The sequence below is a fragment of the Sciurus vulgaris genome (genome assembly GCF_902686455.1).
Source record: "Sciurus vulgaris genome assembly, chromosome: 18".
Taxonomy (NCBI): Eukaryota; Metazoa; Chordata; class Mammalia; order Rodentia; family Sciuridae; genus Sciurus; species Sciurus vulgaris.
The window spans coordinates 1764502-2285783 of record NC_136479.1 but is presented as its reverse complement, the minus strand read 5'-3'; the positions used below and the strand labels follow the sequence as shown (position 1 = coordinate 2285783).

At 48.5% G+C, this 521282-nt stretch overlaps 21 protein-coding genes, 2 long non-coding RNA genes and 1 pseudogene across 60 annotated transcripts in view; 11 read left to right on the top strand and 13 right to left on the bottom strand.

Moving 5' to 3' along the window:
* LOC306649746 (serine protease 41-like) overlaps positions 1–824 on the top strand; it is a 12283-nt gene extending 11459 nt beyond the window's left edge. The window contains exon 7 of one of the 2 annotated variants that reach the window (XM_079120993.1): positions 166–824. In XM_079120993.1, coding sequence (XP_078977119.1) covers positions 166–420 — 255 coding nt within the window. In that variant the 3' untranslated portion in view covers positions 421–824. The remainder of the gene's footprint in view (positions 1–165) is intronic. The other variant, XM_079120992.1, reaches the window with a different exon arrangement.
* Positions 825–5870: 5046 nt separating this feature from the next.
* On the top strand, positions 5871–7764 carry ZG16B (zymogen granule protein 16B). The gene is made up of 3 exons (XM_079120020.1): positions 5871–6050; positions 6260–6365; positions 7374–7764. The coding sequence occupies exons 1-3, from the start codon at positions 5987–5989 to the stop codon at positions 7708–7710; spliced, it is 507 nt and encodes a 168-aa protein (XP_078976146.1). The 5' UTR covers positions 5871–5986; the 3' UTR covers positions 7711–7764.
* Positions 7765–27649: 19885 nt separating this feature from the next.
* LOC306649420 lies at positions 27650–43271 on the top strand. Its single transcript, XR_013760640.1, has 3 exons — positions 27650–28404; positions 42335–42478; positions 43166–43271. It is a non-coding gene; the product is annotated as an uncharacterized lncRNA (long non-coding RNA).
* On the bottom strand, positions 31199–36445 carry PRSS22 (serine protease 22). 5 transcript variants are annotated; one of them, XM_079120353.1, is made up of 8 exons: positions 35681–36445; positions 34875–34907; positions 34663–34689; positions 34098–34269; positions 33804–33882; positions 33605–33707; positions 32348–32505; positions 31199–31636 (listed from the first exon to the last, which is right to left on the bottom strand). In XM_079120353.1, the coding sequence occupies exons 1-8, from the start codon at positions 35760–35762 to the stop codon at positions 31364–31366; spliced, it is 927 nt and encodes a 308-aa protein (XP_078976479.1). In that variant the 5' UTR covers positions 35763–36445; the 3' UTR covers positions 31199–31363. The 5 variants fall into 5 exon arrangements, with proteins under 5 accessions (XP_078976479.1, XP_078976475.1, XP_078976477.1 ...); XM_079120349.1 differs by having other exon boundaries at positions 33605–33882; positions 35681–36438; XM_079120351.1 differs by lacking the exon at positions 35681–36445 and adding an exon at positions 35440–35497 and having other exon boundaries at positions 33605–33882.
* Positions 43272–57166: 13895 nt separating the features above from the next.
* Positions 57167–64223, top strand: PRSS27 (serine protease 27). The gene is made up of 6 exons (XM_079121933.1): positions 57167–57583; positions 60407–60433; positions 61236–61398; positions 62196–62467; positions 62777–62946; positions 63233–64223. The coding sequence occupies exons 1-6, from the start codon at positions 57529–57531 to the stop codon at positions 63524–63526; spliced, it is 981 nt and encodes a 326-aa protein (XP_078978059.1). The 5' UTR covers positions 57167–57528; the 3' UTR covers positions 63527–64223.
* Positions 64224–68199: 3976 nt separating this feature from the next.
* Positions 68200–92402, bottom strand: KCTD5 (potassium channel tetramerization domain containing 5). 5 transcript variants are annotated; one of them, XR_013760636.1, is made up of 7 exons: positions 92093–92401; positions 79846–79954; positions 78072–78163; positions 76212–76307; positions 74156–74281; positions 71709–71860; positions 68200–68340 (listed from the first exon to the last, which is right to left on the bottom strand). XR_013760636.1 is itself a non-coding variant. In XM_079120378.1 (7 exons), the coding sequence occupies exons 1-6, from the start codon at positions 92342–92344 to the stop codon at positions 71722–71724; spliced, it is 720 nt and encodes a 239-aa protein (XP_078976504.1). In that variant the 5' UTR covers positions 92345–92401; the 3' UTR covers positions 68200–68340; positions 71709–71721. The 5 variants fall into 5 exon arrangements, 4 of the variants coding, with proteins under 4 accessions (XP_078976504.1, XP_078976505.1, XP_078976503.1 ...); XM_079120378.1 differs by having other exon boundaries at positions 71709–71766; XM_079120379.1 differs by lacking the exon at positions 71709–71860.
* Positions 92403–92564: 162 nt separating this feature from the next.
* On the bottom strand, positions 92565–163416 carry PDPK1 (3-phosphoinositide dependent protein kinase 1). 5 transcript variants are annotated; one of them, XM_079120333.1, is made up of 15 exons: positions 163266–163399; positions 136327–136400; positions 134028–134291; positions 130174–130216; positions 129777–129914; positions 123908–124052; positions 123126–123223; positions 117877–117952; positions 113033–113101; positions 112695–112791; positions 111507–111680; positions 107611–107828; positions 99319–99376; positions 98402–98554; positions 92565–98044 (listed from the first exon to the last, which is right to left on the bottom strand). In XM_079120333.1, exons 3-15 carry the CDS (start codon positions 134232–134234, stop codon positions 97928–97930), a joined length of 1593 nt encoding a protein of 530 aa, XP_078976459.1. In that variant the 5' UTR covers positions 134235–134291; positions 136327–136400; positions 163266–163399; the 3' UTR covers positions 92565–97927. The 5 variants fall into 5 exon arrangements, with proteins under 5 accessions (XP_078976459.1, XP_078976457.1, XP_078976458.1 ...); XM_079120331.1 differs by lacking the exon at positions 136327–136400 and adding an exon at positions 145032–145145 and having other exon boundaries at positions 163266–163367; XM_079120332.1 differs by lacking the exon at positions 136327–136400 and having other exon boundaries at positions 163266–163416.
* Positions 163417–163513: 97 nt separating this feature from the next.
* Positions 163514–167274, top strand: LOC306649364. Its single transcript, XR_013760632.1, has 3 exons — positions 163514–163719; positions 165560–165631; positions 165747–167274. It is a non-coding gene; the product is annotated as an uncharacterized lncRNA (long non-coding RNA).
* Positions 167275–173474: 6200 nt separating this feature from the next.
* AMDHD2 (amidohydrolase domain containing 2) lies at positions 173475–181908 on the bottom strand. Of its 4 annotated transcripts, none has more exons than XM_079120336.1 (11): positions 181753–181908; positions 181535–181671; positions 181316–181455; positions 176592–176646; positions 176225–176437; positions 176068–176156; positions 175842–175986; positions 175652–175759; positions 175452–175559; positions 174403–174554; positions 173475–174098 (listed from the first exon to the last, which is right to left on the bottom strand). In XM_079120336.1, exons 1-11 carry the CDS (start codon positions 181833–181835, stop codon positions 173784–173786), a joined length of 1545 nt encoding a protein of 514 aa, XP_078976462.1. In that variant the 5' UTR covers positions 181836–181908; the 3' UTR covers positions 173475–173783. The 4 variants fall into 4 exon arrangements, with proteins under 4 accessions (XP_078976462.1, XP_078976463.1, XP_078976464.1 ...); XM_079120337.1 differs by having other exon boundaries at positions 175452–175520; XM_079120338.1 differs by having other exon boundaries at positions 173838–174098; positions 174453–174554.
* Positions 181909–182008: 100 nt separating this feature from the next.
* ATP6V0C (ATPase H+ transporting V0 subunit c) lies at positions 182009–187772 on the bottom strand. The gene is made up of 3 exons (XM_079120394.1): positions 187550–187772; positions 182818–183001; positions 182009–182732 (listed from the first exon to the last, which is right to left on the bottom strand). Exons 1-3 carry the CDS (start codon positions 187626–187628, stop codon positions 182528–182530), a joined length of 468 nt encoding a protein of 155 aa, XP_078976520.1. The 5' UTR covers positions 187629–187772; the 3' UTR covers positions 182009–182527.
* Positions 187773–199737: 11965 nt separating this feature from the next.
* Positions 199738–224250, bottom strand: TBC1D24 (TBC1 domain family member 24). 9 transcript variants are annotated; one of them, XM_079120324.1, is made up of 10 exons: positions 223415–224250; positions 207916–208025; positions 205693–206772; positions 205057–205074; positions 204426–204584; positions 203558–203621; positions 203102–203197; positions 202133–202334; positions 201497–201667; positions 200596–200735 (listed from the first exon to the last, which is right to left on the bottom strand). In XM_079120324.1, exons 3-9 carry the CDS (start codon positions 206655–206657, stop codon positions 201513–201515), a joined length of 1659 nt encoding a protein of 552 aa, XP_078976450.1. In that variant the 5' UTR covers positions 206658–206772; positions 207916–208025; positions 223415–224250; the 3' UTR covers positions 200596–200735; positions 201497–201512. The 9 variants fall into 9 exon arrangements, with proteins under 9 accessions (XP_078976443.1, XP_078976446.1, XP_078976447.1 ...); XM_079120317.1 differs by lacking the exon at positions 201497–201667 and having other exon boundaries at positions 199738–200735; XM_079120320.1 differs by lacking the exons at positions 201497–201667; positions 223415–224250 and adding an exon at positions 223143–223331 and having other exon boundaries at positions 199738–200735.
* Positions 224251–224411: 161 nt separating this feature from the next.
* On the bottom strand, positions 224412–227315 carry NTN3 (netrin 3). Its single transcript, XM_079120330.1, has 6 exons — positions 225963–227315; positions 225704–225892; positions 225465–225614; positions 225278–225328; positions 225088–225162; positions 224412–224881 (listed from the first exon to the last, which is right to left on the bottom strand). Exons 1-6 carry the CDS (start codon positions 226888–226890, stop codon positions 224541–224543), a joined length of 1734 nt encoding a protein of 577 aa, XP_078976456.1. The 5' UTR covers positions 226891–227315; the 3' UTR covers positions 224412–224540.
* A 5469-nt stretch (positions 227316–232784) lies between these two features.
* Positions 232785–237136, bottom strand: TEDC2 (tubulin epsilon and delta complex 2). Its single transcript, XM_079120345.1, has 10 exons — positions 237043–237136; positions 236858–236956; positions 236624–236694; positions 236095–236503; positions 235555–235608; positions 234825–234918; positions 234549–234660; positions 234352–234453; positions 233547–233737; positions 232785–233225 (listed from the first exon to the last, which is right to left on the bottom strand). The coding sequence occupies exons 1-10, from the start codon at positions 237066–237068 to the stop codon at positions 233088–233090; spliced, it is 1296 nt and encodes a 431-aa protein (XP_078976471.1). The 5' UTR covers positions 237069–237136; the 3' UTR covers positions 232785–233087.
* A 3524-nt stretch (positions 237137–240660) lies between these two features.
* On the bottom strand, positions 240661–267089 carry CCNF (cyclin F). The gene is made up of 17 exons (XM_079120300.1): positions 267030–267089; positions 265393–265547; positions 264107–264213; positions 262823–262890; positions 261226–261419; positions 260779–260832; positions 259807–259911; positions 259407–259484; positions 256050–256201; positions 253229–253393; positions 250549–250672; positions 250241–250421; positions 249756–249843; positions 246966–247065; positions 246748–246875; positions 245153–245322; positions 240661–244489 (listed from the first exon to the last, which is right to left on the bottom strand). Exons 1-17 carry the CDS (start codon positions 267043–267045, stop codon positions 244032–244034), a joined length of 2343 nt encoding a protein of 780 aa, XP_078976426.1. The 5' UTR covers positions 267046–267089; the 3' UTR covers positions 240661–244031.
* A 4779-nt stretch (positions 267090–271868) lies between these two features.
* Positions 271869–410721, bottom strand: LOC306649378 (ATP-binding cassette sub-family A member 17-like). Of its 2 annotated transcripts, XM_079120289.1 has the most exons (31): positions 404232–410721; positions 386346–386427; positions 385505–385766; positions 381140–381267; positions 379784–379946; positions 376470–376729; positions 374601–374717; positions 373173–373290; positions 361877–362050; positions 347608–347780; positions 346389–346532; positions 345327–345456; positions 334763–334917; positions 331306–331461; positions 330901–331111; positions 327908–328058; positions 305753–305851; positions 303324–303486; positions 302131–302437; positions 299162–299435; positions 298632–298836; positions 297881–298100; positions 289487–289645; positions 287645–287823; positions 286891–287016; positions 285468–285662; positions 274689–274876; positions 273094–273264; positions 272655–272845; positions 272376–272449; positions 271869–272225 (listed from the first exon to the last, which is right to left on the bottom strand). In XM_079120289.1, exons 2-31 carry the CDS (start codon positions 386397–386399, stop codon positions 271890–271892), a joined length of 5283 nt encoding a protein of 1760 aa, XP_078976415.1. In that variant the 5' UTR covers positions 386400–386427; positions 404232–410721; the 3' UTR covers positions 271869–271889. The 2 variants fall into 2 exon arrangements, with proteins under 2 accessions (XP_078976415.1, XP_078976416.1); XM_079120290.1 differs by lacking the exons at positions 385505–385766; positions 404232–410721 and adding an exon at positions 403330–403509.
* On the top strand, positions 282285–283162 carry LOC306649489 (E3 ubiquitin-protein ligase ARIH2-like; annotated as a pseudogene). Its single transcript has one exon. The product of its transcript is annotated as an E3 ubiquitin-protein ligase ARIH2-like (transcript).
* ABCA3 (ATP binding cassette subfamily A member 3) lies at positions 403671–451551 on the top strand. Of its 2 annotated transcripts, none has more exons than XM_079120291.1 (32): positions 403671–403820; positions 410749–410950; positions 413012–413090; positions 413204–413468; positions 414394–414521; positions 415360–415525; positions 418300–418559; positions 421589–421705; positions 421974–422094; positions 425945–426118; positions 428346–428527; positions 430330–430473; positions 430891–431020; positions 431687–431841; positions 432250–432405; positions 432600–432810; positions 433748–433898; positions 435939–436037; positions 439523–439709; positions 440588–440891; positions 441556–441829; positions 443413–443617; positions 444045–444264; positions 444466–444624; positions 446093–446265; positions 446827–446955; positions 447072–447266; positions 448506–448693; positions 449171–449341; positions 449590–449780; positions 449986–450059; positions 450664–451551. In XM_079120291.1, the coding sequence occupies exons 3-32, from the start codon at positions 413037–413039 to the stop codon at positions 450793–450795; spliced, it is 5115 nt and encodes a 1704-aa protein (XP_078976417.1). In that variant the 5' UTR covers positions 403671–403820; positions 410749–410950; positions 413012–413036; the 3' UTR covers positions 450796–451551. The 2 variants fall into 2 exon arrangements, with proteins under 2 accessions (XP_078976417.1, XP_078976418.1); XM_079120292.1 differs by having other exon boundaries at positions 412986–413090.
* Positions 451552–456837: 5286 nt separating this feature from the next.
* On the top strand, positions 456838–465563 carry RNPS1 (RNA binding protein with serine rich domain 1). 6 transcript variants are annotated; one of them, XM_079120361.1, is made up of 8 exons: positions 456841–456961; positions 459797–459982; positions 460195–460350; positions 461345–461536; positions 461867–461969; positions 462230–462383; positions 464260–464401; positions 464934–465563. In XM_079120361.1, the coding sequence occupies exons 2-8, from the start codon at positions 459912–459914 to the stop codon at positions 465031–465033; spliced, it is 918 nt and encodes a 305-aa protein (XP_078976487.1). In that variant the 5' UTR covers positions 456841–456961; positions 459797–459911; the 3' UTR covers positions 465034–465563. The 6 variants fall into 6 exon arrangements, with proteins under 6 accessions (XP_078976491.1, XP_078976487.1, XP_078976488.1 ...); XM_079120362.1 differs by having other exon boundaries at positions 456956–457094; XM_079120363.1 differs by lacking the exon at positions 456841–456961 and adding an exon at positions 457157–457342.
* A 588-nt stretch (positions 465564–466151) lies between these two features.
* On the top strand, positions 466152–478929 carry ECI1 (enoyl-CoA delta isomerase 1). Its single transcript, XM_079120374.1, has 7 exons — positions 466152–466269; positions 466392–466490; positions 472701–472828; positions 475735–475881; positions 476719–476840; positions 476932–477110; positions 478469–478929. The coding sequence occupies exons 1-7, from the start codon at positions 466218–466220 to the stop codon at positions 478633–478635; spliced, it is 894 nt and encodes a 297-aa protein (XP_078976500.1). The 5' UTR covers positions 466152–466217; the 3' UTR covers positions 478636–478929.
* Positions 478930–479875: 946 nt separating this feature from the next.
* DNASE1L2 (deoxyribonuclease 1 like 2) lies at positions 479876–482697 on the bottom strand. 2 transcript variants are annotated; one of them, XR_013760635.1, is made up of 7 exons: positions 481555–481836; positions 481376–481464; positions 481208–481291; positions 481027–481127; positions 480825–480937; positions 480483–480703; positions 479876–480123 (listed from the first exon to the last, which is right to left on the bottom strand). XR_013760635.1 is itself a non-coding variant. In XM_079120357.1 (7 exons), exons 1-7 carry the CDS (start codon positions 481696–481698, stop codon positions 480070–480072), a joined length of 837 nt encoding a protein of 278 aa, XP_078976483.1. In that variant the 5' UTR covers positions 481699–482697; the 3' UTR covers positions 479877–480069. The 2 variants fall into 2 exon arrangements, 1 of the variants encoding a protein (XP_078976483.1); XM_079120357.1 differs by having other exon boundaries at positions 479877–480123; positions 480483–480734; positions 481555–482697.
* A 138-nt stretch (positions 482698–482835) lies between these two features.
* On the bottom strand, positions 482836–501608 carry E4F1 (E4F transcription factor 1). 2 transcript variants are annotated; one of them, XM_079120299.1, is made up of 14 exons: positions 501420–501608; positions 498938–499089; positions 489119–489195; positions 486149–486344; positions 485941–486061; positions 485681–485833; positions 485396–485565; positions 484810–485019; positions 484469–484577; positions 484162–484379; positions 483789–483987; positions 483571–483713; positions 483438–483500; positions 482836–483363 (listed from the first exon to the last, which is right to left on the bottom strand). In XM_079120299.1, the coding sequence occupies exons 1-14, from the start codon at positions 501568–501570 to the stop codon at positions 483007–483009; spliced, it is 2319 nt and encodes a 772-aa protein (XP_078976425.1). In that variant the 5' UTR covers positions 501571–501608; the 3' UTR covers positions 482836–483006. The 2 variants fall into 2 exon arrangements, with proteins under 2 accessions (XP_078976425.1, XP_078976424.1); XM_079120298.1 differs by having other exon boundaries at positions 486149–486342; positions 489090–489195; positions 501420–501607.
* A 5334-nt stretch (positions 501609–506942) lies between these two features.
* On the top strand, positions 506943–509860 carry PGP (phosphoglycolate phosphatase). 2 transcript variants are annotated; one of them, XM_079120344.1, is made up of 3 exons: positions 506943–507677; positions 507770–508090; positions 508740–509860. In XM_079120344.1, the coding sequence occupies exons 1-3, from the start codon at positions 507038–507040 to the stop codon at positions 508847–508849; spliced, it is 1071 nt and encodes a 356-aa protein (XP_078976470.1). In that variant the 5' UTR covers positions 506943–507037; the 3' UTR covers positions 508850–509860. The 2 variants fall into 2 exon arrangements, with proteins under 2 accessions (XP_078976470.1, XP_078976469.1); XM_079120343.1 differs by having other exon boundaries at positions 506988–507677; positions 507770–509860.
* Positions 509861–510000: 140 nt separating this feature from the next.
* BRICD5 (BRICHOS domain containing 5) lies at positions 510001–512206 on the top strand. Its single transcript, XM_079120400.1, has 6 exons — positions 510001–510798; positions 510951–511073; positions 511275–511427; positions 511498–511599; positions 511823–511976; positions 512069–512206. The coding sequence occupies exons 1-6, from the start codon at positions 510748–510750 to the stop codon at positions 512161–512163; spliced, it is 678 nt and encodes a 225-aa protein (XP_078976526.1). The 5' UTR covers positions 510001–510747; the 3' UTR covers positions 512164–512206.
* On the bottom strand, positions 512128–516083 carry MLST8 (MTOR associated protein, LST8 homolog). Of its 3 annotated transcripts, none has more exons than XM_079120358.1 (9): positions 515949–516083; positions 515297–515499; positions 515082–515133; positions 514833–514995; positions 514385–514460; positions 514149–514301; positions 513210–513334; positions 512910–513073; positions 512128–512803 (listed from the first exon to the last, which is right to left on the bottom strand). In XM_079120358.1, exons 2-9 carry the CDS (start codon positions 515423–515425, stop codon positions 512685–512687), a joined length of 981 nt encoding a protein of 326 aa, XP_078976484.1. In that variant the 5' UTR covers positions 515426–515499; positions 515949–516083; the 3' UTR covers positions 512128–512684. The 3 variants fall into 3 exon arrangements, with proteins under 3 accessions (XP_078976484.1, XP_078976485.1, XP_078976486.1); XM_079120359.1 differs by having other exon boundaries at positions 515082–515130; XM_079120360.1 differs by lacking the exon at positions 514149–514301.
* Between the last annotated feature and the right edge of the window lie 5199 nt (positions 516084–521282).

Below are 521282 nucleotides of genomic sequence, written 5' to 3'. Positions count from 1 at the left end.
AGAGACTGCACTTTGCAGATGCAGAAACTGGGGCTCTGTCCCTGCGGGGAGCAGGGAATAGGACTCAAGCCCCCCTGCCAGCTCCACAGCCACCCCTGCTCCCCCAGCTCCTCTGCAGGCCCCACACACCCCGCCCTGGCTGGGCTCACCCAGGCTTCTCCCCAGGGTGACTCAGGAGGACCCTTAGTCTGCGACCTGGAAGGGCTGTGGTATCAGATTGGAATTGTGAGCTGGGGAGTGGGCTGTGGTCGGCCCAACCGGCCCGGAGTCTACACCAACGTCAGTCAGCACTTCGGATGGCTCTGGACACTGATGTCCCACAGTGCACACAGGCTAGACGCCTCGCTGCTGCTGCTGTTCCTCTCTACACTCTGGGCTCTGCAATTCCTGGAGCTGGCTGAGTCCAGTTGGCCCGTGTGAGCACCACAGTGCTGATACACTCAGGGTCCTGTGGGGACGGCCTGCCAGACCAGGCTTCAGTCCCCTCCTGACTCATTTGCTAATAAACACAGTGCATGTCTGAATTTGTGCTCTACAGAGCTTTCTTGGGATCCAGTGGCTTCCTGGACAACTGTCTGTGTTCACCCATGACCAGTCCAGCCCAGGACTTGTCCCAAACTCCTAAACCTTGTCCAACTAGCCAAACCCTCTCCAGCAGGTTCAGTCATAAAGGTGACTTATGGGAAGTCCCAGGATGTCTGGGGCAGGGAAGACTGGGGTAGGGTGCCAGAGAGCAAACATCCCGACTGAGGACCCCCATATAGTGTGCCCCATCACCCAAGTGCCAGATGATTTTGATCCTACCATGGTCCCCCAAAAGCCAACCTAAGACCAGGACTAGGTGCAGGTAGTTTACTTGGGATGTGAAGAAGTGGGGAAACCAGGGCAGGGAGGACAGAGATTGTACAAAAAGGAGGTTATCATTGGGGGTAACCTCACACCCATTGAGGACAAGGACAGCAGGGCTGGCATTCCTCCTGATCCCCAAGGCACAGCAAGGTCCGGAGGCATGGGATTCTCCAGAGCAGGAGCTGACCCCTGCTGAGGCTGTCAGTCAGAGCTTCACCAGCTGAAGCAGCAGCAGCAGGTGAGGCAGGTGCAGTGGGAAGGCATCTGCCTCGTCTGCGCCCCGCAGGCCCTCCTCAGTGGCCAGGGCACCTGTCCACCAGGGCAGCCTTGGGGGGTTTCTGGCCTATTCAAGCAGAGCGGGTTTTGCAAGATGCCCAAATGCTCTGAGCCCAGAAGATGGAGATGCTCTGGCCAGATTCCTCCCTCCTGGTGCCACCTCCCCAAGTCCCGCTTCATGGAAAATGCCCCCCTGAAGTGCATGTTCCTTTCACCTCTGTGTCTGGGAGGAAGGCTGGAGAGGGCTTCTGATTCCTCATCCTGGGCAGGGGTCCACTACCTTGCTGTCCTTCTGCCCTGTGGGTCTGCATCATCAGTGGGCAGTTGAGCTGATGTGGGTGGACTGGCCAGTTTTCTGCAGGGAGGCTGCATTGTCCCTCTGACTCCTGGGGTGCCATCCATGGGCAGTGGAGGAGAGTCCCTGTCTGGAGAAGAGGAAGATGGAGCAGGTAGGAGAGCTGGGTGTGGATTGGAAGGCAGGTTCTCAGGGGTGTCTGGAGCCACATGCCAATTCCAGAGAGAAGAGGTGATCCAGGGCCCTGTCGGGTCTGGGGACTTCTAGATGGCACTGAACAGTGGACTAGAGTGGAAGTTGGCCAGAGGAAACGTGTCAGAAATAAGAAGTGGGTCACAGACCCAATGCCACGTGCTGCTGGGACGTCGGAAGGGTGGGGCCTGGAGAAGAATCCAGGTGCTTTTCCTGAGTCTGAGCCTGGCCACAGCTCAATGGACTGATTGGCCAGCAGGGTGCAGGTGGACGGTGGCCTGGGGGAACCTGTCAGAGAGAAAAGGCAGATGCAGAGCTTGGCGCTCCCAGCTGCAGGGGTCGCCTCTTCTTCAGCCCCTGCTCCCTCAACCTGGCTGGGACTCCTCAACTCCCAGTACAGAGGTAGCCCCGAGCTGAATGCCTACGTCCCCTCAATTTGTGTCTTCCAATGTGACTATGAGGGGGTGGAGCCTTGGAGGTGATGGGGTGCTGGTGAGGTCATGAGGGCGGGGCTCCAGGATGGGGTTAGGACCCTCATGCTAAGAGGCCAGGGAGGACACGGGAGAAGGCAGCTGCCTACCAGCCAGGAAGCAGCCATCACCAAGAACCCAATCCATAGGAACCTTGACCCTAGACTTCCAGCCTCCAAGCATAACCGGCTGTTGTTGAGCCATGGCAGTCCTCGGGGCGGCTTGAGCTCGTTAAGACACCAAGTAGGAGCCGCCAGCCCTGCCTCCCCATTTGAATATAGTTTAATTTTTTTAAAAAAAATTTAATACCTGTACTAATGGGATTTTAATAACATTAAAGATTAGGTAAAATGCATGCCCGGATGTCCTGGCTGTCCAGTAGGTATTGAGTTTTCCTGGAGAAGTTAGATAAAATGCCCAGCAGGTGCCCAACGTGAACACGAGTAGATGTAGCAGCAGGGTCCCAGGGACTTAGAGTGGACTCGCCTCCTGCTCCCCAACGCCTCGAAGCCTTCTGGGGAGGGGGCCTCGTTCCCCCGCGATAGCCACTCAAGGGAAGTCCATGCATGAAGGCCAGCCTCTGCCCTCACCCCTGAGAGTTCCCATCCCCTTCCCAGCAGCCTCTTCTGGTGTCTGAGGCCTCAGCGATGGGCTGAGGCTGCATGGTGAAGCCAGTTCCCCGCTTCGCCCCAGAAAGTTCACTCTGTCCCAAGGCCAGAGGTGGGGACTGAGGCTCCCACCTCCAAGTGAGGCTGGGATGTCCTGCAGAGGAGGAGCCTGTCCCTCAGGCTGCAGTTCTGAATGAGCCACTGATGGATTGTCTCTGGCCTGCTGTGCTGAGAGGGGTCTTCCCAAACCCCACGCCAGGAGGGCAGGGAGGCCAGGCCTGTGTGACCTAATCCAACTTCTGACCCACAAGGCCACCCAGCCAGGGCCCACCTCTCTGGGAGGAGAAGGCCTCATTGTTCAGCTTCCTGGCAGAGTGCAGACTGGGGCGTGCCCAGGACATGGAATAAATGCTCAGTAAATCCCCCTCCTGGGAGCCCTGATCCCAGGGGACAAAGGGCCTGTGTTGAGCATCTGTGAGAGCAGGCTCAGGGCCAGCACTCGGCCTAGGTGGCTGGAGGGTGCAGCGTGGGGTTGATCCGGGATCCGGACCTTCCTGCTGTGCACACACAGGGCCAACACGTGTGTGCCTACTCCTGCGTATAAGAGCCAGGGTCAGGTGTGTGGCCTGCACTGCCGAGCACAGGCAGGCATGTGGGTCTGAGGCCACACTGGTGCACTCTGCGGAAACGTGCCTCGTGTGTGCTGTTGGCATGTCCCGTCCACCTCTGGCCAAGCTGCCAACTGCCTCTTCCTCCAATTTCCCACTACCCTGGGGGATGCTTCCTGGAGTCCTGGCCCAGACAGACCCTTCTCCTGGGTGCCAAATCCTTCCAGAAGGCATTGGAACAGGCAGCAAACCTGCAAAGGTGCCTCAGGCTGGGACAGAACACAGCCCCCTTTGTGTGGCCTCCAGGCCCCTGCCTCCAAGAGCTCTGCTGCTGAGGGCTCGGCTCCTCCACCTCCACCTCCACCTCCCGAAAGCTGCCCACAGCCTCGGCAGGGGGCCCTGCTACCCTGTCCCTGACCCAGCCTCCACTGCATCTGCAGGCCAGAGGGTCACTGGGAGGACAGGTAGGACTGGGGCTCGGAAGGCACCTGAATCCACCAATCCTCCCCAGGCAGACACCGCCCGGGCTGGAACCAGTGGCTCTAAAGGCTGTTTGGCGTAGTCACCTGACTCCACCCGTCTAGCCAAAACCAAGAGGGCTCTGCGTTGCTCCAGGGAGGGGAGCGGGTGCCCTCCTGGGTGGGCAGACAGTGTGCGAGGGGCCGGGTAGCACAGTCGTGGGCTTCGTGGGCAGAGGGTCCCTGTGCCGCCTGTGTGCGGAAGCAGCCCTGGGCAGGTGGCATGACTGGGTGCAGCTTCCTGCCTGATGCGTCCTCTGTGGATGGCAGCATGTTCCCACGTCACAAAACATGCTCTTTTAAATTCGTCTGATGGTTTAATGTGTGAAGAGCATTCTTAGCTCAGCAATGGGTGGTGGGCTGTTTTGGTCTGAGGGCCATGGTTTGCCCACCCCTGGCATAGGTAGCGCCTGGCCCGGGGAGTCCTGGAGGCCCTGGGGAAGCCCGGCCTGTCCTGCAGCCCCTCCCCTCCTGCCATCCCATGAGACCAGGGTCCCCATTCCCAAGAGTCTATGCGACTTCCAGGCCACTCCCGCCCCACCCTTTCTCTTAGAAGCTCACAGGGACATCCAGACATGCTCACCCACACAGGGTTCCCTTGGGGGAAAGGCCCGCGTGGCAAGGACATGGGCCCTCCTCCCCACACTCTGCAGTGTTGGGGTGTGGTGGACGCCACTGTGTCTGCGCCCTGTCATTGCTAGGAGAGGCTGTCCTTGGTAACCTGCTGCTTTTCCCAGAGAATCAGCCGGTCGCCTGCCCGCAGCACCTGCGAGCAGTCTTAGGTATTCCAGCCTTTAGATGGAGACTCTGGATCCTAACAGCCACCCCAAGAGTAGGTTCTACGCAGACAATAATCCACACGTAACAGATGACACCGTCTCAGCCCTGGTGAGCAGGGAGTGGGATCTGCCCCCAAGCCAGGCTCCAGTACCCAGTGCTGGCCATCACCACACGGTGTCTGTCCCAAAGGTGGGAGCCCTGGGGACAGCTTGCCTTCAGCCGTCATAGGGCACCAAGCCCCCAACCGCACACATGGAGCTCCCTGGAGTTGCTCTCGCCCCTGGTTGGGCACTGACAGCCTCCATCTCCACTCCGCCACCCTGGCCCTGCAGTTTCTCCTCTTCCCCAACCCTGGTTCCTCTCCAGTGGGGTGGCTCTAGGCCTTCAGAATCTTGGAGGCAGAAAGTCTCCCGCTTCAGGCTGGAGTCAGAACAGTGTGACTCACACAGGGCACTCTGTGCACCCTGCTGGCCTCCCTCCCGGAGGGCGCCGGGTAGGGAGAGATGGGAAAGGGGCGTGGCCTGTTGCACCAAGAAGCTGCCCAGAGCCCACCCCCAGAGAGGCACCAGCATCACCCAGTACGGCAGGGCCCGGGTGCTCACAGGAGAGTCCCCTCCCCTGGCCCCTGGCCTCCCGCCACAGCAACAGCCCCCCCTTTGGTGTCCTTCTGTCCCATGACCTCTGAGGCCCTCAACTTCAAGCCACCATCCAACTATACCCAGACCCTGACAGAGGAGAAGCCACTGTTTCCTTCCCAGAGACAAGAAAGGGACAGTGTTGAGCAAGACTGTCCACTCTGGCTCAGGAGGAGCTCGGCTTGGGCTCTGAAAACCTGCCAGACCTGGGGCCCTGCCCAGGCTGAACGAGGTCCTCAACCCGGCTCTAGACAGGCAGGTGTCTGGGCCCCAGAGAGCTTCTGAGGACACCTATCCTGCTGCCCCCAGGTCCTCAAGCCCCCAGGGTCAAAACCTGCCTGGCCAGGTCAGGGAAGGGCTCTCCAACCCCTGAAGTCCAGGTCGATCCCAGTGCTGATGGAAGAGAACCCAAGAGTAAGAGCACAGTGCCTGTCACTGTCCCCAGTGCCCGTCACTGTCCCCAGTTCTGTTTGTGCAGATTACTGGGCCAAAACAGCCAACACAGCACATCCGGGAGCCTCCCGCCTGGCCCTGGGGATTCCCCTGGGAAGAGCCCCCACTGCCCAGCTCCTTCCTTCCTGGCCCCCTGGTGGCCCCTGGCTCCTTCCTTCTGGACGGGGGCCACAGGCACCAGGAGCATATAAGGGGCGAGGAAGGGCACCTAGGCTCCAGGAGGCTCTCCCGGCCAGTAAGGCGCACCGGGAATCAGGCGTCTCCACTCTCCTCCCCAGAACCCTGGGTGCTGACTGGAAGCCATGCTGCTGTTGCTGACCCTCGCCCTGCTGGGGAGCCCAGCCTGCTGGGCAGACCAAATGTCTGGTGGGTCTGCCCCGCTCCAGCCCACGTCCCTGGTGGCCACCTCACCTCCCTCTGCCCAAGAGGCCCAGAGACCCTCCCAGCCCTTGTCCCAGACTACCTGCTCCCAGGGCCATGCTCTCTGCCTGTGGGGTGGGGTCCACTATTTGGGGCACAGGTGGCCTCCAGCTGATGGTGTGGGTTTTCTCCCATCTTGGTCCTCATTCATGCAGAGATGTATGGGTCCAACAAGGGCACGTTTTTCTGTACCTCTGAGCACAAGGGAGAAGCCGTCAAGGGGATCCGGGTGTCTACGAATATCCTTGGCATAATTTTAAAGTGAGTGGGGTCCGGGTGGTGGGGCCCTGCCTCGGTGTCCCAACCCTCCCGGGTGTCAAGAACCTGGTAGAAGGTCCACGCAGGGCCTCTTCTCCCCGAATCCTTGCCTGGCTCCCAACGGCTCTTCAAGCCCGTGGATTCCTGAGTCACAGAGCCACCTACCCACCATCCCTTTTCCTAGCACCTCCTGTCCTGCTTGCTGCCTCCCTTCTTGACTCCACTTGTAGGTCACACTCTTGCCTTCTGAGTTGCTCAGACAGGGCTGGCAGTGCTTCTCCCTACCCTTTCCTTTCAACCCAAACAACTCAACCAAAAATGGCCCCTCAGTTCCAAGGCCTGATGGGACAACCAAGGGAAGGTGTATCGTGCTAGGGTTGAAGAGAAAAGGAGGTGAGGGTCAGAGTAGGCTGCTGACTGAACATGAGTGGCCCAAGTGTTAGAGGCAGGAGACCCTAATACTGGATGCCCCTGCTGGAGGCCTGGGGCGGATCTTTGCCTTGCACTTAGGGGTTACTGGGGATGTGGGAGACAGAATGGCATAGAGCCACCAATGGCAAAGCAGACAGTGGGTGGGGCAAGCTAGGGAAGCCCTAAGACAGCACCAGAGTGAGCCGAAGGACTCGGATAAGCCCAGCCAGGTGGGCAGGTGAACACCTGATGCACCTGGAAGGAACTGCGCCTCAGGCCTGTGACCTGCTCCTAGGAGTGACTTGGACCGAGGAAGTCCAGGCCTGGTACATGACAGCAGCCAGCTCCTCCTGAGGGTCATGGGTCACGATGACTGGACCCTGCCTGAGCTCTTCCGATGCCCTCAGTGACCCTTCCCAGCAGTTCTGCCCACTTTACACAGGAGGAAACTGAGCGGGGGAGGCTGGGTAAGGAACTCAAGACCACAGGCCCCGAGACTGCTGAAGCCCAGGGTCTCACTCAGGAAGCACAGCGCAGGAGGGAGCAGGGCCAGAGGAGCCGGGCAGTGCGGGGCTGCTCAGAGCTTGGTCTGTCTCCCAGTTTCCAGGTGAAGCTTGGAGACTCCTGGGATGATACCCAGGGCGTTCCAGGTGGACAGTCTCAGGAATTAGAGCTGGGGCCGGACGAGTACATCACAGAGATCCACGGCTCCTTCTTACTCAACCTCAAGCACTTGATCCTGTGCACCAACCGGGCCCGCTGTGCCTCGTTTGGGAAGAGGGCTGGCCGGGAGTTCTCTGCCTTCCCCAAAGAAGAAGACCATGTGCTCACGGGCATCTGTGGCGTGCGTGGTCTCATTGGCATCAAGGGCATTGCCCTCAAGTGGGGTTCTGTACCACTGAACTCAACTGCAGAAAAAAACGGCTACCCTGAGTGAGGCTGTCGGGCTGCGCTGGCTCAAGTCTGGATTTCGAATCTACCAATCAATAAAGCTTCTGCAATAGCCGTGTGTCCAGGCTCGGTCCTTGGGTTTGAGGAACCAAAGTCCCCAGGGCTGGAGCCCAGTGAGTGGAGATGAGGGATGGGCCTATCCAGCTGACCTCCACTGACCAGGCCCAGCTGCAGGCTTCTCTGAGTGTGTAGGGACAGGGATGCCATTCATTCCTTCGTTTGTTCACAAAGCAAGCTTTTGCAAAGGTCTTGTTCACACCTGCTTCCCCTGAACATTGGGGAATTGAAAAAGGGCCAGTGACATGTCCAGCTAAGGAACTGGCTGCCCCAGTGGGACAGAGGCAGAGGCAGACGGTGGCAGCGTGTTGTGGCATCTGTACCGATAGGGACACCAGCAGGTAGTTGTGCATAGATAGGCACTTGTGGGTGGTGGCATGGGACCACTTCCTGGAGGAGGCAGCATCTGGGAAGTCTTAAAGGAGAGGGAGGAGGGCGCCCCAGGCGCAGGAGTCAATGCAGCCAAAGGCAAGGAGAGCCAGGGAAAGCTGAGGATAGGGCTCTGCCTGCACACCCTACTCACAGCAGTCCACAGACAGACTCTCCATGGTCTCTGTGTGCAAAACGAGGAAACTGAGGCATGGGGCACAGAGGAAGTTGACCTGGCTCACACAGCACGAAGTGGCAGTGGTAGGGCCCAGCTGCAGTCTGGAACCTGGATTCTGGATGAAGGCAAAGATTTCACAAACTCCTCAACGCTCTGCATAAGATCCATGCTGATATTGTTCTCTCCTTTCATTTTTTTTTCTTTTTCTTTCTGAAATTGTAAATGCTTGTGGAGAGCCCAGGAACCTCAGGGAACCAGGAACCAGGGTTGGGTGTCTTTACTGGCCTTGCCCTCCATTGGCTGTTTTGTGATCCCCTCTGTATGAACGTGACCTGACATGCCGCACAATGACATCTGTGAATTTAACACACCAGTTGTGGTCATCACAGGCACCTAAAAATTGACTCTCATCGGGGTCATGGGGTTCGTCCCTTAGGGCAGGCATTTACGTTTAAGACAACATTCTTTGGGCTGGGGTTGTGGCCCAGTGGTAGAGTGCTTGCCTAGCATGTGTGAGGCACTGGGTTTGATTCTCAGCACCACATAAATAAACAAAGGCATTGAGTCCATCTGCAACTAAAAAAAAATTTTTTTTTAAAAGAACATTCTGGCAAGTGTAGATGCAGTGATTTTGCAGGGGATCCTCCCCCCCACACACTTTTTTCCTGTGTGGGGGAGGAGAAGCCACTGGGGTTGGCTGGGGACCTCCCACCTCGCCTTCCAGCTGTTCCACCATGCTGGGCAGTCAGTTCTGTCGCTTAATTTATTTCCTGCAACCGGCTTCTAAAAGGGAAATTGGTTTGCAGTACTACCCAGACTCTCTGTCCTTTCTTGGGCCGCAGCTGCGGGGGACGGAGGTGGCACCTGTCTTCCAATGCCTTGGTATGGCAACAGGGATGGTCAGGAATGGAGCAGTGGACTTGAGTGACAGCTCTGCTCCCCCAAGGCATCCTCTGCTTTGTGAGGGAAGATGGAGAGGCGGAGAGGACGAGGTGTCTGGGAACTCAAGGAGGGAGCCCGCAGCCGAAGGCGATGACGCCCTCTCAAGGAGCGGTTGCCGAGCGCAAAGCGGCACGGGCAACCCCGTTGGAGACTTCCGGGGAATCCCGTCATGGTGCCCACAGCCAACACTCAGGGCACTCTGCGTGCCAAGCCCTGCATCGACACCGGCTCTGGCTGGGGTGCTGCGCTTGCTCTCGGGGACCTCGGGTCCGACTGCGTAGACTTGGAGGCCGTCCCGGTGCAAACGGCTTAGTGCGCAGGTGTAGGGCCAAAACGAGCCCACTCCCCTTAGTGACCAGGGCCGCCCGGGCTCTCGCAGGTGCGAAACTACGCAACCGGGGATTCGGGGCCGCTCTGGCCTTGCTGCCTCCAGCCCGGGGTCATCAGATCTCCCAGCCCCACGGAGCGAGCGCACAGGGGCACCAGGAGGCGGCGCCGGGTAGAGGCGTAGAACCCGCTCCGGAGCCCTTGTCCACGCGGGCGCTCGGCCCCTCGGAGACCGCGGTGGGCCCTGGGTGGACGGCTTCGCTGGGGTAAAGCCCCATTTGGAGCCGATTCCCAAGCGGCAGAGGAGCCAGTGCCGGCCTTTAGCGGACAGGAGCTGCTGGCCGGGAGCCGGAGGGTGGGCGCGGAACTTCCGGCCCGCCGGGCGCGCGAAGGTGACCTGGCGCCTCCTGCTGGTGATCCAGCGCAGGTGTCGGACCCGGGCCGTGCGCGGCGGTCTACGGCGGTCACGCGCTCGCCCGCCGGCAGCAGGAGCTCCAGCGCGCGGCCGCCGGCTCTGCGCGGCGCCGGCTCCCGAGCGCGCCGAGCGGCCGCAGGATGCTGGGGAGAGGCCGAGTCAGCCCCGCAGCCCCCAGGGACAGCCAGTTTCTTCCCTTGCTGGCTGGGCCCTCCCCGCGTTGAAAACGCACGCTTCGGGCTCCGGGCAGGTGCCGGCCGCGCTCCGCTTGGCAAGGGTCAGTCTGTCCTCCCCTGGCTGCTGGTTCCGGCCTCCGCCTCTTGAGATACACCCCTCCCCCCGGTCCCCCGAGATCCTGGCCCCAAGTGGGTGTGCTTCTCCTGCGGTCCTGGAGCCCTCGCGCCTGGGCCTATTCCTGCACGTCCTGTGGGCCGGGATCGACCAGCTGCGACCTTGCGGGTCAGCTCTCCTACTGCCGGCCCCATCCTGAGCCTGAGGCTGCATCTTTTGCAGGGTCTGCACAGCTCACAATTTCTCCTCCTGGGAGCCTCCTCCCCAAACCACCCAGAGTCAGGCCGCAGCTGCCACCTTGAGATCCCTCCCTTAGACCGAGTAGACCGGAGGAGGACCTTGACCCAAGCTGGGCCGGTTATTCTCAGGGTCAGAGACAGCAAATCGGACCAGGCTTTGCATGGTCTCGTTGCATATGAATAGGGGAGTGCTAAGACATCCCAAGCAGATAAAATGCAGGTCTTTCGGTTCAATTTGAATTTCAGATAAACAATGAACTTTTTTTTAGTGTAAGCCTATCCCGAACGTTGCATTTTAAAAGTATAACCATATCGAAAATAGTGAATTTTTTTGATGTGTGTGTGTTAACTGGGGATGGAACCCAGGAGCGCTCTCCCACTGAGCTACGTCTGTAGCCCTTAGTTTTGAGACAGTCTCTAAATTGCCCAGGTGGGCCTCGAACTTGCCATCTCCCTCCCTCGGCAACCCGAGTTGCTGGGATCATAAGTGTGCACCACTGAGCCCTGTGCAGTCATTGGATTTTTATGGGGACAAGTATATCCCCCATGCTGTACTCTAGAAAATAATTTTCAGAAGGCCTAGTGGCACATGCCCACAATCCTCGCGATTTGGGAGGCTGAGGCAAGAGGGTCACAAGTTCAGGTCAGCCTGGGCAATTTAGTGAGATCTTGTTTTAAAATAAAAATAAAAGATCTGGGAATGTAGTTCAGTTGGTAAAGCACTTGCCTGTCATGCTCAAGGCGCTAGGTTCGACCCCAGAACAAACAAATAAATATAAATAGGCCGAGGATGTAGCTCAGCAGTAGAGCACCACTAGATTCAATCCCTGTACCTAACAATAGTGACAATTTATCTTTTATCCGAAATTCAGCTGAGCTGGGTACACCTCACTTTCATTTACTAAACTTGGCGACCGTGACCCAAGATACCCAGGGCCCTTGGGGAGGCTCAGACTGGTGGGAACAGTCCAGTTCCAGCCTGTCGGGAGACACTGCCTTTCTTGGATATCAAGAAAGACCAGTGGAGGGTATCGGGGAGAACTGCGGTTCCACGGGCGAAGACAAAGGGGTCTTTGCAGTCTGTGCTCACGACCAAGCGGCCCTAAGGCCGCCAGACCTCCGGGAGCAAGGGCCCTCGGAGCCCATAATTCGAAACCCGAAGCGCTTTCCTCCGCCTCCCTGAGGGTGCGCCCGGTCCACCCGCGCCTGGGCATTTCTGCCCTTCTCCTCGCAGGGGCGCGCGGTCAGGCCCCGGAAGCCCGCAGCGTCCCCGTCTGGTGCGTGAGGACAGCGCGCCCTCTAGTGGCTCCAGCGAGAGCAGGGTGTGGGCGCAAGCGCGAGTGTGGCGCGGAGGCCCAGGAGCCAGAGCCTTACCCCTTGATGAGGCCCAGGGTTCCCACGAAGCCCCGCACGCCCTGGTTCTCTCGCTGCTCTTCGCCCTGAGGGAGAAGTAGGAGCCGCCGCCCTGCATCTCTGGAGAAAGGTTGCAGCAAGGTGGCACAGAAGAGCCCTGGAGGCCAGCCCTGCGTCTCAGACCTGCTGCAGCTCCCCTGTGCCTGAGGTCAAACCGTGGGAGGCCAGGGCTGCACCCCGAGCCGGCGGGACAGCGCCCACCCTGGGCGCTGCCGGCGGGACCAGAGAGGAGAGCCAGGCTCGGGAACAGCATCATGGCTCCAGCAGCGCTGGGCACAGGCCTTTCGGCCTGGAACCCCGGGAAGGGCAACACTTCAACGAAGCTCTGGGGGGAGTTGCCGGAAGCCTCCAGCGCTGGTGTCTTGCGGGAGGTGACTGCACAGTGGCTCAGTAGGGCCCTGTGTTCAAAGTTCGAGTGTTGCTGTGCCAAAATTCCTAAGGTTTCATCAAAGGGCCCCCCTTTCACACTAGGCTCCCCAAAGTCTGCAGCCAGTCCTGGAAAAGTCCCATATTGTAAGACCCCTCCCATCCCTGCTTCCTGATTCAGTCTCCAGGTGGCTCAACTCATGCCCCCTCTTCCTCTCTGGCCTCTCCTACCAGGGCCACCTGGGGCCCATCCCCTCTTATGTACACTGCACCGTCTGAGCCCCTCAGCCTGTTTATACCCGGGTGTCCCTCATCCATCCTCTCATGTGGAACCTTGAGGGCTCCACCCTTGGCAGGGATTCTTGCAGGAACCCAGGAACTTTCTTTCCAAGGAATCCTGGGGCCCTGGGAGGTTGCCTAGTGGTGGGGATCCCTGTCCTCCTACCCAAAGCCTGGGCGAACCTCCTGAGGGAGGCTTCAATGCTCAGGAGGGGATCTGGGGAAGGACAGGAGGGACAGGAGGCTGCCAGCCTGCTAAGCCCCTAGGCCCTCAGCACACTGCAGCAGTGCAGGGGGAGGCGGAGAGGGCCCTGTGGGCACAGGGATGGCCGGTCACTGGGAAGAGCAGGCCAAGGCCTCTGATCCAGGCTTCCTCAAGCCTGAGGCAGGAAACCTTGCCTGCAGGTGTTTTGTTTCTGTTTCCCAGTACGGGAGCTGAACCCAGGGCCTTCCTTGTGTTAAGCAAGTGCCGTACCACGGGCAGCTTGCCCCGGGGATCCCCAGTCTCTCTTCTTTCTTTCTTATTTTGAGACAGGGTCTCCTTGAATTGTCCAGGATGGCTGCGAACTTGTGACCCTCCTGCCTCTGTTGTGGGGTCCAGTTATCAACACATAGTGAGACCACCAGAAACTAAAGTAGGACAAAAGTTTACTTTGGGGAAGGGGGAAAAAAAAGAAAAGAAAACAAACTGACTCGTCAGGACTGCCGGGGTCCAGCCCCAGCCGCCGTCGGGGTCCTGGGTGGATGGGAGGTCAGCTCGGGGAGAAACGGCAGACAGACACCAACTGTTCTGAGGCCGAATCTCAATCTTTATTATTCACAGTATCTTTCTGTATATTTTTTCTTTGGTATTGATTACATCATTTCATGGTTAATACAAAGAAATGTTATGTAAAAATCTTTAAGCGTATAATTAATCATCTTTTTTAAGAAACATGTTCTTACTGCATGATAGTTAAAACAACCCAGTTCCCAGCAAGATAGAGGGCACCTTGCTCTGTTTGGTTTTAATTTCCCAGAAAGAATATGTCATTAAGTTTCTATAGAAATCACCCTTTCCGTGAGCTCTAATGTTAGTTATTAACAGTGGAAAGTTTCTGTTATTACTAACAGAGAATAGAGGAATCAGCCTCTAGTTAATATTTATTCTATGTCATGTACTCAATGGTGGACTAAAACTCTATTTTGATCTTTAAAGAACTAGACATAGGAAGAATACAAATTGTACTTGTGATTAACCTATTTCTTTTTTATTAAGTGGGAAAAATATCCTTAATCATAAACACTAAGAAAGCAATGAAGACCAAACACCACAAAGCTCAGAGGAATACACTCTCATATACCTATATATAACTTTCAGAGAATTTGTATACTAAAGAAATCACAGGCTCCTTACAAATTTGAGCAAATCATAATTGTTTATTTATGATTTCATCTAAGTATTAATATTAAACTTTATTGTACATTATTTTGTGTCCCAACACCATGAAATCTCCCCAGTATTCTCTATAATCTGAATCTAAGGATATATTGATTAAAAGCAACTGCATATGGGTAGATGCCATGCCTATGACCCCCAAGAGGGAGGATGGTTGTTCAACAGCTCCGTGTCAAAGGTCGAGTCCTCAATTCCAACAGAACCCTGTCAAGTGTCAGAGTGGTGGGAAATAGACAGGCCAGGACCCCCACTCCAAGCAGGGCAGTAGTAGTGACCTCAGCAAGCTGGTTTTTAAAGTGAAAAATCATACACAAAAAAATCTTGGCAGGCTCACAATAGGGGTCTTTCTTTTCTCTTTTTCCCAAGGAATACAAACAGCAAGCTTTAGTTTATCTATCTTGGGCTGCACCTGGCGTGATCGTGGGGCCAGCCAGGCGGAAGCAGGGCACGGGAGTCAAACAACCCATATCTGAAACTGGCGGTTTCTGGGGCCTCCGGAGGGATGGGTTGCATTGCAGAAATAGTCCCAATGTCCTTAACTGATGGCCATATTATTTCATCTTGGGTATTTGTGTCCTTGTATTCACCACCGTCAGCACAACTCAAAAGATTTTATTTACACCCATTTTGTATCTGTTTTTAATCACAGTCTCTACCGTTTTCTTTCCGGAAAGGGGGGGGGGGTGTCTCTACTCTTTTACACCTCCAGCTCCCAAGTAGATGGGATGGAAGACACGGGGCATGGGTATTTTATCCGAGCTTCTTCCCTTCCAGATCCTCGTCCCCAGTCTCTCTGGCATTTCCCATATCAATTCCTAGTTGTGAAAGGTTAGCAAATACTTGGTTTTTATTGTGGTAAAGTATACACAAGGGGGCTAGGATGTAGCTCAGTCGGTAGAGTGCTTGCCTCCCATGCACAAGGCCCAGGGTTCAACCCCCAGCACCACAAAAGGTAAAAAGAAAAAAACATGCATAATATAAAATTTGCAGTTTGCACCAGTTTTTAAGTGTGAGCTGATGGCATGGAGTACTGTGGCTGCACACAGGCCTGCCACCTGCCAGCACACCATCGCCCAAGTCCTGCACTCAGCATGCAGCGCCCTGTACTGTCGCATTTTATGTAGATTTTACCATGATAAGAACACATTTGCTGCTGGGTACGGAGGCACACAGTGATGCACGCCTGTAATCCCAGCGGCTCTGGAGGCTGAGGCAGGAGGATCCTGAGTTCAAAGCCAGCCTCAGCAACTTAGCGAGACCCTAAGCAACTCAGTGAAACTCTATCTCTAAATAAAACACAAAACAGGGCTGGGGATGTGGCTCAGTGGTTAAGTGCCCTGGTACCAAAAAACAAAAACAAAACAAAGAGTCACATTTGCTAACCTCTCACATTATATGAATTGACATGGATAACCCAGAGAGACAGGATCAGAGCAGTATAATTTCCACGTAAAGAAGTGCATCTGTGCTGACAGCGCAGTTGAATGGATTTTGACAAAGGTGCACACCAGGGTAACTGGTGCCATTAATATGGAAAGTCAGCCAGGCCTGGTGGCTGCACATCTGCTTCCTGAGACTCAGGAGGTCGAGGCAGGAGAATCGCAAGTTCAGGGCCAGCCACACATATATACAAAGTCGCATCACCCCCCAAAGTTTCTCCTGACATTCATTCTCCCCCACCCTCAGACCCTCATTCTAGACCACATCTGCTTCTGATCCTCACCGTCTGGCTTTCTCTAAAGTCTTAAACAAGTGAAAAGATCTGGACTGCACCTGTGTCTGGCTTCTCTCATTCTGCGTGGTTTTTGACATTCCTCTGTTATTTGCAGTGCAGTAGTTTATTCTTTTTACGTACAGCTCGGTTGATTTATTTGTTTGCCAGGTTTGCGCTGTTGAAGGTTTTCATCATAAAGCTTTTTTAAAAAATATTCCTTCAGTTGTCGATGGACCTCTATTTTATTTATTTTTATGTGCCTCTCACGCTCGCTGAGTGCTCTGCTCTGAGCCCACGTTGAAGCTTTGACGAACATCAGTGTGTCTTTGGGTTGACACACGGTTCCTTCCTTCTGATGAACATCCTGGAGGGGGTGCTGAGAGTGCATTTGTAACAGACTGTCAAACGACTGTCCCAGGAGGCTGTGCAGGTGGCGCCCCCTCCAGCAGCAGAGGCTGTTCCAGTTGCTCTGCTCTGGTTGACAGTTGGTATCAGGAATCTCCCTGGTAACCAGCGATGTGGGCTTCTTGCCCTGTGTGGTGTCTACCATGTCTTCCTCTGTGAAGTACATACCCCAGTTTTTGTCCAGCTCGATTTTGCTGAGGCTGGCTTTGAACTTGGGATCCTACTGCCTCAGCCTCCCAAGCCGCTGGGATTGCTGGGATTACAGGCATGAGTGACTGCTCCCAGCTGCTTCATGTTTTCATTGCAAGCTCCTCCTTCCTCTAGCCACCATCTTGGCGTGTCAGGTGAAGTGGGGTCTAATGGCCACATGTAAATGTTGACGGGAGGGACCCCTCTCATTTCCAGCCCTGCCTAGCTCTACCAGGGCTCAGGAAAGGTAAGAGGGTGTGGCCAGAGGCAGTTGTGTTGCAGAAGATGGGTTTTCTCTGAAAGATCTTCATTTTTTGACAAATTTGGAACTAACCCTACCACCTTTAACTCAATTGCATAAGTCTCCTTCAATAACGGGCTAAAAACATTTCAAAAGTTGGCAAAATAAGAAATTTTGACAGAAAACAGGATAAGCAATCAAAATTGAAATAGAAGTTTCTTTGAAATGTCATTTTGAAATATCTTTTTTTTTTAATCACAAAAGTCATAAATGGCTCACACCTGTAATCCCAGACTCGGGAGGCTGAGGCAGGAGAAATGAAAGTTCAAGACCTGCCTCAGCAATTCAGTGAGGCCCTAAGCAACTGACCAGGACTGTCTCAAAATAAAAAAAAAAATTAAAATAAAAAGGACTTGGAATGTAGTTTTGTGGTAGAGCATCCTTGGGTTCAATCCCCAATATGCGTATATATAAAAACAAGTCCCATCACCCAGAGATACTCACTGTCGACATCTTGACCTGTCTCCACCCAGTGTTTAAAGTCATTGGAGACCTGTGAGAGGATCTCAGGTGGATAACTAGTGCCTCCAGCCATTGAGAGTGGCTTAGGGAGAGAGCTGCTCTGGGGGCAAGAGGAGAAGTCCACAAGGAAAACTTGTCTAGGGCAACCTGAAAGATTCAAGAGCGGACAAAAGAAACCAGGCCCTGGCATCTCCAGAAGGTCAAGTGTGAGGCTAAGGGCTGAGAAGGCGGGATGTCGAGGGAGGTTTAGAAGACAGTGAGGAACTCTGTGATGGGAGGTGGTTACAATCTGTCCCAAGCACTGCCCCTGCCCCCAGAAGTCAGTTTCTGCTGACGTGTTTTGAGTGTTGGTGCTGGGGAGTCTCCTGTGGTTTGAATCTTTTTCCTGGAATAAAGAAATAAATGGATGGGGTGGATGAGTGGATGGATAGAGGGATGGATGGATGGAGGGATGGATGGATGGATGGATGAACACATGGATGGATGGATGGATGGATGGATAGAGGGAAGGATGGGTGGTGGATGGATGGATGGATGGAATAACACCCTACCATTCATCATGTACCAATTTTGGACCACACGTGATGGAAGGCGTTTGCACAATTGTTTGCAATTTGATCATCATAAACACTCTATTAATTTCCAATTTTTTCTTTTTTTTTTTTCTTTTTTCTTTTTTCTTTTTTTTTTTTTTTTTTTTTTTTTTGCAGTGCTGGGGATTGAACCCAGGGCCTTGTGCTTGCAGGGCGAGCACTCTACCAACTGAGCTATCTCCCCAGCCCTTAATTTCCAATTTTTACAGATGTGGAAGCCAAGGCTCAGAGAGTTGAAGTAACTTACCTGGTGAGTCATAGGACTTAAACCCAAATTCTACGGACCTTCTAGACACACTTGCTCAGACGCCAGCCCTGCCCCCTCCTGGGGGACATCCTCTCCTGAGTGTCCCTGCATTGCAAGGGCCCACCCATGTCAGCGCCCAGAGCGTGGGCTTTTCTCATTCTGGAAACTCAGGCCCAGCCTCACACAGCATCGTTGCAGAGCCCCTTGTCCCTATGAATTCCTTCTCACCGACTCACTGCACGTTCCGCGACGAGGCTGAACCAGCCTGAACCCTGTGGTCCTGGCTGAGGACGGAACTGTTTATCCCACACCTGGCTCCTGCCTCTGCTCCTGCTTCTCCTCTTGGCAAAACATCCCCCAGTGCTGGGTGAGGGGGCGGAGAGACGACTCCTGCCTTTAGACAGAAGCCATCCTGTAAGCCTTCCACAACATCTGAATAAATTGTAACCACTTCCTTATCCGTGTTCTGGCTCAACCCTGGAGGAACATCTGGGTGTCAGCCATGACTTGTCTCCTGTTGCACAACAATGAACCAGGCAGCTCTGTCCCGACCTGTCCCCAAACATATCAGTCACCCTGGGGCCTGCAGGAGGCCATCCAGGGTGCACGGACAGTGCAACCAGCAGGTGTGTTCTTCAGGGGTACCCAGTGCCCACTCCAGTGCCAACAGAGGAGCTGGGGCTGGAGCCGTGGGAAGCAGTGCTGACCCAGGTACCCAACTGTTACACCCTCGACGCCCCCGCACTGCACCCGGAGAACCTCCTGGTCTGTTGCAGTAGGTGGGGGCTGGGAGGAGCTTCGTGGTCCCAGCTGCCAGTCTTTAAGTCCTCCACAAACACCACCGGTGGAGGAAGAGGCAAGTCAGACAAAGGCGACCCTGTTTGTACTGCAGTCAAGGTCAGACGGAGAAAATCCTTCCGTGGTACTTGTTGCTCTCGGGATCCTTCCTGGAACCCACTGTTGGCAGACAGGGAAGGCGTGGGGGCAGCCCCTGAGGCAGGTGGGGCTGTGTTTGTCTGCCTGCTGCTGGGAAGTGTGGGTGGGGTCTGAGGAACCCACACACTCAGAGACACACAGACACCCAGAGGCGTGCGCAGCCTGCACAGGCACCCAGAGACTGGGGGTGGTGTCTTGGAGACCTCCTGGGCGGCCGCAGCTTTGAAGGGGAGGTTGCCAGCGGACATAACATGTTCAGCAGAAATTCAGAAGAACAGCTGGGGTTTCCCCCTAAGCCACCACCTTCTCCACTGGCTTCTGGAAGGAGATTATTCCTGATACGGAAAGCTTCGTCCTGTCCCCCATGCGGATCCAACAATGAGGACAAGGTTTTGAAAAAAGAGGAAAAAAGAAATTTTAGGGTTGGGGGCTTATCTCAGTGGTACAGCACTTACCTAAGATGTGTGAGGCCCTGGGTTTAACCCCCAGCACTGAAGAAAAAAGGGTAGCAAAGGAGAAACACTCCTGTCCCAGAGGCCGTGGCTCCCACAGCTGGGGGAACAGAGGGTCACAGAGGGATACTGAGCCTCTGCTCCAGCTGTGCCCTCTGCCGGAAGTCAAAATTCATTTGCAGCCTTGAGAGACCTTTCCTGAATCCGCTGGTGCCAGTCCTGGAGTCTCCTTCCTCCTGTGGCCCAGTGAGCTGAAGTTCAGGTTACTGAAACTGGGATAGGAAGAAAGTTAATCATGTTTCTCTCATGGTTAGTTGTGCAAGAGTGAGGAGAGGAGGGGAAAAAAGTGTCCTTTATTTTTTGGTACCAGGGGGATTGAAACCACGGGTGCTTTACCACTGAGCCATAGGGTCTTATTTAGTTGTTTAGGGCCTCACTATGTTGCTGGGGCTGGCCTTGAACTTGCGATCCTCCTGCCTCAGCCTCTTGAGCTACTGGGATTACAGGTGTACCCCAACACACAAGGCAACATATTGGTTTTAAAATGAGCCTCAGAGGGGCTGGGCTGTGGCTCAGTGGCACAGCGCTTGTCTAAGGTACTGGGTTCGATCCTCAGCACCTTATAAAAATAAACAAATAAAATAAAGGCATTCTGTCCATCCACAACTACAAAAAGTAAAATGAGCTTCAGTGGCAAAGCAGCGGGGCTTGTGTTTAAAGGCTAAAGTGGACCCTGTTTCATTACAAGAGAGCCTAGCAAAACAGCGCCAGGAAGTTATTAGACAAGACAGAGAATCTGAAAGGCCAGAAACCTACCTGCGGGACTCAGGTCGGGAAAGGCTGGTGAGGCCCCCTCTGGATGCAGCCCTTCCTGAGATGCAGGCAGAGGCACAAGGGCAGGGCTGGGTCCCTGGGAAGACAGGGCAGGAGAGCACAGAGCAGGCTCCTCAGAAGGGCACGCACGGGAAGGAGCAAGCGATTCTTCAGCACCCCACCTTTCCACAGTAAGGGATGGGGATTTCCCCCAGGCATAACTCGGCGGCTGTCCAGGGTGCCTGCCCCTTGGAAGGACAGAGTTTCCAGCAGTGCCAGGTCCACTGCTCCCCCTCGTCCCCGCCCTCTGCCCCAGGAAGACAAACCCCAATCTGGGGTGGCAGGAGGCGTTGTGGGTGGGCAGTGGTGCAGGAGGTAGAGACTCAACCCCGCGGGTAGAGATGGCCCCCCAAGAAGGCAGTCCACCGCATGGTCCTCATGGCCTGGCCGCCTCGTCCCACAAAGGCAGTGGGAGCTGGTCATGTTGTGACAAGAGGATGCAAGCCCCCAAACGTGTCCCTCCCTGCATGAGCTGGCCAGGCTCTGCAAAGGGCTATCTTGTCCATGCCCCCAGGACACAGGTGGAGGGCCTGGTCCTGCAGTCTCCAGCAGGGGAGGGGAGCTGGCAGAGCAGGCCCCGTTTCTGGTGGCCACGGCAAGGATGCTGAAACTGAAAGTCCTGTGGGCTTCAAGGGGGTGGTAGGCTGGCTGTGTCACCATGACCATGTCACCATCCCACTCTGGTGTCACTCTTGAGAGGGAATGGGAAAGCTACTGGTGAGCGCACAGGACAGGACTGTCCCGAGCGAGCCAGGACACAGCCTCCCCAGCTCTGGAGACACAGAAGGAACACAGGCATGCGAGGTGATGCTCCATCTGGGAGTCCAGCCTGGCCCGGCAGCACCTCCTGCAGAGGGACCAGAGCCCTTGTCCAGTCCCTGTTCCTCAGCAGAGGATGCTCCCCCTCAGCTCAGGCCCATGGGGTACTCCCTCCCTCTGCTGCAGGGTGACTCCAGGTGGGGGTGTGGATATGCAATGGTGAGGCGGCCATGGAAAGGAGTGGGGCAGCTAGATATCACCTGCCTGTGTCCCAGCCACTCCACATCAACACCCGTGCCCAAGAGCACAGGAAACACGCACGGAGGTCCTTACACAGCGTGATTTATAATAGCTCCAAACTGGAATAACCCAGTGCCCACCAAGGAGAGTGGGTGTGTGAACTGGGGCACTCCCACACCACAGAGTATCACTGAGCAATAGCACCTAACATACCCAACAGCCTGGCTGCATCTCACAGGCAATGGTGGGGTGAAAGAAGCCAGGCACCAAGGACTACATACTGCATGGTTCCACTCCTATGAAACTGTAGAAAAGACAGCAGATAAATGTTTTCCTGGGAACTGGGCAGTGGGCTAGCAAACTGACCAGAAGGGGCACTGGGGAGATTTGGAGATAACTAAAATGCTCTGTACCTTTATGCAGTGAGGACACAGGGATATAGAAATGGGCCAAGATGCATCAAGATGTACAATCAAAACAGGTGCCATATATTGTATGCAAATTGTACTTCAAGAAAGCCAATTTTTGTAGTTGGCACGGTGGTGCACGCCTGTAATCCAAGCAGATCAGGAGGCTGAGGCAGGAAGATCATGAGTTCAAAGCCAGGCTCAGCAACTTAGTGAGACCCTAAGCAATTTAGTGAGACTCTGTCTCTAAATAAAATACAAAATAGGAGTGGGGATGTGACTCAGTAGTCGAGTGCCCCTGAGTTCAATCCCCAGTACCAAAAAAAAAAAAAAAAAAAAAAAAAAAAGCTGATTTTTGTGGGAAAAAAAGAGATCATTTTAAAATTACTCGTTAAATTATTCTAAACATGGATTCCGCATCTTGTCCTTAGCTCTTCAATGAGCAGTAACAGCTGGCTGCTGGCCCAACTCTATCCACACTTTTTTAAAATATTTTTTCAGTTGTCAATGGACCTTTATTTTATTAGTTAATTAACTAATTAATTAATTTGTATGTGGTGCTGAGAATGGAACCCAGGGCCTCCCCCATGCCAGGCAAGCGCTCTGTCACTGAGCCACACCCCACCCCACCCCACTTTTTGTTTGTCGTTTGTGTTTTTTCGACCGTCACACTGAGAAGTGCTACTGTGACCTAAACTGAACGGAGACTAAGGTGGCACCAGGGGAGACTGGCCCACCTCTCTTTTCCACTCTTTTCAGTGCGGAACCCCAGGCCTCCCACGCGTTAGGCAAGTGCGCTGCCACTGAGGCACACCTCAGGGTGGGTGCTGCAGGTCATGGTCCTCCTTTGGCCAACCTTATTTAAGGAGCAGGAGCCCATGGATTCTTGTTGGTCACTAAGGGAACAAACACATCCAGGACTGGGCCTCCATACCAGGACGTCGTGTCAACTCTGAAACAGCCAATGTTTTGCAGGTATTCTTTACTCGCTGCTGTGGCTGCTCCAAACCTTTCACCCCCATTCCAGGGACAGATGCAGAGACGGCCCAGGGAGTGTGGGCTCTGGGCCAGTCCCCAAGGCTGCTGCACCGCCATGCACCATGCACTGGTGCTTTTCAGGGCCTCAAGCCTTGACTGAGAGGCCAGGCCGCCTCAATGACCCAGTCGTTGCTTTTCAGCTCTAAACCCGCCCCTAGACGGCCGACAGATGCTCACAAGCCCACCTGCTAACCTCAGGCCAGCGCTGCGGGCCGGCTCTACCAACAGGGGGCGCTAGGGCGCATTTGGGACTGCGCGGGAAGAAGAGAATAGTTCTTCCTGTGCGTTTCTGAAGATGTTCCGACAAACTCCCTGTACTTTTCTAGCGAGCGTTCTACGAACTTCCTGTGAGCTTCCAGCGGGCTTCCGGTGGGCTTACCGTGCTCCCGCAGCGAGGTTCCGATCACCCTGATGTTCCAGGAGCATCATCTCAGTCGCGTGCTCTCACCCTGACAGCCTCGTTTCCCTACCGGAGCCGTGGGTTTCCCCAACACTTCCAGAGGAAGTTTGACCCTGCCTCATCTCAGACCGCAGGACGGGAGCACAGCCTCCCAGGCCCAAGCTCACCAGCACCAGCCGAGCCTTGCCTTCTCAAGCCTGAGCGTCTGCTCCACGCAGGGCCCTTCTGTGCCTCTAGATTTGAACAAGTCCAAGCTCTTCCCCTGCCGTAGCCTTTGGGTGAAGCTTCTTCTTGCAGTTACTAACAACCTAGACGTTTTAAACCTCCTTGCCCTTTCAGGTACCCTGGTGCCCTTAGACTTAGCTTATACTTCTTGGTATAAAATTCTAGTTGTTCCAATAACAGGTGGCTACTGTGATGACTGAACCCTGTTGGACACACCTGGCTTTGAAGCCCGACCTTGTGTCCTACCAGCTGATCCCTTTGTTGGTAATCCCTGAACTCTGAGCCTTAGGTCCTCATCTGTGAAATGAATGGTCCCTCTCAGGAGCCAACTGGGAGAGGCCCCCACTGAACAGAGAGGACACTTTGGGCATCAGTAGGAGCATTAATTTCAAGTGATTGAAGTACATCAAACAAATTTAAACTCATGAGCTCACAATGGAACGACAGAAAGACTTTGTCATTTATTGATCATGGTAAGGAAATAACTCATTATTTTAATTATAATGAGCCTGCAAGGAAATTATAATTAGACTGCAAGGAAAATTTTCTCTTTGTGGAAGAATTCCAGCTAACAAATGAAAAAGGAATATTGTCGTGTTGCAGTCCAGTAAATTTCTTGCCCTAGGCAGTGCTCTTAATAACTGCTTTTATTAATGTAAGATAGTCTAGCAAGGAGAGAGAGAAAGAGGGAGAGGAGACACAGTATGGAGAGTGAACCTATAAATAAGAAGTTAGTGGGACTGGGGGTGTAGCTCAGTGGTAGAATACTTGCCTGGCATCCCTGAACACTTGCCAGCATCAATTAACTTCAATAAACTTTATTTTGTAAGGGAAACTTGTGAGACTTTAAGTGGACCAAAGAGTATTGGGAATCTTCATCAGGGTTATCCAGCTCATCCTTCTATGTTTTCTGATTCTACGGGAATCCTATCTTTGAGCAATTTCATACTCTGTAAATTGTACATACCTGATAGAAATGCAAACTATTCTGATCCACAGACATGCAAATGAATTATATTTTTAGAAGTTTAGTATATTTCCCTTCCTCAGTGTGAAGAAGCTTCTTTTGCATTTATTAAGCCAATTAATTTCAATTTTCCTGATGGTCTCTATATGTATGTAATCCGAATTCTCTGAGCCAGTTGTAACGTTTCACTGGTTCCCTCACTGAATTAAGTAAAAACATCGACAGGCAAATCTGAGTGATGTCTTGAGCAAATATACACAGGGCCAGGGAGCAACTCTAGAGGAATCTGTCATCAAGTCTTTAGAGTTCCCCATGACGTGGCCACAACTTCCTGGTGTGTGCATTAAGCTCCTGTCTCTAGACTAACTTTTCCTGATGCGCAGACTCCATGACAGCACAAGGAAACAGCAGCAGCATTTCCTGGACCCCATATGACTAGGCAGTCTGAATGATAAAACTCACACATGCAAAACTCACAGAAACTCCAAGAATTACAAGCAGATCCACAAACAGGAGAAAACAAGAAATGGGAGTAAACACAAAAAGTAAATAGAACTTAAATAGAGGTAGGAGGTCAGTCATCAGAGTGGAGTTTGGTGAGGTTTGGTGTTGCCAGAGTTGCTCTTCTGATTAGAACGGCCCAGCCCAGTGGGATGCATGAACCCAACGCAAACCCAAAGACCGAGGCCACACAGGTGCCGTGCTCTGGGAAACGGTGAGAGGGCCTGAGGGGAAGAACTGAAGACCTGAAAACACAAGGGGGTCGTGGTGAAAGCGACATTGAAAGAGCAGCTCAAAGCGGGGTCAGAGCCTCCACTGAGGCCTGGGTGTCAGCCTGGTCCCCCTCCACCCCTGGGCTGCAGGCGTCTGGAGCCCGAACTGGACAACTTCACTGTGCACATGAGACAGACACCCATAGGCAGCCAGGAGAAGGTCTCGGAGAAGGTCTCGGAGAAGGCCGAGAGGAAGAGCGGATAGGGAAATCGAGCTTCAGACCCAGTTGGCCCCAGCCACAGGACAGCTCCTTAACAGCCCTAGACTGGACCAACCGCGAAGGGCAGCTTCTCTTGTCCCAACAGACTCTCCACACCCCCCTTGTGGTAATAAAGGCTTATAAATCACTTTCCTCTGGATTCGCTGAAGAAGACAATAAAGATTTGATTGACCCCCTTTATGATTCCTATATTTACATGTCATTCCATCAGTCACCTGCAGGGACAGATCAAGCCCTTAAAAAACCCTCCCTTTTCAGGAGCTCTGCTCTCTATTACTTTAATAAATCTTGTCACTTTGCTCTCACCTGCGTCTGTGGAGTCTCTTCTTTGAACTCATGAGATAAAGAACCCACCTGACATCCACAGTCCTGTTACATCTACGCAGCAGGGACCTGAAGGCTGCTTTTAGTAAAAAAAGCTTCCCTCGGGCCTGCAAATGGCCAATGGGTAACTAAGCAGGGTGACAGCTTGGCTCCTCTGCCTTCATGTTCCACCTGGCTCCTTTGACCAGTTTCCTGCTCAACTCTGCACATAGACATGTTCATCATTTAGAGTGTCTCTAAAAACTGGTAATCAGGCTGATTAGCCCTGAATCTACCAACCTTCTGTCCTTCTGCTTCAAAGCTGAAGACACCAAGATGACAGTAAGGGAGAGATTTTCAAGATTCCGGAAAAAAAAAAAAAAAAAAAAAAAAGATTCCGGGATAGCAAGTCTTGCAGGCAGAACACCCTGTGATTGGAACCGCTACTGCCCCCAAGTGGAAGCAATCATCTCCGATCTTGGGCAGGACCTCCTGGATCCAGGCCTGAGATCATCACCAGCCAGACCACAGCGGACCAAGACTGCTCGAGGATGACACTCCTCTCTCCAGCCTCTGTCCTTCCCCTCTGTAGACCTGAGGCTCTCCTCCTGGTGGGGCTTGGAATGCACACTGAATGAATTCCTTTCTTGCTTCACCACCGCTCATGTCTCAAGGTGGCCCATGAGCAAATCTGGTCTTTTGGGACCCCCAGATTCAGGCTCTGGTAACACACAGAGGCACCAGGTGCATGTTAGGAGGCTCCTGGACCCTGCTTTGCAGGCGTGCCGGTCTCTTCCTACATCCTTTCCTTTATCTTCCGTGGGCCTCTTTGCCGCTGCTTCTCCTCAGTGTTCGCTAGCCCTCGTGAACTCCCCCTTCCCGCCTTCCTTGGAAACATGGTTCAGTGCCCTCTGCATCCGTGCCCCCCGAATGGCAATCCCTGAGACCCCAATAAAATCCCTTTTGCTTTAACAGTTTCTGTGTTTAGAAGGCTCGATAAACCTCAGATTCCACATGAAAGATAACAAGGCAGGACTGGCCATAAGCTCTATGAACAAGGGCATCACCAGGTCACTGGGGATGTCCATCAGAGCATGGGGACCAGTGATCATCAGCTTGATACTGACCAAAACAGAACTAACTGAAGGAATGATGGGAGTTTCTAGTTCCCTAGAACTGATGAACCCCCAGGATACGTGGACGATTCATGGGTGGAGCAGGAAGGTCTTAGGAGAGAATGAATTTCTGATTCATCCAAGCTGGGCCTGGATTAATCCAGTGATCAGTTAGAAAAACCACAGACATGCATATGCATTGCCCACCAGAGCGATGAGCCAGATCGTACTTATTACCATTAACTAGTGAAATGTCTAGTAACATTTGCTACCCTTCTGGGTTCTTCTCCCAGATACAGGCAGTACAAGGTGAACAAGATAAAGGCCTAACTCTGATAAATTCAGAATATTTTTTGCATAGCACGCTTCAGAATGCGGGCTACGTCCCCTTGTGCTGGCAGGGCTACCATTCACCACTGGTGAATGGTATGTGAAGCAACTGAATTTTGATTCAGTAGATCAAAATTCTGCTGGACATGTGTCAGTTCCTCACTATTGTAAATCAAACCATTAAAAACCACAGGCCATCTACAGCGGGGCCAAAGCAGAAGTAAGGATCCCAGTCTGGAGACTATCACAGAAACCCAGGTGCTATGGCTTAGATGTGAGGTATCCCCCCAAAAGTTCATGCGCAAGACAAAGCAAGAAGGTTTGGGGGTGAAATGATTGGGTTACGAGAGTTGAAACCCAATCAGTGAATTAATCCCCTGACATGAATTATAGGTTTCGTTCATCATGAACAGGCTGCTATAAATATTTGCATACAGGTTTTTTCATGAATCTGCTTTCTGTTCTCTTGAAAGACTTGTAGGCTTAGGATTGCTGCCCGTATGTTAAACTTTAGAGGAAAGACCAGCCTCTGTCCGGGACTTTGCCTCTCCACCAGCAATTCCTGACAGCCCATGGCTCCCTCCCATCGGCAAGAGGGGCTCTTGCTCTGAGGTTTCCAAGTTGAGCTGTGGGAAGGGAGGCAGGCTGAGAGGGGCTGTTTGGATTCCTCTGGGTCACGTTAAGAGTGAGCTTTGTGGGCCGGGGTTGTGGCTCAGTGTTAGAGTGCTTGCCCAACATGCGTGAGGCACTGGGTTCGACCCCCAGTACCACATTTAAAAAAAAAACAAACAACAAACAACTAAGAATGAGCTGTATCATCCGCATGGGGAGCCTGAGACTGGGAAAATGCTCCCTCTGCAACCACCTGCAGCTACAACCCAAGGAATGACTGTAAGTGACGCAGGAGGGAAACCACCGTGTGCTGACTAGGACCTCCATCGCTCCAGGTCGGGAAGAAGAGAAACAAAGCAAAGTGTCTTTGTCCAAGAAAATGATTACTGCACCTCTGTATGGTCTGAGACAACCCTGCCCCGCTGTCCGCATGGTGGCTAGCAGCTGCTTGCAGGAAGTCAGACCCTCTCTCCATGAGACACTTATGACACTGAAGTTCCGCCACGTGGGCACAGGGGTCAACTGTGTGGCTCAGAGCCAGGAAATGCCATTCCCTTCCCCACCACAGGAAACCTGTGCAGTCCAGCCAGGATGGAGTGGCAGTCCAGGGAACCTGGGGACACGGCCCCCTCAGCAAGGACGCTGGTGGGCCCCTGAGGAGACCGTCACCAGGGCAACGGTGAGACTCCTTCAGGTGCCATTCTAGGCAGCTACACCGAGCGGGAGGCCTGTAGCAGGGCAGGGAGAGAAGACACCTGGGACACGTGGAGCTGACCGTAGGAGCCCAGAGCCTTCGTCATTCAGGTAATTTATTATTTGATTGAGCCAATGAAATCAAATATACTGCATCTATGAAAACAAGAAGAGCATTCTGGGGGAAAAAAGCAAGAAAAAAAGATTTCTGCAAATCTAAAGTGCTTCTAAAATAGAGGGTTTGAGGCAGGTATGTCAGTTGGAATGCATTTAGCTACGAGTAAAAGAAAACCGACCAGCAATGGCTTAAAGCAAACGAGAAGCCCGATGGAAGCAGGCTGTGGCTTCTGAATCTTCGTCCACTGCCATTAGCCTGTTGACTTGAAGTTTAGGCATTGAAACTGCATCAGAGACTAAAGGAAGGAGGAAGATGGGGGACCGTGGCATTAGCTGAGTATGTCCCTTTTATCAGGACCACCCGCAGCCCTGTGGCTGCACAGGAAGCTGTAGCAATGAGCATTTAGCCACCCAGTCTCTAAGGTGGAGGAAAGCAGATGGGTTGGGAAAGGTGTTGTCCGGCCTGCCACTGGGGTGGTCGTGTGGTTACACGTGTGTTTTAAACCTTTGTTCTGGACGCAGGGTGGAGAGTCAGGAGGTCCCAGGGAAGGAAAGGCTCTGGGAAGGAGGGGGTGAAGGCAGAGTAGCCAGACTCCACAGCCTGCAGTCAAGGCAGCTCCTGCTGTAATGACATTGGTCACCAAGGCCAGAGGGCCCCGCCTGCCCACAGGGAGGCAAGGAGAGCCCTGCAGGGTTGTGGGTGAAGACAAGTCCCACTTCTGCCCAGGAGCCCAGGGTGACTGTGTTGGCCCACCAGGGGCCCAAGGACAACTGGACATGGGGAATTTCCTTCTGAGACAGAGTGTCCGGCCCAAGGGTCTCTGTCTGAGACCCCCAGAGCAGGTGGTGTTGGTGGGCCCAGAGCGGGCCACGTTTGGGCCGTGTTCCTCCTGGGCCGGACTCCAGCCAGGGAACTCGGGCAAGTGTGCAATGGTGAGTCCAGTACGTCCAGCAAGACTTGGGACATGGCCTGACCCTCTGAGCAGCTGCACACACTGTGCACTGGCAGAGTCCCCCACAGAAGGTCCCTCAGCAGCAGGAGCTGCAGGAACTGGGGAGACCCTGCAGGGCCTGGGGCCACTCCTGGGTGACCCATGTAGAGAAGTCGCTGGAAGTCCTAGTGCCCTTGGGAGCCAAGTGCTGCTCCAGCTGCACACCCCAGCCTGCTCCCTGGGCTCCTGAGAGCCAGCAAGGAGAGCACACGAGGTCCCCTCGGGCTGAGGGGCCACCTGGAAGCTGACATCCCAACCCAGAGAAATCTCCATCTTGTCAAAGCATCCTGCCTGGTGGCAGGCAGCTCTGGTGTGGCCTCCTCAGGTGCTTCTGTAAGGGCCCCACTGGGGGAGTAGGTTGAGGGATGGAGGAAACTGAGGCTCAAAGGGAGGGGGAGAAGCCAGAGGCACAGGAGGACGCAGGAGCTGGGCGAGAGTGGAGGAGAGCCCTGGAGGCAGGGCTGGGTACTGCAGGCCGAGGGGGCCAGAGAAGGCGGGTGAAGGAGGGTGTGCAGGGACTGGAGGAGGGGAAGCAACTGGGTGGGGACCGCACAGGGAGGCTGGGAAGGGAGGCTGGAGGCAGGAGGGGAGGGGAGGGGCAGTGACGATGAAAAGGGCTCTAGGTCACCGGGCAGGGGGGTGCTGTGCCAGGACCAGCTCTGTGACCTGGAGCTCATCACTCCCAGGCTGCTTCTCCGACAAGGAGGCGGATTTTGTTTGTTTCTTTGTCTAATGAAAACAAGCCCACAGCATTTATTGTTTTTGATAATAACGTAAAGGTAATCAAAACAGTACGAACAAATATTTTAGATCTGTACTCCCAACAAAGGCCACACGCACACACACCCAACACACCCAACACACCTGCACTGCCTCTTCCAAGACCTGCCACTCCTGGTCATCCTGGACAGGAATGTTCTGCACCCTCTTCACAACACGTTGGACCTGCTTGTTTTCTGGGTTTGGTTTTGGGTGAATCTCTGGCACACAACTACTAGGGGCTTTTGTGCTCCCCAGCACCTACCTGCAGCCCCTGGGGCATAGGCACCTCACTGCATGGTCACTGTTATAGGGCCTGGGTCATGGCTGGGCCAGGGAGGCAGCAGCCCCTCTGTAGCCCTGAGGGAGAAGCCAGCTGGAAGCCAGACGGGGCCCCTGGCAGCCAGGCTCACCCTCACCCTGAGCCGCTGCAGGAACAGGTGCGGTGACTCAGTCACGGTGCCCACGGAGCCTAGAAGGCAGCTGCCTCCTTGTTTTGCTCCCTGCTTGGCAGGAAGGGTCTGTACGATCAGCAGCGAGTCACCGCGGAGTGGCTCCTGGCAGGAAGGAGCTGGGGCGGCCCGTCCCTGCTCGTCCTGGAGACCGGCCCTGGTGCTGGCCGACCTGGACACCTGCTCTAAGCCCAGCCCTGGCAGCCAGCGGCTCCTGAACCCTGAGGTGACGAGACTGAGGGAGGAAGTTGACCTGGAGCGGGAGGGGACACGTCTTCTGGCAGGGGGGTTTGTCACGGGCGGACGCCCAGTTCTGGAAACCCAGCAGGTGCAGAGCAGAGACCACCCTGACCTCCCCCAGCAGAGCTAGGTCTCCCAGCGCCACCTCCCACCCGCGCCTTCTTCCTTGGCTCCCGGTGAGAGGGCGATGGTCGAAAGTCAGGGATCCGGAAGTTGAGCCCTAGCTAGAAACCAGGGGTCGGCTTGAGCCCCGGGTGGCCAGGCCAAGCTCGGACTGCCAGCGGCCTCCCCGCTTTTTAACCGCACCCGGACCCTTGTTTCCCAGTGTTCCCATGCAAGGGGAGAAACGGGAGAATAAATAATTTATTGAAACTGGAAGAATAAATATGTGGGCAGGGTTACAAACGACTGTAAAAATCCTAAACTCGAACGCAGAGGACGCCGGCGGCCCGGGGCGGGACGGGGCGCTGTGGGCGGGGCAGGCCGCGAGCGCCCCCCAGAGGTAGACGGCTATTTACAACCAGGAAGCTGCCGGCGGCCGCGGTGCCCGCGCCCTAGGAGCGCCCGGCGCCCGGGAAGCCACTCCCCGCGGGCCCCAGTGCCTGGCGAGCGCCCGCGGAGCTGCACCCCTTGCACGACCCTCTCCACCCAGGAGCGGTGGGCAGGGAGGCTGGTGTAGACGCCGGGTCGGTTGCGCTCCGCGCAGCCCTCGCCCCAGCTGATGATGCCTGCCAGCAGCCAGGCCCCATCGACCTGGCACATCAGGGGGCCTCCGGAGTCGCCCTGCGGAGAGAAGAAAGGTTAGGGGCCCACACAGGGCAGGCGATGGGCAGGCCCAGGAAGGACACGCCTCCCAGACCCACTTGTAGGGGAAGGACTTAGTGCAGCGTTTTCCCCGCAACAGATACACCAGGGAGCGGGGAGAAAATTGAGGATCAGAAGGAAGAAATGAGGCCAGGTGCGGTGGCGCATGCCTGTGATCCCAGCGGCTCTGGAGGCTGAGGCAGGAGGATCTCGAGTTCAAAGCCAGGCTCAGCAACTTAGCAAGGCCCTAAGCAACTCAGTGACACCCTGTCTCTAATAAAATATAAAACGAGCTGGGGGTGTTGCTCAGTGGTCGAGTGTCCTTGGGTTCAATCCCCAGGAAGAAAGAAAAGAAAGAAGGAATGGAGGGAGGGAAGGAGGAAGGAAGGAAGGAGTCGCCCCTGGGCAACAAGGGCGGCAGCCAGGCCTCAAGCAGGCCAAGCTCGGGTCTGGTCGTCACACACCCTGCCCTCCTCCATGCCACGTGGAGCAGGAGCTGGCCACAGGGCCCCCTCAGAAAGCAAGCTCCCGAGAGGGGGGTGCAACTGTGTGCACAAGTGCAGCCTAGCCCAGCCTGGCAAGGGCTTCCCAGGGACTAGGAGGGGCGGGGAGAGGCGTGGGGCTGCAAGCACAGGACGCTGGCTTATGCCCTGGGGCCTCCTAGCCAGGGCCGCAGGGGTGGGCACTCACCAGACAGGCATCCCGCTGCCCTTCCAGGTAGCCTGCGCACAGCATGTCCTCAGTGATGGTCTCCTGCCCCGAGCCCCGCCAGTACAGTCGGCTGCAGATATCCGAGTGGATGATGGGCACCTTCAGTTTCTGCAGGATCTGAGGGTGTGGCAGGGGCGCTGGGGACAGAGGAGAGAGTCGGCAGGCTGCCCTCCCACTTGTCTCCTGAGGGGCAGGTTCCCAGCATTCCCTTCGGAAGGACCAACAGCTCAGCTCTGCCGGATTCTACCCAGAAGCTTTCAGAAAGCCTGGATTCCAGGTCTCTGCCTCTGGACTCTGTCTCAGTCCAAACAGGGATGGGCAGCCTGAGGTTCTTTTCTTCTCCTTCTTCCCCTGCCCCCAACTGCCTTTTCTTTTGTGGTGATGGGGATTGACCCCAGGGCTTCACACATGCTAAAAAGCTCTCCATCACTGAGCAATCCACCCCAGCCCCAGATTCTGCATCTTTAGTAAATCCTCTGAGGCCCATCTCTGGCACTACTTTGTGCGGTGTGTCTGCTGCAGTGGATGCTCAGGGGGTGCCCCATCCATGCTTGCTGTCATCTGCACTCAGGGAGCCCCACCCTTGGCCTGGGGTAGACCCGTTGGGAGCCTGCGACCTGAGTCGGTGGGTCCTCAGAGCTGCCTAGGCTGGGTCCCACGGTCCTTCCACTCTGTCTTCCCAGCGGTCTCTTGGGTCTTCTAACCCTGCCCACGTCTCTCACCTCTCATTTCTGCCTGTGTTTTCTTTGTCTTGGCCTGGGCTGTCTGCCTACCACCTGTCTTTCTCTTGCTTTCCTCTGCGTCTTGCTCCAGTTCATCTGCTCTGTGATCCTAGACGGCATGTTCTAGCCCTGCAGACCCGATGGAGGCCGCATTTCCTCCTGGAATGCTGCCTGCGCTTCTGGCACGCAGCCACCAGGGAGCCTGTTCTGGCTCTGGAATTCTAGGGCCTGGCCCCCCACACCTCCTTTCAGCCACTCCTTCACAGCGAATAGCTTTGCTGATCTGGCTGTTGTCTTGAAACATAGCCAAGGATCCCTTTTAAAACCAGAAATGTGCGCACACTGGCCCCTAGGGTTCCTGTGACGTCACACCTAACTTGCAGACTGTGCTTTCTTGTCTCTGTTGTGCGGAGCCCCTGGCCTGCCCTCCTACTCCTCCTGGTAATGTGCCTTTGAGTGCCTGCCGCCCACTGTCCCCGACACCCTGGGCCCCAGGGTGGGGAGGGAGCCGCACCTCCTTCGCGGATGCTCCCCCAGCCTGCAATCCAGCAGTCAGTGTTTGGAGGGAAATGAACAGAAGAATCAGGTAGGCAGATGGGCAGGATTCGCTCAGAGAACTGGATGGAGTGTTCGAGACGCACCAGGGCGATATCTGCACGGTTCCCCTCCTTCCAGGAGTACCCAGGGTGGGGCAGCACCCAGGCGATACCCACCTCCTGGGACCGAGGGCCAGGGTTCTCCAACTGCCAAGCCCCCAGCAGCACCGAGAACAGGGATGGCTTGTTCAGATTGCTGGAAAGAAAGGGAGGAGGGGGATCAGCCAGGAAGGGCCTGGGAGGGGACGCCTGGGGTGAGGGCAGGGGTAGAAGTCCCTGGGAGGCACCAGAGGCATCTGGGCTGGAGGGTTTCTACTGAAGGGCAGCCATCCAGACAGAAGCCCGGGGGCAGGGGCAGGATGGGGAGCCAGGGCAGCCAGCTGGGTCCTGCTCAAGCCTGGCCATGCGTACCCCTTGAAACAGTGGGCTGCAGTGACCACCCAGCGGTTGGTGAGCAGCGAGCCCGCGCAGTGGTGGGTGCCGTTCTTCTGGATGCTCACAACCCAGGGCCACTCGGCATCCGTGCTGTCCTGGCCGCCCACGATCCGGTTCAGCTGCTGTGGCTTCCCGCAATCTGGGGACACTGGTGAAGGAGGGTCCAGTTTTCCACCATCTCTGCTGGCATCTTCCCTGCCCACAGCCTGCCCTGCATCGTAGGCCTGCGTCCAGCCGGTCGTGCCCTCCCCTGCCCTCAGAGGCTGCTTCTGCTGCTTCCCTCCGCCCACCCACCCTCCTGACTGGCCTTCCTTCCGCCTCTCCTCAACTGTGCCCTGTGCCCCTCTGTCCCCTTGGACACTGGCCCCTTTCCCACTTGGGCTCTTTCTCCTCCACCTCTGCCTCTCCTCTCTGCCTCCCTTCTCCTCTAGCTCCGTCCCCCTCTTAGCCAGGCTGCCTCTGACCTGCCCCTCACAGGTGGACACACAGACACTGTCCGCCTTCGCTTCCACTCCCCACCAGCATATCGGCTCACACTCACCAGGAATCTTGGTGGCACTGAGGGTGGCTGAGGGCAAGAAAAGGAGGGATCAGGCCAGTGGTGAGGGAGCCCCGTGCCCAGTGCTGGGAAGCCCCCAGCCTCTCCAGCAGGCTCATTCCCAGGGGCCCTCCAGCCTCCAAGGGGCACTCCTGGGGCCCCGACTGGGCAGACAGAACTGAGGCCCACTGTACAGAGGTGGCCTCATCCTCCACCTGCTTCTGTCCTGCCTGTGCCTGCTCCATCCACTGCCAGGGAAGGAAGGGTAAGAGAGGAAAGGGAGGCTCAGGACTCAGAACCCAGAGCCCTGGCTTCCTCCCCAGGCCCCATGGAGCCTGGGCGGGGCTCCTCAGCGCCTTCCCCTCTGACCTCCTACCCTAGGTACATATGGCGCTGACCCAGAATGTAAACAATGGAGGAACAAGGGGGAGATGAGAGGAGAGAGACAAGAGGAAGGAAATGAAGTGGGTGAAGGCAAGCAACCACGGTGGAGAACAGGAAGATAATCACCCACGAGAGGGCCACTGCCTGTACTTTTTCACTAATCCTCACAGCTGCTGAGGAAAATGAGGCTCAGAGCAGTTAAATAACATGCCAGAGCCGGGTGTGGAGGCACATGCCACCTGGGAGGCTGAGGCAGGAGGATCACAAATTTGAGGTCAACCTCAGCAACTTAGCAAGGCCCTAAGCAACTTAGGGAGACCCTGTCTCAAAATAAAAATTAAAAAGGGCTGGGATGTGGCTCGGCAGTGAAGCACCCCTGGGTTTAATCCCTGGTACCAAAAGTGATGATGGTGATGATCATGGTGATGATGGTGATCATGGTGATGATGGTGATGATAATGATGACAATGACATGCCAGGAGAGGGCAGAGAGGGGAAGGGTAGAAAGAGAAAGAAAAGAGGAAAAAGTAGGGGCCAGATTCCAGGCAAGACTGCAGGGAAGATGCTGAGCCACACGGAGGCAGGAGGGACCCTGGAGTGGAGAAGAGGGAGAGGAGCAGCAGGTGCTGGGACTCACCTGTGGAAACCAGGAGCAGCAGAGCAGTCAGGACCCGGCGGCAGCCCCCACCCAGGGCTGGGGGAGGTCTGGGAACCTCCATGGCTGGTGGGGGTCGAGGCCCAGCCAAATGGTGTGTCAGGGGATGAGAGGGCAGGACGGGTGGCTGCAGTGTGTGGGGCTCCCTGCAGGCTGCCCGGGTTTTATCCTGGGAGTGGAATGCTGCTGGACCAGTCCCCCAGGTGCCTTAGTCTGAGCCATCCAGGCCGTAGGTCACAGAGGAGGTGGGGCTGTGGGCAGGAAATAGCCGTTACCAGGCCTGGGGCTCTACCTGAGGCCTGGATGGCTGGGCTGGGGCCCAGACTCCAGACTATTGGTGATGTGAAGTCTGGAGGTCCAGGGTGTGGTCTTGACATTGACCGAGGAAGTGTCCCCACTGCATTGAATAGGGGTCCAGCATGGGGAAGGGCTGGGTCTAGAGTGGCTCAGTCTGGGCATAGGGTATCGGGGAACCCCAGGGCCATGGTGGCCCTGGCCTGGCAAGAGGAGGACCCAGCTCAGTAACGGCTCCCGCCTCCACGGGCCCGAGCTGCTGTGAGTCAGCCCACAGACCCAGTCCAACCCTGGGCTCTGGAATCCCGTTAGCCCACTTCCCGGAAAGCTGTGACTCAGGTCAGAGTGGTGGAACACAGTGGCCTCTTGGCTGCTGTCCAAGATGTCCCTGAGGCTGCCTTCCTGTTGTCCCTGCTGGAGGGGCTCAGCCCTGTCACTGAGTTGCCAGGAAGGACTCACTTCTCACCTGGACTCCCAGGAAGGGGAGGAGCCATTGGTCACCTGGGTCAGGCTGACCCAAGTGCCCAAGTGGGAAGGACTGGGGCTACTGGAGTCTGCCACCCCCATGTCCTGGGACCCCTGCAGGGTTCAAAGGGCAATGGGACGTGTCTGTGGGAAGTGCCAGTTGGGGTGGACTTCCACTACTTCTACCTGGTGATGGCCCCCTGGGACCAGAGTGGGCAGTGCCCATCCTCCCTATCAGCACTCAAGCAGGGCAGAGGTCCCCCCAACCCCAGACAGATGGAGTGTCTCTATCCTCACCTTCCCCTTCGCCATGGTGGAAGAGGGGTGCCGCAGATGCTGCCCTGTCTCGCGCACCGTGCATGGCCTCACCCCACCTCGCGCCCCTTCACCATCCCCTGAGGCAGGTTGGGGAGAGGGTGACCTGCCCCAGGTCCCACCTGCTGGGTAAGTGGTGGAGACAGGCTGTTGGGACTGGACTCGGGGGGCTCGGTCCAAGGGCAGAGTGTTACCATTGCACAGGGTCCTATGGCTGGGTTGGGTATTGGGAGCCCAGAGGAGGTGCCTGGCTCGAATGTGGTCAGCAAAGTCTGCCCAGAAGAGAAGGCCACTGACATGGGAGCCTGAAGAACAGACAGTGCTGGTCCCACAGAGCTTCGGGACAGGAGCAGCAACATTACTCCAGAAGAAGGGGAGATGGGACAGAGGTTCTGGAAAGCGGTGGCTGGTGAGCCAAGATAACTTGGGTCAGAGACCCTGGAGCAGGCCAGGCTGCCTGCCCTGGAGAGCCCCTGTGCTACCCGCCTTCTTGGTCTCTCAGGGTTCAGGGTGACAGCAGACCCAGCTGGCACTGTGGGTCCAGGTGGGACCTTCCCTGCATGCCTTGGGTAGCAAGAGGATGGTCACCCTGTTCACACCATGCTCACGGTGCTGCAGTGAGGCAGCTCAGGGCTGAACTGGAGGCAGACGCGGCCGAGAGCCTTGTCCTGGCCCACCAAAGGCACTCCTGGCACTGGGGCCACAGGAGCCCTGGGTGCGTGGTTCTCTGTCCAGGACTCTGAGGTCACTATAGAACGCCCGTGTGGAGTGGTCAAGGGGAGGCTGGTTTCTCTGGGCAGCCCCCAGCAGCCAGGCAAAAATGCCAGGGGACCCTCGCCTTCTCCCTGCTCCGCCCTGGGCCTCCCGCGCCCCACTCCTCCAGCTGCTCCCCCTGAGCAAGCTGGTGGCGCTCCAGCTCACCCTGCGAATGTCTGGGCACCTGCAGTCTGCCAGGCCCCGAGCTGGGCACCAGGACACGGGGAGGAAGACACAGGTGCTGCAACAGGAAGCTACATCTTCCCAGATGGGAGAGGTCTCAGGGGGGCACGGCCATGGGATGGAGGGGGCCCAGGAGTGACCACAGGAGGTGTCTCAGGCGGGCACGGCCATGGGACGGAGGGCCCGGGAGTAACACTCTATATTGTGCTGCGGCTCCTGGCCAGAGGGTGCTGTGGAGAAGGTCCCTGCACACTCCGGGTTAGCTGAGTGAATAAATGAACGTGAAAGGTGTGACTGGGGGCACTGGGCCTGACGGCTCTAGCCTCCCACCTCTCCTCCTCTTTTCCCCTTGGCCCTCCCCCATGTCATCCCCATTCCAGCTTTTCCTGCCTTTCCAAAGATCTAGCCCACTGTCCTGGAGACCCAATGGCAGACAAGCCCACAACGTCCTACCCTTGGGATGGTCAGGAGGAGGCACAAGGAGGAGGCCCTGTAGGAGCCAGAGGATGTCCTGGGAAAGAGCCCCAGAGACTGGTTCCCCGGTTCCCAAGGTGTGGAGGGCAGAGTCCCTGAAGGTCTGGGGGTGGAGACCCTGGCATGATTCAACCTCCATTCAACAAAATATTTACTGAGTGCCACCATGTGCCAGACCCATGCCAGGCATCCTGGCTGGGCATCGATTTGCCTGTGCAAGAGATGGATGAGCTGCCCACTCAGGCCACCCACGCCCCCTGTCCCTAACCAGTCTGGTCTCAGGGCCGTTGATCAGCTTGCACTGAGGCGTTGATGACTGACAGCTGCAGGGCCATTTTTATGCTAACACAGCTGGCGCTGGTGATGCACAGACCAGAGGTGACTCACTGCGGAGGCGGTTCAGATGTGTGCCTAGGAACAGGGGCATCCATTCATCATCCAACCAAAGGCGACCAGGCACCGCCTACTCCTGCCAGAGATCATGCTAGGCCCAGGAAAATGAGAAAACGACACTGCCCGCCTTCACTGAGCCCATCAACAAGCATCGCGGAGGACCTAATGCATGCTGCACGAACAAACCCTCCTGGGAGGATTCTGGATGAAACTGAGAATTTAAAAAGTATGTAAATAATTTGGTCTAATACACAATAAGACCTATGGGGGAAACCAAAGCAGAGAAGCAGGTGTGGCAGGGCGGGAGCCCCCAGGGGCCTGGGTACCAGTGGCAGGTGAGGTGTAGAGTAGCAAGGAGCTGAAGCAGGACACCTTTGACTTCCTGAAAGACCTGGGGCTTCCTCAGCTCTGAGCAGAGAAGGATAAGATCCTGGCAGTCAGCAGGGTCACCCTGGAATTGTCAGGCCCAGCAGAGATGGTGGATGAGGGCGGGGAGGCAAGCAGCGGGGGTCAGGACAGGGTCAACTCTGGATCCTCTGTAGGGCCCTGCCCATCTTTTGGTGGGCATGAGGGCAGCAGTGCTTTTCCAGGGGCTTTGACTTGAGCACTGGCCTGAGGTGCTGCCCGAGCAGGGGCCACTGCCAGCCAGCCAGGGTGTGAGAGGGATTCAAGATACTCCAGATCTCTTGGCCTGGGGGTGGAGGCCACGGGCAGGGAAGTGCCAGGGAGAGGTCGGCTGGAGGGAACCCTGGAGTGCGGAGCATGGGGGCAGCAGTGCCTGGACGCTGCTGAGGTGGGCAGAAGGATGCTATTTGTGATTGGAGGCCATGTGGCTCTGATCCCCAAAGAAGCCCATGCTCCTCGCCTGCCCATCCAGGCTTCAAGGACTCACATCCAACCAGACCGGACTGGAACTGTGCGACAGACAGGCCCAGGTGACCCAGGTGACTGACTGTAGACAACGTTCAGAGCAGAGACAGCCTCCTAGGCAGGGAGCCCCAAAGGAGCTGGGCACAGGGATGGGGGCTCAGCTGAAGCCAGCAGCCCATGAGATGCTCCTGGTGGAGAAGGGACTGAGGCTCAGAGCAGATGGGCACTATGACACTCACCTTGAGAACATTATCCAAACAAAAGAAGCCAACACAACAGGAGAAGCACCACTGGCACCACCGGGTGCAGCGATGCCAACCTGTAACCCCAGCTCCTTAGGAGGCTGAGGCAGGAGGTTGACAGTTTGTGACCAGCCTCAGCAAATTAGAGAAGCCATATGTCAAAATAAAAAATAAAAAGGGCTGGGGATGGGACTTGGATTGTGACTCAGAGCATTTGCCTCACAGGTGTGAGGCACTGGGTTCGATCCTCAGCACCACATAAAAATAAATTAATTAAATAAAGGTATTGTGTCCATCAACAATTAAAAATATTTTTAAAAAGGACTGGGGATGCAGCTTGGTGGTAGAGCATTCCTGGGTTCAATCCCCAGTGCCAGAAACAAATAACTAAGCCATACATACCCTGTGTGAGGCACTAGAGTCAGACCCACAGAAAGAAGCAGGGTAGATGCCATGGCCCTGGGGAGACGGGATGGGGACAGGTAGCTTCAGTCTGGGATGACGAGAATGTCTGGAGTGGATATGGTGATGGCTGCTCACTGCTGCTGAGCTGTGCACCTTAAAAGTTTCAAATGGTGAACTTGACATTATGTGCATTGTACCACTACTAAAAGAGTGAAAGAATCTGGATTCCGTTTTCCCTAATAAGGTGGCAGCTCTGGACCCCCCTGGGCTGTGTTGCCCTTGACTGTGGCTGGGTCCCCCCCTCTACCTGCTCTGTGACTTCAGGCCACAGCCCTGGGTCCACACCTGGGCCCCAGGGGCACTGAGTTTTCCACCCTGCTTTTGGAGGCAGGGCCTCAGCCAAGTGGACACTCGCCACTTCTCAGGTCATTCTAGTGTTGCTCCTTCCTCCAACCTGGGCTTCAGTTTATCTGTCTGTGGAAAGGACTGGTCAGCACAACCACTCCATCATGCTTGGGCAAGGGGCTGAATGCCTTGCAGGCTGAATGCAGGCCCAGCAGGGTGCTGGCTGGCTTGTCCTGTCTGCAGGCAGGGTGTCCTGGGGCATGCATTGGCGGGGCTGTTCCGCCATGCTGCTTGACAAGGTCGGAGCATGGGGAGGGGCTTGGCAAGGCCACCATTCCAGGAAACGGCCATCTCTCCTAGGAATTGGGTGTTTTCCTGTAATCATCATACTTATAACTGTGCAACTGCAAATCATATTCCCTGGATCGCTGTGGTAAGAATTTAACCTCAACGAGTCTGCGGAGCTTGGGGGAGGATGAGGAATGCTTTAAAAACTGTACCAATATCACACAGAAGTTTAAAAGTGCAGAGTTTGAGGAGTTCTTCAGAAAACCACAATTACAGGAATTGCTTGCTCCTTTGCTGACCACACCTGCCCTAGTTAATGCTTTACCAGTAAATAGCCTAACAAGAAGAACAGGAGACTTATTGTCCCCACAGTACCAGGACCGCCCTACTTAGCTTACAAGATTGGGGGACGTTTGTGGTATCCATCTAGAGGAAATCAAGTGAATAAGTATAAGGGCCCACCCTCCACAGATCCACCTCTTCCCTACACAGGAGTGTACAATGAAAATGGTAAATTAATAATTAATATTAATGGTAAATGGACCAATGTCCAATATTTGTCCTTCTTTCAAAGGTTTCGACGTCAAGGGCCACCCTGGAAATGTAGGACTAAATAACAAAGAAACAGCATGCACAAACAGCTAGAAAAATATCTTAAGATCAAATGCCCTCATTGCATGTTAACTGGTTATGAGTAGTTTATGCTGGCTTAGGCCTCACATGTGTATTACACTAGGGAGAGGATAAATCAATGACATAAAAAATAATAGGATAAAATTAGGTACTCACACTGATTGCTTGGCAATAAAATAACCTAACTTAGTCTTAACTGAGCTTGTTTAGGTAATAGAGTAGACCTTTAAGGTTAAATAAAAAATATAATAATATGAGCTAAAATTAGTGCATGTTTTGCTTAGCAGTTCGGTAAAATTAGCTTAAAACAAAACAGAGTCACTATGCTGACAATAGGTCTGACACCAGAGGGTAAACAAAGGCCAGCAGGCTGAAAAGAGGAAAACACCTTTCACTATAATTTGCTCATGTGAGTAACTTTAAGTGAATATATAAAGTTGGCCTTAATGTACCCGCTGTGTTAGATGCCTGCTGGGGAGTGTGGTTAAGACAGATCTCGTTGTGATTTCTCTATAACTGGTATACTGTTTAATCCTGCTTTACTTAATACTATAATAAATCTGAGCAGCACTTGCTTCAAGTTGCTCCAGGGGTTCATGCTGTTCCTCTGCTGACTCCACCCTCCTTTGGGGACCCTGCAAGCTGCTGGGGCTGGCTCCTGGCAATGCATGGTTTTCAGGAGCCTGGCCTGGTTGGCTCCAGAGACACTGGATCACCCACAGAGGTGACACCACTCACCAGCTGCCACCCTCCCCTGGGATGTCACTTCACAGTATCTTAGGAAGCTGGTCACCCGGCTTCCCTGCCTCTTAGAGACTTGAATCCAGCTGAGCTCCAGCCCAGCCCTGGGTTGGGGGCCCACTTGGAGCCTGAGGCTCTCATGCCTCGGATCTCACACTCTCCTCCACCTCCCCCAGGCCCCTCACGGCCTTTTCAATTCTGCTCTAAAGCTCTTATCCTCCTCCCTTTCCAGGAGAACCTGGGCCATGTCCTGGAATCCACATTGCGGGGTGGCTCTCCAGAAGTCCCCAGGGAGGCAGGGGAGGCCTCATGCCACACACCTACTGCAGCCTTTCCTTCATCCTGCAGACCTCCCACGCTGGACTGTGTGCTCTAGGTACTTCCCTCCCCACCCCAAGGTTCCCTTACAGGAAGTAGCCCCTCACGCAGTCTGCCTTCCCCACTCCCCACCACCACAAAAATTCTGGGGAGTACAGTTTTCCCTATTTTATAATGGCCTTGCTTTCTCAGCATTCCCTTCAAATGGAGGTTGAGCATCTCCCTCCCTACCCAGCCTTCCTTTCTCTCAGCTCAGGGACCCCTCCTGTGGGCCCCTCCCTCAACACCAACAGCTCCTAGCCCACACTTTCTAAATGCAGAGCTCCGCTGAAAGTTGGACTTCCAGGAGCCAGGTGATAATTCCTGACTCCATGGGTCCTTCCCCTGGCTTAATGGGCTGCTGTGATAAAGAAACACCATTAGTCTGTGTGATTCTTGGGCATTTTCTTACCTCCACTATCCCATGCAGGGATAGTGTAGAACTGGGGATTGAATGTAGGTGTCTATCAGTGAGCTCCATCCCCAGCCCTTTTAATCTTTTATTTTGAAACAGGGTCTCTCTCTAAGTTGCTGAAGCTAGCCTCCAACGTGCAGTTCTCCTGCATCAGCCTCCTGAGAGGCTGGAGTCACAGGCATGTGCCCTTGTGCCCAGCTTGCTCCATCTCTTTTCTATGGCAGCTTCCCCCAGAGTTTCCCTTCCTTTCCTAGAATGACCTAGGTTATTTAAAACATTTTTCTCCTTCAGAAAAGTTGGCTGTACACTGAATTTCTAAAAAGTTAATCACATTTCCACCTCAACTTTTGTTGTTCTCATGGGAAAACACCCATTGGCCTGGGCTGGCAATCTGAAGAGGAAGGTGGCCAGTCCTCCCACAGAAACACCCCTGCACAATCCAATCAGCACCAGAACCCTTGCCTGCACTCAGATTCCCAACATACACCTTTCCAGGGTTGTTGGAACCATTTCTTGCTAGGAATTTCCTCCAAGTGGCTGGCTAATTTGATTGTTCTGGTGAGCCTGGAGACCCTTTGCTTACCTGCTTCTCTTTAGAATGACATGTTTGTTAAACGGTGTGTTAAAACTGGCTTTACTGACTAGCAAGAGCTGAGTTAGATTTTTAAATACTTTGCAGATTGTGAGTTGTCAACGCCACCTTAGTACCTTGACTTCAGTCATGTGGGACAGAAATCAGCAAACACTACACAAAAGGCCACCCCTACCACCCCCTCCCCAAGCCCACTGTTAACCACACACCAGCTCAGCCCTGAGTCCTACCCAGCCACCTGCAGCATGTGCTGGTGCTGGTCCATCAGCCAAGCACTCTTCTCTCCCTTCAACCTAAGACCTAAGAACCTCCCCTCCACAGAAAACGAGAGCTTCACCCGCAAGGACTGAGCTTCCTCTAGGTTGGGAATGACAGGGGCAGAGCCAGGGTGGCCTGAAGGGAGCCTGGAGGAAGCTGGGGAAGCAGCCCAGAGGGAATGGGCTTGCAGGAGGTGCTGCCTCACGCGTGCACTTGACCAGGCTACTCATTCTGACTCAGAGGAAAGGGGGCAGGGCCTTCCAGTTCTGAGATCAGAGGTCATGTCCCAGGGCTATCTCCCCACTTCAGAGTGGTTGAGATGCCTGAGTGAGGAAGTGGCTGACCTGCTGACCAGTTCAATTCCAGGAGTGAACTGTGTACAAAGCTGAGATCTGCGGGTCCCTGTCTTTGGGGATGCCGTGACCTAGCCCTTGGTGACCTGGGTTGCCATGTCATGCCTGTTGGAGCGGAAGCTTGGAGAAACCAGCTCAGGCCACCCCCACAGGGTGGGGATTCACTTCCCACCACGTTCCTCCTCCCCCTCTTCCCTTCAGGGAAATGGGTGACTCTGTTAATTGCTGCTAATGAGCAGCTCTGGGCCAGAGTGTGGTTTGTTCCTCCAGCCAGGAGGAGGAGGGTTCTGGGGTGGAGAGGTACAGGTGTGTTGGGAAGCTGTTCTGCAATTGGGTCACCCCTGTGTGGCAGGAGGGAGCACAGCCCCCCACTTCCACTCCCATAGCTGTTCCTCAAGCCATGATATGGGCACAGAGGACATGAACTTTCACAAGGTCTCTAAAACAGTGATCTAGAGAGTCCCTCAAATGCACTCATTCTCTTGGCCTTTCCCCATGCAGTCCTCCTAATCGCTCAAGTCTTATCGGGGAGCATACAGGATTCACCCTCTCCTTCCCATTCACATTCATCCAACCACAACATGGTGTTTTAGGTCCCAAGTCAGCCAGAGGATCAGGCACTCTCCATATGCACAGACCCAAAATTCCACACTCTGCAGCCAGGTGGGCACGGTGGTGCACACCTGTAATCCCAGCAGCTCTGGAGGCTGAGGCAAGAGGAGCTCATATTCGAAGCCAGCCACAGCAATTTAGCAGCTCAACACCCAGTACCAAAAAAAAAAGAAAAAATTCCCCACACTGCAACAGGCTCCTGTCCCCCTGTCCCCTTCCTCATGGAACTCAGAGATGCTTCACATAAATGAGATACAGCACTTCCTAACTGAAAACTCAGAGCACTGGCTGCTCTTAGATGGAGACCCAACTCAGCTCCATCTCCGGTAGCGAGGCAGGCTCTGAGCCCTCTGCCTGCTGGCTCCTCCTCTGCAGCTACCCGGCCCTCTGTTCTCTCTGGCCCTCTCCACCCAAGGTCTTTGCCGGCACTGTGCCATCAATCTGGAAGGCTCATATTCACAGCTGGAAACTTCTGAGGATTTTTAAATGATGCCCTTTCTTTCATTCTTTTACTAGTCCCTGTAGGAAAACTACTGGAATTACTGTGTGGAATTACTGGAAATCCTCTCAGCAGGGTGCTGGTCCTCCAGGGAAGCTGTGGGGGTATCTCTGATTAGAGGTGTTAGACACAAACAAGGCACAGAGACAGAACTGCACTTGCAGAAAACAGTACAGCAAATAACTCTTGTTCACAAAGAGCTGACCTGACCTGAAACTTGTGATCCTCCTGCTTCAGCCTCCCAAATAACTGGGATTACAGGTGTGCACCACTGTGCCCAGCTTAAGCCCTCTTCTGAACATATTGCAATATCTTAACCGGTTTCCTCATTAATTGATAAAGTCATAATTTTGCCTTTCTGGAAAAAACTGTCCTTTAACTATAACCTGTTCATTTATTTTTATAATATATTTATTTGTCCTTGGACTAGCTTAGCAAACCATAGTCTTCATTAGGGTCTTGCCTCCTAGGAAATATTGCGAATGATTTTGAAATGGGCAAAGGATGTGCTAGGTGTCCTTTCAAAGGAATGCCAAGCATCATCTAGCAGATCCTTTGGCATTATCTAATACGTGGGGTCTTTTGTGCCTTTGTCTTTGACTAGGCTATTTTTTTTTCAAATCGGTTTTCCCCCTTCATCTTGTAGTAAAGGTGATTCCAAACATTACATTTTGTTGCTCGTACTGCTAACCAATTTTGCATCCATTCATAAATTGATTTCAGCTTTCCCAGTTTCCCTTATGGATATCATTTCTAAGGATTCTCTTTCAAACCAGTCTCAACATCTTACTGGTTTCCTCACTCATTAATGAGTCAATTTTTTTTTTTTTTTTTTTTGTGGTATTGAGGATTGAACCCAGAGGTGCTTTACCACTGCATCACATCCCTAGCCCTTTCTTTTCTATTCTTTTTCATTTTGAGACAGGGTCTCACAGAATTGCTTAGGGCCCTATTAAAGAGCTGCAGCTGGCCTTGCACTTGTGTGAGAATTACAGTCTGGTGGTCCATTTTCAGAATACAGCATTCAGCCTTAATTGGATCCAATTACAGCTATTTTCATTATAGCCTTCCCCAATTTTAAAATTAGCCAATCCTGTAGATTGTAGCCAAGTCCTCCAATCAGGGTGAAGGGCAGCACTGAATCAGGTATATAAACAGGTGGACTGCTTGCCCAGGCAGCTTGACAGCCAGGTTCTCTAGCATGCCTTTTGGCAAAAGTAAAAGTTTGCTTGCCCACCCACTTTCGAAGAGTGTTTGATTTCTTGCACACCTCGGTACTTATAACACTTGCAATCCTCCTGTCTCAGCCTCCTGAACTGCAGGAACTACAGGCAGAAATCTTTGGCATGTGTTTATCTTATTCCTACTTGAAAGTAATACTTTATCTTTTTGAAAACTACATTTTTTAAAAATTTTGATTCATTGTACACAAACGGGGTACAACTATCGTTTCTCTGGTTGTACAGGAGGCATAGTCAACCCATTTGTGTAATCATACATGTACATAGGGTAATGATGTTTGTCTCATTCTATTATCTTTCCTTCCCACACCCCCTCCCCACCCCTCATTTCCCTCTACACAATCCATCCTTCTTCCATTCTTCCCTTACCTCGCACCCTTCCCTGGCACCCCGTTATGTATCATCATCCACTTATCAGAGAAATCATTCAGCCTTTGGTTTTTTGGGATTGGCTTATTTCACTTAGCATGATATTCTCCAAACCCATCCATTTACCTGCTAATGCCATAATTTTATTCTTCTTGAAAACTACACTTTTAACAGCTTATTTTTATATCCTCACTGACTGGCACATAATTGTTCCCTGTGTTCAATCAATTAATTCAATGAAAGTTTACAAATTTTTACTTAATTAATAAAACAAGCTACAGATTATATATTTTCTTTTTGTGTTGTTAAGATCACCTTGTGGGGCTAGGGGTGTGGCTCAGTAGTAGAGTGCTTACAAAGTATGTGTGAGGCCCTGGGTTCAATTCTTAGCACAGTATATAAATAAATACAATAAAGGGCCATCGACTAAAAATATATTTTAAAAAAAGATCACATTGTGTCAGGCACCATGGCACACACCTGTAATCCCAGTGATTCAGGAGGCTGAAGCATGAGGATTCCAAGGGTAAGGCCAATCTCAGAAATTTAGCAAGGCCCTAAGCCATTTAGCAAGACCCTATCTCAAAATAAAAAAATATAAAGGTGGGGCTGGGGAGATAGCTCAATTGGTAGAGTGCTTGCCTTGTAAGCACAAGGCCCTGGGTTCAATCCCCAGCATCCAAAAATAAATAGATAATAAAAAAAATAAAAAGGTCTGGAGGTGTAGCTCAGTGGTAAAACACCCCTGCATTCAACCTCCCCAGTACCAAAAGATAAAAAATCATATTGCTACTTTTCTAAAATTTGCTTTTGAAATTTAATATATTTTGGCATCTTCCCTTGTAAATAAACTATTCATTTATTATTATTAATGTTTATATATTCCATTGCAAAATGTATCATAATCATAATTTACTCAAACCAGTACACTCTGAAACTGCTGTATATAAAGCAACAAAATCACCTTGTTCCAAAATCTTTGAAAGCATCTCTAATTATTTCTTCAAGTTAGATTCCTAGAAGGCAAACAGGTCACAGGTTATGAACTTATTTGCAGCCTTTGATGATATACATGTGTGTGTATGTGTGTGTATGTGTGTGTGTGTGTGTGTGTATATATATATATATATATATATATAATTGAATTATGCTCAGGAAAGGATTGTGGTAATTTTTCTTTCTTTACCACAGAAAAATAGCATAAAAATATTTCCCCTTATGGGATTTGAAGATTCAGACTTTCTTGCCCTTGAGGCAAGATGAAGTAATTTTTCAGTTGCTAATTAGTGGTCTCAACATCTGGCGGGAAAAAGGAGAGCACTGGTTCAAGGACAGGAGAAAACAGGAAGTACCTCAGTTAGAAACAGGATGGGGAAGGATTTCCCCAAGTCCAAAAGATGGCAGGTCCTGAAACCTTAGCAAAGTTCCACAAGAGGGCACTGTTCAAACTTCCCACTGGAGACACCAGACTTGAGCTGTAGATGCCAGCCTTCAGGTACCAAGCCTGGGAGCAGACTGGGTCCCTCACCCATGCCCGATCTACATGGAGCCGTCAGTCAACTTGCATTTGCCCCACTTCTGGTAGCCCCATGCTCCCATAAGCACAGCAGATTTCCAGTTATTGCTCTAATAGGGCCAAAGAGTATTTCAACCATGAGTCGGTCAAGAGTTACTTCCCTAACCTCCCAGGTGCCTCTTACTGCCCAGCTATTTCAGTCCCTCCACTAGACTTCCCCCAAATCAGCAATTATTGTAATGCCAGTTGAGACAGAGAGCCTCCAGGGTCTCCAACAAGACTGTTGTCATTGCTTTATGCCTATAAAGAACTGGTTGTTAAACATTCAGTTCAATGCAGGACTGACCTCAATGAGTTCCAGACTCCCTGGGTTGGGATAGTGGCTGATGTCATCCTTATTTCTCTTGCTTTCTCAGATCTGATTAACCCTCTAAGTCCTTCCAAAATCACCTCCTATGGATATACAATCTCTCACAGGGTTTGTTGTGTCAGGTCCAGTTCAGGGCTGAAGCTGTACCCAGAATCATTTGGGACTCTGTTCAAACAAATACTGACTGCTGTGTTCAACACACCACCTCACTTCATCGTCATCTTGGCTGTACAAATGAAGACATGAGTTCAGAGAGGGAGGAGTTGGCTCCAGTTCACATGGTTGGTGAACAGGAAGGTCCGGATTCAAACATCACATTGCCATATTAAGATCTTGAAAAGCCTGGAGTGTTTTTAGTTTTACCAACATACAGTCCTCTATGGAGGAAACACAGGAACTTGTGACTGTATGTTTTATGTTGCAGTTGACTAGTGGACATAGTTGTTTGGAAGACTCTTTTTTTTTTTTTTTAATTTTGTTTCACTTGTAGGTGGACACAATGCCTTTATTTTATTTTTATGTGGTGCTGAGGATAGAACCCAGGGCCTCAGGCATGCTAGGCAAGCACTCTACCACTGAACCACAACCCCAGCCCTGGAAGACTCTTAATAAACATTAATAGTCATTACCATTTGGCAGTTCCTTTTCCTATTTCAGAGTATCTTTTCAGGTCTCAGAACTTTGTTAGCCCTACTTTGCTATAATACCAAAGGCTACAACGTGCTTCTTATTGCATGTCCAGCTCTTCCCATTTCCCCACAATAGGATCCCCATTTTACACAAGGGGAAACCATAGCAGGATGCCTCTAGATGCAAATAACAGAGTACTCCGACTCACACTGGCTGAGGCAAAATAATATGACTATCATTCTGACTTCGCCATTTCAGGAAACACCTGTCCAGGAAGACAAAAGTTGCAAATAAGCTTACTGAGTTTAGGAAAATCCACCTGAACCATATGATTTTCCAACAGGTAGCAGCAAACAAAGCTCCAAGGCTTTTCAAGTCCCTTCCTCAAGATAACCACCAATACTAAACAACTAGTGACCAACAACTGTAAACTACTGGAAATTAATACGAAACTAACACCATCCTCATGCTTGCAACCAAGGACCACCTTAATCCAGACCCCCAAGCCTCAATACCCCAACTTTGTCCTTCCCACCTCCATTTGGAGACTTTTCCAATAGAGTGCTGGCTCTTAATTCGGGAGGCAAAAAAAAAAAAAAAAAAAAAAAAAAAAAAAAAAAAATTAGCTTTCTGATTGCTGGTTGTTTTGATGGCGTTTTCAGGGACCAGCATTTGACAAAGAAGGGCCGGACACAGCTTACCAACGAGAAAGGGGAAAGTGCGGCCAGGGAGGAAGCCGTCTCCGAGGTCACAAGGCCCAGCCGTCAACCTCTCCGCCGAAGGCCACGCAGTGTTGGAGGGAGATCCGGGAGGAGAACCCAGGCTTTTCTCCCGCAGGCCAACCCCACCGGCAGCCCGGGGCTCTCCCCTGCTTCCCGGCGTTGCCGCCTCGGGGCGACTCAGGTGGCGCGTCCTGCCTCACTAACCAGCTGGGCTCGGGCGGGAGAAGACGGAACCTCACAGCTCCGGCCAGCCGAGGTCCGCCCTAGCTCTGGCTCTCCAGCCAGCGGAAGTGTGGCCCCTGCGCGAGGGATGCCGGGAAAGCCGGCGACTTCCGGTCGCAGGGGCTGCTGGGTGGGGACCGCGATGCGGCCGGGGTGCCCCTGCTCGCAGCCGAGGGAGGCCCGGGTGTTCGGGACGCGGGTCGAAGTAGTGCGGACGGGTGCCGCACGACGCCCGAGGCCCCGCTCGGCGCAAGAACGCGCCTAAAAACCCCGGGAGAGGCGTTACATTGCCATCCCGGGTGCGGGAGAGGCCGGCGGCTGGGTCCCGCGGTCTCGCCTTGGCCGAGGACACCGAGCCGGCGCGTCGGCCGCTCCCCGGCGGCCCCATCCTCGTCTTCCGGCTGCTCCCCATCTGGACAGGGAGGTGCGCGCCATCGGGAAACCGCTCCAGTGGCAGCGGTGTGCTGGATCCGGCGCACGGAGGCCTTGGAGTTGATGGTGCATTTCTCGGGCATCTTGCAAGATGCATGCTACAGACATTATTTGCAGGGACTGGGCATGTGGTGGAGCGCGTGCCTAGCACGCACGAGGCCCTGGGTTCATCCCCAGTGCTACAAAAAGTTAAAAAAACAAACAAAAACACTCATAGGTTGTCATTAAAAACTGAATTAGATAAATCTACAAGTTAATAAGTTGCATTAAAAATATTCAAAAGTTTGTCACTAATTGTTTTGCTACGTTTTATTACTAAGTTCTTGGAATTATTCATGTCTCTTGTATCTGTAGGATGGGGATATCTTATAATGGTGCGCTATGCCACATTTTCAACTCCAATGACGTATTGGTGGTTTGAAATCAGCCATGATGAGAAATTCACATCGTGGAAGTTGGCAAACTCCAGAAATCAGGGCTTTCTTCTTCCTTCCTTCCTCCCTTCCCTCCCTTCCCTTCCCTTCCCTTCCCTTCCCTTCCCTTTCCATTCCCTCTTCCTTCTTTCTTCCTTCTTTCTTTCCTTTCTTCTTTTCCAGGAAGTCAGCTGCTAAATATTCAGCCGCACACCACTGGAATCATAGAATAGTTCCTGGGGGAGAGAAGACAGGAGAACAAGGCCAGGGCCTGTGGCCAGAGGAAGAATCTAGACAATTTTCTTTTTGTGAAGGCCCAGTACAGGTCTGACACATGGTGCTCATGTTTAGGGGAGGGAGGAAATTACCTGCTAAACTGGGCTCCACCAGTTTCCTTAAGAGCAGCTTGCTTAACTTTGATGCTGACTATGACACCTGAAGTTTTCTAATTGTCCTAATAGCCCTCATTGCACCCATACAAGGCCTCAAGGGCTACTAACTGAAGTTGCAAAGGTGAAAGTTCGTCAGCTAGGGAAGCACTTTGAGTGGGGTGATGTAATCCAAACTTGCTTTGGGATGTGAACCAGGCATCTGTCTGTAGGGTTTTTTGTGGAGACCCAGATTTGCACCAGTGCAAATGTGTGTGGGACCTACATAGGTGGGAAAGGGGCTGCAGAGGTGAGTGTGAACCACAACGCATGGTCTGGGGCACAAGATGGCAAATAGATAGTTAGTATGAGTGTGATAAATGCATTGGTTAAAAGAGGGAGGTCAAAGGGCCGGAGTGGCTCATTCTGCTTGGAGGAGGCAAGGAAGGTGCCATTTGGCCCTATCATCGGAGGAAAGCAGACAAAAGAAGAACGACCAGGCTGGGGAAGCAGCAGTGGTAGAGCACCTGCTTAGCACGTGCAAGGTCCTAGGTTCCATCCCTAGCACAGGGGTTGGCAAGCACAGGTGTGGTGGCACATGCCTGCAGTCCTACCAGCTCCGGAGGCTGAGACAAGAGGTTCAAGGCCAGCTTGGGCAATTTAGTGAGGCCTGTCTCAAAATAAAACTTTCAAAAAGGGCTGGGGGTGTAGCTATGTGGTACAGTGCCCCGGAGTCAATCCCTAGTGCAGGAAAAAACAAAGACAACATGACAGATGAAGACCCCAGGCTAAGATTTCCAGGCCTAGGTTTGTGGAGTCCCTGGAACAGAAAAGTCATCCAGAGGCAGATGGGAGACAGCTGGAAAGGGCTGGCATTTCTCATGAGGCTAAGCAGGAATGGCCAGCTGTAGAGCAGAGTCCCTGACAAGGGAGGGACCTGATATTCTCCAGGCTTGACCTCCCTGACTCCAGGACACCCAGGCTTTAGTTGTATCTCCCACCTTCCTCCCTATCTGACCAGGAAGGAATACTGAGTCGAAGGCACCTGGCTCTACACCTGGCCCATGACGGTCTGTTCAAACACCGTTCTGTCTCTTTGTGGCTTTCCTGCCCACACCCACACACATGAACACATGCAACACCTTCCAGGGAAATTTTGCCCGACTTCAGCATGTAGCCGGATTCATGTCTGATTCAACTCTCTGAGGTTTTTGTTTTTAACTATATGCCAGGCATGGTGGTGCACCTATAGTTCCAGTTTCTTGTTAGAAATACCAAGGTGCCCAAGAAATTCCTGACAGGCAGAAGGGCGCGCCACAGAACCTGCTAGCAAGCAAGCCTGGGCACCAGTCCCCTGGCTTATGTACCTAACAGCACTGCAGACGCAGGGGTACAATCTCCTTGATTGGCTAAACTTAAAATTAGGGCCAGCAAAGTTAAGGGCTATAATTAAAATGGCTACAATTGGATCCAATCAAGACTGAATTCTATATTCTGAAAATGGACCACCAGAGTTTCTATTTCTCACACCAGCTACTCAGGAGGCTAAAGCAGGGGGATCTCTTCAGCCAAGGAGTTCAAGGCCAGACTAAGCAATACAGTGAGAATTTGCCTTCAAAAACAAAAAAAACAAAAACGATAAGCTAGGCCCAACCAAAAAACAAAACTGCCTCTGAAAAGTTTTTAATTTTGGACACATTTAAATGTTTCAATCTATGTTTGTAGTTTCTATTCCAGAATTATAAACATGTCTTTTCAATATTCCTATAGTTTGGGATTTTAAAATTTTTGAATGATATGAAGATAAACTATTTTCCAATTTTATTTGCTAATTTTTTCAGTGATGTTTATTGAATCAGCAGTCTTTTGATTTTCCACTATTTGAACTGACGTAAAATACATTCATATATTTCTGTTAGTTTCAGTGGGGAAGCAGAACTCCCAGGAGCAATGTGGAGTCAGGTGTTAGTGTAGGTCGCCTGCCTTGGTGCCACATGTGACCTGCAGGAGGAGCTGGTGCCCTTGCCTCCAGCCTGCAGGGGCCTGGCCAGCTTCTGCCGCAGTGAAGAAGACCTGGTGGGAGCTGGAGAGGAGACCCCATCTGGAAAACAGTAAAGAAAGAAAAGAAAGGGTGGAAAAAGCTATTCCAGGCCAATAGTTGTGGGAGCAGGTGGGCCAGTGACATTACGCTGTGAACACACAGAACTTGAGGTGACTGAGGGCCTCAGTTGCCATTGCATTTTCCTGTGCTCTGTCCCCTTGCCTTCCTCCTGATGTGGATGCCCTGTCTTGGCACTCACATCTTCCTCTGCTTGGTTCTTGTTCTGGTGCAGCACATCCTGCAGTGGCCTCATTAGGTTAAAGACGGTGCCCTGGGTGAGTGTGCTGACGGCACACTGCTGGAGTCTTGGAGGTCGCACTGTCCTCACGCTGTGGCGAGGGTTCCTTCACCACTCCTCTCTGTCCACTCTCTTTCCTGCTGCCTACATCTTTTGCTTCCTTGGCTTACTCCTCTGGAAGAACATGTTTCCTCCAGCAGCTTCCCAAGAGCAGTGTGTGGGGGTAAAACCCTGGAGAGCATTCATGATGCATGAAAGTGTCTTTCTTCTTACATGAGCTTGCCTGGGAGCAAGGTAGCACTGCAGCTGACGGAACGAGCTTTTCCCTCCCTTCCACTACCAGACCCTTCCTGTGGCCATATGGGTCAACCATGGAGCCAGAAGTCAGGCACCCGTTAACATTCTGCCCTGGGATTGTCTGCACTGAGTGGGGCAGAAAGAAGCTTTGGTTTCTTAGTTGGAATTTCTTGGGGAGGTGACTCCAGCCAGCAGTGCATCTTGGCTCAGGGAGTCTTCTCAGAGCGGAGCAGGTAGGCCAGGGAAAGAGCTTCAGCATCAATTAATCCTGCAGCTTTCCTTCAACTGGAACACCTGGGGGGGTTGTCCAGGAACCCCCAACTGTGGGCACCTGTTCAGTTCTACCAGGCTGGGTTGGTTTCCTGTCACCAGCTCTTGAAAGAAATTTCAATGACTACATGGTGGTATCTTGGGCAAACCTTTTCTTTAGGATGTTGCTGTTATTACGTTTAAAAATTTTTCATAGTTATTACACTTCCTACAACTCTTTGTACCCCCCTTTTTCTAATTCCCCACAGAGCACAAACATTATTCATATTTACCTGAAAATGTCATTTTATAAATTCAATTCAGAAGGTGTATTTGCTATTGCCCTAACAGTTTTTGTTTTAGTTGTTTTTCCAAATATAAATAAACTAGCCATGAATATCTTTGGTCAAAGTGTCTTTCCTGTACCTAGGACTGGATGGACTTCCAGGGAAGAAGAAGTCGCACATCAAAGAGAATAACACCTTCAACAGCGGCACTGATTGACAGAGGGCCAGTTCCATGCCCACCTACTGACCCACTTCCCCCTGGCCATGACTAATAGCATTCCTCCAACCTCCAACTCTGTGCTAACACCTTGGGGACAACTGGCAGCTCCTTCTGTGACTTTGATTTGCATTTATTTAATTACTGAGGCTGGACATTTCTCAGCAAGTCTATTAGCCAAATTAGTTTCCTCTTGGTGACTCCCCTGTGTCCTTCCCCCATTTCACCTTTTGCATCCACTGTTTTTCTTTTCTTCTTCTCCTTCCCCCTGACCACCCCGTGCTGGGGGTGGAACCTAGGGCTTATACACGGCAAGCAAGAGCTCTAAACCCTGAGCTACATCCCCAGCCCTTGTGTTCAGTGTTTCTCTGACCAATTTCTTGAGCACTTTAAACAGTAATGGTGCCAGCACTTGACCATATTTCCTGTGAATATTCCTATTGTTTGCCTTTTACTTTAATCAATGTTGCCTGTGTTTTTTTAACTTACAACAGCACCTTTCTTTGTGATGTTTACTTGTGACTTCTTTTTTTAATAAATAGATTCTTTTTAAATTTTTTTAGTTGTTGATGCACATTTATCTTTATTTATTTACATGTGGTGCTGAGAATTGAACCCAGCGTCTCACCCATGCTAGGGGAGTGCTCTACCTGAGCTACAGCCCCAGCCCTACTTGTGATTTCTTCTTCTTCTTTTTTTTTTTTTTTTTTTTTTTTTTTTTTTTTTTTTTTGTGGTACTGGGGATCAAACTCAGGGCCTTGTGCTTACCAGGCAAGCACTCTACCAGCTGAGCTATCTCCCCAGACCTACTTGTGACTTCTAATGTTAGAAAGTTCTCCCCCTTACAGACAGTTGATCCAAATCTAGTTCCAACTTTTAGAAATTTGAAATCCTTCTGGATCCTTCATTGTTTGTGGATGGTGTGCAGAAGACACGTAGCTTCTTGCTCACTGCATCCCCACCCAACTGCCTGATCTCAGTCTAAGGTCTGCAGGCCTCAGGCCCAGGGGTGAGGCAGCTGGCCTGTGTGTGGTGGGGGAGTGTGCTGGTTGTCTGATTGCAGATTCCCGCCTTTTTCCTCAGGAGTTCAACCTTTCCTGGCGTCCTCACTTTCTGATCGCATCCTGACTTCTGTTGCAAGATTTCAGAGGAACTGGCTTTGGGAAACAGGCTTAAGTCTATGGCCAAATCATCCTGAACCACCAGACCTGGTTTAAAATGGGAGCGGGTGGAGGAAGGCATCTGGGAGAAAGCAGTTAGCCTGCAGGAGTCTGAAACTGCCTGAGATAGGCCACCTGACCCTTGGGTGCCTGGAGCAGTGTGGTCACCTGGAGGTTTTGAAACACTTTCCACTTGATAATTAGACCCTTTCCTCCAGTAAATGCCGCCTGCCTTCTCCCGCCCGCCGCAGGGCGAGTCGTTTGTTCACCTCGGTTCCCCACGCCTCGAAGCGTTGGGCACTGATGTGCTCCCAAGTTACTTGAATGAATGAACGAACGAACGACTCTGGTCTTCCCTCTTCCCACCTCCAACCACCAGAGGCAGCCCCGCGTCTGCACACACACCGGACTCCAGGGACAGGGGATGGGAGGGCCGGAGGGCAGGCGGCCAGCTCCTGGGGACGACCTGGGTGGCAGGGGACCGGGAAGCAATGGGCAGCCGGGCGGTGGGCGGGAGCGGCGCGGGGCGGGAGAGCGCCGCGCCCGGCGGCCACCAGGGGGCGCCCGGCCCACCGGCACCGCGGCACGCCCACCGAGCGCGGGGAAACGCGGGCAGGGCGGCCTGCAGGGCCGGGTCTGTGCCCAGGCCCCACGGCCGCCGAGGGCGTGCCCGCCCGGCCCCGGCTCCAGCTCTGACGTCAGCCCGGTGCCCCAGATAACTTCCTCCCCGACGCTTCCGCTGCGGCCGAGCGTCCCGGAGTCGGCGGGCGCGCCCGGCGCAGGCCGAGCCGCCACCCGGCCCGCCACCGCGCCGCCTTTCCAGAACGACTTCCGCCCCGCCCGCCCGGTGCCGCCGCGGTCGGGGTGGGCGCGCCCGGCCCCACCGGGGATGCGCGCCGGCGGGCGGCGGCCGGGTGCGGTCTTCTGGGAGGAGGTCGGGGGCGCGCTCAGCGGCCGGTGGCCCCCACCCCTCCCGCTGCGCTTCTTTGCTCCTCAAGGACCCCTGACCTCGACCCTTCAGTACCATCCTCCTAGGAGAGCGTTAAGGCGACTCTGAAGCTGGGCACATAGGTGCCTGGTGAATATTAAACGAACGAATGAGTGGGCTGCGCCAGCACGGGTAGGGCCTGTGATCAGTGGGGCGGGGGCGTCAGGGCCTGCTGCGGGGGTGGCCATCAGTTTACGTGGGGGACTGCAGGCCACAAGCTCCCAGCTCACACAGAGAGACAGACACACCCTGGCACCCAGCACCCTGGGGTGTGTGGGGTGAGGGGTCTAACTTGCCGGGTTCAGGGGGTTCAGGACCAGGTCACCGAGGAGCTGGGGCTCAGGGGCGCCTCCTTCCTGATGGAGAGCAGCTGGATTGGCAGGACTGACAGGTTGGGTGGCATAACAGGAACAACACTCACCTACAGCATAAAACCCCACTTCATGGAGCCCTGCACCTTGCTAGTGCGAGGAGCTCCTGCCATCTCTGACCCCTGCTCACCTGGACCAGGCCTGAGAACATGAGGTGGCCCCTGACCCCTGCACTGCTGCTGCTGCTGCTGCTACTGCGGCTTGGTGAGTCCTGGGCCAGAGGACAGTGGACCTGTCTGCGGCCCCCCTGGAAGAGTGCTCTGCCCTGACTGGAGCTCCAACTGAGTCCCTCACTCCCAAGGCCTCCCTGGAGCTGCAGGATGGGCCTCCCTTTCCTGCCCCAGTAGTGGCGTCCCCAGGGCAGGTAGGAAGGTTCCAGATGTTCCACCTGGGAGGACTGAAGTGGGAAGGCAAGATGGGGGCCGTGGGTGCAGGTCTAAGAGGACCCAAAGCTGCAGTCTGACAAGGGCACCTCTCCGTCTTCCTGAGGCACTCCCAGTGTGCCATGCACTGGGCCTGGGGCTGCCCTGCTCCTCTCACAGCTGACTTCCCACTTCCCCAGAGAAAGACCTCATGTATGCAGGACTTTAAGTCAGGTCAGCTGGGATCCAAATCCCTGGCCCACTGTCAAGCAGCCTGGGGACAGGGACTGAGCTGGGGTTGCCACCTGAGCCTGGAGCCCACAGACACTGGTCGAGAGCTCAGCGGAGCTGGGGGATGAGACATAGAAGCTGCAGAGGGTCCCACCCTCCTGCCCACAGAGGAGCAGGCAGTACATTGCCAATCCTAGGCCGGGGTCAGCAGGTTCCAGCCAGGGGGCTGGCCCCACCTGCCAGGCCTCTCCCTGCAGGGCGGGTCATTCTCTGCAAGGGAAACTCTCCCACATTCCTGGGCCAGCTGGGCCAGCCCAGCAGCCATCATACTTCCCTATCCTCAGATCACCTCCCAGGGCTGGGCCAGGTCACCCAGACCATAGCCCAGCCAGGGCTTCAGGATTCCTGTCCTCAGGGGTAGGAGGGCACCAAGGGGCACCTCTGCTGGGATGTGCTAATCTCCCCCAGCCTCACTGGCGACTCCCACTCCTGGCCTCAGGTGGCAGCAGGATAACAGCATTCTTTGAGAGAGTCCATTTCCACAGAGGTGTGATGCTGTGGTTGCTCCAGACTGTTGGGCAATCGAGGTCACTGCCAAAGTGGACACAGCGGCCTGCAGTTTGGGGGCTGGGCCTGGAGGGTCCCTCCTAGTAGCTTAGGCCTCATCTGGTCCCACCAGTTACAGGAGCATCAGGAGCCCTGGGCCTGACCTCTGGCCATACTGCTGGCCCCTGAGAGGACTCCTGCCCTGAAGAGCCCAGCTCTCTGGGTCAGCATCCCCCACCCCCATTTTCTCCCTCCACACATTCATTCCCTGAGCTCAGGCCCCCAGCCATGGCTCTGCCTTCGAGCTCCTGTGTTTATGTGTGAGATGAGATGAGGTGGGACCAGCAAGGTTTCCAAGACTGACAGTGCAAGGAAGGAGGGCTTCCCAGAGGAGGCAGTGCTGGGGCCTCCGTCCGAACTGGGACCTAAATGAGCAGCAGAGCTGCAGCAGAGAGGGTGGGTCTGAGTAAGGAGGGCCTGTTGTGGGGAGACACAGGCAGGGAGAACTGGGAGGCGGAAGGCTCCTGCAAGTCCCTGGAGGGAGAGAAAAGGTCTTCAGTGTGTTGGTGCCTGTGTAGACAGAGGGTGGTCAGCTGGAGCAGCATCTGCAAAATGAATCCTCAGGCCTCGGGAGGGGCAAGGGTCAGGTGCTGGAAACCTAGCCAAGTGACAGTACACACACGACTCTCCCGGGCTAGTCACGTTTTTCTTGTGAACACAAGTTACAGAGAGGGTAGTCCAGGGAACCCTTCCTGGGTCCTGCCACCTACCTGGGCTGAAGCCACACTTGTCCCCCACTTCTGCTTGGCACCCCCACTTTGAGAAGTGGACAGTCCGGCCCTGAGCTTTTCTGCCACCCTGTCCACAACTGCCTCTCCCTTCACCATCTGACCTTGCCCTGCTGCGGCACTGAGGACTGTGGACTGGGACCTGACAGGAAAAACAAGTGTCCTCTAGCATCCTCAGGGTCCTTGGTTCAGGCAAAGCCACTTGCTCCCGTGGCCCCCGCCCTGGGTTGATTAAGGTTGACAAAAGCAGCCCAGACCTGCGGATTCCTGAAGTAGTTGGGGGTCTAGTGGACTTGTGGCGGCCATGGGGAGAGCTGGCTGTCCCGGATCCCCTCCAGCTCTGACAGGCCTGCCCCAAGGGACAGACAGCTGGGAGGGTGGGGCTGAGATGCCTCTCTCCAGGGGGCCAGGACCAGGACTGGGGTGAAGGCGCAACGAGTGTGGGGATGAAGGGCCTTGGGAAATGGGCCCCCAGAAGGGTGCTATCTTCACTTTTCCACCAGTCCCCCTTAGCAGGGGTTCTTGGCCTGGGAGCAGGCTCAGCCCTTGGGAACCCGGAGTTCCAGGAGGGTGCCCCATATGGCTGTGGGGCTGGTGCTCTACTCCAAGAACAGAGAGTGGGAAGCAGACCTGGGCAAGACTTGGAGATCAGACTTGAGAGAGCCCCAGGCTGCCCATGTGCAGAGGTGGCTCCCAGGCCCATCCCCGCTCTGTGCAGCTCTGAGGGAAAGGCAGACCCCACAGCACCAAGGCTGGAGGCCCACCCCAACCCAATGCTTCCAGATCAGGACAGGGGTGGGTGATGGAGGGAGAGAGCCCTGAAGTGACAAGAAAGGAGTCATCCTACCCCAAGCAGGGGAAGTGGAGCCACGAGGTCACCACACTGACCTCTCCTGGTTGGCTTGCCATGTGGGCAGTGGTTTGCTGCCCTTGCAGATGAGCTCTTCCCTCAGGCCAGAGCTGGGTTGGTTGCAGGTGCCTGCTCTCTCCTGCCAGGTCTCTGTGGTGGTCCCCAGGGGAAGCGGGTGCAGAGGGGTGAAGGGAGGAACAGACCTTGGCACAGGCAAAGCTGGCTGACAATTCCTTGTGTTCACTTTCAGGGACTCCAGGGGCCAAGGCTCCAAGAGGTAAGTAGGTGTGACTGAGCACCCCCTCAACCCCCCACCCCATCCCATGACAGGAGACCCAGAAGGAAGCCGGGTGAGGCAGTGCACACCTGCAATCTCAGTAACTCAGGAGGCTGAGGCAGGAGGATCCCAGGTCCAAAGCCAACCTCGGCAACTTAGTGAGATCCTATCTCAAAATAAATGAAAAAGTAAAAGGGCTGGAGATGTAACTCTGCGGTAGAGTGTCCCTGGGTTCAATCCTCCATAATGCATCAATCAACCAATCAATACTCAGAAGGAATGAATGCACAGGGCACCTGAGTACCCCAAAGCCAGGAAAGGCTGTGGCTTATCAGAACTGGAACCCACAAAGGACTGAAGGAAGAAATGTCCACTACACACCCAGCAAGGCAGGGCACAGGAGTAGCAGGTGTGAAGCACTACATGGGGTCAGCAACAGGGCCAGCACAGACCTGAGGCTTGTCCTGCTGAGCTGAGCCTGTCCCTCAGGGCCAGTTACCTGTGGCCTGGCAGCCATCCTTCTGGGAGCCCCATCAGGCCCTGGACAGTCAACCCCCATGACACTAGGGCAGATCTTACGTCACCCTGTTACAGTGAGGGCCTGAGACTCACAGAGGGTAGGGCTGGGGGCATCTGCCTGTATCAAAGTTCAATCAAGGCCAGGGCTTCTGCCTTCCCAAGGTCCCCGAGCATGTCAGGGGCCAGGAAGGCCAGGAATTGAGCAGAATAGAAGCTGATGTGTGGTATTGTGGCTGAAGTCAGAGTGGAACCAGCCCCCAGGGAGCACCCTCTGTTCCCCCAGCCTGTGGGCGTTCAAGGATGCTGAATCGGATGGTGGGCGGGCAGGACGCCATGGAGGGCGAGTGGCCCTGGCAGGTCAGTATCCAACGCAACGGGAGCCACTTCTGTGGAGGCAGCCTCATCACGGAACAGTGGGTCCTCACCGCAGCACACTGCTTTTCCAAGTGAGTGGGCCCCTGCCTGCCCTGCACCCCCAAACTAGAGCAAGCTGGTTCAGCACCAGGGACAGTGCCCGACCCTGCAGGCCGGCGCCTTGCTGCCTGTCTAACCCCCTCCCAGCCAGGAGTTTCCTTTAGGTCCAACCAGACCTAACTCCCAGCCGCAACTGCGGACCCCAGCCCTTGCTTCCATCAGCTGGCTTGCCACCAAGGCCCTGCGCACCTGCAGTCCTGTCCCATCTCAATCCACCTCTCTGGTATTAGACAAGCCAGAGGACTCTTCCTCACCCATCCATGGCCACCTACGCAGTCCCGGGCAGGAGGCCAGATCCTCATCTCCATCCAGTCCCAGACCCGGGGACCTCCTAAGCCTCACCGCCCACCTCACTGCAGCCCTGTGGTTCTTTTAAAAAGCCCACATCTCACACTCAGAAACTCATCTTGAGACTGCAGGCAGCCTGCCCAAGTCTCACCAGCAGGGCTGGCCTTGCTGCATCCCGGGGATGGCCCTTTCCTCAACTCTCACAGCAGGCCTTCCAGTCCCCACCTTACAGATGAGGAAGCTGTTAGAGAAACAGCTAGGTCACTAGTACTAGAGACAGAGCTGGGAACTGAAGGTGGGAGGTCTCACTTCAGCTTCTGCACCCCTAACCTTGCTGGGTGTCCCTCTAGAGATGATGCTTTTGGAGACAATGTGCAGAAATGTCAGGCACTGAGGTGAGCCAGAGGCACACTCCCCCACACACAAGTTCCCTGCGGCCTGGCAGGGAGGCCCACACCAGCTCTCTGCTCTTTCCCACCAGCACCTCAGAAACATCCCTATACCGAGTCCTGCTGGGCGCACGGCAGCTGCTGCAGCCAGGGCTACATGCTGTGTACGCCCATGTGAGGCGGGTGGAGAGCAACCCCCTGTACCAGGGCATGGCCTCCAGTGCTGACGTGGCCCTGGTAGAGCTCGAAGCACCAGTGGCCTTCACCAACTACATACTCCCTGTGTGCGTGCCCGACCCCTCAGTCATCTTTGAGAAGAACATGAACTGCTGGGTCACTGGCTGGGGCAGTCCCAATGAGCAAGGTAAGGGGATAAAGGGGGACATGCCTGGAGAAGGCCCAGAGCCAACAATATTTTTGTTGACATTAGTACCTATAATGTGTGCTAAAACAAGTGGGGTGGGGCCGGGAATGGAGCAGCTACTCCAGGAGCCATGGAGACGGAGCCCAGTCTGGTTCTGGGAAGGGGAGAGGAATGCCATCCTGTGACGGGAGAGAAGGTCTAACACAGGGGACCTGGGGAGGGATAGACAGCTCTGGTGCCCAAGGGCCCAGGACCATGGGGTTCTGGCTGGACTGCCCAAGGAGCACAGACTGCCCTGACCCTCCCCAGACCACCTGCCCAACCCAAGGATCCTGCAGAAGCTTGCAGTGCCCATTATTGACACACCCAAGTGCAACCTGCTCTACAGCAAAGATGCCGAGTCTGGCTTCCAGCCCAGAACCATCCAGGACGACATGCTGTGTGCAGGCTTTGCAGAGGGCAAGAAGGACGCCTGCAAGGTAGGGGTAGCATGGTGAGCCAATGACTCAGCCCTGACCTGTACACAGGCTAAGGTGGACTGTGAACCCATCAGGAAGGGTCCTAGGTTCTGGGTGGGCCCAGGAACTGCATTTGCAACACCCCAACCCAGGGTGAAAAGGCAGTCAACTGGTACATCCTATTCAATCAAGGTGGGACCAGCAGATGGAGGCTAGGCAGGAGGTCCCAGGGAGGCACCAGCAGTGAGTGCACACATGCACCCTCCGAGGCTGGCCCTGGGCTAATGGGCTTATGCTTCCCTTGTAGGGTGACTCAGGGGGCCCCCTGGTGTGCCTCATGGACCAGTCATGGGTGCAGGCTGGGGTCATCAGCTGGGGCGAGGGCTGTGCCCGCCGGAACCGCCCAGGTGTCTACATCCGGGTCACTTCCCACCACAACTGGATCCACCGGATCATCCCTGAACTGCAGTTCCAGTCAGGGAGGGTGGGTGGCCAGCAGCAAGACCCCCGAGGCCGGCAGCGCCTTAGTCAGAACTCAGCACCCTGCCTGGCCACCCACATGGTGCTGCTGCCTCTCCTGGTGCTGTCTACCCTCCTCTGAGCTCTCCCAGGCTTAAGCCAGGTGCAGCACTACCCAGGGTGTACATTTGTAAATAGCCCTCCATCCATCCTCCCCTCCCTCAAAAGTCCATCACTTTTATTTATATTCACCTCCAATAAAAATAGTGCCACCCAGGTTAGGACCTTCGGAGGTGCTGGGGCTGGGGAGCCGAATTTGGGGATAATTTGGAGGGTTTGATTCCTGGTGGGTGGGACCACGGGAGGCACGCTGGGCTAGAATGTTCTGTCCTGTGATGCTCTCTCAGACCTCCTCATAGGGGGCTACTCTGCTGTCACCCTGTGCCTGTTTCCCCACCTGAGCATCTGCCAAGAGCTGCCCTGTGCTGGGAACATGGACAGCGACTGACACAAGTAGACAGTTGGTCACAAGCCAGCAGGAACCCTGCCCAGGGTGGGATGGGGACTGAGGAGGAGGCAGGGGCACAATAGGGAACTGCAGCCTCCTTCCCCAGACACACTTCTCCGCTCCACCCAGGCTTCTCCAAAGCAGTGTTAGCTGTTGCCCTGGGGAGTGTCCAGGCCTTGTGCATTCCAGCCCCACCCCCATCTTCAGCTGCTCCTGGTGGCCCCAGTTTCCTCAAGGACATGCACCCTGTGTCCTCCCTTTTTTACACTTGGGAGCCTGAAGCAACCTATTGAGGGAAAAGAGAGGGGCTGGACACACTCGTGTGTGTACTGATGGCCACACAGTGGCCTGCCCCACACAGAGCCGAGCTGCAGGCACTGCTGTCAGCGGAAGCAGCCACTTGATGCAGGTGCTGTCGACCACAGCAAAGCGGGACCACCACCACCCTGGGCCCGCCTCCCACAAGGTGGCCTCTGTGGATAGGCATCTGCTGAGTTCCTCTTCCAGACCAGGGTGGGCATCTGGTTCAGGGGGGCTGCTCTTCTGTCTTACGAGGGGAGTAGCTGCACTGGTGACCATGTCGGGGAGCAGTTCCTGGGATAGTCCAGGGGCAAGCTCTGGGCATCCTGGCTGACAGGTGCTAGCTTGGGGCCCATCTCCAGGTGAACCCACAACCATTGTGGGTTATAAGGAGCCTGCTCTGGGGTGGGGCTAGGGGAGGCTAGAGGAGGTGAGGTGGCATGTCCCACCTCTGCACATGGGGCCTGTCCCAGCTTCCCCAGGACAGGTGGCCAGGCTGGGCCAAGCCCAGGGAAGACACTGGAAGTCCACAGGCAGACATTATGGGACATATGAGACCCCGAAGCCCAGGGGTTGAAAAGGGAAACAGGTTTATTTCATGCAAGTCATAGCTCACACTAAGCTCAGTGTGTAAGAAGGACGGAGGAGAAATACCACAGGTTGCTGCAGGCTCCTCGGCATACTGGGTGTGTGGGGGGCTCAGATAGAATTTTTCATATGGTCACCAGGCAGTCTCCAGTGATCTGCCAGGTGGGCGGCACCTGAGTAACAGCTGCAGGGAGCTGCTGGCATAGCCAGGCAGAGCGCCAGGGAGGAAGCCTTCACCCCCACTGCTCAGGGCAGGTGACGTTAGGGCATCTACTTCCATGAATGTAGCACCACCCACAAAGGCACACACACAGCACATGCTTGCAGGAACCACGAGCGGCCCATGGAAGCCCAGGAGAAAAAGGGCTGGGCTGGCGCCCTTCTGGCCCCATCAAGCCCTGGGCCCAAGAACATGTGTGGGGACTGAAGATATGAGGGCAAAGTGACCCTGCCCAATGCCACCATCCAACACTCAGGCACTTGAAGGTAGGACAGGTGGGGGTGTGGCAGACAGAAGCCCCTAATGCCAGGGACGCCCCGGCTCCCAGCATCAACACTGTTTTCCTCAGGAAGCTCAGTCTATCTGCAGGGCCTTCACCCACTGAGTGACAGCACTGGGGGTCAGCCCTCCATCTCCTGGGCTGGCTCAGGCACCAGCCAACCAGAGGTGTGGCTCCTGCCCCTATGCAGTGCCCCAGCCAGTTCAGGCATGGCCTCTCCAGAAGGCCCAGCAGCTGAAGACCCACTTAGGGGACCTGCATGCCACAAGTCTCTGCCTCCTCCTCCTGTCTCCTACCTGCCCCCTGGGCTGGTGACCATCACAATGCTCCCTGAGTGGGGCTCCATGGTGGGTAGGCTGTGCCTAATGCTATAATTTGGACCTGGAATGCTCCCCAAAGGTTCATGTGCTGAAGGCTTGGTCCCCAGTGTTCAGAGGTGGGGATTTGGGGAAGTGACTGGATCATGAGGGTGCCCATCAGTGGATTAATCCATTGATGGATTTGTAACTGAAAGGACTGCTGGGAGGTGGGGGAAACTGCAGGAGGTACGCTCCTTCCTAGCCACCATGAGGTCAGCAGTGCTGCTCCACCACACCCTCCCTGCCACATTCCACCTCACCACAGACCCAAGCTCCATGGAACCAAGGGACCACCGACCGGAACCTCTGAAACCGAGCCAAAATAAACCCCTGCAGCTTTAAGTTGTTTTGTCAGGTATTTTGTCACAGTGCCAAGAAAGTCGACACACGAGGAGGGGTGGGGCTCCCTCCCTCCCTGTTCAGCTGACCCAGTGAACTGGAAAGCTGTCTCCTCTCTGCCTTCTGTTCAGAAGGAACACCTGCTATGCTGAAGCCCCGCCCAAGTCCCCTTGGCCATGCCCAGCTGAGGTGCCACAGGCACATCCAGGTCCTGGTTACCATCAGAAAGACCTTGAGCTACACCCAGACACTTCTCCACGTGCCCCAGGCTGTACCCAGACATCCGAAAGCCCAAACTCTTGGCCCCATATGGGTAGCCCCACCCTACATCCTAACTTGGGTGGACACAACAGTCCCCAACAAAACCTTGGGTTGGGTTGGGCCACCAGCTGGAAGGGGCAGCTGCACACCTGCAAACAGGACAGGTGGCAGAGAGTCAGATCAACAGCAGGGAGTCACACACTCTAGGGGACCCTAGGGATGCAGACTTCACTCTCGTGGGAGCTCTGTGGGTGCAGAGGGTGGGGCCCTGGAGTGAGCAGTATAGCACTCCTGGCGGTGGCTTCGCATGCGTCTGAAGACACTTAACAGTTGCTGGGCTCATTCATAAATACACAATTTTATTTGCTATTTTCAGGGGAAACTTAGGCATTAAATGGTAAGCTGATAAAATACGGATACCTAAAAAAGTACAAAAGTATAAATATCCCCTTAGAATAAATTTTAGTGAATTAAGTCTTAATATCTTTAAATTAAAAAAAAAACCAAACAAACAAACAAAAAAAAAAAGAACAAAAACAACCCACAAGCCTATCTATTATGTCAATGTCAAAATCAAAAAATGCTAAGTGCCCAGCTGCTCCCCAGGGCCAACGCAGGGACACCTTCCTTTGGAGCTCTGCTGGGGAGGACCAGGTCAGCCAGTGGCTAAATCTGCCCTATAGAAAGGTTTTTATAAATCGTTTAAGCTGAACTTTTAACAACATACAAGAGGCCTTATGAAAGGAGGAGGTAAATCCTAGATGCTGGAGAACTTGGTTAATCAGGTTATTGGCAAAGAAGAAAAAAAGAGGACCTAGGCAAGAAATTTCTGGAGGCATTGACATGAGACACTGTCAGAGCCTCTGACCTCACATAGGCAACTCCAGTGGTCAGTCTGCACAGCTCCCCTGGGAAGCAGAGATCAAGAGGCAGACCTTGCTCAGTGGGGCCAGGCCCCTGTCCCAGCTGAGGAGTCTGAGCCCACAGTGGGCAGTCTCTACAGGAATCCCAGCAGCCCCAATGGTACACTGGCTGGGCAAAGCCCACACAGGTTCTGCCAATTCTCAAATGCTCCAGAAATATCAGAAAGAAGAACTGCATAGTTATACAGAGAAAACAGAGCCAGAAAGAGACATATGATGCACTGTAAACATCCCGAATCTTCAATGTGACCCGGAGTGTCAGTTCCAGAAGCCAGGGGACAGGCCTTCACCCAGCCTCCATCCCAGGTGCGACAAAGGCACTGGTGGGCACCAGCTCCCGATGAGCCCACAGGTGGGACTAATGAGGCAAAACTTGTAGCTCCCATTAAACGATTTAACAGATCCATCTAAAACATAGCAACACCAAAGAGTATAAACACTGGGTAATCTATCCACACTTAAAAAAAGGGATACAAAGTTCTCTTGCCTGGAAAATACAAATCGAGAAGCCTTAGACTGTCCTGGCTGTGGAGGCTGGGAGAGCCTGGCTCTGAAGGAGGCCAGTCCTCAGGGCAGGCGCCCAGGAAGTAGTGATGATGCGGAGGCCACCATTGTCAGGAGTCTTCGCCAAGGTTGAGAGACTGTTGACTGATCACGCCGGAGGCAAAGCAACCTCCCTGATCCAAGGACGACATCCAGGTGCTCAAGCAGGCACCTGGCATACGGACCTGAGCCACGGTGTGCTGGACAATCCACACAGCTGCTGTCCCTTCCTCCTGGCGAGGCCTGAGCTGCTATCGCAGACTGTGAATGTAGCACCAAGGGCCCTGCCCTTCAAATGATCTTCAGGACTGCACGGGCTAGTTGGGAGCACCCTGCCTCAGTCCCATGCAGCACTTGGAAAGAACAGAGCAGGCCCCCAGAGATAGCCCACCTGGCCTTTGTGCCTCTTCCTTGTGGGCATGCCCAGCTTCAGACAGCTGGGCCATCTTTCACCACCCACCTCCGAAGCAAAAAAGGATCCACACCCAGATCTCTAGAGAAATGATCAAAAGCAGGTTTCTTCTCACAGACATACTTCCTGGACACGGCGGTTCACTGTATCTTGGGAAAAGGTAAATCATTTCTTCGGCTGTCAGTACTGCATCTCACATCCTTGAGCCCCGTTCTTGCAAAATCTGAAAAACACCATATGCAGAGTGAGGACTCAAGCCTGACCAGTTCTGCTTTGCAGAACAGAGCCACAGACCTATAGTCTGCCACAGGCAGATGGCTCACAGCTTGAGAAGCCTGCACCACAAGCCAGGGTCCCAGCTGGCAGGCACAGGGACCTTCAGTGTGGGGAGCCAGCATCTCACACTCTCCATCCCCCCATGTCAAAGAGATCAATCCCCAGACCCTCCCCCACCATGAAGCAACAGACCTGTTATCACCCGTGCAGCCCCTGGGTCTCCTCTGAGACACCTGCCCAACCACAAAAAACCTTCAAGTATGGGTCATGCTGGGCAGATGCCCTCAGCGTCTGGACCCTGCCTGCCCAGCACAGTCCTGTGCTCCCTGATGGCTATGCTCATACCCCTGGCTCCTACTCAGCCTGACCTCAGAGGACTCTCCCCAGATGGTTTTCCTCACTAGCACTATGCAGCCAGCTGTGCACCCCACCAAATAGGGCTAGGAGCTCCTGGAGGCCTGAGGACAGGCTGGGGCCCTGGCAAATGCTACCGAGCCAAGCCCTGGGCAGGGAAGAAGTCCTCACCTCTAGGCAGGGTGTGCTGGAGCTGGCCAGCCCCACCAGGAGCCTCTCAGCTGCTCCTAGCCATGGATGCAAGCACAGAGGTGCTGCCAGAGCTCCAGCAGCAGAGAGCTGGCCCCCAAGAGTCTGTCAAGGGCTCAAGAGAAGGTCAAGTCCTCTCGAGCTACTCTGGACTTTCCACCAACACCCCAAAAACCCTTGCCTTTCCCCACAAAGAGTCCTGGGGGTCGCTTTCTGCCCATAGTACCATGGGTGCCTCCTGCAAGGCTGGGGAGCAGTGACCCTCCTCAGGCCTGACAAAAACAAGCCCCATGAGGTTAGTGATTCCTGAGCCTGCCAAGACTCAGGAAGTGACTCAGAGATAGTGCCACCCTCCTGCTAAGGGGCCAAGCCCCAGTCACCACTAGCCCCAATGCAGAGTTGGAGCCCAAAAGAGCAAAGAAAGGGTCTGTGTTGGCAGAACTACTGGCGGGTGTGACTGTCCTGATACAGTGCGACTCCTTTGAGGAGCCAGACCCGACAATCCCCAGGACTTGTGACAGCATGCTGCCAGCATGAGCCCTCTCAAGATGAGCTAATACTGTCTGCCTTGGACAATGTAGTGTTAAGACTTCCAGGCACACTCCTGGCAGGGCTGCCTTCCAAGGGGCGGCCCAGGTCCCATCAGAGACCCAGTGGCATGCTTGAGGCTGTGCCCCGGGCAATGCCACACTGACACTTTCAGGCCACTTACAATAGCCTTGCTCTGGGATGTCCTGGGGGCAAAAGCCAGCTCTCCTGACTACTCTTGCCACTTCCCACAGCCTAGATCTGCTGGAGGTGGGGGCCGCTGAAGCACATTCCCTGACAGCAGAGACTATGGGGTGGGGTGGGGACACTGAAAGAAGCCCCTTTCCTCCAGGTTGTCAGCCCAGCCTCCTAGTCTCAGGCACCTTCAAGTGATCCTCTCCTTTGACCAACCTGGTGGTAGATGTGGCTTCCCTGTGCTCCCGTGGACCCCACAATGCCCTGAGTCAGGAACCTGTCATAGCTCAGCCCCATCCCCATGGCAGGGACAGCTGAGGTCCTTCTACCCACATGGCTGTTGAGCCCTGCAGTGGATGATGCTGACAGAGGCTGTAACAACCCCATGCCTCACTTCAGAGACTCAGGGCCAGAAAGGGAAAGAGGAACATATTAGTACTTTTTATGTTAAATGACAATACATTTAAAAAAATATATTTTTTAGTTGTAGGTGGTCATATTTTATTTTTACGTGGTGCAGAGGACTGAACCCAGTGCCCATGCATGCTAGGCAAGTACCATACCACTGAGCCACAACTCCAGTCCCATCTGGCAATACTTTTAACCCAGCATGGGAGCACACCCCTGCATTTCCAGCTCCTTGGGAGTCTGAGGCAGGAGGATCACTTGAGCCCAGGAATTCAGGGCCAGCCTCAAGAGCAAAGTAAGACTCCATCTTAGTGAGTCTAAAAAAATATATTTATATATATCCTTTTTTTTTTTTTTAAATTTGATACTGGTATTGAACCCATCCAGGGCCTTGTACACGCCAGGCAAGCACTCTATCAGACATTCCAAACCCCCTTATTTTATTTTATTTTGCCACAGTCTCACTAAGTTGCCTGGGCTGGCCTGGAACTTGGTTCTCCTGCCTCAGCCTCCTGAGTGGCTGCGATCACAGGTATGTGCTACCAGGCCCAGCTTATTTTATGTATTTAACAAGGTTACTAGAAGATTTTAAGAGACATACGGAGCTCATTACAAATTCTCTTAAAGGGCCAGATGACAAATACTTTAAGCTCTAACGTCAAGAGGCACTTAAAAGCACGCCATTCAAACAAAGAAAGTGAGCTCAAGGACTCTACTCAGACAGACCACTGGCCCTGTTTGCAATACCTGTGCTAGATCTTTTCGGTCAGTTGTTTATCTTGAGAAGCTCAGCTGGCCAGGTGTATCTCCCCATGTTCCCTCATATGCTGAGTTGCTCATGGGGCAGCGGTGACCTACCTAGCCTTGCAGGATGGAAGCCTCCCAGATGACCAGGGAGTTGTGGGGCGGGGTGGGGGGGTGGGGCTGGCCTTGCTGCCTACTACCACCCAAGCTCCTGCCTGTGTGCTCAAGGAGACACCAGGCAACCCAGCTGAGTGACACTACAGCTGGGTTCTAACAAAGGTCCAGCTTCAAAGATATGGAAGGTGAGAATGGGCTGAGGCAGAGACTGGAGAAGAAGCCCGGTGTGGCCGGCACTGCCCAGCCTCAGGGCAGATGGTGGAAGGAATGTCCAAACACAATCACTGCTCTGTGGCGACGTGATAGGAGCACCCCCAGTCTGGAAGGCTTGAGTATGAGAGAGTGTCTGGGCTTTGGTCTCTGAGATCAGAGCCACTGACTCCTACTCATCCAAGATCCTGGTCCATGACCAGTCTGAAGGCCACCCCTCAGGGGCTGGCAGGTTGGAGTGAGCATTCCCTGCCTGGCCCCAGAGTGCTCCTGGGTCTATACCCACTGATGCCCACAAAGCCCTGATACAAAGGGCTTGGTAAGTACCCGGATCCTTCTGCCCGTGGCGACCACAGAGGGGTACTATGGCAGAGCAGTGCCCAGCATCTGGGTGCAGACCCTGGGCCCACCTGCAGCTCTACTGTGCATCTACAGGTGCATCTATTGGAGGTTCTGCCAACTACAGGCACAAGACAGGTGTGTGGGAGGGGCTGGGGGCAAGGGTCCACTGGGGTAACAAGGGTTAAGGACACTAGGTGCTGGGTCAATCTGAAGGGCCACAGAGCTCACCATGACATTACACTTAATCTGAGTCACTGCCTTGGTACCCCGTCTCCTCGTCGTCACTCTGGTGAAGCAGGCAATGTGCAGCAAGGGAGAAGAAGACACAGCTGTCATCAAGCACAAGCCAGGCAGGCAAGAGAGCTGTCCAGTAGATCACCCTCAAGGAAGGCCCAGGCTCAGAAGGTGCTGCAATTACTTCCTGCAGGTGGACCCACCTGCAGCAGGTGCCCGCCCTCTCTGGCTCCTGGGCAGGTGTGCCCTGTGACCTCAGCTCCCTGGAGTGACCTTGAGGCCTGCAGAACCTCCTGCTGGACAGGATGGCTTTTGTCTGCCAGAGGCCAGGAACCACACTCTTGCCTGATGGAGGGTGGCATCCTGGATCTGAGGCTGAACCACATGGGCAGTTAACTAACTGATCAATCACACAGGAAGGGTTCTCCTGGCCTCTGCCACGTGTCACCTCCTGCAGCTACATTCCTCTGTAACAAGTGGTGACTCCTGAGACTAACCACATTTGGTAGGTTCTGAGTCCTGGAAAGTTCTCAAGCCTGAGTGGTTTGGGACCCTCCTACACTTGTAGTTGGCACTGGAAGCAAGGGTGCTCACATGGGGTCAGTGCCTCCCACAGTGGACCCAATTTCTCACACTGGCCATACCCTTGGGGCCCTAACATCTCTTTCTCTCACCATTCCCATCATGAAACAGGGAAAATTCTGCCCACCAGTGTCGCAAGACCACCAAATACTCAGGAGCACTAGTAGACAAGGTTCAGTGTGAAGAGGGCAGCTGCTGAACACAGCAGAAATAAGCCATAAAGGGACTCACTGCCCTCAGAAATGTGGCCCTGCTCCATCCAGACCATGTGCAAGTGTCCCCAAACTGTCCTCCAGATCTGGCCCCCATGATTTTCCACTGCTCCCAGGGGCCGAGTCCTGCCCTGCCTCTTGAGGAGCTGCTGCAGCTGCCCCACTTCAGAGCCAGGTATTTCTGGAGAGAGAAATAAGGTCCTGCTTTCAACAGCACTGGGACTTGGGTCATGCCTGGAGCTTCCTCACAACACAGAATGTATCCTTCCTGCAAATGAAAAGCCACCAGAGGGAAATGAACCCTGGTGAGCTTCGTTATGAAAACTGCAAGTTCAGAAAAGAAAAGCTTCTAAAAATAAAACCATCTACGAAAGAGTCCTGCTGTTGCTCAGAGACAGAGAGGGTTGTCCTGTTGCCCAGGACAAGGCTGGGATCTGGAGAGGTGGTCATCTTCTAGACCTTAGACCTGATGGAAGCTCATCGCAAGCCTGGCACCAGGACCCTGGCTTTACCTCATCTGCTGAAGGGCACTGTGGGCTTGCCTGGCTTACAAGGTCCTGTGCCTTGAGGTGGGGGAGGTGGCAGGGCCTGGCCTCCTGCAGGTGCAGGAGGTGCAGAGGAGGCCAGCGGCAGATGCACACAGCACTTTGCAAGGGTGAGAATACTGCCAGGATCCTGGCCAGAATGGCTTCCTGGAGACCCCTGGGCTGACTGTGCCCATCAGTTCCCAAGACCTTGCCCCAAAGAAGACCAGGGAAGACTCCAAGGGATAGCCCTGGATAGGCAGATGCGGCTGGCAGTCAGCCAGAGGGCATTTCCAAGAGTCCGGTTGTCACAGAACCTGTGGTTCAATATCCTCACTTAATAGCTTCCCAGACTGGCCTCTTCCTGTACTCATATACAGAGCCCTCTGGTACTACCTTAGGTGCCTTACCAGGGTCACCTGGGGGCCTCTGGAGCTGCTGCAGAGTTCTCCATTCATTGGCTCTCAGGCCTGGCTGTGCTGGGTGCTGTAGGGGCAAGTGCACCTGCTACCCTCGGGTCCAGCCCTGAGAACATGCCTGGAGAATATGTCACTATGACTGGTCACTTGTGGGCAGGTCATAGGACTAATCCAAAACTAATAAGGCAGATCAATCCCTATATTTTCGTACCAGCTGCCGCTACCTTCTAGAGGAGACAGAAGAGCCTGGCCCACTGCAGGGGAGACTGCCTCCTTTATACACTAAACCCAACTCAGAGACCAGTGGCCATGGGTAAGGCAGCTGCTAATGCTGGGAACCACCCCCCAGCTTAAGGGCCTAGATCCTCCTCCCACACTGAAGGCTATCCCTGGGAATGGAGGATACCCAGGTCCCTCAAGAAAGCAGCCAATTGTGGTGATCCTGAAACACAAGAGGCCATGCCAACAGGTCCAGTGGATGCTTCCAGAAGTAGCTCTGCACACAGACTGAGAAAACAAGGACCAGTACTCATTCTAGGAGGCTCTGCTGATAAGCCAGGCAGACGCGACCTTTTATCCAAATAAATGAAAAAGCATAGAGAAAGAAAAAAAAAAAAAAAAAAGACTCAACCTTCAGAGTCTCCCACCAGGAGGGCTGGAGAGTCCATAGCTGCTAAGGCACTGGGAAGTCCCTGCACACTTACCTTGGCTTTTTCGCTGGGCTCACTGGTTGTGCCATATGAGGTGTTGTGCAGCTCCTTAGAAACCACACAGAGGAACTCGGCCTGGTCTTCGTTCCCATAGTTGTAAGAGGAGCCGATGCTGACCAGCTGGAAGAGAGACACAAGCTGTGTGAAGCAGCAGTGGCTCAGGTATACCGCAACTGGAGGAAAATATGTCAGAGGCTGCAACGGCTTGGGGCCATGAAGGGCAGGCCTCGGTCAAGAGGTTCCGGTGAAATGAAGGAAAAGTAATCCCAAAACCCTTGCAGGAGCAGGCACCTGCACCATGATACTGTGCAACATGCTGGGACAGGTTGCTGAGTTTCTCTTCGTGTTTCTGGGCCCACAGGAGATGCTGACTGCCTGTCCTGAGGGTGTATGGAGTGAGGATAGTGGGAGACGAGGCCAGAGCTCATGCAGGTACTGCATGTCCTGTTTGTCCTTGCTGGCCACCAGCAGGCCCTCTGCAGGCCCTCAGCTGAGGTTGGGTGGGGAAGAAAGGCAGAGGCTAGACAGCTGAGAGCCTGGAGAGCTGAGCCTGACTCTGAAAGTCGGACTCTGGAGAAACTGTGGTTTGCCGCATCTTAGTTTGTGTGGGTCTGACTGTGCCTCACCTGCTGGGCATACCCTTGGCCATTCTAACTTGCCTAGAGTACCTCCAGGACACTCCACACCACATGGGGCTGGGACCGAGGACCAAACTGACAGTTGCACTGACTGACTGCATTGGGGACCAAGTTACCTCACCGCCAACAAATGTTGTGTACTTTAAAAAACAAAACGAATCAAAATGAAGATAGCAACAGTATAGTATAGCTGTTAACACGACATCTACTGAGCCAAAGATCAGTTGAAAGGCTGCCAGTAGTGGCACAGTCCACATGCCAAGTGGTGACCAATGCAGCAACAGGGACAAGATGGTGGGCAGTGGTAGGCCCTGCCAGGTGAGGCAGACTGTAGGGATGCCGGCCTTGAGCCAAAAAGTTGACAGCCCCACTGATAAGAGCACAGAAACCCATGTTTTCCAGAGAAGACATGCGCCCATAAGGTCCTAAGCAACTTAGTTCCATCTTAAAATAGAAAATAAAAACAGAGTTGGGGATTTTGCTCAGTGGTTAAGCACCACTTATCAAAAAAAAAAAAAAAAAAAAAAAAAGAGTCATATAAGGACCCCAGATTCTGCCCGACTCCTCCAACAGCTTGCCAACCCACAGTAGTCCTCACCCTGCTTTGGGGCAGTAGAGTGTCCTTATCAGTGCACAGGAGTCCTAGGTACTCAATTCAAATGAGGATGACCAGTCCATAGACCCAGAGCTGGTAACAGCAGCTTTCCAGCACCTAGCTCTTCAGGGCCAACACACAGGGCAGGGCTCTCCTGTCACTCGGAGACTTGCGTTCCTGCTTGAGTCTCTGGCATGATTCTTTTTTTATTTCTTTAGAGTACTGGGAACTGAACCAGGGTCTTATGCATGCTAGGCAAATGCTCTACCACTGAGCTACACCCCAGCCCTTGTTTCTAAATTTTATTTTGAGACAGGATCTCAATAAGTTGCCAAGGCTGGCCTTGAACTTGTGATCCTCCTGCCTCAGACTGAGTAGCTGGGATTACAGGCATGTGCTGCTGTGTTCCATTCTGGCATGATTCCGATGGGATCTGGGTGGGAAAGACTGGCAAACTTGGCCCACACAACCCTGCTGGAACCCCCAGGAGAGCAGGGACAGCCTCTTCCTGTGTGTGCTGCAAAGACAGCCAAGTGCCTACTGCACAGCCAGGACATGCTAGGGAGGCCAGCCCAGCACATGAAGGTGTGAGGGAGATGGCAAAGAGTTCATGGCAGCTGCGCCTTCCTCAATCTCCCACATTCACTGTGTCAGGCAGGGTGGGGGACAGCTGAGGGCTCCAAGACTAGAGGATGTCAGGGAATTCTGTCTCCAGAGACTTCTGAGGCAGAGGCCTCCTCACTGGTCCCTGGGGCTGTACTTGTAATCAGATTTTAGCTGCAGTGTAGGCTGCTGCAGCAAACCAACAGCCTCTCACCTGCTCAAACTTCCAGCCATCAGACATAGTAGACACCATCTGTGTGAGCTCCTCCTCCTGACACTGCAATACACGGTACACGTGCTTCACAGGCACCTGCAAGGACAAGGGCCATCATGAGACCAGGTCACGCCCACACCATGGAAATCCTGCCCACGTGTCCCTGCAGGAGAGAACTCTACAGGGATCCACAGGTCCTGGGGCCCAGAGCAACCCTGAATACATCCACACAGCCGCCCACGGCCTGAACAGCCGCGTGTGCCACTTCCTCACTTGCCTCCAAAAATATTTCTACTTCTAAATTCCAAAATAAAATGAGTCATGCTCCTCAAATCTTGAGAGCACCTGTGGCTAGATGTGAACACACCAGAATGTCCGCTTTGGCCACATACAGTCTCTGGATTGACCAGCTGGGAAAAGGGCCTAACCAGAAAAGCATGAGAGACAGGGCCAGATATACACCTTGCTCCTACTTCCAGGAAAAGTTTTTCAACACGTGCAGGCCCTCTCCCAGTATTAGCTGGCTTCCCACACCCACATCTACTTCCCAACCCCACCCATCCCAAAGGGATCCCTGTGCTGGACTCTAGGCAGGTCCTATCCTGGAGACTTGGACTCCACGCAGGCTCTATCCTGGAGACTGGGGCAGGACAAGCAGAGACTGGGCTCTGCCCTCCCAGAGCAGCTCCAGCAGGGGCAGTAACAAAGGGCAGATGAGGGCCCAGGTGGCTGGCACTCAGGCAGTATCTCGCGCCAGTGACATGTGGCTGACAAAGACACACAATGAATTTGCTGCTGCCCAAGTGCTCCTGTGTAGGACAGCATAGGATACTGGCTACCACTGCTACTGGAGGGCCAGGCTGCAGGAGGTGGTCTTTCTCACCTCTGCCTCAGAAGTGACTGCATGACTGTGAGTGGGGCTGGGATGGAGGAGAAGAGGCAAACTGTACAAATGAAGGAACCAGGGAGCATCTGGGATGCTTCTTCTGCTCTCTGGGAGAGGAGCCTCTCCCTAGACTCCCAACCTGGCGCCAAGTGGGCTCCAGCAGGAGGTGGAGGGCCCGGAGCAGGTTGCATCCATGTCCCTCTCCTGGCCTGGCTGTTGTTGTCCTGGGTCCACTGGTTGTGCAGGAAGAAAGCAAGCAAGAACAACACAGCAGGAACACCCACATGGGATGGGGACAGTGACGGGGTTTAAGCAGACTGGCCAGAGTGCTGACATTCACCCCTCGACATCCCTCCAGAGCAGAGCCGGCAGGCTGAGGGCTCACTCAGCTGCTCTCTAGCACAGTGCTGCCATGGTGGCAAGACCAGCACCCGAGACTCACGGGCACCTCCTTCACAGCAGGTGTTGGGCACAGCCCTCCTCCAGCAGCACTAGCCTAATGGGCGGCAGATGGTTGCTCACTGTGGCCATACACGGTCCCTGGGAGGATCCACAGCAGGTCTGAACACCATTCAGAACCTGATCTCCCCTCATTCCCAGGAAAGCCCAGCCCTCCCTGTGCCTGTGCAGACCCCTGGCCCTTACCCTGTGCCCCTCCCAGCTTGTCATTGCTCTTCCATCACGCTGGCCATTGGAGGTCTCCCTGCTCCCCCAGAACCCCTGTTCCTTTCACTGGATCTTCCTCTCCTCCATTGTGTTCACCATGCCCAACCTCTGTCTATTTTCCAACTGAAGGGGGCTCCTTGAGGTGGGGCCAGGAAGAGTTGGACAGATCCTGTGCAGGGCACTGCAGAGGCTGAGCTGGAGGGTGAGGCCCCTAGGCTCTGTTCCAAAGGCCTCATGTGGGAGGGCAGGCGAGTCATGCCTACAGGCCAGGTCTCCAAAGCTTCCAGTGCATTAGTCACTTGTCTCACCTGTGAGGTTTTGCTGTCTCGTTCTCTAATTTTGTCCTTTACAAGTTTTATTAGTGAGGTGATGTTGTAAAATTCTGCTTCTTCCAATACTCCTGGAATAGAGGAAAATGTTAACAGATTTTCACCAGACTGGACCAAACAAAAATAGTATTTCGCACCTGCCTTCTCCCCAGGCCCAGCCTGTCTTAAGTAGTCACAGACCACCTGCTGCTCACAGCACTCAGCAGGAGTGAGGGTTGAAAATGAGGGATGGGCCGCATGTGGTAGCACATACATGTAATCCCAATGACCCAGTGACTCGAGAGGCTAACGTAGGAGGACTAGAAGATTAAGACCAGCTTGACAACTTAGCAAGACTATGCCTCCAAAATAAAAAATGAAGAGGGCTAGGGATGGGGCTCAGAGGCAAAGAATCCCTGGGCCCAATCCCCAATATTAAAAAATGAAATAAAAGAGAGAGGGGGATGTTTATTAAACATGCCTTGATGCCTCCCTCCAGAGACATATAGGAATAGAATGGCTGCTCTGGGCCTGCAGATACCAAGAGAATGACTGGTATGTTCGCTCTGTACCCTCGCCGCCTGTTCTGAGCCCTAGTTCTTCCTGCTGGGAGCCTGCAGGTGCCACAGGTGCAGGCCAAGGGATGGCAAGCTGCAGCTTCCTGTGTATCAGCCACTCACACCTACCAACTATGTTGAATAGATTCCCCTAGTCCACAGAGACCAGACAGCTGAGGCTGCTCCTGGTTCCAGTGCTCTTCCCAAATCCTGCCATCTGCAGTGCCCCATATTCAGAGACTTAAAACCTCGCAGACACTTAGCAGCAGATTCCCAGGGTCCCATTTCAGGGACTTCTGATGGGTATGGGCCACTGAGTCATTTCTTCAGCCCCCCAACTGCATGACAACTCAGAACAACACACAGCAATGTGGGAAGGACATGGAACAGGCAGCAAAGCTCAGGGCAGCCTGGAGCCAGAGCAACACACACACAGGGGAGGCTGTTCCAAATAGTATGTGCATGTGAAGAAGCCTCGGCTGACACTGACACTGCACGTGGGCACAAGTGTCCTCTGGCCTTAGAGCACAGCAACCTGAGGCTTCTTGAGCTCAGGAGGAGGGAGGACACCAGAGTCCAGAGAGAAGAAATGGAGATGCAGCATGGGCTGGGGGGGAGAAACCAGGCAGTCCAGTCTAGAGAAGACTGCTACAGAATCTCCCAGGCCCTTCTTGAAACAATCCCCTGGCTTTTCTGAGCCAACACCAGGGTACAGAGTCTACACTAAGGCCTGGTGCTGGGCAGACTGCACGTGGGCTTGCATCCCACACTCTGAACAGGCAGGATGCAGTGGCCAGTGAAGGCAGGCAGAACTCAGATGACAGTGTGCAATGTCACCACCTTGAGCTGCCCTGGAGAGCAGGCAGAGAACCCTAAGACACCCCACAGGCATTCTGGGGTGTCTGTGACATGTGGCCTCGGATGGTGGCAGGTAAAACATCTGCCCACCCACATCTACCCACCAGACCCTTGAAAGATGGAGCCTGCAGAGCAGCCCTGGCCACTTGGCTCTTCTTCCACAGTGGTCCTGACAGGCCACTGCACAGCCTCTCACCACCAAAAGGCCTGGGAATGGCAATGCAGCAGCCCCCAGGGCCACATCTGCAGAGGAAGCATGGGGCTGCAGCTTGGGGTCTGGATCTTCAATGGAGTGACCAGCACCTTCACCAGGAACCTGCCCCTGAAAATAAGGTCTTTGTGCAGAAAGGATAGCCTACCTTCCTCAGCGAGGTCTTTGTTAATGACCAGCTTCCCATGTCTCAAGTAGTTCAACACAGGTCCAAAGTAGGTGGGGTCTCTGTCAATTAAATAGGCACCCGTTTCATCCTATGAAACAGAAATGTCATCAGTCCTGGATGAGAAACTGGTGGCTCTGGCAGCTAGAGCAAGGCCTGGGCCCATCCAGGTCACACACACTGGCCCACCCTGCACCAGGCCTGTGCTCTCCCAGACCTCCTCCAACCTGATCTGCCTGGCTCCCAGGTGGAAGACAAGCTTCAGCTGTCTCCTTCCTGAATTTGCTCCAGGGAGAGGTAATGAGACATGAGGTCCTTTCCTCACAGCTCCAGAGATTTCTGAGAAACCACGCGGTATTACCCATCACAAAGGCTCCTCCACTGTCATGGGCAGGGCCTTTCTACAGAAGTCCAGGACTGGACTGGTCTGGGGGGCAGTGGGACCTCCTGACTGTCAATATGGAAGAAGACAGCCAGCCTCTGGTTGCTGAGCTCTGATCCCACTGTCAGGAGTCTTATTAGGATGAGTGACTCCTGGGGGAGCAGCACATTAACTGCCCACACAGAAGCCATTTTCTGTTGAATGGTGGCCACCAGGCTTTCCAACAGACTGTGACCACCAAGGGGGCCCTCCCTCATCTTATAGTAGTGGTCTGCAGCCCATGGACCACAAGACAGCCCATTCACTCACTTCTCCTGACCTGGTTCCTCCAGGGAACAGGGGACTTTTCTGAGGCTGTGGTTGGCCAGTCAAGGACCCCTTGAGAGCTGATGCCTGCCCCCTGCAGTTGTCTCCCCAGAGGAGGACATACCCTCCCAAGGCATGGGGCAGGCACAGCTCCTGCATGACTTGTTACATACCACATAGCCCTAGGGTCCTCAGAAGTAGGTGATACACAGATCCCTCAAAGACATATCTGGAGGGGTGGGTAGTGAATTCCTGCCACTCCCACTCCAGACCCAGGCCCATAAATTAGCTACAAGTAATTTGGGGGCTGCTGAGTCTGGCGCTACAGGGACACAAAAATCCTGGTGCTGATGAGGGTGGGTCTCTCCTAGGCACAGCCTGGCATCTGCTCTGACAGACACCGAGGGAGAACAGGAAAGTTAAGACCCCACTGGGGTGAGGCCATAGTCTTGGCTTTCTGGTCAGCAAGGCCCACAGCCAAATGCTGGGAAGGATAAGGACTCCACAAATCAAGAGGATGAACTCAATTTCTCTCACTAGAAAGCAGCTGTGAGGCTCCTGTAGGGTCTCTGCAGGTACAGGGCATGGAGAATGCTGTATGTGACCCCCATTGGGCACCAACGGCCAGCTCTAGTCCAAGGGGACAGCATCAGTATCTCTGCAGAAGGAGACTGCTGAACCTCTTGGACGCAGCATGCCCACTGGCACCAGAGCCCAGAGAGGAGGTGTCTCGGCTACAAAACAATGTGCCTTTAGGACCCTTTTTTCTTCATGGACATCAATTCCTGTAGTTGGGCAGTAAAACCTGGTGATTTCAAGGGTTCTGTCTCCAAACTCACAGTCACAAAACTATAAAAACCTTTTTTTTTTTTTTTTTTTAGAACAAAGGGATACAGCCGAGCTCTGTGGCTGAGAGAAAATCAGTGAACCCCTGGGATGTGGAGGTGCTGGACCCAGAGGCCACTTGCCCCAGTCACCTCTGCACCCTTCTCCTTATAAGCCCTCCATTTCACACTCCCAGCAGCATCCTAATCCCATACAGACCTCCTGACTCCCGCCTAAGGATGTAACAGCTGGACTGACCAGGCCTCCCTATCCTGCAGTCCGAGCCCTATGGGCCTGGAAGTCATCGTGCCTCCCAGCCTGGTCCTCCAGCTGTGCTCCCAAGGACCAGGGAGATCAGACTCTAGAAGCAGTCCTGGCCTCCTGCTTTGGACAGTCACCATTTCCCACAGTGCCAACCATGTGGCATCTGCACATCACCAAGCTCAGGAATTAGGAAGCTCTGGACAGACAACTGTAAGAAGATCAAGAAGGAAAGGTCAAGGGCTGGGGTTGTGGCTCAGTGGTAGAGCGCCTGCCTATCAGGTGTGAGGCACTGGGTTCAAGTCTCAGCACCACATATAAATAAATGAATAAAAATAAAAGTCCATTAACATCTACAAAATAGATTTAAAAAAAAAAGTGAAGGTTAGAGGGGGAGTGGGCTCATCTCTGCCTGGATACCACAGGGGACCTCCCTTATAATACCAGCCATGTAGTCAGTGGGCCGGACTGTGGGCTCAATGCCACCACACTCCAAACCTCAGTTTCTTCATAAGTAGAACAGGAACAAGAGCAGTTCACTGGCCTAATGGGCAGCTCTGAGCACTAGGGGGCTGGGTACAGTCCTGGTCCATGTGCCACACCTGCCAACAGATGTCACACCTGCAGCAGGGTCTGGATGTTAAGGCTTCTTGGCAAGGACAAGTTGGGCAACCCTTTGGGCACTGGGACTGGCAGAGGAGGAAAAGGAAATTTTCTGAGCACAAGACACACCTATAGTCCAGGCCTCCCAAACCTGGAAGGACAAGGGCATGAGGAGAGATTGTGGGTAAGCAACAAGGGAGGAAAACATGGATGTTGTGGTGGGCCAGAGGGAACTGGTCCAACTGGCACTGATGCTTGGCCCTAAAACCCTAGAGAAAGGGAGATGAGCCTCAGCTGTGTTTGGGCCCTGACAGGCCTGCCAGCTTCAGTCTTACTGGGGCTGGCTTCTCACCACATATGCCTTTTAGGAGACAGCTTTTTCCTTGTGGCTCTGTGGAGCACTCACCACTGAGCTACACCTTCAGCACTTTATTTTTTGCTAAGTTGTCCTGGAGGGCCTTGAACTTGAAGCCCTCCTGTCTCTGCCTCCTGAGTGGCTAGGATCACAGGTATGGTCACCATACCAGCCAGGAGACAGCTTTCTGGTGGATACTTTCTGGCCTCTCAGCCTGGAGCACTCCTGGCTCAGGGCAGTGACAGGACCCATCTAAGCACAGGACATGGGGCTTTCAAGGCGAGTTTGCTGGCTGGGCTGACAGCACCAGGTGCTCATCCACTCGTGGGGCTGCAGACTTCAGGAGTGGCAGGGTAGGGAAAGGGAGACCCAACGAGCCTTCCCAGAGCTTCAGCCACAACCTCTGCTTCCAGTCACCACCTTGTGCTCTGACACCGAAGGCTCGTGTGCCTCCCCAGCAAGTAAGAAGGGCAAGCTGAGTTCTTTGTACGGATCCCACTTGCTTCCAGCCAAGAGACAACTTTAAGGCAGCAGCCTCCTGGGGACTTCAGGAAAATAATATCAAAGAAGCCTAAGACATTTGCTTGAACTTCCCTGGAACCAAGACTGGAAAGCAGAAAGAGTAAGAGGACCCTGAACACACTGACCAACACAGGCCTATGTGAGGCCAGCGGGTCCCAGGCCACTTGGCCTAGGGAGCTGCCAGCAGCACACCTGGCTGACAGCAGGACAGAGTTGCCTAGAACATAGGGAGAAGCCAGGCTCAACAAGGGCCTCCATGCAAACAGCCAAGACACCATCAGCACAGGGTCACAAGCTGGGCAGAGAGTGTGGCAGTGGGCAACATGAGGCTGGGCAGCAGAGCTGGCAGAGGGTGAAGCACCCCAAGGCCAGGCTCATGTCTGGACTCCCTCACTGGGTCTCAGCTGCCCCACTGGTCAAATGAGACACCTATCCAAGATAACCCTTGAGCTTTTTCTGGCTTCAGCTGTCTGTGCTCTAGTCTGACTCCCTTTCCTCAAAGAGATGAAGGTGGGCACTTGGCTCTGTCTTGGAGGTGGAGGGTGTGACAAGTTCTATGAGAAAGGAAGCCACATATCTGGCCATGGGGATGAATGAGTGGGAAACAAAGCCCAGAAATGGGGTTCACCTGGCAAGCTGGTCCTTCTGAGGCCCTGCCTGTACATATCTTTACACAGGAAGGTGTTAGTTAAAGCTGGGGCCCAGTATGAGGGAATGAGTCTACCTCAGGTGAACCTCCACCAGCTTATGACTTATCTTAAAAATTCATGTGAATTTTACACTTAAATCCCTATTCTTTTTTTTTTTAATATAAGAATGTTTCCTACAACTTTGGAGAAAGTCATCAGAGGGCAGTTGGCCAAACCCGACAACTGAAATCAGCCCAGAGGACCTGTGGAGATAGTGCCTCTGGGGCATAAACCCTGGCTGCCCAGTGCCAGTGCCTCTTGTCCTTTGGAGCATAGCCCAGCTTGATGGAGCACTTCTGAACCTGCTCACCACTCCTGACACCCCTGCTGCCCAGGCTGGCCTATGCGAAAGAGGGATTCAGATAGGGACCCTCATCCTGCCATGTTCTTCTCGTGTGGCACAAGTCTGAACCCAAAGACCCCCAGGTCTGCACAGAGCGCCTCCAGGCCCCTCAGAACAATTGGCTACAGCCATCTCAAATGGCACTCTTTTGGAGTGAGGGCTGAGCCCACCCAGGCCTGCCGAAGTCACCTGGACTGAGGATCCAAACAAAGGCCCACAGAAGCTGAAGAAAGAGAAAATGTCCCTGTACAGGCTGCACCTCCTCACAGAAACCTGGACTGTCCTATACCATCCCTCAGGGCACTCTGGTACTTTTCTTTTGGTGGGCACCCTTCAATCAGGCAGACCTCCTTAATAAAACAGGCACCACTTGGTCGGAGGGCAAGGTCAGAGCCAGCAGGGCCAGAAGAGGGAGGGAGTAGGGTGCATCGCGGCTCTTACAGTGGGATTCCTGGGGGCTGTCAGTGGGAGATCTCAACTTCCATAGGAAGGGCTGGGTCCTAAACCAAGACCCAACAACCCCACTGGAATGCACATGGATAGGACTGTTCAGAGCCCCACTGAGAAGTCAGGCTGCTCTTAAGTTAACAAGATCAAGGTGAGCAGCCCAGCTCAGATGGGGACCAACAAGAGAGGCCTCAGCACAATGTGAGCTTGGGGCCTCCGTGGTCACGTGGAGATAAAGTAAACAAAAAACAGGAAACACAAAGCACCCAATTTCAGATTGAGTCTTTGGCTCACTCATGCAAAAGCAGTGAGAGGGTCATCCTGGGATGTCTGGAACAGTGATAGGTGCTGACAGAGGCAGAGCAATCAGCATCACCTGCTCCCAGAACCTGTGACATGTGGAAGAAAGCCCTCATGGTGCACACTCGGGTGGCTATACTTCTAAAACCAAACAGAATGAGAAGCAACAGCCAGGACTGGGCCAGGATGTAGCAGTGGGATGGCTGGTCAGGCACCTTGGATCTTTTTTCTTCCTTCTTCTTTTCGGTCCTTTCTATAATTTATGTAACAAGCATGTGCTACATCTGTATGGTGGAAAGGTTTGTTGTTTTTCTAAGAGTCAGAATTAAGTCTGCTTTCTCGGCAAATCATTCTTCTCTACTGACATTCCTTCCCCACTTCTCACTGAACTAGTGTCTGACCTACTTGAAGGAGTGCTGACTTGAAAAATACACATCTCCTCCCTTTAAAGGCATAAGAAAGGGATCACTGGACTTAAGCTTTAAATATTTAATGAGGGTCAGTCCCTCCCACACATACATATCATGGGTCCACATGCTGGCAGGGCAGACTGGTGATGCCTAAGTTAGCACTGAGTGGGTCCAATATGGAGGCTTAGCCCCTCAGTCTCCAAGGGAAGCAACCCTGAGCCTGAGCCCCTGGCCATGCCATCTTCCCAAGAGGAACAAATGGTTACAAAGACCAGATCAGGTCCATGTCACATATCTCCCAGGAGACCCCTGCCCAGCAGCCCCCAAACAGGGGTGGGAAGACATGACTTCACAGACAAACTTGAATGGGCAGCATGAGGTAAGCCTCCTAACCCTGTGTTTTGGGTTAGAAAGGGTCCTCAGAGAGGCCCAGTGGGAGGTGGGCCACTCTGTTCACTCACAGTCAGACCTCCATCTACCTCGCTGCTGCCATCCACCCAGGGCTCACCCCTTCATTTAATGGGGCAACCCTGGAAAGGGCAGGAAGGGGGGTTGAAAGCACCAGATTCTCAGGCAGTTGTGGAGGCTCCTGTGAACAGGCTGAGAACTCTACAGAACGTTTGCACCCAGCCCCTCTCTCTTACCCTACATGGTTCAGAAAGACAGTACCCACCTCAATTATGAGGGACAAGGCATGGCCACTAGAGAGAATCCAGAGGGTAGAGAGTTATAAACCAAGCCTGGGAGATTTCCCAGCTGAAATCTAAATACATAAAATTTTCTGAGCATCAACATTTGTCAACATTAGAAATATTGTGTTCACTTTGAAATTATCCATTTCAAGTGACTATGCATGTGCTACCACACCCGGCTTTGTTGTTTTTATGCAGACTTGTCATATCCTTGACCCAGAAGAGACCTTAGACATCACCAATTATAAGTGTGGAAACTGAGGCCCAGAGACCAAGGAGAATTGTAAGAGGCCGCTGGGCCTGGGGTTGTAGCACAGTGGTAGAGCTCTTGCCTCACATGCGTGGGGCACTGGTTCGATCCTCAGCACCACATAAAGACATGTGTATTCATCTATGAGGTTAAAAAAAAAAAAAGGACAAAAACGGAGTCTTAAAAAAAAAAAAAAAAAAAAAAAAAAAGCCACCTCTGGATTCACAGAACAGGGACAGGACCCCAGGATCCTGGTTCCCAGGTCCGCCGCCTCTAAACCAGCACCCCTTCCAATGCACCTCAGTCTTACGTGGCAAGGGTGTCAGAGTCCAAGAGAGCTGGCATGCACATTGCACTTTTCCTCCATGAGATCCTGTGCTGGAGACTGGAAACACCCCACAGATAAGGAACGCAGGTGCAGCAAGAGCTCCAGGTGAGACAGGGAGTGGAGATGGTAGGTATGTCAGGGCTACACGACATGGAGACTCTCTATGTGACCCCAGCCATCTGCCCTGGGAGAGTGTCCCGCAAGACCCCAGGGCCTGACCCTCAGGATGCCTCTTCACTGACACAGCTGGGGACTAAAATTTAGGATGTCAGCATTTATACAGACTCAAATGAAGCCTGGCAAAAGCAGATGTGAGTGGACTTGTGAGGGGAACCCACATGTGAGGCTCCTAGAGCTTTTTGTGGAACAAATGTGCTTTGCATCAACAAACATGGGTCCCCAAGCTGTGTGAAGAAGCCTGAGGTTTGCTTCAGTGTCCTGATAGTTCAGCATGACAGGAACCCATCTAAGAGCCCAGCTGCCGCACACGTAAAGGCAGCTAGGTGCTGTGTCAATCTGTAGCTGGGGGTGTGGGGGGAGAGTTGTGGACAGGTACAGTGTGCCTCCTCTCCAGGACACCTGTATGGCTCCAGTTGCTGTGAATACTTAGCCAGCAGCAAGGGGTCATCCATCTGCTAGGTTTCTTGGGTGGTTTCTTTCCCAGGGACCCTTGAATAACAGAAAACTCTCAAAAAAATCCCCAGCACGTATCACCTCCTCACTGCTGGTTTACAGTGTAACAAACAACTGCCAGCACTGACCAGGAGGAAGGCAGGTGGAAATGTGATCATGCGGTCCACCCTCCCACCCCCACCCTGTGGCCCAGGACGCGACACCTCCTCCAGCCCCACAGTCCCTAAGCCATATTACAGTCCCCTCCATGCTGACAGTCCAGTCAGCATCCAAGGATACTGCAGCCAGGACAGCCCAGCCCAAGGCTCCCCCAACCCCTGTGGTGCCCAGGCCTGCCCTGTTGGTGTCCCTGTGATCAACACCCTGTCACCTTCAAGGCAGCCCCTGGTCTTTCCACACATGGCCACCTTGGCAGACTGAGGACAGAGTTCTCCTTTCTTCCTCACTGGGGCCAAAGGGCAGGCCCTCAGCTCTTCCTCCTCCTCCTCCTCCTCACTGGGGACTTCTGGCACCCAGAGGCTCCTGCCTCTCCTTACTTGTTTTAGAAAACCTATCTCAGCCTGACAGTGAGAAGCAGGCCACCAACTCTGACTTTCAAAAACCAGGCCAAAGAGTATGGAAAGCCCAACTGCTGAGGCAATGAGGACACCTCGGAACCAAGAGGACAGCTGGAAGATGCTGGGAAACACCCTGCACATGGAAGCCTACTGTACCGAAGCCCTGGAGCTGTATGTCTCAGGCTAGAAGGCATCAGGTGTCTTGCTCAGGCAGCCCGTCAGCCCTCCAGAGCACAGGCTCTGCTATCCAGAGCTGGGGACCCACCCTCCAGGGTCCTGTTCCCCTACAAGCAGCCAGGAGCTTTTGGCAGTGTGAAAGGGCAGCAGGGGAAGCAAGGGAGACAAGCTGGATATGCCACTCCCAGCCACACCCAAGCCTTGGAGGTGCTGTCCCAACTAAAGGGGAGCTGCCCAGACGGGCACAGAGAGGGTTACAGTGATGAGTGTGAGAATAACAGGAACAAGAATAAATTCTGAGGGGAGAAAAGAGCATTCTTGGTGTATCCTTTCTAAAAACAAAGTGCAAAAAAATAACGATCACTAAGAGCAACTTCTGCTGACTGCACTGGCTGGTGCCAGGTGGGGCAGCTCTCTCCTCTTCCTGAATCTTCACAGCTACTCCCTGCAGAGTCATTGCCTCCACTTCACAGAGGGCAAACCTAGGGCTCAGAGAGTTGCATTCATGCACCCTGAGTCACACAGCAGGGCTCTCAGAGACTAGATTCTCTTTATATCAGGGAAAATGACTTGGATAAAGGTCATGCCTACACCATGACCTACACCAGCCTGGAATTTTCTATGAATGAAGGGAGAAGCTGCTCAAGCAAGGTCTGATCAGAGTCAGTGTGCACCTGAGGACCATGTCAGGCATCTGAGACATGCTCTCCTTGGAAAGGTCCAACTTATGAAATGGCAAGACCTCCTGGGCACTGACAGTCACCTACTCAGGGTCAAGGGGTTTCTCACATGAGGCACCCTGCATACAGGTGACCACAAACTCAGAGAGCATAATCACCCACTGAAGAAGGATAGAGCAGTTCCAGCACCCGATTCACGGCCAAGGACCAAGAACACCCTCGGAGCCACACTGTCAACTTGAGTGCAATTGAGACATGTGCTCCTCAGACACCTACTCGTGGCCTCTACAGACAACGCAATTCTGTCCAGCGCACGAGACACTTGTGGAGATTCTGCCAGTTAGTTTCTCACTTCTGATTTAGTTACATGGAACATAATTTGCCATTTCTACTCTAAGTAATCCCCACTTCTCTTGCCAAGCTGCTGATTCAAAGATGGTCCTCCCGCCCACATCCCATTCCCTGGTCGTCTGTAAAATTCCTTTCATATCTTTCCAACCCTAAAACTTGCCAGCACCAAGTGTGCCCAGGGTGGGCATAGGAAGTGCTATGACTTTCCCCAAGACCCATCTGATGCCACCATATCTACAAGCCCAAAGCAGAAAAAGTGGCTCTGTTGTAAGAGGAGATGCTCACGTGCAACCAGTAGTTTTCTCCAGGCTTGGCTCAGCTGCAGAGATAGAACCCTCCTTGATCCTCCTCCATCCAGGTGGCTTCCAACCAAAAAGTATTTGCTATTCTCTTTACTTCCTAAAGTATATCTACAATAAAGCAGGGTCTGGTTCAGACACAAATAACAAACTCTGTGTTTCCAACAATGCCTCAGGAACACAATACTACAGATCACGGAAATGTGGCCAAAAAAAAAATCAAATACTAAGCCTTTACACAGCACTTCAGATGGGCAGCTCAGAAAGAAGCACCAAGATTGGCCTGCCCTAAGGACAACATGGGAGAAAGTGACACAGGAGAGCTGATGAGCAGATGCTGAAATGCACAACACAGTCACAGTCCCACTGGAGGAAGTCCCAGGAGGAAGTGGAAATTCATCAGGCTACTAGAAACAAAACCTCACAGCAGCAGTGGGCCCCGCACTAGCCCCTGAGGCAAGAGGGCAAGGGCCTGGGGCACAGGACATGAAGAGCAGTGGGTCCTGGAAGACTGGGACGGGGTGAGGCCGGTGGGGGTGGGGAGCAGATATAGCCTAGAGGCGTAGATGTTGGACCAGAAAACAGTCAAGCCAGCCCCTGGATGTACCTTTTTGCCACCCTCCCCAACAACCTGCCCATGTCTTTAGAAAGCAGCCTCCAGAGGACCTGCAGTAACCATTCCCATAGCACCTCACTTACAGCCGCCACCATACAATCTGTGTTTAGTATTCTCCCATGAACTTGAAATTCAGCAGGTTCCCAAAAGGTTTCTTGGGAGCCTCTTTCCCTTAAATCTTCTCATGCAACTCTCATCCCAGTGCAAGCCTAGAGCTCAATAAACACTAGGAAAGTGCCAGGCAGGGATCTTGCACCGGATCCCTACTGAAGTTCAACTCTAGAGGTGTCTGTCCTTAATCTTGATTAACTATGAAGTCAGGGCTTGGAGATACCTACACGTGAATCAACATCCTGTTTATCTTCCATCATGTAATTAGTGGCCTCCCACTGCAAGCACCCCTTCCCCTCCACCCACTCCTTAGATTCCTCACTCAGGATTTAATTATCAAGGTGGAATCTCCTGGGACATTCTTTCATCAGAAAATGGGGGACAGGGGAATAAGAAGATAGAGCATTTTATACATTTTCTCATTTGAAGCAGAACACTAGTAATATGACTAATGTGAATTAACATTCTAGCAACTTATCTGTGACTAAAACTAAACCTTATTTACTATCAAGTATATTGTGAGACAGAGACTATGTCTGCCATATTACAGTCCTGTTTAATTGTTGGCTTTATAATTTAGAAATCAAGTGTAATTAAGTAAGTAATGATTTTTTTTTAAATTACCATAGATTCTGATAGATTATCCCCTACCAAGAATCCTTATTACAGTAAGGCATAATTTTTAAAGCAGTCTTAAGAGACAATAAAATAAAGGGCTGAATCAATTTAACTGTGCTAAAGTCATTTGGTTCTGAATCTACTGTTCCAGTGCTGAATAGGCAGTCACTGCCTGGAAAGAACCCAATGGATTAAAAACATTTAAAATCAGATTTAGGATACACAACAGGGATCCTGGGTAAAAAAGCAAGTGACTGGTCACTATGACCCACTGTTTAAGTAGGAAAACCAACAGAAAAGCATACACCCACACTATAAAGGGAAAATGACAGCTGCCAAAGGCCTATTTCCATCCTGGAGATGACAGTCATTTTCTGGGAGGTCAATTCTCTAAGAGTAGAGAGCTTGGTCAAATGAGTGGCAGGAATGGCTGGGGGTGGGGAGGGCACACTGGCATGGCAATCCCTGATTTCTGCCCTGATTTTGCTGAAAACTCAAGTATTTTCATTTCCTGGTCATAAGATCAGGCCATGAGTAGACTGGTCTCTGTCAGGGTTCTTTAAGTAAAGGACCTTCCTAGACTCTGGGGAATAGAGAATCTTTTCAGAAAACCTCCAGCAAGGCAATATCAGGTTGGTAAAGCACTGAGCCAAGTGCAATCATGTCATCTGGAAGACCCAGCAGTTACCGTAAGGCTTACGAGCTGCCTAGAAAAAAAATAAAACAACTCTTCTACCACTCTTCTTCAGTTGGATTTTTTTTTATTTCTCTCCTGTCCCAAGACACACTTCCTCACATAATTATTGTAAAGGTAATAATCCAAATAGTTACTACTATCACCTGAACAGTATGAGCATTTAATTTGATCAAACACAAGCTGTAAAACTAACCTGGAAACTCCTATCCTTTTGCAAGAGCGGTGGGAAAATTAAGTTAAATAGAAAAGCAAATCAGAAAAGAGATTTCCTACCTGACCTGTCCTTGAAGCCCTAAGTCACCCCCTAATTTGAGCAACTTTCCCTACGAAAAGTCTTACTGAGAGGCACCTTGTAAGAGCTGCGGAGTCGGTGCGTGTCGTGAATTAAAAGGATGGAGCGTCAACTCTGTAAATGCAAGTCACCGGGAAAGGAAGGCTACCGTGTCAACCTCCATGCCTACGTTAATTCAAACGTCTGGACTGTGAAAACAAGAAATGAACTCAAGAGTTCTCCGTTTTCAGAGCCAGCAAGTACGCTGGGGCGGAGAAGTGTTCACACGCCCTGGGCAAAAGAGTCTAGGCAGAAAAAGTAGGTCTGCAGCCAAGTCCAGGGTCCGGGGAACCTCCTCCTCCGCCACCGAGGCGTGGAGCGCGAGGGCGAGGGGCGCCCGCGGCGCAGCGACGGGGGTCCCTGAGGCAGCAGGCGCCAGGGCACCGTGCTCTCCTTTAACCCGGGCGCCGGGCCCGGGGCCCCCGGCTGGCCTGCGCGGCCCTCACCTTGTCCGAGTCCAGGTCGGGGTCGGCCTGGCACAAGCGGTACAGGAAGGACTTCGGGTCCCGGCACAGCGTCTGCCGGGTGGTGAGGAAGTAGGTGCCGCCGACGTTGAGCCGGACCCACTTGGACACGCCGCCGGGGCGCTGGGCCAGTGCGCCGAGCCCCGCGCTGCAGCGGCGGCACAGGCCGCCCCCTAGTCCCGCCCCGAGGCCGCCTGGGGCAGGCGGCATCAGGTCGAAGACATTCTCCGCCATGATCTCAGCAAGCCCCGCCACAGCGCCCCTCCGCCGGAAGTGTCCGGTCTTTAATAGTGTTCTCCGCGCTGTCCCGCCCACAAGTCCTCCCTAGTAAAGCGCCCGCCCCGAAGTCATGCGGGAGACGGAAGTTCCGGTCCGGAAAGGCGGCCGGCCGGGCTCCCTTCCGGCCTGAGCGAGCCCCGCCCCCATCAAAGGAAGAGCCAGGCTCGCGAACGTGTGCACTCTACATGCTTTTATTTCAAGACTACGGCGCATACGAGGGAAATTCATCATCCGGAACTACATCTAAAGCACAGATATTTGAAAAAAGAATAAACAGATTCATTAAATTATGATATGATTAAACCATGACCAAATAGAAAATTTATATAATAAAGCCAGAAAAAAAGTTGTAAAATATAGTTTACAATAATTATTCACATTCAAGGCTGTACATCAATACATACAACAACGTGGCCCCGAACATGAATTCAATCCAAATAATTCATATATTAGAATTTAAATAACACAGACTGAACTAGAGGCCAACAATAGCCAGCAAATAACCTTATATAAGAATAAAAATACAAAAGTGTATCCTAGTATCATTGCATTATTTGTTTCCATAAGTTTCTCTTTTCAATTTTTGCTTTGCCTTGTACATCACAGTTACAGCTACAGACCAGGTAGAGAACATTACACACGGTCCAACTGACTGCCACCAACCTGAAGGGCAGCAACGTACTATCCATTCAAACTATGGTATGTGGTTGGAACAGCTGCAGCAGCTCCAAACACTGCAGCAGTTAAATTTGTCAACATCCAATTCAACTATGGTCAAAATAGAGGCTTTCAGCCAGACATTAGACTACAGTGGGCTACAAGGGTTTTAAAAAAAAGTTTGTCTTTTGTAAAAAGTTCTCTGTACAGTTTGGTGTTTCTTCACATTGAAGAAAAGAATTATAGGGAAAATTCAGGTATTCATACTGGCTCATTCATTTGCCTGCCATGGCCATCTCAGCAGCAAATAAAAATGCTCTTTACTGGAAAACAGTTTCCTTCCCAGAACAGTTCTCCACGGGCAGCCTGATTTACAACCGTGCAGTTTGGGGCTAGAAGCCAATGCCTCTCAGAGGCTCTGGAAGTGGCTACAGCCCTGATTCAGGGGTTCGGGCTATACACTCTGCCCAAGAGTGAGCCACGCCCACTTGAGTCCCCATCAGTTCATACTGGGTTTCCAATGAAACAAAATGGAAAAAGCAAAGAATGTCTCCCAGAACACAGTACCTTCACCGTACTCACAGCAGTGATGGCCTCTTAAGGCTCAGCTGTGAGCACCCTGGGTCTGTAGTCCAGACGGAGGAGGAACTGTGGCGCATCAGAGGTGGGCAGGAGGCCCAATTCTACACAATTCAGCCCTGAGCTCTGGCAGAGTCAAGTGGCACTGAGCATGATGCTCAGAAAAACCTCTTATACATGTTTCCCCTCAGAATCAATGGAACTCAGTCAACGTGGACAAATAAGACTGCAAACAAATTTGGATGGTCTGGACTTGAAGACCACTGGGCAACCTGCAGCACTGTGGGCAGGGAGCAGGGAGAACACCTCACATTCATGCCACCTAGATCCACATTCTACATGAAGAGGCCTAGACACTGCTGTCCTGAACTGCTAAGAACTTCTAATGGGGGATGGGGGGACACACAAATGCACTCTTGTAAAACCCAATCATCTACAAGGTTTTGTTTTCAAATACAACTTTGCTCTGTTAGCGATCCCAAATGGCCCAGTGTACTTACGGAGACTATAAACTTTAAGTACGAATCACCCACTAAGCACGTGGCAAGGTCAGTTCAACACTTTATCTCTGCTGACTGTGCAGAAGCAGATTCAGTACCATTGTAGACACAAAGTAAAAGATTCTTAAAACATCACCAAGCACTTGGAAACCATAGCAGCAGGAATGGAAGAGAACTAACATGCAAGCATGACCAGATTCTTGCAATGAAAATAAGGAAATTGGCTCTTGGAAAAATCTGTCACAAATGGATCTGCAGGAATGACATCATTTTAGCATTAAAAAAAGAAAAAAGAGCAGTCATATTCAACATTATTTGGAACACACAGCTTAGCAAAAACTGATTTCTCAGAATCTGTACCAGGAAGAGGCTGTTACTGAATCTCAGAGCATCAGAGCATCAGACCAAGTGGGAGGAATTACATGTGAAATGAACAAACTCTTTGACCCTAAAATAACACTTGCAGGCATCTAAGGGGAAAAGATCAGGGCCAAAAATAACAAGATTTATAAGGACATTCACCACAGCATTATTTAAACAGTTAAAACCCATAAACCACCCAAGTCTTTTACAGTAGGGAAGTAGATGAATTTTCATAAAATGTATGACCATCAGACTCTACAATCATTAAAACATGCTTTTGAAGAACTGCTCATGACATGGGAAAGTGCTTCAGATAAAATATCAAATAAAAAAGATGGATGCAAAATGATGCACGCCGTATGTTCCAGCTTAGTTTAAAAAGCAAATAAATGGAAGAGGGGCCAGAATCTAGATGAAAATGCTCACAGTGGCCTCTGGTGGAGAGCCTAGTTGACTTTTTTCAGAATGTAAATACTACTTTTTAAGAAAGCACAGAATCACCTGGAGCGCTTGGGCTGGTGTGTGTGGACCTATGCCACGGGGCTGAGTTCTACCAGCATGGACTACAAATACCAGAGTAGACCGGAAGCACTGGAGCAGGTGCAGTTCCTGCTAGCTTTGGACTGACAACATGAGCCATCTTTCTCAAAGCAAATTTCTAACAAGCCTCTAGGAAGCTAAGATTGAGAATGGTAGACACACCACAGTGCCACTCCCTAGGATAAAGAGGCTTAAGAGCTCCACACAGGGATGCCCACTGCCCTGGCTGGCACCAGAGAAAAAAGGGTGCAAACAACCTATCCAAACCTGGCTTCCTCTGCATCCCCAGAGAAGGCAGGGCACAGTGAGCTGTCTGAGATATAGTCACCACAGTCTGCTGCCCCTCTGGGCTGAGAGAGGCCACAGAAAGATGGTCTTGGCATTTACATTTGTCCTTACTGGTCTGTAGTGGGACACATGGCTCCTGGATCTATTCAGCAGCAGGGCACTATTTTCTCACCTGGGCTGGCCCCACTGGGTCTCCACATACGCATGTCCACATGCATGCTGAAACTGACATAAGTCAGGGCTAAAGAACAGTGTGCATAGGGCTTAAACAAAAGAGCAAGGGAAAAAGGGGACAGCAAGCAAGGAGCAAGGGAAACAGGGAAAGGTGTGGCACTGTCTTGGCCTTCAGCCATGTGGTAGAGGAGGTTGGGATGGTGCTTGTTGGTGAAGCCCAGAGGTAGTGGTGCTCTCCAGAGGGCGGAGGCAAAAGATGATTTCTTGTCTGCCCACAATTGGCCAGGCTCTCTTATTCAGCCAAGTCTCAGCCCTACTTGTTCCCCTGTACCAAATGCCCCGAGGGACATCTTCTCTGCATGTGTGTGCACAGGCAGGAGAGTCAGGGAGTCAAGCCTGTGATGCAGGACATTCTGAAGAGGGAAAAACCATAACAAGGGGAGTGAGTCTGTACAGGACTCCAAGAAAGAAACAGCCAAGTGAGACTCACCTAACATAAGCAAGCCTTTAAGAGAGGAGGCCTGGCCTGTGCCCAGCTCCCTGGGGCTCCCAAAAGACAGGTGAGACTTTGACACACTCTCACTTACACATAAGCTCTCACAGAAACGACTGTCAAATCCTGGGGAATACCTCTGTTTCACTCTGGCACTAGTGCAGCCCCACATGTGCACTTTCCCTCAGTTTAAAAAGAACCACTCTTATCATTAAAACAGTTTGGGAGAGAGCTAGAGTTGTAGCTCAGTGGTAGAGTGCTTCCCTGGCATGTGTGAGGCACTGAGTGCAAACCTCAGCACCGCATAAGAATAAACAAATAAAATAAAGGTATTGTGTCCATCTACATCTAAAAAAAATATATTAAAACAAGTTTGGAAAAGATATTTTTCCTCTCAGTTTGGACTGGCCTGGCACACCAGGTGATGGATGGTCATGGGGGGTGGGGGGGGGACTTTTTCTGTGGGCCTTTTGCTGGTGCCTTTGTGAAGGTCTACAGAAATGGCAAAGTTGTTCCTGCCTTGGGGACCCGGGAGTCAAATGGTGTCTGTGAGCAGACTGCAAAGGCAGGTGCCTGCTCTTCTTCCCCAGAGACTGACAGTCACCCTTAAGGGACAATCAAGGCAAGGAGACGCACAGTTGAGACCCTCAGGAGCACTCTGCCTGGGAGCAACAAAGCAAAGCAAGGGACTGATACATTCTGGTCTCTTAACACAAAGCAAAGCACTGCCACCAAAGCATCAAAGGGAAGTAGCCCTAAAACTGGCAGAGGATACCAGACCAGACAGACTCAGGCTTACGTGGGCTGTTCTAATGTCCCAGGCAACACTGGATAACACTTTTTTTCTACGCAGAGTTCCACCCTTATTGGCCAAGTCACCAGGCAACGTGAGGCTTTTAGATTTCCAACAGAGATGTAAAAACTGAGCTAGCTCTTAGAAGCCACAACATGAACAGGGAAGTATGAGGCTGGGCAGGGGACTGAAGTACCCTGGGGCTGCTGACACCAGGATTCTCTCAAGCCTGATCTCATTGGGTGGGCAGGCAGCCTGCACATTTAAAACTTTCCAGAGAATCTCAGGATGCCCTGAGGCTTCTGTGGTACTTCCTGGCCTTACAGGACTGTGTTATGTGTATCTAGCAACAATGCAGCTGGGTGCTAACCTTGTTTCCACCAGACAGTGCCCCTCCCAAGCATGTGCTTGGCTCAGCATCCAGCCCCACTGAAGGACACTGCTTGGAGGTGGGACATGAAGCTGAGCCCTGGGAGGGCTCCCTGTAACTGCAGCAGCCTGCTCTGCATGTCATCTCCACAGCTGTGCCTACTCTTCACCTCACAGTCTGCCTGCCAGATAGTAAGGACCACAGAAATCCTGTCACCCAAGCCACAGTAGGAGATACAAGGGGCCAGGCTACACCTCCAGGGCCATGCAGAGGAACGTAAGAAAGGGAGCACGCTCACAAACTAAGAGCTCTGTCCCCAGCACAGCGCACAGAGACTCCCTGGTGAAGCATTCTGTGACTGTGGGGGTGGGCAGAAAGAGCCAGTCCCTGGACCACAGCAGGAGTGGTGCATGGCAGGCACATGGTTCTGATGGATACTAGAAGGGGCTGGTGACACCAAGTCTAGCCACTGGTCTGGGCAGGAGCTGGGCTGCCGTGCAAGGGGCTGGGTCTCCACAGCCTCAAGAGCATATGGAAGCCTCCACAAAGCACAGAGAGCAAGCAAAGCGACCCTGAATTCCTGTTTGTTATTGGTTTTGTTCTTTGTGTGATTGGGTAATTTTTTTCTTCTTTTCTTTTAAATAAAAAAAGCTGCAAGGTTTCCGCTGTCTGTGTTCTCCTTGAGATGGCTGGCAGGTGGTCTGGAAGTGTCCCGGGTGGCGGCCGAGCCGCGCTGGGGCAGGTGTCCTGGCAGCGAAGGGCAGCTCGGCCGCAGGCTATGTCACTGCACAGCGGCATCTGGGTGGCTCTGGTATCGCTGCCTCCAAACCTCCTGGATCTTTCTGCACCACTTGTGAGCATTCCCACTTGGATCCATCAGGTAATATGTCCTGTTAGGCTGCAAAGACAGAGCACCTGATGTTCTCCAGGGAGTCCCACCCAGCCTCCATCCCAGCCCATCCTGTGTCCTGCTGCCAGCACAGCAAGTACCTTGGGGAAGTCTGTGAACACAGGCGGCTTCTTCTTTCTGCACATGCAGAAATTAAATATGCAGGCGAGTGACCCACCACAAGTTGAAAAACAAGCCCTGGGTGTCTCCCAGCTCAATTTAGGGCTGAACAGTTAATGCAGAGCTTCTGGGAGGTGGGAAAATACCAAGATCCCAGCTGCTCAGTCGGCCAAAGCAAGGGATGCTGTTGGCGGAAATACAGGGGCCTATGACAATACCACCAAGAGTCTCCAGGGACAGACTCACCGTGTGAACAAAGAAAGTTTTAAAATTCTTGGCTTCTGGTCGGAGTTCTTGTGACCATGGTATTTCACCTTTCAGAACTTTGTTGACAGGATCGACATAATATAAATGTGGCCCTTCTGTGAGCAGCAGCTGTCGTCGTCGTGCAAATAAACCCTGATACAAACAAACAAACAAACAACATTATCATTAAGGCTCAGAGGTGAGAGTGGATAGCACGCACTGCTGCCTCCAAGGAACTCACCTGTAGAGTAGCTCAGTGCACAGGGCTCACGCCAGCCACCTCCACTGAGCCAGGACACCTCCTACCTCACCTAGACCCTGCTGCTGAGCTCACACAGATGGGTCTTTGATCACCATCCCACTGTCCCCTGGCCTAAGTCACAGAAGCCCACTCTGGGCAGGCCAGATCACACACAGCCCACCTGCATGGAGAGTTTCACTTGGTGGAGGCTGTACAGGTAGGAAGAGCAGTTGAGTCATACTTAGAATGGGCCCCTGTTAACACACAGAGTTGATATTTTCTGACACAATCTGCTTAATCCATAAAACACAAACCACAACCCTTAAGTGTTTAAAAATACTACTAATGAAATATTAGACTGCCTGCTAGGATACCAGACGTGGCCTCCACATGACAGAAACCTTGAAATGAATGGGAAGCCAGGTTCCAGAGTCAGAGCTAAGGCTGGCCTTCCACCTGCCCCTTGCTGACTCCCTGTGGGGTTCCAACTGTTTCCCTGGATGCTTAAAATATTCCTGGGCTGTAAAATCTGGACATGGATCTTTATAGAATGTGCCAGGATGAAGAATGCTACGTCTAACATGTCATGGCAGGAGTCCAAGAAAGGAGAGCTAGCCAAACTAGCAGCAGAAGGAAGTCATCTATTAGGACTAAAAGCAGCAGGGGTCTGACTTACCTTTCGCTTATCCACTGGACCCATTTTTAGTATTAGATTATTTTCTACAAATTGGTGCCTATAAAGAAAAAAAAAGAAAAGAAAAAAAAAAAAAAAAACAAGAATAAGACACTCACAGAAATTCCCCCGACTCCTTACTTCAGACAAACTCCATGGGGCCTCTGGGACTCTGCATTAACCAAGACTGCCACTTGCAGATCCAACCAGGCTTCAGAACCAGGAGACAACTCCCAATGCGACATATGGGGTTTTTCATCTGTATCTGGACCAAAGTCCCATGGTCACTTCTTAGCTGGGGTATCTATGCAGCCGGGAACAGGTAAAGGGCACGGTACCACAAACCCAGAGGCAACCCACAGCAAATGCAGGAGGCCCTGGGTTTAATTCCTAGTGCACATGCGCGCTCTCTCTCTCTCTCTCACACACACACACACACACACACACACACACACACACACACACACACACACACCTACCTATGGGTGAGTAAAAAGGCAAAGAATCCCCTAAAAGGTGGACACCACTTAGCATCAACTTCAGGAAGAGATTGTGGTACTGAAGCTACTTCCCATGCCAGGACTCCCCAATTCAGGGTGCAGAATCCGGAATGCTTTAAGATCACAAATTCTTGAAAGACCCAAGTTGGACCTGGTTTAAGAATGTCTTTTCTGGGATAGGCAGTGGTAGAGTGTGAACTCTGCAGGCACTGGCCTTGGGTCCAACCCCAGCACCTGGAGGGGGGACATCTTTTCTGGCATTCCTATCATACTAATATAATACTTCCATTTAAATGTGGCAGGAATCTGGAAGACGAAGTTTCAAATACAGGCTTTGTTATAATACCCATTAGCAGCCAGTATACCACTTCACTTTGCTTCAGGTCATCTTAATGTCTACAGGTTACCTCACTTGGTTAAAGCTAGAAGCTACTGGTTTATATACTCTCCCCTGCCACCCAAACCCTGTGCTCAGTGTTGGGGATGGAACCCAGGGCCTTGTGCATGCCAGGCAAGGGTTCACCCACTGAACTATAGCCCCAGCCCTATGTTCCATCCGCTTCCACTGAAATCCTGATCTGAGGTTCTACTGTAGAACACTATGCTATACATTTGAAAAAGGTCTAAGACAACCATGTCTGGGCACCTTACCAAGGGGCCAGAGCACCTATAAGAAGGAGGGCTACACTGCACGTCTCAGTCAAAGGCATTCTGCAGGCTTTGAGAATAATAGATTGTGAACAAGAACAGGGCTGTGGCCCTGCCAGGAAGAGTGTGATATGACCCCTCTCAGAGGTGTCTTACACCCACCCAAACAAATATAACCCGCCAAAAGCTAGAGATTTCAGAAAAGAAGATACAGTAAGGAGGATCTACTGCAGCACAGAAAGTCCAAGGCACAAAGACACAGCCAACACCACAAAGCCTCTCCAGCAAGCATCAGGGAAAGCACCACGTGAGTGAAGGAAAAACTTCATGAATCAAACTGCCGAGGGGATAACATGGGAGACAAAGGTCAGGAGTCAGTCTGCTCACTGTAGCCCTGAAGGGCACCAGTTTCTGGGGAGTCAGGGAGGCCTGATGTATAATCAAGGAGAAGGGAGGCCCCATGGTGCCATCCTGTTCTTGGCTCACAACATGTGAGAGAGAGTCCAAAAATCAAGCCAGACAAGGCAGGCACCAGAAAGAAGATGCAGGGATTCCTCCAGCTACATGGGAGGAGTCACCAAACAGAACCACAGATTGGACTACATGAGGACAGAAACAACTCTAACCACAAAATAACCAAGCTCAGAAGGCTAACAGGCTGTGGAGGAGACAAGACCTGAGCCAAGGGGCCAACACCAAGTACCACAAGACACCACCAGTTTCAGTAGAAAAGTGAACAAAGCGGCCAAATTGGAAGTCCCCAAGAGGAACAAAAGTGACACAAAAACGCTTTCAGTGTCCTGAATAAAGAAACGGGGTTGAGTGTCCTTCGGCCATTCTTCGGGGCACAGTGGGGCTGTAGGGGGATACAGTTGTCTTCACGCAGCACCAAAGACCTGAAATGAGGCCATGCTGGAAAAGCAATTTGGAAATGTCTATCAGGAAGCAATCCCACTTTTAAAAATCTATACTGAGAAGGAAAAAAAAAAAGGTAGGGGGAACAGAGAAGTCCACAGCATTATTACTCAGAGAGGAAGTGAAGCCTGTGATAACTTAGCAGCAGAACATGCACTTACACACTCCTGTGCAAATGTGGAACTTCTACCTGCTGAGCTCTTCCCACAGAAGAGAACCATCACCTGTCTATAGCCCAGGTAGTCAGAGATACAGGGGACAGAGAGAGGCCAACAAAGCTTTATTATTAGCAGTTATATCACAGTCTACTTGCTTAGTTAGCCAATTAGCCTACAAGTAGCTTATTTATCTACTTTGAAAAATTTAGGTACTTTAGCCAGGTGTGGTGGTGCATGCCTGTAATCCCAGCAATTTAAGAAAGCTGAGGCAGAGGATCAAAAGTTTGAAGCCAGCCTCAGCAACTTAGCAAGACTCTGTCTTTAAAAAAAAAAAACAACTGGGGATGTAGCAAAGTACCCCTAGATTCAATCCCCAGTACAAAAAAAAAAAAAAAGGAAAGAAAAACAAACAAACAAAAAATACTTCCAAGGAATGTATCATTTTGACGTTTTACTTCAGAGTCAACTTCCACCCCTGAAGAAAGTGCTTGCTCCTCTAAGTGTCCTCCTTCTCCCTGGCAGGTTGCAGAAGCCACTTGAAGACTCAGAGTCCAAACCAAACTTCAATCAGAGACACAGCTAGCTATTCAGCATGTGGACCACCTGACTTTCACACACAGTCATGTGTGTGAAACAGGTGACATGTGAGACAGGTGACATGTCTCACCATCACCATGCAATAGCTGAGGGTCTCATGATATCCACTGTCAACTCACAAGGGATGACAACGTAGAATGCTGCTCTTCCCCAACTCCAAAGCCAGGGTTCTCTCCTCTTCCTCCCCTACACCCCACACAGACCCCAAAGGGATCATCTTGAAGGATCTGAGTATGAAGGACCCAGAAAAACTCCACCACTGATCGACAGCCCTTGGAGAGCACAGTGAGGCTGGGGGCTGGGAGTGGCTGCTTTGAATTCCAGGAAGGCTCTCTAGACCTGGCTTCACTTGGGTGAGGGACCAGTGGCAATGGCCAGTGGGTCACTGTATGCTCTGAAAGGTCCACCCTTTGGTCTTTAGACCTCAGGCTGGAACTTGATGGGGACTTCAAAGATCTTTCCCATCTCTGGATTCTATCCACCAACATGGACTGGTCGTCAGGGGTTTGGGGCTGTAGCTGTGGTAGAGCACTCGCCTAGCATGTGTGAAGCACTGAGTTCAATCCTCAGTACCACATAAAATAAAAAAATAAATTAAATGATGGTACTGTGTCCATCTACAACTAGAAAAATATTTTAAAAAATGAACTGGAAAACAAACTGAGACATTTTCAAACATTTATTTAATTCATTTAAGCAATAATGTGTTGCATAAAGAAGATTTTATTAACCCCTCCCCCCAGCATGGTGGTACATTCCTATGATCCCATCTGCTAGGGAGGCTGAGAGGAGGACTGAAGTCTGAGGGCAGTGTGGGCAACTCAGTGAGACACTTTGCCAAAATAAAAATAATAAAGTGCTGGAGATAGCCCCTGGGTTCCATATCTAGTAGTGTAGTAAAAATAATTACTGGAATGAGAAGCATGGTTATGCATTCTACAAATCTAATTTAGAAGAATGAAGCTGAACTCTCACATTTGTCCTTCAGGCTCCAGTATGTGAAAACACAGCCTCACTCTGATGAACTGCTAGAAAAAGGAGGATTTTAATAGCCTTTTTAGATAACTGCAGATAACTCTTCTTTGATATTATACTAAAACTCAAAAAGTGGCGATTTCTTAAAAATAAACAGCATGTGCAATATGGATCCATAACAAGGAGCTTTCCATGCTCTGTGACATTAACACCACCATCAATCTACCTCACACTTCATATGGACCTTCTGCCCTTACGTGATTCTACAGCAGCACATGGTGGGGTCATCTTGGAAATACTGGAGAGCTTCCAAATGGCAACAAGTGTCACTCTACAATATCAATAAATTAATTCATTAGCATCACTACTAATCTCCTCGAAAGTCTTCAAGTACCGAGAAGATGTCAAGCTACAATGACAACTTTCCAAAATCCCAATTTTCACCTGAAGATTTTTCTCTGAAAACAATTATCAAGAAAAATGTCACTTGGAATGGAACCACCATTTGACCCAGCTATCCCATTCCTTGGCCTATACCCAAAGGACTTAAAATCAGTATACTACAGAGATACAGCCACATCAATGTTCATAGCTGCTCAATTCACAATAGCCAGATTGTGGAACCAACCTAGATGCCCTTCAATTGATGAATGGATAAAGAAACTGTGGTATATATATATATATACAAAGGAATATTACTCAGCCATAAAGAATGATAAAATTATGGTATTTGCAGGCAAATGGATGAAATTAGAGAATATCATGCTAAGTGAGATAAGCCAATCTCAAAAAAACCAAAGGACGAATGATCTCGCTGATATGTGGATGATGACACATAATGGGGGGTGGGAGGGGTTAGTGTTAGGGTTAGAGTTAGGGTTAGGGAGGGAGGCAAGAATGGAGGAAGGAAGGACTGTATAGAGGGAAAAGAGGGGTGGGGGTGGGGGGAAGGGAAAAAATAACAGAATGAATCAAACAACATTACCCTATGTAAATTTATGATTACACAAATGGTACTCCTTTACACCATGTACAAACAGAGAAACAACATGTATCCCATTTGTTTACAATAATTAAAAAAAAAAATGTCATCCAAGTGATCACACCTGCACAACTGCAGTTGGCCACCATTCAGACTGCAGTGGTGATGGCGTTCCCTGGAAGAGTGCCAGTGTGCACAGAAGTACTCTCCTTAAAACAGCTGTCACACCTAGGTTCAAAGCAAAAGTGCCAATGCATACTTCCCATGTCTTCACACAGAACATCAATCAAACTCATTATTTCTAGCAATACTTGAAAGTGAGACCAGTTTCTTTTCTTTCTTCCTATGAGCATGTGGCTGTGAAGAACTAATATGGCCCTGCTCTGCTTGGTGCCTAGGCCTCAACTGTGCTCAGATGCCAGGAGTTCTATCCACCACAGCTTCTGCACTTCAGCACAAAGGAGCACGTGCTGTTGGAACAGGGACTCCACACTTTGACTATGTCAGCAATGTCTGTGCTTACTGCCAAGCACTTCGAGATAACAGAACATCTTTTGTGAGAAGCTGGGTGACCCCAGATAAATACAAGCCAAGTGACAAGTCCTGACCTGTCAGCAGATTCATCCACAACTTTTGCCTTACAGGAGAAAGCAGGGATATGAACCCCCTTTTCTATGGTGCATTTCCACTGTTTTGTGGACAGCAGCAGAGCTGGTTTCCATGCAGGAGCATGGCTGCAGTCAGGGGCCTCTGTCTCACAGGGACTGTACGCCTCTGCATCCTCAGCACAACTTTTCTGTGTGCTTCAAAGGCTTTTTAATTTCTTGTCTGGGACACTGTAATGTTTGGCTTTTAAAGAGCTCAGCACATACACATTTAAAATGTTCCTTTTATGATTTAGGCATCTGCAATGGTGATGACAACTTGGCTCCTGGCTCAAAGTTGATGGAAGGAACTTGCTTAACATTCTAGGAAGGGCTAGAAAGTCAGTGTGTTGCTGTGAGTCCTTTTCTGGAAACTGCCCTGTGTCTGAGAACCTTCACTGCAAGGCACTTTCTTGCAGTGATCCCCAGGGTCTCGGTAGGTATTTGAATGGCTCCTTTCACTTTGATAACCTTTTCCTTTGACCTCTCATGTCAGCACACACCTTCTCCAGGGACCTCCTGCTACAGCTGGTGAGAATAATCCTCCAGCTGCCTCTGGTTCTATGAGGTCCTTCCAGTATCTTTAAAAGCCATGGTTGCCAGGCATGGTGGCGCATGCCTATAGCAGGAGGCTGAGACAGGAGGAGTGAAAGTTTGAGGACAGCTGGGGCAACTTAATGAGAACATGTCTCAAAACAAAATTAAGCTAGGCTTCTTTCAGCACTTTAGAACTTGAGCAGTGCTGCAGTAGTTGAGAAAGGAGGTTTCCCTTCTGTTAAGCCAATGACCTGTACTCACATATGAAAAAATAGATATTTTATTTCTGAAGAACATAAATAACTGAAGTACGTTTTAGTACAATTTACAAAAGTTCTGAAAAATTTTTTACTACTAGTATAAAACAAGTCAATGAAGTATACTTACTTCTTCTTGGGCTTCCATGTAGGCTCAAAGAAAACATCAGGATTTCAAAGTGATGTATTGGATGATATAAAATTACAAAGCTTTATAGCCAAGTATAACTGAAGATTGCCAGTAAGAGTTTGGTAGAAATATTGAGAACCTATTAATCTCCCAAAATGCACATATTTAAACCATAAACCTACTACTTCAGAACATTCTAGAAATAACAAGAACAATACACATTTACTCTCAAAAGAATGTCCACCCTACACCATGTGGCCACTGAAAAACTCTATTGTATATTACCAGAGAGTAAGAAAGAATAATTTTAGTAGTAGCACACACAGAAGTCCCTGCCTTGACCTTAGGGACTCCATAGTCCTATCTCAAGAACACTGTTCTCAAGAACAAGGTGCTTGAAGAATTGACCACTGGCCAAATGAGAGCTCCTCCAAGCTCTCTGTAGTCATCACCTTTGACGATAGGCCTGAAATCTGGAGGAAAGGAAAGAGAATCCTGAACCCAAAGGATGCAGGCAGGAGGACGCAGCGTGCCACTGAGTCACCTGGGGTGACCCCAGCTCCCAGAAGAGACACAAACCTTTGAGGGGTCATCAGAGGAGCCAAGATGCACACCTGGAGAGGAGCCAGTGAAGAGGAGGTTGGTGGAGGTTCAGCACGCAGGAGCCCAGAAAGCCCCCCACAGCCCAGCACACACACTTGCACAGAGTTGTGCCCAGCACTGCTCAAGCTGTTTTCACCAAACATCCTTTGCTCCTATCTCCAGCAATACCACTTAAGGAAAAAGTGAGTTAAAGGACAAACTTAGACTCCCTAGAATTATAGGTTATTTCTGGGGAGCCAACATTTATACTGTTTTTCCAGAGATAAATTCTGATGGTACAACATCTCATTCTTAGCCATGTGCAGCTTTTCCCTCTGCATCTCACTGGGGTAGCTTCTGAGGGCTCACCTCCTCTCTCCCCACACGTTCCCAGGCCCATGCATCCTCTTTCTTACTTTGCCAAAGCTTCAATTCTCCTCTTCCTACCTTCTCTTTTCACCACACCCTAATATGCCTGGGGCTTGTCTCTGCCTACACAAAAGGTAAAGGCATAAGAACACACTTGAAGAAATTTCAAGTAAAATACTGAGGCCCTTTTTTCAGGAGACTAAGATGGAAAACAATAAAAACATGGACAGGATGAACTTTGTAAGACTTTGCAATTTCCATATAAAACTGCATCAGTAGGCTGAAGAGAAACTGAAGAAAAATGTTGGCAAGTATATAACAGAGAATATCTTTCATTATGATTTTTAAAAATCAATTTTTAAAAGATGTAAAATATGCAAGAAAAAGTAGACAAAGGATACAAAAGCACCTGAAAAAATAAAAACAAATGGCCAACAAACACAGAAAATGTTTGCTTCAACACAAATAAAAAGCAGGACCTCAGAAACACCCCAATGTCTCTGTATAGGCAGCAGTTACTTCAGTCACAGGGACTCCACAGCTACACCTGGGTCATCCAAATGCCTGGCAGAGCAAGGGAGCTGTCTGCAGCCTTGCCCTCCAGAGCCAGGGTATCTGAGGGTCCCAACCCACTCACCACATGGCCCTAGAGCATGCTTTAGGCACTGGGGAGGTGGTACCAGGCTAAGACGCCCCTGCAGCCCTGCCAGCCTACCCACTCTCTGAGTCCTTTGCATTTCTAGACAGTGTATCTTATACCTGTAATTCCCTTTTTTTTTTCTTTGGGGCGGGGGGTTGGTTAATGGGGATTTAGTGGGTGCTTTCCCACTGAGCTACGCCCCCAGCCCTTTTTATGTTCTATTTTGGGACAGGGTCTCACTAAGTTGCTTAGGACCTTGATAAGTTGCTGAGGCTGGCCTTGAACTTGGAATCCTCCTGCCTCCACCCCCCAAGTCTCTGAGATTATAGGTGTGCACCACTGCACTACCTATAATTCTTACCAAGGATTTCCACCGGCTTGTTTCTCCAGTAATAACCTCTTCTCATCTTCAGAAAACTGTAAGTCCAGTTCAAAAGAGTTAGTGTCCAAATCGTGGATGTACTGCTCTATGTTGCTGCCTGACCTGTGGGGTAGGCCTGCATCCACCACAGACAGGGAGTGGGAGGAGGAAGAGGAGGACACCTGCATGCAGCCAAACTGGCTCAGGAGATTGTCATACTGCAGGGAAGAAGAACAAAGGAGAAAGGTGCCTTAATTTTCCTGTAGGGTCAAAGGTGCGCACGCGCACACAGACACCACACACACAGAGCTACCTCCATGACCCTCTCACACCTGGTGAGCTCATACACACCACCAAGGCAGGTAGTCCATTGAGCCCTTCTGGAAAGTGTGTATAGATGTGATTCTCCTTCACTGGCCATTTGGCCACCTAGTCAAGGCAGAAATGGAACCTTCCTGGATTCCTCTTCCAATAGGAGTAAGGGACAGAGAAAGGCTATGCCTCAGTCTTTATTTCCAGGGAGAAGAGATCTGGGACCCTCAACCAACCTAGCATCAACATGGCCTACTGGTCCTAGGGCCTACTGGTCCCACAAGAGAAAGAAACAGAGGCTGTACCCTCCTGGCATAGAACTTAACATACAGGCACACTCCTCTTTTGATCCAGTGTTCTTGAGTCTGCAGGAGGCACCACATTTTGATTTGACTCACCACGTTTTCAATTTTTTAAAAATATTTATTCTTTTAATCTCAGTGAAGTGTAATTAACTTGGTAAACAAGGTTGTCCATTATTCTACAGAAACGTAAACCAATGTTGACACAGAAAACAGCTATTCACAAATGTGTCACATGGTCAGAGCTGTGCATCAGCTTACTCCTGAGCACTGACAGGGCCAAAGAACCCCCCAGCACAGATCTGAGAAGGCATGGCCACCTTGGGCAGCCAGTCACCCCACCTTCAGGCCCCACACCTGAGCCCTGCCTTCCACCCCACAGAGGATAGTCCCTGACCTCTGCAGGTCCTACACCCAGCCTCCTCACATGCTGCCCAGCTGACCTCTCAAAAAACAACTGCTCACACAACCCTGCAGCAGCCACAGCCCCGCTGCTGTCTCCAGAATCGATGCAGTCTGCTGCAGTCTGTTTCCTCTCTGAAAACTCCCCAATTCGAGGATGCCCATGCATGAAGTTTACAGAGATAACCACAGATCCCCCAGCTAGGGGTCACAAGAGCCTTCATAGCCAGCAAAGTGGCTACTACCATCGTCCCCATTTCTGACAGGGAAACCAAGGCTCAGAAACTGGCCCTAGGTTGTTACTGGCCAAAACTGAATTTAGTACCAATGTAGCACTGACTCTCCTGTGTTTCAGAGATGCCATGACCACAGCATACTGGGTCATTCTTGCTTTAGAGCTCCCACACAATACTCCATGGCCAGCTCCAGAGGCAGTATGCTAGTCCCCATGCCTCCCCTCAGCAGCTCAGCATAGGGCCAGGGGTAGGGTGAGGCCCAGGCAGGATGCATGGGAAAGGGGATTCTTCGCTGGGAGCAAGGTGCTGCCAATGGGCACCATGGAACACCCAACTCTGCTGACTCCATGTGGACCCTTCCTCCAAAGAGTCCAGCCTTGGCTAGGCTCATTCCAGTATCACAGAGGCCAGCAACAAATGTTACCATCAACAGGCTGCAGGGAATCAGTATGCCTGCCCTCCTTGCACCCTGACTCCAGAGTGGACACCCTCTCTCAGGTGAATCCCCTTTCTGATGAGGACACTGAACTCTTAGGTGAAGGCATTCTGTCCACAAGGAGGGAGCATCTCCAGAGTGGATTTCCCCTGTGCCCGCACTCCCCCTGCTATGTCTTTTCCTAGGCTCACTAGCTGTCCAAAGGTGAGGTTTGGCATGGGGAGCTCTCTGCCCAGGTACTTCCCAAGGCCGTAATGGGATAGCTAAGCAGTGGTCACCTAACAAAAGCAGGCTTATGATGCCCAGAACTAGATTTTATAGGTGGCAGCCAAAGCTTGTGATCAAAAACCTCACAGACACAGGCCTGCAGAGATGCTCAGGGGGTGTGTGGTGTGTACTCATGCATGACACTCACCATACCCTATATGAAGAGAAGCTCCTAGGTATTAAGACTAGAGACTCAAGAGCCTATATGGTTCCTTCAGAGTGTGGCTGGCCCCTGGGAATAACAGAAAAAGAGAACAGAGCCCATGGGCTGAAAGGTTGCCTATAATCCCAAGTGAGACCTTAAAGGAATGACAGGCTCAGCTGGGAGGGCTCCTGCTGAACCTGATCCTACAGGGCAGCATCTGTCCAGCATGCAGGGAAGAAGGTAAGAGACTCTGAGCTCCTGGGGCTGAGCTCTCTGGAGCTTGTAGAGCAGAGGCTACGGATGGCTGTGGGAAGCAGGTTAAGTCTATATAGATGCATTTGAGTCTTGCTCATGTCTGGGTACAAAGGGTATTTTAGGACAAAAGAGCGGACGTGCCTTATAGGAAGGAGACATAGAGAACCCTTGCTGCATTGCCAGGCACAGTGGCAAACAACTTGTGATTCCAGTGACTTGGAAGGCAGAAGCAGGAGGTTCACAAGTTCGAGGTCAGTATCAGCAATTTAGCGGGATCCTTTGCAAGTGAGGGAGATCCCATCTCAAAAAAATTAAAGGAACTGGGGATGTTAGCTCCGTGGTAGAGAGCCCCTGGATTCAATCCCCAGTGCTGGCAACACTTGACCTCTAAGAGATGAAACTAGTAGTGACTGTAATTAAGCTTTGGAAGACTTTTAGTTATGAGCTAGAACTCCATAGTGAACGAAATGGAACTCCATGCACTCATTCTAACTGGTTAGAATAAGCTACAATGACAGAAATCAAACCAGAAAAATGAACTATCAATAATAATGAACTTTTATAATCATAATAATCATTATTATTATTTTTCTGTGTGTGTGTGGTGATACTGGGGATGGAACCCAAGGGTGTTCTACCACTGAGCTACATCACTCAGCCCTTTTTATTTTTTATTCCGAGACCAAGTCTCGCTAAATTGCTCAGACTAGCCTTGAACTTGTGATTGTCCTGCCTCAGCCTCCTGAGTAGCTGGGATTATAGGCATGCGTCATCACACCTAGGAGACAGTAAATTTTTAAATCACATTTAAATATTGGCCAGGGAGGGGTCACCATGGAAGATGATAAGAGGAACTTGGATAAAAAAGACTGAAGGCTGGAGGTGGGCCTGCTATTAGCTCCTTATATTTTTCTGCCCCTTTTGTGCATATTTCCCATTTTCCAGGATAAAAAGTTTTAAGAACAAGTATACTTAAGATTGTGTATGTGTTGTCAAGCCTCAGGAGACAAAGAGCCTCAAAACCAGTGATAAGAGCAGTAGCCAAGAGCCAAGGGCTGTGCCTTCACTGCATCAAGCTGCAGTGACCAGGGTCCACCCTCCAAGTACATCTCTGCAAGTTCAAAGAGCAGCACTCTAAGCTTTCAAAGATAAGCAATACTTCTGAGCATCTTCGACACAATTACAATGGCACCAAGCCACAACAATGAGCCACCAGAAGACCTAGTGCCAGGAGCTCAGGGATGCCTTCAGGGCATTGATTCCCAATTCAGCTCCAGTTCCAGCCCAGAGGGAAAACTCCCCAGACCATTCATAGCTGAGGAAATGAGAAAAAGGAATTAGGCCCCCCAGGCCTCATGGCAGTGAAGCATTTTACCACCAACAGGTTTACGACACTGGCTCACACTTTAGCCACTAATCACACAAATAAGGGTCCCATGGCATGTGGGCATGAACCCTGTGTGCACAGAGGAGCCACATTCACAGAGCATGACAAGCACAACTCTTCTCTGCCCAGGCTACCCCCTCAGGGGTCAGCTTACATTGCCATAGCAGTCCTCGTCGTCCTCTGACATGGCTGGCAAGTAAGCTGTGAGCTTCGGAGGCGTCTGCTGGTGCAGATTCTCCCATGTGATGGACTCAAAGAATGGATGAGCTTTGAGAGGTTCATACCCTTCCATCTCTTCACAGCCTAACCGCTTTGTGGCATCTAAAACCTTAAATGACAGTCAAGACAAATCACTGCCAGAGTTAAAATGTAATTCTGACAAAAAATCTTTTAAGCAATTCTTTCTGATTCTGTCACTCCTAGAAAGAGCAGAGGCAACATGGCCCACCCCAGGTCTGCCCACTCCCACTGTGGGGCTGTGGGATGGTTAAGGCCTCTCTGGGTTCCTGCTTCACCTGAGGCTCTGCCCCAAGACTCTCACAGGTGAAAATGAATCTTTATTTCAAAATACAGTGGGCAGCAGCGAAGTATGCTTTTAAACTTTGCAGTTAAAAGTCTTAAAATAAGAAAAAAATGACCTGACTGGCTCCAATAACAGATAGGGCAATCAGCCCAGACAAGTGCCTACAGACATGACCAGTGTCCTGTGCCTCTCAATGGACCGCAGCATGATCTCCTCCTAGGGAAGGGCTGTGCCCCCAGGACCTCAAGGGGATCAAGCCCACCCTCCACTTAGGGGAGCTAGGAAAGGAGAGAGGGCAGACAGCTGCGAAGAGCTGACCCTGCTCCCCAAGAATCAAGAAAGGGAGGAAGCCCAGAGTCCAAAGCAACCAGGGCCAGGTCACTTTCAGTTTCTGGAATATAAATTGATTCACCTTTCCCAAGTACATCTGTATCTCTCTGTTTCATCACCTGAGTCAATCTTTAAAATCTTCATGTAGCTTCCTCTAAAGCTGACATCAGCAGATGTCACTGAGTAGGATTTACAACCATCAGCCACCATAATAAACCTAGTTGCTCTAAGAGCAGTAACTTAAAACGCTATGTAATGTTGAGCAAATGCAAAATGGTAACAGTAATTTCCTGCCTTATTAAAAAGTCAGGAATCATAAATTTGCAAAGTGAAGGTTATAATGACATGAGGTAAAGACACAACTCTATCTATCATCTGTCAACCCTGAACCCTGAATGCACCTTTCTGATAAGACAGGAAGCACAGGGTCAGAAGATGCAGTGAGTGGTGATGGGATCCCCTCTCCAAGAGAACATTTAGAATACTTACCAAGAGTTTTTCCACAAGGTCTCTTGCCTTAGGGAAGAATTTTTCTGGGAAGTCATATTCCAACTTAATGATCTTCTGAAATATAAGATATTCATTTCTGTGAATTAAAAAAAAAAAAGCAGTCATTTGGGCAGGAGTCTTCACACGTCTGGTGCTCAATAACCTTTCCTGTAATGATCCAGGGTGACCCTTATCTCAAAAAACCACCCACAAGCCACCAAGCCCTGTGCACTTATTAGTCATGGTGGAGGTTCACTCACAGCTGGACATGGCCCCGGCACCCCCTCCACTCGTCAGGCTGTACTGTGATGGGCTCAGAAGCCTAGGAGTCTCCTTACCCGGCTCGAAATGGTGGGAGTCCTGCCACAAGCTGGTATATTATGCATCCAAGAGCCCAAAGGTCTGAACTTTAAGGGAGGGAGAAGACAAAGAAAAATGGCATTGGTACAATTTAAATGACAAGCACAGTCCACTTTTCATTTTTCAATGCCACACCAGTTTCAGCCTCCAATGTAGTCCTGTCTCTTGGGACTAGATATGTGTGAGATACAAACTGCCCAAAGGGTGGCAAGTGTCACCAGCTGGGTTCAGCTGCCCTGGAAGCTTTGCACCTCCACCAGGGGTTAACAACTTTTGCACCCACCCTAAGAGACAGCAGAGTTCACTGTCAATGTCACACCAAACCAGGATACTGCAATCAGACAGCAGTGGGAGGGTGAAGAATGGTAGTCACACGGCTTCCTGGGATGATATCAGAAACAGTTTGATAAAAACAAACTCCTCTCAGTGCTGAGGAGCAGGCTGGGAGAGCTGGCCTCACCACTGCAGGTGGTACAGTTGAGGCTAACCCATTTTAGCTCACATCAGAACAGGTGGGAATGCTGCATGCCACAGGGTCAAGAGGCTCATCCACAGGACACTCATAGAGAAGGCGCTGCCCTTCCCGTTTTGTATTCCGCTGTGAAAAGCCCTGCCCCTCCTTTATAAACATTTGGATTACCTATTTTCAAGGGAAAACAGCACAGCTCTAAATGTCTCTAAATTCTTTCCAGAATGTCCCCAGTTGTTAGGGATCCTGAGACTGCTGCTCTGTCTTCCCTCACAGCACTCCATGAGAGTCTGGCTCTCCCACCTGCTCTCAATGCACTGCAATGACTTTACAGGATTTCTTCCAAGTCCTGCCTCCCATTCCCAACTCCCCAGAGGACTGGGTATGTGCAGGGCTCACAGGCTGCTGCTGATGGCCTGGCATTCTGGAAGATGATATTGTAGGGCATGGGTGAAAACCACTGCTCTAGACAATAGGCCAGCCAGTGTGCCAAGGCCAGGTGAAAACCACTGCTCTAGACAATAGGCCAGCCAGTGTGCCAAGGTCTGGGGGAAGGCCCTGTCCTCACCTCAGCAGCACCAGCACCTGCAAGCCAGGGAACAAGTGAGGCACTCAGGGTGGATTTAAAAATTAGAAATCTGAATCACAACAGGGTAAAGAGCACTTAAAATATTAATTTACATTAAACTCAGTAACTAGTTTACACTTGGTTTTTAGTGTTTAGTCTAGATAAAAAGAGAGTGACATAAGAAAAACCATGCCCTTCAGTGTGCAAGTTGCAGGGGGCAAGGCAGTCAAACCTGCAGCCTCTCAGGGTCCTCTCTGGAGTGTGGGAATTCAAACAGGAACGGCTTTGGGACAGCTTCCACCTCTGTGAATGATCTGAATTTTTTAAAATTTCGTTTTCTTTTACTTTTCATTGTTTTCTCTTTCTTCACCTATCTCAATGTTTTATCATGAGCTTGTATTTTAGAATTTTAAATGTCTTCTTAATACAATAATAGAGGGGAACCAGAAGTGGCGCATGCCTGTAATCCCAGCTGCACAGGAGGCTGAAGCAGAAGGATGGCAAGTTCAAGGCCAGCCTGGGCAACTATCAAGACCCTTTTTCAAAATAAAAATAAAAAAAAAAATTAAAATAGGTGTGGATATAGCTCAGTGACAGAGTGTCCCAGAGTTCAATCCCCAGTAACCCTACATACGAAATAATAAAACTGGGGAGCCAGTACAATGGTTCTGGAAAGCATAATGTACCAAGGATTCTTTAAATTCTTAGTGTGGCACTATCTTTCCCACCAGATAGATTACAGGGCACCCCTGAAGCAGAGCACTGGTGCCCTCCTCCTACCCAGAGGGGCCCAGCAGCACACAGCAGACACACCCATACAACCTCAAGTGTCTGACAGCAAAGGGACAGTTTGATGAACTAAGATAAACTCATGCAACAGAAAATTACAAAGCTGGTAAAGAGGCCGGCAGACAATCTTAATGGCATGGGAACTGTTCATCACAGAATCAAGAGGACGAGGATTCATACTGGCTATGCAGTGACTCCATTTGTATGAAAATTCCATAAACACATATAAGGTAGACAGGAAAGACATACCAAGTTATTATCTGCAAGTGGGTCTAGAGACTTCTTTTTTCTTTTCTTATTTTTGCAATACTGGGCTTGAACCCAGGGCCTCCCACATGCAAGGCAAGTGCTCTAACTCTGAGCTACATCTTCAAACCTTTTTACTCTGAGAAAGGGTCTCACTGACTTGTCTTGGTTGGTCTCGAACTTGCAATCCCCCTACCTCATCCTTTTGAATAGCTGGGATGATAGGAATGTGCCACCACTGGAGCTGGAGAATCATTTTCTAAGAATTCTTGACAATGAGTAGGCACCCCCTCCCTTTTTTTGGTATTGGTGATTGCACCCAGGGTGCTCAACCACTAAGCTACATCCCCAGTGCTTTATATTTTTTATTCTGAGATAGGGTCTCACTAAATTGCTGAGGTTGGACACAGACTTGCAATCTTCCTGCCTCAGCCTCCTGAGTTGCTGGGATTATAGGCATGTGCCCTCACACATAGCTAGGCTTCTCTTCTAAAATATAAAAAGAATTCTCAATTATTTTTAACCCACAGCCCCAGATGTGTAATACCTATAAAAACAAATACGGGCCAGGCATGATGGTGCATGCCTGTAGTTCCAGTGACTTGGGAGGCTGAGACAGGAGGATCAGAAGTTCAAGGCCAGCTTCAGCAATATAGCAAGAGGCTCAGCACCTTAACAAAACCCTGTCTCAAAATAAAAGAATAAAGGGCTTGGGTTATAGCTCAGTGGTAGAGCACTTGCCTAGCTTATGTGAGGCACTGGGTTCGATTCTCAACACCACATATAAATAAATAAATAAACAAAGGTCTGTCAACAACTGAAAAAATATAATAAACAAATAAACAAATAAATTAATTAAAAGGGCTGGGGAATTAGCTTATTGGTAAAGTGCCCCTGGGTTCAATTCCCAATACCAAAAATAACCCCCAAAACTTATAGTATGTAATATAAAATCATATAACACATAATATAATAATTATATAACTGATAGTAATATTAGTGAACATTAGCTAATATTAATATAATATATAAGCTCTAGATTATAATTTCCAACCTATTTTAATACACCTGTCAATTTCATTAAAATACTCACAGAATTGAGATTTAATGGGTTGAGGAATATCCCAAGATTTAGAAAGTTAAAAGCAAAGGAGATACACAGTGATGTCTCCCTTGAAGCCCTGCCCTATGCCCTGTCATTTCTTGCATATCCTTATACAGAGAACATGAGATGCACACACAAACACACATGCATGTCCTTGCTTCACGTAGAGTGGTCTAGGTGGTGGAACCCCTGTCAGTGCTGACAAGCTGGACACCCTGAGCAGAACTGATAGCAAGGAACACTGGCTCTCAGACACAATGATATGATACGTGTGGAGGCCAGGAGGTCATGCCTACCACTCACACGGTGCACCCTGGCTGAAGCACCTCTACACTGTAAGAGGCTGAGCAGCATCCCTGGTCTTCACTACTACAGGTCAATAGCACCCCACACCACTGATGTGACAACCCAAACTGTCTTCAGACATAGTCAAATGCCCCCAGGGGCAGAACCACTCCCACTGGAAGCTCTGTCTGGCCCTTGTTAAGAATTCAAAAATCTCATGACTGAATAAGAAAAATAAAAACAGAGAAGCCTGTCACAACTGAGATGCCCAAGTTTAATTTTCCAGAGCATCCTTCCATCCAGCTATTATGTTTGTGCCCATGGCATACCCTTGAGTTGTCAAAGCTTTCAAACTTAAAAACAGAGTGGCCTAACCAGAATCACTCATTCATTCTCACAGGGGTAGTCCCTTGTAACCTGTCAGAGCAGGACACTGACTGTCCGCAGGAGACAGTGTGTGAAAATGGACCAAGAGGTTGGGCCAAATCAGACACGAAGCAGAGCTTGACAGGTCCAGGGAGTGGGAAGCCCAGCCACACCTTCATTTCATAGACCTGTTCCCTAGAACTGCTTCCCAAACCTTGAGCACAGATTCTAGTGCCACCTCTCTCAATCTTCCAAGACAGCACCTTCAACTCTTCCCTATTCCAGGCCATCAGCTGCTGCTCAACTGCCCTGCAGACTGACCCTCCTGCACTCTTCCAAACAAAACCTACTTCTGGACTGGTGCCAGCTCTTCTAATACTCATGACTGAGACCACTACCAAGGACCAGCTGCATCATGCAAAAACCCTCACTGCTGTGACACTACTGGGCCTACACCAGGACTGGTTGCACCCAGCTGCAAACCTCCTCTCCCCATTCTTCCTGGGCCGCTGCCCACCTCTGCAGAGGTGCAGAGTCTGCGACACTAAACAGCACACAGCTCCCACAGCAATAGCACTTCCCCTCTGAGCAGTTTCCTAAAGGAACAAGAGCAAACCTCTAACTTAAAAGCAACAACCGGTTGGGGTTGTGGCTCAGTGGTAGAGCGCTTGCCTAGCACATGTGAGGCACTGGATTCGATCCTCAGCACCACATATAAATAAATAAAATAAAGATATTGTGTCCATCTACAACTAAAAAAAATTTTTTTTAAAAGCAACAACCAACCCTGAAGTACAAAATATAATGATAAAGGAACACACGTGTATCAAAGGAAAACTATAGGTTAAAAAGCAAAATGTTAAATTTTTTTTTTCAAAGTATGCTTGACTATATAAAGACCACCAAGGTTCCTCTTTCAAATGCTAATTCTCATGAAGAAACCTAGTAAGTACCACAGAGAGAAGAGAAACATGATTGGATAAAAGCAGGTTACCTCTTACAGGCCGACTTCTCTGTGAGCAGCTCTGGAGAAACATACTGCGCTGTTCCTACAAATGAGTTAGCCCTGGCTGAAAAGAGGAGAGAGAGAAAAGGTCATACCTGGAGCTGTAATCCCCTGCCCACCAACCACAACCATACAACTGGTACATTCCCCAAGGTATCACAGTCCAAACACACACAGCAGAGAAGAGCTTACTGTCAGCTCGGTGCTAGTAACCTGGACCAAACTGAGCTCTCTCAGGAGCTAGGCTCTTCAAGCCCCACCCCAAAATGCCTGGACCCCAGAACACTGTGCACTCCTCCCTGGCACCTCCCATCTGATGTGATGTGTGACTGTAAAAAGCATTCATGACACACGCCCGTCATCCTGTCAGCAGGGCAATAGAAAAGGGCTCCTGTCTGTTCACTGCCAGACCTGCAGCACCTAAACATACACTGATGCACAGCAGCCACAACAAACAGCTGCAGGCCAAAGACCAGCCTCTTCTCAGTCATCACCAGCTCAGGCACACAGGGACTCCAAGGCCAGTAAGACTGAGTCCTCCATCCCAGAAACCCTCCACATTCTGCTACCTCCAGTTCTGGCCTGTGTGATGCTCACTAGCAGGTCACCGGGGTGGTGTTCAGGCCCTCTGGACCCACTCATCAACAGAGACACCAGGTCTTAAGAACTATGAGGTCTCATCAGTCACAGTACAGGCAGACAAAGCAAAACCACGGCTGACCCTGTGGCCTCTACTTAAGCAGTTGGCAGGGTTGGTCCCCTCGATGCAGCTGCTACCACCTGTTCCACTTGCAAGTCAGTTCTGAGCCATCCCTCCCACCTGGCCTCTCTGGCCTGGCTGAGGTAGGCCCATAACTCCTCTGAGGGAACCCAGTTTAGCTGGTCCTTCAGTCCTGTAAATGGTTTTCTGTTAAGAATTCTTGGTTGCATTTGTATCCTGCCAGAACCCTGAAAGACACTACCAAGGATACCAAGGAGACCTGAGAGGAAAGAAAACCAAACCATCAGCCCAAAACAAACGAGTCCACTCAACCATGTAATGAACCCAAGAAATGTGAATTAAAATGCAATAGTCTAGGGGCTGGGGTTGTGGCTCAGTGGTAGAGCACTTGTCTAGCATGTGTGAGGCACTGGGTTCAATCCTCAGTACCACATATAAAAAAATAAATAAATAAAGGTTCATCAACAACTAAAAAAATATTTTTTAAAGAAACACAATATTCTAGAGCATAGTAGAGGAAGGAGAATGGGAGAGGAGAGAAGAAAAGAGGGAAAAGGCAGGGGGATTACGAACTAAAATTGAATTCCGTGTGTGCATGAGTTTGTCAGGATAAACCCAATAACTATAAAGCACTAATAAGAATAAAAAACATTGTCTTCCAACCATTTTTATTTCCTGTGTCATAAATCCCTTATTTGTTCTTCATTTTTTATTTTACTTTTTAGTATAATTTTTGCTGATTTTTAAAGGTTTGCTATGTATTTCAGATCTTAGTTATTTCCCACCTGTTGTATGAATTTCCCTCATTTTATCACTTATCTTTATACCTCATGTAAAATTATGATGTAATCAAATTTGTCAAGTCCTTGAAAACACACACACACAAGCTGGGCACTGTGGTGCACACCTGTAATCCCAGCTGCTTGGGAGGCTGAGGCAGGAGGATTGTGAGTTCAAAGCCAGCCTCAACAACTGTGAGGTTCTAAGCAACTCAGTGAGATGCCATCTCTAAATAAAATACAAAATAGGGCTGGGGATGTGTCAATGGTGCAACTTCCAGGGGGCCATTTTCCAATAAGCATTAATCCATAAAGAACAGGCCCACACTGAAAGACCAAAGTAGAACCTATCAAGACAGAAAGAGCTATGCTGGGTGGGAAGATGGGCCCACTTCAGTAATGCAGTGAAATCCACTTAAAGGCAACCATTTCTGTCTCTAGGCAGGCAGTCCTGCCCACGCTGGAATAATAGCAAGACCTAGGTAGCCATGAGAGGATCTCTCGAGTCCATAACACAGCATAAAGGCAAATGGCAGCTGTCAGGGGATCTGTATGATCACCAACTGCAAGTGGGGATGTGGGGCCACTGCAGTGACTAAAACCTCCCTGCCCACACTTGCTGACCCCCTCTCCTTCCTGTTTGCTGAATGTGGCCTTTGCACCTGGTTGAATACCAGAAAGACCTGAAAGAATACCAGAAAGAACTCAAGTTTCCAGAAACAAACCCCCAAGTCTGAATTTCCAGGACACCCTGAGTTCTTCCAAGGCTTCTGCAAAGGCCAGGGACAGATGAGGTGCTTACTTACTCCAAGTGATTAAGATGCCTTTACTAGGATGTACCTAAGGGACCCTAAGGTGAGGGCAAAACCAGAAGCCCTCATCAATCCCACAGGCCCTTGCCAACTGCCCTGCTCCACTGCCCACCACCTGCCCTATAGCCTCTGTCCAGGAGTGCAACATGTACACAGCTAAGTAACCTGGGTGACCTTGCTCCCACTAACACCTTATTCTAGAAGCTTTCAAGATGTTTTAGAGGAACTAACTCTGCACAAAAGTAAAAAGAAGCCAGAACAGGAATAAATTCTAAGATTCTGAACTACTCCAAACAGAAGTTACTAAAATGAATCACAGGTGCTTGTCCCTTTTCCTCTAAGAAGGAAACAACCCTGCCACCTCCTCTGCATATACAAGCAACTGTTCCAGGTTTACAAGACCGTAAGGACTTCTAGCATTCTGCTTTCAAGAAGAAAAGGTTTATTTCACCAATCCACAGATGCACTTTATATATATATTTTTTTTTTCTTTTTTTTTTTCTTTTTTTAAGTGGCTACAGGGCATGAGCCCTGGCTGCAACTATCAGAGTCTGAAGAAAATCAACACAAGGGAAGATACACAGAGCACAGCCCAGGTATGTGGCTCCCATGGCTGATGGGGGACCAAAGATGTCCCAGCCCTGCTGCCCAGGGGAAGTCATGGGCCTGGATCAAGCAGGAAGAGTCAGCACAGGGAGGACAAGGAGCTGACAGATCCCTGCACAAAAACTTGGTAAACAGAAGTTCCCATTTGGTTCAACTTTGTAGTGAACAATGCTTTCTTTTTTTTTTTTTGGTGGGGGGGACGGGGTGCATACTGAACCCAGGGGCACTAAACCACTGAGCCATATCCCCAGCCTGTTTTTTATATTTTAGAGAAAGTCTCACTGAGTTGCTTAGGGCCTTGCTAAGTTGCTAAGGCTGGCTTTGAACTTCCAATTCTCCTGAGTTGCTGGGATTACAGGTGTGGGCCACTGCATCCAGCTGGACAATGCCTGTTGCTATAAGGTTAAACCAAGTACATAAAAATAGAATTACTAGCCAGTAACATGATTACTATCTACAAGGAACAAGTCCAACAGATCCAGGTTTGTGAGAGCTCTCAGAAGCACCAGGGGAATAGGACTATCATCTAAGACACCAGAGCCAACAAGAACCTCTTCCTCAACTGGAAGGTTTGCCTTTATCCCCCAAGAGCAGTGCGTGGGACTGACAGAGACAGTCCCAGTCCAGGAGGAGGCCAAACACTTCAAGGACTAGAGAGGTTAAAGGGCAGACAGAACCTGGACAAGAACCCTCCATGCAAACAGCAACTAGGAAAAAACAAAGACTCCAGGATGGGAAGCCTGCGCTGCCTGGGGGAACAGGCTTCCCCTCCTAGCAGCACCCTGTGCATAGAACTGGTCATGAAGCTGGGATCTTCTCCTCTGCCCTGGTTGTAATCCCCTCTGGCTCCCATGAACCAGCTGGCTGCTGGTGGAGAGGTCAGAACCACCATGATCCTCTTTTCCACAGAAAGCAGTCACAACATTGAGATGCTTATATTGGAATCTTTCTTTCACCGACACATGGGTGTGACAAGCCCGTGCTCAGCACATTTATTCCACCAGCACTTTCCTCCAATGTCTTTCTCACAGACAGCCTAAGCACAGGAGAAGCCAGGCAGCTCTACAAACACCACCATCCCTGAGGTTCCCTCTCAAGATCACTAATCAACTCACAGATAGTTTCCCTTCCCCCAGGCTGCATTACAAAGGCAATATCATCTATCTGCCAAATGCTTTAGAAGAGTCTTCAGGAGCACTGGGCATGGTGGTACAGGTCTATAATCCCAGTGATTTGGGAGGCTAAAGAATTGCAAGTTTACAGCCAAAGCCAGCCTCAGCAACTTTGGGAGACCCTGTCTCAAAATAAAAAATAAAAAGTGCTGGGGATGTGGCTCAGTGGTCAAGAGCTTTAAAAAAAAAAAAAGTTTTCAGGAGTTCAATCACCCTTCTTTATACTACAGTGAGCACAGAATCCCCAGCTGCTAAGACAGCTCAGGTCACCTCCCAGACCAAGTAAACCCTTCATTTATTTTATTTAATTTTTTTAAAACTTTTTTGATTTTATTTGTTCTAATTAGTTGTACGTGACAGTAGACTGCATTTATACATTTTGATAGATCATGCACAAATGGAGTATAATCTCTCATTTTTCTGATCATACATATTGCAGGATCACATCAGTTATGCAGTCATACATGTACATGAGGTAACGTCTGTTTCACTCTACTATCATTTATTTTTAATGTGGTACTGATGATCAAACCCAGTGCTAGGCAAGCTACTCTACCACTGATCCATAACCCCAGGCCCCAAGTGAATTCTTGGTAGCACCTCTTCTGGTAGTAGAGGTGTGGTAATGTGATGCAAGGCCGGACACTCTCCAACTGACAGGACTTAGAAGATCAATGATTATAAACAGGTACTTGACCAACAGCTAATCAGGTCTGTGATTTTCTAGAACCTCCCCTAAAATCAGATGCCTAGGCCACTACAACCAGATGCATACACCAGATGGGGAAATGGTCAGCCAGCTGACCAGCCAAAGGGGCTGATGGAGGGCACTAGAGCCCAGGGATGTGCTCCCCTAGACATGACCTATAGCATCCACAGGAGGAGCCATGGGGTGCAAGCGCCAGGCTCAACATGGCCCCCACAGTGTGGAGGAGGATGGGCCACAGGACACTCAGGAGAACTGAGCCTCCCTCCCTCCACCCTCTAGTCTGCACATGCTGCCTGGGGCCCTACAGTGGGACCCCAAGAAAGGCACCACAAACCTCTGCAGTAATGCTGAAGACCACACAATGCAACACATTTCTCAGAAGTTGCACCTCAGTCTTAAGCATGGAGCTGAGCTCTGCTGGAAACCAAACTCACACACCTTGTTTGCTCTCTGGAGACAAAACTTTTGCTGTTCCAAAATCTGTGATCTGGATGTGCATGTCTTCATTTAACAAAATGTTTTCTGGTTTAAGGTCCCTGTGAAAGTAGATTATTATGTTTGAGATGAAATACAGCAGCAGCATTATTACATACTCTTCCTTTTGATGACAACAATGAAGTGATGATGTGATGAATACTTACCATCTTTACAGACTAAAGCAGAATACAAGTCCAAAGTTCACACCAAATAAATATCAACTGCATACAATAAGTTCATTGTAATGACATCACTTCATAACAGTATCTATCATTTTAATAAATAGATAGATACTGCTACCAAGATAAATGATAGATACATTTATTGCAGTATAATCTATCATTTTTAACTCAAAGAGCTTATGAATACTTCCAATTTGACTTTATCAGAAAGTTATGGGAAAATTAGACCAGAAATAAGTATACACAAAAGCTATAACTGATAAAAGCACTAGTCAAGATGGTACAAGTTACTGCCTGGGCAGAAAGACACCTGGCCACTGTGACCTGGTAACTGAAGTGAGACACTTGACATGCAGGTACCTCTGACTTCAACCTCTTCTTAGCTTTCACAGTGAGCCACCACCTGGCACCTACATCCCACCCTCCACAACATAAACCCATGCTGACCCTAGAGGCCTGGGGTGGTCTGGGGTCAGCCATAGCTTACAGGCCAAATGGCTGCTAGCCCAATCATTACACTGACCATCCCATGCACACCACCCTGGGTGGCCCTTAGGTTACCTGTGAATGATGCCCTTGCCATGCAAGTACTCTAGAGCAGACACGATCTCAGCTGTGTAAAATCGGGTACAAGTCTCATCAAATGAACCGATTTTGCGGATATACTTAAGCAGTTCTCCATTTTTGGCATAACTAAGGCCAAAATCTGAATATTGTACAGTTAAGGAAGAATGGTGGAAAATTGTCATCTTAAAACTAACATTGGGCTGGGGATGTAGCTCAGTTGGTAAAGTGCTTGCCTCAAATGCACAAGGCCCTGGGTTCAATCCCCAGCACCGCAAAACAAACAAACAAACAAACAAAAAACACTAACCTTTAACAGCCCAGTAAAAGCTTTTTTATTAAATGCAATCTGAAGCAACCTATGACCCAAGACAGTTGCCCTCTGAGTCAGATCCAGGCCTTAGCTCCAAAACCAGGCACCAGCTGTGGGGCTTCTAAGCACACAATGACACAGTTCCTGGGAAAACATGGACAACACCTCTCAACATAGACTGCCCTTCTGAACATGGTCCCCAGAGGTGTCTGGTGCCTATGAGAGGAAACCACTACAGATGGCTGTTGTGCCTACAGACCCTGGCCAAGGCACCAATGTATACGCGGCTTCAGGTAAAAACAGAACAACTCTGGAAGACAGGTCCTGAGAACCCTGCCTGAACTCACAGAGCTCTGAGTGCCATGCTAATGGTCCTACATGAGGTTCTCCTTCCGGGTACAAGCGACATGCCTTGTAAAAGAAGAGCCACTGTATTAATTTCTCAATTCATCTGATCAATTTGTGAGGCACCCACTGGGGAGACACAAGGGATAGTCAGCCTCTTCTCAGCACCCCGCAGTGAGACGTGTTCCATTTGAACTCTCCTTCTGAGGGTAATGAACAGCTCCCATATAACTGTTTCCCTGGGAACCACTGGACATCTGTGCCTAATACTGGAAATCTCTAGAAGCTTCATTCCCTGGCAGTTCCGAACACAGGGACCCAAGTGTTCACCACCCTAAGTAGTGGCTCCTAGAGGCTGTGAAAGGTGGCTTGTGCTCATGGTGCCAGGCTGGTCTTCGTGTTCTGGCTTCTGTCTGCCAAGGCACTGCCACCTCCCACCAAGGAAGGAGGGGAAAAAACCACAGTCGATGCTGCCCGTCAGGCCGATCTCTGATCACCCATACCTCCCCACTGGGACAAGTTCTCACAAAAACCTGGAATGAAAAGCAAGGACCTCATTACTCTGAAGAATGGAAAGGATCTCCACCAGGCCCTCCTTACCTCACCCTGCCTGCTTCCTAAAAGGGAGGTTATGCCATGGAGTTGCTAGTTCTGACTCCACCTGGGCTGCCCGCCTATAAGACCTCACAAGTTAGGAGCCCAGGCGTGAGGCTCAATCTCAGTCATAGCCAGGGGGAGTGGCTTCTAGCCTCTTCCAGCTTCAAGGCTTTGACATTTATCCAACCCCTCACTGGTTCCTGTTTCTGCATGAAGGACACCTCTGGTTCTCTGCTAAACGAGCATGGGGCAGGGAGGAGGGGGTGATTAGCAGGTCTTAAACACAGCAGGTGCCCAGGATTACTGCTCAGTCTGCTAGTTCTCCACAGTCACACGTCTTCCTCATCCCAAGGTGCTCTTTCAGACCTCATCAGTATCCTAAGAACTCTTGGCCAGGGCAGCCAGGCAGAGGCAGAGGTGGCTGATCTCTCTGACAGACCCAGAGAGCCCAACACCTGCAATCTGCAGAGGAGGAACCTGGATGAGAGATCAAGCAACTGACTCATGATCACAAAGCAAAGGAGGGGAACCAAAGTCCAACCCTGAGGCCAGGAGCAGTGTTCCTGACTCCACACTGCAGGCGGACCATCACCAGGACTAGCAGGTTGTTAACCAGCCTTCATGGGCTTCATCTATGTACAAGGAGCGAGGCCCCTCACTGTTCGGACTTGAGTCAAGGCAGCACTGCCCTGGGGGTTGGGGGCTTTCCACTTTGGCCCAGCCACTGTGCTTGCTCTCCTGGTGGCCTACCCTGCATCTAATGAAGAAGCACAGTGGGCCCTGCGTGTACCTACCTGCCTGTTTTCAGGCAGTGGCAAGATGCCCCCAGGCTCTGCCTGCCCTCATCTGTCCTTAAGGTGGGTGGGCTCACTCTGAAGTCACTACAGGTAGTGACCAGAGAATGTACTTGATCAACCACTCCCCTCTCCCACTGGAGATTACAGCTAAAGGGAGAATGGTGTCACATCTGGGCACTTATTCATGCAGAGTTTCATTTTCTTTTCAACACAATGTACACCAAGGACGCTGAATGAAGCAGAAATCCCTGAGTCTCATTCTTGCAAGAGGTGAGTGAGCCCTCATGACCTTCTGGGGTTTTGGAATTTGTCTTTATTTTATTTTTGTGGTGCTGGGGATTGAAAGGAATTTATCTTAATCATCAAGAACAATGTGTACATAAGCTCATGCCTGTAATCCCAGCAGCTCAGGAGACTGAGGCAAGAGAATTACAAGTTTGAGGTCAGCCTCAGCAACTCAGCAAGGCCCTAAGCAGCTTAGTGAGACCCTGTCTCAAAATAAAAAATAAAAAGGGCTGGGGATATAGTTCAATGGTAAAGTGAGCTGGAGTCCTCTCCACCTGCACTGCTCTGGCCAGACCCATCTGGAAACCAGACAGCAAAAGCAGTCTCTTTTGGGCTCAGCCCTGACCCATCACCACCCATGACACTAGGAGGAGATGAAGTCGAGTGATTATCATTCTGTCCAAGCATGGTTTGGATATGATTTTGAGGTCCCTCAAGGGTGCATATGATTGAGACTTGGTTCCAAGAGTGGCAGTACTGGGAGGTAGTAGAAACTTTAAGAGTTGGAGCTCTTAAGGACTTAGGTCACTGGATATGAAGCACCTCCTCGGGTGTTCTCAAGAGAGGATGGTCATAGAATAGCAAACCCTGCTATGTCCACTGTCTCCACTTTCTGGCTTGAGATGTTATCCTTTCTCTGTACACACTCCACCATTTACCATCCACCACACAGCTATAGCTTGCACCAGGACTTTCAGTCTCCAAACTGTAAACTAAACAAGCTAAACAAACTGCTTCCCTTCATAAAGCTCGCTGCCTCAGCTATTTTGTGGTGGTAACACAAAAGTCGACAGTCTGAAGCATCCCAGCCAATAGGACACATCATCCAGAAAGCTTGCAGGAAGTCGAGATTTTGGACCTCTGGTTATCTGGTAGCTAGAAATTCTCAAAGAGGGATGCATTCACACTGGGTCCCAGGGGGCATAAGGGAGGGACCAAGGCAGCATCAGAGGTGAGAAAGACAGGGCCTAGAGTTGTACCTCAGCTGCAGAATGCTTGCCTACCATGTGTGAAGCACTGAGTTTGATTTTCAGTACTGCATATAAATAAATAGATAAAATAAAGGTCTATTGACATCTTAAATTTAAAAAAGAGAGGTGAGAAAGACAGACATGGAACAGCAAGATGAGGCAGCTAATGGCTGCCACATAAGCAGCAGAGGTGGGACCACAAGCAATACTGGGAGACAACAGGCTCCACCTAGGTGCCACTATTCAATCAAATCTAAAACCACCACTGAAAAGGCCTCCCCAGACCACACATCTACCACCTACCAGATCACACAACTGCTAAGGGAAACCACCAGGAAGAGCCCACTTGGTATTTCATTTCCATCTGCCTCAGCTCTCAGTCTTGCCCTAAGAAACGCCCACCCAACAGCCAATGACTTGTATAGGTACAAATCCTAGTCAGGCCCAAGTCCATGTATTTGGCTGCTGGGCAGCAGCTGGCTGAGCAACTATCACTTCATTGGAACAAATCTGATCCTGTGGCCATCAGATCTCCACGCTCCTTATTCACCGTCAACAACTTATCACAGTCTCCTCTTTCTTCGGGTGGCCAGCTAGCCCATTCTGGATCTGCACATCATCCTGAGCCTCCAGATCTCTGACAGCAACCACCCCATGGCCCACTCAGCCCTTGCACAGCAAGCACCCATGTATGTGTCTTATGCCCCCAGCCCAGTCTCTCCCAGCTAAGTAACAGCACTATATACGAGGCTTTGAAGGCAAATACCAGGAGTCACCTGACTCTGCTTTCTTCTGCCTACCCCCCTCCCCCACTGCCTCTAGCTCCCATTCCCTACTATGGACCATGAGGGCAGGGCAAACCCCGTGTTCCCCAACACAAATAGGAGAATATTTACAATTGGTGCCAGGTCATCATGGTTCACAGAACGTCACACCCACAGACTGCCCATTCTTCAGGTTCACATTCTCCTGTTCTCACAAGTCCACTGAATTCAGAGAGCCCCACATTCCAGATACCTGCACATTGTGGTCTTTCTACTTTCTGTAGCTCACCCTGCTACCTGGACAACTATGACAGCTTGATACTGTGCATCTCTCTAACTCCTTCCCTGATAGGGAGACCACCAGGGCAGAGCCTTCTCCTTGTTTACCAGCACATCCCAATCTCCCTGAGCACAAGAAGCACTTATAAATGAACAAAAGAACAAGCAAATCCAGGCAGCAGTTGAAGCAGCCAAAAGATGGTATTTAAAGTAGGAACAGAGACAAAGCATGGTGGCACACACCTATAATCCCAGGAAGCCTCCTCAGGGAGGCTGAGGAAGGAGGATCACAAGTTCAAGTCCAACCTGAACAACTTAACGAGACCCTGCCTCAACATAAAATTCCAAAAGGACTGAGGATGTAGCTCAGAGCATCTCTGGGTTCAGTTCCCAGTACCACAAAAAAATAAAAATAATTTTTTTTCTTAAAGTGGAGCAGGGGTTTGGGAATGTGACTCAATATACAGCACATCTTAATATGCATGAGGCTCTGGATAGGATCTCCAGCACCACACAAAAAAATAAAGTGAGAACAGAACAGAGCAAAGTTTTAAAAGAAGTGGGAGGGGGCAGAAGGAGAAGGAACAGAGAGAAACCAGGCCCCTTCACCCAGGTGAAATGGGGAAGCCAAGCCTTGAGAGTGGCAGGGTGAAGGGTGGGGCCCCCTAAAGTTAGAAGAGCACTTTCTGGGAGCATGGAAAGCCCACCTGCCTGGCCCAGAGGTGTGGCCTGCTCTCAAGATCCATAGACCTGCCTCCCTGATTCCTAAACAAAAGTTTGAAAAGAGTAAAAGAAAGGGGTCCCAAAGTTCAGGGAATCAAGGACAAGAGAATGTGAACAAAATGAAGACCTGCTAGAGAAACAGGACAGTTCTAGAGAGCAAGAGGCACTAAGCAAGCTGAAAGCCCACAGGAGAACTACACTCAGGATAGAAGGAAGAAGATTCAAGATACTGTGAGTCACTCCCTACACTTCTCAAATGCCCAGAAAAGTTTGTCCCTTCCAACCAAATCCTACAACCCAGGGGTCAAGGATGCAAACAGGAGCCAACAGACACCCTAGGAGCCCAAGGACACCCAAGATCATTCCTCCTCTCTTGTCCTCTGCTTTATTTGAGCATGGGATCTGACATCTAACAGATACTCTACAGATGCTTGTTAGAGGAAGAAGGAGATACCTTTGTATTGATATCTAGCAGCCCAGCAGCCAGGGTTAAAATAATCTGTTAGGTAAACAATCTGTTAGGTAAAATGTTCATCAATAAAACCCTCAAAACTATATGATGGCTTCTTCTTCAGAGAACAACACAGCAGGGAGACTCGGCCATGCTCTGGCACTGCCTACTGCCTCCAGGAATATTGGCCATTCAAGAGGTCCCACAGCAACAGGGTGGGGAGCCACACTGTACCCTTTTCTTTTAGGGGAAGGGGTAACTTGCTAGAAAAATGGGGCTGATTCCACAATGAGAGGGATAACTGGTATGATGTCAGATAGTGTAGACCACACAAAGGATACACAGCTTTTCATCATCCTGAAATGTGAAGTAAAGCTTAACGAAGAAGGGATGGTCCAGGCGCGACATCACATCTCGCTCTCTGGTTACATATGGGACCTTGTTCTCTTTAATAATATGACGCTTCTCCAGAATTTTAACTTAAGGTGAGAGAGAAGTAAGTTACTACAATTGGAAAAGGTGAAAAATAGTAAATACACAATCATAAAGATAAAACTGGTACAAATGATAGTTTTCCCAAAATCACCCACACCAGCTTCACAGTCTCTATGACCAACAATGTTCTAGACCCTGAAATCAGCAGAGAAACCTCTGGACCCTGCCATCCAGTCTGCCATGTGCAGTAGGCTGCTCTGTCCCCAAGTCCCAAACACACAGCTCACTGGAATTAGTACTTACTGGCATATTCTCTGGAGGTAGCCAGTTCTCGGGCCAAGACAACCTGGTTTGGGAAGAAAAGGGGAAAAGAGAAGGAAAAGAACACACACTGTAATAACCAGGAGACAGTCTGAAGAGACAGACTTCCCCACCCAACTCAAGGTTTGAAATTACATAAATCCTTTGGTTCTATACTAACAAACAAGAGTACAAAGCCGCTGCTCATGTTAATGTGTTCTAATAGTTAACAGCAAACATATAAATCTCTCCACTGTTTTCAGAAGGCTCGTGACCAGCTGCCACTGGTCCCTATAGCACAGTGAAAGTACGAATTCAAGAGCCTTGCAGCTGGATACAGTGGCACAAGCCTATAATCCCAGCCGTTCAGGAAGCTGAGGCAGGAGGATCGCGGGTTCAAAACCAGCCTCAGCAACTCAGTGAGGCCCTAAGCAACTCAGTGAGACCTGTCTCTAAACAAAATACAAAAATAAGGGCTGGGGATGTGGCTCCGTGCTTAAGTGCCCCTGAGTTCAATCCTGTTATCAAAAAAAAAAAAAAAGAACCTTGTAGCTAGGCACACTGACACACACCTGTAATCCTAGCTACTGAGGAGACTAAGGCAAAAGAATCACAAGCAAATTCAACTTGGTGAAACCCTGTCACAAAATAATTTTTTGAATACATATTTTTAGTTGTTGATGGAACTTTATTTATGTGTGGTGCTAAAAACTGACCCCTCAACACATGCTAGGCAAGTGCTCTACCACTGAGTCACAACCCCAGCCCACAAAATACATTTTTTAAAATAAAAATTTTAAGTCTGATGATGTAGCTCAGAGACCTTGTCTAGCAAGTCCCAGACCCTGGGTTCAATCCCCACTACTGGCCAGGGGGAGGTGGGGGAGGACCCGTAAACTAACATATCCAAATACAAGTGGGTACTTGGAATTTCTTCAAAAAATAACTAAGAACATGTCCTTTCAGTATATGTACAATGCAAAAAGCAGTCCTAAACTTAGACTTTAATCACAAATAATTGCTACCACACATTTCATCAGATGATGTAAATATCTGATATATAAAGGGCACAGCTATAAAGGGCACAGGGAACTAAACCAGCACAGGAGCAAGCCCCCTTCCCAGGACACACTCACACTGCCACTTCGGAAGCCTGTATTCAAACACTACTTCAAGGACAGGGTGCCAAGTGTGGCATCACAAGTGCAGAAAGACTGTATAACCTTGACCACACTTGAAGCATCAAAGTGGAAGTAGCTGACGGGCCCAGGGTTTGGCCAGAGCATGCCAGGACTGTTTTGCCACAGGGGGCCCCACCACAGCCTGTGTGTGCAAATGTGCCTAAGACACCTGTAGGGCAACAGCCTGAGGACCAGAGAGCAGATAAAACTGGTCCCTGTGAAATTCCTGGGCCCCACAGAAGACTTGGTTTACTCAGTCCCTGATTGTGAATCAAATCATGACAGGATTCCTGACAGAATTCCTCAGGCATGGTCCTGGAAAAGCACTGTGAGATGCTTGCCTATTATTGTGAACAAGGTCGGGTTATATGCACTCAGGTGGAAAGATCTCAAAGATCTTTCCAGAGGAATGTGCTGTGTATGGGTGGTTTTTAATCAGTGAGGCTGAGAGGAGTGGGCCAGGGCAGAACATTCTTCTTTGGGTTGTGCATTTATACAATATCACAATCCTTCACAAGAGCATGTGCTAGCTTCATAAGTAGCAAAAGGGAAGAAGAACTATTAGGGAGTACTGCTATTTAGTGGTATCCTTTCTAAGACCACATTTATGTAATCTTTCTGGTTATCTAAATTGAGCATTTTAACAAGTCTCCCATGGGAAGGGAGGGGGTCCTGTTCCAAAGAATCATTTGCAACATATTCCTCCACATGACCCAGGATGATGGCAGGCTACCCTGGATGTTGTGGTATCCTCAGGGACCTCTTGTCTCTCCTGCACTAACACCAGGATCTGCCCACTCAAGATCTTGGTTCAACCTTGTAACTGTGCCTCTCCCCTGGAAATCTAATTTTAAGTGATCTCTAATTCAGGAATAGTGAGAAAGATAGGAGGGTAACACCTAATTTGAGACACAGGGCTACAGATTATAAGCAGCAGAAGAAGGAGCTCCTGACTCACAGCACTTTCCCAGGTACCGCCTGGCCAGGTCAAGAATGGTTTAGGGTGAGAACTATGACTATGCCACCCAGAAAGGGCGACACCTACTACAAACTCCCTAATCCAGGGACACAAGCAATGCCACAAGTAAGTCTTCATTTCCAGTTGAGATAAATTTAACTAAGTCAAACCAAGAGAAGAACTTTGGACAATCTAAGTAATAAGAACAAAAAATTGGGGTACTACTGCCCAGGGTTCTCAAGGCAGTTTTCTCTCTCTTAAATGGTAGTTAAGTACAGAACAACTGGAACTATATTCATAGTTGAGGGCTCTTTCATGAGGACACAATCCTTTTGTAAACGATATTATTCATGAAAGTTGCTATTAGAAATCTAAGTTACAACTGTAAGGGGAGAGCGGGGCACAGTGGTGCACACCTGCCATCCCAATGACTCAGGAGATGCAGGCAGGAGGATCACAAGTTCAAGGCTAGCCTGGGTAAATTAGTGAGACCCAGCCTCAAGATAAAAAATAAGAAGGGCTGGGGATAGAGCTCAGTGGTAAAGCACCCCTGGGTTCATTATCTGGTACTAAAAAAATTTAAAAAAAAAAAAAAAGGGCTGGGAATATAGCTCAATGGTAATGCTCACTGGGTTCAATCCCCAGTACCCCCCCAAAAAAAAAAAACAAGATGACAATATGTTAAGAATGCAGGTGAGCTATATTCCATGTTCTTTGCATTTTTGAATCTTTCGTAAATGTGAAAAGGGAGGGGAGGCAACAAATTCCACAATTCCATATATGGTTTCTTCACAAAGGCTGGCAAGAAAAGACTGGTTATTCAGGACTCTCTCAGGATGAGGTGCCTCCAGGGCTACCCTGAAGCACCCGTCTCAAAACTGAAGGCCAGCGGAGGTGCTTTTGAACCAAGATAGAACACCCCCAGTCAGGATCTCTTCTGAGCTGCCACAACCCTGCACAGTCCCAGTCCACTGTCCTCCTGGGTCCCACCTCAGCAACCCAGCTGCTGCTGTCAACCTTTGTTTCTTTGCTTTCAGAGAAAAACACAAGTCAGATAAATCTCATAATGCTGAATAGTACTGTGACAATGTTACTGTTTATAAAAATGAGAATGAAAAATGTGGGATATACTACTTTATATATTAAAACAAATAAAAATCAATTTAAAAAAGAGACATTTAAAAGAAGCATTAATTGTTACCAAAAATCTCTGAAAAGATACTAACTTTCAATCTCAGGAACACAAAAACTTCCTTGGGATAGGAGAACACAGAATGCAAGCTGCTGAGATCAGGTTACAATGAAATTAACTTGTATTATAAGGACAACCACAAATCAAGAGATGTTTTTGAGATGGGTCTCACTATGCTGCCCAGGCTGGTCTCAAATTCTTGGGCTCAAGCGGTCCTCATGTCTCAGTCTCCTAAGAGCTGGGACTATAGAAGTATGTTGTCTTGTCGAAAAGAGATGCTTTGTAAAGCTTTCATCTACAAAATCAGGTTTAAACATTCTACACACACTCCTGGTGGTCTGCTGGGGAAGCCAGGTCTAGAAGACTCCAATGGCCTTCATAGCAGGAGACAGACACCAGGAAGAAGCTTGGGAGCACTTCCCAGGAAGAATGCTACCTGCAGTCAGGTGTCCTAGCTCTTAGCTCCACAACAGTTGGCCCTCCCAAGGGAAACATGGTCATTTAATAAGCAGCAGCACATACTCACTGTTGAAAAAGAGCCCTCGCCAAGAATTTTCCCAAACTTGAAGTCTTCAGGCCGTTTCTTACGTGGCTGTGGTGGCTGGGCAGTGTGCTGCAGAGGGCTGGTGCTTGGCCGGGCCTCAGCTGTAGTGCCGTCCATAGTGGGGCCCTGCCTGCTGCCACTGCTAGGAATGCCAGTGGCCGAGCCAGATTCAGTCTGGGTCCTCACCATTGATGGAGACGGGCAGGCACATAACACCACACTGGACTGAATGGGAACGGTGTCATACTGCGGACACAGAGAAGAGAAGAAAGACAAATGGCTCACTGTCCAGCACACATGGACTTAAGTCTGACCTTCTGCAGGCCTCTGGGGCTGCCACCCTCTCACCTGCTCATACCAGTCACTGCTACTCACTTCTCCCTCACCACTGCATGAGTCTCCAACCAACTTTCTAAGGCCAAGCTACAGCAACCAGACAGCAATGTGCATTTTAATTATGGGGGATGAGTAGATAAGAGCAATGATTAAATATGTTTACGATACACAGAGACACCCAATGCTGGCAAGACTGTGATACAGCAAGCACATTCATATTCATACTGCAGCTGGCACCAAAAGCCGGTGTAGCTGTTAAAATTATTTTGGAAAGCAATTAGGCAAATGTCAACAAAGCAACTACAGAACAGTTGTCAATGAGACACTGAAACACAAAAGTCTCAGGGGGAACACAATTAAAAATGGAAGTGGGCACTGAGAAAGAATCAGATAGTATTTAAAGCTAAATCTGCATTCACACCCAGAAAAATCCCTTCCCCATCTCTGCCCCTCATGTCCTCACAATGGTGGCAATGGCCCACCTACCACTAGACTAGGATAGAAAATACAAAATGATGCTGGGCACCGTGGCACACGCCTATAAACCCAGAAGCTTGGGAGGCTGAGGCAGGAGGATAACGATTTCAAGGCCAGACTTAGCACCAGTGAAGCACTAAGCAACTCAGTGAGACCCTGTCTCTAAATAAAATACAAAATAGGACTGGGGGTGTGACTCAGTGGTCAAGTGCCCCTAAGTTCAATCCCTGGTAGTCCCCCTCAAACAAAAAAAAAAAAAAGAAAAAGAAAATACAAAATGTACTTGGAGCACCCAGGTGCTGGTCTCTATATTCCTGCCCACTAAAGAACCCAGGAGGGCATGTGACTTATTTCAATGTGCTTCTGAAATCCATGCTGCATATGAAAACCAAGGGTCTCCCCTCTCGTCCCTGCAGGACAGCAGCCTGCCAGGGTTGTCACTGTCCAACATATGACCCTTTCAAACACTAAAAACAGACTTATCAGAATAACCTGAATCTGACTATGCATGGTGGTCCACACCTGTAATCCAATCAACTGGGAAGCCTGAGGCAGGAGGATTACAAGTTCAAGGCCAGTCTCAGCAATTTAGTGAGACCCTAGCTCAAAATAAAAATTAAAAAGGGCGTAGCTCAGTGGTAGAGCATTCATGTGCAAGGCCCTGGGTTCAATACGCAGCACTGGCACTCCCCAAAATGGCTGAAGACAACTGAATGCTTAATTTTCTTATTTTAAGTAAAAAAGGAAGCGTGGACACAGCTATTTCTTGAACTGTCTGTGAATCTGTTTAAAAGGACAGAAAAAGATTTTTCTCTTTCCATATAAACAGGGAATGATACATAGAGAGAAGTCAGGGCTCTGGAAAGGTAGTAAACATTCCAAACACAGGAAAGACAAGTGGGTTGGTGGGAATGGGGGGATCATGAACTGAATCAATTCCATGCATATATGAGTTTGTCAGGATGAACCCAACTACTAATGTATAACTAAAAAGCTCTAATTTTAAAACACTTTCTAAAAAAAAAAAAAAAAAAAAAAAAAGGGGGTTCACAGGCATAGTAAGCCACAAGACAACAACTCAGCCACCAAAAGCAAGAAGAGGTGGTCCTCTTGAGACCACAAATTACATAAAAAAGACAAATCTGGAAAGAATATCCTGTGACCCAAACATGATGAACACCAAGGTAGAGAAGCAGCAACAGATGGCAAGAACAGTAGGCACCTGGGCAGCCCCCCACGTTCAGTGTGTGGACCTCAGCTCCACAGGGAAGTTGTCCCTGGGAAGTCTAGGTCACCTGGAAACACACCTCAACCAGTTCCCAACCAAGGAGCCATCATCAGTAACTCTGTACCTGCTCCATGGCCAGGAAAAGTCTCCTTTTTATGGGTATGAAAGGTTATCATTACTCTAGGCAAGGTATGAGAACATGTATAAAAATATGGAGGAAGCAGGGATGGTGGTACATACCTATGAACCCAGCTACTTGGGAGGCTGAGGCAGGAGGATCATAAATTCAAGGCCAGCCTGGGAAACTTAGTAACCTGTCTCAAAATAAAATAAAAAGGGCTAGGGATGTAGCTCAGTGGTAAAGTATTTGCCTGGCCTGTGCAAAGTCCTGAGTTTGCTCCCCAGCACTACACACACACACACACACCCCAAGGCACCTTTGAATGGATTATATCAAAAGCTTCAAAAAGCCTAGATGCTCAAAACAGAGAAGGTCTAGGTAAACCAGGATCTATACACTGAATGTAACACTATGCAGCTCTTTAAAATAGATAAAAGGTGTGGACACATGGTTACATAATTGGTGAATCTGGATTGAGTATATTAGAACCTTTTGTACTCTCCTGGCAACTTTTCTAAAAGTTTGAAACTACTTCTAAATAAAAAATAAAGTAAACATATATAAGAAAGCTTGCCAAGCATGGTGGCCTATACCTGTAATCCCAGTGACTCAGGAGACTGAGGTAGGAGGACCACAAATTTAAGGCCAGTCTTAGCAACCTAGTAAGGCCCTAAACAATTTAGGGAGACCCTGTCCCCCCACCAAAAAAAAAAAAAAAAAACCAAAGAAAGGAAAGTGTTGGGGATGTGACTCAGTGATAAAGTACCTCTGTGTTCAATTCCCAGAACCCCCAAAAGAATGTAGGAATGCAAAACTGGATGAATACTAACCTTCCAAAACTGTTAAATACAACTACGAACAGAATAACAAAAGAATGACAAAAAGTGGTTGTTAAAGAACTGGCATTATGTATAAATTTTTAGTTATGCCATGTTCTTAATAACAAAAACTAGGATAACTATAACTTGAAACCAAAGGTTCCAAACTCTGTGCTGATGAAAAGGTAGGTGTCCTCTAGGGGGAGAAATCCTATGTGCCCAGGATGCTGGCCTAGCTGCCAGGGTGAGCAGCAGCACTGGCATCCTGGAAGCACAGAACTCTCTAGACTACTGGACTCACTGGAAACATCCATGACCTTTCATCGGAGAGCCCCAAGCTCAACAGCTAAAGCATGCCTTGACTACAGGACACCCTGTATGTTCCCAAGGATGAATGACCCCCTCCCCACGTGTGGCCAGGAACACAGAACCTCTAGTTGGCCTGGGTATCCAAAAAGCACCATTTATTTGTGGAAAGCTAATGTTTTCTTGAAAGGTCCTCTAGCTGGGCATTAAGTGTACCTTACAGATTTCATAAGTACCCTATTTTACAAGGAACCAGGTGTCAAAGTCCTAGGGTTTAGTTGGTACCTTAATGACTGTCCCTATCAACAAAGTCTACAAAACATAAATCTACTCACACTCTCACAACTCTCCCCTTGGAGATCAGCAAGAACTCTCCGTCTTCAGGGACTATGGTAAATGGGGGAAAGCTCATGATCACCAGGCTCAAGGCCAGCAAGAACCACAATCAGCCAAGATTCTCCTCACCAATCAGGCCAGTCATGCTATAAATGGACTGTGTACAACACCACTCTAAGAGCATTTACAAGGTTCCCAGACACAACATAGGGTGCTAGGACCACCCTGTGAGCAAACCCTCAGGCCTGAGACAACAGAACAGGATAATGCTGACCTAGAGGAACACAAAAGCGGGGAAGCAGAAGGAACCAGCACTTTACACTGCATAGTCCCAGGTACTGCAGCAGTTGTCAGAAATTGACCTGGCCATGCCTTGGGCAGCCACCACTGCCCCACAGCAGAGGAAGGGAGAGGTCCATATACCTGTCCCATCAAATGTGTAAGTCAGATCCACATGGGTATGTTCACAGGCCCTACCTAAATTCTTCTTTGTGCTCAGCCTCCTGCCAAGTCAGGCTCAAGGAGACAACAGAAGGGATGCCAGAGATAAAGGCAAATGCTGTCCTCCTGAAAGCTGGGTCCAGCTGCTTCTCTACCAGATGAGGAAAGCAGGCCCAGACCTGGTTTCCAGTCCAGGGAAAGCAGAGCCTTTGATGAGGTGGGTAGAGCTAGTGGTCAACAACAGCACAACTAATACAAGCAGCTTCAATTTGGCTGTTCAAGAGAATGCATTATTTCCTTAAAAACTGACAAGTGTGCTGGGTGCAGAGGCTCACGCCTGTAATACCACCAGCTTGGAAGGCTGAGGCAGAAGGATGGCAAGTTCAAAGCCAGCCTCAGCAACTTAGTGAGATACTGTCTTAAAATAAAAAATAAAAAGAACTGGGGGTATGTCTCAGGGGTGAAGCATCCCTGGGTTCAACACCTGGTACAAAAAGCAAAACCAAAATAACAGTGCACTCAGGAGACTGAGGCAGGAGGATCACAAGTTAAAGGCCAGTTTTGGCAACTTAGTGAGACTGTGTCTCAATATTAAAAAAAAATAAAAATAAAAAAATAAAGGTCTCCAGAACTGATTCTCACAGGAGAGCACTGCCCTCAAAAGAGGAAGTCTGTGTTTCAGTCAGTCCCTCGTCCAGCTAGGTGGTATGACCCCACAACTCCCAGGATCCGTCACAGCTGCCAGTCAGATGGGAATAGGGTGTTGCTAGAAAACACAGGGATGTCTTGACAGCTTGACTTGCCCCAACAGACTCCAACATCAGGCAGGACTGACTCAAGAGGAAGTAGAGCATTGGTGGCCACAATGCTAACATTTGTCCACAAAGAAGAGTAAGCACCATGGAAACACCCAGGTGTGTGAGAAGACCAGAGGTGCCATTAGAGCTGAGATTCTAAGGATAGGAAGTGAGCTTTGCTGTTATTTGTGTTGGGGGATAGCTGAGTAAGACTCAACTGAATCAAAAAGACAACCATGGTGGCATTTAAGAGCAGCTGTTTTCACTGTGGATGTGCCACTTGATGTTTTGATGCAGAGGACTTCAAACCCTGGGCCCAAAAGCACCTGGTTAGGCTAGATGTGCCAGAAAAACGCCTTCTCTCCAGGGGACTGCATGTGCTCAGTTCACAAGTAGTAGGTGTGACAGCAGGCAATGGGCACAGTCCTAGGAAGCACAGGGCCATGCTAAAGTCCAGCCCACCAGGAGAGATGCAGTGCTATTCACACCACCAGAAGGGCTCAGTCCCCAGGACTTAGGTGCCCTGGCACATATTCTATTGCAGGAGCTCTCAATCAGAGCAGTTTTGCACCCTCTGGTGAGACTTGGCAATGACTGGAGACATTCTGGGTTGTCATACTTGGGGGAGGAAATAAGTATTATTAGCATATAGTGGGTAGAGGCAGAGATTCTGCTAAATATCCTAGAATCAAGAGAACACTCCCACAACAAAGAATTATCAGACCCAGGAGTTGACAGTTCCCACTGAGAAGCCTGCTCCAGCCTGACAGACTCTGCCCTGCCCCAGGAGGTCTTCAGCAGCCCCTCCAGAACTTAGCTCTGTACAGTCAACCCTCTGCTCCCCCTGGGACAGAAGAAGTACAAACATAGGTCACCAGGATCCTCAGAGAGGGTGAGGTGCCTCTTCAGCTGTGAAGAGCCTTAAAAATCCTAATACAATGTTTTGGAAATGACAAAACTTAGTTTTGTGCTACAAACAGCATAAAATGGTAGTAAAACTCCCATCGAGGGCTGTGACTTCAAGGTGAGAGACACTGAACTAAGGAAGAGCAAGCATAACATCAAGCCCACTTAAGGCACCCAAGAGCCAAGCCAAGTCCATGGGAGGAAGGGTAAGAGTGGCTGAGGGGGCTGCAGAAGCAGTGGCAGGAAAGTCTCAGGGACTGGGCCCACATGGAGGCTGAGAAGATGGTAGCAGGCACAACCCATTAGGCTATGGTAACATAGCTGCTTTTTCAGCAGCAGAGGGTAAAGCACACCAAGCCAGCAAAGATGCCATGAACCCAAAAGTCTGGGTAGATGCTGTCCTCCTTGAGAGTTGGACTGCCATCCCCTCCCAACCAAGTAGAAAGACACCCAGGGCCATGTTTGAGGAAACACCACCCAGGCACCAGTCCTTGCCTAGTCCAATTTCTCTTGGACTCCTGGCTCAGCTGGTCACAACACAGATTTTGGCTAGAACTCTGCTTGACAATGCTATTTTCAAATGCCAGCCTTTGACATTTCACTTGCTGTAAGATTATACCCAATAATTTCTGATTTGTCTTTTGTTTTTTTTAAACTAACAAAGGAAACTCTCAGCACGAAATAGAGATGAAAAGCACACCAAGGAACCCAGGTCTGGCTACTATGAAGAACACACTGTTTCTTCCATTGTACAGTAAGCTGCTACAGAATAGGAACACAACCAGCCAGATGACTGGAACAGGAGAAGCACTAAGCCCATGTGACCTGTAGCACCAGAGGCCCCCCCCCACCCCCAGCAGCTGTTTCCTGCAGGGGGAGTCACTTCCACAGAGAGTAGACAGAGCACCCACCCAGTAGACACAGCAACAGGTGAAGGGGCACTAGGTGCCACTTCTCCCATGAGTCTATGATGAGCACTACACCCTGAGGGTGATCTATGCACCATGACAAAGCCAGTGGCTAGACAAACTGCATTCCATATACTTCCCAGAGCCTGTCTCGAGAGAGAGATTTCAAACAGGTCTTTCCCAACTATAAACATCAAGGTACCCAATGCTAACTCTTTCCTTTAAGATGCTGGGCAATGTCACTAAGCCAAAATACAATTTTTGGTTTGTTTTATTTTTTTCAGTTGCAGATGGATACAATACCTTTTATTTTAATTTGTTGTTTTATGTGGTGCCGCACACATGCTAGACAAGTGCTCTACCACTGAGCTACAACTGCAGCTCCTGAAAGTACAATTCTAATAAAAAGTCTGAAGGCATCAATAAGCCTCTCCTTGAAGGCAAAGCCAGGTTAACCAGATGCAGGGGTAAGGTGGGATGGCAGGGCAGGAATGGGAAGTGGGGAGAACTTACAGCCACCAACTCCCTCCACCTAGAATTTCCAGGACTCTGGAAAAACCTCTGCCAGGCCTTCACCTATCCTGCTCAGCAGGCACATTTGTGTTCTTTGGACAGTTCAGAGCATATTGGCAACTTCACAGCCCTGGAAGGCTTGATGGGAGATCCAGGACCTTTAACATACCCGGCTATATCTAGCCCAGGATTATGGAGAGACTTCTGAAGATATACCATAGTCTTCAAAGGCATGGTTTTTGTTATTTCATGAGAATATAGTCACTCATTTTACTTATGAAAGTTTCCTTTTTTTTTTTTTTTTTTTAAGACTTCCCAGTTAAATAACTTATTTTCTTTCTTCCTTCATTTTCTTTGGTGTTGAGGATTGAGTCCAGGGCCTCACACATGCTAGGCAAATGCTTTACCCCTGAGCCACATCTCCAGCCATCAAAGTTTTTTAAGGAGGTAAATGAACTACATTATTCATCCAGTTACTCAGCAAACATGGCCACTAGGCTAGCAAGGCTTGGGGAATATGGCCAGAAGACAGACACGGTCCCTGCCAACAGAAGCTGACCTCCTGCTCCAGAACCATCTGGTTACAGTGGTGAGGTAGCCATGTAAACATTTATAGGTGCTGGGAGGGTTCAGGAAGGGTGAAGCTGCTGACACAACACTGCAATAGCAGGGGGACATAGTTACATTTGGAACCTGAAGCATAAGGACAGCTAAACATGAATCATACATTATTTACTGCTTTGACTAACTGCAGTACTGGGGATTGGACATAGGGGCACTCTATCACTGAGTCTCATGCCCAGCCCTTTTTTTAGTTTGAGACAAGGTCTCACTAAGTTGTAGGTCTCACTAAGTTACTAAGGTTGGCCTCGAACTTGCGATCCTCCTTCTTCAACCTTCCTCAGCCTTCTGAGTCACTGGGTTTCAGGCATGTGTCACTGCACCTGGCTACATTTTTTAATTTCTATTATTTATTTTTTGAAACACTGGGGATTGAACCTAAGGCCTTATGCATGCTAGGCAAATGCTCTACCACTGAGCCACATCCCCAGCCCTGTTTCATACATTTTGAAGTTTCACTTTCCCCTAAGGTTTCAAATTCAAAATGCAGCAGCCTTCACAAGTCAGAAAGAAAACAGCCAGGCATGGTGGTGCATGCCTGTAATCCAACTGCTCAGGAGGTTGAGGCCTGGAGGATTGGCAAGGAGGGAGGACTGGCAAGTCAGAGGCCAACACAGCCAACTTAGCAAGACCCTGTATCAAAATAAAAACTATAAAATATTTCATGTTTTGACCAAGGATGGTAAAATGCTTGCCTAGCATATGTGAGGCCATGAGTTCAATTCCCAGAACCACAAAAAGAAGAGAGACCAATCATTTTGAAATAACATCCAAGTGATGTGTGGAAAGAACTGTGAATTTCTGAAGTGGCAGTAACACGTGATGTAATACAGACTCACACCCCTCCTTGTCCATCACATGTTCTATGTGATACAGCAAGGCCTCTCCAGCACCTCCAACCATGTGGCACCACCAGTCCACTGAATACCTGCCACAGGCCTGCACTGCCAGGTAACTGGAGATACAAAGAACAAAACAAGTCCAGGCCCTCAAGAAGCCACAATGGGGGGGGGGGGGGGGGGCTGGGGAGATAGCTCAGTCGGTAGAATGCTTGCCTTGCAAGCACAAGGCCCTGGGTTCGACCAAAAAAAGAAGCCATACTGGGAAGGAAGATGGGACTATGTGGGTGGGGGCAGTACACATTCAACCAGAGAAGTCTTTACTGGGAAGACAATGTCTGAGCAAACACTCAAGGAGGGGAAGTCCCCAGAGATATCTGAAGAGAGACTTTCAGCAAAGGACTGGCCAGTGTAAAGGCCTGGAGGTAGGGACAGCTCTCAACTCATATAAGTGCAGCTGGGCATGGCATGGCCACCTCCAGACAGCCCCTGGATGCCAGCCAGATACCTCAGCACCCCTAAACACTCCTCCAGGGTCAGCTGGACACCCACTGGATATTTCAAATCACAAAAGGGAAGCATGAGGCACAAGGCCACCCATAAGGGCCCAGGTGCCTCCTGAGGCTAAAGCCCACACAGTCACATCCTACTCCTGGGCTCTCAGACACTGGTCACCTGGCCATGGCGTTCTTATGTGTGTAATGATAGAGGAACCTGACCGTGGCAGCCTTCTGTCTTCATGGAATTCTGCAAAAGTTTCCTTCTTAGCGCAGTTAAGTACCTCTCAGGGCCATTTCCAGGTAGCAATGTTTACAGAGTCAAAAGGGTACACTTGCTTTCTCTCAAGGCAGTCCTAATTTGCTGCCATAGCTATGTTTTTTGTTTGTTTGTTTGTTTTTAGGTTACTGGGGCTTTAACAAGGGGTATTTTATCACCAAGTCACATCTCCATCGCCTTTTATTTTTTATTTTGAGACAGGGTCTAAGTTGCTGAGACTGGCCTCGAACTTGTGGTCCTCCTGACTCAGCCTCCTGAGCCACTGGGATTTCAGGTGTGCACCACTGTGCCCAGCTATGGTTATGTTTTAATGAACGATTTTACATTTTCAGTAAAAGGAAATGATAGATGAAATATTACCTATTAAATCATTTTGAAGTATCAACTGGGAAAAATGAAAAGCCTGAGAAGTTCACTTTGAGAATAAAATCTAAATGCTTATTTGAAGTCAGGTGCAGTGATGCACACCTGTAATCCCAGCGGCTTGGGAGGCTGAGGCAGGAGGATCCCAATTTCGAAGTCAGCCTCAGCAATTTAGCAAGGCACTAAGCAACTTACCAAGACTGTCTCAAAATTAAAAATAAAAAGGGCTGAAGATGTGGCTCTGTGGTTAAATGCCTCTATGTTCAATCCCTAGTACCAAAATAAATAATACATATGTATATATTTTTTTAAATAAATACTTATTTGACTATAGCTGCTATTTGAAAGAGCAAATTTTGTAGTATTTTTAAGCAAAAATTAAGCTGCATACATAGCTGTCTCAGACTGCGGCCCTGCTCTGGAAGACATGCACTGCCCAGTGGCCCACGTGCCAGAGGGGGTCCTGCCAGACTCCAAGCATCCCTTCCAACCCTCAGCCCTAGAGGCCACGCAGCCTGAGAACCCAGCCAACTTGGGGCTTGGGGTGAGTCATCCCCTTCCAGCTAAGCCCGATCCGTTTGCTACCCATTTGGTGACCCAAAATTATGGTAAGTAAATCCTTTTCACTACTCAATAGATTTTGAAATTTAAATCTCTGGAGAAATTTAAAGCAACAAATCCTAGATGTGTCATTTACCATCCCTGTTCTCCCTGATACAATGGGATTCTTGACAAGAGTTCACAAGAAGGTGGCCCTCTATTCATTCCGCAGGTGCTGTTTCCGGAAAACCCCCCATTACCATTTCATCTCTGGCCTTTCCTACACACATGCAAATGCATAGCCAATCCAGGTGAGACTGGGTGCTTTGGCCTGCCTCACCAACAGTCTTCCAACAGTGGATACTCTCGGCTTCCCAGATTAGAGTGGCTCCTCCCCCCACTATGCCCCAAGGCTCACCCTTATAACATCCATTCCCCAATCCTGGCAGGAAGGGATCCCTCCTGTCCTTTCTCCTAGCTCCTGTCATTGCCAGGACAAGCTTCTGCAACTGCATCATCTCTGGGAAATGCAAAAGATCTATGGAGATCAGGAGGGACAAACCCCTAAGTTGAATTTAGCTAGGGCAGTCAGTGCCATTGACACCCAAAGTCATTAAGGCTATTGAGCACCTTTTATGGAAAAGCGGGTCTCACCACACCTGCAGTACAGTCCACAAGCTGCCCATCAGCTCTCTGTGTGGGGCTCCCCAAGCTGTTTCCACCACTCCTTTCCACCCAGGGTTCAGGGAGGACTACCTTCTCTCTGCAAGTGTCTAATAGAAAAACAAGCAAGTTTTAAACAAATGAAAGTTTTCTGAGAACTTCAAATTGTCTCATGCAATTTACACATAAGAACTCAAGAGTTTCAACTTCTTTCACTTTTTGAGTATTGAGCTCAGCAGTTTCCCTTTCAGAAGTACAAAACCTTAAGGAATAATTAATTTGAGATCTAATTACATTTTCACATCCACAAAAAACAGGCTTAGAAGTAGTACACAGCACAATGCTCGGTTGCCAGGGAATGTTTAGGAAAACATCAATGTACAACATACCAGTGACCCACATTCAAAACCGTTAAATGTAACAAACATATGATTGACAGATAGATTAAAATGCAAATGGACTAGGAGTCAAAGGAAAACAAATGACCCATGGATTTCTTCTCCACCTCTCTTCAAGTCTCACTTATCAGATAGTAATTAGAAAACTAAATTGTCAGGTATGTGAAGGTTTACTTTTTAAAATACAGAGTCATATATTTTGAAAGCACACCTCACAGTTCCTAATTACCTGTTGCAAGTTGGTCTGGCAGGGGGCTGAGGAGGAAGAGGAAGGATGATAGACTCTCTCAGGTTTCAGTGGGGAGCCACAGCCTGGCCTACCCCAGGACGGGGCTCGGCTAAAGACACATTTTTTTTTTTTCTCTCAAATCCAAGATGGCTCACAAGGATTGCATCAGGGTTGGAGAATCACAGGTAATTTCCCTCTCTACTTTGAAATGCAATTTAAAACTCTTTTACAACAAATAGTTCATTCACTCATAACCTTAACAGATATTCAATGAGCATCTTCCAAAAGGCCCAGAACCATAAAAAGAGAAAACCCAAGGGTCTGTTACCAGACAGGCAAGGGGGTTGAATCTGGGGGAAAAGGTGGACTGGATTTCCTCAGATCCCTCTGTATCTTTATCTCTTTAAGGGCAAAATGCATATTAAGCAAGGAATTTATACAAAGAATGAGTTTTAGAAGTTGGAGGCTAAAGACACAGAAACTGGTGCCAGAAGAACAGTTCTAGCCTCAGGGGAGGTCACTGCTCTCTACCCACCCAGTATTTGAGCAATCACCACTAGATCACCAAAACATGTCTTGGCTACTAAGAGATTCCCCCCACCCCCACAAACCTGGTGAGGAAGAATCGAAGTCCCCATTACACCAGAATAAAGAAATTCAACAGTTGAATCATTCCTTAAGAAACTGAACATTTTACACATGAACTAATCCCAGGGCTGGAACGGACAATGTTAGGGTTCCTGTTCTGCAAGGGCTGGGATGCCAGCTCTGCCACTCACTAGCCATTGGTCACCTCTCTGTAGCTCAGATTCTTCCTCTCAAAGTCAGAGGGAAAGAGAGCCAAGACTTCTTGTAAGGATTTGATGAGTTGATTTACAAGGAAATGTGAGTAGGCTAAGCTCAGAGGGAAAAGCTATGGGCATTTATACCATTAAAATGGCACCAAAACCACATACACAAAGTTTTCCCAGGTAAGGGTCTCAGATCACATAAGCCTCTCAAGGCCAAATGAAGCCCACCCCCTTTCCAAATGCTGTTAATTTACCTGTGAATAAAACTGCACTAATACCTAGTGCATTAGGAGGCCCAACTTTGAGAACAAAATCATATGGAAAGGCTGAACTCCCTAGCAAAAAAGGAGAGAAATCAAGATTGAAATCAGGGCCGTCTATGGCCAAGATGCTGTCATGCAGCTTAACACGTCGATCATCAAGAGAAAGGATCCTACACTCAAAATGCCACACTGTCTTTAAATGCCAGCGAATGCTCTGGAGCCCTGGAATGCACAGCAACAGGTGCAGCCAAAACACACACACACACACACACTCCAGCAATTGGGACTCTCTCCCTAGGCCCCTAATTGTGGGGAGGGCTGGGGCTGTAGCTCAGTGGTAGAACACCTGCCTACTGGGTTCAATACCTGCCATGAGAGCAGGAGCTGTGGGAGGTGCCAACCAGCTCACTCCAAAGGGGTACTGCACACAAGTAGGCTGTGCTCAGTGGCAAGGAACATTCTGGACAGAAGCTCCTTTCACCCCAGAAAAAGCCACAAAGCTAGACCCAATATGAAGAACAGGAGGAGGTAAAGGTGTTAACAGAGTGGTCATCACTGCCCTCTCCTATCCCACAGGTCTCCACATGGAATGAACAACTACAGTGGAGTAGAAGCAAAATCAAGAACCAGAGTCCAACTCCAGGTTTGCAACTTATTCCTGGCCAATCCATTCTCTTTCTGTATCACAATTTACTCTTCTATAAAATGAGGTTGAAGGGCTGGGGATTATAGCTCAGTTGGTAAAGTGCTTGCCTTGCAAGCACAGGGCCCTGAGTTCAATCCCCAGCACTGCAAAATAATAATAATAATAATAATAATAACAACAACAACAATAAATAAATAAATGAATAAAATGAGGTTGAGCCAGGACAGTAATCCCAATGACTCAGGATGTTGAGGCAAGAGGATCACAAGTTCAAGGCCAGCCTCAGCAACTTAGAGAAACCCTGTCTCAAAATAAAAAATAAAAAGGGCTAGGATGTAGTCCAGTGATAAAGTGCCCGAGTTCAATCCCCAGTACCGCTCCCTCACCACTCCAAAATACTATTAGTCTCATCAACTAATCAGAATAGGTGCTGCCTCTGGACTGGAGGGGACAGGATTCCCATCTGGAAGGTCACTCAGGGCTTCTCAGAAACTGCTAAAATCCTATTTTTTTTAAAGTAGGTGGTAGACACATGTGAGTTCATTTCATTTTCATTCTTTAAATTTTATAAAGGTATATATAAAGAATATATACCTTTCTAGGTACAACTTTACTATTGCTTAAAATAAAATTTACAATATGCCATTTTTCTCTGCTTCTGAAGAGAACATTGTTTGCCATTCCCCATACATTCTTCTGAGTATTTTATACATATTATTACAGTCCTCAAAACCACCCTGGAGGGTGGATACCACTCTCATCCTTTTCACAGAAAGGGACAAAGAGACACAGGGTGGGCCTTTGTCACAGTCATGCCATATTCATGCCACAGTGAAGCCATATTCAACTAGAGTCCACGCTCTCAACCCTCCCAGTTAAGGGAGGGTCAGTCCAACTGACATTGACACTGTGCTAGCCAGGGAACCAGAAGGCAGGCTGAACACCTCTTAGACCTTAGGTCCCACCATTCTGACCTCGTCAACTCCCTTAACTGGAATCTAATCAAAATAGTCAGACATTCAGATCAAGATTTATATTATTAAAATATCCACCTGTAATTCCAGTGACTTGGGAATGTGAAGTAGGAGAATCACAAGTTTGAGGACAACTTACTGAGACCCAATCTCAAAAAATAAAAATTGGGCTGGGGTTGTGGCTCAGTGGCAGAGTGCTTGCCTAGCATGTGTGAGGCACTGGGTTCAATTCTCAGCATCACATACAAATAAATAAAATAAAGGTTCACTGACTACTAAAAAATATTTTAAAAATAAAATAAAAATAAGTAAATAAAAAATAAAAAAGGTTAGAGGGTATAGCACAGTGGTAGAGCACTCCTGGGTTAAATCCCCAGTACCACAACAAATAAATAAAATATCCAGAGTTGGAGGTGTGGTTCAGTAGTAAGAGCACTTACCTGGCATGCATGAGGCCCTGAGTTCAGTATCCAGCACAGCAAAAAATATCTTTATGTAAGTGTGTATTCCCATTAAAGTGGAATACAGTGGCACATGCCTATAATCTCAGTTACTGGGGAGCCTGAGGCAGAAGATTGCAAATTCGAGGTCAGCCTGGGCAACTTGGCGAGGCCATTTCAAAATAAAATTAAGGGCTTGGGACACAGTTCATGGGAGAGTATTTGCCTAGCATGCCCAAGGCCCTAGGTTTAATCTCCAATACCACCTCCTGCCCTCTAAGAATCGCATGGATGTGTTCACATATACTATATGTGTCTATGTGCACACACATGTATAAACATGTATGCGTGCATACATTCATGCAAATATGTGTGTATACAAGTTTACACACACGAGTAACACATAAACATATATATCCCCATTAAGCTGAATGAAGCAGTGCACACATATAGTCCCACCTACTGAGGCAGGAGGACAGCTTGAACACAGGAGCTTGAGACCACCCTGAGCAACCCAGCAAGACCTAAAGTCAAAAAAATTCATTTAGAAAATAATCCTGGGCTGGGGTAGTTCAATGATAGAGTGTGGATTTCTCATGCACAAGGCCCTGGGTTCAATCCTAGAACCAAGGGAGAAAAAATTACTCCAAACTACCGGAAACAACCTATGCAACAACGGTTCACTCATAGAAGAGTATTATGTACACTCTGCAAGTGGAGTTTTAAAGACACTCACCTCCAAAATGTTAAGTGAAAATAGGAGACAAAACAATATCTGACATAGACCAAGGATCCCTATTTGATTAAAAACAGACGAGAGTTGGGCATGGTAGCGCACACCTGTAACCCCAGTGACTCAGGAGGATGAGGCAGGAGGATCACAAGTTCAAGACCAACTTGAGCAACCTAGTGAGATCCTGTCTCAAAATTAAAAATAAAAAGAGCTGGAATGTAGCTCTGTGGTCAAGTGCTCTGGGTTCAATCCCCAGTATGGCCGGGTGGCAGAAGTGGGGACAGGAAATATATCAATGAGTTAACAGTGATGACCTCTGAGTGAAGGAAGGACATATCTTCTAGGTTCCCTCTATTAACCTTGACAGTCACAAAAGATAGAGTGGCCTGGGCAGGGACAGCAGAAAGTATTCAGGATACTTTTGGGGAAGAGAGGATAGAGGAGGGAGCTCATTATGGGAAGACTGACAGGGGCCTCAATGACCCACCCATGAGAGTCCTGGCTGGACACTGGGGAAATTCGTGGGGCCCACACACCTTCTGAACTTCCAGGCTCACTTGTACATTCATTCCCAAAGAATTATTTTGGGGATGAGAGAACTTACACTAAGGAACATTTGCTAAAAAAGTAGAATAAACTACTGAATGTAGATCCAGGTGGTGGGACAGAAATCATTAACTAATAGAATTGTACCAGAAACACAGCAGCATTTGAAAGGTTACTCCTAGACTTCATGTTCTCATATATATGAGATATACATTCTCATATATCTCACAGGCAAATAACCTTGGATTACATTTAGGATAAATATGCATTTAAAATCTTTACTCAGCAGAGTGCAACATTACATGCCTATAATCCCAGCAACTCAGGATGCTGAGGCAGACGAGACTCCATCTCAAAATAAAAGATAAAAAGGGCTGGGTATGTAGGTCAGTGGTAAAGTACCTCTGGATTGAGCAACTAGTATTTATTAAAAAAAAAAAAAAAAAGGTTAGGAATATAGCTCAGTTGGTAGAATGCTTGCCTTGCAAGCACAAGGCCATGGGTTCAATTCCCAGCACCGCAAAAAAAAAAAAAAAAAAAAAAAAAGAGAGAGAGAGAGAGAGAGAGAGAGAGAGAGAGAGAGAGAGAGTTTACTCAATGAAATTAGTTCTTAGGAAACAATATCAATAGTCTATTGCCTTTCATGTTGCTACCATCAATAATTTAACATGCTAAAGTTGACAACTAAGAAAAATTGAATTTCTAAACTGAAATCACATTTACTTATACACCACCAAATATGAATCTTTCCTTTAGAATTAAATTCATTCAGTAAATGTTTTTCCTCATAAAGTAGTCTGCAAATCAGAGTGATAGTTCAGAGTCAGCAAGGATCTAGTGAGGATTTCCCCTCTTTTTAAAATTTTTGTTTATTTAAATAATTTTAGTTGTAGATGGACACATACCTTTATTTTACTTAATTAGTGGCACTGAGGATGGAACCTGGACCTCATACGTGCCAGGCAGGCACTCTACCACTGAGCCCCAGCCCCAGCCTGGATTTTCCCTCTTAACCAGAGCCTACCAGGCACCTAATCCACACCCCTGAGTTTCTGACCCAGCTCCTTAAAGGAACCTCCTCAGCCTCCAAGACTCACAAGTCAATGCTGAGATGAAAGCAGACACACAGGCAAGCACAAAGACACCTGTGGTGCATATAGAACTTCCCCTCTGGGGTCCTACCTCCCACCTCTTCCTCATTGGCTGGCCCACCACTCTTTCAAGAACAGTCTTTGCTCTGCTGGGTTGAGGACGTCAGTGCTTACCAGTTCTGCCCTCTCCTCCCACACTGTGCTTCAACTCTGTCCCTGCAATCCATAGCTTGTGCTTTGCCCATGTGAATAGTATTTCCCCAGGAGCAGTGAAGGGGCCTGCTGGAAAGTTCGAGTCCTGAAGATGACCAGGATTTGTTTACCCAGTGCGTCCCACGTGCAAATGTAGAACCACAGTAATATGGATGGTTGTTCTAATCAGGTGATCCTAAAGGACAATGCTGGATTTATGGGGTCAGACTTTGGTTTTTAATCCTGAGAAGTTATTCCCTCACTGAAACAGGAAAAAAACCTAAACTGACCATGTAAGTAAAGGCCATCAGGCAGGAACCCCCTCCAGAAGACTCACAAGCACGGAAAAAGGCACCAGAAGTACATGCTCTCCCTCCTGGCTGCCTCACCTGCAAATTCTAAACAAAGAGTTTCTTCAGGGTCAATACTGACCAAGTGAGACACAGGAACTGTGTCACACTATTCAAAGCTAAGTCCAGAGGAACACCTCACAACATCCTCAGCATGCACAGAAAGATCTATTTAGTCAAACACACCATTCATCTAGAGTTTAGCTACCAGAAACAAGGGAGGGCAATGAGCCAGTCTGGGATTCCACTGTCTCAAAGCTAACTATGAGCACCTAACCACAGACTTTGATGGGCCAGAGTCCACTGCTCTACATGCCCCAATTTCACTGCCAGGAGACAAAGCCACCACTTTCTTCAAAGCACTTTCCTGTAGCTGTGGTGCCCTGGTCTGTCTTCCTACCAATCTTACCTAACTACTGTTCTGACTATGCTGTTGCCATGTGGAGAAGAAGCTGGAGGAAATTCTACAGATGGATGGGAAATTTTTAAAAAGTCCTGGCTTCCCCAAAATATGGTCTTCCAAGATCTGTGCTTCTGTCTGCTGTTGGTTCAATCTAGCAATTTCAAACACAAAGTAGGAGTGACAGGGTTCATTTGTGATTTAAAGCAAAAGTCAATGGACAGTAAACAACACTGCAGCTTCACCTGAAAGCTCAAAAGGCATCAAAGTTGACCATCTTGCTGGGCACTGTAGCATACATCCACGACCCCAGCTCAGGAGGCTGAGGCAGGAAGATCTCAAGTTCAAGGAACCCTTGTCTCAAGATAAACTTTTTTTAAAAAAGAGCTGGGATGCAGTTCAGTGGTGAAGTGCTTGCCCAACATGTGCCAGGCCCTGGGCTCCATTTCCAGTGTAGAAATAAGGGGAAAAAAGTGTCAAAGTCATAAAAAATAAGGAAGGTCACAGATCAAAGGAGACTGAGGAGACATGACAACCAAACACAATGTGATATTGTGGGCAAGATTGGGAACAGAAAGAGGACACTGAGGTGGGGCAGTGGGGGTTACTGCTGAAATCCCAAACAGGTCTGTAGTTTATTCAATAGTGTGGTCCATGGTCTGGGGACGTAGCTCAGTGGTAGAGTGTTTGCCTTGCACATGTGAGGCAGTGGGTTGGCTCCTCAGCATCACATAAAAATAAACAAAATAAAAGTACTGTTATCCATGTAAAACTAAAGAAAAAATTTGTTTTAATAATTTTTTTTTTTTTTTTGTAAGTGTGGTCCTCAAGTCCAGTGGTGCATGCTTGTAATCCCAGCAACTCAGAAGCCTAAGGTAGGGGGAACGCAAAGTTCAAGGCCAACCTCAGTAATTCAGCAAGACCCTGTCTCAAAATAAAAAAATAAAAAGGGCTGCGGTTGCGGATATGGCTTAGTGGTTATGTGCTCTTGGGTTCAATCACTGGTTCAAAACAAAAACAAAAACAAAAACAAAAAAAAAAAAAACAAAAAAATAAACAAAAAAAAAAAAAAACCAAATGGGGTTGGGGTGTGGCTCAGTGGTAGAGTGCTTTCCTGGCATGTGTGAGGCCCTGGGTTTGCTCCTCAGCACCACATAAAAATAAAGAAATAAAATAAAGATATTGTGTCCATCTACAACTAAAAACTATTTAAAAAAAAATAATGTGGTCCTGTGTTAACATCTTACTACTGACAGATGTACTATGGTTTTGTAAGGTATTAACTTTAGGAGAATCTGGTAGGGTTGTTATGGGACCTCTTTTAAGTATTCCAAAATAAAGTTTATTTTAAAAATGATTTCGTTTGGCTGGGCATAGTAGCACATACAGGAGGCTGAAGTAGGAGGATTGAGAGTTCAAAGCCAGCCTCAGCAATTTAGCAAGACCCTAATTAACTTAGTGAGACCCTTCTCAAAATAAAATATAAAAAGGGTCTGGGATGTGGTTCAGTGGTTAAGCACCCCTGGGTTCAATCCCTGGTACCAAAACAAAACAAAAACATTTCATTTAGAAGCTATCTTGATAGCTTCACACAAACACAGATCACACTTACAGGATCTGAAGATATCCCAGATTTTTAAAAACCTGACTCAGCATCAATGTTCAACAACAAATTGAAGAATGTAAAGTTTTTGAAGGAAAAGAAAATGCTCAAAAGGAAAAACACCTAACAGAAAAAGTTTTGCATGAATTTCTTAATACCACCAACTTCTTTTGACTCGTATTGTTCAAAGGTCTCAAGAGTTTGGAAACAAATCCAGGGTCCATGCAAAAATCAGCTGTAGCAGGCAAGTAGGGCCTGCCTGGTCATTCGAGCAGGTACAAAACAACACTCCTACTGGGAATTTCCTCCACTCTTAGCCATTTCCCTGCTCAGGCAACTCAGACCTGCCCTCCCTGCTTCCTGGCCTCTCCTGTCTACCTACTGGGTTTAACCTAGGGCCCAGATCCTTCCTGCACATGCCTTTGGAGCAGACACATGAAGACTGGTCATCTCTCCTGGCAGAACACCACCCCCGCCCCCTGGAAAACACCTGGAATGGTCAGTCTCTTGACTACTTCCCTTCTGGCCTGGGACAGGACTGTGGTTGGCAAGGTTCACAGAGGGACAGAAATACCATGGAAGCTATCCCCCAAGCTGCAGGCACAGGCTTTGCTTTTTGCAATACTGGGTGTTGAGTCCAGAGGGCCTTTACTACTGAGCTACATCCCATTTTTTTTTTTCTAAGACAGGGTCTCACTAAGTTGCCCAGGATGATCTTAAGCCTGTGATCCTCCTGCCACAGCCTCCTGAGTAGACATAGTCTTCACCCAAGAATGTCATCAGGTTAGCCTGGCATGGTGCCACGTGCCTGCAATCCCAGTGATAGGAAGATTCTAAGTTCGAGGCCAGCCTCAGCAATTTAGTGAGGCCCTAAGCAACTTAGCAAGACCCTGTCTCAAAATAAAAACTAAAAAGGGTTGGGAGTGTGGCTTAGAGGTTCAGGGCCCTGGGTGCAATCCCTGGTACAAAAAAAAAAAAAATTTTTTTTCTTCAGGCCTGGAGCATGGAGCCCATTCTGTTCATAACTGCTTCTCCTAAACTATCCACTAGTCTTCCTCAACTTTCTTTCCCAGACACACAGGGCTCAGTGCCAGCAGCACCTGCACAGGAGAGTCTGCTAACGCTTAAAACCAAAACCAGCACCATTTACATCATAATTTTTTTTTGGAATGAGAATAAAATGCATTCACAAATAAAATCTATATTTAGATGCATATTTTTAAATTGTATATCTGATAATAACCAGCTATGTACGTACAATCAGTAGAAGACTATAATTTTGACCAATGAAAAGCTCATGAAAGAAAAATACCAAACGACAAGAAGAAAAAAATGAGTTGACAATGGAAAAAAATCACTCAGTAAATGCTGTGGGCTTTGGAGATGGTGCAACAGAGGGAACAGCATCTCCTCTCAGCCTGTATCCAGAATTAGTCATAGTCCACTGGCACCAGATGCAGGACAGGTAAGTGCTCACCTCAAGGAAGGAAGTCAGCAGCAGTAGCTGCCCAGGAATGAGCATCTGTCATACTTCTCAGCTTCTAATGCACCTGCTTCCACATGATCTGGCTGCTGTGACTTTGCAAAGCAAGCCTGCTTAAGAAACACCAAGCAAAAGCCAGCGCTCAGATAATCCTCCCAAAGACTGGTTTGTCTTTGGACAAACCCCATCATTTGCCAGAGAAGTCATGGGACATGTAGCCTGTCCTGTCCCCATCATTTTTTTTTTTTTTTTTTTTTGGTTGCAGGAACTGAATCCAGGGGTGCTTAACCACTGAGCCACAATCACAGCCCTTTTAAAATTTACTTTTATCTTTTTATTTTTTATTTTTGGCAGTGCTGGGCCTTGTGCTTGACAAGCAAGCACTCTACCAACTGAGCTATCTCCCCAGGCCCCTAAATTTTTATTTATTTATTTATTTTTGAGATAGGGTCTCACTAAGTTGCTTCTTACAGTCTCGATAAAATGCTGAGGCTGGCTTTGAATCTGTGATCCTCCTGCCTCAATCTCCCAAGGTGCTAGGATTACAGATGTGCACCACTGTGCCCAGTTGCCTGTCCCCACTTATTTTGGAGGCTGTCTGCCACTCAATACCTACTCATAAGCATCAGGCATGCGCGCATACCAAGAAACCCTGAGGCAAGGTGGACTACTTAGGTCCTGAGTGCTGGGACCCACCACTATCCAGGATCACCAGCTGTACAACCATCTTGGGGACACAGTTGTGACTCTGAAGTTGGCTGCACCTACCCATGAAGCATATGCCTCTTGTCTTCACAGAACACCTTAGAAATTAGAGCAAAGTCAAGGCCAGGTGATGGCCCTTTAAGACACGGCCCACAGGAGTGTCTTTTAGCCCTTCTGCCAAAAGAGAAAAACAACTTCAGATGAGAAGGACTTCTAGGGTTCCCATCCTCAGAATCTTCAAGGAAAACAGTCCTTCTTTGGGTGAGTAGCTGCCTTAGAGTGATACCTATGGGGCAAGGCTTTTTTTTGGTACTGGAGATCAAACCCAGGGGTGCTTTACCACTGAGCTATATCCCAAGCCCTTTTCATTTTTTTATTTTAAAACAGACTCTAGTTAAGTTGCTAAAACTGGCCTTGAACTTGAGATCCTCCTGCCTCAAAAATGGTATTACACAAGGCCCTGGGTTCAATCCCCAGCACCACCACCAAAAAAAAAAAAAAAAAAAAAAATGGTATCACAGGTCATATGCCACTGCACCCAGGAGGGGCAAGGCTCTTCTACAGGTTTGGAACTTAGGGTATGGCCATGTGAAGACTCTGATCCACACAGGCCTTATCTGCCACCACAGCAAGTCCAATGTGGTGAGCTTCAGCTCACAACACTGTGCATTCAATACAAAATTTTAATCCAGCATTTGGTGGTCAAAACTTCATAGGAAGGGCTTTAATATATAAGTAAGCCCTAAGATTTTGAAAGGTAACCTTTCATAATGAATAAAAATTTAAAAATCCAGATGATGGAGAGGTGCCAGTCATCTAGTGTAGACTCAGGATTTAGTTATCAGACTCAGTTCCCCAAGCTGCAGCTTCCAGTCTACAGGCCCAGGCCACCAAGTCACCCCTCACTTTTGCAAGAGAAGCTACAAAGACTTGTGTGGACACTTCTCAGGCAAGCATCACTTGCCTCTGTGCTGATGTTCAGGGCAGAAAATACACCCCTCTCAATCCCAAAAGCCAGACTGTGAAGCACTGCTCACCAAGGGCACGCAGCCTCAAGTCAGAACATCCACACTCTAGACAGGCTCATGGGGAATGAGTCGAGGACAGTGGGCCCAATGCCAACCTTCTCCATACCAGAGAGCCATCCTCAGTCAGAGAGCCAAGAACTAAACCCCTTTTACTGCAAAGACAGATGCAAGGTATCATCCTGACATTGAGGTTACTTTTAATTTTAAATTTCAATAGGTTCTGTCACTCAGCTGTGTAAAAAATACCTAGTCATCTCAGCCAGGTATGGTGGCACATGCCTGTTCTCCCGGCAACTCAGGAGACTAAAGCAGAAGGATGGTAAGTTTGAGGCCAGCCTGGGCAATTCAGCAAGACCCTGTCTCAAAATAAAAAATAAAGCCAGGCAGATCACAAATTCAAAGCCAGCCTCAGCAAAAGCAATGTGCTAAGCAACTCGGTGCGACCATCTCTAAATAAAAAAAAAAAAATTAAAAATAGGGCTGGGGATGTGGTTCAGTGGTCAAGTGCCCCAGTACCCAAGGAAGAAAAAAAAAAAAAGTAAAAGAAAATGACCCTTAAACTCCCTGCCCCTCCTCTCAAAAACCCACACCCACAATTATGAGAAAAACACTGTCAAATTCCAACAGGGGAGCATTCCATAGTAGTTGACCAGTATTTCTCAAAACTGTCAACATTGCCAGATGGGGTGGTACAAGCTTGTAACCTCAGTGACCCAGGAGGCTAAGAAAGGAAGATTGCAAGTTCAAAGCCTACCTAAAGAACTTAGTGAGACCCTGTCTCAAAATGAAAAATTTTGAAAAAGGACTAGGGACGAAACTCAGTGGTACAATGTCCCTGGGTTCAATACTTAGTACGCACATGCACACACACACAAAGTCAATGTCATCAAAAATTAACAAATGAATGTCTGAAAAACTGTCACAGCAAGAGGGGACTAGGGAGGCATGATGACTAAAAGTAATGTGTTCTGGATGGATTCCTGGAGCAGAAAAAGGACATTATGTTAAAAACTAAAGGGTTTTGAATAAATTATAGACTTTGGCTTATGTATTAACATTGATTCTTTACACCAGGGATGGGGACACTTGCCTGTAATCCCAGTGACTCAGGAGGATTGAAGTTGGAGGCCGGCCTGGGTAATTTAAAGAGACCCTGACTCCAAATGAACAAAGTGGGGGGGGGGGGGATGTGCTGGGGACATGCCTCAATGGCTGAGCACCCTGGGTTCAATTCCCAGTACTGCAAGAAAAAACAACCAAAAGCAAAAACAGTGAGACAAGCAGGCATGGAAACCATACAACACAGGATGTGCAGGAATATCCATGAGAAGAAAGCCAGCAGAGAAGCAAAAGAGGCCAGGTTCGAAAAGCTAAGGCCACAACAAGCCCAAAGCCTGTCTCAGAAAAGCAAGACGGGAAACACAAAACAGAAACTGGTGCAGACCCAAGGCCTGAGGAAGGGGTGGCCACCACAAAGCAGGCTGCTCAAAGCTTATAACCATGGGGTAGGGAGGTTCCACAGAAGGGAGTTTCTTCAGGCAAAGAAGAGGAGCCTGGAGTTGGACAAGAACCATGAAGAACGAGGCAGCTACAAACATCTTGGACACTCTCCCAGGCATGCAGGCTGGAAAAAGGACCACAGCCAGGTGTCTAAGGCAGGGTCCCTTCTAGGAGGAAGGTGACAGGCCAGGAGAAAAGGGGATGGGGCAGGAGTGGGGTAAGGAGTGCTGGCACCTGAGGACCCAGCCAGCAAGTTCTTGGAGCACGCACTCACCAGGAAAAGGGTAAAGAAGGAGGAAAGGGCAATGGCCAAAATGTGGAGGGAAAAGGTCACATGTATTGTGCCTTCCTTGGAGGGACAGCAGCCCTGGCTGCACTACAACCAAGCCCACAGCACTAAAGACCCCTTTTGACCCAGCGAGGGGTGCACAGGCACCACGCCTAAGACTTAGGCTCCAACGCAAGGTCCAGAAGGTCCAATGGCCCTCTCCTTCCAATGCCCAGCCTCCTGGAAATAAGAAGGGAGAACTGAAAAGTCAGCTCAATCCCCTTTTCTCACACGTTTCCACTGTAGGTCAAGCACTTGGTGAGAATGTCAGTAGTTTCAAGTCTCTGCAAATCTCACTAGCTTTCTCTGACAACATCCAATACTCAACTGTCACTTGGAGCCACAACTCCCTACTAAAGTCAAGTCAGTTCCTAAACAGAAGAATGAGCCAAAGAACAGGACTTTCACAACAAATTCACTGTAGAAGTTACACCTTTAACTGAGTGAATTCTAAACAAAGCCCCACGGAAACACCAGCCTTCTCTGAGTGGACAGACCTACAGCAGCCTGCCCCGAAGTCCACACAAAAGAACTGCACCTCCAGAACCAAAATCCTTGATATCCAGACAGACCTTCAAACCACCTCTTCACATTCTTTGATTTCCTGCAGGTTGCAAGCTGACTTGAAACAGACTCGGCCCATCCCCCAGCACAGAGGCTGGCACAGAGGGCACCAATCTGGTCTGCGGAATGAAGTCAGCAGGCCATCCAGGAACCGCACACCCACCTTCATCAGGCCCCTTGGCAAATTTCCAGGTGAAAACCACACACTCACTCTCAGCAGTGGGCTGTGAGAGGCTTGCCCATGTTCTTCATACACAGAATCTGCAACACCAGCAACCCAGCTTTTATCAGCCTCTGAGTAATTCCACAATTTAAACACAACCCTGAATCAGGTGCTCTGATAAAGATTTGAAGCCCATAAGGGTCAATCCTTTATAATGAACTGAGTATCTCTCTTAGCACATTCAAAGCTTGAAAACCTCTTGGAATAAACTTTCAGTTTAAACGCCAGGAAAACTTTTCAGACTAAGACAATAAAAACAAGACTTTGAACAACTATATTAATGCAAACAAGGTCAGGTAGAGAAACAGAACCCAACAGCCATCAAGGATCCAAACAGGCCTCATTCGTCTCAGAAAGAACATATTCCTCATGACCCTGAGAAAATGAACTCTACCTGTGACCGAGCAGCTAGAGACTGAATACTGAACCTGTTGGCAACATTCAAATAATTATTTTAAAAGGGTCTGACATCACACTGAACAAGTGAATGGTGTGATCCAGTCACAGAAGAATGCACAAGTGAGAAGACTTCAATGGTACGTGTCCAAAACTTACTTTCCACACCAGCACTTCCTCCCCTATGCACTGTCCTTTGAACCTGCCTTCAAAACAACTGCACTGAATAACCCATCACCACCTGTCATCCCGAAGGCAGGCCTGGAGCATACCCACATGGCCTTGGCCTCACACCTGCTACACCTAGTGCTCCTCGAAGCGACTTGCTGTCCTCACAGAACTGAAAACCACCTAAGATCGTGCCCAAGGCATTCCACAAAAGGCACTCTTTGGAAAGGGGAAAGTGCACAACAGGACCACTCTTCTCTAAACATCATCTCAGACAGAACTGGTCACTCTTGCCTTTCCTTTCTGTAGCACTTTCCAGCTCATCACAGGAGTCAGTCAGCTGTCCATGAGCACCCCAACCCTGGCCCAAAGGATGAGGACACACTGGAAAGGCTGACACGTGCCTAGAAGTCAGCTGATCTTCCTCCCTAAAACCATGCTGCAGGCAGCCCAGAGGCCAAGACCTGACTGGAAGCCTCACTCTTCTTTCAGGCCCCATCTCTGCAGGAGGCTGCTATGATCCTTATCTTAAACTGGCACATCAAAGGAGCACAACAAGTACTTACTTCCACCCCTTATTAGCATGGGGACCCCACCTTGCCAACTTGGTAACTGCTATTGGGAAGTCACTGTGGACAGAAATATATCATGCTCCACACCAGATGGGCCATGTGAGGAGGAGCTACCCACCCACGAAGAAGTGTGATAATCAGAAGCCACTTCTTTCAATGCTCTCTGCCTTTTCTACCACCTTCCCCCACAGATGCAGCACCCTTGCAAAAGCTAGCACACCCAGAGAATGCAGGAAGTTGCTCTGCCCAAACCCCAACTCTCCCTTTAACAACACTGCTGCACGTTTCTTTTTTCCAAAGGGAGAGTTCAATGAGCACAGCATCAGCCCTCAATGAGAATGAACCAGAGCTTCCTTCCAAACAGCTGCTTTCTGACAGCACACAGCTGAAACAGGCCCCAGGGGTCACGGAGTGCAGTCATCTGCCCAAAGAAATGTGTGTTCTCCTCCATATGAAGACATCCCTCCTGCCTCAGCACAGCAAGACACCCCCGTTCAATCCTAGAGGAAGACACCCTGGAGAGCAGCCAACAAGGACTTCCTTACATCAGGTGCTGGGTGGAGGTGCCTGGCAGACCCTCCTTTGGGGGCTCCTCATGAGGAGTGAGGTGACAGTGGGGTCTCTGCCAAATCACACTTGACTATTTATGAGCCAGGTATTGAACCTCTTGCCTCAGTAAGCCTATCTGTAAAATGGGAACAATATCTACCTCACAACATGATATGAATGAAATACACAGCAAAGTGCCTGCCTTCAGGTAAAGGCTCAATAAAGACTTACATCCTTTAGCCCACCATAGTGGCAGATTGGGTTAAGCACTTTCCATCTTCATAGCTCATACTCTGTTGGAAAAGTTAAGTGGGACAGGGTCTTCTCACACAGAACCTGCCCTGCCACCCTAAGGTACAGATGCAAACTCACTCAACTATTCACCTCTATCTGTCCTCAGGTAAAAATCCAATATCAGGGCCATTTCTGCAATTACTTACAGGAAATTTGGCATAATCTCACTCACATGCATGTGGGGACTCTAGCTGACAAAAGTGCAAAGCCTATATTCTCTCAATTCCTTATGTTGAGGTCTATCTGTAGTTCTTTGCTGCTTACCAGGTTCCAGTGTTTTACACTAAAAAAGCTGCCCGAGGAAAAGCAAATGGCAGACTCAAATTCCATCATATGTGTGTGTGTCAAAGCCATGAGAAAATGTGCTCTTTTCTTCTTCCCACAGACATCACCAAATACACACCTTGTATTGCAACAGCATCACTGTGTGAAAGTTCGGTTTACAAATGTCCAGGATGAATATCACCCCATCCATTAGGCACGCCAGCAGCCTAATTTGTTTTTTGCATGCTAGCCCAGGCACCTCAGGGTTTAACATGTGTTTGTGAAGTCAAAGACATCCATTTTTCCTTTCATCATTTTCCTCCACCAGACAAGTACCCCTTCTTTTAGACTTCGGATTCGTCATCAACCATCTCTACAACAGAAGACTGTATGTAACCTGAAGTCCTTCCAAACTAGTTAACACAATTCAGCACAACTGAGAGGTCGCCACCTCAGAGAGCCTATACATTCCCTCGAATTGTCAAAGGGACTCATAACCCTCCAAAAACATTACGACCCGCTATCATAAAGTCGCATCCTGGAAGATAAGAGGGCAAGTAAACTTCTTGGGTCTTCCTTCAATTAAGGGATTCTTTTCTTTCTTTTGCCGAGCTGGGGATCGAACCCAGGGCCTCAAGAGCAGGCTAGAAAGCGCTCTACCACTGAGCCGTACCACTAGCCCAAAGGGATTTGCCTTTTGAACCAAATTTTGCCAGCTATCTGACATTCTCCCATGACCCACTTCACATCGCATACAAGGTATACATACTTAATCCACAGTCCCAACATTCCAAGACTGAACAGAGGGAAAATATAAAAACACTAAGGATACTTTTAGCAACACAGTGAAAACACAGAAACATTTCACCCAACAAGTGGTTGGTTTTGTTCCCCCTAAAGCCCCTCCTCCCTGTCAAGCTCACTCTCTCCTCCGCGGGGCCTCAGAGCCCGGCCTCCCGGGGCTTCCTACCTTGCTGAGCCCGGCCACGCGCAGGAGCATCCAAATGCCCGGCCGAAAAGACAGCGTCCCGGACCACCTAACCAAGAATCGGGGGGCCGGGCCGCTAGTCAGGTGTTCAGGGCAGGATCCCGCACCCTCTGCTTCCTGGGACCCCGCTCCAGGTGAAGGCCCAGAGCCGCTCCTCGGCAGACAGAACCGCAAGGTAAGCCCAGAGGCTCGGCTCCAGGCTGCGATGAGGCGAAAACAAACTTTCCAGGCACTTCTACCCCGCCCGGCCGGGTGACACCTCCCGGCCTCCCCCGCCCTCCGCGCCTGTCAGCTCCCTGGGCCGCTCAGCGTCTGCCGCAGCCAGGGCCCGCGCTCCCAGCTGCGGCCGAGAGGCGCCCGGCTGGCTCCCGCGGCCCGGCCCGGCCCGGCCCGCCGCCCGGCCGCAGGTGAGGCGCCGCCCGGCCGCAGCACTGGGCCGCCCGGCCAGATCCAGGCGGCAGCCGCGCTCACGGATAACGGGCCGGCGCGCCCCGTCCTCGCCGCGCGCTCACCAGCTGGCTGGTGGTCCTGGCCATGGGCCCCGCGTCGGCGCGGGCGCCTCCCCCGCAGCGCTGCGCGGCTCAGCGCCTGCTCAGCGTCCTCCTCCCCGCGGCGGAGCCCCAGCAATGGCCGCCCTCATCCTGTGCCCGCCCCGCCGCCTGCCACCCCCGGCGCCGCCCCGCCCCCGCGCGACGCCGAGCGGGACTTCCGCCGCCGCCGCCGCCGCCGCCGCTGGCACCCATTGGCCGCGTCCGCCGTCGCTCGCCGCGGTTCACCGTGGCCCCGCCCCCGTCCCGAGCCGCATTTCCGGGTTGGACCTGGCCCCGCCTCGGTTGGGGGAATCCCGCGCGAGCCAATCAGGAAGCGTGGGGCGGGGTCGGTCAAGCTGTCATCGCCGCTCCGGGTCCGGGAAACTGAGGTTCGGAATCCGGTCCCGTCAAGGTCACGCCCGAGGCAAGTGGCGGGGTTGGGCTAGAACCCGCGACTCAGACTGGGGGCCGGCCCTGCGTGAACGCCAGGACGCAACCTGTGAGAGTTTCACAGCTCACGAGCGACCGCGGAGGAAAGGAGCCCTCGAGTCACCTACCAGGCGCGCCAACAGTCCTGCAGCACCCTCGGAACTGCGTCTTTGCCTAATGTTCCTCTGGTTCTTTTTTCTTTGGGTGGTGGCGTTGGGGGGTTATACTTCGGTGAAATACACATAAAATGTACCATTTTAATTTATTTTCTTAGGGCCTGGCATATGCTAGGCAAGTGCTCTACTATTAAGCTATACCCCCTGCCTTTAATTTTTTTTTTTTTTTTTGATACTGGGTTTTGATCCCAGAGGCACTTTACCACTGAGCCACATCCCCAGCAAATGCCCCCCCCTTTTTTTTTTTTTTTTTTTTTTTTTTAGGCACAGCATTAGTAAGTTAGTAAGTTACTTAGAACTTCACTAATTTGCTGAGGCTGACCTCCCTTGAACTTTCCATCCTCCTGAGTCACTGGGCTTACAGGCATGGCCACCGCACCTGGCTCCTTTAATCACTTTTAAGTGCACAATACATCGATATTCAGTACATTCTCATTTTTGTGCTGCGATGATGTCTTCAAGCTAGGATCACCCTTATGACCTGAAGGTATTTTTTTATTATATTTTCTGGTGCTGGGGATAGAACCCAGTGTCTCATATATGCTAAACACACACTACCACTGAGCCACACCCCAGCCCCCGCAGTTTTAAACAATGTTTTAAATTTTCTAACAGCAATATATCTTTATTTAAAAAATAATAAAAATTTAAAACCAGGCACAAAACTGAGCGTGGTGGTACAAGCCTGTTATCCCAGCAGTTTGGGAGGCAGGAGGATGGCAAGTTCAAAGCCAGCCTGAGTAGCTTAGCAAGGCCCCAAGCAACTTGGCTAGACGCTGTCTCAAAATAAAATAATAGGGGCTGGGGTTGTAGCTCACTGGTAGAACACATGTGAGGTCCTGGGTTTGATCATCAGCACCAAATAAAAATAAATAAATAACATAAAGGTATCCATCTACAAATAATTTTTTTTTAAATAATAACAACAGGGCTGGGGATGTGGCTCAGTGGTTAAGTGCCCCGGGGCAATCTCTGGTACCAAAGTGGGGGGGGCACAAAGGCACAAGCTGACAGTCTTAGCTACTCAGGAGGCTGAGGCAGGAGGATCTCTTGAGCCTACAAGTTCAAGCAACATAGTGCAACTCTGTCTGAAAATCCTAAACAAGCATCCCCTTTTATATTGTTGCTCCCCTTTTCAGATGAGGAAACTGAGGCACCAGGGAGGGCAGTTCGCAACTTGCCCAGGATCATACAGTGCCAGGATCCAAACATCCATGTGTCAGAGCCTGTACATCAAACCCTAAGATATACAGCTTTGACTGTCCTTGTCCTCTGTACATTTATAGACCTTTAAAAAAGACAAAAAACAAACCAGGTAAAGTGGCATATGCCTGAAGTCCCAGCTACTGGGGTCAAGGAGGTGGCTGAGGCAGGATCTCACAAGCTCAGTGACATCCTAGGCAACCTAAGAGATCCCATCTCAAAATAATTTTTTTTAAAAAATTTAAGAGCTGGGAATATAGCTTAATGGTAGAACACTTGCCTAGTATGCTCTAAGCCTTGAGTTCAAGCCCCAGTACCCCACCTCAAAAAACAAAAACAAAAACCCCAGGCAACTATAACCCCTAACCCATGCTATCCCTGCTGTTTTGATACTTGCTTCTTTCACTTAACAATGTATCACGCTGTATCCTGTCCTGCTCTCCTGACCTCTGACTGCTTCCTCCTCAGGTGTGCATGGTCCAGAGCTCACCACTGGAGGAACACAACATTTAAAGATGAGGTGAATGATTACACATTCAGGTATCACTTTCCTAACAGACATGAAAATGATTCCCGGTTTTTATGTTCTTTTGTTTTCTTTTTCCCTCACGTACAAGGACCTACACTGAAATTGTACCCTTTCTTATCTTTTTAGGATAAATTCTCAACCTATGGAATCACTGGGCCAAAGTATACTTCATGCTGCCAAACTGCCTGCCCCACTGGCAGTCTAGTTCACAAAAACTCTCGCCCTGAGCGGATCCAGAGAAACTCGCGGTGGAAACCTGCTCTCCACCCCCTCAGGAGCCACCGCGAGCAGCCCATGAGCAGCAGCTGCTGTGACGGTTCCCACTTTTCACTTGAGGAAACTGAGGCTTCCACGGCTGGTCTACTCTGCTGTAGAATAGAGTTCAAGGTCACAGAGCACAGCATTCAAAACCAGACCTGACCGACTCTGCTCTTAGTCACTGTACTCAACCGCCTCCCAGCAGCGCTTTTATTTACTTTGGTCCTCACAAAGTAATTAAAACTTGCCCTGAGCCCAGCATGGTGGCACACGCCTGTAATTCCTGACTCAGGATGCTGAGGATTCACAAGTTCAAGGCCATTCTCAGCAACTTAGTGAGACCCTGTCTCAAAATAAAAAATAAAAATAAAAATAAAAAAAAAGAAAATCAGGAAACTAGGTCACAGTTTTGGTATAGAAGAGGTATAGTTTGAAACTTTTTTTTCTTTTTGTTTGTTCATTTGGGGCAGGGTGGGAGGAACAGCAATGGGGATTGAACCCAGGGGATGCTCTACCACAGAGCTACAATCCCAGCTCTTTTTATTCTTTATCTTGAGACAGGGTCTCGCTAAGTTGCCCACGCTGGCCTTGATTTTTTTTAAAATATATTTGGTTGTAGATAGGACACGATACCTTTACTTTATCTATTTTTATGTGGTGCTGAGAATCAAATCCAGTGCCTCCCAGTGTGAGGCAAGCGCTCTACCAATGATGACAACCCTAGCCCAGGCGTTGAACTCGGAGTTCTCCTGCCTCAGCCTCCCTAGTCTCTGGGATTATAGACGTGTGCTGCCCCCGTTAAGAGGTACAATTTAAGTGAACAGAAAGGAAAAATGCCAGGGTAAGAGCTGTCAGCAAGGAAAACTCAGACCCAAGTGGAGCAGACTTCCAGGGGACTCCTAAAAATTAAAGGTTCTTGCCACAAAGAAAGTTGAATTGAGGGTGGGTGTGGTGGCTATATCTGTAACACAATGACTAAGGAGCTTGAGGCAGGAAGATCACAAGTTCAAGACTAGCCTCAGCAATGTAGTGAGACCCTGTCTCAAAATAAAAAACAAAAAGGGTTGGGGATGTAGCTCAGTGGTAGAGCACCCCTAGGTTCAATCCCCAATATTGAGGGGAAAAACTGAATTGAACTGAGGAACTCACAGGGAGATGAGAAAAAAAATCCAGAATAGTTCTACCAGAAAAGAAGCACAATCAGAGTCCACACCTCCCCTTAGTGCTCTCTACTGTGACCGATATTTACCGTCACGGTCAGATACACTGATTCAGTCTGTAGTCATCATACTCTGCCTGGACAGGAGGCAGAAGACACAGTAGGTTTAAGAGATGAATCCTTAACCTCTTCAACAGAAAGGCAAAAGATAATGACCACAAACGATGAATTAAGATGTAGAAAGGGCTGGGGAGAAAGCTCAGTCAGCTTGCAAGGCAAGCACTAGGCCCTGGGTTCGATCCCCAGCACTGAAAAAAAAAAAAAAAAATGTAGAAAAAAGTACAAAGATACTTCTAGAAAAGGAGACATATAATCTAGAAAAGCACATGCCTATAATCCCAGTGACTCCAGAGGCTGAGGAAATAGGGTCTCAAGTTTAAGGCCAGCCTCAGCAATTTAGTGAGACTTTGTTTCAAAAAATAAAAAAGATTGGGACATAGCTCAGTTGTAAAGGACCCCTGGGTTCAATCACTGGTCACACACACACACACACACACACACACTCCAAGGAATGTTTTTAAATAACCCCTGTAAGTATAAACATGTATGTAAAAATTTTTTTTTTCACTACTGAGGATCAAACCCAGGACTTCACATGCGCTAGGTAAGCAGTCTACCTCTGAGTTACGTCCCCAGCTCCCCATTATGCAAAGTAAATGCAAAGACAAAAGCCTGGAAGTAAATATAGGAAACACTGTTTTCCACTGGGGTGCAGATGGGGTTCTCTTAACTTTTTTCCCTGTTCAAGTCCATTGTGCCAACATACAGCCCTATGGTTCTTAAGTAGTTCAGGGAAGGAAGAAAGGGGTGGGCGGCTTGAGTAAAAGTAACATGGTGAAAGGGAGAACCCACTGAGTCAAGCAGCCTCAGGGAAGGAACGAGGGGAGAGCAGGAGGCTGAGGAAGGGCAGTCCTCACTCCTGCCAGGACCTCAATGGCAGACAGGAGGCGAGGCCCAGGCCAGACCCAACCAGCTTCTCTTCTGAGCTCTGGAGAGGAGGGCAGCCATGTGGGTCAGGCCTGGAGACAATGGACACTAGACAAGATGGTCTCACCTAGTCCAGCACGGTTCCCAGGCACCCAGCTGGAAGAGAGAGATTGTTCCCCAGCTCTTTCCTGTTGCTTTCCTGCCCAGCGCCTTTGCCTATGGCTGAAGGGTGTCTTGGGCCAAGGATACAGAGGCTTGATTTGACATTGTGAGGTCACGGATGCTGGACACCAACCATGAGAGGGCAGCAAGGCTGTGCTAGTTCACTCACTTTACTCCTCACTTATTCCCATAACTCTGGCAGCACAAGGGGCTCAGAGACTAGGAACCTTACCCAATGTCTCACAGCTAGGGTATTAGTTACTTGCTGCTATGTAATGAATTTTCCCCAAACAACAGATGTGCATTGTCTCATGTTCCTGGGAGTCTGAAGTCAGAGAGGGACCCAGCTGGGTGGTCTGGCTCATGCATCTGAAGGCTTGAGCAACCCTGGAGGACCCACTTCCAAAGTCTTATTCCCACAGCAGTGGGTTGAAGTCTGTTTCCTTCACGTGAGCTGCTCCACAGAGCTGAATGTCTTCATGCTGTGGCAGCTGGCTCTCCCCAAAGCAAATGGTCCAAGAGAAAAATGTCAGACAAAAGCTGGAAACTAAGGGCTTTTTTTTTTTTTTTTTTTTTTTTTTTCATCAGGGAGAGGGGGTACTGGGGATTGAACCCATGGTTTCTACCCTTGAACCTACTGAGTTACGTCCCCCAGCTCCCCTTTTTGGAGATAGGGTCTTGCTAAGTTGCTTAGGGCCTCGCTAAGTTTCAGCCACAGTGCTTTTTATAACCTAACCTCAGAAGTGATATACCTTCACTTCTGCCATGTCCATCATTAGGAGGAACATCACGGGGGGCCACTTTCAAAGCTACTACCACAGCTAGCCAAGGGCAAGACAGAATTCCCACCTACTAGGATTCATGCAGAGACAAGAGAAATGAGAACAGAGGGGAAGGTAGGTCCACACCTCACAGATTTTGCAAGCCAGAGGCAGCGCTTAAATATCAAGCCAAGGAAGAGCTGCAACAGGCAGAGCCCAGTTGGTTTATGTTTTAGACTCTCCTGCAGACCGCTTGGCAGGGTCTGGGGAAAGGATCACAAGGAGCAAATAGGGAGTCAAGGAGACCAATTAAGACACAGGTAGGTGAGAGGACAGGGCTTTTCAAACAATAGCCTCTGTCCCTGGTCCCCATGCCTAAGTCTCCCAATATGTACTTGTTGATGGCTGCAGATGAACAGATGGATGAGAGATGTGAAAGTGATCCAGCGGTTTCCAAACTACCTAGGTGAATTCACATCCTCCCCTATAAAATGCACCAAGTGACAAAGAAACTTGACTGGCAGTCAGGAAAGCTGTGAGAGATCTCAGTCATCTAATTTGCCCTCCCAAACCTCAACTTTCTCAGCTATAAAATGGGGTTGATTCAAAAACTGATTAAACTGTCAAAATCTTAAAACATCCACTGTTGGTAAGAATGTAGGGAAACGGGGTCCCTCATGCACTGATGACAGGAATATGGTTACATCATTTTTTAGTTTTTGTGTGTTGGATGCTGAAACCTGGGATGGAACTAGTATCTCCTTTAGACCTGAGCAGGGACACTCCTGCCTGGGTCCTTCTCTCTAGAAGGTATTTAAACCAGAATAATGGACTTTTCAAAGATGTTCAGCATCTAATCTGCCACCTGTGAATATGTCATGATCTACAGAAAGGGGGGATTAAGGCTGCTATTCTGTTGACCTTAAAAAAGGGAAACTAGGGCTGGGGAGATAGCTCAGTTGGTACATTGCTTGCCTTGCAAGCACAAGACCCTGGGTTCGATCCCCAGCACCACAAAAAAAAAAAAAAAAGGGAAACTAGCCAACTAGCCAGGGTTCTCCAGTGAGCCCAGCATAATCACAAGGGTCTCTAAACATGGAAGACGATGTGGGATGGGAGTGATGCAACAGGGGGAGGCTTGTGGGCCATGCTGACTTTGCAAAAGAAAAGAGTCAGCAGCCTCTAGGAAACGGACACAACAGGAGCCTCTGCAGAGTTGCCCCTGCCTTGACTTCAGTCCATGAGACCTATTTCCTACGTGAACCTCCAGAACCGTAAAACCATAAGCTCCCATTGTTTTCAACAGGTTTGTGGTGATTTGTTACGGCAGCAACAGGAAACGCCTGCAGAAGGCCCTTCTCTGGTCTTCCTGGGGACACGCAGGGACAAGGAAGCCACAGAGCCAAGAGGAGTGCCCTGGAGTATCTGGATTCCCCAGAAACGCCCATTCCCACCCCTAGACAATCCTCAGCAAGGGTGCGGTGGGAACTGGTCACTGTCGCGGAACACCCATGTTTACAGAAGGGACCCGGGCACCTTTTACAAGAGAGACAGTCACGCACTACCATCTGGGAAGCTCTCCACATGCTCACTTTAAAAACAGAATTGCCAAGCAGTCCCAAAAGCGCAATCCCACTTAGTAAAACAAACTGTGACACTGCGGTAAAAGGTGCACAATCGGGTTGGAAAGGGCACGCCTGGCGGCTGACCGCAGGACTGGCAAGGGCTGGGAGGGCTGCGGGGGACGTTCCCTAGGCCCACGGCCCCGCCGCCCTACGGGCTCCCTCCGGCGCTCCAGCTCAGGCTGGGGCGGGGCCCAGGGAGTCCTCACTGTGCTACGGGTCGGGTCACGCCCCAGGCTTGCCGCTGCGCGCCTGGGATCGGGACCACTGTGATCGGCCCCGGCAGAGACGGGCCCCCAGCCAGGCCAGGCCTCGTGGACGGCTGAGCGAGGCTCGGCGCTCTCCCTGTTGCTGTCGCTGCCTCTGGTGCCGCGGCCGCCTGCGGGGCTGTCTGGCTCAGGAGACCCGCGCATCTCCCCGCCACATGCCAGTGGTCCCGGGAGCCTGGAGGCTCGGAGATAAAAGGACTCTGCTGTGTCCCAGCTTGAAGACTTGACCCCGACACGCTCAGCCCCGCGCGCCTGGAGAGGCGATCACGTTCTGGGAGGCCCCCAGGCGGCTCTCGCGAGCCACGCTCTCCACAGCCCGTCGGACGGAGCAAGCTGCCTCAGGTCCGGTGTCCAACACCTGCTCTCCCCCCCGCCAGGCTCCCCTCCCGCACCGCTGCCCCCCCCGCTCCACACCCACCACCCAGGAAAGCCTGTCACAGCGCCACGGGCCCCCCAGTACTCCCAGAATGACCTAAGCGGCACCGGACAGCCCTCCAGCTCAGAGTCCTGGACAAGGCAAAAGCGAGGTCGCCAGGGGCTGGGGGACTAGTGGGGTCTGTCTGGGAAGATGAAGAAGTCCTGGAGGCTGATGGTGTGTGATGGCTGCACACAATACGAATGTGCTTAGTGCCGCCGAACTGTCCGTTTCAGAGTGGTCAGCATGGTAAATGTGCCAGGTGTGATAGAGTTCACCTGTAATCCCAGCGACTCCAGAGGTTGAGGCAGGAGGATGCAAGTGAGAGATCAGCCTCAGCAACTTAGCAAGACCCTGCAAGACCCTGTCTCAAAAATAAAGGGGTGGGGGCGTGGGGGAGCTGGGAGATGTGGCTCAGGGGTAAAGCATCCCTGGGTTCAATCCCTGGTACTAAAAAGAGGGGGACTCAAGGCGTTACTCAGTGATAGAGCACCCCTGGGTTCAATCTCCAGTACTGAAATAAACAGTACATTTTATATTTTATATTAAACATTTAAAAAACCCAGCGGCATTTCCCCTGAATCTCAAATGAAATCCAAACTCCTGCCGCAGGTCCAGAGCCCTCCTTGAACCCCTCCATTCACCACTGAGGTCTTGTTCCACCAACACACACACATCCGTGTCTTTGGTCTTGCCGGGACAGGTAGCTTTGCCCGAGAGTCTCTTCCACTAAGGCACCTGCCGTCATGTGACCATCACACCCACTATCCACCCCTCTCCGGAACCCTTCCCTCTCTCTTCACCCAGAGAGGCAGCATGGTGAAATGGGGCAGAGTGGGTCTGGGTCAAATTCTTCCCCCTGCCGCTGGCGATGAAACCCAGGGTCTGGCACATGCCAGGGAAGGACTGTGTCACTGAGCCACATCGGAGCCCTTTTTATTTTTTATTTTGAGACAGGGTCTCAATAATTTGCCCTGCCTGGCCTTGAACTTGCAGTCCTTCCTCACCCTCCCCAGTAGCTGGGATTATAGATGCCACCACACCCAGCTTCCTCATTGGACTTTTGGCAGAAGGATGAAATGAGCCAACACCAGTAAAGCATTTAAGAGTGAGGCCTAAAACCAGGTGAGGGACAAGCTCATCTGCCTCTCCTGGCCACAGTGAGCCCTGGTAGATGGCCCCTGCGTGGCCCACATTCACAACTGTCTCCCAGCACTGGACACATTGCAGGGGCTGGTCAGCCACATGCTGCAGGGCATGTGGCTATGGGGCAGACCCAAGCATCCCTACACCCTGCAGATCTTCGGAGGTTGGGATCCCACAGGCTCACTTCCTTGGGCTGATGGTGTGTACCCAGGAGCACATGGGCTGAGACCTGGCCCCATGTGCCCCTGCCCCAGCGGTTGTTCTCCCCTGCCCCCGCTGTTTGCCCTGCAGCCGAGGTGGAGGCCCATGAACTGGCTCTGTGGCTGTGGGCCTAGAGACAGTGCCTTTATTGGGAGCAATGTACAACAGCATCGTGGCACATTTCTCTGCAACCTCCTGCACCAAGGAGTAGTCTATCACATAAAAGGGTCTGGAGTCACCTACTCCAGGACCCAAATGGGGAGGAAGTCAAGACACCACCCCCAGGTTTCACCCCACCATGTCACAGCTATCCTCAGAGCCAGGAGGGCCCCCAAAGCCTGCCCACCTCAAAGTTATCCAGAGAGTCTGATGGCCCATGATACCCCAATTTAGGAAGCCAACCTGGAATGTGCTGCCTAACCAATATTAAAGGAGCAAGCAGAGTTGCAGGGCCCAGAACAGTGGTGAGACACTGAGCTACCCACCAGCACCAGGCAGGTGGGCAACTATGGTGGGCATGGGGAAGGCTTATCAGGTTCACTAGGAGCAGTGAGCCCACCAGAGGCAGGCTGGGGACATGGGGCTGCTCGGCTATGATGCAGAAGGAAGTGGAACAGTGACTAAGCACAAGGATGCTAGGTGATAGGACTGAGGGTCAAGTCAGCAGGCCAGAGACAGTTAGCTGAGGGTCCTGGCCTGGGTTAGGGGCCCTCGGGTACTGCTTCCTGCACTCAGTGCTGGGTGACCTGGGGTCCCAAGGCCACTGTGGACACCCTCATGAAGGTCTCAACAGAAGGCCTGGACCTGTGCCCAGGTCCAGAACTGGGCCTCAGACCTCCCCTCTGCTGACCCAGCTCAGGGGCAGTGAGTAAACTTTATTTATTCATTTGAGGTACTGGGGATCGAACTCAGGAGCTTGTGCTTGAGAGGCAAGCACTCTACCAGCTGAGCTATCTCCCCAGCCCTAGTGAGTAAACTTTCGAAGTCATTCACCATCACTGTCCCCAGCTCCTTCCTGCAGTGCTCCAACCACGGCCGTGATTCCACTCCACCGTCCACACTGAAGGGTTCCCCCCTCACTTCCTACTCTATCTTCCTGTGGGTCTGCAGACCTCCGACAGTTCCAGCCTAACAGGGGCCCCACAAGGAACCCAACCATTCCTGGCCCCAAGACACAACGCCCTCAATGAAGCCCAGGATAAGCAGCCCTGCAAGCAACACCCAGAGACAAGGTAAGTCCTGCTGGCTGCACATTTATCCAAGTCACTGCCTCCAGGGTCACTTGAGGCTCTGGGAGGGCCCACCTGGAGGGGGGGTCCCAACTTGCTCTCTGGAGACCAGCTCCCCCGACTGCCCGCCATGTCAGTGTCCAGCTGGGGCCGGGCATCCTCTCCAGCCGAAGTCCTTGGTTATAGCCTGGCTTCCTCCGCCTGCCACACCAGCTCACCGGAGATGTAGGTGGCCTGGACTCGGAGGGTGTCATCAAGCACCACAAAGTCTGGGGCAAAGCCACAGGGTGAGAGGGGATGAGATGGGACCACCCCAACAACTGAGCCCAGTGGGGAAACTGAAGCCCAGGGACATAACTCATGCAGGATATCCTGACCCACCACATACTGGCACAGGAGCTAGAACCAAGAGTCTAACTCCTTATAGTTAGGGACAAGGGACTGTGCTCCCTGCTGCCCTGGTCTGGCCTTATCTTGGATGCCAGAAAGCCTGACCAAGGGGAAAAGAGGGCCAGAGAGAGGCTGTGGCAGGCAATGCCATCAGGGAGCCAGGAACCAGGAAGACCCACTCACCTGGGCCCTGACCCAGCCCTTCGCTGGGTCTCTCCTACGTGGAGCCTCACCTGCATCAGCACCAAAGTCCAGGCTCCCCTTGCTCTTCTCCAGCCCCAGCAGCTGGGCCGGGTGCAGGGACGCAGCCTCCAGGGCTGCCTCCACACTGCAGCCTGCTTGGGACACAACATGGTGATGTCCCACGGCCCCTCCCCCATGCACAGCTCCAAGCTCCTGGTTTTAGAGTCTGGAGAAAGGGGGACAGCCTGGGTTCTGCAACAGGTTAACAAGGACCTCGTCCCCACTCCAGCTCCAGGGACCGTGCTTGCTACTCTCTTCCTCGGCCCAGGCACCAGCCCCACCTGCAGGGATTCTCTTCTCCCTAACACAGCACTCTCTGGTCCCACATGCCCACAGGACCCTCCGTATGCTCCTGAATCCTGGGGAGAGCCCCTAACGTACAAAGAAGTGATAGCAGGACCCACCATGCCACCCGCTTGGCAGCCACACAGGGCTCTGCTCTCTGCTCCCCCAACCAAAGGTCAAATGACCATGCTCGCTTCTCCATCACTGATCAGTCCTGGGGCCAGGACACAGCCACGTCCTGCCTCCCGGACCTGAGACCTACAGCCTCCAGAATGACACCAGCCTCTCCCCACCTTCTGCCTTGCAAGGACCCCCGCACAACCTATCCCAGGAGCCCACAGTGCCACTCTCACCCAACCCACCCCACCTGCCCCTCTGCACTGTCCCTGAGAAGTCTCCCATCCCACAGGGCTGGGCCTCGGCCCTTCTCAGGTAGCATGAGGGGCCCTGCCCCTCCCAGGGTCTGTGGTTCCACTGCCCATCGCCCCGACTTGAGTGACCTGTTGCTGCTACCACGCATCCCTGCCTATGAGCTCTCTGCAGGGCCTTAGCCACATTCCCAGAATCCAGTCCATCCCCTGGGAATCCCCACACCCCCAGCCAACATGGGCAGGCGAAGGAGGTTGACACAGGACTCCCATGATCCACCTCCCCACGGTTCCCCCAGAGGTAGCCTCTGTTCCTAGATGCACAGACCCACTGACCTGTGGCCTGCAGAAAATGTCGGACGCAGACATCCATTGGGGCTATGCTGCCACACAGCGTCTTGGTGCCTTGAGAGCAGAGAGGCCAGGCTCTGGGGAACTGTGGGCCTGGGAGCCCAGCAAGTAAGGGATACCCAGGTTCCACCCCTGCCCCCAGGAGGCTGAGAGACTAGTTCCCTGTGAGCATGGGAGTCACTCACCTGCTACGTAAGCTGTCAACCCATCCACTTCCACGTCCTGCTGTCCTAGTGTGTGGCGGCCATTGCCCAAGCCCAGGGCAGGGACAGCATCGGTGACTAGCACCAGCCCTGGAGGAGAAGTGCTTCAGGACCTGCCTGGTGGGCAACCTGGCTGGCTAACTTCTACTGCCCCTCCTCCCCAGAGGCTCACCCTGGGGATGGGCCCGGTAGGCAATGCGCAGGGCTGCAGGGTTGGTGTGTATGCCATCGGCAATCATCCCGTAGAATATGCAGCGCCCAGGGGGCAGCCGGTCACTGGTCAGGAGCCCCACGATGCCAGGGTCACGGTGGTGGAACTGGCAGGACAGGAGGGGCTGGATGAGGGAGGGCAGAGGCTACTGGCCCCCCCAGGTGAGTGGGGGCCGGGCAGCACTCACAGGCAGCATGGCATTGAAGAGGTGGGTGATGAAAGTGGCCCCACTCTGAACTGCTTCCTCTGCAGCCTGGAGGTCAGCCACCGAATGCCCTGCACAGGGGACCCGGGTTCAGACTCTGCAGCAGCTGCAGACCCCACCCCTGCTGATGGCACCTCACCTAGGGAAACGCAGATGCCCTGGGCTGTCAGGGCCTGGATCACTTCATGGCTGCGGCCCAGTTCAGGGGCCAGCGTCACAATGCGGACATTGTCCAGGGGACCATACGTGGCCAGCACATCATGGAAGGCACGGGCCTCAAAGGAGCGAAGGTGGGCCTCGGGGTGCGCGCCCCGCTTCTCCTGGCTGATGAATGGGCCCTCTAGGTGCACCCCTAGGGGTAGGGAACATGGGTGACTACAGCAGGCACCCCCGTCCCACAGCCCACACCGACCCCTTGTGCCTGCACACCCTCCCTCCCTCCCCATCTGGGCACCTGGAGGGTAGGAGTCTCCCAGGGTGGGGGCACAAGGGGGTCAGCCACTCACCGAGGACCCCTGCCCCATGGGGACCACCACTCTTCACGGGGATCTGAGGAAGGACCTGGGGGGAACCAGTTGTTAAACCCTGCCCCCCATAGCCCTGGACCCAGAGATCCCAGGTAGAGTTCAGGGCCCTGGCACAGCCCAGCCCCCCGAGCCAGCCCTCCCAGGAGTTAGAAGGTGGCCAAAGGCTCCATACAGTGGTGAGGAGCAGGAACTCATAGGAATGGGGGACACCAGACAGCCTGCCCAGAGGACCAGGAGACAGCACTGTTTCCAGGCCACAAGGGCAGGAACAGGGGTACCGAAGGTGGTGCCAACCTGCCCTGCCCTCAGTGGCCTCCATCCAGCAGCAGCTAAAACATAAGTGGGACAGAGCCCCCAGCAGTGACTACCACCTCCCTTAGCAGAGGGCCAGAGGCAGGAGCAGGACGGAGAGAAGCAGTGGCCTGGAGGCCAGTGTGCACAGTGTAGGCAGAGCCAGGCTCAGCACTCCAGCCCAGGTCGTGGAGGCGATCAGAAAGGGCCCAGCACTGGGGAGTCACGACAGGACTCACAACTCATCTCAGGGGCTGAAAGGCAGGCCTACGCCACATTCCTCCCACATGGGCCAGGGTTTTCTAGAGCCTGCAGCTCTGCAAGGGTCCCTGGGCAGGGGTGGCAGGCCACCCCTCAGGACTTCCCGCCCAACAAAGTGATAACTGCACCCTCCCCCAGAACTCCCTGTCCCAAACAAAAGTGAAAGTAGATTTATTTATTTTTTTCTGATGCTGGAAATAAAACTCAGGGCCTTGAGCACCACTTAGTGAGACCCTGTTTCAAAATTAAAAAAAAAAAAAGGCTGGGGATGTAGTTCAGGGCTAGAGCTCCTCTAGGCTCAATCCCCAGTAGCGCCAGGGGAAAAAGAGAGAGACCGTAAACCCAAGGGGACAGAGAGGTAGAGAGGGGCAGTCAGACTCTGAAAGTTAGACCAGCAGATCCTGAACAGCTGTAGGTGGGCACACAGCGGGAAAGGACCCCCAGGCTCAGTCCTGCAGTGCCCGGCGCTGTGAGAAACGGGCTGGGGGCAGGCACCCACGGAGGAGTTGAGAGAGCAGGAGCTGGGCCCCAGAACGCCTGCCCCGGCGTGCGTGGTGGGTCAGGAACAGCAGAGACAGGAGTCAGGTGGAGTTCACATCCTGAAGGCTTCCACCAAGGCTCCAGGCAGGCCTGCTTCCTGCGCGCAGAATAAGGGTCCTTGGGGATCTGAAGAGCCTGAGGCAGGACCCAGGGGCCCTGACCTACGATGCCCGCAACAGCCCTCCGGTGCCAGCCCTCAGAGCACACTCGGGCAGCAGGGGTAGCCAACAGTGGGACTGAGCCAGGGGCTGTCACACCAAGAGGAAGGGACACAGTGAAGAGCCGCCACTGACACTCTCTGGACGATGAAAGGCCGTGTGTCCAAGAAGCAAGAATGAAATGATTTAAGACAAGGAACATGGGGTGGGGACAAAAGAAGCTCTTCAAAGCTTAAATTATGTGAGCGCCAAAGCAAGAAACCCAAGAGAAGAAATGGAAGATAAAAGCTGAGGAAACACCTAGAAAGTGGAGTTGATAAGAAAATGCAAGAAAAAAAGAAAAGAAAGAGTGGGCCCAATGATGGACCAGTGAGACCCCCATAAAATGATGACACAGGGACAGGCAAAAACTCACCAAGGAAATAATTCAAAAAAGCAAGTGGCACACACTTGTGCTCCCAAGTACTCAGGAGGCTGAGGCAGGAGGAAAGTTTGAGACCAGTCTGGGAATTTAATTAATCAAACTTAATTTAATGAATTCCCTCTCTCAGAATTTTTAGTTTTTTAAGGGATGGGGTGTAGTTCAGCAGTAGAGCACGTGTCTAGATGAATGAGGCCCTGGGTTCAAGCCCCGGCACCACCAATAACAAAACAAAACAAAAAATTCTAGGGGAAAATGACTTCTTACTTAGACTCTAGCTCAGTCAGGCTATGGATCAAGAGAATGAAGACATTTTCAGTCCTAGGTCTCAAAAACTTACCATCCCATGCATGACCCTTTTCTTCAGAAGTTACTGGAGGATGGACACCACCAAAATGAAGGCATAAACCACCAAGAGGAAAATACAAGAGGATCTGGGACATGGAAGACCCAGCAGAAAAGGTGGACAGACTGGACAGACTCCTCAGATGGTGGGGATGGAGATCCCAGGACAGCTCAGTCCTAGAGAGACAAGAGTCAGTGTTGGGACAAGCAAGAAGCCAAAACTGATGGATCCTATGCTGTGTCTAAATGGTCTGAGAGTAACAACTGTCAGCAGGAAGCTGGAGAGTTGCTAGCTATAAAACAGCAGCAGCAAAGTACATTAACTCCAGGAAAAGAAGAATTTGGAAGAGAAGACAAAACATAACTCAAACACTGAATCATACGCAGCAGCCGCCATGATCTAACCAAAATCACTATTCAGCGAGAATGAGGAATACAAGCAGACGAGAGAGAACTAGTCCTCATGCCCCCTGATAAGAAGAAATATTGCCCCAAGCTGGAAAATGGAATAGGAATACTAGCATATTTTCTAGATATGCAGGGGAATGCCTGAAGAACAGCTGAGTTGAAAGTGATGTCACCTAGGGAGGAAACTCACTGGGGCAAAGAGCTGCTGTTGTTCCAACAAGCTGTGGGTGTACAAAGTCCACCAGAGAGTAAAAATGATAATGACTGAGTCTTGCTAGCCTAGAGTCTGGAAAGGAAAGCAGAAGGGGAGTAAAGAGAAAGGAGATTCAAGACAAGACAGGGGGAAGGAGGCAGTGGACAGCTGGAAAGTCCCAAGCGTGCAGGCCAGTGGGGATGAGGCAAGAGGTACCTTCCTTTGAATCAGCAGATAAAGCACTTGAAACTCAGAATAGATCTGCCCCCTGGAAGGACAGCAAAAGGCAGGGCTGGAGGAAAGGAGTAGCTAGTGTCAGTGGATCAGACCTCAACGACAAAAGACCTGGCTAACTTCTGACAAAGTGTCAACCCATTTCTAGCCAGCGTGAAGTGGCCTGGAAGGAAGGTGGGGTGCTTGTTGAGCGAAAGATCCTCTGGTTTCCATGATACTAGTATTTAAGTTTTCAAATCCAAAACCCTCCACAATCTCTAACATCAGCAGATGGCCCACGGCCTTCATCCTGGAGGAGTCTGTCTGTAACACACCTGGACCCAGTGAGTACTGAGAAGAAAACACACTTCATCAGCCCACCCCCTGGGGCAGAGATATCTACATCACGCCAGAAAGACGTGCAGCTGAGGCAAGGGCAAGAGAGCAACTGGCTACCAGAAGAGCAAGGCCTTCCAGGTAGAGCTCGGAGGTAGAGGGTAACACCTGGAGTTACTGGAATGCGCCTGGGGAAAAAGAACAGGTTCAGCAGGTGGGAAGGGAATGTTACGGGAGCAGAGATAGGAGAAATGCCAAATCCTGTTATCTTGGAAAGGACCAGAGCCTAAGAAATCAGCTGGGAGAACTAGATGCCTGACTGCAGCAGGACAACTGAGTTTGATTTTTGATATTTGTGTAGTTGGGAGAGCTGTGGAAAATTTCCAAGAAGACGACCTTAACTGCCATTTTCCAAATACTTCACAGACACCAAGCACAGCTTCGAAAGCTGTGTGAGAGATGAAGACTGATTATTCTCAAATGAGGAAACTGAGTACAGTTGTGCCAAGTCTTTTGGCTGATACCAGAGTCAGGAGGCCACCAGGTGTACACCTGTAATTTTGGTGACTCAGGAGGCTGAGGCAGGAGGATCACAAGCTGGAGGCCAGCCTCCATAATTTAGTGAGACCCTGTCTCAAAATAAAAATTTTAAAAAAGCTGAGGGTATAGTTCAGTGGTAGAGTGCCCCTGGTTCAATCCCCAGCACCTAAATAGTCAGGAGGACAGGATGAAGCCCAAACTCAGAGCCCTCCTCACAGCCTTCCACAGCTCCCTGTTCTGATTGTGTCCACATACCCAAAAAGGAACTCATAGCAGTCATACATTCCTGCAGTGAATCGTGTACTAGAGGAAAAGGCAGATGGGGCAACTGACAAAACTGAATGAACAGGGTCAATTAACCACGGAAAAGTGTTCATTTCCTAACTTTACCAGCCACATTATGGTAGTGTAAGAGAACACCCATGTTGGTAAGCAAGAGTTAAGTACTAAAGGATAGAGAGGCATGTGTATACCACCTAGTCTCAAAGGGTCCTGGGAAGGACGGTAACACATGCAGGGAGAACCAGCTTGAGGATAAAGTTTCAAAGGAAAACTGGACAAGGACAACAGAATTCCTTCTAAGCAGGAAGAAAGGTGGAAGGGTGGGAAATGTAGGACAGAGAAGGACAGAAACACTGGGGGCAGCTCTTTCTGGAAGTCATGTTCAATTGAGTCACACACAACAGACAGGTTGAGGAAGAAGAGTCTGACCCCAGACAATGGTTGTGACAATCTTGCTTGCTCCAGGACTGGAGGCCGGCAGTTGGGGGTAGGAAGGGGCTGTGGCAGATGAGGACGCTGAGACAGCAAAAGTGGGGAGCACTGCAGAGGCAGTCAGGAAACCAGGCAGAGGGGCGCCCACCCCAGGCCCAAGTGGAGGGATGCCAGATTCAGGGACCATGGGATGTGTTGACAGATGGGAGGGCATGAGATTTAAGTTAAGGGGGTGACTGCTCCCAAGGACCCCCTTTGCTTGAGACCTTGAGCCTGACCTCACCTTATGATAAATCTCTGGTGGGGAAGTGACCAGGGTGGGGCAGAAAGAGGTGACACCGTGGGACAGGATCCTCTGGGCCACCAGGGCAACCCCCGAACCCACATTCTCCGTGGTCTTGGAGAAGTCGACACCAAATCCACCTGGGACCAGAGAAAAAAGGGAGGTCGCAAGGTGCTCCGGGCTCCTCCCCTGCGTCCCTGGCCCTGCCTCAGGCCGCACCGTTGATCTGCACGTCGATGAAGCCTGGCGCCAGGATGCAGCCCCCGCAGTCCCGCTGCTCGTCGGCCACGCGCCGCTCGTCGAAGAACAGCTTCTCGGGGTCCAAGATGCGGCCCTCACGCACCCACAGGTCCTCCCTGCTCACACAGCGGCAGGCGTTCAGAGCCCGCCGGCGCCGGTGCCCAGCCCCGCACCGCGTGGTCCCGCCCGCCCCGCACCTGAGCAGCGCGCCACCGCGCAGGATGCGGCAGTTGGTGAACTGGAGCACCGGAGCCCGCGTCGTGCCCTGCCCGCCGCGCATCGTGAGCCGCGGAGACCCGGAGCCGGCCGGCCGCCGCGCCACGTGACCCTCAGCTGACTGGGGCGGCGCCACGTGATCGCACCATCCACGTGACCCGCCGGCCCACGTGACCCGCGGCGCTGACGCGCGGCGCCGGCCCGCCCCGCCCACACAAGCGCTGGGACACAGGCCTGTCACATCCGAGAACTTTATTGGACACAGCGGGGCCGGGGCCTGGCGGCTGGGTACTGCCCCGGCCAGGGCCCTGGGCGCAGGGGGCGTGCCCTCAAGGAGTCTCGGCAAGGGGAACCCCACAAGGCAACGCTCTACCTACAGGGTACTACGGGGGAGACGAGGGCTGCTCCACAGACGCATGAACAGGTCAGATCTTTTATAAATAAACATCCAGTGAAGAGAAAACGACAACTCTAATTCATCCTTATACACAGAGCACTCTAGGGCGGGGGGCGGGGGCCGGAGGCTGCATCCTCACTGGTCAGGGGCCGGGATGGGAGATGAGTGGGCCCAAAGTCCACAGCACGGGGCGGAAGGGGCCAGGCGGGGCAACAGACGATGGGCACTAGGACACTGCGCATTTACAAGACCAACTACGGAGGGGGCGGCTGCCCGTGCATGTGTGTCAGGCTGTTCGTTCTGGAATGAGGAGGGGTGGTCTTTACATCGTGTTCTGTGGCTGGTGGGCTCGAGAGGGGCTACTTTGTGGAGAGGATGAGGGCCACGATGAGACCGTAGAGGCCAAGCACCTCAGCGAAGATGAGGATCAGGATCATGCCCACAAACAGCCGGGGCTGCTGGGCAGTGCCCCGAACACCAGCGTCCCCCACAATGCCAATGGCAAAGCCAGCTGCCAGGCCACTCAGGCCCACACTCAGGCCTGCACCCAGCTGGAGGAAACTCCTGGGGGAAGAGAAAAGATACAGGGCGGTTAGCAGCCTGCCTACCAAGGTAAGATAACACCAGGCAGGGCACTCCCCACACTCACCTGTAGAGGCTGATGCCATCATTCAGGGAGTTGGCGATGAGGACTGCCACCACTAGACCATAGATGGCGATGATCCCAGCCATGACCACTGGGATGATGGACTTCATGATCAGCTCCGGCCTCATGACTGACATGGCAGCGATGCCGGTGCCACTCTTGGCCGTGCCATAGGCGGCACCCAGGGCTGTGGGAGGAAGGTGAGGTAAGTCAGGAGACACCTGCAAGCAGCTTCAGCACAGCCGAGTGCTCCCCAAGTCAGTACTCACACGGGGAGCTGAAGACACTAGAAGGGCAGAACAGCCACAGCTATAACCATTCCCCCCTTTCCTCTGGCTGAGTGCCCACAGTCCACCTCTTCCTCCTACAGTATTCCTTGTGGCCTGCTGGGGTTCCTGCTCTGCTGTGACATCCTAGCCCTGTTCCCCAGTACTCCCCTGGCCTGCTGCCTGCTACCTACGGCAGCCCAGTTACACCAGGAAGAGGCAGCTAGGGTCCCAAAAGCCTTGCTTGAGAGTCTAGGCACCTTTGTCTCACCTGAAGTTCCAGCATATCAGTCAAGAAAGGCCTGGAAAACCGTAAGTGGACTGATGCAAGTCCAGGGTAAGCAATTCCTTAGCTATTACCTACAGACAACAGGCTGGAAGAGCCACCACGGTCTGGGCTGGGTGGTAGAGTGGTGCAGTGATAGAATGCTTGCCTTGCATGTGTGGGCCCTGGGTTCAATGCCCAATACCTCAAGCAAAAAAAAAAAAAAAAAAAAAAAAAAAAATATATATATATATATATATATATATATTTTAAAGTTCACCAGTTATGTAGGTACACACCTTTAATTCCAGCCACTCAGGTGACTAAGGCAAGAGGATCATAAGTTCAAGGCCAGCCTGAGCAACTTAGTTGAGACCCTTTCCCAAAAATAAAAAGTGAGCTGGGAGTATAGCTCAGTAGTAGAGTGCTCCTAGCACCCATGGGTTCCATCCCAGTTCAATAGGGTACAGCTTCTGCTGCTGGATGTGACCTCAAGGTCAGAAATAGCTGACCTAGCAAGTCTTAACCTCCAGGCCAGCTTTTGGACTCACCACCCAACTTCCCACTACTCCAACCCCTAAACTGGCTGCTAGGAGGGACTGTGCTTTGCCAGAAAGGTCAGCTTTCAGCAGCACATCCCATACAGCAGACCCTGAAACCCTGAAAGACTAAACAGGACCCTCCCTAAATAACCAAGGAAGATAAAGGGCAAGCCAAGGAGAGGACAAGGCACCGAAAAGAGGACAGGAATATAGGGTCATCACCCACCCTAACCATGAGACCTCAGGAAACTTCTCAGAGGCTGCCCCTGCCTTCCCTATGGCCTTCAGGTCTCCCACCACATGGCCATAGGGGAGTTGAACTCTAGAGTGGCCTGTCTCCTCTGCAGCAAGTAGCAATGGCATACTTTGCCCTGTCTTTACCCAGGGCACCCACACCACAGTCATTTCCAAGAGCAAGCAATGACTGGCTTGACTACAGAGACAGCACAGAAGATAGGTCAGAGGCAGAAGGGACTAGAACAAGTCTAGCCTTTCCTCTGTACATTTAGTTGATTTCCTAGGGACACAAAAAATGCCCACTCTTGTTCTAGTACTGAGCAGAGCTGAATTCCAAAGGGTTCTACCTTCCCAGAGATGAGCCCAACAGGAAGACAGAATGGTGACCCAAACATAGCAACATCTCCAGGACAGAAAGGGAGGCGTGTGTGTGTGTGTGTGTGTTTAAGGATGACAGACCTGTTCTGAAGGAAACAGTGACAGTGAACAGATCACAAGACAGGACAGAAGGCAAAGATAACAGCACAGGTGGAGATGCCAAGGAGCAGACTGGGGGGAGCAGGCTCGGGCTGGGGTACTACAGTATAGTGGATCACTATGCTTCCTCCAACAGTACCCTGAGGTGCCCAGACCGAGGTCTGGAATGCCATCAGCCTAGTGCTCTGGGCCCACCTGCAAGAGGTCATTCCTGGAACTCTTCTGGTCACAGTGATTTTTCTTGGCTCCCTCTGCAGGCCCAGCATCATGTCAGGCTGTATCACATATGTCAAGAGACCAGTGCCCCCAGGGCTCACACTCCTGGGGACAGGTTACAAAGAGCAAGCACAGGCTGACATATGGCACTGGAGAGGAGCCTGAACACAGAACTCCCCACTCTAGGTGTTGAGACTCTAAGAGGCAGGAAGTAAGCTGGACCCTTCCCTAGAAGAGCAGGGAGGTCATGTGGCTGAGGAGAGGATAGGGCAAGAGAAACACGGATAACCACTGGGAACCAGAGCTACAGGAGATAAAACCAGCCCAGGACCAAGTGGCAGCAGGTCCAAAAAGCCAAGCTTGATGTAGCTTTAGAAGGCAGACCTGCCAACAATGCCAGATGCAGTGGGGCAGAGATCAGGGTCAGAAGGCAGTTCCTGGAATAAGCACAAAACCAGGGAGGAAGTCACTGAAAACATAGAAAAGGAGCAACGCAGCTTCATGGAAGACATGATGAAGGAAGAATCAACAGGATGTTTGTCATAAGAAAAAAGGGGAAGCTGGAATGTGAAATGGGGAAAGGGGGACCTGCAAGATGTACATGGAGCTCATCTGGTTAAAAACCAATGAGTCAAATGCAAAGCAGGCCAAGACCCAGATTGGCAGAGGGCTTCGTGTTGACCCAACAGCAACACCAAAGGCCATGGAAGGACAGAGGCTTGTTCAGGTAGCAGAGAAGATGAAGACAAACCCTGGAGAAAGATACAGCTAAGAGTGCAGAAATGAATTCAGAAGGTGATTCAAATGGCCAAGGAAAAGGCTAGCCACCATAGGGCTATGTTAAGCTCCACATGGGGAGTAGTGGAGCTAAGGACATAAAAGAGAATTCAGAGGCCAACAGGTGTGCAGGTTCCGATCCCCAAGAGCCAGGGCCAGGCAGAAAAGGCCAGCAATACCATGACCTCAATAAAGTGCAGACACCTGCTGGCACTGCTCAGTAGGAAAAGTACATGCAGGTTCATGATGGAGAGGGGGACAAGAAGCTGGGTGCAGAAAAACAGGTCCGTGGGAAAACTCAGGGCCACAGAAATCATCCTGAAAACTGGGACCAGAGTTTCATTCAGGCAGAGATCTTGGTTTGTTCACTGATGTCACCCCAGTACCTGGCATATAGAAAGAACTCAATCAAGATTTGCTGAACATGTGAGTGACAACCACAGACAGCCCAGGAAGAAGGTAGTAGAACTTCTGGAGGCATTCTTGGGGCAAAGAGCTTAAGGGAGATGCGCAGCAACCTGCTCAGAGAAGTTCTAAAGGTGTGGGAACAGCAGGCATATCCTGGCGGAGAAGGAGAAGTCTAGACCACACCTCCCACCACAAATGACTCTTTACTGGAAGGGGATGGAAAGGGCAGGGCTTGCTCAACAGCGCGTGACAGGCAGACAGAACCAGGCAGGGTAAGGCCCCCCAAGAGAGCAGGGTCCCTGAGCCCTCAACCCACAGGTGTTTACAGTCAGCAGAGACTGTTTAGAGTTCAAACCCTCCACATACTTGTACTGGGAGCCTCCCCAGTGCAACCAGGTAGGGTGGGGCAGGGTGGGGCAGGGCGGACCACTTATGCCAAGAACCAGACCTACCAGAGGAGGCCCAAACCAGGCCAGACCAGTCCACTGGAGCTGTCTCTGACGTACCTGCCTAGGCCCCACATTCTCAGGTCTGGTCTAAGTTTTTGTCTCCCAGGAGGGCAAGTTTTCACTAAATTTGACACCCAGGACTGTTAAGACCCAACTTCAAAAGCAGGGTGCCATCAAGAACTCTTTTGCCCCTTCTCCAAGCCCAGGACAGCCCCTACCAGTTCCTGGCCCGGGAAGAGGAAGGTCATTCATTCACCCTTCCATTTTTATGGAACCCAAACTGAAGAATTCCTCCAAAGGAACAAAGACCCAATCCTGTACAAATGTTGGTACCCCACGCCACATTCTCATCCACCTCAAAGCACAGACCCTCAAAAACGTCCACACAAGTGCTGTCTCCCAGAAGCCCCCATTTCCATATGCTCCCACCCCTAGTCTCTGAGGGTTCTCAGGACCAACTCCTCTCCCAGCTTTCCCAACCAACCCACACAGCTGACAGAGCAATTGGGAAACCGCGACAAGCCCCAACCGGAAGGACCTGCCTCAGGATACAGACCACCTGACCCCCGTCGCCTTTGTGGCGAGGGCTGCGGACCTTGGTGGGACGTAGCTTCCCGCCGGCCGCAAGGCCAGGGACCCCCCTCCCAGGCACACCCAGGCCTGCCGCCGCCCACGGACCTGAGCCTCCCGAGGTGTGATGTCACACCTGCCCGCTGAATGCGGGGTGCGGAGCAGGCGCAAGACCGCGCACCGCCCCCTGCGCCCCCCACCCCAGGCCCCCTCCCGCCTCCCGGGGCTAAGATGGCAGCGGCGCCGGCGCCGCCCCACCCCCGCACCGCGGCTTGGCCGGCAGGGCCGCCGGCTGAGATCCGGGGACCCCCAGGACCCGCGCCCTGGCCAAACACGCACGCCCTTAGCCCCAGATGCCCCACGGCCCCCGCCGCCCTCGGGCCAGACTCCAGCCCGCAGTCGCGTGAGGCCGGGCACCCCCGACAGCCCCGGACTGCGTCAGAGTGACGTCACGCGCCGGCCCCCCGCGCGCTGCGGGCAGGAGCCCCGCGGCGCCCCCTGCCCGACCCTGCCTGCCGCGGGGCTCACCGCTGAAGATCATGGCGGACGAGGCGCCCATGACGGCGAAGAACGAAGCATACTCGGGGCTGTTCTTGGTCTCGGACATGTCTGCGGGCGGGGCGGGGCCGAGCTCGGCGGGGCGCGGCGGGGTGAAAACGGCAGGCCGACGAGCGGGCGCAGAGGCGGGCGAAGGCGACCTGGCCCGTCAGCCGCTGCGCTCTAAATACCAGCGCCGCAGAGCAAAATGGCGGCCGCAGCCGGGTCACATGACCCGGGCCCCGCCCCCGAGGGCCGTACCACTTCCCGCCGGTGGGGGAGCCGTGGCTCCGGACGCCTAGGCGGCCGCTGACCGCCCCAGGGCCGTACCGCCAGCCCGCTAGTCCCAGCCCCGACTGTACACCCCGCCTCAGCCTCCACGGGCGCGCTGCCCGGCGTCACCGCCCTCCAGACCCCAGGCGTTGGGTCCGTCCGACCCCCGGGCCAGGGCGGGGCGGGGTGTCATTAGCATACGAGGCGGGGTCTCTCCGCCCCGCCTCCCTTGCGGCTGCGCAGCGCCCGCAGGTGTTAGGTTTTTCTTCGATGCTTTTCTTGGCGTTCCCGGCCTGGAGCCCCGGCCCTCTTGATGCTGCCTTGCTTCTCGCGCCTTGTTCCCATGTCAGGGCCAGGCTCCTTCGGGCGCTGGGTTGGGCCATGATCTCTTCGAACAGATGAACCAAATAAATTTCGAGTGCGGGCCGCCGGCCTCCTGTGCTCCAGGCCTCAGGAGCGCCCCCACCCCACCTGTGAAGTCCTGGCCTGTGGCTGAAGCCCCACTGTGTTCCCGCTCCACCCGTCCCCAGGCTCCTCAGACCCCACCATCTTCTGACTTCACCTCTAGATTCCTAGGAAAAAAGGGAGTCCTATCTGCCCTTCTCTTGCTTCAGGGACCCAGATATCAGTTAGGGGGGTGTCTCCGCCCCTCAGATGTGGGCATGACCATGCCCTTTCAGTGTTACCACCTGTCAAGAGTCCTCCGGATTTCTGAACGTTCTGGCATCCAGGTCCCTCTGCCTGTCCCACCAATGCCCACGCAAAGCCCACCCATGCAAAGCCTCTTTTCTTTCTGGAGCAGTCACGGAGGGCGGCGGTCCCCCAGCAGAACAGGCTGGCCCTACCCTGCTGATGCCCATGTGACAGCCCGGGCACCTAACTAGCTGCTTTGTCTCCACCGGCTAGATCTGGCTACTCCGTGCCTTTTTCATTCCTTTCCTTTATAGATCTTTGGGCAGCTGTCACCTGACCAGGTCTCCCTTCAGCCACAAGCCCACAAGCCCACATCCTGAGATCAGAGAACTCTAAGTGGCCTGGTGCCACCTGCAAACTTCTCCATGTAGGTCGTGGAATCACCTTCCCATCCTGGCCTTCCTGCTGAATTATCTGCCCCACCTTCCACAACAGAAACCTCCCTGGGGCTCCTTTCCCCTTTCTCACAGTGAGCTCAATATCCGGTACTGGCCCGGTAACTTCAAGCAGTCTGGATACAGAGCCAGACCGTATAGGCCAGGGAGATGGCCCTGACTGGGGACTGAAGAAGCAGTATGTAAGTGGGGAGTCCAGACCAAGGAAGGGCAGTACTGTTCATCTTCAGGGAAGTCAAACGCACAGACACTGACAAAGTGTGCATAACCCCAGTATTGTGGGAATACCAAGGCTGGGAAGTTGGAGAGACTTGTTTTCTCTGCAGGATCAGTGGGACAACTTTGCTCACTGGCTTCTCACTGGCCTTCTGTTTTCTGTTTAATTCTGGTGTAAGATGTCACACTGTGTCTCCAGAGGGGCTGCTGACATTGCAGACCAGTAGGTCTCACGCTGAGCTCACCCCCTTCACCATTAGCTTCCTTTCAGTTACCTTTGCTACAGATAAAAGGCACAGCCATCTGCAAAGCAGTTCACACCAGCAGCTCCAGACATGCTGCTGCTCCCTCCTCCTCATTAGTAATTGCTCACCAGTCTGAGACGGGCCCAATCCAGCTCTCACCTCTGTCCCCACCCAAAGGCTCCAGCTGCCCCTTGTTTCTGGACTGCGTCTTCTCACTGTCTCTAACCTGATATGTCTGCCTAGTCTCACCCCCTCCCCCAACCAACCCATTCTTCACCTAAAACCACAGGACCTTTCTATCCAGCACTTTCTATCCTGGAATCCTTCAACAGCCCCAACCCAGCACTGGTGGGGCCCTTTCTGCCTTCTCCCCTTGTTATCTCCAGTCCATCACCAGTGTCCTTGAGCCTGTGACTCCACCTGCACCAACTCACACTTCCCCTTACTTAGGGAAAACCCCATCCTCCTCCAGGAAGCCCTCCTGACCCCCTTCCTTTCTTTCCTCTTCCTTGGGTGCCCCCTTGCACCTCATTCTTTTTTTCACTCTCTGCCACTCCCACTGAGGGTTGCTTGTCCCCTTCTCTGTATCTTCAATCCCGGTAGGTTGCCCAGCCATTCAGCTGTCACTGCTGAGCACCAAGGTGTTCCAGGCCTGGTGTTGAACATCTTGAAGTAATTTTTATACCAAGTTCTTGTCCAGGCCCTCATTTTGCGGCCGAGGAAACAGGCCTAGAAAGGTTAAGAGCCTTGCCTAGCTCGCTCCCTAGAAAGAGGTGGAATAAAACTCAACTCCAGGGCCTGGGCCTGCTTCAGCACGGAGCTCACTATCATCAGATGACCATGAAGGGCCTTGGTCTCTAGGCCCTGGGCAGGGCCCTAGGGTAAAGTGGACTCTGGGCTGGGAATAGGATCACCAGGAACACATCCCTGCCTTCTTCCTCACTGCCACTTCCCCCTTGCATGAAATCACAGATCAGGAGCCTGGACTGTCACCCTCACTGCTGGAAGGAGAAGGGGATTTCCAGGCACCATGAGGGAGAGACTTTGGAAAAACAAGTCAGAGATCTCATGGGGAGAGGAATGGAGAGGCAAAGGGGAGTCCTGAAAGGGCCAACAGAACTTTATAGAGAACCCAGGAAGGAGGGAGAGGAAGAGGTAAAGAGACCAGGAATAAAATCCCAAACAAGCCTCAAACAACTGGAAAGATGGACTTAAGGAAGCTATCCTAAAGAAGGAAAAACTTGGCTCTGGGAATGGGGCTCAGTGGTGGAGCCCCTTCCTGGGCACATGTGAAGCACTGGATTTGATCCCCAGCACCACGTAAAAATAAATAAATTAAAAAATAAAGGTATTGTGTTCATCTGCAATTAAAAATATTTTTTTAAAAAAAGAAGGGAAGGACTGGGGTTGTGCTTAGTGGTGGAGCGCTTGCCTAGCATGCGTGAGGCACTGGATTTGATCCTCAGCACCACATACAAAACTAAATAAAGTTATTTTTTTTTTAAAAAAGGAAAACTGGCAGACTGCTCTAGTAGCCTTGTAAGAAAGAACATCACAGGGCTAGGGATGTGGCTCAGTGGAAGAGTACTTGCCTAGCATGTGTGAATCACTGGGTTTGATCCTCAGCACCACATATAAATAAAAAAAAAAAAAAAAACTAAAGATCCATTGACAACTGAAAAATATTCTTAAAAGGAAAGAAAGAACATCAGAAACTGCAGATGACAGAATATCCCAGCAAGAATCTGAGGACTGTCACTGGGATAGACATCTTGACAGAGTCGAGGGAGGTGGACCTCCACCCTGGTTATGAGGTTTTTGTTTTTGTTGTTTATTTTGCTTATTTATTTATATGTGGTGCTGAGAAGAACCAAGTGCCTCACACATGCTAGGCAAGCACTCTATCACTGAGCCACAACCCCAGCACTTTTTATTTTTTATTTTAAGATAGGGTCTCACTGAGTTGCTTAGGGTCTTGCTAAATTGCCAAGGCTGGTCCCTCAACCTCCTGAGCCACTGGGATTACAGGCGTGCACCACTACACCCAGCCTCGAGGGTTCTTTATGTTGTTGCAGAAAGGAATTTAAGAACAAGCAAAATGAGACAGGTGATTTTATTAAGAGAAAGTAAGGAGCACACACTCTGGGAGACAGAACAGAGCGCAGGCATCGGACAGTAACATGCATTACCTTAGCATGGAGTGTGTACATGTAAAATCTACAGTTTAGAGGCATGACCTAAGAATGTATTTTTAGATCTCCTTTGTGTTAGTCACTTGTTAATCATTTTCTTAATTAATGTGTTGGATTTTCTTCTTTAAAAGATATATTTTAGTTGTAGATGGACACGATCCTTTATTTTACTTATTTATTTATGTGGTGCTGAGAATGGAACCCAGTGCCTCACACATGCCAGGCAAGGCTCCACCACTGAGCCACAACCCAGCCCAACATGTTGGGGTTTTTTTGTTTGTTTTTTGCAGTACTGGGGATTGAACTCAGGGCCTTGTGCTTGGGAGGCAAGCACTCTACCAGCTGAGCTATCTCCCCAGCCCAACATGTTGGGTTTTCTTTTCTTTCTTTTTTCTTTTTCTTTTTTCTTTTTCTTTTTTTTTTTTTTTTTTTTTTTGGTGAAAAAATCTTAATTAACTTCCTCATCTGGGAATTTTGCCATTGTTTTGTGAGTTTGTGTCACACTGAGGGTTATTATCGGTACAATTAGGAGTATGACATACACAAGGAGTGATCAATCCTAAAAATATAGATCACAGAAACATCCATTTGTCGAACGAAGCATTTTCAGGCCTGTTTCTCATTCTTTTTCTTGAGGGGGTGTGTGTTTCCTGGGGATTGAACCCAGAGACTTTCTACCACTTACCCCCCAGACATGTTTGAGACATAATCTCGCTAAATTGCTGAGGCTGGCCTCAAACTTGTGATTTTCCTGCTTCAGTCTCCCAAGCAGCTAGGATTAAAGGTGTGCACATTTCTGGCCAGATACAAGGATTTTTTAAAAAGTTAAAATGTCCTTCCAGGAAGAGTGATGCATACTTGTAATCTTGGCTACTTGGGAGGCTGAAGCAGGAGGATCACAAGTTTGAGGTCAACCTTGGCAACTTTGTGAGACCCTGTCTCATAATAAAAAGGGTGAAGTTCAGTGTAGTAGAGTGCTTGCCTAGCATGCACAAGGCCCTGATTTTGATCCGCATTATTGCAAAAAAAAGTTTATGGGGCTGGGGAGATAGCTCAGTCGGTAGAGTGCTTGCCTTGTAAGCATAAGGCTCTGGGTTTGATCCCCAGCACCCCCCCCAAAAAAAAGATCATGAATACAACATAATACACATAGGATGCATCACCGTCACTTGGTGCATGAGAGCTTAGTGGGTGCAGTTGTGGCAGGAAGGAAATTGCAAATCCTGGAACTGCTCCAGCCCATGTCAGGCCTCAAGAGGAGTAAGAGATCAGAGGCAGATAACTGGATGATTCCAAGGTTGGGGCTTCTCACTGACCCCAATCTACCAGGGTTAACCCAAAAAGATCTGATAGTTCTTTCTCTTTGAGGACTGACAGGTGTGCAGGGAGCCAGGGGCTATTCTTGGCCATGAGGCAGTGTGCACCTCTCTGAATTCTGCTGGGCTACATACAGTAAACCAATGCCTTGGGCTGAGCTTGGCCCTTGGAGCAGGTTCTCAGAAAGCAGTGGGTAAGTCCATAGCTTTGGATGGTCAGAAGGTACCCCATCTGCCTCTGATCCATCTCCCCCTGGGGTCATACCAGTAGCCTAGTAGACTTCCTCACACTCTAGCAATCAAGATTCACAACCCCAGACCCTGACTTAGACACCTATCCATTCACTAGTCTCTACTATATTCTAGAGAGGAGTCCCTGCCATCGTACAGCTGGGAGCCTACCAGAGGAGCAAACACTAAGCCAAAAATGTGGCTACTGGATGCAGGGGTGGTACAAAGGAAGGAGTGGCCAGTTTCCAGAAGAGATGATCTCTGATTTAGGGTTTTTGTTTTATTTTGTTTTGTTGTTGATTGTTTTGTACAAGGGATTGATTCCAGGGTGCTTTACCACTGAGCTACATCCCCAACCCTTTTTAATTTTTTGAGACAGGGTCTTAATAAGTTGAATAGGGTCTCACTAAGTTGCTGAGGCTGACCTGAAACTTACAATCCTCCCAAGATGCTGGGGATTACAGGCGTGAGCCACTGTGCCTGGCTTGAATTAGGTCTTAAAAGATAGTTTGGAGTAGGGGAGAGACATGAACCAATTTGTATTCAATAAGGCCATTCCGACCAGGGACCACTGAGCAGCTGTAATGAGACTGAAGCAGGCAGACACATTCTGCTGAGGAATGACCCCTAAGGCCTGGGGAGGCAGCAGGTAAAATGCACATTCACTGCCTGGAAATGTGCAGGCCAAAACAGCCAATAGCGGTTGCCTATGAGGAGGGTCTGGCTGGTTGGGGGATAAGACAGGGAAGGAGATATCCTGCTGTGAGCATTCCCACACTGCATAATTTTCAAGTAGATACATATTCTATCTTTTCAAGAACTCCAAGATGGGAGGAATGGGGAACAACTTCTTGCAGGTCAAGATTTCTTTTTGAGATGAGGGAGTTGCAAAACACTGACTTTAGTAAATGCCACAGAATCATTTGCTTTAAAATCACTAAGTTGGCAGGGGTGTAGCTTAGTGATACAGAACTTGCCTGGCATGCTAGAGGCCCTGGGTTCAATCCCCAGTACCATAAAAACAACAAATTAAATTCATCTCATGCAAAATTCACTTTGATTAAAAAAAAAAAAAAAAAAAAGACAATAACAAGAAGAAAGCAGTTTCATGGCAGGCTGGAAGGATATGGCTGTAACACTTGCCACAAGACCAGGCTCTGAGAAGGGCCTGCATGAAGGCAGGTAGTGGGGGCAGTAAGAAGGAAGGGGGTGTCCTGCCTGATCAAGCTCCAGAGGACAGCGGTCACCCACTGAGCCTCCCAAATGTTGAAGACACAGTTTTGTACCCCACCTTCTGGGCTAGGGCATTTGCTGCTCCACAGGAACAGGTCTTGCCCAATTCTGGCCTGTGTTAGTGTCTTAATGTCAACTCCAAGATGTTTCTGAGCATTTACAGTGAGAGGAAGTGAGAGCAGGATGTTATTTCAGGGAAGGCTGGGGATCTGGGACTGCACCCAGAGGAACCCTATAGCACCCCAGTTGCACGGGCAGGCCTACACTACATGTCTACCCTGGGTCTTACTGTCTCCAGGGTAGGTGATGGAACAGCAGCACAGTTGCCTATAGTGCTACAAAGTCTCACAACACAGGACCCAGTCTCAGTGGGGGCCTCAGGAAAGTCTCCCAAGAAGGGGCAGGAGGGGGAGGTCAACAGTATGTACAAAGGTCTAGCACCTAAGACTCCCAGCTCATCAGAGGAACTGAAAAATAAAAAATGTTGGTGCCAGAGCTTGTATTGTTGTGCCAGGCAGTACTGAGTGCCAAGTCCAGGCTAGCCTACCAAACCAGGATCAGCAATCACCTGAGGTACACCAGGAAAACTCTTGTATTAGGAGGCAATGAAGGAAGACAGCACAAGATCTGGGGAAAAGGAACCAGGGAAGGAGTGGGCAGCAGCAGCTTCAAGGAAAGATAAGCAGAGTCCCCACAGCAGCTGCAGAGGGAGAGGAAGATGGAGAGAGGTGCCAGGTGGCCTCACTGGGAGGAACTAGATGGGGAAGGGGCATCTATACAGCGCTCAAACAGGAGATGTACTACATATAAACAATCAAAATATAAGGCATTAGGAAAGACATTGATACTGACTTACATAAACTTCCAAATATGACAAATGTGACTTTTTCCCCCACTGGGGATTGAATCCTGGTTCTCGTGCATACTAGGCAAACGCTTTATTACTGAGTGCTAAGCCCTTTTATTTTTCATTTTTAGACAGAGTCTAAGTTGCCCAGGCTGACCTTGAACTTGTTGAGGTTGGCCTTGAATTTGGAATCCTCTCGCCTTAGTCTCCTAACTTTTCAAAATTTATTTAAATTTTATTTGTTTATTTACTTTTGTACTGGGGATTAAACCATTGAGTTACATCCTCAGTCCTTTTTCTTTAAAATTTTTTTATTTAATTTTTTCTTCTTTTGCAGTACTGGGGATCAAATTCAGGGCCTCGTGCTTGCAAGGCAAGCACTCTACCAGCTGAGCTATCCCCCCATCCCCAAAGGTTTTTTATTTTGAGAACTAAGTTGCCCAGACTGGCCTCAAACTTGGATCCTCCTGCCTTGGCCTTCCCAGTAGCTGGGATTACAGGTGTGCATCACACACATGGTTGGGGATTTGGTTTTTGACATTGTGGTTTTTTTTTTTTTTTTCCACAAGACAGGGACCCAGGCTTATTTTTTTCCCTTTTTACAGTACTGGAGATTGAACCCAGGGCATCACACATGCTAGTCAAGTGCTCTACCAATAAGCTACATTTTCATCCCACTTTTGTAAATTTTAATTTTGAGACGGGGTGCTACTAAATTGCACAGGCTGGCCTCCAACTTGCTGTCCTCCTGCCTCAGTTGCCCAAGTTGCTGTGATTAGAAGCATGTGCTGCCACATCCAGATCCCAGGTGATGCTTGGTATTTGATGACGATTCCTGATGGCAGCTCCTCTCCATTTCTCAAACACTCACTGAGTGCATCCACAAGACAGGCCCTCAGGACCCAAAGACCAAAATAAGGGGGCTGTGGTTTCTCTGGTCAGTGGCAGCAAATGCAATGAGGACGTGCTGTCTCACAAGGAAGGTCTCACAAGGACCACGATCAGCTAGTGCTTCACTCCACCTGAAGCGAGCGATCAGTTCTTACTCTACTGTCTTCCTCTGCTCTTGACAGAGGGGTAGAGTTACTCCAGGAGATGAGGCACTGGAGATTTCCCATCCCACTGAACTAGCTCATAGGAAGTATTGCACAGTGATTGTTGTTCCATCAGTTTTCATTAACTTTATTTAGGACTCAAATTAACACCAACCAAAAATGACTAAATTACTTATTTTCACAATTAAAAAAATTGGATTTTGCTGTAAATCCACACATTTACTCAGTAAGCAATAGTATATTTTCATAACAGTGCTTCAAATACTTCTCAGGATCAGCGCAGTGACCACTTTTCAAAGCCAATAACCATCCTTCACAGAACTAGAAGTGTAAAATCACACAGGAAACTTCTTCCCCTTCCATCTTTAGCTCATAAGCTCTGACCACGTGTCTTTTGACAGTCAACATGCTTCAGTATGACAGAGTAGAGGTGCTCCCGTCTCTTTACATAGAGCAATGGGGGCCAAACAGCATTTGCATCCCTGTTGAACACAGCATTGCTGGATGAGCTCAGACCTGCAGACCCCTTTGGCCAGGTGCGATGCACTGTGGATAAAGCAGCCCTAACTCATGGAACTGCCTGAACTGAAGGTAACACACCTGTGGCCCTGCAGTGTGCAGCACAAAGTTTTGTTGTTTCTGTCATGTCACAGGTCGATTTGTCTATCTGACAGTGTGTCCAGTAACTGCTTTCTTGGTCCCAAGCACAATGTCAAGATTCTGTACAGTTCTGCGTAAGGAGTCAGCCTGAAAACACGTGTGTCTTTGTAGCTTCAGCAATCAACCACACCATGTCGCACCTACCCTTGGGAGCACAGCCACACTGTGTAATGTGCTGTGTAATGTGTGATGTAATGGAGAGCGTAGGAAGCTCTTCACAACAGCCTGTTTAAAATCCATACTCTCGGGCTGGGGAGATAGCTCAGTTGGTAGAGCACTTGCCTTGCAAGTACGTAGGCCCTGGGTTCAATCCCCGGCGCCGAAAAAAAAAAAATAATAATAATCCACATTCTTTTCTGCCTGTGGTAAATGCTGTAGGAGGAACCTGTGAGGATTGCTTGGCACTCCTGCTTCAGGTGATAACTTCTCTATGCAAACAACACATTTAGGTTGAGGATGAGAACCACCGAGAATCCATGTTGGAACAAATAGACATTTGCTGTACAGTACTGTCTAGTTAGTGCCAATGCCAATTTTACTTTTGAACCAGCATTAGTCTTATTAGTTGATAATAGTCTGGATTTAGTAAAAATGTGAGGAAGTATCTATAAAAATTAAATATACTTCTGTACAGTGGGAAGAGCAATCTGAATAGGGTATGTTCTTTTCTTGTTAATAGCAGTGTACAGGTGTTGGTTTTTTTTTTTTTTTTTTTTTGTGTGTGTGTGTGTGTGTTTGCTGTTTTGTTTTCCAGATACTAGGTATCAAACCTAGGGTCGTGTGCCTGTGAGGCAATTGTTCAATTACTAAGTTACATTTCCAACCCTTTAAAGTTTTTTTAAAAAATTTTGAGACAGGGTCTAAGTTGTTCAGGATGGATTTGAACTTGTGATTTTCCTGCCTCAGCCTCCTGAGTAATTGGGATTACAGGCATGCTCCTCCATACCCAGCCTAATTTGTTTTGATGTTAAAATTGGGAAGGTGGGCAAGGGACTGTGGAAATTGGTTTGGAGGTGTAGCTCAGTGGTAGAGTACTTGTCTAACATGCCTGAGGCCCTGGATTCAACCCCCAGTATGGTAAAAAAAAAAAAAAAAAGGATGAAAACTGTGCCAACTTAGCCACTCTTCTACAAATTGGCCAGGCATGGTGGCACATGCAGGTAATTCCAGCAACTTGGGAGGCTGAGGCAGGAGGATTCTAAGTTCAAGGCCGTCCTCAGCAACTTGATGAGACCCTAAGCAACTTGGCAAAACAAAAAATAAAAAGGGCTGGGGAGGGGCTGGGATTGTAGCTCAGTGGTAGAGCACTTGCCTAGCATGTGTGAAGCTCTGGGTTTGAGCCTCAGCACCACATGAAAATAAATGTGTCCATTTAATAAAGGAATGTGTCCATCTACAACTAATTAAGATTTAAATTTATATTAAAAAAAAAAAAGGGCTGGGGATGGGTTCAGTGGTAAAGTACCCCTAGGTTCAATCCCCGATACAAAAACAAAACAAAACAAAAGTACAAAAACTAAATTAATATAAAATACCTAAGGAGACCATAAAGGTTTTATGGTTTTAGGAAATGGGTAAGAGAAATGTGAAGATCTTCAGAAATCAAAAACGTTCTAAAATAAATTGCACTAAAAACTCAAAAATCAAAGCATGCAGCTTACAAAAATAGGAAAAACTGAAATTGTTTTTAGTTCAATTAATACTGAGAAACCAATAAAATACAAATAACTTACTATTATATTTTTTAAAAAAACTGATTTCCTTTATTGGAGAGGGGTACTGGGGATGGAACCCAGGGGTACTTAGCCACTGAACCACATATTTTGAGACAGGGTTCACTAAGTTGCTTAGGACCTCAATAAGTTGCTAAGACTGGCCTTAAACTTGCGATCCTCCTGCCTCAGCCTCCCAAATCACTGAGATTATAGGTATGCACTAACATGTATGCCTTAAAAGACTTTTTCTTTAAGCATTAAAGACATTTGCTCAGCATTAATGAATGCATTTAATGAACTATCTAAAATTAGGTTCAATGTTTTTATTTTTTATGTTAATTTTTTTGGTATTGCGAATTGAACACAGGAGCTCTCTACCACTAAGCTCTGTTCCCATTTTTTATTTTGAGACAGGGTCTCACTAAGTTACCCAGGCTGACCTCAAGCTTGTGATCCTTCTAAGCCTCCTCTAGAGTTAACTATGATTACAGGTGTGTACCACTACACCTGGCTCAAAATTTGTTTTTTAAATTAGTATTTAAATGTTTCTTAAAAAATGAAAATTGTATAATTCTATTCAGTTTTTATTTTTGTATTATCAAAAGCTAATAATCAAGAGAAAATAATAGAAAACATCATTAAAATAAATTATGTTCTATTTGGGAATGCTTAGTATCAGATAATAATAGTGATAAGAATAAAAATAAGATAATAATCACATATACCTTTTGGTAGAGAAGTCAGGAAAAAGAAGGCACTGAATTTAAGGAAATGGAATATTCTGCATGCACACAAAGCAAAGAACTTACATTATAATGTAGAAATCATGAATAAGTGGTATTTGGTCTGCTTGGGCTGGATCCCAGCAAGGCAAGAGCAAGCTGGCCTGTTGGGGCAGCCACATAGAACTAACTGTGTGCCAGAAAAACCACCACACACCATCCTGTCAGGAAGTTTGCATAGAGCCCTACAAACAATGCTCAGGTCTAACTTCATCTGTGTTTGTAAAAGCCAGTGACAGTGCCTGGGTGAGGACCCCAAGGTAGCACAGCCCAGGGACTCCCCAGAGAGTCATCTAGTTGAAGAGAACAGACTCAGACCCCTGGAGTTAATGGAAGAAATTGTATTTAATGAACACCAACGTTGTAGGTTACAGGCCTGGACAGTGGGGGCTCTAAAAAGAGGGACAGGAGGGCTGCAGCACTCTGGGGGAGCAGTGGCACTACCTCCTAGCACCTCTCCCCTGAAGAGGGATTCATATGATTTCCCTGTCCAAGAGGGCAGTATGGCAGGAGAACTGGCTCATCTCACAGGTGGGAAACTTGATCTCCAGGTAGGTTTATCAGCCTGCCCAAAGCCACATAGTTTCCTGTACTGCTCCTAACACCATGGCCCAGCTCAGAGGTGACATGTGTAGATGGGTAGAAGGGGATGAACCCCTCACAGGAAGGGCAAGCATGGTGTTGGAAGAGGCATTAGAGTGGTGCATGGTGACAATGAGGGGTGCTGGCTGCAGCCATTTGGGACTAGGCACCTGTCCCTATTTCCCAGGGCTCCATGGCCCCAGTATATGCACTTGGGTCACTGCTTCTCCCCTCTTCTCTCTTGTGTCTAGACCCTCAGGACTGGCTGAGGGAGGTCACAGGGAGGCACACTCCCTGCAGTGCTCAGAGAGAGGTACTTCCTTGGCACCTGCCACACACGAGGTCTGCACAGGGCTCCAGCAGTGCAGGTGCCCAGGGGCCTGAAGGCTGTAAGGGGAGGGGACATCACGCAGAAAACCATGACATGTGGCCAGCCACAATGCCAGGAGAGGTATACAGAGGGAGGATGTAGTAGGCAGGACAGTCCAGGAGGTATTGTGTAGGCAGGAACTAGGGAGGTGCAGGGCCCAATGAAGAGAAGCAGGGAGGGTAGGACTCAGCTCATGGAGGCCATGGGGCTGGAAAGAGGAGGGCTGAGAAGCCACAATGAGTCCACGCATCTCTGGGCAGGCCTCTGGAAATGGCACTGGCTGGTTGGGGGGTTGATCAAAGAGGGTTCCTCCTGAGGCCACCTCTTCAGGTGGCCTTGCAGCAAGGAAAGGCCCACCAAGAGCTTCAGGCTCTGCAGAAACACAAGGACATGTGATGTTCCCTCCAGCCCCCACCCCAATGGCCCTTGGTCCTCTCTAGGGGAACAGGGGGAGTAATGAGCCTCAGCACAAATCCTGTCCTCCGCTCTCCCACTACACAGTAGCAAATTCAGCCCAGGGAAGTCTCAGAGTGGAGTTACTGCTGGAGAAGAGGCCCCCAGGGGAGGAGGGACTGGGTCAGAGGCCTGGGGAGATGCTCTTGGGATGGGAGTGGGATCCTACCAGGGAGCAGTGCCAAGGGCACCTGTTCTTAGGCCCAATCCTTGGGAGAGATCAGGGCCCCTCCAGAGGGGAGCAATACCTTGGAGCACAGGCAGGGGGCACCCTAGTCTCACACTTGGTGAAAGGTTCCTCTGTCTCCTTCACCAGGGCCTCAAGCCCCAGGAGCATCAAGATGTAGCCCCCCACAACCTACATGGCCTTGGGCACAGATTCCTCTAGAGAGAGCCATGGCCCTGGGCTGGGGAGGGGTGTGCCTTCTATGCAGGCACTGGGCTGGGCAGAGGGCCACTGCAGCCCCTTGAGCTCTAATCCAGAGGCAGGTAGGATGGGGGGAGCGGTGCACCAAGTCCAAGTAGAGGGAGCAGCTAGTCCAAGCAGGCTTGGCCAGGCTTGGCCATGGTACTCCCACTGCAGGCCAACCCTGCCCACCACATGACGGGGGTGTCATTCCCTGCTTCTGGAGGAGGTGACCCAGCCTCTACCCCACCCCCCACAGAGGCAGCTCAGTCACCATCAGCGCAGGCCCATCACTGGGTGTCAGGGTCTTGGAAGCCCCAGGCCTCCACAGCAGCGATGAGGAAGTTCTCTGAGCAGAGGGGCTGGTTGTTGAAAGTGTCGCAGTGTCCCGTGCGTCCCCGGTTCAGGTCCCCGTCGATGTAGAGCGCCTGGCCACCCCCTCCCCCTACAGGGTGCTCATGTCAGTGGCAGCCTCTCTGTCCCCATCCACGCCCCATCAGCACTGCCCTTGAGGGGTCTCTGCCTAGACCAGGCAACCTCTGCAGTCCCTGCCTTGCGAGAGGCTTCTCTAAAGCCTCTAGCAAGAGATACCTTTAGGCCTTGCCTAGCATGTACAAGGCCCAGCAACAAAAATACATACATACATACATACATACATACAACCCTAGGCTGACCTCTGACCCTCCACAGCACCCTGGGCCTAGCTGTCCAGGTGGATCCCTGCTTCCCAGTCTGTTTCTTCCAATCCTCATGCCTGGTCTACCCCCAACCACCCAGGGACTCCTCTGCTCACAGGGACTCAGGTAGATACCTAACACTAGGGTCAGCAAGGGCTGGGCAGAGGGGCTTCAACCACTCACAATCCCTCAAGCCCACAACCCCGGGGTAGGTGGAGGAAGTGGGCTCCTACCAATGATGAGGCAGTCATTGCCCCCAGCCATGAACATGGACTCAGTCTTGGAGGGCAGGTTGAAGTGCCGAGCAGCCAGGAATGGTGAGAGTCGGTCAGCTGGGTCTGAACAGCTGGAGTGGGTGGATGTGCAGGGTACAGGCTTGGTCAGTTCTGGGTGCTTGATGACTACCCACTCATAACGCTGCACCTCTGGCTGCAGCTGAGGGTGAATGGGCACGAGTTACTGGTACGCAGTGCCCCAGGGAACCCCCAAACCAGGGCCCATCTCTATCCCATAGATCTGCTGTGGGAAAGAGGCTCTGAGCCAGGGGCTGGAGAAATGACAACACACAAGCAGATGAGGTCCTGCCTGCTCACGGGCACTTGTAGTTGAGCCATCAAAACCTACAAGTTGTTCTGAGCACAGTGGCTCAACCTCTAATCCCAGTGACCTGGGAGGCTGAGGCAGGAAGATCACAAGTTCAAGGCTAGACTCAGCAACTTAATGAGGCCCTAAGCAACTTACTGAGATCCTGTCTCAAAATAAAAAATTTAAAAAAAAAGGGTTGGGGATGTAACTCTGGGCTCAGTACCAGGAAAAATTAAAAATCATTTGTAGCTAGGTGCAGTGGCTGAGGCAGAAGGGTTGCAGTTCAAGGACAGTCTTTGCAACTTAGTGAGATTCTGTCTCAAAATAAAAAATAAAAAGGACTGGGGATGTGGATCAGTGGTAGAGCACCCTGGGTTCAAACCCCAGTACCAAAAAACAAACAAAAAAATGCAGAAGCAAACAAGGAAACTATCTTGTAGGGTAACTGCTATAGTGAAATGAAACAGGATCACGTGAGGTGGGGTACTAGGGTGAGGGCCTGCCAATTCCTGAGCGCCCCCTGGGATCTTCGGTGATGTTGAGGGGCTGGAAAGGACCCTGGCCCAAGGTGTCTGCGGGGCCTACCCTGGGGGCCCCAGGGGCTCAGCCCCACTCACCCTAAATACAAAGCATTCTCCAGTTCCGAAAAAGGACAGTTTGCCTCCGTATTTGTTTCTCTCACTCCAGTCTGTTGACAGATAAGCTCCACACACCTGGGAAGGAAGGTCAGGCTGCCCCAGGAAGCTCCCTTGTTCAGGTCTACTGAGTTGCCAGGTCACAGACCCCAGCAGGAGGTGCAGTGTGTCGCAGCCCCCCAACACACATATTAAGTGCAAGAGGGTTGTGGGAGAGGGCTCAGTTTTGACAAGTGCACCGTTCCACACCACAGGCTGAAGCCGGCCATGGGGTGGATACCTCCTGGCCATTTTATCTCCCTCAGTGGCGCTCAAGCATGGGATGAGCTCCATGTGTAGGACACATCCACAGTAAGGCTTTGGCATCATCCCTGGGAGCTGCAGCCTCCCCCAGGGTCATCAGAGTCCAGGTCCCAGGCTCCCCTGGGTCCTCCTCACCTCCTTCTGCGTGGTCTTGATGAGCAGGAGGGTGGGCTCATGTCCCTCACACTGGAAATAGAACCTGGGGGCAGAGACCACACATGCTACTCTGCTGTCCTCCCCACTGTCTTCTGCCAGCCTCTGCTGACCCTCAGCCCAGGCTGTCAGGGATGTGAGGACCATCCTCATCAGGTGCTCTTCTCACCTGGCCCTTCTTGGCCATCCTGGGCTATTTGCCCTGGTTGGATGGAAGAGAAGTCTCATAGCAGATGGCCCCCTGCGGGCAAAGCCCCAGTGCCAGGTGCTACAGGGAAGCAAGAACCAGAGGAACAGGTCCTCACTGCAGGAAAGCTGGGCACATCCTCAGGGGCTGGGCATGTGGGGAGGACTACAGCTTCCAGTGTGGTGCCCAGTGCTTGGCTGGTGTCCCTGGTGGGGGCTGGGTGAAAGAACTCCAGCTATGCCAAAATGCTTATATGGCTGCAGACCAGGTCTGGGGTGGGAGCAAGGCCAAGTCTGCCTGAATCACCCTGCCAGGTCACTTGTGACACCAGCTAGTTTCCCAAGCCACCTGCCATCTGAGACTTGAGGTACTGAATACCAGCCAAACCTAGCTGAGCTTCCTTGGTGGTAATGTGCCTGGGGAGACCCCCTATCAGAGCACTGCATGGTACTCTAAGTTGTGGCCTGTGTGGCAATGTTCTCCAAAGTGTGGGTGACCTGGGAATGACAAAAGTTTAAAAAAGGGACTTTGAATTCTTGCAGCCCACAGGAAAAGGCCTCACCAGAAGCCCAGGTGCAAAGGCTTTTTCAACCACCCCTGTGAACTCCTGGAAGTTGGGGCAGGATGTGCCTGGAGGCACCATGTGGCCTCCTGGGGCCTCACCTGGTCAGACTATACCCATGCTGCAGTGAGGAGAAGAGCAGAAGGGGCTGGCAAAGGGCAAACCGCTCAGGGACCCAGGACCAGATGTCTCTCATCTCCTTCACACTGACGATCTCAGAGCGGAAGTTCTCTGCATGGACAGCCAGGTGCACAAACTGCCTGGGGAGAGCAGGAGGTGTCAGAGCCTGCAGTGACCCTGACTGTGTTCCCACCCAGGTCTCAGAGCCTCTTTTTGTAACCAAGCCCAATGGGACATCCCACCTACTCAGAAGGTGTACAGCCTGATTCTAGGGACTGGATATGAAGAATGGGGCAAAGCTGTTCCAAAAAGCCGCACCTCCCACCTTCTAAAAGGGCAGAGTGCCCAGTCTGGGAGTGTTAAAAGCACCTTTTCTCTAAGAAATCAGGATTCAGGACAGAAGGACCACGTTGCAGGGCCAGCCAAGCACCAGCAGATGGCACAAATGAGGTAGACAGACAGACAGACAGATTGTGCCTGAGTGTCAGGCTGAGTAAGTAGAAACGGGTTCACAAGAGCTAGCCAGGCTCTGGGAAATAGCAAGGAGTTGGTTCAGAGCTGGCTGCCACAAAGCTAGAGAAGTCAGGCATCGAGGTGTGGTTTTACACCTACCTTTTAGAAAGTGATACACTGAAAAACAGGAGGAAGCAACGGACATGGAGAAGAAAAAAAAATAAAACAAAACAGACAAGAAGAGGTTAGTGGTAGATACTGATCCCAGGATGTGCATTCCTTTGGCCCAGGAAAAAGAGAATTCTGTGCCAACAGTCACCCAAGGCATAATCCCAGTGTCAGCTGCTGAACACCACAACCCTTCCCAACCCTGCTCCCCAGAGCTGAGCTCAGGAAAAGGAGACCACATCAGCAGCCATGAGAACAACCAGCCATGAAGCCTCGAGTTGGAGGGATGGAGCAGGAGCTACTCTGATATGACCTCTGGGAGGCCAGCCTGGCTCCTATGGATCTTCTGAACCCCTGTTGGTGTCTAGCTTCCATCTCAGTCATTGACTTCAGTCTGTGAGGACAGGCCCCACAGTTCTTGCTGAGGCAGTAACTGCTGAGGCTCTTCCTGCTATTCAGGGTCTTTTTACCCATATGTGGACAGGTGGACAGATCAAGAGGCTGATGAAATAAGCTCAGGCTCAGACCACATGATGTAATCCACCAGCACCCCTACTCTTACTGGGGTCCCCCGTAGCCTGCCAGAGGACACACGTACACATACACACACAGGCTGGAGTTGCCTACCTCTTCTGTTTGACCGTGATGCCCTTCTGCTTTAGCGCTTTCTCGTTGGCCATCTGCAGGAGCTGGATCTCCTTGCGGGAGAAGAGGCGGATGGCAAATGCTTTCTCTAGCAGCTTCTCAGGGGACACCGTCTTAGCAATATCCTTGACGAACATGCGGATGTCCTGCTTCACATTGTCTGACTCAAGGGGCTGACCAGCTCTCACCTTGTGGAAGAACTTGAGGATGGCCAGAGCGACGCGATATAACACCTTATAGCCTTCCACCAGGAAGACATCAAAGACACGGGCAAAGTAGTTGAGGGGCAGCTCCCCGAACAGCCAGCGCTGCCAGTCAGAGTAGACCTGCAGGACATCCTCTGACACGGCCACCATCAGCTTGTGGGCCGCCTGACAGTACTTGTTTACCAGGTCCCCAAACGTCATACAGGACGATTCGAAGGCCAGGAAGCTCTGGTCAATGAGCCTCCTGCTGGGGTCATTGCAGGCCAGGATGCGGCAGGCCTTCTCGAAGCACTCAGCCTCGTCAATGCTGTAGTGGAGCAGCAGTGCCACCACGGCTGGCAGGGCGGGGCAGAAGGAGATGTCAGGGAACTGGTTGGCAATGCACAGGAGGATTTTGCGCACAGCACCCTCGCCCCGAGCATTCAAGCAGTAGATGGGCACCTGGGTGTTGTCCACAAACTCAGGCAGGGGCAGGCTACTGCTGCTGTGCTTGCCCACAATTTTGCCCACAATGTCACTGTACACGCTGGCGTCGGGCGTGACAGTGCGGCAGGGGATGTCCCGGATCAGACGCTGGTACACCTTTCCCCTCAGGGCATGGCTCTGAGCCCAGTATCCCTGGCGTGCCAGCTGCTTAAGCTCCTGCAGCTCAGTGCAGCTTAGTTCCTTTGGCCCCAAGTCCTGGATGGCAGCATCCATCTTGTCTCTGTCCACAAAGCAGTTGTACCCTGGGGAGTCCATGGTGCTGGTGTGGCAGGGAAGAGAGCCCTGGCTGCCAGAAGGGGAGCAAGGAGTAGCTAGGTCCTCTAGCCCCCTCTCCAGAGATTGTTTGCTAATCTGTCTGCCATCACACACCCTGTAGGATTAAAAAATCATTTTTAGTACATGTGTTTGAAAAAGTTTGAAATTTTTTTTTAAATAACTTCTATGTTCACTATACTTTTTGCCCAGCTACTCAGGAGGCTGAAGCAGGAAGATGGCAAATTTGAGGGAAGCCTGGGCAACTTAACAAGACACTGTCTCAAAACAGGCTGGGGATGTAGCTCAGAGGCAGAGTGCTTACCTAGCACGTGCACGAACCTGGGTTCAATCCCCAGTACTGAAAAAAACATTGCTTTTTTGTTTTAATCTTCCTATAAAGTACCAGAAGGGCTTCCATTTAAGATAATGGCTATTTTGGATGTAGTGATACATACCTGTAATACCAGCAACTCAGGAGGCTGAGGCAGGAGGATTCCAAGTTTAAGACCAGCCTCAGCAACTTAGGAAGGCCCTAAGCAACTTGGCTAGATTCTGTTTCAAAACAAAAAATAAAAGGGCTGGGGACGTGACTCAGTGGTTAAGCACCCCTGGGTTCAATCCCTGGTACCAAAAAAAAAAAAAAAAAAAAGATAAATGACTCTTCTGAGAAGTCATTATGAACTCTGAAATATGTCTTATTTTCATAGAGCTCATGCATTATTACAAGAATAGGTTACACAGGTTCAGAGTAATGAGAAGCTAGGGGCTTCCTGGAAGGGGTTTAAGAGACCAACCCTGCTGAAAACAGCTCTCTGTTCTCTACAAGGGCCTTCTACCAGCTGTGCACTGAGGACATGGGCCTTCTCTGCCTCACCTGGTCTATGATGGAATCTGAAGCCAGTTCTTAACTTTCTGACATTGTCAGATTGAAAGCCATGTTCTGAGCAGGAAACTCTAGATAGAATAATTGGGGGGCAGGGGTGCTGAGTAATAAATGGAAGGTGATATAGCTTTAAAATTAGACTTCTGAGGACAAAGGATAGAGTCTCAGGTGTTTCAGTGCCATCTCTCCATACTACTGCTGCTGTTCTTCAGACACACATAAGAAATGGAAGAGCTGAGCCTGAATGGGTGGTTCTACACAGCCAGTTATGACAGCCAGTCCTCTGCTTCAGGTTCCACACTTACCCCACCTCTGCCACAGGCTGCTCTCCTGCACACACAGGCACAATATCTGCCCACACAAAATCACACTGACCTTTCTGCCTGAGCCAACAGGAGTGTCCAGAGATGTCAAAGGAATCAGCTTCAGTGAGATGTGGTAAATATCTATACCACTCCAGGTTCTCTTGCATCTAGAAGATTCATCTAAAAATAGGAAAAGTAAATACTACTTTATTAAAAAGAACTATAATGCAAAACCTAATTAAAGTGCCTGGATGATGCTTTCTTTTTTTGTGTGTGGTAAATAAACACACACAAATTACCATTTTAACCACTGGTACGTGTACAGTTCAGTGGTGTTAACTACCCTCACATAGCTGCACAACCACTGCCACATTCAACTCCAAAACTGTCCTATCTTCCCAAACAGAAACTCCCCTGTTTAAACACAAACTCCCTCCTCCAGGCCCTGACACCCCCATTCTATTTTCTGTCTCCAAGAATTCAATTGCTCTAGGTGCCTTACATGAGTGAGTCATTCAATATTTACACTTTTATGACCGCCTTATTTTACTTAGCTAGATGTCCTCAAGGTTCATCCCTGTTGTAGCACATACCAGAATAAAGGCTCAGTAATATTCTGTCATATGGACAGACCACTTGTTTACTCATTCATCTGTGGATAGATACTTGGGTTGCTTCTACCTTTTGGCTATTGTAAAGTATGCTACCATGGACTTGGGTGTACAGATATCTGCTTGAGTCCCTGCTTTCAGTCTTTAAGGTCTATACTCATTGATATGCTTTTATAGGGACTCCCCATAGAAAACATTAATTAAAACAAGCTTTTATGATAAAAGCACTAAAGTATCAAAGTGACTTTAATATGTCCCATTGGAAAAACCATGCTCACAGTAAAATTAGGCTTGTGCCAGGACTTGTACCCTCTTCTTAAGAAAGGATACCCTTTAAAGCAGCTATGGAGTTTGCTCTGTCTTGGGAGTGGCAGCAGCAAGGGTCCCTTTTTCCCTGTCCCTGAGGGCCACCTGCATTCCCACAGCCACAGCCAGGCCACACTCTACAACCTCTTGTGCCTGAGTTATCTAGACGCTCTAGAGTCTAGGCTCACAAACTCTGGAAAAACCCCAGGCCCATCCTGTCTGGGTGAAAAGAACTGGGTCCTTCTGACAGCAGTACACAAGTTTATAAAGAGAACGTGAGTGGCACAGAACAGCACCTTCACTTGCCTGGCCCCAGACCCAGGTTGAATATCAAACTGAAAACTCCACAAGTGATCCCTGTATTTGGCAGAGTCCTTGCAGTGAGGTGCAGATGCAGAGTGGTTAAGCGCAGCAAGAAGTCCAGGATCACACTGGATCAGAGGGACACACAGGCAAAGAGGCCTCACTCCATTTCCTTCCTCCTCCCCACAAAAAAAGTGGGGAGGAAGCATGATGCTTTTAGGGCCCAGCAAACCAGGCTCCCAATGATCTCCTGAAGGCATTTATTAAAGACAAGTATTTTCCTTAGGTTTCAAACAAAATGAAACGTTTTATTAGGTAAGCGATATATGAATGCAGAATCACAATCACAAAAGATCAGGTACCCCTCTAGTCCTCTCCTCCTCCTATAGCAAGAGAACCACCAACACTTTGGTGTACAGCTTTCAAAACCAACTTCCTTCCTTCCTTTCTTTTTTGTGCTGGGGATTAAATCTAGGAGTGTTTCACCACCGAGTTACATCTTCAGCCTTTTTTTTTTTTTTTTTTTTTTTAATTTTGAGACAAGGTCTTGCTAAATTGCCCAGGCTGGCTTTGAACTTGTGATCCTCCCACCTCAGTCTTCCAAGTAGCTAGGATTACAGGTTTAAGCCACCATATTCCCAGCTTGGCAAAACCTTTTTCTTACATTCACACACATACAATTAAAACTGGGTTAGCCAGTTTTAATCCCAGCAACTCACAAGGCTGAGGCAGGAGGATCACAGGTTCAAGACCAGCTCCAACAACTTAGTAAGAACCTGTCTCAAAAAAAATAAAAAGGGCTGGAGATGTAGCTCAGTGGTCAAGTGCACCTGGATCCAATCATCAGCATCATAAAAACAAAAACATACACACAAAAACCTGAGTTAAGATTTTTCCCCCCAGTACTGGGAATTGAACTCAGGAAATTTTTCTTGCCTCAGTCTCCTGAGTAATGAGGATCACAGGTGTGTGCCACCTTGCCTGGGTGAGTTAGATCTCTTTTAAACTGGTCATTGGGACAGGGAAGTAAGGGGAGAAGGGAAACTCAACAACAATGTAAAATGAGCCTGGCTTGCACACCCACACTTTGTGGAGTTTTTTTTTTTTTTTTTTTTCGGTGCTGGGGATTGAACCCAGGGCCTTGAGCTTGCAAGGCAAGCACTCTATCAACTGAGCTATCTCCCCAGCCCCAAGTTTTTTTGTTTGCTTGTTGGTTTAGTGGTGCTGGGATTGAACCGTGGGACTTACACATGCTAAGACTGTGCTCTACCACTGAGCTACACCCCCCAGCCCAACAAGGTGAGGTGTAAAGCTACAGTGACTCTTTCCCTTTTGCTGCTGTTACACAATATTACAAACCATGCTTGTTTCCCCAGCCCCTGACAAAGGTGCCATATCCAGTATTCACACTGGTGGCCAGGGAGAGAGAAGGGAAGCAGAAGCTAAAGAATGGGCCATCTGTGCAAGCAGACAGGTCAGGCTGTAAAGTTCACTTCTGCCACTTATTTGCTTAAGCCATGCATCTTCCCTGCACTGCAGTGGCCTTGTCTGTAAAATACAGCTAATAAATAGCACCGACTCATCAAAGGTGCTTGTTTCCAGGCAACACCTGTGGGTTGAGTTCTGACTCTGGGCTTACTAAGTGGGGTACAGGTTATGTTGGGGCTCTGCATAGGAGCTGCTGGCTATTAAATGATTTTCTTGGGATGCCATTCTCCTTTGGCCACCAGAGGGTAGAGAGTAGTTTCTCACCTGAAACACCCCCCTTAAGTTCACAGCAGGGGATGCAGGGCTGGGCCTTCCAGGTAGCACTTTTGACCAGCCCCAGCTGTCTGTTCCATGAGCTTGGAATGGCAGAAGCACTGTCTTCTTCTGTCTTAGCTTTGGGCCTCACTGGCAGTTCCTAATTTCCACTTGACACCCTGTAAGACCCTATCAGAGCAGTAGCAGTTTCTGATGATGGGGACTCCACACAGAGTGTCTGTGGGGCAATGGCAACCTTACAGAGGGTCTGTATGTAGGTCAGGCACCTCCCGAGAAATGACATATAAGCCAGAGAGATAAGAAGGAAGCAGCCAGGAAAAGAGCCACAGAACAGATGCTGGGGACAGTCAGAAAGGCCTATGTAAAGGCCCCAAGGCAGGAAGGAGCTCCAGGGAGAGAACAATGTAGCTATCAGGGCAGCCAAGAGCAGGGAGACCGTGCCCAGGGGCTGGGCATGCAAAGGAGGAGTCTGGGTTTTACTCTAAGCCTAATGGGAAGCAGAGAAGGGTCTGCTCCAACTGATATTTTTGTTGTGAGCATTAACTAGGACTGTTTATAGAAAGCACTCTGCTGGCGTGGTGTACCAGGGCAGCTCTGATGTCTCCAGGGCTTTCCCACTGTGACTGGGCTCCTCAGGGTCCAGGCCTGATACTCAGTAGATGCTCAGGAATGTTCAGGAGTGATGTCCCAGTGGGCTGATGCTGGGGTCGGTTCCGTGGAGGGGAGCAGCATGGGAGCCAGGAGAATAGCTCTCCCACAGGCCAGGTAGACCCCAAGCTTGAGTCTGCCGATGGTCTCCCAAGCACCTCTTGCAATTGCCACACTTTCCTTTCCTGCCCAGCACTTCCTCTTTTCCCACCCAGTAAGCTTCCTCAGTGACACTCATGGCCTTTTCCTCATCAACATGGTGCCCATTTCAGAGCTCAGGATGCCTGCAGATGGGAAGCCAGTATTTATTTTGCTTGTGTGTGTGTGTGTGTGTGTGTGTGTGTGTGTGTTACTGGGGACTGAACCCAGGGCCTTGCACATGTGAGGCAACCACTCTGCCACTGAGTCCTCAGTCCTGCAAGTATTTCTTAAAAAGGAAAAAAAAATGTAGGTGGAAACAGGGGCTTTTTATGTCCACAAAATGTTATGTTGCTACATCAGGTGATTTATCTAGGTGATGCTCCCAACCAGTGGTCCCACTGTGCCCTCTGGGTGAAGTCAAAGGCTTAAGGACCCCTTAAGTAGCTCCAGGCTCTCAGCCAAGGGCTAGCCTCTCTAGGATACTTCCACCAAGAACTTCCCACAGAGCCTCAAATAATCCCCAGATCTTTCCTCCACAACAAACCCCCTACAGTGTGCCCACAGAAGAGGAAGGCAGCCTGGGCTAGATGGGGTTGGGCAGAGTTCAAGCTCCACAGACACCTACTGGCTCCATTCTACCAGGCATAAGGTGCTCAAGCAGATTTCTGGTCAGAAGTTAGGGAAGGAGGGAGCAAAAATGGACGTGGAAGAAAGGACAAGCCTCATCATGGACAGTGGGGTGGGAGATGCCCACCAAGGCTGGTGTCTCCGTGTGAGCAGACCTCCCATCTCTGGTGGCTGCAGAACAAATTCAGTCACCTGGCTTCACGGTCCATCTCTAACTGTGAGGACAGCTGGATAGCGCAGGTATTTGCACTACTTCACAGATGAGGAAGGTGGGATTCAGACAGGTACTGGAGAATCCCCTTGAACAGGAGGATGACCCTGATCTGTTGAACCCTCCAGGGCCCAGGAGCCCTCTCCACAGTCACCATTTCCCTCTGAGGTACAGGCCGCCCCAGATGGTCAATCTTGTCCTAGTTTTCTCCTTGGCAAATTCAGGACCCACTTCTCAATACCATAAAGCTTCCCAAAACACTGCTTTAGAACCCAGGAAATCATGAGAACTCTTCATTTCTCACCTCTTAATGATCTTGGGAGATCATGATTTTCCCAAACAGTTGGATTTGAAAAAAACTCTCATGTGACAAAAACAGAACACCATATTTAGCCTTGGTGAACACATTTTAACACTCATCAACACTAGGAGCTAAGCCTCCCTTCCTGTTCTGTTCACTGGACAGAGGGGTCAGGAACAATCATTGTTCCCTTTGCTCCAAACTTAGTCATTCCATAAACATCTAGTGAGCTGCCTCTTTCATGCTGGGTCCTAGGGGGAGGTGAAGATGGCTCTAGAGTGTACTCACAACCACAACCAATGCAGGAAATGCTGGAAGCAGCTAGGCAGTGCACCTGGGAACATCTAGGATGATGCTGACTAGCACTTGAGCTGTAGAAGAGTGATGGTACCCAAGTCCATAAAAATGGAGGGTCAGCCTGGAATGGGTAGATATGGAGCACCAAGGGACAGCACTGCAGGAGAAACAGGAGAGGCAAGGGCAAGCTGGGGGCCTGGTGGGTACTGCTGAGTGGCTGAAGGTGGGAGAGGTAGGAGGCAGTATCCTCACACAAGGGGCAGGAAGAGAGGAAAAGCAGAAGGTGACACTTCAGAAGAATTTAGAAACATCACCCCCAGAGGCTGTGGAGAGGGGGAATGGAGAAAGGCAGGTAGAATCCAGCTAAGACTTAGAGGGCTGACATGCCAGGGAGGGCACATATAGGGTGAGCCTTAGAGTCTGCTTAGGGGTGGATTCAGGTAGACAGAACAACCCTGATGGTGGGGGTAGGGATCATGTCGCTCAAGGGCTCTGTGGTAGAGGGCAGACAGTGAACACAGAACTCCAGCCTGGGGAAGCTCCACTTTGGAGTATTAAGTACCAGTTTGTTTGCTTTCATAACAGGTATTAAGCTGAGGGGTGCTCTGCCACTAAGCTACATCCCCAGCACCCCAAAACCCCTGGCAGGGGGAATCAAATCCAGGATCTTAAGCATGTTAGGCAAGTACTCTACCACTGAGATACATTCCAGCTCTTATTTCATTCTATTTTTTAAATTTGAGACAGGGTCTTACAAAGTTGCTAAGGCTGGCCTTGAACTTGTGATCCTCTTGCCTCAGCCTCCTGAGGAGCTGGGATATACCACTGTGCCCGGCTAAGTACCAGTTTCAATGAGATGCTTTTCAAGCAAATGCCAGAGCTGCTCAAGCTGAGGTTGGGGCTCAGTCAGCCTCACAGCACCGGGTCTCCCTGTGATGTGCAGCGCACGGCAGTGGTCCTGCACGTACCCAGACACTGAACCAGAGGCTCAGTCAGCCTCACAGCACTGGGTCTCCCTGAGATGTACAGCGCACGGCAGTGGTCCTGCACGTACCCAGACACTGAACCAGAGGCTCAGTAGCCTCACAGCACTGGGTCTCCCTGAGATGTGCAGCGCATGGCAGTGGTCCTACACGTACCCAGACACTGAACCAGACAGGCAGTCTGCCCACCCAAACTCCTACGTGAAGAGTCAGCATCCCAGGCCTGGGTAACTACCCCACCCTTTGACCACAGGAACAAGCTGACCAGGACACAGCTTCCTGTCCTGCTGAGCCTTAGTCACCATGTCACAAAGCAGGGAGGGATATCAGCTGCCACTCTGTTCAGTGCTTCCTCTCTAGCCTGAACAATCCCCCATGCATTCTGGGTAAGAGGAGGGATGGCAGAGAGGATGAGAACAGAGAGGAAGTGAGGCTGCGGGTCCAACTTGAGCATGTGGGGAATCTGTATGCCCAGCAGATGCCATTGGAACATCAGAAATGAGGGGCACTACTGCTTGCTCCTCTCAGGCAGGTTCCCCTGATGGAATTCAAGGCATGTGCATGTTCCACACAGTCCCTCAACCTTGTTGAGCATTATGGGCAGGAAAAGGAATGAGCCCATGGTGGGGGGTCCTCTGGACAGCTAAGGAGATGCAGATGAACCCATCCATGCCCCACATCCTGTCTAGCACCAACCATGCCTCCCAGGCCAGAGGAGAACCACAGAGCTGACAAGTCTCATATCAGCCCTGGGGCATGCCCTATGGAAATGAGGAGGACACACCTTTAAGTGTTCACTGTTTGATAAGGAGATGCTCAGGCTGCCAGGGATGCCCCTGGCAGTGGGCCAGGTGAGGAATGGTGGAGGAAGGTATGTTTGGTGGCTGAAAGTAGAGGCACCAGGCAGGTGAGACAGCTTGGAAGGGTGTCTGGGCTGGGCAGCAGGTGGGCAGGTGCTAGGAGAGAAGGAGGCGGGGAGTATTTCAGAGGCCCATCCACCCTGAGGCAGGGAAGAAGAGAAGAGGGCTGGAGAAACACACTGGATAGCCATCAGAGGCCAGGGCTGGGGCACAGGCATGAAAGCAGGCATGGAGCAGGACACAGGATAGGTGGCAGGGAAGAGGGCAGAGCTGGCTGCTAGCACTCAAGGGTAGGTGAGGAGTGCCCCCTTTCTTCCCCAAAGTGCTGGAGATTGAACCCAGGGCTTCACACTTGCCTTGGCAAGCGTGCTATCACTGAGCTACATCCCCAGCCCAGGAGAATCCCTCTAGATGCAGGGAAAAATCCAGTACCATTTCCTCACAAAGCCCCCTTTCTCCTACCCACCCAGGAGAGGCCAGGGATACACCTCACTCATTCCCCAAGAAACTGGTAGATGCTCCAGAAATGCAGAACACCTAACGACACTGGCAGGAATCCTGGACAGAAGCTCAAGGTAGGGTAGCCACTCATCCTCCCCCTAGGCTTCAACTCTGCACAGGACAGAATAGGGCAGAGTGGGCCAAAAAGGGGCCACTGACCTAATCCATTCACCCCACCACACCCATTCTTTCCAGACCTTCCCTCTTTTTTTTTTTTTTTTTTTTTTTTTTTTTGCTGGGGATTGAACCCAGGGGTGCTTTACCACTGATCTACATCCCCAATCTTTATTATTTTTTAATTTTTTTTCTTGTGGTGCTGGGGATTGAACTCAAGGCCTTGTGCATTCTAGGAAAGCACTCTACCAACTGAGCTGTAACTCCAGACCTATAATTTTTAATTTTTGAGACAGGGTCTCATAAAGTTTCTAAGGCTGGCCTTGAACCTACGATTCTCCTGTCTCAGTCTCCAAGTCACTGGGATTATAGGCATCACCAGAATCTTCTCTTGAGTGTCTTATTAGGTCTCTGGCACTGAGATATGAACAGCAGATAACAGAAAAAAGACACCTGGATGGACAGGCAGAAAACAGATCTGTAGACACACCAATGTAGAGAGGTAACAGGGGATGATTAGGCCACATCTAGGGAGTAGGTAAAGGTTCTGGAAACCCTTCTTGGAGGGTAGATGAGGCTGGATAGTCCAGGTGTGGGACCAGCATACACAGTGGCAGGGAAGTCTTACTGTGTTCAGGTAACCACAGCAACTAACTTCCCCTGAGATGTCTAAAAGGAGCATGTGAACAATGGAGGTCCTTGTCCCACTGGAGGGCCCCGGACTTGTCCTGCTGGGGACAGGGCACCACCAGGGCACTGGGGCAAGAAGGCACAGTCAAACTTGTATTCCAGAAAGGTTTGCTGAAAGCCTGGAGGGTAGATATAGAGGCAGCAGACTTGGGAATCACTCAAGTAGGGGAGGGGTCCGCTGCATGTGGGTGGGGAGAGGCCCCACATAGTCACATTCGGAGAACAGTCACCTGTTGACTCCCCAGTGAGAAACTAAGCAAGTAGTGACATGAGGCAGCTGAAGATAGCTCCTGGTCTTCCCCAAACTTCCTTGCCTTGCTGCTCCACTTTTTACTCCCTGGGCCTTTATTCCCACCCCTCCTCTTGCTCTGGAACTTGTCTATGGCAAATCCCACCACCTGCCACCTTATCTTCCTCTTCCTCTTGCCTAAGGTACTCCTTCTCCTCCCCTCCCCAAGTCCCCCAACACTCTCCCCAACATACACCTACCACCACAGTGTCCAGGAGGCTGGCCCTGGTTGGAACTCCCTGGCCTCCCTAACTTTAAAAGCCTTCACATCTCTCATCTCTTTATTCACACCCAGGTCATCCTAGGAACCACCTGACCCAGAGGATGAATATTCATAAACACCCTTTCTCAACAGGGCACTGCCTTCTTCTCATCCTTGAGCTCCAACCCTCATCTTCTAGCCCCCTTCCTTTACTCCCTATGGCTCAGTCTAGATGTCACACAAAGCCCCAGTTTCCCCTCATTCTGTCCTCCTGCTTCAGCTGCCTGAGGTGAGGAAGCCAGGCTAACACACATTTCTTCATACCTGCACAGGAGCCACAGAGTGGAAAAAAAAAAAAATCAAGCCACCTGCTCAGTGTGTCTAGTCTTTGGTGCTGCCTGGCAGGCCAGCCCCAGCTCACCTCTGGCACCCTCTCCTGTTCCCAGGTGCTGGCTCACAGCTTTATCCTCCTATTCTTCCCTGAGAAAGGGAGGCTGCCAAGCAATAGTTCCTTTTCTCTCTAGCCCTGCCCTTAATATCATCCCCAGTAGCTATTGCCCTGATCCAAGCCTAGGCCCTTCCTCAGTCCAATCTTACTTCCTGGGGACCCTGACTCCGTGTACCCTCAACACTCCCTCTCTGCTCAGGCAGGCCTGAGACTCCACTCCAGCTCTGTCTCTGGTCAAACTGTTGGCAACAGCAGGCTGCATTCCTACCCCTCCTTCCTTGAGGACTCCATACCTGGTTTCCAGGTCCACTGGACATTTTAGTTCCTTACCTTGCTTGCTTTCTATACCCTGGGCTGTTCTTACCTCTCAGGCTTCTGTCTCCTCAATGTCATTTCTACAGAAGTCCAGCCTCTCCTCAGCCTAGAAACTCCATGTGAGCTCCAGTACTGTACCTCCAGCTGCTTCCCAGGCATCTGCTAAACATCTCTTGACCTTCCTGCTTCACATACCTCCAACACGACTCAGCTCTGACTCCCAGCACTTCTGCCCAGTTTGGGGCTGGACCAGTCCCAATCCTCCTGGAGATCCTTCCTGTCCCTTGCCCTTTATGTCCTGGCCCCTCCCTGCTTCCCCCATGGCAGCTTCAGGAGCCCTAGCCACAAAGCACCAAACTTAGTACCATGCTACACTTAAAAAGAATATCCCTGAGTGGAGGAAGAGAAACAGGACACACCTGCCCCTCTTCTCTGTTCCCTACTGGCTCCAGTCACCCCTTCTTCATAGCCCCTCAGAGACTTTCCTGACAGGGTTAAGAGCTCCTTGCCCAAATCTATTTCAGATCCTTGTCCACACCTCCTTGCCCAAATCTTTTTCCACTCTCAGCACACTGAGGTGTTACAGCACTTGCTTATGCATTCTGTTCTACTATTCTGTGACTTCCGTATCCAGGGTCACATACCCAGTGTGCTCTGGAAAGCGGGGAAACTGGAGAAGGAAACAGGCAGACATTCAAGAAAAATTGCAAACTCCTTAGGCCCTAGATGAAATTTTAATTTCAAAGGCTGAGTAACAACAGGGGAGCCTTAGCCAACTTGTCCTAGGCAGTGACCTCCCTGGAAGGCATCTTCACGTGACAGGATGGCCAAGTGCACAGCCTCTACCCTGAAGCAGAGCAAAGGAATTTCTCCAATGTTAATGGGGAATAGCACCCCAGAGTGACTACCAAGTAGCTGATTACAGGCAACTTGATAGTGGGCCCTTTGCTGGTGGCACACAATGGCAGGCACGTGCCAGGTACAACAAGGATGTAACCATTAATGAGGTGTTAGTCACAGGATCCTGGGCCAGCTGGCCTGCCTGCCAGCTAGAAGTTCAAATGCAAGTCTTAGCAATCTTAGCCTACATGTGGGATCCTGAATAGGCGAGTCCCTAGTTTGGCTAGCCACTCCAAAAGGTTCCCTTGTGTCACTTTCCTAGGCAGAACACATTTTCTGGTCTAATCTGACCTACTCACAGGGAGGGGGCTGGGCTGGATCAGGACTCAGCTAATTCAGCATCTTTATCTTCTGAGCTCAAAGGGTCTGCCCAAAAGTTGGTCATGGGAAAACACCCCCCACTCCCACCAGGTATGTGGAAGAGAACTCAGTCAAAAGTTAGCAGCACATAATTTTGACAGGTCTGAGTTCCCAGCAAGGTGCCGGAGTCAGGTGTGCCCTGAAGGCCAGGAGCACAGGTTCTCCACAAGCATCTTCAGATCTAGTAAAACATCAAGACAGTCAGTCAAGATGGAATCGTGTGGCCTTAATCATTTTAATAGGCATTCAAGATACACTTCCTGCATGCCAGGGTACCAAGTGCTGGAGGACAAAGAGGTGGGACCGGTCCCAGCTCTCAGAGAGCCCAGGTTCAGGACAGTGTCCTGGGTGGGGGCAAGGTGCTATGAATAGAAAGCACAGGGTATTCAGGTCCCCATCCATAAAGAAAGGCTCAGGGAAGGATTCCGGGATCCAACACCTGCCTCAGCTGGGTTTTGACAGATGAGAGGACTTAGCTCCAGGGAGTGGCAGAGATAGCACGGGCAAAGGACAGGGCCACAAAAGACAGATCCAGTTCAGAGTCTGGGAGCTGTTCAGGGTAAAGGCACAAGTCAGTGGGACTCTTTTGTGGCTTAGATGAAGAGAGTTCTATAATCCATTTTACTGGCTCTAAAAAGCCAAAGGGTATGGAATTCACTGGGCTGCCAAGAAAGGACAGTTCTCCTTCATGCTGGGAGCAAGGTGGGGACAGCTTAGAAATATAGGTAAAGACACCAGGGCAGGAGTTAATGTCCACATCTTGATCCTTCTGAAGCCCACAGGTTTTCAAGATACAAAGACTAGAAGGATCCCTGCTGGTAAAGAAACAAGGAGGGTGATTAGGGGAAAAGAGCAAAATGATTCAAGAAAAGGCTGAAGTTGAACTTTTGGTGGAACCCAGATAATGAGCAACACTTAGAAGAGTGGACAGGCTTTTACTGTTAGTAGAATTACCCATTAGCAAACAATCTCTGAAAGTGTGTAGCACCCCATTAAAACTGTGTAACAATCAGGCAGACATAGTTTTAGATTATGGGAACTAGCCCAAGTGGTGTGCAATGTATTCTCAGTCACCTTTGAAAAAGAGTATACCAGTGGCTGCAGAAGGGAGGCCACGCCTGCTTACACATGATCCATGAGCAAGAACTGAGACTGAGCAGCCAAAGGCCCTAACACTAGGGACAAAGATAACAGTTGCTCACAAACTCATAAGACATGTGGTCATCCGATGGGGCAGATAGGGGCTCCTCTTGCAATATCAGTTTTTCCTCACCCTTTGAGATGGGGGACAGAGTGGGGAAGGGGCACCACATGCTTGGCCTCTGTACCCTTAGTCAATTTTTTCCAAAGTCCCATCTACTGCTAAGGATGTTATACTGCACAGAAACCAGGGTCCCGGAGGGAAAGCAGGGCAACCCTGAGAATTCTGCAATCATGGATTTCCAGGTCTGAGAAGATTTCTTCCCCCAGAGTTCTAACTATAGAATGTTCTGAGAGTAACCCACAGTCTGGAGGCAAATGGGGTCTCTTGAGATGAGTGCTCCCCAATCTAGAAGATCCTCAAAAGGCAAACAAACATTTGAGACAGAAAGACCCCTGAAAGGACAACAGAAATGTGGATTTAGTATCTGGCATCCCATCTTACACTGTAACAAGCAAACTGGGTCTCTGTGACAGAAACAAAAAGCCCACTACCCTAATCCCACCAGCCAACAAAGCAATGGGTTACTAATCAGCCTTCTGTTCCTTTATTTACTCATCTTAAGGACAAAAGATTAACAGTTTATAGGGACAGTTTTCTTTTTCTCACTGGGAAGACCCAACTCACTCCCTAGCTTTGACACCATACAGAAGGCCCCCTAAATGCTCTGTAGCCTCATGCACACTCCTTGTCTCCAGACCAGTGGATACCTACCTGCTGCCCAGATGCTGCTTTTCCAAAATCAAAGCCCTGAACCTTCCCCAGGTCTGCTCCCATCCCACACATTCTGTGTACATCATCACACTGAACTGCCAGTCATCCAGTCCTGGAGTGTCCCCAGCATTCTCTTCCCTCCCTGGCTCTTCCCATTCCAGAGGCCACTTGTCTACTAGTTTTGCCCTCCTTTCCATTCTTGTGTCTCAGGGTGTACCATGGAGATACCTCACCAGTCTGTCAAAGCTACCACTGTTGGGTGAATCCTTAGAAAACATAAATCTCATCAGGTCACTCACAAGTTATGCTCCCTGGTGACTTCCACTGCTCTCAGGGTAAAATTCAAACTCTTGAGCCTGACACTCAAGGCCTTTCCCAGTATGCTACCAGTCAGCTCCCTTCCCCTCAACACCCGGAGCTACCCACTGCCCTTCTCCCAACACTGAGGGTAAGAACCATTACTACTATTACTTGGTATGTGCTATCCTATTGTCCCTCTGCCTGGTATTCTTTCCTTACATATTATCAATTCTGACCATCCTTCAAAATGAAACTCATGGCCTTCTCTGAGCTCCTACCCCCACCACAGTCCAGCTGGATATTGGTCCTTGGTACCCACAGAAAGATCTACCCACTCCTTTGGGAGTGTCTACCACTATGCATTTATTTGCCTGTCTCCTTACTGCACAGTGAGCTCAAGGGCAGAGACCAGATGTCACTTAATATGTCACAGCATACACAGCACAGTGCCACAGCACATGAAGTATAAATTAAATAAACCCATGTTAAAAGGATAGAGAAATTCACTGCATAATGAATTCAGGGTGGTTCTCAGTAAAAAGCCTGAGGTTTTGTTTCTTTGATATTATCTCCATTTGGAAGGTGACGCTGCAAACAGCCACTGAAATTGCTGCTTCAAGTGGGAAAGGGCTTTTTTCTTCCATTTACAGAGTTGTCATAACAGAAAAGGTATGCTCAAACAGGTAAAACATTGAACAGGGTAAATGTTAAGTGCTTTTTTTTTTTTTTTTTTTTTAACAAACTATTCCACTGTCCTATGTATGTTAAATAAAAAATCATCCAAAGGCAGACACTTAAAGATGCCTTCTGCAATTGCCAGAACGAGATTTAGGAGCAACACGGTGTGCCCAAGGTCACTCAGAACTGCTAGATAGTTCTGGCAGATGTAGTTAGCAAGAGTTAGCCAGGCCCACTTGCAGGTGAACTTGCAGACCCAGGGGGTGAATATCATTGTTATGAAAACCCTGTTTAGATCACTTCTGCATCCCAGAAGGTCACCCTTAATCCAGCTGAAAGCTACTGCACTAGCTCACATCTATCACTCTGATAACACTGATTCTTTTCGACAACCACTTAGAAGCTGTCAGGCAATGGGGGAACAGAGACAAACATGATGTGGCTCCAGCCCTGTTCACAGGAAGAGACAGAATTCTAAATAGAGCATTTGCTACCCATAAAGTACTCCCCATAGAGGCTTAATCTAAGTGCTGAGGAGATTAGATGAAGATCAACCTTCAGAATAAAGGGAAGCATATGTGGGGATCAGACCACTGGCTATCAACAGTACATGTAAATTCTTTGAGACTTCTTGATCATTTCTCATCTGGGTTTGGTTTCAACCTTAACAATCAAAGAATCTGCTCACTTCAGCCAGGCACAGTGGGGCAGGTCTGTGATTGCACTGACTTGGAGGTTGAGGCAGGAGGCTGGCAACTTAGGAACACTCTGTCTCAAAATAAAAAAAAGGGCTGGTGATGAAGCATAGAGTGCTCCTGGGTTCAACTCCTCAGAACCACAAAAAAAGAAAAAAATTAATAATCTGCTCACTTCGAGGCAACTGAGTAAACATTTACTAGTGCCTACTAAGTGCCTCAGATACAAAGTAAAAATGGACGAAATGGCAATGCATGCCAAATTATGGGATGGTACTGCAAGCTGCTTGGGAGTCACCTGATGACTGAAGCGAGCACAGTGAAAGCAGGAAAATCACCTTCCAGGGTTTCCATTCATTTTGGAAATGCAGGCCGACATCCCTGCCCAGGAATAGCTGTCTGATAGACAGCACCTCCGGGTCAGTCAACCTGTACCTACACCCGACTCAGGGGTTTAGACAACCTTTGGCCTTTAGAGTCAGTCCGGGGAGGGCCACGGCACCATTGTTTCCACGCTGCTCTGAGTCACCAAAGAAAACCTGTGGCCAGGCCCACAGGCCCCCTGCCCACAGAAGAGCCTCAAAGGCACTGCCCATCCCCGGTGGTGGCAGCTGTGCCCTCCAGCTGTGCAGCCTCAGGACGCAGGGGGCTGGGGAGCGCAGAGCCAGCTCCCAGCTTCCACTTCCCAAGGCACGGCCTGGAGGACAGCTGCCCGCCCCCCGGCACAGCACCACGCAGGGGCATCCCTGGACTGCACTGGGCGAGCGAAGGGCCGCGAGGAGCCGCAGCTCTCAGGGAGCCTGCAGCAACTCCACGAATCCAGAAGAGGATTTCCTACCCGGCAGGCACGGAAAGCGCCTCGAGGAAAGCGTGACAAGCAGCTCTTTCCGACTACACCTCGCCCTGGGCCGGGCGGGCGGGCACCCGGCCTGCCCCGAGGGGTCCGGCTTCTGCGCCCGCGTCACTCCCGCAGCTGCAACGCCAGGTTCCTCTGCCCTCAGGTCGGCGCGGCGCCGAGGCCCGGACCGCCAGCCCCCGAGCAATGACAGCGTCGCCCCCGCCGCCCCGCACCGCCACGCCCCCGCCGCGCGCCGCCCGCCGCGCACCCACCTCCGCGCCGCGCAGCTCTCCTCAGCTGGCCGCGCGACGGCGACGGCCCTTCTGCGCACGCGCGGGCGCGGCCCCGCCCCCGCCGAGCACGCGCCGCCGGCCGCCCACCCCGAGCGCCCCGCGTCCCGGCCCCGCCGGCTCTGGGCATGCGCGCTGGCGCCCGACGGCGGCCGCATGCGCCGGTCGGGCCGCGGTTCCCCCAGCTGGGAGGCCGGGGCGAGCCCAAGTGTGGCGGGGGCTGTGAGGCTACGTCGACAGCCGTGCGGCGGGCACGTTCCGCTGTCCGCCGGTGCCCCCGCCGCCCGACCCGGTCACGCGTGGTTTTAGGGTGCGCTTGTGCGACGCCAGATCCACGAGAGAACTAAAGGGACGCAGGGGGTTTGCGGGGCGGGATCCGAGCCGAGGAGTCCAGGAGCCAAGGCTCAGAGATGCAGCTCAGAGGACAGCGGGACAGAGACGGGGACACAGCAGGCCAAGAAAGAGGCGGGACCCAGGCAGAGACGCGGTTGGGGAAAGAAACACGGACCCACGACCCGCCGGGACCCACACGAGGACCACAGACCGCGGAGCTGGACGGAGGCAGCCGTCCCGCGCGGGCGGAGCTCAGCGTCTCCTGCGCGTCTTAGCAGAAGGCGGGAGAGTCGCAGTGCAGGCGGCGGAATTGGGTCGTCAACCCCATTGCGGTCCAGGACGTCTAGGGTGGCCACAGTGCCTACGGGGAGGTCGGAGCGCTCTCTGGCGGACCACAGGATAAGGGGGTTGAGTCGCAGTGGCCTTTGGGATGATCTCAGGCCCCGAGGGTTCCTAGATACGTGAGGGGGTTTACAGCCTTCTGGGGATATCGGTCATCGCGATGCCCCTTGGAGAGGGCAGAGTGAGCGTGGGGGGCCAAGGAGACCTCTGGGGGAAACAGCGGCCAAAGGAGCATTTGTCTTCGGGGGAGGGCGGGGTGTCACTGCGGCTTTCGCATCCCTCTGCAACAAGTTGAGGCATCGAGGGAGGCGAAGGACGGGGACTGGACCCAGCTGGCGACGCGAGCAAAGACCCGTTGGCAGGCGAATGCACTGGCAACGTGCGCCGTGATGTCGAAGTAGCGCCCAGTCCCCACCCCGCCACGCCCGCGGGCTCAGGCTGCCCCGCAGCGTCCCCGCCGCTCTCGCCGCTGTAGCCTCCGCAGGCGCCGCGTCCAAGCGTCCCTCCAGGGCAGCACGAGACTTCCGCGTGCGGCGCTGAGTCCAGGTCCCCGGCTCCCCGCCGCAGCCCCCGCCCCGCCCCCCAGCAGCAGGTAGCGGCGGCCTGGTAGTAGACGCGGGCAGCCGCAGGCCGCGTCGCGGGCGGGCACCCACAACGCGCTGCTCCCGCGCCGTGCGCGCTCCTCGCCGCTCCGGAACACGGCGAGTACGGCCACCGGGAAGCGTGTCCATGCGCCTCGCGCCTCGCCGCGCGCGCCCACCGCCACCTGCACTGCTGCAAGGAGGGAGAGGGCGGAGTCAGGCGGGGCGGCGCCCACCCGTAGTAGTGAGGACACAAAGAGGTCACCCGCACATCTCATCGAGGACACCAAGGGCTGGAAGGGTGGGGCCGGCGGCATTCGGGAGACAGCGAGGGTCGAGGGACGTTGGGGAGGGGTGGGGTTAGAGGTGAAATGGGGAGTGGGGGCTGAGGCCGCCTACCGTAGTCCTTCCGGCAGAACTTCTTCAGGCTGATGCGGTAACTGCCGCGGGCGGGGCTGCAGTGTGATTCGCAGTCTAGGGGAAAGGCAGAGGCTGGTCGATTCCCACCCTCCTTTCCACTCTTGCTCAGTCACATAGCCCCCTGCCCCAAGGTCAGTCCAGTCTGGGACCCTGTTTTGTGTCCACTCACCCTGCGCCTCCACAGGGCTGCTCTCCTCAGTGGGTCCAGGGACAGGGGTCTCTGCGGGGGGGAGGGTGGGAAAAAGACTTTGGCTGGGGGATGTGTAGGTGAATCTGCGAGGCTCCTGGACAAACAGGCAACAGCCAGGGGCAAAGGTGTCTTAGGTGAGGTGTCTGGGCAGGGCAGAGTCACTCACTAACACAGGGTGCCACCGGAGAGCGGCTCTGCTGGAAGCCTGGGGCACAGCGGTTGCAAGTGAGGCCTGTGACACCATCCTTGCAGGGACACTGGCCTGTGGTCTGGTTGCAGGTTTTGCCAGCAGCACCAACAGGGTGACAATCACAAGCTGAGGGCAGATATGGGAAGGTCCTGGTTAGATGCTCATCTGGGGTTCTGGGAAACGAGAGTATGAAAACACGCAGGTGGCAGGCTCACCTCTGCAAGCACGGCGGTCACTCAGGGGACGGCCTGGGTCACGGTAAAAGCCCTCTCGGCAGTAGTGGCAGTGGCGACCAGCAGTATTGTGCCTGCAGTTGAGGCAGACACCCCCACTGCGGCGGCCTGACAGCCGGTACAGCTCCATGTTGAATCGGCAGCGGCGGGCATGGCCATTACAGGAACAAGCTGCAAGGAGAGGCTGGTCAGGGGCAGGCCACCTAGTCAGAGGTCCCCAGGCCACCCTCCAAGGCCTCACCAAGGCAGGCATGTGCTTCCCAGGCCGTAGCCCGTTGCCATGGCCTGTCGCAGTAGAAGGGCTTGCAACGACCACAGTCAGGGCCCTCAGTGCCATGCCGGCAGTCGCAGGTCAGGTGGCCTTGGGTGTCCAGCAGGCACCGTGAGGCATGCCCATTGCACTTGCAACGTCCACCCACTTGGAGCTCGGTGGCTGAGTAGGAGTAAGGGACCATGGCCTCTGAGTCCCTGGTGTCTCCCACACTGGCAGGCCTTGTGAGCAATATGCGGATATCCGTGGCGGTCACCCAGTCTTGGAGCACTGGGCTGCTGTCCAGATCCAGACCTGGTGGGCTGCCGTCTTGCACACTGAAGGCCAGAAGGCCACCACCATCAGGCTGGGCCTGAGGTGCTGGGAAGCAGAGGGCTTCGGGACCTGGGCCAGCAGGACCATCAGCAGGGGCAGGTGGTCTGCCATAGTCCAGGCCACAGCGGGAGGAGAAGAAGCCAAGTGGAGCCCAGCTGCGGCCATGGTCCTGGGACTTGAGCAGAGCCACTGAGGCAGGCGGGGCTGAGCAGAAGCGTAGGCTCACGAAGACCAGCTCAAAAGCCTTGCCCAAGGGTACTGTGAGGGTCACATTGAGGGGTACCCGATGCAGCAAGTCAGAGCGCCAGCACAGCGGGCTTGCCGTGCCCCCTGCGGAGGTCAGGAGAGCAGAGGGATGCGCCCGCCGCGGGTCCGAGGCATCACAGGCCCGAGTGGCAGGTCGCCCGCACGTGCTGGACGCCAGCACCTCACGGCCCAGTGCTGCGTTCACCAGGCCAGGCACGCAGCCACGGGGCGCGCCCCCCTCGTCATGGCAGGGGTCGACGGGGGCCGGTGGACCGGGGCTCAGCGCGGCCCAGAGCGTGCCCGCGGTCAGCAGGAGCCCCCAGGGCCAGCTGGGCATGGCCGGAGCCGCCGTGGGTCAATCAGTCGGTCGGGGCCCCACGACTCTGACCCCAGGGAGAGAAAGCCCGGTCCGAGGCTCTGCCGGAGGGCTCACAGTACTGAACAAGCAGAGCCCCCGCGCGGCCCCAGCCCCGGCCCAGAGGTGGCAGCAGCCACGGGCACGCCCTGGGCCCAGCGCAGCAGCGGGGATGTTGGCGCGTCCTCCCGCTGGGCCTGGAGCGATGACAGGCGTCGCCCCCGCTGCCGGTGCCTCCGCCAGCGGAGGCCCCACCCGCCGCCCGCCGCTCGCACTCACCCACCGAGGGTCGGGCGGAGCAGGTCTCCCGGCCTCTGCGGAAGGGCCGTGGGCGGGCGGGGCCTGGGGCGCCCTGTCCGCCTCCTCCCGGCTGCAGCAAGGGCGGGCGAGCTGTGCCAGGAGGGGGTGGGGGGCGCAGCAGGAGCGAGCCTAGGCCCAGCCGGGGGCGGGGCTGCTCGGGCCGGGAAAGAAGGAGGGAAGAGGAGGGGGACTCGTCGGCACAGCCAGAATCAGAAGCAGATTCAGACATAGGCTGGGCCAAGAGGGAAGGGGGTTGGGGGTCGGGGGGAGGGGCTGGGGAGCTAGGAATGCGCCAGTGGGAGGGGTCTGGAGGGGGCAGCTCAGGCCTACAGCTCTTGGAGGACCACCCAGCAGGGTCCCAGGCCTGGAGTCAGGCTTTGGCTGCTTCTTCAGTTATGCCACGTGCTGGCCTGGGGTCTGGGCCACCTCCGCCCTTAAGTCCATCATGGCCCTGGGTATTCCAGAGTAGGGGAATCAAGTGGGGCTAGCTGATTGTTGGGTGAACCCAAAGCAGCAGTCTGCTGTAGTAGAAGGAACCCAGGGTTGTGTTCAGGTCTGATTTGGAATCCAAGCTGCTCCAGTTTCTGGTTGTGTGGATGGGGACTCCCAGTTTCCTCACCAGCCAAATGCCTGCTATTCACCTTGCTTGTGGAGTGGCTGGGAGGACTGGACAAGTACATAGAGACATCAGGCCTAAGCCAGGAGCTCAACTAGGGCCCACCTGAGCTGAGGTAAGGGAGGGGGCCACACTCTTCCCAAAGTGTTCCTGGGTCTGTGAATATCTAGTGGCCTCATCAAAATGGACCCATAAGCTGGAGCTGGCAGGAAGAAAATGGGAGCTCCAGGGACAGGGGTGTAACAGAACTGGGTCAGCTGTTGAGGACCCATGTAGAGTAGAGTTTGACCCATGGGAAAAGGCGGATCAAAAATGAATGTGTCAGAACCCCTGAGCCTGCTGGCCTACATCATAGTAGTTTAGGCAGGGTAATAAGCCCACCTGAGTGTGGCCCCAATCAAGAGGGACCAGGGTTCACTCTGGACAGAGAGATCCCCTTCCCTACTACCTTTAAGGGGCCAAGCATTCTAGCGAAGGTTGGAGGTTTCCCCCCATGCAGTAGAGGCAGGAGCAGCCCTGAGATCTGAATGCTCAGTTTCAGAAGGGAATCTCACCCAAGACCAGGCCTGCAGCTGGTGGAAGAGGCCACCTGAGCATGTTTCTTATAAGCAGAGTTGCCACTCTTACTAGGCAGAGATAAGGACCAACCAGAAGAAGGAAGAGAAGCACAAACCCTGTGCTGTTTGGGAGAGAAGGAGCTAGAGGACATTGAAGTCTCCTAGGACAAGCCACAGAAGCAGAGGGAGCAGGAGGGCCTGGCTTGGAGGAGAAGCAGGAAGACAGAATTGTTTGGCTACTGAAGTAAATGACTCCCTGTCCAGGCTCTTTCCTAAGCCTGATGCAGAGGTGGTGGGCAGGGGTTGTGGGGTGGATGGTGGATGGACTGAGCCTGGAGGACTGGAGGGACTGGCCTCTCCCTTATCTTAGGCCCTGCTCTTTTTACCTTTCCCTAAGGTGACTGAGAATGTGTCCTTTACAACAAGCAGTCATGGGCTTACACTTTTTACGTTCAGAACTAGCACCTTCACAGACACCATCTTTGAGGCTCTTCTAGCCCACAGCCCCAACCCCTCTGGGATGGAAGTATGGGAGTATGGGGGCTGATATCCTTCATTCTAGGACAGTGGAAAGTAAGAACAAGGCCTGGCACAGGGATCCCAGTGAGCCTGGAACAAGTCTCCTAAGAAATCCAGCTGTCTTTGGACCCCTGCCAGAGACCCAGGCTGTCAGTCAGAACTTAGGAGGTAGCAGCCTTTCACCCTTAGAGCCAGCTTTGTCTCCAGCCCAGCCTCCCTGTGAGCTGGGACTGGGGTCTGCAGACATCTGGTGGCTTCTGGTGTAGGTGATCAGCTCTAATCAGACAGCAGTGAGGTAGGCTTGGGGCCCACAGGGCTATTGCATCACCAGGTCTCCAAGGGAGGAGGCTGCTGGCTGCAGAACCCTTCCCTGAATTGCCCTCTGAACATATTCTCCTCTGGCTTCTAGAGCTGCCCTGGCAGATGATGTGGCAGCAGTTGGGGAAAGCTTTCCTCCCAACCCCCAGGCCAGGCCAGGCTCATTACTCTTTGTGAATGCGGCCACCTATCCCAGACCCCGACTTGTGGGGCCTTTCATGTCTCCCACTTCTATGGTCCTTGACCTCCCTCCAGCCATCTTTAGCAACTAAGAGGCTCTGCCTTACCTCCCCTACTCCCACCTGCAACTCCTCTGGCTACTACATTAGCTTCAGAATAATAGCCCCTGGCTTCAAGGGACAGGTTGGGGAGATAGGATAGAGAAGCCTGACAGTCCCAGGCGGAGGGAGCTGACTACTTGCTGTCCGTCCCCTCCGGACGCTTGGCAAGTCACCACTTGTTCTAGTCTTGTACATTTATTGAGCGCCTACTATGCATGGCGGGGCTCCAACCCAGCGCGGAAGGCAGATGGCTCCCTGGAGAGGTCATAGCACGCTGCGCCTCCCCCCAGTGGAGAGTGGTCACACCACGCCGAGTCCACCTCCCCGCCGCCCTGCACCCTGTATGTCTGGCGAGGGCCTTGGGCGCTCAGGCTCCGGCCCGCCCCGCTCTCAACCAGGCCTGCTCTGCTGTTTCGACCAGCTCCGGGCACCAAGCGAAACGCTGAAAAGTAGCACTGGATGGATGGAGGGAGCCTGGAAAGGGAGGGGGAAGGGAAATGCCCGTAGCCCTCTCTGCTCAGGCCTTCTAAGGGTTCAAAGGAGGGGTCTGGGGATGGGGTTCCGCGACCCCCGTGAGGCACTGGAGGGAGAAGGCAGCCGGTTCGACTTGACCTTGGTTGGGGGCAGGCGGGCTCAGGGCGTCCGTGGCTCCCGCCAGCTCCCGACGCCCAGCCCTGCGCCGCCGCCGAGCACGCCAACACAGGAAGGCGGCCATCAGAAGCCCGAGGCCCACGCCGAGCGCAGCCAGCGACGCGCCCTGGGCCAGGTCCAGGCGGGGTCCGCGCAGCGAGAAGGTGATGGCCGTGGCGGCTGCACCGGCCAGCACCGCCACTGCGCCAAAGGGCAGGACGCAACGCGGCCACGAGATCCCCGCGCCACCAGTGGCCAAGAGTAGCGCGCGTAGGGCCCCGGGGGCCTCCGGGTGTGCAAGGCCCAGTGGGGCGGGATCCGGCTCAGACAAGCTCATGTCGCCGACGCTGTGATCACACCGGTGGGTAGAGCGGGCACCCATCGGAGGGCCCGCTCGGTCCCGGCCGCCACCTCAGAGCTGATTGGGCCAGGATGCGGTGACGCCACCAAGGAAGCGGGGGCGTCCTGCCTCCTCCTGGCTTTAGTGGGGGAATGGCTTGGGCAGGCGTTAATCCAGAGGGGCTGTCTTTGATTTGCCCTGTACCCTTCGTGTTGAGGCTTACTCAAACACCCCTCCCCCTAATTATCCAAATCCACCAGTGCCCAGGATTGGCCTCAGGATAGATGGCTCATTGAGTCAAAGCCTACTGGGATCCCAACGGAGCCTGGTCAGGTGTAGAGTGGATAGTCTCCCTGTTTTCCTGGGGGTATTCTCCCTTTGGAATGACAGGCAACAAACCAAGTGAACTAGCCCACCCGGTGGGAGAAGCCTGTCATCTCAGTGACTAGGGAGGCTGAGGTGTGAGGATTGCAAGTTGAAGCCAGCCTCAGCAATTTAGGGAGAATCTGCTCAAATTTTTTAAAAGGGCCCTGGGTGTAGCCCCAGTGGTCAAGCAACCCCTGGGTTCAGTCCCCAGCATTGCAAAAACAACAAAAACAAGACTATCAAGTGAACACATTGATTAAATAATTCTGGGTAGACTGCCCACTATGGAAACTGATTTTAGAGTGGACAGCAGCTGTGGTGGTGGGTTCATCCTGGGGATTACCGGGTGATCCAGATCAGAAATTGGGCATAAATTCTGAGGGCTGCAACAGAGGGGCTAGGTTGGCTAAGGGGTGGTGGCAAGACACAAGTGGTCCCTGGGTCTGGGTGCCACAGCCCTCAGGCTCTGCTCCTTTCTTAGGTTACCCTCCCCTGAGGTTCTGTCCCTGGAAGGACCCCTTAATGCAATAAAGCCCATGGTTTCTCATTTTCTACTTTTGGTCTTGTCTATCGGAGCATGTTTCTGGGTCTTTAACAAGTAAGGCCTCCGGCTGGAGGCCAAGGAGCCACCTGAAGCTGGATCATGATGGTAGGTCCACCCCATACCTGCATGCCTCTTCTGACTCTCCACAGCCCTAGTTTTCTCCAGGTGTTATGTGCCTCCTCTCCTGCTGCATGCAGGGGCCTGGGTCTCTTGGAGAAGAGGTTGGTGTTTTCCTGTTGCAGACCCTAGTCCTCGGCCCAGTGTGGTGAAGATCCAGAGCCATCCACACCCGGGACCAATGCCTGAGTTCCAAGAATACCTGGGACACAGATGAGGCTCAACAAAGTTTCACCAGTGGTACACTATGTACATTGGCCCTGGGCAACCTCCGCAGCTTCAGCCCGGTGCTGCAGATGCATCAGCTCTCATGGGGCAATGGAATAACCACTACCCACTATAAAGTGGCAACAAGCCTAGGGAGTTGAGGCTCAGAGTCTAAGAATCTGGCTACAAATCCCACAGCCAGGAAACAAGTTGACACATAAACCCAAATCTGTGGCTGCAGAAGCTCTGACTCTGACCCCTGCCCTTTACTCCCTTCCTGGGGAGGAGGTGATTCTTTCCATAGGGGATGGGGAAGCCTCAGAGGACATGACAGTTGAGGGAGGGATAAAGGTCCTCTTTCCTGGTGGAGCCTAAATGGAAGAGGGCAGACCCATACCTGCCACAGAATTGGCACCAGGAGGAGCTTGATATGGGGTATCAGAAGACAGTGGGGACAGAGGTGGTGGCAGTGGGCAGAGTGTTCTGTAACAGTAGCCTAAGGTTTTTTGTGTCTTCCAATAAGCTGGTGGGGGCTTCAGGCGTGCTGGGGCAAAAACTCAGCTTGAGTGGTCCTGCCCATTCCCTTATGCAGAATTTATGATAAATTCACATGGTATATTCTTTTTGGGGGGCAGGGGCACAGGGGCTTGAACCCAGGGGTGCTTTACCACTGAGTTATATTCCAGTCCTTTCCATTTTTGAGACCGGGTCTCATCAAGTTGCCAAGATTGGCCTGGAATTTGTGAACTTTCTCTGCCTCCCAAGGTCATGGGTCTACAGGTGTGCACCACCTTGCCCAGCTTCACTTGATACATTGTTGGTTTTTTTTTTTTTTTTTTTTTTTTGGTACCACCAGGAGTGCTTAATCACTGAGCCACATCCCCAGTCCTTTTTTAAATTGAGACAGGGTTCTGCTAAGTTGCTTAGGGCCTCAATAAGTTGCTGAGGCTGGCTTTGAACTTGTGATTCTCCTGCCTCAGCCTCCCAAGCTGTTGGGATTATAGGTGTGTGTGCCCGGGTTTGATATATTCATGATTAATAAAATCACAAAGAAACAAACAAAAACTACAAGACACCCCCAACACGTCCCACCTTAGATTTAAATGTATGCACTTCCTAAAGCAGTTTTAATATCACATAGGAGATTTTTAGATCTACAGCAAGAGAAAAGATGTAGTTAAGAAGGGCTCTACTAGGCCCCTGGCAAAATCCCAGATATCCTGGCAAGGTGTCTCTGGGCCCCCAGATCCACCAAACCAGGAAAATTATCTTCAATACCTGTTCTCTTCACCCCTCCAGGAGAAGGGGACTTTCCCTAAGAGGCCTGCCTGCTCCAGGGTCCTGAGGCCTGAGTTGGCGGGCTCCGGATAGCCTAGGGATGGATTCAGTAAGCAGGGTCGTCTCGCAGGATGGTAAGGAAGCGCTTGCCTCCCTCGCAGAGCAGACTGTGTACAGCTCGGTATAGTGCCAGACCCTGTGGCTCCTGGGTCCTCACCAGGGGGAGGAGTTCAGCCATTAGGACCTGGGGGCAGTGCAGGGCCAAGGTCTTAGTGGGGCCTGCCCCAGCTGGCAGCCCAGGACAGGCTTCAACACTGCAGTCTTCTCTCCCTGTGAGGCTACACCCACCTGGCACAGCAAGGTACCTGGCAGTCTATGAGGCCTAAAGCTCACCCCCATCCCATCCCTGTCCCCTGGGAGGTCTTGGAGAAGGAATATCATACTCCAATCACAGGCCTCTGTTCCTAGAGGCTAAGCCTCCAGGAGGCTCCAGTGTCAACCTTGTACATGGTAACTGGCTCCACAGGTGCCCACTGCACACTGCCCCCTCATACTCTGAAAGTACCTTTTCCAGGTGGATCTGCTGGTCCAGCATGGCCACCCGCAGCTTCAAGGTTGCCAGGGTCTGCAGTTCCTGGGTGCTGGAGTAGAGAAGGAGCTGGGGGCTCCAGGAAGGGTCCACTCCACCTCCACAGGGTGATGAAGCCTGGGGGGGCCTCTCCACAAGACATGGTCCTGGCAGCTGTTCCCTCACAGCTGCGATGACAGGAGATATGTGGTCTCTTGGGGTGGCACCCGTGTCCAAGGCCCAGGGTTCATTCATGGGCCAGCACCTGGCTCCCCAGTCACCACCCTCCCAACCTGCCTTGCCTTTAAGGAGTGCAAAACTGGGCTTTCAAAACTGTGTGGCAGAGCATGGTGGGCCAGGGACTCAGGGCAACGAGAGACCTTTGTGAAGTCTCCTTTTGCCTCCTGGTTTTCTTTACTGGTGCTTATATGACTTTCTTGAGATTGACTTTGTTTTTGAAGTTAAAACTTTCCCTCTTATAAATTTCAATCAATTAAAAAATGTAAAGGCTAAAGAAGCCCCATGAGTCACCTCCTAGTATCTGATTCTCAAATGCTATATTCTCAGTAACTAGGTAAATAAGCAAACTGCTCAGATTGATAGTTTTTTGGGAGGACTGGGGTTGGGGACCTGTCCTGAGCAGTTGAGACCAGCTGCCTGGTCCCACAGGACAATTGGTGAGAACCCAGAATACTATGGGGTAGGTGGGAAGGGCCTGCCTGCTTCTGGTGTCAGGAGTGGTCATCCTTCCTCAAGGAATGGGCAAGATGGGCTAATGTGCCCAGTAGGGGCGGGGCCTCACCTGCACGCAGCACCTGCAGTCTCTGAAGATACTGCCCAACGATGGCCTGCAGCCCTTCCAGGATGAGCAGGCAACTGTACTCCTGCATCCAGTCAGCGGGGGCTACTCAACAGTTAGGGAAGGCAGGCTTAGTCCATGCCAATCCTGAAACCCTTCCTGCAACCTGCCCTCCACACCCCTTCCTGAGCCCCACTGACCTGAGGAGAGCTCCTGCTGCATGCGCAGCCTCAGCAGCACACAGGCCTTCCGCAAGCGCTGAGCCTCCACCTCTATCTCCATGGCACTGAGCCTGGGGCCAGGCCAGCCTGCCTGAGTATGGGTCAGGGAAACTCCCTTGTGTCTAGGCCTCACCCATCCCACACTGGCCCTTCCTCAAACCTGACGGGTTACAGCCAGAAGCAACCCCCTCACCTTCACTTCTGCAAGTTCAGTAAGCCACACGCCCTCGGCCCCCATAAGACCAGCAAGGATACAGTCCCCTGCAGCTTCTGGAGAAACTGGGCTTTGGCAGTGCTGGTGGCATCTGTGGAGTCACTGGTCTGTGTTGAGTTAAGTTGGGCCCATAGACTGGGATGTGCACGAGGGCACCCAGAAACCAGAGAAGGATGCTGTTATTCCAGTCAGCTGGGCTGAACCTTGGGAGGTAGGCAGCAGCCCAGGGAGAGGCCAGAGACTGGGTATCTATTTCTGCTGAAAATCAGCAAGAATCTCTGGGGAACTAGAGGACACTGACCAGGACAAGGAAAGAGCTGACCTGCTCTAGGATGTGCTAACGAGAATTCAAGGAAGGAGAGGAAAGCCAGAGTGACTGGTAACTATAACTGAAAAGGGACCTAGGTGCTTGCTCTGTGCCAACCACAGGGCAAACACCTAAAGGCACCACTTTACTTAACTCTCCCAGCACCTCTGTGAGTCTGGGTCCTGTTATTATTGCCTCCAGCCCTAAACCTGACGGAGGGAAGACAGACCCCAGACTTGAAGACACCAAGTGTCAAGTTCAAGCCTTGCAACTGTGAGTGGCTGAGCTGTGGGTATTAAAGCCCACTGAACCTGAGGCCACTATAACAGTGCTAGCTGGTCAGCTCTGAATGTGGACAGTGACCCCACCCAGCAAAGAAAGCAGAGAGACCTACTGGAAAGTCTTGCCTACATATCCCCAAGCAAGTGATGTTTTCCTGGTCGTCTGTCCCCACCCAGCCTTACCGGGAGTTCTGGGAAGCCACCTTCCTGAAGTTCACAGGCAGCTGCAGCAGGGTCCTGTCAGAGGAACCAATGTTCTGAATAGCCTCCTGTTACTCTGGGGGCTGCCAGTCCTGCTTCCTGCTCAGAGCCTATCAGTAGTGAGGTTTCTTGTCCCATTTCCCCCTCCAGTCATTATGAGACAAGACCCCTTGGAAGGGGCTTCCTGAGTGGTATGGAAGCTAACCCAGTCCAGTACTACCCTTGCAGAGAGAAGAGAGGGCACTATGAGCAGAACCTGAATCTTCTAGTGTTCCCATCTAGAACTCCTGGGCTAGGTAGATAAGTGAGTAACCAGGGAGAAGAGGGCAGGTCAGGCTCCAGAATGTAAAACCTGGTACCATCCCAGACAGTTGGCGAGCATGAGCCTCATGGGGTTCCACCCCAGGGCTTCCAAATGCAGCTCTATGTCCTGCCCTACTTCAAACCCCAAACTCCTGCTGATAGCCAAGGTCTGAGCAAGTAAAGACAGCAGATTTTCCAATGAGGGTCTGGGAAACCTACCCTTTCTCCTTGAGTGTGAAAGTTTCTGCCACCTGAGGAGCAGCTGATTGGACCATTTGTTCATGCCTGAGGTCTGGCCCACAGCTAGTGGCCTGGGCTTCTATTGCCATATGGGAACTATCTCCCACTGACAGAAACCTATGCTCAGGGTGGTCCTTGTCAAGCACCCTAGACTGGTGGATGCCCTTGGTAGGTCTTGCTCCTGAGGCACGGCTGCCAGCCCAGCTTGAGGCCTGGGGTGGAGCTGATGCAGTGGCGCCAGGAGAGACAGAAATCGGCCTAGATTTCAGGCGTAGAGTTCTGTCTCTTTCTCCAGTCTTAGAGACGCCTTTCCGAATCCGTACTGCCTTCTCCAGTGCCTGGGTCAGAAGTTCCAGCTCCTTGAAGTCCTGGGTGCTTGGTGTGGAAGCTGTGAATGCCGAAAACCATGCAGAAGTTCCTCCCTACTATCCCAGGAGGGGTCCCTCATCAGTGCATGCCAGAGGTGGGCCAGTGGCTGCTCCGGGAAAGGGTGGGTGGCTGAGGTTACCTGAAGTCAGGTCCTCTTCCTTATTTTCTGGTCTTGGAGATAGCTCAGGAGCCAGGGTCCTGGCTGGTTCCCTGCAAAGACAGGGCATCCATGGCTCGAACAAACTCCACCCCATCGAATCCCTCCGCCTCAGGGCACTGACAACCGGAACCCAGTGGCAGGCTGGGCCCGATCTCCCAGCCTCCGAGGTTCTGCATGATTCCGAGGGGCCGAGGGAGTCTCGAGTCTGCATACCAGGCCCGCAGCAGCCTTCGGGAGATGCTGAGGCTCCGATCTAGCTGCCGCTGTCGCTCTGCGCAGGCGTCGAGGGCGCCCTGCAGCTCGGCCACCAGCCTAGGGGGACGCATGGACAGCTCAGCACCTCGACAGGCTTGGGGGCCCCGCGCCAGCCCACCCCGCTCCTGCCCCGCCGGACCTACCGGCGCGCGCTGTCGGCGGGCAACATCGAGCTCCCTCGGACTTCCAGGGAGGGGCCACCAGCGCCCCTGGCCGCCCCTTCCCATAGAGCCGCCCCTTCCGGCGGGCCTACCAATCCGGAGCCTAGCACTCAGGGGCCGCCCACACCGTGAGACCGCCTTAGACCGGAAGCTCTGCCGGAGCCTGCGGCCAGGCCGCTCTGCGGGCGCCCCTGCGCAGCAGACCCTGAAGACTCGGTCTTCTGGGTGGTTGGCGCTGTTTCCGTGTTCTTGCAGGGAACCTGTAAGAACTTTAATGGTTGGCTCTACATTTTTTTGGTACTGGGTGTAATGTACAAAGCTGCTCTCCCCACCCTTTGCGTTGCCATTTCCTGCCTCCCAACCACTTGTCAGTCTGTGAACATGGTAGCTAGCTATTGGTTCATCAGTCAGCTTGCAAGTATCCTTCGTCCTTACTGGTCCCCTGTTGGCCCGCGGAATTCAACTGCTTAAGGGTGGCCACCCCGCCATCTTTTCCCTTGCTTTTCTCTCCAGGACTCACTCTCTTTCTCCTCCTCGCTTTCCACTCTCTCTAGCGTGCGCCCTTTCTCTTTCCTTTCTCTTTTCTTCTAATTTTCTCTCTTACCCTGGAGGGAGACACTCTTTGCTTAATAAACTCCTTCATGTGATTTCCTGGATCCCGCGTGGTTTCTGTGGAATTCCTTACATTGGTGCGGTGACTCATGATGGGTCCTTCCACTGTCTCTTAAGCAAGTGGAAAGCCATCTGATGCCCCAGTGACCCCTGGACACAGCCCCACTAGCCATTTGCCTGGACTCAGCTTTTTGCATGCAACACCAGACTTCAAACTGGTGAGTTCCCTTAGACAGGTCCCCACTCTAGACCACTTAAACACACCTCTGCTGACCTGAGAAGCGACCGAGTGTCCGGGGCTCTCCAGGCAGCTGAGGGGTAGGGGTACCCCCAGTCACAACTTTTTTATGGCTGGCCCTTATAGTTGGTCTTATCTGTTGGGCGGATTCCTGATTTTATGGTGGGGATTCTCAGGGTTGAGGCTCATCTTGTGCTCGCACTCGAAAACCCTGGTATCAGGTCCTCAACTCTTCTCAGCTTTTGCCTGACCCCACATTGATGCTTGTGTGACGACACCATCTGTGTGCTGCCTTCTCGTGTCCAGTCGACTACTCTGGCCTTGGGACACTGGGGCACAGACTCGGCTGTATCAGTCTCCACCATGGGATCTGGGTCCTCCATTCTGGCAGATTCAACCCTTCGCCTGACCCCCGGCTTAAAGCCATCAAAATTCCTTTGTGTAATGGCACACGGCTTCCATGAGCAAGCAGGCAGATGGAAAGGGATTCCTTATCCTCAAATCTCTTCCTTCTTCTTGGCTCTTACTGCAAACTCAAACGCAGCCTTCTTCTCCCCATCTTAATCCCTCCTCCTCCTCCAACTTCGATTCAGCTGTTTCTGCTTCCCTTCCCTGGCCCAGCCCAGGGAATTAGGTTTTCTGCATCCAAACCTAATTGATTACTAACCAGGGAAAAGGGTTAAAATGCCCTAGGCATCAAGTTTCTGCTAGAACATTTTAGCCCCTTTCCAATCTCAGTCAAGGCTTACTCTGAAATGTAAATGGAGGAAGGCACAGTGGGAGACCAGTCTCAAACCCAAGGAAAAAAAAAGTGTCCATTTTAAATTTCTCCTGGGCTGCAACACAACACTTTATCTCTCTCTTTTCTCTTCTCTCTGCCCTTCTCTTTCCCATTTTATCATGCTATAATTAATGGCCATTATCATTTTTCTTCTAGGACTCTTGTTTTTCTTAAATGCTATATTTTTGAGCTCACAATTTTGATCCTACATACCTAGGTTAATGATTTTTGATCAGTTCTTTTTATCCAACTCTAGAGTTATTTTTGAACATTTGTTACATTGCAATGGAGATAAACATTACAAGGCCTTTACTTTTGTGTTAAATATGAGCACGCATAAAAATTAAAATTTAAAAAATGGATCCAAATACTTTTAATTCACGTGATTTAAAAAGGTTCAATTTAAATTGGGTAAACTAATAGAAGTAAAATGTCTTTAAAATTAACTCACAAGTCTCTAGGTGGTCAAACTAATAAAATGTTGATGTTTATAAAATGTCTAACGTCAATTTTTCTAGGACTTTTCTTCCACAGGAAAGAGACAGCAAATACTGTTGGTACACTTGTCTGATATCTTGTTTTTTTTTTTTTTTTTAAAGAGTGAATTAGAGTCGACACGTATGGGATTACTCAAATGTGTTTGTTAGCGACATCTGATTAATTTATAAAGTTATTCCATGGAGTAACATACTTAAAAACATTATTCTTTGTATATTAAATGTGTTCATATTTTCCAGGTATACAAGACTTTAAAGCAGAAAATTTATCAAGCTGCTATTCTCCAAATTAAACTTGACTGTAATGGTAATTTTAAACTCATCATTTAATGTTCTATTATAGGACCTGTCATCAATAGGGTATATGTAAAGTTTGTTACACTGAGATAAAAGAAATTTAAATGTAAATGTATTTCTAAAAATTAGAGCCTGATTTGTTTAAAGGTTAATGTCATGAAACATGAAAGCATTTTGGCACTTTGCCACACAAAAGGAAAGTTAAAAGCTCTCTCAGCCTTTCTTTGATTCATGTTTTAGATATAATGTTAAATTGTGTTAACTAATGTTCATATAGACTCAGGAGTCAATATATGTAAAGTTGTGTTCAAAAGTTTGATGTTTGTTGTAAAGATTACTGTGATCTCAAACAGGGGATATAATAAATAACTCAGCCAAAATTCAAGATAGCTGTTGTACAAACTGAATGTTTTACTGTTGGTGATTCCATTTTGTATTTTTCTTGTAAACTTTGTTGCCTGATATTTTGCAGAAGTACACCATAGATTAACTTAAAGCCATCACCTATAGGACAGATAATGTAGACCCCAATTAGATAAAAGGGGATAAATAACTGTAAAGTTATAGACATTGAAGTTAAAGCCCAGTACTCTTACTTTATGACTGGTGAGACTGATTTGCTTGATGGTTAAGATCAAACTTAGAAATAGAGATTTTAAACAGAGAGGTCAAGAAAAGTCCATATTTGGGTCTTGCCCTCAAAGTCAGCCTGAACCCAGGGAACAAGAGGACTTCTCTAAGGAGCTTTGCAACTCTGGGTGGGTCACACAACCTCCTGATCAAGGAGATTGATGAGGCCACTAGAGGATGAAAAGTCAATCAGTGCACCTGCTGCAGAGGAGGGTCAAGGAAAAAGGGAGACATCCCTGGTGCTTTCAAGGAAAGCCACCTCATCGAGGAGACCCTGCCTAACGGACAGCACTAAAGCTAAGGCTCTCAAGTTCTCTATGAGTGACCCCTGTGGGAACTCAGCTGACTCTTTGACAGGAACAGGTCACTTTGACCAGCTTGATCTTAAACACCTAGCAAAACAGTTAAAACAAAAATGTAGCCATTCTTGGGCACTTAAAAGAAATAATAGTTAAATGTAACTTAAGATGTACACTAGAATAAAGACTGGAAGCTACAAAAGAGCGATTCTTAGGCAAATGTGCCTGATAACTATCAGGAGAAACTGCCAGAGTCAGAAGTTAGTCAGTTTAAGGCCTAGAGACACAGGTAGGCTTAATCTGTTTGCTAGTATCTCTACTAAATGTTGTGTTTACATTCCTGATAACCTGGACAATGTTAAACTTCCCAAATAAAGGCCTTGTCCTCTACAGCCTTTGCTAGGCCTTCTCAGTTCTTCCTCCCCCTGGTGAGGAATTATTGACTTCTGTCATCTTTATGATATGCATTGGCATGTTCCAGATTCTGCAACATTTATATTTTATTTATCTCATTGCAGTACGCATGTCTTTTTGTTCTTCTCTCATAGAAGCACCCACCCCCAGATGCCTTTACAACCTGTTCTTCCCCAACCAGGCTTCAACCATGGACCCCCTCAATTAACCTGATTTCTAAAAAGGGAACTCCAAACTGATTGCCCCATGCTGCCCCCTTTTACCTCGAAGAAGCCAGAGCGGTTATCGACCCTCTTTCCCAACAGCAGTAAAGGAGTTCCTAAAATTAAAGGGGTGAATGAAGCCAGAATTGGGGATAAGCAGTTAGTGTATAAGTAGAGGATCAGTCAAATTGAGGAAATGAAGTCCATGAAAACATCTGCCTCTGGAAGTCTGGAAGCTGAAGACTGCCCCTGGGAGAATGGACTTTTTACATCTCACCTGCACAACCAGCCCTAGTCACTTAGGCAGGAAGGAGAGATAAGGTGGGAAAGAACTAGAGAACAAGATTTTCTTATAAAAACAAATGGGGGAATGTAATGTACAAAGCTGCTCTCCCCACCCTTTCCGATGCAGCCATTTCCCCGCCTCCCAACTCCTGTCAGTCTGTGAACATCCTCGCTAGCCATTGGTTCATCAGTCAGCTTGCAAGTATCCTCCTCGGATATTGGTCCCGTTAGCCTGGCGGGATTCTTAAAAGATAGCTTCACCGCCGTCTTTTCTCTCTTGCCTTTCTCCTCCTTGCTTTTCTGCTCTCTAGTATGCACACTTTCTCTTTCCCTTTCTTTTCCTCTCATTTTCTCTCTTACCCTGGAGGGAGACACTATTTGCTTAATAAACTCCCTCATGTGATTTCCCATGTCCAGTGTGGCTTTTGTGGGATTCCTTACACTGGGCACTTAACCAGTCATGTTGCTTAAAGGCCTTGCTAAATTGCTAAGGCTGGCCTTTAACTTGGAATTCTCCTGTCTTAGCCACCTGAGTCAGTGGGATTAGAGGCTTGCCCCACTGCGCCAGGGTCTATTGGCTTTATGTCTTTACAATTCCTATTAAAGGCAACTCTAAACCAGGGAGGCACTGTCTTGCTGACCCCAGGACCACCTACCTAGCACAAGGTCAAGCACATGGAACCAGTGAGGATGACTTAAGATCAGGACATGGGAGGAGGAAGTGTTCATTTTTGGAGGTAGGGTAGTAGTGACATCCAGGGAGGTTTCAGGTAGATACCTGGATATAGGGGGATGAAGTGAAGGAGCATGCAGCGCATAGAACAATGGACCTGGCAAAATGACTCAAGATTGGGGAGGGGGTATGGAGGGGAAGCTGCCCTGAGAACATCCAGCAGGTCAGTGTTCCAGGAGGCAGCCATGGGCATATGCTGCTGCAAAAGCCTGGGCAGTATTGGCAGTGGGGAAGAGAGGGGGCATTGGACAAGGCACTCAGTGACCCAGGGAACATCTGGGGGAGGACTGTGGGGAGACACTGCTGAGAACAGAGGAGTGCAGTCAGGAGGCACCAAGGTGACTGTCAGGTCCTGGGCAGGGAGACAGTGAAACCCATACAAATCAGGTGGTTCCAGGCCCGGCCTGGAGTGTTTATCTTTCTGTGCAGGCTGGGAGAAGACAGAAAACTGAGTCCACCCAAAGCTGGGATTCTCATCAGGGCAATCATGAGGGGTAAGGCAATTAAGGGTGCATCACTCCCGTGCCACTGTCCCCATCACATTTAATCCTCACAACACCCCTGTGAGGTAGGTTATCATTGCCCCATCTCAGATGAGGAAACCAAGGCTCACATATGCCAGGGGCACATGGTGGAAAGGACAGGTTTACAATTCCAGCACCTAGGCTCTCCTCATCCAACCATGCCCCACCCAGGGTGCTCAGAATTTTTTTTACAGTAGCAAGAGACAGCAGCCACAGTGATCTCTCTCTCTCTCTCTCACACACACACACACACACAGCAAAGCCACTACCAATACCCCCTTTCCCTGTACTTCTGGTTCAAGAGGATTTGGGGAAATTGACCAAGTGGTTCTTTTTAACATTTGAAAGGAAACAAAAGTACTCTGGTAGGGTCAGGGTTAGGATCAGAGGGGGCCTTGGCTGGCTCCTCAGGCACTGTTGGAGCAGATGCCTGAGGCTCACAAGCATACTCACATGCAAGTGCTCTACCACTGAGCTCCACCCTGGCCGTTTTCAAAGTAGGAAGCCCCAACTCTGGCCAGCTTGGAATCCACAGCAGATCTGCAGTTATCAGCAAGCCCTCTGATTTTCTTCCTCTTGATCACCTCAGATATTATGACTTTTCCATTTTCTTCTGGCTAACCTCTCTGGAAAAGTTCTATTTGCATAGTGTGCCAGGATAGCACCACAGGGCTAGTGTCACACATTCTTTCTATTTGAGCCTAAATAATGTTGGGAACATCTCTTTGCTCTCTGCTTTTACCCACCCTATATTTTAACTTTTTAAAAAATTTTCATTTTGAAGAAATCTAGAAATAGAAACAGGAGAAGAATGGCTCATAAATTCAGTGCAAAGAGAGATATTCACATGGACACCATGAGACAGACCACTCTGGGAGGAGGGGCAGATTTATAAAATGAGCTCGAAGTGCTGGAGTGAGGGAGCCTGTGGCCTAGGCTTCAGGGTCCCCACACCCCGTGTTCACACTGCAGTCCACATCATTATACAGGGTCACAGGTTGCCTTACCATGGGACCCACGGCCCAGAAGGGAGTGGTTATCCCAGCCTGGCCGAGGTGGGTGAGGGCACAGTGGTGTGCTCAGAGCTGTGAGCTGTGCCAGGACACCTGGGTCACATGAAAGCTGTTGGTTCCTGGCATGGGACTCAGTGGGCCAATGCTGGTAAAAGCAGGACACACGTGGGCTTCTGCTCTGAGATAGCAGAACAAAGGAGGGTGTAAGGATAGGTCTCACATGCTGCGGCATGATTGATCGAGGCTGAATTTCCAAAGAGCTGAGTTTTCACTCTGATTTTGACATTTTGAGGGCTCACATGGGACCTCCCTGGAGGAAGAAACTCAGTGCCCATGAGTTGCCCCTGTTCTCTGACAGCTGCCCAGGGTCTGCAAAGCACCTGTCCAGTGTCCACACCCGCCCCCCACAGTAAACATTCACTGTGGCAGACACACACACACACACTCACAGCTTCAGGAAGCCCGAGTTCATGTCCTTGCCACTGTGCATGGACAGGTTTTGCCGCTTCACCTGGTGCTCGGGAGCACTGCTCCCTGGGGGGGTTGGGGGACGACATTGTAAACATGATTTCTTGGCCTGATGGTGGCAAGGCTGTGTGTCTGAGTTGCTGCCCAGGGACAGCACTGAGGTAGAGTGGGGAGGGCCCCCTGAGCTGCTGTCCACTGAGTTTGTAGGACTCGCACTGCTGACAGAGGAGTACCCCGAGGTTGTGACGTCCTTGTCAGGATCCCTCCTGCTGTGGAGAAGAGGCCTGGGCCCTTGGGCTGGAGGTGTCTGGGTGCCAGGCACCTGGTGTCCCCTGTCCTCCTGGCAGTTCTCTTCATCACTTGATTCCTGGCAGCAGTGCTGTTCTGGGTTCAGGTATACCACGGTGACATCAAGGACACCACTGGGAGCTGTCACTGTGGCAATGTCAGAGAGAGGGGGACAGTGGTCATGCCTCAGCCTGAACATCAGGGGTAACCCTCTGCCCAGTGAGAACCCAGCAGCTCAGGCTCCAGCTCCGGCCAGGACAGTTTAAACATTCTGTGCAGGACAAATGTCCCCTATCTGAATGCAGTTCCTTACATGGCTCAGGTGAGAGCTGAGGGTGACATGCCTCTCTCAAGCTGGGCGGGCAGAAGGTGACAAATTGGCCAGCTAACCACTTAGTCCACCAACAGACACAATTGCAAGTGATTAGAAAAGCAACAGGAAACCCTCCCAGGCTGGGCTGGGGGACAGAATCTTCTGTGGCCTGCTGAGCAGGGCTTCTGTACACCATGTGGGCACATCTCAATGTTCGAGAAAGATCTCACCAGGACTCCAGAGAGGGTATCTATCTGCCCCTGCCCTAGCAAGGTCCTAGAGCCAAGACCTAGCTGGAGCTGGACACAGAGTTTGCCTAAATCATCTCCAGGCCCATGGGAAGGCCCCATCCCACCCCAGGCTGTCCCGGGCTGTGGTGCTGAGGACTTGCCTCCCAGGCTTTCCTGCAGGTAGGGACGTGGCAGGAGGTGGTGCTGAGGCCCTCTACATGGGGCTCCCGCATGATGTCCCTCTGCACAGCGTGGCCACATACTCACCATCACCCTCCTTCTCTCCCTCACTCTCCTGGTCACCCTCATATCCAGAGCAGCAGTCTAGGCTCCAGTCAAGGAAACTGCCCAGCAGTGTCTCCTCCTGGCTGGACAGCTCTGCAATAGGGGTGGTGACAAAGCTGCCCCTGTCCTCCTGGAGGCTGTTCTCTCGCTTCCTGTGAGGTAGGGAAAAGTTCAAAGGCCCTGGTCACAGGCAGCCTCATCTGAAGGCCCAACCCAGTCCTCAGCCCCTGCCTCAATTACCTGCATGCCCTGGGCCTCACCCTGTGCTCTGAAAGGGTTGGTGTAAGCCCTGGGGGAAGGACCATTAGCCCAAGCCAGGCCCCAGCCTGGGTGTGAACCTGGGTTCATCCCTGCTGGCTATGGGGCCCTGGGCCAACTACTCGCCCTCTGGAGACTGGCAGCATGATGCAACCCTCCAGGGTGCTGGTTATGTAAGACATGGGTAGTGCATGGTCTGGCACTGGGCAAGACAACAGGGATAGCTTCTTCTTGGGCAGTGCCAGCATGCTGCCCACCTGGGGTCAAGGCTGGAAGCTGGAGCGCAGACCTGTCCCTGGGAGATGCAGCCATACTTCTGAGCCTTTCTGCTTCCTGACCTTGGGGGCTGCCTGTGGCAGGTCTCCTGTTAGACTGAGAGGGCTCCAGGGAGTCTGGGAAGCGGGTTTGACACAGTGGGGCTGGGCAAATGGCAGGGGCCAAGGATGCCACCCATCAAGGCACAGATGCATGTGTCTGCTGGTCCCTGTGGTGACCCCATCCCTGGACAGTCAGGGTGCCATCCGCAGAATAAAATGTAAATGGAGCCCTCTCAGGAGGACTCAGGTCTCCTGGGTTTGATGCAGGAGAAGGTGCTCTTGTGCGTCTCAGGGAGGAAGCAGCAGGACCGGGGCTTAGTCTGCTTCTAAATCAGCTATTTCCTTAGGGTTCCCAGAGTTTAGGGATCTAGCCAGGGGCCCACTTCCCACAGAACAGTCATGGAGGTGGCCTGACCTGGCCCTGTGTTGTGACAGTGATGACCCAGCTACCCTGGGCCAGCCTTCAGGATACTCAAGGGGCATAGGCACTGAGGAGTCATAAAGGCAGGGCTGACAGAGAGAGTCACACTTATCTGGGCTTTGCAGGATCAATAGGAGTTCTTCAGGTGGGCAAGGGAGGGAGAGGAGGTATTAGCATTAGAAGAGAAACAGGAATAAATAGGAATATACACAGACAGAGGGAGGGGATGGGGAGGGGAGGTAGCGATGAGAGCGTTAATCAGATTATGACCCTAATGCCAGGAATAACATCATAAAGTAGAGAAGTGCAGGCTGGCAAATAATAGTACAGGCAGGGCCCAGACTCAGGCTGATCAAGCAAGCTCAGGACCGTCTTGCCCCAAGGAAGCCAGGATAAAGAGGCAGTGAAGCTCAGAATCAGGCCTGAGAGCAGACCGCCTGGCTTCAAGGCAGTTTCTTTGCATGTGGTATTTGCTGCTGCTTCTTAGAAGCATCCTGGACAGCTGCATCAGTGAGGGAATTCAGAGCTGGAGTGCAGGGGCCAGGTTTCCATCACACAGCCTGAACCAGGATGAGACTCACCGTTTGGTTCTCCTACTGGAGGGAGAGCTGAGGAAGGTGTGAATTTCTCCTGTGCTGAGGCAAGATGGGGGCTCTGGACTCTCCTGCTTCACTCCTAAGGCCACACACAACTGGCTGTAGTTCAGTACCTGAAGGGAGGCAGAGTCAGTGAGGCCGAGGCCAGGGCAGCCCGCCCTCCAGGGTACCCTGCAGATACCCAGGCCACGGAGAAGCAGCACCTCTTCCTGGCTGATTTCTTCATAGCGCTTGTCCTCAAATCGCTGCTTTACGGCAGTCAGAGATACTTGTCTGTAGTCCTTGGGGGCATCATCATGGAAGCTGGAAAAGGACATGGAAGAGGACCCATGAGCAACCCCAGCCCCAGCTTTAGTCCAACTTCCTGAACTGGAAGGGACACAAGCTTCCACCACCAGCCCAGTGGCACAGTGCAGTCACCTTAGAAAAGCGCTTGGCAGAAACTCAAATGGTCAAGCACAGTTTCCGTAAGTCCCAGCGTGACCACAGCCACACAAGAACTTGCTAAGTATGTTCACAGCAACAGCAGCACCATTCACAACAGCCAAGAAGGGGAATAGCGAAAGTACCATGGATGTATGAATGGACAGACAAAAGTGGTCCATTCACACAGTGGACTTTATTCAGCCTCAAAAAGAAATCAAAGTGCTGAGGAGTGGTCGCACATGCCTACTGTAGTCTCAGAGACTTGGGAGGCAGGAGGATTGCAAGTTTGAGGCCAGCCTCAGCAATTTCAGTGACAGCCTGTCTCAAAATTTCAAATGATAAAAGGAGGGATGGGGATTTAGTTCAGCAGTAGAGCACTTGCCTAGCATGGCCCTGGGTTCAATCCCTAGTACTGCCAAAAAGAGAGAGAGAGAGAGAGAAAGAAAGATTAAGAAAAGAAAAAAACAAATGAATCACCAACACATACTGCAAAATGAGCCTGGAAAACATCATGGTCACTCTGAGGAGCCAGGCAAAAATGGCGGCATATGTCTAGGGTCTGGATGCATATACAGAACATCAAGAAGAGGCAAATCCACAGAGGCAGAAAGCAGACTGCCAGGGGCTGAGGAGGTTGGGAGAACTGAAGGGTTAGAGGTAAAGGGTCAGGGTTTTTATTGAGGGGTGATGAAAATTTTCTACAATTGGTAGAGGTGATGGTTGTGTGGACTCTCAGAGTTATGTTGTCCATTAAAAAAGAATTTAGCTGGGTGTGCTGGCAAACACCTATAATCCCAGTGACTCAGGAGGCTGAGTCAGGAGGATTGCCAAGTTTCAGGCCAGCCTCAGTAACTTAGTGAAGCCCTGAGTAACTGAGCAAGACTCTTTCTCAAAATTAAAAAGAAAAGAAAGAAAACCAGTTTGGGGATGTGGCTCAGTGGTTAAGCACCTCTGGGTTCAATCCCTGGTATGGGGGGCGGGGGAAGTTTAGTTTATAAATAAATGTTTCCAATTGAACCAATTTGAAAAGTAAAATAGACTAGGGGCATAGCTCAGTGGTTGGTTATGTGTTTGGCATGTGAGCACTGGGTTCAATCCCCCAAAAACAAGAAAAACAACAAAATCGCCTTTGTGGGGAAAAGAATCAACACAGCCCAGCAACACCTCCTGGGAGCCACTATCAGGTAATGATTTGTGCTCTCAGTGCAAGTGGAGGCTGGGGGGTAGACACATTGGCCATTCAGCTGTCACCCTGGTTCCTCATTCATCAGTTATAGGGTCTGGGAAAATAGGGTGGGCCAAAGCACATGCCAAACCCTGAGAAAAGCCCCACCGGTCCCCATGAATGGAACACTGTGGAGGAGAAAGGGCAGGTGGGCAAAATGGGGCTGGTCGGAGGGACAGAGAGTCACTCTACAGAGTTCTGATCTAATCCTAGAAGTTGGAGGGTGAGACTCAGGATTGGCACAACAGAGGGGACGTGCTCTTGAGAGTTGGCTGCCTTGTTATTGTAAGAGGTAGCCTGGGGAGTGACCAAGGTTCCCGAGAGTGCATGGAAATGTGTCAGACCACAGAGTTGGGAGGTGGTAGGGATGAACAAGACAGGACTGGGCCTGGTGCAAGAAGCACAAATGCAACCTACAGGAAGAACACGCCACCAGGAGACCAAGCAGCTCAGAAACACTGGCAGTCTGGACTGGGGCCCAGGGTCAAAGTTTAGATGTGGTCTGAATCTGGTTAAGTCTCTCAGAGAACACAATTTGAGGAACAGGTGAAAGACAAAGGACCGAAGGAAGCGGGGCAAAAAGGAACAGGGGAGCTGCAGAGTGGGAGGAGCAAGTCTCAAAGTGCAGGTGAGAAGGGAAGAGAAGGAGCCCCACGCAGAAGCACACTCAGTACATAGACCCCACAACCCTCTACTCAAGCCAGCAGAACCACTGGTCTGCACGTGCCCAACATGGCTCCCCTCTGCCTAAGACCTGGCTGCCCACAGACCCCAGGATGCTTCCTTTAGGGGAAGCCAGGCTCTTGCCCCAGCCTCTGCTTGCCTGCTTTCTCTGCAGGCTCCATGGTCATCCTGTACAGCCTGTGCTGGCCTCTCCCCTGCACCTGGCCTGGGAGAGGATCATGGACTGTACGGAGTGAACCGGGTGTGGACCATGGAGGCTGAGGGAAGTGCCCAGAGACCTAATGGTGCACACGTGGGAAGGCGGCAGGGCAGTGGATCTGGAGCGTGGGAGTGGAGGCAGGGGGAGGGAGGATCCGTCAGAGCAGCATGGAGACAGGCACAGACGGAACTGGTCATCAGGAGCCTTGTCTATTGGCTCCCTCTTCCTCCTTAAGACAGAGGATCCACCTCTAAGAAGAATGAGGGAAATGAGCAGCACAGGGCTGGGGTCTGAAAACATCGACTCTGAGGAAGACTTTTCTTGCAAGAAACTCACTGTGGGGAGATCTGTGGGTTGACTGACAGCTGTCATGTGAAGAAGCAAAGGCCTCGATGGTACATAAGCACCACCCTACTCTGGAAAAGTCTGGTTGGAAGCCTTGTTTCCACACAGACTCACCACTTTTTATGAAGGCTCAGGACACAGGGAATGAGGTCTTCAAAGGAGAACCCGGTGAGGTCACACAACTGACTGGTCCAGGGTTGTGCTGCGGAGGAGAGCAGGCTGGGAATGAGACCGCCATCTGCCACTCCCACCCCACACTGCCATCGTATTGTAGAGATTCCTGGAGCTCAGGGTGCAGTCCCTTTAAAATGGTTTTGAGGGCTGGGGAGATAGCTCAGTTGGTAGAGTGCTTGCCTCGTAAGCTCAAAGGCCCGGGTTCTATCCCCAGCACCAAAAAAAAAAAAAAAAATGGTTTTGAGAAGACCACACAGACTATCCACACTGTCAAAACTGAGAAATACTTAAGCTAGAACCACCCTGAGCTGCCTCTGGTCCTTTTCCAGGATTTAAGAGGCAATACTCTCTTTTTGGTCCCTCCACCCACTCCTATGAGAGCTTTCCCTGAGGTCAGGAACCTCCCAGGAGGGGCCACTCCTTACTCTGCTGGTGCATTAGTCTGGCCAGGAGCAGAGCTGCAGAGGCCAGGCAGGCTGGGGCATAGGCAGACAGGCTGGTGTGTAGCAGAGAAAGTTCACAGAGGAAGCTGCACAGGTGCTGGGTTCTGGGTGCCACAGGGACCAGCGTCAGCAGGACCTCTTTGAAATCAACCACAGTGGGGATCTAGATAGAAAGGGAGGTGGGTGTGGGACCCAACGCATCAAGGCATATGCGGATGCACTGCAGTCAGAGCCTTGTGCTGACTTTGGCCACAGCACAGATGCCCTGGCCCACCCCGTCAGGCACGTACCCTAATCTTCCCTTCCAGCGTGGAGACGATCTCTCCCATCATCCTCACCAGGTCCTCATACTTGTACGTGTTGTCTGTGAGCCACACAGCCTCCCGGATGGTCAGGATCTCCTTACTGATGAACCTGGAATGTGGAGATGGGGTCATGGCCCTGAGCCCACTTCCCAAGGCAGGGGTGTGGCTGAGGAGGGCCGAAGGCTCTAGGAGGCCTCAAGGTAGGGAAGACACAATGCCTTTGGGTTTTGGTGACAAAAGGAGACTCCACAGTGAATCCAGCTGCCTACAGCAGAAGAGGAGCCTTAAGGAGGGGATAGTCAGAAGGTGCTGGAAAGAGGGATTTGGGCATAGATGTCTCTGCAGAAGGTCCCCACGAGTGATACCATCGTCCACTTGTCTGACCACCTTAGCAGTGGGATCTGCCCTACCTTTTTTTTCCTTTGCAGTTGGGAACTGAACCCATGATCTCATGCATACTAGGAAAGTACACTATCACTGAGCTATATCCCTCTGCCCCATCCTTTGACAGTGTCTATCAAGTGACTACAAACGATTTAAACCTAGAAGATAGGTGAGCCACAGAACCGGAAGTTGGAGGCAAAGGGCCCAGAGGTTGTTTGAAAACACATGGATCTGGACATAGAATGCTGACTGTCCTAGAGGCAGGTGGGCACCCTGTTCGCTACTGTCTGCCAGCACTGACCCAGGAATCACACTACTCCAGCAGCTCTGAAGGAGAGCCGAGAGTGGACGTGGCCCAGTCTGCACTGCTCTATCCTGAGACTGCAATTTGCAAGCCTGTCACTGCTTGACAGAGAGGATGGGGGATATGCTGCCAGTGTGAAGGGCACAGATGGCTAAAGGATGGATGCACTGGTAGGACGGGTAGGGAACAGGTGCTACACAGGACGGAGCTGATGCATCTGGGCTTGGAGGACCTTTTTAAGCAGTTATTATCTGCTTGTCTATCATCCAACAACTTTTATCTTAGATTGCACTGATGTAACTGTGCTGTTAGATCCAGGGAGGCAGTTCAGCATCTCTGGTCAGAAGACCCAGGAAGTGAGTCAGGTCCAAGGAAACACCTGTAGAGGGCCCTGGATGGGGTGTAGTGGGGTGTGCTCACTGACCCTGAAGCCTGTGTCCCTCCTTCTGTGGCACTATGACCCTGCTCAGAACTGACAGTTCCCATCATGGCTAGATGTGGCCATGTGACTAAGTTGGGTAGAAAGGAAGACACAGAAACTATGGGGATCATGGGGACAAAGGCAGTCAGTCCCTGCAGGTGGCAACAGAGAAAAAGATAGGAGCTAGGGTTTCTCAATGACCTCATGAAACCAACCCGCCCCAGAGACCCTGGACCCTCTGAGGTTGCCACGCAAAAGAGAAATGAGCTGGTGTGGTGGCACATGCCTATAGTCCCAGTCAGCAGGTCAGCCTCAGGAACTTAGCAAGGAAATAAACAATGCAGCGAGACCCTGTCTCTAATAAAATAGAAAAAAGGGCTGGGGATGTGGCGTGGTAGTTGAGTGCCTCTGAGTTCAATCCCCAGTACCCCCAAAAAAACAAGAATACTTGCTTCTTGTCAGGCATGGTAGTGTATACCTATAATCCCAGCACTTTGGGAGGCTGAGGCAGGAGGACTGCAAATTCCAGGCCGGCTTCAGTAACTTAGCAAGACTATGTCTCAAACTGAAAAATAAAAAAAGGGCTGGGAATGTAGCTCAGTCAACGAGCATTCGCCCTAGCAGCTCTGGAGGCTGAGGCAGGAGGATTGTGAATTCAAAGCCAGCCTCAGTAACTTAGTGAGGCCCTGTAACTCAGCAAGACCCTGTCTCTAAATAAAATATAAAAAAGAGCTAGGGATGTGGATAAGTGGTTAAGTGCCCCTGGGTCCGATCCCTGGTACTGGGGGAAAAAAAGAAAAGATACATTCTTAACACTATTGCTGAGTGCAACTAAACCTAACCCTTACCTACCAGCCCTGACTGACAAGGACAGTGGCCCTGGAATAATGCACTTCCTAGAGGAAATGCCAGGGATGGTGAATTTAGGAAAACAAGAAAATGAAAAATGGATTGTGAGACTCCTGTACTGCTCCCAATGATAAAACCAGGGTGATCAGGATCAGTTAAAGGTAGACAAGTCTGGGTAAAACGTAAAGTGGTTCAATTTGAAAAGTTGGACTGCCAGGCTGCTTGTTTGGATGCACCTCGCTACTGAATGATGTCCATAAAGTGGAACTGGGCTCTGCCAAGGTGTCAATTGGGGACTCTCCAACCCCAGGACTGTGGGAAACTCTGACCACACAGACTTGAGAACCTGACCTCAGAGTGTTGTTCTTCCTGTGAACTCTGAAGACTAAGGATAAGGACAGTCAACTATGACCTTCCCTGACACCATTGATTTCAGAAGCTGGGGGAAGCCTGGTCCAGCCTGTGCCTGATGGGAATTCACACTCTGGGTCCTGAGACCATGTGCTGGGATGCCCTGCACAGTGGCCACCACATGCTAAGGGTCAATTCTGCTGTGTCCTCAGGTGGAGGACACCTAGCTTGGGTGCTCCATTTTGAGACTCATTTCCTTTAAGAACAAGCCATCAGCACAGAAAGGATACACACACTCTGAATCTAGTAAGGGCCAACACATACACACTCTGCCACTGGATTAATGGGCTTCTCACCGGGTACAGATGACCATGCAGGCAATGCCCAGTAGCTGGAGTTTGTACCGGGGCACTAGCCTCCTCCGCAGGTAGCGGTCCACACACTCTACTGCCAGGTGAAGGCAAAGACTCGTGAAGTCCTTCATGGTGGCAACTTCTACCAGCCAGTCAATCAGAATGTACCTGTGGAAAAAGAGCTACCCTTGAAAACTAGGACAAGCTTCCCTACATGTCCCAACTCCAATTCCTGCCTGACCAATTGAGCTGGCCATTTGTAAAATCACTGGTATACCCAGGAATCCAGGCTGGAGACGCCATGTTCCAGAGAGCTGGGGAGACTCCATGGGTCCCAGCCCCACAGCTGTTCCTAGAGGCTGGTGAGCTCCCACATCTCTGCAACCTGCCCCCACCTCTAGGAGTGCACTTTTTTTAATATAGTTTTAGATATTGATAGATCTTCATTTTCCTTCATTTATTTATATGCAGAACCGAGACTTGAACCCAAGTGCCCCACACATGCTAGGCAAGGGCTCTACCACTGAGCCACAACCCCAATCTCTAGGTGTGCACATTCTTGGCACTCACAAATACAAGTGTTTTGAGGCCTCTTCCTAGAGTAAAGTCAGCCCTCAGGTTTGTGGCACTGGAGGAGCCTGACCCTTGGTGTATGCAGGTAAGGGGGCCAAGTAGAGTGGACAAGGGCTGGGGTTGGATCATAGCTCTCAGAATCAGAGAAAAGTCTCTCAAAGGTGGAAGAGCTTTGGCTCTTCTACACACCCAAATGCTCCCAACTGGTTTATTTATAACAGTGCTCTGCAAGGGATCAAAGAGCCAGGAATGCACCTAAAGCAAGAGCCACTGAGTCCCTGCACTGGTGTCCTCATGGTTCACTTAGCCAACAACAAGGATGGATGCCCAAGGGCTGACAGACGCTGTCCCTCTCCACCAGGGGACTAAACCCAGGCACCAGGACCACAATCACAAAAGAATGCTGCCAGGATATCTGAACACGGTCAACTCCTTTCTGAATGAAGGAGACACTTGCCTTAAAGCAGAGCAAACCAAGTCAGCAGAAAGCAAGAGAAGGAATGATGGACACCATGGAGACAGAAATGGAAGGGTTCCAAGGTCAGCCCTGAAGCACCTCAGATGTGGAGGGAAGGAGAGGGAGATGGGCTGAGGTAACAAAAAGGTAGGCTGGGAGAGCAGATAAGCCTCTTTATTTCCTCCCAGAAGGAAGAGCATGCAAGGGTCAGGTGTACTGGTTTAAGCCAGTCAGGACTGAACAGACTAGGAAGCTACCCTGAGCAGATGGACTTAAGGAGCTTAAGAGCCTGACTTCTAAGCCTGGCACAGTGGCACACACCTGTAATTGTAGGTACCTGGGAGGCAGAGACAGGATGATTTCAAGTTTGAGGTTAACCTGGGCAACATAACAAGGCATGTCTCAAAATAAAAGTGATGAGAGCCCCTGGGTTCAATCCCCAGTATTGGGGGGTGGGGGTGGGTGTGGGGAAAGGAATCTGATTTCTAAAACAGATCACTGGATTGTACACTTTATCTTTTTAATTTTTTTTTTTTTAAAGGATATGTTTTTCTTTTCTTTTTCCTTTATTTTATTAATTTATTTTATGTGGTGGTGAGAACTGAACCCACTGTCTCACACATGCTAGGCAAGTACTGTACTACTAAGTCACACCCCAGACCCAATTGCACACTTTAACATGATTAAAATTAGCTGGGTGTGCTGGTGCACACCTGTAATCCTACTGTAATCCTAGCACTCTGGAGCAATTTTCAGACAGGGTCTCTGGGCAACTTAGGAGACCCTGTCTGAAAATTTTTAAACGGGCTGGGGATGTAGCACTATAGGTGAAATGCCCCTAGTTTCTATCCCCAGTACTTCAAATAAAGTAAGTTAAATCCGTGTCAATCTCCCATCCCTACCCCACACATAAAATGAATATCAACAATTTAAAAAAAAAAAAAAGACAAAGCGGCAGCCTGGGATTAGAAGGCATTTCCAGCATATTCCTTCCAAGAGAAGGAGGAATGAGCTGAGAGCAGTGGGTGGAGGGTGGTGGGCAACCACAGCCCCAGAATGCAAAGGTGCTCCAGCTTGATGCCACTACTGGGGGGTGCATCTCTGAGGTCGTGTGTCTGTGCACAGATGTATGAGACATCAAGCCTCTCCAGGGAAGGGAGGATCATTTCTTAAATAAATGTCTGCTGAGCACTTATGTGGACATTGTCTCCTAGAAGGAGCCACTGTAAATTGAAAATGTATTTGAAATCTTATGCACAAGCTTAAAATCATTCACTATTTATTCTACCCTCTAACACTTTCTGTGATTTAGTATAAAAGAGTGTTATTGCCCATTCTTGGAGGCCCTGCAAGAAGCAGGCTGTACCAGGATCCTGGTAGCTCCTAGGTCCAGCCTGGCCTGGTCAGCCGCCAAGTTTCCCCAAACATGATGATGCTTGGAGAGAAAAGCTATACCAAAAAAAGTCTGTAGGGGCTGGAGCTACAGGTCAGCAGTAGCTTATCATGCATAAGCAGTGGGAGCCCATGTAAGTTTCGGTTTCAGACACTCCCATGATTTTTGAAAGACATTTTAAAATGGTTGAACATAGTCTATGGCTTAGAAAAGATAACTGGAAAGAGTGGAGTAGAATAATTACTTTCTCAAAGTCCTGGATAGCTTAAGCAGTACTGGTTCTAGAGCGTGCACAAGCACAGGAATGGGAAAGGGGTCCTGGTAGGCTGGAAAGGGAACATCATGCTGCCCTGTGAGAGGTGACTTGGAATCACTCTGCCTCTGGGTCAAGAGTGCCTCACCTCATTGTGTCATTGAGGCCCTTCTGCACGGAGAAGACCTGCTGCTTACTGATGGCTTGAGAGGCCTGGAACAGCTGGCAGACGATCTCATTGCAGGCTTTAGCTTCTAATCCAAGTTGGCTTCCGTTTGCACAGGCTTTGGCCAGCGCTAGCTGAGGACCGGAAGACAAGTACAAGATGAGCAGGAGGTGCACCACAACCAGGCCCAGGTGTACATGCTGCCTAAGGCCTCACCCTGGGACTACCATCTTCAGGGTTACTCTCTTTTGAACAGGTGATACAGCATATGATAAGATCTTTAAGAGGAACAAAAGATGGGTAACAGACACGAGTTGCCTTCCCATTCTAGTGCAGGTCCTCAGCCAACTTCCGTCTCCTGCTGATGTTCTTTGTGAAAAGTTTACGTGTGCTTTTGCTCATCCACAGGTGAGCCAGCACTCTAGGGGGAGGCTGCGTTATGAGAGGACAAGACTCAGCTGGGGTCTTAGACAACCTGGCTCTACAACCTGGGTCTGTGTGTGACCTCAGGTAAACTGGGAGACCTCCTGCACCTTGGTTTCTTCTTTCATAAAATGGTACATTAACTGTCTGGACCAGCACTTAGCATGTAATCACCCAGCACCCACTAAGACCTCATATGGTAACCATCAACTATTTTTATACATTTTTCTAGGCATTTTTTGCCCAGGCACACATGCACACATATCATCTTTTCTTTGCCCCCCCTCAATGATGACATGCTTCCTTATGTTAAACTCCAGGCACAGTCCACCTCTTGTTTCCACGTATTTTAGGAACAAGGAGTTCCTCGCCTGGTGAGTCCATGGGAGCAGCTATGACCTTTTACTCCACCTGCCGCCTGAAAGACCTGTACTAATTTTTATACCACTTAGAGGAACACTTCCTTTATCTCACTGACACGAAAACTGTTATTGCTAAAAGTATCTATTCCCAGGAGTTACTAGCTAGCTTCTCAAAAACACACAGAATAAATACAATTTCTAATGCAATCAGCCCAAGCCATTTCATTTAAAGGTGCACTCTTTTGACTAGTAGCAAGGTTAAAAGTTATTCTACTTTTTATCTGGTTGTGTTTCTCCTCTCGAGAATCTACTGAGCCCTCAGAACATCCAGTGAAGTCTTACTACTCTCACAGATTATCTAGAGCTTCTGTAGAATTATGTTTCTTGTAAATCTTTTGACTACCTTTTTGGACATGAATGTTGCAATGTTCTGTGACACATCAGCGTGGGCCATCTATGCATTTGTGACTTCGTTCCTAGGGTTTGAGTGTAGATGATTGTAGCACCAGGGTGGTGGGTAATAAGAAAAAGCTTCCCCTCTTCAACAAATGGTGCTGGGAAAACTGGAAATCCACATGCAACAGAATGAAACTAAACCCCTATCTCTCACCCTGCACAAAAATCAACTCACAATGGAATCAGACCAGAGACCCTGCATCTTATAGAAGAAAAGGTAGGTCCAAATCTTCAACATGTCGGCTTAGGATCAGACTTCCTTAACAGGACTCCCATAGCATAAGAAATAAAAGCAAGAATCAATAACTGGGATAGATTCAAGCTAAATAGCTTTCTCTCAGCAAAGGAAACTATCAGCAATGCAAAGAGCCTACAGAGTGGGAGAAAATCTTTGCCACTCATACTTCAGATAGAGCACTAATTTCCAGAATATATAAAGAACTCAAAAAACTCTACACCAAGAATACAAATAACCCAATCAACAAATGGGCTAAGGAAATGAACAGACACTTCACAGAAGATGTACAAGCAATCAACAGACATGGAAAAACGTTCACCATCTTTAGTAATAAGAGAAATGCAAATCAAAACTACACTAAGATTCCATCTCACCCCAATTAGAATGGCGATTATCAAGAACACAAGCAACCATAGGTGTTGGAGAGGATGTGGGGAAAAAGGTACACTCATACATTGCTGGTGGGACTGCAAATTAGTGCAGCCACTCTGGAAAGCAGTGTGGAGATTCCTTAGAAAACTTGGAATGGACCCACCATTTGACCCAGCTATCCCACTCCTCGGCCTGTACCCAAAGGACTTAAAATCAGCACACTACAGAGATACAGCCACATCAATGTTCATAGCGGCTCAATTCACAATAGCCAGACTATGGAACCAACCTAGATGCCCTTCAATTGATGAATGGATAAAGAAACTGTGGTATATATATACAATGGAATATTACTCAGCTATAAAGAATAATAAAATTATGGCATTTGCAGGCAAATGGATGAAACTGGAGAATATCATGTTAAGTGAGATAAGCCAATCTCAAAAATCCAGAAGATGAATGATCTCACTGATAAGCGGATGACGACACATAATGGGGGGTGGGAGGGGGGCAAGAATGGAGGAAGGAGGGACTGTATAGAGGGAAAAGAGAGGTGAGGGGGGAGAAAAAAAATAACGGAATGAATCAAACATCATTACTCTATGTAAATGAATGAATATGCAAATGGTATGCTGTTACTCCATGTACAAACAAAAACATGTATCCCATCTGTTTACAAAAAAATAAATTAAAAAAAAAAAAAGAAAAAGCTTCCACCTGCTTGGCAAGGGAGGACCTTGTTTGGTTTGTCCTAAAGTGACTTTATGGCTGCAAGGGAAGAGTCTGGGCAATGCCAACTACAAACCCTTGATTTCCTGGCTGAATAACTTGAGCAGGGCTAGGTGCTAAAGATAGGAAAGTACCCCACACACCACACTCCTCAGGCAGACTCCACTGGCACTGTCAAGATAAGCGTTACTTATGGGATGGCCTTCCGGCGTTAGCAGTATGATCTTGATAGTTATAGCCCACCAACATTTAAAATTAAGAGGCTAGCTAGGCATGTGGAGCCTGTAATCATAGCTACCTGGGAGATAAGAGGCAAGAGGTTTGAGGCCACCCTAGGAAACTTAAAGAAATCTTGCATCAAAATAATTTTTTTGTTGTTGTTGTTTGATACTAGAGATTGAACATTGAGACCTATCCCCGGCCCTTTTTGAGACAGGGTCTCACTGAGTTGCTTAAGGCCATACAAAGTTGCTGAGGCTGATCTTAAACTTGTTATCATCAGCCTCCCAAAATCACTGGGATTATGGGTGTGCCATTATGCCCAGTTTCAAATTAAAAAAAAAATTTTTTAAGGTGGGAATGTGGGAAGGGTAGGTCAGTGATACAGTGCTTAGCCTAAGAGACAAGGTTGGAGATGGGCAGAGATGAGCTCTTCTCCCTAGGCTCCTGGACCAATCTTACTGTATCCCTGTCTCCTGTGTGGAGACTAGGCAGTTCTGTCCCAAATATGTAAGGGGAAATGCCAGCACTCCATATCACCTGTGCATCCCAGCAGCCTTTGGCAGCATAGTCTCTGAGTTTCCGGAAGCTGTGGAGGCATCGTCCAGGATCTGACACCTGCAACAGGGAAAAGTTGCCTGTATACAGCTGTGACTTGGGAGGAACTCAACAACTAACCCATGGGTTCTGAAATGTCTCCTCCCTCATCCCCAGGTCCCCAACTGTGCTGGTTTTCCAGCCTTTTATCCCCAAATGAAGGAAATTTTCTTCTGGAGTGCTGAGAGCAGACTGCTGCCTAGCAGCTCCTGGTGGCCAAGAGGCCAGACGCTGTCAAAGCATCTTCTTTTGTCCATAGAGCCTAGTCCAAGGGCCAGTTTGGAGAATGTCTCTGGCCAACACAACTCCATCTTTTCTTCTTCCCAGATGTGGGTCCACTCACATCAATCCTTCTGTCACTCTCCCAGAGGAGGTATGAGCTGGCCAAACACCCCTGATGAGCAGACTCTTCAAACAGGTCACGGGCCTGCTTCTTTTTCTCTTCATCCTAGAGTAAGACCAAGCACAGCTGGTTCTTTTCTTATCAATCCACCAGCCACCCTCCTCCTGCTCCATTACCTACCCATCACACACTCTGAGGTGATCCACCAGCCACCTCCTGTTCCGTTACCTAGCCATCACACACTCTGAGGTGATCCACCAGCCACCCTCCTGCTTCATGCACCTCGCCATCACACACACTGAGGTGATCCACCAGCCACCCTCCTCCTGCTCCATGCACCTTGCCATTACACATTCTGCGGTAACACAAGAGTTAGCTAAGTCAGGGTGGGAATGGCTGCTCTGAAGGTATGTCTCTTGACAATTAAGAAGTACACACTTAGAGCTCTGGCCTTGCTTTTCCTGGAGGTCTGTGTGTGGGTGGGTCTGCAGGTTCCCTGCTCAGCTCTGGGATACCCAAGGCTTCCCTTCATGTCGCTGCCAAAGGAAATATTCCAAATGGCCTGGGTGGTGGTGTTGGCGGCTCTTGGGGCTCATCCACATCCTCATTCACCCTCTGCAGCCCTCCCTGATGCTTTACTAGAAGCACCACTTCCCTAAATCTGATGCAGAGGGGGCTTACTGAGCACCAAGCCTGTTAGCCCTCAGGAGCACAGAGGGCCGTGTGCACCACATGCTGTAGAAGAGTTCCGCCTGCTTGGCTGGGCCTCTGACCACTCAATGCTCATGGCCCCAAGGAGCCTGACCACGCAACAGGTCCACTGTCCAGCCCCAGGCAGCTTCTCAGGGACAGGTTTGGCTTCTGCATTGACCCTGGATGCCCCCTTCTGCTGCTTTTCATGCACTTCCTGGATCCTGGTCAGGGATGTAACAAACACAGCAAAGTCCAAGGGCAGCAAACAACCGGACTAACCTCAAAAAGATTTAGTACTCTTCCCAAGCAATGCAGTATGGATGCTCTGTGAGTCTTAAAAATAAAAAGAGGAGGAGGAGAAAGAAGTGTGATTCCTTGCAAAGAGAACTGCCAGGGGGCCACCCTTCCCAGCCCTGCCATACCCCGCCAACTTTACACAGGGAACCACACCCCAGTTTTAGCCTCTAGCTCTGGCTGCTTCAGGCAGTCTTGGTCCTATGTTTCCAGGTGCCAACACTTCCAAGAGCCCTGTCGTTCATCCCCGGTCTTCACACCTCCTCTTCTGTGGTCAGTTCAAGACACCTCCCCTACACCTGCACTCAATTTTCTGCACCTCTACTTCCTGTAGGTTCTGACTTTACAGTCCACAGGGTCTACCTCAGGGTTTTCCTGTGTCCTAGGACCCTGCCAGGTGGACATCAGGTGCTGCCCCTTGCCAGAACTTACTCTCTGCAGCTGGCACTCTGCCCTGAGACTCTCATGGACCACAGCCTTACAGCAGCTTCCAGACACTGACCATGGCGGGCGGATGAAGAGCCAGATGAAGGGCATGGCACTCACATTCAGTCGCTCTGCCAGGCTGAAGAAGCGAGAGGCCTTTAGGCCATTCACTTCTGCACGGGCCTCATCAGACACAGACACTGTCAAAGAACCCAGGTTGTTACTGGGGATAGAATAAGGAAGGTTCTTCACAGTCTGTTTGGAAAGTCTAAAAGCTCAAGCCCACTGTAGAGAAAAACTGCTGGTGTTTTAGGAGAGAAAAGCCCTGTAGGATGGGGACTCCATCCTTCTTCCCCTGCTTTGCTCAGGTCTAGAGTGGGTCAGGTTGTCTTGGTGATCTCAGGACCCTGCTGGAGTCCTTCTGGAAGCCTGGACTCTAATGACAAGGGAAGGTGTGCCCCACAGGCTTCAGCCCATTCTCCCTCCCTAACCTCCTGCTTATGGGTTGGGGGGAAGGGTTCTTTTTGGGGATGAGAACATTCTAACATTACAGTGGCAATGTTTGCACAACTCTGTGAATATACTAAAAAGAAAAAAAATCACTGAATTGTATACTGTAGGTACACAATTCTGGGAACGGCTCTCTGACAGGAAGCTGGGAGCAGGCAGAATCTCCCCTCTCCTGAGCCTGGAGGAGGGTGATGCTCATGGGTTTCATCAGTTACAACAGTCCTGTCAGCTGGCCAAGGGCAGGGATTAACTTGGCAAAACACCATATCTTTTAGAAGCAGGAGAATGGTGGGCTATAATCCAATCATTATGTGTCCTGGGAGATGGAAAGCAGACTGCGCTCCCTCCTTAGGGTATATGAGTTCCAGCAGACTAGCAAGAAGTAGCAGAAGAGAAGCCTGCACCAAAGTCTTTTAAGCAGCACCCAGCCTTTAGGGGCACAGAAATCCTAGCATGAGGTCAGGCAGGTCTGACCCGCCTCCAGCATGGAACCATGGCTGCCTGTTACTGACACCCTGTGGAAGTAGGCACACTGATCTCTGTCTGAAATTTCACAAAGGAGAGGAGCTATATCCACACATGGGCTATGAAGGAAGTCAGGGGAACGGCTGACTTCCCCAAGCAGCTTCCATACTGAAGCTCTACTCAAGTCATTCTTTTTTATGGTACTAGAGATTGAACCCAGGGACGCTCACAATGGGCCACATCCCCACTCTTTTTCATATTTTATTTGGAGACAGGGTCTCACTGAGTTGCTTAGAGCCTCACTAAATTGCTAAGGATGGTTTTGAACTCATAATTCTCCTGCCTCAGCCTCCCAAACTGCTGGGATTACAGGCGCACGTGGTATCTGGCTCAAAGTCATTCTTTGCTGACAAAAATTCAAGGGTTTGCCAAAATAAGAAGAGATTCTTGGGACCTAAGTTAAAGTACCAATGGGTCCCTCGCAGGGCAGCTTTGGGCACAAGCTACTACGAGGAGAGAGCAGTTACAGCAAGAAGAGCGACTAAACGACATCACTGAGAATGTCTCTCCAGGGCCCCAAGCTCATGTTTACCTAAAGTGCCAACATTCAAGGGGGCCCAGGACTTACAGCCTTCATTGTAGAGGTAAGCTATGCCCAACTTCACCGCAGCTTCAAAGTTTCCCTTTTCAGCAGCCCTAGAACATTAAGAACAAAGAACACAAGACTTTTAAGTCACAAAGGTGATATACCACCACAGCATTTGAAGCTGGGATACTTGCTTTCTGAATTGAATTTTTAATGAAATGTAATCAAGTATCAATGACCCATTACATGCCATAACATTGATTAACCTTGAACATTATGCTCAGTGAAAAACTAGTCACAAAAGACCACATATTTTATGATTCCATTTATATGAAAATGGCCTGAATAGGCAAATCAATAGAGTAAGAAAATAGATTAGGGGTTGTCTAGGATTTGAGAAGGTGTGAGAAAAAGGGGGAATGACTGCTGATGGGTATAGTTTTTTTTTTTTTTTTTTGGCAGGGGGTGGGGATGTTACTGGGTGAGCCAAGTACCCAGTCACATTGTATTTTGAGACAGGGTCTTGCTAAGTTGCTTAGGGTCTCACTTAGTTGTTGAGGCTGGTCTTGAACTTTCAACTCTCCTGCCTAAGCCTCCCAAGTGCCTGGGATTAAAGGTGTGCACCACTGTAACTGGCTTCTGGGTTTGTTCTTTTTTTTTGCACACACTAGACAGTGTTGTACCAATGAACCACACTACCAGCCCTTTTTAAATTTTGAGACAGGTTCTCACTATATTATTCAGGTTATCCTTGAATTTGTGATCCTTTTGCCTCAGACCCCTGGGGTTGCTAGGATCATAGATGTGTGCCATCATGCCCACCTCTCAGTTTATTAAATGGGAAGGATTAAGCTGAGCCACCTGGTTCCAAGGGCAGCCTCTGAAACCATTAGTGTTCTTGCATGGTAGGCCTAATCGCTAGTCCCTGGGCTCACAACTCCAGCAGATGGATTAGATCAGTCAGTGAGTGAAATTCAACAGGACTGAAATCACATGGTTCTGAACAAAGGAAAAGGCTGAATATTACTTGCATAGGTGGGTGACTCATATCTGAGTTAAATGGGAAGAAGTCCCAGGCCCTGGGGGGGACCCTCTGGAAGCACAGCAGGCATAGAGGATGAGCAATGAAGTGGCCTGCTGGAGGTGGTACGGCTCAATGGATGAGGTCAGCAGCTCTGGGTCACTCCTTAGGAGATGAGGAAATAGTCGGGGAAAGACAGCAACAGGAAAATAGTTTCTGAATCAGGTCTTGGGATACACCTGGCAAATCAAGAGGCCCAAAGGCAGGAAGAAATTAAGCCATTCATTCTCAGGGTGCTCAGATACCTTTCAAAGAGCTTCAGGTTCTTTGGAGAAGGCCATAGCTCCTGGAAGCTGGCACATGCCCATACACTGGCGTGGTTGTCTACCAAGTACTTGAGGTGGGAGTGCACCTGCAGAGTAACAGAAGTCGGAGGAATTACTGAGTGGATGCCCAACAGCCCTGCTCCTGGGGACTCTTGAAGACAGGACACAACCATAAGATGTCCTGTCTCTGTCCTATCCAAGCAGTAAAGGATCCAGTCTCTATGTGTAAAAATAATGTTGCTCTGCATGGAAAACAGAGCCTAGAAATGAGTTTCTCTGAAGTTCTAAAGGGGGAGGTACAATGGCCCAGGAAGGGAAGACCAAACACCCAGATTAAGAAAGGAGGAATGACATTTCTGCAAAGGTCTATACCTGAAAGAACTGTGGAAAGTGACTAAAGGACTGCAAACAAGACAAAACCCTGTCTTACGCAGCTTAAAGACTGGCCACAGGGACTCAAGGAAAAGACTGACACCGTGGTGGCAGACTCGGGTGGGACCCAGAACTTCCAGATAGGAAATACCCAGTCCAAGCACCTGAGCACAGGTGAGCAACATAAAGTCTCTACTACCATTGGGAACACAGTACCCCAGGTATATTATAACCACAATGGAGGTGGCTTTGGGAATCAGGAAATGGGTTATTGAAGTTTTCCCGCCAATTTGTTGTACACCCTAAGATAAGTCGTGCAAGTGAGGTTGTAGTTCCAAAATAACTTATAGAGTTCACTTCAGCATTGTTACAATTTGTCCTCAAAAACATATTTTTATCCTTTATTTATTTGGTACCAGGGATTTAACCCAGGGGTGCTTTACCAACTGAACGACAGCTGCAGCCCTTTTCATATTTTTATTTTGAGACAGGGTCTTGCTAAGTTGCTTAGGGCCTTGTTAAATTGCTGAGAGTCTGGCCTTGAACTTGCAATCCTCCTGTCTCAGCCTGCCAGTCATTAGTACTGGCATGCATCACCATACCTGGTTTATTTTTTATCCTTTTTAATACTATCTTATTTCTTAAGAGACCTAAATATTACTGCCAGAGAGGATACATTCTCTGTTGAAATAAACATTGCATTGAATGGAGTCAAGTCTTACTGTACTAGTCCTCCAACTAGAATGTCCTCGAGCATCTATTAGCACCCTCACCCTTGTTTCCTTTGTTCTCTTCTGTAGCCAAAGTTTTATTTTGACATTTAAGAACACAATGCCTTGATGTTGTAATCAGCCATGGTGTGACTGCTTTATTGCTTTCATTTGGTGACTTACAGCTCGGACTGCAAGGATGTCCCCAACAGAAAGCCATTTCAGGATGTGAAAGAGCACATCTTCTGGGAGACTCAAGATGGTTAGATTTCTGGGTCTCCTTCTTATTCTTCGTTTGGAAGGATAACAAAAACACTTGGCACACCTACAGTGGATCACTTAAGGAAAAAAAAAAAAAAAAAGAAGAAGCCTTGATGAGGTAAAAAATTATATATGGAGATGATTTAACAGTTTCTGTCCCTGCACCACAAAACAAGGAACCGACTAGTCCCAAACCTAAACTAAATAAATGAGTGTCACTATAGAAATTACAGAAGACATCATCAATCATTTAATTCTAACAAATATTCATGGTGAATAACAGGTATCATATAACTTGGCTACTGGAAACTTTCTGATCCAGGGCCCTCATGATAACCAGGAAGGGGGGAAAGCAGCCAATGGTGAGGAGGGTTTCCCTCAAATTTCACTCCCAGGAATGCCCCTAGGATCCTTATTGGATATCTTTGCTTCTATTTACACGTGATTAAAAAGCAAACGTTCAATAAGGATTTGTGGGTTTGAACTCTGGTTTTGGAGCCTAAATTAGGAGGGTCAGCCCTGCAATGAAGCAAAGGACTTGTAAACCAGGGCACTCCTGGTCTAAGCCTCAGTTTTGAGGATGTCAGAGCTGCTCAGTCAGAGCCTTAGTGTCCACCTCTGGAAAATGGGTTGACAGCTATTCGGCAAGGTGGTAGAAATCTGAGCACAAGCCCTAGACCCACATATCCGCAAACATGAAAGATGAGACAGGCCCTCTGCCACCCCGCTATGCTTCTCAGATGAGTTCTTCTTACTCTCTTCCTAGGGTGGGTCATTCCAGCTCCCACTCCAGCAACCCCTTCCTATTCTAGGCAGTGGCTTTACTCCTTATTTTGTAGGAAAATGTAAGCCCTTGACAGGAACCTCAACATCCGACTTCCCTGTGTACTAACTTACCTGTCTTTCCACCCATCCTCCCTCCACCCCCAAGAAAAGTGGGTGCCCCGTGAATCAGGACTCTTCTCACGAGTGCCCACTCCGCCTCGACCTGGATCTTCCAGTGAGCAACTCAACGGTACTGCCAAGGCCAAACCTACGCCCAAGGAGGCTAGTTCCCAAGGATCACCCCGGCTTTACCATCAAAGTCTCCTCATTCGTTTGTTCTAGAACGTACACTTGGAATGTTAACAGCCACTATAACAACCGAAACCGCAGCTCGGGCTGGCCGAGCTCCTCACGCGCCCCAGGCCCCGGCGAAGCTTGCGCCCCGCCGACGGAAAGCCCAGGCGGCTGGCCGGAGAGAGCGGTCCGCAGGCGCGCGGGCTGCGGGGACCGCCGCGTCCCGGCTGCTCGCCCCACGGGTTCGGGACTCCCCAGAGCAGCCAAAGTCGTCTGCTCTGCGGAAAAGCTAAATCGTCGCCGCGGAGGAACAGGGCCCGGAAACGCTGCTGCGAGAGGCGCGGGCGCCGGGTGGGTATTTAAACCGCGCGACCAGGTACGCGGACGGCCCGGGCTGGGGGCTCACGCCGGCGTTGCCGCGGTGGATCACGCGCCCGCTCCGGTGACAGGCGCCCGCGCGCCCAGTCGTTCGCCCCGAGCCCCCAGCCGCCCGCACTTACCGCCGCCGCTCCCCATCGCCGAGCTCGCGCCGCTACCGCCCGAGCCCGCCCGCGAGCGCGCCCGCGCCCTGGATAGCGCCCCGCCGCCGCGCGCAAGCGCAGGCCCCGCCCGTCGCCTGCCCCCGCCCCGTTTTCAAATACACTCGGAGCTCCCATTGGTCCTCCAAGGGACCACGCCCTCTGTCCCGCCCACCCTGCCGCTGCGACCGCCAGCAATAGGCTGCGCCAGGACGCGAATTCGAACACTGGCCGCCTATTGGCCGAGCCCGCCAGGACGCCCCGCCTCCCCAACCTGGCTGGGGTCCAAGAAGAGCGCGGCTGGAGTCCGCGGGCGGGGTGGCTTGGCAGCTAGCCGGGGGCTGCCCCTGGAGCCGGCTGGGCTGTGGAGGGCTCTCCCGCGGGCCCTCGCGTTTGCGGCTGAGCACCGGCCAAGGAGCCCTACCTGGGCGCCTCTGGCCCAGTGCCTGACAGGAGCAGGACTCGACCCTGACACCGCTCTTACCGTCTGTCCCTCCACCGCTGGCCGTAAAGACCGGGGATCCCGGGTCGAGATGCGCGAGCGGGTGGTACCGAGGAGTCGGGAAGCCGAGGCGCCAGTCTTGGTGGGCTCACCCACTGTTACCGGCAGCCTCGCACAGGGACCCGCCTGCATCTAGGTTGGCTGCATTCGGCCGCCCGCCCGCGTAAGCAATAGGCAGACGATGGGAGAATGCACTTACACGGGGGTGGGGCTCGGCCGGGGACCCGGCCGCTGGGTTCCTCCTCCGCGCAGATGTGGCTTGCCCTGGGCCCGGGCAAGCCCTCGTTCTCACCGTGGCCACAGGTCGTCCCTCCTGTTTCCAGTCTCTCATCTTTACCGCTCGCACTTTCTCGTTTTAGTGGCTGCCACCAGCCCCCGGGAATGTCTGTCCCTCCTGCATCCGGCAGTATGCATCACACCTCACCTCACCTCTTTACGGGACAAGCTGTAGCGGGAAGAAATTCGGTCCCCGCGGAAGTCAGAGAATGTGGGCCTGGCCCTCCCGCTTCCCCCACGGCTTCGATCAGCCTCCATTCTCCCACGGTCCCCAGCTCACAGCCCACTAAACCACTTGGGTTACCTGTCCTGTGCTGGACACAGATAGGAGCCAGTGTCGACACCCCCTGCCAGATTGGGGCATAAGACAGGGAGATAAACAGGTGATCACAACAGGGAACACAGGAGAGCCCCAGGGTTCCCCAAAAAATAGGGTAAGAGCAGGGCGCAGTGGCGTGCCTGTCATCCCAGCGCCTTCGGGAGACAGAGGCAGGAGGACCACGTGTTCAAAGCCAGCGTCAGCAGTTTAGCGAGAACCGAAATAAAATATTAGCGAGACCAATGTGGCTTAGTGGTAGAGTGCTTCCACGCTTGAAGCTCTGGGTTCGATCCTCAGCACCACATAAAAAATAAATAAATAAATAAATAAAGGTATTGTGCCCACCAAAAAAAATTTGAAAAAGTGGGGAGGTGCTGGGGATGTGGCAGAGGGGTTAAGGGGCCCTGGGTTCAATCCCTGGTACCAAAAAAACAAAAACAAAATCAAAGTAAGAGGCCTTGGGAGGTGGGACTATTTCCTGCCCCCAGACTGAAACAGTAGATAAGAGCTGAGCAAGCTTGGGTCTTGCACTCCCATGCTCCTCTTCACACACAAAACGAAGAGGAGTCCACTGAGAACCTCAGATTTCTCATCCCTTTGTCACTCCTTTGTCTCCCTGGGTTACTGTTTCCCACTTTGTTGCTTTATCCTCCTCCCTGCACTGTGTTACTTTGTTACCTATTCCCCCCAGGCCGAGGTTCACTTTGTTTTTGGTAGTATTTGAAGGGATTAATAAACTATATCTAGTAATGAGCAAGTCAGCTGCTACTGGCGTCCCAGAATCTATGACAGCATCATTGGTTACCCAATGCCCCAGTGTCCTAATCACACTTATTTGTTCAGAAGAAAATTTCTTTTTCAAGAGTCAGGAGTTCTCTTGGCTGCAGCTACAGGTTATGTTTCAGACATGGTTCCTTGTCTGATGCTGCCATGCTGCATTGGGCCCCTAGGACCAAGTTAAGGTAACCAGCTGCTCCCAAGGCATATGACATGCCCCGTTTCCCATTGGGCTTCCAGAGAGTGAGAAAACTCCAGAAAGTCTCAATTCTTGGGAGCACAGGGAACTTCCTAGCAGAATAAGGTGGCCGTTGAAGACACGAGGGTGAATGAAAGGTAAGAGTACAAAGGTGAGAGTAAGGAAAAGTGAAGTAGATGCGAACTCAAAGGACCCCACCATTCAGAAGAAAAGGACCTCCAGAGAAGGCTGAAAAGGGAACCAGAGGCGACAACTGAGGCCCAGGGATGCTTCTGTCACAGAGAGGCATGGGACGCTCAAGTGCCTTAGAGCAGTCACTTAGAAAAAAGGACAGAGAAACTGGACATGGTGGCACACATCTATAATCCCAGCAACTCAGGAGGCTGAGGCAGGAGGACTGCAAGTTCAAAGCCAGCCTCAGCAACTTAGTCCCTAAGCAACCTAGACCCTTTCTCAAATTAAAAAATAAAAAGGGCTGGGGATGTGACTCAGTGGTTAAGTGCCCCTGGGTTTAATCCCTGGTACCAAAAAGAAGAAGAAAAAAAAAAAAAAAAAGGGACAAAGAGACCCATGGATGTGGTGACCAGGGATTTGTTGATGCTGCTGTTTTGAGTGAGGGGATGCAGGGAGTGTGGACAAAACCTATAGACAACACTTTTCTGAAGCTTGTCTGAGAAGGGGCAGAGAACACATCTGCATTAGGGGAGGGGAGCCATGAGGCAGCAAGAGGGGCAGGGTGACCTCGACAGAGAACAGGCTATCGGATGGTAGACTTCTCAGGAGGACAGCCTCCGTGTAACAAGGACACACACCACTTCTGTGTCTCAACCCAACTCTCGGGTCCAGCGAGGGGTGAAGGGGGATTGGAAAATAAAGAGTCACAGACACAGATGAAGATTAAGCTGGGATCAGGTGGAGCCTGCTCTCTGACGGAGATGCAGGTCTGAAGAGTTACACCAGCAACCTTTATTTATACATGTCTCACTATCAGGTTAAAGACTATGCAACCATTATTCTTTGTATTCAGGAAAGTTACAGAAACCAGGACATCTATGTAGCTCTTCCATAGTTGCAATCCACAGTTGCAAAGTGCAATGTTAGGCGTTTTGTGTAGCTCTCAAGAAAGTTGTTTTGACTTGTTTAAAGTTACTGTAAGGTGGGCAGGAACTGGAGAAGCGGAGCTGGTGAAACATTGTGGTTGTCTAGCATAAGAATTCCTTCCTTCCTGGAGAGCTGTGTGCCTGAGATCAAGGTTAGAACTGATAGGGCTCTTGCACAGCCTCCTCATGCAGGGCATTGCTACAGCAGCTAGGCATCCTGTGCCCTTGCACAGAAACATCCCCAGGAACCAGGCATGCCACAGCCATGAGGGCCTCAGAGACCCCTAATCTCAGTGACTGCTCTCCTATCCTCCATCACCACTCTCATGCAAAGCTGGAGCACAGGGCTAGTGACAACACAGCCTGCTAAACCCTGACCCACCAATTGCTAATTCAGCAGGTCTGGGGTAGGGCCCAATACCATTGAGCTGCATCCCCATCCCCAAGAACTTACATTTCAAATAAGCTTCCAGCTGAGGCTGCTGCTGCTGCTGCTGCTAGTTGGGAATCCCACATTGAGAATGTTGCCTGAGTTGAATCTTGGCATGAGGTGCTGGACCATTACTGAACATCTTTAGGTCTCAGTTTTCACATTTGAGAAAAGGGGCAATAAGCAAGTCGACCTCACAGGTTGATGTAGGGTCACATGAAGACTCACTCAAAACATTTGCAGAAGCAGGGAAGAGAATAAATAAATGCCCACACATCCAAATATTTATTGAAAAATTGTAACTTAGGTTAGCAAAAGTGATGAGACATTCCTGCCTCCTATCTTAAGGAAAATATCATCATCACAACCTGGGAGGCCAGATTTGAATTTAGAGTTCATGGACTCTCCAGGTTCCACCTGGAGGCAGTGTCACATGGGAAGCCCGCCCAGTTCTTGTCAGTACTCAACCCTTCTCTCCCATGTATGGCTCCATCTGTTGGCCCAGGAGTCTGTGTACACCTGTATGGACTACCCTTTGTATCCATTCAAACCTTGCCTCTGACTTTGCAGATAGCAGTCATCCTAACTGCACCCGGGACCTCGGGACGCATGCAGGTGGTATGGTATACCTGTGAGGAGGTGTGCTGCAGAGGCCACCTGTCCGGGAAGGGGATTCTGGAGAAGGGAGGGCAAAGACTTGGGTAAGCTGTGCCTTCAGTCCTGCAGACCGAGCAAGGGCACTGTACCTAGGCTACAGGGGGTGCAGTCAAATGACAGGGTGCATGCAGAGCACTGAGGACAGAGCTGGTATCAAGCAGGACCATGGTGGCTACTGTGTGACCCCTGGGGCTACTGCCTTTCCAGAGGGTACATGAGGTGCTCCTCAGGGGCTGGGGACATGGCTCAGTGGCTGACTGCTTGCCTAGCATGTGCCAAGCACTGGGTTTAATCCCCAGCATCACAGTAAGCAGTAAATAGTAACCAGGTTCCTCAGAGGTTGCTTCTAAGGCTAGGTCTCTAGGAGATCACAGGTCACCCATATGGGACTTGGGTAGTCCTTGTCACTGAGATGCTCCCGGGTTCTCTACCAGGCCTCTGAAGCTACTGCCCACCTCTGCTCTGCACACTGCAGTCTGGGGAGAGCCCCATGCTGAATCCGCTGGGCTTGGGCTGCCTTTGCAGCTCCTGGTGGCTGTGGCAGGCAGTGCACACGATGGCTAAGGCAAACTAGGATCTTTATTATAGTAGGACTGACTCTGAGGGAGCCAGTGAGGGCAAGTGAGAGGGAGGTGAGGGAGGCTGGCGGGGAGGCTGAGAAGGAGGAGACAACAAAGGCAAGAGAGGCTGAGAGGGATACGGTGAAGGAGGCTTAGGAGGAGGAGGTGAGGGAGGCTGACGGGGAGGCAGTGCAGGTGATGAAGAGTGGGCTGGCTCTGCTTGCTCTTGTTGGATTGCTCCTTGAGTAGGGGGCACAGGGCTGGCGAAGTTCAGGAAGATGTCCTCCAGGGAGACCTGGTTGACCGAGTAGTCCTCCAATGAGTACTTCTTCTTGGCTTGCTCCAGAATGCCAAACACCTTAGAAAAGGGGACGGCAGCTGCTGTGGACAGGCCCACCACAGGTGGTGTGATGCACACAGTGGGGCTGGGAAGGGGAACATGCAGAGAGCGGAGAAAGCCTCTGGGCTTCAAGGCAGAGCTCAGCTCTCTGCTCCAAGGTGTGCTCACCTTTCCCCAGCTGAGGTCGCCGCCAGGCAGGTGGTAGTGGACCATGCCTTGGTGCTCATCTTCTAGGACACTGCCTGCACAAAGGAGAGACCATGTTCTCGTGAGGTCCCGGCTGGAGAGCCAGGGAGGTCAGCCTAGGCGCACAGGACTGTGGTCTTCATCCTTGGGGTCAGGAGGTGGGACTTGACAGGGGTGAGGCACAGACTCTGTGCATCCACTCACAGAGGTCCAGAGGGGGCCTGGGACCACCCGGTGGGGGCAGCCAGTGTCAGCACACACCTGGAAAAGTCAGGTCCACAAACGCCTTGAACTCCTTCAGTGCTTCCTGCTGCCCTTCACTTCGGACTTTGGCCCGCAGGGAGTAGCCGCTGCCAAACTTGCTCTTGAGGTGCTGTGGGCTTCCCAGGCACTTGAACTGACCCTGCACCATGATGGCCAGCCGGGTGCACAAGGCCTCACACTCCTCCATGCTGAGGACAGGGAGTAGAGGCCTGAGACAGGGCTGGGGGAAGCAGAGGCCCACCCTGGGTGTGAAAGGCTTGTGTAGACAGAAGGGTGTCCGTGCCCAGATCAGGCTGCTCCTGATTCCCATGCTGAGTGTGGCCACACACAGAGCCTGGGGAATCTGTGAAAGCTGCTCACAGGTGGTCTGCTCACCCGGCTCCTCCCGGCCACCCATTCCAGCTCCTCCACTGACCCCCAGAGACCCAGGCTCTACCTGTGGGAGGTGATGACAATGGCCTTGCCAGACTCACGGGCCCGGGCCACGGTGTCCCAGAGCAGGCGCCGGGCCACAGGGTCCATGCCAGTGGACGGCTCATCCAGGAAGATGACCGCAGGATCTCCGATGAGGGCGATGGCGGTGCTCAGTTTGCGCTTGTTACCACCGCTGCAGGGGGAGGGGTGGTGGGGTGGAGAATCCTGCTGGTTCGACACCCACCCCTTTCTTTCTCTGGGGATGTCTACATCCCAGGTGGGACTTTCAGAAACACAGCCTCACCACCTTCTCCCCAACTGAGTTGTGGCTTGGGCTGTCCACAGAGGATCTAAACCATCCCCTGGACACAAGGATCAGTCCTGGGTGAGCACATGGTCAATGAATCTTCTTTGATGGACTATGGGTGTTGGGGAGGCACCTTCTTAATCAGAGAGGAAGGGCATAGCTAACTTTTATTTAACTCATACCATTTACTATATGCAAGACACTATTCTAAACTTTGCAAATGTAAATTAATTCAATCGTCAAAAGATGCAAGAAAATATGAAAAGCTGTTCGAAACTCAAACCAACAGAGGGAAGAGCAAAGGACATCATCATCTGACCCCTGGCACATGTGACCAGGTGTGCAGTACTGCCGTGTGCCTTCAGGGACTCGGCACACCACATGAGGGGAGTGGTGTTCTGGGCTTGGACAGTGTGTGTCTGGTTGTGTTTAAGCTACCTGGAGTTGGGGTTCTATCACTGGTAACAGAAACCTGAGGCTCCTCAGCAGAACCAGGCACACAGGGATGATGTAACTGTGGGCTTAAAATGTAAATCTAGGGCTGGGGCTGGGGCTCAGTGGCAGAGCACTTGTCTAGCATGTGTGAGGCCCTGGGTTCGATCCTCAGTTCCACATAAAAATAAAATAATAAAATAAAGGCATGCTGTCCACCTACAACTACAAATAAAATTTTTAAAAAATGTAAATCTCCCCAAAACAGGAAGCCTATCATGAAGAAGATGGAAGAAAGATTGGTTTACCCTTTTGGGACAAGAACATACATGGTGCCATCTGTCTATTCTCAGTCACAAGAACTGCCTTGGGCCTGGGCTGGCCTTATAACCTCTGGAATTCAGAACCAATGGAGTGTGATGCCTTTGTTTCTTTTACTTTTTATTTATTTTTGGTACTGGGATTGAATCCAGGGCACTTAACCACTGAGTCACATCCCCAGCTCTTTTTGGTATTTTATTTAGAGGCAGGGTCTCACTGAGTTGCTTAGGGCCTCACTAAGTTGCTGAGGTTGGCCTTGAACTCATGATCCTCCTGCCTCAGCCTCCCGAGCTGCAGGGATTACAGGTGTTCACCATCATGCTGGGCTGAGTGTGGTGCCTTGAGTACCCCAGGACATTGACCCTTCCTACAGGGGACAAAAGCCACCTTCAGCCACCACCCCTGGACATACACACCGTGGAATGGACTGTACAGCTACCTACCCCATGCCTGAGCTGATGGGCTCAGCACCACACTCCAATACTGAGAAGACCAAAGCTCATCTAGCTCATCTTGTAACTGGATATGGAGAGGTGGAGGTTAGCCCCAGATCTCACCTGTAAGTCTTTACCAGCTTGTCTGCATACATGAACATGACTAAGTCTTCAAGAATCTGCTCCACACAGGAACGGATGTGGCGTTCCGGGATGCCCCGGATCCGGGCATACATGACCAGCGTCTCTCGGCCCGTCATGAAGCTCAGCAGGGCATCAAACTGAGGACAGTACCCGATCCACTGCCGAACCTGAGTCAGAACACAGCCAAGAGGAAGGCATGTCCCAGGGAAGCCTCTTCCCCCAGGTTCCCTTGCCTCCAACCATGCAGCACCTGAATCAGCTTCTCCCCACCAATGCCCAGTATGCCACGTGGAGATGTGCAGCATGAAGGGACTGTGAAGGGACTGTGATAATGGCAGGCAGCCGTGGACTGCAGCCTTTGCTAGTGGTGTCTATGAGCAGGTGGCTACTGGAGGTTGCGTGGGCTGGAGCACTTGCTCCACTCTCTTCCTGCTGGTGTAAAATCTCAGCCCCCAGCATCTCCATACTTTGATGTCACCTTCAAACTGTCCAGTCCACATAAAAGACACACTTTGTGTTTTTCTACTTCAGAAGTATTTTCTATTGGACATGTAACCTGTAAATAGATTTTCTTTGTAAAATATTCACATAAAGGCTCCTGGAGTCTCATCTGTGGTCCTGTCCTGGCACCATGTGGTCAAGTTGGTGTGCATTCTCCAGACTTCTGTGTTAATGTGGGCTCTGACCAAACAGGATCATTCCATATTTAACACCCTGTAACATGCTTCTTTCTTTCTTTGCTACCTTCCTCCTCTCCCCTTTTTTCCTTCTCCTCTTCTTCCTCCTCCTCCTCTTCTTCTCTCCCTCTCCTCTTTTCTTTCTCTTTCTCTCTTTTCCAGTGCTGGGGCTTAAACCCAGGGGCACTTTACCACCAAGCTACATCCCCAGTCCTATTTACTTTTTATTTTGAGACAAGTTCTGGCTAAGTTACTCAGGCTGGCTTTGAATTTGTGGTCCTCTTGCCTCAGCCTCCCCAGTTGCTGGGATTACAAGCATGCACGCAATATGCTTTTCTAACTCTACATTATGTATTAAGCTCTTCCTAGGTCAGCACATTCAGACCTCCCCCACTCAGTTTAACTACTATTTAGTCATCCAGGGAAGGTTTGTAAATTTTATTTAGCTGTTTGAAAAATTAAGGCACATATATTTCTACCTTTTGCCACTATAAACTTGCAGTTCACCACCCTGGTCTGTGCTCCCTTGTGGTAGATGTTGGAGAGTGGGATACCATTTTTTAAAAATAGCCAATGTTTTTTTCCTCCTCTTTCCTCCTTTCCACTCAAGCACTTGTGTGACCCTGGGTAGCATGGCCTGGTGATGGAGTAGTGAGAATGAATTTTTCAGGGTTTGAATAGGAAATCACCTGGAGGGTCAGCAATTTCCAGGGACAGGAGAAGGCTGTCATGGAGGAGTAATGTAGTAAGGATTCACACAACTAAGGGTCAGGTTTGGTTCTCAGGATGGGGCTTCTCCCAAGACGAAGTCCCGAGGCCTAAGTCAACTGCTGAGAAGAAAGGCACCCATGATTTTAATGAGAATGCTCCTGGTATTTATGTAAGGATTTATGGTAAACTGCCTTTATCAAGTTATTTTAATTTAATGTTTCTTCTATTTTTATAGTTTGCTAAGAATTTTTTAAAATCATGAGCAAGTACCGAGTGTTTTCAAATTCCCTTTTCAGTATCAACTGAACTATTTTTTTCCTCTTAAGGCAATGATTGATGATGGTGGGTTTTGTACTGTGGACCCTAACTCTATTTCTGGGATATATCTGACTCGATCATCCTTTTTATCCTTTCCTTCTTCTGCATTTTTACTGCTGACATCTCAGGATGTTGTGTTCCTCAGGGAAGCTGGCTGGGGTTCATTCTGGCTGTTGTCAGTGACTGCTTTCTTCACTCCCAGTTGTGTGCATCCCACCTAATTCCATGCTTTCGGATAGTTATTCAAGAAGGAAATGAGCTGTTTTGTGATAGTTATTGGGCTTATTTATTGGTCCCTTTTAGCCTCAGAGTATATCTCTGGACTTCGTTTCAATTTATCTACAGTTTTGGACTATATAAGTTTCCTCCTCCTCCTCCTCCTTTCCTTCTTTTTCCTCCTCCTTCTCCTTCCTCTTTGGTTGAGGATGGACACAATACCTTTATTTTTAAATTTACTCATTTATTTAGTGTGGTGCTGAGATTCAAAAACCAGTTCCTCACACATGCTAGGCACGTGCTCTACCACTGAGCTACAACCCCAGCCCAGTTTTCTACTTCTTGAACCAGTTTTGGAATAGAAGACATGAAAATGCATTTTAAATTAAAAAAAAAATGAAGCTATGTATCATTTCTTACACAACTGAATTTGGAATGAAATCCACACCTGTTGCCTTGGGTAGCTCATCCCTGGTGCCTTTGGATGCTAAGGGAGCCCTGTTCAGCATGTAGAGGCCCCTCCACCAAGGTCAATCCCACACTGGAGCCCAATAATCCTGAAGCAGTGACTCTGACATCATAAATGCAATGTGGAGTCTAAGAAGAAGGTGCTTCTGATTTTTTGAAAACCAGAAGATTCTGATGAAAATGTTACTTTTTGTTTGTTTCCCCTGGTGCTGTGGATCAAACCCAGGGCCTTGGGCAAGTTAGGCACGGACTCTACCACTGAGCTACACTCCCAGTGCTGAGAATGTGTTTTAGAGAATGCCAAGAATAATTAAAAATACTACACAGAAAAGTTTTACAAAGGAAGAGAGCAAGGATATGGCCTTGTTAGAATTTGCTAATGAGATTAGTTCATGTGAGATTCCTAGGAGAAAACAGAATAGGGAGAATCACTTTAAATATATTAAATTCCATATTTCCAGCTACGAATTTTCACAAACTGTCAGGAGGAGATAATGTGCAGATGGGTTCCAGGAAGACTGAAATTCAATTTCTCATCAAATAAGCAGGAGGAAGTTCTTACAGGCAGATGTCATTTGATTTTAAATAGTACACAGAAACGTGACATTTCTTATGTCTCTTGAGTTTGTGGAACAGGTTCCTGTCTTATTCTATAAGGGTGACAGTAAATGCTGCTGAATGGTGACTTTTGACAATATAGCCAGGTGAAGAGCTGGTCCAGGACCACCTGCCCTTGCCATTTTTTCCTTTTACTTCCCTCCCTCCTTCCTTCCCTCATTTCCTTTCTTCTTTTTTAAAATATTATTTTTAGTTGTAGATGGACTCAATACCTTTGTTTCGTTTATTTATCTGTAGGTGGTGCTGAGGAGCAAACCCAGTGCCTCACACACCGTAGGCAAGTGCTCCACCACTGAGCCACGACTCCAGACTCTTCCCTTTCTTTTCTTTTTAAGGACAACTTACTGAGGTACACCCCTACACCATACACTTCGTACAATTCAACAGTTGTTTTTAGCATATTCTGAGTTGCACCATGTATCATCACAATCCACTTTTATCATTTTATCACACCTAGGAGGAACCCTGTACCCACAAGCAGTTACTTCCTGTCCCCCTCGACACCCTCAACCCCCAGCAACACTACTTGACTTCTGTCTCCATGGCTCTGCCTGTTCTGGATGTCGCATGTGAATGGAATCGTGCATATGTGGTCTTTCACATGAGACTTCTTGCACTGAGTGTTTCCTAGGTTTGCTCAGGTGGTAGCCTATAACAGACTTCCATCCTTTTTTTGTGGATGAATAATATCCCGTTACATGGGTAGGCCCCAGGTTGGTCATCCATTTATCTGTTGATCAACACTTGGGTTGTTTCCACATTGGCTACTATGAATAATGCTTCTCTGAACATTCTTGTACAAGGTTTTTGTGTGGCTGTAAGGGGTTTAGTCATTTAGGGTATATTCCTAGGAGTCCTATGATAACTCTAGGTTTAACATTTTGAGTATCCTCGCTGATAATTTTTATCTTATAAAGTCTTTAGCAATTACTGAAATATCTGGATTTAAATTTGCCATCTTGTTCAGAGCAACCTATTTATGCCATATGTCCTATCTTCCCTTCTCCTGCTTTATTCTTATCTTCTATCATATTATTTTTTCATTTTTCTATTTTTCCCTCCTCTAGTATCTTAGAAGGTACATACTTATTTCCCCCCATCTGTTGCATGTCTTTTTAAAAGATAAAACACACATCCTTGGCTTAACAATGGATAATATTATTGGAACTTTATTCATAAGCATGGAAAGGACCTTAAAATGCTTTAACTTGATTTACCTCCTTCTGACTTAAAACATTTCATGTATTTTAATTCTATATGTATTTTATTTTTTATGCTAAAAATTTTGGTGTGTATCTTTTTATTTATTGACGTACAAACACATACATGAGGATAAAAAGTATATTCACTTAGAAAAGTTGACTCCAACCAAAAACACAAAACAGGTTTCAACAAGCTTTGATTTCCTGGTATACTATTCCTAACCCTAAGGTAGAAGTAATGCATTTTTCACTTACATGCCCACATTTCTGATACAAGCTAAGTTGATGGAAGAAAATTCGGAGCCAGGTGCAGTGGCAAATGCCTGTAATTCCAGCGTCTCAGGAGGCTGAGGCAAGAGGATCACAAGTTCAAAGCCAGCCTCAGGAAAAGCGAGGCGCTAAGTAACTCAGTGAGACCCTGTCTCTAAATAAAATACAAAATAGAGCTGGGGATGTGGCTCAGAGATCAAATGCCCCTGAGTTCAATCCCCAGTACAAAAAACAAACAAACAAGCCCTCAGAGTAGTCCCAAGTAAATATGGGAATCCACAGTAGAGACACCCAAGATTACCTGGAAACAGTGTTAAGTGGGAAGCCTCTAATCCTACCTGGATAGTGCTTTTTCTGTGTGCTTCTCAGTCTCTGTCCAAATCTCACAAATCACTTTCAAGGACTGGACTACCCAGTAACGGGATGGCAGAAAGTCCAGTAGGGTAGATATAAGGACCATGTGAATAATGGTAAAAGAACATCAATGACCAGATGCTGAAATATTTATATGTATTTTTAAAAATCTCATAAAACATCATCATTTTAGTGTCATCAAAATTAACACATTTACCTTTTCCATTAGTTTATTTGAACCACTGTATCTCTGAGCTCCTTCCAGGATCATTTTCTCTCTTCCTGAAATCTACTCTTTATTACTTCCTTTTGCCTTCATCTGTTGATGACAAACTCTCAGGTTTAATTTACCTGAAAGCATTCTTAGAAAATATCCTTTTTGGGCTGGGGAGATAGCTCAGTCAGTAGAGTGCTTGCCTTGCAAGCACAAGACCCTGGGTTCGATCCCCAGCAAAAAGAAATATCCTTTTCTTTTTCAGTGCTGGGGATTGAACCAAGGGTCTCACACATGCTAAGCAACACTCTACCACTGAGTTACATTCCCAAGCCAAAATATATTTTCTTTTGGGGGCAGTAAGGATACTGGGAATTGAACCCAGCAGTGCTTTACCATTGTGCCACATTCCCAGTCCTTTTTATTTTTTATTTTAAGATAGAGTCTCACTAAGTTGCTTAGGGCTTCCCTGAGTTGCTAGGGCTGGCCTTAAATTTGGCAGTCCTCCTGCCTTGGCTTCCTGAGTCACTGGGTTTACAGGTATGTGCCTCTGTGCCTGGCTGTATTTTCTTTTACAGTATAGCCTTATTGTGTAGATTATTTCAGGTAGATTATTTCCTACACCACTCCTGTCTTTTGGCCTCTTGTTTCATTCACAAATCAGCTGCCAGTTTAACTGCTGTGCTTGTGAACATGACCCATTTTTTATCTCTGGGTCTTTCCTCCATCTTGTTTGTTAAATCAAGTTTTATTGATAAAATGGAATTCAGAATATCTTACCAGAAATAGCAGCAATCCAAGCCAATCCTGTTAGCAACAAAGTGGCAGTTTCCTACTATAATTAAACCTAAGGACTTAGTGGAGGCAATGCAGAATGAATTTTTAAGTCATGTTATGTATATATATGTACAAAAGGGAATTTCACCTTTATGTATAGGTAGAAAGAACTGATCAAATATAAATTAATGGATGAGTGAGAGGAAGTCTAGTAGAAGGAGAATGGGAAAGGGGAAGGAGGATGGGAAGTAAAAGGGGGAGGGAAAGAGCAGGACCATGAACTGAAATTGAATGCCATGCATGTAGGAGTTTGTCAGGATGAACCTACCTATTAGGTATGACTATAAATCTCTAATAAGGAATAAAAAATGTAAGAACTTACAAAAGAGGTGCAAAGATTCAAGGCATTTTAGCCCAAAATTAATGTTCTTATGAATGTTACCTATAACACTCATGGCAACAAGAAGAGAACATCCTGAAATACAGTAAAGGACAGGAGTAGCTTTATCAATGATGCCAATCCCTAACCAAGAACATTAAGATAGTTTTCCATGACTCTTCAGATGTTCAGGTTTGTAAGATTTTGAAATTATCTCCATAATCATCTATGTGTTTGAGCACTTAGCTGACACAGCTGCTACTCTCCCTGTCCCAGCCCCAAATTCAAACATAACATGACTTGAAAAGGCTACAGATCTGTTGCATTCTACAACAAGCCAAATATTTCTCATATCTTCAATAGTGATTTTATTTTATTTTTTATTTATTTATTTATTTATTTTGGGTGCTGGGGATCAAACCCAGGGCCTTGTGCTTACCAGGCAAGCACTCTACTGAGTGATTTTATTTTATAAATTATTTTTAAACATATATATATATATATATATATATATATATAATTTTAGTTGTTGATGGACACTTATTTTATTTATTTATATGTGGTGCTGAGACTCAAACCCAGTGCCTCACACATGCTAGGCAAGTGCTCTACCACCGAGTCACAACCCCAGCCCTTCACTGTGATTTTAAAACTGTGTGTAATTAAATATGAACATTTTGTACCAGGACAATTGCACTTTACAAAAAAAGCAAAAGCAAACAACAAAAATTGCTCAAGTGTGATTTATAACATGAATTATAGTTTAAAATCACATTTACATAAGTCTCAAATTCACACACACAAAAGTCATTCCTGGGGTAGCTATACTGCAGCGGTTCCCTGGAGTCATCACTCCCACCTATGTCATATCCCTTCCTTAAAGCTGAGGGCTGGTCTCTGGGTCCTTTGAAGATGTTCTTTTTGTGTTTAATTTTCAGCAGTTTTACTATCATGTTACTAGGGACTTATTTATTTTAATTTATTCTGCTTAGGGTTAATAGGGATTCATTTATTTGTAATATGATGTCTTTCAAAATGTTTGGAGAGTTTTAGCCATTAACTTTTCTGTTTCATTGTTTGTTTTTGTTGTTGATGTTTGGTTTTGGTACTGGGAATTGAACCCAGTGGCCCTCTACCACTGAGCTACAATCCCAGTTTGCTAACTTGCCAGGGCTGACCTCGAACTTGTGATCTGCTCAGACGAAGCAGTACAGGCCCTGCTCTGCCAGCACTACACCTCAGTCCATTTTTGTGGCCTGGCCTGACCTGCTCTGGCCTAATCTGGACCCTGGTTGCGGGACTGTGACTCCTGATGGAAATCATATGACACAATGTTTGGGTGACAGCTGCCGGGAAGCTTCTATACTTCAGAAAGTATAGAAGACAAAACAGTAATGGATTTGAGAAAGCAGTAAAATGGGCGGGGAGGGAGAAAAAGCAACTTATATCCTGATTTACAATTTGGATGCTAAGATATCAGTGGACATGAATAGCCAGGGGCCTAAGAGCAATGAAGAGGACTATGACCCAAATTGTGTGGAGGAGGAGGAGGAAGAGGACAAGGACCCTGAGGACATAAGGACTATTATGTGTGGGGGTGGCCAGTGACCTGGAGGGCAGAGGGCTGATGCCTTTGATCCTGAGGAGTATCAGTTCAGTTGCTTGACTTGAAGGAGTCTGAGGGTGCCCTCAGCAAGCACATGACCAGCTTAGCCTCTGTCTTAAAAGTCACCTCATTCAGTTGCTAAACTAATACTAGTTATTTGCACTGGCCAGTCTCAGAGATATTGGACAGATGAATCCAATCCTTCTCAACTACTCATTCAGGTGCAAGTTCAGCCTAATCCATCAAAACATGTCCCACAGCCCAATCCCCTCGCCACTGCACAGCATGCATGCAGTCTGTGTGGAAGGAAACCTCCTGTCTCTGGCCTGTCAGCACCAGCTCTGCTGTGGCTATTGGGAGCAGCACAGCTCATACTTGTCAAGTGGACAGCTGGGCGTGGGAGTCTCTTGTTGACTCAGGGCTGTCCGCTCCATATACACTCCCCACTGTGCGTCCCATTGCTTCCCAAGTAAGAACTGCCCAACAAATACAAATACAGGTGCCACCTCTTCAGGGAGCGTGTGGATGGTCATTGCCAGCTCCAGTTGTGCCCTGCGGCAGACTGCCCTGTGGCTATCCGGGTACAGGGACCTAGAGCTCTGAAGTGCAGTGCCATTGGTGCAACGAGGCCTTCTGTTTCTAGTGTCCTCAGATGCGTCTGGAAATGGTTCACAAAGTGAGCACATGACTCTGAAATGCCAACTACTTTAGTGCTCACACTAAAGACTGCCCAGAGTACAACATCTGCATTGAGAAGAATGGAGGCTGTGAACACAGGCAATGCTCCAAATTGAGCCCAGGCCAGGGAGATCAACAAGTATTTGGCTGGGCGTGGTGGTGCATGCTTGTAATCCCAGCAGCTTGGGAGGTTGAGGCAGGAGGATCTCTTTTAAAACCAGCCTCATAACTTAGTGAGGCCCTGTCTCAAAATTAAATAAATAAATAAAATAAAAAGAGCTGGGGATATTTCTCAGTGGTCAAGCACCCCTGGGTTCAATCTCCAGTATTAAAAAAAAACCAAAAAACAGAAGTACTTGTTCTATTTTGAGAGGTGCAAAATCCACAAAAAAAAAAAAAAAAAAAAAAAAAAACAACTTATATGCAGCTAGAGGCACAACATACCAGTGGATTCAGAAGAAAATTCAGGAGAGAGTGATGAACAATCTGGGGACTTGGGTAGACTGGCAGTACATTACATGCTGCCAAGCTCTTCTTGGCCAAGTGTTGGTGAGTCTTGCGATATACCTCCACATACGCATACTACTTGGAGTCTGGCCCCAGGACGAAGCTGCTTGAATACTAGCAGGCTTAGAGGTTGAAAACCTCTAGAAAAGTGAAACATGCAGCAACTACGGCAGAGAGGACTTGGCAAACCAGATGCACACTGCAAAGCAGCAGAGAGGAACCCTACTGAAGGAGTTCCATGACACTGAGGTTGGGACATGCACCCACGGTACGGAGGAAGATGGGGCTTCCCAGCTCATACTGCATGCTGCAGACTGCCTTTCACAACCCCAGGCAACAGCCAGGGCCCCGTTCCTGAACAACACTGGCAGCACACCTCTTAATTTCTATTTTCTACTCGGGATTTTTTTTTTTCTTTTTGTTTCTACCAGATTAGAGGTCATATTGAATTAGACTCTTCAGAACTTTTAGTTCTTCCTGAATGATTGTTGGGAGGGAAGAAATTTTGTTTTTTAGTGTTTTGAATAGCTATTAGTTGTATTAGATCATTTCAATCCATGTAATTTTTAAACACTGCACAAGTATTTTAAACAGTCAAACCATATAATAACACAGAGCTCTTTAAAAAAATAAATTGGCATTGAAGTATTAAAAAGACCCTTGTGATCCTCCTTCCTCAGCCTCCCCAGTAGCTGGGATTACAGGTATGTGCACTAGCTCTTATTCCTTCATTCATAGGGTTTATGGGTATACACAGATACACAGAAAGGATATGAGAGTTGACTCACATACTTATGGAAGTGAAGAAGTCCCACAAACTAAAGCCCAAAACTGGAGTAGGGCTGAAGATATGGCTACTTGGAACTTGGGAGACATCAGTAAGCAGTAATGGGGGCAGACCAAAAAAAGGACCAGGCACAGACAGTGTGTCTAGAAAGAGGACAGTGGGCTACAGGTGCAGCTCTGGAACACTGCAACCTGATGGGCCAGATAAAGATAAGGATCGACCAAAGGAGTATGAGAAAGAAGAACAAGGAGAGAGGGAAGCTGTATAATGAGCAAAGGCAGGCTTGAGCACAAAGGAGGAAAAGACCAGCAGTACAAAATGCTGCCTAGAGAAGTCAAGGAAGATACTGACAGAAAATCAGAAGTCACCTCAGCCTGGATGAGTGTAGCAGGAACAGGTCCAGGGAGAACAGTTTCAAAGGTTATTTGGGAGGGAGTATTCATGAACCAAGGACATCTTGAATGGTGCCTTGAATGGAAGGTAGATGTGTGCCATTCACTCTCCAGAAAGCACAGGGGAAGGAGAAAAGTATCTCTTTCTAGTACCTAGGGGAACTCAAAAGATGGTGTTGTACTTGTGTACAGTGGTGCACGACTGTAATCCCAGCTCCTTGGGAGGCTGAGGCAGGAGGTTCACCAATTCAAGGCCAGTCTGGGCAATTTATTGAGACCCTGTTTCAAAACAAAAAGGGCTGGGGCACAGCTCAGTGGCAGAGGTACTGCCTAACATTCATGAAGCGCTGGGCAGGCGAGCTTCAGTACGGGCATGGGGGTATGCAGGGGTGGGGAGGAATGATGTTGAGTAAGTGGTGCAACACCTAGTCTGGAGATCAGAGAAGTGTGTAGTACACAGATAAGGATTTGGAAATCACAGATGAAACTGATAAAGTGAACTTCTCAGAGATCCAGTCTTATTCCAGTTCCCTGACCCCAAACCCTGGGTCAACCCCCCAAATTTGTTTCTAGGAGGCACCCACCTTCCCTAGGTCAGAGCTGATGCTAAGACCCCTAACAAATGCATTCCCACTGGTGATGGGCTTCTGTCCTGTCAGCATTTTGAAAATGGAAGTCTTTCCAGCTCCATTGATACCAAGAAGGCCAAAGCACTCTTTAGCTTGAACAGTGAAGGACACCTTGTTCACAGCCAGCAGGGGTACCTCCTTATTGTAGACCTAAGATGCACGAGACAGGAGACAAGTGAGTAGTCAGCGGCACTGCCCACCCATCCTCAGCAGGTCTGAGCTGCCCTCCGGGCCCAGGAGGCCTCTCACCACCCAGGCTCAGACTTGCATTTTCTTAGACACTGCTCCCAGCAGGCTCAGTAAGGCTTTCTCTCCTCCCATTCTCTGCAAATCCAGAACTCAATTCCCTTAAGATAAACCTTTTCTCTTTTGTCCCGGAAGCAAACAAAATCCCTTGGATGGTTGCCTGAGGATTATTTTAACCATCTGTACCTACAGGAAACAAGACTAACTAATCTGGGGGAGAAACACGACAAAGTTCCTGGATGTTTGAAGATCTCTCAGAATTCTCCCTGAGGGGCTGGGGTTGTGGCTCAGTGGTAGAGCACTTGCCTAGCATGCATGAGGCCCTGGTTCCATCCTCAACACCACATAAAGATAAATAAATAAAGATATTGTTTCACCTACAACTAAAATATATATTTATTTTGAATATAAATTAAAAAAAAATATATATATATATATATACATTTTAAATATATATATTTAAAAAAATTCTCCCTGGGTCCCATCAGAAATGCTAAGGAGGCTTGGTTTGAGCTCCCTTTCCAGGCCTTGGCTCCTCCACAGTTGTCTTATACATTCCAGGAAAGGTTCCATAAGTCATGTTCCACCTTCCACCCTTCCTTGCTTCTCAGGGTTCATGGTTGAGGTCCCTTCTCATCCCAGGCCCTTCTATCTTCCAGGGGACCACAGAAGAGACAGTGGAGGGCAGAGTCTGTCTCTCAGTGCACAAACTCGGAAGTGCTCCATTCTCAAACAGAGAAACTACATCCGGGCTATCTCCACCAGAGCTCCTGAGTTACTGCAGACAGGCCTTGAGCCTGTCAATGGGCAGATTCCTCATGCAGAAGTCCTGAAAGATCTCAGCTTTCCTTCCTTCTTTCTTCCCTCCCCCTCCCTCTTTTCCTTTTTTTTTTTTTTTTTTTTTTTTTGGTACGGGGGATTGGACCCAGGGGAGCTTAACCACTGAGCCAACCTTTTCATTTTTTTATTTTGAAACAGGGTCTCACTAAGTTGTGTAGGACCTCACTAAGTTGCTGAGGCTGGCCTCGAACTTGTGATCCTCCTGCCTCAGCCCTACAAATTGCTGGGATTACAGGAGTGTGCCACCATCCCCAGCAAGATCTTGACTTTCTAAAGCCAAGTCTGACTTTACCTTTGACACTTCTTTAACAACTAGTGGATTTGTCTTTCGCAATGTTTCCAAATAATTCTTGATGGTTTTTGCCTCTTCTTCTACATCTTGGTCTTCAGGCACTGATGCTGACTTGAGCAACCCTGCCTACATTCCCAAGACAAGGATGGAAATATAACTGTTTGAAAGGGTAAGAGATAGAGGTCAAAGGGAACCACAAAGACCACATCCTTCCTGGGAAGCCCTGAAGGTGCCCAGCCAATCTCAATTCTCATGCTCATACCACCACCCCAATCTCAGGAACCACTGCAGCTGTCCAACAGTGAATTCATGTGGACATGACCACGATTAATTGGACATTCAAACCTTATGTAGTGTACATTTTTGAAGAAAACAAAAATACTTTAAGCCCAGGATGCCAAGACACAACAGAAGTTCATTTCCTACAGTTTCCTTGGGGGTCTTGGCCTTTGGAAGATAATCAGACCAAAAGCTGAAAAAAAGAGATCTTTCTTCTGTCAGGTTCATTGATAAGTGGGGAAGGGGTGTTCCACAAAGTGACTGGTTCTAGGAAGCCAAGGTCTTGTTAATATTTAGCTGATAAGCTGGCTCTTAAAGTACTTCAGTGACTAGCATGTTGCCAAGGACCACAGAGGCTAACCACAGGGGCTAATCTCTGGTTTGATCCAGAGAATCAAGACAGTTTATAGAACACAAGAAGGATGCTCAGGAGCCAGGCCCTTAATGTTCTTGGAGTATTTAGAGTCCAACTCACCAACTTTTGCTTCAGGAAGAAGTTAGAAAGCCTTGCTTTTAGTCTCCTGAACACCTTGGTTTCAACAAGAAAAAGCAGGATGATGTACACAGGTCCTGAGATAGCCAAGGCTGCCAGGTACTTCCCTATCCCAAGGGACTCCCAGGCATAGATGTTCTTTTGAATCACATGTCCTTCTGCTAACATGGGATGAAGAGATGTTATTACTTTGGGTAATCTCCAAAGCTGTTCCTTACCTGTACATATAGTAGGCAACTTCCCATTAGGACAAATACTAAAAGCACATCAGCGCTCTTACCACATCCCAGCAAATGGCAAGCATGAATATTTTATTTTCTTGGTTATGACCCATGTTTTGTAAAAATCATGCAATGAAAGACTTTTCTCATGTTGTGTGCCATAAACACATACAAATTTTGTCAATAATAAAGGAAAAGCACCGGGGGTGAAGCTTCGTGATGGATCCTGTTTAGTGTGTATGATGCCCTGGGTTCAATTCCCAGCACCAAAAAAATAAGACAAAATAAAATAGATAAAAGACCTCCTATCCACACGACAGCTCTGGTTCTTCTTTTAATCATAATTCCCCCGCAACTTCAACTGGCCATTCATGTAAAAAAACAAAAAATTCAGAAGCCTCTACTCTCTTTTTCAATCTGATCTGCCTCAAATTTTTTCTTTTAAATGAATGTAGTTTAAAATTATACAATAAATATATACTTATTAGAAAGTGAGAAAGGTATAAAGTAAGTGTATATTGTTATAGTTTTGTGCATAATTATTCTATATCTCCTAGATATTGTTATTATTATTTTTGTATCAGAGATTGAACCCAAGGACACTTAACCACTGAGCCACATCCCTAGCCCTTATAATTTTTTATTTTTGAGACAGGGTCTTGCTAAGTTGCTTAGGGCCTCACTAAGTTGCTAAGGCTGGCTTTGAACTTGTGATTTTCCTGCCTCAGCCACCAGAGCCTCTGGGATCACAGGCATGCACCACTGTGCCTAGCTCTAGATACTATCTTTTAAAATAAAAGTGGAATGACATGCAATATCTTCTCCAATTTACTTGTTTCATTTAATAATATATAATGGACACTAATGACATAAGGACACATAGATCAAAATAATTCTTTTTGATGCCTGCACCAATTTATATTGTATGTATGTATACCATAGTTTGTTAACCAATTAACAAATTAATCTCTTTTTGGTGCATATGCAGGTTACAGTCATTCCTCATGTCTGTATGGTACTGATTCCAGGACTACTCCTGAACATCAAAATCTACAAATGCTTAATATCTTTTATAAACTGGCATAGTAAACTCAGTCTTCTGTATCTATAGACTCTGCATTCATGGATTTAACCAATCATGAGCTGAAAATATTCAGGAAAGAAAAACTGCCTCTGTACTGAACACATACAGACTTTTATGTCATTATTCCCTAAACGGTACTGCATATCGTCTATTTATATAACATTTACACTGTATTCAGTATTATGAATGATCTAGTGGTGATTTAAAGTACATGAGAGGCTAGGCATGGTGGCACACACCTGCAATCTCAGTCACTTGGAGGAGGTCAGTCTCAGCAACTTAGTGAGACCCTGTCTCAAAATTAAAAAAATAAATAAATAAAAAGGATTGGGGATATAGCTCAGTGGCAAAGTGCCTCTGGGTTCAGAACCCAGTGCAAAAAAAATAAATACATGAATAAAGTACATGAGAGGATGTTCACAGGTTACATGCAAACACTATGCCATTTTATATAAAAGAGAATATTATGTGACTAATCTCAATAAAAATGTAATTAACAAATTCCATTTAAATACTCACAAACTTCTTCACATTCCATGTGGCTCAGGTTCTTGGCATTGCAAAAATTTTGTAGTTCAAAGTTGTAGTACAAGTTGGAAAAAGCCATCCCCAGACAGTGCCCTGGAAGTATTAGAAATGTATGATCCAAGGACTTGGAGATTTCTGTGTAGCCCAACTCTGTAAAGGGAATGAAAACTGATTACTTTCAGGAAGAAAAGGGCACATCCTCACCATCTCACCTAACCCAGTGAGCCTCTCCAGCCCCAACCGTCAGACTCCTGAGCTTCCAGACCAGAAGCCTGGCCTTCCCAGACTCCTGGCTTCCCTTCTCCCTGTGCTGTCATCATTCAGTCTTCAAGCCATGTGTATTTTTCTCTGTTCCTTAAATGTCATTTTGCCACCTCCCCACCTTCTTCCTCCTCCTCCTCCTTTTTCTCCTTCTTTTTTTTTGGTACTGAAAATTGAACCCAGGGTCACTTTCTCTCCTGAGTTATATCCCCAACCCCTTTTATTTTATTTTACTTTTTATTTTGAGACAGGGTATTGCTAAGTTGCCTAGGCTGGTCCTGAAGTTGTGATCCTCCTGCCTCAGTCTCCCAAGTCACCGGGGTTACAGGCGAGAATAAGAAAGAGCAAAAGAGCACGGCATGTCTGGGAAAGTCAGTGACTGCAAGGCTGCCACAATGACAAAGTGGAGGGTGGGGGAAATGGGTTTGAGGTGAACTGGGGCCACATAGAGAGGGGTCTAGAGGCCAGCTCCACAGCTGTTAGAGTGATATCCTGGAGACAGATAAGAATGATATGGTTCCTGCCTCTACAGCTGTGGAGATAAAAACTACTATTAAGAGTCCTTTGCGACTGTCAGGTGCCTATCATCTGCCATTTGCCTGCCTCTTGACTGTCCATCGCCTGCCTTACACCTATCCATCACCCAATGCACGAGGTTCACCTATCGTTCGATGACAGTCAGCAAACTGATCACCAACCACCAGTGGAGCGCCAGCTGCCTGCTGTTGCCTGGAAGTTGACTATGACAGTACCTGCAGGTTTGATTACACATGGCTGCCGCCATTTTGAGACAACAGCCTGTTCCCATAGGACCCCTGGTCGGACTGACTGAACCCGTCTCCAGGATCCCTCAGCCCGACCGATCACTCCCTGCCTCCAGGGTCCTCACATCGACTGACTGCTCCCTGCCGCCAGGACCCCCAGAACAACTGACTGCGCCCCATCACCGGGCCCCCAGACTGACTGATTGCACCCGGCCTCCAGAATCCTGCAACCACACCAAACACATCTGACCTCCAGGACCCCTGCCTGACCAACCACACCCTGCCTCCAAGACCTCCAGCTGACCACGTCCACACCCCAAGCTGCATCTCCCCATTTGCCAACACATTTGGAAGCCAGAGCAGCCATCTTGGATAATCTTGGAAGCTGTAGCTCCCATCTTTAGGTGGGGCAAATCCCATCCTGAGACACCTGCTGGAGACCTGAAGCTCACTGTCAGGTACCTCTCATGCATCAGGTTACTGAAGACTGGGAGGTTTGAATACTATATGACTGTTATAGTGTAGATTTTCCTTTTTCTCCTTATTGAACAATTTCAAGTTTTTATTTCTTTACTTTTCTTGCTCTCTTTTCCTTTTGTATACTTGTTCCCTCAGAGTCTCTTTCTCCCTTTTTGTATGCTAACATCCAATTTCTTTTGATTATACTCTCACCCTTTCTATTATCTAGAACTTCTGTATATTCTTTTCTTATCCCAGTAACAGCTACATCCTACATCCCTCTGCATCCTCTTTGGCCTCCATTAGAAACTGCAGACCTTACTGCAAATCTGTATGTTATACTGAAGATAATATTTAAACTCATTCTATTTATTATAACAATATTGTTATTGTCCTAATAGGGGCTATTTGGTCTAGGATTGCATAGTGTCTGAATTGGGCACTGCTAATATTGATCTCCCCTTAAAGAAAAGGTTTTGGAAACCTATAGGGCAACTATAAGACTACAGGGGGGAATCTGCAATACCCCAGTACTGCATGCTAGAAGGGAAGATACATGAGCAACATGAAAAAACAAGGGAAGAAAATGATCCAAACAAATCTGGATTCTCTATTAATAGAATCCAATGACAGTATGGTAGAAGAAATGTCAGAAAAGGACTTCAGATTATACATGATTAAGATGATTTGTGAAGCAAAGGATGAGATAAGAGAGCAAATGCAGGCAATGAATGATAATACCAATAAGCAGTTGAAAGAGCAACTGCAGGAAGCAAAAGATCATTCCAACAAAGAGATAGAGATTCTCAAAAAAAAAAAACCAAATGGAAATCCTTGAAATGAAGGAAACAATAAACCAAATAAAAAACTCAATGGAAAGCATCACCAACAGACTAGACCACTTGGAAGACAGAACCTCAGACAATGAAGACAAAATATTTAATCTTGAAAATAAAGTCGCCCAAACAGAGAAGATGGTAAGAAATCATGAACAGAGTCTCCAAGAACTATGGGACATCATGAAAAGACCAAATTTAAGAATTATTGGGATTGAGGAAGGCACAGAGATACAAACCAAAGGAATGAACAACCTATTCAATGAAATAATATCAGAAAATTTCCCAAACCTGAAGAATGAAATGGAAAATCAAATACAAGAGGCTTACAGAACACCAAATGCATAAAATCACAACAGATCTACACCAAGGCACATTATAATGAAAATGCCTAACATTCAAAATAAAAATAGGATTTTGAAGGCTGCGAGAGAAAAGCACCAGATTACATATAGGGGTAAACCAATACGGATAGCAGCCGACTTCTCAACCCAGACTTTAAAAGCTGGAAGGGCCTGGACCAACATATTTCAAGCTCTGAAAGAACATGGTTGCCAACCAAGAATCTTATACCCAGCAAAATCAACCTTGAAGATGAAATAAAATCCTTCCATGATGAACAAAAGTTAAAAGAATTTACAAACAGAAAGCCTGCACTACAGAATGTTCTCAACAAAATATTGCACGAGGAGCAAATGAAAAACAACAATGGAGGTCAGCAAAAGGAGGAACTACCTTAGAGAAAAACCCACTCAAAGGAGAATCCAAGCCAAGGTAAAAACCAAAAATAAGCCCAAATGACTGGGAATACAAATCATTTCTCAATAATAACCCTGAATGTTAATGTCCTAAACTCATCAATCAAAAGACATAGATTGGCAGAATGGATTAAAAAGAAAGACCCAACAATATGCTGCCTGCAAGAGACTCATCTCATAGAAAAAGACATCCACAGACTAAAGGTGAAAGGATGGGAAAAAACCTACCACGCACATGGACCCAGTAAAAAAGTGGGGGTTTCCATCCTTATATCAGACAAAGTGGACTTCAAGCCAAAGTGAGTCAGAAGGGATAAAGAAGGACATTTCATACTGCTTAAGGGAACCATAAATCAGGAAGACATAACAATAGTAAATATTTATGCCCCAAACAACAGTGCATCCCTGTACATCAAACAAATCCTTCTCAATTCCAGGAATCAAATAGATCACAACACAATAATTCTGGGTGACTTTAACACACCGCTGTCACCACTAGATAGATCTTCCAAACAAAAACCAAACAAAGAAACCATAGAACTCAACAACACAATCAATAACCTAGACTTAATAGACATATATAGAATATTCCATCCATCAACGAGCTGATTCACTTTCTTCTCAGCAGCACATGGAACATTCTCAAAAATAGACCATATATTATGCCACAAAGCAGCCCTTAGGAAATGCAAAAAAAATAGAGATACTGCCTTGTGTTTTATCAGATCATAATGGACTGACAGTAGAAATCAATGACAAAATAAAAAACAGAAATTACTCCAACACTTGGAGACTAAATAATATGCTACTGAATGAAACATGGATAATAGAAAACATCAGGAAGGAGATAAAAAAAATTCTTAGAGGTCAATAAGAATGATGATACAACATATCAAAATCTCTGGGACACTATAAAAGCAGTACTAAGAGGAAAATTCATTGCATGGAGCGCATTCAAGAACAGAATGAAAAGTCAACAACTAAATGACCTAACATTACAGCTCAAAGCCCTAGAAAAAGAAGAACAGAATAACAACAAAAGTAGTAGAAGATAGAAAATAATTAAAATCAGAGCTGAAATCAATGAAATTGAAACAAAAGAAACTATTCAAAAAATTGACATAACAAAAAGTTGGTTCTTTGAGAAAGTAAACAAAATAGACAAACCCTTAGCCACACTAACAAAGAGAAGGAGAGAGAAAACTCAAATTACTAAAATTCATGATGCAAAAGGAAATATCACAACAGACACCACTGAGATACAGAACATAATAAGAAGCTACTTTGAAAATCTGTATTCCAACAAAATAGAAAGTACTGAAGACATTGAAAAATTTCTAATGACATATGCTCCTCCCAAACTGAACCAGGAGGACATACACAATTTAAACAGATCAATATCAAGCAATGAAATAGAAGAAGCCATAAAAAATCTACCATCCAAGAAAAGCCCAGGACCAGACGGATTCTCAGCTGAGTTCTATAAGACCTTCAAAGAAGAACTCATTCCAATACTTTTCAAAGTATTCCAGGAAATAGAAAAGGAGGGTACCCTCCCAAACTCATTCTATGAAGCTAATATCACCCTCATATGCAAATCAGGCAAAGACACATCAAGGAAAGAAAATTTTAGACCAATATCCTTGATGAATATAGATGCAAAGATCCTTAACAAAATACTGGCAAACCGTATGCAAAAACATATTAAGAAAATTGTGCACCACAATCAAGTGTGGTTCATCCCTGGAATGCAAGGATGGTTTAACATTAGTAAATCAATAAACGTAATTCATCATGTCAACAGACTTAAGGATAAGCAATCATATGGTTATTTCAATTAACGCAGAAAAAGTGTTCGACAAAATACACCACCCCTTCATGCTCAAAACACTAGAAAAAATAGGGATAGTAGGAACATACCTGAACATTGTAAAGGCTATTTATGCTAAGCCCATGGCCAACATCATTCTTAATGAAGAAAAAACTGAAACCATTCCCTTTAAAAACGGAAACAAGACAGGGATGTCCTCTTTCACCACTTCTATTCAACATTGTCCTCAAAACTCTAGCCAGAGTAATTAGACAGACTAAAGAAATTAAAGGGATACAAATAGGAAAAGAGGAACTTAAGCTGTCACTATTTGCGGATGACATGATTCTATATTTAGAGGATCAAAAAAACTCCTCCAGAAAACTTCTAGACCTCATCAATGAATTCAGCAAAATAGCAGGCTATAAAATCAACACGTATAAATCTAAAGCCTTTTTATACACAAGCGATGAAACATCTGAAAGGGAAATGAGGAAAACAACTCCATTTGCAATAGCCTCAAAAAAAATAAAAAAACTAGGGAATCAATCTAACCAAAGAGGTAAAAGATCTCTACAATGAAAACTACAAAACATTGAAGAAAAATTGAGGAAGACCTTAGAAGATGGAAAGATCTCCCATGTTCTTGGATAGTCAGAATTAATATTATCAAAATGGCCATACTACCAAACGTGCTATACAGATTCAATGCAATTCCAATTAAAATCCCAATGACGTACCTTACAGAAATAGAGCAAGCAATCATGAAATTCATCTGGAAGAATAAGAAACCCAGAATAGCTAAAGCAATCCTTAGCAGGAAGAGTGAAGCAGGGGGTATCACAATACCAGAGCTTCACCTATGCTACAAAGCAATAGTAATAAAAACGGCATGGTATTGGCACCAAAATAGACAGGTAGGTCAATGGTACAGAATAGAGGACACAGACACAAACCCAAATAAATACAAATTTCTCATACTGGACAAAGTTGCCAAAAATATGCAACGGAGAAAAGATAGCCTCTTCGACAAATGGTGCTGGGAAAACTGGAAATCCATATGCAGCAGAATGAAATTAAACCCCTATTTCTCACCCTGCACAAAACTCAACTCAAAATGGATCAAGGACCTCGGAATCAGACCAGAGACCCTGTATCTTATCGAAGAAAAGGTAGGTCCAAATCTTCAACATGTCGGCTTAGGATCAGACTTCCTTAACAGGACTCCCATAGCACAAGAAATAAAAGCAAAAATCAATAACTGGGATAGATTCAAACTAAAAAGCTTTCTCTCAGCAAAGGAAACTATCAGCAATGTGAAGAGAGAACCTACAGAGTGGGAGAAAATCTTTGCCACTCATACTTCAGATAAAGCACTAATTTCCAGAATATATAAAGAACTCAAAAAACTCTACACCAAGAATACAAATAATCCAATCAACAAATGGGCTAAGGAAATGAATGGATACTTCACAGAAGAAGATCTACAAGCAATAAACAGATGTATGAAAAAATGTTCACCATCTTTAGTAATCAGAGAAATGCAAATCAAAAGTACCCTAAGATTCCATCTCACCCCAATTAGAATGGCAATTATGAAGAATACAAGCAACAATATATGTTGGTGAGGATGTGGGGAAAAAGGTACACTCATACATGGCTGGTGGGGTTGCAAATCAGTGCAGCAACTCTGGAAAGCAGTGTGGAGATTCCTCAGAAAGTTTGGAATGGAACCACCATTTGACCCAGGCCACTCCTTGGCCTATACCCAAAGGACTTAAAATCAGCATACTACAGAGATACAGCCACATCAGTGTTCATAGCAGCTCAATTCACAATAGCCAGATTGTGGAACCAACCCTTCAATTGATGAATGGATAAAGAAACTGTGATATATATATATATATATATATATATATATATATATATACAATGGAATATTACTCAGCTATAAAGAATAATAAAATTATGGCATTTGTAGGCAAATGGATGAAATTGGAGAATATCATGCTAAGTGAGATAAGCCAATCTCAAAAAACCAAAGGACAAATGATCTTGCTGATAAGCAGATGATGACATATAATGGGGGGTGGGAGGGGGGGCAAGAATGGAGGAAGGAGGGATTCCATAGAGGGAAAAGAGGGGTGGGAGGGGAGGAAAAAATAACAGAATGAATCAAACACCGTTACCCTATGTAGATGTATGATTACACAAATGGTATGCCTTTACTCCGTGTACAAACAGAAACAACATGTATCCCATTTGTTTGCAATAAAAATAAATTTAAAAAAAAAAAAGAGTCCTTTGTGAGGGCTGGGGTTGTGGCTCAGTGGTGGAGCACTTGCCTAGCACATGTGAGGCACTGAGTTGGATCCTCAGCACCACATACAAATAAATTAATAAAATAAAGGTTTTGTGTCCATCTACAACTAAATTTTTTTTTTAAAGAGTCCTTTATGAGGTAGAGTGACTCCTAAGATAAGCGCAGAGGGAAACGTTGCTATGGTGGTGGTGGTGGTTTTTCTTCACTACTGGGGTTTGAATCCAGGGCCTCATACTGGTAGGCAAGCATTCTACCATTCCTGGCCCTTTTAAAATTTTTATTTTGAGACAGTATCTTGCTAAGTTGCCCAGGCTGAACCTGAACTTGCAATCCGCCTGTCTCAGCCTCCTGAGGAGTTGGGATTACAGGAATGTACCAGTGTGCCTGGCCTGTTACCTATTTTTAAGTAAAAATGTTCCAAAGTCAATATGAAATAGACTTTTGCACAAATACAAATGAAAGAGCATTTTAGATGTAATGTATCACTGGATGTCCACCCTGACCCAGAGAGAGAGAGGGCAGCATAAACATGAAGATACGGTTCTAAGTATATATGAATAATGGCTCGATTTGTTTTTTTTTTACTCTATTTACACACTCACCACGCATCCTTCCCTCAACCTTGGCACATTTACTTATTATATTTTTTATTAGAGAATAATGTGTTTTATGGAAATCCAAGGACTGTAGATGGACAATCTGACAGATTTTCACAAGTATATAAGCCCATGAACCAACTCCAATCAAGACAAAGAACACCTCATCATTCCAGGAAGGTCCCTGGTGTCTCCCATTAGCCTGTCCCTCTCCCCTCAACCTGAAGGCAACCACTTTCCTGTTTCTGTCCCCAGGATTAGTTTTGTCCATTCACAGTCCTCACACTAGGAATAGCAGACTGTACTCTTGCTCATTATATCTTTGAGCACGTTCCTGCTGCACGTTCCTGCACGTTGCTGAGCAGTGATCTGTTGAAAGGTTGTGGCAGGGGTGTTTGTCTACCCTCCTGGATGTGTGTGTTTGGGTTATTCCAGTTGGGACTCTTCAACCCAGAGCTGCTGTGAATGCTTGCTCACAGATCTTTGATGGACATGTACTTTCAATGGGTACAAATTCTGCAGCTGTTGGAGGAAAAATTAAATATTTATGTGACATGTGGAAATGACCATGTCCTCACCTTGTTCACCTGTGACTGAGACGAGCACAATGGGGCCAATGCTCAGGAAGATGAGCATGATGACAAGCTTAGCACAGGCATTACCAGCACTGTCGAAGGAGAAGCTGATTGTATAGATGAAAGGGATGATAGCCCAGCTGTAGAGCATCAACATCAAGATCACAGCCAGCGTGTTCTCATGGTGTGCAAAAGCTTCTTCCTTGTAGTATAAAAACACCACCTAAGGAAAGGAGAGGGGGAAGGATTTGGGAAAAATCACTGAGTCCATCCAAAATACTGGAGAATGAATAAGTTCTAGGCTCTGCTTTTAGGTTGCTGCCCTATACACGTGCAGTGCAATAAGGGGTGCAGAGAAGTTTATAGCACAAAGCAGGAAGTGATCCATTCTGCATCAAGTAACCAGGGACCCTCACACTACTCAATTCAACTACAATCAAATATCTCACTGTCATTCTCTGGAGGTCTACTTATGGACAGCACACATGTCTGCTGAAGCCCTGCTTCTCATTAGCTTGAGGCAGTAGCGCAGTGGGTGCTGCATAAAGGTCCCACAGCAGGGTGCTCTGCTCCAAGGGGTGCTGGCAGCTGAGTCATCTTCTACTGAGGGTCTCTGAAGAAGTAGCTTTATACCCAGGATCCCTCGTCAGGGCTAAGCTGCCAGGCTGGACTTCTAAGCTGGTTCCAGTTCTGCACAGGTGTCCCCAAGATAAGCACTTTGTAGGGAAGGGCCCCAGCACCACTCAGCACTCACTATCAGCAACAGTGTAGAGACAAGGAAGGAAATGAGATCCCACAGCATAGCGGAGAACCAGAAAGCAGCCATGTAAACTCCACTTATGAACTGGATGTGCTTGGCCTTAATGCGCCTCTCTTTGACCGTCAACATGGAAAAGGAGCTAGATAGAAAAGCTACTCCAAAAAGCAAGTTGATAACAAGATAATGTCCTTTAGGGCCCCTGTAATAGACAGGACAGGAGGAAAGAGGCAGCATTTAAATAAAATTGGAAATAGCAACCCTCTTCAAAATAATTTTTAATTAAAAAAGAAACAAAGAAAGGATTGGGGTTGTAGCTCAGTGATAGAACACTTGCATCCCAAGGGTGAGGCAGTGGTTTTGATTCTCAGCACCAAATAAATAAATAAAATAAAGGTATTGTGTCTATCTACAACTAAACATTTTTTAAAAAATTTAAAAAAGAAACAAAAAAAGAAATAGGTGGCAAAGCAAGAAGCCCTACAGACGTATAAGCTTGAACTTGAGAGAAGGGAAGTTACACATACTGGTATAAGACATTCTCTGAGAACTCCATGGCTGTCTGAGGTTGAGGGTGGTTAGAAACAGTAATGGAAGCCCTGGAACCAGAAAGCAACTTGAAGAGATAATTGTCCACCAGAGTCAGAGCCAGGGCAGGGGAATGGTATGCCTGGTTGTTGAACAGTCCTCTCACTATGGTGTGGTCATCTGCGTCTTCAAAGGAAGCTGCTACCACATAGAGCCTATCGAAGCCCTCAGGTTCCTCTTCTGCCTTTTTCAATAGAAACTCCTCTACAGGACCTAGAAAGGAGCAGAACACCAAGCGGGCAGTACGAATTGCTGCAAGACGACTGACCTGGTCCTCCCACAACTTACTGCTCCTGGGTGGTGTCTATCACCAACTTCCAACCCATATCCAAGAGCCAGCCTCCTCCTGTCCCACCTACCCTCAGCCTCCCAGTCTTGTTTCTTCATCTTTTAAATCTCTTTCAAGTCCATCTACTTCTCACAACTGCCTCAACTGAGTTGAGCCCCATCATCTCTGCCTCAACTATGTGGCCTCAAATGAAACTCCATGCCTTCTATGCGGTACCTTCAGTCTCTGCTTCAAAGGACACATCTGACCATATTGCACCCACCCACCAACCTACAGAGACCCTCCACTGCAGATTTCTGCACGAGATGTACAGAGCCCATTCACTGCTTGCCATGGTTTGGATGTCATGTGTCCTCTTCATAACTCAAGTAGAAAATCAGTCCCCAAGGTAACAGTGTTGAGAAGTATGAGAACTTCAGAGGTGTTTGTGTCATGGGGCTCCTCCCTCGTGGAGGGATTACTGCGAGTAAAGTACTTTTTCTGGGAGGGAGTTAGTTATGTGAAAAAAATTGTTGTGGAAGTGAGTTCAGCCTCCTCTCCCACCATGTGACCTCTTCCACCTTTCCACCATGTCATGATGTAGAGCAGGGCCTTTCCTAGAAACTGAGCAGATGTCAGCACTATGCTCTTGAACTCCCCAGCCTCCAGAACCATTAGCCAGAATAAACCTTCATTTTTCTTCTTCTATGTGTGCATGTGGCATTAGAAACTGAAGGTGCTCTAAATCTGGGCTACACTTGAAGCAGGGTCTCACTCAATTGGCCTTGAACTTGTGATTGTCCTTTCTTAGTCTCCTGAATAGCTGGGATTATAGACATAGGCCACTGACCTGGCTTCAGTCTCATGTCTTTAAGTTCCTGCTATACCAAAGGACATACAGTTCCCAAGCTTTTAGACGTTCTTGTTGCTTGGAATGTTCCTTGGGTTGCCTCCCTGGCTGGGCTGCCTTCTACTGGCTGATTCCTATTCGTAGGTCAGGCTCTAACTCTGGGGCTATTCTGATATTCCAAGGCTGGGATATGTCCACCATGGTCATTGCCATTTTATTATAACTACCATCCCTTATCCAAAAGTCCTCTGGACTGGAAGTTCCCTGAGGACTGGAAGAAATGTTGTTCACCATTGCATTCCCAGTGGAATCTTTGAAGTTAGAAGGACCGTCAGTGACCAAGATAATATAATAATGACAACAGTACTGCAGGCTGAATGCTCCAGCTATGCCAAATACACAGTAGGCTCTCCTCTCCATGGGGCTGTCTCAATGACACCATGAGGCAGGATTTAGTATTCAGACCATTTGGCATATGAAGAGGCCAAGGCTTTGAGAGGTAGGATATGTTAACCAGCTTTCCATCACTATGACAAACAGACCTGAGGTAATCAACTTACAAAGAGACAAAGTTTACTTTGTCTCACAGTTTTAGAGGTTTCCGTCCATAGTAAGCCAGCTCTATTGCTTTGGGCCTGTGGTGGCACATCATGGCAGCTCAAACTGCTTACCTCATGACTGGGAGTGAAAGAAAGGAGGAGAAAGGGGCTGGGGTCCCACTCTCCCCTTCAAGATCACAGCCCAAGAAGACCTGAAGACCTCTCACTTGCTCTGTCTTAAAAGTTCCACAACCTCCCAACTCCAGAGAATAAGTCTTCCACACACAGGCCTTTAGGGGACATTTAAGATTCAAATAAAGGCACAGGGCATTATGATCCAAAATATTTTGTGTTACATTATATTCTGCATTTGATCTTTTACTTTATTAAAAAGTAATTATTTTCTGATTATATTTAATCAAAATGGCTCAATATAATTTTTTAAAAATCAAATACTTCAAGCTGTAGCTCAATAGTAGAGCCCTTGTCTAGCACGTGTGAGGTAGTGGGTTTGATCCTCAGCAACACATAAAAATAAATAACTAAAATAAAGGTATTTTGTCCACCTACAACTAAAAAAAAAAAAAAAAAAAAGTTAAAAAAAATCAACTACTTCTACAAGACACAATGGGAAGGAGCAGCACCTTGCCTTGCTGGCACCATCACTAGCATCTGCTCATCAGAGGCACCCACTCAAATATTTTAGCATACTTACCTGTTGATGTTTCATTATGGAAGCAACAATGTGTTCTCTTACCATTGTTACCAAGCTCTGTAAATTTCTCCTCCCTGTCTTCCCACTGAGTTAAATCATAATTTTGTTAAATTAATGGTCAGTTTTAACATTATTATCATTAGGCAAAAATATTCACCACTGATCCAAGTAGTATATTTCTTTTTTTAATAACTTTCCCCCTGAAATTTATAATGTCCTCTTTTCTTATTTGCTTAGTTTTCTTTATATCTATCACCCATTTATCTACAAATTCCCTTGATAGAAGTGTAAGTCTCTCAACATATTTAAATAAACTGAGTAACTTATCAGTTTCACTTTGGGGAGTGCTTTAATCCCATGGTCTCATTTCTAAGAACCCTGCCTTTGCTGTCATTAGAGGTTTGAAGGATGTTTTCTAAAACTTCCAGTTATTCAGTTTGACTTCAGAGAGTAGAAAATGTCCCTGAAGAACATGGTCTTCCTACAAAGGACCAGGATCCTGCTTTGTGCCCCATTGCCCTGTGCCTGTCAGTTACCTGGGACCTCCAGAGGAATCTGTCCCTGAGCAATAAGCATATCTGCAAAATGATCTGAAAGTTGAGGATCCAGTCTGAAATTCTGAGAAACAAAGAACGGAACGATCGTCTGACCATATGTATTTAGAGTCAGCTGCAAGGGAACACTTCCCATGGTCTGCATTTTAAAGTTGAAGAATGTGAGGCTTAGTAAAATGATCACCAGAGGCACCAAGATCTGTACAGATAACATCACCATCCAGTTGCGCCGAGAATATGTGACCCTTTTCAGGAACATGGCGTAGAATTGTTGGCAGAGAAGACTGAACTATGACAAAGAAGAAGGAGATACTGCATCAACACGGTGACCCAACTAGAGGCACTCAGGCGGCCTGCTCATACCTACTCACAATCCCCTCAGATTATGTCTGGGGTACTGCATGAGTGCATACACTTGGGAGGGCCTTCAGGCCTAGGTGCCAGTACCCCTTAGTCTGGCGGTCAGGTCTGAGAAAAACACTCTGAATTACTGGCCAAAATACTGACTAATTTCTGAGAGTACCAACCAAACACCACCAGTGTAAACCCTCACTATGATGGAGGCTACCTTCACTTCCAGCGTTTACCAAAAGGCCCTGCTATGATTTATCTGAGGTCATACACAGAAGTACTTCATGAGAAGGCTTGGGACCACAATAGTCTTACTTTACAGTAATTCTTGTGGACAGCTAAATGAAGAACACTTTGTAAAATGTATGTCAGTATGTCAACATTCTTTTTTCAAAATTAAGAGAATATTACAGGTTGTTCATGTATTTCCTAAGGATATATTTAAAAATTTTAATGTTCCAGGTGGTACAATGTATAAATTGATCTGCTTCACAGTGAAAAAGTGAATATGTGTTCTTGTCAGTATTGTGCTTCTTTCATTCTCTCTTCTTCCCTGTGAGAGGGATGACCAGGACCTGACTAGCATATCTTCTGATACATTCCTTCCAATTGGATGGGTTAATCCCTCTCTAAAACATCAAACTAGAGCAAAGAGTATGATATTGCCAAAATCTGGCAGACTGATTCTCTTAAAACCTAAAATTTGCACATTTTTTCTTAAACCCTTCCAAAAATTAATGTGTACTGTTTGACAAAATGATTGTGTGATTCCATGAATGAAACCAAAATTCAATTTCTAGTATGCATTTGGATATGCCACTTACTCCAGTGTTTAGTGTGATTGGCAGACCAGTCTGTACTGAAAAGATCCTTGAATGAAGATATTTAATTCTTTCAACAGGAACTCTGCTAATCAGGGGACGGGGACGAACAGAGGGTCGCTTCTTGGCTGACATATCTGTACCGTAGTCTGCCAACATACAAACCCTAAATCAAATCAAAAACAAAAACAAATATGAACTCTCAAAATCACAATACATATCATTTTGATTGGATTTACACAATGAAAGTCATATAATATTTGAATATTTGAAAAAAACAAGAAGTTAAGAATAATGAGGTAGGGGGGAGAAGCTTCATTTAGATTATATCCTGGGTAGCAAGGTTTTAATTTTTTTATTTTTTGTAGTTGTAGGTAGACAGCATGCCTTTATTTTGTTTATTTTTATGTGGTGCTAAAGATTGAACCTAGGGCATTACACATGCTAGGCAAGCACTCTGCCACTGAGCTACAGCCCCAGCTCTTTTGATTTTTTTTTTTTGTTTGTTTGTTTGTTTAATTGTCAGGGTCTTACTAAGTTGCTGAGGCTGGCCTGGAATTTTTGATCCTATATCAAGTAGCTGGGATTAAAGGCAGGTACCACTAGGGTCCAGCTGCAAGTTCTTATATAAGCACTAAACGTTGAGTTAACCAACTATTGGCTTTTACAAACAACTGAGACAACACTAGCATACATAGCTTTTGTTATGTTCTTTTAAAAGTACCACATGAGCCAGGTGCAATGGCAGATACCTATAATCCAGCAACTCAGGAGGTTGAGGCAGAAGGATCACCAGCATCAATTTAGTGAGCCCTTAAGCAACTTAAAGAGTCTGTATTTCAAAATTAAAAAAAAAAGGGCTGGAATGTGACTCAGTGGTTATAAAAAAAATGGTACCAAAAATATGTACATATTTTTTTCATCTCAAAATACCTGAGTGCTTGGAATCAGCGTAGAACAAAATAAAAATAAAAATGAACAAATGAAAACAACCCATACAGGACACTGCCAGCAGACAGAAAGTTCTGAGAAACAAGGAGAAAAAAACACAGGGATAGGTTGGCAAGTACATGAATCTAATGATCGTTGGCTTTTTCAGAAAATAATAATGTTTTGTGGAGGTAAAAGAAGAGATGGAATTAAAATATGCAATAATAGTACATAATTTGGTGATGGTGGGATGTGTATGAATTAAACAAGAGGTATTGGTATTTTCTAAGAGCAGAATAAAGATTTTAATTTCCTTGCCAGGTATGGTGGCACACACCTGTAATCCCAGCAGCTCAGGAGGCTGAGGCAGGAGGCTGAGGCAGGAAGTTCAAAGCCAGCCTCAGCAAAAGCAAGTTGCTAGGCAACTCAGGGAGACCCGGTCTCTAAATAAAATACAAAATAGGGCTGGGGATGTGACTCGGTAGTCAAGCGCCCCTGAGTTCAATCCCTGGTACCCAACCCTCCAAAAAGATTCTAATTTGCTTTAGACTCTGAAAGACTACATGTGTCTCAATACACAACATGTGTTTGATCACTGAAACAATGCAATAATGCATAATTTCCAACTAGTGTGTTGGGTAGATGCAAATAGAATGAGAAAAAATTTTTTTAAAAAAGGAGAAATAAAACTATATATACTAGGCAGTTCTGGTAGAAAATATCAAATAAAATGACATATAATTTAGAATATATCATCAATACTATTCATAAACAGACTACATATTGCTAGTTAAAACATAAATATTGCTAGACTGGATAAAACCATACCCATGCTCCTTACCACCCTCTGGCCTATTGTGACACCTCAGGTAGTTTGCATGCAGTGATATATAAAAACCTTCATAGAACTGAGCCTGCGTTCATGCTTCAGGATGCTGAAGTTGCTTGATGGGTAAACCAGTTAATCTCAGAACTTTCTCACTTTGGTGTTTTGTTTTGTTTCGTTTTGTTTGTGCTGGAGATGGAACCCAGGGCCTTCCCAGTGCTAGGCAAGTGCTCCACTTCTAAGCCACATCCCCAGCATATTAGAAATTCTTTTTAAAAGAAGTATTAGATTTTCCTACTGTTTAAACTAGCTGAGTTGGAGTTATCTATTACTTGTAGGCAAAAGCATCCCAACTGATAAAATGCCATTTTCTGTTTTTCATTCCTTAGAATTTTCTGTTAAAATTTTTAGGGTAGTGCACTTGCCTAGCATGTGGAGATCCTGGGTTTAATCCAAAGCACCATAATGAATGAATGAATAAATGAATGAACAAAGAAATAAATAAATTTTGTTGAATAATATTATACTTAACATCATCTCCATCATCCAATATCCTCATTATCAGAAGCACCAGTCAGAGACTGGACAATCATTTGATGAGGCTTTTGGCAAAGACAGTCAAGCACTGGGAAATGTTTACATAGAAGATCTTTAAGGTCCTTGAATTCTTACTTACCTAATGAACACTTCCTCCATGGTAGTGACAGAAGCCCCAAAGCTGGTGATTCCCAACTCTGTCTGCTTCATTTCCAGGTCAGTAAATAGAGATTCAAACCTGGAAGGAAAGAACAACTTTATTGCTAAAGACAGAAAGTGAATCTTCCACCAGCCTTAGCTCTCTATAAGGGAAAGGCACCAGTCAAGATTTCTGTTCAAATTCCAACCTTGTCAAGCTCTAGCTTCATAACTTGGGCTTGAACAAGAATAATGGCATTGACTTCAGAAGGTTCTTGAGGGATAACCTAAAACAACTGAGCTCATTATATAGATGCAAAGTAATCATTAATTCACTTTTGAGTAGGGAAAAAAATACAATTTCTGGAGTGCTTCCTTCATACCAGGGGCCATTCTTGGCCCTTTTACATGTATTAATTCTGTGTATCCTTTTAACAGCTCACTAAAGACAGTGCGAAGAAACCTCGCTGAGGTCACAAGGCCAGACGCAGCAAAGCTAGGACTAACACTTGGGCCTTTCAACTATTATGCTGAACAGTCTGCTAAATCCTTAACTGTCTGCTAACCTTGAACCCTTCCTCTTCCATGTCTTCAATATTTAAAAATCTGAATGATTTGTGTATTTTTGTATGAGGTTAAGACACCTATCAAAAACTTCTACAATTGAAGGCTTCTGTTCTTCCACACCCAGTATTAAGTCTGCTTTTAAGAAACCAACCTATACGCCAAGTGCCCTTTTGAAGCTCTTGCTCTGTGTGTGTTCCTGCAGGCAGATGGTGATTAATGGCTTAAATTGTGAATTAATAGGGCTTGGTTTGAGTCCAGACTCTGCCACTTACTAGTGTAACTCTGGGCTAGTCATATCATCTTTCCAAACGTTTTCTCACCTGTATAAAACAGATATTACATAATTCACAGAGTTGCTGGAAACTGAGATAAATATGGGTTGGGGTTGTAGCTCAGTGGTAAAGTGCTTGCCTAGCATGTGTGAGACACTGGTTCAATTATCAGCACTGTGTATAAATAAATAAAATAAAGGTCCATTGGCAGCTACAAAAATACTTTCTAAAACACTGAGATAAATGTAAAAACACTTAGCAAAGTAGCAACCTGTATTAAATATTTATCAAATACTATGTGCTGACTGGGCAAGGTGGCACGCACCTATAATCCTAGTAGTGCCAGTGGCTGAGGCAAATTCAAAGACACCCTCAGCTACTGAGCAAGACCCTGTCTCACGATAAAAAATAAAGAGGGCTGGGGATGTGGCACAGTGGTTAAGTGCCCCTGGGTTCAATCCCTGGTACCAAAACAACAACAACAACAACAACAACAACAACAAAAAAAACTATACACCATATATCATCAATACGTTCTATAACTTTTTTATTCAGTTTTCAGGTACTGAAATTATACTCATGTCATTTCTACTGTCTTGCCAACAAGGTTATTGTGCCCTTTTAAGAAAACTGAGGCACAATTTACATATAGTAAAGTGTCCTGTTTTCATGTGTTTAGTACAGTTGGATAAGCTTTGGTAATTGCTGGATATGAAAAATTAAAAAAAAAAAAAAAAAAAAAAAGAGCCAAAGTAGTGTGGCCTGAGGAAAGGGAGTGAAAAAGAAAGCCATACATTGATAGCTTTCATCTCTTTCAAGATAAATCCTCTTCAGATGCTGGCCACTGGTGGGGAAAGTGTTTCATCAAACCTAGAATGATAGTCTCTGGGAAACAATAATTTTTTCCAAGATAACTCCTCTCCAGTGCTAGCCACTGACCCCCAGCCCACCAACTCAACTTCCTAAGTGCCCAAACTGACATGTTCACTAAATCCCCTCCCAGTATAACCTATATAAGCCCAAACTCCTCCTTTGGCCAGTGGCTCATTTTCCACCAGGAAAGTGGGTCCATCAGAAGCATGACTCCATTCCTGAATAAAAGAGCTGAGCTGATTCATGAACTCTGCATTGGGCCCGGTCTTTTTGTGTTAACAGTAATTATATGGTCTCAACCCAACTGAGACACAGGGTAGCTGGGTATGGTGGTACATGCCTGTAATCCCACCAACCCAGGAGACTGAGGCAGGAAGATAGCAAGTTTGAGGCCAGCTTCAGCAGCTTTGTAAGACCCTATCTCAAAATAAAAATTGCTGGGAATGTAGCTAGGTGGTAAGAGTACCCCTGGATTCAGTCCCCAGTACTGGGGAAAAAAAAAGACACAGAACATTTCCATTACCCCAGAAAATGCCCTCATACATATCTGATGAGTCCCTCTCTTGCTTTCAAGTGATTTTTAAAAAATATTTTTATTAGTTGTTGATGAACCTTCATTTATATCTATGTGGTGCTGGGAATTGAACCCATTGCCTCACACACGCTAGGCAAAGGCTCTACCACTGAGCCACAATCCCAGCCCCTCAGGTGATTTCTATTAAAGTGTTTTGTCTGTCTTTGCTCTTAATATAAAAGGAACCATACAGTATTTTTTAAAATATTTTTTTAGTTGTCAATGGGTCTTTTATTATTTATTTATACACACACACACATACACACACACACATATATACATATACATATATATATATGTATATATATATATATATATATATAGTGCTGAAGCTCAAACCTAGGGACTCACACATGCCAAGCAAGTGCTCTACCATTAAGCCACAACCCCAGCCCACCCATACAGTCTTTTTTGTATCCACCTTCATCCTTTTTTTTTTTTTTTTTTTTTTTTTTAAGGAATAATGGAAGGTTTATTTAAAATTTCCATTAGAAAAAACGCACTAGTTTTGGAACAAATGTACTCAATGTATGACAGCATAAGTGAATAAAAAATATAACAGAAGAAAAACAAACCATAGTACAACAAATTTAAAAAGTTTAAAATGGATTTAAACAGTTATATTCTTTAAAATTCTCCAAATATTTAACAGTTACTAGGTTTGACAATTTGTTTGACAATGAAAGCCTATTTCTGTATTGTAAACTCCATAAAACTGCTTGTTAAATCCAAACATTCTACATAACTGGTATTGAAATACATAGGTTGTCAATTTCAGAATAGCAGGAATTACTCATTTCCTCTCACAGTTATGTGGATTAACCAGCTGCATTATGCTTTCTGGGGAAAGGATAAAATGCAGAAAGAAAAAATAAATAAAATCTCTAAAAAAAATTGAAACACAGCCAAATTGAGACATCAGTTTTTTTTTTCTTTAAGGCAACAAACTGAATTTTACAATATATTCTACATTTGCATTGTCATTTCCCCTTTCCTCCCCATCTCAAATACTTCTGAATTCACTAGTATAATCAACTCTTCACTTTCAAATATTCTGTACAAATATATTTAGCAAAGAGCACATACCTAACATCATTCTGACAGCTGTATGGTCAGCATACAATTTTAGAAAGATTACTATGTATATCACATTTATCTTTACTTAAAAACAAACAAAAACCATAACTAAACAAATAGTTTTAAAATTATGAAAACCCATGAAAGAAGATTCAACATGGGCTCTAACCTTGATAAAAACACACTTCAGAAAGACCAACCAGTAATGCTAAATTTCTGCCAAATAAATCCTAAGGCACCAAACATAAAAGGCCTCTTAGGACCACTCTTTTCTGATACATAATCTGTCCCTGGCTTGGCCATCTCATCCTTAACTATGCAGAGTCCTGCTAAAACTCTGTATTTTAGTTATTTTACAAGAGAATATTACAATGTAAAGTGGACAGGTTCTTGATATCAACAGTATGTCATCAAGGGTTTTTGAATTATTGAATCCAACAATTGGTCACAGAGGTCAAGTATTATTGAGGCTCTTTGTCAGCTCTCCATCATGTCCATCCTTCAAGTACATGCAAGGCTCAATTGTTTTCAGAGGTAGAAACCTTGGGCCACTTAAGACACTGATGAAATAGGAGTATGAGGTGAACCCATCTGGGTGAGAACTTGATCCAGCCACTGCAGGAGACCATGCAGATGTATTTCAATCCATCAGGGGGTGCTAGTGATATCTTGGCACTGGTATTCTGCGCCCCAGCCTTTAAGTTGCAGAAGTATCTGGCCACTCTCTTCATATAAGGCTTCATCCTCTTGACCTGACTAATGTATGTCAGGAAAAGGTCCCCTGTGACAATGCCAAGGTTCCTTTTACCAGCCCTTGTAGGATGCATACTAGAGGACAGTGTTGCAGACACTGGGGCAATGAAGATGCAAACAAGTGAAATTGATGGATGAACAAATTGCTTGATTATGTCAGGAAGAGCACAGTTTACAATGGCACGATACCATTTTGAACATGCTTCACCCATTCACTGGCATTTGAGGGGCCTAGTGTTTTCCATATAGATCTTCAAGCAACTGCACAGCAGAGCAAACTGAGTCCCCATTTCTTGGTGCTCAGGAGCCAGGTCTGCTCCCTGGGGATCTTCAGCACCCCCACAGCACAGCAACAAGGGACTCCAAAATGTGAAAGTGAATCCTAGAGCGGAATGGCAAGAATCTCCACCTTCATCCTTGCAACATGTTTTTGAGAATGAACCATGTCGTTGCATGCATGGATCCTTTGTTTTTTTTAATTGTGGAACAGTATACAAAAGAAGAAATATATCTATTCCTCTGCTGCTTGACATTTGAATTGTTTCCAAGTCAGAAAGTTTATTTATAAAGCAGCTATAAACATTCTTCTCTATGTTCTGTTTCTGGACATATACTTTATTTTGGATAACACAGATAAAAGCAGATAAAAGATTGCTAAAAATTCTTCACTCCCTCTATTGAGAAGTGGAGCTTAATTCTCATTCTCTTATCTAGGCAGGCCTTAGTGACTTGTTTGGTTAAGATACAATAAGACAAAGGAAGCTTTAGTGTCTCGATTTCTCTGAGAGGTCTAAGCTGAGTGAGATGTCTCCTCACCATGAAGCCATTATGCTGGAGAGGACACATGATATGTTTTAGTTTCTTCCAGAAATCCCTCTCAAGGCACTAGATATGTGAATTAAACCATTCTGGAGCCTCTAGATAAGCCATCACCAACTCATATTTTGTTAAAGACTTTTGTATCTATGTTCATGAGGAATACGAAATCTGTAATATTCTGTTGTCACACCTCTTCCTGGTTTTGGTATTAGGGATGTGCCGTTCTTGAAATTAGTTGGGAGATGCTCTCTTTTCTATTTTCTAAAAGATTAGGATTATTTTCTTCAATGTTTGATAGCATCCAGAATTTTCTTTTTGAAAATATTTTGATTTTATATTTAATTTTTATTTGTATTTGCAGAGCTGGGATTAGAACTCAGGGCTTCACATACGCTAGGCAAGCACAATACCATTCAGCTATATCACTAGTCCTTGGGAATATTTTTTATTTCAAATTTAATATTATGAATAGATGTATGAGTATTCAGATTTTCTACTTCATTTTTTGTTAGTTTTGATAAGAATATTTACTAAGTAATCAGTTTATTTTATTGACTTATTTATTCATGATGTTTTCTTATCCTTTTATAATTCTAGGCTCTGCAATTACAGTGATCTTTTCATTCCTCAGATTGGTTAATTTTATTTTTCTATAATGGTTTGTTATGATTTGGATGTGAGGTGTCTCCTAAAAGCTCACATATGAGACAATTTAAGAAGGTTCAGGGAAGAAATGGTTGTGAGTCTTAACCCAATCAATGACAGAGATTAACTGAGTGGTAACTGAAGTGGCAGGTGTGGCTGGAGGAGGTGGGAACTGGGGCATGGCTTTTGGGTATATATTTCTATCTGGTGAGTGGAGTCTTTTTCTCTGCTTCCTGATCGACATATGAGCTGCTTCCCTCTGCCACACTCTTCCATCACGCTGTTCTGCCTCACCTCCAGCCCCGAGGAATGGAGCCAATCTTCTATGGACTAAGACCTCTGAAACTGTGAGCCCTCAATAAACTTTTCCTCCTCCACAGCTGTTCTCATTGGATCTTTAAGTCACAGTAGCAAAATAGCTGACTAAAACACGGTTTGTAAATTTTCTAGGGGTTCATCAATTTTATTAATCTTTTAAAATAAACAACATTTGGCTTTTTAGGTTTTCTCCTTTTTTTATTTCATTGCTTTCTCTCCTTGTAGTTATCACTTTTTCTCTTCTGCATTCAATTTTTTTCCACTTCTTCAGTTGGAAACTTAGATGATTGTTTTTTCCCCCTTTTCTTTTTGGCAGTATTGGAGATTGAACCCAGGGCACTTTATCATAGAGCTACATCCTAGCCCTTTTTATTTTGAGACAGTGTCTCATTAAATTGTCCAGGCTGGCCTTGAACTTGCTGCAGCCTACAGAGTCACTGGGATTGCAGATGTGTGCCACTGTGTTCAGCTAAGCTTTCCTCTTTTTCTTTTTTGTGGGGTCAGAGTTCTTCTCTTCTAATGGATTTTTAAAATATAATATATATATTCATTAAAATATATAAAATAAAATATACATACATATATATATTTTTAGTTGTAGGTGGACACAATACTTTCATTCTATTTATTTATATGTGGTGCTGAGGATCAAACCCAGTGCCTCACATGTGCTAGGTGAGTGCTCTACCTTTGAGCCACAACCTCAGCTCCATAATGGAAGTTTTTAAGAGCTACAAATTTTCCTGTAAGCACTGCTTCAACAGCATCTGAAAATTTTTTATATGTTGTGTTTTATTATCATTCAGCTAAAAATATTTTTCAAAATATTTTTCAGTTTCTTCAACCCATAGGCTATACAAAAGTATGTTAACTTCATTTGCAGATTTTTAAAATATCTTACTGTAATCAATTTTTTTTTTTTTGTACTGGGGATTGAACCCAGGGGCACTTTACCATTGAGCTACATCCCCAGTCCTTTTTATTTTTTATTTTGAGACAGGGTCTTACAAATTGCTTAGGGCCTTGCTTAATTGCTGAGGCTGGTTCTGAACTTGCAATCCTCCTTCCTTAGACTCCCAAGTTGCTGGGATTACAGGCATGTGCCGCTGTACCTGACTTATAATCAATTTCTAATTTACTCATATTGTAGTCAGTGACCTCAACCTATATGGATTTTTTTTTTTTTGCTGATATAGACAGGTTTAATGATACAGCACTCTTCCCAGAGAGACTACAGAGACTTTTTAAAACTATAATCCACACCAGAAGGGGTGGTGCATGCCCTTAATCCCAGCAACTCAGGAGGCTAAGGCAGGAGGATCACAAGTTCAAGGATAGCTTCAGCAATTTAGTGAGACCCTGTCTCAAAAAATTAACAAACTAAAAAATAAATAACGACCTGGCTGGGGATGTGTCTCAGTGGTACAGTGCCTAGGTTCAATCCCCAGTACCATAAAATAATAACAATAAAGAAATAAAAACTATAATCCAACAGTATACATGAGGTGCCGATTAAAATAAACTAGCTCATCACAATTACCCTAAAAACATTGCAACTTTTCCTTTCCCCAAAATGATCCTAATCTCAAGTGAAAATAGTTATGATGGGAGAACCAGAAACCTAGTTTTGTGGCCAAAAAAAAAACTAAAGAAAAACTAGCCGTCCAAGGGTGAACTGGAAAGTGGCTAGCCAGCAATGCCAATGCCTCACTGAGCACGCTGCTCTTCCTGCTCTTGCTCTTTGTCCCTCTCGTAGCCCATCTGCACAGTATGAGATAGGTTCGAATGATCCTGCTGAGTCTTACTCACAACTGTGGACCTCACCACTGTGCTGATCTTTTCTCCAACACTAGTTCTGAAGAAACACTTTCTGAGTGCTCAACAGCCCTCCACAGAACCTTTCCTTGAAATGAGTTTAGTGTGACCATCATACCTCTTCAAGGTGATGAGCACATTGCCCAACAATCAGCACTTCTGGAAGACACAGATCAGTTCCACCAGAAACTGCTCGCTCTTATGCTCTGCTCCATCAACATCAGCCCCAGTAGTTTGAAATTTATTTGGGCTTATTTTGTAGTCGAGTACACAGTGCATTATGGTAAACACTCCATAGGCACTGGAGAGAATGGGAGTTCTGCTGCTGTGGTATGCAGTTTCTGTTGATGGCATGTAAATCAGGTGTGATGATGGTGCCATACTTATACTATTAATAACTAATGGAAGGATGCTATAATTTTGAACGTGGTTGTGAAGATTTTGACTTCATTTGGTTTTGTTAGTGTTCACCTCATACATATATATATGTATATATATATATGTATATGTATATTTTTTAAAATATTTTTTTAGTTGTCAATGGATCTTTCATTTTATTTATTTATATGTGGGGCTGAGTATTGAACCCAGGGCCTCGCCTGTGACAGGCAAGGGCTCTACTACTGAGCCACAACCCCAGCCTGGTTTTGAATTTCTGAGCAGGACTTATGAGCAGTGGCTGTTTCGTTTCCTCCCTTTGGAACACTCACTTTGAAGATGCCCCTTCTTGGATCCTCCCTGCTGTGCTATGAGAAACCCAAGTCACTTAAAGAGGCCATGTGGAGAGAAGTACTGAAAACTCCAGTTGTCCCTAGTGAGCTCCCAGTTCATATCCAGCACCGTCATCACAGAGGTGAGAATGAGCTATCCAGCATATTCCAACTCATTCTAGGCCCCAGACAACATTTTATGGAGTATAAAACTGTCTGTCTGAGCCCATCAATCTACAGAATCACAAGAAGCTGTAAAATGGTTGTCATTTTAAGTCAGTAAAATTTGAGGTAATTTGTAATCTCCAATTAGTTGTTACATACAACTAGCTAAGTGTGGTAGTGCACACCTGCAATCCCAGCTACTCGGGCAGAGGCAAGAGGATCTCAAGTTTGAAGTTAGCCTGAGCAATTTAACAAAATCCTGCCTCAAAAAATAAAAAGGGCTGGGGATGTGGTTCAGTGGGAGAACACTCCAGAATTCAATTCCCAGTACCACATACATGCACATTAAATAAATAAATCCCTCTCACACACACATACACACATAGACTTTGGTACCAAAAAGTACTGTTAAAAAAAAAAAAAAAAACCCTAGAACATATGATATGACTTTGGAAATAGTGGGGTGAAGGCAAGAAAAGTCTCAAGAGAACTCCAGACAGAGGCTGGAGTAACAGTGAAGAAATCTTTATTCTTCATGTTACTTAGCAGCAGAAGATTTGGGAACACTTCCAGCTAGAGTAACATCAAAGATTGAAAGGGCATTTAATGAACTTATGCATGAATTCCTATGGAGAGTTCTAGTTATAATGTGGAAAGTGCTAACTGGTTTATTATATGTATCTATGATAAATAATGTGAGAAACAAACTAAAAATATGAAATAATCAAATGTTTGACAGAAGTTAGAGAAAATATAGAGAACCCAGGACAGTCTTTCCAGCTTGCAAAGGTTTTCAATGTTCTCAGGGCAAAAATAAAAGCTAAAGTTAAGTCAATTAAATATTATTTGAGGATAAAGAGCTATGAGGTCCTTCACTGAGAGCCAACTGATAAATTCTAGCAGTACACCATGGCTTACAGACTCTACCATCTGGATGAAGGCTTCTACAAATCTTACAGGAATTTTCCCACATCACCAGGGCTCGCACTCAGTCCAAGGTGAAGATTGTGAATGTGGTTTTATTCTAACAATGTATATTTCACAATCTGATATGAAGGAAACCTACAAGGTATTTAAATAAATTGTAACAGCTTGGACAAAAAGGGATAGAACCCAACATAAAAAGTGACTTTGGAGATTCAAGATGGCCGATTAGAGGAAGGCTGCGCTTCTAGTTGTTTTGTGGCTTGGGACTCCAGCAGTGGGAGTACTGCTTCTCAGCGAGGTTGCTGAAAAAGGGAATTTACTGAAATTCAACACTGGACAGTCAGAGTTAAGTGACTCAGAAATTCAGGTAGGTACACTGAACAAAGAATAAGAAAGAGTACTCTGAAGCTAAGCTATTTGCAGGAGTGGCAGGAGCAGTCACAGTTACAGCCCTGGTTCACCACAGAGTGTAAGGATCATATAAACAGAAACACAGCGGACAGATTTGGCAGGGAAAAACCTGTAGATCAGAAAAGCAGCAGAACTTAGCTGATCTGAAGTCTGCAAAGCAAACTGGTATTTGAAGAGTGTTCTGCTTCCCAATTGGCAAGTGGAGAGCTGAGGCAGGAGTCATCTTTTCTTTTTTTTTTTTTTAAGTTGTAGATGGACACCATATATAGATGGATGTTAAGCTTTTTTTAAAAAAAAGATTTTTTAGTTGTAGGTAGACACCTTTATTTTTATGTGGTGCTGCTTCTCACAACTGCTTAGGCAAGTGCTCTACCACTGAGCTCCAACTGCAGCCTTGCTGGGAGCCATCTTAAGGAGCCTGTGAGATTACAGCAAACATTGTCATACTGTACCAGCAAGTGCCTATCCTAGGGTTTAGGGTGCACCGAGTAGCACGTGAGTGAAACAGGCACAGAGAAGTTCGTTCCTGGGGGAATTCAAGACAGAAATACGGAGGGGAATGCAACTTGCTTTTCCTTTGAGTCTGGTGGCTAATGTGACCCGCTGAAGAGGGTTGGGAAAATGAATAGCTGGGTGGAAATACACCAGGGACTTAGCCTGGAAACAGAGTATGTGAGACCTATAGAGGGCTGGCTCCCCTGTCCCTTGAACAGAATTCTTGCAAGGCCCTAAGATCCAGACTCAGCAGAGACTGGCATCTGCCTGACTCTGTGGGTGTGCTGATTTGATTTCTCTGTAGCAGATACCACCCAATGAAGTTCCTAAGTCCTGATTAGACCTAAGCCTCAGCTGCTGGACTCCCCCATCTTATAATTCTGCAATCGTCCCATCCTGGGAATGCACTGATCTGGTTTGTCTGGACAAAACTCACGGACCAGTACTTCCCATTCCATCCTGCCTTATACTGGTGAGAAGGAAGCTGAGAGTGATTTCAACCAGCTTCAGTTTTAGGCCGCTCCAGATGGCAGTGCAATGAGCAACACAAAAAGAGGACAGGATTAACGATGCCCAGCTCGTGCACAAGTGTCCCCTGCCCACACAGCCCAGGAGGAAAAAGGGAGGGCTGCCAGGCACAGGCAGTGACCATCCCTCCTTGTCATAGCTCTGACTCCCTCAGGGGAGACAATTCTTCCATTTCAATCCTTTATTTATTTTTTTTTTTTTGAGGGGGAGTTACCATTTTTGATGGTAGTTATTTTGAGAGTTAGGTGGGGTTTTTCTTGGTGTATTTTGCTTTTGTTTCTCTTTGTCTCCTTTCTTTTCCTACAAACAGTCAAATTCTCTTGCTGTCTATTTCTCTCTCCCTTTACTTTGCTTTCTATGTTTTTCTCCTCCTTTGAAGCCATCACTTGTTACATTCCTTCCACATTCTCTCACCTTTTGAACATTCTAAACTTTCTTCTACCTTCCTGTCACATTTCTTCTCTTAAGCAACTGTATTTACCATCTTTTAGAACTATGTGGTTTTTATAACTCCTGCCCCCACCATTCATATGGTTGCAGTTATTGTATTGTAGATGTCATAGTCAAAACCTGCTGTTTACTTTAATGCTAGATCTAGATCACAGCTATTTATTGTAGCTACTCTCATATCTGACAAAACAAACTTCAAGCCAAAGTTAACCAGAAGAGAAAAGGAAGGTCACTTCATACAGTTAAAGGGAACAATCCAACAATAATACATAATGATAGTAAATATTTATGCCCCAAATGTTGGTCTACCTAATTACATCAAACATGCACTACTCAAAGACTCAGACAGACCCCAGTACAATAATACTGGGTGATTTCAAAACACCTCTCACTGATAGATAGGTTATCCAAACCTAAACTCAGTAAAAAGACTCTTTGTACCTAAAAAATTATAAATCAAATGGATTTGACAGAAATCTATAAACTGTTTAATCAAACAATTCACAAATACACTTTCTTCTCACTTTCTTCTCAGTCCATGGAACTTTCTCCAAAAATAGGTCATATTTTAGCTCACAAAGCAACTCTTAGTAAATGCAAAAACATTTCATATAATTCCTTGCATCATATCTGATCATAATGAAGTGAATTTAAAATCAATGCCAAAAACCCTACAGGTACCATATCAACACAGGGAGACTGAATAACAATACACTTTTGAATAATAAATGGGTAATCGAAGAAATCAGGGGAGAAATTTAAAAATTCTTAGAATCAAACAAGAATAGTGATATGGCCAGCATATCGACGCCTTTTTTGAGAGCAGATTGCTCACTGTCAGGCGTCTATCATCCACCATTTGCCTGCCTCTCGCCTGTCCATCGCCTGCCTTACCCCTATACATCACCCAATGCTCGAGGTTCACCTCTGGATCGTCCCACAGCTGCCAGCAGACTGACCGCGGACCACCAGTGGAGAACCAGCTGCCTGCTGCTGCCTGGAAGTTCACTGTTGCAGTACCTGCAGGTTTGATTGCACGTGGCTGCCGCCATTTTGAGACAACAGCCAGGCCCTGTAGGACCCCTGGCCGGATTGACCGAGTCCTGTCTCCAGGATCCCTCAGCCCTACCGATAACTCCCTGCCTCTGGGGCCCTCACATCAACTGATTGCTCCCTGCCACCAGGACCCCCAGACCAACTGACTGCGCCCTATCACTGGGACCACAGACCGACGGATTGCACCCAGCCTCCAGGATCCCACAACCACACCACACACACCGGACCTCCAGGACCCCTGCCGGACCAACTGCATCCTGTCTCCAGGACCTCCAGCTGACCACGTCCACCCCTGAGCTGCAGCTCCCCATTTGCCAACACATTTGGAAGCCAGAGTAGCCATCTTGGATAATGCTGGAAGTGGTAGCTCCGATCTTCGATCTTCGGGTGGGGCAAATCCCATCCTGAGACGCCTGCTGGAGGCTTGAAGCTCATTGTCAGGTACCTCTCATACATCAGGCTACTGAACACTGGGAGGTTTCATTACAATAGACTATTATACAGTAGATTTTCTTTTTTCTCCTTTTTTAAAAAAAATTTTAAGTTTTTCTTTCTTTACGCTTCTTGCTTTCTTTTCCTTCTGTTTACCTGTTTCCTCAGAGTCAATTTCTCCCTTATTTATATGATGTTATTGTCCCCATAGGGGTTATTTGGTCTAGGATTGCACAGTGTCTGGTTTGGGCACTGCTAATATTGATCTCCCCTTAAAGAAGGGTTTTGGACACCTATAGGGCCACTATAAGTCTATAGGGGGAAATCTGCAATACCCCCAGATCTGCAGCACTAGAGGGGAAGATACATGAACAACATGAAAAAACAAGGGAAGAAAATGATCCAAATCTAGATTCTATAGTAATAGAATCCAATGACAGTATGTTAGAAGAAATGTCAGAAAAGGACTTCAGAGTATACATGATTAAGATGATTCGCGAAGCAAAGGATGAGATAAGAGAGCAAATGCAGGCAATGAATGATAATACCAATAAGCAATTGAAAGAGCACCTGCAGGAAGCAAAAGATCATTTCAACAAAGAGATAGAGGTTCTCAAAAAAACCAAACAGAAATCCTTGAAATGAAGGAGACAATAAACCAAATAAAAAACTCAATGGAAAGCATCACCAACAGACTAGACCACTTGGAAGACAGAACCTCAGACAATGAAGACAAAATATTTAATCTTGAAAATAAAGTCGCCCAAACAGAGAAGATGGTAAGAAATCATGAACAGAGTCTCCAAGAACTATGGGACATCATGAAAAGACCAAATTTAAGAATTATTGGGATTGAGGAAGGCACAGAGATACAAACCAAAGGAATGAACAACCTATTCAATGAAATAATATCAGAAAATTTCCCAAACCTGAAGAATGAAATGGAAAATCAAATACAAGAGGCTTACAGAACACCCAGTGCACAGAATCACAACAGATCCACACCAAGGCACATTATAATGAAAATGCCTAACATTCAAAATAAAGATAGGATTTTGAAGGCCGCGAGAGAAAAGCATCAGATTACATATAGGGGGAGACCAATACGGATAGCAGCAGACTTCTCAACCCAGACTCTAAAAGCTAGAAGGGCCGGGACCAACATATTTCAAGCTCTGAAAGAACATGGTTGCCAACCAAGAATCCTATACCCAGCAAAACTAACCTTCAGATTTGAAGATGAAATAAAATCCTTCCATGATGAACAAAAGTTAAAAGAATTTACAAATAGAAAGCCTGCACTACAGAATGTTCTCAACAAAATATTGCATGAGGAGCAAATGAAAAACAACAATGGAGGTCAGCAAAGGGAGGAACTACCTTAGAGAAAAACCACTCAAAGGAGAAACCAAGCCAACTTAAAAACCAAAAATAAGCCAAATGACTGGGAATACAAATCATTTCTCAATAATAACCCTGAACGTTAATGGCCTAAACTCATCAATCAAAAGAAATAGACTGGCAGAATGGATTAAAAAGAAAGACCCAACAATATGCTGCCTGCAAGAGACTCATCTCATAGAAAAAGACATCCACAGACTAAAGGTGAAAGGATAGGAAAAAACCTACCACACACATGGACCCAGTAATAAAGCGGGGGTTTCCATCCTTATTTCAGATAAAGTGGACTTCAAGCCAAAGTTAGTCAGAAGGGATACTGAAGGACATTTCATACTGCTTAAGGGAATCATAAATCAGGGAGACATAATGAGAGTAAATATTTATGCCCCAAACAATGGTGCATCACTGTACATCAAACAAATCCTTCTCAATTTCAAGAATCACATAGACTACAACACAATAATTCTGGGCGACTTTAACGCACCGCTGTCACCACTAGATAGATCTTCCAAACAAAATCCAACCAAAGAAACCATAGAACTCAATAACACAATCAATAATCTAGACTTAATAGACATATATAGAATATTCATCCATTAATAAGCAGATTCACTTTCTTCTCTGCAGCACATGGAACCTTCTCGAAAATAGACCATATGTTATGCCACAAAGCAGCCCTTAGGAAATGCAAAAAATAGAGATACTGCCTTGTGTTTTATCAGATCATAATGGACTGAGAGTAGAAATCAATGACATAGTAAAAAAAGGAAATTACTCCAACACTTGGAGACTAAATAATATGCTATTGAATGAAACATGGATAACAAAAAACATCAGGGAGGAGATTAAAAAATTCTTAGAGGTCAATAAGAATGATGATACAACATATCAAAATCTCCGGGACACTATGAAAGCGGTACTAAGAGGAAAATTCATTGCATGGAGCACATTCCAGAAAAGAATGAAAAGTCAACAATTAAATGACCTAACATTACAGCTCAAAGCCCTAGAAAAAGAACAGAATAACAGCAAAAGTAGTAGAAGACAGGAAATAATGAAAATCAGAGCTGAAATCAATGAAATTGAAACAAAAGAAACTATTCAAAAAATTGACATAACAAAAAGTTGGTTCTTTGAGAAAGTAAACAAAATAGATAAACCCTTGGCCACACTAACAAAGAGAACGAGGGAGAAGACTCAAATTACTAAAATACATGATGCAAAAGGAAATATCACAACAGACACCACTGAGATACAGAACATAATAAGAAGCTACTTTGAAAATCTGTATTCCAACAAAATAGAAAGTACTGAAGACATTGACAAATTTCTAGAGACATATGCTCCTCCCAAACTGAACCAGGAGGACATACACAATTTAAACAGATCAATATCAAGCAATGAAATAGAAGAAGCCATTAAAAATCTGCCATCCAAGAAAAGCCCAGGACCAGACGGATTCTCAGCCGAGTTCTACAAGACCTTCAAAGAAGAACTCATTCCAATACTTCTCAAAGTATTCCAGGAAATAGAAAAGGAGGGTACCCTACCGAACTCATTCTATGAAGCTAATATCACCCTCATACCCAAACCAGGAAAAGACACATCAAGGAAAGAAAATTTTAGACCAATATCCTTGATGAATATAGATGCTAAGATCCTTAACAAAATATTGGCAAACCGTATGCAAAAACATATTAAGAAAATTGTGCACCACGATCAAGTGGGGTTCATTCCTGGAATGCAAGGATGGTTTAACATCCGTAAATCAATCACCGTAATCCATCATGTCAATAGACTTAAGGATAAGAATCATATGGTTATTTCAATTGACACAGAAAAAGCATTTGACAATATACAACACCCCTTCATGCTCAAAACACTAGAAAAAATAGGGATAGTAGGAACATACCTGAACATTGTAAAGGTTATTTATGCTAAGCCCATGGCCAACATCATTCTTAATGGAGAAAAACTGAAACCATTCCCTTTAAAAACGGGAACAAGACAGGGATGTCCTCTTTCACCACTTCTATTCAACATTGTCCTCGAAACTCTAGCCAGAGCAATTAGGCAGACTAAAGAAATTAAAGGGATATAAATAGGAAAAGAGGAACTTAAGCTGTCACTATTTGCGGATGACATGATTCTATATTTAGAGGATCCAAAATCCTCCTCCAGAAAACGTCAAGCCTCATTGATGAATTCAGCAAAATAGCAGGCTATAAAATCAACACGCATAAATCTACAGCATTTTTATACGCAAGCGATGAAACAGCTGAAAGGGAAATGAGGAAAACAACTCCATTCGCAATAGCCTCAAAAAAAATAAAATACTTGGGTATCAATCTAACCAAAGAGGTAAAAGATCTCTACAATGAAAACTACAAAACACTGAAGAAAGAAATTAAGGAAGACCTTAGAAGATGGAAAGATCTCCCATGTTCTTGGATAGGCAGAATTAATATTGTCAAAATGGCCATACTACCAAAAGTGCTATACAGATTCAATACAAATCCAAATAAAATCCCAATGACGTACCTCACAGAAATAGAGTAAGCAATCATGAAATTCATCTGGAAGAATAAGAAACCCAGAATAACTAAAGCAATCCTTAGCAGGAAGAATGAAACAGGGGGTATCGCAATACCAGAACTTCAACAATACTACAAAGCAATAGTAACAAAAACGGCATGGTATTGGCACCAAAATAGACAGGTAGATCAATGGTACAGAATAGAGGACATAGACACAAACCCAAATAAATACAATTTTCTCATACTAGATAAAGGTGCCAAAAATATGCAATGGAGAAAAGATAGCCTCTTCAACAAATGGTGCTGGGAAAACTGGAAATCCATATGCAACAGAATGAAACTAAACCCCTATCTCTCACCCTGCTCAAAACTCAACTCACAATGGATCAAGGGCCTTGAAATCAGACCAGAGACCCTGCATCTTATAGAAGAAAAAGTAGGTCCAAATCTTCACCTTGTTGGCTTAGGATCAGACTTCCTTAACAGGACTCCCATAGCACAAGAAATAAAAGCAAGAATCAATAACTGGGATGGATTCAAACGAAATAGCTTTCTCTCAGCAAAGGAAACTATCAGCAATGCAAAGAGAGAGCCTACAGAGTGGGAGAATATCTTTGCCACTCATACTTCAGATAGAGCACTAAGTTCCAGAATATATAAAGAACTCAAAAAACTCTACACCAAGAATACAAATAACCCAATCAACAAATGGGCTAAGGAAATGAACAGACACTTCACAGAAGAAGATGTACAAGCAATCAACAGACATATGAAAAAATGTTCACCATCTTTAGTAATAAGAGAAATGCAAATCAAAACTACACTAAGATTCCATCTCACCCTAATTAGAATGGCGATTATCAAGAACACAAGCAACCATAGGTATTGGAGAGGATGTGGGGAAAAAGGTACACTCATACATTGCTGGTGGGACTGCAAATTAGTGCAGCCACTCTGGAAAGCAGTGTGGAGATTCCTTAGAAAACTTGGAATGGACCTACCATTTGACCCAGCTATCCCACTCCTCGGCCTATACCCAAAGGACTTAAAATCAGCACACTATAGAGATACAGCCACATCAATGTTCATAGCGGCTCAATTCACAATAGCCAGACTATGGAACCAACCTGCATGCCCTTCAATTGATGAATGGACAAAGAAACTGTGGTTTATATATACAATGGAATATTACTCAGCTATAAAGAATAATAAAATTATGGAATTTGCAGGCAAATGGATGAAACTGGAGAATGTCATGTTAAGTGAGATAAGCCAATCTCAAAAATCCAAAAGAGGAATGATCTCACTGATAAGCGGATAATGACACTTAATGGGGGGTGGGAGGGGGACAAGAATGGAGGAAGGAGGGACTGTATAGAGGGAAAAGAGAGGTGGGAGGGGAGGGGGGGAAGGAAAAAAATAATGGAATGAATCAAACATCATTACTCTATGTAAATATATGAATATGCAAATGGTATGCTGTTACTCCATGTACAAACAGAAACAACATGTATCCTACTTGTTTATAATAAAAATAAATTAAAAAAAAAAGAATAGTGATACAACATACCAGAACCTAGGACACTATGAAGATGGTCCTTAAAAAAAAAGTTTATTGCTCTGAGTGCCTAATAAGATGATTAGAAAGAACCCAGATAAACAACCTAATGATGCATCTCAATGCCCCTGAAAAACAAGAATGTACCAATTTCAAAACTGGTAGAAGGAAATAATTAATATCAGAGCCAAAAATCAATGAAATTAAGAATAAAAAAATTCAAATAATCAGTGAAATGAAGAATTGGTTATTTGAAAAGATAAACATGATTTATAAGCCCTTAGCCAAACTAACCAAAAGAAAAAGAGCCAAATTAACAAAATTAGTAATCAGAAAGGAGAAATCACCTCAGATATCATAGAAATACAGAAGATCATTAAGGATTATTTTGAAAACTTATACTCCAATAAATTGGATAACTTAGAAGAAGCATTTCTAGACATATATGACCTGCCATAATTGAACAAGAGGACAGAAAACCTAAACAGACCAATAATCAGCAATGAGAGAGAAGCAGTAATAAAAAGTCTTCCAACAAAAAAGCTCAGGACCAGATGAATTCTCAGCTGGATTCTACCAGATCTTTAAAGAAGAATTAATGCCAGTGCTCCTCACATTATTCCATGAAATAGAAATTTATTCAATGAAGCCAGCATCACCTTCATACCAAAACCAGATAAGGACACCTCAAGGAAAGAAAACTACAGATCAGTACTGCGGCTGTGGCTCAGTGGTGGAACACTGCCCTAGCATACTGAGGCACTGGGTTCGATCCTCAGCACCCTGTATAAATAAAATAAAGGTACTGTGTCCACCTACAACTAAAATAAAATATTTTAAAAAAATACAGACCAATATTCCTATTAAAGTTGGATGCAAAGATCCTTAATAAAATGTTAACAAATCACATTCAACAACATATTAAGTAGATTGTACATCATGACCAAGTTTTTTTTATCCCAGGGATGCAAGGATGGTTTAATATACACAAATCAGTAAGTGTGAGCAAAAAGCACAGTCATCTCAATAGATGCAGAGAAGGCCTTTGACAAAACTCAGCACCCATTCATAATAAAAACACTGGAGAAACTAGGAATAAAAGGTATTTACCTCAGTACCATAAATGCTAAATGAAAATCCAAAGCCAACCTCATAGTAAATGGGGAAAAACTGATAGCATTTCATTTAAAATATGGAACAAGATACAGATTCCATTCCCACAACTCCTATGTAATACAGTACTAGAAATTCTAGCCAGAGCAATTAGGCAAGAGAAGGAAATAAAAGGGCTCAAAATAGGAAGAGAAGAAGTCAAAGTATTATGGTTTGCAGATGGTATGATCCTATATGTAGAATATCCAAAAAGTTCCACCAAAAGACTGCTATGGTTAATAAATGCAGCAAAGTAGCAGGCTATGAAATCAACACAAAAAATAATTACCTTTCCTATATATGAACAGTGTATCTTCTGAGAAAGAAATCAGGAAAACAATTCCATTCATAATGCCTCAAAAAATACCAACAAGTATATGAAAAAATGTTCAACATCACTAGCAATTAGGGAAATGCAAATGAAAACTACACTGACCTTTATTTTATTTATTTATTTATTTATTTATTTATTTATATGCAGTGCTGAGAATTGAACTCAGTGCCTCACAATGCTAGGCAAGATGCTGCATTATATATAAAACTGTGTGCAGATATTTTTAAAAAAACTATGAGTTTTCATCTCACACCAATTAGGATGGCAGTCATCAAAAATACAAACAATACTAAAGTTGGAGAGATTGTGAAGAAAAAGGAATACATTTACACTTTTGGTAGGATTGTACATTAGTACAACCACTATGGAAATCAGTATGGTGTTTCCTCAAAAGACTAGGAATGGAGCTGGGTGTGGTGGCACACACCTGTAATACCAGCAGCTGGAGAGGCAAAGGTTCAAGGCTAGCCTCCTCAATTTAGCAAGGCTATAAGGAACCTAGTGAAACCCTGTCTCAAAAATTAAAAAAAAAAAATATTTTAAAGGCTTGGGGATGTGGCTCAGGGGTTATGCAACCTTTGGTTCAATCCCGGGTACCAAACAAAAACAAAACAAAACAAAAAGACTAGGAATGGGACCATCATATAACCCAGCTATACAGTTCCTTGGTATTTATCCTAAAGGTCAGCATGCTATACACGCATACTGTTTATTGCAGCACAATATGCAATAACAGGTGTCTGTCAATGGATAAAGAAAATGTGGTATGTATACACAATGAAGTTTTATTCAGTCATAGAGAAAAATGAAATTGTGTCATCTGTAGGAAAACAGATAGAACTAGCGATCATAATGTTAAGTGAAATAAGTCAGACTTGGATGGTCAGGGTCACATTTCTCTCATATGTGGAAGCTAGAGAGGAAAAAGGAAAAGGAAGGTGGAGGCATCGCATGAAAATCAAACGGAGATCAGTGGAGTAGAGAGAAGGAACCAGAGGGAAGGAGGAGGGAAGGGAAAAGGGAAATACTAGGGGATGATATTAGCCAGATTATACTGTTGTATTGTGTGCTTATATGAATATGTAACAACAAATCCCATCATTATATACACCTATAATGCATGAATAAAAACTGGATTGAATAGCATTCAAATTCTAATGTAATATGTAAAATGCTTTTGAAAATACATTAAGTTTAATATAAATAGTGTTATTAAAAAAAACTGGATTGAAAAAAGTTAAACATATACCTACTATAAAAAAAAAAAAAAAAAAAAGAAGAAGAAGAAGCTGGTCATGGTGGGGCAGACCTATAATCCCAGTGGCTCAGGAGGTGAAGCAGGAGGATTGCAAGTTCAAGGCCAGCCTCAGCAAAAGTGAGGTGCTCAGCAACTCAGTGAGACCCTGTCTCTAAATAAAATACAAAATAGGGCTGGGGCAGTGACTCAGTGGCAGAGTACTTGCCTAGTATGTGTGAGGCATTGTGTTCGATTCTCTGCATCACATAAATAAAGGTATTGTGTCCATCTACAACTAAAATAATATATATTTTTAAAAAAAAAAAAAAGAAAAGAAAGAATTATTCAGGAGGTAGAGTTAACAGCAAATAGATGGAGTCAAGGGCTGATCAAAACCCCTTTCTAGGAAACAGAACTGTGTTCTAAACAATATATGTGCCCTGGCTCTAAACAAACAAAAATTGGTCCACCTAGAATTACAAATTGCTACAGACTAATAGCTGTTATGTTATTTTTCCTGTTTCTGAAAGGTATTATCCTACCTCTGTCTCATCATTGCATGTTCAATGCTTTGGGTTATATGGATCAGTTAACTTCTGTTAGTCCAAGGTCTTCAAATCAAGAATCATACCTCCCGAGCCCTGTGGTAGCATGTTTGTAATTCCAGGAGCTCGGGAGGCTAAGGCAGGAGGATCAAAAGTTCCAAGCAGAAACAACAATTTAGCCAGGCACTATGCAACTTAGCAAGATCCTGCCCCCAAATTTAAAAAGGGTTGGGGATGTGGCTCACTGGTTAAGTGCTGCTGGGTTTAATGCCTGGTACCAAAAAAAGAATCATACCCAAGGCACTGAACCCAAGTACCTAAGAAGTCTTATCTGTACCCGCTATACCTAGACACAATACAATGAGATCCTGAGTCTTGAGCTGATTCAGTTACAGGGATGTGATTTTTGAGAGGGGAAAAGTTTTAGGAAGGATGTGTGTTTTGCATGTGGGCACGTGGGAAGAACATAGATTTCTGTGGCTATGGGTAGCTTCTTAGTGCGTACCTGTGAATGCTCTCTTTAGGAAGTATATATATTAATTCTTCTCCAATGCTGGATTCCAAAACTGCATTTGGTATGTGATGATAAATAAGACGAGAAAGCTTCTCTTTGTCACAGTAAGGATTTTTCAGTAAAGTCATATAGTATCCTGCACCTGAAACATCATGTAAAAGACCATGAAACCATTTTACTCTTTATACTTCTCTTCTTGGGCCACACTTAGTTTTCTGTAGCTCAGAATGGGACAGCTCTGGGGGAAAGAGATGCTGGAGAGTCCTGTGGGGTCAAGTTTAAACAATATTGAAGTGACTGCTTCAGAAGTTCTATAATGCTATTCTGGAATTTACCCTTCTGCTCCAGAATTGGGAGGTGACTGACAAATTTAGCAATGCTAGGCAATATGAAGGATCATTGCATTAAGGGCAACTGTTCCTTTAAGTGATAACTAACTGGGGGAAGTAAACACTTGGAAGGCAGAGGCCTTGATACCTGTATCAAAATCACATCCTATTTTTGAGGATACATACCATATAGCATTTGAAACATTCTTTCAGAAATCAGTGACACATTCTGCTGCCATGCTGGACATGTATTCATTCAACAAACATTTCTTGAGATCAAAGGTGACAGGCACTATTCTAGGTACTATGATAGCAGTAAAAAATCCCTAATCCCATGGGGTGTTCACTAAAAGGGATAGGAGGCAGGTAACGAACAAGATAAATAAGTAAAATCTATAGAGTACGAGTGACAAGTGATAATGGAGAAATAAAGAGAGGGGACAGGAAGTGTCGGGATGTGGTCTTACACAGGATGATGAAGGAAAGCCTCACCGAAACAGTGACATTGGCATAAGGATGGCCAGGTGGTGGCCTGAGGAGGAGGACAGTCTCTCCGTCTGGAGAGCCAAGTCAGCAAGGAGTGTGGGCAGAGGAGAAGAGCCAGGAAGTAGGAACCAGGAAACAAGGCCAGAGGTGACAGGGCCAAGCCAGCAAGGTCCTGTTGACCACTTTCAGGACGTTGGCCTTTTCTTTTTCCTTTGGTGGTACTGGGGAATTAACCCAAGGGAGCCCTATCACTAGGCTACATCACAGCCCTTTTTATTTTCTGAGACAGGGTCTCTCTTATGTTGCCCAGGCTGGCCTTGAACTTGTGATCTTCCTGCCCAGTCTCCCAAGTAGCTGGGATTATAGGTGTGCACCATGGCACCCAGCAAGTGCTCACTTTTTAAAAAAATATTGTTCCCTAGTTGTCAATGGACCTTTATTTAATTAATTAATTTATATGCAGTGCTGAAAATCAAACCCAGTACCTCACATACACTAGGCAAGTGCTCTACCACTAAACCACAACCCCAGCCCAGGTGCTCACTTTTTGACAAGTGGGTTGAGAAGAGAGTGAGGAAGTTCAAGTTCAGTGGCTGGAAGAGGGGTTAGGAAACATCCCCAATAATCCAAGTGGAAGGAGATGGTGACCTGGACCAGGGTGCTAAAACATGCTCAGAGATAGGGAGAAGTGGACAAAACCTGGATATATTCTGAAAGTAAAACCTACAGGGTTTGCAGATGCATCAAAGATGGGCTGTGAGAGAAACAGGTCAGGGGACCTCTAGGTTTTCACCAAGCACTGTGAAGAGAGGAGTTGCCTTTATTGAGATGAAGGCTGCAGGAGGAACAGGTTTGGTGGGAGAGAGCAGGATCGGTCCATCAATACCTGCAATGGTTTGAATATGGTCTATCCCTACCAAAACTCATGTGGAGGCTTGGTACCCCAATGAGCAGTGTTGTGGGGTGAGGCCTATTGAGAGGTGTTTGGGTCATGAAGGTAGAGTCCTCAGGAATGGATTAATACCTTTCTTCTGGGAATGAGTTCTCACTCTCAAGGGACTGGATTAGTTATGAAGACAGTAGATCGTCATATATCAGGTTCCACTTCCTCCTCTTTCTCTTGCTTCTATTCCACAGGCACTCACTTGCTATTCTGCTTTCTGCCATGAGCTAAATCAGCATAAGACCCTTATCAGATGTTGTTGCCCAATCTTGGACTTCCCAGCCTCCAGAATCATAACCCTCTTTCCTTATAAATTAGCCATTCTCAGGTATTCTGTTATAGCAACAGAAAATGGACAAGGACAATGTCTAAGTGGAGTTGTGGGCTTGGCGGTTAGATATACAAACCTGAAATTCAAGAGAGGTTGAAGCTAGAGACACACACCTTCACAGAGAGAAGGTGTTTAAAGCCAAGAGATTGAATGAGACATTATAGTTGGTAAGTAGAGAAAGAAAAAAGATGGAGATGGTTAGAGCTAGGAATGGTGCAAACGAGCACCAGAGACATGTAAAGAGCTAAGTGAGCATGGAGTCAACAAAAGGATGTTTGAAGTAGGCCACTGGTAAATTTTACAATCAGCTGTGGAAATAATAGTTCACTCTTTTTTTCTGGGGGAGGGTAGTGGGGATTGAACTCAGGGGCACTTGACCACTGAGCCACATCTCCAGCCCTATTTTGTATTTTATTTAGAGACTGGGTCTTACTGAGTTGCTCAGCACCTCACTTTTGCTGAGGCTGGCTTTGAACTCATGATCCTCCTGCCTCAGCCTCCTGAGCCACTGGGATTACAGGCCACTGTGCCTGGCTAATAGCTCCCTCTTGTATAAAGCTTTCTCACACACTTTTTCACTATTTGAGGAACATGATAATTTAATCTTCATTTTATGATTAGAAAATCAAGGCTAAGAAAGGATAAACTAACTTGGCCACCTGGATAAAGAGGCAATCAAACAGCAAGTCCTCTGACCCCAAATTTCATAGACTTAAAATTATACCCTCCTCATCTTCAAAAGCCCTCCATGGGGGCTACAGAAGTCTAGAGGAGGCCTCTCTCTGCTGGTCTCAGGGCCCTTCCCAAAGGCTAACAGTGGGCAGTGCCTCTCAGCCCAGCAGACAGTTGTGTTCACCCATCCTGGACTGAGACTGGGCTACCGCTCGCTGCTCACCATATTTCTGCTTGAGGAACAGCGATGACCCACAGCACTGCAGCTCCCCCTTGGCCATGATGGCGATGCGGTCCCCCAGCAGGTCAGCCTCATCCATGAAGTGGGTGGTCAGCAGGATGGTGCGGTCACTCTTCTGCTGCTGAAGAAGGTCCCAGATGGCCCTCCTGGAGATGGCGTCCATGCCTGAGGTGGGCTCGTCCAGGATCAGCACCTGGGGACAGGGGTACAACCTGGTGACGATGGGAGAGCCACATCCCAGGTCCAAGATGGCTGTGTTGTGGGACCCCAGGGCTGGAGTCAAGGGATTTGCAGAGCTGGCTTGAGTTCTAGAGCCTGAGGCCTCTGGGCCTGCTGCCTGTGTCTGTCCACCGTGTCAGGTGGAGGCTGGGCCCCAGTGTCCCGTACCTTGGAGCCCGCTATGAGGGCGATGCCGATGGACAGCTTGCGCTTCATGCCCCCACTCAGGAACCTGCACCGCAAGTTGCGCTTGTCCTCCAGATTGAGGATGTGCAGCATCTGCTTGACTTCTTCAGGGCACTTCTGCTGAGACAGGCCTTTCAGCTAAAAGGGCAGGGGCAGGAGGTGAGACCAGCGCTGCAGAGGGGACCCAACTCTGTCCAACCAACATTTTGCATGTATATACAGAACATATACACATGAAAAATATGTAAGAAACTTACTACTTTTGGGGAAAGAAGAGACAAAAAACTCCTGCATTATGATTCTGTGTAATATAGCAGTATGTTAAAAGGATAATGCATTATGACCAAGTAGGATTTATCTCATGAGTACTGGGGTTGTTGCACCCATGAAAAATCAATGTGTTTCAAAAGAATCTGTCTGGTTTTTGTCTTTGGTTCCTGGGAGGAAGCCTCTAAATCTCTGGAGCTTCCCAAGTGATAACCGTGTGTTTGTTACTTGTGGTGAGTCCCTCAGGTCACACCAAGTTTATGATAAGGAGGTGACTCAGGATAGTGGCTGGTTATGCCAGAAACACCAGCCATGTGATTAGAGGTTCTGAGTCATAAGATATCAGCCTGACCTCCCCACATCAGGGGAGTGGAGGGAGACTGGAGATTGTGTTCAATCACATGACCAATGAGCCAATCATTCATGCCTATGTAATAAAATCCCAATAAAAACTCTACACACTCAGAGATCCTAGACAATGGTTTTCAAAAGCACAGTTAATGAGAAAAAATTAAACAAACCAGAGGACATCAAAATTCAAAACTTTTGGGGCTGGGGCTATAGCTCAGTGGTAGAGCACTTGCATTTATGAGGCACTGGGTTTGATCCTCAGTACCACACAAAAACAAAGTAAAGGCATTGTGTTCATATCCAACTAAAAAATATATTTTAAAAAATTTAAAACTTTTGTGCAAAAAAAGAACACTGTTGCTGGGAGTGATGGCACATGTTTGTAATCCCAACTACTTGGGAGGTTGAGGCAGGAGGATCATGCCACAGCGAAACCTTGTCTCAAAAAAGAAAAATCCATCATTAAAAAGAAAAGACAATGCACAGAATGGGAGAAAAATGACAAACCATATATTTGATAAGGGTCTAGTATCTAGCATCTAATAAATATATGTCTTACAACTCAACTACAAAAAGATGAACAACCCAGGTGAAGAATGAGCAAAGGACTTGGACACTTTTCCAAAGAAGTATACTAACAGCCAACAAACACATGAAAAGATGCCATCACCAGTCATCGGGGAAATGTAACACAAACCCAGAGATAATACTTCACACCCACTACACTGGCGGTTTCTTAAAAAGTAAAAAAAAAAAAAAAAAAAAAAAAAAAAAAAAGAAAGAAAGAAAAGAGTTAAAAATATAGTTATCACAACTTGTGATTTTTGCTCCTAGAGATATTCCCCAAATAACCAAAAACAGATGTTCAAACAAAAACTTTACAGCAAAGTTCATGGCAGCTATTCAAAATGACCAAAGGGTAGAAATAACTCAGATTTACACTAACTGATGAGTGCGTAAACAAAAGTTGCTCTATCCATGCGATGGAGATGGAGTCAGGTATTACATTTTAGCTACTGCCTGGTGTCGCCCACCTGTAACCCTCGCTACTCAGGATGCCGGGGCAGAAGGATCACAAATCCGAGGCCAGCCTAGACAGTTTAAACCCTATCTTGACATAATACTGAAACAAAGGGCTGGGAATGTAGCTCAATGGTTGCCTGCCATGTGTAAGGCCCTGAATTCAATCTTTAGTACTACAAAAATAAATAAAAGCAGTGAAGTCTTAAGATGTGAAAAACTTTAAAAACATAGTACTAAGTGAGACAAGTCATCTATTGCATGATTGCATTTATATGAAATATCCAAGATGGGCAAATCTGTAGAACAGAAAGCAGAATAGTGAATGCCAGTGGCTCGTGGAATACAGAAATGAGGAGCAATTTTAATAGGTACAAGTTTTTCTTTGATGAAAGTGTTTTGCAATTAAGATTGTGGTAGTGAGTGCACAACACTGTGAGTGTAATAAAACCCACTAAATTGGACATCATAAAATGAGTAAAATAATGATTTTTATGTTATGTGAATTTTATTTCCATAAAATATAAAAATAAATATAAAAAATTAAAATGTAATGGTTTCCAGAAATCATGCCCCTCCCCTTTCCTGAATATTTGGGAACAGTGTCCAGCAGAAGTTCTAAGACTATGATAACAAGAAATACATATTTGATTTCTGCCCTGCTTCCTGAGAAAGTGTTCCTAAAGCCCTTGTAACTTCATGAATGGTAAGAATTCCAGTTCTGATATTTAGTCTAACATTTAGCCTTTGACTTGATACATGACTTCATCTGCTGTACTGACCCTAGAGCCCTGGAAATTTTCTGGGTTATAGGAGTGTTTTATGTTTTAACCCAAGGTGACTTTTTTTTTGTGCTAAGGATCGAACCTGGGGTGTTTTAGCACTGAGACACATCCCCAGTCCTTTTTTTTTATTGTTTATTTTGAGATAGGATCTCACTAAGTTGCCTTGAACTTACAATCCTTATGCCTCAGCCTCCCGAGCAGCTGTGATTACAAGCCTGTGCCACCAGGACCTGCATGAGATGTCTTGGTAGGTTCTTGGTCAGACTTAGGATAAGAGTTAGTCACCAGAATGACCAAGCCATGATTACATGCTTAGAACTCTGAGTCCCATTCCCTGTTCTCCAGGGAGCAGGAAAGAGGTTGGTGATTGAACTAATAATCAGTAATACCTACATAATAAAGCCCAGATAAATAATCTCTAGGTTATGGAGACTGAAGAACTTCTGGATTAGTGAACATTTTAAGGTGTTAGGAGGGTATTGTCCTGGAAGGGTGTACCTTGAACACCTTCCCACATCCCTTACTCTAGGCACATCTTCTGAGTGTTCATCTGTATTCTTTATAATTCCCTGGACAATAAACTGGTCAATGTAAGAAAATGTTTCCCTGAGTTTTGTGAGCTGTTGTAGCAAATTACTGAACCTGATGAGGGGGCTGTGGGAACCCTTGATTGATAGCCAGCTGACCACAAGTATAGGTGACAAGGACTTGTAATTGGCATCTGAAGCAGAGGGATGGCAATCTTGTGGGAATAAGCCTTTACTCTAGGGGGTCTGTGCTCCCTCTAGGTAGTTAGTATCAGAACTCAATCTTAGGATACTCAGTTGATATGTGGAGAATTGGCTGGTGTGGGAACCACCCCTACCCCCATGTTTGGTGTCAGAAGTGTTGAGAGTAGAGAAACATGAGTTTTCTCCTAAAAGACTTTCCCAGGGTTAATCAGAGAGCTGCAGTATATCTCACCATTGCCAAGAATAGACACAGACGAAACAAGTTTCGGTTATTCTCCAACTCACCTGAGCATAAAAAGTCAGATGTTCTGCTACTGTGAAGTTATCAAATAAGATATCGTGTTGGGGGCACCAGCCTATGTTCTTCCTGATTTGAACCATGTCTTTTGAAATCTCATATCCATTGACATATGCCTGTCCACTTGAAGGGGAAATGAGACCTAGAACAAAGTGGAAGAGACAGCCCAAAGTCATCTTTGGTCAGCGCAGGAGTCAGTACAAAGACCTAATGATAATTACCCCTGCTTTGCTTGCTCGTTCTCCCAGACCATCTTTATTCTACTTCATTGCCACCATCAGTCAGCCAGTAACATCCAATGAACGTGTGTGACAGCGTATGAGGACATGTGGACATTATTAGAAATAAGAGGTGCCACTCCTCTTCCTGCTGGTTAAGTGAATAAAACAACATAGGCACTTGTAAAGGAAATTATACTACTGTAAGGATTAAACAGTGATTTGGATGAATAGTAAATATGGTGAAAGAGAAAAGCCTTTGGGGACACTTACAGTTTAGAATCGAGATGCTTGAAGACAAGGTTTATGACTTACTCATCTCTGGTCCCCCCAAAATATCATCAATGAATGACTGCACACACCACCAAACACATGGCAGTGTTATGGTCTGGACTGGAATGTCCCCCAGTCTCCTGTGTTGAAGGCTTGGTCCCCAGTGCAGCGAGGTTCAGAGATGGGCTTTTGGGAAGTGACTGGATCGTGAGGAGTCTGACTAGGGGAGGTGGTAGAAACTATAGGCACATGGGACATGGTTGGAGGAAGTAGGTCACCGGGGGCAAGCCATGGGCACTACGTTTAGACCCAGCCAACCATGCAATGGAGCCAGCCAATCAGGGACTACAACCTCTGAAATCATGAGCCAAAATAAACCTTTCCTCCTTTAAGTTGCTTTTGTTAGGTATTTAGGTCACAAAGGCAAAAACTGACTGATACAGCCTGTGTACAACTTCGAAGCCTGCCTACCTACATACCATCTTTGTCTTTACTCTTGTTAGGTTAAAAGGGCAATAAATTTTTGCTGCAACAAGGTTGGAAAAGAAAAAAAAAGACATAATAAAGAAAACAAAGGAACCAGATGTAATGGCACACATTTGTAATTCTAATACTTGGGGAGGCTGAGGCAGGAGGATCATAGGCTCAAGGCTAGCCTGGGCAATTTAATGAGAACTTGTATCAAATTAAATTTAAAAAGGATGCAGGAACTAGGTGTGGTAGTGCATGCCTGTAATTCCAGCAGTTCGGGAGGCTGCGGCAGGAAGATCAGAAGTTCAAAGCCAGCCTCACCAAAATTGAGGTGCTAAGCAACTCAGGGACCCTGTCGCTAAATAAAATATAAAATAGGGCTGAGGAATGTGGCTCAGGGGTCAATTGCTCCTGAGTTCAATCCCTGGTGCCAAAAAACCCCAAACAAACAACAACAATGACAACAAAAACAGGTGAGGGACACAGCTCAGTGACAAGCACCTGAGTGCTTGCCTCTCACATAAGAGGTCCTGGGTTCTATTTCCAGCATGTCCCCTCCCTGGGACAGCAAAGGTCATACAAATGCCATCATAAAAGATCATTCTCTGTAAACATTTTGCTATATGAGTTTAGGTTATTCTTTATGCACAACTGTCTCACATATTTATTCATTTATACAGTGCTAGGAATTGAACCCAGGGCCTTCTGCATGCTAGGCAAGCACTCTACCACTGAAATACTCCCCTACCCCCACACAATTACTTTTTAACCAAAATGAGAAAATATAAAGTCTGTTTTTAAGAGTTTTTTAAATATGACAAAGTGTTGCAGTTATTTATTCACATCAAAAACATCTATCAATTTTAAGTACTAAAAAGATTTCAGGAGTTGGGGATTTAGCTCAGTGGCAGAGCGCTTGCCTTGCACGCGCAAGGCCCTGAGTTCAGTCCTCGGCCCTGAGTTCGGTCCTCAGCCCTGGGGAAAAAAAAAAAAAAAAAAAGTCTAAAAGATTTCATTGTTGCAAATCTACTCTATTATTCAACCCAGACTGATGGATATTTAGATCATGTGTAATTTTTCACAAGCATAAATATGTGTGACAACTTTGCTTACTTATCTCCTCATTCTAAATTACTATAAGTAGATTTGGTAGACCAAAAGCAAGGCAAGAGCTTAAAGGTTCTTGATACTAACTGCCTTATTACCCACTGATGGGGTTCTTAGCTCTTTCACCATGGCTGTATATAATAAAGTATCCATGGTTGTTTGGACAATAATAGGAAAAAAGGTGATACTATTCTGTAGCAACTTGTAACAAGTCTTTTATATAAAGTTACAAAAGAAGAACTTATAGAAAACTCAAAAGGCACATAACTTTACTGGGCAGAGAAACGTGGTCTGATACATGACAGTGCCAGGTTTGGGCTTTTCTGCAGTTACCATATGGAAGCCCTATGCTATCCATCTTCCTGGAAAGCAACCAGATTCTTTTTCCCAGCTTAGCATATTCCGATGTCCCGAACCCACTGTGTATGTCTGCACATACATGGCTGCATTTTCTTTTATTAACTTTTTATTAAAATCTTTTTTTTATTTTTTACAGACTGCATTTTGATTCTCTGTACACAAATGGGGTACAAATTTTCATTTCTATGGTTTCACACAATGTAGATTCACACGATTCATGTAATCATACATATACTTAGGGTGATACTGTTTCATTCTACTATCTTTCTGTCCTCCACCTCCTCCCACCCCATTTTCCTCTACACCATCCAAAATTCCTTCATTCTTCTTTTCCCCCCACCACCCCTCCTCGTTATATATTGTCATGCGCTTTTTAAAAATTTTTTTAAATTTATTTTTATTATAAACAAATGGGATACATATTGTTTCTGTTTGTACATGGAGTAACAGCATACCATTTGCATATTCATATATTTACATAGAGTAATGATGTTTGATTCATTCTGTTATTTTTTCCTTCCCCCCACTCCTCCCACCACTCTTTTCCCTCTATACACTCCCTCCTTCCTCCATTCTTGTCCCCCTCCCACCCCCCATTAAGTGTCATCATCCGCTTATCAGTGAGATCATTCCTCTTTTGGATTTTTGAGATTGGCTTATCTCACTTAACATGACATTCTCCAATTTCATCCATTTGCCTGCAAATTCCATAATTTTATTATTCTTTATAGCTGAGTAATATTCCATTGTATATATATATATATACCACAGTTTCTTTATCCATTCATCAATTGAAGGGCTCTAGGTTGGTTCCATAGTCTGGCTATTGTGAATTGAGCAGCTATGAACATTGATGTGGCTGTATCTCTGTAGTGTGCTGATTTTAAGTCCTTTGGGTATAGGCAGAGGAGTGGGATAGCTGGATCAAATGGTAGGTCCATTCCAAGTTTTCTAAGGAATCTCCACACTGCTTTCCAGAGTGGCTGCACTAATTTGCAGTCCCACCAGCAATGTATGAGTGTACCTTTTTCCCCACATCCTCTCCAACACCTATGGTTGCTTGTGTTCTTGATAATCGCCATTCTAATTGGGGTGAGATGGAATCTTAGTGTAGTTTTGATTTGCATTCCTCTTATTACTAAAGATGGTGAATATTTTTCATATATCTGTTGATTGCTTGTACATCTTCTTCTGTGAAGTGTCTGTTCATTTCCTTAGCCCATTTGTTGATTGGGTTATTTGTATTCTTAGTGTAGAGTTTTTTGAGTTCTTTATATATTCTGGAGATTAGTGCTCTATCTGAAGTATGAGTGGCAAAGATATTCTCCCACTCTGTAGGCTCTCTCTTTGCATTGCTGATAGTTTCCTTTGCTGAGAGAAAGCTATTTCGTTTGAATCCATCCCAGTTATTGATTCTTGCTTTTATTTCTTGTGCTATGGGAGTCCTGTTAAGGAAGTCTGATCCTAAGCCAACAAGGTGAAGATTTGGACCTACTTTTTCTTCTATAAGATGCAGGGTCTCTGGTCTGATTTCAAGGCCCTTGATCCATTGTGAGTTGAGTTTTGAGCAGGGTGAGAGATAGGGGTTTAGTTTCATTCTGTTGCATATGGATTTCCAGTTTTCCCAGCACCATTTGTTGAAGAGGCTATCTTTTCTCCATTGCATATTTTTGGCACCTTTATCTAGTATGAGAAAATTGTATTTATTTGGGTTTGTGTCCATGTCCTCTATTCTGTACCATTGATCTACCTGTCTATTTTGGTGCCAATACCATGCCGTTTTTGTTACTACTGCTTTGTAGTATAGATGAAGTTCTGGTATTGCGATACCCCGTTTCATTCTTCCTGCTAAGGATTGCTTTAGTTATTCTGGGTTTCTTATTCTTCCAGATGAATTTCATGATTGCTTGCTCTATTTCTGTGAGGTACGTCATTGGGATTTTTAATTGGAATTGCATTGAATCTGTATAGCACTTTTGGTAGTATGGCCATTTTGACAATATTAATTCTGCCTATCCAAGAACATGGGAGATCTTTCCATCTTCTAAGGTCTTCCTTAATTTCTTTCTTCAGTGTTTTGTAGTTTTCATTGTAGAGCTCTTTTACCTCTTTGGTTAGATTGATACCCAAGTATTTTATTTTTTTTGAGGCTATTGCGAATGGAGTTGTTTTCCTCATTTCCCTTTCAGCTGTTTCATTGCTTGCGTATAAAAATGCTGTAGATTTATGCGTGTTGATTTTATAGCCTGCTATTTTGCTGAATTCATCAATGAGGTCTAGAAGTTTTCTGGAGGAGGTTTTTGGATCCTCTAAATATAGAATCATGTCATCCGCAAATAGTGACAGCTTAAGTTCCTCTTTTCCTATTCATATCCCTTTAATTTCTTTAGTCTGCCTAATTGCTCTGGCTAGAGTTTCGAGGACAATGTTGAATAGAAGTGGTGAAAGAGGACATCCCTGTCTTGTTCCCGTTTTTAAAGGGAATGGTTTCAGTTTTTCTCCATTAAGAATGATGTTGGCCATGGGTTTAGCATAAATAGCCTTTACAATGTTCAGGTATGTTCCTACTATCCCTATTTTTTCTAGTGTTTTGAGCATGAAGGGGTGTTGTATATTGTCAAATGCTTTTTCTGTGTCAACTGAAATAACCATATGATTCTTATCCTTAAGTCTATTGACATGATGGATTACGGTGATTGATTTACGGATGTTAAACCATCCTTGCATTCCAGGAATGAACCCCACTTGATCGTGGTGCACAATTTTCTTAATATGTTTTTGCATACGGTTTGCCAATATTTTGTTAAGGATCTTAGCATCTATATTCATCAAGGGTATTGGTCTAAAATTTTCTTTCCTTGATGTGTCTTTTCCTGGTTTGGGTATGAGGGTGATATTAGCTTCATAGAATGAGTTCGGAGGGTACCCTCCTTTTCTATTTCCTGGAATACTTTGAGAAGTATTGGAATGAGTTCTTCTTTGAAGGTCTTGTAGAACTCGGCTGAGAATCCGTCTGGTCCTGGGCTTTTCTTGGATGGCAGATTTTTAATGGCTTCTTCTATTTCATTGCTTGATATTGATCTGTTTAAATTGTGTATGTCCTCCTGGTTCAGTTTGGGAGGAGCATATGTCTCTAGAAATTTGTCAATGTCTTCAGTACTTTCTATTTTGTTGGAATACAGATTTTCAAAGTAGCTTCTTATTATGTTCTGTATCTCAGTGGTGTCTGTTGTGATATTTCCTTTTGCATCATGTATTTTAGTAATTTGAGTCTTCTCCCTCGTTCTCTTTGTTAGTGTGGCCAAGGGTTTATCTATTTTGTTTACTTTCTCAAAGAACCAACTTTTTGTTATGTCAATTTTTTGAATAGTTTCTTTTGTTTCAATTTCATTGATTTCAGCTCTGATTTTCATTATTTCCTGTCTTCTACTACTTTTGCTGTTATTCTGTTCTTTTTCTAGGGCTTTGAGCTGTAATGTTAGGTCATTTAATTGTTGACTTTTCATTCTTTTCTGGAATGTGCTCCATGCAATGAATTTTCCTCTTAGTACCGCTTTCATAGTGTCCCGGAGATTTTGATATGTTGTATCATCATTCTTATTGACCTCTAAGAATTTTTTAATCTCCTCCCTGATGTTTTTTGTTATCCATGTTTCATTCAATAGCATATTATTTAGTCTCCAAGTGTTGGAGTAATTTCCTTTTTTTACTATGTCATTGATTTCTACTCTCAGTCCATTATGATCTGATAAAACACAAGGCAGTATCTCTATTTTTTGCATTTCCTAAGGGCTGCTTTGTGGCATAACATATGGTCTATTTTCGAGAAGGTTCCATGTGCTGCAGAGAAGAAAGTGAATCTGCTTATTAATGGATGAATATTCTATATATGTCTATTAAGTCTAGATTATTGATTGTGTTATTGAGTTCTATGGTTTCTTTGGTTGGATTTTGTTTGGAAGATCTATCTAGTGGTGACAGCGGTGCGTTAAAGTCGCCCAGAATTATTGTGTTGTAGTCTATGTGATTCTTGAAATTGAGAAGGATTTGTTTGATGTACAGTGATGCACCATTGTTTGGGGCATAAATATTTACTCTCATTATGTCTCCCTGATTTATGGTTCCCTTAAGCAGTATGAAATGTCCTTCAATATCCCTTCTGACTAACTTTGGCTTGAAGTCCACTTTATCTGAAATAAGGATGGAAACCCCCGCTTTATTACTGGGTCCATGTGTGTGGTAGGTTTTTTCCTATCCTTTCACCTTTAGTCTGTGGATGTCTTTTTCTATGAGATGAGTCTCTTGCAGGCAGCATATTGTTGGGTCTTTCTTTTTAATCCATTCTGCCAGTCTATTTCTTTTGATTGATGAGTTTAGGCCATTAACGTTCAGGGTTATTATTGAGAAATGATTTGTATTCCCAGTCATTTGGCTTATTTTTGGTTTTTAAGTTGGCTTGGTTTCTCCTTTGAGTGGTTTTTCTCTAAGGTAGTTCCTCCCTTTGCTGACCTCCATTGTTGTTTTTCATTTGCTCCTCATGCAATATTTTGTTGAGAACATTCTGTAGTGCAGGCTTTCTATTTGTAAATTCTTTTAACTTTTGTTCATCATGGAAGGATTTTATTTCATCTTCAAATCTGAAGGTTAGTTTTGCTGGGTATAGGATTCTTGGTTGGCAACCATGTTCTTTCAGAGCTTGAAATATGTTGGTCCCGGCCCTTCTAGCTTTTAGAGTCTGGGTTGAGAAGTCTGCTGCTATCCGTATTGGTCTCCCCCTATATGTAATCTGATGCTTTTCTCTCGCGGCCTTCAAAATCCTATCTTTATTTTGAATGTTAGGCATTTTCATTATAATGTGCCTTGGTGTGGATCTGTTGTGATTCTGTGCACTGGGTGTTCTGTAAGCCTCTTGTATTTGATTTTCCATTTCATTCTTCAGGTTTGGGAAATTTTCTGATATTATTTCATTGAATAGGTTGTTCATTCCTTTGGTTTGTATCTCTGTGCCTTCCTCAATCCCAATAATTCTTAAATTTGGTCTTTTCATGATGTCCCATAGTTCCTGGAGATTCTGTTCATGATTTCTTACCATCTTCTCTGTTTGGGCGACTTTATTTTCAAGATTAAATATTTTGTCTTCATTGTCTGAGGTTCTGTCTTCCAAGTGGTCTAGTCTGTTGGTGATGCTTTCCATTGAGTTTTTTATTTGGTTTATTGTCTCCTTCATTTCAAGGATTTCTGTTTGGTTTTTTTGAGAACCTCTATCTCTTTGTTGAAATGATCTTTTGCTTCCTGCAGGTGCTCTTTCAGCTTATTGGTATTATCATTCATTGCCTGCATTTGCTCTCTTATCTCATCCTTTGCTTCGCGAATCATCTTAATCATGTATACTCTGAAGTCCTTTTCTGACATTTCTTCTAACATACTGTCATTGGGTTCTATTACTATAGAATCTAGATTTGTTTGGATCATTTTCTTCCCTTGTTTTTTCATGTTGTTCATGTATCTTCCCCTCTGGCGCTGCAGATCTGGGGTATTGCAGATTTCCCCCTATAGGCTTATAGTGGCCCTATAGGTGTCCAAAACCCTTTCTTTAAGGGGAGATCAATATTAGCAGTACCCAAATCAGACTCTATGCAATCCTAGACCAAATAGCCCCTATGGGGACAATAACATCATATAAATAAGGGAGAAATTGACTCTGAGGAAACAGGTAAACAGAAGGAAAAGAAAGCAAGAAACGTAAAGAAATGAAAACTTAAATATTTTTTTTAAAAAAGGAGAAAAAAGAAAATCTACTGTATAATAGTCATATACTAATGAAACCTCCCAGTGTTCAGCAGCCCGATGTATGAGAGGTACCTGACAATGAGCTTCAAGCCTCCAGCAGGCGTCTCAGGATGGGATTTGCCCCACCCGAAGATCGGAGCTACGGCTTCCAGGATTATCCAAGATGGCTGCTCTGGCTTCCAAATGTGTTGGCAAACGGGGAGCTGCAGCTCAGGGGTGGACGTGGTCAGCTGGAGGTCCTGGAGACAGGATGCAGTTGGTCCGGCAGGGGTCCTGGAGGTCTGGTGTGTGTGTTGTGGTTGTGGGATCCAGGAGGCGGGGTGCAATCAGTTGGTCTGGGTTCCCGGTGATAGGGCATAGTCAGTTGGTCTGGGGGTCCTGCAGGTACTGTAACAGTGAACTTCCAGGCAGCAGCAGGCAGCTGGTTCTCCACTGGCGGTCTGTGGTCAATCTGCTGGCAGCTGTTGGACGATCGGGAGGTGAACCTCGAGTGTTGGGTGATGGATAGGGGTAAGGCAGGCAATGGACAGGCGAGAGGCAGGCAAATGGCCTATTGTCATGCACTTAATCAGAGGAAACATGTGACCTTTGGTTTTTTGGGTGCTTGGCCTATTTCACTTAGCATGATATTTTCCAACTTCATCCATTTACCAGCAAATGCCATAGTTTCATTCTTATTTATGGCTGAGTAATATTCCATTGTGTATACATACCACAGTTTCTTTATCCATTCATCAAATGGCTGCATTTTCACCAGGCAGAGCTAATGTTTTTCTATGCCATGTCATGCTGGTAAGAACCTGAGGTGGGGCTTCTCTGATATAGCACTCATAGCTTGTTTTTTGGCAGCATTTGCCATTATATTAACTGATTAATTCAGTCATTTATTCAATGATAATTTTATTGAGTAGCTATGCTGTGTAAGCACTATCTAGGAATTGTGGATCCAGAACCTAGTAGGTTCCCTCAGGAGCAGGATGGGATGGCAGATACAGAGAAATAACACATATATACAAACAAATGAGATAATTACAGACTTTGAGGAATACTAGAAGCAAAACAAAAGGGAAAGCAACAGGGAAGGGTCTATGAAACACAAAGGTGGATTCCCCAAATAATCTGGTACCTAACTTTTCTCCTTGACACTTCCCTTGACTAGGGGGTATAGCTGGACCTCCCTCCTGACAGTGAGGAACCATGCAGAGGGAGAGGCCCTTCCTAACTAACTGGTCACACTTCCAGGAGCAGCAAACTACCCTGAAAGAGAATTTCCTTCATCCCATCCAGATAGCTGTCAGGCTCAGTTCCCAGTTTTGACATACACAGAATCTTTCCACTAAGTGTCCATTGGGCTGAGACTGGGCTTTCTAAGTCCTGATACCAGAGGGGTGGCCAAGGGCACCTCTCACCAAGCATCACTATTTGGTTGCTCTTCAAATGTCTTTGATGGAAGGCTGAAGATATTCACATTTGCAACATGTGAAGAGACCTACAGCAGTCGGACTTCAAGGTGCTAGAAGCTTCTCAGCAGTATGGTATTCTGTTGTTGCAAGGAGAACTTGTTGGCTTTAACTCCATGAAGTGCATCTCATTGGTTTTGTTTAGAGCTTTATACATGTTAAACCCTCAATAAATGTCTCTTGGATGAAATTTTTCAAATTTCACAGAATATTATTTATTTGATAGAACGTGAAATAAAACTATTCTGAAGTTGGAATCACTTTAAAACAAATCCCCAGGTACCATTTTTTGGGGGGTGGGTGAGTACAGGGATTAAATCCAGGGCCTCAAACATGCTAGGCAAAATCTCTGCCATAGCTGCATCCCCTGTCCTTTACATTTTGTTTCGTGATGGGATCTTGCTGAATTTCCCAGGCTGGCTTCAAATTTGTGATCATCCTGCTTCAGCCTCCTGGGTAGCTGGGATTATAGGTGTGCACCATCATGTCCAGCTTTGCAGCTACCATTCTAAAAGTGTCTGTGACAATCGAGAGCAAATAAATGGGTAGATGTTTTTGTTGGGAGATTAGTTTGTGCCTCTCTGCAGCAGGAAGGTTCTATCTGGAAAGAAACTGCTATTCACTGTTCATGGCGTCTCCTGGTGAAGAAATTAAGTACTGCATATTGACTGAAAGAGGCAAAGACTTCCTTTCCCTGGTGCAGAGTAAACTAAACAACCAGATACTACATAGATGGTATAACAAACAATGAACAATGAGTAATAACAAAATGTCAGTGAGCTCTAACAGAGGAGAGGGAGCCCAAAATCTAGACCTGCTCAATGAGTTAGTTCTTCAATGCTTCCTCAGGAGGGCTGACCCCACCCAGGTACCTGTGAGCATGGAGCAGGTGGTGGTTTTTCCTGCTCCGTTGTGTCCCAGAAGAACAGTGATCTGCCCCCTGTACAGATTCATGCTCAGATCTTTGACTGCTATGTGTGCATTCCTTCCCCTGTGAAATACCTGTGGGAAGGGTCAAGGTGTGACTGACTGTGACACACACATACAGGAGGCATTTCTGAAGAGACTACAACAAACTGCAAACCCACATCAACTTTCTGCAAAGGTTAATCAGTGAGAATCCAAAAGAAAGTGCCTTCTTTTATTATGCCTCTGAGGAGGGTGACCTGGAACAATTCCAAGGGGATCTTTCCCCTGATCTCTAGAACCACAGAGGGCTAAGAACTCAAGAATGAAGTACTAAAAGTATGAACAACAATCTTCTCTCTGCTTCTGGAACCATACCCTGCCCTTTTACCTGGTTGGGTCCCCGAGAAAGGGCACCCTGCCTCTTTCACATGAGGTACTGATCTGGGAAAGGAATCTCAGAGTCACCTGTCAAGTCAAAGGTCTCCAGTACTTTAAATACTATTTTTTAAAATTGCACAAGTACACCCACCACTTCCTCATAGTTGTTCTTCAAACAGAACACCCATGGTCTGCAGGACCCTGAAGGCACTGAACTCACATCCTATTGCTGGCATCCTTAGTCAACAAGGGCACTAGAAAAGGCTGGCAGACACTGTGAAAGAACACTTGCCTCCTTTTGCACTGGGAGGCCAACCATGGAATCTGGTTTACAGTTTGACTTGATACATAAGTTACCCACAAGTGGCTGAATTCCAGCACATTTCCAATAGTGCGTATTTGGCACTGGAGGATGAGAGAAGACTGCTTATAGGAGACAAATAACCAGACAAACCATCCAGTTACTTAATTCATGACAGGAAACAGGATAGGACATTTCAAGCTCTATCACTAAGTTTGAAGATGGCATTACAGAAAGAATAAAAATTCTCAGTCACAAGGTGTGCCTTGTAAGCACTGGTAGAATTAAACAAAAGCTTTAATGGACTGATTCTTAAGTTCTTGGAAGGATATATATGAGCCAATACCTTGTATAGATGCTGGATTTCAATTCCTCTTATCAGATCAGTTGGCTCTTCCTGCATGAACTCAGTTTTTGGAGCTTCATTAGGATCACCCATGTCCAGTAGTACATGTGTACCTGGAATAGGCTTCCCATGCCAGTATGAGGGCTGCAGAGGAAGTCAACCTACACATTAATCATGTACATGGACTGACTTTATCTTCTGGAAGATAAATATTGTGATAAATTAGATCTTCCCTCCCTGCCCTGAAGTTTACTTGTATCATGTATTTAATGGTGCCTGAGAAAGTTCACCAACTCACTTGTGGACTCACAACCAGTCAACTGCATTTCAACCTACAATCCATGGTGCAGAAGGAGCTAGGAAAGTCAACTCATCTCCAGGCTCCAGGTAATTGGAAAGCTACCATGACAGCAGTCTGGGCTAGTACCTAGAAAAACGTGGGAGGCAACCCTACTCATGTCCCCACACTCCAAGAATGGAAGTGAGGGAGTCTTGGCAGAGGTCCCAAACAAGAGCCTGTGTGATTCAGTCAGGATTGGCAGGTCCATGGCCACCAGAGGCCACTGTAGGCTGTCTGAGTCAAACATAAAACTCAACTTTGTAAGAAAATCTTAGTCATCATGGGAGAGAAGGGAACTGTGGCCTCTGCTGGACCCTTGAGGGATGTCACAGAGGTCTCAAAGAACTTCAGGGCCACTCCACCAGCACAGCTCAATGGGGAAAGAGCATGTGAGGTCTCTAGCATGTTGGGGATTGAGTCCTGTGGGAGAATATGGGATTGATATTCAATAGGCCCAAGTAGGGCATTGCAGGCACTCCAGGGGAGACTCTGCATGGTACTGGCACCTCACCCCAGCCCAGCACATCAACAGTGGGGGCAAGAATCAGGGAATCTAAGACTGTTAATTATGCACCATTGGCAGCTATGAGCTAAAGGAATGAACCCTGAAAAGAGACTCCCTCAGGTTTGAGATTCTGATCAGGACATCACTGAGAAATGTAGGAATACTGATGACAAATAATAAAAAGCCTAACATCTGGGGCTGGGGTTATAGCTCAGTGGTAGAGCACTCGCCTAGCATGTGTGAGGTGCTGGGTTCAATCCTCAGCACCACATAAAAATACATACATATAAATAAAGGTGTCCACCTACAACTAAAACATATATATTTTTAAAAAGCCTAATATCCATCTATAAAGCAGCAGCATTAGAACTCACCATGGCAAAGAAGTACCAAGGTTTGGGTGTTCCAAATTTCCCTGGGAAGACAGATTCCACATACCAGGTTATTACACAGTACAATAATGAATCCAACAGGAGCATCAGCATCACCTGAATGAAGCTAAACTCTCCACGGACGCTGCCCATGTTCTTCCACTGGATGCCCATGCCTGTTACAAAGGAAGGAGGACAATTACTATATCAAAGGCAGAGAAGCCAACTGACCTTTTCAATAAAAGAGTCAGGAACCAGGCCAGTGACAAAACTTTCTGCTGGGGTATTATGGGACCAGCCTGCGGCATAGGGAGGGAGAGAGTTAGAAAAGTTGTGTCCATGGGTTAAACCTTCTTTTTGGCGGTACTGGGGATGGAACCTAGGGCCTTGTGCATGTTAAGCAAGTGCTATAACACTGACCTATACCACGTTCCCACCCTTTTTATTTTTCCTTCTGAGACAAAGTCTTGCTAAGTTTTCCAGGCTCACCTTCAACTTGGAATTCTTCTGCCTCAGTTTCCTGAGTAGTTGGCATTATAGGCATATGACACCACCCAAGGCTAGAAAAAGCATTTTATATTGTACCAAAAGGGTGGTGGTACTTTCACTGACGTCAAGAAGTAAGAAACTTGGGGGCTAGGGTCGTGACTCAGTGGTACAGCGCTTGCCTAGCATGTGTGAGGCACTGGGTTTAATGCTCAGCACCACATAAAAAATAATTAAAAAAAAAAAAGAAACTTGGCCACCCAAGGCACAGCTCCACATTTCTACACATGCTATCTGGAATGCTTTTCCACTCCTCCCCCACCTTCTCTGCTTCACTAAATCTTACTCAAAGATCAGAGCACCTTCAAGCTCAAAAAACAGGGATAATGGGAACATTCCTTAACATTGTAAAGGCTATCTACGCTAAGCCCATGGCCAATATCATTCTAAATGGTGAAAAACTGAAAGCATTCCCCCTAAAAACTGAAACGAGGCAGGGATGCCCTCTTTCACCACTTCTATTCAACATTGTCCTTGAAACTCTAGCCAGAGCAATTAGACCAAAGAAATTAAAGGGATACGAATAGGAAAAGAACTCAAACTATCCCTATTTGCTGATGACATGATTTATATATTTAGAGGAACCGGGAAATTCTACCAGAAAACTTTTAGAACTCATAAGTGAATTCAGTAAAGTAGCAGGATATAAAATCAATGCTCATAAATCTAATGCATTTTTATACATAAGTGATGAATCCTCAGAAAGAGTTAGGAAAACTACCCCATTCACAATAGCCTCAAAATAAATAAAATACTTGGGAATCAATCTAACCAAAGAGATGAAAGATCTCTACAATGAGAACTACAGAACACTAAAGAAAGAAATTAAAGAAGACCTTAGAAGATGGAAAGATCTCCCATGTTCTTGGATAGGCAGAATTAATATTGTCAAAATGGCCATACTGGGGCTGGGGAGATAGCTCAGTCGGTAGAGTGCTTGCCTTGCAAGCACAAGGCCCTGGGTTCAAGCCCCAGCATCCAAAAAAAAAAAAAAAAAGGCCATACTACCAAACGTGCTACACAGATTCAATGCAATTCCAATTAAAAATCCCAATGATGTACCTTACAGAAATAGAGCAAGCAATCATGAAATTCATCTGGAAGAATAAGAAACCCAGAATAGCTAAAGCAATCCTTAGCAGGAAGAGTGAAGCAGGGGGTATTGCAATACCAGACCTTCAACTATACTACAAAGCAATAGTAACAAAAACGGCATGGTATTGGCACCAAAATAGACAGGAGGATCAATGGTACAGAATAGAGGACACGGACACAAACCCAAATAAATATAATTTTCTCATAATAGACAAAGGTGCCAAATATATGCAATGGAGAAAAGATAGCCTCTTCAACAAATGGTGCTGGGAAAACTGGAAATCCATATGCAGCAGAATGAAATTATACCCCTATCTCTCACCCTGCACAAAACTCAACCCAAAATGGATCAAGGACCTCAGAATCAGACCAGAGACCCTGCATCTTATAGAAGAAAAGGTAGGTTCAAATCTTCAACATGTCGGCTTAGGATCAGACTTCCTTAACAGGACTCCCATAGCACAAGAAATAAAAGCAAGAATCAATAACTGGGATAGATTCAAACTAAATAGCTTTCTCTCAGCAAAGGAAACTATCAGCAATGCAAAGAGAGAGCCTACAGAGTGGGAGAATATCTTTGCCACACATACTTCAGATAAAGCACTAATTTCCAGAATATATAAAGAACTCAAAAAACTCTAAGAATACAAGTAATTCAATCAACAAATGGGCTAAGGAAATGAATGGATACTTCACAGAAGATCTACAAGCAGTAAACAGATATATGAAAAAATGTTCACCATCTTTAGTAATAAGAGAAATGCAAATCAAAACTACACTAAGATTCCATCTCACCCCAATTAGAATGGCGATTATCAAGAACACAAGCAACCATAGGTATTGGAGAGGATGTGGGGAAAAAGGTACACTCATACATTGCTGGTGGGACTGCAAATTAGTGCAGCCACTCTGGAAAGCAGTGTGGAGATTCCTTAGAAAACTTGGAATGGAACCACCATTTGACCCAGCTATCCCACTCCTCTGCCTATACCCAAAGGACTTAAAATCAGCATACTACAGAGATACAGCCACATCAATGTTCATAGCAGCTCAATTCACAATAGCCAGACTGTGGAACCAAACCTTCAATTGATGAATGGATAAAGAAACTGTGGTATATATATATACAATGGAATATTACTCAGCTATAAAGAATAACAAAATTATGGCATTTGTAGGCCAATTGGAGAATATCATGCTAAGTGAGATAAGCCAATCTCAAAAAACCAAAGGACGAATGATCTCACTGATAAGTGGAAGATGATACATAATGGGGGGTGGGAGGGAGGCAAGAATGGAGGAAGGAAGGACTGTATAGAGGGAAAAGAGGGGTGGGAGGGGTGGGGGGAAGGAAAAAGTAACAGAATGAATCAAACACCATTACCCTATGTAAATGTATGATTACACAAATGGTATGCCTCTACTTCATGTACAGAGAAACAAGATGTACCCCATTTGTTTACAATAAAAATAAAAATAATTTTAAAAAACACTTGATGAATAGTACTCTTAATGGAACTTCTCTACATTCAGTATATTGTTTCCACAAGAAAATGATCCATCTTTTAAGGGTGAGTGCCTTTGAATTATTTTATCTCTTGTGATAATGGATTCATTCATTCTTTCTTTTTTTATGTTCTCAAATATATTTTAATTGGTTGTTATAGCACCAAAGAGAAAAAAAAAAAAAGATCAGAGTGGATAGCTCCTTACCCAAGAAGCATGTGTACCCACTCTCCCTACCTGGGTGAAATGCCCAACCCACGTGCATTTGTAACACCCTGTACTAACTCACAGAAGGTCCTGCATCACCTTGTGAATCTGCTCATTTATTGTCCCCAGCATGTGCAGTTTCTGAAGCCAAGGACTCTTTTTGTTCTCAGTAGCTCCAACATCTGACCAAGATCTATTACACAGTAGACACTGAATACTTATTCCACAAATAAAGGAAAGCACTGAGGAAGGTCTTGGACTCCATTCTTAGGTACACACGTATCCTGTGTGAGCCAAGTGTCTAATCTGAACATGAACTAACAAGTTTTTCATTTAAAGCTAAGATGCTGCCTGTCTGCTGTCTCCACAACAGGATAAAACCATAAGAAAGACTCAAGTACTGACAGCAGACAGACAGGCTATCTCAGGGCTCCCCAAATGTTAAGGTACTTACTAATCACCTGTGGATTTTGTTAAAATACAGACTGATGAGGTCTGTCCTGGTGGGCTTGAGACTCTGCATGTCTAACAAGATTTTGGTAGGGTTGAAGCTGCTGGTCACAGGACATGCAGTGAGAGCCAAGGGCCAGGCAATCTCTAAGGTCCTTCAGGGTGAGAGAGTCTCTTATTTGTGTCTATGTATGCCTGAGAGATCTGCCCTTCATTCTGTTTTTTGCACTTTGGTTTAGAAATAGATCCTGTGCATATCAGGACTGATTTCAAAGGGGCAACAAGTTCAGTATGCTTGATTCGTGAAAGTCAGAGACCCCCTCCTCAAGTATAGTCTACACGATCCAAATAGAAGAAACACAAAACTTTCCTAGCTCTGTAGACCCTTGATTGTCAGTTAACTTTATTTTTATTCATTATAAATATAAATAAAGTGTATAAAATAGCAATTACAAAGAAAATACCTGTGAAAATCCACTACCCTAAATAAAAACCCCAGATGTGCACACCTCCATCACAGCCCTGTCCCTATGTTGAAGTTTATAAGCAGCATGAAGTTGGGTTTTCCCTTTTCACCCAATTTGACAGTTTCATTTTAGTTACTATATTTTGATCATTTATGTTTAATGTGATTATTGATTGTCTGGATTAAAACCTATCATCTTGTCAGTTCTTTTCTATTTATTCCAAACTGTTCTGAATTTCTTGTTTTCTTTTTTTTTTTTTTTTTTTTTTTTTTTTATCTTTTCTTACATTAATGGGAGGGGTGTGTGTGTGTGTGTTGCTTGAGATCAAACTCAGGTCCTTGTACATATCAGGCAAGAGCTCTACCATGGATAATTTTTAATGATTCTGTTTTATCTCTATTGACTTCTTTATATCTCTTTAAAAAATACATTGTTACCTTAGGGTTCACAATATATACATTTCACTAGGCAGAGTTTAACTTTAAAGAACACTATACTACTTCATGTTTGCTATATAAGGACAACACAACAATATATTTCCAAATTTTACCTTCCATCTTTCAAGCTATTATTGTCATACATAAACAATAAACACAATTCATTACTATCATTTTTTACTTTGTCAGTCAATTTTCCTTTAAAGTGAAAAGAGATCAGACAAAATAAATTAATTTCATTTTTCATTTGCAGTACTCTGGTGTGAGATGAAATCTTAACATAGTTTTGATTTGCATTTCCCTAATCACTGATGATGTTTTACATTTTTTCATATATTTGTTGGCCACTTGTACTTCTTTTGAGAAGTGTCTGTTTAACTCACTTTTCCATTTGTATAAATGTTGTAGATACATGCAATACTTTTTTATTTTTATGTGGTGCTGAGTATTGATTCCAGTGCCTCACACATGCTAGGCCACTGAGCCACAACCCTAGCCCTGCAGTACTCTTAATTTGTGTATAAACAAATTTATACGTGGTCTAATATTCTTTTCATCTGATTAATTCATTATTTCTTATAATATGTGCTAGCAGATAATATTAATTCTTGCCATTTTTAATTTGAGAGTCTTTACTAATATCTCCCCAATTTTTAAAAATAATTTCACTGGAGCTGAGCATGGTGGTGCATGCCTATAATCTCAGGGACTCCAGAGGCTGAGACAGGATTACAAGTTAGAGACCAGTCTCAGAAACTTATTGAGACTCTGACTCAAAATAAAAAAATCAAAAGGGATGGGAATATAGCTCACTGATAGAATGCCCTTGGGTTCACTCCCCAGTATCCCACCTTAATTGTTTTTAAGTGGGTATAGAATTCTGGGTTGCCAGGGTTTTTCTTTTTTCCTCACTTTTATGGATGCATTATAGTTGTACATAACAATGGGATTTGTTGTTACATATTCATACAAGCACACAATACAACAATATAATCTGACCAACATCATCCCCGAGTGTTTCCCTTTTCCCTTCCCTCCTCCTTCCCTCTGGTTCCTTCTCTCTACTCCACTGATCTCCCTTTGATTTTCATGAGATGCCTCCACCTTCCTTTTTCTTTTTCCTCTCTAGCTTCCACATATGAGAGAAACATATGACCCTGACCATCCAAATCTGACTTATTTCACTTAACGTGATAGTTGCTAGTTCCATCTATTTTCCTACAGATGACACAATTTCATTTTTCTCTATGACTGAATAAAACTCCATTGTATATACATACATTTTCTTTAACCATTCATCCACTGATGGACACCTTGTCTGGTTCCCTAGTTTGGCTCTAGTGGATCACGCTGCTATAAACACAGATATGCATCTATCACTGTAGTATGATGACTTTAATTCTTCAGGATAAATATCAAGGAGTGGTATAGCAAGGTCATATGGTGGTTCCATGCCTAGTCTTTTGAGGAAACTCCATAGTGATTTCCATAGTGGTTGTACTAATTTACAATCCCACCAACAATGTAGAAGTGTTCCTTTTTCTCCACATCCTCTCCAGCAGTTATTATTGTTTGTGTTCTTGATGACTGCCATTCTGACTGGTGTGAGATGAAATCTCAAGGTAGTTTTGATTTGCATTTTCCTAATCACTAATGATTTTTAACATTTTTTCATATATTTGTTGGCCACTTGTACTTCTTTTGAAAAATGTGTGTTTAATTCATTTTTCCATTTATTAATTGGGTTATTTGGTTTTTGTTGTAATTGTTTTTAGTTCTTCACATAGTCTAGTTATTAATCCTCTGTAAAAAGAGTAGCTGGCAAAGATTCATTCCCATTTTGCAGGTTCTCTCTTCACATTCTTAATTGTTTTCAGTACTGTGGAAAAGTTTTCTAATTTGATGCCATCCCATTTATTAACCCTTAGCATTATTTCCAGAGTTTTAGAGGTCATATTGAGAAAGTTGTTGCCTATGCCTATATGCAGAAGTGCTGATCCTACATTTTCCTCTAGGAGTTGCATAGTTTCTGGTCTAATTCCTAGTCTTTGATCCATTTTGAGTTGACTTCATGCAAGGTGAGAGATAAGGATCTTGTCTCATTCTTTTACCTATGGATAACCAGTTTTCCCAGCACCATTTTTTAAAACAGATCTTTTTTCCAGTGTATGTTTGGGCAATAAGGATCAGATGACTGTAGATGTGTGAGTGTGTCTATGTGTGTATTTTATGCAGTTTTTATTACAGTAGCTCTGTAGTACAATGTGAAATTGAAGTCAGGTATTGTGATGCCTCCAGCATTGCTTTTTTGGCTTAGAATTGCTTTGGTTATTCTGGGTCTTTTATTCTTCCAAATGAATTTTAGTATTATTTTTTCTAGTTCTATGAAGAATGTCATTGGTATACATTTTTAAAGCAATTCGATTTTTTTTTAGTTGTTGATGGACCTTTATTTTAAATTTTTTTTAGTCGTAGATGGACATAATACCTTTATTTTATTTATTAATTTTTATGTGGTGCTGAGGATCAAACTCAGTGCCTCACTCATGCCAGGCAAGCACTCTACCCCTAAGCCACAACCCAAAGGTTTTTTATTACTGATTCTATCTCTTTACAAGTTATTGGTCTGTTTAGGTTTTCTTTGTCCTCTTGATTCGGTTTTGGCATATCATATTTGTCTAGAAATCTATTTTTTCTAGGTTTTCCAATTTATTGGAGCATAAGTTTTTCAAAATAGTCCCTAATGATCTGCTGAATTTCTGAGATGTCTGTGGTGATTCTTCCTTTTTTCATCTCTAATTTTTTGTGTGTGAACAGTGGCTTTATTTATTAGTAATGTTGAAAAACACATCAGTGTAGTTTCTTTTCTCATTTTGAATAATAAAAAATGTATACAAGAGATTCTTTGAGTTTACAACCTATGAGCTGGTCACAGTCTAGGTTTTTTGCTTCTGCAAGGGATCCAACATTCAATTAGGCCATACTTCTCCAAACAGTACCTTTCTTTTTTTTTATTAAAATATTTGTTATTTTTACAGACACATTTTGATTCATTGTACACAAATGGGGTACAAATTTTCATTTCTATGGCTGTACACAATGTATATTCACTACATTCATGTAATCATACATATATATAGGGTAATACTGTTTCATTCTCTGTTTTTCCATCCCCACCCACTCCCACCCCTTTTTCCTCTACACCATCCAAATTTCCTTCATTCTTCTCTTCCCCCCACCACCCCCCATTGTTATATATTGTCATGCACTTATCAGCGAAAACATTTGACCTCTGGTTTTTTGGGCTTGGCCTATTTCACTTAGCATGATATTTTCCAACTTCATCCACTTACTAGCAAATGCCATAATTTTATTATTCTTTATAGCTGAGTAATATTCCATTATGTATATATACCACAGTTTCTTTATCCATTTGTCAGTTGAAGGGCACCTCGGTTGGCTCCACAATCTAGCAATTGTGAACTGAGCTGCTATGAACATTGATGTGGCTGCATCACTGTAGTATGCTAATTTTAAGTCCTTTGGGTATAAACCGAGGAGTGGGATGGCTGGGTCAAATGGTGGTTCCATTCCAAGCTTTCTGAGGAATCTCTACACTGCTTTCCGGAGTGGCTACACCAATTTGCAGCCCCACCAGCAATGTATAAGTGTGCCTTTTTCCCCACATCCACACCAACACTTATTATTGCTTGTGTTCTTGATAATAGCCATTTTAATTGGAGTTTGATGAAATCTTAGGGTGGTTTTAATTTTCATTTCTCTAATTACTAGGGATGATGAGCACTTTTACATATATTTGTTGATCACCTGTATATCTTCTGTGAAGTGTCTGCCCATTTCCTTAGCCATTTATTGATTGGGTTCTTTGTATTGGGTGTAAAAGTTTTTTAAGTTCTTTACAAACTTTGGAGATGAGAGCTCTGTCTGAAGTGTGTGTGGAAAAGATATTATCCCACTCTGTAGGCTCTCTTTTCACATTGTTGATTGTTTCCTGTGCTGAGAAAAAACTTTTTAGTTTGAATCTATCCCATTTATTGATTCTTGCTTTTATTTCTTGGGCTATGGGGGTCTTGTTAAGGAAGTCTGGTCCTACGCCAACATGATGGAGATTCAGGTCTACTTTTTCTTCTATTTGGTGAAGGGTCTTAGGTCTATATCCTAGATCCTTGATCCATTTTGAGTTGAGTTTTGTACAGGGTGAGAGATAGGGGTTTAGTTTCATTTTATTGCATATGGATTTCCAGTTTTCCCAGCACCATTTGTTGAAGAGGCTATCTTTTCTCCATTTTAAGTTTTTGGCACCCTTGTCTAGTATGAGGTTATCGTACTTATGTGGGTATGTCTCTGTGTCTTCTATCCTATACCATTGGTCTACCTGTCTATTTTGGTGCCAATACCATGCCGTTTTTTTGTTACTATTGCCCTATAGTAGAGTTTAAGGTCTGGTATAGTGATACACGATGTATCACTCTTCCTGCCCAGGATTGCTTTCGCTATTCTGGGTTTCTTATTCTTCCAGATGAATTTCATGATTGCTTGCTCTATTTCTGTAAGGTACATCATGGGGATTTTAATTGGAATTGCATTGAATCTGTATAGTGCCTTTGGAAGTGTGGTCATTTTGATAATATTAATGCTGCCTATCCAAGAACATGGGAGATCTTTCCATCTTCTAAGGTCTTCCTCAATTTCTTTCTTCAATATTTTGTAGTTTTTATTGTAGAGATCTTTTACCTCTTTGGTTAGATTGATTCCCAAGTTTTTTTGTTTTTTTTTTTTTTTGAGGCTATTGTGAACGGAGTTGTTTCCCTCATTTCCCTTTCAGATGTTTTATCGCTTGCGTATAAAAATGTTTTAGATTTATGAGTGCTGATTTTATAGCCTGCTATTTTGCTGAATTCATTTATGAAGTCTAGAAGTTTTCTGGTGGAGTTTTTTGGATCCTCTAAATACAGAATCATGTCATCCGCAAATAGTGACAGCTTAAGTTCCTCTTTTCCTATTCATTTCCCTTTAATTTCTTTAGTTTGTCTAATTACTCTGGCTTGAGTTTCAAGGACAATGTTGAATAGAAATGGTGAAAGAGGACATCCCTGTCTTGTTCCCATTTTTAAAGGGAATGGTTTCAGTTTTTCTCCATTAAGAATGATGTTGGCCATGGGCTTAGCATAAATAGCCTTTACAATGATCAGGTATGTTTCTACTATCCCTATTTTTTCTAGTGTTTTCAGCATGAAGGAGTGGTGTATTTTGTTGAACGCTTTTCTGCGTTAATTGAAATAACCAATTGATTCTTATCCTTAAGTCTACTGACATGATGGATTATGTTTATTGATTTACAGACATTAAACCATCCTTGCATTCCAGGGATGAACCACACTTGATTGTGGTGCACAATTTTCTTAATATGTTTTGGATACAGTTTGCCAGTATTTTGTTAAGGATCTTTGCATCTATATTCATCAAGGATATTGTTCTAAAATTTTCCTTTCTTGATGTGTCTTTTCCTGGTTTGGGTATGAGGGTGATATTAGCTTCATAGAATGAGTTCAGTAGGGTACCCTCCTTTTCTATGTCCTGGAATACTTTGAGAAGTATTGGAATGAGTTCTTCTTTGAAGGTCTTGTAGAACTCAGCTGAGAATCCATCTGGTCCTGGGCTTTTCTTGGATGGTAGGCTTTTGATGGCTTCTTCTATTTCATTGCTTGATATTTATCTGTTTAAATTGTGTATGTCCTCCTGGTTGAGTTTTGGAGGAGCATATGTCCCCAGAAATCTGTCGATGTCTTTGGTATTTTCTATTTTGTTGGAATATAGATTTTCAAAGTAGCTTCTCATTATGTTATATACTTCTGTGGTGTCTGTCGTGATATTTCCTTTTTCATCACGAATTTTAGTAATTTGAGTTTTCTCTCTCATTCTCTTTGTTAGTGTGGCTAAGGGTTTATTTATTCTGTTTACTTTTGCCTGCATTTGCTCTCTTATCTCATCCTTTGTTTCATGAATCATCTTAATCATGTATAATCTGAAGTCCTTTTCTGACATTTCTTCTACCATACTATCACTGGATTCTATTAATACAGAATCCAGATTTGTTCAGATCATTTTCTTCCCTTATTTTTTCATGTTGTTCATGTATCTTCCTCTGTAGCAGTGGAGGTCTGGGGTACTGCAGTTTCCCCCCTATAGGTTTCCAAAACCTTTTCTTTAAGGGGGAAATTAATATTAGCAGTGCCCAGTTCAGACAGTATGCAACCTGAAACCAAATAGCCCCTATGAGAACATTAACAATATTGTCATAATAAACAGAATGAGTTCAGTTATTATCTTCAGTAGAATAAACAGATTTGCAATAAGGTCTGCAGTTTCTAATGGAGGACAAAGAGGATGTGGAGGGGTGTAGGATGTAGCTGTTAATGGGATAAGAAAAGAATATATAGAAGTTCTAGATAATAGAGAGAGTATAATAAAAAAAATTTGTTGTTAGCAAGGGAAAAGTGAGAAATAGATTCTGAGGGAACAGGTAAACAAAAGGAAAAGAGAGTGAGAAAAGTAAAGAAATAAAAACTTAAAATTTTTCAATAAGGAGAAAAAAGAAAATCTACACTATAACAGTCAAATAGTATTCAAACCTCCCAGTCTTCAGTAGCCTGATGTATGAGAGGTACCTGACAATGAGCTTCCAGTCTCCAGCAGGCGTCTCAGGATGGGATTTGCCCCACCTAAAGATGGGAGATACAGCTTCCAGGATTATCCAAGATGGCCACTCTGGCTTCCAAATGTGTTGGCAAATGGGGAGCTGCAGCTTGGGGCTGGAGGTCCTGGAGGCAGGGTGCAGTTGGTCTGGCTGCGGGATTCTGGAGGCGGGGTGCAATCAATCGGTCTGGGGGTCCTGGTGGTGAGGAGCAGTCAGTCGATGTGAGAGCCCCAGAGGCAGGGAGTGATCGGTTGGGCTGAGGGATCCTGGAGACAGGCACAGTGAGTCCGGCCGGGGTCCTACAGGGCCTGGCTGTTGTCTCAAAATGGCAGCAAGCCACATGTAACCAAACCTGCAGGTACTGTGACAGTGAACTTCCAGGCAACAGCAGGCAGCTGGCGCTCCACTGGTGGTCTGTGGTCAGTTTGCTGATTGCTTTCGGACGATCTAGAGGTGAACCTCTGGCAATGGGTGAGGGATAGGTGAAAGGCAGGTGATGGACAGGCAAGAGGCAGGAAAATGGCGGATGATAGGCACCTGACAGTGAGCAATCTGCACTCAAAAAGTAGTGGATTTGCTGGCAGACTGCAGGTGATAGCAGTAGACAAATGGGGTAAACAGCAGGGGATCGATAAGCAGCAAAAACTGCCTCACCAAGAAACAGATATCCTCTGCTTGAAACTTGAGTTACGGACAAGGAATGCCTTCCTCTAGTCCGCCATCTTGGATCCCCTCCCCAGCCCTTTTTCATATTTTATTTATAGACAGGGTCTTACTGAGTTTCTTAGGGCCTCACTAAGTTGCTGAGGCTGGCTGTGAACTTGAGATCCTCCTGCCTCAGCCTCCCAAGCTGCTGGGATTACCTATCATTTTATTAATTTGGGTTTTCTCTCCTTTTCTTTTGGTTAGTTTGACTAAGGGCTTTTCAATCTTGCTTATCATTTCAAAGAACTAACTATTTTTTGATCCTTTGTATTTTTTTTTTATACTCAAACTCTGATCTTAATTATTTTCTTTCTCCTACTGGTTTTGGAATTAGTTTGTTCTTGTTTCTCAAGGGTCTTGAGATGCTTCATTAGGTTGTTTATTTGGGATCTTTCTGGTTTTCTTATGTAGGCACTCACTGCTATATACTTTCCCCTTAGAACTGCCTTTTTACTGTCCCTTACAAGGGTTTTTCTTTTAATACTTTAAAGATGTAGCTTCATTTTCTCTTACCTTGTATGTTTATTCACCATTTGGCTGTATTTTGTTTTCTTTCTGGTACTGGGAAATGATCCTAAGGGCACTCCACCACTAAGCTACATCCTTAGTCCTTTTTATTTCTTTTTTGAGACAGTGTCTTGCTGAATTGACCAGGTTGGCCTCAAATTTGCAAACTTGCTCAAACACCCTCCTGCCTCAACTTCCCAGTAGCTGGGATTACAGCATATGCCACTGTACCCAGCTGGGTATCCTTTCTCATAAAGGAGCTCATCAAGTATTTTCTTCTAATTTTTAAATTTTAATTTAAAAAGTTTTCCCATCTAACTTTTTGAACTATAAGATAATATTTTAAACTGATTTTTATGAGTTCTTCTAATATTCTAGATATAAGCCTTTGCCAGTTAAATGTGTTACATGTACTTCTCCTCACTCTAGTTTATCTTTTCCTTCTCCTTGTGGTATCTTAATTTTAGTGTCAGTTTTTCATTTTTTTCAATAGATTGAAATCTCAAAAACCAAAATAAACCTTCTCTCTTTTTAATTTGATTACCTGTTATTTTGTTATAGTAATGGAAATCTGATTAAAGAACATGTTAAAGGCTTATTCCCAGTGTGGTATACTAGGAGATGGTATAATTTTCAGCATCTGAGGCTTAGTGGGAGATCTTTAGCTAACTGGGGGTGGGGGTGACCTCAGAGGGGATTATGTGTCCCAAATCTTTTCCTTTTTTCTTTACTCCTTTTCTCATAATGGAGGAAGTTTGTTTTACATACTCATATCATGATGTGCCAACCTCCCAAAGGCCGAAAGCAATGAGGCCACCTATTCTTCAAATAGGACCTCCAAATTGTGAGCAAAATAAACATTTTCTCTCCATAAGTAAATTATTTCAGGAATTTCATTATAGTAACATGAAACCGACTAATACAGTCTCCTAGATCAACCTGTAAAAGAAGACATACTAAAGGCAATATGAATATATATAAGATATAGATCTGTAAAATTTTAAAGTATTATCCAAGCTTCTAATCATAAATCTCTATATTTTGTATCTATTCTTTTTTTTCCTTGGGTCAGAGTCTTCCTATGTTGCTCAGGCCAGCCTCAAACTCCTGGACTCTAGTGATTCTCCTTCCTCAGTCTCTCGAGTAGCTGGGCTACAAGTGCACACCCCCACATTCAGTTCTAATTTCCTAATTCTTTAATATGCTTTAGTTTTTCTCTTCAACTATATTGGTCATTTTTTTTCTTTTGTTACTCGGGATTGAACCCAGGGGTGCTCTACCACTAAGCTACATCCCTGGTCCTTTTTACTTTTTATTTTGAGACAGCCTCATTATGTTGCTCAGGTTGGTCTTGAACTTGGGATCCTCCTGCCTCAGCCTCCCAAGTAGCTGGGATTACAGACATGTGTCATCACAAACAGCTTTCTAGTTATATTGTAAGTTGTAAGGTGTGAACCATATTGTGTATTTCCTTAAAGTCTCACAAAGTATCTACCCTGGGTCTAAGTATAATGTAAGTGCTGAGAACACTGAATGAAATGTGTCAGTTATATTTATTTGTAAATGAAGGTCAGCCTTGCCTGGGGCAAAGCATCCAGGCACCCTACAGAGAGTTTGGGAAAGATAAATCTCACCTTTTGCCTCAAATATGGAGATGAATCGGGCTCCCATTGCCATGGCAACATTTGAGAAGAGACAAGATGTTATCTTTTCAAAGTAGCTCCTCTGGTAGTAGCTGAAAGTGAGGTACAGGTACGGGAGGTAGGTGAAGAAGAAGATGATGCCTCCTGAGGCAGTTCCAACGTGCGCTGCAAATTCAGGTGCAAGACATGAAGAATCTCATCAGTAACGCACAGAGACCTATGACATAAACCTCTTTTCCTTGCCACAAGAAGGCAAGTGTCTCTGTGTGTGTCTCAGCATTTCAGAGAAGAATCAATCTCTCAAGAAATTCTGATAGAGACCTTTTACAGTTGTATACTCACTGGATTAAGACGAATATTTGTAGCACTTAAAAAGTGAAATGATCCCTATATAAAGGCACAAATATCTGTCTAAAACTTCCTCTTTTTACAACGGTATTAATTTATCCTTCAACAAAAACCCTTTTCTTCAAAGATGAGTGGTGTTTTGAATGACAACTATTATCTCTTACCTGGCACGACGCCAAGTACTTTATATATAGACATCATGTTATTTAATCTTCATGACTTCCCTGTTTTTGAGAGGAGAAAACTGAAGCTTAGTCACACTAAATAAATTGGCCCAATGTCTTGGAACTAGTAAGTTATGGTAAAGAATTCAAGAATTTTCAGTCTGCAGACATAGTGGCTCAAAATTTGGATACGAGGCCAATCTGGCTGACATCTGGGACCAAACTCAAGTTAAATACAGATGTTTGACTTCTAGGAAGTTAAAAGAATAAGAATTGAAAATATAAGGATTTTAGGGTATGGTAGGTTATGCTTGTAATCCCAGATACTCGGAAGGCTGAGGCAGAATTGTAAGCTTGAAGCCAGTCTGGGTAATTCAGCAAGACTGTTTCAAATTTTTAAAAATTAAAAGGTTAGGGATGTAGCTAGTGCTAGAGTACCCCTAAATTTAATCTCCAAAACTGGAAAAAAAGGAAAAGTAAAGAAAGAAGAAAGGATGGGGCTGGGGTTGTGGCTCAGTGGTAGAACACTTGCCTATCATGTGTGAAGCACTGGATTTGATTCTCAGCACCACATATAGATAAATGAATAAAATACAGGTCTATCAACATCTAAAAAAAAAGAAAGAAGAAAGGAAAGAAAGAAAACATAAAGATTATATTTCATGTAAAAGAAAAGGATGCAGATAAGGCTTAAGAAAGTCCTTGACTGAACTGGGCTACATGAACTATTGGCTGGTGTTCTGAAACTTTCCAGATTCCCAGTTTCTTTTTTTTTTTTTTTAATATTTCCTTTTTTGGTTGTCAAGGGATCTTTTTTATTTTCTTTATTTATATGTTGTGCTGAGTATCAAACCCAGGGCCTCATACATGCCAGGTAAGTACTGTACCACTGAGCCATAACTCTAGACCCCCGTTTCCTCCTTTATAAAAGTTTATAATTGCTAACATTTAGTACACTCTTATTATGTACCCAATACTATTCTCAGCATTTTATGTGCAAAATTCCATTTAATCCTCATTACTAAATTATGAAGTATGTATTATTATTTTACAATTTCACAGAAGGGCAGATGGATACACACAATCTAGTAACTTAAGGTCAGATCCACAGAGAGATCAGAACAGCACTCTAAGGTCAGAGCGAGAGCTTTTGACCTCAGTGAGAAAGGCTACTGTCCACTTGAGGAGTGGGAGGTTTGAAATAATCACATCAAAGATATGTGGGAAAAACTGGTGAGAGAATGTAGGTGGATGGCAAGGCGTAGGGCCATCTTTTCAGAACTGGGGTCCCAAATGAACCAGTCACAGTGAGTTTTTTTCAGCCAACTTCTGCTGCTCAGATGCACGGATGGGCAGAGCAGGCAGGAAGCTGGGTTCCCTAGGATTCAGGTTATATAATAACAGTGCAATTGACAGGTTATGGGTATAAATTAAAGGAATTATATAATAGAACTTGGAACTCCAGCTAGGTTAAGAAACCAGTGGGGCATGTGATGGGAGTGGTTGATGATGACAGTATGGATGGGCCAATGGATTAAAGGTCTTGACGGAAGTTAAAGAATTATTGAGGGAGTGGTACATGAGGAATGGAGTGGAATGTACAGGAGCAGAATGGAATTCAAGAATGGGATGCTGGAGCTGAGATTCTGAAGGTTCCATGGTTGGTAAGACTCAGATTTAGGGGATGACCATGGCAAGTGCAGGATCACTATTGCAGACTGGAAGAAAAGACCATTGGAATGAATAGTCAGGATCTGAGAGGGCAAAGGAATTGGATCCCCAAGAACAGTCACAGAAATAGGTAATGGAACCAGGGGCAAAAATTCTTCAACACACGAAGAGAAGTAACCAGAAGCAATACATGATTCAATGAAAAGCAGCACTTGGTTTTATCTGTTGACACAAAACTCAGGGGCTGAGTTTTTAAGCAAGAAGGGAAGATAAATGATCTGGAGGCAGTAACCAGGATCAAGGAGTCTTCCTTTTGTCTTTGTGAGGGTACAGTATCATGAAGGATAGGTGTCCTGGATATCTACAGGGAAGACCAATGAGATATTTTTGTATTATTATAAATGATGAATTTTTACATATTAATATTTTATCTCAATCCATTAAAATCATTGCTATTTTTTCTTGTTGTTGTTTTTTTTTTTTTTTTTTTTCTGTGTTGGGGACAGAACCCAGTGCCTTGCACATGCTAGACAAGCACTCTACCACCAAGCTATAGCCCCAGACTGTAATTCTCTTTTGGATATTCAAAATATCCTGTGTTAGGTGTGTGGATTCATCTCGAGTTGGTTCTTTTGTTCTTTGGAGATTATCCCATTAGTCTAAGAGAGCTTCCTTGCTACATACAAAATAACCAAAGCTTGTATTATATATTTGCTACCCTAGATCTCGAATCAGCTATTTTTCTCCCAAGGAGTTCTGATTCCTCCCAGTAATACTCCAAGGCCACAATCCAGGTACTAAGTGTGTTCACTGCCACTAGGCTGTCATTGTTTCTGTCTTTGCACTATACCTGGTAAGGAAATCGAGTTTTAAAAAGAAGAACTATGATATTATAAGATAATTCTAATTTAAAATTATAGGATTTGCCTTAACTTCTCTGTTGTTACACTTGTATCTTTTCTTTTTAAACTAAAAATATTGACTTTTAAAATTTTGGCTTTAAACTCTGTTATATCTGTGTTAGTTTCAAAATAGCAATACCAATTACTAGTGCTAATAACAATAAGACTACTAAATATAACAATTTATTTTATAGTTCCTTTTGTTCTTAAAGTACCTCTCACAAGGGACACATAATCAAAGTATTGTTTTAAAGGCATTTGAAATAATTTTCTTTGTGAAAATAAGACCCCAATTTGAAAATATTTGGAGGGCTTTCAACTTTTAGAAACTGCCCTTATAAATTCCTTTCTTATTTAAAAAAATTCTCAATGTTTTACATGGTATAAAAGGCAGAATAAAGGTTTCTCAGTGATGTCCAGATCTCATTTCTTGAAATCTGTGAACATGCTACTTTACATAGCAAATGGGACTCAGCAGACGTGACTGACTTAAGGATTCTGAGATGAGATTATTCTAATTATCTGAGCAGACCCAAAGTAATCACAAGGGTCCTAACAGTAAGGAGGCAGAAATGTCACAGAGAGAGGAGATATGATGAAAGCAGAGACCAGAAAGGCAGAGACACTTTGATTTTAGCCCAGTCGAATGCATTTCAGACTTTGGATATAAGATATAAATGGGTATTGTTTTAAGTCATTAAGTATGTAATAGATTGTTACTGCAGCAATAGGAAACTGACACTTGTAGTTTAAAAGTCAACACTATGTGAAATTAACATTTTAAATGTGTAACAACCAAGTTGTAACTTCAGGTTAGTAGTACACCCTCTACTCGTACAACGGTCCTTCTCCCTCTATATTATTGTTATGACAGATCTTTATACATTATGTGGACCATTAACATAGATTTATCTATATACTTGTGCACTTGTCTTTTAAATCCTAAAGGAAGGAAAGATAAGAGTTACGAACCAATAGTACGGTACTGCCTTTTGTTACCTTTACCAGTAATATTTCTTTCTTTTTATGGTTTCAAGTTACTGTTGCTAGTATCTTTTCATTTCACCCTTTAGAATTCCCTTGCCCATTTCTTATAGGAAAAGTTTTCTGATAATGAACTACCTCAGCTTATTTATCTGGAAATGTCTTACTTTCTCCCTCATTCTTTAAAAAAATTTTTTTTGAGTTATAGATGGACAGCACACCTTTGTTTATTTTTATATGTGGTGCTAAGGATTGAACACGGTGCCTCACACATGATAGGCAAGCGCTCTGCCACTGAGTCACAGCTCCAGTCCTTCTTCATTCTTGAGGGATAGTTTTGTCAGATATAGAATCCTTGATTGACAGGATTTTTTTGTTTTTGTTTGTTTTTGTTGGCTTAAGATCTAAAATATGTCAGACTGTTGCTTTCAGACTCCCTGGTTTCTGTTGTAAAGTCAGTGGTTAATTTTACTGAGGATCACTTGTTTGTAACACATCTGTTCCCTCTTGCTGATTTCAAAATCATCTTTGTCCTTGGACTTCAACAATTTGACTGTAATGCTTCTTGGTGTGAATCTCTGTGTTTACCCTGCTTGGTGTTCATTGAGCTTCTGGAGTTTGTAATTCATGTGTTAGATCAAATTTGTAAAGTTTTCAGCCACTATATCTTCGAAAAAAATTTTTACCTCTTTTCTCCTTTTGAAATTCCTATAATGTGTATTTTGGTATGCATAATAGTGTCCCAAATCTCTCTCAGGCTTTGTTCCAACAAAGAAAAGCCCAGGACCAGATGGCTTCACTGGTGAATTCTACCAAACATTTAAAGATGAACTAATACCAATATTTTTCAAACTATAAATTTAAAGATGAGGATCCAAGATGGCGGTCTAGAGGGAGGCTGCATTCCTTGTTGCTCCGCAACGCCGGATTCAAGCAGAGGATATCTGTTTCTCGCTGCCAGCAGACTGACCGTGGACCGCCAGGGGAGAACCAGCTGCCTGCTGCTGCCTGGAAGTTCACTGTCACAGTACCTGCAGGTTTGATTACACGTGGCTGCCGCCATTTTGAGACAACAGCCAGGCCCTATAGGACCCCTGGCTGGACTGACTGAGTCCCTTCTCCAGGACCCCTCAGCCCGACCAATCACTCCCTGCCTCTGGGCCCCTCACATCAACTGACTGCTCCCTGCCGCCAGGACCCCCAGACTAACTGACTGTGCCCTATCACCGGGAACCCAGACCAACTGATTGCACCCGGCCTTCTGGATCCCACAACCACACCACACACACCCGACCTCCAGGACCACTGCCGGACCAACTGCATCCTGTCTCCAGGACCTCCAGCTGACCACGTCCACCCCTGAGCTGCAGCTCCCCATTTGCCAACACATTTGGAAGCCAGAGCAGCCATCTTGGATAATCCTGGAAGCCGTAGCTCCGATCTTCGGGTGGGGCAAATCCCATCCTGAGACGCCTGCTGGAGGCTTGAAGCTCATTGTCAGGTACCTCTCATACATCAGGCTACTGAACACTGGGAGGTTTCATTAGTATATGACCATTATACAGTAGATTTTCTTTTTTCTCCTTTTTAAAAAAAAAATTTAAGTTTTCATTTCTTTACGTTTCTTGCTTTCTTTTCCTTCTGTTTATCTGTTTCCTCAGAGTCGCTTTCTCCCTTATTTACATGATGTTATTGTCCCCATAGGGGCTCTTTGGTCTAGGATTGCATAGTGTCTGATTTGGGTACTGCTAATATTGATCTCCCCTTAAAGAAAGGGTTTTGGACACCTATAGGGCCACTATAAGCCTATAGGGGGAAATCTGCAATACCCCAGATCTGCAGCGCCAGAGGGGAAGATACATGAACAACATGAAAAAACAAGGGAAGAAAATGATCCAAACAAATCTAGATTCTATAGTAATAGAATCCAATGACAGTAAGTTAGAAGAAATGTCAGAAAAGGACTTCAGAGTATACATGATTAAGATGATTCGCGAAGCAAAGGATGAGATAAGAGAGCAAATGCAGGCAATGGATGATAATACCAATAAGCTGAAAGAGCACCTGCAGGAAGCAAAAGATCATTTCAACAAAGAGATAGAGATTCTCAAAAAAACCAAACAGAAATCCTTGAAATGAAGGAGACAATAAACCAAATAAAAAACTCAATGGAAAGCATCACCAACAGACTAGACCACTTGGAAGACAGAACCTCAGACAATGAAGACAAAATATTTAATCTTGAAAATAAAGTTGCCCAAACAGAGAAGATGGTAAGAAATCATGAACAGAATCTCCAAGAACTATGGGACATCGTGAAAAGACCACATTTAAGAATTATTGGGATTGAGGAAGGCACAGAGATACAAACCAAAGGAATGAACAACCTATTCAATGAAATAATATCAGAAAATTTCCCAAACCTGAAGAATGAAATGGAAAATCAAATACAAGAGGCTTACAGAACACCCAGTGCACAGAATCACAACAGATCCACACCAAGGCACATTATAATGAAAATGCCTAACATTCAAAATAAAGATAGGATTTTGAAGGCCGCGAGAGAAAAGCATCAGATTACATATAGGGGGAGACCAATACCGATAGCAGCAGACTTCTCAACCCAGACTCTAAAAGCTAGAAGGGCCGGGACCAACATATTTCAAGCTCTGAAAGAACATGGTTGCCAACCAAGAATCCTATACCCAGCAAAACTAACCTTCAGATTTGAAGATGAAATAAAATCCTTCCATGATGAACAAAAGTTAAAAGAATTTACAAATAGAAAGCCTGCACTACAGAATGTTCTCAACAAAATATTGCATGAGGAGCAAATGAAAAACATCAATGGAGGTCAGCAAAGGGAGGAACTACCTTAGAGAAAAACCACTCAAAGGAGAAACCAAGCCAACTTAAAAACCAAAAATAAATTTAAAGATGAATGCAATATAACAGAGAGACCCAAAATAAACCCTCACATGTGTGGTCAACTGATTTCTCCATGGTGTCAAGACTATTCAGTTGAAAAAAGACAGTGTTTCAACACAAGTTGCAGAAAAAATGGATATTTACGTGTAAAGGAATGAAGTTGAACTCTTACCACATACCATATATAAAACAGGTCAAAATGGATCAAAGACCTGAACACAAGAGTTATAACATCATAAAATGCTGAGAAGGAAGAAAACTTAGGGGGAAATCTTCATGATCTTGAATTTGGTAATAGCCTCTTAATTATGGCACAAAACCCGCAACTGACTGAAAAAATAGATAAACTGGCCAGGCGCAGTGACTCACACTTGTGGTTCCAGATACTTGGAAGGCTGAGAAAGGTGGATAGTTAGGCCAGCCTTGGCAATTTAGCAAGACCCTATCTCAATAAAAATTTTAAAAGGGCTGGCTGGGGTTATAACCCAATGGTAGGTCATCCCTGGGTTCAATCTCTAGTACCACAAAAATAAGTAAGTAAATGAACTGCACTTAAAATTTAAAACTTCTGTGCATCAAAGACAATATCAAGACAGTAAAAAAGAAAACCTACATAGTGGGGGAAATTATTTGCATACATACATATTTGCATATCCTGACATGATAAGGGACTAATATCCAAATGTATAAAAAAATCTATAATTTATTAAGAACAACAAAAGCAATTTAACAATTGGCAAAAAGCTCAGAGTGCAGCTCAGCAGTAGAACACTTGCTTAGCATGCTCAAGATCTTAGGTACAATCCCCACAAACAAAAATTTTTTTCAATTGTGCATAAATATATGAATTTATATCTGGAGTCTCAATTCTATTCCATTGGTTGATATACCTATCCTTATGCTAAAACCACACTATTTTGACCCATGTATCTTTGTAGTAGAATTGAAATCAGGAAATGTGGATTCTCCAATTTTGTTCTTCAATATTGTTTTGGTTTTTGAGGCTACTCACAATTCCGTATTGATTTTATGATCAACTTGTTCATTTCTGAAAAAAAAATTGGCTGGGATTTTAAAATAAATTGCAGCAAATCTGTATTAATTTGGAGAATATTAAGGTTTCTAGTCCATGAAGAGATGTCTTTTTTTATTTTTAGTTTTCAGTGTACAAATCACTCAGACCTTGGTTACTTTTATTCCTAGGTATCTTATTTTGGATTCTAGGCAGAATTTTTTCTTAATCTGAATTTTTTCTTAATCTCCTTTTCAGAATATTCATAACTTGTTTATAGATATATAGCTGACTTTCATGTGCTGATATTATATCCTGCATATTTGCTGATTTCACTTAGCATCTAATTGTAGATTCTTTGGGATTTTCTCTATAAAAGAAAATGTCATCTTTGAACAGAGATGTTTTACTTCTTCTCCTAATGTACACCTTTTATTTCTTTTACTTTCCTAATTATTCTGACTAGAAATTCCAGTATAACACTGAACAGAAGTGGTATGTATTAGTCAGCTTTTTGTTGCTGTGATCAAAATATGATACAAACAACTTGGAGTAGGAAAGGTTTATCTTGGTTCATGGTTCAGAGGCTGCAGTCCATTGTTGGCTGGCTCCGTTGCTCTGGGCCTGAGATGAGGCAGAACATCACAGTGGAAGGGCATGGTGAGGAAAGCTGCTTAGCTCTTGGCAGCCAGGAAGCAGAGGGAAGGGGCAGGGAGGAAGGGCTGGAATAAGATGTAGTCCCCAAGGGCTACCCGCCCCCGCGCCCCCCTCACTCCCCACACTTCCTCATGCCCTACCCGCCTACAGTATCTACCACCTCCCAGGAGTCCATTCAGCTAGCAATGGGTTAATCCACTAATGAGGTCAGAGCACCTATTGATCCAAAAGTGCCACTTCCCAAAAGTGCCACCTACCTCTAAACCTTGCTGCACTGGGGACCAAATCTTTGCAACAGACTGAGCACTTCAGATCCAAACCAGAACATGGTAAAAACAGGCATCCTGGTCCTGTTCTTGATCTCAGGAGTATGCTTCAATATTTCTCCACTGAATATGATCTAACTCTGAGTTTTTTATAAATGTTTCTTATCAAGCTGAGAAAGCTTTCTTTATATTCTGGCTTGTTAAGTGTTTTTAAAAGGCATGTGACATTGTCAATGCTTTTTTGCCATCAATTGAGATGATTTTCCCCCCTTCATTCTATTAAGTGGTATATTAATACTGATCGCTTATTGTATGTTGAATTACTCTTGCAAATACTCAATAAATCCTACTTGGCATGGTATTTAATTCTTTTAATACACTGCTTGATTTGGTTTACTAGTATTTTGTTGAGGAATTTTCCTTCGATATTCGTATTTGTTTGTTGTTTGTTTGTTTTGCGGTGCTGGGGATCGAACCCAGGGCCCCGTGCTTGTAAGGTAAGCACTTTACCAACTGAGCTATCTCCCCAGTCCCGTATTTGTTTTTATTTTTGAGCTATGAGGGTTATTTTATTTATTCTAGATATAAGTCTCTTGAGTTCTACATTATTTGCAAATGGTTTCTCCCATTCTATGGACTTTCTTTTCACTTTCTTGATGGTAATTGTGAAGTACAGTAACTTTTTAAAAAAAAATTTTTGTGCTTGTGGATGAACAGAATGCCTTTATTTTATATATTATTTTTATGTGGTGCTAAGGATCAAACCCAGTGCCTCACACAGGCTAGGCAAGCACTCTGTCAATGAACTACAGCCCCAGCCCTACAATAACTTTTAATTTTGATGAAGTTCAATTTATCATTCATCTCTCTTATCAGCTGTGCTTTTTAGAAATCATTGTCTAACCCACAATGATGAAACTTTTCTCCTGTATATTGCTTTTTTTTTCCCATATTACAGACTGAACCCAGGGAAACTCTACCACTGAGCTACATCCCAACCCTTTAAAAAAAAAAAAAAAAAAAAAAAAAAAAACTTATTTATATTTTGAGACAGGGTCTGTCTATACTGCAAAGGCTGGCTTCAAACTTGCAATCTTTCTGCCTCAGCCTCCCAAAGTTACTGGGATTACAGGTATGTGCCAAAGTGCCTGGCTCCTATATTTTCTCTTAAAAATTTTATAGTTTTAGTGCTTACCTATAGATTCATAATCACTTTAATTTTTGTGTATGATTGTGATGTAGAAGCCCATGTCCATTCTTTGGAATGTAGGTATCCAGTTATTCTAGCATCATTTGTTAAAAAGACTCTCCCTTCCCCAGTGAATCATCAGGACCTAGAAAATCACCTGTCAGTGTTGAATTGCATTTACTTTTGCACCTTGCTATTTGCTTCCCACTTCAATCTTGATTTATTATGCCTCTGACCTCACTGGTCTTCATCTTTATTTCTAAACGTGTGTATACTTTTGTATTTGAACTCAAGTTCAACTTTTTAACCTTTAGCAAATCCCTTAAGCCTCAGTTTGCAGACATACTTTGAAGTGCATGCCCCAAGCTCCCCACACAACCCTCTTACTTGACCAGCACTCCTGTGGTACTTCTCCCAAAGCTATGGTATGGAAGGTGGGATACAGAGTTTGAATCAGGAGATAGTGTTCAGGCCCATTCAATTTTTAAAGAAGCCCTCTCCATCTTGGCAGTCAATATTTGCCAGGACTGACATTAACATGCTATTTGATGAAAATATTCACAAATGTAAATAAGTTGCTGGCTTCAATTATATCACACATTGATTTCCCCCCCCTAGTTCTCATGAAGTTTATCTGTTTTGGGTCTCCAACTGCTAAATTCATTCTCCATTAATGTTTTTACCTATACCTCTCTAGGTTGACCCACAATTCAGTTCTCCTGTACTCAGACATTAGCTTCACTTCCTATTATTTTTATCTCATATGGTTCAATTCTTGTACCAATAGTCTTAAAGGCAATGTCCCCCCACCCTCAGGAAGTTCTCTCTTACTGTGGTGTCCTAGAAGCCACCCTACTCTTGTGTGCCTACCTCACAATCAAGACCTGAAACATTATCCATCCTGGATGTCTTACTGTCTTCTAAATTAGGAATTATATTTGCCTTCATTTGAATTTAAATATTCAATGATGCAATACACCATACATATATTAAAGTGTTTCAACAGGCTTTAATGAAGACTAGAATTTTTCCACGGCGAAGATAGCCATAAAACTGAAAACATGGCTCTGGAGGAATAATACGAAATGCTGTAGGTAATGGAAATAACACTGCTTCCAGAAAAAGAAGTCAAACACCCTCTGACAGAAAATTGTATCAGAACTCACCTCTTTGGAAGAATGTGCTGATCATGAATGCAAAGAAAATTGTAGCAATTGCAAAACACATGAGAAAAACAAATATCAGACTAGGATCACTATTCTTGAACACAGCCACATTTTCCACCTACAAAATAATCCACAGACATACAGTCTGTACAGGGAAAGAACATGGTGGAAACATAAAGTGCCTCATAAAACACTGCACAAAATATTTTTAAAATTCAAGATTATCTTAAAGTAAACAATACACATAGTTTTGTGTGTGTGGCCCTGGAGATCAAACTCAGGGGTGCTCGACCACTGAGCTACATTCTGACAGCTTTTTATTTTTTGTTTTGAGACAGAGTCTTGCTAAGTTGCCAAGGCTGGCCTGGAACTTGCCAACCTCTGGCCTCAACCTCCCAAATTGCTGAGATTACAGGTATGTGCCATCACACCTGGGTTATACTAGATTTTCAAGACTGATATTTGGTCAGCATCCTCTATGATTTACAAATTATGCTGTGTACGTGTATCTTTTCTTGGAAGGCATAGGGTTGGATTTAAATTTGTTTTTTAGCACTAGGGATTGAACCCAGAGGTGCTTTACCACTGAGCTACACCCTCAGTCTTTTTTCTTTTAGTTTGAGACAAGGTCTTGCTAAGTTGCTGAAGGACTCAACTGCTGAGGCTGGCCTCAAACTTGGGATCCTCCTGGGTCGCTGGAATTACAGGTATGTGCCAGTGCACCCGGTTGGATTTAATTTTTAATCCAATGTGGATGTTTGTTTCTTTTAATAAACTTAACCCATTTGTTATTATCATTATAACAGATAAGTTTGGTATTTCTTTTGATACCTTATATCCTATTTGGTATAATACCTTTTTCATGTTTTTCGGGCTATTTTCATTGTTTCCTATATTTTGCTAAATATTTTGGGTTTTCTTGCCTTCCTTTGCCCATACTGACATAATTTTAGCAACTTAGGAGGTAAATTTTCATACATCCAAATAGTGGGTTATAATTCATTCAATCATTAAATGCAAATTGGCAAAATTTCATTGACTGTGTAAGAGGGAAAAAATCCATAATGTAAAAAAAAATGGATGTAAAACAAAGTTTTTATCATTTACAATAACTATTATCAATTATTTGTGAAGTATGAAATTTGTATTATTTTAAAGTTTAACAAAGTACATTTTTGGGCATTCTACTTTACTAATGAAATTAGCCACACCCATGTTACACTGCTTGAAGACCAAGGAACTCAAAGGAGGGCAAAGTTCTTCCCAGTCCTAAAGACTCCAACTGCTTAATTCCCCAAAGTTTCAGTGAACACCACCATGTATCAATGTGAGGTTTGTGAGGTTTTTCAAGTAGTCAATAACCCACCACACCACATTTCTCTCCCACCCATTCACAGATTAGCACGTCCTAAAGAACAAGACAGGTACCTTTGTGCAGAAGAGAATGGTCATGACAGAAACAGCAATGAAGACAGAAATGAAGAACATGATGAACCAAGCAACCCAGTGCAGCCAGCTGTTCAATCCCATCATATACATATACTCCTAGAAAAAAGCACAAGACCTAGACATTACACAGACCAGTGCTCAGTCCTATCTGGTCTGACTCATCAGTCTGTTATAAAGACCTGAGCAGACTGAAATTAGGTGTCAGGAGCTTGTACTGGAAAGGGGAGGTTAGTGGAGGCTGATGGCAGACCATGTGAGCTGGAAAGAAGAGTAGAAACCAGTGAGTGAAGTGGTATTAATCTGGCTTGGATGTGGTAGAGTAGGCCTTGTATTAAAATTATTCCCCTTTAGTAATGGTAAGTATACTGTTGAATAGTTCATTTATTGAATGCCCTCTGTGAGTAGCTTCTATGGCCTTCCTATATGTCCTAATTTTTAAATTCTGCTGGTGATTCTTTTTGTTTTTCAAAAGCATTATTTAACCTTCATTCATCTAAAGAACTGACTCAAACGTAAAAGAGAAAACACACGACCAATTCAATGACTGAAGTGCAAACATTTGATGTTTACCAGCACTCCACAAGTTTGTTGCTGAAGTAAGTGAACAAATTGGGAAGGTCAAACTCCATCTCATATCTGGAAACTAAAAGGGGATGCTGTCCACACACTGGGCGCTCCTAGTTCCCCAGGGGACTTTTAGCAGGTGCAAAGCTGGGTGGAGAGCCTGCCTGCTAGCTCACTTTCTCACTACCACCCATGGCGGCAGAAAAGGCGGCTTGCCTTCCTGCTACCCTAGAGTGGAGCCCATGTACTGCCACTAGCAGCCCCAAAAGGCACTTCAGTTGGTCTTTGCTCCTTCAACTGACTACCCAAGATAAAGCAGGCCAGAGAAGGCAATTTTCCAGCTATAATGTCATCAGTGAGGCCAAAGAATGCTCAGGGAGACACTGGCAATCTTTTTTAGCTGTAGACGGACACATACCTTTATTTTATTTATTTATTTTCATATGGTGCTAATGATCAAACCCAGTGCCCCACAAGTGCTAGGCTACCATTGAGCTACAACCCCAACCCCCTGGCAGTCTTTTTTTAGTACAGAGTTGTAAGAATAAGTAGAAGCAGCAAATTTAAGAGTAAGAAGTTTTTTTTAAAAAAAGAGCAGAAGCCAGGCATGGTGACACACACCTGGAATCCCAATAACTTGGGAAAATAAAGTAGGAGGATCCCAAGTTCAAGTCCAGCCTAAACAATTTAGCAAAACTCTGTCTTGGAAAAAGGACTGGTTCAATCCCAAGTACCAAAAATAAATAAATAAATAAATAAATAAATAAATAAATAAAATAAAAAGAGCAGAAAGCAAGATGAGAATAAAGAGTAGAGCAAACAATGGGGAACAGGCAAACAGAAAAGTGTAGGAAGCAAGAAACACTGGGTATTTCATGAGAAACTCAAGACCAACCCTGTCTTAATTGATGTCTTCCTTGGAGGATGCTTCCATCCACTCTGCCTTGAAATGAGAAGGAGTTAATTGTGGATGACCATTCCTTTAAACAAGCATCCTCTGAACATCTTCCTCATGGGAGGCAGTATGCTAGCCAACCAGGATATACAAGGCTGGACATTCCCAGGCTAAAAGCAAGGATTCCTGAAATAACAACGAATGGCACTCTCTAAACTGCAAGTAGGTTAAAAAATATGAACATAGTTTCAATTCACCTGGGAGTTCACTTTGACACCTAAGCAACTTCTTAACTGCTTGGGCCTCATTCCTTTTCTGACCAGTTTTCACAATCAGCTCCGCACATCCCAGGCCCAGGGCAGCCACCCATCTGATGCAAATGGTGTTACCTTCAGTTTTCTCTCTTTCTCCAGTAAGACAGTGTTGATGATGATGAGCTGAATGCAGATAAAGCTGAGCATGAGGAAGAGTGGAAACTCATTCTGAAGGACCAGGAAGAACCCGTCCTGAATATGGGGTCCATGCGGGAACCTCTGCAAGAGCACACTGAGCCTCTCAAACATGTCAGTTGATGCGTTGTGAGCATGGTGCTGCATGATGGCTTTGTCCACAGCATGCTGTATGCCCAGGAAGCCTTCTTTGTAGTATCCTACAAGAAAATGAGATACCAAGCATAAGACATTAAGAAAGACTGAAGATGTGAAACAAGTGACGATTCAGACGGATCATGGCTAGCCATGCAGAGACAGACGATGGCAGAAAGCATTCCTCTAGCCTTCATGCTACCATTCAGAGTAAAGAGAGGGGCTACCACGGAGCCCCTAGACTGAGATGATGGCCTGTCTGATTAGAACGGAATACAGGAATCCTGAGTTGACAAAACAAGGAATGTCACCCATAAGAGCCTCCCGGGTCGGGGGCACATCTTCTCCCTTTGTCCTCAAGGTCTGGGAAATGGGGTTCTTGTTCTGCAGTTTCGATCATCCAGCAGAATAGTTAAAGCATTTAAAAGACAGCCTGTCTGACCTATTGTGACCTGTTTCTTAGTTGTCACTACTAACTGCCTAGTCCAAGGATTAAGTTTCTGAATTTTGCTGCCAAGCCTCAAAAACTGTCCTTACCACAAGAAACCCTCATTTCAACCTAGTGTAGTGTACCAGGGTCATCTTTCAGGAAAAACAGGTTGAAAGATAAATCTCCAAGAAGTAATGACCAGCCTTCCATATGGGCAGAGCCAAGGGGGGTATGTTAGCCCTGTAGTGGAAGTGACTTTTCTAGACATAGGCAGACCTAGATCTGTCAGGATGGAAAAGGGAGGGGCAAATCACCAGTAATATAGTCGGGAAATAGCTTTGCATTCTTGGTTATATGTAGAAATATTTTCACTACAGAACTGCTGAATCTTTTCTAGAATCACATGAAACTGTTAAGTACTTAGATTTGGGTTCTCACATGGTGGGCATGCAAGTCCAAGACTTCAAGCCAATTATGTGGTCATTGTAAAATGAGGTGCAGATTATCAACTAATTTTTTTGCCCCCTCCTCCTCCCATCAACTAATTGTTTTAAGAACAGTTATTTTCCTAAAAGGTGTTCGTCCTGAATCTCACAGAAAGAGGGAAACCAAAAAAATCTAAAGTGAATTAGAGACCATGAGTCATTCACAAAAGAACTGGATCCTGGACTCTAACAGGAATTTGATGTTTACTGTGAAGGACAGAGGCTGAAGAGACCTCCGTGATTGTTCAGCTACTTGTCCAGAAGCCTGGGGTTACAGAAAGGAGAGCTGGGGGCTGCAATGGTGCAGGTAGGCTCAGACAAATTAGGTATCAAGTAAGAGCATCTGTTCTGTCAGACAGTTAGACCCCTTTCCACAGCAGAGAGCAGGGGTTGCCAGAGTAAAAGGTCAGCATGAATTCCCACAGAGAGAGGACTAAAGCACCCAGGGATCATGGCCCAGATTTAGAACCACGCACCATCCCTTGGGACAAATAGGAGCTCCTGGAAACAAACACAGACCCTTTGGTTTCAATGTTCTGTTAGCTTACCTGAGCAAGACGGGAATAGGGGGTGGCTTTCCCAGGCTAAGGTTCCTGGGAATGGATATGAGCATGGTCAGTCAAGATCATGTGGCCTAGAAGAGGAAACTGGTGTTCTTGCACCAGTAGTTGGGATAGGGCAGGAGGGCAGAAAAAGAATTAAGGAAAGATCTAAAATATCAGTCAGAGTGAATAAAATAAAAATGAAGTATCAATCAATGCAGAGGCTAGGCACAGTTCAGAGATTCTGGAGACAGAGCTGGGAAGTAGCCTCCAAAGCAGGAACAGAATATTTAGAGCTGCACAGGCAGGCATGAAGCCTTGCAACAGTAAAGAAAAGTTGTGTTCTGTTCCTCCTTTATTAAACTGAATGGAAAAGATTAAACACAAAGGACATATTTAGTGGAAAGAGGCACATTCGACATGGATAAATGGAACGTATGTTGAACAGGATATGCATTAAAAAAGAACATCCTGGGGGTGTAACTCAGTGGTACACTTGGCTAGCACTTGTAAGGCCCAGGGTTTGATCCCCAACACAAAAAAAAAAAAAAAAAAAAAAAAAAAGAAGAAAAAGAAGGAAGAGGAGGAAGAGGAGAGGGAGGGAAGGAGGGAAGGAAGGAAAGAAGGGGGAGGAGAAGGGAGGGAGGGAAAGGGAGAGAGAGAGAGAGAAAGAAGAAAGAAAGAAAAGAAAGAGAGCGAGCAGGAGTGGCACTTACAGGTGAAAAGGAAAGCTTATGTTTGTAAAGGTCAGATCACTTCTTCCCCATGATGATGGATATGTCACCCCTACACTGACTACCCACTGGTAACACCAGTGGTCCCACTCTGTCCCTGACGTCTTCTGCCCAAGACACACAGACAAAACCTGCAGGTGTTCAGCAGGCTACTCAGAAGCTGCAGGGACCAGGAGGCTCTGCCCCAGTGCCTCAAGTAAGTGGTTGTGTCTGCTAAGTTCCCTCACTTAGACTGAGTTCTGGTCCCTCATCACACCACTGCAGGAAGGCTAATGTGACACAGAGGATATGGGAATATTGGGTTCTCCAACCTTGGGGATCAATTTCCTGGCAGTAGCCTCTGGAGCTACCATTGCATCAAGATAAATTCCCATGGGGCTTGAGTTGGTTCAGTGGTAGAGAGCTTGCCTGGCATGTGTGAAGCACTGGGTTCTATCTTCAGCAGCACATAAATAAAAAATCAAGGTACTGTGTCCATCTACAACTAAAAAATTATTAAAAAAAAAGGATAAATTCCCATACAATGCTCTGGGAGCTTTAACATCTTTTTTAGGCCACCTAAATGGTAGTCTGCACAGAGCAATAGCAAACATTTTTTTTAAACAGAAAAGTTGATATATACAGAAACCTAGGAAAGGGACTCATACTCCTTGTCCATGTAAAATGCTTCCATCTTCCTTCAAACAATATAATTACATGCATAGCTTACATGTAAGCATGTTATATGTATATGTTTTAACTTATATGTAACAAGTTACTGAATGCCACATTTTCAAATGCAAACTCCTTCCACTACTTCCTAAGTGTAAAGCCAATTAATAAGCATTCAGGCAGCAAAACAACAACAAAAATAGCATCACAAATATGTGCCATAGGGCAAGAGTGGCTGTACTCATGGTAGCTCACACAAGCTTCTGGGTTTCCTCACCAGGGATTCCACCATCAGTAAATGCAAATTCCCGGGGTTCTTGGCTTAGGTTAGGAGGATAAAGAAAGGATGTACACCAGCCTTCTAAGTCCTCTTTAAAAAACATATGCTTCAATGATGCAAAGTTCCTCTGAATATAACTGAAGCGCAAGTTATACTTAACCTACAAAGTATAAAGAGAAAACAAATTTGGTCACAACATCTTGAAATTCAGCAATGGCAAAACAAAGCAAAGCTGGACTTGACAGTGGCTGTGATTGGAGGAAAGGCCCACGATGTCACTCCTGGGACCAACCACACAGCTTTCCCTCAAGCAGGTCTTTCCTGCTTTCTACACAAATTATTCCTGGGACTGTCCTGGGGAAAAGATAATAGGGTACTGAACACTCTGGAGCCAGTCCTCCGGACCTAAGCTCAAAATCCCCTAAAGAAGAAACAGGCTACCCTGGGCAAGTTTCTTTATGCTTCAGTTTCCTCATCAGTAAAATGGGGATGCTATTATCAGCCCCTATCTTATAAACTGATGTAGGTTTATATGAAATGGTGTCTCCAATGTGCATGGCATTAATAAGTATTCCTAGTTATTTTAATCATTAGATAGATCATATAGCACAAAAGCGATGCATGAGTAATTTTCCCATTCTAAAACATTAAAGATTCAAATGTTTAATGCACAGTTTTTTCCTTAAACACACACAGACACCTACCATATCTGAAGTGAGATTAGTAATAATGACAAAATAACTAATCTTCCTGGAAGACTCCTGTTTCAGGGTCCTTTCTAAGTGCTTTACAGGCATAAACCTATTTCATTCTCACAACAACCCTGTATGTAAGGCACTAATTATAACCCCACTAGACCAGTAAGGATGCTGAGTTCCCGAGGTTGCACCACTAACAAGGTACAGAGCTGGGATTGAGTTTTATGTAGCCTAGCGTTGGAGCCCACTTCTATAATTAAGTAGTTGAACACGTCATCCAGCATTGTAAGGACAGAAGTTTGCTCAGAATAAACTCTCTCTTGGCTCCGTGTCAAAGTGCTTGCCTAGCACGTGTGAGGCGCTGGGTTCCATCCTCAGCACCACATAAAAATACATAAAATGAAGGTATTGTGTCTACCTACAACTAAAAAAAAATTTTAAAAAGAATAAACTCTCTCTTTTAAAGAATCTAAAAACCAAAAGAGATCTCAAAGACCAGATGGTAAAATGTGAAACACAGAAGCATTCTCTCATCAACTCTGGAAATATGATGGCAAAGCTACCATAGAGAAAAGCAGAGGAACAAATAAGCTTGATTAACCCAGGTTCCAGGTAGAGTCACAAAAGAAGTTTGTTACAGAAAAGATTTTCTTACCGCAAGTGGCAAAGGTTCCTTGCTGTCATTGAAGTTATGATCAAAAACAATTCCTACCAATATGTAGAAAGCTTTGGGATCATTAATTATGTAACTTTCAAATGAAGATTCTGAAGGAAAGCCTAGAACTATAGAAAGAAAAATCCAATTAGTGAGCAGCTGAGTGTGCAGGCAAATGCTACCTACTCCCCTTCTCTACCCAAGTAGATGTAAGATGTCAGTATACTTCTCCATTCACTCACTCACTTTGCAAACAGAAACAAAGAAATAAAAAGGTGAGGAATACAAGAGACATGAATTTGATTAATCAGGTCAGAACTAGAACTGGGAATTTTGCAATCCCAGGAAATGCTAGCAAGTGTCCTGAGACCTCATGCTAAGGAAGGGAGAGAGAGAATTAAGTCCTGTAAGTAACTAGAGACCTGGGTCAAGCCTGATGGTTTGTTTGTTAAAAGAATGATTTTTAATTCTTGTAGGAACTTTAAGTTCCATTTCATCCTTTCAAGTCTTGTTTATAACCTGAGTTTTACATGTTATTTAATTTTTCTTTTCTAGAAATGTTTGCTCCATCCCCAGTTCAATCTGCTAGGTGACTGTAGTGACATACTACCTACAAATATGTTTAGTTTTTGAACCAAGTAAAATAGTGATTTTATAATTTGAGCCTAATAATTCTATTAGCTGAAATCTTCTAGTTCTATTTGTGCTCTCTGTTACCCTTTATGTCATTTCCTGGTGCATTTGCTCACTGACCTTAAAACATTTGTGGGACTAGGGGTCGGGGTGGGGGGATGTCTTCTTTGAGATACAGAATAAGAAGAAAACTTAAATTGCTTCTCTGTCTTGAGTCCCACTTCACAATGTGAGGGTTTTTTTTTTTTCTTTTTTTACACTTTCATTCCTTTTTTTCCCCCTATTTTTTTCTCCTCCAACTGCCTTTTGTAGCTCTTTGAATCTGAGCTACAAGTCTCAGGATTGGGCTGTCCTTGCTGAGTTCCAAGGCAACTGTCCTTGCTGAGTTCCAAGGCAACTTTCCTGCTGATCCTCAGGGGTAGGATTGGAACATGTTTACTTCTACTTTACATTAGAGATGTAGGTCTTTTGGGTCCTAGCTTTATGGGGAGATAGTCTCCTATTTGACACTCCACCTTAAATGAGCTTTAACTTTTTCTTCTTTCCTCTGCGCCTTACAAGGCGATGAAAACTAGTTCAATTTTCCCTAGTATGATGCATGTTTCATCAAAAGCAATTTAGGGCCTCCACTGATCTCTTTGGGTTCTTTCTTTCATATAGATATTTTTATGTAGGAAATTATCTAACAAGTTGGAAATACATTCACAACATGGTTAAAAAAAGGCAGACGATAAAACTGTTCATACAATAAGATCCTATTTTTATGTATTTACATGGTCAGAAAAAGGGTAAGAAGGGTGTCCACCAAGATATTATATAAGGAGTAAATTTATTCAAATTTATTTATTTATTTCAAATATGGACAGATAGATAGGCACAGATGTTCTTCTGTTTCCATAGCCTTATTTAGGTCATTTATTTATTTATTTATTTTTGCTCTATTGCCCAGGCAGACTTTGAACTCATGAACTCAAGTGATTCCCCCACCTCAGCCTTCCAGTAGCTAGGACTACGAGTGTGTGCCACCACACCTGGCTTAAGTTTCTTTTTAAACGCACACATACACATATACACAATTAAATTGTGAAAATTATCAGATACATATGAAGGTATCCAAAACACAAGTACTCAGTTTAATAATAAACAGTTATAAAATTAACACTCAAGTAATCATTCCTTAGATCAAAAGATAAAATACTTTTACCCTAGATTTTTTTGTCTAGCTAGTTCCTGACTTTAGTTCTTTAATGCTTTCAAGAACATATTTCTAGTTTTTATCCAGCACTTACTTTTCAACTGGAGGGCTGAGCCAAATGAGCTAGTCCACCATATTACCAGATAGAATGGCAACAACCTCTTTCTCAGACATTTCCAGGAAAAATCTCATGTTTCCTTGACTCTCACTAAACATGCCTCCTTGACAGATCAACCATGCAAGGGACTGCAAAGTGCAGATTGGTTACATGATCTATCCCAAGCCCAGAGTGCAGTCTATAGCAATGAAAAACAGGTTGAGAGTGGGAGAGGGTTCAGATCCTCAGAGAGAAACAGGCTGTAGGAGGAAAACCAAAGCTGAGGTCCACCACACATTGGAAAGGATCATCAGACTGTTATCTGTCATTAGTGTGAAGGATTTTCTTAGGAGATGGAATAAAAAAAATTTATTTTTATCCAAACTTTGTCTTTTGTATTGTATGAAATTTCCAGTACAAGGAGTTTCTGTATTTACTGTAAGTTTCAAGGTACTGAAGATTTTTTTTAAAAGCCATAAAAATAAATCCCAATTCATAAAAAAATTCTGGGAAGTGGGACTTGGGATTGGGAACATAACTCTATAATTAACATCATACCATTTCATGTACCACATCTGTGATAAGGAGAGCAGTGAGAAAGGAAGACAGTTGTTCAGGGGACACAAAGTGAGTAGAACAGGGAAGCAGAAACACAAGACACACCATCCCAGGATGCAAAGAAGAGGACTGCAAAAAAGAAGTATTTGGACAGACCCTGTTGCATAGCCAGACAGAGAATGGAGACTGGAAAGGAAGTCCCAGATTTAGCAATTAGCAAGACCCTGATGACATTTTCTTAGCAGATACCAGCCTAGTACTGAGGGCAAAACACAGATTATAATAGGTTACTAAGTGAGTGGGAAGTAATAAAATAGAAATAATTTCCAAGACATTCATCAGAGGAAAAATAAATTGCCTGAAGAAGGATCTTAAAGGGGAGAGAAAACAGGAAATGTTTCCTTCTGAAGTGGAGGTGACAGGCTTATTTCAAAGTCAGGGGGAAATCCACACAGATGGAAACACTTCTCTGGAGGGAGAAGGTATTCACTGAGAAAGGTCCAAAAGAGGTAGGAGGGCTTCTGACTAATTACTTCTAACTCCAAAATGTATCTTGAATTCAACTCTGTATCTCCATCTCCCCAGTTCAAGCTATCAGATCTTTTAAATCAAATTACATCACATAATTTTCAAAATTAAAATTTTTAAATTTAAATATCTTCTAAAACAAAGTTACCTTAAAACCCCTTGGATGGCTGCCTTTTGCAAGTACAACACAGCCTACAAGACTTAGAATTAGTGGTTCCTACTAACTTCTTAAACCTCAGCTCAAGCCAGTCTCTCTCCATGTATTCCAGCTGGTTTGCTAACTTTGGGATCTCCAATATTTCACTACTTGCTTCCTCACTGCTTGCTGCTCCCTTAACTGAATAGCCCCTTACTCCTGAAACCTCTTACCTTCCCACTGTGTCTTACTAGTACACCTCCCAAGAGAAGATTTCTCTGTCTTCAAAATCTCCTAATCTCATCTTTGTAAGGGAACTAAATTAGAATAGTATTTTCGCATACTAGGCACACAAAGCACAACTTTCTAAACAGTGGTTCCACACATTTTAACAATGAGGGTCTTTAAAAGAATGTTCCCCTTGAGTGGCCCTAGAGCTGAGAGGAGCAATCTTCCTTTTCACTTTATATCCTATGTATTATTAGAATATTTACACCCAGCACTGCAAAAAATAAATAAATAAATATTATATATATATATATGCTATCATAAAAAATATTCTACTATCAACAGTAATTTTGAAAAAAATTATACTGTGGTTCACATTTGGAAAAATTGTATATACTAACTGCATTAATTTGTTAATCAATATTTACTGGGCACCTACTATGGTTACTAGGCACTGTAATAGGTATGGTGGTGAACAAAACAGACAGGGTTCTTCATCCTTGCAGGGGTGGAGTCTAGTGGCAAAGGAAGGTAATACACAGAAAGCAAGTGAGTATGGAATTAAACATTCATGTAAATGCTAAGAAAATGACCAACAGAATTCTGTGAAGGGGAATAAGGCAGAGGTGAGAAACCAAAAACCTGCTCATCTACCTTCCTAAGCATTGTTTCACCTGAAACCTGAAGGTAATAGAGAGTAGCTCCCAGGAAGGGCTAGAGCAAAATAATAGGGTCATGATAGTTAAAAATACTTAACATTTAACACTTTGATTACCCTTGAAGCCTCATGATATAATTATCTGTCTCCAGTGTGTTTTCTGAAATAATAAAAATGTATCATTAACAGTTTTCCTCCAACTACCACCTGTGTATGCTCTTTAGGATTCGGAGACCTCGGATTTAGAATTCTTCTGTAAGCAGAACGCTCAGAAAACTGTTCCACACTATGTAAAAATACCCTCCCTATCCTTACCCCACCTTATGTCTAACCTTCAAACTCAACGTCAAAGGTATCTTCCACCAATTCAGTGAGAGCCTTCAAAGTCTCACTTTTGGAAGGGATATAAACTAGTTGAAATTTATTTTTCACAGGAAACTGATCGAAGAAGTCTGGCAGTGAACTGATATCAATTGCACTGTAATTAGTAGAAGCTCTTTTTTTTGGCACGCTATTAAAACGAAGATACAAAACAACTGCAGAAAATAGTAATGGCATCAAGACTTCAAGCACTGTTACCAGAGTCCTCCGCTTCTAAAATGAAAACAAAAGTTACGGGTTAACTCAAAATCACTGGGTAAGTCTCTATTAAGGATAATGTTCTTCCATTGAAAATCCTTTCATGCTGTAATTCCAGTGTCTCAGGAGGCGGAGGCAGGAGAATCTCGACTTCAAAGTCAGCCTCTGTAAATTAGGAAGGCCCTAAGAAACTCAGCGAGACCCTGTCTCTAAGTAAAACATAAAAAAGGACTGTGGATGTGGTCCCTGGGTTCAATACCTGGTACTCAAAAAAGAAAAAAAAAAAATATTTTCGTTTCTTCTAGTCTCCCTGTACAACAAACGGGGCGAGGAGAGAATACAGAATGATAGTTTAATAGTAACATCTCTATCTACCTTTTCTACAACACCACTGGCTGGAAATCAGTGACAGTAATGTCATCTTTAATAATGAGGGTTTACAGAATTCCTATGGAAACATGACTCGTCTGCAGAATAGTGCCCCTTTACAACCAAAGTTCTTCATGTTTCTTTAACCCATTATTAGTAACCAATTAACATAAACATTCAGTCACTCCCAAGGACTGACATCCCACCATGAATAACTATACCCACCTTTAAGATGAAATTCTTCCAGAGAAGAAGTTTTAATTTCTTGAACACTGCCATTTTTCCAGCTTAAGGGGAAGGCTCACCACTAGTCAGGAAACAAATGGGAGAAATGTTATGTGTAATGCAAGAATACTAAGAGGTACTCTTACATCCTTGAACAACCTTCTTGTGGGCTTTCAGAGCATCATGCTGGCTGCTATTCCTCCTACCTTTCCAGTTGTTCCTTGTCAGTCTTTTTGACTGCTTCTTCCTCCTCTGCCCAGTCCTCACAGGGCTCAGCTTGGGGACTTGTTTCAGTAACACTCCTTAAGTGACCTAACTCAGCCCAGGGTTAGGATCCAACTTCATGCTGATGTCTTCTATATCTGTACATCCAGCCTGCACCTTGCCTTACGCTGTTTCCAATTATCCAGTTGCCTGCTTGACATCCCGTGTTTCCTCTCAAAACTGACCTGGCAAACTTTGCTATTCATATTCCTCCTAAAATAGGCCATCCCACAGTCTTCCTCACCTCAGTTCATCTCAGTTCTACTCTTTGAGTTACACAGGGTTATTCTTGGCTTTCCTCTCCCTTTCACAGCCCAAGCCCAGTCCTCGGCAAATCTGCCTCTACCTTTGAAATGCTCCGAGAGTTCAACCCCTTTCACCACCTCTGCCTCTTATCATCCCTTGCCTGGATTTCTGCATTAGCCCTGCAGTGGCATCATTGTATCTGCCCTCATCACTTTGATATCCTTTTCCATGCTGCATCAAGAGCAGCCGTGCAGTCAGATCATGTCTACTCCTCTGCTCAAAACTCTTCAACGGCCCCAATTTCTCTCCAAGGAAAAGCCCTGCCTTACAATGGCCTACAAAGTTCTGAGAGATTGAGTTCCTGCTGGTGTTCTCACTTATCTACTCTCTTCTACTTCCCTTCCCTTCCCTTCCTCCTTCTCCTGATCCTGTCAAGTTCCAGATGCTGTTCCTAAACACCCCAAAACACTTCTGCTGCCACATTGGGATTTCCTCTGCCAGGTACAAAGACACACTTCTTTCCTGTGTTGGCATGGCCACCTCTTTATTCAAAAGTCACTTTCTCATTGAAGCCTTTCTTGACAATCCAAAATGAAATCTCAACATCGCTAAACATTTCATACTAACTTTTTATGTTTATTCTTCTTGGCACCTTTAAGCTATTTAACATATTTATGTACTTATTTAATATTGTTTCCCTACTAGAATGCTTGTTTCATGAAGGCAGGGATTTTTTTGTCTGTTTGCTTTACCCCAGAATCCCCTGACATAAAAGCAGAGCCAGCACCTAGTAGGTGTTCAGTAAATGTTGAATTAAATAACATAGTCTTTGCAGGGTTGTGGTAAGAGAAAGAATGACAGTGAAGAGATAAAAATACTTCTGGAGCAGAAGTTTCCTTCTCTTTTCAGTCTCTTTATTTCCTAAGTGCAATACAAGCTTTGATTTTTAGAAACCATTACTATAATAAAAAAAAATGAACTTTGCTTTTCCAGAAAACATCTTTCCAGTGAGGAAATAAAAATATATACATTTTCCTCAAGTGGAAGCACCCTTGCCTTCACACATTTGCAATTAAAGCAACAGAGTTCGTGTAAATATAGGGAAAGACCCACAAAGACCTTGTTCTTGGCTGGGTGGCATCCTTTGTGTGACGCAGACAAAGTAAATGTTGAATTAAATAACTGACTAATTAACTTTCAACTTACATGTGTAGGTTCAACATTTACTTTGTCTGCGTCACACTTTTAACAATTCTGTTTTCTTAAAGACAGAAAACTGTCTCTCTCTCATAAACATGAGAATTTTAGAAGAAGCACCTTCAGGAATAAAGGCAGAGTGTACTCACTCTGATGGGAACTGGCCCCTCCACTGAACTGTCTGAAACAACTGTCTGCAGGGTGCACTAGAGATTGATTCCAAGACACCCCCTCCTTCTACAGATACCAACTACGTGGAAGCTCAAGGCCCTCATATAAAACAGCATTGTACTTGCATATAACCTACACATATCCTTCCATACTTTAGATCATCTCTAGGTTACCTATCATGTAAAAAATACAATATAAATCCTATGTAAGTGGTTAGCATGCTGCATCATTAAAGGAATGATAACAAGAAAAAGATTGTGCACATGTTCATAGAGACACAACTACCGCTGGCTGGCCTAACTACATAGTCCACAATCTATAGCTAATTGAATCAGGGGACGTGGAACCCAGGGATACTGAGGGTCAACTCTATGTGCCACTTATAAGAGTCTCACTTGAGACTCCAAACACATGAAGGTTGAAAGTGAAAGATGGAAAAAGCTTTTCCATGCAAATATAACTAAAAAAGAGCAGGCTGACTATAATACTACTTGACAAAATAGATTTTAAGCAAAAAAATAATTACAGGAGAAAAAAGACATTTTATACTGAGAAAAAGGCCAAATCTTCAATAAGATATAATGATTAATAATGATATCCTATCACTTATAGCAAAATAGAAGGAACTAGAAGATATTATGTTAAGTGAAATAAGCTAAACAATGACAAAACTGCATCTTCTCTCCTGTGTGGAAGCTAAAAGAGTTGATCTAAATGTAGAACAGTGGTTACTGGAGGTTGGGGAGTGGGGCATAAAGGGAGATCAAATAGCATTTAGCAAGTGTGACATAGTTAGATAGGAGTAATAAGTTCTAGTATTCTACAGTACAATGGGATGGCTATAGCTAGTGCATAATAATCTATCATATATTTTATAAATAACTAGAAGAGAGGAGGTTGAAGTCTCCAAACACAAAGTAATGACAAGGAGATGGAAATGTTTATTACTCTTATTTGATCTGTACATGTTGTATGTATGCACTTAAGTATCACACTGTACCTAATAAATGTGTGATTATTGTCTGTTCATAAAAAAATCCAACTGGTGTGGTGGTACATGACTGTAATCCCAGCTACTCAAGAGGCTGATGCAGGAAGACTGCAAATTTGAGGCCAGCCTTGGCAACATAGGGAGATCCTGTATTAAAATAAAATTCAATACAAAGGGCTGGAGGTGCAGTTCAGTGGTAGAGTCCATGCCTAATATGTAAGAGACTCTGAATTCAATCCTCAGTACCACACACAAAAATGTTTACAGAAATGGAAAAGTTAACTAACCTAATTTGATCATTACACATCTATTCATATATCAAGTTATCACACTGTACACCATAACTATGTACAATTACTAATTAAATTTTAAAAATAAGCATGACCGTAAAAGAAGACAAATATATGCACACCAAACAACAGAGCCCCCAAAATACGTGAAGCAAATATTGATAGAATTGAAGGGTGAAATGGACAATTCTACAATAACAGTTGGAGATCTTGAAAGAAGCACTGCAAATTTTTTTCTCTCTTTTTGTAGTAGTAGGGACCAAACCCACAAACTTGTACAGGTTAGATGAGCACCCTACCAATGAGCTTCACTCCAAGCCCTCAATACTGCAAGTTTAATAATGGATAGAACTAGACAGAAAATACAATATAATGTCTCAAACAAATGAACCACATCCAAACTACACTAAAAGGATTATGCATCATGACCAAATGGGATTTATCCCAGGAATGCAAGAATGGTTCAATATAAGAAAATCCACAGTGAATTCCACCTTTATATATCTTTAAATCACTAATTAAAAATAAATAAATGAGGGCTATGGTTGTGACTCAGTGGCAGAGTGCTTGCCTAGCATGTGTGAGGCTCTGGGTTTGAGTCTCAGCACCACATATAAAGAAAATAAAGTCCATCAACAATTTAAAAATATTTAAATAAATAAATAAATGGAAGGTGAACTGGGGACTGAAATGGAGTAAATTAAATTCCATGCAGCTATGATTATGTCAAAATGAACCCAACTTTTATTATGCACAAATAAAAGCAAAAAAGAACTTGACAAGTACATGACTTACAATGTGCATACCAATAGAAGGCACTGTTATTTGAAAAAAAATCAATCAATGTAATATATCACATCAATAGAACAACAACAAAAAATCCTACGTGATCATCTCAAAAAATGCAGAAAATGCAGTTGACAAAATCTTTTGGTGATTAAAAATATCTCAGTAAGTTAATAATATAAGATAATTCCCTAATACAATATAAGGCATTTATGATTAAACCATAGCTAATATCACAACAAACAGGAAAATACTGAAAACTTCCCTTTAATGTCAGGAATAAGACAAAGATGCCTGCTTCTACCTCTGGTATTCAACACTGTACTGCAAGTCCTAACTAGAGAATTAGGCAAAGTAAAAATTAAAATTAAAATAATGAAATGAAATGAAATAAAATAAGAATTGAAAAGGAAAAAATAAATCTATCTCTATGTACAGATCATATGACTTTGTACATAGGAAACCCAAAAATACACATGCACACACGCAGGCATGCACAAATACACATAAACTACTACAGCTAATAAACAAATTCAGCAAAGTTTCAAGGGGCAGGCTCAACACACAAAAACCAGTTGTATTTCTATACATTAGCAATGAACATCTGAAAAGAAAATTAACAATTTTTACAGTGGAATCCAAAAGAATAAAATACCTAAGAATAAAATTAGCCAGAGACAAAAGATCTGTACAATGAAAACTATAAAATTTGCTGAAAGAAACTAAAGAAGACCTAAATAAATGAGAAAACATCCCATGTTCACGGATCATGGGACTTAATATTGTCTAAATGGCAATACTCCTTGAAGAAACCTACAGATTCAATGTAAATCTTACCAAAATTCTAACAATTCTTTGAACTAGACAGAATTCATCCTCAAATTCATATGGAACTTTAAGGAACAGCAAATACAATATTAAGAAGGTAGGAGAATTCAAGATCCCTGATTTCAAAACTTACTATAAAGTTGAAAAGCGAAACTCACTAAGTAGATAGTTATTAGAAAAATGAAACTAGATACCTACGTTTCACCTTGCACGAAAGTCAAATCAAAATGGTTCAGAGACTAGGAATTAGATCAGAAATCTTGCAACTGCTAGAAGAAAACAGTCAACACTCCATCATATTGGTGCTGGTGTTGATTTCCTTAACAAGACCTCTGAAGCAAAGAAATAATACCAAGAATCAATAAGTGAAATGTCATCAAATTAAAAAGCTTCAGTAAGTGAGATGCTATCGAATTAAAAATCAATGTGGGATGCCATCATATTAAAAAGCTTCTGTACAGTGAAGGAAATGATTAAGAGCAGAGAGAGCCTACAGAATGGGGGAAAATTTTTGCCAGCTACTCCTCTAACAGGGAATTAATATCCAGAATATATATGTTAATACTCAGAATATATAAAGAACTCAAACAACTTAACACCAAAAAAAAAAATACAATCAATAAATGGGCAAAGAACTAAACTGACACTCCAAAGAAGAAACACAAATGGTCAACAAATATAGGAAAAATGTTCAGCATCTCTAGCAATCAGGGAAATGCAAATCAAAACTACAAAGATTCCATCTTGCTCTAGTTAGAATGGCAATGATCTAGAATACAAACAATAACACTGGCAGGAATATGGGGGAAAGGTACACTTGTACCTTGTTGGTGTGACTGAAGACTAGTACAATCACTCTGGAAAGCAGTATGGAGATTCCTCAAAAACTAGGAATGGAACCATCATATGAAACAGCTACCCCATTCCTCGGTATTTTCCCAAAATAACTAAAATCAGCATATTATAGCAATACATCCACCTCAATGTTTTTGGCAGCACAATTCATAATAGATAAATCATGGAATCAATCCAGATGCCTGTCAAAAGATGAAAAGATTTAAGAAATCACAATGGAATTCTACTCAGCCACAAAGAAGAATGAAATTATGGCATTTGCTGGTAAATGAATGGAAATGGTGAACAACATGCTAAGTGAAATAAGCCAGACTCAAAAACTCAAAGGTCAAATGTTTTCTCACATGTAGAAGCTAAAGTAAAGGAGGAGGACAGAATGGGATAGCATAAAGATATAGAGAAGGGGCTGGGGTCATAGCTCAGTAGTAAGGCACTTGTCTAGCACAGGTAAGGTCCTGGGTTTGATCCTCAGCACCACATAAAAATAGACAAAGTAAAGGTTAAATTCTTAAAAAAAAAAAAAAAAAAAAAAGATATAAGGAAGATCAGCAGTGTAGGAGGAGGAGATCAAGAGGCAGAATGGATGGCAATGTGGAATGAGTGATTAAAATAGCATATTATGTGCTATTATGTGCATATATAAAAATACCACAGAGAATTTCACCTTTATGTATAAGTAAAAAGAACCAATCAAAAATAAATAAATTGATGAGTGAAAGGAAGTCTAGCAGAATATTGGAAGGAGAATGTGGGAGGAGAGGGAGGACAAGAGAAAAAAGTGGGGAATCATGAACTGAAATGGAATTCCATGCCTGTATAATTTTGTCAGGATGAACCCATAATACTGTAATTAAAAGTTAAATTTTAAAAACTGGCATAAGAATTGACATATCAACCAATAAAACAGCACTGAGTGTCCATAAATAAACCCAAACATCTACAGTCAATGATATTTGACAAGGGTGCTGTCTTAATCTGTTTGAACTGATATAACAAAGTACTATAAACTGGGGAACTCATAAGCAACAGAAATTTGTCAGTTTGGAAGGCTGAGAAGGATCAAGCTACTAGCAGACTTAAGTGTCTGGCGAGGGCCCACTTTTTAGATGGCTGTCTTTTTGCTACAAACTCACATGGTAGAAGGCGGCAAAGGATCTCTCAGGTCTCTTTTTTAAGAGCAGCAATTCTGCTGGATGTGATGCCTGAAGCAGGAGGACCATAAGTGCAAGGCTACCCTGGGCAATTTAGCAACATCCTTTATCAAAATTTAAAAAAAATTTTTTTAAGGCTGAGGATGTAGCTCAGGGATAAAGGGCTTGCCTAGCATGTGTGAGGCTCTGAGTTCAATCCCAGTACTGTGGGGATAAAAGAGCTGTGTAATGGTTAATTTGAACTGTCAACTTGATTGGATTAAAAGATGCCAGTGATTAAAAGGTTTCTGTCAATGAAGGCAAGTCTAGGAATTACTGGAATGTGGGATAGGGACTAAAGTGGAGGTCCTCTCTAAGTGTGGGTAGCACCGAAAAATAGGATGGAAGCTTAGATGGAATAAAAGCTGGAAGACAAGGAAGCAGATGCAGATGTAGCTCGACTCTTCTTGAACAGGTTCTTGATTACTGCTTCAATTATTTGAGGATATCAGACTCTTCACTTTTTCACTCTACCAAAGCAGACTCTGCCAGTGACTTTCCGGGTAGTTTCCAGAAGCCTTGGTCTCAGACTAGGGTAGCACTGTTGATCCTTCTTGTTCTGGGGCTTCCACCTCTTGGACTGTGCAGCTACTGGTTCTTCCAGTTCTCTAGCCTGCTGACAGCCATTGTGGACTATCCAGCTTCTGGTCATGTAAGCCAATCTAACAAATCCTCTTTTTATAATCATACTTCCTGTTGATTCTATTTTTCTAAAGAACCTTAACTAATACAACCAGTAATTCTAATGAGAGTTCTGCTTCCATGATCTAATCACTTTCCAAAAGACCTAACTCCTAATTCCATCACCTTGCAGATTAGAATCTTAACACATGAATTTTGAGGGCACAGACATTCAGACATAGCAGGTGTCAAGACTATTTAATGGGAAAAGAATGGTCTCTTCAACAAAGAGTGTTGACCTAGCTAGATAACTAGATGCAAAAGAATGAAGTTGGGCTAAGCATAGTGGTTCATACCTACAGTCCCAGCTATTTGGAATGCTAAGGCAGGGGGATTGCTTTAATCCAGGATTTTGAGGCCAGCCTAGGTAATAGAGCAAAACCCTGACTCAAGAAAGAAACAAATTGCCAGGCACAGGGGCACATGCCTGTAACCCAGATACCAGGGTGGTTGAGGCAGGAGGATAGCAAGTTCAAAGCCAGCCGAGGCAACTTAACAAGGACCTAATCAACTTAGGGAGACCCTGTCTCAAAATAAAGAATGAAAAGGGCTGGAAATGTTTCTCAGTGGTTAAGCAACCCTGGGTTCAATTCCTGGTTCTGAAAAATGAAAAAAAAAAAAAAAAAAAAAAAAGGGCTGGGAAAGTAGCTCAGTGATAGAGCACCTGTTCATGCTTGAGGCCCAGGGTTTGCTCCTCAGCAAACACACACACACACACAGAAAAAGAATGGAAGTGGACCTTACCTCACTTCATGTACAATAATTCATTTAATGGCCTAAATATAAGACCTAAAAAACCTAGGAATGAATCTTTATAACCTCAGATTTGGCAAAGTGTTGGGGGCCAGAGGGGCGCCTGATCACATCGGCAGCGAGGAGGTTAATTGACATAAGCACACTCAGGTGATTTATCGTGCATGCACACAATGTATGCGCATGTGTTCTCAAGCACTCCTAATTGTGCCTGCTCGGACTTCTAGCATCTGGCCTAATCTTTGCGTAAGAGGCGTGGCCCTGCTCTCCGCCTCCTGGAGATGATATAAGCGCAGGCGGAGCGAGACAGAAAAAAACACAGCAGCAGCAAGCAGAAGTGGCAAACAGAAAGAAGAACACTGCAGCTAGTAGGGAAGGCGGCGGAGGGCAGATTGCAGGGCGGAGAACTGAGACGCATCACTAAAGCACCTTGGGTGGACGCACCCTTAGTTCACGGGATGCAGGGCACAGCAGTAAGAAGCAGCGGACTTTAAGGCCTACCAAGTCTCTTTTCCTCTAAGCTCTAAGCAAAGCTTGTCCTTCTCTCAGTCTCTCTCTTAAGCAAAGATTCTCAAGCAAAGTCTCTCTCCTCTCAAAGCAAGTAAACCTCATTTCCTCTATCCTCTATAAATAAACCAGCAAGAAAGCAGTGCACTAAAGAGAAAGATAGAGGTAGCTCAGTTTCCACAACCCATAAGACCCGTGCAAGTTGTTGCTGCAAGTGGTGTCAAATATCCGTGGATTTGGTACCGCAAAGAGCCAGCGACAGCAAAGGATTGTGGTACTTGGCATTAAAAGCACAAACAAGAAAATATAAAGTAGATAATGTGGACTTCATCAAAATTTAAAACCTCTGTGCATCAAAGGACATTATCAAGAAAGTGAAAATAGCTGGGCACAGTGGTGCATGCCTATAATCCCAGCAATTCAAGAGGCGAAGACAGGAGGATCCCAAGTTCAAGGCCAGCCTCAGCAGCTTGCAAGACCCCCAGTAACTTAGCTAGACCTTGTCTCAAAATAAAAAAAAATAAAAAGAACTGGGGATGCAGCTCAGTGGTAGAGTACCCCTGAGTTCAATCACTAATATAAAAAATTTTTAAATTGTATCTTTGATTAGGGGTTAATATCTAGAATGTATGAAGAACTACTACAATTCATTAACAAAAAGACAATTTTCATTTATTATTACTAGTGGTGCTGGGGATTGTGCCAGGACTTTGCACATGCTGGGCAAGCACTCTGCTAATGAACTATACCCCCAGCCCAAAAGCTCAATTTTTAAATGGGCAAAAGACATGAATAGACATTCTCCAAAGAAGATAAACAAATGGCCAACAGGCACATGAAAAGAGGTTCAATATCACTGGTCACTGGAAAAATGCAAATCAATCAGTAAAATACTCTTCATCCCACCAGGATAGCTTTAATAAAAACAATGAAAAATAAGTGTTGACAAAGATGTGGAACAATTTAAACCCATGTACATTTGGTGGGAATGTAAAATGGTGCAGATGCTATGGAAAAAGTCTGGCATTTCCTCAAAAACTTAAATAGAATACCACATGACCTAATCCCACTTAAGTATATACTTAAAAGAAATGAAAATATTATTTCCAAACAGAAACTTGGACATACATGTTTACAGCAGCATTATTAAAAATAGACAAATGGTAGAAAAACACAAATATCCATTAATGAGTGAACAGATAAAGTGTGGCTTACACATACAATGGAATATTATTCTGTCATGAAAAGGAATGAAGTACTGATATGTTCTATAACATGGGTGAAGCTTAAATTATTATTCTAGGGCTGGGGAGATAGCTCAGCTGGTAGAGTGCTTGCCTCACAAGCACAAGGCCCTGAGTTTGATCCCCAGTACTGCAAAAAAAAAAAAAAAAAAAAAATATATATATATATATATATATATATAGTATTCTAAAAGCTGGGTATGGTGGTGCATGCCTGTAATCCCAGCAACTTGGGAAGCTGAGGCAGGAAGATTGCAAGTTCAAAGCCAGTCTCAGCAACTTAGTGAGAACCTATCTCAAAATTAAAAAAATAAAGATGAGTGGGGATATGGCTCAGTGGTAAAGCACCCCTGAGTTAAATCCCCAGTACCAAAAAAACACATTTTGTTAATGAAAGAAGCCAGAACAAATGGTCACATACCGTATGATTCTGTTTATAGGACATATCCAGGATAGGTGAATCCACAGAGATAGAAGCAGATCAGAGGCTGCAAAGGTATGGGAGGAGAAGAACAAGGAATGATCGCCTAATGTTTATGAATGTTTTTGTGACAGGATAAAAAAAGTTTTAAAACTAGAGCTAGTGGTTGCAAGACATTGTGATGACATTAATACCACTGAATTGTGCACTTTAAAAAATACTTTTAATTGTAGATGAACACAATACCTTTATTTATTTTTTGTGTGGTGCTGAGGTTCGAACCCAGTGCCTCAAGTGTGCTAGGCAAGTGCTCTACCACTAAGCTATAACTCCAGTCCTGTATTGTTTACTTTTAAAACCAAGCCTGCCAACACCTTGATCTTGGGCTTATAGACTCCAGAAGTATGAGATATTTAATGTCTGTTGCTTATGTTATCCAGTCTGTGGTATTTTGTTATTACAGCCTAAGCAAACCACCACAGGTCTGCTCTGTCTCCTCATTCACCTTGGATAAGCCTCCAGATATTGCTCCGAGGGCAACAGGCCAAGCCACACCACACAAATACACTTAAAGCTTCTCTTCATACAACACCTGCTAACCATGCCATTGGCCATAGCGAATCACACAGGTATTATTTATGTAAACAGGAGATAAAACTAGCTACTCTAGTGGAAAGCACTGCAAAGCTCACCACACATCCAAACCATAAAAATGAGGTTTTAGCTCAATGGCAGTTCTAATGACAGAAAAGAAAGACAGTACCTCCCAAAACAAAAGCTAAATACAATCAAATGCTGTTTTTAAAAATATCTTGGTGGAGATTCTGCAAGGAAAAGGATCATTGTCATTGTATATGTGAGTACTGCTAGTTTACAACCACCTTTTCCCACTGATGGGAAAACATTTTTATAATGTGCTTTATTAACTCTAAATACCTTCAAAACATAGATAGTTTTATGGCAGAAGGTTTAAAATAGAAAAAGGAAACGAATGAATGATAGGTAAGGAAATAAAACTAATATAAATACAGTTGCTCCCCCGTGTCCAAAAGTGACTGGTTCCGGAAACTTCTTTAGATATACAAAACAACAGATGTTCAAATCCCTTATATAAAACGGTGTATTTGCAAATAACCTGCACACATGTACCCATATGCTTTAAATCATCTCTAGATAATTTATAATATCTTATATAGGGTAAGTGCTATGTAAATAGTTGTTATACTGTACTGCTTAAGGATAATGACAAGAAAAAAATGTTTGAGGCAGGCACAGTGACACGAGCCTATAGTCTCAGCTACTTGGGAGGCTAAGGAGTTCATGTCAGTTTGGGCAACATAGCAAGACCCTGTTCAAAAGGCGAAGAAGAGGAGGATGAAAAAAAATCTGAACACATTTGGCAAGAACGTGATTCACAGTTGGTAAAAGCCATAGTTGGTTAAATCTGCAGGTGCACAGCCTGCAGCTATAATCCACTAGCACATCTAGCCAACACAAAAAGGGAGCAAAAATACTGATAGGTTAAGTAAGAAAAAATGGGGAAAAAATGATGCATTGAAAATTAAATGCTTTATACAACTCTATACTAATACTTTTGGCAAACTACTTTGGGTGAGTTGATTAGCTAGGAAAATAGCAACTCCCACCTTATTCCAGGAAAAAAAAAAATAGAAAAAAAATGTTTCAGAGACAGAGTTTTACTATGCTGCCCAAACTGATCCTGAACTTGTGCTACTCCTACTTTAGCCTACAGAGTAGCTGGATTTAAAGGGGCATACGACCACACCTAGCCAGGAAGGGATTTTTAAAATCTAAATAAAAAAAATTTCAAATAAACTATTAAATATTGAGAAATTTGTTCAAAAGTCTTCCAAGCAATTTAAGTATAAAAACTCAAATTGATGAGTTATTTTCAACAAGCTAGTATTAGCATTCTGATACAATTTAAACTAATCCATAAGCACAGAGAAAGAAACTTCCAGTTTTAAAAATCAGGTTAATATAACTGATTAACAAAATCTTACAATGACAGAATTTTTAAAAAAGTAACCAAAGTGTCCATCCTTACTGAAGAGAACATGATTGACATTTCTTGATAGCACACATACACACACAAAATAAACAGGTGTGCATTAAAATAGTATACATAAGCAAATGGGAAATTCATGACAGAAACCCAGGAGAGTGTCACTGTTCTTGTCATTGTTTACAGTTAAGATGAAACCATGGCTGGGTTGTGGCTTAGTGGTAGAGTGTTTGCCTGGCATGTGTGGGGCTCTGGGTTCAGACCTCAGCACCACATATAAATAAATAAATTAAATAAAGGTATTGTGTCCATCTACAGCTAAAAAATATTTCTATAATGATGAAACCATGACTAAAATGCAACTCCAACATTATTTTCTAATATTGTTCTTGAAATGCCAAGACTGTTCTGAGCCACTGAGTCCAACTTCAAGGGCTCTCCCTAGGCAAGTGTGCTGGGCCAGGGGGATGAGAGAGTGGGATGGAGGATCTGAGAACAGATCTGACACAAAGCTGACTCTGTTGGCAGGAAGGTGAGAAGGGTACATTTATCTAACTGGTCTGAACAGTTTGGGTGCCTTTAATTAATTGGTCCACTCATTTAGAGGATGTTCCTTTATCTAACAGCATGGGGGGATCACTTATGGAAGCTCCTCAGCAGGCATAGTAGCCTGTACTGTACTCAAAAAGTGATATGAGCTCCGGGAAACACTATATTAGTAAAACTAGATGACAGGATGAATCCAGTGGCATAAATACAGGTAAAGGGGACTAGATTATGATTATTTACATATTATAAAATTATACACATAGAAAAACAAGAAAACAAGCAAAAACCTATAAGAAACAAGTAAAAGGTAACACAAGGCCAGTTACACAATTATTAAGTTAATAAGGACAATGGCTTTCCTATAAACAGATTACTGAGAAATTATATTTCAAGAAGCTATCACTTTCACAGTAGCATCATGCTAATACATTTAGGGGTAAATATACAGGGATATATGCAAGGCCCATATGAAGAAAACTGGAAAACTACCAAGAAATACAAAATCAGGCTTGGTTAAATAAAGAGATAGAACATGTCCTTTTATAGAGTCAATACTGTTAATGTAATAGTTCTCCTAATCTACAAATTTTACAGTATCTCAACAAACCTTCAATGGAATTTTAAAAACTGTGAAGTCCATATAAAAGTTAAATCTGTAAGACTAGACAAGAAAGTTCTGAAAGGTATAGATATCGATCAGAGACTATACAAATACTAAAATGTTGCTAAATAACTTTATTGATCAAAACAATATTATGCTAGTACAGTAAGAGACAGCCCAATAAAAAATTAAAAAGAAGGTTGGGGTGTAACAAGTGGTTGAGTTTCTACCTACCACGTGTGAAGGTCTGGGTTCAATCTTCAGCACCACAAAAAAATTTAAAAATTAAGTTTTTTTTAAAAAGAATATAATATAGACCTAAGTACAAACAAGAATTTAGTATATGATAGAAGTAGCACAGGTCAAAGAAGCATTATTAGTAAACAGTTTTGATACCTGTTTGGCTCAACAACTTAGGTGAAATAGACCAAGTCCTTGAAAGCCGCAAACTACCAAAATTCACTCGAGAAGAAATGGATAATCTAAAGTTCTACATCTACTAAAGAAACTACATTTGTAATTAAAATCCTCTGAGGAAGAAAATCTTGACCCAAATGTTTCATTGGTGAATTCTAGCAAACATTTAGAGAAAAAGTTATTAATTCTATACATACTTTTCCAGAAAATAGAAAAGGAGGAACTACTTCACCACTCATTTCATGAGGTAAACCTCACCTCCGTACCAAAACCATATAAAAACACTATGAGAGCTGGGGTTGTGGCTCAGAGGTAGAGAGCTCACCTAGAACGTGTGAGGCCTTGGGTTCGATCCTCAGCACTGCATGAAAACAAAGGTGCCTACCTACAACTAAAACATATAAAAAACACTATGAGGAAAAATATATAATAAAAATACAATGTAACTCATCATATTAAGAAACTAAGAATAAAAAAGTGTGGAAGTGGTGGTGAATGCCTGTAATCCCAGCTACTCAGAAGCTGTCTTCGATCTGATTATTGACATCTATAAAAATCTACAATTAACATACTTCATAGTCAAAGACTGAATGCTTTTTCCCTTAAGATCTGGGAATAAACCAAGGATACCTCATCTCACAACTTTTATTCACCATGTTGGAAGTCCTAGCTAGTGCAATAAGGCAAGAAGAAATAAAATTGTGATTGAAAAGGAAGAAATAAAAGTGTTTCTCTTCTCAAAAAATCCCAAGAAATCTACACAACGTATTCTACAACAAATAAGTGAGATTAAAATTATAGTGATGGAGGGGCTGGGGTGGTAGCTCAGTGCTAGAGGGCTTGCCTTGCATGTATAAGGCACTGGGTTCAATCCTCAGCACCACATAAAAATAAATAAAAGATAAAGGTATTCTGTCCATCTACAACTAAAAATATTTTTTTAAAAATTACAGAGATGGAGAACCAAATCAGTGCTTGCTGAGGAAGGTGGGGAGCATTAGCTATAAAAGAGACATTATAAGGAAATTTAGGAGGATACTGTCTGAATTTGGTTATGGTGGCAGTCACACAACTTTCTAAATTTGTCAAAATTCATGGAATTGTAACCAGAATGAGTGAAGTTTACTTTCCAGAACTAGAAATTTCATTAATTTTTTAAAACATTAAGAAAATTGACTAGCTCACTCCAGTAAATAAACTCCAGATATATAAAGATTTAAACATATCACATTTAATTATAAAAGTGCTATAAGAAAAACTGGGTATTTTATATCCTTAGAATGAGGATAGTTTTTTGTTTTGTTTTGTAAGCATGACCTATAACCTAGAAACTATCAAGAAAATGGATTTATGAACCTGATAACAGGAACAGTAACAATTTTCCTTGGAAAAAAAAAAATTCAAAGCCAGAAAACAATCTGCAGAGAAACACACTTGCAACATGTTCCCAGAAACACCTGTTCCTTTGAGCCTGGACCCCACCTTCCACCAAGACACACTTCATGGAGAATTTCCCAAACACTGGAGAGAAGCGCCAGTGTCAAATGTCCAGCCTACATACCTGAAAACTGCAGAACTATACACCAATAGGCAAATCTATCCATTTACACAAAAAAAGAAAAAGTTTATATTTGCCAAGTCAATGACCATGGAGAAGGGATCAGGGAAGGGGATGATGGTCACGGTTTGACTTTTTGCTTTAATTTTTCAACAATGACGTATTTATTCATGGAACGCAAGTTAAAATTTAACTTTAGAATATACAAATGATCTATACAAATCATCCCTTGAAATTTTCAAAATGGTTAAAAGCTGTGCAAAATATTTTTAAGCAAGACTTTCTTTAGACAAATACAAATACGGTAATGCCATAGCTCCTGTAGCACAATATAATCTTTGAATACCCTGAGGTCTTTAATGTATTATGCCCATTTTCTGCAACTCAAAGTTTATATTATTTTTATCTGCTGTATCTTCCCTTCTAACTATATATTGTTGGGAGCTCAATTCTATTTTATTCACATTTTTATTTCAAATTTCATCTTATATAAAGTATACAGTAAAAAAAAAAAAAAAAAAATACATTGAATAAGCAGATCTGCTTTGTGAGATCCAGAGAAACATTTCTCTTCCACACTCCCACCCTCGTCTTCTACCTCGGGGAGATTCTGGGTCCCCAGTTTGGGGTCTGCAGAACCGGGATCAGATTTAGAGAGGGCTGAAACAGCTGCACGTCCTAGTGGGTTAAGTCGGAAGCAGCCAGCACTGGTTTTGGGAGAGGAGACCGCGAGGGGAGGAAGAGGCGGCCAGCGGGCGGGCTCCGCCGGCTCGGCAGCCGCGTCCGCCGCCCGGGGCTGCGAGGGGCGCGCCACGTCACGCCCTCGTTTGCTCAGCGCTGCCCCGTGCGCGTTTCTCTCCTGACCCTCGAGTTAGAAAAAAAGGCATCACAACAAAAAGCTTCCGATTTTAGGGGCAGGACATGAAGGTTTGGACAGGTGAAATGCCGAGGCCACGCTCCGTAGGGGTGAAGCGGCCAGGTCTCTGATCAGAGCCCCTCCGGCAGGCACTCGGGCCGGCGGAGAGCCCTGCGCCGTCGCACCCTTCCCCGCGGAGCCCGCCCAGGGGCCAGCGGGCCCCAACCTCGCTTCCGAGCGACAGTGACGGCCGCCGCGCCGCGCCGTCCCTCCGCGAGCGCCCGGGTCGGGGATGCGGGGTGGACAGCGGCTCCGGCACCGCCGGCGCGTCCGTCTCGGTGCCGCGCCTCACTCGCCGCGCGCGCCTCGCCGGACCCGCCCGCCTCGACTGTTGGCCCCGCGCCGCCGCCCACGCTCCGGCTCCGCCCGCCACCCCGCCGGGGACCCACGCCCCGGCCCCTCCCTCCCGCGGAGACCCCACCGGACACTCGGTGACAGGAGGGGCCGGAGGAAACACAGGAAGGGGAACTGCTAAAACAGCCGACGTGATTACTTCAAATGCGTGTAAACGCAGATCTCGAGATCGTTTCTGGTGGGGACCGCCGCCCTCAGGATTCGCGTCGCACGCCCCCTGATGGACACTGCGCAGACTCAGGCGCTGGCCTGAGGCGGGCTGCGTATCCGCAGGGGCGGTGCACCGCGCACGCGCGAACAGCGCGCCCCCTGCCGGACGTGAGCGACCTGCCTGGGACACTGCGCAGGCGCGCGATTCGGAGGGCTGAGGCGGCGGGGGCGGGTCGGGCACCTGCAGGGTTGGCCCCTTGCGCACGCGCGAGCTAGCGCGCCCCCTGCAGGAGCCTGAGCGGCCCGGTGCGTTGGTCAGCAGTAGCCGGTCACAGGCGCCCCCTCCCCGCAGGGCAGCCTAGCGGCTGTCACCTCGGCTGCCGCTGCTCCTGCGAGGCTGGAGCGGAACTGCGAGGCCGAGGGAGGGGACCCTGCAAAAGGGCCGCGCGCCGGCCGCCGCCGCCCCGGCGCTGAGGGTCGGTGAGTGCTGCCAGGACCCGCCGCTCGCGCGCTGGCTCGCAGCTACTGGGGCTTCCCGCCCGCGCCCCACCCTCGCCCGGCCTAGCCCCAGCCCCGGTCCGCCGCGCCCAGCCGCCCGCGCGAGGTCCTGCAGGTGCGCCTCCCCGGCGCCCGCCGCTCTGGGTGTGTCCCAGTCCCGCGAGCTGCCCAAGGCTCGGCGAACAGAACCGAGCCCGGGCAGCGGGGCCGTGCGGGATCCTGCGGGATCCTGCGGGCGGCGGGCCCAGCAGGTGGACCGACAGCCGCCGCCCTCTCGGCGCCGGCGCCACCAGCTGCGGCGGAGGAGGGCGGCCGCACGCTCCCCGCCGCTCTCGGCGGGTCCCTCTGCGGGTTGGGGCGCCTCCGACGTCGGATCTGCCCTACTCCACCTACCCCAGCCCGCGCCTCTCACGCGGGCCCAGGGATCCCCCGTCACGGGTGGGAGTTGGAGACGCCCGGGTGTGTGGGACAGGACAGGGGAGGGAGCCAGCGGTGCAGGCCCCGGGAGGGTGCAGGTGCGCCTCGCCGCATGCATGAATGCCCCTCCTCCTCCTCCTCTCCAGCGAGGCTTGTCTTGGAGGGTATTTATGTCTTCCCATTTGCCTTCTGGCCTGGGAGCTCCTTGAAGCACGGATGGATCTTGCTGGTGTTTGTTTGCATTCCTGGCACCTAACAGGCATGGAAAGGCTCCTGAAATTAGCGGCTGAGGCATCCAGGCAGCGTTTAAGGGGTTGAGTTCTTCTCTGTTCTTCTGAGCAACCATATCATTTAATTAAGAAAGGTTTGGTGCTACCTTTGGTAAACTTGAAACGACTAAGTCAGTTTTAGAAAGATTGCCTCATAAGAGAAAGTGGAAAATTGGTAAAAGTGGATGTCATGAGGATCTCCATTTTTTTAAAAAAAAACTGTTTAGAGAGGTTTTTTTTTTTTTTTTTTTAATTGAGCCATTACTACAGGGGACCAACAGGATGGCATTTTTCCTTCTCTAAGGTGACCTATCACCGTTCTGACCAGACAACATTTTGGAGAACGAGAGGGTAGCTCCAAATAGTTTTTTTTTGTTGTTTTTTTTTTTTTTTTTTTTTTTTTTTTTTAAAGACTAGCCTTCTGCAGCACATGGCTGGTAGTCTCATGGGAACCTGTTTTGACTTAGTCTCAACTGGAAGGCCTAGGTTAGAGTCCTGGATTTATAGTTCCTCCTTCAGCTCTTCTGCCTGCAACAGCAGAAAGCTCCTCTGCTGAGTCTATCCAGGGGCAACATTCTAGAATTCTGGGGACTGCCCATCACTGCTGTAGCAAGCAAAGCTCTGTTCCCTGCTCTTGGGGAACTTAGAATAAATTAAAGAGATGATTTATTCACAAGTAACTGTGGCATAAGACAGAACAAGATAAATGCCATATGACACACCCAGAAAAGGTGTCACAGGTGTTGGAGGTGGAAGAAAGGTGACTTCAACAGGAACAGGTCTGAACCCAGGCTACACATTACGATCACCCAAGGAAACTTTCTGAGCCCAGAATCCCTGGTGGGTGGGCCTCAGACATTGGTTTCTGTCTGAAAGTGCCTGGAAAGATTCTGTTGTGAAACTACGATGAAGAAACACTTCACTAGGCTTATCAGAGACTGCTTCACAGAAGGCATGGGGCTAGAAGTGAGCTGGAGAATGACAGATAGGGTTTCAGAACCGAATGAGTTGGGCGATATTCCAAGCAGGCAGAGGCACTGTGTGGGGAGGGAAAGGCCTGCTGGCCCATCATTGCAGGCAGTGCCCCTTCCCCCGAGTGGCCCAAGGCAACAGGCAGATGGACACCTTTGCTGGAGCCATGTAATGAGCTCCTTGTTGCCTTGCTAGTTACAGAAGAGCCATGGTTACCTCTCTCCGGGGAGTCTTATTACCTCATTACCTCATGTCCTCCACCTGTGAAGATAGAAAGGCCAGCTGGATGGGGAATGGTCACAAGGGTGATGAAGGCAGGCAGCAATGCAGATTTTGTGAAACTGTCCTGAGAACTCACTTTTGGCCACATATTTGGCTTAAAATCTTTGCTGACCCCTATCAAGAGACCCTAAGGAGAGTGCTGCCTCCCTCCCTGGACAGAGGAGGGGGCCATGAGTACGCACCCTAGTGGCCTAGGCCTACAGAGCAAACCATCCAGTGTCGCAGCCTCTGGGGCTCGAAAACAATGACTGTAGCTTATAGATTTGTGCCTCCCTCATCCTCACAAGGGCCACTGTGTAAACAAGTTGTCCTCTGGTGTTTTTCTTGCACACTGCTCTGTGTAAAAGGGTTTGAATGTGCAACCCCATGTATATGACTTATTATAAATGAAGGCCATCTACTACTGTCCTGACATATCACAGACATAGAAATATACAAAAATGTGAACCTCTATTTATTTATTTAGTACCAGGGATTGAACCCAGGGGTGCTTAACCTATGAGCCATAACCCAGCCCTTTTTATTTTTTGAGACACGGTGCCACAAAGTTGCTTAGGGCCTCACTAAATTGAACTTGTGATCCTCCTGCCTCAGCCTTCCAGGCCACTGCACCTGGCCAAAAATGTGGATGAGAGCTGAAGAAAACGTGATTAAATTTTCGCCAACATATTTTTTTAGTTGTAGGTGAACACAGTACCTTTATTTTGTTTTTATGTGATGCTGAGTATCAAACCCAGGGCCTCGGGCATGCTAGGTGAGTACTCTACCACTGAGCCACAATACCAGCCCTCCCCAACATATTAATGATGCAAACACTATCATATAAACATGCTTTTAAACATGAAAGCCATGTGATCAAGTCCAGATTCATAAGCTCTTGTTTAAGGCTAAGTCCTAGCATTTGAAAGCCTAGTTCTAAATTCTGGTTTGATTCAGGTTCCAGTTTTGGTGGCATTTACAGGTAGACATGGTGCATAGACTGTACTTCTGTGTCAGAGTACTTGTTTTTATTTTTTAATTGTAGATGGACATTATACCTTTTTATTTATTTTTATGTGGTGCTGAGAAGCAAACCCAGGGCCTCACACATGCTAGGCAAGCGCTCTACCACTGAGCTACAACACCAGCGCAGAGTACTTTTCAGTTCCATTCTCCAATCATGCAAAGGCCCTTGATGAATTTAGGCTGGCGTTTGTTCAGGGGCTGTCAGGGAAGGTGGAGATTCTGGTTTCTCAGGGTTCCTGTTGTGTTTATGTGGATGGTACTCTTCTAGCATCCTTGGCACGTGAACACATGATGATGAAAACATCCTGAATCAGTGTATTAGTCAGCTCCCCATTACTGTAACAAATATCTGAGAACAATTTATAAGGAGGAAAGGCTTATTTTGGCTCACAGTTTTAGAGCTTTCATACTACAAATGATTGGCCCCATTGCTTTGGGGCCATTGTGTGACAAGGAAGACATGACAGAAAAGCTGTTCATCTGATGGCCAGGAAGCAAAAGAGAGTTAGAGGAGAGGAGAGGGTCCCACTATCTCCTTCAAGACACACCCCAATGGTCTAAAGACCTCTGAAAGTTTCCACCTCCTGGTAAACCAGCCTGGGGACTTAGCCCTGAACACGTGGGCCTCTAGGGCCACTCCAGATCCAAATCGTAAGCCATCTGCAGACATCCACGTTCATAAATACTCTGTTCTTGGCCCAGGTCATGTTGAACAGCCATAACCTGGCAGATTGTCACCTTTTCCTTGAAGGGACAGATTTGAATGTGTTTTTTTAAAAGAAAAAAGCTAAATGACACACTGCTGCAGTCATTTGTTACTTTTAAAAAGCTCTCCAGATTTCGAGAAAGAATAGCCATACCTCCTTTAATTCTTTGACTCTGAAGAATTAAGTCTTGTGCTGGCCAGTGAACCACTTTGTCAAAGGAATTCATGGTTGCATCCCAGATCACTAAAGTATTGTAAAGCTTTGGCTATTTAAGTGCCTTGGTTTGCTTTTTGTTTGTTTTAATTAACCACAACCATGATGTCTTGAAGCACATAAGCTGCAGCATCCTGAGATGCTCAGGTACACTCACAGTGAGGGCCTGTGTCACCCCACACGTCACAGGCTCCTCTGCCAGGACAAGCACCAAGGCCCATCCACGTGTTAAATATGAGTAAAGCCAGTTTCCCTCATTTTGAGAAAAAAAAAAATACAAGTAGAATTCATGAGCATTTCTTCACAGTCACGTATTGTCTCACCTACCCCATCTGGAGAGCACTGGTAGGGTTTACAGGTGGGACCGTGCCCCCCAAATGTGCCTGCCCTTTGCAGCACCCCCTCTTTTTTTAAATAATACTTATTAGTGTTTGAGCATTTCATTTGTAGAATCCATTGAATTAGAAAATTTCAAAAGTGTGTACCTTCTTCACCATCCCCCCCAAATGACCATGTACTACGAGATCAAAGACTGGGCAAAATCACACATCTTCCTGCACATCACATCATGTGGGAACCACCTCCAGCCCCTTCCTGGGACAGCACCCAAGGCCTTGGTGATGTGAAGCCAGGTCTGCTTCCCTTTTGGCTCATCCCTGCTACTACCGCCCCCATGTCTACATTCAGTTTTCACAGCAACCTGTCCTTTGACTTCTCCACGATCCTGGCGTCCCCCTCCCCCACCCTACCTGATGAGTAACTCAAGACTGGTCTCCTGGCCCTTGCTTGTCTTACTGTCACCCACACAGAAGTGACTGTCTCCTCTGGAACCTGTGGTGCTGTTCTAGCTTCATTTACAGCAAGGATAAGACAGAAGCATTTGTAGACTGAGCTCCTTGAATTGACAGCATTGTCATATTCATTAGCAAATTCTTAGCCCTTGTACAAGTGCCCATTGCACAGTGAACCCCTGGCAGATGTTCATGGATGGATATGTGCTGTTTGTCTTGTGCACCCTGAAGGCCATAAGGTCCACCAGCAAACTTTCATTAAGTACCTATCATGCTTTCTTCAGTGTGCATTTGCACAGACCTCTTTTACATTTTTTTTTAGTTGTACATGAACACAATACCTTTATTATTTTATTTTTTTATATGCTGCTGAGGATTAAACCCAGTGCTTCACATGTGCTAGGTGTGTGCTCTACCACTGAGCTCCAGCTCCACACACAGACTTTTGATCCTGGCTGGCTGGCTTTTGCGGATTCCCTATATTGGTAGTGAAATGCTTTCCTAGAAGCATTTTAAGTAGGACAAGGTAGGACTGCTCCCTGGAGGAAAAGCACTGAGTGTGACCAGTGCCACCCACAAGGATACCTGTGTGGCACACCTGTGGTAAGGTGAGCAGAGCCATGGTGGTCAGCTCTCTTTGGGAGCCTTGGGAGGTCTGAACCTGGCTTTATGGAGGCCTTCTCCTTCCCTTGAAGCCTGTACAAATTGGCTGCCTTGCAGGGAGGTGCTTCAGAGCTGGAGATACTGAGGAACATAGGGCATGATGGATCCATGCCCTGCACTGGGACCCCACCCACTCCGTGGACTGGACCCTCTCCCCTCCAGCTCCTCTCTAGAAGCACTGACACATTCTGTTCCATACATGCAGGTTAAAAACTTCTTTTAAATGGGCACTTAGAAATTGGATAGCAGTACTGGAGTTATCCCGGTGGTAGAGCACTAGCCTGGCATGTGCAGGCCTTGGGTTTGATCGCCAGCGCACAAAAAAATAAAAGCAGCAGCAGAAGAAGACAGAAATTGGATGGTAACTTCAAGCCCATAATGGGGAAGAAAAAAAAAAAAAAAAAGCAAATGAGGAAGTGGAAGTGTTTGGGATTCCTCCAGCTTACTGGCCAGCAGAGGCACCCACTGGTGCCTGACCAGAAGCTCTTACACACCAGTTATGAGAAAGGTCATTTTGAGAGGAATCCTGTCTGCCACCAAGAGTTCTCAGAAATTAGCAGTCCACAGAACGCACTCACTCTATACCCATTCAATTGCTGACCTAAAAACAAACACTGAAATACTCAATGACTTGCGTAATGTTTGATCCTTTAACAGCAGGCAAACAAGCTTTTTAGTTGGGAAAGGACTTCTGCTTTGCCCTTCCTAACCATGTCCCCGGGAGGATCAAGTGAGCCCTCTTCAGCGGGGAGTTCTCCACAAGCTCTTGGGTGAGGCGGTGGCTTTGCCAGTGGCCAGCCCTGCATTTGCCTTGGTGCGACTTGTGGGGCTCTGTGAACCCTGGGTCTCAGCCGTCACCTCTGGGACTCTCTGTGCTGCCACGGGCTCAAGTGCTGTGGGGAGCTTTGACTTCCTTCCCCGTGCATGTCGGCTTTCGTAACCACGGAGCTCTCCAGGTTTTGTAATTCCGGGATCTCCTCCACATTCCTTTGCTCCCCTGGAACAGATGCAGGCGTGATGCTGAGACTGTAGATAAGGCCTGGCACAAGGCAGAGAGTTGGGTGCTGGGACGCAGGAGCAAATTTGGGGCAGGGGGCTGGAGGGATAATTTTTCCCTCTTGATCTCAAGGTGACATTTGGGGAGTGATACCGTGTTAGAAGGGTGCTCACTACTTTAGGATTCATCGAGTGGAGAAGTATAGTGTCCCAGTGCACAGACTTGGGGGTTAAAACAGGCCAAAGAGCATGGCCTGGCCCAGTGGCCTCCTGGCAGCGTGATCTTGGGCTGAATACTTCGTCCTGGCTTAGTCATCTATCAAGGATGGTACCAGGGGCCAGAGCTGCATTAGGAGGCCATCAGAGCATAGTGGGCATAAAAGTATAGAAAACAGACACTTATGTCCTCAAGCACCACAGAGAGCCAAGCCCCGCAGGATTGTGTGCTCCAGACCCCTGGGTCTTTGCTACCAGAGCTGTGCTGTTTGAAATAACACACTGGCAATTTATTCTGCTCATGTACTCTCCAACTTGGTAAGTGGCGTTTTGTGATTATTCTCCAAATTATGCTCAAGTGCCCTCCATCTGCCCAAAGGTGCCAGAGAGTCATGCCCGTGAGCCCTGGGTCCCTCCTGATGTCCCGCGAGGTCTCAGCACTCCCACACCCCAGGGCCGCCCGGCTGCACCCCAGAGGCTTGCTGGCCCCGCCCCAGAGTACTCGGTGCCTTGCTGCCCCTGCCCAGCCAGTTCTTCTGCAGCCCTGAGGAAGACCTGCGGCCAGCCTTGAGGAGACTCAGGTCAGTTTCTGGTACTCCCTCTGTGATCTGAGTAGGAGGGAGGATGGGAGTCCCTCACTGCCCTGGGCCTGGAGGGGAACAGTAAGCTTGGGGGTGTTTCCTTTCTTGGCAAGACTTCCAGAAAAGGAAGCAATCCACTTCTCTGTCTAGCAGTCTTCTTTAACTGTGGCCTTTCTGTATTCCTGTCTTGGTAGAGGGAGAATGTCCACCTCCGCCAGACCAGCTGCCCATCTGGATGGGCCTTGACTGGAGTGCACTGTCCCCTTTCCACCTTAGCACCTTCTAGAAGCCTTTCACAGATCACAGCCTCAGTGTGTGCCCTTGCATCACAGGGACCTTAGTGGTCATCTGATTTTAAGACAGTTCCTCTACTTCTTGGATCATATGTATTTATATATTTATTTTTGGTACTAAGGGTGGAACCCAGGGCCTGGCACCTGCTAGGCTAGTTTTCCACCACTGAGCTACAACTCCAGGCCTTAGTAATTGTAAAAGGGTTTGTATAATTTGTTAAATGGCAACTTAGTAGCACTTCCTACTATTTTAGCTTTCTTCACGTTGCCCCTGTGGTTAATTAAAAGTCATATTTTAAATTAATTTGTAAATAACTTCTTGACTACCCTTGAGAGCATAAACTTAGATAGTATTAGACAGATATCAACAGCTGTGTCTTCTTTAAACAGGCAGAACTTTTTTTTTTTTTCCATGTTTCCCCATTTACAATGCAGACCAGGCCCAGGGCTTGGGCTAAGGTGTACATGGGGTAAACAGGCAAAACTTTTAATATAAAAAGAGGAGCCTTAATGGAAACAATTTCCAACTGAATGAGGTCCAAAGTAAAATAGGTCATTTTAAGAAACAAATAACTCCTCACCTTGTGCACCAGAGTCTCCAGGGGATCGTGTTGGTAACCGTGTTAGCTTGTGTTCACTAATGAATGGTTTACTAATTATCTTTGTACACCACTGTCCTAACCCAACTGATGGATGGTGTTTGGTTAGTGTTAGCCAAGAACGTGGTGCTAATTTGCTGAACTTGAACCCCTCATCCACTACGAGTCACAGGGGCTTTTCTTCACTTGGGGGGTCACTGAGCTGGGAAGTGCTCCTTTCTTCCTGCCTGCAGCTCTCAGTGCTGGAGTAGGACACCCCCTCCCTCCCTGACTGGGTCTGCACACCTCCATAACCTCAACTTTCACAAGGTAGCCCTGACGAGGTCATCATGCCGCTACCTGAGCTCATTCAGACCACCTGCTTCTCTAGCATGTTCACATCTAACGAACTTTGCGTTTGGTGTCTGTTTCTCGTATTTGGAGTTCAGTGAAATGAGTCGATCTAAACTGCGGGGTGTCTTTGTAAATCTCAGCTCTGATTTCTGCTCACTGGTGAAATTTTGTTTTGGTTGTGGTGCCAGGATGGAGCCCAGGGCACCGTGCATGCTGGGCAGGAGCTCTAACACTGGGCTGCACCCAAGACTTCACCTGTGTTTGATAATCTCTGGGCCAACTTTTTCCACATGCGCTGGATTTGAACCCTGGGATGGATTTTCTTGTGTGCATTTTCTTTGCACAAGTGGTAGAGACGAAATGGCTGATTCTCACATGAGGCTCGGAATCTACTACTTGCAATAACAACGGGGAAAACCTGTGGGATTCAAGGCAAGAGAGGAAGATGGAACATCCACATGTTACTACTCATGTTCCATCACCCCGCTTATGGGACACCTGTAAAAGCTCAAACCAAGCAATTTTTAGGCATCGTATACAATTTTATAGGCTTTTACAGGTGTCCTAGATAGAGGGCCATGGCACATGATGGGTCAGCCACAAGACCACCCGAGCAGCAGTTGCAAGTATGTCGAGCCTGTGCTGTTGAGAAGTGGTCTGGTCTCCCAGAGAGCACAGGCTCTCAGACACGCACAGCATTGCACAGAGCGCCAGGGTAGCCAAGGCCTCGCGCCTTTCTCTCTGGGTGTGTCTGGGGTTACCAAAGAAGGCGGGAGACATGGAGGCAGAGGGCCTCTGGCTCCTCCCCAGGCACCAAGCGTTTCATCTTTGGCTAGTGCTGGGCGTCCCTGCGGCGAGAGGATGGCGGTGCTGCGGCAGCTGGCGCTCCTGCTCTGGAAGAACTACACCTTGCAGGTGGGTCCAGACCTGGAGGAAGAGTGGCCCTGACGTTCAGCTGATGCGGGGCGCTAGGGGTGCTCTCCAGGGAGGAGCAGGCAACATCAATGCGGTGGTCCTTTCTCTTCTAGAAGCGGAAGGTTCTAGTGACGGTCCTGGAACTCTTTCTGCCCTTACTGTTTTCGGGGATCCTGATTTGGCTTCGTCTGAAGATCCAGTCAGAAAACGTTCCCAATGCCACCGTCTATCCTGGTCAGTCCATCCAGGAGCTGCCGCTGTTTTTCACCTTCCCTCCGCCAGGGGACACCTGGGAGCTCGCCTACATCCCTTCCCACAGTGAGGCTGCCAAGACGGTCACTGAGACTGTGCGAAGGTCACTGGTGATCAACATGAGAGGTGAGGCCACGGGAGGCGCCAGGAACCTGAGCAGGGGCTCCCAAGATGTGTCGCCTCCAGCCGCGGATTTAGCCCCCAGCACTGGGGAGAAACCCCCAATAGGAGCCACAGCCTGATGGCTCAGCATCTCCTCTCGTTGGCCGTGCCACCCATTGAACTCCTGGCTGCCCTGCGTCCATTTCTTGTTTTACAGTGGGACTCAGAACCAAGAGGCCTGCAGCCACCCCAGGTGGTAGCAGGGGCAGCCAATGGATTCAGCCTAGCAAAGCCCTCTAATCACAGGATCAGAGTGCAGGGCACAGCGTACCTTTTCTGGCAGGTGGTTTTGGAGGGTAGCTGCAAAGAAGGTCACTGGAGAGCCCGTTGGGGGAAACACTAGGAAGTGTGTGCAGGTGCCTTTTCTAGGGCTTTCCCTTGAGAGTGGAACTGTTGCCCCTTTTCCCTGCTCCTTTGGCATATGCTTCCTTCCTGTGGCTTGCTGAGCTCTGCCAGAGGGTGTTCTTGGCTCCCACCAAACAATTACAGTAAGGTGCTTCCTGTCAAATGTTGGGATGATGGAGAGATCACTTTAGAAACAGTAAGTTAGTTTGACTAACACTTTAGTGCCACAGTGGTTATGAGAGAAAGAAGCTGCCCCTCACTGTGGACCCAGCCCAGGGTTGTGACAGTTTTTTGAGACTTGGCCTTGTTGCCAGCCCAGGGTCTGGTCCTGCTCCAAAACCGCAGCAGGAGAACCTCCACCCAGGGCCCAGGCCATCTACTGCGACCTGTCTCTCTGCCAAGACAAAGCTACTGGAGTCTCGGGGAAGGTGTGCAGAGCCCTAGAGACTCTTGTCAGTTTGCCATCTCTTATCTGCCGATACTCCCGGGCTCCTGGGGCAGAGGGGATGATTGGGCAACCCGGGGCTCCTTGCTCTGTCCACAGTGCGCGGCTTTCCCTCTGAGAAGGACTTCGAGGACTACGTTCGATACGACAACCGCTCCTCCAACGTGCTGGCTGCCGTGGTATTCCAGCTGGCCTCCAACCACAGCAAGGAGCCCCTGCCGCTGGCGGTGAGGCCGCAGGCCCAGTGCCCCCTCGCCACTAACTCCACCTACAACTGGCCTGTTTGTCTTGGGCCTCTGCCTGCCTGGGAGCAAACATTAGACTTTCTGAGTCAAGTGTCAGCACCCAGTCCCCACTGGCTTTTTTTATTTTCAAATATTATTTTAAATGTTGATAAACCTTTATTTTATTCATTTATTTTTATGTGGTGCTGAGAATCAAACCCAGTGCTTCCACACGTGCTAGGCAAACACTCTGCCGCTGAGGTACAAGCTCGGTTCCCCCACTGACTTTTAAGCCTGTCACTGCAGAATAGTTTAGAAAGTCTACCCACCCACAGGCAGTTGCTTCAGGACCCTCTTGTTCTCCCATTTTATGAAATGCATTGCTGATCTCCAGGGCTCTAGGACAGGCAAGCTGGATAGGTAGGAAAGTAGCAGCTGTCTGAAAAAAATATTGTCTGAAAAAAAATGGAAGCTGTTTGCTTTCCTGAAGGCATTAAGACTGGGAAGCGTCTTGCACCATATGGGTGGCCCCCCACGAATCCACATTGGTGGCCATCAGTGACTTGTCAGTATGGCAGTCGTGTTGCTAGGTAGCAAGAGCAGAGTGACTGAGAACACCCTGGAGGTGCCCTGCAGGGTTCCCTGCCCCTGCTGGGCAGGGCCACTCCTTCCTTCAAGCCTCTGATATCCGGGCCACTGGGACATTATCAGGGCAGGGCATGTGAGTTCCTGGTGGCACCAGCTCTGGTGATAAGAGGCCCAGGGACTCGCCCTCATTGACCTAAGGAGTCTGCTCCTCTCCCTGAATCCCTCAGAGCAGTTGTGTGCTTTGTCTCTGCAGGTGAACTATCACCTACGCTTCAGCTACACACGAAGAAATTACATGTGGACCCAAACGGGCAACTTCTTCCTGAAGGAGACAGAGGGCTGGCACACCATGTCCCTGTTTCCACTTTTCCCAAACCCAGGACCAAGGGAACCTGCATCCCCTGATGGCGGTGAACCTGGTGAGGAGCACTTGTAGGGGCCATGTTACCAACCCTGAGCTGCCAACCGTAGTGACAGTTACGTGGGAGTGAACTTACCTCGCATCTCTCTACAGGGACATTTGTCTTCTTTTTTGTAAGAGGAGGAAGTAAACACCCAGTAAAACTGGCTTCTGAAAGGCTGAAATTAGCTGTGGGAAGAGCCAGGACACTCTCCTGTATCCCAGAAGACACGCCCTTGAATGAAGCATTTACCTCTCAGTTTTTTAAGAAGCTGCAGTTTGCATTGGCCGTTAGGCTTTTTTGTATGAGCCCTTTCCCTCCCCAGCCCTCTCTACAGTCTGTAGGTTTTGAAGGTCTCCAGTCCTTGTATAATTGGTCCATGGCTTCACTGAATCAGTAACTTGTACAGAAACTGGATCCAGGCTGCCCTGACGCCCTCCCAGTGCATGTTGTAGTCTGCACCATGTGGCTTTGACCGGCAGCTGAGAATGTCTGCCTCCTCTGAAGCATGGGCATGTTTTGGAACCAAGCTAGGGAGAACTAAGGAGTGACGGGGACCCAGGACCTAGGGTTAGATGTAGCCCTCAGGCCAAGACTGACTACATGTTCTGGGTGAAGGTCCAGGGCTCTGAAGAACACAGTCATCCACAGTTCTGGCAGGAGCCAGAACTCATTGGAGATTTCTCAGGAAACTCAAGAGCATCCCTCCGTGGGGCACGACTCAGGTCCTGAGTGCCAGGAAGCCCATGTGCAGTGGCATTTAGAGACCCCTGCTGCTGGTGTCAGGGCCCATCCAGAGGTTAGAGCCCAGGGCAAGATTTTAAATCCAGAAGAGAAACTAAGATGGGCAAGGCAAGGTGTGGCGTGAGGGGCCCCAGAATGGGACCCTAGCTATGTTACCAAACCTGAGACAGGAGAGACTGCATCAGCTGTCACCCTCAGCATCCTGCATCTGGTGATGCTGGCTGCTAAGGCCAGATGCTGGGTCAGAGCTCCTCAGCCTCCTCTGACTTGTCAGACAAATTCCTAAGCAGGGAAGCAATAGAACAATATCTCAGAGGCAAGGTCAGACAGAATTTAGTCTGTACAAACTCAAAGTTTACCAAAAAGGAAAAAGGCCTGATACTGATTCTAAAAGCAAGTAATCTCCAGCAGATGACCAGAGAAAGATGTCCTCTGTCATAAAGGGGCTCATACATGCTATTTAGAATAACATAAAAGCCCCAAGAGATGGTTGGCAAGGGTGCAACAGTGGCATGTGGCAGGCCAGTTCTAGCTGCTTCCACCCCAGATGTCCTTGCCTCAGACCCATTAGTACCCCTGATGAGAATTTAGCTCCCAGAATAGTCTGAAAGGAGAAAAATCCACGCACACAAAGATATTCACCATAGCTAGCTTTGTTCAAGGTCGTAAAAGTTTCTATAACAGGAAGATGAGTGATCACATAGGAGGTGGCTTCCTGCCTCAGAATATTGAGTTTATGGGTCATACAGGTTGTAACAATGAGAATGTGACTGTGTGGTGCCATCTCCCAGGAGCAAGTAGCAGGCAGGGATTTGTTGGGGAGACAGTGTGACGTCGGGAAAAACATGAATTTGAAGCCAAAGTGTCCGAGGTCCCACACTCAGCTGTACCTGTCATCAGTGATGTGACCCCCTGGGCCTCAGTGTTCCCATCTTTCTAAAGGGGATATCACCACTGCCCTGAAGCTTTTTTGTGAACATGAGAATTAAACCCCACCCAGTACTATGGTTGGCACACATCCAGTGATTAATTGAGCATGTACTACTATTACAGCTGTAAAATCTGGGGGAGACGGAAGAACATGTACACTTGGTATCCCTGAGGTAGAGATGCTGTGAGCATATTGCTTTTGTCTTGTGTGTGTGTGTTTGGTCCTGGGGATAGAAGCAACCCCATCCCCCACAGCCACACCCTCAGCCCTTTTTATTTTATTTTATTTTAATATTTTTAGTCATAGATGGACAAATACCTTTATTTAGTTTTTTTGTGTGGTGCTGGGGCCCGAACCCAGTGCCTCACGTGTGCCAGGCAAACACTCTACCCCTGAGCCACATCCCAGCCCCCCTTTTTATTGTATTTTGAAACATGGTCTCACTAAGTTGCTTAGGGTCTCTCTGAGTTGCTGCGGCTGACCTCAAACTTGGAATCCTCCAGCCTCCCCCTCCCAGGTCACCAGATCCCTCTCTTCTGACTCCACCTCTGAAGAGGTCTCAGCCTCCTGCCACCTGGAGTCAGGTTGGGTGCCAGGGCTGTCGGCTTCTTTCTCTTGGCTGAGGGGCCGGCTGCTGGGCCGACACTCAGAACCCAGCCCTCTCGCCGGGTGTGGGAGACACTCTCCTGATCGCCGGCTTTCTTCTTGTCCCTAGCCTCATTCCTGGTGTGTTCTTTCCTAGTGTATGTTTTGCCTATCTTTTATTTATTTAGAATCCCATAAGAACTGACTGGGGTGTTCAGGGTCTCTCCAGCCGACTTCACAGCCGGGCAGTTTACAAACTTGATCACATAGGTGATTTTTAGGCATGTTGTGGTAATTGGGACGTGACCTTGCTTCCCTCATCTGTCAGCACCAGCTCGCTTTCTGCCTTCTGTGGGACCACCACACGGTGCCAGCACCGCCAGGGCCCCGGGCAGCTGTTGGTTAAGTTGCTCTGTCGCCTCCCATGCCCCTCCTTCTGGGGGTCCCAGGGGCAGGCCCTGGTGCCCTTCTGAGCACATGGCTCCTGAGCAGGCAGTGCCTGTGACACGTTGTCCTCGTCTTCCGTGCTCAGGGTACATCCGCGAGGGCTTCCTGGCGGTGCAGCACGCGGTGGACAGAGCCATCATGCACTACCACGCGAACGCCTCCGCGCACCAGCTGTTCCAGAAGCTCACAGTGGTTGCCAAGAGGTTCCCGTTCCCCCCATTCATCTCGGACCCCTTCCTGGTTGCCATCCAGTACCAGCTGCCCCTGCTGCTCATGCTAAGCTTCACCTACACCTCCCTCAGCATCATCCAGGCTGTGGTGCAGGAGAAAGAAAGAAGACTGAAGGTAACTCTCTGCACCTGGTTTGTAACCTCCTGCCACATTGATCCTGGGGGCGGTGCCACCGTGGCAGTATGTCCTGCGGCTCCTTCAAAAGAACTGGTCTTGTTTTGAGGCTACCCTGCTCTTGGCCAGGGCTCCTTCCCATGCACTGGAACCACAAGAGCCAGGGCATGGGATGGATGCCCAGTGTAGCTCCAGCGTGTCTTGGCTTCTTTGAAATCAGGCTGGTATGCCGGTATTCTTAAAACTCTGAGAGCTGGGCACGTTGGTGAAGGCCAGTAATCCCAGCAGCTTGGGAGGCTGAGGCAGGAGGACCACAAGTTCAAAGCCAGCCTCAGCAAAAGCAAGATACTAAGCGACTCAGTGAGACCCTGTCTTTAAATAAAATACAAAACAGGGCTGGAGATGTGTTTCAGTGGTCAGGTGCCCCTGAGTTCAGTTCCTGGCACAAAAAAATATAAAGCGTTCAATGGTAGAGCACCTGCCTGGATATGCAGGGCCCTATGTTCAAACCCCAGTACTGGAAAGAACTGGGGCTGGAGTTGTGACTCAGAGATAGAGCACTTGCCTGGCATGTGCGAGGCCCTGGGTTCAATTCTCAACACCACATATAAATAAATAAATGTCCATTGACAACTTAAAAGTTTTTTTAAAACAAGAAAGAAAAAGAACTCCTATGAAGCATTGTAGTTTGCATACAGAACACCGCAGCTGAAGGCAGCCCTGGACCTGCGCTGTCCAGCTCTGGAACCTCCAGCCCCAGAGGGCTTCAAGCACTTACAGCGCTCCTGGACACGACTTAGGTGTGCCAGAAGTATAAAGCACCACCAGTTTTGAAGACAGTACAGAAAGGATTGATTATAAGCTGTCTCACTAGTAATTTTCATATTGCTCATGTTTCGAAGACAATACTTTGAAAATATTGGGTTAGATAGAGCACAGTTGAAATCAATATTACTCATCTCTTTTGATGTTTTTAATGTAGCTACTATAAAACTTGCATTCTGTGCTGATGCTGCAGCTCTAGAGATTGAATCCACAGTGAGAGAAGATGTTTTTAAGTATGGAGCCAAGTGGGAGGCGATCAACATTGCATGTAGGTCAAAGACAGGCAGAGTCACTGGTAGTTAGTCCTAATAAGGGAAGTCACCAAGGACATGAAGTGTCACTGTAGCAACCTGTCTTGACAGGGAAGAGCCACAGGGACAGTCGCTTCCAAAGTCACGCCACTGACACTGCCATCACCCAGGACTTCTTGCAGTTCCTCCTTTAGCAGTGCCCACAGTGCCCCTGCAAGACATGTAGAATGTTCTCAGGGGTTCCAGGTCTGTGGTTGTTAGAGGTTTTAAAATGCTGCAGACGAGAGACTGAGAAACCCACGAGAGGGGTGGTGACCTGCTTGGGTGCCATAAAGAACTTTTAATAAACCAGCGCAATGTTGAGGTTGCTAGAAGAGGACTACGAAATGATGCAGAAAGAATGCACATACACACACATTTGTTGATGAAACAAATAAGAAAAGTGTTGCCTGATTATTGAGTCCGAGAGATGGGTTTCGAGTTTTCTGAAGGTTTAAAATTGTGCATAAGAGGACTGGGGGTGCTGGGGAGATAGCTCAGTCGGTAGAGTGCTTGCCTTGCAAGCACAAGGCCCTGGGTTCCATCCCCAGCAACCAAAAAAAAAAAAAAAAGAGGGCTGGGCTTGTGGCTTGGTGGTACAGCGCTTACCTGCCACATGTGAGGCACTGGGCTTGATCCTCAGCACCACATAAAAATAAGTAAACAAAATAAGTGTATTGTATTCATCTACAACTAAAAAAATATTTTTTAAAAAATTGTTAATAAGAAAGTGTTGGAAATCAGCAGCCTGGCCTCATGCCTGTTAGAGTCCCTTGATCAGTCCTGGTCCCTGCCCCCTGTCCAGTGCTGTGCAGTGGAGCCATGTGCCATGATGGACATGTCCTGTACTTGCTGACCACTACATTTGCCATGAAATACTTGAAATAAATTCAATTTTTAACTTAATTTTAAATTAACATGTTGACATGTTGAAAGAGCCACACGTGGCCACGTCTGCCACATTAGACAGCACGCTCTGGATGACCAGGATTCCTGGGAACTGGGCTTCCTCATAGCCCCTCTTGACAGCTGAAAAGGCAGGCGAGGAAGGAAAGTGTCGTCAGAGCTGACGCCCATCACTGTGCCTGCTTCCCTTCTGAAAGGAGGGGCTCTTCCCCAGGGTGGTTCTGGTTCCCCACTTTCAGAGCTGTGGGAGGCCGAGGAACAGGGACCACAGCTTCTAGCACGTGTCCAGAGCCAGCCTGAACTGAGGTGGTGCTTCACAGCCCACAGTGCTGACGCCAGTGTGGCTGGTTGCTCGTGAAGTCTTTCTACCAACCTGGGGAGGGATCTGGCTGGGCTGATACCGGATCCCAGCACTAGCTGCCACACCCACAGCTTCTAGGAAGCAGTTTCCATGCAAGACAAGAATATACTGCAGGAGTTTGGAATCGCTTCACAGAACACAGGGGCACCCCTACAGAACTCTTGAGAGAGTGACCAGCTCAGTCGACATCTGTTAGGGACCCACATCAGGCCCCCTCAGAGGCACAGGCAGAGAAGGAGACACCCAAACAAAATGGGACTTCACAGGCCCAGTCAGGGAAGTAGGGACTGAGCTCTACTTAAGGGAAAACCAGGCCGTTGCCAAGCAGAGAGCAGGGGGACACGCTGTGACATGAATGAGAGGGACAACTGATCCCATTTGGGGGCCAGGAGTGGCCTTCCAGATGCAGTAGCATGTGAGACTGGAGGAAAGTAGGAGGGGCAGGACCCCTGTACTGGTGGACGTGAGCATCGGGCGGGGGCCTTCTGCTCCCCAGGCCTGGGTGTGCTGCACGGTTCCTGCCTCTGACGCCCAGCACGGTATCCTGGTCCTCCGTCCTTGGGAGGTGGGTACCACGCCTGTGCACAGACAGGCCACACAGGGCTCTGTTCACTAGCAGTCTGCCGTTTACCGCCCTGCCCCCACAGGAGTACATGCGCATGATGGGGCTGAGCAGCTGGCTGCACTGGAGTGCGTGGTTCCTCATGTTCTTCCTCTTCCTCCTCATCGTGGTCTCCTTCATGACCCTGCTCTTCTGTGTCAAGGTGAGTGACTGACGGGGGCTTTGAGGAGAAAAGGGTGCAAAGACCCCTACGCTCAGGCTGGCGTCGACTCAGGGACAATAGTGTCTTACAGCCACTGACCTCACCCTGTCCCTGGGGACAGGGTGGCAGCAGGGCTTCCTGCTGGCTGAGGTGAGGGCCCCTCCTGTCCTCAGTAGTGTCTCTCTGGCTGGACCTTCTAGGCCCCTCCTAGTCCACCTCCACCTTTCTTGATCAACCCACCATCTGGCCCTGGCCGCCTGTCCTGCAGGTGAAGAAGAACGTGGCGGTGCTCTCAAGCAGTGACCCCTCCCTGGTGCTGGCCTTCCTTCTGTGTTTCGCCATCTCCTCCATCTCGTTCAGCTTCATGGTCAGCACCTTCTTCAGTAAAGGTGAGTCCTTTAGTCCTTCAGTCCTTGCTCCCCTGAAGGCGGAGGACTGTGGGGTGATCTAAGTCTTGGGAAACTGAGCAGGTTTGTGTGAGGATAAGGGGTCAAAGGGCTTCAAAGCAGAAAACCTGGAGACTGAGTTGGCGGAAGGGAGTTAGAGGCCCAGCTGGACCGAAGGGGTTAGATTGTTGAGGAACAGGCTTGGAGGAACCCAACAAAGGCCACAACAGAGCCTCCCTGGGACTCCTCCAGGAAGGATCTGGAAAGAGGGCGGAGGGTGAGGGAGGCTTAGGGTGAAGGGGAAATGGCAGAAGGCAAGCGTGGATGCCAAGTTGGATGCTAGTCGTGGCCGGAAGCAAGGGCTCCTCTCCTGCCCACGCAGGATTGGCCACGCTTGAGGTCATCTCTGCTGTCTGGATGCTGCATTCTGCTCACCATTTCTCTTTGCCACCTGCTGTCCAACTGAGAATTCCCTCCAGTTCTCCCACCTCTGGTGGTTTGGAAGCTGTCAGTTGCATTTCTCTTCTTTTGGTGATTATCCCGAGCACCAAACTTCAACACCTTCAAAATTTCCAAAAAATTAAGTCTGTTTGTTTGGGCTCCTGGCAGATGTGCCTCACCCAGGCCTCCTCCTGCAGGGTCTGCTCCGTCGCGTAAGAGTATAGCAGCCGGTGGCTAATCTGCATTCATGTGCATGTTTGTGTGCACACCGCTCATTTGTGTGCTCTGCTCCTTTGGAGTCTTTGTATGTTGATGGTCCTGCCTGAGTTGTCCCTTCTGTGGGGATCGGCGAGTTGCTGATGGTTTCTGGACGTCTGGAGGTGGTGCTCTTTTCCCTGCTCCTTGGTGATACTTCAGTGGCACACTGGATTCTCCGTGGGCAGTTTCTCCTGCACTTAGACTTTGCCTCATTGCCACCTGACACGCGTGGCGTTGGCGAATGTCCACTGGTGGTGGAGGTGTGCTTTCCCTTTGCTCTGGGTGTTTTCCATGTGAGGACCTGTCTTTCCCGGTCAGCGTTTGCCACCCTGTGATTCTCTTCCTCTAGACCCTTCCCAAGGCCTCTCAAACTGTCCTGCGTGACTGAAATCCAAGTTCCTTCTGAATTCCTGAACATTCTCTCCTGACTCCTTAGGATCCCCGCGCACGTCTAGAGCATCTCTCGCCTGCCTGCTGACTTATCCCATGACTGACTCTACCTATCTTTTCTGGACTCACCCATTGATTCTCGCGCGTGTCCACCTGCTCTTGCTTTCTTATGCATTTTCGTGGGGGACATTCCTTTCTTCAAGGGCAGCATTTCTCCGTTTACTCCTGAAAGTCCTTGGCACTTGTTCTCGTGGCAATCCCTGTTGTGCTCACACACTCCCTTGGACGGCTCTGAGGATGCTTGTGATCTCCAAACTTAGGTCTGCAGCTTAGGCTGCTGTCCTGAAACTCAGACTCAGACCCGACGGCTTCCTCCCGGCACTCGCTGTGCACATCAGTCTGAATGTGCTCAAGACCCAGCTCCTGACCTGTCCTCAGAAACCTCTCCCTCTTTCTCTGGATCAACTCGTCCTCTGGCCACTCAGCCGAGGGCCCGGGCACCACCCTTTTCTTTGTCCTGCGTCCTGCTCCACGTCCTGCCACCAGCAGATACCATCCGCTCTCTTCTGGAGGCTCCCGAGCTCGTCACGCCTCAGCTTCCCCCTGCACACCAGGACCCCAGCTGTCCTCCTGGTCCCTCCTGGTCCCTCTGCTTCCACCCTTGACCTCGTTTAGTCATCAGTGTAGCTGAGCAGGCGATGCAGTCAGAGCTGGTGTCACCTCTGCTCAAAATACTCCCGTGGCTGTGTCACCCAGAAGAGCCGAAGCCCCTGCCGCGGCCGGCCACATCCTGCCGGAGGCCTCGTGCTGCCCCTGCCGCTCTTTTCCCTTCCACACAGTCCCTGTTCCACCCGCTTCCTGGGGCTTTTGGCTCTGCCTAGGTGAGGGGCTCTCAAAGGGTGATTTCCTAGGGGTCCTCTAGGAACCCAATTAGGGGTGATACCACTGGGCCCCAGGCGTAAGTCCACACGGTGCCACCAAACACGCTGCTCATCGTGTTCTTCACCACACACTCACAGCAAACGGACAAACGAGAATGCCCGTTTTACTCAAGAACATTCTTGATGGTACAGATAAAATTACTGACTTCATTAACTCTTGGCTCCCGAATACGCTGTTTTAGTGTTCTATATGACAGACGGAGACGTGCACATGACGTACTGGTTCTGCATGCTGAGCATGATTAACTGCAGGACCAGCAGGTATAGCTGCTTGAGTTGTCAGCTAAACTAGCCACTTGTTCACGGGTACCATTTTTGCTTGAAGGAGTGACTGTCAGAGTATAGCCATTCACACATCTGTATTTAATAGGCATTCCTTTTTCAAATCTGAGCTTATCGCTTTTAAGGAAACCACTGGTAGTTTTATTACAGATCAGATGTCTGTAATAAATTCAGAATTTCAAGCAAAAGGTAAAATTTTGCAAAGTCAAATCTAACACCATAAGCTTGACAGTTTCCCAGCACTTGAAGGGTCTTTGATGAGTCTGGTAATAGTATTAATGCATGTGATCTGTTTTGAAATTGTATAATAAAATGAGCCAGTATTTGGGAGATCTGCATAATTCAGTTAGCAATATTTTACAGCAATATTTTACAAACAACTAATGAATCATGTTACAAAACTATGCAAGAATAAAAATCCATTCAAAGTGCAAGGAAGACCAGTGCAGTGACCTTTGATACAGGAGAGTATGTGTTTGTTGGTCAGTTTGATGCACATGGTGTGGTCTCAAATAAGAATATCCACAAGTGTCTGTAACTGCCATAACACCCCCGCTTTTATAGCTGCTCATCCATCACAGGATGAGCCACGTTTCCTTCTAACTCTGGAAACAAAACAGTGGGATATAGCAGAGCAGACACAGAGGCAACTGAGAGCAGCCATCTGTGAAGTCAGACACTGCAGAGGTTGCAGAAATATCAAACAACACTGCTCTTCTCACCAGTTGTGGGAAAAGTGGTTGTTTTTCATTAAAAATTTTGTTAATATATCATGAATTTATTTTTGTCAAATTTTAAAAAGCTTTAAATGTTCCCATATTAATTTTCCACAGACTACCTATAAATAACCCATAAAAAGAAAAAAGTCTTTGGTGTCTTAACTCATTTTTAAAGAGGTGCTGGGTGCAGTGGCCACACCTGTAATCCCAGCAGCTCAGGAGGCTGAGGCAAGAGGATCGCCCCTGGGTTCAATTCCTAGTACCAAAAATACCATGACTACTTCCACTGATTTGTGAAAGGGTCTTAGGATCGCAGGGCCTGAGTGCCACTGGTAGAGTGACAGCAAGTGGTCCCCTGCCCCGGCCGCTTGCCTGTGCTCTCCTCACCCTCCGGGTGTTCTCGAAGCCTCCCTCTTCCAGCTGGGGCCTCACCTCTCTGCCCAGCCTGTCCCTGTGGAGCACTGCATTTCTCTTCCCACCTGACTAGCCCTAGACCCAAGGCTTGGTGGAGGGCGGGGTACACTCCGTCTTGTGCCTGGAAGAGCGCGAGGCACCAACTAGGTGGCATCTGCTAGACGAATGGATGAACCAACAGGAGAAGCTGGACAGACGGGGCAAGGCGGGACGAGGCATGGCGTGTCCAGCAGGCAACTGGGTGGGAGGCCTGCAGGAGGGGCCCAGAGACCCCCGGCAGGGTGCCGTCCCAGCAGGAGGGGAGAGACGGTGAGCCCGCACTGGGCCTTGGCGGGCCTGGACTGGCCAGGAGCCCTGCAGCGGCGGAGCACCTGGCAAGTTTGCAAGCCTGTGCTCTCCTCTCCACAGCCAACATGGCAGCAGCCGTGGGTGGCTTCCTCTACTTCTTCACCTACATCCCCTACTTCTTTGTGGCTCCTCGGTACAACTGGATGACACTGACCCAGAAGCTCTTTTCCTGTCTCCTGTCCAACGTTGCCATGGCGATGGGAGCCCAGCTTATAGGGAAATTCGAAGCCAAAGGTGAGTATCAGCCTCATCACAAGCTGTTCTTGCTGCCCAGGGAGCATCTCGCCAGAAGAGCCCCCAGCAGTTAGACGAACCCCAGGCAACAAGCAGGCAGAGCAACACGCCCAGAGCCAGGGCTTCATGGCAGGCAGGCTGTGGGGTGTCTGTCCTTCCTGGTCTTCTGCATGTTGTTCTGGCTCTGCTGGCAGGAAGGAGCCATCTTCTACCTTCTGAAGGCTGCTGTGGCTCCTGTATGCTAGTCTCCTCGACTCTGTCCCATCTAGATGTTCTCTTGTAGAACACATGTTCTCATTTCCTCCAGCCACGTGTCTTGGTTTATTTGTGCTGCTATCACAGAATCCATGAGATTGGGTAATTTATAAAGAAGAGAAACTTTCCACTATTCTGGAAGCTGGAAGTCCAAGACTGAGGCACTGGCAGGTTTGGTGTCCAGTGAGGACCCAGTCTCTGCCTCCAGGATGGCACCTTGAGTGCTGTTCCTCACATGGCAAGAGAGCAAAAGAGTGAGGCCACTCCTGCAGGCTCTTTTGAGGACAGCATCAGTCCATTTCTGAGGGCCACCTGGGAACTATTTCTAACACATTAACTTTTGGGGACACATTCAATCCATGACCCTTTGTAATTCCTGGTTGTCATAGCTTCCAAAGCTCTGGAACATTCAGTGTTGATTCATCTTTAATTAGCATTTTTTTACTTCAGTTGGCAATGTCTTCCAGCACTTCAGCTTTTAAATATATATGTTGTTTATGTCTGATGGTGTGCTGTTAAAATGTAGACTTTGTAAATAAGCAGACCCTTCTAGGGCTCAAATACTTTTTAAGAGGTCATTTCTGGCCAGGATTGGTGGTGCATACCTATAATCTCAGTTACTGGGAAGTCTAAGGCAGGAGGCTTGCAAGTTTGAAGCCAGCCTGGGCGACTTAGTGAGACCCTTCTAAAAATAAAAATTTTAAAAAGCCCAGAGATGTAGCTCAGTGCTGCCGAGCATGTGCAAGGCCTTGGGTTCAATTCCTGGTACCACAAAATAAACAGCTAAGTAAATGGCCATTCTAAAGAGGAATCTAACTGTATGGCATCGCTTCCCCCCACACCACAAAGTTCTATACTGAATTTTTCTTAAAACAGGTAAGTCTCGAGCTGTTTGAAAGTGAGCATTCACCAGGGTTAGAGAGTAACCATTTCTGTCTGGGGCCCTGGCCAACAGTAGATGGTCAGAGACTCAGGTCCCCAGTCTGTACGATTGTAACGTGGGCTAATTGTGAACTCTACCAAACAGAGCTTCCTATGTGCCTGAGGCCTCTCAGGGTTTTTGTGTTTTTGTTTATTTGTTTCGGTATTAGGAATTGAACCCAGGTGGGCTAAGCCACTGAGTCACATCCCCAGCCCTTTTTATTTTTTTGAGGGGTGCGGGGGGTGGGCAGGCAGGACCAGGGATTGAACTCAGGGGTACTTGACCACTGAGCCACATCTTCAGCCCTATTTTCTATTTTATTTAGAGACAGGGTCTCACTGAGTTGCTTAAGCCTTGCTTTTGCCTCAGCCTCCCAAGCTGCTGGGATTACAAGTGTGCACCACTGTGCCTGGTGCCCCAGCCCTTTTAAAATTTTTTTTTATTTTGAGATAGGGTCTTGCTAAGTTGCTTAGGGCCTCACAAAGTTGCTGACCTCCAATTTGTTATCCTCCTGCCTCAGTCTCCCAAATCACTGGGATTACAGATGTGTGCCACCACACCCAGCAGGTCTTTCAGTTTTAAGACAGACTTAAATGCACCCTGGTTCACACTGGCCTTCCCCAGATGGTGTGTGTGTACGTGCATATGCATTTTTTAAAATATTTTTTAAGATGTTGATAGACCTTTATGTTATTCATTTACTTATATGTGGTGCTGAGGATTGAACCCCATGCCTCACACATGCTAGGCAAGTGCTCCACCACTGAGCCACACCCAGTCCCGCACATGCAGTTTCACACATCACCAGTCGAGCTCAAGCCCGGCTCATCTGCTCCTGAGCTTTCTTCTGGTGCTGTCACTTGCTGATCTTGTAACTTGCTGCTGTTGCCTGAAGCTTTGAGGGAAGTTATCAGATCTGTCAGGAAGCTGGGAAGGGAGGGGTCGCAGCAAGGACACAGACGAGCACGCACAACATGCCTTCTGGGCCCTGGAGTCCCGGGCTCTCCCTGCTTGCCCACTTTGGGGCCACTTTCCTGGTTTGTCCTCCAGGCACAGGCATCCAGTGGCGAGACCTCCTGAGTCCCGTCAATGTGGACGATGACTTCTGCTTTGGGCAAGTGCTGGGGATGCTGCTGCTGGACTCTGTGCTCTATGGCCTAGTGACCTGGTATGTGGAGGCCGTCTTCCCTGGCCAGTTCGGTGTGCCCCAGCCCTGGTACTTCTTCCTCATGGTGAGTGCTGATGCCCCTGCCCTTCGAGTGGCCACCTCTGTAGGGGGTGGAGATGTCCCTGGCATGGGATAGAGAACCTGCCCTGCGGGTGGTGAGCTACAGGTTGTGAGGGCCCTTGGGATTGGTTCAGAGCAAAGGGAAGGCTCACCCGACCAGGGTCTGAGCTGAGGAGGCTCCGAGCCGCCCATCCAGGGACCAGTGCAGACTCTGCTGCCCCAGGCCTCCACTCGCCTTCACCTGTCTCCTGACTCATAAAAGATACTGTTTTAGGTTTTCTGCCTACAAAATGTGCAGCCTTGGGGGCTGGGGTTGTGGCTCAGTGGCAAAGAGCTTGCCTTGCCACTGTGAGGCACTGGGTTCCTTCCTCAGCACCACATGAAAATAAATTTTAAAAATAAAGATATTTTAAAAATATATCCGCAGCTTTTTGTAAAAATGATCACACCAAGGTACATGTAGCCCTTTCCACTGTGCGACACTGGCTGTGGCTCTTCAGGCTTGTTCTCTGCCCATATTGTCATGGGGCACATGCGGAGGAGCCTGTGATATAGCTACATTTGCTTCATGACAGTAGGTCACATTTAAAAGTACATGGAACTTGCTTTTTTTTTAACCTGACAGCATATCTTGATATCTTAAACACATATACTTGTGTGTCTGCTTATACATATAGCTTTAGATCTTTTTTTTTTTTTTTTTTTTTTCCAGGGATTGAACACAAGGGCACTTAACCACTGAGCCACATCCCCAGCCCTTTTTATATTTTATTTAGAGACAGGGTCTTACTAAATTGCTGAGGCTGGTTTTGAGGCTGGTTTTGAACTTGCCTCAGCCTTCCAAGCTGCTGGGATCACATGCTTGTGATGCACCACCGCACCCGGAAGCTCTAGATCTTTACACACACTTACAAGTTTTGTTTGTTACAAATGCTCAGATGCTTGAACGTAGACCTTTCTATGAGTCCACCCATAATAACTACATAGGACCCCAGCATGTGGCTCTGCCACCACACACTTAACCAGCTCCCACGAATGGTTAGTTAGGGGACTTCTTTCTGCATTCTTTGGTTCAGTGTTCACCAAGCATCCACTACTGTATCCCATCAAATCTAAGGTGACATGGGTGGGTAGAAGCAACTGTCACTTCACCTATCACCATGGAAGAGGAACGTCACCCTGACACTCTGGCCTTGTGTCATGAGATGCAGTTTGATTTCACTTTAGGTACATGAAAAGTGTCCCTTAGTATCAGTGGGTTGTGGCATTTCTGGGGATTCACTGGGAACAGCGCTGCAGGCTGACAAGTCGCCACTCCTAGGCTCACCCTGCGCATTGGCTTGCTGGCATGAGGCTTCCCCAGAGCGGAGCACTCTAGGGCTGTGTCCCTGCTGAGCCCCCACGCAGAGCCGAGAGAAGGGGACTCTCCCGGCTGTTCATGTGGCTGAGCTCGTGGGTGACTGGGCCAGGGAGCGGTCTCTCTGGGCCTGCTGGGCTGCAGCCTTCCACAGCTCCTTCATGCTGGGCTCTGTTGTGGGTAAGCTCCTTTTCCTTTCTCCCTTCTGAGTTGGCATTCGTGGCAAGCCTGTGAATTGCTGCCGGGCAGGTTAGGCTCTGAGGCTCCGAGCTTCCCTGGGGATCACTGAGTCAGGAGCTCCCCCATCCCTGCCACAGCCATGTCCCCTGGAAGGTTAAGACTTAGGTCACATTGCCACGTGTGTTTAGTGTCTCCTGGAGGTTACTTGATAGGTCACAAACAAAAGGAATGGCCACGGACAACACTGACACTGTCTGCCTCCACCCCAGCCCTCCTACTGGGGTGGGAGCCCGAGGTCGGTCGCCGGGAAGGAAGACGATGACAGTGACCCTGAGAAAGCTCTCAGCACCGAGTACTTCGAGGCCGAGCCAGAGGACCTGGTGGCAGGGATCAAGATCAAGCATCTGTCCAAGGTGCCACCTCCCTGTGGGGACAGAGCAGGGCAATGTGGGGGCAGGTTAGTCGCAGCAGGGGAGGAGGGCAGGGGTCCCTCAGCTGCTCCTGACCACTCTCCAGGTCACAGACCACCCCTCCCTATTGGAGTCAGTCCCAGCATGGGGTCAAACTCAGGGTGACTTCAGCAAAGTCCTGGTTGGGTCCTTGCCAGCACCCCAGTGTGTGCTCTGCCTCCGCATCCAGGCTGGCGTGGCCTCTGGACCTCCTAACAGAAGAGACACCCAGGGGGACACGTCAGGGGTGGGGCAGGGGGACTTCATTCTCACACTACTGGTGCCGACTTTGGAGTCTTGAGACCCTGGGGCTGCATTCCAAAGGGAGAGGGAGGCCCTGAGGGCCACAGGAAGTCCTGAGCAGCCCTCTGCAAATCCCAGGTTTTCCAAGTGGGGAATAAGGACAAGGCAGCCGTCAGGGACCTGAGCCTGAACCTGTATGAGGGGCAGATCACCGTCCTGCTGGGCCATAATGGTGCAGGGAAGACCACCGCGCTTTCCATGCTCACAGGTGAGGGGCAGCTGCATGCCACCTGCAGCCAGCAGGCCCTCCCGCAGCACCGCCCGTGCCAGCCCTCCTCCCTCGTGCAGCCTTCAGTCCTGCCCCAGCCACAGGGAATCCCAGCAGTCCTCAGCCCACAGTGATGTGGGGGAGCCAACCAGTCGCCCCTGACTTCCTCTCAGCCTGTCCATGAATGCCCGAGCCTCGTGGGAACAGTGAAACAAGGCTTCTTCTCAAGTCACACAGGAGTGGGTGCACCCCATACCATTCTATTCCAAGCCTGCCCTGAAAGGCCACCCTGGTGTATATGCCCAACCTGGGGTTTCTCTTTATCCTCTCTGAGCACCCAGGTGCCTGTCAGAAGCACAGGCAGACTCTGGGGCAGGGTCTTGTGGGAGCGAGCGACTTGGCACTACCCGCACTTGTGCACGCAGGTGTGTTTCTCATCCCTGACAAGCTTCAGCGCCCTGTATCAGGGCCACGTCCCCATCCCTCCTTTCTCTCGCTGCCCAGCCAGATTCAGCCCACCACGGTGGGGAGCGGGCATTCCTCTCACAGGGACAGGGTCCTTTGTAAACTGGAGGGAACAGGCGACGAAGGTGGAGGGGCCATCACACCTCACACTGATGAGCGCCATTTCCATGCTGAATTTTGGTGGTCTTTGACTGGCCCCAGGACTCTTCCCGCCTACCAGTGGACGTGCGTATATCAGTGGGTATGAAATTTCCCAAGACATGGTTCAGATCCGGAAGAGCTTGGGCCTGTGTCCCCAGCACGACATTCTTTTTGACAACCTGACGGTGGCAGAACATCTCTACTTCTATGCACAGGTGAGCCTGTGGGTGATGGACGGGTGGGTGCTGTTTGCTCTGCTGCTGACCTGTGGATGGGTTCCCACCTCTCTGAATGTGCTGCTAGTCTCCTGGCAAGGCGAAGTCTGTTTCCAGGAGCTGTTCTCTAAAAACCAGAGTAAGGGCTGGGGCTGGGGCTCAGTGGTAGGGCACTCGCCTAGCATGTGTGAGGAACTGGGTTTGATTCTCAGCACCATATATAAATAAATAAAAATAAAGGTTCCTCAACAACTAAAATAAAAAAAAATAAAAAAAATAAAAAAACAGTAAGGCAGTGGGCAAGCAGAGCCCTACAACTGCAGGAGATGTGTCCAGACAGGGAGCTTGCTGGACAGGGTCAGGTCCCTTCTGCAGCGCTGGTCTCACCTCCTGCCCCTGCCCTTTCAGCTGAAAGGCCTGTCTCAGCAGAAGTGCCCTGAAGAAGTCAAGCAGATGCTGCACATCCTCAATCTGGAGGACAAGCGCAACTTGCGGTGCAGGTTCCTGAGTGGGGGCATGAAGCGCAAGCTGTCCGTCGGCATCGCCCTCATAGCGGGCTCTAAGGTATGGGGCACTGGGGCCCAGCCTCCACCTGACACGGTGGACAGACACAGGCAGCAGGCCCAAAGGCCTCAGGCTCTAGAACTCAAGCCAGCTCTGCAAATCCCTTGACTCCAGCCCTGGGGTCCCACAACACAGCCACCTTGGACCTGGGATGTGGCTCTCCCATCGTCACCAGGTTGTACCCCTGTCCCCAGGTGCTGATGCTGGACGAGCCCACATCAGGCATGGACGCCATCTCCAGGAGGGCCATCTGGGACCTTCTTCAGCAGCAGAAGAGTGACCGCACCATCCTGCTGACCACCCACTTCATGGATGAGGCTGACCTGCTGGGGGACCGCATCGCCATCATGGCCAAGGGGGAGCTGCAGTGCTGTGGGTCATCGCTATTCCTCAAGCAGAAATATGGTGAGCAGCGAGCGGTAGCCCAGTCTCAGTCCAGGATGGGTGAACACAACTGTCTGCTGGGCTGAGAGGCACTGCCCACTGTTAGCCTTTGGGAAGGGCCCTGAGACCAGCAGAGAGAGGCCTCCTCTAGACCTCTGTCCCCCCGAGTGGAGAGGCCTACAAGAATGAGGGAGGAGAGTGGGCAGAATGCCTTGAGCAGCTGGGCTCCCGTCCACCTACGAGTAGGACTCCAGGGGTGCAGCCTGTTGACTGAGATTGCACTTCCCAACAAGGGCATGGCTTGTGGCCTGGCCCAGACCAGTGGGTGTTGCAGGGTGAGTGTGGCTCCCTTCTCAAGGTCGCCCCCTGGTCCAAGATGGCGCTGTGTCCAGTCTCCCCCACACCAGCACACAAAGGCAACCTCCCCTCAGTTCACACCTCACCTCTACTGGTCTCCTATGGCCAGCACACAGCCCTATGTGGCTAGCACAAGGGAGGCTAGAGTGGACACCTTCAACCTGGGTGGCAGCGTACTCAGCAAAGATACAGGGGTTTCCTTTCCAAGAAAGGGTGCAGGTCTTGGGGAACACGAAGCCATTTCTGTTTCCTGTGAGCCTTGTAGGAACATTCTAAACAAATTCCATAAAACAGATGCCCTCTGATGCCCAGACTCTTGCTCAGGTGGATTCCCTGCCTTGGGCTGTACCCTCAGGAAGACTTTGGCTTCCAGCAGGTGCTCCTGGATGTACACAGCATCCCAGGTCCCTCTGTGACTTCCCAGCAAGGGTGTGGGAGGCAAGACCCCAGGACAGCAGAGGGGAGCCTGGAGCCAGTTGCCTCTGACTCTCAAGCCCCTTTCCCATGAGCTTGCCTGGCATGAGCCTAAGAGTTCACAGCAAGGGTAGGAAGAGAAGTCCAGGGACAGTCACAGATCTCACACTCACCTCATGTGTTCCAGGTGCTGGCTACCACATGACACTGGTAAGGGAGCCGCACTGCAACCCCGAAGGCATCTCCCAGCTGGTGCAGCACCATGTCCCCAACGCCACACTGGAAAGCAGTGTTGGGGCCGAGCTGTCCTTTATACTTCCCAAGGAGAGCACACACAGGTATGTATCCTAGAAAGGGAGCATGTGGTGTGCCTCTCAGAGGAAGTACATAGGTCTAGAGCTAAGAGGGGGGACCATGAGCCAGGGCGCTCCATGCTCAGAGTCGCCCACCCACCCTCTCTTGTTCAGCCAGTGGGCATCTCCCAGCCCCTGGCCTGTGGACAGTCAGCCCATGCAGAACCTGCTTCTCTGCACATCAGGTGCCAGGCCTCCTGGGTGGAGCTGAGGAGGAAGCGCTGCTCAGTGCCTGCCTCCTGTTCATACCCAGCCAGTGGCTCCTTCCTCACTGGGGGTTCAACGTGTGCAGCCGCAGCAGCACTCAGATACATCGTGGTGCTGAGAACATGCATTTGCACACAAGTTACAAATGTACATGACTTCTCCATCTCAGAATATAAGGCCTGGGCACCTGCCATGGCACTGTCACTGAGGCAGAGCTACCTGGGCCAGAGGAGAAAGCCAAACTCTTCATTCACACTTGAACTCTGGAATGCGTGGGTGGGTGGTAGGTAGGTAGGTTTTTTGTCATTGGGACATAGAATTTATGGTACCCTTAGTCAAAGATGTCTTTGTTAACTTGGAAAGTGAATGATTACTTCATCAGTACAGTTTGGCAGAGAAAATGCAGGAGCAACAGGATGTAGTTCAGCCAAGGACCTTGATAAGAAAAAGGTCTGGAATTGTCCCTGGGGGGCTGAGCCCACAGGTTTCAAGGCTGAACAGTTCCCCTTTCTTTTACCCTCTGGGATCTGCAGGCTAGCATGAGAGGGTTTTCTTCTACAGCTGGATTTACCCTCATGCCACAGGGTCTCACAAAGGCCAGGGGAGGCCTGCAGGAGGGCTCTGCATAGGTGGGTGGGCTGGTCAGTAGAAGAGTGAACAGGGGTCCAAGGGACTCCTTGCCTCAGCAGGTATCACAGGTCTAAGGGCACCAGCCTAAGCCACCTACACTGAGCAAAAGACTTCTTTGAATAATGTCTGCACAGAATGGACGCAAGGGTATGTGGCTACACGTTCTATTCAACTGCCACTTTTGCTGACTTACCCTCCCCAGCACCCCTGCTGCCATCTTGTGACCTGGGCAGGATTCATATCTTTTTTGAAAAATAAAGGATATACATTTTTTAATTGGTTGTTGATGAACCTTTATTTATTTATCTTTATGTGGTGCTGAGAATCAAACCCAATGCCTCATGCATGCTAGGCAAGTGCTCTACCACTGAGCCCCATCCCCACCCCAGGATTTATATCTTGTGTGTGTGGTTTGGGGGCTTGAACTCAGGGTTTCATGCATGTGAGACAAGCACTCTTCCACTGAGCACATCTCCAGCCCAAAGTTTATATCTTAAAAGTACATTGAATCATACTATGTCTGATAAAGTAATGTGAGTTGTTTTGGGCTGTACTGGGGATGGACCCCAAGGCCTCACACATGCTGGGCAAGTACTCCACGACTGAGCTGCACCTGGGTAATTTGCTTTTATAGCTGCATGACTCAGGTACCTCATAATTTAACTCTGCTTCATTATCATGCACTCATGTTTTTCTCCAAAATATATTCTAATAAACATCTTCCTAGAAAACACCTTGCCAAGATCGCCAGTGATTGTCTCGGTAGGGGAGTTATTACCGGTTTCCTTCTGGAAAGAGAGTTCAGCTTGGCTTCCCAGCAGCAGGACAGGAGAGTGTGTTTTGTGTCACGGACGCTTGCACTTGTGTTTTCTTTGTGGTGCTGGGGCTGGAACCCAGGGTCTCTAGCAGGCTTGGCACATGCTCTACCACTGAGCTGCGTCCCAGCCTTACAGCTGCAGCTTTGAGTAGAATTTTTTTCCCGATATTTGTGTGTTGAATGAATAAAGAAGCACATAACCAACTCAAAAGCCTTTCTGGGGCTCCTACCAGCGGCGGTGGAATGTTTCTGGCCAGGGGGCCTTAAGAATGGCCTTGGTGGGTGCCCAATCAAACATGGAGGCCATATTTAGGAAAGAATTGCCTAGGAAGCCTCTGAGAAGCTCCTCATCACTCTGGGTCTTTTTTCAGATTTGAAAGTCTTTTCGCTAAGCTGGAAAATAAGCAGAAGGAATTGGGCATCGCCAGCTTTGGGGCCTCTGTCACCACCATGGAGGAAGTCTTCCTTCGGTCAGTAAGCACTTGCTGCAGGTCTTGCACTGGAGTGATTTTGCTAAAGGACCTCCATAAGGCAGTCAGTTTGCTTCTGCTCTGGAGTCTGGGTCCTGAGTCGGGATGTGACAGATATCAACTGAAGCAGGGAAACTGCAGCTGGTTCTGCAAGAGCTGTTTGAACTTCTCCAGGGTCTCTCTCAGGAGGCTACCCACATGGGGTCAGGGGTAAGGGAAGTGTGAGGCTGCTGAGCTCTTGTGGCTCCGTCATCCTCTGGGATGCCTGGGTCTGCAAGGAGCACATGGGGTTTAGCTTTCAGACCCTCAGAACTGGGAGTGAGCAGGAAACCACTGAAATTTATCAGATGTTTGATTGATTGATTGATTGATTGACAGGGTTTTACTAAATTGCCCAGGCTGACCTCAGACTCCTGCCTTGGCCTCCCAAGTAACTGGGATTACAGATGTGCACTTCCATGCCTAACTTATCAGACTTTTCTTGAATGCTTGTTTGACAGATATAATACTAAAAACTCAAAATAAAAATACATGTAAGATCTGTTTTCCTCCTTGAGAAGCCTGTGGCCCAGAGGAGGCAACAGAATAATTGACCATAAATTGAGGCCACATGAGAAATGCTCTGTGAACATCTCTACTGGGGAGGGGGGCAGCAAGAAAGGTCAGTATGGCCTCAGGGAAACCAGTGCAGAGAGGAGACTCAGGAAACTGCAGCCAGGAGCAGACTTCTGAATCGGGGCAGGTGACGGGGAAGGAAGGGAGAGGCTGCTCACATACCTGAGTCCAGCACAGGACACAGCAGAGCAACTCTCCACAGGTATTGGTTGATAAAGAAACTACAGGCCAGCCTGGCACTGGCTGCACCTGGAGGTCAGGGCCTGGGCGACTCTCAGCAACCACTTGTCTCTGCATTCCTTTCTGGTCAAATTCACTCTGTCCCCTTGTTCATGTTCAACACATGACCCCAACTGCCTCCAGCCATGTCCTCATGCCTCAGTTCCAGTCCCCCACCCCTGACAGTGGTCTCTCTGAGCTCCTAGTCTCAGGAGGCTCTGCCCAGCCTGCCCAGGATCCTCTGGTAGTCAGAGAGGCAAGCAGGCCACCCAGCAGCTCAGATGGTTGGTGTGAAGGTTTCCTTTCAAAAGGAACACTAAAGAGGAGGCCGCAGGTGTCTCTGGATTGAATCTGTGATAGGAGTCTTGAAAGACAAATGGACCTGGGACAATCCATGCTGGGGAGGGGCCTTTCCAGCAGAACTGAGTCCAAGGCCTAAGGGCAAGCCTGGGAGAAGGAAGCAGGTGGGCAGGTCCATGTGTAGGTTTCCAGAGGGTGGCAGAGATAAGCTTGCATAGGCCACACCAGACAGCATCTCTTGCCAGGAAGAGTGGCGCACACCTGTAATTCCAGTAGCTTGGGAGGCTGAGGCAGGAGGGTCACAAGTTCAAAGCCAGCCTCAGCAATGTAGCAAGACCCTAAGTAACTTAATGAGATTCCCCAGTCTAAAATCAAAAAATAAAAATAGGCTGGGAATGTGGCTCAATGGTTAAGCACTCCTCCCCTGTACCAAAAAAAAAAAAAGTATCTTTTGTGCTCAGCAGCTTCGGTTGTATTTCCTGATCCACCAAAAGCTGCCATAGGGTTTGTTTTTAAATAACAGTTTTACTGAAATATGATTTACATAATATTTTAAAAGTCTACATTTTTGACTTTTACTGTAATCACAGTTTTGCAGTCATCACTATAATCAACTTTAAAACACTTTTATCATCCTCTACCCCCCCAAAAAAATCCATATCTATTAGCAGTTGCTCTGCCCTCCTACCCCCAGAAAACACAGTTCTGTCTTCTGTCTCTCTGGGTTGTCTGTTATGGCCTTTTCATATAAATCTCACCACACAGCATGTGGCTTTACGTCTCTCAGTTTGCACATTGCTTCAAGATCCGTCCATGCTATGGCATGGGTCAGAACATCACTCCCTTTGTTGGTAAACAAAACTCCATTGGCAGTCACTGCTAGACATCCACAGCCAGAGGACGGGGGGTAAATACAGGGGAAGATGGGAGAAATTGGCAGGGCTTCTAAAGCAGCTCACCTAAGATGGAAAGCTAGGTAGAGGATCCCTTGGGCCAAGGCATAGAGGCATAAGGGACATTGTTGGTCAGATCCCAGGGCCTCTGCCACCTGCAGACATCAGACTACATTTTGTTGGCCTATTTGCCCAGTGAGGGACATGTAGGTTGTTTCTGCCTCTTTGACTTTAGGAATCATGCTGCTGTGAACATTTTGTGCACAAGTTAATGTTCATACTCCTCATGGGAATATACCTAGGAGTGGATCATGTGGCAACCACGTTCAGTCTTCTGTCCCTCCATCCTGACAGGGTCCATCCTCATTCAGAGTGCTATGTCAGAAGCACTGAACGGCAGAGCGCCCCACCAGCTTCTTTAGCTTGTCCATCCATTCATTCATTCCTGTGCTCATTCAGCCTTTCATCTGTACCCAGCTGAGCAAGGCCCAGGCAAGAGAGAAAACAGGCAGGTCCTGGCTCCTGAGAAATGCCCAGGCTCATGGGGAGACTGACCAGAGTCATTCCGAGACCGTCATTCCAGACATCCTAGCTAGGTCCTATTAGGGACAGTGTCCTGAAAGCACTGCTGCCAAGGATCCCGAGAGCTGGATTGGGGGCTCTCAGGCTCCAGCATGGCCCAGCACAGCCTGAGCTAGGCACCTGCCAGCCTTGCTGCCCACCCTCCGTCCACCCATGCCTGTCCTGGGGTTGGTCCTCCTAGAGCACAGTTGTCTGTCTCCCAGTCTTCCTGGGCAGTGAGTGCCCCTGGCTGCCTTGCCACGGTCCAGTGCTGGCTGTGCAATGAGCTCTCCCCAGGGCCACTGTCGCTCCCTGAGCCCCTTCTGTTCCTCTTGAAAACCCTGGTTATAAATGCTAACTGGGCAGTCACAGCGGCACACACTTGTAATCCTGGCAGGTCAGAGGCCTAGAGCAGGATGATCTCGAGTTCAAGGCCAGTCTGGGCAACTTAGTGACACCCTATATTTTAAAAAAGAAAATTGTTTTTTAAGGGCCGCAAGCATATCTTAGTGGTAGAGTGCCCCGCGTTCAATACCCAGTGCTCCAATCAAGCAATCAATACATACATACATACAAACTAATTAAATAAATAAATGCTAACTCTGGGCAGTGACGTTGGAGAACAAGGCCTTGTGGGCAGGGGCCCTCTTCTGCTGCATACAGACGATGGTCTGCAGGTATTCTGATAAATTAGTGAATGAATCCCAGAGGTACATGCAATGATGGGCAGATGAATAATGAATGAATCGATGAATGAGCAAATGAATCAGTGGGGTTGTTTTGCCTCAGGGCCTCTGACAGTGGCCCTCTTTCTGTGGCTCCTCCTCAGTGGAACAGTAGCTTTTCTCCCCTACCCTAAGGCTGGACTGTGACCCAGGCCCGTGTGTTCTGGCACAGGGTTGGTAAGCTGGTGGACACCAGCATGGACATCCAAGCCATCCAGCTCCCTGCCCTGCAATACCAGCACGAGAGGCGGGCGAGCGACTGGGCTGTGGACAGCAATCTGAGTGGGGTGATGGACCCAACTGATGGCATTGGCGCCCTGATCGAGGAGGAGCACACCGTGGTCAAGCTCAACACTGGGGTAGGCGCTCCGGGCTGGGGCCATGCACCAGCCAGCATGGGACAGACAGGAGTCCTCTGAGTCCCTTGTTAGGGTCATTGTCACAGAAGAGTCCACAAGGCAGGCATAGGCTTCGTCAAGGCCAGTGGAAGACAGAGGGCAGATCACGGTTTGGCAAGGAGAAGGGCAACTGGGAGCATTTTAATGGAGCAATTGAAACGTTTTAATGTTCTAATGTAGGCACTTACAGATAAGACGGAGTATTTGCTTAAAATGTCAACAGTGCCCTGTGCCCAGCCAGCTCTGTGCTGACCTGGCTTTACAGCAACCTGATGAGGTGGAGGGCAGCCCTGTTCTCATTTTACAGACAGGAAACCAAGGACTGGGCCAAGTTAAATGGCTCTCGTGTGGATTGCGAGGGCCTGGGCCTGGGTGGCCTGACTCCAAGGCCCAAGGCTCTTTGCACTTAGACAGCCTAAAAAGGTCGTAGGGAATAAGGGCAGGTAGTGGGGGAGGCAGGTGAGGTTGTCTGCTTACCCATGAGCTGCACCAGGTCCTCCTTCCCAGTGATGCCTCCAGCAAGGGATGGGAGGAAGGCAAGGTCCCAGGCCTGTTCCCAGTGCCCTGGATGAAACAGTGTCTCCCACGCCTTCTGGCTGTGCCGGGCCCCTGAGAGCCTGAGTGTGGAACCGTCAGAACGCACACCTGTGCCCTCCCACACTTTACTGAGCTCCACCTGTGGCCCTAGGACACCCAGGTCACTCCTGTAGGGTCACCTGAAGGTATTTCAGTGGAAGGCCCCTAGGTGGGTGCCACATCAGGGCGGTGCCACCGTGGGCCAGCTGGATCAGACTCCAGCTCTAGGCAGAGCCCACATCACCTGAATCCCTCTGCCGTAGCTTGCCCTCCACTGCCAGCAGTTCTGGGCCATGTTCCTGAAAAAGGCTGCATACAGCTGGCGGGAGTGGAAGATGGTAGCGGCCCAGGTCCTGGTCCCCCTGACCTGTGTCACCCTAGCCCTCTTGGCCATCAACTACTCCTCCGAGGTCTTCGACGACCCCATCCTGAAGCTGAGCTTGAGTGAATATGGCAGAACTGTGGTGCCCTTCTCAGTTCCGGGTACCTCTCAACTGGATCAGCAGCTGTCGGAGCTCCTGAGAGACATGCTGCAGGCTGAGAGGCAGGAGCCCCGCGAGGTGCTAGGTAAGGGTGGCAGGGGCTCAGTGGTGCCAGCAGAGATTAACTTCTGACTGCAGCAGTGCCAACATCTGTTGTAAATGGTCCTTTGCTGACCTGTGCCCTGCAGGATATCTGGCAGTCTCCCCGACATTGCCCCCAACCCCATCATGACAATCAGGAATGCCTTCAGATATTACAGATGTCTTGTGGGCAGGAGATCATGGCCCTGCGGCAGAGCAAGTGCCCTAGGGACACCAGAGACATAGGCACCTTGTTAGGTCCTGGTCAGGTAACCAAGTTCTGCAGCTGTTTTTCAGGGCCATTCACAAATGAAATGCAAAACCATTTTGAGTTTCTAGTATGTATACCTGGGTGTCACCCCAGGCTTAAAACAGCCATGCTCTGGTTAAACAGAACGTGCTGGAAGGTTTTCTCATTTTATCACTCCCTCCCACATCCTGATCAGTAGTACTGAGGTTCAGTAGACGGAGTCATGACAAAATCTTGGTAGAAACAAGATCCTTCTTAGAAGGCTGATAGTGTCAGCCCCCAGGAGTGAGCAGCAATGTGGGAGCACAGCTGGCAGGGAGGAGCCCCCACAGCCCAGTTCCCAGCTCAGTGGTGCCCAGGGGTGGACCCCCTGCCTGTCCCTGCCCTGCATCTCCTGACACTGCCAATTGCTCCCCAGGTGACCTGGAGGAGTTCCTGGTTTTCAGGGCCTCAGTGGAAGGAGGTGGCTTTAATGAACGGTGCCTGGTGGCAACATCCTTCAGAGAAGTGGGAGAGCGGACAGTGGTCACCGCCCTGTTCAACAACCAGGCCTACCACTCCCCAGCCACCGCCCTGGCCATTGTGGACAACCTTCTGTTTAAGCTGCTGTGTGGCCCTCGGGCCTCCATCGTGGTCTCCAACTACCCCCAGCCCCGGAGCGCCCTGCAGGCTGCCAAGGACCAGTTCAATGAGTATGCATGATCCCACCCTGCCCAGCCTAGAGCCCAGAGCCCCTCTCCAGGACCAGCCACCTGGAGCTATGCCAAAAATGGGTCACTGCCAATAGACAAAGTAGAGTTTCTGCCCTGTAGACACTGCTGCTGCTTCTTGGTGGGGCGACCCTGACCCTGAACCCTTTTGCATCCATTTTTCCCATGGCTAAAAAATCAGCCCAGGATATCCATCTCACATGCATGACTTCTGAGTACTCAATGGGCAGCTCTGCCGTCTGGGAACAGCAGGGCTGTCAGCAGCCACAGGTAGGGGCCAGGGCATGCAGGGAGCGCTGGGAAATGGCTTCTGCCTGTCTGGTGGGCTCCGAACTGGGAGGCCCAAAGGTCAGGCTGAGGGGCTGAGGCTCATTGTGGTGACTGTGGACCAGGCAGGAGGGTACTGATCTAGCAGCTTTAGGAATACCACTCACTCAGGCACAGTGCACTCACAGAGCACTGCCAGACGCTTGCTGGTATGTTCACAGAGGTACGCACCTTCACCTCAACATGACTTCTTATGTGCAGTCCTTGGGATTGAAGCCAAGGCCTCATGCACGTGCAAGCACTGTACCACTGAGCCACATCCCCAGCCTCAACATAATTTTATTGAGCATCTTGCCCTTAAAACAAAACAAAAAAAAAAAAAAAAAAAAACAGGACTGGGAATGTGGCTCAGTGGTGGAAGCCTTGCCTGGCATATGCAGTACCCTGGGCTCAATGCCCAGTACCAGAAAGAAGAAAAAAATCCTTTCATGTTTTGTCAGGTGTGGTGGTGCATGCCTATAATCCCAGCAACTTGGGAGGCTGAGGCAGGAGAATCACAAGTTCAAGGCCAGGCTGGGCAACTTGGCAGGACCCTGTCTTAAAACAAAATTTTAAAAAAGGGCTGGAATGTATCTCAGTGGTAGAGCACTTATCTAGCATCCCTGAGGCCCTGGATTCAATCCTCAGTTCCAAAGAAGAAAAAAGAAAACTGCACCCATTAGCAGGTGCTCCCCATTCTCCCCAACTCCAGCCCCTGGAAACTGCCAGTCTGCTTTGTCTTTATGGAGTCGTGCATTCTGGACATTTCTTAGAGAGGGAGTCACACAGCACGTGACCTTTGTACGTGGCTGCTCTTGCTTAGGTGTTTAAGGCTCCTACAGACTCTGCATCAGTCCTCACTGTGTCCTAGCCCCGCATGTGGAGGTGGCCCAGAGGTTCATGCCACAGCAGTGCCATCAGAGCCTGCTTCTGGAAGACACAGACCAGATGGGACACAGAACTCCTGACGGCGAGGGAGGCTGGTTGCCACCGTGGTGCAGGCCACCTGGCAGGCAGAACAGAGTGCAGTGCAGAGGGTTCCCAGGAGACAGGGACAGGTAGCTCAGGAACTCAGGGAAGGAACCTGGAGCCTGCCCTCTGCGAGAACAGGCTACCAGAGGAGGAGCTGACCCCTCAGCTCTATGGCTCTCCCTTACTTCTCTGAGTGTTTTGACTCCTGCACTGCATGCTTTGGATGGTGATGACCAAAGGCCTGATCTTTCCTGCTGCCCAGACATGCTGTGCTCTGTCCTTCCCAGGGGCCGAAAGGGATTTGACATCGCCCTCAATTTGCTGTTTGCCATGGCATTCCTGGCCAGCACCTTTTCCATCCTGGCAGTTAGCGAGAGGGCAGTCCAGGCCAAGCATGTCCAGTTTGTAAGCGGTGTCCACGTGGCTACTTTCTGGTTCTCTGCTCTGCTATGGGACCTCATCTCCTTCCTAGTCCCCACTCTGCTGCTGTTGGTGAGTGTGGACAGTGCTGGACCCTGCCTTGCAGACCACAGGGGGTTCACCTGGGGACCTCTGTTGTAGAACAAGAATTGGTAGGAAAGTCCAGCTGGTGGCTCAGCCCTGACCCCAGGAGGACAGTTAGCAACACAGGGTAGTGTCTACCTGTCGTCTCTCCATGTTCCCAGCCCCTGCCCAGTCTTGGATAGGCAGGGCCTAGAGCCAGCTCTCCTGGTTCCAGCTTTATCGGTCAAGGGGAGAAGAGGAAACTGCTGGTCAGAAAGGGTGCCAGCACCAGTACTCACTGCTGTGGAGGGCAGGAACTGAGGGGTGGCTGATTTGGCAGGACCAAGGGCCATCAGCTGCTCCCTCCAGTCCCCTCCCCCACTTCTGGGAGCCACTTGCTGGCCCGCACGGAGCTGCCCCACCCGTGCCTCTGCAGGTGGTGTTTCGAGCCTTCGACGTGCGCGCCTTCACGCGGGACGGCCACACAGCTGACATGCTGCTGTTGCTTATGCTCTACGGCTGGGCCATCATCCCCTTCATGTACCTCATGAGCTTCTTCTTCTCTGGCGCGTCCACTGCCTACACCAGGCTGACCATCTTCAACATTCTGTCAGGCATCGCCACCTTCCTCGTGGTCACCATCATGCGCATCCCAGGTGGGAGCATGAGGACCACCCACCGGCTCCCCTGTGGAGCTGCCCTGCCACAGAGTGGGAGGGTGTCTGCAGTGTCCCCAGGGCTCTCCCAGCACAGGCAAGGTCCTGGGACCTGGGAGCTGCCCTGCCCTGCCTGGGTCTGTCCTCACGCAGCTGTGGGGTATCCTCCAGTGCTAATCGGTCCGTTCCTCCTTGCCACAGCGGTGAAGCTGGAAGAACTTTCCAGAACCTTGGATCACGTGTTCCTGGTGCTGCCCAACCACTGTCTGGGGATGGCCGTCAGCAGCTTCTATGAGAACTACGAGACGCAGCGGTACTGCACCTCCTCAGAGGTCGCCGCCCACTACTGCAAGAAATACAGTGCGTGTCCAGACCCCTCCCTTGGGGCAGCCCCTTCCTCTTGACCCCCACCCAGGGCAGCCAGGGCAGTTCCCAGCACTCCCCGAGACGAGGGGCTTCGAAGTCCCTTTTCTGTTGCCAATAACACAGTACCTCAGAAGGGATAGGTCATAAAGCCCAGAGGCTTGTCCCGCTCAGGGCCCTCCGGGGCAAGGACCCACATCCAGTGATGTGGCCTCCTTGCTGCCAGAGTCGTAAGGCAGCTCCAGGCATCACACGGCCCAAAGCAGGGATCACAGGATGCCTGTGTGTGTCTCTTCCCTTCCAAAGCCACCAGCATTGTCACTAATCCCAGGCACTCCCAAGGCCCCACCTGTGAGTACCACAGCTGGATTAAGCTGCAGCCCTCTCATTGCCTCATGGTAGGGATGATATTTCCACACATGAACCTGGGGGACACTCGTACCATATCCAAACTGTAGCAAGGCTCCTCTGTGTTCTGAGAGCCGGACGCTCACCCAGACCATCCCCACACCCACAACAGCCCCACCTCTGTCCACACATTCTGGGCCTGCCCCAAGGTGTGCACCTGTCTCTGTGTCCTGTGGCACACTCTAGAACGGAACCACAACTTTACCCACAGACCCATATCCTCTCAGGAATCTGGAGGCCAGAGGTTCAAGCCAAGGCACAGGAGCCATGCTCCCTCCCAGGGCTCAGGGAAGATGCTTCCTGCCCCTCAGCTCTCATGGCTACAGGGTCTCGCTGGCTGAGGCTGCCTCACTCCATCTCTGCCTACACATGGCCTTCTCCCCTGTGTCTCTGGATCCCCAACTCCTGCCCTTCTCTTATAAGGACAGTTGTCACTAGAGGCAGGGCCCATCCTAAATCTAGTATCTCACCTTAAGACCCTTAGTTAATCATATCTTCAAAGACCCATTTCTAAACAAGGTCACATTCACAGGTTAGCACTTGGCCCTATCTGCCTGGGGCCCTTTCGGTACCCGAAACTTTCTTATTGTATAGCAGCAGGCAACTCGGCGGTTAGCTCTGCAGAGCCTGTACATTCTCAGGCAGGCCCAATTTCCCTGCTCTGCTCCTGCTGAGCCTCACTCATAGGGCCTGTGACTGTTGGTCACGTGCCATCCCTTCTCTAAACCATGGGCACCTGGAGAGGGGCTGAGAAGTTGGCATCATCATAGCACAGTCCCCAAGGCAGGGAAGCCCTATGTGAGTGGCACATCAGGGAAGCATCTGTCCATCACAGGTGTACAAGGGGGACCTTGCATGGCAAAATCCCCATGGTGTGGTCAGTGCCTGAGACTCCTGTGTGGCACTGACAAGCATAGGGCACACCCTCAGGAAGAGGAACAGGGAGGCCCGGGAGAGAGAGTGCAGGCATTTGTGCAGGCCAGGGAGCAGGGCCAGTGCTGGGGCCCAGGAGGGCTGGAGTGGCCACAGACCCAGCCTGGCTCCTTGCACCTCACAGACATTGAGTACCAGGAGAACTTCTTTGCCTGGAGTGCCCCAGGGGTCGGCAGGTTTGTGACCTCCATGGCTGCCTCGGGGTGTGCCTACCTCACCCTGCTCTTCCTCATTGAGACTAACCTGCTGTGGAGACTGAGGACCTTGGTCTGTGCCTTCCAGAAGAGGTGGACACTGGTGAGTGCTGCTGGGAAGCTCAGGTACACTGCAGGTCCCCATCCCTCACACGAACACACCCAGCACGGCCTGTTGAGATCACATCAGAAACAGAAAACCTGGGGTGAACTGACCTCTCTAATATTAACCATCTTCTGAAAAAGGAGTTGTCTCCATGCATTATCATCTTCCTGACTGCGCACAGTGATCCTCATCCATAGTCCCAGCTACTCAGGAGGCTGAGGTGGGAGGATCACTTGAGATCAAGAGTTCAAGGCCAGCCTGGGCAACTTAGTGAGACCTATCTCAAAAAAATAAACAAAAAAAACACCACCTTCACATCCTTGAGTGAAGAGTGAAGTTCGTGATTCTTTCCATGGGTCCCTTACAGAGATTGGTCCCTGGATGCTGACCTCAGCCCCTGAGGCCACTGCTTCTTGTAAAGGTCTGAGTATGCACATGGGGCCTGGACTGGGGTGACACACCCTGGAGTCCTTAGTCCCCCTGCACACCAACCTCAGCACCTCTCTTCCTCCCATGGGGCTGGGATTCACACACATGATCTTCATCTTGAATGATCAGGCAGAATTGCACAACCGGACATCCATGCTTCCTGAGGACCAGGATGTGGCAGACGAGAGGAGCCGAGTCCTGGGCCCCGGCCTGGATGTGCTACTCAACACACCTCTGACCATCAAGGAGCTCTCCAAGGTAGTCTGTGGGCCCTGCTCTCTGCTGGCCACCACCTGACCTGGGGTCATGGAAGCTGGCTGGGGACTAAGGCTGGTGTCTTGCTCATTTGGTGCTCTCTGCTGGGCGCCCCACAGGTGTATGAGCAGCGGGTGCCCCTCCTGGCCGTGGACAGGATCTCCCTCGCTGTCCAGAAAGGGGAGTGCTTTGGCCTGCTGGGCTTCAACGGAGCTGGGAAAACCACAACGTTCAAGATGTTGACTGGGGAGGAGCCCATCACCTCAGGGGATGCCTTCGTTGGGGGCTACAGTATCAGCTCTGACATTGGGAAGGTGGGTACCCTGCCAGGGTGGAGTGGGCAAAGCAGGAGGGGTGTGCTGGAGGCAAGGATGGCTGGCTTCTGGCTCCCGGTGGGCACAGCATGCGTCTGGACAGTAGGACAAAGTGGTGACGGTGCTGGAGCTGGGTAGGAGAGATGGGGCCAAATTCCATGAGCCGAGAAGTATAGCCTGTACCACTGGAGCCACTGAGGCCGCTGTGTCCAGGGAATGTGCCTTGAGTGAAGGAACAGAAGACCAGCCCAGGGACCACCTAGTTTCCCCAACTGGACCACAGGATGAGGATGGACAGGCAGCCCTTATGCTCCCCGATTTCTGGAGATGGCACAGAAGGTCCCTGTGGGCCAGCAGAGCAGGGGAAGAGAAAAGGCAAAGAGCCTGTGCCTGCAAAGGGGACACAGCTCTTCTGAGCTGGCAGCAGGGGGCTTGGACTGCAGTGCCCCCAGGGGTCAGAGCACAGGCAGGCCCCAACAGAGGGAGGCCTCCTCCTCAGCCCCAGAAGAATCCCCATACAGTGCATCCAGGCCTACGAGCAAGCAGTGCACAGCAAGCAACAAAGGATGTGGGCGACTAGAATCCATAGACACAAGGCTCCACAGGAAGAACAAACCCACAGACTTTGGATTTCTAATGAACAAACACGCAGGTGGTCAGCATACAATTTTGCACAGTGACCACTTTGCAGCCATCTTTGCATCAGCCCACCCCTGTGGCTGCCTGTCTGGACAGGCTCTCCACTAAACTGCTTGCTGGTTCATTTTTCCTTTCTTTTTGGCAGGAGGTTTGGAGTGAGGCTTGCCAGGGATTGAACTCAGGGGCACATACCCAGCCCTATTTTGTGCTTTATTTAGGGACAGGTTTCATTGAGTTGTTTAGGGCCTTGCTGTTGCTGAGACTGGCTCTGAACTCATAATCCTCCTGTCTCAGCCTCCCAAACTGCTGAGATTGCAGGCATGCGCCACCACACCTGGCTTGCTGACTCATTTCTGACCTCTCTGGGAACCTCTCTGAGCCAGCTGTGTCCGTCCTGGGTCCCTACTGAAGCACTGCTTGGTGAGCTTCAGCTGAGTGCAGCCTCCAGGGCCTGGGCACCAAATCCTTGGACTACCCTGGAGACTCACTGGAAAAGACCAGAGACAGACTTGGGGCAGGCAAGCACCATGGCAGGTGGTTTGTATGGTTCTCTGATAGGCTTCCCTCTGACCCACTCCTTCCCTGGATGTTCTAACCCAGGTGCGGCAGCGGATGGGCTACTGTCCCCAGTTTGATGCCCTGTTGGACCACATGACCGGCCGGGAGATGCTGGTCATGTATGCACGGCTCCGAGGCATCCCTGAGCACCTCATTGACCCCTGCGTGGAGAATACACTGCGGGGCCTGCTCCTTGAGCCACATGCCAATAAGCTGGTCAGGACCTACAGGTGCAACCTGACCCCAGACCCACCCCTGTGAGGAGGTGACTCCTGGCCCTTCCCAGAGTGGAGCTGGGGGCTCCCTTAATGTAGATTGGGGCCAGCGGGGTAGGGGGCAGCACAAGTCAGTGGCCAGGGATCCTGCCCATAACTCAAGGATCAGGCAGGGATTTAGTAGCATGATCCAGATATCACCAGGGGCAAGGGCTGCCCTGATGGTTCCTGCCATCTGAAACAAGGCCAGCCATCCAGCAATGACAGGTACCCTATCAGGCCCACTTCAGTACAGACCTGTTCCTGCCCCAGGTAGGGTGTGGACCCACCCCCTGGGCACAATTCTCTGGGACCTCCAGTTCTCTGCAGCGGGTTTTCCAGGCCCAGTCACCCCATTTCTCTCCCTGGGGCATGCTGCGGTCACTGGGTATGGAACCTGGGCTCATGCTCATTATCAGCCTTACCTCCCATCTGACACCCCTCCACCCCCAGCGGTGGTAACAAGCGCAAACTGAGCACCGGCATCGCCCTCATCGGAGATCCTGCGGTCATCTTCCTGGATGAGCCGTCCACTGGCATGGACCCTGTGGCCCGGCGCCTGCTCTGGGACACCGTGGCCCGGGCCCGTGAGTCTGGCAAGGCCATTGTCATCACCTCCCACAGGTAGAGCCTGGGTCTCTGGGGGTCAGTGGAGGAGCTGGAATGGGTGGCCGGGAGGAGCCGGGTGAGCAGACCACCTGTGAGCAGCTTTCACAGATTCCCCAGGCTCTGCGTGTGGCCACACTCAGCATGGGAATCAGGAGCAGCCTGATCTGGGCACGGACACCCTTCTGTCTACACAAGCCTTTCACACCCAGGGTGGGCCTCTGCTTCCCCCAGCCCTGTCTCAGGCCTCTACTCCCTGTCCTCAGCATGGAGGAGTGTGAGGCCTTGTGCACCCGGCTGGCCATCATGGTGCAGGGTCAGTTCAAGTGCCTGGGAAGCCCACAGCACCTCAAGAGCAAGTTTGGCAGCGGCTACTCCCTGCGGGCCAAAGTCCGAAGTGAAGGGCAGCAGGAAGCACTGAAGGAGTTCAAGGCGTTTGTGGACCTGACTTTTCCAGGTGTGTGCTGACCCTGGCTGCCCCCACCGGGTGGTCCCAGGCCCCCTCTGGACCTCTGTGAGTGGATGCACAGAGTCTGTGCCTCACCCCTGTCAAGTCCCACCTCCTGACCCCGAGGATGAAGACCACAGTCCTGTGCGCCTAGGCTGACCTCCCTGGCTCTCCAGCCAGGACCTCACGGGAACATGGTCTCTCCTTTGTGCAGGCAGTGTCCTAGAAGATGAGCACCAAGGCATGGTCCACTACCACCTGCCTGGCGGCGACCTCAGCTGGGCAAAGGTGAGTATAGCCCCCCTCCCCAGCTAGGTGCTAGCAGGGAAGTTTGATCTTTGCAGGGAGGAATCTCTTTCTCTTCTAATTATCTGCTAGGTTTGGGTTTCGTATGCAAAATATTTCAGCTGAAAGGAATTCAGTGCAAAAAAGGAAACTGATACAGAGTTGCAGGGCCACAGTTTACTCGAGGTCAAACCCTGAACTGGGAACAGAGACAGGAGGAAGCCCAGCCCCTGCTGCCCCTGTACAGCCAGCATCTCTCCCTGGAAGCTTGACTGACCTTGTAGAACTGACTTCTCCCAGGGGTCTGGGGTGGGGTTGAGCAACAATAGGATCTTGGGTTTGTGGTACTAGGGATCAAACCCAGAAACACTTTACAGTGGTGTTACATCCGTAGTCTTTTCTTATTTTTTGAGACAGGGTCTTGCTAAGTTGCTGAAGCTGTCCTTGACCTTGCTATCCTCCTGTCTTAGCCTCCCAAGTTGCTGGGACTACAGGTGTAGGCCACTGCCCAGCTCCTTGCCAGCCTCTTATTGCCAGAAGACTTGCTCACCTGCTGGGGAGCCTAGGCCCTGAGCTTTCTTACCAGCTCCTTTTCTGCTTCCCAAAGGTTTTTGGTATCCTGGAGAAAGCCAAGGAGAAGTATGGAGTGGATGACTACTCAGTGAGCCAGATCTCACTGGAGCAAGTCTTCCTGAGCTTTGCCCACCTGCAACCCCCCACTGCAGAGGAGGGACGATGAGGAGCCGTCTGTTGCCTCCAGGCACCAGGCAGGGACTGGATGAGCCTGTGCACAATTGTGTACCCTCTCCCTCTGAGTTTCTCTTATCTTTTATTTTTAATCACTTTTTTTTTATGATGGTATGAAAAAAATCAAGGCAATCTGCACAGAATGGACCAAATGTGCCAGGGCCCTCACGTGGGAATCAGCATGCAAATTTCCACTCACATTCCCTGGCCCAGACAGGTGGGCAGTGTGAATGGGTGAAGAGCTGTCTCAGGACTGCAGCTGACCCAGGGGCTGAATTTCTCTACATGCTCCCAGAGAAGGGCTCTGTGACCTGTTCACGTTTACATGTGCATTAAGCTCCCCTGGGGAGGTAAAAGGAAGCCAGCAGGGATGAGCTGTGGCAAGGCCCTCCCAGCTGCTGAGGACAAAATGTTTTAAATCACCGTCCATCTGTGAAGGAAAGATATCAGCTGTGACTAAGTGCTGAGACCTGTTTCCAGTGCATCCCAGAGGCACCCTGAAGAGTGGCTCCTCAGGGTTGGCCACCACTACAGGCCCAGCACCCTCCCACAAGTATCTTCCAGAAGCAGCCAGCACAAGGAGGGACAGTGGCCAGAATTTGCGTACAGTACTCTGTTCCCAGCTCTACCTGTGAGAACTTACTGGCCACAGGACAGTCAGGGACCACTACAGGGACTGAGCAGCTTGCCTCTTGCGCATACACTAAACACATTATGACTGTCCAGAAAATAAAGGCTGAGGGAACATATCACAGCCTGGGAGTCACACGTGTGATGGGGGGTGGCACGGGTCTGAATCACTCTCCCACAATCCAAATGTGTGGCTCTTATACCAAGTTTCAGACAAATACAGAAATTTGCTTTTCCCAACAGGGAGCAAACTTAGAGGATTCACTCCCATCAGGTGAGGGAGCAGGCCCAAAAGCACAGGCCACATCAGCATCTACAGCCAAGAAAAAAGAGTGTGATTGGTGCAGGAGGCCTCTGGCTCCAGGGTCACCTGGCAGCATGAACCATTTTCCAGAAGATTCTTCAGCAGTCATCCCTTTTATTTATGCACTGTTCTTCTAGTTTTCAAAAACTTTGTTGATTTGTGGATTTCTTTTTTCTGATTGAACCCAGAGGAGCTTAAACAACTAAGCCATAACTCCCTGCTCTTTTTATCTTTTTAAATTCTTTAAGAATTCAGTTTTAGAAAAACTTGTTTTCATCACCTGGCTCATTTGGGACAGGTGACTTTATTAGTCTCTGAAGTCTTATGAAAGCTGCAAATAGTTTCCAGTAGCGCTCCTGTCTCCTTTAAATTTCTTCAAACTATCATCACTCAGTTCTGTGCTATACAAAATGTTAGAGATGGTTGTAGCCTACGAGGTGGGCCTGTTCTGGCCATGTAACTTGTCAGCAGGCCTGAGGTCTCTGGGTCCATGACTAAAGCTGTGTGTCCTTGCTGGGTTTGTGGGGTTAGGGGAGACAGGTCAGTGAATGTGTGGCTGCCTGGCCACTATTCTATACCCAGTAGCCCTGCTGCAGGACATCCTTAGACTTGACTTAAACCCATGAGATTTAGGAATCTCACTTTTCTCCTTTGAGACCACTGATTGTGAGAAAAGGTATTTAGTAGGACTGAAGAAACAGCCGATGTAAGGAACACACATCAAAATAGCCTGCTTCGGTACACGTGGAGACTGCCATTCTCCCACAAGCTGCCAGCAGGTCTTAGGTGAGGACTGTCACAACTAGAATCCTTGTAGATGATCTATGGCTATGGAGGAGAACACTGTGCGGGGACCAGGAGGGGCAGGTACATGCACAGTTGGAGGATCCAGAAGTATCTGTGGGAGAAGCCCAGTGCTACACCTACGCACAAAGCCTGGATGATTGCAGCAGCAGCCAGTTAGAAGGGAAGGGACCTCGGAAGCAGCACAATGGGTTGGCACATTGTCTCCCATACCCAGTGGGTCTTCAGGGTGTGACTCTGCGCTGGACCAGAGGTAGAGGTAGGGTAAGGACCAAGCCCCAGGAGTTCACCTGCTTGGCTCTTGAACTGCAGCAGTTCAGGCAGGAGAGGGCACCATGGACTCCTGGGATGGGTTAGTTTGGCCTGCCCTGCTCTCCTTCCAGTATACTCCCCTCGAGACCACCAGGGCCCAAGCCATTGCTGCACCTGGCTGACCAGTCCTCCCCAGGGGTTCCAGCACCAGCTCTGCTGCTAACTCAAATGAGATTCTGGAGCCAGGATTCTGCCTCTGCAGCTCTCTGTGGCCTGGCCCAGCGCCCATGGAGCTGAAAACAACACCTATGGCAAAGTCTGCATGTTTTGTCTGTAGGCCTGCCTGGTCCAAGAGTATATGGCTCAGCTGACAGTGTCACTACAGCCAGGACTTCAAGGGAGCCCCCGGAGGGAGGACAGTGAGTCCTGCTGTGGACAGGACTGAGTCTGAGGCCTCCATTGCCTTGACAGGTTTAAAGGGGAAGAGCTACCCCCAGTCCAGGGCGACCCATCCCCAGCCACCCAGGACAGATTTGCTTCAAGCATCAGAAACTCCAGAACACAGATCTAAAGAAGACAGAAATGTATTTCTCAGCTGTATGAAGTCTGGGGAAGGAGCACAAGGCTTTGTGTCACCTCCAGGATCTCAGGGGTCAAGTTCCATTCACTACTCCACCACCCTGCTGGGAGCCTCCCTCCTTGAGGTCTGTCCGAGTCTGGACTTGGCAGGGAGAAGGGTCTGTAGGGGAGACACAGACCTGAAGCTGACCTGAAGCGTTGGGACAGCTCCCTGATGTCAATTCTGCTGTGAATCTGGCACTGCCTGCAAAATAGATATGTGGCTATACCAGGTATGAGAAAACCCAGATGCAGGACATGTCCCGCATTCTCATCCTGAAGACAGCCGGTTCCCACGTGCATGCCAGCACTGTCCACCTAAACTGGTAACATGGTGCTACACAGGATACCCTCCTCACCTGATGGGCCCTCATGGCCTGGGCTCCGGGTAGCCTGGTGGGGGACTGAAGCTGTGGGGTTGGGCCCGGGGAGCGGGGGCCCTGCCTTCCTCCTCAACACACGGGGCTGCCCAGGCCCCACTCCTGGGGCCCAGCCCACACCCCACAGATGCTGGCATCCAGGGCCTCCAGGGTCCGAGAAGGTCCATGCATCCCAGCTGTAGATGGCACCAGGTCTGCACTGCCGGTCACCGCCATAGCTTTGCCCCAGACTCCTCCTTCACAGGTCACAGCTCTACATCCAACTTTCTACCAGTCCCCATACTGTCCCCTTTAAGACCAGGAGGATGGCTCAGTTCTCAGCATCCTTGACTTCCTCATGGTAGAAGCAGTCACGTGGCTTTGAGCTGAAGATGAGTACAGGCCCCGGTTCCTAGTGCTCAGATCCACAGGCCCTGGTGGCGGGCAGCCCACTGGAGGGCGCCCCAGCCCTGGGGGTCCACCACCTCTTAATACAAACCCAGAGCCAGGGAGGCCTCTCACAACTACAGATCCTTTCAGCTGGCAAAGCTCACTTACGCCATCTGCCCAGCATCCTTTCACCCAGTTTGGTCACCCAGAAGGACCAGCCAACATCCCCTCTCAGCCCCCTGCTTTTCAGACAGATGCCAGGCCTTGATAAAAGGACCTTCAGCACATGTCCTCTTCTGAGGTCTCCCTTGGTCACAGTCACAAGTCATTACCCTCCCTTCCTCCTGGCTGGGCCTCGCCTACCCTCAGCAGGGCATAGTTTCAGCAGTAGATAGAGGTGCTTCCCTGATATGATATAAAAGGGGTGCAATGCCTATTCAGAGCTGACCTGACCACCACAGCCCAGGCTACTCTGACAAACCCCAGCACACCCACAGCTGCTAAAGCAGCACCCACATTGCTAACAGGTGACCTTCAGCCCTGGGAAAGTGAAGGAAAGGGGCTCAACATGTCCAGATGCAAGATGTCTCCCACATTTTCCATCCTAAAGGGCAGGGTCTCATCAGCACTCCTGGGCTCTGGTCAGCTGCAGATGCCTCTCCACACCCCGGCAAACCAGGGCCAAAGACATCCTTGAAGGCCCCCATCTCCACATCCCTCAGCCTCCACAGCCTCAACAAGCTGGTAGTGGGGCTGGTGCAGGGGCTGCCAGGACTCCTGGGAGGTAGGGGAGGTACCTAGTTTCATTCCTCATAATTCTCCCAAACATATTTTTGTTGATACTGAAAATGGCCAAAACCAGGATGTTCAATTCTCAAAGATCAAAAACTGATAGTACACTTGATTACCAAAATTTGTAACATTTAGAAACAAATTTGATCGGAGTACCTGAATAAATCACATATTGATTTAGTATAAAATGCACTAAAGCTTCTAAAAATGCCAAATTAAGTTGCTTTGGACCAAAAGCAAAGCAGGGGAGGAGCTGTCAGCCCAGCTATTTCTGTCCCAATCCTCCTCTCATCAAAGTGTGGTCCCCAAGCTGCCCTCTTCTCCCCTAGGTGTCAGTGATACACTGGGCACAGGCTCTAGGTCTGGGGATCCCAAACTGATGGTGGGTTTCCCTGCCTCCTCAGTGAATTCCACATACTGCCCACTTGACAACCAAAATCTGCCTCATCCCCATTACTGACACTCCAAGGCCCCTTCCCTATGCTAGGGGCAGACTCAAATCTCCATGCGGCTGGCCTTCTCATCCACTATGCTTCATACTTTGCCACAGCAATGTGACATTAGTGCAGGTAAGTTAACTTATCTAAATGCCCCTCACCTCAAATCTAAATCCAGACTGACTAGGCCTGCCAACCCCACCCCCAGGAACCAACTGGCGCCTCAATAAAGAAGACTCCTCTCTCCTCCCCACAGCTGTTTTGTCCCCAAATCCTGGGGCACCCCTCAGCCCAAGCTGAAGGGCAAGGACCCCAACTTGACACCTCTATGCAGGGTCAGAGAGATGCACTCTGTGAGTCAGCAGGCACAGGCAGGAAAAAAATCACTGCAGACCAACCCCTTCCCTCCATCCTTTCAGGTCACTAAGCTGCACCCTCAACTCTCCTCCTGTACTTCTGTGTGACATGTAAGCCCTAAGTCACCCTGGCTCCTTCCTCCAGGAGCCAGGGTAGGACCTGTTCTTTCCTTGGCTGCTGCAAACTTGTTCAGACAACCTCAGGGCTGAGTGTATCTCCGTTTCTTGAGCAAATAATCCCATAACAACGACTGTTTGCCAGGCTCAAAGGGGGGAAGTGGAGCCACCGCGGGAAAAAAACACACGGCATTGCTATCTCAGCACTAGGGGTTAGGACAGTCCCCTGCCGGGACTGAGGCCCCGAAGGCTCGGACAATGACCCTCCAGAGGCGCTCGTATCAAGTCTCGCACCGCACATTGCACATCCTCCAGGACCCTAGCCCCGGCCTGTCAGCCGCCAAACTGGCTTCCCTTCCCTTCTCCCAACGAGCCTGAGCATCGGTGCACCTGCGGTTCCCTCTACCTGGAGCGCCCTCCCATACAGGTCCCAGCAGCAAAGTCATCTCCTCAGGGAAGCTTCCCCTTCTGTCCTTCAAGCTCCTGGCGTTGTCCGGCCGCACCGCCGCCCACCCACCCACCGAATTCTGCCCGCGCAGAGGCCGAGTCAATATGGTCACCCCTAGACCATCAGAGATCTTTGACCGCACGAACCCACACCCCGCACGGGCCGCCGCTCGGAGCCGCCTCGGCTCTGCGGGACCCCACCGCCCGCCTCACAACGCCGCAGTGCGGTGCACCCATCCTCGCCCGCGGCCGGACAACCCCAGGCTCTTAAGACGCGCGGCCAACGCGCGGGCGCAGGAGAGGGGTGGGCCACACCGCGTTAACCCCCACCGCGCGGGCCCGCGAGCCGCCCACGCGGCCCTCCAGGCACCAGAGAGGCGCCAGCCTGTCCGCTCCAGAGTGCGCGCAACTAGCCGGAGGCAGCCCAAAGACTTCTTTCTGCAAGGCCAGAAAACCACGAGCGGCTCCCGCACCGCTCTCTACAAACAGCCGTGGCCCTTTAACACTTCACCGTTCGTGCCCATTGGCTGGTACCTTCCTACGTCATCGCTTCGCGCCGGAAAGGAGATGCCTTCCCGCTCCTAAATCTGACGAAATAGCGGCGCCGTCCTCAGCGGCTGAGGAGAGCGGGAGGTGGCGGCGGCGGGAAGATGTAAGTTTAGGGTAGAATCCGGCTGCATCCGAGCTTCGGGGATCGCCCACGAGGCCCAGAGTGGGTGCATCGTGGATCCGGCCTGTTCCGCAGCCCTTTGGTGCGGCAGTGGGCAGGCGGCGCGGCACGGAATGTGAGGAAAATGAGTGTGGCCCTGGGCGGGCGGAGTGGGAGGCGTCTAGGTGTCGGCCCGGAAGTGGTTGGGACCGCAGCGGACGCCAGGGCGACCCCGTTTTGTCCGGTCGGCGGCGGCCCAAGCAGGCCCGCGAGACCCGGGGCTGCCGGGAGAGCGGCCTCCGCAGTCGGGGCCCTCCCGCTGAGCCGGAGACCCAGGCCCGCCGCGCTGGGCCCTGCTTGGGGAGTGGCCAGTGAACCAACGAGGTCGGGGAGCGAGGGCGGCGTGTCGGGCCCGAGCCGACGGGGGCGGAGTTGCTTTGTGGGACATCCTGGAAGGCGAGCGGCTCTTTTAGGAGTCGCTAATTCAAATATTCACTCCGAGAACTTTTACCGAGCCCCTGTGTGCCGTTCTCGGCTCTAGGCTTTGAGGGTTCGGCCCACTGTGGACCGAGCACGGCGACCGAACTCCCAAAGGAAGATACGGGAAGGTTAGGTCGATGGCGGAAGTACGTGGATTAGGCTTTTTCTGCCTTTGATATTTCGCATGTGTGTCTGAAATGTGCTTTGAAGATTTGTGCTGAAACGCCATCTGCTCGAGATTTAACTAATTGTTCTCTCCTCTCTCTGGCTGTTGGACGCGCACCTTTCCGGAGGATGGGGGAGGTAACCAAGGTCCTGAGCTGTTACCCGAACTTGTGTGAACAGAGAACCTCAACCTTTGCTTTCTAGCACTCGCCTACACCCAGCAAAGCGTTCGCTTATCCTGTGGTTCTTAATTTTTAGAGTGCTTAAGAATAACCGGTGGTGCTTGTTTAAGTACTTTTGGCCAGCTATTTGCGGGGAGGGGGACGCTGGAATCTTAAGTGTGTGATCTCTACTCTAGATCTTTGCTGTCCAGTAGGGGGTGGCCATTGGCTATGGAGGACTTAAATGTAGCTAACTCAGACCGAAATGTTAAAGTACGTAACAGATCCCGAAGACATACTATGAAAAAAGGAAAGTTTTTATTAGTAAATTTTTATATATTTGTCACAAGTAATATTCTGGACATGCTATGTTAAAATATATTATTAAATTAATTTCACCTATTTGGTACATGGGTACTAGGAAATTTCAGGTCGTACTCATGGCTCAAACTTTCTATTGGACAGTGCTAGTCTGAGTGATCCCAGGGGGGCTATTCAGGGTTCCAGTTGAGCGTTCTGAAATCGTTGGTAACTTTGGAGACAAGATTTGATATGGGAAAGAACCTCCAGATGTGGAGAAACAGCTCTTCTAATTAGCTAACATTTATTGCTCCTAAACTGGGTGCCATGTCAAAATTCACGGATTAAGTTGGTTAATGCCCTTGGTAATTTTTTAAGGTGGGAACTGTAATTATTGCCATATTGCTGATGAAAAAAAAAATTTTAAAAGATGACTTGCCCAAGATTATACAGCGCAGCCTCAAATCAAACCCAGGCGTGCTGATTGCTGACTCTTAGTCATTGGTTTATACCCATTGGTTGTCCAAGAATGCTAATCTCATCAGGCGCTGTCTACTGGGTGTATATAGTAATCTACCATTTTAAGACAAAACAATTTGAAGAGTTTACAGCCCTGAAGAGCAGCAGCAAAGGTGATATTCTCTCTTCTATTTATCTGACTGTTCAAAACCAGGGGCTCATCCTTTTTTTGGATCAGAACATTTAGCAGAATTTGCACATGTGAAAACAGGGCCCAGTGGTGTGCTGCATCCACCCTGGTTATGGGTTTTCCGGGAAGGTGAAGCAGGAGGGGTTGAGGCCTTTGCTTACAACTTGCTCGGAAAATTGTAAATGCAGCAGTCCTTGGAAAGTGGCGTATGGAGAATTAGTAGGGTGTTTTCAAGTAATAGTCTGTTACCATTATCAAGCACTTGCTGCAGTCCATGCTCTTTGCTAAACCAGACTACTTTTTCCCTCAACTTTTTTTTATAAGTACACCCAAAAGATTGGAAGAATTATAGTTGTGCCCACATGACCACTGCCTAGATTCTGCAAAGCACATTTAGATCACATTTGCTTTATTGTTTAGTTACCCTTCACTTGCTTTTTCTTGCATTAAGAAAATTGTGACTTGCTTAAAACCTCAGTCAACACACCTGCTAGCATAGTTCATTAACAAAATGCAGTAACTGCATTTGCACATTTGCAGTAACTGCTTTCTAATGCTTCTGTAGGACATTTTATCCATTTATGTTTGGATGTTAATGTTTCGTTGCTGGTGCTGGTCACTTTTGAAATGGTTTTTGCCTCCAGTCGTGTTATCCATTGTATCCCAAAAGGAAATTAAAGAGATAAGTTTAGAGGTCTGATCCTGTCAGGAGAACCACACTCAAGTTAGTTCATTCTCTGCTCTGCACACTTAATGTGATGCTGTAGTGTTTTGAAAGGTCTAGAGCACTTGTCATCAAACTGGTGTTGTGTGACCTCTGAATTAGCAGTGGTGAGTGCATCCACCACCTCTATCTCCTTAAGAAAAAGAAGCTGAGGTGACTGTTCCACCTGACCCTCCTGTGGGGATGGAGAATCCCCCAAGAGGAAAGGGGGACTGTCCTGAGTGCTCCCATTTGTGGCACTTGCTGCTTACTGTGTTCCCTTGATGCTGTCTCATGTGCTCAACTTTTTATTGCAAAGTGGATTTGTTGCCTTGCCAATTCGTTCACTCTTTATTTAAATCCTTTTATCTTGTTATTAGGCTGCTCTTTGGCGTAAATTGCAATCGATTAGGGATCGTTTCTCAGACTCAAGTTAGAAGTGAGAGTTCAGATAAGTGAGGCCGCCATTGCTGCTTTGAACACCTCAAGGGGAGAATGGATTTATCAGGAGTGAAAAAGAAGAGCTTGCTAGGAGTCAAAGAAAATAATAAAAAGTCCAGCACTAGGTAATCCTTCTGTAAGATTTTTCTAGTGCTACTTTGGGGGTGCTCATTGCTAGGGACCCCCAGAAAGGGGAAGATTGAAAATGTGCTTTCCACAGTGAGTGTCCTAAGCCACAGATGGGATCTCTAGCCCTTTTGGACCCCTTTTTTGGGTTGTGCTGTTTCAGGGTTTGGTCAGAGGAACATGCAATCTCACAATCTTCCCTTACCACCAGGGCTCCTTCTCCTACCAAACGCAAGGACCGCTCTGATGAGAAATCCAAGGATCGCTCTAAAGACAAAGGGACCACCAAGGAGTCGAGCGAGAAGGACCGTGGCAGGGATAAGACTCGAAAAAGGCGCAGTGCTTCCAGTGGAAGTAGCAGTACCAGGTGAGGCAGAGGCTACTGCAGTAGCCAAATCCTTCTTTCCACTGAACCCACAGTTAAAAAGTAGCTATATCCTCTAATAGAGACCCTAAATTATGTTTTAGGGTCTGTTCTGATTGTATATAGAAGACGTATTTGAGGGGTTTCCCCCCGCCGTAAGATCTGAGGAATGAGACATTGTAGGGTGTCTTTGTTTATCTGAATAAGGGTATCTTTTTCAGAATTGTGATTTAGCAGCTCTACCCTAGAGCTTATTTTTCAGTAGTTCAGTTGCTAAAGCCGACCTCAGATTTGTGATTCTCCTATCTGCATCTCTGGGATTACAAGCATGTACCACCTTACCTGACTAGTTTTCAGTGATTGAGAACCAGCCCGAAGCAGGGCATGGTGGCACACACTTAAAGTCTCAGCAACTCGGAAGACTGAAACAGGAGGATCGTGAAGCCAGCCTTGAAAGGACTGAGGATGAAACTCAGTTGTAAAGTACTTCTGGGTTCAATCCTCCATATCAAAAGGAAAACCAGCCAGGCACTGTGGCACACATTTGTAATCCCAGTGGCTCAGGAGGCTGAGGCAGAAGGACTACAAGATCAAAGCCAGCCTCAGCAACTTAGGAAGTTGCTGTCTCTAAGTTACAAAAATAAATAAAATTTAAAAGATCTGGGGATGTGGCACCTCTGGGTTCAATCCCCAGTATCAAAATAGAAAAAGAAAACCAGCCCGACTCTATCCACAGCCTCCTTCTCAAGCCAAAGTGGTGGTTCTGGCTTGAACTACTCCTCTTTTTCCTCCCAGTAGTAAAGGCTTCTGTGTAGGTAAAGCAGCCCATCCCTGCATTTCCTGTCACTGCACAATACTGTGACCTGTCAGGGCAAGGTACATTTTCCCCACTGGAAAATGAAACTAAAAGACACACAGCAGTTTCATCTTTGGGGGAATCTGCTGGGAAGAAATGTGATTACCACTCGTTGTCATGACTGCTCCATCTTGCCTTCAGGTCTCGGTCCAGTTCCACCTCCAGCTCGGGATCTAGCACCAGCACAGGCTCAAGCAGTGGATCCAGCTCCTCCTCTGCATCCAGCCGCTCTGGAAGCTCCAGCACATCCCGCAGCTCCAGTTCCAGCAGCTCCTCTGGATCTCCCAGCCCTTCTAGGCGCAGGCATGACAACAGGCGGCGTTCCCGTTCCAAGTGAGTGCCCCAAACCAGGGCTGTACTTTTACTATCGTCATTAGAAAAGTAGTTCAAAAGGACTCTTTCTAGCTTAATTGAATTTGAGACAAGGAAAACTTACATGAGCTGGTAGGGGACTTCCTTGTAAAAGCTGTTACATAGTAGGTAATATCCCACTCCTGGGAATCCAGTTTTTTCTTGTTTTTGGTTGGGGATAGGCAGTGCTAGGACCTAAACCCAGGGCTTTGCACATGCTAGGCTTAGCACTAGACCACTGAGTTAAACCCACAGCCAAAATCAAGTACTTTGACTTCACAGAAATTATTTCTGGTGTCTTGTTTTCTTCAGATCCAAACCACCTAAAAGAGATGAAAAGGAAAGGAAAAGGCGGAGCCCTTCCCCTAAACCCACCAAAGTGCATATTGGAAGGCTCACCAGGAATGTGACCAAGGTGAGATTGTGGATCTGTCAGGAGGCAGGGACAGTGGGGTGTAGACAAACAGATGCCTTTCAGAGGATTGGCATGGTGGCACACAGTTTGAGTAGTTCACTGATTCTTCCCATTTAATAAATGAGTCCAGAAGATAGCCCAGAATGACAGTGCTTCTTATCAGAGGGCAGGATGTTTTTATACTACTGAGGTGTGATGAGTACTAGCTCTTATTAAATAGTTGGTGGATGAGAGCATTAGTGTGACCATTTTCCCTCTAGGATCACATCATGGAGATATTTTCCACCTATGGAAAAATTAAAATGATTGACATGCCTGTAGAAAGGATGCATCCTCATCTATCCAAAGGCTACGCATATGTGGAGTTTGAGAATCCAGATGAAGCTGAGAAGGCACTGAAGCACATGGATGGAGGTTGGTGACCCTGCCACCATCTTTGACCTTCTGGCTTCTGTCCTTAGAGACCTGCTACCTGTAGGGAGCTTTCAAGCTGATTTATACCCATTTACACTTAACTCTCACTGTACCTCTTTCAGGATCCTCTCTCTGATTCATTAGGGGGCGGGATGTTTACCCAAAAAAAAACTGTTTTATGAACATCTTTCTTTTTGGGGTGGTAAGGAATCAGCAAATGTGAATATGTTGGCATTTTAAGAAGTTTTTAATCTGGTAAAAACTTGATCAAATGAAACTTTTCTTATGAAGAAAACATTTAACTTTTGAACCTAGTATTACACACCTGTAATCTCAGCAATTTGGGAAGCTGAGGCAGGAGGATCACAAGTTCAAAGCCAACCTCAGAATTTAGCAAGGCCCTAAGCAACATAGCAAGACTCAGAATATAGGGGGTGAGGGCTGGGGATGTAGTTCAGTAGAGCCCCTGGGTTCAATCCCTAGTGTGACCTCTCCCCGCCCCCATTTCACTTTTTATGTGGGAATATTTAATTTCTGAAAGTTGTTTTCTATTTTGTCAACATTTTGGCATTTCTGAGATCATTTTACTGAGTGATGGGCTTGCTGAATTCACAGAATTTTATTCCTTTTCAAACACTTGTATTTTTTACTATAGTATTTATAGCTATTTGTGTTGAGCAGAGTGGTTTTTAAACTATATGAACATTTACTAACAGTTTTGGGTAACCAGTTTCTGTTTTGTTTTTTCATTAGCATTTTAAGAAATATGGCATATCTGTCCAACTTCCTACTGCTGTGTTGTGGAGCTGGGGCTGAGAACAGGCCATCCACAGTATTGTCTGGGCCTCCAGGCCAGGAGATAGAAGAGTCTGAATTCCCTAGAACCTCAGTCCCCTGGGATCCTTGGATAAACTTCATAAAAACAAGGGGGCTTTTGGAAGTTTCCTTTGAGCTTCAGTATTAGGAAAAATTTCCTTGATATTTAGCCACTTAAGTGCCTCTTAAATGTTTTAGGAGCCCAGGATAAAATAAGTGTATGTCACTCATATCAGCCCTTGACCTTGTGAGTTACACCTTTGCTTTAGAATCAACCAATCATCCTTTGTTTGACAGAGTCTGAGCCCTTGCTAATTAACTTTAAAAAAACTCAGGAGACCTGGGACATCCAGGGTGGGCATGACTGTAAAAATTCCAATTTAAGATTGTGGTAGGATTGTGTATGTGTCCCCCAGTTATGCTGTGCATCATCAAATGGAGCAAGTCCACAGTGTCTCCAGGGGATTTGAAGGGGTTGGCTTTTACTGGCAGCTGGCCAGAAAATGGATTTGTCTGGTAAAATCAGTGCTGTGAAATCCTTAACTTGAACTAGTCTGGGCCTTGGGCCTTGGGCCCCTTGGGCCTTCAGCCTTGGGCTGAGCCTCGTCTGATTTACATAAGCCTCTTGAGTATGAATACAAATCCTTATGCTTGAATTAGCCCCTATGTACCTTGCAAGGTAGGAACTGAGAAGACAGGCCTTTGTGCCTTTTGTGGGCTCAGGTACCCCAGCTGTGAAGACAGTCTCCCAAGGTTACTAGGTCTGTGCTGCCTCCCCTTACTTCTTGTGCCACTGTACGTACACATGCTGTGCAGTCATCTCCTGAGATTTCTTTCATGCTGTTGCCCACTAGAGTTCCATCTCTCAGATAAACCATCACATGGGTTCTGGAGGTTTTACTTCTCAGTAAATTCTTTGCTTCCCTTTGCTTAGATGTTAGTTCATCTGGGTGCTTTAAGAGCCTCCTGACAGGCCTGGGAGAAGGGCCTCTCTTGGCCCTTCCCATGCATCTCTCTTGGTGCTTGTTAGGAATTTTATGACTTGATCTTTTTTCAATAGGACAAATCGATGGCCAGGAGATCACTGCTACTGCTGTGTTGGCCCCTTGGCCTAGGCCACCCCCCCGGCGATTCAGCCCTCCCAGGAGAATGCTGCCACCACCTCCCATGTGGCGTAGGTCGCCCCCACGCATGAGGAGGAGGTAGGTCAATTTGAAGTCTCACTGTACCCATTGGACCAGTTTGATTTACAAACTTAAGTGATTGTGGGAACCTTTATTCAGTGTTGCCCACCCTCCACTGCTCTTGAGGGAGAAGAGAGTGGAGAGCAGGTTGACATGGTGGGGCCTTGGGAGCCTGTCAGGGAAAGGAGAAGGAGGGCAGTTGCAGTGCATGACAGTGACAGGTCCTGGAGTGCTCCAAGACTGCATCCTGAGTCTGGTGAGTTGCAGGGCCTTCCCAAGAGGCTTTGGCTCCCAGGACCAGGTGTAGACCCTCTCCTCTTCCCAGATGTGAAAAGGAAAGGAGTTAGGAGATAGGAAGTTTGGGATCAGAGGACCAGTGGAGGTGTGATTCCCCTGACAGGCCACAGTTTCAAGTGCCAAAAACTAAATTCTGGAGGATTGATCCAGGAAGAAGCCAGCTTTCCCCAACAGCACTTCTTCCTGGAGCTTTTGCTTCTAATGGTCTGACCCTTTTTTTCTTTTTTTTTTTCCCCCCTCCCTCTTACTGCAGGTCACGCTCTCCAAGACGCAGGTCCCCCATGCGCAGGCGGTCCCGCTCTCCTGGCCGCCGCCGCCACAGAAGCCGCTCCAGTTCTAACTCCTCCCGATAAATAGGGCCACCCAGGCTCATCTGTCTATACCTTGTGTTCCACTCAGCTCAGTTGTGTCACTTTTCTAGCCGAAGGAGGGTTAGCAGGAAAGGACCCCTCACTTGGGCAGGCTTCAAAGGCAGCAGTTGAGGCCTTTGCTCTGCAGGCAGGTTCTGGCTGCAGAAGTGCTGTGCCCCTTGGGGTGCCCTGCAGTTTTCTGGCTGGAAAGCTCACCCATTCCCATTCCTACGTCTGTTCAGTGGCAGAGCCAGCAGGGACCGGCAGGCTTCCAGGTGGCAGTGTGGCCCAGCCTCTTCACAGATGTGTGGACTGGGCCAGTCTGGCAAACCTGGTTGTACCCTTGGCTGTTGCTGTGCTGTGTCTGCAGGAAAGGGGACCAAGCCACTGTTCCTGTTAGGCCTGGCCTTTCCCCGCCTGCTTGAATTCTTTTCCAGCCTCTAGGGTAGTGCCCCACGTGTTAGTTGCTGTAAATGGTTCTGTCTGCCCTTGTCCTCCCACAGCCCCGCGCCCCACATAGCCCTTACTCTGGAATTGGCAGCGGGCCGAGGCCGCTCTGCGCGCTCCCGAGGCCTGCCTGGCTGCCTGCGGTGTCTTGCAGGGCGCCTCGGCAGCGTGTACATGCTGTTTTGTTTCTCGTTGTACAGTCAGTACTATAAGATGTTTTGCGTTTTGTAACTTTGTAGCGCTTTAGAAGGTTGTTTGTACTGTTGAGTAGTGATGAAGATGTACTGAATAAACCTAGGAGCCGGCTGCGATCGCGTGTGATCTCACTGCCTCCTCCGCCCTTCCGTACCCTGAAATTGGGGTCACGATTTCTAGTGCCGGACAAACCAGACGCCGGACGTTTGCTGTTTGCAAAGTGACACCTCCAAAAGCCTCCAGCCCGCAGCGCGCGTGTCTCGGTGCGCTGAGGGGCGGCGGGCCAGGGGTGTTCTCACCGCCCTGCTGCTGCGGACGTGGCCACGGGAGGGAGTGGGCACGCCTGGAGATGGCGATGAAAGCAAGGGCCGCACTGCGCCGGCCTGCGCAGCCCGGACGGCCGGCTCGCCCGCCGCCTCGGTGTCCGCGCCAGGCGGAGGTCCGGCGCCGGGTCTGGCGCGCGGCGGGCGGGGCGGGGCCGCCGGGAGGAGGGGCCGCGGCCGGAGGCTGGGCCTCGCGCGGCGCCGCGACCCCGGCCAGTCAAGATGGCGCTGGCAGCGGGAAGGCGCGTCCCTGCGCGCGCCCTGCTCCGCGCGGGTAAGTGCGGGGGCGGCCGCGGGGCGGGGCGGGGCTGGGTCCGGCCGGGTCGGGCCGAGTCGGGCCGGGCCGGGCGGAGCGGGCGGGTGGGCGGGCGCTCACCGACCCGCGCTTCTCCGCAGGGGCCCGACTCGGGCGCACGCAGGCGACGGCTGGCGGCGGGGACGGCGCGCGGCGCTTCGCGAACCACCGGGTGCTGGTGGAGCCGGACGCGGCCGCAGGTGAGGAGCGGGCGGGCCGGGTCGCCCTTCCCGGCGACCTGCTGCGGGCGCGGGGCGGAAGCCGCAGCGCGCCGCCGAGCCCGAGCCGCGCCCCGAGCGCCCTCTGAAATGCCGATGGCGTGCACGCTGGCCAGTTTCCAGAAGCGCCGAGGCGAAGACCAGCGCCAGCGTTTTCTGTTAGGGCTTCCACGCCAAGGATTTACGTGGTCCTGTTCGTCGTGAGAGCGAAAGCGTTTGGGTTTTTAAAGTTTGGGGGTGTGATCTGTTAGCCAAACTCCTAGTTGAGAGTGGTTGGAAGTATTAAGATGGAATATTTTCACTTTTCTTAAAACTCAAACCTGGCACAAAACTCGGCAAGCTTTTTGCTGATTAAAACAGGAGCCACAAGTGGGATCACTCTACCTGCGTCAGGACACTTTGGAAGACTCCAGCAGGATACAGAAAGCACTTTGGAAAGAGAAAGGCTTTCCCTTTAGAGAGGAGGCAGAGCTGGGCACAGAACAGACTGGCAAAGTTTCACAGGTAGGACAGGCTGCAGCCCTGACGGGGTCTCTGTGGAAAACCACCTCCTGCCAAGTAGGCCGCAGCCCTGGCCCGCACGGAAGCAGCAGCAAGGTCAAGGCCCCTGTTCCCTGACCCTGTGCTTCCCAGGTTCTCGTGTCCCGCAGTTGGGACTGCCTTAGGTTAAGAGAGGCCTTAGGTGTAAGTCCAGCTGGGAGTCCAACAGAAGGACCATTTCTGTGACAGATCTGAATATATCACAAAAGTGCAGAAAGGCATGTTATAAAAGAATGGATAGCAGCAGCTGCAGAGCATTGTGAGGCCACTAGATTATACATTTTTAAGTGGTCAAAATTTTAGACTGTATAAATATGTCTGTAGTAAAAAAGAAAAGGTGTTGGTGAAATAACAAAATTTTTAAAACCTTTTTTCACTGGGTATGGTGGCCACACCTGTACTCCCAGGAGGCTAAGGCAGGAGGACCTTTTGGCCAACCTGAGCAATTTTTTGAGACTTGGTCTCAAAAAAAAAAAAAAAAAAAAAAAAAGTGCTGGGGAGGTAGCTCAGTGGTAAAGCACCCCTGGGTTAGATGCCCAGGAAGTCAAAAAATAGAACTGGGGCGGGGGGCCACATGCATTTTTGCTTTTGGTTCAAAGACTAAATAGAAAATTCCATAATGGAAAATGCTTCGTTTTAGCTCATACTTTTTAACTCCATTGATCTTCAAAATAAACATCCTAAAGTATAAGCAGTGAGAGGTAATGTGAACTTCACAGACACAGAAAATGAACAACTTTCTTTCAGTCTTGGTGAAAGTCCTTTTGCTGGACACTCAGTAGTTGCAAACAGAATTCATCCTGCAGAAAAAAGAGCTCCTTGGCCTTTCCACCATTTCCACAACATGGTGTGGCAGGGGAGTTTAAGATTGACTCTCCCCTGAAAAAAAAAGGAAGAAAGCAGCCAAAAGACGAGGGTGTGGGAGGGTGAGCCAGATCTGGGAAGCCACAGCACTCAACCAGCTCAAGCTTCCCTCTTCAGTTCACTGTTGGGGCCGGGCATAGCTCTGTGTGGTGGAGCACTGGCCTGGCATTCTCGAGGGCATGGATGCAAAGATCTATATCACACAGACTGAGTGGGCAGCTGGCCCACCTTGCTGACGTATATAGAAAATTTAAAGAGATGCCCATCTCTAGGTGCTCCGAGATAAGTTCCAAATGCTTTCTCCCTCTGCCACGTGAGAGCCTGCCAACATCAGTGTCTTAGTGTGACAGAAAGTAGAGTTGCAGGTCAGCCAGACCTGGTTCAGTTCCCACTAACAGAAAAACCAGATGTTGTGAAATGGACATGCCAAGATTCCTTTTTCCTTCAGAGCAACTCTCTAGGCTTGGAAAAAGTAATGGGACAAACTGGCTTTAAAAATGTTTTTAACCAGGTGCAGTGGCATGCACCTATAAGTTTAGGAATCTGAGCCAGGAGGATCACAAGTTTGAGGCAGCCTCAGCAACTTAGCAAGGCCCTTAAGCAACTTAGTGCGAATCAAAATAAAAAGGCTGAGGATGGGTCTCTGTAGTTAAGCACCCCTGGATTCAATCCCTTGTATCAACCCCCCCCCAAAAAAAGAGAGTTTTTAAGTGCTGTATTGAAGCTGATCTAAATTCTGTTGACCCTGTCATTCAAGAAGCATTTGTCTGTTACCTGCCCTGTGCCAGGATGTGGTGGTGTGGTTACTTGCCACATGATGGCAGAGTTCTTAGCTCGTGTTCACCTTTGGCCTCTTTACCTTTACCCCCAGCATTGGATATCCTACCTAGCTTCAGAGTCCGTTTCAGAAACTTCCCTCCCAACCAAGTTTGGGGTGCTCCTTTCTTTTTGTATGCCTTTAGCCCGGTCATAATTACTTCTTCCTCATAAATCCAAGGTTCCAAAAGAGCCCATTTGCCACCAAGACTTAGTTTCCATTCCCAGAGGAAAGTCTGTGTTGACAAACCAGAGACAGAAATGCCCCTGAGACGAGTGGCAGTATCTCGGGAGCTGAGGGCCTGCCCTTGGGGCAGGAAGTGAGCACAGATGACAGCCATTACTGCCACATTGTCCCATGGTGGGGGTCAGGACAGGCCCTTGTCCCTCCTGCTCTCCCTGCTGTTGGCAAATGAGGCCAAACATCTGACCCCCGATTTCAGTCCCCATCCCAGGTGAGTGTGAACCAAGCCCCCGCTAGTGTTTCTGCTTACACTTCTGGCCCTCAGGTTTTTCCTGTCACTCCTCAAGGAACTGAGGCTGTGTTCCAGGAGGACTCAGGACTTACTTGCAAAGAACAGCTCAAGGAGGGATGAGGCATGTTGATGGAGTACAAACCAGGCAGGTGGACCACAGCTGGGGAGAGCAGCACAGATGAGCTGAGACCCACTGTCCTTCCACACAAGGTCGGAGTCCTGGCCCGGTTCCCTGGTGACCTTCAGTGACCCTTGGCGTTCTGGAAGCTGGAGTGGAACATGAACAGGCGCTTGGTCCCTGCCCAGAGCGGAAGTGACAGGCGGCCGGATGGTGTTAGATTAGATTTCAGGATAAATTTTCAATTTATCTTCTAACTGGAGACCTTGCCAGAGAGCTGTGTCTGCATTGGGGTGGGGCTCCCCTAAACAGGTGAATGTCTCAAAGGGGCCAGACTACAGCACCTACCCATGGGTTCACATAAGGGTGCACTCACTCGTGGGAGCCTGAGGCATGTCGTCCTCACAGACAAGGTGCGCCCAGGCCCCCAGGGCTGCTTGGCACCGAAGCCTGCGACTGCCTTGTCCTGGGGCGGCAAGCACACAGTGCCAAAAACTAAGAAGCTCGAGTGACCAGACACGTATTCTCACAGCTCTGGAGTCCAGAAGTCCAAAGTCAGAGTGGCAGAAGACACATCCCTCTGGGACTCCCTGGGAGTCCTTCGCCCCTTCTGGTGCTGCTGCAGTCCTTGCCACAGTTCCTTGGCTTCTGTCGCTGCCACTGCGGCCATGCTTTCCCGTGGTCGTCTTGTATTCTCTACAGGGACACCGTCCTGTTGAACTGGGGCCTGACTAGCTAACAGCAGTGACATCCACCAAGACCCTATGTCCTAATAAGGTCACATCCACAGGTAGCAGTTGATCAGACCTCAGCACAAGGACAGTTCAGCCCAGAGCAGCTCTGAAGGAGGCTGTGGGGAGACCACCCAGAGGGCCTGGGTCCTCCTTCCTTAGCTCTCCCCAGCCCCCGGGAGTGGCTGCAGCCTCTGGTTCTTTTGTCCTCTGCATTGCTCATCTTTCCATTTTAAGCCATGTTCCTGAGATGTTGGGCAGGGGCCAACTTGGAACAGAACGCAGTGCGAACATCATCTCTCCTTCCCTGTTCTGAGTTCACGCACAACTCCCAGTCTCCACAAAAGCTTCGTGAATCTGCACACCACAGAACTTGGGGCAGAAGAAAGAACCTTGCTGTCCCTGTGGTTTGCAGAAGGTCATTGAGCGTTCTGGTGTTTTCCCTCAGCACACCAGGTTCAGGAGTGGCCAGTCAGCAATCACCGCCAGGAATCCAGTTCCTTTTGTTGTTGTTGTTGCTGTTGTTGTTACTGGGGACTGAACCCAGGCCTCTTAGTCACTGAGCCACATCCCAGCCCTTCTTATTTTTTATTTGGAGACAAGGTCTTGCTGAGTTGCTCAGGCTGGTCATGCGTCTGTGGTCCTCCTGCCTCAGCGCCCTGAGTGGTGGGACTTGTAGGCACGCACCACTGCACCTGGCAGTGTTTTTACAGTTTTGTTTCTGGTTGTTTCTCAAGTTTTTTTCTTGGTCCTCATGAAAGGAAAGCAGAACACTGCGTTTTAAATACTAAAACATGAGGACAACACAGTATGCTAACAGCAAGGTCTTTGCTCTAGGATGGGTGGGGCCAGTCCCTACCTCACACCTTGCTTTTGTGGGGCTCATCCACATGCCTGCGTGTTCCCATCTCCCAGCAAGCTCAGGTGAGGCTCAGTGCTTGTCCTCCCAGAGCAGCAGAACTCCCCAGAAGGCATTGCCAGCAGGCAGCACAGCCAAGCCACACCAGGGAGGCCCCACGGACCAGGATGCAAGCCTGTAGGGTGCACACGCTCTGGGCAGGGATGGGCCTGAAAGGGAGGTGGAGGTGGAAGGGCCACAGGCCCTGTGGGTTCCTCGTAGGGTGAGGGACTTGATAGACAAGTCCGCGTTGAAGCACACTTTGCCCCTGCGTAGCAGGGACAGGGCCTGGGTGCTTTGAACCTGCCCCAGCGCCTCCCAGTCAGCCACCCTCAGTGGAAGTGGAAGTTACTTGCAGAGATGTGCTTCATGTCCTCTCTTCTCACTGAGTTCCACCTTCCTGGGGTCCCTGACCCCTGCAGCACACAATGACCAAGAATGGCGGGGACTGGGCCTGTAGTCCTAATGGTGAGGACTGTCCCTTCTCCCTGCCTCAGGACTGGATGTGTCATTCATGTCCAGTACACAGTTGGTCTGTCTGTGACCACAGACAGGTGTCTGACACAGGTGTCCAGGACCCAAGGAGGAGAGGCAGCTCGCAGAACCTTCGTCCTCAGGGTACTGAAGACAGCATGCAGGGGACTTGAGGTCCTGTTCATATATGAAAACCCAGTTTAGCCAGGTGTGATTCCAGCCACTGGGAGGCTGAGGCAGGAGGGTCACAAGTTCCAGGCCAGGCTCAGCAATTTAGCAAGGCCCTAAGCAGCTTAGACCCTGTCTCAAATTAAAAATAAAAAGAATGGGGATGTGGCCTAATGCTAAAGCACCCCTGGGTTCAATCCCCAGTACTGCAGACAACTGTAGCTTGGTTTGGCAGAAATTTCCAGTGTGATCCAGCAATTTCGTGTTTAAGCATATATCCAAGAGAAGTGCAAACAGGCGTTTTTAAATAAAGTGTTCATCACAGCATTGTTCAATAGCCAAAAGAAGGGATCAGCTGACTGGGCACAGTGGCACACGCCTGTAATTCCAGCGGCTCAGGAGGCTGAGGCAGGAAGTTCAAAGCCAGCCTCAGCAATGGCAAGGTGCTAATCAACTCAGTGAGACCCTGTCTCAATAAAATACAAAATCGGGTTGGGGATGTGGCTCGGTGACTGAGTGCCCCTGAGTTCAATCCCCAGGACCAAAAAAAAAGAAAGTGGGGAGCAACCCAAGTGCCAAGTGCCTGTCAGCGGTGAATAAGCAAGGTGTGCTCTTGCCACACAATGGCGTGTTCCTCAAGTTCAAACAGTAAGCAGCTGTGGTTGCGCACTCAGAGGATCCCAGCTACTCTGGAGGCTGAGGCAGGAGGACAGAAAGTGTCAACCCAGCCTGGAGTTACCGGCATGGGCTACTGTGCCTGGCACACCTGTTTTTAATACCTCACGGGCTGGGGTTGTGGCTCAGTGGTAGAGCACTCACCTAGCACACGGGAGGTCTTGGGTTCGATCCTCAGCGCCACATATAAATAAATAAGGATATTAGGTCCACCTGCAACTTAAAGAGAGAGAGCGAGGGCTGGGGAGATAGCTCAGTTGGTAGAGTGCTTGCCTTGCAAGCACAAGGCCCTGGGTTCAATCCCCAGCACCACCAAGGTAAAAAAAACAGTCTTTAAAAAAACAAAAAAAACAACCTCAGACCCGTGGCCGGGCCGAGACTGCGACCCGTCAGAAGTGCTGGTGTGAGGCTCCCCTTCTTTCTTTAAACCAGGGGTTGCTGTAATGAAGCTGAGGAACCCTCCGGTGAACAGCCTCAGCCTGGAGCTTCTGACAGAGCTTGTCATTGGCCTGGAGAAGCTGGAGAATGACAAGACCTTCCGCGGCGTCATCTTGACATCGGTAGGTACTCGTCCAGGGCCCATGTCCTCCAGGCCTAGGGGAACTGAGAGGTTGGACCCCCACTGCCACTTTGAGGGGTCTCCAGGGAGCCTGAGACCCGATGATGCCCGTTGCCCAGGCAGGTCGTGTCTGAAGGCAGGACAGACTTGCAGACCACTTGCCAGGCCCACGCGGCACAGCCGGGGGTGGTGGGGAGCCTGGTGCTCAGCAGCTGGGCCAGAGCCCCGTGAGCCCGAGAGGCTCCTGCAGGGGCAGCCTGGTGCTCACACTGCTTCACGAGAGAGCGGCCCTGAGCTAACTTGGTGCCAGGCCACTGGCAGGTGAGCTCTGAGAGCCACGTGTTCTCTTTGGTGGGTCTCAGCTTGTACCCTCAGAGGAGGGCATCTGAATCCTCGAGGGAAGCCCAGCGTTGCCTCCAAGTGTGTGCACAGATGACCCAGGAATGGCATCCGTGGAAACTGTCACTAAGGCTGGGGGGGCCCACGAGAGGCGGTGTGCAGGGGCTGAAGCAGTCCACTGAGGCCTGACTGGCTGCACTGGGCGCCTTACTGGGGGATGTCATGCTCCTGTGTGGTGCCAGGACAGGAGTCAGAGCATGGAACCACTAGAGCCACCTTTCAGATTAAGAGGCAGACAGCTCAAGTGTCCCCCAGTTAGTGCACTGTGGCACAGAGCCCAGGCCAGCAACCACTGGACTTTTTTCTCAGCCCTGTGGTTGGGAAAGGTGCAGGAAGCAGATAGCCTGGCGGCACCACCTTCTTCAGCTCTCACGCTGTCCTGCGCAGAGCCACTCTTGTCACCGCTCCTGAGGGTCCGGCTTCCCTTAGCAGGGGACCTTTCCCACTGAGAAAAGGCCTGCAGAGGTCCCTGGGCCGCCCGACACATGCGCCTGTGGCCGGAGCTGCAGAGCGAGAGCGCCCTCTGGCTGTGGAGCAGAGGCTGCTCGGTGCTCTGGAGCTCTTGAGGTGGAGCATGGGGCTGTGGACACTCCAGGGAGCCACTGGGTGGGGTGGCACACGCCTGTGATCCCAGTGACCTCGGAGGCTGGGCAAGAAGGCCAAGTGTTCACAGCCAGCTTGGGGATCTTCGTGAGGCCTTCTCAGAAGGACTGGGGACATCGCTCAGCAGTAGAGTGCCCCTGGGCTCCATCCCCAGGAGGTTTCCCACAGTGCAGATAACCTCATTCCATGCATCATATCAGCACGACATTGTCTTTATTGTGCTCTAAAAACGAGAGCCCTGTCACCAAATGCAGGACCTTCTAAACGAAATAGGGGAGAGTGGGTGCACATGCTGTGCCTGCCACTCCTGTTCCCAAAGCCACCCTGGGCTGGAAGGAGGCCAGTGCACAGGTGTCGTGTGCATGGCATGAGTCCTGGCCCAAAGGGAGCACTCAGCTGACCACCTCGGAATGGCATGTCCTGTGACTGCAGTGAGGTGACATAAACAATAAGAATTTACCCTCCACGGTTCCAGAGGCCAGTAGTTCAAAATCATAGTGCCCGGAGGGTTGGTTTTCTCTGGAGGCTCCCGGAGAAGACCCTTGGCCTCCCTCCTAGCTCCGGTGGCTTCCGGCTTCCCCGACTTGGGGCAGTGTCACTCGGATGGCTCCTGCCTCACGTGGCTTCCCCTATGTTTCTGTGTCCAGATGCCCCTCTCTTTATGAGGATGCCTGTCACTGGAGTAGGACGCACCCTGATCTTGTCTGACCTCATCATAACTCGCTGGCATCCTGAAGACCCTGTTCCTCTCCCTCTTAGATGGCCCCCATTCTCCTTTGACTGTCTACTTTCCTAAATAAACCTCTGTTTAAAAAAAATAACAACAACAACAAAACCTATTTCCATAGAAGGCCATGTTCGAGGGTATTGTTTTCTTTTTGGTCCTGCCTTGTGGTTGTGATCCTTCTGCCTTGTCTCCTGTGCCATCTTCTGCGGCCAGCACGGGGTGTCTTGAGGGCTCCTGTACCAACTCCCATTAGAAGCAGCTGATTTAGTGTTTGAGTCACTGGTCTTTCATCTTTGTTGGGTCTTCTTAAGTCGTAGAAGTGCAGTACATTTCACGGGCGCAGGAGATCAGCCAGAGGTATCGAGTGCGCACACATGGCTCCTGATGAGTGGGCTGGCTCTGTGTGCTGCTGCCACCTCCGTTGGTGCCTCTGTCTCTGTCTCCCTGACGCCTGTCCAGCTCTGCTCCCGGGAGTTGGGGTGGGCAAGTCTTCCACCCCAGGAACTCCAGCCCACAGGAGGAGAACACATGGAGGGAAGTGGCAAGCCCTAGGGGAGCACCCGCGTAGGTTTCCCCTTCCCCAAGTTCTTCAGCCAATGCAGGATTCGGTGCAGACCCTGATGCGGTCCAGCCAGCAGCTCCCCTCCCACTCCCGGGTAGCTGTGTTGGGACCCCGGTCATCCTCCACTGGGGATGCCTTCTGGATCACTCTGCCCAGCACTTCCTGGGCCTTGCTTGATACTTTGGAGGTAAATCAAAACATGTGCCCTCTCCAGGGTCTGTCAGGAGCCCTGTGTGCCTGAGTTGCTCAGTCTGAACTACAGAGCTGGACCTGGGAGGTGAGCCCAGGTGCAGAGACGTGCTCGGACGTGCAGAGAACTGGATGTGCACAGGTATACAGACAGGCGTGCAGAAAGCCTGTGTGCCCAGGTGTGCACAGGCGTGTGCACAAGCCTGCAGAGAGCCGATAGACCTGCACCCCTGAGGCAGCCCCAGACCCCTGTTCTGTCTTTCCAGTTTGAAACTGGAAAGGGAAGAAGGTGCTGGAAAGCAGGAGCTGGGCCAGGGGAAATCAGGACTGTCCTTGCAGACCCCGTTCCAGGCTCCTTGGGCAGCATCTTACCACCTTGAGCATCACAGCCTGGCCCTGGTGGTGTGATGCTGGCCACTCCCCCCAGGACCGTCCTGGCGTCTTCTCAGCTGGCCTGGACCTGACGGAGATGTGTGGGAGGAACCCCGCCCACTATGCCGAGTACTGGAAGGCTGTGCAGGAGTTGTGGCTGCGGCTCTACCCGTCCAGCCTGGTGCTGGTTGCCGCCATCAATGTGAGTGCACCCATCTCACAGTGTCTTCCTGTGGCTCTGGGAGACCAACCTGGGGCGGGCGCTGATGCTGCCTGGGCCAGACAGACATGGAAGACCCACCTCCTGCAGGCTGGCTCTGGAGGGAGTGGCGGGCCAGATCTGCATTTTAGAAACATTGTTTGGCCTGTCCTGGGGAAGACAAGAGGCTGAGGAAGGGGACAGGGTCATCTGCAGGAACCAGTGTACTCTGAGGAGATGGTTGAGATCACCCAGCAGGAGGTAGAAGGAAGGAATGGAGGGAGAGGAAGCCTCAGGGTGAAGTGGTGAGGGGCACCTGCAGTAGGATATGGTGTGAATTGGGGGTTCCTGGGAAAAGAACTTGCTTTCCTAACCAGAGGATTAGGAAGAGTGACTTTTCTAGCAGGGCATAGTGGCGATCCCAACTATTTGAGAGGCTGAGGCAGGAGGATCACAAGTTTGAGGCCAGCTTGGGAAACTTAGACTGTTTCAAAGTAAAAGGGGCTGGAGGTGTAGGGAGTAGTCGGTGCTAGACTAGCATGTGGGAGGCCCTGGGTTCCATCTCCATTACCAAGAAGTTAACAAGTGTTTTTCTGGCCCCTGAAAACCTGAGCCCCTGCAGAAACCCTTGCTACCGAACCCCAAAGGGGCCAGTTTCTTCTCTTCATCGTGCACTTCCAAGCCAGATTGTTGATGCAGCACCCAAGGAGGGGGTGCTAGGACACCCTGTGAGCTCATGCCCACCCCAGACCCTTCCTGGGGTGTCCTGGGGCATCCTTGGTGGACATTTGGGACCAGCAGCACCTCCAGAGCCCTCAACTGCCTAGCCTCTCCTTGCAGGGAGCCTCCCCTGCTGGAGGTTGCTTGATGTCCCTCACCTGTGACTACCGCGTGCTGGCTGACAACCCCAAGTACGTCATAGGACTGAATGAGACCCTGCTGGGCATCGTCGCCCCTTTCTGGTAAGGCTGGGACTATACACACATTCCGCTTGACCCTGGGCCAAACCAACCCTCTTTGGAGCCCCAGAGTAAGCAGGCACCCCCATTCCAGGTTCAGAGACAGTCTTGTGAACACCATTGGGCACCGAGCCTCAGAGCGTGCCCTGCAGCTGGGGCTGCTCTTCTCGCCAGCAGAGGCCCTCCAGGTGGGCATGGTGGACCAGGTGGTGCCCGAAGACCAGGTGCAGAGCACGGCACTCTCAGTGATGAGCCGGTGGATGGCCATTCCAGGTGAGGACCATGGGGAGCCGTGCGCAGCTGCAGCATCCTCGCCAGGTGACCTATCCTGGTGAGACTAGTGTGTGCTGACAGCAGGCTGTGTTGGTGTCCTGGGGCTGCCGTGACACAGGACCAGTCTAAAATCAGAGTGCCATCAGAGCCCCCTGGGGGTACCGGTGCCTGTCCTCAGCTGAGATGCATTGCTCCAGTCTCCATCCCCTTCCTCATGTGCTTTCTCCCCTGTACCCCAGTCTCCTGCTCCCTTCTCTTCTCAGGGCATCTGCCATCAGATTAGGGCCTTCCCTGTGTCCAGGATGATTTCATCTCATTTTTTATTGACTTCTTTACTTTTTTTTTTTTTTTCTTTTTTTGGCAATGCTGGGGATGGAAGCCAGGGTCTCTCTTGTGTTAGGCAAGCCTTTACCCCTGAGCCACACCCCAGCCCTTCCATTTCATCTCAGTTATAGCTGCAAAGACTTTTTCCAAATAAGGTTACTTACAGGTTCTAGAGTGGTGGCAAGGACTTGGACACAATCTTTTTGGGGTCCCACTGCTATTCAACCCACTACAAAGACAGATGGAAACCTGCTAGTTTGTTTATAGGGCTGGTCGCCCCAACCACAGCATGAACAGGGGCCGACGCTTTGTCCGTGAAGAGCCAAGTAGGCAGTCAGCGTGCGAGGCGCGGGCCTGCGCTGGAGCAGCCCTGCAGCAGGTGGCCCCGGAGCAGGAGCTGATGCTGCCGGCTGGGCCCCAGGGAAACTGCAGGGACAGATGCTTGAGTGTCTCACACATCTGTTGTCACCAAACACCCTCTGTTTTTTTCCCTGGAATTTTAGACTGTAAAGACCATTCACATCTGTAGGAGCCACGGGGGCCTCTTCTCTTAGGAAGCCAGTTTGCCAGCTCCCAACACAAACAAGCGATTATTTAGTGACATGGAAAATATTCTCAGTAGAAAAATTCTTTGAAAATAACAGGCTAAAAAGCAATTTTTACAGTATCATCCTGTGTTTTAGAGAAATCAGCGGGAACAGGTGACTCACTTCTGTATTTTGGGGGCAGGGGGTGCCAGGGATTGAACCCAGAGGCACTTAACCACTGAGCCACATCCCTGTCCCTTTTTTTATTTTTTGAGACAGTTTCTCCTGGGTTGCTTAGGGCCTTGCTAAGTTGCTGAGGCTGGCTTTGAACTTGTGATCCTCCTGCCCTGCCTCCCTAGCCACTGGAATCACAGGCATGCGCTACCATGTGCAACTCATCTGCATTTTCCAAGTCTCTCTAGCAGAGTTTGTTTGAACACTTGTAGGAAGGCTAGGAACCCACTATCTCTGAAAGGGGGTTTTCACAGAGGATCCCATTTTCCTTAGACCACGCTCGGCAGCTGACCAAGATCATGATGCGAAAGGCCACGGTGGACCACATGATCAAACAGCGCGAGGCTGACCTCCAGAACTTTGTCAACTTCATCTCCAGAGACTCCATCCAGAAGTCCCTGCAGGTGTATTTAGAAAAACTCAAACAAAAGAAAGGCTAAGACGAGACTGCCACTCAGCCACCTGTGCCCTGTGGGGGCCACTGGTCCAGGGGATTTTAAACAGTGTATTTTTTATCTTAGAAGTCCTCTCAGCTCTTGTTTTCCTCATCTTGGAAAGTCCTGTTCCTGGTAGCCCTGCCACCACCCATGGCCACATTTCTGCCCGGTGGGCAGATAGGATCTGTACTTGAGAACTGAATGTCAGGTAGGCTGCTCAGGGGATTGGAAAAGGTCACACTGAGTATCCCCTTTCCCAAAGGAAAACTGTGAATAAAGTCCTCACGTTGTCCCATTCCTGGCCTTTGGCTGCCTGCTTGCTGGAGGCCTTCGAAGCCAGGTAGTCTCAGACCCCAGTGACCCACAGGACCACAAGAGAAAAGCTTTTGGCCACCATGCTTGTTCATTTGGATGGAGGGTCTGGACAAACTTGGGACAGACAAGGGACACATGGCTTATTCTGAGTCATGTGGTATTGCCAAGGTCCTGCACCTTTAGAAAGAACCAAATTCTCCAAACCCTTGAGACAAAAAGATTCTCCTCCCATACAATTCAGGCCCATCCCCAAGCCTTCCAGAAGCCTCTTCAGCTGCCTTCCACCCTTGGGGCTGCTTGTCTCTGCTCCTGAGGTGACACACACCCCGCACAGGCCCCGTCCTCCAGGTCCTTGCTAGTCCAGGACTCTGAGGACCTACGCAGGCTGTACCCAGGCAAGGTGTGCGTTCCCTGGGCAGGACCTTAGCCACAACTAACCAGCCCATCCTGAGGGGCTCCCAAAAGTTGCAGGGTAACGACTGGCTGGAGCACAGGACCAGCTTCCCTGATCTCCTCTGTAACACTGGGTAAAACAGGGCCTCTTGATTCAGATAAGGCTCCTGGCAGAAAGATGGGCAGAGCCCTGCTCTTAAATCAGAGGGCTCAGAAATGCTCACAGTGCAGGTTTTTGCAGTTTGCACAAAGGAAAGAAGAAGAGGGAACTTCCCTGAGCTGACTTCCAGGCCAACATGATTTGGAGGTGGCTAGTTTCTGCCAGGACATGAGGTGGGCAGGCCAGGCCGTCCCTATTCCCTAAGAGGGCAGAGATATGGACCTACCAGGCTATAGGCCCAAGGCTTGCAACCCAGAAGGACTGAGTCCTGAAAAATGACAGAGGCCTCAGAGTCAACCCAAGTGTGGTCCTGGCCCAGTGGCTTGTTTATTACACGTTCCAGGCACTGGCCGGGCACCCTTTGAGAGCACTCTACAACAGCCCTGTGAGGTAGGTGGTTAGCCCATCTTACACATGGGACACGGAGGCTCTGTAGTGTGACTGTGTCACCTGTTTACACCCAGCTGACCCTTCCTTGCATCCTTCTGCTACCCCAAATGATCCACAGTGGGGCTATTTCATGTGGCCCAAGTCTGCAGGTAATGTGCCCTAGCCTGGCCACAGGGCAGTCAGTGGGACTTGAGGGTCACCTCCACGGGAAAATGGTCACTGATGGCAAGAGCCTGAAAGAAGAGGGGACAGACCTTAAGCCGTCCTGCTGGGCAGCTGGTTCCTCACCCCGCCCCTGGGTGTAGCTCCCTGGGAGTCTGCACGTCACTACGTCTGCAGGGAGGGAGCCAGTGGGGCCCGGGTGTCCTCCCCTACTGCTGTTCCCAGACGGGTGGGGCACAGCTGGCCCCATATGGCAAAGGTGCTGGAGGCACTCGCTGAAGCCCTAGGGATCCTTGCTGTGAGTGCCCTTGTAGGGTGGGAGGTGCCAGCTGTAAACAGTCTGAAGCAGGAACAGATTGGCAGCCCCTCCGCACCGTGTGTGCCCGGTCTTCCAGGCCCCAGGGATGGGAACTGTCCCTGCCGCACTGACCTGGGCCTTGTCCAGTCCGAACTCCTCCTGGAAATCGTGCACAGAAGCCGACTGAGGCTTCAGGCTCCTGCGCAGGTGGGCGCCGCACACCACGATGCGATCGTAGGCGCAGTCTGAGTTGCCCACGGTGGTGTCGGCGCTGTCAGGGATGAGCCACCTGAAGATCTCGCTGCTGCGCAGGCGGATGGCCGCCCAGTCCTGGGCCCGCACGTAACTGCAGTCTGCATTGAAATCGCCCAGGAAAAGCATGTCCTGCGGGCGCCAAGCTGGGTCTGAGCCGCATGCCGCGGTCCAGGTTCCCAGAGCACGCCCACCGGACACGGGGCGGGGCGGAGGGCTTACGTCGGCACCCCACTTGTCGATCACGTCCAGGTACACGTCGTAGAGAGCGTCGATCTCCGCCACCGCCTGGTGCGGCGCAGCATGCAGCGGAATCAGCACTAGCTCCTTGGCAGCTGCGGGCGGGGGCGGGGGCGGGGGCGGTGTAAGAGGCTGGGAGAGGACGGACGGGACGGGATGGGCGTAGGGGCGGGGCTGGCCTTACCGGTGCCGGGGGCCGAGAACTTGACCACGAAAGGTTCCCGGCTGAAGGCATCCTCGGGGTCAGGGTACTGGTAAGTGTCCACAACCGACACGGCATCTTTCCTGGGAGCAGAGAACTGGCAGTCCGCTGAGCCGGCCACGTGGGCCCCGCACACCCGCCTCCCTGGAGCCCGCAAGCGCACCTGTAGATGAACAGGTACATTTCCTTGTACTGGTCCCGACCCAGAGGCTCGCTGCTCACAAAGCTGTACTCGTGCTTCGACACACTGTGGAGAGACAAGCCAGGTCCGGTCAAGGCATGGATCCTGTCCTTGCGACCCGGCGTCACGGGGCGGACCTGCCCACCGCACCTGTTGACCTGCTCCATGAGCACGGACACTGCGCTCAGATCGGGGTCGCGCACCTCCTGTACCAGCATGACATCGTAACCAGCCAGGATCTGGGGGAGGAGCCGGCAGGTGCAGAGTTGTAAGCGGCCAACTCGCCCACAAAGCCCAGCTGCAGCCCCGCCTCCAGCCCGGAACTTCACCTGCGCGATGACACTGCCACAGGCTGGGTCCGACACTTTGCTGTCACCAAAGCTCTGGATGTTGAAGGCTCCAATGCGCAGTGCTGCTGCTCCTGTGGCCCCCAGCGCCCAGAGCATTGCCAGCAGGACCCGGGGCCCGCCCATGGCACCAGGGGTGGGCTGGAAGGGACAGATGGGGTGGGCCAGTAACACACAGCAACCCACACCCAGCTATGGTCCAGCAGGGTCTGTGGCCCAGTGCTGGCCTGAGCAAAAGCATATTCAACTGCACTTTCCAGGTCCCCTCAGGATGCCTTCTTAGCCCCATGAACGTCTCCCACTGAATGGGGAAACTGAGGTCCCAATCAGGACCCCATTCTCATCCAGCCCCCAGTTCAACTCAACCTCAAAACTTACCTGGGATATGGATGAGAGGTGGTGTCAGAGGCTCAGGGGTCCTGATCCAAGGAGGGATCCAGGGTCCAGGCTGAGGGCCTGTGGCTGGCCCTGGACAGACTTGTCAGGTCTTGGTTGGCAACTGGCTCTGGCCCCAGGGCACTGGCTACTATTTGAGGCCCTAGTCCGGGAAGGGGCTGGGCTACACTGGGCCCCACCCCCTCCATGGAGTGGATGCTACAACTCCTGACTCTCATTCTCTTGGAGACCCCAGGAGAGCAAAAGAAAGGATCTGCCCTGAGCCAGCGGTAGTGCCCAGGTCTGTCCCAGAACCATCCCCAAAGCTCCTGACAGCCCCCCAAGGACAGCCTCAGGGCTGTAGTAGAGGGACAGCCACACCCATGGTCCAGGCTTGTTCTTGTCTCCACCTCCCCAGAAACTAGGTCACCCAGATTCTGCCTTCATGAGCCCCAAGAGGTTGGGAAAACAGGCAGAGCAATAAGAAAATATCAGCCCCATTCCTGGCCCAGCATCTCCTGCTGCTTGGTCAGCACCGTCTTCACCTCAGTGAAAAGCTGAGGCTTCTCGGTCCAACCTGAGGCTCCTGGATCTCTCAGCCTGATTCCCTTTCCGTGGCAGCCCTAGGTAGGAGGCTGGAAAGCAGCACCTGTCTCCTCCCCCTGCCCCAGGCCTGGGGAAGCTGGGATCACAGCACCAGGTGGGCAGGGCAGTGGCAGGAGGCTGCCCATCAACATACCAGAGACACCCACGCGCCACCAAGGTGCCGCCAGGGCTGGCAGGAGCCCCTGGGTTGCTGGCCAGGAACACAGGTCTAGAGGATGACCTGGGCAGTGGGGACCAGCAGCAGTACCTGTGAAGGCAGTACCACTGCCCCAACATCACAAGCTGTTTTCATGTTTTATTGTAAAGCAACAAAAACAACGTATTTACATTCCCCATCTGATGTGAACACTTGAAATTCTGGGCCGTCTTCTCTACCAGGTCAGGCGGTCATGGGCACTCAGGTCCTCACCCTTGCCCCTTTCCCTACCCCGCTGGGACCCCACAGGCCCCATGCTAGACGATGACCGTCTGCACCTCAAGCTGGCCCTCTGGTGAGGCAATGACCAGCTCGCCTGCATGCTCAAGGATCTCAATGTCCTCTGATGACACCATTGTCACGGTGGCCTGCTCAGTCCCGCTTGCACCTGTGCGAGCCGCAAGCACAGCACCCTCGCTGATGGCTGAGGCCAGCGTCATGGCCACCTGCTCTGTCAGGCTCTCGGGGCTGGCGATGGCGATGCTATCTGCAGCAGCTGCCTCTGGGCCCAGCCCTGCCTCCTGGTCCACAGTCACCTTCTGCACGATGATCTGGTGCCCGGCGCTGGCCTGATGCACGATCTGCTGCACTACCTTCATGATGTGGCTGTCCACCTGCAGGGCCACAGCTCAGCCCAAGGGTGCTCAAGGAGCCAGGCTGCCCTCCCACTCCTTGCCAAGCCCCTCACCTCTGTCTGGGTGCCCTCGATGATCTCTGTGGCTTCAGTGGTCTCTGCGTCATCTGCAGTGGCCTGTGCACAATGTCTGAGGTCAGCCTGGGCTGCCCCAGGGCCACCCCGCCCCACCAGCCCCAGCACACACCTCAATGATGTACTCCTGGGTATCAGCCACCACAGATGAGAACTCTACCAGCACTGTGTGGGGGTCCTCCGCGAGCACCGTGGCAGCTGCTGAGGGGCTCTCCTCTGACACCAGCAACTCCTCCACCTCCAGAAGGCAGCCCCCTGCCAGCGGGGGAGCTCAGTCAGGGCTGGGCAACGCCCCAGCTTCATCTCCTCCCACCACCTGCCAGCCCAGACCTTTGGTGCGCAGGTGCCGGTTAAGTGTGCCGTGCTCAGCAAAACCACGGCCACACTTGTAGCATTTGAAGGGCTTCTCGCCTGTGTGGTGCCGCACATGCCGCACCAGCGAGCCTTTCTCCCGGAAGCCTCGGCTGCAGAACTGGCACACGTGTGGTTTCTCCTCCAAATGTGTTCGGAAGTGCACCTGCTGGGCATTCTGCAAAGACCACTCCGTGCTAGCCTGACCTTGGCCACAAGAAGCCCGGGTTCTCCCCACCCACCCCCACACCTGAGCAGCCAACTGAGCAGGCTGCAGTAGGGAGGGAGATGGGGCAGGGATCAAGGGGCCGAGGATGGGGTCAGGCATCAGGATCCTGGGGCCAAAGCCCACCTTTGTTTTGTAGCGCTTGCCACACTGGGGACAAGGGAAGGGTCGCTCATCTGAATGGACGCGCCGGTGGCCCCGCACGTGGGCGATGGTCTTGTAGAGCTTCCCGCAGTCCCCACAGCGGAAGCGGCGCTCATGCACATGCACCTCCTGGTGCTTCTTGAGCAGGTAGGCCTTGGGGAAGGCCTTACCACACTGCGCACAGGCGAATGGCCTTGGCCCTGAGGGCCACAGCAGCGTCAGGCCAGGCCAGCTACCCACAACCCACCTGGCCACTGTCCATGGACCCACCCACCCTCCTGCCACCCACCTTCATGGCCTCTCTTGTGGGCCTCCAGGGTGGCTGCTGTTGGGAAGGTCTCACTGCACTGAGGGCAGGGGTGGGTCTTGGGTACAGTGGAAGCCTCACTGGTCACCTGCTAGGGAATCACAGGCAGGCGTCTTAACACCCACTGCACACTCTGCCCCTGCAGTTCCAAAGGCAAGGCCCAGGGCCCCATCCTGGCAGCCTCCCTCCCAGTCCCAGGGAAGGCGGTGAACATAGCAGTGGACAGTCACCGCAGAAAGCAATGCTGCTTTATGCCCCAGGCAGCACAAGGAGGCACCAGTGTCCTACCCCCAAAGGAACATGCCAACAGCACAGACACCTACTGTCTCCATCGGCTCCACTTCCAGCAATGGCAATTCCGGGGATCTATCTCCCAGGGGCTGTGGACTAGACCCAGAGGCGGCAGCTGCTTCCAGGGTACCCTCCTCCCCAGCTACCCTCTCAAGAACGATGCCAGAATTCTGCATGGCCTGGTGCAGCAGGTTTTCACGACTGCCCTCACGAGAACAGGAAAGCTCTTCAGGGCCTGGGGGCTTCAGGGAGGCAGACGGAAAGAGGCTGATCACAGAGCCCAGCACACAGCACCCACCCTCCCACCCCACAGGGCAGAACCATGCCAGGCCCAGAGGCTCCCAAGGTCTTGTGTGCACTCCCAGCTGCCTTTCCTCACAGGATGAAGCCCAGTCCTCCCCATCATGCCCTGACCCCCAGGTCACTTTCCTTCACCCCTCAGTGCCTTCCCATATGCTATTTGCTAAGGAGCTTTCCTGACTCCACTGCAACCAGACAGCTCCAAGGGGTACTCCCAAACCTCCTGCTCCTACTGGATGGAGCCAGTGCCCGAAACAGCCTGGCACTGAGCAGGCAGAGGGCACGTGGCCCTGCAGGGCTCCCTGAGCCAGCCCCTACCTCTGGAGCCAAAGCTTTCATGCCCAGGGGCAGCTCCTGCATCTGGACATGGACTTCATGGATGACGGTGCCCTTGGCATCTGTCACCAGATGAATCACGGGCGATGTCTCCATGGATTCACCTGTCACTGATGATGATGTAACCGACCCCACAGTAGAAGTGCCTGACCCTTTAAGACAGAATTAAGGGAGTCCTTGAAGAACACCCACCAGTGGCACCTGGGCCAGCAGCTAAGGCCAGGAACAGCAGCTCCAGGAACCCAGGCAGCCTCCCACCACACTCACCTGAAGGTACATCCTCTTTGCCCACAACCACGTCCTTGTTCATACTGAAGCGGATTTTCTCAGTGCACGGAGTGAGAGACTTGAGGTGACGGGTCAGCGCGCCCGATTCCCGAAAGCTCTTCCCACACTTGGTGCACTTGTAGGGGCGCTCATCTGTGGAGAGAATGGAGTCAGCCCTGGGGCAACGATGACCTGTGACAAGGGTAAGGTGGGCCCGGAACCCCTGCCACTTTGCCAGGGCCAGGCCCCAGGCTGCTCACCAGTGTGCCGGCGGTGGTGCCGGATGAGCGAGCCCTTGGTCCGAAAGGAGGCCCCGCAGAGCTTGCACTCGTGGTCCTTGCGGCTGCTGTGGGTGACCATGTGGGCCTTGAGGATGCTGCCCTGCAGGAGAGGGGCAGCAAGGCTCAGGCACCTCCCCAGACAGGAGCAGGCAGGAGGCCTGGCCGGCCCGTGGCCCCAGGGGCTCACCGTTTTGAAGGTCTTGTGACACAGCATGCACACGTAGCGGCCTTCCTTGTTCACCAGCAGCTTGACTTGGGCCTGCTCGCCCTCCCCAGCAAGCCTGAGCCCCTGATGGTTGGGGCTGCCTGGGGCCTCAGCCATCTCGTTGTTCCCTGGCTCTGCCTCAGCAGCCACAATGACCTCTTTGATGTGCCCACTGCCTAAGGAGAGGCAGGTCAGCATAAGCCTTGGGCTGCACCACAGGCCCTGCCTGCAAGGATTCCTACAGGGGAGACTTCTAAGTGCCCAGGAACTGTCCAGACCATTCCTGCCTCTGGCATGGGAACTGCTGCTCTGGGCGAAGCCCCAGAGCCAGCCCACACTGAGGAAAACCAATAGAGACCCCAAGAGACCAACAGCCCCAAGGGAGCCACTCAGCCTGAGGTGACAAGGCGGAGACATCCCCTCCGACTCCAGGAAACTGCCTGGAGGAGATCCAGCACTCCCTAATGCACCTGGTAGACAGACCCACCACTAACACAGATGCCCCTTCTCCTAAGCCAAGGAGCAGGGCGTGGGTCGTGGCAACAGGGTGCCTGGTCACAGATAGGATAGACCAGCCCAGCTCCCTGCACCCATTCCACTAACTGCACCAATTCCACTGAGGCAAAGAGATGTCTTTTCAGCTCACTCCCTGGTGGGGCTGCTGGTGGATGGGCAGACAGGCCCAGTTGGAACCCTGTCCCACAAGCTGGGGATACCAGGACTGGAAGGATGTGAATACTTCCCAGATATCTGGGATAGCCCAAAGAAAGGAAGCTGGAGCTGGCTGTGCCTTTGATCCCAGCAACTCAAGAGGCTGAGGCAAGAGGATGGAAAGTTTGAGGCCAGCCTCAGCAACTTAGTGAGATCCAGTCTTAAAAAAATAAAAAGAGCTGGGGAGATAGCTCAGCTGGTAGAGTGCTTGCCTCCTAAGCCCAAAGCCCTGAGTTCAATCCCCAGAACTGCAAAAAAAAAAAAAAAAAAAAAAAAAAAAAAGAGTTGGGATATAGCTCAGTGGTAGAACATTCTGGGTTCAATCTCCAGCAATACACACACACACACACACACAAAGAAAAAGAAGAGAAAATAAAAAAAATAAGGAAGTTGGGTTTCTGCACTTGTCATGGAGTGCTAAGGAGATCTGACAATCTGCAAAGTTAGGTCATCAACATGCTTCCCATTTTCTGTTTGTAAAAGTGACAAGTGGGAAATATAGCTGTGAAGACGCTTTTTAGAAACCATCTCTGTCCAGCTGGCACCTTGTTTTGACAAGTCATTCTCTTGAAACAGAATAAAAACACCATGACTCAGAAACAATTAAGGGCATCTCTTGCCCATCCCCTGGCTGACACATTCAACGCCCCAGGAGTATCTTCACAGAGGACAGAGACCTGATGGGCAAGGAATGAGGGGAGCCATGGCTGCACCAGCCCAAGAGGAAACCAGTTTGTGTCCAAGGCAGTAGCAGGAGGGGTTGCCACCCCTCAGTCCTTGCTGACCACATCCTGCACCCACAAGGACTGAGCCCAACACAGCAAATCTCCCTCACTGCCCTCTCTCTACCCAAGGCCAATAGAAATGCTGGCAGCCCTTGGCTCCTGCCTACCCAGGAGGCCTGCAAAGGGGGAAATTTTCAAGTGTGCAAGAGACAGGTGTGCCCAGAGAGGGAGCCCTGAAGTACAGGCAGTGGCTGCCATCCCAAGCAAAGGCTGAGAACCACTGGAGGCCACAGGTAGGTGGAAAGGGCCTGACTGGCCAAAGGCCTAGAGCCTGGATGTGCTACTGGAACGCAGGGAACTTGTTTTCCCAAATAACACCACCTACCTCAGAAACTCAACTCTGCGCGAAGGCAGAGCACAGCCCCACCCCCACGACACAGGACACTCCTAAGCCTGGGTGGTAATAAGTGTCTCTGGGGACATCGGAAGAAAGGTGGCGTAGAGACCAGGACAGATGTCCCAGCCTCCTCCCGGGGAGGCCAGCCTGTTCAGAGGCTCCCCTTCCCAAGCCAAAGGCTGGTGTCCACCGTACAGCCTCTTCTTCCTGCCCAGCCAGTCCCCAGTACTTCCCAAAGCCAAGTCCTGTTTCCCAAACCCACTTCCTGTCTAGCTGCCCCCTCACCCACCTGCCTTGGCCCCTGCCCAGCAGTAACTCCAAGTAACAACAGTTCCCTCCCAACTTCCCACCACATCAGGCCCAGCCCGGCTGCCCTCCCCTGGCATCTGCACACCCAGTTACTCATCCCACCTCAAAAACACCTCCTGGCTCCTCCCCCGTCCAGGCCTGGGCTGCCCTTTGAAAGTCCCCCTGCACACTCAGTGGTCCCCAATTAATGAGCACTTAACCCAACCAGACCTCTCAACACCCCCACTCCCACTGCAAATCAGCAAGGCATTTAAATTTAAAATGCATCCTTCAAAGAGGCTCAGCATTATATGCTTGTAAAAGCCCTATGAGACCATGCTGATGAAAGCACTTGGGAAGGTCAAGGTCAGGGAGCAAGTCGCGGCCAGCTGCAGCAGCACCTGCACCACCCCACACCTACCCTCCAAAGCCAACTGCTGGGGTGGGTGGGCCATGCAGGGGTACACCAGCTGGGTGCTGCCTGGGGGCAGGAAGCAGGGGGTGGCTGAGAAGTGGGGAAGACTCTAGGAGGTCAGGGCAGAGACAGCCCGGGAAAACATGAAGAGAGAAACCAGCTCATGTGCAAGCTACTACAGATGCAGCAAGGAATGCCCTGGTGCCCTCCTGGCAGAGACTGGCATCTGATACACCTTCCTCCTGGAGGCCCTGCCTGGGGGGCTCACCCCAGGCCTCTGCCCTCCACGGCTAGGCCTGCTCTCAGGAGAGCAGAAGTACACACAGACAGCTATCAGACGGGCGACACCTTAGTGCCCAGAGAGCTGCACACAGGCAGCTGGCTTACCAACAAGGTCAGGGGCGTGGCCGATATCTGCTGCTAGAGAGGCCGCCTCCACCACAATGTGGGCCACAGTGATGGGCTCTTCCGGGCCTGCTGCTGCCGGCACCACCTATTAAGAGGGGACAGGGGACAGAGGGGATGCATTTGGGGGCTCAAGAATTTCGAGGGAAAAGCCTGGGCTCCCTGGGAGTAAAGATGTGGAGAAGCAGGTTTGAGGAGACAGACTTGGTCCTGTCCTACAGGACGGCTGGGGTGGGGACGTTCCTCTTCCCCCAGAGGCCCACAGCTGCCAGTCCAGCTCCCAGCTGGGTCCCTACAACCCAGCCTGGAGGGTCAGCCCTTCACTCTAAGCCCTGGGTCACCATGGCCTGGACAAGGAGCACTGAGCATCCGCAGGAAAACACTAGCAACAGCAGCACGAAGCTGGGCTGTGGGCAGGAACGGAGGTGCGGCACCCATGCTCACAGACCCAGCCAAGTGGTCAGAGGAAAGGGGCCTGGAGCTGGGGGCCTTTCTGGAGAAAAGGGCATCTTGAGGAGGGGACAGAGGGTAAAGAGCACAGGGTCTGACTGAGACCGCCCTGTTCCAAAGTCATCTGAACAATCTCCATTGGTGGCCTGAGGCCACTCCTTCCTGAGCCTCCTTTCTTGACTCTGTCCCATGAGGATTATAAGCACTCCCCTACTGAGTAGGGTGCTGTGGAAGTCGGTAAGGCCAGGCACGGCTCCAGCACACCATGGGGACTCAACAAAGTGCACTACTTTTATGACAAGGTGGCAAGCCCCACAGACCCTGCTTGGTTTGTGGGATTCTCAGAAATTATGTACATAAGACAGGAGGCAAGCCAAAAAAGCTAAAAGCCACTGTGACACTGAGCTACTGTTGTGGGATTCTCAGGGACAGGACACTGGGGCTTTCAGCAGGAAGCTGCATTTACTAGTGCCAATATCGGCCCAGCAGATTCGTATCCAAAGGCTGAGCCTGAGGGCAGTGGGATGTTACCTCCTAGACCACAAGTCCCTGGTTACGCGTCGGCCCTTGCCTCCTCTATATGGCAACATACATTCTGACTGGGTATTCTACAGACTTGCAACACAGCTGCTCACCCACAGTTAGTGTGCCACCTGGTCCCTTTGCTCTGGGGGCACATGTACACATAGCTACTAAGTGCATCATATCACTTCTCTCTGTTCTGGGAGAGCCCTTACCACATTCCCCCTTTAATGCTCAGATCCCCTCAGGATCAAAGAGCATCATCTTGATTCAATTACCTATATTTCTATAACATCATAATGTGTGTGGTTAATTTCCTTCCAACCACTGCCTCCATGAGAATGGAGACCAATCTCATAACCAAGCGGAGCAGGCAAGGCAGAAGCAGGTAGACCCCAGCATCAAAACTGCAACACTAAGGAATTTTGATACCCCCAAATTTGAAACCCATCCTCCAAATAATTCCCTGGGATTCCAACTTTTCCAGGTCTGGACAGGGACATGGGTGATCTTTCTCATATAATCCCTGGTTTCTTCTATGACCTTGCCTTCATTATCTATTTGTAAACACCAGTTGCTTAGATTAAATTTCCCACACACTCCATCTTCAGTTGGGTTCACTTGTTTGTGTGGTTTTTGCATAATACCAGAGGGCTGGGGACTCGAACCTGGGCCTCCAGCATGAGAGTCAGGCACTCTACGAGACGGGCTATATGGCCAGCACTACACTCCATCTTCAGAAGCAAGTAGTCTAGGGCTAAGTAGTTTTGATAAATAGCATTATGCATTTTAGTACTTTGTTTTGGCCAGTAAGTTGAGGGCTCTTGCAGTTTCATTAATTATCATTTCAACAGTCTACAGCTTGATAATAATGTTTAACACATAGATGGGAGTACAGGTGGCAGGGCCATAATGGTGAATTACCCGTTCAGGGGGCCACTCATCATCTTTCCAGTTACCAATTGCCAGGGTTTGCCACTCAATTTGGGCTCCTCAGTCTTCATTTACAGGGACCTCCCAATCGCTCCCCTTCCTCTAATGGAAGGAGGAAAAAGGAGGGGTGAACTGTCCCCAGTACACAAGATCTGGACCAGAATTGGGGTAGTTTGGCATAGACAGACCTTCCACATATCCATATTCAATTTCCACGGCTATTCCAGGCCTGCATGAAGTTAGAGAAATTTGACAGGGGGTGGGGATTTGGTTCTATGTGATTTGAGGATCCCCACCACTGGTTTTTTGGGTAGTTATATTATAGAATTTTGCACCCACACATGTTAAAGTCCCAGTTGAAATGTTAACTGGCAAGATGCTATTTCCCAGTAACCGAAGTTTTCAGAAACCAAACACCAGTAGTTGAATGAGGATAGGGCTCATGAAGGTCCAGCTCTCTAGCCTCCCATGGTGACTGATCCCCCATGTTAGTTCCTCCACACACTAGCAAGAAGAGACACCCAGAGATTGAACTATCGTTTCTGCTGAGGTTAGGAACAGGTTTCTGGTTGTAGTGGAGATGGGGAATTCAGTCTTCATCTCTCCAGGAAAGGAATGAAAAACTTGTTGGGAGGGACTCAAGTGGAAGTGACTTTTTATCTAGGGGGCGGGGTTTATCGGGGATATTGAACCTAGGGGTGCTTAACCTACTAAGCTACATCCCCAGCCCTTTTTTGTATTTTATTTAGAAAAAGGGTCTCACTGAGTTGCTAAGGGCCTAAGGTGCTGAAGCTGGCTTTGAACTCACGATCCTCCTGCCTCAGCTTCCCAAACCGCTGGGATTATAAGCATGTGCACCACTGTACCCAGCTGAGTTGTGACCCTTTTGATGTGCATTGGAGACCAGGGGTCTATGTCCCACTCATATATTTTGTGGCCAATTTTCCATCTTTAATCCCCTGGGTCAAGGACAGTAAGATCAACTTGGTCACAGGCACCTGAACTGCAGCTGGGCATGGCACCACCCTTTGGGAGGCACGCGGCATTACATCCACCCTGCCAGGTGGCCCATGAGACGGCTCCAGGAGGGGCAGCAGCCATGGCCACCAGTGCATTCAGGTTGCGTTGAGGGCTGCTCACATACACTCACCATCAGGCCTGCAGTCCCGTTCTCAAGACAGCCCTCCACAAGCCTCAGACCACAGGACCAGTGCCTGTCTATGGCTTCCCACGCCAAAGAGGGCCAACCCTGGCTGCGTGGGTCAATCATCTGGGAGCTGTTGATTATCTGACCCACACTGTCGCTGCTTTGGACTTCTAGCATAGGGCTGTGACAATGCCTTGCCTGATGGAGTCATATGAAGGCGGGGTCACAGGAGGAAGGGCTTAAGTCCACAAATGAAAGCCAGATCAGACACAGCCAAAAACAACGCGTCATCCTATCAACAGGAGGTAAAGACTGCTAAGAAATGGGCTGGGGTTGTGGCTCAGTGGCAGAGCACTTGCCTAGCATGTGTGAGGCACTGGGTTTAATTCTCAGCACCATACACAAATGAATAAAATAAAGGTCTATCAACATCTAAAATATATATGTATATATATAAAAAAATGTTTTCAAATGACTGCTAATAGAGACTTTTCAGTCCACTGCCAGTTGGCCTCTGTTAATCCTGCTGTGAAAATTAAAGCTAAGACTACAGCAACAGAGATGGGCAAGGGACAACAGTACCAAATCATTAAAGCAAGGAGGCCAATACAGGAAATAAGAATAGTCCATTTATCCTGGTAGGTGGTCAATTCCTCAAGCTTCTGCCTTGCATTGATTAGTCGGTTAGGTCCCAGGGTGACTAAAGCAGGGCTGTGGTCTGCCGGGCTCTCTCGTGACGCAGCTTGCTTGTTTCAGAAGGTCAATGTGCATGGTACAGCTGGACTGGGAACACTCCCAGTCCAAAGAAGCTGATTTCATTCTGCTGTAGTGAATCCAGGGGATCATCTCAGTCATCTTCACTGATCCCAGTAGGTGGGTTTCCTGACACAGATTGTTTAGTTTTAACTTCAGAATTCAGTTCATTTGCCCCACCTTCCCAGAGCTCTGGGGACAGTATGTAACTTCCATGTGATCATCAACCACGTTGCCACCAATTGTACCACCTCAGCAACAAACATCAGTCATTTTCCAATCCCAGGTGATTGAGATTCCAAACCAAGGAATGATTTCCTTTGGGAGAAATCGGGCCACTTCATGTGCCTTCTATTTGGGAGTAGGAAAGGCCTCTATCCAGCCTGAGAAAGTACACACAAAGACTAGCAAATACTCATAGCCTCGGACCTGGGGGAGCTCAGTGAAGTCCACAGTCGTGTCTTCAAATGGGGCCCCTCCAATGCTTTGCACCCCAGGAGAGAAGTTAGATCCAGGCACGGGTTTCACACTGTTCGCACACCGCTGAGGTTATGCTGGAAAGCCAGGGAATGTAGAAATGTTGACCCAATGTAGCCTTGAGAGCCACCTGGCCACAGTGGGTCTCCCGGGAGAACTGCTTGACAAAGGTTGGGGCTAGGGTCTCAGGAATTGCTATTCAGTCATCTCCAAATCTTCACCATCTACCCAGGAGGCAACTCCCATTTTCAGTTTCTAAACCAGGTGTTCTCATGTAAGTGACTGGGGTCCCATTTTGCCAATGGACTAGGGAACAGGGCAGCAGCTGGAGCCAGTGGTTCTCTTGCCTTCTTGGAAGTCATGAACTTTGCCTTTCAGTCTGCTTCATGATTTCCCTGAGCAACTGTGACTTTCCTCTTTGATGTCCCTGAAAATGCCATGGCTGCCACCTTTTTAGGAGCCTATTTAGCATCTAAGAGTTCAAGGATTCCTTTGCCATACTTTATGTCCTTCCCTCGTGAGTTGATTAGGCCCTTTTCTTCATTCAAAACTCCACGTATGTGGAGGGTGGTGACGGCGCATTTCGAGTCTGTGTATATATTGACACGTACCCCTGCTGCCAGTTGAAGGGCTCAGGTTCCTTTTGGCAGAGGTTTTGCCTCAACAGGGGATTTAGATTCATCACGGAGTACCCAGCAAGGTGGTCTCCCTCTTCCACAGAACTGCTACTATCAATGGCGCACTCAGCATCAGGGTCTTTGAAAGGCTGGTCTGTTAAGTCCGGTCCCCTGGAAAGTACCTTGTTCATGACTTCAATGCAGTCATGATCTGATCAAACTGGTCCAACAGGCAGTAGGGTCACGGGGTTTAAGGTCCTCACTACTTCTAGGCAGATGTGCGTATTTTTACATAGCATTCCCCGATATCTGACCATCCAGGCATCTGTCAGCCAATATTGTCTCTTAATTTCCATTTATGTCAGCACTGAGTGTGGCACTCAAATACGTAATTCTTGTCCCATACTCAGTTTGTCTGCCTCTGATGCTAAGAGGGCCATGGTCACAAGCGCTTTTAGGCAGGGTGGCCAGCCTCAGGCAACAGAGTAAAGTTATTTAGAGAGGTATGCCCCTGGACAATGCCATGATGCCAACATCTGGGTCAGGACACCCACTGTAACAACAGTACGCTCGTGCACATACAAGAAAGGCTCAGACACATCTGCGAGTCCCAAGCTGGGTGCATTGGTGAGGGCCCACTTGATTTCCTCAAAGGCCTTTCATTGGGCTCATTCCATAACAAAGGTTTGCGCTCTCCCACCTTTGGGGCCTCATAAAGGGGTTTTGCAAAGATGGAGCAGTTAGGTATCCAGATTCTATAGAAACCTGCAGCCCTGAGGAACTCCCAAACCTGGCATCCGGTTGACAGAATCAAGACTGAGCAGATGGTCTGTTTTCTCTCCAGGCTGAGTTGCTGTTTTCCTTGGGATAGGTTAAAACCAAGGTACTATTTTTTCTTGAAAGATTTGGGTCTTTTTCCCCGATACCTTGTAGCCAGCTTCCCACAGGAGAGTGAGGAGACAATCCTCTGGTGTCTGTCTAGTCAGCAGCAGTTCGTCCACATACTGAAGTGTATAGCTATGATTTGTCTCGTGGGAAGACTTTTAATACAGAGGCTAACACAGTGCCAAAAATTTGTGAGGCAGTTTAGTCCATGTCAGCTGGGGTTGGTCTCCATTCTCAGGATATTCCCACTGAAAGGTGATACTGGTTGACTCAGAGGGGCCAGGTGCATACAGAAGAAGGCATCCTTGAGGTCCAGGCATAGGGATGAGGCCCAGAAGGGTGCAGAGGTTAGGACAGCTGCATGTAGTGTAATGGTGTCCTGGCTTACTGCTCATAGGTCCTGAACCAGCTGACAGTCATCTGTTCTTGGCTTCTGGACTGGCAGGAGAGATATGTTCCAGGACAAATGGCAGGGTTGGAGGATTCCATACTTTAGAAGTCTCTCCAGTTGCCTCTGGACCCCAATTTGTGCCTTGCAAGGAATTAAATATTATTTTGGCAGATGGGCCCAGCCCCTAGCTTTAGTTCTACTACTATGGGGCGTACTGTTCAGGCCAGTTCAGAAGGACTGTCTTCAGCCCACACCCCAGGCACTCTGAAAAGAAGTTCAGGTCCTGTTGAGGTCTTTCTATGAGAATGTAGAGGCACCACTCTTCTCCTGGGGCACAGGAGAGTCAAGATCTTCACTTCTGGCTTTCCTAGAGTCAGAGCAGCTTGGTCATGAGAGTTGAAAGTTATCTGGGCCTGCACTTTTCCCAATAGGCCCTGACCCATTAAAGCCACAGGACAGTCAGGAAGCTATAGGAATTTGTGAATGACTTCATGGCCACCTAAACTGCACCAGCACCGTAGTAAGAAGCAACAATGAGCTTGGCTACCTATGGCTCCCACAATAGTGGTTTGTCTCAGGTTGATCACCATGGAATATTTTGCCCTGGAATCAACCATGAAGCCCATGATCATTCAGACCACAGGTTCCTGGGGGTCTAACAAAATGGAGCCCAGTCTGTCCAACTTCCTCACAGTTTACCATGGCAGCCAATTCAACAAAATCATCCTCAAGGGCTTCATATGGTCACCATGGTGATGGTACCATCCTTGAACCACTTGGCCTCTCTCCCTTTATCCAGGGACTGGGTGATAGTCCTCTGACTGTCGGGGGCACCTGTTCTTCTAGTCACCTTGACAGAAAGGAGGACCCTGGTTTCATCCTAATCCCACCTTTGGGTAAGGTGGTTCTTTTTTTTTTTTTTTTCTTTTTTTTTGAGGTGCTGGGGATTGAACCCAGGGCCTTGTGGTTGCAAGGCAAGCACTCTATCAATTGAGCTATCTCCCCAGCCCTAGGTGGTCCTTCTTGTTGACTCCTCTGACCTCAGCTCCAGCCCAACAGGACACCTCTCTGGGAGGGCCCTGACCATTCCACTAGGGTGCTAGGAAGCAGGTCTACCTTCATTTTCATTTTCCAGTCTACCTCACGTTGGGCTTCTTGGTCTTGGTTGACAAATACTTTCAGTCACAACCTGCAGTAGCTGGTTGGCATTCATTCCAGTGAAGCCCTCTAACTTCTATAGCTTATGTCAGATGTCTCCCTGGGCCTGACCAACAAAGGCTGCGTCAACTTTAGCTAACTTTCATCTGCTTCTGAGTTGAAGGGGATGTAAAACAGAACACTTCACACAGCCTTTCACAGGACTGACTTGGCTCTCTTCAGGTCCCCAGAGCACCCCTGAGGTCTTGCTCATGTTCAGAGCCTTCCTCCCTCCTTCCTTCACGCAGCCTAAAGAGCCTCTTGATAATGCAAAGCATCTGAAATCCCAGTTCATCATCAGGGGTCTTCCTCAGAGGAACTGGCTCAGAACATAAGCCTGGGCCTCCATGCTTCCTGCTGGAGTGTGTTCCTCCAACCACTTTAAAATGGCCTGGGCAATTTGGTGGCCTTCTTCTGTGTTAAACAGTCCCGAGTAAATGGTGACAATCACTCCAAGTGGGCTTGTGGGTCTGAATGGACTCCCTTAAATCAATCATCATCTGAGATTTCTCAGTGAAGGAGAGGGTTTTTCCAATTCAGGAGATCAGTGGAAGTAAAAGGCTGATATAATGAAGATGTGTTGACCCCCATGCACCTGACCATCTTGACCGTAGTAGATGGGTCCCTAGGTTTCTCTCAGTGGCATCTGTAGGGCACCTCATTGTCTACAGGGAGGGGCACTACCAACAGGGTCCTACTGGTACTTCCCAGCCAGAGTATATGGGTTTAAGATTGGTAGCTCTGGGGTGGCTATGGTCAGGGGCACTTGGGGTGGCCTCAGGGGTGTGAGCCACCTCTGGTAGGGCTCCAGCTGCAGTAGGTGTGGGGGAGTGCAGGCAGTAGTGGGGAATACAGTGGTGCATAAGGCAGAAGCATTTTTGAAGGAGCTGTCACCAAGGCAATCATAATTTTACAGTTCCTTCCAGACGGCAAGCCTTCAGACGTGGCTGACAGAGGACGATGTCTTGGTCAGGGTGGACTGGGTCCCTACAGTGACCCTAAACACCTGATAACTAGTCCTTTATCTAGTAATCTCATGGAGGGCCAACTTACCCCGAACAAAGGCCAATCTATTTCACAGAAGGTCCAAAGTTGTCTTGGAGTCTCCAGAATAACCCTTTTTGAAATCTTTAATCATACACCCTAGGGGATAAACTTACTCTTCTTGCCACCCATTTCCTCCCCCTAAAAGGTAACAGTCACCTACAAGAGAAGGGAAAAGGGTGGGAAATCACTTTGTCTCTGACCACTCTCCTCGTGGAGGTATTCCAGGCGCCTCTTAGCACTGGCAGCCCGACCTAGACCAGGCATGTAGACTTTGCAGAGGGCCTGGCAGTGCTCTAAGCCAAAAGAGGATCACCAGGGACCCGAAAATCAGTATGCCACACTTGCTGGGGCTCAGCCCATTTCATTGTCACCATTCATTCCCATTTAAGCAGTGTCTCCAATCTGCCACCTAGTTAAAGTTGCAGTTTCATCTCACACAATTGAGCTACTCAGGTAACTCTGGGAGCGATCAGATTCCCCTTCTGCCACTTAGGGGCAGGTCCACCCCTTGACCCTGGGTTTCTACTATCTGACAGGCAGTGCTCCCTGCGCTGGTTCCTGGGCTCCACCAGGTTCCTTTATGCTCCCGGGATCCTTGCCCTAGCATGCCAGGAAGAGTAGTCCCCTACAGATCAATCAATACACCGTGCCAGGCAAGGTCTCCTCTCCAGGGCATCCCAGGGCTCACACACACCCTGGCAACAAGGGAGGTGAAATCACTGTCTCCAAATCCGTGATGAGTCCCTAAGAAATGTTGTGGCATTCTTGCACAGACAGACAGGACACCTGAGCTTTCGGCAGGAAGCAGCATTTATTAGCGCCAGCCCTGACCCAGTGGATTTGTATTCAAAGGTTGAGCCCTGAGCGCAGCGGGGCATTGCCTTATACACCCTCTGTCAGTCTCCCTGCTACACGTCAGGCCCTTTGTCTCCCCTATATGGTAACATACATTCTGATTGGGTATTCTATATTATAGCATTACAACAGAGCTGTGACAGAGTTACAACAGAGTTGTACGTGCGCACACAGACATAGTGCACACAGACTGACAGTGCCACATTGCCTAACAGAGTCATGCATGCTTACACAGCTACTGAGTGTGCCATGTCACCTTCCCTCTGTTCTGGGAGAGCCATTTCCACATGATTCCAAGAGAAAAGGGACCTGTCTCTCAGCTATACAAGCTGTTGAGAAGGCTAATGCCCCAGGATACCCAGGAAGTCCCAGAGCACTACCGGGCTCTTTGTAGCACAGCCAGGACCCTCCTTTACCCACAGCCAGATGCCTGCCTGCTGCCTAACTACATGTCAGCAGGAACCAGCTGCATAGGTCTGTCTTGGCACTCTGCCCCCTCCTATCAGGTGATCTCAGGGAGGGGAGTATGTGCAGTGGCAGTGGGATAGGGGCTCACCTCCTGGCCCAGCAGAGCAGTTGTGGCAGGGGTGGTGGGCAGAGCCTCCTGTGGGGCCCGCTGGCAGGTCTTCTGAATCTTGTGCTGAACAAAATCCTCCAAGGCAGTGAATTCCACCTGGCAGCGGCCACATCTGTGCACATCATCCTCATCTGCAATGAGTATGCTGTCAGGGACTTTGCAGGGGCAACGAGTTTCCCATCCAGCTTCCCCTCCAGCCCCAGACCAGAGTCACACAAGGATGGCATCAGAACCAGAACTCCTACCCCATCCCTCCTAGAGGCTACTGAGAATGTGCTTGGGGCATCCAAAGCCAGGGAACCCCAGGATATAGCCCCCATCCTCTGGAGCTTTGTAGAAGCAAGGCCCACACCAGAGAGAACAGTATTCTGTAGGAGTGGCTCTGACCTCACAGTTTGCAAGGATCCACTGATGCTGTCATGCCCAAGAGCTCCCTAAAGGGAAAGAGGCTCTGAGGTAGAGAGATTTCCCCAAGCCAGTACAGGTCCAGAATTTAAGACAGTTGGGGCAATAGCATAGCAAGACCCTAGGTTTGATCCCCAGCACTGCAAAAAATAAAAAGACTGTTGGGGACTGAAAGTACTCTTGGGCATCTTGGTGACCATCTCTCTAAGTCATTTCCTCATCTGACCTGATGCAAGTGTGTAGGGCACACCAGGGGCACAGTAGGCCAAGGCTCACCATGATCTGTTAAAAGGTCAGTCTTTGGAAAACACAGGAACTGCAGAGCCCTGCCCTGTGACCACTCTTACTTTTTGTTATTAGTGGTAGTGTTGGGGATCAAATCCAGGGATTTGCACATATTAGGCAAGTGTTCCACCACTTGGCTGCATCCCCAGCCTCTGACCACTCACTCGTTCCTTCCTGACTTGATGCTTCATAGGTCCCCATAGGCAGCATCCCTGCTTGGGTGGTTATGCCAAGAGTATAGCATTAAAGAGGGGCTCTACACCACACGACCACCACACCTGAGTCCCTCACCATCACTGTGACTATCCTAGCACCTGCAGGAGAGACTTTCTACTTACTGAATCCTTAATGTGGGACAGGAACCTTACTGGGAAGTTCACCAAACTCTGCCAGCACCTTGGAAAATAGATGACTACTCCCTTACTAAAAAAAATGACTTGAGGCTCAAGGTCATGCAGCTGAATCTGAAGTTCCACCCAGATGCCCTGCTTCTGTAAGTCTTGCAGTTCCCACAAAGACACACCCAGTCCCACATCAAAGTCTAACTCAGGCCTGGTGTATGGGAGGAGGCTGGTCAATGCTTGCTGAATTAATTAGAGAATAAAGGGCCAGACCATGACTATGAGACTCCCACCACACCACCTAAAAAAGCACAGCCCTCCCAGATGGTTCACTAACAAACCAAGAGCTGAGGTGCCTACTATCCTCTTAATCTCCAACCCACTCATGAGAGTTCAACTTAGCACCAGGATATCATTCTTGGAGGAGCCTCCATGTTAGAACCCAGCCCATTTTACTGGGACAAAACCATGAACAGGCCCAGCTGGGCACAGCAACCACTAGAGGGACCTCTCTCAGGTTGGCACTGCCCCCTCTCCAGGCTGGAATAAGAAGAGGCAAGAAAAATATGTACAGACTATGAAACTGGTGTGAACGAAGCCAAGACCACGTTTACCTCAATATCGCTAACCAATCCCTTCCCATATGATCCAGTGCACCGCCTGGTGAGACAAGTTTGCAGAGTAGAAACTTAAGCTGTCTCCAAAAGCTATCAGTGCCTGATGAAAGAATCCTGAGCAAGCTCCAGCACTCTTCTCAGCTCTTTACACACACACCATGTTATTTCTCACCATCCTCCTGTGGGATAGAACCCAGAAACTAAAGGGGCTGAGATGAGGAGCTACACAGTCCTGCGGTCCAACCGGGTCCCTGCTAGATGGGTGACCTATTTTCACATCCCTGAACCTCGATCTTCCTCATGCTTAAAATGGGAATAATAACACCATCGACATCTCGGAGTTGGTTTGAGGGCGGTAAACGCTGAAGCAGAGTAAGTGCGCGGAACATCTCGGAGACACCACTCCATCTTGCAGGGGAGATGGAGGCCGTCCTCTCCTGGGCTCTGTGGCCTGCCTCCCGGACCCGCACGGAGCCCCACCCCGCGAGCCTTCGGCCCCGCCCCAGCCAGGACCCTAATGGCCCGCCAGGTGCGGTGGGAGGGGCGGAGGGGGGCAGGGCCCCCGACGTTTGCTCGGGTCCACTCCTGGGCACCGAGGCTTGAGTGCCTGCGAGCGCGCACTGGAGCCCTGCGAGTGGTGGCCGCCCAGCAAGGAGGCCCGTGAGGGTCGTGAGGGCTTGCGAGGCCCCGCGGACCCGCGAGGAGGCTGGATCCAGGGAGGTCTGCGCGCCCGCAGCCGGAGCCGCCGGGCTCCACCAGCCCAGGCTGCGCCGCCCCCACCCCGGTCGCACCGGGCCCGCCCGACCCCGTTACCTTCCTCGCTGAAGGGCGCTGAGAGGCCGAGGAAGCCGCCTGGAGCCAAAGACGCCGGTGCGACCCCGCCCTCACCCGCTTCACGCCCGCCTTCGGCCCGGGCTTCTGCCGTATGAGCGGCCGTCACCCGCACTGCCATCGCGCCCTCCATGTCGCAACGCGCCGCAGGAAGATGGCGGATTTACGACCGTGTCGTCATAACAACGGGCCGCGCCGAGACCAGCGTGAGGGAATGGCGAGAGGAGGGCGGGACGGGGCCAGAGTGAGTTTGACAGACAGATGGAAGGGGCGGGGCCTTGGGTGTGGCCTGGAGTGGAGACAGGGCGGGTCTACTGGTTGAGGTGTGGCAGATTGATAGGCGGAGAGTCAGGACAAGGGGCGGTCCACGGCTTGGGCGTGGTCTGTCCCATGGGCGTTTCTAGACTCGACAAACTGAAGGCTGCCGCCGGACTGAGAAGAAAGTGGGTCTGGGTGCGGGGTGTTGTGACTTGGGAGCCAAAGAAGAGGAAGGGGCAACCCAGCCGGGCTCCAGGGCGGACGCTGCGGGAGGTCGCTCCACCAGAGTCTCAAGAGGGCCGCCACCGACTTAGGGGACAAGGTGTCCGTGCTCACCAAACTCGGTCGCCCACAAAGGTTGTTAAGGCCAGTCACAGAAAAGAACCCCAGTGCGGGATGGCTCATGCTCAGCTCTACGAAGCATTTCATTTTATATATTTTTAGTTGTGGTAAATGCACATAAAATTTACCATTAGTGAGTGACATTTAGTGTACTCACGCTGTTGAGCTCACTCATTACCTTTATCTAGTGCCAGAAAAGATTTTTTTCCGAAACTGGGGTTTAAAGCCAGGGCCTTGCCCATCCTACACCTCCAAACCTTTTAATTTATTATTTTTGAGAAAAAGTTGCTAAATTATCCAGGCTGATTTCAAATTTGTGAGATCTCCTGCCTCAGCCTCCCGAGTAACTGGGATTACAGGTATGTGCCACCACTAACGGCTAGCTCCAGAAGGTTTTCATTATCCCCAAAGAAAACCTGTACTCTGAGCAGTCATTCCCCATTCTACACGCCCCCCACCCCAGCTCTGGAAACCACCAATCTACTTGGTCTTTATTGATTTGCCTATCCTGGACCCATCATATAAATGGAATCCTACATTGTGTAACCTTCTAGGCCTTATTTCTTTCAGCGTATTTGGGAGAGCCGTCCATTCCCAAGTCTGTGTTAGTGCTTCATTACTTCATTGTTTTCTTGAGGGGGTGGGGAAGGGCACTGGGGATTGGACCCAGAGGTTCTTAACCACTAAGCCACATCTCCAGCCCTTTTTTATATTTTATTTAGAGACATAGTCTCCCTGAGTTACTAAGTGCCTCACTAAGTTGCTGAGGCTGGCCTCCAACTTGTGACCCTCCTGTCTAAGCCTTCAGCTGTGAGACACCATGCCACCCTCATTAACCTTTTTTTTTTTTTTTGGTACCAGGGATATTGAACCCAGAGGTGAGGGGCTTAACCACTGAACCACATTCCGAGCCCTTTTTATTTTTTATATTGAGACAGTCTCGCCAAGTTGCTGTGACTGGTTTTGAACATGTGATCCTCCTACCGCATCCTCTCAGATCACTGGGATTACAGGTGTGCACCATCATACCAAGCAACTTTTTACAACTCAGTGTTTCATTGTGTAGATTCCCCACATTTTATATATTCATGCATCACATTTGAGTTTCCACCTTTATGACTCTTGTGAGTAGTCTTGCTCTGTGCATTCCTGTATAAATGTTCCTTTTTTAAATAAAGTAATATTTAATTAGCTTTTTGAAACAAAGCATTTTGTTGGATTCACTCATTTAAGGTACCAGTCACTTGCACTTTGAAGATGAAAAAACTGAGGCACAGAACTGAGAGGATATTTGTCCAGGGGCTAGATCCAGGACACCACCCCAAGCTGGTAACCCCAGGGCTTGCTCTCCCAGCTCATTTGTTCTGTGTGGGCCAGCCAGATGCTAGTTGCAAGGGATCCAGGTGAATCAGACCTGATCCCCTCCAGTAAGGGCATCTCCAGGGAGGATGGAGCAGAGACACAGGGCTGAGCAGGGAGTGGGTCACTCTACCTGGAAAGGCCTCTGAGCAGAGGTTGTCTTCATTGCTGGGACTGTGGGAACAGAAGCATACAGCTCCTGGAAAAGAAGATGGCAGCAAAACCAGCCTTCCTTCAAATGACTTCCTGTCGCACTGTCCAAAACCTTGGCTCTAGGTAAATACCCTGTGTTGACTTTCCACAATCATACCTGGACACTCCAGAATCCTCCACTAGTTCAATGTACTTTATTACTTTATTTAACTAACCCCATGCTGAAGAACATTTAGGTTTCACCCAAGTTTTTGTCACTTGAGTTCTTTCCCAGTTCTTAATGCTTAATTCAATAGAAGTAATAATAACCGTGAAAACGGATCCAAGTTCTTGGCTTCGCGGCTGCCGTGATCCGACAGCTTTCCTCTGCCATGCTTTTCCACCATGATGTCCTACTTCACTTCAGGCCCAGAACTATGGAGTTGGCTGAGCCTCTGAAACTGCAAGCCCAAAATAAACATTTCCTCCTCTGAATTGTTCTTAAGTGCTATTTTTGTCACAGTGACAAAAAAAGGACTTAAGACACCTTCCTACAGACCCCAATCAGGTTTTCTTCAGTTATTTGTGCCTACAAATGAATCCAGGTACTTTAGAGAAGCCAGTCAACCTACAGGTACAGGTGAGCCTGATAGGTTTATAAATTTCCCCTTCTCTTTCCCAGTGATTGGCCCAGGATTGGCGCAGAGGAAAGCTATTGAGAGACAGTTTCTCTCTCCCTCTGGATCTTGCCCAAGGGCAAGATGACCACCTGGGATTGGTGGAACTTGTTGTTGCTCACTGGAGATGAAGCTGACATCGAGGATGGCAGAGCAGGTTGAAGGACCTGGCTCCTTGATCACATCAAGCCACAGAATACTGTCTACAGTTGTACTCTGGACTTCATGCAGTGTGAGATCATAGATATCGGGGGTTTTTTTTGTTTTTTTTTTTTTTTTTCCTTCTCTCTTTTTTTTTTTTTTTTTTTTTTTTTGGTAACTGTGGATGGACAGAATGCCTTTATTTTATTTGTTTATTTGATAGGATCAAACCCAATGCCTCACACATGATAGAAAGTGCTCTGCCACTCAGCCACAACCCCAGCCCTTCCTTTTTTTTTTTTTTTTTTTTAAGATAGGTTCTAAGTTGCTTAGGGCCTTGCTAAATTGCTGAGGCTGGCCTTGAACTTGGTCATCCTCCCAAGTTACTGGGATTATAGGTGGGCACCATCACATCCAAATTGCTTGTATTTTCTAAAACAGTGTAAGTCTATGTAACACTATGAAGATTAAATAGTATCTGTCCTTGTACTGTCTAAAACCATCCCGTTTATACTAGTGGTATGAGTGCCTCCCTTGGGGGAGGGGCACTGGTGCCATTCACTAGAAGGTATATATTGAGTACCTACTGTGAATTGGGCACACATAATGATGGACTTCTCTCCCATCTGTAGAGCCACTCCACCTCCCCACCCTAGGTCAGTTCTCCTTCATGAAGACCACTGTCCCTTCCTGACTCCTACACAACCTTGTCTACAAACATCCTCTCTGCATACTTATCATTCCATCCTTCCCACTATGCCAGCTCAGTCCCTACTACCTATAGGCATATAGGCATGCCCAGCAGATATTAAACCAGACATAGCACAACTCAGCTTTGGGGTTGACCAAGCATTGTCCCACTCGCATTGTCCCCCTGGTGGCTCTACATGGCTGTTTCCTTGTCTATAGATAGGGATACTAACAGTCCCAGCCTCTCAGGGCTGTTCTGTGATTCTGACAAGATCATGCTGGTGAGAAGCAGCACTTGCTGTCTGAATGCTCACTGAATATACAAGTGTAACCCATGGTCATCAGGTAAGTGTTGGAGAAGTCTACCTATGTCTGGACAGCATCAGTGTTTCCCATTCTGGCCAGTGTGCCAAATAACTGGGTGTTGCTGGGTGTTAACAGCAGAATTTGTGATCTTTTGTCAAATGTAGTTCTTCCCAGGGTCAACTTGGCCACCAAAACCAAATATGAAAACCCAGAGAGGAAGGTTTTTTTCTGAGCAGTGGGTGCTCCAGGCAGGTTGTGCCCTTCTGGGCTGTGGTGCCTGTCCTCCAGGGGTTCCAAGGCCAGCAGAGACCAACAGGAATAGACTGTTATATAAACAAACAGAACTGCAAAGGAACCGAGTTCACTCCTTTACCTGAGTCACGGTGGGGACCAATCTAGAAGAGCGCTTTATACAGCGCTAGGGCCCAAGAGAGGAGGAAAGTGTTGACCAACTGGAAGTAGGGGGCCTGGATGGCCTGTCACAGGTTTGGCCCTCAGGAAACTGGGAACCACTATTGTTCTGACAGCTGGCCCTAGTGAAAGTGATATTAATAAACATACACTTACCCTATGACCCAAAGATTCCACTCCTAAGTATATACTTGAAAAATGAGTGCTGAGCACTGTGGCACACACCCGTAATCCCAGCAACTTGGGAGGCTGAGGCAGGAGGATTGGAAGATGGACACAAGCCTGGGAAACTTAGCTAGTCCCTTTCTCAAAATAAAAAGTATTGAAAGGGATGGGCTGGGGCTGGGGTGTGGCGCCCTGGTAGAGCTTGCCTGGCACGTGTGAGGCACTGGGTTCAATCCTCAGCACCACATAAATAAATAAGTAAAATAAAGGTATCGTGTCCATTTACGACTAAATTTTTTTTAAAAAATTTACATCCTTTGTGTAACACCTCAATAAAGGTTAATATGTATTACCGATAATACTAGCGACCAGTTACTGGGGGCTGTGTTCTGCCCGCCCACCAGACGGCACTCCCTCCGCCTTGGAAACACTGGCTCGTGTGAAAGGTTGTGCAGAGGACGGGAGGTGGAACGCGAAGCTCGCTGGGCAGGGAGGATCGTTCCGGGAGCGGAAGGTACCCGGCCCAGGCGCCTACGCCGTGTCCAGAGCGTGTCGGCTACAGGACCACAGACTTGCGGCCGTGACTCCGACCTCCGGGGGACTGCGGCCCCGCCCACCACGCTCCTGCGGAGAGCCTGCCCGCAAGACCGCAAGACCAGCCAGCCAATCAGCAGCCGGCCTGGCCTGGGGTCCCTCAATCAAGGGCCTCCGTCACCTAGGCTGACCACCCGCCTCCAATGGGCGAGCTGCCCTGCGGCTGCCAATGAGCAGCGGCCTTACGTGTTGCGCCGCTCTCGGACCGCAGCGTCTCCTCAGCGAGCGCTCTACTCCGAATACCGGTTGGCGCCCCGCCAGCCAATCACCAGTGCGCCCCAGGTCCCATAGCCAATGGCCTGCCCCCTCTCCGCGTCTGCTCGCGGCGGTTGGAGCCGAGCTCCCTCAGCCCGCGGAAGGCGGGGACGGATTGGCGCAGGCAGCGGCCAATGGGCGGCACGCGCGAGACGCGGGGCCAATGAGCGCGCCGGGGGCGGGGCGGACGCCACGGCGGGCGGCTGCAAGGAGCGGCCGGTGGCTGCGGCGGCGGCGGCCGGTGACGGCGGCGGGCGGCGGCGAGCGGCCATGGCGAAGGCGGAGGCCAGCGGCGACGACGCCCGCTGCGTACGACTGAGCGCCGAGCGGGCCCAGGCGCTGCTGGCCGACGTGGACACGCTGCTGTTCGACTGCGACGGCGTGCTGTGGCGCGGCGAGACGGCGGTGCCCGGCGCGCCCGAGACCCTGAGGGCGCTGCGGGCCCGCGGCAAGCGCCTGGGCTTCATCACCAACAACAGCAGCAAGACGCGCGCGGCCTACGCCGAGAAGCTGCAGCGCCTGGGCTTCGGGGGCCCGGCGGGGCCCGGCGCGGGCCTGGAGGTCTTCGGCACGGCCTACTGCACCGCGCTCTACCTGCGCCAGCGCTTGGCCGGCGCGCCGGCCCCCAAGGCCTACGTGCTGGGCAGCCCGGCCCTGGCCGCGGAGCTGGAGGCCGTGGGCGTCGCCAGCGTGGGCGTGGGGCCCGAACCACTGCGGGGCGAAGGCCCGGCCGACTGGCTGGCCGCGCCGCTGGAGGCGGACGTGGGCGCTGTCGTGGTGGGCTTCGACCCGCACTTCAGCTACATGAAGCTCACGAAGGCCGTGCGCTACCTGCAGCAGCCCGGCTGCCTGCTCGTGGGCACCAACATGGACAACCGGCTCCCCTTGGAGAAAGGCCACTTCATCGCGGGTCCGTGCGCCCCGGGGCGGGAGGCCAGAGGGCGGGCTGCGGCCCCTCCCCGCCCTCTGACCCCGCGGCCCTTCCCTCCTTCTGCCCCGCAGGTACTGGCTGCCTGGTTCGAGCGGTGGAGATGGCCGCCCAGCGTCAGGCCGACATCATCGGAAAGCCCAGTCGCTTCATCTTCGACTGCGTGTCCCAGGAGTACGGCATCAACCCCGAACGCACCGTCATGGTGGGGGACCGTCTGGACACAGATATCCTCCTGGGCGTCACCTGTGGCTTGAAGACCATCCTGACCCTCACAGGAGTCTCCACGCTAGAGGATGTGAAGAATAATCAGGAAAGTGACTGCGTGTCTAAGAAGAAAATGGTCCCTGACTTCTATGTTGACAGCATAGCCGACCTCCTGCCCGCCCTTCAAGGTTAAAGATTAGTGTCTTTAATCTCCAGAATAAAAAAAAAAATTGAAAATCACTTAACCAAATTAATAGGTGGGGCCTGGGCATCCGCTCAGCGAGGTGACACAGTGTGATTGGAGTTAAGCAAAGGTGTTTGTTAGCTTTGTAAGTAAATGTTGGGGGGGGGGGGCAGTGTTGTTTACAGATGCTTATTTTAAGATGCACTTTTAATCTTTGAGGGCATTGTGGGGATGGGTCCTGGGCCTTGGATGTATTGGCAAGGGCAGGCATAGCATCTGTCCAGGATTCAGGTAACTTCAGGCCCTGCTGATACTGAGGCAGGTCTAGGAGTGTGTGTCATGTATTTTGACAGAAAAATTTATTCAGGGATTAAGCCCCCTTGAAGGGCAGAGGGGTAATGGGGCTGATTATTGTGACTGTTGTGAAACATTTGTGCAGAATGGACAAGGCCTTCCAACCCTCATCCTGCATGGCCATGCAGCAGAGGAGCAGCTGCTGTGTTCCAGCTCCTCACCTGCAAGGCAGGAGTGGAGGGGGCTGCTCCCAAATGGTGTCACCCTGTTGGGGTGTGGGGTGTTGCCCTTGCTGCCTTCCACCCTCCCCTGCTTCCTTGAAAACCACTTTGATGTCACAATTGTTTGTTCCATTTCAGATGCCCAGGGCTGCGGCTCCTCATATACAACTGCCCAGTTCTGTAAACTCAGCCCAGCTAAACCTCGGCTGTCTCAAGTGTGCATTTTAAACCCAGGTGACTCAGACTGAGTGCATTGGGGAATGAGGGGCGAAGTGGGCGTGGATGTCTTCACTGCACTCTGGGCTGCTCTGCAAGGAACTCAGAGCAGCACGGGTACCAAAATAATATTTTTTTTTTTTTCCAACTTGTGAACAACTTTGTCAATTGGTGGAACTAAAAATTTAAGATAAGTGTGTGGATTAATAGCTGTGCTCTGTCTCATAGAGAAAATCCCACTGAAGACTCCATAGCAGCAGCATAGCTAACGGCATGTATTAGCCAAGGACTGCCTGTTGCCTGGGGCACGCTTTCGGCGGGGGAGGGAAGAGGTCCCCCAGAACAGAATTCCTTTTACAGACTCCAATCTCAACTCCAGTCTCTTCCTGTTTTTCTGTTCTCTGGGTCTGGGTGGGGGTTAGATATCAGTGGCCCATGAAACCACCTATCTTGGTCCTGGATTCCCTTGTTGATAGCCAGTGGAAAGACTGTCAGAGCCCACCAGCCAGCCAGGGGTTCTTGACAGGGGCTCTGACCTTTTCTGTCTGTTCCTTAGGCTTGCTGACCTTTAGCAGCCTGCTGAGCAGACTCAGCAGCATTTGCAGGGTAGAGCCTGGGAAGCTGTTCCTTTCAGCTGACTCCTTCCTGGTGCTTTGCCCTGCACCCAGTGGCTTCTCTCCCAGCCTCATGGTCACAGTACTCCTTCACCTGTTCACCAAGTTCTCAGAGCAATAAAGGGTATTCCACCCCTGCAGCTGCTCCTGGCCAGTGTGGCTGGGGTTGGGACCATGCCACAAGGCAAAAGGAGAGCAGCCATGCCTGTGAGGTTGGTGGTGCTGACGTTGGCTCTGCGAGGTCGGCTCAAGGTGGGTCTGGATATTGAGCAGGCCTATCAGGGCGTTGTTACCCACACCAGGAGCACGTGGCAGGTGTGGCAGCCAGCAACACCTCCCTCTTCCACCAGCCCAGGAGCCTGTGTGCACCCCATCTCTGGCCCCTTGCACTGTGTGAACGCAAATGCACATTAAACTCTCAAACCCACACTGACTGGGTCTTCCTTCCTCTCACCTTTGTAGCAACCCCAAGGTAGCAGCTGTCTTGCTGCAGGTGGGAGCAGGATGGGAGGTCTGAAAGGAGAAGGCCAGGCTGGGATTCCAATTCCAGAGCCTTCCAGAGCTGGAACACTGACCACTGCAGCCCCACCCCATTTCAGGCCTGTTACAGAACAGGTTCTGAGGATCAGGAAAAGCAGGGTACAAAACCAGAGCAGGACTGCGCCAAAGGATGAAACAGGTGAAAACACACAGCCGAGTTACCAAGCATCACAAGGATGAAGAGACAGACTAGGACCAGGGCAGTGAGCAAACAGAAGTCACCCTGGGGCACACACCTGACCTCCAGTAGACTGCCAATCTGCACCTAAGGATGCCACAGCCCTGTGTGGTACTGGAAGGGACTGGGAAGCTGCTGCGGGTGCACCGGGAGGGAAGAGGCAGTACCCAATGGTATAGTGGTAATGAACAGGCATTTATTGATGGCTCCATGAGTGCCAGCTACTATGCCCACTGCTGGGAGTCTGGAGGTAACTGAGACTGGACACAGACTCTTAAAAGACACACAAACATTAAATCTGTTCAAACCAGACAATCACTTGGCTGGGCCTGGGCTGGGTTCCCACTGAGGCCTTCAGATCTTACGTTCTTACGGTACAGGCTAGGTGTCAAGAGCCAGGCCTGATGACTGGCATCCCCAGTGGGAGAGGGGGCTGTCCTGGCCTTGACCAGGACATCAGATACTGAGCTGGGGAGGAGGCAGTGGGGTCAGGAGGGGAGGGTACAGTTGTTTGGCTCATCAGGCATCCTGAGTTTTCCTGGGCCAACTCCTCCAAGGGGCTGCAGACAATCAGTGCATTGTCAGCAGGGGCTGCAGCATGGAGCAAGGGAGCAGCCACACAGAGAGGCCCAGGCCTGGCCCTGCTGAGGTAAGTGCCTCTACCATTCCTGGGACAAAGACCTGGGGATGCCCTGGACAGGGGATGAAGTACCACCACCCACCCCACCATGACCCTTCCCTAAGCAAATAGGCTCCCTGGTCTCTAACCCAATAGCCCCACTGACTGCAATATGCTCCCAGGTGAAGACCAAGCCCTGCCACTGGGGCTGGAGAACTGCAGGCCTGCTGTTGCTGCTGCTGGCACTGGCCACTGCAGGGGCTGTGGCCGGAGGGCTTCTTGGGTTTGCTCATAGCCCTTCCAAGGTGAGCGCCACCTTAGGCCCAGGGACTAGGGCAGTGGGAAGGGGGCAGGGAGGCTGGTCCTCCAGTGGAGCCAGGACCCAAAGTAAACCCTAACAGTGGCCTTGCAGCAGAGGACCAGAGGGTTGAAATGCTGCAGCCCAAGGCTGGTGGCCTGTGGGGCTGCTTGGACTGCCTAGCTGAACTCCCACTTCCCATTTGCAGCCATTGCAGATGCTCCGACTGACCTTCCCAAGCCCCCACGTTCCCTGGTCCAATCAAACCACCATCGTGGACATGGCCCACAACATGGCAACCATTATAGTGACTCCACCTCAGAGCAACCACAGCTGGGCAGTGCTGTTCGACGGACAAAGCGTGAGTGGGTGGGGAGGGGATCAATCCACAGGTGCTGGGGTAGCCCAGCCTCACCCACCTGCCTCCCCAGGGCTGCATCTGTTACCGCCCTGCAGAGCATCGGGCCTGCTTCCTCCGCCTGATGGAGGCCCGAGATCGGGAGACCCTGCAGCTGCTGCTGAACACCTCCAGGGTGAGCATGGCTCCACCACCAGGCCAGGGGCCAGACAAAGGGTCCTGTGTGTGGCCCAGCTGGGGCTCTGGTTTCAGGGAAACAGAAAGCTCTATCTTCCCTTAGCTGAGGCTGCTGACAAGAGTAGAAGGTGGGGCCACCAGGTGGGTGTGGGATGCGAGGGCCCCGCCCAGCCAGGAGCAGAGAAACACCCATACCATAGCCCACCACAGCCTTTCTGCAGGCCCAAGGGCCCCTCAGCCCAGATCATGACACCCACCATGCCCAGGAGCTGCTGGCAGTGTTTGGGAGCCACACCGTGGACCCTGCCCAGGTGGGGGCTTCAGTGCAGCACCTCTGTGCAAAGACCCCCATCTACTGGGCACGTCAAGCCAAGGGTAAGTTGGGGCAGGTTGTGTGACTCCCACAGGACAGTCCACAGAACTGGGTAGGAGCCCTTTGGAAATTCATGAGTCTCCCTCCCACCCAGGGCCCCAGAAGCAGCGGCTAATCTATCTCTGCATCGACATCTGCTTCCCAAGCAACATCTGTGTGTCTGTCTGCTTTTATTACCTCCCAGACTAAGCCCTCTGTCTGGTCCAGCCTGGCCATTGCCCCATAGGCTTCCCCTGTTCCCACAGGCTAGCAATCTGGCTATGTCACCAGCACCTAGAGGGCAGCTGCTGGCAGGACTAATAAACTCTTCCACCTGGCCATGGTGGTGTTCTCTGGGTCCTCGGGACCTGAACAAGGGCAGGGAGTGGGAGGAAGAACGTGACTTGCAGGTGAGCACTAGCTTGGGTCCCCTCAGAAGCTCTAAACCCCAGAGGTCCAACCTTTCTGAAGGGAGTGTAGGCTCTTCCAGCCAGGCATGTATGGCCTGACTCAGTGGGCCTCCTGATAAGCAGCTGAGCAGAGAGAGCTCCACAGGAGAGGCCTGCAAAGAGGGAGGACTAGCCCAGTCAGGTCCAGCTAGCCTGGTGGGCAAAGGCTAGTCTCAAGAGTTTCACTCTGACCTGAGTTCTATATAGGTCCATCCAGCTAAAGCCACTGCACCAGGCAGTCCCAACTGCTCAGTTGCTGCCTGTGATCCCGAGGGGTACAGCCTAGCCCAGCACACTGTCATTGAATGCCAAACAGACAACAGCTTTCTGGTGGCCGCCATACTCTCTCTTGATCTCTCCAGTCTCCACACACCAGAGCCGGGCCAGGTTGTCAGAGGAAGCTGCAAGGAGGGATTAGGCAAAAGCTCAGGCCAGGATGGCCTAAGGCAGAGGAGCGGCAGCAGCCATGAGCCATTCTGGAGGCCAAAGCAGGAGGGCGAGGCTCACCTGTAACAATGTACTGAGAGTCTCCGGAGAAGGCACAGCCCCACATCCAACCTCGGGACGACTCCCCAGGGTTGCTGCTCTTGATGCTGAGCTCTGTCATCAGGGAGAAGTTGGATGTCCTCCAAATCTTGCACGTCTGGTCAGCTGAGCAAGTAGCAAGGAGCCTAGGGTGGGTTCAGAGCGTGGGATGTCATACAATAGCCATCCTCATCCTGAACCCCCTGCCATGCATTAGGCCAGACCCGTCACGCCCCCAACTGTCCACAGATCCCCTCCTGGGCTACCAGGTCCTACACGCACGTGGAGTCAGGGCTGAAGCGGCACTGCAGGGCATAGCGTGTATGAGCTGGGATCTTGGTCTTGGGGATGAGCTGGGTCACTTCATCACCAATGCCCCCTGTCAGATTCCAGACATAACAGTTTCCCTATAGGGTAGGAAGGCAGTCAGTCACTTAAAACCCTGTCTCAGAGGACAACACCCTGAGTGCTAGACCTGAACCCAGGGTCCACCAACACTAGGAGCCAACATACAGAGGGATCTGGGCCAGGGCATGCAGGCTGGCACCTTGAGTCCTGCCCTGGGAGGCCTGCCTCAAAAGGGGCCATGTCCATCCCGTCAAGTGTAGGAGGCCATGCTGGCCAAGGACTCACATACACCGTGGCTGCCAGCCAATGGAGATATGTAGAAGGAAAGTAGAGTAAAGTATTCAGAGAGTGCAATAGGCCAAGGCTGTGAGGAGGGAAGCCTGGGATATGGGACAAGTGACACACTGGAATCTAAGTGAAGTTAAGGGAGAGAATGAGACTGGAGAGCAAGACCAAACCACAGCATTCCACTGGCAGGAGTAGGGGTGTCTTGGGGTCTAACTGGTAAGCTGAAAAACTCTCTGTGGCTGAGGGAGAATGGATCAGGGGACCAAGGGAAGTCAGAGAAGAGGAAGGGAAGCCACAGAGAGACTAACAGCATCAGGAGACTCTGACCAGGAGGTGACAAGGAGAAAAGAAGGAAGGGGTCAGTCTTAGATTCTGCTGGAGGCTAAGGAACCTGGCCTGAGAGGGCTATGGCAGGCAATGAGGGGGACATCAAAAATGGTACCCAGGTTCATGGTTTTGGAGGCTGCATGGGTGTTAGAAGCTGCAGGGGAGGGGCCTGAGGAACACGGGGGAATGAACCCATCTGCTGGGGATAAGGGAACGGGTGCTGAGCTGCCCCTGCCTCTGTATTCACCCCCGACTCACAGTGCTATTGACTGCTGCCATGTAGCTAGCATCAGGGTCAATGTGGGCAGATGTGATGGAGACCTCAGGCTCAGGGATCAGCTGCTCATTGTGATCTGTTTTCAGGTCCCAGATGTGGATAGCGCCGCTCTGGTCACCCACGATGAGCTCTGCCTGGGGGTCAGGGGAGATGAGGTGTGGCAGGACCCTTACCCTCCAAAGTCCCTGGATGCCCAGCCCCATGAGTAATCCCTCACCTGGTTGGGATGCAGGCACACGCAGTTAATGGGCGCATTCACCTGGAAGATCCGCTGACACTGCAGGTTCCGAGACCTGTGGGGATGAGGTCACACGCTGTCTCTGGTGGATGCTGTTGATACCCCACCAGATGCCCTCTCTTGTCCCCTTGCTGATGGGAGCTACCTTGTAGAGAACACTTGTGAGGTTTGGTCTTTCACTCCAGGCAGTAGCCTGACATGAGTGACTGACAGGGAAATGAAGCCTGGCCCCTGTCCTCAAGGCAGGGCTACCTCATGGATGCAATTCCCTCCAACCGGCTTTTCTCCTTCCCTCCATAAATCACCCACACAAACACCCCTGGATCAGCCTCTACTTGGAGAGAATCTACTCTACCCAAAGATGGTCCCTCGACCTGGCCCCCCCTCACCCTTGGGCACTGGGTCCCTCCTGCCTAGCACCCGACACCTGAGGTCCCAGATTCGGGCTGTGCAGTCCTCCCCGCCTGTGTACATCCAGCGGCCGTCCTCATGGAAGCCCACAGATGCTATGTTCTTATTGACTCCGTCATAGCTGATGATGGGATTGGGGTTATTGGAGTTGAGATCATACATGCGGATGTGCTGGTAACCTAGGGACACAGGCTTAACTGAAGAATGGCTATGCCCAGGTTGACCTGCTAGAGGTCAGGGGTCAGAGGTCAAGAATCACAGGTACCTGCAGCAGCAATCATGCTGCGATCTGGGGTGATCTCCAGCGCATTCACCTGCTGAGTGTGTTAAGGAGGATGATGAGAAGGGAACCCTGAGGCTAGGGGTTTTGAGGCCTCCACCACCTGGCTTAGACTGCCGCCTACTTCCCACCCCAGGCCATCATCCCCACCTGGTTATCCAGCCCAGCACCACCCTGCCCAGCACCCAGGTGGAGGATACGGAGTCCTGGTGCTGCACAGTGCGAGTACAGATTCCACTGTGGGCCTGCCAGAACCGCACAGTGTGGTCATAGCCCGCGGTAGCCAAGATGACCGGGTCACTGCCCACTGTGCCTGGGGAGGTGTTCATGGTGCAACTGCTGGGTAGAATGTAGCCTGCACAGGGCCAGAGAGCTGACAGGCAAGGAGCAAAGGTCAGAGCATCTGGAGGGGAGACAGAGATGAAGTATTTAGGAGATACTCTCTGCGTACTAAACAGATGACACGTCCACTCAGAACTCAGATATGTATTATTCCGACTTTAAGGACTGGGAAACTGGCTCATACAGGTTCAGGGATGCACGGTCAGCGGGCGAGACCAGCGGGGACGCCAAGCAGACCGCGGCCGGCAGGGGGCAGTCACGCTGGGCACCTCTGCCGCAGGGGCGGACCGCGCACGCGCAGGCGGTGGGCAGGTCAGAGAAAGACCAGCGCTGCGCATGCGTAGCTGGCCGGCGGCCGGACCTGATGGGAGGGGGCGCTGGCCGTTGGAACCCCCAAGCTCCCCTATGTTCCGACTGTCCTGGCTTCCTCCTGCTGGCCAGCGTCCCCCGTCCGCGCCCTCCTAGCCACCCAGAAGCCGGTTCCCGGCCCTCGTCCCACGACCTCCGTACCTTACACGCCCTCCGCCTTCTACCGTGGTCCAGGACGGTGAGGGGAGCCGGAGCGAGTCGATAGAGGCCTGGGCGGAGCGTAGAGATATCGATGAGTCTTCTGGGCGAGACCATGGGCACGATAGGGGGAGAGGACGAGACCAAAGTTCTGGGGCGGGGACTCCAAGAGAAGCTAGGCGCTGAGCACATACCAGTCGCGTCTCAGACCTCAGGCTCACTCGGCACCCCGCCCCCCTGGGACCCAGGCAGGGTCACACGGTCCCCATGTCCTCCCCGACCCCCTGCTCTACCATTCCAGGCTGGGATTGCCAGACAAATTACAGAACTTGAATTTCAGATAAGCAACCAATAACTTTTTTATTGTAAATATATCCCAAACATTGAGTGGGATATAGTTAAACCAAAAAATTACTTGCTTATACAAACTCAAATGTAACTGGGTGTTCTGTAGTTTTATTTGTTAGAACTGGCAGCTCTAGTCCAGGATCTTTCAGACCTATGCAACCCCATTTCTGAGTCTTGGCGCACCTGGCTCAGCCCAGGGATCCCTTTACAATTGCAGACCCTCATATTTGCTTATCCATTCCAGCCTTCTGAACCCAAGCACGTGGCCTCAACCCTTGAAACAGGCTCCCTAGGGTTTCTTCCCACCACACTTGTGGACTTGGCTGCAACCCCCTCTTCCTCCGCCCACAGAGCAGGTGGATCTGGCCCTTTGACCATTGCCAAGTCCCTGGCACATCCATCCAGGCCCTGGGTTCTAAGAACCCTTCTTTCTAATGCCTCCCCCACCTCCTCTACTTCCTACCCTCTAGTCTTTTAACAATCCCCACATTCTCTCCTTATAGCTGCTACTCTCTCCTTCAAAGAACTGCCCTCACCCTCTTGCTAGGTCCACTTCCCTGCCTCCCCCTCATTCCTCAACTTTACCCCCAGCTCTCCAATGAAAATTCCTCAAGGTCAGCAGCTGGCACACTTTGCCAAGTCCAATGGATACTTTTTCTTCCACCTTCTGACATGTCTGTCAGTGGTTGACAGCATCGTGCCTGAAAATCTCCCATTTCCTTGCTTAATGCCCTGGCACCGAATCTCTTTCTCTGCCTTCTTGCAGAGACTGGTACCCTCCAGAAATCTCTTTGTAACACACAATTCCTGGGGGCTCACAGCCACCAACTCCATGGCTTCCAGTGCCATCATTGCTGTGGGCTCTTTCCATCCCATCTCCAGTTCTCATAGCTTCTGGAACCTCAGCCCTCAAAACACTTTCATCTTTCTGTTAAACGTGGCCCCTTGTCCGGTGCAGTGGCACCTATGATCCCAGTGACTCAGGAGGCTGAGGCAGGAAGATCACAAATTCAAGGCCAGCCTGACTCAAAATAAGAAGGGCTGAAGAAGTAGCTTAGGCTAAAGGGCCCCTGGATTCAATCCCCAGTACCAATAAATAAATACATAAATAAATAAACAAACCCAGCCCCTCATAAGCCACATGGAGGACATCACCTTCTATGGCCAAGGCAATTCCTCACTGTTTGCCCTTCTGTGAACAGTGCCCATTCATGTCACTGCTGGGTGCCATCCAGACCCTCACCCTCTCACTTCCCTTCAACCACTGTTGTGTTGAACTCAGGGCTCGTTAATGTTCTACTACTGAGCAACATCCCCAGCCCTTTCTTTTATTTTATTTTGAGATAGGATCTTGCTAAGTGGCCCAGGCTGGCCTTGAACTTGCGGTCCTCCTGCCTCAGTCTCACAAGTAACTGGGATTACAGTTGTGTGCCACCATGCCCATCCGGCTATTGGTTTTATCTCCTGCTGACCTCTGTCCTCTGCTTTGTCACCACACCCCCCTGTAACGAACTTCTTCACTTCACACACCCACATTTCGTTTTTGTACCAGGGTTTGAACCCAGAGGCACTTAACACTGAGCCACCTCCCCAGCCCTTTTTATTTTTCATTTTGAGATGGGGTCTTGCTAAGTTGCTTAGGGCCTTGCTACGTTGCTGAGGTTGGCTTAAACTTACAAGTGTGGGCCAGCCACCTGTGCCCAGCCAGCATCCACGTTTGCACTGCAGAGCAGTCTTTTACAAACCAGTCTGGCCTTACCACCCCACAGAGCCATCAGGGGTCCCTGGTACCCTGCAGGCTCTAAGACCTGGCTCCTCCCTGTGGCTTCCTGGTCTCTCCTCTCCCAGGTCACAAAACAAAAAGCCTCTCACTTGGCCACACCTTCATTTGCATCCCGTGCCTCTGCCTAGGATGTTTCTCCCTCCACCCATTTACCTGCCCACTCTTCAGCTTTGGCACCTTTACCCTTACTTTGAGGGTTTGTTCTATGTGGGACTTCATGCTGGGTGTTTTTGTTTTAATTGGTGTGAAACCATTTAAAGTGAACAGTCCAAGCAGGGCATGGGGCCCATGCCTGTAATCCCAGCGGCCCAGGAGGCTGAGGCAGGAGGATCGTGAGTTTAAAACCAGCCTCAGCAAAAGCGAGGCACTAAGCAACTCAGGAGACCCTGTCTCTAAATAAAATACGAAATAGGGCTGAGGATGTGGCTCAGTGGTCGAGTGCCCCTGAGTTCAATCTCCAGTACCCAAAAATAAATAAATAAATAAAAATAAAGTGAACATTCATTCAGGCACAGTGATACATGCCTACAGTCCCAGCTACTCAGGAGGCTGAGGTGGAAGACTGAAGCTGGAGGGGTTTAAGCCCAGCCTGGGCAGCAGAGCAAGACCGTGTCTCAAAAATAAATAAAGGGAACCCTTCAGTGATTTAGTTCGCTGATGACATTGTGCATCCACTACTTCTACCATCCCCAAAGGAGATACACATCTACCAAGCAGTTATTCCTGTCCTCCTGCCCCAACCCCAGCCCCTGGCAACCCTAATCCACTTTCTATCTCTGTGTCTGTTCTACACATTTCAAATCAATGGAATCATGCAACTTATAGCCTTTCACAGCTGGTTTCTCTCACTCAGCATGGTTTTCAAGGTTCATTCATGTTGTAGTGTGTCAGGGCTTTATTCCTTTCTGTGGCTGAATAATATTCCATTGTGTGGATGGGCCAGATTTTATTGATACAGACATGTGGGTTATTTCCTCCTATTTGATTATTGTGAAGAGTGCTGCTATGAATGTTCATATACAATCACCCATTTGCATATGTGCTTCACTTCTGTTGGAGATATTCCAAGAGTGGAATTGCTGGGTCATGTGTTTATTCTATGTTCAACTTTTTGAGGAATCACCAAAACTGATGAGTCTTTTTTTTTTCCTTGCAGTGTGTGTGTGTGTGTGTGTGTGTGTGTGTGTGTGTGTGTGTGGTGCTGGGGATTGAAACTGGTGTACTCTACCACTGAGCTACATCCCCAGACAATCTTCCTGAATTGCTGAGGCTGGCCTTGAACTTGCAATCTTCCTGTGTTAGCCTCCTGATTTTCTGGGCTTACAGGCGTGCACCACCTTACTAGCTCATGAAGAGTCTTTTAAATCCTTATAATGACTCTCCTGAGGAGGATGCACCCCCATTTGGAGAAAAGGGAACTGAAATGCGGAGATGTAATATTGCAGTTGAAAGTGTATAGCTGGAAGGTGGTGGAGCCCAGGTTTCATCCAGATCCTGGTCAGACCCTATCCTGCCCAACCCAGCATTCCCCTGACCTCACCCTTTCTGTCTAGGGAGATTGTTCCCCAAGGCAGCCCTTGCACCTCATATGTCCTGCTTATCTTCCTCTTGAAGAAGAAATGAGCTTCCCAGAGGCAGCTCCACAGCAGGTGGAGACAACTCAAGCAGGTGAGTTCTTGGAGTGGAAGGCAAGGACAGAAGGGCTTTTGGTCCAGCATTGAATGGACATGTGGGGCAGTGTAGACCACAATGGAGCCTAAGAGCAGAAGGGAGAAGTGGGCTTAGGGAAAGTGTGACCAGAGGTATGTGGAGTCCCCTGACGCCAGGCCCTGAGCTGTTGCCTTTTTTGTGGGGCTCTGGTGGAACAGGGGCTGAGGGCCAGGAAGGCTACAAGGGTCCAAACCTAGGAGTAGCTGACAGGGCCCCCAACCTGTCTGAGCAGCTCCAGCATCTCTGCTGGGCAGGAGTGGGGCTAGGGCACATGGTTGTTGAGCTTCTTGAGGTCCCAGGCACTAGCACAGCACTTTGCAGAGGTGGCATCCACAAGAGTGACAAGAACTGTGCAGCTGACATATGCTGCATGCTTTCAGAAGTCCATGGGGAAGGCACATTTGCCAGCCCTTTTGCCCATCATGAGCCAGGCAATAAGGCTCTGGGGGCAGAAGGGACACCAGGGAAAACCTGGGCCGGTACATGGCCAGGGATAGAGGCAGGGGCTGTGGGCTGGCCTATGGCAGCCATGCATCCAGGAAGGAGGCCAGCCCAGGCTGCAGCGAAGCTGCTACCAGCTCTGCTCTAGACCGAGCTTCAGCAGTTCTGCTGGCTCAGCGGCCCCTCCTCCCAGGATCCTCCTCAGAGGCCTGACTTCCTGGAGGACTGCCTGAGTCCCACACCTCTGCATCCTCATCTTCCAACCAGAGTGGCTGCCTACTCTGCTGCCCTCATCCTCAAACTGAGGGTACCCCAGGCAGGTGCACATCTCTGTTCCCACGTGGACCTTCCCATCAGTCCTGAGCTACAGGCAGAAATGCCGTCCCATTTTACAGAGGAAGCAACTGAGGAACTTGTCCAAGGTCACTAGTTAGCATTATCTGATCTGGGGCTTCTGGACCCCTCCTGGGCTCTGCCTTACCTAGTAGGGGAAGGCCCTGGCCCTCCTCCTGCTACATTTCACCCTGTAGGCTTAGGAATCTCTGGGGTCTTGAGCAATAGACCACCTGGAACCCAGGTACTCCTTCTAGACCATACAGAATGTACCACGTACTTGGGATCCTGGGATTCCCTGACCCAAAGGGCCCAGCCCACTCCCAGAATCTGTACAGCCCTCTTGCTTGTTCTGCCCTCCTGAAGGTGGGCCACACAGCAGGGTACTCAGGAGTGCCTTCTGTGTGGTGTGGGTGGTGCTGGAGCTGGGCAGAGGACAGGAGTGGGGCAGCTGCAGGCAGGGACGAATCCATTCCCCCAAAGGAATCCAAAAATTCTGAATTCAGATTTAAATTTGGCCTTTCAGGTCATGATGAAGGAGAACAGAATATATTTTATTTAACATGCTTCTAGTGTGAGTTATAATATTTAAATATTCAGATATTGGGTGAGTGGGCCCATGTTTGGTTTTGTCCCAGGCCCTGCAAATGTCAGGCATTGGGGTTTACCTTAACAAGCCCAAAGTGCAACAGTAAAAGTAATGAGGATAACTGTCATCTCAT

Coding starts and splice junctions, on each gene's coding strand:
- ZG16B (XM_079120020.1), top strand. CDS start 5,987: ATGCTGCTGTTGCTGACCCTCGCCCTGCTGGGGAGCCCAGCCTGCTGG. Junction 6,051..6,259: donor CTGGGCAGACCAAATGTCTG/GTGGGTCTGCCC, acceptor TCATTCATGCAG/AGATGTATGGGTCCAACAAG. Junction 6,366..7,373: donor ATCCTTGGCATAATTTTAAA/GTGAGTGGGGTC, acceptor TCTGTCTCCCAG/TTTCCAGGTGAAGCTTGGAG.
- PRSS22 (XM_079120349.1), bottom strand. CDS start 35,762: ATGGAGGTTCCCAGACCTCCCCCAGCCCTGGGTGGGGGCTGCCGCCGG. Junction 34,690..34,874: donor CACAGGCAGGACAGAAGCAG/GTGGAGGATGAG, acceptor TCTTGCCCTCAG/CCACCCTCAGTGCCACCAAG. Junction 31,637..32,347: donor GGCAGCGGGATGCCTGTCTG/GTGAGTGCCCAC, acceptor TTCTCTCCGCAG/GGCGACTCCGGAGGCCCCCT.
- PRSS27 (XM_079121933.1), top strand. CDS start 57,529: ATGAGGTGGCCCCTGACCCCTGCACTGCTGCTGCTGCTGCTGCTACTG. Junction 61,399..62,195: donor GCAGCACACTGCTTTTCCAA/GTGAGTGGGCCC, acceptor CTTTCCCACCAG/CACCTCAGAAACATCCCTAT. Junction 62,468..62,776: donor GGGCAGTCCCAATGAGCAAG/GTAAGGGGATAA, acceptor GACCCTCCCCAG/ACCACCTGCCCAACCCAAGG.
- KCTD5 (XM_079120376.1), bottom strand. CDS start 92,344: ATGGCGGAGAATGTCTTCGACCTGATGCCGCCTGCCCCAGGCGGCCTC. Junction 79,955..92,092: donor CCGACCTGGACTCGGACAAG/GTGAGGGCCGCG, acceptor TCTGTTTCATAG/GATGAAACGGGTGCCTATTT. Junction 76,308..78,071: donor GAGACAGCAAAACCTCACAG/GTGAGACAAGTG, acceptor TTGTCCTTGCAG/GTGCCTGTGAAGCACGTGTA.
- PDPK1 (XM_079120331.1), bottom strand. CDS start 145,058: ATGGGCAGCTTGTGGACTGTACTGCAG. Junction 111,681..112,694: donor ACCTTGTGGAAAAACTCTTG/GTAAGTATTCTA, acceptor CTGTCATTTAAG/GTTTTAGATGCCACAAAGCG. Junction 98,045..98,401: donor AAACTTTCTTTGTTCACACG/GTGAGTCTGTCC, acceptor CTGTCTTTGCAG/CCTAACAGGACATATTACCT.
- AMDHD2 (XM_079120336.1), bottom strand. CDS start 181,835: ATGCGCGGCGGGCAGGGCACGACGCGGGCTCCGGTGCTCCAGTTCACC. Junction 181,672..181,752: donor CGCGGTGGCGCGCTGCTCAG/GTGCGGGGCGGG, acceptor CTGTGTGAGCAG/GGAGGACCTGTGGGTGCGTG. Junction 174,555..175,451: donor ACATTTTCTGCAGGCCACAG/GTCAGTGGGTCT, acceptor TGTCCCAAGCAG/GCTGCAGTGTGGAGGCAGCC.
- ATP6V0C (XM_079120394.1), bottom strand. CDS start 187,628: ATGTCCGAGACCAAGAACAGCCCCGAGTATGCTTCGTTCTTCGCCGTC. Junction 183,002..187,549: donor GTCCGCCATGATCTTCAGCG/GTGAGCCCCGCG, acceptor TTCCTCCCACAG/CCCTGGGTGCCGCCTATGGC. Junction 182,733..182,817: donor GATGGCATCAGCCTCTACAG/GTGAGTGTGGGG, acceptor CTCTTCCCCCAG/GAGTTTCCTCCAGCTGGGTG.
- TBC1D24 (XM_079120317.1), bottom strand. CDS start 206,657: ATGGACTCCCCAGGGTACAACTGCTTTGTGGACAGAGACAAGATGGAT. Junction 203,198..203,557: donor TCAAGACCACGCAGAAGGAG/GTGAGGAGGACC, acceptor CTTCCTTCCCAG/GTGTGTGGAGCTTATCTGTC. Junction 200,736..202,132: donor CAATGACTGCCTCATCATTG/GTAGGAGCCCAC, acceptor GTGTTTCTGCAG/AGCCTGAAGCTCTTGGTGGG.
- NTN3 (XM_079120330.1), bottom strand. CDS start 226,890: ATGCCCAGCTGGCCCTGGGGGCTCCTGCTGACCGCGGGCACGCTCTGG. Junction 225,329..225,464: donor TCCGGTGGCACCCTGTGTTA/GTGAGTGACTCT, acceptor TCCCCCCCGCAG/AGACCCCTGTCCCTGGACCC. Junction 225,163..225,277: donor CAGCCCTGTGGAGGCGCAGG/GTGAGTGGACAC, acceptor CCTTTCCCCTAG/ACTGCGAATCACACTGCAGC.
- TEDC2 (XM_079120345.1), bottom strand. CDS start 237,068: ATGTTGCCCGCCGACAGCGCGCGCCG. Junction 234,661..234,824: donor TCCAGAAGCTGCAGGGGACT/GTATCCTTGCTG, acceptor ACCCATACTCAG/GCAGGCTGGCCTGGCCCCAG. Junction 233,226..233,546: donor AGCAGATCCACCTGGAAAAG/GTACTTTCAGAG, acceptor CACTGCCCCCAG/GTCCTAATGGCTGAACTCCT.
- CCNF (XM_079120300.1), bottom strand. Junction 264,214..265,392: donor ACATCCTTGCAGTCCGAGCT/GTAAGTCACCAA, acceptor GTTACTCTGCAG/GTGCACTCCCACCTCAAGTA. Junction 249,844..250,240: donor CAGACTAATGCACCAGCAGA/GTAAGGAGTGGC, acceptor TCTCCTCCGCAG/CACAACCCTGGACCAGTCAG.
- LOC306649378 (XM_079120289.1), bottom strand. CDS start 386,399: ATGGCAGTGTTCAAGAAATTAAAACTTCTTCTCTGGAAGAATTTCATC. Junction 287,824..289,486: donor CATGGAATGTGAAGAAGTTT/GTGAGTATTTAA, acceptor ATCCCATGTTAG/CAGAAGGACATGTGATTCAA. Junction 272,450..272,654: donor TGTGGACCTGACTTTTCCAG/GTGTGTGCTGAC, acceptor TCCTTTGTGCAG/GCAGTGTCCTAGAAGATGAG.
- ABCA3 (XM_079120291.1), top strand. CDS start 413,037: ATGGCGGTGCTGCGGCAGCTGGCGCTCCTGCTCTGGAAGAACTACACC. Junction 431,021..431,686: donor CGCGCTTTCCATGCTCACAG/GTGAGGGGCAGC, acceptor GACTGGCCCCAG/GACTCTTCCCGCCTACCAGT. Junction 436,038..439,522: donor ATGGAGGAAGTCTTCCTTCG/GTCAGTAAGCAC, acceptor GTTCTGGCACAG/GGTTGGTAAGCTGGTGGACA.
- RNPS1 (XM_079120361.1), top strand. CDS start 459,912: ATGGATTTATCAGGAGTGAAAAAGAAGAGCTTGCTAGGAGTCAAAGAA. Junction 462,384..464,259: donor ACTGAAGCACATGGATGGAG/GTTGGTGACCCT, acceptor TTTTTTCAATAG/GACAAATCGATGGCCAGGAG. Junction 464,402..464,933: donor CCCCCACGCATGAGGAGGAG/GTAGGTCAATTT, acceptor CTCTTACTGCAG/GTCACGCTCTCCAAGACGCA.
- ECI1 (XM_079120374.1), top strand. CDS start 466,218: ATGGCGCTGGCAGCGGGAAGGCGCGTCCCTGCGCGCGCCCTGCTCCGC. Junction 466,491..472,700: donor GGAGCCGGACGCGGCCGCAG/GTGAGGAGCGGG, acceptor TCTTTAAACCAG/GGGTTGCTGTAATGAAGCTG. Junction 477,111..478,468: donor CCGGTGGATGGCCATTCCAG/GTGAGGACCATG, acceptor CATTTTCCTTAG/ACCACGCTCGGCAGCTGACC.
- DNASE1L2 (XM_079120357.1), bottom strand. CDS start 481,698: ATGGGCGGGCCCCGGGTCCTGCTGGCAATGCTCTGGGCGCTGGGGGCC. Junction 481,465..481,554: donor GTGGCAGTGTCATCGCGCAG/GTGAAGTTCCGG, acceptor CTCCTCCCCCAG/ATCCTGGCTGGTTACGATGT. Junction 480,735..480,824: donor TCGACAAGTGGGGTGCCGAC/GTAAGCCCTCCG, acceptor TGGCGCCCGCAG/GACATGCTTTTCCTGGGCGA.
- E4F1 (XM_079120298.1), bottom strand. CDS start 501,570: ATGGAGGGCGCGATGGCAGTGCGGGTGACGGCCGCTCATACGGCAGAA. Junction 486,062..486,148: donor GTCACAAGACCTTCAAAACG/GTGAGCCCCTGG, acceptor CCTCTCCTGCAG/GGCAGCATCCTCAAGGCCCA. Junction 483,501..483,570: donor CCCAGGAGTACATCATTGAG/GTGTGTGCTGGG, acceptor CATTGTGCACAG/GCCACTGCAGATGACGCAGA.
- PGP (XM_079120344.1), top strand. CDS start 507,038: ATGGCGAAGGCGGAGGCCAGCGGCGACGACGCCCGCTGCGTACGACTG. Junction 507,678..507,769: donor GAAAGGCCACTTCATCGCGG/GTCCGTGCGCCC, acceptor TCTGCCCCGCAG/GTACTGGCTGCCTGGTTCGA. Junction 508,091..508,739: donor CCTCCTGCCCGCCCTTCAAG/GTTAAAGATTAG, acceptor GTTCCATTTCAG/ATGCCCAGGGCTGCGGCTCC.
- BRICD5 (XM_079120400.1), top strand. CDS start 510,748: ATGGAGCAAGGGAGCAGCCACACAGAGAGGCCCAGGCCTGGCCCTGCT. Junction 511,600..511,822: donor TGCTGCTGAACACCTCCAGG/GTGAGCATGGCT, acceptor GCCTTTCTGCAG/GCCCAAGGGCCCCTCAGCCC. Junction 511,977..512,068: donor CTGGGCACGTCAAGCCAAGG/GTAAGTTGGGGC, acceptor CCTCCCACCCAG/GGCCCCAGAAGCAGCGGCTA.
- MLST8 (XM_079120358.1), bottom strand. CDS start 515,425: ATGAACACCTCCCCAGGCACAGTGGGCAGTGACCCGGTCATCTTGGCT. Junction 514,302..514,384: donor TGTGCCTGCATCCCAACCAG/GTGAGGGATTAC, acceptor CCTGACCCCCAG/GCAGAGCTCATCGTGGGTGA. Junction 513,335..514,148: donor TGGCAGCAGTCAATAGCACT/GTGAGTCGGGGG, acceptor CCTACCCTATAG/GGAAACTGTTATGTCTGGAA.